This window comes from Anser brachyrhynchus (assembly GCF_964034855.1).
Source record: "Anser brachyrhynchus genome assembly, chromosome: 7".
Classification (NCBI taxonomy): Eukaryota; Metazoa; Chordata; class Aves; order Anseriformes; family Anatidae; genus Anser; species Anser brachyrhynchus.
Genome location: NC_137701.1, coordinates 17,842,462 through 18,419,177, shown reverse-complemented (window position 1 = coordinate 18,419,177; position 576,716 = coordinate 17,842,462). Strand labels below are relative to the sequence as shown.

Sequence of the window (576,716 nt, the reverse complement as noted above, 5' to 3'; positions counted from 1 at the left end):
CTCACACACATCAGCAAAGTTCTGAGATGTGTTTATGGGACATTCCCTGTAACAAATGCCTTCGGTATTCTCAGGTGTCGGGTACTTTCCTGATTACCATGCAGCAGGCCAAGGAGCTTGCCTGTCCAATACAAGTCACTGGAAGACACTTCTTCTATGCCAGTTTCCAAATCCTAATATGGCCCAGGCAGTTTATGGTGCAGCAGTCTGTTATCTTTTGAGTACAATGGGCCAGTCACTGCAAGGATGTTCTACCTCCATGGCTCACAGTCACAGAGAAGAAGATATCCTTGAGAGTTGACAGAGATACGAAATTGTCCTGAACATAACCCATATGAAGATAAATACAGAATATATATATGAAGAGTAATTACATTTTAATACAGGCAATTCATTAGAATGCCAAAAGGAAAATGGAAGAGAACAATGGATATATCTATCTGTGGCTATCTATATATCTGTATATCTATGTATATCTATCTGTATATCTATGGCTAGACTAGTTGCAAAGTTCTCATTCAATACGTTCCAGCAGTTAAACTGTCAGAAATAGGTAGTCTTTCATATCAGACTTCTCTTCCCAAATCTGTAGTCATAGAAGAGAATACAGGCTTGGAACCTACATTTTCCTTCATCACTCAGATCCCTACTTGCAACCTATTAAAATTCAACCGTTCATCAAGGATTTCTTTGTCCTTATATAAAAAGAAGTTTAAGTCTTCGTCCTGGCAAGTCATTGTCTGTTTCCTCCATCGTTCACCTGGCACCTCCAGAAGAACTGTTAAACTACTCAGACAGTAACCAGAGTTAGCTAAAACCACTCCACTGTTTGCTAATATCCAAGCAACTGTTAATTCTTTGGAAGGCAGAAGACTGTTTCTGTAAGGCAGGACAACATTCACTTCCCAGAATAAAGGTTTTACCATACAGAGTTAATCTGATATTCCAGATAAACATATAAGTTGCTAATCACATTTTGTACAATCATATTCAGTTCATGAAATTGCATATAATTGGTCAGATGCTGGGTCCTGGTGCTGTAGATTTAACAGTTACAAATTATATATAAGAACATGATTTTCTTTCCAGTAATAAGTTTTACTAATTTACTGCTACCACTTGCAAAGAGGATTCATTCCAAATGTAAAATGGTGTTTACTTAGGTCAGCCCATTTTGTCAGAAATATCTGGTGGGATTATTCAAACAAATAAAGATTTGGCAAAATTTTCCCATGACAGTTTCAGTGCCAGATCTCCAGGGAAGACTTTAGAAATAGGAAATAGCTTTTTTTTTTTTTTTTTTAAAGCAATAATCAAAGTAAGGATAACTAAATTGACAAACAATTAGCAATCTTTTTTACAGAACTATACTTAATATACTAGATTTCGCAATTAATGATAGGAAAATTAGGAAAAAAAATCAAAGCACACATAAGTAGTAGTGATTAATAATGTTCAACTTTGTTATACTTTCATTTGACAAGGACCTGCTAGAGTGGTCAATACTTCATCCCTGGTGATTTCCCTTTTCACATGCTGCTAATCTGTGCTCCAGGTTTGGCAAGCAGGCCACTAGTTTTAAACACTCTCTAATTCCCTGCATTTTATAGTGTCAGCTTTATTTCATTTTTAAATATCTTAATGTTGAAAAATTAGGAACTGTCCTCCATGCACCGTAAAATAACAAAACTTGCAAACTGATAGCAATATAATAATTTCCAGTACAAAACAGTAATTTTACAAAATCTGACATTCAGTGTCAAAGCATTTTTTCTGCTGTGAAGAAAATATGCATGACTTCTGTAACATATCCTTAGCTGACTTTCCAGAAAATACAAATATTATACCTTTTTCCTAAATAATTCTTCATATTCTTTGCAGTGGCAATATTTTTTTTTTTAAACACCATTTGGAATGAAAATAAACCTAGAATCTTACAAAATAACCTCACATGTTCTGCAGTGACCAGGCTCAATCCTCAAGGCACTGATGGAGAAAGAAGACACCTTCCTCATGGCAGTTTCCTTATCCTATATTTAACGTAACCAGTAGCAGTCAAAGGTCAGGGAACAAATGAGAGCCACTCAGCTAAGTGAGGCCCTGCAAGAGACAAAGATAAATTGATATAGAAGTGGGAATCTGGACTGAACAAAGAATTAAAAAGATACTTCCATTAGTCTGGCACCTGTACAGAGGACAGAAAACAACATACCCTGCCATCTATGTCAAAATTATTTACAACATTTCTGCTAAGACTGGCAGGTAAAAGTAGTGTGACATCTTCAAAATCACAGAGTTGACCATTTAGGTCTTTACACAGGTTTTACTCTGCCCTCAGACAAGTAAATTCCAGTTTGTAGGATATATTGAAAGACAGGTCATAAAATTGAAATATCACATCAGGTTCTCTGTCATCCAGGTAAACTGGATGTTTATAAGCAGTTGTGTCTTAGCAGCCTTTCTGCACACAAATTCAACTGAGGACCAAAGATGGAAATCTCATATAGTCCATCTTTAGATGAGATTTCCAGCACTTCATGATTTTAATAAGGCCAAAAATTTCACAACTCTTTGAAACTCAAAAAGACATAAAATCTTGTCTGAAAGAGAAAAATACAGATTCAACAGGGTTCAAGATTTGATTCTGCCTTGATTTAATTTGAGTTGCTTTGTTTTTCACTAGCTGGTATCTTACTGGAGCAGAAGTGTTATGTTCCTTTGTAAGAATAGCCTCTTTCCATGAAGGGATTTGGCTTAGTAATATGTGGAGGACTCCAAATGATAAATAACCTGCATATTGAACAGAATGGTAACATTTCATTCATGCAGAGGGGAAAATTTAGCCCCCATGGGGTATGTTACTGGGAACTCCTTAAATCAAAATGTGGAAACTCAATATTGAGGTACATAAACCATAAGCTTTATTGATCATGTCTCTTGTGACTGGGCTTTCGTACCATGCTAGAGACATAATTCTGCAAGGAGCTGATTTCCTTCCACTCTGGCTTAAGGCTGCTTAGCATCTAAAAAATCATAAAATCTTGTTTCTGTACTCATGTATCTTTGAATAGAACCTGGAAGGATTCTCAAGTGTATTCTTCGGCTTTTCTGAAATCCTTGTCAGGCATCTAAGAATTCTGAAGGAAATTGATATATATGCTTTCCAATGCAGGAGGTTGCATATTTGGCATAAACCGCAGTAACGGTATGAAAGGCCTTCAAAGAAACCAATGTCAGTGTGTTTCCTGATCCAACACAATCCTAGTAATCCACCATTACTTGCATAACTTTGCTTTATTTCAATTTGAGTGACTGTTTACCTGTCATTATGGTGAGATACTAGGTAGATGAAGAAAAGGACAGCCTGTGGAGGGTGAAGGAAGATGCCAAGGTTATAAACCAGAGCTCATATTTATAGTCAAGCTTCACTTTCATGGGAAGCTTCTCCAGCACAGACATAGATGTAAGTGGAGAACATCAGAGCTCTCTATCAGGCAAAACCTTCCCCGGCCCATTCCTGTAAATTCTCCTCAGTGGCATGTTTTATTGCCCTGGAGACACCACATGATGGCTATTTATTTAATTGCTTGGAAAGCCCCGCCAAAGAAGGGTGTCTCAAGTTTGGCATGTTAGTTTCCTGCTTGCAGATTTACAGTTTAGCACTGTTTGGGTATTCAGAGTCTCCTTGTTAAAAGTGTGAGGGGCCCATTCCTCCAGATGAAGTACAACTGCCTTTTCTGCCTCCAAACAGCCCAAATCCCCCAAAAGGTACAGAGCAGAAGTGCAGTCTGCTTGAAAACTGGTGTGTGCCGCCGCTCCAACCACTGATTAATATTTGACATATTCTCCAAGCAGAGATCTATATCAAGTTCAGTGTTTTCTCTGTCCTGTCCTTTCCTTTCCTCCTCCCGCCTAATTTTGTAGACAGACAGCCATAATACGCAATAGAAACATAACTCTTTAAACTGAAAATGTCATCACTTAAGAATACAAGAGAGTGGTATGTGTCATGTATGTCTGCAAAATGCAGTTGCTGTCTGTTACAGTCTGTAGCAACTTTTAAATCTGTCATCACGGCATGAATTTCATATTAAGCTCCTTCCCAGTGCTTTAGCCAGGAAGTAAAGGGGGGAACATACTGTATCATTTATGGGCATGCTGGTGCTGGGTCAACCATGACATCACTCTCCACTCCGCTGAGCTGTAATGAGGTGAAAAGGCAGCTTTAGAACAACATAGCACTTTATTTATTAGGAAAATTTAAGTGTGCGTGTATTTCAATTTATGATAAAACTGAAAACAAAGGTTATGGACTATAGCTCTCCTACAGCACAAAGTAAGGGGGGGAGGTAAGGCATTTTGTAGATGGTGAAAGATTTAATGCACATAAAGCATGGAAGATTGAAAGTTCTGGGCAGGCTAAAATCCTGTACTGACAGCCCAACCAATTAGAGATGGTACACGGCACATTTTGCTGCAGTCAAACTGTACTATATACTTTGATCAGAGGGTGTCACTGAAACAAGAGACCAGTTGAGACTAGTGAAAAATCTTCAAATTTACATGAACATAGGCATATAAATTGAGAACAGAAGAAAAAATCTGGTGAAGGTTGGAGGCTGTACGAGCCCCTGAATACAGAAGGTTCCCTAGTAACCTTCAATACTTTTTCAATAACCTTGGTAAGCTGGGCAGTTCATGGCATCTCTCCAAATGAATGCTGAAATATAAGATGGATATTTGTACTTTACAGTAAGGATTCTTTTTGCTCATAGCTGGAGATGAAGTAAGAGGGATACAAAAAATGCAGAAAAGCACAACACAGAACAGGTCTGATCAGACTTGCAGTTAACTGCTTTCATTCCTCCTCCCCAACCCACACCCCCCCACCCCCCACGACTACTTCTAGTGCTGTTTTATTTTTAAGCTTGGCATCATTATATTTCATGCTTAAGTGAAACAGTAAGGAGCACATTATTTTTATTGCAGGCATGGTACCAGCAGTTGGCTTTTTCTGGAAGCAAAAACATCACTGTTGTTTATTTCCCTGTTTTGAATCTTGCCTTGCTTCTAAAGGTCATCCCACTGCCAGCTGATCCCTAGCCTGGTAATCCTGTCTTCCCTGGCATGCACAGGAAACCCCACACCCACAGTGCTCAAAAATAGTCTTAAAACACCTTGTACAAGCTGGGACCTTTTTGTCTGTAAAATTTGAACACGGTAAGTAGCATTTCTATGACATGAATTTCTAGGCACTACTGTCATACAAATAAATAAATAAATAATTGAATACACAGCAATGTATAGTTAAATAGAGAATTATATCTATGTTTAACTAAGAAATTTAAGGTTAGATATTGAGATGTTTTCCCTATTACAAGAAGTTCCTTTAACAGCTCTGGTCCCTAGAAACAGATAGCCAGAAATTGGCCTGTAGCCAGAGGTTGTAGGGTTCTAACTTCCCTGAATCTCACAAACCTCTAACACCTAGCAAATGTCTGATCAGTATTTGGCAGAAAATACTTCATGAAAAAAAACCAGCTGGAAAAGTCACTGTTAGCCCACGTACAGGGGGTAGTCTTTTTTTCAAGTTAGTGGTAAGCCCATGTCTCAGCATGGTGCTAACATACAATATACTGCTGGAGTTGTAATTTTTCAGGTGAAATGTAAAACTGCATTCCTCAGTGTTCATAGAGGTTTAAGATGCCATTACATGTTTCTCAGAGCAACTGTATTATTACTGGCCAGACTCTCATGTGGAGAAATTAATTTCAGGGAGTAAATTTTTTCCAAGAAGGCAGAATGATTTTTTTTTTTAAAAACTTTATTTCATACATGTATCAGGCAAATGTCTCAAACATAATTTTAAGATCATGTTTCAAAAGTTGGTATCAAACTTCCAGAAAAAGGGGACAAAATAGGTAGAACAAAATATACACTAAATTATATATTTTCTATATGTTCTTGTTTCTGCTGTCCATTAGCACCAAATATTTCATAAGTTGCAAGTGCACCATTTCCAATTATGATCTGCAAAGGATATGTGAAAGGAGGAACTTAAAAAATGAGGCAACTCCTTAATCCAAATACAAGCAAAATCTAGACATCTTTTAGCCGTTCTTTGTTCTTGTCTTGATTTTTGGGGGTGAGGTTGTTCTCCTGTATCATCTTTTTCTGCTTTCTCCCACTCTAATCAAGTTTGACCTATCAAAGGATTTCCTTACTTAAGAAGAAAGGTCTAAAGAAATGCCAAGAATATAAATTCTCTTAGTCCCATTACCATTCTTAGAATATCTTTTCCTGCCTTCTCAGTAGACATTCGAAAAACAATTCTAGGAAGCTATCTGAGGAACCTACTAGTAAAAATATTTTTATTTAAATTTGACTTGTAAAACATGTTCTTACTTCCCCTCACATGTGTTACATGTTTCAAGTATAGCATGAACCAACAATAAACATTGTTTTCCATCTCTAGCTGTGATGGAAAGCACCTGGAAGACAAAAGATGGCAGACAGAATCAAAACCAAAATTATACAGCATGAACCAAATTCATTCTTCATGTTTCCTCAAATGCTGACCTAAATTGAATTACACTGTGAGTCAGCTTGGTTCTCTATCTGCATTTGTTATTAAATTGCTCACTGTAAGCATCTGCCTTTTCATTATACCTTGTAGCCTTTCCTTTCCCATTAATAACCCTACCATATGCCCCAGTACTTCAGTACTTTCTTCTCTGAATTCATTTTGTCATCTACAAATTCTTTAAACTGTTTCCGTCTTCAGTACGTGAAACATCTTAGTAGAAGAAGAGGAGAAAAGTATAGTCTTTAAGTTATCTACTACCTGTTTGATGCTCTTCTTAACAGATAGCCCTCTATTTCTTTCTATATTCAGTAGTCCTCTTTCTGTCAATCCAGTCACACTGAATAGTATGATACTCCCTATGACTGTACAGTCTTCAGAAAGGAATAGAGAAAAAAGAGGGAAAAAAAAAATATATATATATATCACTATGTCACTGTATGGATGTGGGATGTGTCACTCGAGTACTGAATACAGTCTTGGATTCTCTAGCTAAAAAGTTGTAGCAGCATTTAAAGATGTAAAGAAAAGGGCAAAAATGAAAATACAACTTCAGCCAGTGCACAATTAAACTAATGAAATCAGATGCAGGACGCTGTGGGTGCTGAAGATTCAACTTGGGTTTTAAAAGCTGTTATATATATTCCTGAAAGACAAACCCATCCAAGACTATTAAGCGCAAAGACACCACCTTTTGTTCAGGAAATAGTGCAGCCATACATTGACAAAGACCAGAAGAACAGAGAGGAATACCACTATATGTTTGACCTATTCTCATGTCCTTCTGACGGCGGCTATTAGCGACCACTAGTGGAGGAAGAAATCTGGGCTCTCTAGGTTGATAGAAGAACTCTGGTAATGCTAGCAGCAAAATTTTAAAATCCTGTCATCTGACCCAACTCAGTGTCTATGCAACAAGAATTAGTATACTCCTGGCTCTTCTGCTCCAATTCACTGTTTTGGTTAAAAGGCTGAACTGGGTTTTGGAGCATAGTACAGGTGTTGGACAGTTTTCTCCTACAACAGCAGTAACATTCAGCTAGCAAGGAAGCAGCTGACAGCTACTCAGCAATGTCTTACACAGCTAGAATAAGATTCACAAATGCTCTTCTGATAACGTCTGTATCATCTGCAAGTCATACTGTATAGCAGCTTGGCTCTAAAAAGCATGACGTTTGTCTCGCTTTCAGCCTGCTCCCTAGCTGACAAAACAGACCCTCTATAAGTACTTCACCTACATTTTTCTCTGCTCACAAATCAGATGGTTCTTTTCCAGTTTAATTTTCTAATGTTTCTCACAGTGCCTTATAATCTGTACACAAAAAGCAGAAAGGGAAGAAACAGACAATGAGACAGAATGCAGGAAGACGCAAAATCAGTCAAAATCCCCACCCCCCCCCACTATCCACACACAATCAGCGCCAGCTGTAGTCCAATTAAACTTAATCTAGTCACATGCTCATGTGTTCCTCACAAATTAGAGGAAATCAATTCAAATGCTAATGAGAAAACCCATAATTTATTATCTGCTGAGGAATGCATGTTACATTAATTTTAACTGTAAACAATTATTTTTATTGCAAGATTAATTACACCATCTTACTCAACTTCCTTTTTTCATATTTTTTGAAGGAATTAGTTTTCTGCTACCGTTTTGTTGATCTGTCAAAGTATTTTAAGCCTGAAAAGTATAATTAATTTAGAAATACTACAAATGTGGTTTTCTATTCTTCTGTCAAAGGAAAGTGGGACAAATGCCTGGGGCAAAATACAGAAAGATCCAGCTGAAGCTCTTGGCCTAAACAAAAGTGCAAGAGCTGGGAAAACCAGGCATTCCTTATTTGGTGTCTGAAGCTAAAGACATAGCAGGAGAAAAAGAGAGAAAGTTTAGGTAAAAGCAAAAGTAAATCTTGTCATATATTGACCAAAAAATAATGGAAAATAGAATTTTGAGTCAATTTAAAATGTCATTCAACTATTCCAGGAGTTTGCTTCATTTTCAGTTGATCCCTTTTTATGTGATGCTTTTTTTCTCCCTCTATATACCATTTCAAAAACAATTTAAAAAAATCAACTTCGTTACAAAGTCAAGAAGTTCCAAAATATTTTATCAACAAAACACAAGGAAGCAATGTAAAAAGAAAAGCATTTCAGGAAAGCTTATCTTGTTTGTTGACCAGAAGTCTTGCTGTTTTTCTATAAAGTATGTGAACAGAATGAAACATCTGCATTATAGCTGAAGTTTATTGCAATGATACAGAGGCAGAGACACAATAAAAATAATCCAAACAAGTTCTATTTTTCTCAGCTCACAGGCTATTTTTTGTTTGAAAAGTCTGATCTAATCTTAGAGAATGTCAGTGATAAAATGTCTTATCCTAAGCAGCCTGTTGTTTTTTGCATGTTTGATTTTTAACACTAACAAAAATTCAGATGCCATTACCAAAACAGAAAACAAAACCAGAAATGCATTTAAAAAGTTATTTTAATGGCTAGACAAGCAAGACAGAACATCCAAAGCAGTAGTTTCATTTCAGATTAATTATGAAGAGTTTGTTGAATACAGTTAAATCTGGGTCTCAGGTACTTGGAATAACTATAGGGCTCAGGTTTGGGGACTACTATTAAATAGGAGTTTTTTCTTGGTAAGTATTTTAGCGCTATCATTCGTCACATTACTCTCTTGGAAACATGACAGATGTAGCTCTTTTCCTCTTTGCAAATCCTTTACAAAACAGATTGTCACTTTCACTAATTTATTAACTACTCATAATGTATTTAAAGAACACTAAACAAATGTTTGTGTATCTTCAAAAAAATTTACACTACTTTCTATTCTTGTCATCTGTCTAGTAAATGCAATCACATTCATGTTTATAATAAATGGTTAGCACTCTTTTCAGCTGGGAAAAAAACACGTAACATTTCAAATAACAAAATGAAAGAATAACAGATAACGCTGTTCTACACAAATAGCCTTGTTCACGTGCATATAGTGAGGAAGATAAAATGATACTCAATCTACAATCTGTAGTGCAAACAGAATACATTACAGGAAACATTCACCAAAAGCGTCTGAAGATGAGTTTCAGAAGTTTGGGCAGAAAGAACTGTTTGTTCTCAAACTGTGTTTTTAATATTAAATCAGCCCCATTCATTGTAGAGAAACAGGGAAATAGTTTATAACAGCTGGCAACTTTCACACCTTAGGGTAATATCTTAGCAAAAAATGCCTGAATTTCTTAGTATTTCTTTCACTGTCTTTACCTTTCTAATAAACAGAGACACTGTGCTGCACACAACATTCACTTTTTTCCTCCATCTTAATGTTAAAAACAAACTCGTTTTTCAAGATCTGTCACAGGGGATTACTGTTACCTAACAAGGAGGCTTGTTCATAATGTGAGGTTGAAAGGAAACAAAAGGTAAAGGAACTGAAAATGTCATCTGTTTTTGAATGTTGCTGGACTGTATGCTTCAGCAGACCAACAGCTCAGCAGTCACCTGAATTACTCTTTGCCTGCTCTCGAACACCTTCAGTTTTCTGAACAAAGCTGAATGTGACTACGTCATTTGTTGCATTTATTAAAGGAAATCAAGCCATTGCAGAAAAGCTGGGTTTGCCACTAACGCTGGTTATACAGTAAACCCCTGTAAGTAACAAAGTAAATAGAGCATACTAGCATATATCACCCATATGTTAGGAAACAGTGCTGCCATGAGCCTCCCATTAAGCAGTACCCTCTTCACTCAGTCTTTGTACTGCAAAACCATACATTTTTTATTCCTTCCCAGTAAAACTAGAGAATGTGATGAAGCTGCTGTGGACCCCTCTGTATTTCACATACTGATGACATACAAGGACCAAAGGATTTTTTTCCTGACACACTATGTTGCCATAGCACGCATCTACCAGCATCTCTTCCTCCCAGTTTGCTCAGACACAGTCTGCAATCCATTCTGCCTAGCAGAAGCTTTGGCATCTGTTTTTACTGACACCTCTCACCAAGTAAACAGTGCTGAGAATTTCCAGGAGAAGCACGCAGGACTTTTCAGAGAGGTATTTAGTGGGACAATAATAATCACTAAAGTTGTAAGAGCATCTTGAGCCACAGTCTAAGAAGAAAATGGGGCCACAGCTCTAATCCTTTTAAGCAGACAGCCCTAATAAAAGTCATTAAATGATATAATTCAAAATTTCAAAGTTCAAAGTCAGAAAGAATTATTAGATGCTTCCGGCTGACCATCTGTTAATCTGAAAATATTAAGTTTCATTCAGATGGCCCACATCAATTCCCAACATTTTAAGTTAAACCAAAATATTTGGGGTATTAAATTACTTGCTGAGACAGAAAGCAGAGGAGTGCAAATAAGCATCCAATAGGCAGAACTGCCACATTGGCAGGAAATGGATGACGTGAGACATGCCAAGTTACCCCAGCAAATGAACTCTAGACTACGCTACCGAGGGTCTTCCCCGTCTGGGCTGCAGGTGTATTCCCTCCCAGAGAGGGGTCAGTCTAGCACAAGTACATGAGCAAGACAAGTCAGCCGCATCAAAGAGGTATCTCTGTTCAACTCAAAGCATTGGCGCACATTACCTGGTGCCCCATGTCTAGCTATGGTCAGCCTTTAGAGAAAGCTGCAAACAAACAAAATCCTTGGGTCTATGTACTTAACTGAGTGTCTGGGGAAATTCACTCCTGACTGACTGAAGACCTGAAGCTTGAGAACTCTATAATCATTGTCTTAACGCAGAGCTGCTGGTGTCACAAGATCACAGAAAGCAATGCAAGCGTTCCAGTGCTTGCTGCAACCCACAAAAGAAAGAAGGAACTCAGATTTACAAACCTGAACAATGGTAAAATTAACTGGAAACCTCCAGCAATGCACTTTCACTGCCATCCCTACATTTCCTCTGCCTATAAACACACAGGTATTACAATATCTCATTGAAGCTGGATTACAGCTTTTTTAGAAAAGGAGATCTAGTCTTCTTTCCTAAAAATCTATATGGTGGTGAGTCCTCCACCTCACCTGGCAAACATTTCCTGAGTCTAATTATTCTCACAGCTTCCAGCCATTCGATCTTGTTATGCTTTGTCAGCAGGACAAAAAAACCCAATTACCAGATTTGTTTTCATGGAAAAGTATCTGTGTGCTTCTTGACCCTATCTTTAAGGAGCAGTGTAAATAGAACTTCTTGCACTTTTTTTCAAGGAATAAGAATTTTTTTCTAGCATTTGAATAATTTTTATGGCTTCTATTTAAACTCTCTTATTTCCATGTCTAGCTCTTGAAGGGTAATCACCAGGACACAACACAATCGTATTAGGAATCTTGACAATGTTTTTTGTACTTCTTTACTTCTGTAGATATTTTCCTTCTCATACATCCAAGGATCCCTTTGCCTCTTTTAGTTAAAGCATTAATAGTTCATATTAAACTAAATATTCATAAGCTACTGCATTCTTCTAACATAGAATTACTGATTACTTTCTGAGTTTCTAGGCATTGTATTTCTTGCTACAGTATCACAAGTATCTATAGTATAGTACCTACATTGATACTAACATACATTTGGAAATATTGATTATTGGTCTGTGACCATGTCACCAGGTCACTGAGATCCATTTAACAATTGTGTTTTTTCCTTACTAATTCACTAATGTTTGTTTCATCTACAGACTTCAGTAGTTAATGCTTTTCATCATTGCCTAGTTCTTTGACAAAAATATTAGTGCCAAAAGAAGCCCAGATCTCTGGGGAGCTCCACTGGAAATAAATCTACTAAATTAATCTCTCCCTGTGTACAAGTATATTTTGATATCTGTCATTAGCCTATTTTCAATCCTTTTAAAAACTGTTCTGTTAACTTGACATAATACGAGTTTTTTTCTAATCAAAATAGTTTAAGATGAAAGGTAGGAGAAGGCAACTGCAAATTATAGAGTCAGTTTAGCACTTATTAACTGGACATATGCATCCTACTTGCCTGTCCCATTTGAGAAGTAAAACAGCTTAGTTAAAGAAGAAGTGGATTAGCTAGGACATTCACTACATAACTGCTATGGGCCATACTCAAGCAGTGTCACTTAACGTGACACACCTGACATATCTCTAACTCAGATTGCTGGTGCACTTTACCTACTGAATACAGCTGCAGTGAAGACATATTCCTCATGAGTGTAAGATTCTGTACATGCCACACTTAAACTCTTCTCAGTTCTACATGGCTCAGATGGGGCCAAAGATGGAAACAATGTAGAGCTACAAGGGATGCCTGTAACAAGCCACCACATTAACATGAACCTCCTAACTAATGATCTGCAGCCTCCACCTTATCAGAATTCCCTTCCTGAGACAAAGTTGCAATGCCGTACTTTCTAAGCATTGCACAGGTTAATTCTCACATTAAAATGACATGATTAGTAAAAACTCATTTTGGGTTGGAAGCTGCGCTAAGTGCATGGGACACATCTGGTAGGTTTAGTCTTGTTCCCAGTTTATCTATGTCTCAATTGCAAAACTTCTGTCAAAATCTCAACTGTCAAATTTTTACATAATAACTGGACGGCACTCAAATACAAAAGTTGCTTGTAAGCCTAAATTCTAGTAGCTGATTACACCCAGGGACAGAATTTCTCTCTTTGCCTTAATAGAATTCCTAGTCTGGAATCTCATCTTTTGAGGAAATGTGTGAACAGAAAGTCAAAATCTTTGAGGGTCATTTACTGCTTCTCAGAAGCTGTGATGAATATCTGAGTAGTTGCACAGCCTTCAATGTGACAGTTACCTGTGTACTGCTGTAGCTTCATCACAGATAACATTATAAGTATTTTCAACACAGACTCAAACATCATCCTATGAGGAGGTTGATATCAGACCATCTTTGTGAGTATAAATGTTTGTGCAGATGCATTCCTGCTGCATATCAGGTGATGAACAAAGAGATGAGTTTCCTGTTTGTAAAACAAACTCTTTCTTACTAATCAACCTTTGCATCTTGACACTGCAGTGGTATAGCATATACATCCTTCCAGCTCTGCCATCAGAATGTAATAAATCTTCCTGCTAGTGTCATAATACTCTTCTCAATATTTGTAGTTTACAAAAATTTAACTCTTGACTGCACATTAAAAAACATAGAGAGGATTGATTGTTAAAGTAAAAATCAATTGGAGGGTTTTGATGATTTAACAAGCCACAAAAGCATATAAATGTATCACAAAAAGTTTGATTGATTTGTAACTTTGTAATCCATCCCTCCTCATCTATTATCCTGTAAGTACTGTATTAGCGATCATTAGTAGCAAGACGAGATAGAACTTTGACATCTTCCTGACACAATATGACCATAACTGGAATCTTCTAATACACAAATGCTTTTACCTGGCTATTAATAGTGCCCTTCACTAAAGATGGACTGGTATTGCCAGCTGTATTGAACGACTGAAGTTTGCTATCAATCCTGGAAGTGTCTGCTCTGGATGGTTGTACCTACCGGAACAATGGTGGAGCGCCAGCCAGACTACTGTAATACTGTTTTTACCAGTATTTTCATTTATCTCTGGGGAAAGATAATCACTTAAAATTAAATCCATAGTAGGAAGATAGAGGTGTGTGTTTCTCAAGATCTCACTATCAAAATCTGACTCTGATCTCCACAAAAGAAATAAAAAAAAAAAAAAAAATTTCCACGAGCTTACAATTCTACCGTGTTCATAGAACTTCAAGATTATGAGCCCAGGCAAAGACCAGAAGTGATGACAAATACCGATCAAAGAGCTTACTACTTAAGACCTCTTGTACCATCCTACAGCATTTTTAAGGTTTTAACTTGTTTCTAAACAATTTTATATAAGATGAGAGTGCACAAAGTCTCTACTGAAAGTGAATACCTAAGAAAGATTGCCATTGGTTTAATCTTCAGCAAATTATGAGGAAAAATAATATTTTGTCACATCTACACTTTAAAAAGGTGCTATAGTTCTGTAGATTATACCTTGGACATCAGTAGTTTAAGCAATACAGTGGATAATTTTTGCTACCATAGGTTTTGCTTCTTCCTCCCCTTGGCAAATTTTTGATAGGTAACACTTGTGTTCTAGCTTTTCAAAGTCTTACCAGAAACGGGTGTTGTGGAAGTCAGTCCAGACAGCAGGCTCTTGCAGGGCAACTCATGGCCCTGCCAACTGAATCCCCCTAGTTTCCTCATATCTCTTACTGCTGTACATTTTCACCTTATAAAAAGATGCATTTTACTGCTAAAGTGCTTACTTGGGGCCAGTTTCTTTTCTACTTTATAATACTGTAAATCTAACACAATTCCTTTAATGATAGTGCGGTCATTTTGCATTTATGCTTGTGTAAATCAAACCAAACTTTGTCATTTGTGCCTGCACTTTTAACATTAAATATTCCCATTAACTTCAGTCATGTTTTTATCTGTGGAAAAAATCTATATAAATGGTGATAGCATGTAACATGTTTGAGATACTTATAAATACATGCATTATATAAAGTGGTTTATTTTCTAAATCTATTTTTATATAAGTAATTCCTAAATAATTTCCTGCTGTACCCTGTTGAGAGCCCAGCTGTGAAAAATTCTATGGAAAATAACAAGATCCAAAAATTTCTTAACAGTTTTTATTCTATAGAAGCAGGATTGTGAATTGGACAGGAACTTCATGCAGGTGTCTTGGACAACTTCTTGGTGACAATGAGCCATTCCAGACCCAAATCTTTTGTTAAATGGTTGCATTACACTTTCATATGTGGACTTAGTATGCACTGGGCACGCTATTAACACATCTAAGCCATAATATTTAAATACTAGTAACTAAATGTTTATATTAATCCCAATCATGAAGCAGTCTTTCAGCATCAGAGTGATTGTCCTTGAACCCTGCATTCGGTCATCTACAATCTGTATATCATAACCTTCATGCACAGAATAAAATAATAATAATAATAATAATAATAATAATAATGTCTGGGAACTCTAAAGTAATACTGACTTTTCCTGTTGGTTCTTATGTGGAAGTAAGTACTAGAAACAGCTGATGGGAATAAACGTAGACCCTTTTTATATGTACTAGACTTTTAAAGATCTAAACAGTGTCATGCTAGATCATGATTTTTAAGAACCTTCTTCATGCCACTAATAACATGGGGGAAGTTGGAACTCTCACTGCTGTAAAGTGTAATATGCAGCGCATCAGTGCCACTCTGCTGAGCAGTTAAAAGAGGGAGTATAGAGAGCCGTTTCCCATTGAAACAGGCTGCAGAACTTCCATAGATACCAGGGGGTAACTAAATGAGTATAAGAAAATAAACTAAATGGGAAATTGGAGCCAGAAAGAACATATAGATGCAGGAGACATCTTTGGATATTTGCCAGAAGCTCATACACCTCCACGTGTGAATACAGAACAGAACATGATTGGTCAGGAAAACAGCAAATACATATAAAATTGCACTAGTACATTGCCCTGTAAGGAGGAGTGTGTAAATCTCCTGTGAGTCAACATGCCTCAAAGAACGACATCTTTAAATCCTTCATCTCTTGTTCTCAGGTCCTTCTTCTCCAGGCTCAGTCAAGGAATTTTTCTGGATTTGGCCCTATCTTACTATTTATTTTTGATTTCAGAGAAATAAAAATCAGAAAGGCAAAACAGCACAAGACAACCAGTAATGCTGAGCACAAATTTAAAACAAGGTGTCGTGTTCATACTTGCATGGAAGCACTTATTGTCTACTGGGTGAATTCGTAGTAGATAAACATCTGTAAGACATCTCTTGCTCTTTAATGTTTTCAACAATGAACACTTCATATATTTCATCTTAGCTCTTTAGTAATCAAACCAGCAATTGAAAATAGCACACTTGAATATTTATGAAAGATCTTACTAAACTGCTTCTATAGATGTGTTTTCTTTCCACTATGCTTTCTTTCTCCCAGAGATCACAATGGAACAGACACTTTTAAGAGTACTTTTTAAACATTGATTGGTCTAAACATTAAACTGTCACAAGCCTAAAATAGAATTGTATTAAATTAACACTATACTGAAGACCATGGCCCAAACCTGAAGACAACTAAATATATTAGTAGTATTAATGTATGATTAGTCTTAGCAAATTTATGAGACTGTCCATAGGCATCTGCAGCAGCATTTCACCATTCGCAAGTGCACATTAATTAGTTAATAGTTCGTATTTTACGTTAATATCTAGGCACCACTTCCTCAAAAGTTATTCAAACACTGGTCTTACTGATGTAAGTAGGCCTGTTAACATTTGTAAAGCTACTCCAGTGAGCAAGGTACAGTTCATGGATGTTTCCAGGATCAAAGGTTTGAGCATCCTTGGAAACTTCTGAATGAAATCAGTCATACAAAGAAATAGTGGGCTGTCAGTGGGCTCACAGTTCTTTACTCTTGCAAGTGCTTGCAGAATCAGGGGTATTATTCATAATAATAGCACACATTTCCATGTCATACTTAGTCCAGGTGTTCTCTGCATTTGAAATTCCTTAGAAAATATCACTTTTGAGAATATTAGCATGTTTTAATGTATATAGTGGGTGAACTGTACTAATATTTTAGTACTCCATTTCTACCCTGCAATAAATTATTTTTTGTTAAAATCACATTTGCATTATGAAATAAGGTTGGAGATATATAACACATATTTGGCACATTATTCTGGTTTTCTTTCTTTTGGATGACTGTTAAGTGATTATCTAACACACCAAGAACCATTTTGGAGAGAAAGATTTCACTGTTTCCAAATGGGCTATTTTTTGTGCAGCAGATTCTGTCATCCTCAGAGAAGCAGTACGTCAGCACACTTATTTAGCTGATGGAGACAGTGTATAGATTGGAGAATCTTTAATAAGCACAAGGACAGAACATTCCACTAATTATTTTATCTCATTAAGAATGAAAAGTTTTGTAAAATTTATATTTACTAAAAATATTTTACACATAGTTAAATTAGGAAAAAAAAAAAAGGCAAGCTGTACCCTCTTACTGTAGTCATTACAGACCTGATCTTGTAATCATGTAAGTGCCAGAAATTCTTTCCTTTTGACTTCAAATCCTCACAGAAACTACCTCTATGTGAGCACACTTTCTGGATCCTGCAATAATCATGGACCTGCTCTGCAAATACCAACTCACCAAAGACCTGTTATAACAATTTATCACCACTTATGAGTCATCCTACAATAATTTACAAGGTTGGATTGCAATTTTATAGACATAATTACCACAATGAGTACAGTAATGTACTCTTCAATGTTATTTCCCATCACACTGCAAAACTTTTCATTCTTGAACACCACACTGTAACAGACAAGACAAGGAAGACTGGTATCAACAGACAATTCCAAGTACTCTGAAATACAAACCAATATATTTTGTGTATTTATGTATATAATTGTCTCCTCTTATAACCAGAAAAAATGCCCCTTCTGTGTAAATGTTAGGCCAGGAGCTACATGGGAATGAAGCCCTGCATTCTAAGTTTGACTCTTTTAGGATTTGGGTTTGCATTATGGCTGTCCACAGGACCATATACCACATTATCAAAGGTTTCAAAGGCTCTGAGGCAGCTCATACAAAGCTATCGCAAGCATATCCACATGCCATTTTTATCACGTACTCATTTCCTCAACAGTCTGGACCCAGAATACAGAAGAAAAACACCTCAAGCTCTAAGGAGAAGGCTGTTGCCAACTGTTACATTTCCCTAAACCAGTAGAACTCAATAATAAATGATTGTTTGTCTGCAGAGCATGGATTTTTCTCAGGAGCTCATCCAAACACATGCAGTAAACTCCCACAAAGAATAAGGACCACCACAAAAAACACACCCCATTCCATTCCCAATGCAATGCACATTTATTTGACTTCGATATCCCTAAAATAAGCACACAGCAACTTGTGGATTTTAAAATAAAAACTCTTGCAAAACAAGACTTTCCATTGCACATGCTTCTTCCCTGGGGAGAGGATGAGAGAACAACCAACATATGACAGATATTAGTCACATTGCTTCATGAACTGCTAAGCCCAGAACTATGATGACAAACATCATTTAAACATATTGGAACCTTGGAACTAAACCTATGTTTCCTGAGAAACCCAGAGAGCTTTAATAACAAGACAGTCTTAATATGAAAATGTGTAGAAGAGAGAACACTCACCTGTGTGATGTCCGTTGCATATTGACTGCAATTCACCAAACAAAATACATTTTACATATTTTTGTACATGGAAAACAGTAGTCTGCATTTCCTACTAAAATTATTCGAATGTAAATGGGCATGTCCTGGCTTCGTATTGTTAATTATTTCTCCAGAACCATTAGTTCTGATCACAGGAAGTTGTTCAGTGACAACTATCTGTACTCTCTGTTTGGTTGTAAGACTGACATATTGAGGTCTCTTAAATCTAACAATTGCTGTCACTGGATTTATGCTACATCCAAATAAAATTAAATTTCATATTTAAAATAAAATGTATTGAAGTACTACAGTATGACTTTTATTAGCTGCAGTGCTACTGGCCTCCAGAGAACACTTTCTCCCTTCTATTTCCATGTCTTACACTTTTATTCAATGTTCTCTTTTTAATCTTCTATCTTTTAGAATAGCCTCCCTATGAAGACATGCTATGGTTTGTGGTAGGCATACCAGACATGACATATGCTTATAATAACCTTCACTACATGGTTGATCCATGTGAAAATACGTTACAGGAATTATACTTTTTAATGCACAAATACATAAAAGAGAAATATCACCTAAAATGTCAATTGTATGGCATATAGGCAGAGGATGTAACTCTTTGACCAAATTTAAACAAAAAGAATTCATGGGTCTGGGTGAAGATTCAGCCTACTGCCATTAGAATAAAACTTACAATTGAAATAATAAGTGATACTTCCTTCAGGCCATTCTTGACATAATAAGAAGTTAAGAATAAGGTTGATGGTATTAGGGACAACCAGAGTCATGGCATCAGAAACACATTTATTACACCGTCAGTAATAAACAAGTAAAATTAAGAATAGCAGTGGACCAGAATCAAACTCCTAGTTCCAAATGTCACCAAGCTTTAAAATACCAGTAAAGTCCACATTTCAGATCTGTGGATAACCCTCCTCTCTGGCCAAGCCCAATTTACAAGCATAAACCTTAACTGAGTGTGACTCCAGATACAGTGGAGAACAAGAAATGTGTGGCTTTCTACCATGCGATGTATTTAAATACAAATTAAAACAAGCAACAGATGGACAAATGTCAACAATAATACTAAGGATATGTTTATGGTAAGGTATCCATCCATTTTATAAATTAAAAAGGGTGTTTTAATTGTATGCCTCACTTTAGCTGAAATAAAATAAAATAAAATAAAATAAAATAAAATAAAATAAAATAAAATAAAATAAAATAAAATAAAATAAAATAAAATAAAATAAAATAAAATAAAATAAAATAAAATAAAATAAAATAAAATAAAATAAAAATAGGCAAACAAAGCTGAAACTAACTTTCCTGAGGGGAATTTCTAGGCTGAGAAAGAATCACAAGCATTTGGCAAAGATAAACATAAGAACCAGCCAAAGGCAGCCTTAATATATGTTTGGGGGAAGGGAGGAAAGGAGGAGTTCTACCATTTTGTCATTCTGTGTTTTGAGTTATTTAACAAATGTCGGGATTACTGCAAAGAAATCAGCTGGATGCAATTATATAATGACAGAATGCCAGCCACAGTAACGTTAGAGCTCTAAAATAGGCTCAGAGCTCCCCCTCAGGCTAAACAGTGTTATTACACGCTGTTAAAAGACTTCAATCAAACTTTATTACTTATACCCATTATCCTACCACTGAAAGATCAAAAAAGTATTTTTCTGTATATTTACATCTCATGATCATCATAGTAAAATTTTATACTTCTTCCATTGTGTTGTTTCTACATACTTTGAATTTTTGTCAGGTCACTATTTCGCTATTGTCAGGTCTTCATTTCAATCTCTTTGGAGCAGGATCCAGACTTTTATATGAAGAGAACTGATTTTTATCTGTGGCCTATTTTGGGATTTTATGTCACTTATGAGACGATCCAGAGTATGAAAGTTGACATAAAGTTGTTACTATTAACTCAACATCTGCATGTGCTGTTATAGTATTCCTTACAAGGAGAACTAATAGAACAAGTGCTCCAGATAAACAGTTAAAATAATCCATTGATATTCACTTCACTGCGTATTTTTCATGCAACTAATAAAATATGCACATATATAGGTACTATCCAAGAAGACTCACTTATGCAAAGATTCTAATAGATTTTAGGGGAAGTATTCATGTCCATACTGCATACAAGATTGGGATATGTTTGGGTGTGACAGCATATGAAAGAGATATTAAAAGAGAAATAAAATTTAGGACGTTATGTACATAGTAATAAGTACTATAATTGCTCTTTAGTGAAGATTTTTCAAATATTGCATTGCTTTTAATACAATAAAACAAAAATACATCACATATGGTAAACTGCTTTTGACTTCAGTGGAAGCAGAAATAGGGCTGATGAGATACAGACAACGTTTTTGAAGGTTGTTCTTTCCAAAAAGGGGACTTTTTGCTTGCAAGAATGTTGTGTATTACCACCATCTCAGCTAATGAAAGAAAGACTATGATTTTCTCAACTTTGATGGAGAAACAAGCATAGTAATGGAGAAAATCACAACTGCCTTGTTTCAGACCAGTTTTGATACTAGATATAATGTGCATTCAGTGTAGAACAGATTACAGAAAATTCTGCAAATTCTCAAGGAATAATCAACATGCAAACAATGAAGAAAAAGTGCTTTTTGACAGACTGCATAATTAAACTGTAGAACTCAAAAATATATATGAATTCAATGTTAATTAGATAAATTAAAGGTGTATAGTTGCACTGCTGGCTAATAAACAGTGCTGTAAAACAATTTTAAAATGTTTGAGGCTTATTAGCTTGGTCTTCACAACAGCACACTAAGGAAAGGGGAAACAACAGAAGGCCAGAGGATGGATAAGGAAGGTGCTAGGATACAGAAATAATTTAAGTGGGTTGGCAATAAGGTAGCAGCAGAAATCTTGTGATAGAAGGTACATTAAACTATGGCACACATTCGTGAGAATACAGAATTTTGTAAAAGCTACCCCTTTGCTGAACTGTTTTTGTATGAAGGTAATGGTTGAAGCATCAAACAAAGACAAGGAGACAGCAAGTAAGGCTCTCTTAGAGCAGATTTTGAATGTCACGCTAAACGAAAATTTGATCGACTTTAGTATGGCATTTGTAAATTTTATCACCCCTTTACTTCATATTTGCACTCACCTCTTTACCCTGTTTCTTTATTAAAGCAATTAAGAATGAGAAACAATTGTGGATTAATGTGCTTTTAACATATAAAAGAGCACAGTCAAAACATAGAAAACTCTATGTTACAAAGCATGTACTTATTAATATGCCCGTCATTCATCCTAAAAATCAAATAGCACTTCTCTGGAGATCTTTTAATCCAGTCGACCACTACGTTACTTGGTGGTGTAACTTACCTGGCACATTCAGAGCCAGATTACTTACTCTAAACTGACACTGACCTTTATGGAAGTGACAGCATTCTGGGAAGCAGCTGATTGATGATACTATATCATGGTACTGATGTTAAAATTATCATTAGCCTCTGTGGAGGTTGAAAATTTTGTAAAAGATCCCTCTCCTTACGTCAGGTTATGCTATGTATCTAAATATATTAATTCCAATGAAACAGTACAAAAATAATCATCATAATGTTGCTTGTTGTTAAAAGGAATGATGATAACTTTTTTTTTCTTTCAAAGAGATAAACACATGTTGACTCAAAATGCAGAGGAACAAGTCACTTAACATTGCTCAGAGAAATTACTGAAAGCACATATTCAAACATATGGAAGTGTGAGAAAATCAGCTGTTTAAGGCCCTCCATCTTCATTCCATCAAATATGTGTAAAGGGAGGCACGAACCTGCCCTGTGAAACAAGTCTCCAAAACAAACAAGCAAACAAACAAAAAAAAAAACCATATAGTGAGAAAACATCTACTCATATACCTACTGTTATCAATCATTTTTCGCTCTCCAAATTTCTCTCTCCCTTACTGTGGACTCCAGAGTTCATTCATCCAAGGCCTATTTGCTGGCTTGAGGTGGAGTCCAGCTGGACTTCCGCTGAGAAATAGGCATGTATTTTTGATGTGAAAGAATAAAAGGGTCCCTCCTACTGTTCTTAACCAGGAGCTGAGACAGTTTGAGGAGCTCTTGCAACCAGCAGCTGTGTCCCATATTCACAACTTCTTGTTTTTTAATTACTATTAAAAGTATCATCCTATTTCTCTCCCTCCTTGCAAAGGTGTACGATAACTGCTAGAGTTAAAAACCCACAAGCTTCCCTAGATGTCTAAGGTGCAGACAGAGTAAGTTGCGGACAACACAGTCCCTGGCATGCCCACTGGTTAGACCTGTGCTAAAAGGTGTAACAAAACATATGTAAGCATGCACATTTCCTCTGCTGCCACTGGTATCAATGAATAAGGGAGGGCAGAGGCAAACGCGGGAGAGTTCATCAGACAGTCATGCTGCAGACCGCAGCCTTCAGCCATCGTGTTGTACAGAGAAATGGCTGTTAACCTCCCTCTGCCATGCTGGCCAGCTCCTCTTTCTCCCACCAGCCAACCAGTCTGTGTTTGTGCCCAACAAATTGTGGGCCTTGTAATATAACTCGCTTTTTCACTTATAAGGCTTTGTTACTACCTCTTTGGTAGCAGTCTAACCTTTCTACTCCAAACTATAATGAAAAAATAAAAATAAAAAATAGAAAGTCTGATCTCACTTTAAATGCACAGTCTAATTACCTGAACATAGGATGTTAATATTAACACAAAACTCTGACTCAGTGAATCCTTAAAGCTGCGTGAAGGACTGTCATTTGCCGGTGTGAAAAGCACCAAGGAAATTTTATTAAAATTTTAATTAATACTAGCTTAATATTACTACATAACAGTCAGGACAAAAACACATCTATCTGTACCAAAAAAAAAGACCACTCAGACAAAGAAATCACCACTGGTAACCTTTTTCCAAATACGTGTCAGCCATTCATTTTCAATTTGCTGATCTTTCTCTTCTCTCTTTGGTTAACACATTCCTAGTTATGCACTTTATCTCATTTTCAAAGAAGGCCTCTATTTATGAAGAGTCACAGCCATTTTCTTCTGGATGGAAATGCTGCCCTCAAGCTGCCATTGTAACCTGAAACAAGGATGCTTCATTGCTTCAGAAAAGACCCCAGGGACTCTTATTCATACACGTATTTATCTTCTTCGTGATGTACACACAGATTTCCATTGTGAAGAAAAGCTGTGTGATTCCAAAAGGCTGTGCCTTTCAGGAAATGAACATTTTTTTCAGGACTGAGATTAAACTGCAGCATTTGGGGGAAGAGAGGAGGAATCTTACCAGAAAAGCACTTCGCTACCGTAAGGAACTGGACAGAGTCAGATCATGGTTTTTGCTGTATTTCTTCCTCTTCATTTCATTTCCTTTCAGATGTCTGTTCCCTTCCAGTCCCCCATCTCTGTCCCCCAAAATCTGCTGGTTTTCAGCTTCATTCTTGACCCTCAGCCACAATCCTGCTATTTTCCTGCACACTATCCAGAACATTCATCTATACCCACATTTTTAATAGCATTGTTAATGATTTGAGAGGATTAAATCACAGTCAAGATAATGGCTGCAAAAAATGAATAGACATGATTTTTATGATATAATATACTAGTATACTAATCATTTGAACAGTTAATTGAAAAGCACTAAATATTTTATTATTCATTTGGTATTCCTTCTCCTTTTTACCATTCATGTTCCTGTTTATTTTTCTTCTTTTATACCTTTTAAAACTACTGTTCCATCCTAATTTATCAGTAATATATGCAGCCTACTGACATCTCACCACAGCACTTTAAAAAAATACTAAAGAAACAGGATTTTGGAGGGCACACTGATGCAGATGAGATGGGGAACACAGACTCCATTTCAGTATCTAGAAATCCTGGCGATGAAGGAGGTCTTATTTTTTCCAATCATTTTTTAAAAATATGACTTAAATTATTGTCTCTCTGAAGCATGCAGACTCATTGTGATAATCAAGCTGAGACTCTTAAAGGGACAGAACTCTTGCCAGTTCAAGGACTCTATTTTGTCTCCAACATTGGCTCAGACCCCTACAGTGGGATCTATCATAAATCATATTCTGTTTCCAAAAAAGGTTATATGTAAATTTATGAAAATGAACTGGTGGGTTACTGGTTTTGTTTGGTTGGTTTTGTTTGTTTGTTTGTTTTTGTTTGTTTGTTTTTTTTCCTGGCACAGTCACTCAGGTTTTTTTTGTTTGTTTGAGATTTTGCCTTTAACATTAGTACTTCTTTCACAGTACTTGAAAAATGCAAGGTATATCCTTCACACGGCCAATAGCTAGCAGAGTAATACACCAAAAATGATTAATTATGTTGTCTGGTATTTGTAAACACGGCCAGGAGCTTGCTTAAGTAACAGACTTTAATAAATAAATGCATTGGCTGAAACAAAATCAGTGCTAATTCTGTTCAGTTTGGGACAAGTTTTTTAGATTTTGAGTATGTTTAGCACTTCAGAAATGTGATTTAGAAGGCAAAGAAAAGGCTGTTACTATATTAAGCAACTTTATAATGCCCCAGCCCTGTGATATCCATGCTGTTAGAATCTTCCTGCGAGGACAGTCCCATTAAGTCATGTGATGATCCTATGACAGTTAATATAGTTACACACTTACACAGCTACATAAAGCTGATACTAAATTATCAAACCAGCCAAAGTTTAGTAGAAAGCTCCACATAGTCTGTGATGACTGCATGCAGCACTTTTCCACAGATCTCTGCCTCATTCAGCAAATGAATACTTATGCAGTCTTTTCTGTATATTCCCCACAGAACATGTGGCCCCAAATACAGAATTTCTCAGTTCTGTGTAGGCCTCTCTCAAGAGTTCCTCAATAAAACGTAAATGTATTTTTCTTAAAAAGCAAGAATAATGCCAAAATCTATGAAATAAGGTATTACTGTTTCTTGTGCTACTAGTTTCTTATTTTTCTGAAAGGAGAAAAAAGGCAGGAATTAGCTACCAGTTACAAAAAATATTACCAGTATCTTTGGATGCTCATAAAACGTTGCTATGACCTGACTTGCAGATCACTATCCACAGCACTTTTAAAATTTTTACATTCAAAGCACAATGCCCTTTGACTTTCATTTTAAGTGCTGAAATCTCAGATGTGTCTGTCTCTGCGAACTTCTCTTTCAAGGAGTACTATGTGAAACAGTGCCTGAGCGCATAATGGAGCTCTCCCCACTGCAAGGATCTGTCCCCAGGACATCAGCTGCAAGTTTGCATGGCTAGCCCTCTCTCCTCCTCTATTCTGATTTATGCTCAGAATATTGCAAGTATCTTCAAGTAGTCATATGAAAATGAAGGATTTAATTTTCACTTTGACATAGTAAAAGATTTATCTCAAGTGTATATATGGAAACATATTGAAGAAATTTTTTTTCTTCATTTGCAATTAGGTATTTGCTTTGGAATTTTTAACACTTAACCCCAAACACACATACAGCCACACTTAAGACAGATCTCTGGTAAAAAATCTGAGGCCTGAATTTTCAGATGTACAGAGCACCTGCAGTTCCTGTTCGCATCAGCTGCCAGGCCCTCCGCACTACTGAAACTCTGCTCTTAGTTTATAGAACACCATAGGCATATTCATTCTTTAATGAGCAGTTAGCACCTAGGTGTACTTTAAAGTGATAAAGGCGCAGATAAAGGAAGGAGAAAAAAGGTAGAGTTAAACTATCCAGAAAACCTATTAGTTCTGTTGTTCTCTATGCCTTATCAATCCTGTGTTTGACATCGTTCAGCTTAGCTGATATGTTCGAAGGTTAAGTATAAATGGCACATAAAATGTATCTCTAACCATCTCTTCCTCTCACATAAAGAACCTTGTTTACCTTTATGTAAGTACAGCTTGAAGAACAAGTCCATATGTTCAGTCAGTAAGGACAATGAAGGCAAGAAGCCACAGGAAAAGCAGCTCTCCTGGCTAGCACTGGGAGCTGTATTTGGAATGCAGCTATGGAGACAAACGCACACCTGAGAGCAGCTGAGTAGCTGGGTCCACCAGCGTGGCTCCTGCTGTCTGCATTGGAAGCAGTTGCTGGCCAGCAGGTTACAAAGGAAGAACAATCCTACCCTCTCTAGGAAGACTTCTCTGTGTTCACCTGTACTCCTTTCCTTATTTTCCAACCCATCAATTAAATTCTTCATTTCTGATATGCATTGTGGAATACTTTATGACCACACAAAATGACTTTTCACTTGCCAAAGCAATGCTGTTTTGTACATTCAACACTAACTCCACCAGCCAATTCTCACCTTTCCTTTTCAATCCTCCACTTGTATTCACTTGACTCTCACATAATAATAATAAAGTCGAACTACAGTGTTGTATAATATTACTTTACTAATATTTAGTAAAAAAAGCAATTAAGTCTATTTCAGTCTATTACATATTCTGTGTGAAAAGGGCAGTCTTGTGCTTTTCTAAGAGGGTATGAGCCTGTCACACGTTCACTGTACAACAGCACTGGTTCAGCAGTTCTCTGAGGTTGTTGTAGATTTTCAGAAACAAGGCAAGAAACAGAAATGTTAGCAGTTCTTCCACAAACGGCATCAAAGGTGCCACTCAGGACTCTCAAGGTAAAATTCATTCTAAAGACAAAACAATTTTAGAGGTATTCTTGAATATTTTGGCACTGTAGGAAAGACTTAGAAGAAATGGGTGCTACATTTATTTCTCTTGCAGTAGAGCAGTTTGAGAGATGAGTCAAGAATTTCCCTGTGGTGGAACAGAACAAAGCAAATATTAGCAGAAAGGGCATGATATTTGTTTTTGTGCACTGAGTTTTATAAGCAATTACATAGTGACACTATTTTTGTTGATTTGTATCTGGTAAAGTAAAACTATATTAGGTTCAATTTTCAACCTATGTTATAGCTTGAGAAAATCATGCTGAGTTATGCTGATGACATCAGCCAATTGGTCTTATTAGTTACAACTGTTGAATGTAATCCTTACAAGCAGAAGAGCTATGTTTTCTTCTCATGAATGAACCTTCCAGACTCAGCCCTTTCTTCCAACAGTCAGTACAGACAGCAACCTGATAGACATGATGCAAGCCTTGGATCAAGCTAGTCAATGTTATATTTTAGTTTGTCTGAATGTCATTCTTCAATGACTACGTTCTCACTGTGTTCTCCCGGTATAAGGTCCTACGCACTAACAGGGAGCAAAAGGCCAGTTTTGCATCCTTGGTAGCTACAGAGCTCTTGTGAAAATAGCTCCACCAGCATGGGACTACAACCACAAGAACTGAAAGCCTGTAGGCAAGGACCAGCAAAGTCATACACGGCTATCATACAGGTGGGTCTCCTGCCTTTAGATCTGCAATGGCCAGAGTGTAATGCTGGCACTTTAAACTTTCCTATCCATAGGTCTGCAAACTGGGATCATTTCAGAGTCACTGTTCAGATTTCTCATTTAAACAATGATCCCACTGTATTTATTTGTGACTTCTGTCTATCTAACAATATTTTTATTCTTGTCATGTTTTGAGGATGAGTATACTTTCCAGGACTCATACATGAAGACAGAAGACTTGTTTTAGGAACATTATTACTGCTACAATGAAGCGTTACATATGATAACTTTAAAAGAACAGAAGGCTCCCATTCAGATACCTACTGAAGCGATACCGTGCCTGTACAATTGGACTGCTCAAACTACTTCACCAGTGAGTTCAAAACAAAAACTGCCTGAAACAAAAGGGCTGGAAGGGTTAGCAATGTTCAGAGCCTCTAATATAGCAAAACCCCTCTTTTGTCAGATATCTGAGACTTCCCAGCGGAAACATTTTGTATCCCTGCTGAATCAACAGGTGACTTCAGAGAAGAATCCAAAGTGTGAGATGTTTTGATTCATGATTACCCTGAAGAAGGATGATATCGTATGCTGAGATGACAGAAAGTTATGAAGATTTCATAAAATAATTTGTCATCACTGTCTTGATTCCATACAATTAAGGGCTTATTCATGTGATGCTCAGAGTGGATAATGATAGGTTAATGTTACGCAACTTTCTATTTGAAAGATTTTTTAGATGCTTATTATACTTTCCTCAGATTTACAGCTTATAACTGAAGTTTCCCATCCAAATCTGGTGTATTTTTTTTTCTCTCCAGATATATTGCTGGTATCCTTCTTCATCATTGTTTTTGCACACCGCTTACGCTTAGCAACTTAAATGCAGACATGAAAATGAAAATTAAGGAGTGCAATGCTAAATAAAAATAATTAAGTAGAGCCTTTTCATGCCTCTTATTTTAATCTCACCAAGAATCCTAACACTCAGCTAATGAAAACTCAAAAATAGCTTTTAACATAAGTAAACAGAGGCACATAAGTTGATGAATATCCTCAAATCACATAAGGAGGCAATAACAGAAATACGAGTAACGTCCATAAATACTGACTTGTGATTCTTAGCTTTAACTGCAAAGACTTATGTCCTTGATATTAGTACAAATATCAAAGAGACTAACAACTGTAAGAAGAATTACTTTATGACAAAGGACTAGTGCTGTCAAAGTAATGATATTACAGCAGTATATCAACAGAAGAATAGCTATACTAACATCTATCTAATCTCCTATCCTATCTTCCGTTACGGCCAATAAGGCTGGTTTAGAAGGATTATGAGTATATATCATATACTGATATTTCTCCAGAATAGTCTTCCAGCTTCTAGCAATCCATACTTTAGGGACTTTCTGGCCAAAGCTGTATACTTATATTTAATTTTTTTTTCTTTCAGCAATTTATCTAATAGGTATTCTTAATCAAAATAATTTTTTCATATGTCGAATACTAAACCTAAACTTGGAGGTAAGGAACTCCGTTGCTTACTTTGCTCTGCATGAAAGTGGATCTCTTCTGTGTGTTTCAAACTGAACACCCACTAGCTTCTTTTGGATTCCCATTCATACTAGAATAATATTACTTTCATTCTAATTCCATAAGTTCCTGGTACTTAAAATATTAGCACCATGGTAGGTGTCATGTTTATTTATTTGTAGTAAAAAATCCATTTTAGCTTTTACAAAAATGTAATGTTTCAAACAGATTCAGTGGATGGAGCTGAATGGGCTCAGGACATGGTTATTTCATAGTTTTAGTCATGAATTATTACCCTGAAATTATTAACCTTTGTTATTCTATGAAATCTCTGTGTATTTAACAGAGTTGAGAGCTTTTTGCCAAACTTAGAGCTTAACACCGAAGACTTAAAGCTTTTCTCAATGGCTTCAGAGAAAAAGGGTCTACGATAACTTTCTATCTCAGATTGATTTGGGAGAAAATAATAACAACAACAATAATAATAATAATAATTCAAAGTCCTTCCAAAGCATGAAGTTGTTTACATTGTTCTTCCAATATTGAAAACTGTTACACTGGAACAATGACTTCTGATAAACTCAGAGTTGAATAATCTTAAACCATAAAGTCTTTTAGAGAAGTCTACTGCGTCAGGCAATTTTAAGCCTTGAAAATTCTCATTTGCAGAAGCCTGAATGAGGTTTTCCAGAGGATAGCAATACATGGCTCTAAGTATTCAAACTCCTGAGGCCCTCCCTCATGATGCACTGAGGCAGCCCTCCCAACAGTGTTCCTACTGTGTGCACTGGGACTATTCTGCCAAAGGGGTTGAAGACAATTTCTCCTTCAGAAGCAAAGATTATGAAAAGTGAGACCAGAAGGATCATAATTCTTCTGAACAGAGGATAAAGCATTACATTCCTTTGCCTTAATACACAGTTCATTACCAAAATGCTTTTCTCCCCTTGAGTTATGTCAGATCTCTGAGAAAATAGTAACCTCTAACAGTTACTTTTAATTTCTCAATTCACTTAAGGTACAAAGATCTGTGTCGTAGTCACCACCCCATCAGATATCTTTCCGGAATCTGTGCAATGGAATTTGCATTTCTATCACAATGCTTTTTAAAAACATTGTGGCTAATTAAGTACCTGAAAAGCTTGTACATCATTGTTTAATAAATATTTTCCAGTATTCATTTATACAATCAGATAGTGTTTTTTTCATAAACTCTCCACTGTAACAAACTTGGTACTTGGTATTTTAGAAACAAATCAGAATGTGTTTCTGTATTACAGTTTAAAAGTTGAACTACAACTCATGTAGGTGTATCTGAGCTTACATTGAACTATCTTAAAAAAAATACTGATAGCACCATAGCCAACATAGGATTTCCTACAGGCAAGCTGCCACATTTTTACTTCGGTCCTAGGAAGGTTTTTTAACCCAGACTGAATTTTTTACTACATAACTGCTCAAAGATCATCTCCACAGGAATGTTAAAGGGACTGAAACTCAACCAACTTCATGCTACTAAAGATAACCAGATTAGAAAATAAATTAAATATCTTCAGTGAGGCATTTTCAGAAACCAACAATAGACTCCCTCACTGAGAACTTAACAGTCTCTAGAAGCTATATTTTGTTGAATAAAATATTCAATAAAGGCAATGTTCTGGGAAAAAAAAAAAAAGGGAAAAAAGAAAAATAGAAAAAGAAGAAGTCGTCTTTTGATAGAGACAAGTAATGGTTTTAGATTAGGTTTTCCTCTTCCATCTTCACATTTAATAATGTGACATTTGCCCCAAAAACAGTGCTCTAGCTTGCATTAATATCCTTGAGTACCACATGCCCCTGAAAGCAGTTGTTTTTGTAAAATTTTCATAGTAGTTAATGTGAAAAAAAAGTATGTTCTAACAAAGTGTATCATTGGCACACAATTCATTCACTGCTCCACTATAAAGGAGTTTCCCAGAAAGTCTCCCCAACAGCATCAGTAGAAAACAAGTACGTACATACATACATAAGAAGTTTGTGTTTTTTTAAAGCCTTATCACTGAAAGTGGTTTACAAAGGAGCTTGCTGCTAAATTAAAGTCTACTCCCTCAAGGACTCTTATGTCTCTTTCAAAATGTTTTTAAAGCATTTTCCTCTTCAATAGATCACTACAACGCCATGTAAATAAAACTGATTAATAAGAATTCAGTGAGGAGAGAGAGACATTTACCATAAAACCAGGAATGCTTTGAGCTCTGTAGAGATTCCTTTCTGCCACACACAGCTTGGCTGGAAACATTCCACTAGTCCCACAATGCACATGTTTTCAATTACAAACTACAGATTTTATCAGAGTTTAAGTTAATTATTTTATACCTCTGAGATGAAAGCAATTCATGTTTAAAAACAAATGTACATATCTTCCTATTTTAAAACAAAAATATTTGTGCTTCCCAAGAATGGGCTGCAAACCCTTTGGAATGATTTTTTACTTTTAACATCATTGTGATAAGAAATCTATTCCTCTCCTGTGGTTTACCTCTCTTGTGTTATCAAGCCTTCACAGCATAATGAGATCAAAATTACATCTCATGGCAGTCTATTATGTTCTTGTTATTTACAGGCTTTTTAGGAAAAAAAAAAACCTCTGCACTAGCTTTTGTAAAAATGATCCAGTATGTATTTTCTACCCACTGCTGTTTTCAATGTCCAAACTGTATCAAAGTAAAACAGCCCAAAGGAAATGAAGCAGTTTCTGTCAACATCCCCAATGTGCCATATGAAGTATACATCCAGTATAATACTTGAGATTTATATGTTAATAATATCAGCTTGTATTTAATAAGTAAATCATATATATTGTTTTACAAAATAAAAAGAATCATCAGTTATCACAGATAAATCTCTAAAATTTGTTACTGAACTTTATGCCAAAACCAAAATTATAACAGTATGGACATGTATTTTCAAAACTCAGTGTTAATATATATAATACTCCATCCAACAAATCAGTGATTTTCAGTCTGTCTTCTCTGAGAGTACACAAAGCTATGACATCATGCTGTCTAAAACTGGTCAAGAGAAAATTTGTTTTTAAGCACAAATGTCAAAAAATAAGATTAATAAGAATTAATGTGGAATTAACTTCCATTGCCAAAAGGTTATTTTCTTTAAGGACACATGGAAAATAAAAACTTCAGATTTTTGAATTAGGACATACTACTAGTCTATGAGATAGGGGAAGAAACAGAGACCGAGGTTCTTCCATTTTGTGCTCTTGCCATGGCATTGCCACAGAGCTATAGGGAAGTTCACACTGTGCATCAACAATGATCAGTTTAGCAGTCTTTGAAAAAGGAAGGACAATGTTTGTTAATCTAATTTAGTAAAGCACTATGTGATTACATTTAAAAGTGTTATCTATAAATGTAAAGCAGACAGTGAATATCCTAAAGCAAAGGAATGACTCATCAGCACTGAGATAATTTGTGGCAAACACTCATTACTTCAGTTAATTTGTTGTAAAAAAGAATAAAACCATAACAAATATTATCTGGCCAAAATAGTACTGAACTCAAAGGGCATTCTGGAAATAATTTCTGCCATTCTAGTTTCATACTAATTGTCATGTAAATTAACAGAGGTAAAAATCACCAGCTGGAAAAGTAAAATGTTTCTTTTGTTTCTTGAGTGGGACTCAGAAAAGTCTTCTCCACCTGATTAACTAACATTGTGTTTGTTTTGTGGACAGTAAAATGTAAAAAGTTTTCCTTTTCCTGTCAGCAAATGATGAATACATGTGGAACAGATTATTTAATACCACTAGACCACCAGGGAAGAAGATTTAGGTGAGCAGCAGCAAAGCTGTACCATTTATTTTTATTACCATGCATTAAAAATTACGTTTACAGATAATTGTTTTTCTCTCTCCAATAAACCAAGATAAAAAAAAAAAAAAAAAAAAAAACAAGGAGAATATTTAATAATACCAGACCACCAGGGAGGAATTTTAAAGTTGATTTTTTTTATGGACAAATTAGATTCTCTTTTTTCTTTCTTTCTTTTCTTTTAAATTTCCAATTATTTTTAACTGCAATTTGTGGAGAGAAAATCTGAAAATAGAATGACAAAATGAGTTTTCAGCTGGGGGAGTTTCACACAGATTAAGTTGCCCTTTTATAAGGGTAATTAGCTAATCAAATAGTCCCTCAACTCCAGCAGTTTTATAACACCTGTGTAGCTGCCCACATGTTATATAATGTTTTGCAGCTGTAGGTCCTCCTAGGTCCGGTCCTATTTCTTAGTATTCTTTGTCATTTCTGCTCCCACTGAAGGCTGATACTACTGCTATCTGTTTCTGTAGGAGTGTTCCTGGGTACAAAGTTATTGAACTCATTTCACTTTCCTGCCAGAAAAAAAAAATGCATTTTATATAAACACCTATTTTCAATTCCCAATTCCAACTTGAAATTGAAGGGTTGTGAGAAAGGTCATTTGCTTCTGTGATGCTCCTTATGCTAGCAACCACCCAAAATACTAGAAACATAAGTAGTCGGCTTGCTTATGTGAGAGCTCCAGATGATTTATCTATAAAAGGAATTTGGGGCCAAATTCTCAAGTCAACATTCATTAGCTAGACAAAGCTGATATGGGCTTCAAAGTCAGTAGTGATTTTGCCTAAGTAAAAACAGCAAGCCCGTCAGGATCTGATAAGCATCTGAAGCCTCAGATTTACAAAAAGAAAAAGAAATTAAGCCACTGAATGTTTAGCTGTTTGTCTATTACAGTATGAAGGGAACCAGATGTTGCAAAAGGAGTCCATGCTATTGTGTAGTGCTGGTCAGGTTCACACTATTTTCAATTTGAAGAAAACCAACAGTTCTGCATGCACAGCAGGGCCATAAAAACATGCAGTGACACATGAATGTGCAGTGAACTTTTTCAAATGTGCACTGACTTTTTGAAATATAAATGTTGGCTACTCAGCAACCACCTACAGCTCGTACTGCCACTGCTTAGATATGTGTTTGCTATCTCATAAAGTTGCTATAGATTTTTTCTTTTATGCTACTTCAAAAAGAAATACATCTGCCTGGAAGTCAACATTTGCTACATACACTCTCAACTCTATCCCGATTGTTTCGTCCTCAAAATACACACCAACCAACCATTAGATTAAATGGCAACAATGTACTCCTTAGGAAGAGCTTAAAAACTTTTGTACATTGCTCACCCATGACCACAAGACTCAAGCAACAAAGTACTCAGCAGCCTAAACTGGCATACTGCCCATCCATCTTGTTTGTTTCTAAGGAGACAGGGACCTAGTCTGCAGAGCTTGTGCTTTCACAGCCAGCTGCTCCTGGCATCGCTGCCCTTGGAAGTGTATGGCATAGTGTTTGCTGTGGCCTGTTGCTGTCAGTACCAGCAGATGTTGCGAACGCAGAGGAAGAAAGCACTGCTCTACCAACAGTGCATTTTACAGTTCTTACACCTCTCTTTCCCACATCTAGTTCTCATCTTAACCTCCCATGCAAAGGCAGTTGATGCAAATCACTCTGGAAAAAAAAAAAAAAAAAAAAAAAAAAAAAGCTAAAACTAGGAGAGGCAAGTAGCATAGCACATAGCAGTTGCCCAGAGCAACATCTATCTGATGAATGAAATAATGATGATGGACAACAAACTAATCCCTATTCCCAAGGTAAATTCTGGTTCACTAAGTTAGTAAAATCATCAATATCATTATTACACTTATCTTACACAGCAGCTGCACTGTCCCTGCTGTTATATTTTATTTTGACCACCTTAGTAAAAAATCTTCACCATAGTTATTCAAATGTGTAGGCTCTGATATCAAGGGAGAAAAATAGCAAACTGAGACATTGTTAGTGAGTTTACAAGACGATTTTATTCCAACAGTTGTACGAAGTGGATAATGAAGATATTTACAATGTTGATTCTAATTCCTCTGCCCCTGGTCTTGAAATGCAGTGCCTTTCTTGGCACTGGAATTGTCTTGCTAGTATTTTACTTTAATTTTGCCTGTTGAATGAGTGAACATAAGAAGAAATTCTGTCACTGAAAATAATTTGGTTTTGAATTTTTAATGCTAATGAGCATAGATTTATGTAATATTCATGATGCCTTGCACTTAGCACTTACAGTTCCTTAAGACTCAAAAGCACTTTACAAACATAAAAATGATATGTAAGGGTCACTCATAACATTTTCCTTAGAATGTCTACTTCCTGTGTCACACTACGGGAGACAATTCGAAGCAGTCCAGAATAATATAAGTGAAATATTATTGTCTGAATTTGATTTGGACATAAGACTTCCAGATGAACATATCTTTCCTTACAGAAACTGTCATAGGTGGTCAAAGCCCTGCATTAAATATTCCCAAAAATAACAACACATACAGAGAAAGAACACCTCCAAATAGCCTTGCTCCTGAGCACCCTAGTTCAATACTAGGGAATAATAGTACTGATGGCTGACAACTTGCTTCACACATTTCCTTCATTATTGCCCTATTTTACCCCTTTGGCAAGATCTGCACCATGACAGACCTAATTATGCAAAATCTCAAGACCTCTTTTCATAATTTTGAACTTCATTGGATCTAGGTAGATGAAGTTCAAAGAAACTTTTAATTGCATGAATAACCAGCATCTCTCTGTGCTGGTTTTGGACTATATTCCATCTGAAAATAAAAGAATTTCTTTTCCTGTTAAGACAGTACAGCCTAAATCCCAATTGCCAATGTTTTCTTTACCAGCTACTGTGTTCCATGCAATATGGAAGCATTTATTGTATTGCTTTCTCTGGGAAGATATTAAATTTCAACTGTAATTTCTGTAATGCCGTATGTATAAAAGAGCTTGATTCATGCATGCTGCATGAAAAACTCTAGCCACTCCAATGATTTGTTGTCACTGACATACAAAGAAAACCATATTTGGTAAATTTAGTCTCTTTCCCTTGTTTCCCTGTTCTAACTTCATAATTGTCAGGAACAGCTGTGTACATTGCCAATCACCTTCCTAAAAACTAACAGGCCTCCAACTGACAAAACTTCTATTCTGCTGCTAAATTTGTTTTTAATTATATTACAAGTAAGAAAAAAAAATGCCCCAGCTGTTAACACTGACTCAGAAAGGCCAAAAGGAGATGTTGAGCAGACATTAGGAAATGCTTCAGAAAATTCTTGTAGTTCATCATGATTTAAGAGTAGATATTTCTGGCTTTGAATGAACTCTGAAATATTCTTAGATGACAGATGAAACAATAGACTCTGACTATTATTTTCAGACTATAGTGCCTCAAATTCTACTTCAAAAACACGGTGTATTAACTCTGTGTTTGCAGGTAAATACTAAACTATTTGTCATAACAACTTTACAGCTTTGTGTTTCACCTCGTCTTGCCTTGATTGCTGAATGTAATAGGGCCTGCTTTATTATGCCCATAAATTGAGTCAATTGACTTATCCTTATATCCTGTTTCCTGAACTTAATGAGAGATTCTGCATCATTAGGAAAACACATCATCCTACAACAGGATCAAAAGCAAAGGAAGCCTGATAATAAGTCATTTGGATTTCAGAGAACATTCACAGGCAAACTTTTGGTGGTTTGACCTGAGTTAGGACAAACAACTCGCTTTGTAAGTAAGTTTGCTGATTCTTGTGCTTCCTTGTAGATGACCCAGAAAGCACAAGCAAAACTGAGCTTTTATGTAAGTTGCATTCAGCAAAGTACAAGCTTTAAGCACTTTGTATGAAAAGATAACAAAACTCATGTCCAAATGAGCAAAAGCAGAAATCTAAGCAACAAATTAATAGCACAACTTCCAACAAAGTCACAGACATTATTTTTGGACATTTGATATATTTTCACTACCAATAAATAATCTCTATTATGAATATAACAGTGCCATCCTAGTATTTGAATGTAAGAGCTCCCATTTTATAATCAAAATAGGAGGACAAATCTTTTGAATCTTACCAGATTGAGTTCATTGGACATCAGGGTACTTGAACAGAGCACCAGTACAATGAATAAATCCACACCTAGGTAAAAGGATCCATTGGCCTAGAGCAGGACCCAGGAGAATGCAGTGCCCCTACTTAATTCATCATTACTGTGGCACGTGGCTCTTGGCACAAGGCACTATTTTGCCATTGTCTGTACCCACAGCATGTTCTGCCTAGCTAGAATGATTAGTTTTTCTGTGGTTTAAATACAAAATACTACCACCCTTATTATCTGTCCCTCCTCAGAAAATATAAGAAAATAAAAACTGAGCTACAATTTTGCATTCAATGCTCAGACATTCCCAATGCATAGGGGTCAATAGAAAGTTTCTCAAAGCATCTTTCAGTTGTTGACTTTTCACTTGTTGCCATGAAGATGTTTTTACTCACATCCAGACAAAGCCAAAACTAAAAATAGGGGTAAGGCTTAGAAAGACTGAGAACTGTGTGTATACAATGTTTTCATGAAAGTTGAAAAGCAAACAGTGGAAGTATTACAAATAAAGCTGTTTTCATCCCCCTTTTCAGCTATTTTTTTTTTCTGAACAGAAAACTCATGAGATTTTGATTGCAGCCATTAAACAAACTTCAGTTTTTTTTCTTTAATATGATTTGCATATGTATGTGTAATGCCTTGACTTCCTGTCCTTGGGAATTCACACATTACTAATAGTCATTTTTTATTTATTGTTGTCTTTAAAGGATAAGGAGTGATTTCCAGACAAGATCATAGAGAGTGGAGAGTGTACATATACCTTAACTAAATTAATAAATTATCCATAAATTTAAGGTTCTGAGAAACCCACTGAACTAGAGAATTCAAAGTTAATAATAAATGCCGTTTTTTCCAAAGGAGTGAGGAGTAACTGCAACATATTAACTAATGTGTGGTGCACCATACCTGACAATCCAATAATATTTATGCATTAACAGCAAATTTTCCATATGAATTCTGTCTTTGCCCTTGTGAATATATACTAACCCTTTAACAAAATCTACTCTTTCTAGAAAGATGGTTATTCCTTTTAGAAAATATATTTACTTTCTATTTTGCCTGAATTAAGCTATGAAATAAACAGTAGAGTAATTACACAGTAGAGTAATATTGAGAACTATGTCTATCGTCTTGAATTCATGTAGTCATGAGTAGTATAAGGTTTTCCTGCAGTATGAAGTTTTAATGTAAAATGAAAGCTCCACAAGAATACTTCTAAGACTCAGTGATCCATAATATTTTTTTCCACTGGAAAGCACATACAAAATAAACTTTTTATGTATATTATCAGTACGTGGTAACAGGAGAGAATACAGAGTTGAATTCTTCATGGAGCAGTGCAAGAGACTCCAATCTGTGGATTAATGACTTCTCTTCAGTATGCATATTACTGTCAAAATAGACCACAATAGCCAGTTGTGTCAAGGTCTACTTAGTCTCCCTCTAGTGAACCGTATCTTTACACCACAGCTAAATAAAACTCCCGTAGAGTTGTCCAGTCTCTCAATAGACACTCATGAGCTCATTTTCTTCAGTTTAATTCACTTTGAACAGAAAAATCTAAAATGGTATTCAGCCACCTGAAAATCAGCTGACATCTCTCCACCCAAATGAGGAAGATGACAAGGAAGGACATAAAATCCTGTAATGCCATGGATTAATATTAACCAAAATTCTGAACAAGGCTAAAACTTGACATTGTGTTCTACATTCAGATGAACAGCGCATTCAAGAGACAGGGCAAGTGAATTGGCAATGTAGGTAACTATGGGGCCATTTGGGGACCAGAACTGGAGTGAGAACAAGTGGTGTTTTAGCAATCTAGGTGAAAACTAATGACAGATTTGGCAATGAGTCATGGTGACAAGGGAGACTGTATTCTTGGCATGCAGCAAAGGAGAGAATGACAGGAACCAGTCAGGGACATAAAACAAACTAATAACTACTTAGTATATCAGATCAGGAAAATCAGTCTGATGGATTTATTTTAAAGTGCAGCTACTATGTGTATCATCACACAGGTGTGGGGAAAAGAGGAAAAAAAAAGTAAAAAAAAAAATAATAACTGTATTATGTATCCAGTAAATATATTTTTGCTGATGCTCTTTCAGGCACTATGTAAATAAGCCAGAAGTTACAAGATGTAATTGTTTAACTGCTCTCTTGGCCAACAAATACCTTCAGTAAAACATTACAGCTGAGAAAGATGTTCTTAGTTAAAAAAAGATTAGTGAATAAATTAATTGTGTGCCAAAATGTTGCACAGTCTTGTGTTTTGACCAGTTTAATGATGCTGTGGTTAAGGTTAATGAGACAGTTTTACTTCATGCAGCGCATCCGTCACACAGATGGCTTCATTTCACTATACACTCTTGTAACACCAAACAATATGCCCTCTTTGGGGAACTGCCTCAGATCCTGAGTGAATCCACGCAACACACTTATACACAAAAGATCAATATATTTTTGAAGTTTTTGGTTTAAATTAAATAAGCATGAATGCTAACAAACAGGTAGGAGTTAAAATTTCTTTGGAGTGTCTAAGAGCTTCATATGTATTTGGCTGCACTAATTAAACATTGAAAATAACACAGAGAAAAATAGCTATAAAACCCTATCAGAGTAATGTACACACAACAAAATCTGAAAGGCTGTGAAATTTACTCATGGCCCTTAAGAAACAGTTATGCAGAAGTACTCTCTACTGAACTGCAGAAACAGTCTTTTACCTAGAACTCGGTACAATGGGATGTCATACATGCCTCATCACTCCTTTGATTCCACTAACTGCAGAATGGGGGAACTTGAGCTCCAGCCTCTTCTTCTGGGATCTATTAATAGGAAGCAAAGCCTGGTATCCTCTGGACAAATGGAGTGCACTGGCTTTCCCTAGTGGTGGTTAGAGTACCTTTTCTGTGCTTGTGTGTTTGCTTGTAGACTGAACGCAAACCAGTTATTTCTGCAATCATCATACCAGGAACTTTCAAGGAAAATAATTGTGCTGCATGTTTGTCATGACAGAATATTACATAAGCTGTGTAAGCCAGTTTCACCTGCCTTCAAGAACTTTGTTTATGAGACAGAAGGAAATTGCCTGTGCAAGTCAAAAAGGGGGTTAATTCTATGGATTGGGAACATGAGTGGTGTGCAAAAGTCTCATAAATCAGGCATTCTTTATCAGAAATGCCAAACATACTGTATGATCTTTACACTTGTTTCTTTTCTTGGAAATACTTTAAGGATGTTTAAAGGGTGTGGAAAGGAAGAAACTCTTTTTCTAAAACACTAACATTGGCATGCATTCAGATTGCTACGTAAATTTACTGTAACCAGTTCTAAAATTCTCTCAGCAAATTTTATGTAGCATTTTACATAATATCTCCCAAACGGTTCAGATGAGAAATTTTGAAGTAGAAAAACCAAATGACAAGTTTGGTTTTTGTATGGAAGTCTGAGATAATTCCTCCTCAAATAGAACTGTGTTATTGAATCCATATCCAGCTTTTGTGAAATTCTTTTTTACACATGAACATATTTATAAGTCCTCCCACACTGCCCAACACTTTGTTTGGTTTTATAGGTCACCATGGACAAGGTTGTAGTGGTGAAGATATAACTTTTTCAGACTGTTATGGTCAGGCTTGAAGTGAGCTCCAAACCATCAGGAGCTAAAATAGCATAACTGGATAGTGTTGGCAGTGTTACTAGCTAGACCAACTGTTATATTTTAGTTATATAAAGCTTTTTTTCAGGATTTGTAACATCAATGCTAGGTATGGTATGCAAAAATAGTTGTCTGATACCACAAAAATCTGATGGTTTATTAATGAATAATAAACCTCATGAATAATGAATATTTGCATAATGATAAATACTACTTACTAAATTAGCAAGGACCTGTCAGCTGAGAAGAACTTCCAATTCCAGATCCAAAAAACACTTTTGTTTGATAAATGCATAAAATTCTTTCTCCAGAAGTGACTTTTTCTAGAAGCAAGAACTATTTCTTGCTCTAACATCTGAAAATAATATCCTCTTCTCTATTCCTATAGTGAATACATAAAAGGATATCACTTTCAACTATTTCCTAGAATATAAAAGTTGCCATAAGCCTCACAGTTCACAGAGTTACTCTGAAAAACTATGCCTTGTTTTTCAGATCCAGAACTTTCATAATAGCTGATCTAATTGCTTTGCTTTTACAAAATTGCTCCTAACCATTTGCACAGCTTTGTTGTCACCTTTTTCCAACCTAAATGATGCCAAATAGCAGGTGCAGAGTTTCTTGTGACACCATACAAACTTTCACACTAATTATGAGGTACACAAATGCTGCTTTGGTATGACTTGGGGGGGGGGAGGGGGTTGAGCCGAAGATACATTTTTAAATCTCTGCAGTATACTCTGGATACCTTCTTTTGGCCTGACTGCTTACCGGAAATAGCTTCTTAATACCAAGAGTGCACTATAGTTGCCAAGCTTCAAATACAGATATGAGATTAGTAACATTTTTTATCATTTTCTAACATGTGCCAAAGAGGAACACACTGAATAGTCTGAAGTGTTGGAAAAGGAGCGAGAATGAGAATCAATGCCTGCATTAGGTCCTGAAGCTCTGGGTGAGTACTGGTATGAACAGTTGCTCACTAAAGATTTATAACTTGTTTAAATAAACATTCAAAACACCTCTACAAACAACTTCTCTCTCATTCCCTTACAACCTCATCCCCTTAGCTACTCAGAGGTGCCCCTTTCTGTGTGAATTTCCTTTGCTCCACTGAGTACTCTTCTTCAGAAAGACTTCACCTCTCTATAGCAGCAGTGTGAACAAAACAGCCTTCTCCTCACAGGGAGGTGAGCTGAACGGGAGCTGGCTCGAGAGATGCCTAGAAGTCCATTCTGATGCTCTGTTACTGTTTCACCTCTTGTTAGAACTAATACTCTGAAATACTGATGTACTGACAGAAGACTGGTTGCAGACAGTTCATTGCTTCAGAAGCAGAGTACGTGTGCTGAAGTCTGTGGAGCTTGTGTTTCTGCTGCTGCTCATTCCAGAACTGCTGAGGCCAGCCAGAGGGGGCACCCAGCAAAGAGGTACCAGCCAGCACACAAAACAGCATTCCCCACTCACACTGCACCCATGTAACTAATAATTAGCCCAATACACACAAGGAACACAGATTCTGACCAACAGACTGGATTCAAGGAGCTTTCTGGCTCATTACGCAGAAAAAAAATATTTTGTGTGTGTACGCAAGCATCCAAACACAAGACTGTACATGGGTATCAGGATTAAGGTCATCACATGGCTGCTGGAGTTGAAAGATGCATAACTCCTTATATGCACCCTCTGATGAGTTCTGTGTGGTACCTGAGATTTTGTATGTGTTTAGGGTGGTGCCACCGTATGGTGAGGGCAGTCGTTGCTCCTGAGATGAATCTCAAAGCTAAGGTAAGGAAATGAAAATCTTAGGCTGAGCAGGAAACAGGGTTCTGAAGACGTGGCATGGATTGGGGAGCCACTGAACAATAGCCAGCCACATTCACAGCAGTTTTTAAGACAAAAGGGGATTATTACTGTACTAAGGCAAGAAAATCCTGCATTCATATACCTCCACAGTGCAGAAATCTCTAGCTGCTGAGAAACTCATAGCAATCAGAGCATTGTATCTAAGAGAAATGCATTGGTCTCTGGTTGTCTTTAAATGGAAAGGGAAATTACAACCTTGTAAGGGCAGGAATGGAGATAGGAATGTGATTATAAAGGGCAGGTATCTTAAAAGCAAACAGAAAGTCAAACAAAAATGCCCACTGCATAATTGAAAAAACATCCTGAAACATCACCTAGTTTCAGTTTAGAAACTATTTAACATTTTGTATTTTCTCTTCATCTTTAAATAAAAATCATAAAATCTTAAAATACGCATTTTTGTACATATGTATGTATTTACTGCTATTTAATCAGTAAACTTGTTTTGCCCTAATTAAATAAACACTAGGTTGAGGCTTTTGTTTGTCAAAGTAACAAATTTAGACAATTTTTAAAAACCTCACTTAGCATTTGTTCATGGGCCTACAGACATGCAGATTCTTCTCCTGCTTTGTCATGCTTATGAAATTTTTAAATTTGTCACTTCTACTTCAAAAACTACGTAAATCAAACAGGCAATAAGTGAAAATTTGCCTAGCTCCATGCAAGGGCAGAACCTCATGAAGACACTTAGAATTAATAATCCCAGCCTTTCTTAAAATGTTATGTTGCTAAGCCTTCATTTGCAAATAGATACAATTCTAGAATAGATTTCAAAACATTCAGGACACCAGTGCATGTGTACATTTTTGAGAGATATTTCACACAGAATATAAATTAAAAACTCACTAAAGCTTATGGGGAGCCAGTAGAAGACAACTGGAAGCTCAGTGGCCTTCTTAAGTAAGAGTGAGTAAATATAAGAAAATGAAAGGAATAAAGTAAAGAATAGCATTTCTACCAGAAAGGAGATCAATAAATACAAAATTGAGGAAACTCAAAATCAAAATTTTCTAAATGGTAATGTCATAAGTGGCCTTTATCCTGCTCCTACATACAAGCTTTGCCTCTCCCTCCACTGGCCAGACATAGTGAGATAACTTTTAGATAACCTTTTTTTTTTAATGTTGCTAGATGATATTCTTACTTGTAAGACATTTTAAAGTAAATTCCATTATCTTAAATATCCTTTTGAATTATTTCACATTGCATTTACTTTTAGCACATATACTGATAAAACTTCTAATTAACAGAAGAGTATTTTCTTAAGGTAAATATTTGTTTAATTGGTATATAACGTTATCCCTCAAGAGTTAGTCACCTTCCCTGATTGTGTGAGTCTTTCTAGAAACTCAGGGGAGAAAGAGAATTTAATAAGAGGATAAAACATGTCAGTTAGCAAAAAATAGAGGTGAAATATCTATTTTTTTAAGGTTTTTAAATCTACTGTGTTCTTTTGAAAAACCTACTGCTCTCTGGAGAACACAGGTAGCTAAAGTCTTAAGACTTTCCTGTGAAAACTGTGTTTATCATATTTAAATATTATGTTATTATTATATTTAAATATTATATAGATTTAAAAAAAAAATCACTGATTTGTGTAGGAAAACCCATAAAAATTCCAGAGAAGACCAACAGCAGGAACCAGCTGTCTGGGACGGTAAGCCTTAGAGAGAACCCATACAGCAGCTAAACAGAGAACCAGCTAGGAAGCAACTCCTGGTGAGCAAGCCAGCTGGGTTTCTGATGCTGGGAGCTAGGTAGATGGACAACAGGCCACGCACAGTAACTACACCTCAAAAGCTAAGGCGATGAGGAGCTAGGAAGTCTGAGGAAGTGGCATTTGAGGAGCTGAATAGAAGAAGGGAAGACAGCCATTTAGCAAGATACTTGGAAGCTTAGGCAAGCCAGGAGCAAGCTGCTGGGATCCATACGAGCAGCCAGAGAAAGAGCTGGCTTCCCATCAAGTGATGAACTGGGATACTGAGGAGCTTGAGAGCTTGCCAGGTTAAGAGCCTAGAGAACCTAGAAAAGATGTCACCCAGCTGTTGACAGGCTGGTTGATTGATACAAAACCTGGCAAGAAAATAAAAGCTCACCTCCCTGCCCGTTTTCTGTTGATAGCTGTGACAGAATGAACATTCCTGTGGAACATTTTTGTTCCATCAAACAGGCACCATTCTTTTGGAAAAAAATCTTCAAGCTCTATTGAAGGAACATTATGTCTTTCTTCTAAAAATACCTACTGGTCGTAAAAGATGTTACCCTCCTGGATAATTAACCAGTCTGTAGGGCTGGTTCAGCTGCTTTCTTCCCTATAATAGTAAAAAATGCCTCAACCAAAACTGAGGCATTGTCACAAAAAATGAAGTTCTGGATTTCAGCTCTATTGACCCTATAAGCTGATGGACTTTTAAGTTAGAGACATATGAGAGCAGATAACAAAATGATGCATTACTACTAGAAAAACAGCCAAGAACAAATGGGAAAGAGCCAAGATATAGGAGTTCATTACAAATATATGTTTCTACTGCTTGTATTTTCTTATTTCTAGACTATCATCTGTAAAGAGGCTTAGATTACTTTTTGCAACAGAGCAGTGAAGACTGAGTTAAAATTAAAAGCTGTTTTTTTTGCCAACTCTTCACTCCAGCAGAAACAATAGGAACATTTTCTGGCCAAAGTCCAAGGTTTTCATGCTTTCCTGAACCAAAAAAGTATACAATGTTAGCAAGGATGAGAAAGCTATTATTATTTTGTTAGAAACAGCTTTTAAAGTTTTAGAGAGTAGCTCAGTTAAGTAGTAACACTTCTAATACCATAGAAGCTGACTGCTGAGGTTTCAATTGATCTCAGCATCACAATACGTGGTAGCTGGGAAAGGGTCCTGGTTAACAAAGACAGAATTATTAACAGATCAACTTTTACAAAGACGTTCCTGTATTCTTAAGGTAGATATAATTTCCATGTCCATGGCCAAAAAAATCAGTGGCACTGGGGAGGTGAAAGAAAGAAATATGCTTATCCTTACCTTGGCAAGAGAGGGTGAGCTGTGTTCCAAGCTCGTATTTTTTATTCTCATTCTGACAATCACAAACACTTACTTAAGCTGAAATGTTGGACTATAGCACGGATTTTAAAATATGATTTTTGAAACTTGAACTCTTGACTCATATTTACATGAGAATTATGACATTCTATCCCTTAAAGCTAAGGCTTGCCCATTACACTAATACTACACTCATGCTCAACTGACCAATCCCAGCATAGAAAGGCCCACCACACAATGTAAAATGAGTGATAAATTACTTATCTCTCAACACCATTATAAGCCTTAGCAACAAATAACAGATCTCAAGCTATTCAATTCTTTATTTTCATGAAGCTATATCAACCTTATATTTCTCAATCTGAATTTATTTTACAGTTCATCAATTTAATTCGTGTTTTGTCCATCAGTCACTGAGCCCAAATTCTCTCTCTGTTTTTTCCCAGCTTCTTGCAGCCTTGAGCCAAAACTTTTAAACTTTCTATCCACAGCAACCATTGCAGCCTGGATTACATCCAGTCTTTTACTAACATCTGTCAAGTTCATATTTGTGGTTGCAATGGAGTGGAATAGAAAATAAAGATGGATGTCAATGGATTAACCCTAACACTTCTTTATTACACTCTAGCTATTTCATATGTCTCTACTGCACTGAGTCTTCCAAAAGTTTCCATATGTTATCTTCCCCTACCATTCTTTATCACCCAGTAAAAATAGATAAAAATAATTCTTTCGTTTAATAGGGCAAGTGCTAGATCAACATTATCATTGATATAACTAAGATTCTTCAGTCCAAAATGCAAATTTTTGCCTATTCAACATAATTGTTTATGATCTTTTTCAAACATGTTGTAGCTCGTAAATGTACCTGATAGAAATAATTTATGTTTGCAAAGAGCAGGAATAAAATCTACATAGAAAGATTTTGTTTTCAAGATTCCAAAAATCAGTAGTGATAATTTCTGCAATGAATTCCACCCAAAAATCTCACTTCCTTTTATAAAAATGAATTAACCCCTATGAGGCATTTTTTATAGGCAGGAAATAATGAAGATGAGCTAAAAAAAAATGCACACAAGCCAAGCAGAAAGCAGATCTCTTGACATTTTGCTTGTTTGTCAGACTCAAAGCAAGGAAAGAAGAGTGTAGTTCTTTGATGTGCTAATGAAAACTATTTATTGCAACAGCCTGTTTTTTATTATTATTTTAATGTCTACATCTACAGCATTCCAAGTGCAGCTTTTCTCCAGGCAATCTCAGTGGTCACTGAATTCAGTAGGAGTTTGTATGCAGTCCTTTTAGTTAATAAGAAAGAAATCCTTCTTTGAGTCCATGATGTAAATAACTTTTTTTTTTTTTTTTTTATCCTGAAGGAGTCATAAATGTGGAATATTGGAAAACTTGCTGAATTCATTAGCTGCTATTAATTTCCAGTAGAGTCTCTAAGCTTTACTTTTCACAAAAGCTCTGGAAGAGTAGAGCATTTGTGAAACTTTCAGAGGTATAGCACAGAAGATGGATATCACAATGAATTACAGCTGAGCTGTTAACTAACACAGGAAAGAAATGAGCTTGGCATTAAGTTTTTTTATTGATTATATTCCATTCTGAGCATAAAGGTAGGAAGAACAATAACAACGCAGATCACAGAGTATAGCATATGATAAAAACGTCCCAAGAGGATTATTAAAAAGTACTTTGGTATTTTAAATTCTTGGGTTTCCTCCAAGCTTGGTAAGACACTCTGTCTATTACTTTCACAAAACAGTTACAGAAATGCAGTTTGGCCTAATGGTCTAAATCAGTGTATGTGATAGATATAAAATTTTACAAGTGTTCAAAGTTGTTTTCTTATATAAGTGTCTTGGGGACACCAAGAACATGATTACTCAGTAAGTATGCTAGATTTTCATCTGAAAGCAGCTGACAGGAAGGCAGAAATCCTCCTTGAATTTACTCTTATTTTGCGATTACAGTTTTTGAAATATGAACTGCACATGGTGTCTGAAATCTGCCAACATTCAGTGACAAAAGCAGATACTAAAGATTGTCTATCATTTGAAAAAACAGGATAGTAACCAAACACTACCAGACCAATAAAGAAGAAGTTTGAAAGAAAATGAAAAAGGTGAACTGTTTCAAACAAATTAATTCTGATAGAAAGATAAAGCAGTTCTGCATCTCTAGGTTAAAAGCCACTGAGGTAGTTAATAAATTCTGTTCTGATTTGGGCCGCATGTTACTTCTGCCATTTCTTGCCAGGAAGTAAATGTCATGCATTTAAAAGTCCATGTAGGTAAAATATAGACACTAACGATGTCATTGACTATTTTTTGAAGCACTAGTCCCCATGATAAATACATCAAAAAGAGAGTTGTTTTTCATAGTGAGGGTCAATCTGATCTTATTTATGCATTTTTGAAAGCACCAGATAGGTAGATACATCAGTAGAATTTTCAGGATTGGTAGGAAGCTACAAGTAGGACGCTACAAGTAGGACAAGATCTGAAGCCTATGTAGTATGGAAAGATCGGGCCACATGACTTTTCTTACACTTGTTGACAGTCTGTCTTCACAGGAAAAGAAGGAGAATGTTCCTTCCATTCCAGGAAGTCATGAACACATAAAATAAGTTTGTGGTCTCTCAGTTTACTCACTATACCTCAAACAAGTGCCTCGCCTTTCTATTAATGGCCCTTTACAGGAGTAAAAAGTGAAAAACTTCAGTCAGTGAAGCTACCGTTTCCTGTGCAACTCCTACTGCCATCCCTATCTAGTGAATCTACTCTTCCGCTGAATTTTAGGGACAACAAAAATGAGCAACCAAAGTTCCTGAAGAAAACAATGCATGAGAACTGGCAGCACACTTGAAAAACAATAATCATTGCTTATTTTATGAGATGGAAGCATTCTTCCCCTATCAGCATGTGAATATACAGACTGTGTATGCACACGTAGACTTGGAAGAACAATATCATGGCTCCCAAATCTGTACCTTCTGACAAGTTTTTTTAAAAGAGTCTACTTAAAGTTGTACAAATTGAAGCTCTTCACCTGTCTGTTCTATGTCTTTGTGAGTTCTATGCAAGGAAGGGAGCTGCAACGGGAGCTGCATTTAGAGAAACTCATGTTATGGGCCATAAAGAAACCTATATATTCTCTGCACTTCCCAGAATCTTAAATGAATTTTACCACATAAATTGTCATCTATCTTTGAGTATAATTTCAGAGCAGAACCAATATTTGTGTCCTTCACCAGTTACATAAAGGCCACTGTTAAAACACTAAGTAGAGGGTCTTTTTAGGGTCTTAGATTAAAGGAAAAAATTTGCTCCTTCAAAGTTCTGACACAGGCAAAAAAGAAAATAACTTTTTTACATCAACTATATAATTTGTTTTAACATCTTTCTGTATTGATTTGAAGGTTAACAGATTTATTCATAGCCTGTTATGAGTTGTTTGATTATGGAATTAATCATTACAATATTCTTGCTTGCTTATTATTTTAATAATATACAGTTGAAAGTATATTGAACTAGATTAATATCACAGATTTCCATCTAAGGCCATAAATGCGAAAAAGAAGATATCTGAGAAGAACTTGCATGCAATAGTTGTAAATTCATACCTTTTCCTAATATAAATGGCAGATACCTTAAAATAATGAAACTGTTCAATCTGCTTTGGTTTGCATAAGTTGATGTGGTCTCTATTTTAATTTAATGCAAAAGTTCTTCAGATGATTTCATGGGCCATAGGTAAAGCAAATATTTTTCCTGAATACCTAAGGTAGTAGTCACCAAAAAAAAGGAGAAATTTAGTCATATCTAACCATCATGACTAATATATTTTTGCTTCTGCCACCTCTCAGCACTGTGGTACCAGTTCCACAGTGACCTCTTGTCCTCAGAAGTATGACTCACTCTAATAAAATGATAGATCTTCATAACTATAAAGCAAGACAAGTTACTAAAGGGGACCTCTTAGTGGCCTTCATATCAATGAGTCAGCTAATATCTAGCAGCACCTACCTGCCTACATGTTCCTCCTTGAGATCACAGACTTCTTGTTCTTTCAGTTATTCAGTAAATTCTTACTCTTTAGAATAAGTATATTTCAGCTGCCTACTATAATATATTTCATTTGCTATAATAGATGTATATGGTAACGATCACTGGTCATGCTTTGGTTGTAAATTGATAAAATTATTTCAAACTTTGGAAAGCCAGCTCTTCATCATTCTCTGCAAAGCATTTTTCTTTTTTACAAAGTTGGGTTACTGCCAGGAAGTCTATCCTCCCTGCAGCATCTGGCCTCCAGGTTCCCCAAACCAAGAACAAGACAGGCAAAATTAAAATAAGAAGGGTGATATTTATGAAGTTCTCTGCATGTAAGTATAGCTTCTTCTGTACATGCAAAAGATTTCCTCTGCCAGCTTCCAAATATGACAGAATTAAAAAAAAAAAAAGTTGGAAACATTTTTTTTCACTGTATTTCTTTCTTAATGAGAGTGGGTGTGGCTAGCTGTCTTCAAACAGTTCAAACAGTGGTAAACAGAGGTTTAACCATAGTCATGAAACAGACGAAGGGTACACATGTTTTTAGGCTGGCATTATTTATAGTTTGTAGTAATGGAGATTGCTATGTAAATATTTATCTTGCTAAAAATATTTCCTGATGCTCTTAGTGCCAAATTCTCAACTGATGGCAACTGCTATCACACTTCTGAAATTCTATTGAGGTACAATTTTTAGGTCTGTTGTCTTTTCTGTTGCTACTAGGCAGTGTAATGACAGTTTAAGAGAAAAAAAAAATAAAAAAAAGACAAACGAGAAAGTAAGGTTAATGAGAAGTTAGAACTCAACCTTCCATGTCACACCGTTCTGCCAAAACACATGGAAGCAACACAACAAATAATTACCAGTTACACACCATTTTCGGCAGTGAGGTCTTATGTTTTATTTATGTAGTCACTTTAATTGAATAATTTTAACAGGTACTGACTTCACAGAATGGTTGAGATTAGAAGGGACCTCTGGATATCATTTTGTTCAACCCCCTGCTCAAGCAGTGTCACTGAGGGCAGTTTGCCCAGGCCCATGTCCAGGCTTTTGAGTATCTCCAGGGACGGAGACTCTATAACCCCACTGGGCAACCTGTGCCAGTGCTCAGTCACCCACGTACTCAGAGAGAAGCTCCTGTGTCTTGGGCTCCTGTTTATGCTCACTGCCTCTTTTCCTGTCATTGGACACCACTGAAAAGAGCCTGGCTTCTTCTTCTTTACACCCCCCCTTCAGATATTTCTATATATCTTGCTGAAATCCCCTCTAAGCATCCTCTCCTCTATGCTAAACAGTCCCAGCTCCCTCAGCCTTCCCTCAAATGACAGTGCTCTGGTCCCACAGTCATCTTAGTGGCCCATCACTAGACTCTCTTAGTAGCTCCACATGTCTCTTTTAGTGGGGGGGCCAGAACTGGACACAGCACTCCAGTGCTGATCTCACCAGTGCTGAGTAGAGGGGGTAGGATCATCTCCCTCGTCCTGCTGGTGACACACCTAATGCAGCCCAGGATACCACTAGGATACCACCATCGTCAACTGGGTGGCCACCAGGACCCCTAGGTCCCTCTCTGCAAAGCTGCTTTCTAGCTGGTTGTCCCCAGCACACACTGGTGAATTGAGGTTATTCCTCCATTGGTGCAAGTCTCTGCACTTCTGCTCAACTTCATGATACTCTTGTCAGTCCATTTCTCTGGTCTGTCAAGTTGACTCTGGATGGCAGCACAACCCTCTAGTGTACCAGCCACTCCTCACAGTTTTGTGTCATCAGCAACCGTGCTGACATACTCTCTGCCCCATCATTGAGATCATTAACGAAGATGTTCAAGTGTATTGGACCCAGGACTGACCCCTGGGGTACACCGCTAGTTACTGGCCTCCAGATGGACTTCATACTACTGATTACCACCTTTGAGCTCAGCCTTAAGTTCCTACTTACATGTGAAACAGATCCTGTTACTAAGACATGACGTAAATAACATTGGAGGTAGGCAAGATAATTCTTCTGCAGAATCATGTATAAGAAGATCAATAGTCATAAACCAGTAACGGATAAACTTTGCTAAACCTTCTGTGTATTGTACAACTTTGCATATTGTTGTAACAAGATATGATGATGAAGGCATAAAAGACAGTGATGCATCACCACTGATGCATTTTTTTTTTGTCTGAGAAAGTGATTTGTCTTTCTTGCATGAATTTTTAAATTCGCTACAGATCATTTCTCTAAAATTCAAACAGTATTTTGGGAACAAATCTAATAGACACTCTTTTGAAACAATAAACTTCAGTTAAAATCTAGTTTCTGTTACACATAAGTAACCTGGGAGGCTTTCGAATTTCAAACTCTCTCTTAAAAAGTATCTCGAAATGAAACAGCAGAGAAGCTCCATGGTGAAGTAGAGACCTAAACTTAATAGAGAGCAAAACCAATAGTTTACTTCTAGTTTCCTTCTTGGTCAAGACCTAACAGAGTCGTTTTAAAACTAGATTCTGCTCCTTTCTCAGTCAGTCCCGAGAAAGGGGCAGTGTTGTTAGCTTTCTTCCCAGCTCAGAATCAGATTGCTAGAAATGTGTCTGTCATGCCTCCTTGTAACTTCTGCCTTGGTCTGAATAGCAAAGAATCTGTGGAATCTGGGAATTATAAGGTGGCTCTTAAGCAAGAGTGAAAAATCAGCCCCTCTTCCAGGCAACAAAGAGATAGAATGACTACAGTGTTATTCTAAAGAAAAAAACAACTCATTGTTTTAAGTGGAGTAGGACTCTGAAACAATACTGACATGACAAAACATGCTCTAATTACACATAACATAGAGCTGTTTACTGCATATGTTCAAACACTGCAGGACACCACAGGTATTGACTGAAAATTCTTCCTCATTTTCAATATCTAAAATATTACCAGGAATTCCAATGTGATGCATGCCATTTATTAGGTGAAAACAGCCACACATTCATAAAGCGGCCTATTAATTTTTATTTTATTGCTCATTATTAAAAATTAAAAAATAATAAAATTCTTAAAAATAAATATATTTATAATTAAAGGCATCTCAATTTAGTTTCTCAAATAGTTCCCCAAATGGTATTTGTATCTTTTTAGTAGAACAGTACTCTCATATTCGATGAGATTCTACCTCCACAAATGACATCTGGTAATCAGTTCTACAGTACTGAAAGAATGAGTTAGCATGCAATGGTAATTTAACATGTAAACTGCTTCATTCTGCAACATAACTGAACTTGAACTGACCCAGTGGTGCTGAAATGAAAATTTACAACTTCCAATCAGAGTGGGATTAGCGCACACTGTGTCCTAAGCCCTGTTTCTGAGTTTACAGCTAAAACCTGAAGCAGTCACAGTTTGAAGGTTTACCTTTGGATTGAGCTGAGTTTCACATGTAACTCACATGCCAATAAATATTTAATTAACTAAATTTCCATTTTGGGGAAGTTTAGTTAATTAGCTGCCTGGTCAAAAGAAACCAAATGACAATCATTATGATCAGCCAAAACACCAGAATATAATATTGTGAAAACAATTAAACCAAGCATCTCCTTCCCTATCATACTAGTGGAAAAGGATTTCTGCATTTATTCACTTGAAATTACCACAGAAGGAAATACCATTTTGCAATTGCTTCAAGCAATAAATAAAAGAAACATCTCACAGCTCAGTATGCAACTACAGTGCTAAGATCAGGAGGCGATACAAAAAGCATTACTGAGGGAAGCTTCCCTTTTCTCTGGTTGTAGCAGAGGGGAAAGAAATTCATTCTATTGGATCACAACATTTAATGATTTCTTAGTGAGGCAGAAATGGCAAATTCATTTTTTAAGATGCAAGTAACATTTTGTCTCCTCAGTGTTGTGGATTACGCTTTAACTAATAATGGTCATTAGTATAGGGCTTTCCGTACTAAGTTAATGTAACTATTCTGTGCAGAGACATTGTTCTGTAAATCCTTTACACAAGAACATGTGGACATACACCTGAAAAAGATTTGAGACTGCAATCTTTATCTTTCAGGTCAAGGCATACAGGCCTGAACTTCAGAAGGAAGACTCAGTCACATGTACAGGTAGGTTCCTTATCTTTAAGCCAGTCTTAAGAGTACAATATGACTCCAACACATATGTTAACGTTCTCCTCCTGACTTGAATGGAACTTATCTTTAGCTTCTGACATTCTTAAGAGGCCAAAAACAGTGTCAAAAAAAAAAAAAAAAAGCAAGTCCAAAGCTGTTTGTCAACACAGTTACTTTCAAGTATCTCTGCACTTCTGGGAACTCCATTCATTAAACAAAGTGCATTCATTTGTGTTTCATGTTAATAGAAAGTTACATATGAAACTGATCGCATTAGATATTACTAGGAATACTAATGTCAGACATTTTTTTTGATACACATGATAAAAAATGGCAAAAAAAAACTTTTAACAGTGACTCAAGTAAAAAATCAAATTCAAGCATAACACAATGCTGCCACTTGTTGGTTCCAATGCCACAAAAAATGTTACTTCTCAGTTACATAAAGAGAAATAACATGTTCTCACGGCTGTGATTCTTTTTTAAAATAAACTTCATCCTTGAAGGGAATACTACTTTCAACAGTTGTTATATCTTTTCTTCACTACAAGTAGGATATCAATAGCTTGAACATTATAATCTTAATGGAATGTTTTCCTACCAAAATCTTGCCAGATGAAATTCCATTTTCCTCATTTCCTATATCTTTGACAATGAAAACTGCACTAATCTCTAAGACCTCTTGTTTAATTAGCACAAAACCACCAAACGTCTTAGCCTGCTGGATAAGTGTCTGCCACGCAACTGTCAACAAGAAGTAAGTTCATTTCTATTTGGCTTTGACATTCTTTGCTTTCTTTGTTAACCCTAAAAGTGCAAAGGTGCCTATACCATATCCTTTTCAACACGAGGAAGGCGTGTTTATTTTTTCATATTATGCTATTTTAAGATAGATTTCCTTTCAGGTAGTTTGCCCATTCATTCGATTTCATATAAACTATTGGAAAATACACCACCTATTTAAATACTTTGATCGAGGCAGTATTTTGAGGAGAGTGACTGGGTGGGACCAGAATCAACATACATAAGGGTTTTGTTACTAACTTAGGCATAGATTTGTTTCTGTTTGGGCAAGTAATTTACTACTCTGTGCTAAGAATAGCAACACCCATAAATAGGCAAAACAACTAATTATGAAGTAAACCTTGAGCCCTCATATGCCTTCATATATTCAGCAGTAGAAACTATGAAAATATTCAGGCATGGGAAAGACACGTAAGATGCTTTAAGATTATCGCACTAAATACAAAATGTGCAATTCATTCATATTGTTACTACTATCTTTCTATAAAATTTACTGTAGTTCAGCCACAAGTCATCAGAGTCAAAGAGGAATCACCAGGGGAAATGGTCTATGGTCAAACTAGATAATGATAACCCTATCTTCTGGCCTTAAACCCCTATGAATCTATTTTAAAGCTGTTATAAATCTGGAGAGCTACATTAAAACCTCATGACTAATAAACACAAATATATCCATTTAATTCTCTTTTAACACATTATAAATTGTTATGTATTAAAGAAACCCAGAATGAATACTATCTGACATAAACAGAAGTACAAATAAAAGTTTAGATGTTTCATTACCTTTTCAAAGCAATTCCTTCCTATGTAAAATGTATTCCACAGAGCAAAACTCTGTGATTTTAAATTGTGTGTACATTTTCTTTTGTTCTTAAAGATTTCTGCTTTACTTTAATGTCGTAATCGTTTTACAGAGTGGAATGAACATGGTTCAATCACTGATTCCTATGGGATGTGGCTTCTATTCAACTGTGAATTAGCAGTAACTATTTTCTTGCAAGTCTCTCTGTCTTTTTTTTTATCCAATTACATATTCACAGCTTTTGCATAGTGGAAACTTAAGAAATCTATACAAATACTTTAAGAGGGTACCTTGAACTCTTGTTGTGTTTAATCAACACCTTGTCATGTGGAATTATATCAAATTCATTTTAAAAGAATCTAAATAAACAGCACCATTTAATTGTTCATATCATCAGACAAGCAACTCCATTCATCTAATAAGAAGTGTGTATCTGAGTACCTACCCTCTTCATTGGGTTAATGGTGATTCAATATATTTAGAGCTGGAAGCTACTTCTCTAAGCTCGAACATTTGAATGAAAAATGGGCAATTCAGCTACATCTCCCTTGGCAAAATGATCCATTTAATCAGTGTTATAGTTTGTATCTAGACAGTAGGTTTTAATCAGAGTATCTATCTACTAATTCTGAATAGAAGGAAGTAGCATGAGTAGAGAAGGGAGAGAGATTCTAAGTACCATTGCTGAGTCAGTTTATTTCCTGTAACTATCCATCATAGCAGCAGAAGCAGCAGGCAGATGCACACTTACTTGAGAGAATACTTTTTTTCCCTGGGGATTCTAGTGCTGGATACAGCCAACATCTGTTTCATTGCTCCAAAAAAGGTTTAGCATCTTCTTTTGTTTCTCTCTGTATAAAGTGCAACTATTTTAGTCTACAGTGTGGCTATATGCTCTAAAAAGACGTTATGGGCTCGACAGTGAAATGATGGATTTCAATTACAGGTGGAATAAAAGTTGCATGATTTGCACAGTCAGACTGAATGAATATGATGGTATGCCCTTGTCTTGTACAAACATAGAGTAGGCATGTGAATGAGGACTTTCAGGACTGGTGAGTTCATTTGAAAGTCTTTCTACTGTATCCACCAGCTTTGATTCACCAGCAGATCAGATTATGCTATGCAGTGACACAGTTATCAGAAAACATACAGCTGCATACACATTCATTCATGCATCACATTGTTATCTGATTCTCTGAAAATTGATTGGATATCTATTTATTTCTAAGAAAAAGAATTAATCATTAAGAAGATATGGAAATGTTGACTAACAGTGGGTCAGTTTACCTTTAGTAATAATAATACTCACCATACACTTTCATGCCTTGTTTCAGCAAAATATGAAAGCTTACCTGAAGTCAATTGTGCTACTCAAGTTTTGATTTCAAGCGCATCTTTATGAACAGTGTTACAGGATCACAAACTTTTAAGACCATACAATCTTAGGTAAAGACAATGGCAATAATGTTGTATATGTAGGTGTGTTTGTGTGCATACACATAAAGATATGTGTGTAAACATACCCATAGATTTATATACATGTAAGCATACACATACATTTGATTACAGGCCACGAAAGCACTTGGCTGAAAATATTTAGAACTGGAATATCTCTATGGACCAAGTGTTATTCCAAATGTAAGATGTTGATTTTTGAGTTTCAGTGGAAAATATTCAATAGAAATGCTTGCTATTTTCAGGGCAGATCATAAGAATAGACATGACAGGTCAAAACAAAGGCAGCTTGGTATCCTGTTTCCAGGAAAAAAAAAAAAAAGAAAAAAAAAAAGTTCCCTTGTAAAAAGAGTATAAAAACAGAGCAATTATATAGCAATACTTCCCTGTATGCTCTTCTACCTCCTACCAATTTGTAGGAGAGTCTTCCTGAACTACAGGTATTATTTGTGTTCAATAGCTCTTGATGGATTTTTTCTTTGACATATTTATCTAATTGCTGTTTAAACCAAGGTAACCTTTTAGCATCCACAATGTCTAGTGGCAAAAATTTTCACAGCCAAATTAAACTGTATGAAAAACTACTACTATTTTAAGCCTGTCTCCCTATACCTTAAGTGTATATCCCCTCGCTTTTGTATTAGAAGAAGCAATCAACTTCTATTCATTTTCTTTGTGCCACTTAAGATTTTACAGGCCTCTATCTTATTTCCCTTCATTGTCTATTTCCTTAGCTGAAGAATCCCAATCTATTTAGTTCTTCTTTTTATTGTCATTCTTGTCTTATTCTACAACTTTGCTAGTTCTACTACTTTAATTTTAAATGAAGGGATCAGAAATGCAAATGGAATTGAAGATATAGCTGCATGATGTTTTTAACAATGTTTGATTCCTATTCCTTTCCTAATAATTCCTAATATTTTATTCAGTTTGACCATTACCCAGCACTCAACAGATGCCCTCTCAAAACTAGCTATCATAACTCTAGTATAATGGAGTTATTTCTCTCCTGAAAAATAACAATCATTTCAAAAATCATTCCTGCATATATAAAGCTGGAAATGTTTGCTTCCCATGCTATTTGCTTTCCTTTTATCAGCATTTAATTTATAGCCCAGTCTCAATATCATGCAATTGTTTTGCTAAGGGACTTCATTTTTAGTAACATAAATGGCAAACTTTAAGTTATACATAGCACCATAGATAGGCAAGGACATTACATGAAAAATTTTCAAGTTCTTAGAGATTATTGGACATATGAAAATGAATAATTAAGTCAAAGTTAGATATAAGCATCAAGATTTGAGTATGCCAATTCTGGAACCTCAATTCTCAAAATGAACAATCAAACACAACTTGATAATACTTATCAATACTAGGCCCTTTTCTTTACTCTTCACTGATTTTTGAAAGCCAAGGAAACTGCTTCAGTCAGTGCCTGCTTTAGCTGACCAGCTATATTTCATAATATAAGCCTCTGTATAACCTAATTGATTTCTATTCGCAGAAACAGATCCTGATACAGACATTTCCATATTACCTTTTTCCTCACAAATACGTAACATATAACATTCAGTGGTAAAATAATTCACAATTTTAAATACATATAGCCAATTTCTATCTAAATTATCAAAATGTTTAATCAGTCTCTCATGGTCAACATCTCATCTGAAATAAGACAAGTGTTCTTGAAAAAACTGATATAGGTATAACATAGTTCTGGATTTCTTCCATTAATGTATTTTACATTTTCTAGAGAATAAACCTCAAGTGGGGTAAAAATAATAATAATAATAATAATAATAATAATAATAATTTTTAAAAAAATCTTAGCATTAACTTGTTTCTGGTTCTTGTTGTTTTCTTTTTTTTCAGAAATATATATATATATTCAATATTTTAAGGCAATATTCAGGAAGAGCACTTTTCAGATTCACAGTTATATATCTGATATGAACACATATCATAAATCTGACTTTAAAGAGCACAATGGGTAAAATAGTAGATGAAACTTCAGTAGCATTTTCCTTGTTTTCTTAGATTTCCTAAAGAAAGATAAATTACTTTTGCATAACAGTATTTAAATCAAAGTCCATTATTGTCAGACTTCCCCCAGCAAAAAGCTGCTGAGCCTATTGTTTTCAATATCCTATGACTATTTTCTTTTTCCCGTAAAATTAAAATGTTCAGGAAGTGGTCTCAATGATTCAGCAAGTGGTTTCTTTCTCCTACAAATCAGTGTTGAAACAATGTTTTATCAATGCTAGGAAAGCATTTGGCTGATGATGATACTGTGATTTGAACAAGACAAAAAACTGAAGTTGTTGCTGACCTAAAGCCCTTCAAAATCGAAGAAAAGACACTATTGTTTTTAAGGGCTTCCCATCAGGTTCTACAGTAATTCCAACTTTTGTAAGATCTCAGTGTCTACACTACAACAGAGATAACTTTGTATATATATATGGTTTTACCTCTGCTCAAAATGTGTTCGTAGGCATTTACTATTGGCTTTTGCTGGTCACTAGGTGTACCTACAGACTTCACTACTCTGTCAATCTAAAGATTTCAAAGGTGAATATACATTTAAACTGTTCTTTGCTTAGGTTTTCCTTATACTGTCCAGCATGATTTTAATGGGTATAAGTCTAAAAGGAGAATCTGACCTACTTTGTTGGTCCACAAAGGTGCTCCTTTTTTTCTCAAACACATGAATCTATTAAGAGTGATGAGCAAGTAGTTAAAGCTTCCCATTCTCTCATTTTTTGTTTCTATTTTTTTTCACAGAAAAGCAATAGAAGTGTAAGATAAATATTATCTCTTCGTGTAACACCAAATTTATCATTTACATAACAACACCAACAACAAAAACAAAAAGGAACAGTTTGCTTCTCAGTAAATGTTGTGTTGTAACCATTAAAAAAGAAAGCAAGAGGGGGAAAAAGACTGCTAGAGCACTTGTGTTAGAAACATGCCATTAGGGCTAATGAATGCATTTTGTAAGTATATGCTATTGGCTTTCCCTTTTAAAAAAATCAATACAGCAATCCAGGTGAATATTTTCTAACATAACTACCATCTGACCTTGTATTTTTCATTTGCTAAAGGTTAAGTCAGAGTGTAAAAAGCCACATTCATAACATGAAGTGTTTTTTTCTCCTTTGCTTCCTGAAAGGAATAAGCGTGCACAGCATTTATAGAAAAGATACTGTTTAAAGTCACAATACAATACAATACTGTACTTTAACAATAGCGTTATAAGTGAACAGGAGGCAAAAGTGAACCTTGCCACTGGATGACGTCAATTGTCCAATAATTGTATGGTTAATCACTTAAGTTTGCTTTGATATCATCAGAATCAGATGATATGGTCAAAGGGGAAATAATTAGCATCTCAACTGATAAGGGTACAATGCTAGGACAGTAGAAAGCAATGAAATTGGATTGGATTCAAGCTGAGAATTGTTTTACTGTGGAAGTGTAGTGATCTCTAGAGACCACTCTTCAATTGAAAATGATTTTCCTGTTTATAAATATACATCACTTGAGGTTGTGTTGGTTTTTTGTTGTTGTTGTTTTTGTTGTTGTTCAAAGTATTATCTTTTGGAAATGATCTTAGCTCCCAGAAGGTATTGGACTTATTTAAGATGACAGTTTTCTCTTTAAATTGAAATCCAAACCCCTTGCAATTATGTAGTTTTGCTCCCTTTCTGACTTCAACAATTAAAAATGGAAATACGGGCATTTCATTGAATTTATTTAGAAGTTTTATCTTAGGGTACCAAGGAATCAGTTTGCTAGGAAAACAAATCTTATTATGGGAAACTTGAGTGTTAACTAACAGGAAATTACCAATTTTACATCGCAGCTGTTGACAATTTTATTTAAAAATGCAGCAAAACCAAAACCATTATATTTATCTGTACAGATGTTCTATGTTCTTTCATTAAAAATGGTGTAGTAATCATTTTAAAAAAATCCTTGGATATCATTGGACAGATTATGATCCTAGTTATAAGGTACTGACTGTGTAGGCATTCATTTAAATATAACATCAGAGTTATATCCTTTTATTCATGCTCAATCAAAAGCAAGAATAAAAGTTGCTCAGTCATTTGCTCACAAATTTCTGTCATGTCCTCAAAACATTCCTTCTTAGCCAATGATCAATCCAACTTACAATAGGTACATGAGCTTGCAGATAGAATAAATGAACGACTATTCTACGATTTGGAAACAATGGAGAAATGAGGCTTCAGGTCTCAAGAAATGCATCTACATATAAACACATTTGATACACATATACTTTGTGCCTGACAAAAATGTTCTGTTTTGTATTATAATAGGGTGCTGAAATAGTATAATCTGGTTCTATAATGTGTATCAGAGGCAGGGCTGGTCCAAATCATCTGTATATGCAGTAAACTCAGAAGTCTGTCCTCCTTCAAATTTCCAGGAAGAGAAAAAAACAAGACTTAAAAAGCAGGCAGAATATTCACTGTCTTGTAAAAAGCTTAAAGGAGCCTTTTTTTCACAAACATTCAAAACCCTAATAAAGAAAAAAAAAGTGCACGTGCTGCATTCACAAAATTAATTGCTTATTATTAACGCTTCATAGAACACCTACTGGAGGAATGCCCATTGGAAATATTGCTTTTGAATTTTAGCTGTTAATATTTTTTCCACAAGACCCTATTTTCTTCATATTCACACACCTAATAATCACAGTGAATCAAATTCCACACCAATTTACATCCTGCACTAATCTACTGAGTTGAATGGCCCAGTTCCAGACCTGTTATAACTGACTGTGGCCAGCAGAGTTCCACACATTTCCATCAGGACTGGATTCAACCATTAGTCTATAAACAGCTCCTGCAAGACACATTCATATAACATTTAGTCACTATAAATAGCCAGATAAAAATAAATGTTTAACCCAAGTGTCCTTTGTGAATTAAGTTTTGGATAGAAACATTTCCTCCCATTCTGTTTGTGATTGCTTGAAATATATAGATTTTTGTAGTTTCGGTATGCAGGCAGAAAACCAATTACACAAAAGCCAAAGACAAAAAATCTACAGGCTGTTCCAAACCACCACCAACATCAGTTTTGTCAACAATGAACAGTTCTCACAAGAGAGTCTATAGGTAGCAGCCAAGGTGATAAAACTTGGTACACAAGGCACAGATCCAGCTGACTGTTACGCGCTGAAAAATATCCTTCAACATCAAAACAAGAACTTGAAGTTGCAAGTTCTCCATAAGCATAACTAAAGTAGAAGTCATTGTAAGACCTAGAAGCATCCTGATGAGCAGAGAAAAACAGAACTGCAGGTGGGAATGAGAGTGGATGATGAGAACTGAAAGAAGAAGAAATTCAGGTCTTTTAGAAATCCTATCAAGCTGCACAGTTTGGAACTGCTCTGTGCTAGAAATATCATAGAAGTCTTTCATTTGCTGCAGAAGGCAAAAGGGTGCAGGTGTATTCCCAGTGTGGAGTGACAGTGAAAATTCACATGTGGTGCAATGTTGGCACTTAGGATTCCAGCCGCTATGATTGTCACTGTACGTACTTTTAGCGAGTCTGTTATTTGTGACAGATTTCAGCCAAATATTTCCAGAAATTGCTCCAGAACCTTGTAAGACTATTCAGACCAGATTCCCTACCTAAAATACATGCATAAAACAACTGCTTTAATGATGCCTGGGTTGCTTTCTCATAAAGCTTTCCTATAATGTTTGGCATCTCCCACTTCAGATCGTTTTACCACAACCTTATTCATTACACTATATGGGCTAAACTCTGCAGTTAAAAGAATTAAACATTACTAGAAACAGAATGGATGATTTCTTGTCTAAGGCAGTTGAAACCTGCCATAAGGAATTAGATGTTATCACTGACTTACAAAGTTCTTATGCAATGGCAAGCCACTCAAAGCAAATTTTTTGTTAGTGATCACTAAATGTGTGTTCTTCATGCATGACAGGAGTAATTGAAATCAATGGAAACTGTGCTTTGAATGTGCTATTGTATAATGTAGTGGTATTGTAATACTAGATACTCCGAAAAAATAAACCACAGTGGTGTCAAACTGTGTTACCAGAATTAGTAATTCTTTTGATTGTGTTTCATGTTGTATTTCTACATGCCTCAGTTTTGCCCCTGTAAAATTGAAATAATGTCAGTTTATCTCCCAAAACTTTGGTTAAAATATATTAATTGCTTTGAAGAACACTAGTGTTACAAGCAAAGAGTGCTGCGTGACGATCAGGAGGGAATCAATGTTGATACCAAAAATTCTAGTAACGTACTGTAAAGGAGTGTGCCTATGGAACAATAAGACAAAATTAAAATTGCTTATTAGCTGAGAAGCAGGAATCTTGGTAAATGAACTGTAACTTAGATTAGGCTGTTAAAAGGCCAAGAAAAGCTCCAGGAGCTGGCATGATAGTGCAAAACCTCTCTGTGAAGATAAAAAGGACACACCTTGGGAATGTAAGTATCATAGACTGCAGGCTTTCTGTTCTTCTTTTTAAAGGCAGCCAATTAAAACCTAAGTGAAAACTGAAAGAAACACTAGAAGTATACACATGTAGAGTTTTCCAAACGAGAAAACGCCACATACAAGACCACTTCACCTTTCAGCAGAGAGGTACTTTTTAGAGATGTAGCTACCAGCTGCGCTTTTTTCATGCTGGTCTCTTTCCCCAGTTTTCTACATGCATATTTCTATAAAATATTGGCTACTGACCAAATGTGACACTTGGATAAGATTTCTACTTATTCTTGAAAACTTGCCAGAAAATTGAAGCCAGGGGAAAATTTACTTCAGAACTAAATACAGCCTTTAGGACTGGGTGTTATGCATGAGAAAATCTTCAGTTGCCTAACTCCAATAGATTTAAGCACCCTTTGCATCAACTTCCTAAACATAATTACCTTCTACAAAACTTCTTATGTGACAGTGAAGTTAAGGTTTTATATGAGATAATCTAGAATATTTTACTATATATAGTACAAGAAAGGGAAATCTTGTCTCCCCCCATGCCCTCCCCTGCATGTCTCCCTGATTTCTTCCCTCAGCAATTTTATCTGGCTGCATCACCATGCCATCTCCTTCCTAACAGCTCTGGTACTTACTTGATGCCTCAGCAAGGCCATTTAACTCACTATCAGCAACACCCTATTCCTCACCAAATCCTTAGTTACAAACAGAGAAGGAATGAGCATTACGGCTGCCACAAAGTAAGCAGTAAAGTACACCGAGGCAGGGAGAGAAGCTGACATGGGGCGCAGGAGCAGGACATCTCTCTTTTGACAGTGTGGTGAACTGGTACATCAGTCCTTTCTCCTCATTTTGCTTCCCTTGCATTATCCACCTGCCCAGCTGTTAAGTATGTGGTCGCCCCTTACTATTTTGGCTGCACAGCTTAAATTTAATATGGATATACAAATATAATTACTTTATGATGAAATGCATTAATAATTCAGATTAAAACTAAAAGAAGCTTTAAACTAAGCTCCAACAGAAAGGAAATTTTACAGAGTAGAATTTGCCTTTTGTTTTTTTGATATTTTTTTTTCTAGGAAAGTCCATGGGAAAACCTGTTTCTTGAGATGGGTTATGATTTTGTACAGAAAAATGTGTTAGAGTCTTTAGTAATAAGCAGATAAAAGTCCTCCCACAGCTTTAAGGCACTGCATTTCCTGTTTACCTGTAGCAAAGGACCCAATCAGAAAGCAGACAAAAAAAGTGCTTTAACATCAATATTAACGCTGTTGCTCAACTCATTTAAAAGTGCCCTCTTTAAAACAGCATAATAGGTTGCTTTTTTGTGAATCTGAATTTCCAGAAGTCATTCTATTTTGTATTGAGATTGCATCCAATTTCCATTAACCTACACATCTTTCAGAAACTATTGGAATTGTTCATATCATATTTTATACACATATTTAACATATGTGTTTGTATTGTATTTTATACGTATTTTAGATATGCATTATGTAATGTGTGTGTTCGTGTATATATATACACACAAACCTAGTTCAACGAATACTTAAGACTATGTCTAAAACCTAGACACACATTTAGGACAAGAAATGAGTAGCATTGCTTACAAAAGTTCCTACAATACAACAGTAAACAGTTTCATTAAATCTTGCCTCCAGTGACTAAACAAGCTGCAGACAAGTCCAGTCATTTCATAGCTCTTGATTTTGGAGCTATGAGCAGAGCTTCCCAGTCATGCAGAGCCACATGGTTTTGCTAACCAAGTACAGTGTGAAAATGGATGTTGCAAAACATTAGTGAATGAATCAGCAAATTCCTTTATTCCAGTAACAGAGCTAGAATAGTAAAACAAGCAGCATAAATACAAAAACGTGTTGCTGTCTGCATAATCAGTGGGATAAAGCACAGCAAAACAATTTAGTTTAATAGAAGTCCTTTGAAAAACATATAAATGTGTACATTGCAAACTAATAGTGGCCTTAAACCCTTAGGGTTTTCTCATTGCTGATAAAAAGAATTCATAGAATTGGGGGGGGGGGGGGGGGGCAGGAGCAGGATAAAGAGGGGTAAGGGGGAGAGCTGCTTTGGGTAATTAATACATGTTAACTTTATTGAAAATATGTATAATGTAGGTAAAGTTCTTCATTTTTTTATCAAGAAAATGAGGTACATCGGGTAGAAAAAATCTGAATGCTTAATATACTCGATGCCTTGTTTGCCTCACTTTTCTCTCAATCTCTCACACCTTTTTCTCAGCAGCAGACAGAGGACAAAACATGTGTGATGTTCAATGAAATCTGGTGTGTTTCTGCTGCTGAAGCTCCTTAGCAAATGATTCAAAACACAAAATGGAAAACAAATACCAAATGGCAGAGAAGCATACAATGGAAATGCTATCTGCACCTGAAGGAGGTGGTACACTCACCACACTACGTGACTCAAATATTACTGGAAAAAAAATCCCTAGTAATGATCATGTCACAAACAAAAGTAAGCACAAGAGAACCACAGGAGCTGGACCATAATTGTGTCTACTTCTGAATATTCTTCAGTTATGTTTTCCTATCTTGAAGTAAGCTGATTACTCAACGTGATACTTTGTAAAGCCGAAGGGCACCAGGACTGCAAGCATTGATGCAACAGCAACTAGTGATTTTGAAAGCCTATTCAGAAAGTATATTCAGAAAGCCTATTCAGAAAGTATATTCAGAAAGTCTCTCTTCAAGACAGAGACTTCTATCTCAGGGCTAACGTTTGCATAACACCATATAGCATAAGAACACAGTGCTGTGAAACTCTGCCTCTAATTAAGCAAAGTACCAAATAGAAAATAATTGAAATCTGTTAATCTGGATTTAAAAAAAAATGCAATAAATACGTTCTTTTAATATGTACTATTCAACTCAAGGTCCAGATTCTGAATTATATAAGTGCCAAAAAAAGAAAACTGCCTTAAAACAGTAACCGTGATGAACTAGACTAAATGGACTGCAGAGAAGAAAGGAGTTATAAATGACAAATTCCTGTGGTTAGATGAGAGTAACATTAGTGAGTTTGTCAGTTTCAGAACCATGGAAGAATATATTTTTTCAAAATCTTAAAATTTGTATATTAAAGATTTAGATTTCTATTTGAAAATTAATAAGATTTTTTTAAAAGATTCAGATCATTTAAATACTCTTTAACACCTGCATTGCTAACTCGCCACTGCATTATTTGATACTGATTTAAATCAAATTATCTCCATATAATAACAGCAATAGCAGAATGACTGTCTGTGATTCTCATTGTAAAACTTTTTATTTTCTGCTTGAGGGTTTTTAACCAATGGTGGTTTATTCTTAGTATTTATTGCATATAGGATTGTTCTCTCTCTCTCTCTCTCTCTCTCCCTCTCTCTCATCAGCTTTTTACTGTTTTATCAAATATTCCTCGACCACAAGAATTTTTAGGGCTACTGCTACTAGAATTATGAACTTCTCTAGAAGAATAGGCTTTTCTTAAAGCATCTTGTGTTGGAAATAAAACTAAATGATCTTTTATGATGAGTAAAATGGGTAAAAAGGTATATCCTCAAAATATGAGGAGGCAAAACACTAAAAGCAGATATAAAATTTTTATTCTCTCTTGACAACAGTATATATTGAAATGCCAGTCACTAACAGTTGTCAATGATAACTTACTGGATCAATTCCATTAAATATTGTTAACTTCTCTTAACTGGAAATCTAATTCATTAAACCTGCTGTATTTCTTGAAATCTGTGGTTGTCATTTTCTAAAATATTATAGAGTCCATGAATATCTCACACTATTTACACATTATTTCTAAAATAAAATGTTGGGGTTTTCTTCAGAAGTTCCACAATCACATTATATTTACATACCTAATAACAAGTCTATTTACAGCAAATAGGATATACTAAAGACATGTTGATTCCATATTTGACATTTTTGTAAAGCATCATCATTTCAGTAAATGGGTAAAACATCACTTAAAATGTTTGCTGTTCAAGTATAAATTCAGAACTCTTATAGTGGATCAGAATTCCTTGCAACTGTGTGGTGTCTTCCAGAAGAACTCCCCATTTAATTAAATTTCACTAGAGTCCTTCAAGGCAAAGTCATCATTACCTCAGCTTTCACTGATGACATGGAAAATCTGTACTGATCAATGTACAGTCTAAAATAATTCACACAAACAAACTAGCTCTTCCAGTTGGAGTCTCTTGGCTGGACCAGAGATTCAACTCAACATAGGCCCACTCACTTCAAAAGAAGGGCAGTGATAAACACTACCAAAGTGTTTGGCCATCTTGTTCTACAACAATGACATTGATGCAGTCATTACAACATGTGAGCAGGATAAATCTCCCATTTATGCACCAAATTTGGCTGGCTATTCTGTGGGATATCCTAATTGTCCATGCTTGTGATATTAACAATTTGTTTAGATATAAATGTAATCTGACACATCCAATTTGAGCACAGATAAAAGCTAAGCTGGATACAGATCTACTGCAAAAGTACTGCAAAATACAGTACCTTATTTGTTTTGAGCTACTTTTCTGATTCTATTTTTACTCACTGTGATTTACCACCAGTATCCTCTGGGTGATAGTTAAGGAAACAGATGCTGGGAATCTCTGTCCCTTCAGTTCCTGAGAGGAGGGTTCTGACTCACATTTGTGCCCAGTCTCTCCTTTGTACTCACGCATGCAAAGGGTGGTTGTGTGAAACTTAAATTACTGCTTGATTTCCAGTTTCTCACTGCCAGTTTCCTCAAAATTTCCACTTACGTATTTTACAGCTTTACCAGTTTCATTTGAACAGCATTTTATTACATGTTTCCCCTTCCAAAACCTGAACTTCGTGTTCCCAGGATAAAGTTAAATTCTTTTATTTTGAAGTGTTCTATTTATTTGGGATTTTCCAATGAAACTGGATAGAAAAATGTACAAATCTGGGACAAAGTTGAAATTAATTTTTAGCAGATGTTTTAGTCTGGTTTTTCCTCTAACATTTTGACCAAATGTACGTATAGTAAGTAGGATAGCAAAATGCTTAGGGAGGAAGAACATAACAGACCATCAGATCTAACCAATACAAGGAATTTAATTCCCTCAGCAACTACTAAACACAAATAAATACAGCTCATGCCTATTATTTACAAGGCTATCATGGAACTTTCCATTGTCAGTGTGCAGATATGAAAAGGCTTTCTGGCTTTCACTGACAGACTGCTGTACTTAGTAGTGTGCAGGAAGAACATTTCTAGATTGGAGGTATGAGCAAGAGAGCATCAGTGTTTCTCTCCAGGTGAGATAAGATACAGATCACTATGACCCAAAATGCAATCATTATTATTTCTAAAATGTTGCCCAAGACACAGTCAGATAGCAATGAAGGAGTTAAATGACACACTTGGTTTCATTCATAGAAGATTTCTACTTGACTACGATTAAAATCACAGTACAGTTCAGAGATGAGGTCTAGTGTCATTTAGCGATGAGTTGCCCTGCCTGAGTTTCTACGAGAAATAGTCATAATATAATTAATCTGGTGGAACAGCTGGATACACAGACTGCAATTAATTTTGCTCTGAATATTAGAAGTTCCACAGCAGTTGAAAAGAAATGGTATTAGTCAACAGATTTCTGAATTAAGCAGGTTGTGGGCAATAAAGCAAATTATTGTTGATATTGTAAAACTTGTTTAAACCAACGGAATGATTACAGTAAATCTGTATACTTAATAAATATGCATTAGGACTCATTTATGTGTGAGAAAAGGAGATTTTCATTTCAACTTCTAACAAAAGAGGAAAGAGAAGTTCTAAATAAACCATCAGACCACTTATTAAACTGGACAAATGTGGGTTGTTTACTGTTTCATTGCTCAGTATGTAAGTAGCATATCAAAACACAGCATAACAAATATCTGTGCACTGGAAACTTGATTTCTTGATTATCCAGAGATACAGGCAATATCTCTTTAATAGTTTTTTCAGGGAATAGTTCTCCAATAAGAGCTGGACTTCTAAGCAGATGGTCACTGAACAAGAAACAGTTGAACAGTGGCACCCAGAGGTGAAAAGTGTACTGCTCCTAAAGAATTATTCCATTTATTGTAATCTATTTCTCATCTTTTCCTTCTGTCATTCTCAACTTTTCTTTTCCAAGTAACAAATTCCAGAAAAAAAAGAAAAAGAAAAAAAAAAGCTGCAATTTGGAAGAACATACTCTAGAGTTTAAAAAAGAAAGCCCCTGCTTTATAACAACTATTACTGTTGGGAACAGATTTTAGAAACACATCTTTCTTACATATTTTTTCTAACAAAGAACAGGATAAAAATAACCACGGAAAAGAGAATATTTTCAGACGCATCTCTTTGGATGGAATTTTGAAGCCACAAAACCATGTATCCTCCCTAAATTCACTAGCTGAATTTATTGTGCAGGATTATAATAAGAGCTTGAAGATCCAAAGACAAAAGTTGGTGGATTTTAGGACTTGGGATCATAATACAACAGAATTATAGTAGACACAAGCTGCCCATATTATCTCAGATGCCTTGACATCAGAGGTTTGGTGAGACCTATTGAGTCATTGTACTAAAAGCACCAGGCTGAGAGCACCCATCTGTGATATATTCCTCATGTTCCTTAGGCAATATCTGTTTTTAGTGTATATATGTATACGCATCTATATACATAAATATATATATGTATAACAATTAAAAAAAGTTTGATTAAATACAAAGAAATGGTGTGGCTACTCAGCATCAGTCCCAGGAAGACCCAACAAAATGAGGCCCACTGAGTTTTGATCAGAAAGGCCCTATCTTTGCAATTATCAATGAGTGCCTGTATCATGCAGCTAGAGCAGGACCCCATAACTGGGCTGAGCTATGCTAAACCACATTCACACCCTAAGGATCTTCCAAATAACCTTCTACTTAAGGCTAGACTAGGCAAGGCTTTTGGCCTCAACAGACAAGACAAAAAGAAACAGGTGTTTGTTTTGCTTGAATTTTAAAGATTTTGAAGAGTTTATTTCTGTAGGTTAAACAGATTGGAAGAGCTGTCCAGAACGTTTGATGCTTTTCCCTAGCAGCAAGTTGTTTTGTCTGCCCTGCCCTTCACACTGATTGCTGTTATTGTTGTTACTACCAATATCATTATTTATTATCATGTAAGGAGCAGCAGTAATGTGATAAGCACAAAACTGAAGTTCATATTTACATATCTGCATCTCCAGCCCATGCAAGAGGAAGGAGTTTCCATAAACTCCAGACAGATGTTTCTAAAAATGTTCCTAAATTCATCTCTATATCCAGTGTCTTCAGGATTGCATTTACACTATTGTCACTCCAGAAACCATCAACTGAGGTTAATTTACAACAGTTTATAGGGCAGGACATTTCTCCACACCTGCTTTTCAACCAGGACTTTAAACAAACATGAAAGCAAAGAAGGAAAAGAATTACAGCTACATACAAATCAACATCTCTCCCCACCCCTCGCCTCCCACCCCACCTTTATTTTCCTGTCTCCTTAGGAAGACCGTGACTATTTGCAGATAATTTTTGTTGCAAAGCTGCAAGGCAGTGTCGCACTTCACGGCTCTGGCACGCCTAGCACGCTGCCATTGAAGTAAGGCTGCAGGGCACAGCTCTGCTGCGCGGAATTAACGGGCGGCAATACCGTTTTCAGTACAGTGATCCCATAATGACCCCTAGCAAACGATCGTATTCTAAGAGTTGTACCGAGCGACGTTAAGTTTATTGCATATTTTATCTCAGCGTGACTGTTACCCATCAATCACCCCGACGGCCGCGGCCGCAGCCGCAGCGCCTCCGCAGCTTCCCCCGGCGCCGAGGAGGGGGCCGGCGGGTGGCGAAGCGGGGCTGGCGGCGCCACCTCGCGGCGGCGACGCGGGGCTGGGGCGGCGGCTGGCGGCGGGGCCGCGGCAGCTGCGGGGTGAGCCGACTGCGGCCGGTACCGGGCAGGGCCCGCGGCACGGGGCCGGGCGGGCGCGGTGCGGGCTGCAGGCATCAGCAGGCGGCGGCTGAAGTCAGCAGGCTGTCCTGAGGCTCCGGGTGTCACGCTGCCGCGTCGTTACCTGCAGTTTTGCTTCAGATGGCCAGAAAATATTTTAATGACCCTAATGACCATCGTGTCTGTTTCTTCCGTTGGACTTAGCTCCTGCTGTAGGTACAGGGAGGGACTTGGCTGCGTTGTTTTTGCAATTTAGGTTCTAGTTCCCAGAAAACGTCACCCTACAAGTGATCTATTCCTTTTGAAACAAAAGTTACTTAAATGCATGGCTGAAAATATAAAACTTAACAACAATGCTTGGACCACAGTTCCTCTTCCAGGATTGTGCTGTAAAGAAAGAGGTGTAAAAACATGTAATATTTATTGCCAACCAATAAATAAAGGCAACACCTTTTAATTCCATAAAAATACATTCAATGGGGAGGGAAGCATTTTGTGGAGAGGCAGAATAGCAAATCAGTAAGTATTTCCTTCTGCAAAACATGGATTTTTTTTCTGTGTTCTATAAAATCATAGGTGTGTTACGTGGGTGGAGAAAAAAAAAAAAGCATAAGAAATCAAAATATTAATCCTGTCCCTACCAATAAACAACGCTTGGAGAAAAGTCGAAGCAGAAATGAATATTCTTGTTTCAGCATCTGCATGTAGGTAAGTACAGTGCAAGAGATGGGGGTGGAGGTTATTTACCCTTCCTCCATTTAATCTCTTAATTTATAGGCATCCCTTTAAAATGGACCGCTTTGTAAAAACCTCTCAAAGGAAAAAGACATTGCCTGAACCCTTCATGCTTTATTTGCAGTACCCGGGCTGATGAGGCATTCTGTCTCACTCCGCCCCCTGCTCCTCATAGCGTTAAATAAAGAGATCTTTTCATATTTAGCTGTAAGTGTTATGCCTCACAGCCCAAACACGCATTTTTCTGTTTTGCAAGCAGTGTAGCTTATTCTGCATGGCTGTGACAATGCAAGAAGAAAACAGATATGTAGCTTTGCATTGGGAGGTTGAACACTAAAAATTACTCTTGTGCGTTTTCCTTTATAATCATATCAACTGCCTTTCTGTGTAGCTAAAAATAGAACGTTTTGAGTGTCTTTTACATACACCCCACATACAAGGTTGCAGCCTTATCCAGAGCTAATGACTAGTCCAAACTTTTAGCACTGTCAATGAGAGATGGAAAGTATTAAGTGTCTGCATATCTCACCGATACTACTATGTGGTAAAGATTTTCAGCAATTCTGGCAAATTAAATAACTGCCAAACAATCTAATCAATGGTCTATTTACCTAACCTAATTTTCCGTCACTCCAGTGGCATACAGAGGAGCTTCCCATGAAGTACAATTCCAGAATAAGCTATCCAGCTTGGCACAGCAGTTGGCAAATTTTCCCCAAAGTATGATGGATTATATCGCCATTTAAAACATTGAATCTTATGTTACTGTAAATGTCATTATTCCTATTGTTGGCTAATGTCATTTAAAGCTTGATCCAGGAAGACATTTAGTTTTCAGTTAGAAACTAAATATTCTTCTGGAAAAAAAACAGTTGATAAAATGGAACTCTGCAAGAGTCTCACACACTGCATGTGCACTGCACGTGAAGAGATCATTTCCATTTCCAACTTCAGTGACTCTACAATTAAAAGGCTACAGAACACTTGAATGAAGTCATTTGCCAGAATTTAACTCCACCACCAGCATATAAGAAAATTAAATGGTATGTTTGGACATATATGAGTTTTATATTAAGTAAGGTAACGATATTTATTTTACAGTTTTTGTAGCTATTTGGAAAACTATATTAAGCAAAGATTATTACATAATGCCTAAAATTTGAATTTGAATCTACATTGGTAGATCCTCAGCCTTTGGACTGTGTACATGTATATAAGTGCATTTATTTAGTGAAATCAAAAGGTAGAATATAGTCTGCTGACCATCTGATTTTAACTAACCAATACACTTATCAAAGTGACAGTATTATTTTCATAGCTGCCTGAATGTAAAAATAAGTTCCATTTGATATATAATGTTTATATTAATCCTTTTAAACATTTGCTGCCTTTCACCCCATAGGTGATTCCCTGTAAAATGTGTCGAGTGATTTATTAAGGTCTGACCCAGCAAAGTGCAGAGAAGGCTCATATCCCACTGGCTTCAGGAGCAATTAAGGGCTTTTCCATGCACCTTCCAGGATCAAGTTCTGAGGATTCGGCAGTTCTCCTGGACTACACTTGTGTTCAGATTTTTGTATGCTAACTTTCTTCGTCATGCTTTCATTTTGCACTGAGGTCAAATAAAAGCTGTATCCAAAACTTTCTTACTGAGGAAAAAAAATCAGTTAAATTAATATGAGTTTGAGCAAGAAAGGAATACAGGCATGAGTAAGAAGTTTGTCACAGCTAGTTTTTATCTGGCAAAGATTACTTGAGATTTTCATTCCAAAAAAAAGTCACAGTCTACACCTGAAAAAATTACAGCTGTTATAGTAAATAATAAATAAAATATAGCAAGAATATTTACATTGTAATGAACAATTTGTAGAACGAAAGCTAACATTCAGCAATTCTACCTGTGTTTCTGTCTTGAGAATTTCACCCTGCCACAAAACAACATGTAAATCAATGGAAAATACTGGGAATTGTAAATCAATAGCAGTTATTTTACTGCTAAAAAGAAAATCCATTATTCTAATTTTCCTTGTTTGCTGTTTGCCCTCACACTCTAGAATGTTCTCTTTTTTTTCTTTGATATTTTAAAAGCTGGTTTTAGGCAGTCTGTGAAGTAACAGTGATCAGGAAAATCCGCAAGGCATTTGAAAGGATTGCATAATCCAAAGGATTTATCTACGTCTGATTGAATTGATTGACTAAGGAAAAGAAAACTTTTTTTTTTTTTAAAATGCATGCTGCTTTTTAGAACACAATGTAAGAGCGTTAAGTATTTTAACAGGTAGTCTAATTTGAACACTAGTAAAAAGACAGCACAGCATTCTTAAATTCAGGAAAAAAAAAATGTTGTTCTTTCAGATGTGTCTTTGCTAACAATTTGGAAGCATCCATTGTATTACTACTGCAGTGTTATTGAGCTAGTTTTATTAAGGCAAATTTATAGCAATGTTAGAAATTAATACCACTCTTATTTCCTCCACTGCCTGGCTTTATTGAATGCCATGGGGCATATTAATCAGTAAAGCCAAGTAGTGCATGAAATAAAAGTATAAATTAACCTGTAACATGAATGTAAAACGGGGCTTAATAAAATAGAAATAAATAACACTTTAATGATAATCAACCCTGCCTGGCTTAGCCAAGCACATAGTGTAATAATGCTAAATACAAAAAAAAAAAAAGTATTTAAATAAAGTTTAAATCATGACACAAACTACATAATTTCCAAGGTTAATACTTAATTCACTATATTGTTTAAACACACGTAAGTTTGTGCAAAAACAACCACCTTTCTGGCCTGAAACTTCACCTAGCAAAAGTCCTGTCAACTTTGGAAGTAGGCCCAAAACACAGTGACTGAGAATGTGAGAAGGATTTCAGAGCATTTCTGCATTCTAAGCATCTGTATAAACAAAAAAGAGATCTTTGCACACTATATTTTGTATACACCCAAAAAGTATCTCCAAATATCAACTAAAACCATAACAGTCTCTTCAAACCTGTTTTACACAGGTGAACTGTACACATTGTGTATAGTGATTTATTAAAGGCTTGACCTTGCAAGTGTGTGAAGTCATATTAACCTGTCCTTAAATTTATGTCGCTTTTTAAAAAAAAAAAAAAAAAAGTGTATTCTGGGGTATAATGGAAGGCTTTTTTTTCTGGAGGAAAGTCTCTTCTGTCCAGGGTCCAATAAGATTTGTTCCAAAAAGAATTACTCCCATCACACAGAGTGATACATGCAAGATTTTGCAAAATCAAAGCTAATTTTGTAATCATAAAACAACAGACAGCTCAGCTTCCCTCTACAGTTACTGCAGTTCCAGAGCACAAAGACTTGACTACATTGTCCTCCCTAATAACTACATATATGAAAATACATCTTTGCAAAAACAAGGAAAAAAATGGCCAAAATCCTTATCATAAAACACTGAAGTGTATGCTCCCCCTGCTGGCTCTGCTGCAAAGTCAACTGTGAAACACACCTGCTGTTAAGTGGCTTGCTGCTAACTACGCTGACATAAATATGTTACAACCTTGCTAGAAACACCAAGTAATACGGAGAAAGGTAGGATAAGAAGTACTGCATGCATGGGTGCCACATGTAACAATATAAAAATAATACTAAAGTAAAGGTTTTATAGATCTATATTAGAAATGCAGTGGACTTCATGCATCCCAGTTTTTCTATTATTATGGAGACATACTAATATCAGATACTGCCAACATTTAAAAGATAGGCTGAGCTATGCTTGAGACACTGTTTGGGTGGGCCTGTAATGTTGCAACCAGTATTAATTTAAATCTGTCACATTTGCAAATTGTGTAAAACAGGGTTGCAGACTGGTTACATTCAAAAGAGTACCCAGGGCCCAATAGAAATGGTTAAGGATTTTATTTTGGAGAAATGTAGCAGCACTGAACAGGAGGCAAGCTTAACATTTAGTCCAAGTGAGGTCCCCATACTCTTCACTGATGTCCGCTAGGAGTTCTGTCAGCTAATGAGTTGAACCATCTGTAAGTTTCCTGACAGATGTGGCCAACTCCCGTACTGGGCTGCTACGAATTCTGATGCACCTTTTTTTTTTTTTTTTTTTTTTTTTTCCCATGAAGCCTTCAAACACATTCCTTTTGACTCCCAAACTACTGCCAATATTTTTTTCTTTTTCATCAGTCATGGCATCAGTTTCAGCTCCAACAGAACATCAGCGGATGTAAAGGAATTACTCAATATCCTCCGGGCTTTTTTTTTCTTCCTTTTTTTCCTAAATCAAAGTTTGTACTTAAAGACTGAATTCTTCTAAGTACGCTGAGTTTAAACTATTACATAGATTTTTTTTTACATTCATAAACTTCAGGGTTTCATTAGATGCACAAGGCTGTCCCAGTTAGAATACCCTAGAAATATATTGTCTCAGTGCTATTACAACAAGACACATTCTACAGTAGCAAAGAAAGTAAATTGTGAAATCTGTATCTTATCCAGTAAATATATGAAAAACAAACTTTAAAGGATCTTTAAAAATGGTTCATAAAAGAATCTTTCAATATTGTACCTGTCATCTGCATAAACCATATCTTTTGGACAGGAACTGAATTTAGAGTGACTTTACCATGATAGCTAAAGAACTGTTGATCCAAATGGACACTTAAACATTAAAAATACTGGTCACTGTGTTTAGATCTCTGAACTCCACTTTACGTTGTTTGAAGGTCTAATATCTTAGAAATTTAACCTCAGTATTGACAGGATTATAGTCATCAGTCCTGAAGATATATGTCATTCTAATTACATTCCAATACAACATTTATGGACAGTTAGCCAATTTAAATCACCAAAAAGAAAAAAAAAAATAAGCTGGAGAGTACCACTTGTTGGTCTCAAAATTCAACAAGGTGTCAAAGGTGCACATCTCATTTTCGACAACTCTCAAGGCTGGGCAACTCATGATAAGTTCTCTGAAAAGCTAAAATGTTATTGAATCAACAGTTATGTAAATTTCAAGACACTGTGCCAACTCTCAGAATATCCCAAATCTAGGATTTATATTTAAGTAAAAGATCAGGAAAGTGTGTGAAAGATGTATTATAAAACCCACAGTTAACAGAAATCAGTTAAGGTCATGCCTGCATTTTAATACATTAAGAGAGATAGGATTTTTCCTTTAGATATTCCCTGCAATATTAAATTGAAACAACTATGTTGCAACAGCACCTTAAAAAATAAAAAAAAAAAAAAAGTGTACATCTATCACAAACATATTGCCTAAGGAAAGTGGATGAAAAGGAGTGTATGATGAAAATGTGATAGTATATTTCAGCTGGTTACATACAAGGAAACAAAAATGCACTGTGGCTCCCTGAAATTCTTTCATACCTATTAGATTACCATTTATTTTAATAATGGAAGAGTCTTTCATAGGTTAATATTTCAAGCATCTTCTTTTAAATAAATTGCCTGTGTGTTTACATCGGTTGATTAAATCTTCTGGGGGAAAAAAAAATCCATTTTCTTTATTCCTTTAGATTAAATACAATCCTGTATTTTTACACCAGTGTAGTGATACACATTAGACTGGAAGTAAGACTGTGACAGCTCTGGTTACTGTGTGCAGCTGTCACTAACACTAGATCTATCTTCACAAATATTATTACAAGTGTGTTCATCTGAGGTGTCCTTATTCACAACAGCTGACCTTCATGGCTATGTCTGACATCTAAAAAGAAAAGTTCTGCTTTACAACCTTCAGTGTGCCTTCAGTTATAAATTACTTGTAGAGTATTAGTAATAATAATTGATTTTAGCAGTAAGTAATAGAGTTATAAACAGCTCCCACTATTTAATGAAAGAAATGCTTCATCTTTGGGTTTTATTTATTAGTATTCAAGAGCCTTCCACATCCTCACTGAGATCAGTTATTACTTAATTAAACTAGGAAAGATGGCCTGTCAATGACTCTTTGTTCAAAAAACATAAAAGATATTAATTATTTTTTCCATTTCTCTACAAATGTTTTAAGATTTGCTTGTTTTGCTTTTCTGTTGTGATCTCATTTGGATACAGACAGTGCATATGAATAATGAATTGTTTGAATTTTTCTTATATGTTAATAACAGGATTTTCATCTTAACATGGTGCATCAGTTACAAGTCAGTACAATCAATGAAGAGTTTTACCATGTGTTAGCCACACTAGAGCTCTCCTCAGTCTTTTCAAGAGACTGTCTAAGCATCTTTTTTGCTGCTCAAAACTAAACCCTACTTCATTTTTTTTTTAAATCCATTTTCTAGCAAACTAAAACAGCACCTGCAGGTCTATAACACATAACTTATGCTCACAAATGAGAAACTACAGACTAAAAAACTTCACTGGCAAATGGCCTGATGAATGATGCAATCATTCCATCAATAACGGCAGGAAGATTTCAAATAAACAATACCCAATTCAAATCTGACTGGAAAATGAAAGGAGCTGCTGATTTTATTTTGCCTTTTTTGTGTCACAAAGTAGTGATAACTGAAAAATAAAATTTGATGTCACATTATCACGATGCAAATAAAAACAGACTGTACACTTACATAAATGTCAAGGTTGAAATGCTGTCTGTCATCTCTCACCACTAGCTGGCACCATAGCTTTAAAAATGCAGTGATGTGTCCTGTTTATATCTTACTAATTAACAAGCCAGCTATATAATTTTCAACGGAAAACAATTATTCAAAGCAAATGAGAAATATTTGGAGCTATAAACTAAAATGAGTCTGAAAGCAATATTCTCAGTGATGACTGGTAAGATACATCCTGTAAAGGGAAATGGATAATAGTTAACAGACTCAGGGCTTGTTTTTATTAAATGAAAATAAACTGTACTGTGCACAGACAGAAGAGTGATATTTTTGCTACTTGCTGGGAGTTCAGTACAACATAGGAGTCATTATGTTGGATTATGAAGGGGATGAACCCCAGTAAATGGCCTACCTCACCAGGCTTTTTTTATCCTGTATTAACTCAATGGACACTTCAGGTTCATTGCTAGAGAAACTGCTTTATTGTGCTAGCTAATAAATAGCATGCAGTCTGCCTCCTTCACTGGCTTTCCTTTCTCAGACCAGACTGCTGCTTTCATTGTCTGCTGGCAGGACACAGATGCCCTTAGAGGCAAGTCCTAAGTTTCCATTCTCTAACTGCAGTGGTCCTGACATTGCAATAGACTTCATGGCTGCGTTCTACTCTGATTCTTTCAGGGTGTCACTGCGTACTGATCTGACATGCACTCAAATCCAGATGCAGACAAAGTTCAAAGCAGTGGAATCAGCAAGCTTGTCATCTACTGCTCTGCCTTAGAAGACAGCAAGCAAAAATTCAGGCAACTGTTGCCAACTGTCTGAATTTTATATTTATTTACAAGCTGAGGAAAGAAACCCATAAATGTTCACATAATACCAATAACAGAGCACTGTTCATGTACAGATACATCATATTGGTGGCTGATCTGTCAGCTGTGGTGTGAATAGACAATGAAATACTTCTATAGTGCAAGAAAATCCTCTCTAAAAATGAAGTTTTCTCCAATCATAGGGCAGATTCTCTGCAGCTGTCCAACCAAAGTGACTCTGAAAACTGGGACATAGAGAGAAGATTTCTATGTCTGCAATGGCAGTTACCTCAAGAGAACCCTGCTGTTCTGGCCTTGGCACCATTAAACAGCATAGCTCATAAAGTTACACATATTCTTTTTTTACAATGTTCCATACAACCAGAGAGAAGATAACATACACTTTGAACAGCAGAGTTACAAATTCTGCAGTTGAAATATCTAAAATATCTAGCTGATAGCTCTCTACTCACTACTATTCAATAGGTGTATTCCTTACCCAATGAAAAATAACAAAAACAAACAAACAAAAAAAAAAGACAACAAACACACAGAATAAGAGCCACTCACAGTTATGTAAAAAAAACCAAACCACTAATTCTCACTCTGAGAATTATACAGGTCACCTTCAATATAATTGACTTGGAAAACTAAGCACACCAGGATTTGGGTTAAAAAACAAAATTATAATATATATTCAAATTGGTATGGCACAAATTCTTACCTTCCAAAAGGAAAAAAAAATGTATCCCCCCCCAATTATATATGTATATATATATATATATATGAAAGGAATGAAAGAAAAGAAGTCTGAATGAAAGAAATCTATTTATGTCAAATTATTTTGGTATTTTAAATCTCTTGGAGTAATTTCATATTTGCTAGTGAATTTTATCCTTCACTCACATAGGCATTTTGTGTTTTGTAAAGAATTATTTCAATCCCACATTGGCTGGTATGCACATGGATGCTTCTTTGCTAACTTTATTTTAGAACAGAAAAGAAAAACTAAGAGACCATATTTGTTTCTCTTCTACTTCAAAAAAATAACATCTAAGGAACAAAGATAGGGAACACATTTGTTCTTTCATAAGAGGAAAGTTTATGTGGCAACGCTTCTTCGTTATATCTGAACCTCTCAGATTCCTGCCACTGTCAAGTTATCTTTGCAATGTTCACTCTGTAACCAGGGATTTTGAGTCTTCACTTTGTGTAACAAAATCTGAAAACAAACACCAAATTAGTTGCCTCTAGTGTTTTTCCAAAGCCATGGGAGCAGACACCTTTTTGCCATGTGCTCCACAGCATAAACACATTGCCAACATCAACTAATCAAAATATTTTAACAATATGGTGGGTTTGCCCTGTTCCAAAGTTGTTTTGAGGTCATTTTGGCAGTTCTGTAAATAGTCAACAGGGCAGCCCCTTGTAACTGAGTTAATTCCATAGAATTCAGGACAGACAGCAATGTGAGACAGAGGATCATAAATTGGAGAAAACCTAGTCTTCGCGAATGCAGCAGAGAAGCTTGTAACGGCTGCAGAATAATAAAGAAGTGTTAGAGTTAATCCACTGCTATCTGTCTTTATTTTGCTAACCCACTCAAGTGGACACCACAGCGTTGAGACTACATTAATCAAAATTTGGAATGACCTGCTTTTCATTGCAAACTGCAGTTATCTTTCTTTACTGATTGGCCTTGACCTGTCAGCTGCATTTGGTACTGCTGACCCTGGGGGTTCTTTTGAAGAGCCTGGAGTACTATCAAAGGTTGTCTGACTCTGTTCTTGCTTGGCTTAATTCATATTCTACTCAACATACCCATTTTATTTCCAGTAGAAATTGCTCATTTAATTGCATTGTAAGTTTTATGGGGTATGCCCCAGGCTGCGTTCTTTATGCCAAGCTTCTCAGTATTTATATGTGGAATTGTGAGAAGAAAAAAAAAAAAAAGAGCCAAAAAAACTCATTCACACTGCTAGACCAGGCTTCATAATACCAGCAATTCTCACTGCTTTAAATTGTATACAAAGCTCTTTGGGGAATAAAACAAATGTATATATCACTGTCCAAGGTTCATTTGACAAATGCATTGTTTTTTAACTTAATACTTTCAAGGTATCATCCTCTTTTTAGGAATGTAGTAACCCTTTCTTCAATTCTAGTATACATTAAGTCTGGTAAGAGACCTATAGTACAACTTTGCATCTAAGCAGCATCAAAGTTGGTTGGATGAGAGCCTTAGTACTACAGACCCAAACCGTTTATACTCAAGATGATAACATTATTTCATATAATACTGTTGCAGTAGAGTCAAAAGTATTTAATTTCTTCCTTTTACTTTGCAAAAGGGATTCAGATCTGGCATTCACAGTTCTGAATCTTCCCAAAGAAATAAAGAAAAGGTGTAGTATAGTATAAATCTAGCATATTTGTGATGTGTGCCAAAACATACAAGATTTTAAATCTGATGCTGCTTAATATATTTGATTAGTTAATCTAGGTATGAGGAAATAGCTTTGAATATTATGCCACACATAAACTGACAGACTAATGCTACCACCAGCTTTATTAGTAAAAGACAAATTGTACTCCTACAGCTAGCATTTAAGTTTGCAAGTCCATTAGATCTCTGTCAAAATGAGCAGAAACATTACCGGATTTAGGAATGTAGTATCTAAAGAATCACACAAGGTAAACTATTTTTTGTACATCTCTTGAATTAAGAGATTATTTTAACAAAGAGGACTGAATTTATGGCTTGAAATATTTTACTTTGCAATGGAACTGATATATTAAAACACCATCATTGTGATTATGGAATTATGATAATTTAGATTAGATCCATCATTCAGCAATAATGTGGATTCTTGGTCATCCAATCAGTTTTAGAAAGAAGGATTCCTTCTTTATGAAGTACCAACTGCAATGGAATGCTGTGCAAGGATTAGAAATCTGCATACAATTAGTAAAGTCTCAGATTCAGACCTCAGAGCAAAATACTAATGTGGCGTTGCAAGTAAAATATATTTATTACACTCATTAGCCTTTAACACTTATTTAAACTTACTCAGAGCTACGTCAGCTATCTGATTTTAAAATCAAGAGAATGAAGAAAAATATATGTGATAAATATAAAAATAAAAGTATGATTGACTTTATAAAATTTTTGAAAACAGATTTTTTTTTTAAACAGGATAAAGAGGATAACAATAAGAATTGGAGATACAATCAAAAATTGAAAATAAAGGGAAGGTATAAAAAGAACTGGGCTGCAGTTCATCCATGAGTAAAAACAAAGTAATAGACAATTTCTATCAAGACGTCAGAAAGCAAACCTGCAAACAAAACTACTCCAGATTCTGGAAAACGCAGCTCTGAATCTAAATTTTGTGAGACAGGACATATCACTAATATAATGGATACAAGGTTTTGAGGAGAAGTTTTAGACTACTGTATAAATATATTTGAGCAAAGTACTCAGAGAGTTTATTCTGATGTCGTGTGCTCTAAGTTGATTCTAATTCCACTTGAATTATCATCAGCTACCTTATCTGTAAATACAGTCCCAGTAAAGTTCAGAGTCTGAAATTCACCAAGCATTCATATGGAAAGAAAACAAAGGGGTTTGTTTCTTTCTGTAAACTCCCCCCATTAAATTCATCAAGCCCCCTTTTTGAATTTCATTTTCCTTTACTATATGTAATTATTAAGAACAGAAAATTAAAAAAAAAAAAAAAGGAAGAAGAAGAAGAAGAAAGGTAAGGTATTTTCTGATTAGCTAACAGCTAATGCCTTTTTTTCCTTACTGTCACCTTGACTTTCTTTTCTGAACAAAGTCTGCCTGTTGAGCAGTAAGTGCTAGGGCAGTATTGCCAAAGTGACAAACAAACTGCATTAATATTTTAACATTCAGCTTAATTGCAATAGTAGCACACACATTACAACAACTAAAAAATCACAGTGTTTTTTTTTTAATGGAGAAAACATTGCTTTCCACTTTTGATGAATGTCACAAATTACTGATAACAACATGTGGCACCAGAATAGAAATGAGCCAACAGCTGCAGAGATTTAAGTCGTTTGCACACTGCCTTTGTCTGACACCTCCCCTGCTGGAACTTATCATCTTCAGAAAATAGTAAGGAGAGAGGAATGTGGGCCTACATGTCAGCCACTTCACTATCCAACACATTAGATTTAGGGATGTAGGAAAACACCCTCAATTACCACAGCTGAAGTCACAACCAATCTGTCAGTGAAAACAAACAAATAAGCAAACAAAAAAGGTATTCAAATTCAGCATTATGAAAGCAGTGTTTTGACTGGTTTTATTAGAAAGACGTAGTTTGTTTTTGTTGTTGTTGTTTTCCAGGAAGTATCGATGAGCAATTGTGTATTATTCTAATTTTTCATAATACTCATAATTCCGTGTGTATTTATGACCCAGTTCCTCTTAAAACGGTCAAAGCACTGCTGGTTGTCACAGCAAAGACAAAACTCTAGCCTATTCCTCTTCCCACATCAGCATACTAGATTTAACCTTATAAGACTGAATTGTGATTTAGAAGTAACAAGGTGGCAGTCCTACAGTCTCATGTGGATTGCAAGTTTCCTATACTGTCCTCAGTGGAAGTAGGAATACTCACAGAGCTCTAGGAAGAGTAGCAGTGAATGGTATAACCTCAGGAAGGCCTCAGCAAGGTCTGAGGAAACTTCTGCACTGCTGGCATTCCTACAGCGGTTAATAATGTTGGTTGTTCTGGCATACTAATATCATTTATGTAAGGCGGACAAGAAAGGAACATGATCCCTGATATTACAAACTGAATGTTTGTGGGACTGTTATCAAACAAACAAGAACTGGCAGCATGTAGTAGTGACACACTCATTCCAACCAAAAATGTGCATAATACCAAAATATTCCCTTCTCCTATTTACCCTTCAAAGAGAAGTAATTCAGCAACAGCTGTTTGGTCCAATAATTCACTTCCAGTAAAGACGACTGCAACTGTAGACATACAGAGTCATGGCATGGGTCATGGTAGAATGGACTAAAGCTTATGTTCTATTCTTACTGGAACGCCACTTAAATAAAACCCTAACAATGGGGTGAAACGTACAGTTATTTTTCTCCTTATGTACTGCAAAATTCCCTCAGCATCCTAAGACTGTGCATGTAAACCACTTGGCAACATACATGCTTGTGTTTTAGTGTAGACAGGATCTCAGATAGGTATTCCACACATATACACACACACACTCAGAAATGGTTGGATTCAGAAGATGGAGTGCAGGCAAATTTTAGAATCAATATTGACAGATCTATTTCAAAGGTCAATACAGAAAAATCCACCTCTTGTCACTGAAGTGAACAAAACAGAAAAAGGCTAGTGTTTCAGCAGTGCTGCAGTCATGTATAATTTAATACGCCATGACTGGCTAATAACACTCTCCTCTGTGTTCCTATCACAAGTTTTGCAGTAATGGCCAAGATTTGTGGTTTCCAGCAGCCAGCCTGGAATACTGCCTCACTGCTCCAGGCCTGATACAGTACTCCCAGTTTTCCACTGGGATGTGTTATGTAATTACATGTTTGCTTAAACACTTGGGAAGGTATTAAGCTTAAAAAATAAATAAAATTAAAAAAAAAAAGGCAAGACAAAGTCTTTGTTTGGGCACGGGACTACAGAATGGAAGAAAAAGTAACTTTACTTCAATTGGTTCTGTAACAAAGGGGAGGGAATGAAAACAGTGTGTGCTGGAGGATTAGCATATGTCTGTATGGGAAGGTCACAAGAAGTAGCTAATTCTTAGATAAAATAGCAGCTTTAAACATGTTTTAGAGAAATAGCCAGCTGTGTGTTTTCTATAATTATACTACAAGCACATTTCTTGATTTTTTAATAAAATATTGTGTACTGGGAGACACTAAATATATATTAGAAACCAAACAAACCATTTTTACCATTGGAAAATCTGTAGTAAAACTACATCTAGTATTTGAAATAGTACAGCCCTCTTTGTTGAGTAAACCTACAAACTTCTAAGTCACAGAGTCCAAGGTGATCCTTCCTCAAGTTGGTCCCACTGCAGTGAAACAAACAGATCCATTTATCTGCATGTTTTGTATACTAAGTCTCTGAAATTGCACCCAAAAAGAATATGGAAATGGGTAATATCTGCAAGTACCTTAGGACTGCTTAGATTTTAGGCCTCGTTCTTAGTCAACATAAAGTCCAAGGAATGTACATTAGGTAAGAATCTGATTCCATCACTCTAAATCCTTCATCCAGAATTTTTTATACATTTTGGGGACATTGTGACATGGTTTGTTTAAGTCCCTTAAAGACCACAAATTCAAACTTCAACTTTTGACTTTATCTGCTACAAGATATTGTAACCAAGTCCTCTGACATCTGGATAATACAGATTGATACAATACATGTCAAATGCAGATGAAATAGCTACAACATAATTATGTTTGCAAACATTAAAAAGGTGCTAGTGTCTATATTACATTTCAACAGGTTTCAGAGGAGGTCAAATGATACTCCACAAAAAAACAGTCATCTGTCATTTTCCCCAAAGTAAAATGGCAACATTTAAAATGTGAATTGCTCCCATTTACATGACATCACTCCTTTAAAAGTTACAGCCTTAAACATGAATACCTTTTAAAGTATTAGACAATTTACCTTACGTTAGACTTCTCTTGCATAATCTGCTTATATTACCATCCTCTTACTAACACATAGAAAATGATTAATTATATGTCCAAGGAACAAAAACCATGTGTGTCCCGAAGGCAGAATGTCATCACGTTATATATTGCCATAAACATTTCTACTACTCAGCATTTTCCAACTGTGTTTATTGCACGCACATGACCTACAATATTTGGTAAACAAGTGTGTACAGCCATTTCTGTGATGAACATTCTAGCATTACAGTGCATTTTTTAAATTTGTATCACAATTTTCCATGGAATACATCAGTTCATACATTTGAGGTCTCTGAATGTACAAATGACTACCTGTCAGCTGCAGTTTCCTCACCTTAGGCTATATTCTCTCAGTGGTTTCAATATATTTTTCTTAATTAAGTGATTTAATCAGCCACAATGAGTAGGTTGTTTCTTGACATTCTGTAGAGTTTTATTCTACTTACCCAGCATCTTCACTGAACTCCTGGCACTGATCAGTACAATCATTTTAAATGTAGCAAGAAAGAATTAAAAGATACTTAGCAGAAACTATCACAATGCTTATGATACTGGTTTAAATTACAACCGCCCATATTTTAGGGGATATTATTTTGTATTTAGCAATATCTATTTGTAACTTAATACAAAATTTCTTTGTTAGGAAAGAAAGAAGAAAGATACATAGCTTGTAAAAATATGTACGTAGACTTTAGATATATATATATTTTTAACAGATATGACTTAATGTTCCAGATGCAAACATTAGAGCTTGCGGTATTACCGCTTGGAATTTAAATTTATTTTGGCAACTTTTGAAATGCATAACCTTATTCACACATGTTTCTTGCTGTCCTTATACAGAGGACTGTACACATGTTCTTGCATTACAGTAATCTAAAAATCTCAAATACAAATAAATGTTTCTCAGCAGCAACAGTAAATAATTATGTAAAAAAATCAATTCTATGTCTTTTCAAATATCTGATTTCCCAGGGAGGTGTAATAGTCAAAATTGGAGTACAAGATGTAAACAGATTAAAACACAGCAACCCCTCAAAAAGCATGATCCTAGCATCCTAAGCATAGCTGGGAGAGTAAGCACAAGAAAGGAATCTTTTATGTAGCTGTTATTAAAAAAAAAACAAAACTGTCTGTGACAGTCCTTGGCTATGTAGTTTTTAGGGTAGCCACAGTGTATACCAGATAAACAGTTAAAATTATGTTTGATATAAATCACAATCTGAAGAATGTGTGCAAATTCAATTTAGGGGAAAAAAAAAAAAAGAGAGAGAGAGAGGTTTTCATGTTTAGCAGCCAGAAAAAATACATTTTGAGCTGCGCAAATCCACTGCCAGATGTAAGGCTAACTATTGGCTGAACATTGACCATGTGTTTGAGCCATGCAGATCTGAAAACCCCTCCCAGAGCCAGATCTGCATTGCAGTCAAGGAAAGAACAAGATTTATTTCCCCTGCCTTACTCTCTTGCACAGCTACATAGGCAAGCAGGAAATCCACCTGCAGTTCCTCCCCTTAATAAAACATGCCCAATAATACTTATTGTTTAGCTAGTAGTACAACCACTGCTAACTAGTGTTTTCCAAATCACAGGAACAAAGAATGAACACTACGGTCAAGTAAAATTATATACTACTTTCAAGAATTTTGATCTCAAGAACAGCGGATATTACCTGCTATGTCCTTCATTTTTCTCCTTCCTCTATAAGATTTTTTCTTTCTGTAAAGAAAACATGTACTCTTATTAAAATTCTTTCTAGATAGCTTGTATTTCTTATGTTTCTGCATGCTGTGATGATTTTATTACATATATTTATATCTTAAAAACAACATATTCATTTTTATTTTAACTGGAGTTTTCAACATGTAGGTGGCTATTACAACAGGATTAAAGCTGTTGAAAAATGACTTTTTTTTTTCCCCTAATACATATGCTTCTTTCTGTTTGATCTAGATTTAAAGAAAATATGTTTGCTAACACAAGAAGTCTAGCATAAACAAGGTATGTTCCTTTTAAGAGAGCCCTAAATTTACCCTAGAGCCTAGTGTAAATCAAGCATCATAGACTGTTAGACATACATTATTTTATCGCAAGTAAGCTTCATAAATGTGATCGTTGTCACTTTAACGTGACACCCTTATACTTTGTCTAGAGCATAATTGTGCTAGTAACAAAATTCCTAAGATCCAGACCATAAATGTAAATGAAATGTGCACAAAGTTACAAAGCCAGCCATGTTAAAATGGCATCTCAGCGAGGTATCTTTCCTTCCCTGCTAGAGCGTTTATTGTTTGGTTAGTCCTCATTATCATTCCCAATGATAATTCTTGTTTAATTTATGTCAGAAGGTTTCTAACAAGTAAAATTTTAAGAAAAACTGAGATAAAAAGATAGACAAAGCAGTTTATGGAATAAAATAGAGTCTAAATACATTCAGATTTAGTTAGAATCCAAAGAATGGAAAAACAATTGGGGGAAAAAAATGCTTAGGACTGTATTCATTTCTACAGCAATCCCAAATGCAGGATTATTTTCCATGGTACATATCTGGCCCACATATAAAATGTTCAAAAGAATAAACATTTTATAAGAGGATACAACTTGTAGAAAAAAATAATGCCACGTCCCTAAATAAAAACAAAATATACAAAGGGAAAGCAGTTTATAAGTATTTCTAATTGAGATTGTTGCTAATTGATCTGTCTCAATTCCTAGATCACAGCTCTAAGATGTAACTCTTGAGGAATATAAGTCATGCAAAAACGATCTAAGGTCTCTGACAGATGGAGTCTAATGTTACAAGATTTCGGTGTTATTTCCCCAATTGTTTGCTTGAGATTATTAAGCCTGTATTAGTCTGGTGGACAATCGTGTGTTTTTCCTTCAGATAAACTAGGTCAAAGACTGACATATTAGTTAGTAGAGTTAATGTACGGGACTAAATTGAAGCGGTTTACATATCTACACTCATTCGGTGACTTCAGTAGAAAAAAAGTAAACAGAGAGGGGAAATACTATCTCAAACCACTGCAACTAAGTCTTCCACAAACTGCTAGTGTTCTGGAGTAGAAAACACTTGAAATGGCACAATCTGAAGCGGAAAGGGTTAGTTTAGGTACACAGAGTATTATTAACAATTTCTGAACTAAAGCGAATACAGTAGCATAATCAGACTACTAATTCTGGTATCAATAATCAGGTTATTTGTTAAACGTATTTTCTAACTAATGACATAAATAGTATTCATGTAGCCTGTGCTGCACACGAGCACAGGAACTGCCAACCTGTTATCAGAATGTACATGAATATATTATCCTGTCTTTGTTCAGTGAAGCTCAGCAATTTAAATGAAGCGCAGAGGTGAAAACAATTGCTTCTAAATGAAGAAGGTAACAGAAGCTGCAGTTGCTTGCACAATAGTCAAGCATCTACAGTAACACCTATGTTTGAATATACTATATTTCTAAAACCCAGAAAAAAAGAACAGAATGGTAAATGATCTTTAGTCCTGAAAATCACTTGAACATTTTAGTATAGAGCACGCAGGCCTTCTGTTCAAAATTGCAGTTGTGTCCTTTTCAAGATAGGAAACTTAAATATATTTAGACCAACTACATTTACAAAACTACCATCACAATACAATCATTTAATTAATAATAAGTCAATTTGTTTCTGCAATCTAAGAGGCTTATGAAAAACATACTTCGTTCACTGAATGGATTCTGTTAACATTACTATTCTGGAGAGTAGAACTCAAGATCAATTTCATAGTCACATTCATAATCTCTGTGTAACAGTAAAAACAAACAAACAAACAAAAGCAAACCTTTGGACAATTTCACCAATAATATTTCTTTACACAAAGAATCTTTTCACAATCTAAAACCATGTAAGAGCCAATCAAAAATAAATAATTAAACAAACAATTAAAAGAAGAGGATGAAGAAAAGACTGAAATTTCAGCCATGAAAGTATATGAAAGTTAAAGGCCTTTGTCACATTTTTTGAACCAGGTACAATCTACTGTTCCTATGGCTTACAAAAAAAACAGTACATTTGCAAACACTGATGGAAAAAAAAAAAAAGGCATGTCAATCATCTGCACAGATAACCAACGCTAGGTCTGCTAAATAATGTGAAACCACATATAATGATGAAACTACATCAGCCAAAATAGATAGAAGTGTATTAAATGCCACGTTTTCTCTTAAGGAATTGTGTGATCCAAGATGTGAAGCAATATTCTTCTGGGTACCAACCAACCTCAAAACACTTTACCAGCAGAAAATTGTTTGCCTGAAATCAAAAGTACAATTTTTCATCTAAGACCTCAGACTTGTTTGTGGACAATTTTCACAAGCAACTGTGACTGTGTAAAATAAGCAACTCCTTCATTTATTGGTTTGCCTTTTATGCTAGTGTAGCTAGCACAATATTATAAAATGATTACATTCTATACAGTTGATTACACACGGGGAAGGACGATCATGAACTGAAACTATAGAATTCAAATGGGATCTCCCTATGGCTGTGCAACCAAATCAGACTACAAGACTATCAGCCTCCATGACTGATACTTAAGCGGTAAACGAATAACATCAGACTAATGAAGGTATTCTTCAAATTGTGAGGCAAGTCCAGTATAAACTAACAAGAATCTTTGCAACTGACAAGTATTTTAAGACACACATTGCCAGCGCTGTTTTCTGTCTCACACTATTCAAGGGCAAGAGAACAAGGAACATAAGTGACACATACATGAATAATTTTATTTGAAATAAAAAGTTAAACTGTGCATTACACTTGGGGAGAAGAGATGAGGATGAGAAATCAATGGTTTTAGTTGTACCACAAAGATGATCTGGAGGTTGCTAAGATTTCCATGCAACGTTACGTTGTAGGAAGTCACCATCTTCTGACAGATTTAATACTTCAAAAACGTATTTCAACTGAGGTACAGTATAGTAGAAAGAACATTTCTAAACCTATTGTAAATATATCCACATATTTAAAAAATCTTTTTAGAGAAGTTAAACAGGTTTTGACGCTGTTGCATAAGTCAAAATAAAGGTGCTAACTTGAAACTCCAAGATCGTATTCTCCAATTTTTCTTTGTAGGAAATGTGGGTTAACGACACAGACACATGAATCTGCAGCTAATACTGAACTTCTAGTGATTTATAACCCTTTCAGCCTAGTGCTTCATATGGGGGCACCCACCTAAGGGCCTTTCAGTGAAACCACATCAGTTGGTGTACTCATCTGTAATGCACAAATTTAATTTTTTTTTTTAATGGGGGTAAGTGCCAAAAGCTGGGTTAGGTCATTGTTCTGAAATAGTTACTGGAACCGTGAGAGGATAGGCATAAACAAGACTGAAGAAGGTACATTTTTATGCCTTCGTTTTCCTCATGTCATTTTCCAGATAAGGAAAAAAATGCTTATGTATGTGCTTAACTCTTTACTCTGCTTTATTCTACATCAAATTGAAGAAAAACCCTTCTTTTCACCTCTGTTAGCTTGTGGTGACAAAACCCACTAAAAGATACAGGCGATGCCTCTGCTGACGAAGCTACAGAGAGGTTTGTCGAACCTCCCGGATTTGTTCTGGGACTCAATCCGAAATAATTTACGCTAACTGACGCCCGCTTCCAAAGGGTGCGAGCTGAGCAGCCTCTGCACAGCCATCTTTCCGCAGCACCCTCAAGACAAAAGCGACGCCAGGAGACAAAAAATCCTCCCGCGGCGGGCTCGGGGCCCCTCACGGCTTCCCCGGGACTCGCGCGGAGGTACGCCCGCGGCACCCCGCCCCCCCTTTTTTTTCTTTTCACTGCCGTTAAGCTCCGTGAGGTGCCTCCCTCAGGGCCAGCGCTTCGACGCTCCCCCGCCTCTCCCCACAGCCCTCACGGGCGCCTCTCTCCCGAGGCGGGGGAAGGGAGGAGGAGGGGAAGGGCGGGGGCAGGCTGGCGGCCGTCGTTACGTGACGGGAAGAGGCGGTGCTCGGGCCAGTAACGGCTGCGCGGCGGCGTCTCCACCCCCTCAGCGGGCGGCGGTGAGTGCGCCAGGCCGGCTGCCGGCGTGGGACCGAGGAGAGGGCGGGCAGGCGCTCGGGCGGACGCTGGCACGGTTATATCTTTTCTTATCTCACCTCTCCTCCCCTATCCCCACCTTCCCTCCGCGGCTGATCCTCGCTCTCTTCTTTCCCTCCCTCACGCCCGTTACGGCGGGGACGGGCCCGCTCCGCCGCGCGCGGCCCGGGGCTGGCGGCACGGCTGGGGGGGGGGAGGGGCGGCGGGAAAGAAAGGGGCGAAGGCCGCGGCGCGCGCTGCTGCCAGCTCTGCGCCCCCCGCGCCATCCCCCTCCGCCCTGGTGGCGCAGAGCCCCGAGCCCGCCTTCCCGCCACGTGACCCCCCCCTTCCCTCGGCTCCATATTGGCGCTGGCGGAGGCGGGTGCGCGCACAGAACGGAGGTAACTGCCGAGCCGCAGCCCGCGCAGCAGCAGCAGCAGCAGCGGCAGCGGTGCGCTGAGGCTGCAGCACCGCGCCTGGGCGGGAGGACGGCGGGCGGGAGGGGTGGGGGTGCTGCGCGCGCCGCGCTGCAGAGCGGGCTCGCGTAATGGCGGCCGCGCCGTGCTCCTCGCCGCCTCCCTGCGGCGTGGCGCGGGCGGGAAGGGGGGGGGGGGGGGGGGGGGGGGAGGCCGCGCTTCCGCTGCGAGGCCCCGCGGGCGCCGAGGCTGCGGCCGCCATTTCGTGCGGTGCTGGGGGGGGGGGGGGGGGCGCTCGGTGCCGTGCCCCGGTACACGCAGCGGCGCTTGCCGTCAGCACGCGTAGGGCCCCTCTAATGGCCGGGAGCAGGGCAGGGCAGCCCTGCGGAGTTTCCCGTTTCCCTGTTTCCACGCCCCCAGCCGCACATGCGGAGGAGCCTCGGCGTTCTTTCTGTAGCACCCCGCCATGGCCCCGCTGGGAAGCACAAAGGAGCGGCCCTGCACGCAGGCCTTGCTTCAAAACTTCCCCAACGTAAACCAAGTCAAAATCAAACCCAGGCTGGGGCAATCATCCATGCCCTACCCAGAGAGAAATACTGCAATCACATCCCTCTCTTGCTTCTTCTCCCTTTCCTCTCAAAACCTTTTTTTTTTTTTAAGCATTTCAAAGTGACTTGAAATGCTCAAAGTATGGTGAGTAAAAATGGTGCAGTGTTTTTTCTGGGCTTCGAGACATTGCAAGCTCAGACCTTGTAGAATTGAGAACAGAGACGTGACAGCTCACACTGCTTTCTGTTCCATTAAAAGCTGAGAAGAAACTGGATCCCTGAGCAGAACAGCTAAAAATAGCTCTGTTTTCCACGTAAGCAATTGTCTTAGTTGCTTCAGGATTGTTGAACACTGACAAAATTGAGGGAGGATGAATTCAAAGCATTTGAACGTGCTTCAGTAAAGTTTGGTAACCCATCACATCAGTTACTAAGCTAATATATATTGTTTTTTCTTCCCAGGAAATGTTCCTGTTGGTGTTGGGAATAAACTGCAAATGCACTTAGGGCTGAAAGCCTATTCTTTTGGTGCTTTAAATCTTATGTTTGGCAAGATACACTATATGCACATTAGGTCCAACTTCGTCTTTTTACAGAAAAGATCGATACATCTCCATAGTATTCTCTGAATGGACAAGTACATTTCCATCTTGGGAATGTCAGTTTCCTCTCAACCATCACTTCTTGTCTCTCTAAGAGAGAGCAGCATTATAAGTTTCTTGTAGTAATTAGGTAGTTCCTGGGAACCATTATAGCAACAAATTTGTTCTGATAACTTTCATTTAATTTCTGTCATTTTAAGTTGCAGTATACAACTGCTTCAATGCTAGTTAAACTCAATTGATAAGAACATTTTGAATATTTTAAATCAAAGCGAAAAACATGTTGTTGATATAAATTATAAAAATGCTAGTATTTACAGTTGTTTAAGCTTCCTGTGAAAGAAGGCTGCACAGGGCTGTGTACCAGTTTAGCTGATGGTACTCATCAGTAATGAAACAGCTCTTTTTTTTGCCCATCATATTCTTCAGATCATTGTAGAGACCATGCCGATGAGCTTTATGGTGGTCAGTATGGAGCCCCACTGGGGAAAGCAACAGGTGATGAAATAAGAGAGCATTTGCAAGCTCTTAATTACTTAAAAAGGTATCTAGGCCTAGCCCTTCCCTCCCTAATAATTCCAAAAGATTTATTTCACCATACAGCAGCATTTTTTTTTTAAAAGCCCTTGACTGCTGTGTGATTTGAGGAATTGAACAGCCCGGGAGGTATTAGGATACTAAGTCCTTCAGCTAAGTCAATCTAAGTTTTATTTGAAGGATTTCAAGAGCAGGTTCATATGGCATAGAGAGGAACTGAAGATACTACAGATACTACAAATGCCTTGACATTAGTTCAGAAAACCTTTAAGATTCTTAACACCTTCAGTCACAATACTCATGATTTCACAGCTCTTTAATATTAAGGTCTTAATTTGAACGTTAATTTGAATTTAAACATGGAATTACATTATTTAACTTTGAATAAATGAGTCATTAGTAAAAACCTACCTGTCTTTCCCTATGCAATAAAACTTCAAAAACAAAAAATGAAAACCAATACACTTAATCTTGTAAATATCAATTATTTTAATGCAGTACAAATGCAATTTTACAGTACCATATTATTTAGTTGGCTACTTTGGCTACTGTAATGATTTTCAAGAAACACCTGGCATAATAGTGAATTGTTTCCAAAGATAGCAATATAGCATACTAAGAGAAATCACGTAACAATGATTTTAGGAAACTTGATATTAAAAAAACAAAGTGAAAGCAAATGTGATTTTTTTGTTTGAATGCTTATATATGGATGCATTGACTGAGTTTATCTTGTGAAATGCTTTTTGTAACTTCATTAATATTCATTGATAAAAATTGGGCACATAAATAGAGTACGAAGTAGTAATGAAATATATAATTTGTAAGGAAAAGTAACACAAATGACTAGTGCTACAGATCGCTAGGGTTCAAGTGTTAAAATTTCTAGTTCTGCAAGAACAGAATCACTAAAGGGTCCTTCCACTGGTGTTAGTGGAAAATATTTTTCAGTACAGAAAACATTTCACATCCTGTAGTATTCCAGTTTGTAGGCTGCTGGATTACTGATTTCAGTAGGTTACACATAAGATAATTTTAATAAGCGTTATTTGCAAAATGTTTTTTTGCAAAAATTTTGGATTTTAAATCTGGAGAAGTAGAATTTGATTTATTATTTATTATGTACAAGTTGTATTCGTGATAGTTACATAAGGCAATATTTGAAATAAGTTGCTCTGCAGATTGTAACTTCAGGTTATACCAAGTTATTCTAACACTTTCACCTGGCAGCACATGCTCTTTCTGCAGCTACTCTTGGGCAAAATAGGCTGAGGATTTTTACCCTTTGAAATACTTACCTTTTTTATACTTTCATTGCCCCTTTCCCCTTCTGTAAAGCCACACCTGTGCATTGCAGCCAGAGAAAGGCCCTACTTCATAGGAATTGGGGTAAGTACTGACTTATCCAACCTGTTTTCTAGGTTTCCTAAATCTAAAAGAAAGGCCGAGTTAGAGTACCCTTCCAAAATGGCTGCTCTTAAGGAAGAGAGAGATGTGGAAGACTACAAGAGAAAAGGAAGACGATCCTCACAGGTGAGAGAATTGCTTTTTTAAATTAAAAACAAGTAGCTTTAAGGGGAAGAGATTAATAAAAATAGTTATACTTAACTGTTTCTATCTGATGCATTAATTTAGAACTTTTTTTTCTACCTTCTTCATCCCCATAATAGCAGAATAACCTTAAAGTGCTGTATAGTAGTTAAAATTTTAAGGGGTGGGATGTTAAGTATAGTGGGGAAACTTTGCTTTTATATTTTTCTGTTATAACTAAATGTGTAAATGTATGTTTGTGACTAAAGGTGTAATTATTTTTCTTTTAAAGAAATAGATGCATCCTCAGAATATTGGCAGGAACTCGATTCTTTCCTATCTTCACAATCTTTTTTTTTAGTGGGAATGAAGACAGGTTCTTTTTTAATAAAAAATGGTTGCCTAATAGTCACTGCAAATGAAAGCGAGGCTGTACTAAGTAAAAATAACTGTTTTCTTTTGCTTCTAGCAGAAATACCGTAGACTGAATAAGGTGCGTAGTATAGAGAAGATGGTGGGGCTGTTCTGGGAGGATGGGAGCTAGCTACTTTGGGGCAGGGTGTGGAAGTGGGAGGGGGGGAAAAGTCTTGATGCCCTTCAGAGTATAAACTCAATTTTAAGATTAGCAAAGAGGGTATTAACTATGCTTGTATGGCTTGTAATTGAGACCCTGTTTGATTATATACTTTGATTTATTTGCTTTCTAACGTTACTTTTCCAGGATGCCTGAGTATTTTAGCTAGTTAAGCCCATCTTTCTGTGGCGATCATACACTGCTGTAATGTCAGAGGGTTAGAGTTAAGAACAAACCTTTTCTGAGTTGCATGTATCCAGTAGCTTATGGTTACTTTGTATTGAAGAAATGTGCGTAAAGTCCTCTTGCAAACGAATGTTTCAACCCTTTCGCTGTCCTTGGACTTCGGCTAGAATGTAACTGGGGTTCCTCAGCTGCTGCAAAATGAACTTTTGTAGTTTACAGAAGTAGCTTGGCCTGGAATCCACATAAATGCTATTAAGTTTCTAGAGAAAATATTTCACAAAGAAAGTTGATTAACCCCAGTTGTCCACAAGCTTTTGAGCTCCAGAAGTCAGTCTAGGGTTTAGCTGCGCATAAACTTAGGCATAGTGACAGGCATTTTGGGATTAGCTTGTTCCTAAAGATAAAGTACATGGCATGTCAAAACTGGACCTTTAGAGAGAAATGCTGCAATTTCAAAATGCTGATCAAATGCAAAACCCCTGCCACATGAAGGTTGAGTTTCTTGCAAACTCTGAATAAAGGCAATGTGTATCTGCAGCAGTATTGTCAAAAAAAAATCTTAATTTTGCCCAGACTGTGATTTTTACAGGAATCACAGGCGGATGCTAGCTGCCTTTTTTTTCTTCTCTTCTAAGAGAGGTACAGGCAGACTAAACCAAGCGTTTGGGGTTCTAGGTAGGATATAGAAGCCTGTAGTTCGATTTCGACTGTGAGAAAGGGTGGTGCAGAGAGAACTAGATGCAGCCCCAAAATGCCGGCCTTGCCGCCAGCGTAGGCTGCCCTGCTGGCCATAACGCAGCCCCCCCGCCCCGTCAGGAAAGGCGGGGGCTGCAGGGGTGCTCCTGCAGTGCCACTGCGGTGCTGGGACGTGGCCAGGGGCTGCTTGTCTGCGCGATCCCGCTCTGCCATGGCCCCACCCCTCCGGCTCCATATTGAGTGTGGAGGAGACAGATCAGGTCGCTCACAAAATGGAGGCGGTCTGTGCCGCGCAGGGCTTCGGCTTGAGAAGGAAGTAGCTAGCCACGGCAGGAAGAAAAGCTCCCCGCCTCCGCAGAACCTATTAATGTGTTTGGGAAAGCACTTAAAATGCTTAGGGGGAGGAACGTAGTCTCTTTCCAGCTTGCTGGCTGCAAGCAGGCAGGGAATTACCGACTAGCTCCCCCTCCCTCCCCCCCGGCCCTGGATGGAGTGCTGCAAAATGGCGTGCTGGCCCGCAGCCTCTGAGTGGGAGGGAGCCTGCTGATCCTGCTGAGGCAGTGTCGTAGTTAGGCTAGGGAGAGGGAAAGACATCTTGCTGTACAGGGCTTGCTGCACAGGAAAGGCTGTTGTTGTAACTAGTTTGCAGCGGAAGGATTGAGAAACAGCATCCTGTGTGACAGAGAAGAGCACTCTGAAAGCCCTAGAGATGCTTAACCCCAGCGAGAACAAAATGCCTGAAAAACAACTTGTCCCTAACAAAGTACCACCTTTTATTTGTCTGGAGAATTCCTATAACATAGATGTGTTCCGAGGATAATCATTTCTGATGGAAGAGAGAAGTTATAACATCAAGTGTTTTTCTTCCTATATAAGAACTGAAGTTCGTGTGCATGTAATAAAATAAATGGAAAAGGACTTCTCTTTTCCTTTCAGGAGTGACCTGAAGAGCTCTGGGGTCATTCTTTAAATGGAAAAGCAGTCTGACTTGCTAATTGACAACGCCGCAGACTTATGTAGCATTAGAGAACAATAAAAAGCTTTTTTTTCTTAGGTTTCTGGTTTTGGAGAAGTCTAAATTCAATATTAATAATAGTAAAGTCATAATAGATTCCTTTCATTAAGAATAGGCGAGTTTAAAAGAGTCAACATTCCCAGCTTTAACATAACCAGCTAAAAAGTAAGTAGTATAAGTAGATTTTAAAAAAATGAAGTTAGCAACAGAAAACAATACTTCACTGAACCTAAAGCAGTTTCTATATACAGTAAGTGTATTAACCCTTCAAGATTTTAAGTTTACATGTAATTAAAAAGGAGATTTTTTAATAATACTTCTGTAGTTCAGGCCACTTAGGAGACCACGGAAAAGAAGTTTTATTTTAGTCATGGTGCCATTGACTATCAGATAATCCTGTAGTAATGAAGTTAGTGCCATAAATAAAAAACTGTTACTAAAAATGCTGGGCTAGCTCTTTCTCAGTTTAGCAGGTATAAATAAGAGCGAGGATTTGTCCCAGCCAGCTTTTCATAATCTTAGGCATTGTTTCCTGTAGTTCAAACCAAAAGTTACAAACCAATGGATATCTAAAGCAGCATATAATTCCAAAATTTTCTTTTATCATGTATCACATCACAGTATTCATTGCTCTGTAGGGTGGTTGTGTAGTACTCAAAGGGATGTACGCTTTTCTGACCAACACTAGCACTGCCACCACGTTTATTTAAACGTGCAGAAGCTAAAGCACTTCACCTGCAGTCTTGAAGCAAGGCATCTGTATGTAGAAGTCTGTGGCTGGTTTTATGTAGCTCAGCTCTAAGGTTTGTGCTTCTTAACACAGCACAGCAGAAACAGTGAAGCCCAGTGCTCATTCCTGCAGCAGAATTGAAGTCATACGTAGCGTAGCTGGCCAGCACTTTGTTGCAGGATGTCTTACACTCACAATAGTACCAGATTGTAAAATAAGATCTTAATATGGTTGCTTGCTAGAAGACTCCTTTCTTTTGGGTATGGGAGAAAGTTGTAAAATGATTTTTGACAAGGGTCTTTCAAATGCACGCTAAATAAAATACATAACAGAGCAGAAACACTAATGCATTTTTAAGCCCACTTTATTTGTTCTATAAACAGGTATCTTTTTGATACTGTAAAGAGTTTCAATTAAACTGAAGTTTTAAGTATGCTTGTTAAGTTACCAATCTTACTCCAGTAGTTATCCCTATGCCTGGTCATTGATTAGTCATCATTCAAGACGTTTTTTCTGTAAGACATAAGTCCTTGTTAATTCACATTTAAGAGGTATTGTCCACAACGCTGAAAACCAGATTTGTACTTCTCCTTTCTTGATTACATGTGCTTAACTGACAAATTTATCCAAGTACAAATTTGTATTATTAAATAATTTGGAATTGATAAATTTTCTTTAAAATGCATAAAAATAAACTTTTAAAATAGTTTTAAATCAGATAGTCCAAAAGACTAAGTGCTTGATTTGGTCAGCAACCTTTTTTTGCAATTTGCATACTGTGCTCCTAATTTTTTGATTGTTCCTTATGATTGTGCTTCATGAAGTGTTAGAACTTCCCTTTATCTAGCAGTGCTTCATTGCTAATCCCTACAGAGCAATATGCAACTCGAACATAAGATGAGCATAAAACAAATGCACTTCTTGGAGAGGAGGAAAGTAAGCAACTAAACTATTTAGTATATTGAAATCTCTACTGTTGTTTGTATTTGAGCATTCTTAAGTTGTTAGTTAGTTACTGTTTAATTAAAATCACACCTCGTTAATTGTTAAGCTTATTACGCTGCTGTCTACAACCATTAGAAGACATTGTTTTTATGTAAATGCGTTCCACCTATTTGTAGTTATGTGCACAGATAAGTTTTAGTAAATATGTGAAATGTTAATTCTGTGGTTTGTATTCAAAATATGTATTTGATTTCTGATTTTGTAGGGCCATGAGCCTAAGGAGCCAGAGCAGTTGAGAAAGCTGTTCATTGGAGGTCTGAGCTTTGAAACAACAGATGATAGCTTGAGAGAACACTTTGAAAAATGGGGCACACTCACGGACTGTGTGGTAAAGTGTCCAAAATTAGTTTGTGCTTTTGAAAGGATATAGGTACTTAATCTAGTACAGAAATGCAGAGTGCCCCCTGTATTTTTTTAGGTGATGAGAGACCCACAAACAAAACGTTCCAGAGGCTTTGGCTTTGTGACTTACTCTTGTGTGGAAGAGGTGGATGCTGCCATGAGTGCTCGACCACATAAGGTCGATGGACGCGTGGTTGAACCAAAGAGAGCAGTTTCAAGGGAGGTAAGTTAGGGTTTTAGTTAAGCTTATTTCTTAATTTCTACCTAATTATTTAAAATGCTGAATGTAATTTTTGGTGTTGCAGGATTCTGTAAAGCCTGGGGCGCATCTCACAGTAAAGAAAATATTTGTTGGTGGAATTAAAGAAGATACAGAAGAATATAACTTAAGGGAGTACTTTGAAAAATATGGCAAGATTGAAACCATAGAAGTCATGGAAGACAGGCAAAGCGGAAAGAAAAGAGGCTTCGCTTTTGTAACTTTTGATGATCATGATACAGTTGATAAAATTGTTGGTATGTAATTCTTTAATGAGAAATGACTTACAGGATAAAAGTGTAACTTGAGCTTTCAAAAAAGCAACGCATGGAATATAAGATGTTGGCATGATGAGCTATTTGACTGTTGTGAGCAATGGGGTAGCTTTAATATTCCTTTGAAAACTGGGGTCGTGCCTTACAGTAGCTTTCTATGAGAGTTGTACAGCATATTGCTTTCAGTTATTTGAATTTCTAATGCTGTCCTTTTTCTCAAATTTTCTCTAGTTCAGAAATACCATACTATAAATGGACATAACTGTGAAGTGAAAAAAGCACTCTCAAAACAAGAGATGCAGACTGCTAGCTCTCAGAGAGGTAAGTTTGGAGTTAGGCAGGGTTATGTTACATGACTGGTTTTCATTTAATGTAATTTAAGCAAAATATTTTGTAGGTCGTGGGGGTGGCTCAGGCAATTTCATGGGTCGTGGAAATTTTGGAGGCGGTGGAGGAAACTTTGGCCGAGGAGGAAACTTTGGTGGAAGAGGTAAATGACTAGAATGTTTCTGTAGAACGTAATTCCCACATTTGCCGAGTCTTTTTTCCTGAACACATGCTAAGTGTTTAAGCCAACAATCTCATCTGTTTTGTGTTCCAGGCGGCTATGGGGGTGGTGGTGGCGGTGGTGGGAGCAGAGGAAGCTTTGGGGGTGGTGACGGATACAATGGATTTGGTGATGGTAAGTGTATTGCTCCTTCTCCCTGCCTCCTGCCAGCGTAGTCAGCTCTATAAAGTCTTACCTCCACATTGGACACCGAGTCTACTTTAGTGATAATGTATGTTGCAGTGCTGTGAAGAGTCGAGGTTTTTGTTTTCCCTACAAAATTATGGGTGAAAAAATACTCCCCTATATTTACCCTTTGACCTCATGTCATGAGGTCACGTAGCAGTTGTTTGTCATTGAGAAAATTGAATGAAGATACTGGTGTCAGCTGAGATGACTAAAACTAAACAAAGCAGTGACCACCTGGCATCCCAGAAGTCTTTTCAGTCAACTCTAAGACTTGTTCATTACTATCTTTTCATGATGAAGTTGTAACGAGTATCCAAAATCCATCTGAAGAGAAGTGTGGAAGCTGCCAAACAGCTGTGATAGCAGCGTTTTCATGTGTGGGAGGGAAATAGGGGAAGCAGCGAGTAGTTGTTTGTCCTGATTCTGTAAGCGGATACATGTAGTGATTCTGAGTTCTTTGGGACTGTTTCCCAATTCACAAGTACTCCATTGATACGTCCGAGAAAAAGTCAACATCTGGAATATTAAGTCTTTTGGGTACTCTTTTTGACTTGGGGAAAAAAAGCATCTGGTAGCTTAGACACAAGTGTAAATAAAGTTGTATGTCTGGATAAAAAATATAAACCAGAACTATTTTGAGAGCTTTGCCTACTGAGTAGTTTTAGTTCAGAGGAATAGAGGATGGTTTACAGTAGTGACAGCCACTTGTGCAAAGAGGCAGCTATTACATGTTGTATATCTGTGTACTGTGCATGAGCTAGAAAACTTCCAAGAATCATGCTTCTAGGGTGTAGACATAAGCTAATGCTTTTTTGTTTGTGTGGATTAAACAGTTCAGGTAAATGATGCAACCACAATGAATACACTGCAAGGGAAACACTGGGACATTTTTGTGTGCTTGTGTTTTTGTGTGTGTGTGTGTGTTAATGGGCTTTTTTTTTTTTTAAACCAATATTTAGCTTTGATGTGCTTAGTTTGACCTTTTTTATATTCAAAGGTGGTAACTATGGAGGTGGTCCTGGGTATGGCAGCAGAGGAGGTTATGGTGGTGGTGGAGGACCAGGATATGGAAACCCAGGTGGTGGATATGGAGGTGGAGGAGGAGGATATGATGGCTACAACGAAGGAGGAAATTTTGGAGGTGGTAAGATGACAGCTCTAATTAGCCAAACCTTTTTTTTAGTCAGGTTTGAGTAGTACAGTGGCTGAAGTATGGTGCTGCATAAGATGAGTTGTACAATTAGGTGTTAATGCAGATTAGTGTGTTAAACAAGGAAAATTCTCTTCTGGATCGGCTTTGCTTAAACTATAAAACGTTACTTTGCCTGTAACTTACTTTTCTAAAAGCAGGTGCTGTAAATCTGTGTGTGGAAGTAGAGTAGGAGAATTTAAACTTGACCACTTGAAATATGGTGGTAGTGTTGGTTATCTGTTCACACATAGGTCATGTCCTTCACGAGGACTAAATGTTTAAAGTTACGCTTTTTGCTTGATTGTGAAACAAGGTACTCTGATTAATTTTTTATAAAAGTGGTTCTGTTGCCAATTACACATTCTAATTGGACTAACTGGATGCCATTTCATTACAGTACTCTTTTACAGTGTTAACTAGTGTAAACCCTTAATGAGTAGATAATATCAGGGAAGACATTAAACAGAATCAAAATAAATCTAGCTATGTCCTGTTAAATGATCAGTTTAGCTATGTTCCTGTTCTGTGTTGTCAGTGTTAATTTCCTTACAGGAGTTTCTGAATGCTAAGGTTATTTTTTTAGACCTGTGGTAACTTCTTTAGAGGCCTTTAATGTCACATGTTTCCGATTAGAATATACCACAAATACTAAAACATACAACATTCTTACTGCTTCTTCCCCAAGAATTCTAGAAAAGAGCTTGCATGGACCTAGTGCAAGTTTGGGCAGTTTAGCTGCAAAATCTGCTGCATATTATATTAGTACTCTTCGATGTAATGGGTATGCAACATATATACAGCTCTGTCACATTTTACAGCAAATAAATTGTATACTTGGTTTGTAGCTTACATGGTTGTCATACAAAGCACTGAGCAGTGTGGAAGGCTGGCAGAGAAACTACTGTGCTTTCCTGAGTTTGGAGGCATTAAATTTGGCCTCTTGTGGTAACTTCAAATTGCAGGTCAAACCTGTATGAGCTTTCTAATATAGCCTGCTACTTTTCATTTTCAGTGAAATACCAGTTTCTAATCTTAGAAATGCTAAGGGTTTTCTGTAATTTGCACGTTTTGAGTAGAGGTAGCATCCACAATGCTTACAGTTCTATTTTAAAATGATGTAAAATACTGATAATTACACTGAAATTAATAATCTTACAGACTTCATAAATTCACACACCTGCTTTTGTTTTAGGTAATTATGGTGGCAGTGGAAACTACAATGATTTTGGCAATTACAGTGGACAGCAGCAGTCTAACTATGGTCCCATGAAAGGTGGTGGCAGCTTTGGTGGTAGAAGTTCAGGCAGTCCCTATGGTGGTAAATAAAATTCTGTACAGAAAATACTTCTTTTGTTTAAACTTCCTTGTTATTAATCTTAAGTTTCAATATGTACCCTGTTTTCTTTGTAGGTGGTTATGGATCTGGAAGTGGAAGTGGGGGCTATGGTGGTAGAAGATTCTAAAAATGCTACCAGAAAAAGGGTAGGTGTAATTCATATTTATAATGATGATGAATAATGTACAACTGTTCACTGAGAGTAATAATTTTCTTATCCTGTATTCAACAGGCTACAGTTCTTAGCAGGAGAGAGAGCGAGGAGTTGTCAGGAAAGCTGCAGGTTACTTTGAGACAGTCGTCCCAAATGCATTAGAGGAACTGTAAAATCTGCCACAGAAGGAACGATGATCCATAGTCAGAAAAGTTACTGCAGCTTAAACAGGAAACCCTTCTTGTTCAGGACTGTCATAGCCACAGTTTGCAAAAAGTGCAGCTATTGATTAATGCAATGTAGTGTCAATTAGATGTACATTCCTGAGGTCTTTATCTGTTGTAGCTTTGTCTTTCTTTTTTCTTTTTATTTTCCCATTACATCAGGTATATTGCCCTGTAAATTGTGGTAGTGGTACCAGGAATAAACAAATTAAGGAATTTTTAACTTTTCAATATTTGTGTAGTTCAGTTTTTCCACATTTAGTACAGAGAACTCTATAACAGAAATAAAATGTAGTTTAGGGTGTTTCCTTGTTAGTTAATAGAGAGGATTAATGCATTTCTCAATTACTATTTTGTATTAATTTAAAGTTAACAATAGAAACACCTATTGATTTGCAGTCTTAAAGGGGTCTAGTCTCAGTGTATATATGTAACTGTCATTGATATGAGTTACATAGGCATACAGAGGGAAAACATCTGTATGTTGCGTTATAGTTTGTTTAGATGTATAACTAGGATTGAGTTACTCAAATTAGTGTTTGTGAATTATAGAACTAAGCTTTACCTTCAAATGAAAATTTCAAATTACTTTTTGGTTTGTGCATATTTTTTTAATTTGTAGTTCTGTATTAGTACTAGCGCTTCAAGAAAATAAGGCATGATAAATATTTTAACAAGACCAACTTTAGTCACATTCAAGCTGTCTACCGTCTCCTTTGAGATGTATAAGGGATAACTGCAGTTGCTCAAGTTCTGGGTGAAGAGAAAAAGAAACTTGCTTTTTACCTTTTTATTTATTGTAATTCCCGAGAAGTTAAGGTGGGGTGGGAATCAAGTGCCTGTTTCCTTGGGATATACAATGATTCTGTTTCAATAAAACTATACTTCGGGGAGGGCGGCTTGGAATTTTCATCCCCTTCCTTTCTCCCCCTTTCCCTCTCCCTCACACCAGATTGTGCTGTTTCAATTAAACAAGGCGTCATAGCGAGAGTAATAGGTATGTTCCTAAATAACTTAATGGCTATATACTTTCTTGCATGCACCCTAGGCAATTTTCTGGACACATTCTTCTGACTGGGAGCCAAGGGTAGCACAGGTGTAATCACTGACAGTCCCAGGTAATGCGTTCCAAAAGCCCATTTTCGATGGGCTCTCTAAGTAGCATAGTCCTCAAGCTTTTTCCCTTATGAATATCTAAGCTCAGGTAAGAGCCTGAAGATGAAACAAAACATGATCTAGTTGTATTTTACTGACCAGAAACGCTTCCCACAACATAGAATGGTACAGTCTTAAGTTTCCATAGGCAGTATGATAGTGTTTTACAATTTGATTTGATGCACTGGAGTAGCAAATCTTATCAGCACATATGGCTAGAAATTGTACTTAATTCTCACTTCTGACCTCCAAATTAAGGCACTACAGTCTGTGCCTTTGTCAGCTGATGTGACTTCTCTTTCAACTATTGCCAGGACAGTGCTTTCTGACAATTCAGAATCAGAAGAGTAGGGACACAGTCAATAGAAGAAATATTCAGACACTTGACAATATGTGATTGATATTGGAATTACTCACACCTGTTTCACTTCTGGGTCAATGTGCAGTATAAGGTAAATGCAATTCCAGTGTAGGAATGAATCTGCAAAGATGTATGAAATGACTCAAGGCATAATCAGTCATATTAATAATGAATTATAATTTTAAGAAGTATTAGAAAAATGAGTGTGTTGTTTGAAAAAATTAAACAATGTTATTTAAACAATGTTATTGGAGTGTATTTAGACTGCAGTACACTAAAACAAGGAACCGCTGTCAAGATGGTAGCCTCCAAACTGGATTTCAAAGTCTGCTTATTCTTTTCTGTGGAGTTTTAAACTATAACTTAAAGCAAGAATTGCTGATTTAGTAAACACTTCTGTTGTTGTACATAATTTGGGATTGGGTTGGGGTTGGGGGGGGGGTGGGGAGGTTGTATGTCAATAAAGGCATTTTTTTTAAATGACCCCTTTGGAGTTTGAAAACACATTCAAAACCAAAACACATCTCACTAGGGAGTGAGACACCTAACTACTGACCTGCTCTGTATACTACTACACCTAGAAGATGTGTAGACTTGTAACTGGGGCCTGCATCTGATTGCAGGGACAACTGGAGGTTGGGTTTGATGTCCCGTCTGAAAATTGATCTGGTATTTCTAAAACTTTTTTAGAATGTATTGACAGTGTTCTTTTTAACAGGGCCTCTTGTAGCTGTACTGTGACAACAATGTTAACTTTGAAAAATAGTGTCATAATAAACTTTATGAACAAGATCTGTATGCAACCTTTTAAGAGATGGAGTGTGTAAGTGACCGCTTTGTAGGTGGGTGGGGTAGCTTAGCTGTTGTTTGTGATGTGGAAAAAGTGTAAGCTGTGAGGACAGTGATTAACCAGTTTTAAAGAACCTAGGATGTACTTCTTTGATCCATACTTTGCTAAGGAGACTCGTAAGACAGGACTTCAGCAGCCTATTGAGTATGGAGAAGTCAGCATAATTAAAGAATGACAAGGCAGCAGGAGCAACAGCTTCAACTTCCAGAAAAGTGAAGGCATAAGATACTGTGCTGATAGTGAGCAGCTTTCCAAAGGCTAGTTAAATCCGCTTATCACAGCTGAAATGTCGAGAAGAAAGTCTAGGAAGAGTTCTTCACCTTTTGGAACCTCCTTGAGTGATAGCTACTTGAGTTGACTCAAAATCAATAGGTCTAGCATTTAGACCTGAAAGGAAGGGCAATGAGAATAGGTAAGGTTTGCCTTTAAATTTTTCATGAATTAAAAAGAGTAGTGGGAGGTTTGTTAACAAGGTAAGAGTAATTTCTTTAATTTTCAGGTTGAATGAGAAGCTGCTGCTTGACAAAATGGGGAATGTCTTGCACATCCTCTTCAATTGAAGGTTTCTGACTGGGTAAGATTTGTAGTGCATAGTAAAACACGTGTTTAATGCTCATTTCCTTCTTAGGCTTTCCTTTACCAGCCTTTTGATAGTAGGGAAAGCCTTAAGTATAAAGGAACAAGTATTCCCGTGTATGTCATCCAGTGTTTCTTGTTCTGGATTAGGGGTGTCTGCTGACATAACTGCTGTTCAAGAATCTTCCTTTCCTGGCAGGTACAAAATTGCTGTGTGTCAGAGATCAACAAAAAGAAACGATAAATATTTTGAAATACATTCTCTTAGTTACCATGAAGAGTGCGCAGTCTGCTTTTGAAAAATTGTACTTTAACTTGTAACAGAAATGGAAGCCTTACCCAGTGTGACATGAAAAGGTTATGACACTCTTAAGCAGCTCATCACAATTCACAGATTGTATTGATTCTGCAGTAATTCCATAAACACGTTTTGCATTTATTAAAACAGGTTTCCATCCTAATAAATGAATTTTAGCTTACCCAGCGAGTTTGTATTCAAATGTAAATATCTAGTTCCCTTTCAGATCTTTCAGATTTTTGGTGCTTTCAGGGTAGTTTAGTGGAGGCTAATATTGACGAGTGATACTCAGCTGAAAGCACAACTGTATATGGATGAATGGCAATAAAATAACTTTTCATGGAATCTGATTTATATGCATGTGGGTTCTTAACTCTTGGAATGTGTATTTCCTGTTCTTCTGTATTATGGACTGTTACAGGTATGGGGTATTCTAATTCCTTTTTTGGATAGTAGCTACCTATTTTAACTTATCAGCACATATTCACATCTGTGCAGTATTCCTGCAAATATCTGTTTCTATTTTAGTGTTGGTTATGCTTAAGTTACTCAGAAAAAGGCAAATTGAATACATGCATTTCAGTTTAACTTAGGCCTTAGGAAAATTTGCAGACTGATTCCACTAGTGAAACTTGTAACTGGCTGTCTGTGAATATCTAGAAAGCAAACTTCACATTGTAACATGTACAATCAGAAGTTAACTTGAAGTATTTTACAGTGGTAATGTGCAATTTTCGTATAATCAGGAGCTACTTACTAAATGGAAATCTCACAGTGAGTGTATACTTAAATAAAATGTTGGCAAGTATTTTTACGTAGCCAGGGTTGAACTAAAATTCAAACCTGCTGCAGTGAGGTCCCAGTCTCTCCTTTGTGTAGTATACTAGATAACTTGTTGCTTAGGTGACTAGCTTGCTTCCTTACCCAGAGGTGAAATACACTTTTTCTCTGCTATGCAGAGGTGCTCTTGTGAACTCATCTAGTCATGTAAAGGTAGAAATATGTAACAGGGAAAAGCATTAATGTGGCTTATGCTTACTCAGTTACAGGCAAATGCTTTTGTACTGCGGGGAAGGAGGAATGTTACTTTTTTTTTTTACAGTAAAGGAAAAGTTTCTGGTTTGCATCCCATTAGAGGCCTGTGTGTAAATTTCCTTTCCATACTGTGCTCTTGAGGGTTCTTTTTGCACTAAGTGTGTAACTAGATATTCACTTTTAGAGTTATTTTCACACTTGGATTTACAACTCTTACTGATTGATTTGCTTCATTTCAACTATATCCTTTTTTTCTCTCAGAAATAAACCTTGTCAAAGATGAATACTCAAGCATTAATTCTTAATATTGAGGAATATTTGGTCAAGTGTATCTTTGTCCAAGAGGCACTTCCAAGAGTTAAGAATATTATTTAATGACTAGGTTTTTCTGTAGTAGTTGCTATTGAAAATAGCAGCTGTAAATGGAGATGTGAATAAAATTACAAAGCATTGGTCCTTAGGCTAGAGTTCTACATGACCCTATTTAATACCTAGAGCTATATGTTAACTTTAAAGCAAATCATACTTTCAGGTAATAAACGTGTATTTCTCCAAAAGGAGTCCAGGCAGATGCAGATTTGATAAATGTTTTATTAGATAACAAATTAATCACAGTATCTTAACTTTGATATCCTTTGAGTATTTTAAGGTGGGAAGGGGAATGCTCCTGGTCTTTCAAGTATCGCTTGTGTGATGTACTGACTTGCTGCTGTCTTTGGTTCCTGTATTTAGGACATTAACTTTTTATTCATATACTGTCTATACTGCAATGGAATATTCACTTACATATCAGTCTGTGGTCTCTGACAAATATGTGTATCTTGTGTGGAGCATGAAAGATCTTGAGTATCACTAAAATTCAGATATCTGATGGATGATTCTTTTTCTGCTGTGGGTACTACAGGTTGACATCTCTATCTAAGATTAGCTTTTTCCTCAACTAAAGTAATCCAAGTATCTCCGTAGAAGAAAAATGACCTTCATGTAGAAGATAATATCGCAAGATTGGAAACAGAATAACATATTTTAATAACTGGCAAAGACTTGAAGAGCAATGGTGCTAGTATGGTGAAATCTTATAACTTGTGGTTAAACAAGTTTAAAAATATGGAAGTTAAAAATTTCAATATAGTCCATAATGGATTGAAATTTGTTTAAAATTATTTCACTTTTGTATCAAAATAAAGTGTACATTGTCAAATGACTTAAAATCTAAAATGTGTTGCCATCACCTTTTTTTGTTTCGTGCTGTGAAGAGCACAAACTGATCTTAAAATTGCAACACAGTGGTAGGATCATCTTTCCAACTGGGAACTGTGAGTCAGAAGTTAACCTTGATTCAACCCAGCTCCTGAACTTTAGTTTTAGCAGCTTCACAACTGAATGACTTAATAAAGAAATAAATGGTTTGCATATGGAGACGTGTCAGTGTGTGAGGGCAGCATTGGGGTGCATTAGAACTTACAGGACTTGGCAATGTCACTGGTCTTCCCCAGGTTTGGGAGCACATTGTACATCAGTCATAGTAATAAAATGAAGGCTACAGTTTGCAAGCTGATATTTTCATGTATACCAAAATGATTAACGTGGAATACTTCTTTAATGATGTTGGGTGTTTTGATGTGAGTACAACCAACTTTGTGTTCATATGAAAAGTACTGCTTTCACCTGAATGCATGTTGTTGCAGTCTTGAGTTAAGATTCTTTGCGAGGTGGAATTCAAACAAGTTTTCTGCATTAGCTGCAGTTTGTTGGGTGGGGATATATATATTTTTTTTCTTATTGCTCTTTTCATCTTGGTAATGGAGTAAGTATCCCTATGTTGTTTTATAAATGTGTGTAGTACAAATATAGCAGCTTCCGCAAAGGCTGTAAGCATGTTTGCCATAGGCTTTTGTGTTAGTGCTAAAATAAATACCAAATGAAAATGGAGGGCAGGGTTTTACCAAGGTCTGGTTTATACCTAATTTGTGATTAAAATATTTATGTTGTATGTAGAGAAAACATTTTCTCTACAAGCTGGAGACATTTTATAGCCTAGTTAGTGTGTGTGTGTGTGTGGGAAATATTTTCCTTCTTAGGTTCTCTGCTGTCAGACCTACCTGCGTTAGAGCTGCTGTGTGTCAGAGCTGCTGCGTATCACTGTTGAAAGATGATTCAGGGCCATAGCTCAGTGTGCTTCTTCCTTAATGCTTATGCTCTAAGATGTTAAGAATGACAATTTTAGATTGTCTTGCTTTAAATGGCACTGGAGTCTCACATTCCTGTAGTGTTTCAGACAGGCTTGGTAATTGCTAGCAGTCTCCTAGTGCTTTCCTAGGCAGTGTTGAGTGCAAAGTCAACACAGACGTACTTGAACAACAATAGCAAGAAAAATACCCCTCACTGCTGCAGTATCTTTGATTTAATGTGGTGACCGGCTGTGCTATCTAGAGCAAATAAAGCTGCTTCATCCATCAAATCTAAATGCTGGTTTGTTTTTTTTCAACCATTGGTATTGACCATTTGCTCCAAAAAGAGGAGTCTTGTGTTTGGAGTATGTCAAGGACTGTACAGTGGGATGGACTGACATGCTGTTAACAAGGAAGAAGGTAAGTAGCCTCAAAGTGCCAGTTAGGTCACCTAGATTTCCATTTCCTGATAAACATCACCTGCAAAAATAAATATTGCTGAATGTAGAGGGCAGGGTTCCTACAGCTTCCAGGGCTGTTGCACATCTGAAGTGACAGTTTTTGTACAGGACTGAGCTGTCTTAGTGCTCTCACATTACAAAAGAAGTCTGTCTTTCCTGCTTTCTTTGTATGGTTGTGAGCTTGCAATTGTTGCAGTATGTGTAAGGAATGTCTGCTTTGTTCCACCAGTGTAGCCTTCTGGGGAGTTAGTAACCCAAATCAGCATTTAACCCAAATCAGCATTTAATAAACTACAATTAGCATGAGATTGGGAACATGCAGCCATCAGCAAGGCAAGGGATGGAGGCCAGTTCTTCCCCTTTTGGTAGCAGTGAGCTGTTATATCATGTCGGGCCATCTCAGGGAACTGCAGAGTGTTGCAAACATTCACTAAGTACTGCAGGAAATGGCCACAGCAAATCTCTGCAGTTAGGTAAGCCTGGAGTGCCTGACCAGAGCAGCCAGGCCTCTCCAGGGCTGCCTTCCTTGGAGACCTAACTTAACAAGAGCATTTTGCCAGTACAATTACAATTATTCAGGGCTTAATAGCTTTTGTTCTGTAGGATGAAAAAAAAGACATACCTCCATGTTATTCTTTAGCCGTGTTACATGAGATTAAAAGTTAGGATAGTGTTTTTCTTTCCTCCGATTTTGAACTTTTCAGAGGTGCTTTTGAGAATTAGTTGTTCTTCCCCTTTTTATAAATAATGCAGAGTGGAAACTACCATTGTTTTTGCCCAAGGACTACCCTTCCCCCTGCCTGCAGTCACAATGGTAAAGATCATGGATGTAACAAGTGAAATCATTGTTTCCTAGCAGAAGTTTTGGCTAACATGATAAAGTGCTAACACAGGTGATATGTTTTTGAGAGCTGTGTTTGGATTTGTCTGATGCTGTTACAACACCAAAGCAGAATTTAGGTCAGTTTGATAAAACAGCACTACCAGTTTTCATAGCATTAAGTTGAATTTCCAGATTTTTAAACAATTTGTAAAGTAAAATTTCAAGAAAGGCAGTTCTTCTTGTGTATCTATTGACCCCTTCATGACTTCGCTGTGTCTGCTGCCTCAGATACATACATTTTGATGCAGGACCTTACTTTGGAAGGTTTGAACTAACACAGGATGAAAAGTTGTGTAAAACTGTTACCTGTGCTCTGGATCTTTAAGGACAGGCAGGGCTGGAGCCTCTGACAGCTGCATGCTGAAGTGAAGAGGACTGTCTCCTGGTACTGGCACTATGACACTATATTGTCTTTTAAAGAGGACACAGTCAATAGGATCATGGTTCTTGCCATCATGTAACTACCTTATTGGTAAAGCTGTTGTAACTGATCTGCTTTCCTACTCCTGGCTCTTCTCTGGTTAACTAAAAATTGCACTGGAGATGAAGCACAATAGAGACCGCGTGTAGCAGAAAGGCCTCCTATGCAGAATCTGTAAATGAGAACAGGAAGGTAAATGACCAGGTGACTAAGTATAAATACAAAATTATTTGTAATAAAAATAAAAGCTGATTATGAAGAGTTACACTGATATTATTGTGACCAACTAGACAATAAAATACCATGTGAAATTCAGTGCATAAAGGGAAAAACAAAACTGGTAACTACATATTTGGTTCCAAACTAGTTAATAATATTTGGGCAAGAGGGCTTGGAGTCACTGGATAGAGTTGTACAAAACCAGCAGAGAAAAGTAGAAAAAAGGAGAACTTCCATAGCATCCCATGATACAATAATACTCAGCGAAACTATAGCTTTCTGTACTAGCCCCCATCCTTCCTCTTCTTTGAAAACTTCAGCCCTTTCAAGTGCATTTGAAGTTGTGCATTTGAAGTTACAGATTAAGTTAAAATGAAAAACAAGGCTGGCTGATTTCAAAAAGCTCTTTAACTTGAAAAAAAAAAAGGATGATTATCTTCATTTTAAGAAAATGTACAATAGGTCAAGCAAGACTTGCAGAACATCTTGGGTGTTTATTGAATATTATTGAATGAAATTATGCATAATATTTAAGATATAAAATATACTTAAGATGATACAGAGCACCTGTGGCAGAAAAACATTTCCTTTTAGACATTTCACAGAAAAGATAGATACGTTTTTAATGTTCAGATCAATGTGTATTTTAAATTAAAAATTATGCATTTTCTGTATTAAAAAAATTCCACAACGATCAATTACAGTGAGCCCATTTGAAGGGTAAATGAATCAATGATATTTATTTGACCAATTTTTAATCTTATTTCAACCTCCACAACATTTTTTCAATTAACTGAGAACAGGTTCCAAATAGTGCAGTTGCCTCAAAGTTAGTATGTCTCTTTCCTTGACCCCAAATGTACTAGCAGTGACAAACAATGCTTGCTGATCAGATATGCACAATGTATTTCTAGAACAATTACTGAAGAGCATACAGACTTTTTTAGTTGGAAAAATGCATAATGCTGACAAGGTTTATTTCACAGATTCTAATGCCTTTGGAGGAAAGGTCTCATCATGAGCTTTTAAGTAGTGTTCAAAGAACAAAACAAATTATGTGAACTTAGCATACACTTAACTTAAATTTCACAGTCCTTCCAAACAGGAGTTAAAATTATGATGAAGCACTAACAACAATGACAATGTTGTGTGATACATCTCTGGTTATTAAGCATGTTTTCCAAGGATAAGTCTTCTTGCAGCAAATAAGTGAGAATATCTGAATCAGCAAATAATCTACTTTAGGGAAATAAATGCATACAAAGTAGAGTGGAAAAAAGTTTAATGAACTGGTAAGACAAACCAAAATCAAACACTAAGTATCAACTTTTATACTAAATTAAAATCATATTAAATATAAAGCAAATTTAAATGCATAAGAAAAAGGGGAAACACTATTGCATATTTATTTTTTTAAAAAGTGTCAGAAGCCATACTGTTCGTCTTGCAAGAAATTATATTTAGAGGCTAAAATCATTTTTTATATATATATATCAAATCTATAACAAGAGATAGAAACAGTATATAAATATGGTATCTTTAAATATTTACACATATATGGAAACTACTCAAAGTGGTGCTAAAAGGAGGAAATGCCTGTTAAAAAAGTGAGATTACAAATTTTGCATACATACATCTGCATTACACTATTAAACTTGCATCTTCCTTAAACTTAATAATTAATTTTAGAATCATCATTGCATAGAAATTACTTGAAAAATATTACCTAATTCTGCATTCCACCTCACAGTAAAAGCTATCAGGATAATGATACAAAAATAGTAACTCAGAGAACACTAGCCAGCTGTGCTGCCCTTCAAAGTTTAGTCTCTGACTTCTTGCTTTTAGGAACAAGAAAGACATTGCCATCTCTAGTTTGCTGCAGTGAATATTCACTAGGAGAGTAAGATTTTCCATCTTCATCACGTAGCATGCTGAAAACCTCAAGGTATAAGGTGGTTAGTTGCTTTTTCATTTGACGAAGGCTTTTGTCATTCTCTCCTTTTTCTTTAAGCAGTTTCTCTCTCTCATCTTTTAGGTTACTCAAATCTTGCTCCAATTCCACTATATTTTCCAGTTTTCTTTTACGGCAATTTTGAGCAGCCACTTTATTCTTGCCTCTCCTGCGTATATCCCGAATAAGAGCAAGCTGGGCTTCACTGAACTGCTCCTTAGACATCATTTCATTGAAGTCATCAACAGGGAGATTGATAATTTTTTCTACAGGAAAAGGGATCTGCAGAGCTTTTGCTCTTTGCTCATCTCTTGTGAGATGAGCTTCAAGGCGGCCTGAAGGCTTATCTTTTGTGAACGGAGCTTTGGGGTGGCCTGGACCAGCAGGAGGGTCTTTCTTTGGTGTGTTTGTACATTGCAAGCTAGGTGGTTGAGTGCTTGGCTCCACGGAAGAAAATACTTGATCGTGGAATTGCAGTGGGTACACACTAGCATTGCTCTGTGGCACGCTTCCAGGAGAACTATCCACATCTTCCATTTCAGAATCACTACAACTGAAAGTTTTATCTCCACAGGCAGATGATTCAACAGAGTGTTCAGGTGATGCTACACTAGAATTTGCATTCAGTGAAATACCAGAGTCAGAATCGTTGCATTCTGGTACAGTTCCTGAGTGTTCATCATTAAAAGCTCTCCACAGTGAGAAATCAGAAAGATCAATAGGTTCACTTAAAATTTCTGCAAGTGATTGACTGATAGTGTTTGTCGTTGCTATGTCACTGTCTCCCTTTGAATAAATAAAGGTGGTATAGAAATCCTCACAAAAATCAGGGCTTGAGGTGGATGTGTTATTTAAAGAGTTCACCGTCAGCTGGCTGCTGTCTTCTGGTTGCAAAATGCTGGGAAAAGGGCTCTCAACAGTCTCCAGGAAATCTGGACCACAGTTAACATCTTTTCTCATGATGGGTAATGAGTTGTAGTAATTATAGCCGTTGTGCATCTCTGTTGGCTTGGTTTCAGGGCTTGTGATTGTGCTTACCTCAGCCAGGTTATCATTTTCAATGTTAAGACACTACATGGGAAATGTAAGAGAGGAATTGAGCAACACATCACCAATTGATGAGAAGATCTTTTTATAGAATCCACAACCATTAAATATTTTAGCCATCGACATGCACACGGGGTACTGTAACACTGCTGTAACCTAGATGACTAGAACATACCTGTACTGTAGGGAGATAATCTAGGAAGAACAGATACCTAAGCAGAGTATGAATCAACTTATTCTGGACAACACTATTTAGAATAAAACATCAGAACCTCTCAAATTCCTAACAAGATGCTGAAGATATCCATCCCAACACACTCTGATATATGGAAACTGAACAGAGCCTTCCTGTCATGGCAAGATGCTAGCGGGGATTGTGGGTCTGTCAGGTCTGAACTTCTCACAAGCACCACTGCTAGTAATGGCCTCAGTAAAGCAAATGTAAAATAACTGAATGAGACTTACTCAGCATTCATAGCAAAGTATTTTTAGCAATCTTTAACTTAATTTTATGTGATGACCCCTTTTTCTTGAAAGACAAGATTCTTTTAGGATTTACTGAAGGAAGCAGCTGTTCAGTGCAAAGAAATGTCATTCTCCATGAAGTAAAAAAAGCATGAAACCTTACAAACATTAGCTCACCCCACATACTCTTAGTTAAGCTGGCTAACATCTATGCGAGTGTCTAAGGCTGTTATATTGACAGGCTTTCACTGGCTACAAGACCAATGTTCTTTCCAACAGCGTGGCAGTTTCTTAACTGAAGCTGAAGTGAGTGCTCCTGCTGTCCCCAAAGAATTGGGCAACTACCAAATGTTTCTGTTTCTTTTAAGAAGAGACCACACGCTGACTATTTAACCAGAGATCATACAAGGCTTAGGCTAAGGTTTTGAATGAGAGCTTTTTTTCCCTTCAAACACAGCTCGTAAAGGCAACACCCTCAATTTAATTATCTTACTTTCAGAAGATTATTCAAGTACTATTCAGAATTAATACAACAGACAATTTTGGTTTGGTTTGTTACAATATTTTCAGCTGCCTCTTCAGAGCCAGTCCCTTCTTGTAACTTATCTGGGGCTTTTAAGCCCACCACAGATTAGAAAACTAGGAAATTTCTGAAATATATGAAAAGACTAAAGGGAAAAGGTAGGATGGCAGGAAGGATGCAGTTCCTGCAATCATTTTTTTTCCCTCTAAATTTAAATATGATTTGGGTTCACAGGCATTCCACCAAGCATTCACCTCATGATAACAGCATAACATAGGGCAACATCAAGCCAAAGCATGGTAATATTCTACAATAATATGCATGAAAATAGATTTGCTCAACTTTATAGTCAAATCTAAGTAAAATAGAAATAGAAAATACTGAAAAAAAATCAGACTAGATGCCCTCTGTAATGTCAGTGATTTTTTAGCTGTCTATTGTTCCTCTGAAATATTCAGTTCGTGTACATTATATATAGTTTTTATATTATATAGCTTATTATATTTAGCATTATATATAGCTATTGCTTACATGTGTTAAGAGTCGGGTATAATTATATATCTAACTATATGTTCTATTATCTTCACAAAACCTTTTCCTTAGATAAAGGTTGTGTAAATCATTTATGGTTACTTTTGCACTCAATCTACTTAAACACTGAGAAAAAAATACATCTACACTAATGCTTGCAGAAACAATTCACGTTCTATAATTCAGAAATGTTCCTTTTTAAGCAGCTGAAATTTCAATTATGATTGTGCTATAACATGTTGCATATAGATGCAAACAAGGGTTTGTCAAACATGGGGAAGTTCTGACTGGGAAGATATATTGTGTTTTATTAAGGCCTTCTGAAGAACTATTTCCTTCCCCCTATAAATTCTTCAATTTATTTTTTAAAATTAAAGCTCATATTCAGTTACAGACATCCTACAAGTATAGGGTGCAACAAGTTAGCCATAATCACCACTGCTTAAGATGCTATTATACTGTATTATCTGACATACCATACTCTATTGGAATACCCTGCTATTTTTTTCAGATGCTTATCATACTAAACCTTTACCTGTAACTCTGGAAGGGACAATAATTCTTCCCAGACTTCCTCTATGTTCTGCATATTCTCCGCATCAGTAAGTGGAACTATACCAGGTGATTCAGGTGACTGAGTTTGATTAGAGGAAATAAACTCTGGGTCAGTATCAATCTGAGCAGGAACCATTGACTGAAATGCAGCTGAAGAAGCCTAGAGCATTGAACAAACACACACACATTTAGAATTTCCCAAAACAAAGATCTGGTTTTGCTGTTCTACCATTTCGGCAGAACAGACAGGTGTTTCTTAACAAAAGCATTTATTGTAAATAATGGTATAGTATAAAAGTATTCCTGTGAAAGGAGTTTTCATATTAAAGACAGAAACAGGAAAAAAGTACAAACTGACTAATGAAGGACTTATCTTTACACATCAAATAGTCTGTGTCAGTACATCAAAATAAAGCAACCCAAATACACTAACTTCAGAGCGCTGAACTAAGCTCGCTGCAACAAACTGCAAAACTGCTATTGTTATTTGCAGTAACTGGCGTGACTGCCATCAGCTGGTGCTATACACTGAATCCTGGCAGTAGGACTCAGTGAGCACAAGAGCACCATGCCACCCATGCCTGATACAGCCCTAGTTTAAGCCTACTGCACTGCTTTATTCTAGTTGGGAGTTGGCTTGGGGACAAAACAACTATCACAATTTAATATTACAGTGAAGACAAAATGTGAGACTGATCCCCTGGAAGACCACCCACGAAACCACTGTACTGAGCATTTACCTCATTGTCATCTATAAACGGGAATGCTTCTGCCAAGAGCTGCATGCAGTCATCAAAGGACAAGGCCTCTGCTTCTGGTTTTGAAGTATGCGTGCTCTAAATAGGAAAGTTATGAAAAAATGTCACTATCTTTGAATAACTGAAGAATCTTCCATTACACCACCGAATGCAAATTCATTTTAGGTAACCATTACGTCTTCCTGTGGATGGAAAGAGATTGAAACACACTCACAAACACAATTAGAGTTTACCTGTGAAAAAGTGATTGGTGGCTCAGTGTTTTCTGACTGAACGCGCTGAGCTGGCTGAACTGGAACAAATTCACCTGTCTCCTCGTCTAACTCCAGCTGAGCCAGCAAGGCTTTCTCCTGCTCCTTCTGGAGCTGCTCTTCTCTTTCCTTTTCAAGTTTCTTCTGTTTCTCGAGTTCATACTCCTTCTGTCGTTGACTAAAATCAAAAACTTCACGCCTTGCCCCAAGGTCTATATCTTGCCTCCAAAGGATGTCAATCAAGTTCATGTCCTGTAATAGAAATGCTTTTTTGAAGCAAGCCTCCTCCCCAGAAGAACTTGTTTAGAACAATAAGAAAGCTTTTAAACTCTGTATTAAACATGTAGACTCATGTATCCGAGATTTATTCTCTTAATCCTACAAAATTATCCAAATAAGAGATGTCTCTATACGACCTTAAGCGTGTGAACTGATGATGGTTTGGTTGCGGTGGCCCCCACGCAGGCTCACGGAAACTAAGCAATTTGTTACAACTGGTAAAGTGATACACAAACTAGCCAGAGGATAAATACATTCTTCTTTAATACATTATCTTATAGGAAACATGAAACTATAGAATGAATTACGTCACATTAACAAAGTTAAAAAAGACAAAAAAATAGAAATTAAAAAGCTTGCCCGTGTAATTTTTTTTCAGCACCATCTCATGAAATTGTAAAAACTGATTAAAAACATTATAGGGGGCTGTCTGAAGTAGCTATAACCACCATACTGCAAAACACATTTTAAAATATTTATGTTTGATGCTGGTATTAAGTATTAATCTCAAAGATCAACAGAACAGGGCTACGAAGTTGGAGAATAACCTGGTTTCAAACGCACTGCTAGACATAATATCACACTAAAACTAAACACTATTAATAACACTATTACTAAAGATTTGTAGTTTAAAGCTTACTCTAAATTGACATTCTAAGTGCGGTTGGTTTGGAGCTGAATATAAACTCGGTGTCAAATTTTGTTAATCAATTGGGCTCTGTCCATTTTTTTTTTTTTTGAACTGTTTAAGAGCTCAGTATTTTTAAGAGCTGGCATTTGGACTATTCTCTTCTGCAAGGTAAAAAGAACACTCAGAAATCATCAATCTGGATGTTAGCTGATAGAAAATTTTAATACTTGGTAGCCACATTTGTCAGTTGGGTAAATGACAAGAAAATCTAGCTGGTACCTGCGACATTGATTTTTTTGGCATATTTTGTTATTCTTAAAATTACCCTTTAGCAGCAATGCACAAAAAAATGTTTTGTCTTAGGCATTCTTACCGGGTTAGTACACTACAAATAATACAGAATCATCTAGGTTGGAAAAGACCCTCATGATCATCAAGTCCAACCATGAACCTGACCTACCAAGTCCCATCACTAAACTATGTCCCTTAGTGCCACGACCACATGTCTCTTAAACACCTCCAGTGGACTCCTCCACTTCCCTTCTATGAGAAGCAGGAAAAGACCTCAGCTTTGTGTAAGCACTGCTCTGCAACAACGAAAAACATCGCTGTTATCACTGTGACTTTCATCAAAAATCCAAAACACAACAGCTACGAAGAAAATTACCTTGATTCCAGCCAAAACCATGACAGCAGCCCAGCCCATTCCAACACTTGGCCACCCTCTCCGTGAAGAAATTCTTCCTAATGTCCAATCTACACCTCCCCTGGTGACACTTGAGGCCAATTTCTTGCATCCCATCCCTTGTCATCGGAGAAGAGGGACCAACACCCTCCTTGCACATTTCATTTGAACAGAACTTTACTGACCCAGTTAACAGTTCTATACCAACAAAAGATTTAATTTTGCCACCGTATCAAACTAAAACATTCTCTACTCTGAAGAGTATTTTCAAGTAGAGAAGCCAACTGACCTAGGTGTCACGCCATGCTGGCATCCGAAATGACCGCTTCCATACAACAGTTACAGCAAAAAGCTTTAGTGCAGGTGCACATTTGAACCAACCAAGACAGCGTTCTCTTCATTACAAATTCTGTACCATTAACACCCGTATGTACGCGTCACATGAATTATTCCATCAGTTATCAAAAATTACTTTTCTCTAAAATCAGGCAGTTATGTAGAATATCTATGAAACACAATGCAATTCTCAAATCTAAGACATATTTAACATACCTTGCTGGGAGAGACCAAAATTAATGGCCAGCCATGAAGAAGCTGAAATAATTGCAGTGGCTGCCCAAGACAATGTTTGGTCTCTCCAGATTGGCAGGGTAAAATGAACTAATTAAGTTCTGCAGTAATTGGAGATGCTGCAGTATGGTATAGCTTCATTAAGGGCCAGTAGTTTACCAGCTGCTCACTGTCTCCTTCCGCAGCAGATTCAAAACTGTTTCCTAGGCTCAGAGCATTTGCAATATGTTCTGGATAAAACTGCAGGATCTGGATTTTAGGGCTCACTTCTGAATTATTCATTTACAAGGCACCATTATGAATGTGACTCAGAAGATTTGTGCGTGTGTGTGTATAATGCATGAGGCTGTGAATTAAAGGAGCTGTTTTTCTCCGAGTTGCAACAGACTACCGCACAAAAATAGCAGAACTGCTGTGCAGTTTCAGTTTAAATCACAAAACACACAAGCGATCAAAAAAGATGTACAGAAGGCATAGCATGTTTTCCTTAAGAAGAAAAACATGTTGCCTTAACGCAAAACCTTAAGGCACAGCTCCTAGACCCTTCAGCCATGCTACTGGATGCATTCATTAGCAAAATAAGGAGCTCTGGGGGCTGCCTTGTCTGGGGAATGAGAGCACTCCGCAGGCAGCAGTTGGACGAGCAAAATGGTGTGGCTGTACGCCGCCCCTGGAAAGCTACAGCACCGCACTCAGCATTGTCCTGGAATCGAGGGAAGGAAGCAAGCACGCTTGTGTCACTTCAGGACCCAGGGCTGTTGCCTGAGGAATGTCACAGCACTGAGCAACTTGTATCGCCGCCCTTCGAGGCCCCGTATGAAGCTCAGTATCAAACCTCTGGCAAATCTCAGAGCTTTGCTAAGCAGCACCGTGCCTGTGCCCTGCAGAAAGACGCCTGTCAGAAGTATTTTTTTATATTTTAAAAAAACGTATTTCTTCTTGTGGCACTTAGACCAAAAAGGTTTGTTTGTTTTTAATGATCACCTTATAATTGGGAACAAGTCCTGCTGTTTCCAGCTTGGAAAGTTCTACACAGATACAGCATTATTAGCCTTAAATTCTAACAACAGGGCAAGTAATCACTCTTCACATGAATGGGTTGCATGGAGGAAGTGTTCTACTGCTCAGAAAGCTAATATTTAAAATCATCAAACAGCATGTTATATAAATAAAACCTGCCATCTAACACTTATCTATAATTTCAGCCAATGATTTTAGCCCTTTTCAAGAAAAGAAAAAATTCTGGGCGCTACGCCAAAGCCCCAGGTCAAAGTTAATGGAGTCAACATTGACCAGTGATTCACTGATGAGTGACTCACCACCCCCAGCATGAGGTGATGGCAAAGAACTAAAAAAGAAATTGCAGTCTGAAGAAAATATTTTGCAATTTTGTTCCTTCGGCCTCCCACAGCCTTCCACTTCCAGTTATTTCTCAGCCTTGTTGAGAACTCACACACACACAGATGTATCCACATTATACAGGCACCTTGTTTTAGGTTATCACTGAAGCATTTGTAGCCTTTCACCGTGAAAGCATCACAGAAGTGACCGTGTATTTGATGCCCATTATTCTATTATTCCATTATTATCCTATTTAGTGTTTAACTAAAGCCAGTAAGAGGTGTTTTAGTTCTTGCCTGTGCAACAGCTACCCTCTGATTTTTGGATGACTCGACACGAGGTGCTAGGCTCAAGAAGATTCACAGGGTGGGAAACCCCAGCAGAGGTTTGTAGCCCAGCTCAAGTGTGTGCACGAGGAATTCTGTGGAGGATTTACCTGAACAGCAGCTGGCTACTGTACTGTGAAGCCCCGCTCACCACTTCCCTGAATATCCCACGTATTTACTGTAAAGGCGCCAGCAGCCCCTCATGTGACTTAGTCCACAAGTGCCCGTTTGTTCTTTCCTCCGTTGTGTAATTTCTTGAATTGCATCAGAGGAAGTGGTTGTTTTGGCAGGAGCCAAAGGAGGCCCGGGAACGGCCAGCCCTCCCCAGCACGAGGAGGGGGGGTTCGGCCGCACTGCTTCCCCCTGCACCACAGCTCGGCTCCTTCCCCCGAGCCCCAGGGTTCTGAGGGGAAATAAATTAGGGCATTTAATACAAATTCTGCTGCCCAATATTCCTAACCTCTGGGAGAATAACATGTTCTTAATATTTTTCCTGTGCAGACGAGCAGTGATTTTATTTCTAGTGTTTTCTTCACAATTTTGTAAACGGAAGAAGACCGCCTCTCAGCAGAGGAGGACACGCTTTGCTTTCCAGTGATCCACACAAGAGGTGCCTCGTACTCGTGGTTTGCATTTTTGTTCATTTAGTGATATGCTCTTCCCACCACACGGATAGCTTAGTTTGGACTTATAAAGGCAGTTTTAATAAGATAAACATAAATGTTAAACAATTCACATTAAGCCACCATCTGGCCCCCAATGGAAATTTTCATGTTTTAGATTTACATATCAGCATTTGCCATCTGGGCAGAGTCTGTTATACATTTTATGAGAAAATCTCTGACTACATTGTAAAGTTTGACAATTAACTCTTATTGCTCCTAAGAAAACATACTTGCAGTAGGGTAAACAAAAGAAAGGGACCCTGTGTTATTTTGTGTTTTTTTCTTAGACTTACTTTTGTGGTTTAAAACAAAATGCTCATCTTTCCATTTCATGTCTGTTTGGTTTATCTGGCTGGTTTCATTTTTGTTTGGACTATAAGCCACTTACAGGTAGTCAGCAAAGCGGAAACATCCAGCGGCCCAAGTGTCAGCAGAGAAACAATCTGCTATCTCTGACAGAGCTTTCAAACTGTTCACTATCCCCTTAATACAGAGCACATCCACGGGTTTGGCACATTTACATTTTGAAGTCATGCCTTTTGCAATATAAACTGGGACAACGTTAGCAACAGCTCTCACCAGACAAAGACGTTTTTTCTTTCCCATGATCCATTAGCACCTAACTTTAAGAGAAAAAGTCACATACCAGCATGAATAAATAGAAAGAGCAATAGAATTGATGGATATTGCATCCAGCAGGGAGCTCAGAAGAAGATCCCAGAAGGAGCAAGAAAACACTCCTACAGCTTATTCACAAAAAGAGCTTGGCAACATATCACCCATTTTCCATTTGCTTTCCAGAAAGGGAAAGGAACAAACGAAAAGCATGTTAAATTTTTGCTGTATTCAAAACACTGTTTAGGAAGTAAAGATCAAAGTCCAGAAATACTTCAAGAATGAAAGGGAGGAGATTAGGTAACAATGCAAGTCCAAGAGACAGAGCTGGAAGCACTCTTACCACTCAAAAAAGCAGTGGGAGCAATGGCTGAACATCTTCCTTTCACTATGCTCAAGAGGAACTGATTTTGCTGAAGTAGGTTTTGAGGATGATTTATAAATCATTTGATGTTTTCATATGATCTCCAAAATCACTATAATTACCAATTTGTTTTTCTGTATTCCAGATCTTCCAGTCTCACAATTCTTCACTGAGGTAAACTACTTAGTTAATTGCAAGTCAATTACAGAAAAAAATAAAACGGACACACAAGCCCCATGACTCAGAGAAAGCACAGAAAGCAGATAAAGTTATCCCAACACTTTCAGTTTTTACAAACAACAAGTTTTGAAAGCTAACCCAAAATTTTCAATGTCTTACAACTGGAAATATGAAGAATAGAAGTTAATTTGAGACATGAAAAAACAGCACTTAAAAATGGGGAAAAGAATGGCAGAAGCTATTTATGCTGGAGGGCAGAGGGACAATATCAATTTTAGATGTCTAGATTTAGGATTTGGAAACGTGACAGGACAGACAGCTGCCAAAGAATGCCACATGACAGCAACCTGTGATTCGTGAATCCACAAGGTCAAGTCCCTGACCACCCTGCGGAACTGCCTGCTGTCCCACATTCTTCACCAAGACCTTTTTCCAGGCAGCGTAGGGGCAAACTGCATGCTTGGGTAGGGGCGGTCCTTCTTCTGTCCTTCATACCTGTGCCACTAGCACTACTAGTATGCCCAACACTAAACCAATACATCTCAGGCATCGCCTGCTTCAGCTTCTTGATGCCCATTTGTCTTCCTAGCCCTAATTGATCTTTGGCTGCCCTAGAAAGAGTTCGCTGACCAAGATCTATGCTCCAGAAGGCTGGCTTACCTGAAAAAAAATTACTCTAAAAGGATTGGAAAGCGACAGCTTTAAAGAACAAATGCTGTAAGAGAATTTCCATTCCATGTCTATATAAGCAAGCCCATTGAAAAATGCTGGCCATGTTTCTCGCAACATTCTTCTTCCCCAACAGAGACAGATGAAATAAGCTCAGTCCCTGAAACGTAAATGTTTGTACACAAATTTCATTTTCTTACCGAAGAAAGCTCTAGAGTGCTTTGCCAGGCCAGGAACACAAGAAGTTCTGGTATTTCATTAGCTAGAAGTGTTTAGCCTCTGTCCTCTCCTAACATACATCTCGTATTTCAGACTGTAGCTCCCACTGTACTCAAGCAAGCTCTCCTAATAAATGCCAAATCATCAGAATATACTCTTATAAATTAAGTCACTTGAAAAACTACTCTGCTAGATTGCCCAGCATTCTTAAGAAAGCTTCAGAGAGTGTTGTCTTGGGATTCTTCTGACACGGACCAGGAGAGGTTCAGACCGGCAGGCAGGACAATCTGCCTCCACAAGCGATACTTGGCCACTGCCCCTACACCACCCCGGGCCCTGCCACCCTCCCAACCCTTGCTCCAGAAATAACTCCTCTGAGAAGTGGATGATTTATATATTTCACCTGAAGTGCCTTCTTCCAGGAATGGTATCAACACAGGCAATGATTGTAAGACCTGGTTTTGCATACAGCTGTAAACGTGATAGCTTTCCCATGTGATACATGCTATTGCAAGCAAGCTTTCCAAACCGCCAGGAACAAGACATACCTCATATATTCCCCAACAGTTGTGAAAATACAGCTAGCTTTCTTTAAGCCTAACGAACGTAAAACAAGCAAGAATGCAACTGCCATAAAGAATAGCTGTTTTAGGATGTTTATGGTCATTAATGCATAAGCCAGGCCTACCTTCATTCTAACCCCAAAAGCTGCAAACTCCTAATGCAAGCAGTAGAGCAAGACCACATGTGACAAAAATCACATCACAAAGACAGCAAAGAGAAGGAGAAGGGACATAAATAGCAGTTTACTTCAACAATAGCTTTCTTTTCTGCAAAATCCATCCACCCCCACCTCCATGCCCCTCCTTAAAACATTGAACGTGCACAGAAGGCCGCCGGCACCCCTCCACAGCCCAGGGCCGAGCAGCAGGAGGAGTGGTGGCATCCTCCTCTCCAGGCCATCTGTCTCCATGATCACAAACACATACACACATCCTTTGCCCCCCCATGCCTGGTCGGCCCTGAGGAGGCCATTTCAGGTACAACAGCTGAGGGAATTCTTCCTCAGTGCTACAGATCTCCTTGCTGGAGGCTTTGGTACTCTCTTGCATGCTCCAGAAGCATCTGTGTTTTTCTAAGTTATCTAATCAATTTTTAGAAAGTAGCTTTACATTAATTGTGTTTAATATAGAGGATGTGGTTTCCAGGGGCTGAATTATCCCACCACTGATCATTCCTCAAAATCTTAAAAATTTCAGGAAAAAAAATAGTCCAAGCACACTCATTTCTATGGCTTGCACCATGCAGAGTCTTACTCTGATATCACTACTTATTTTGTTTGTATAATATCGGATTTTTTAAAGTTATTCTCTAGTATTCATGGCCAAATCTGTCATGCATTCATTCTATCCCCCTATTTCTGGCCTAGCCTAAAGGAAAAGGCAGAGTGAGGTCTAATGTTGTAAGCTAATGACAATGAACTTTTCTTACTAAATCTAACCGTGTCCATATTTATAAGTACTACCCTGGGTACTAAGCAAAAGCCAAAAATGGTTATGGGTGTCATCCAGATTCTTCAAACTTCATCCTAAATCTCTTGGAGTCCCAGCCTGCTTTCTGGAACATCAGTGTGTAAAGCAATGAATCTGACATGTCCTCTTTGCTCTGCTGTTTCAGTCAGATGGCTTCCATTCTTCCCTTTTCCCCTTCAGATCATAATTACATTGCGTTAATCTAAATTTCACTTTTCTGCAGTGTATTTGGCTGGCATACCAGTGTTGTTGCCCCCCTACTCAAATTGTGAACCCCTTTCAACTTAACAGAGCCATTTACTTGCAATTTCTTTACTCTTTCACCAGCAGCATTACAAAATGATTAAGTCAATAAGCACACAAAGTATGTATACAAGTTACAATCCATTGCACAAGTTGCATAATGAGGCTGGGAAAAAAAATGGGATTGTTTTATAAAAGAGTGGGTTAGGCTGTGTATTTGTTTTTACATGCTTGATCCATCAACAAAACTCTGCTCTGCTGCCCCAGCAAGTAAAATGAGTGATTCTGTTGTGGCTTAATTTCTAGCTGCTGTCTAATCACCATGTACTGCACCACGTAACCCCATTTTGAAAGACATTCAAATAGCAGCCAGCCAGAAGCCTTTTTCATTTCAGGAAAAGCTGGTCCTAATAGCTTTCCTTTTTTTCTCCCAAGTTAAAAACTTTATCGTAAAAAAATGGCAATTGCTGGATTTTCTCATTTATACAGCAAAAATATCCTTAACAGGCAAACAAATATAAAAGTAACAAATAATGTAAAAAAATAAACAGCATCTGAAAGTACTGCTGATCTTTCAACCATAGTAACAGAGAAGCCTTTGTGTCCCGATTCATTTTGTATATGGAACCTACAGTACTTGGAAAACAATTACTTGTTAAATGATTATCTTCAAGCTATCCTGCTGTTCCCAGCCAGGCATGTACTGTGAGCGGACACTGCCACAGGCTACTCAGTAGTTTATCTAGGAGAGGATTTGCTTACAATAATGGCTCAGTCATCTGGGAAACCCGACCCAGTCAAATTATAACATGCTCTTATGTCCAATGAAACTAATCAGGAAGAAAGAAAACATAGACACAAACGGAGAAAAGAACCTAATTAAACTGTAAATAACATTTATAAGGTTGTATTAACCTCAGGTTATAAACTATTAGCCACTATTTTGCTTTCACTAGAATTACATTTTTTGGAAATGTGTGTTTCAAGCCAAGCATGAGAACACAGTATCTGTTATGGGTCAAAATATTCTCAAGGATTACTTACACACTTTCTTGAGCTGTAAGTTTTCACTCCAATGCAATCTTACTGTTAGGCCCACACTGAGCTGTCATTTTGCTGATGGCTGGGCAAGTTATGGGGACAGGCACCAGATGTGTTTTTACAGCTACACAACAGCCTGGATATGGAAACTGTAAGCTCTAGTGTAACAAGAAGCTTGTCTCACCAAGTTTCCCTCCAGTAATCTCACAAGCAACTTTGTCATTGTTTATGTGCCAAACTACAAGGGCAAGCAACTGGGATATCTGCAAGGGTTAGAAAAGGGGGTTCACTAACTGCACTGCCAGTACACATCCACCATCCCTCCTTCAGACATCGACCCCGTAGGGCTGCATCACAAAAACTCCTCCATGCTTCCAAACCCAGCCGACAAGGAAAGAACAAGGATGCCTTCAAACTCAGAGAACTCACCACACAAACAGCTCATCAACCTAGAAGTCATGTCTTTATATATGACATGAATACGAGCCTAAGAATAAAAAGTAATAATTCAAAGGTAAACAAAAAATCAGAGATTGTTCTACATAAAAAATACTCCATTAAAAGAACATTAATGAGGCACTGTACACTTTTAAGGACTAAGCAACAAAAACATTAAATGGACAGAAAGAAACCTGCCACAACTAACAGGATCCCAGTACCCTATTTCTGAGGCAGGACTGGTCTGTCACCCTCATCCTCAGAGCAGCCTGCAGGAGTAGCCTGGACACAAAGTGAGAACTTGGGCTGTTCTATCGGGACTGGTAATTCCGAAGTCAATTCACTGCTTTGGAAATTACCAAGATGTTCTCTGTGATCTCAGATGACTTGTACAACAGTACTCCCCAATGGCACCCAAGTCTGACCAGACCCACTTTCTTTATTGCCTTCCCAGTTCAAAGCTCTACATTGCCCTTGTCTTGTTGCTTCTTCCTTTTTATATTTAACATACAGTTCCAGAAAACGTGTCGATCGGTACACAGTAATGCCCAGCGTGCCCGTGCATAGCAGACAGTAATGCTCAGCACCCACATGGTTACTCTGCTGCAGAGGCGTTGAGCTGCACCGTGCTCCATACACAGCACCCCACATCTGGCGGTGCTTCAATGCCTGCCTCCCACTGAACTCTGTGGGGCACGGGTACAAAACACCTTTGTGGGTCAGAGCCTTGCAACTGATGTGCACTCTTCACATCCATCATCTGTGCTGATAGTGAATGCTGGGAATTTAGCGTCAGCGCATACTGCGCGTAGAGAAATAAATAGGGCCCAACATGGCAACCACGTATTTCTGATTACCTTTAAGCATATGATGGAGGGAAAAGTTCAGCTCATTGAACTCACTTTTTTGGGTGTTCAAATATACTTGAAAAGGCAGTTTAGTTTCTGTGAGGGAATAAAAACACAGAAAAGGCCAAAATACATTGCTATGCAACTGCTCACCACTGGGAACAACAGGATCGTGACAGATTTGAGAAAGGGAGCCCAGCATGGCAAGCTTTTCTGTGGTAACACTTTACCTTTCCAACAAAGTAATTCACGGTTAAATGGTGTATTTGACACCGTGCACAACCTTCATTAATGACACACTGAAGTTTCAGTAAATAACAATATAGCCCAACTGTGTGCTGATGACCAAAAATGCATTCTCCAAGTTTACAAAACATCATAGAAATCACGATTAAATTTGCATGAAAGGAGTTAGTACAGCTTTCCCCCCCCCTTCAGCCACAGAGATACATGACAGGAACTGTTTTCCCACAGAATGAGGCAAGGATGTGTTTTATTTGCTCGTTTTCTTAAGCACTGTCATTCATATCTCTCTCAACAAAAAGCAATCCTCGAAAAATCATTAATCCCTATGAAGGTTTCAGAAAACTCTTTCAACCTGAAGGTCTTACACAGTTAAACAACTAAAACAAGAAAGGCCGAGAAGGGCCACCATGCCACATGTCCCTGTGACGATTTATCATTTTTGAACACAAAGATGGCTTTTGCTTAAAAAACGTAAACACTGAGGAACTGAACAACACCGTATAAGAAAGTAAAGCTATCTGTGCTGTGCAATCCACCCCTCACTTTTTAAATTCCTGTGTAGTCCTCACATTATAAACTCTGAAAGCAAAAAGAGCTAATTCATCTTCCAGGACATGAACCAGAAAAGGTAAACGGTTTTAAAACTCTTACCAAATACTATAAACACAATAATTCTTCATGCCCTCAAAGAACAACAACCACCCCCCCCCCAAACACAGCCATCGATAATTCTGTCCTTCCACCCAGACCAACATCTCACTGGCTCACAGCCCATACAGCAAGCTTTAACAGGGCTGCCTCCTTCAGCCTTCTGATCAAATAGACAGATGTACCTGAGAAACCAAGGTGGGTGTCAATCCCTGACACATTTTGCCTCACACCCTCTACCAGCAGCTACAATGACCAAAACAAGACTGTTTATCTTGAATAATAAACGTATCGATACACCTCTACCACCTATAAGCAAACATGCTCCTGATTAACAAACATTAAATATTTGGAAGGATGAAGGGCAGAGGAGATAGCTATTCAGCTTGCAAGAATATTACAGAAAATCAAGAACTTTTAAATTCAAAGCCACTCAGTGTTGCCTGTTAAACATTTATTTTTAGTTGATAACTGGGTTTGTTATCTGAAAAAAAAAAAGAAATGATCTTTTGGACATTTATAAAGCAAAATATTTACATAATAAACGTTAACTTAGTTAAAACCTTAAGCATGTGCTGGTTGGCTGCTCTATACAAACAGTTTGGAGGGCAACACAGAGCATTTTAGATATTTTCTAGAGCTGCAAAGTTTTATCTCCCATGCCCACAAGCTGCAGCCTGATAAGGCATTCCACTGCAGCTTCTGAAAGGAGAATGTTGAACTCTGATAAAGAAGACAGGTTGCCAAGAGAATTAGGGAGAGTGCTAAACTTCCTTTTTCCTTCAGAAAAGTACTACACTTTCAATTATTCTGTATCCAATGAAGTAGCATAGTAAATCTTTTATCCTGTAACAAAAGCAAATAGTTGAAAACAAACTATTTTCATATCCTTGGCTTAAGCATCCAAACTATATGCGTCCTTTCCCCTCCAGCTGCATCATCACAAAAAAAAATTACTGAAGTTTAGATCAAATGCCCTTGTGAATTCTTTCACATCTCCTGTAACGTGAGCCGAAGATACCTTTTCTCTGCTCTCTGTTCCTCTACTCTGCCATCACAGTATTCCCAGTTCAGCACAGAAAGAGGCGGTGGTGAGTCAAGGCAGAGCCGTCCCAACAGCAGACCAACCCCAGAGACAATGTTCAAAGTTCTTAATTCATTCCATGTGTTCCTTCTGTTTTCCTGGCTTTGTAGAAGAAGGACCTTCTTCCTTACAGCTGGGGGTTCAAGGAGGTATCTTACCCATTTTTGTCTCTAAGTTTCTGCATGCCAACTTCTGCAGCTGGGCTTTGGGGTAAACTACACTAACGGCATTTGAGCAAGACATGTTTTTTGTTGTAAAAGTCACTCTAACCAGCATAATAAAATGAAAAGGAGATCCTTAACAACGATCCCATTTTGATGGCAGAAGGGGTTGAGAAGAAACAGACTTACCTTGCTGCCTCTGAAGAAAGTGTTTAATCTCTAACGGCAGGGTGAAACATCCCTGCACACTGCAGGCATATCTATCAGCAGCTGAAGGGCAGCAACTGGCTGCTGTGTCAAATAGAAAATAAGTAACTGTCCTGTATATCTGCCGCCAAACCGGAGTTCTTATGCCAAGTCCCCCAGTTAAACAAAATAAGTTTATTTAGCAGCCTGTTTCTATAATCAGCGTTTACAGGTGACTTTTTCTGGTAGAAATTACAGAAGATTTAATTGCTTTCCAGATATAATTGAAATCCATTTGTTAAGCAAAAAGGAAAAAATGCAGATCACTTGAAACAAATGAAAACATGGAATTCAAAGAAAGTGTCAGGTTTGGATCTCAAACAGTTTTCAGTCTTTGACCAAAACACTTTACTTCCTTATGCCTCAGTAAGTACTGGGAAAACCAGATTGCAGCAAACTGCCAGTTAAAAAAAAAAAAGCAAGACTACAATTTTTCTACACCAGAATTAATTCAGACAATGAGAGACTGTTATCTTGTTAGGGTAAATCATTACTCATGAAGTCAGATATTAAGTGTTAATTCTGTCATTACTACTTGAATTTTGTAAGACCTTGTTCATCATCTCTGCCACATACACGCACAATTTATCAAAAACTCTCATCCCAAGCTTCATTTTGAATTTAAAATAATTCTATGGCTCTAATCCTAGCAGCACACCATTTTTCAGAATAATTTAAAGTACTTCAGTGATTTCTTGTATCTCCCTTAACAGTTTCATTATTTAATTAGATTCCATTCTTCAGTTTACCAGCAAAAAGAAACAGAGATGATGAGAGATATCTAGAGATGTTCACACTGGTTATCAGATGAGCAAGGATTCCCAAGTGGAATTCGTGCAGACTATATTCTTAAAGTGGCAGATTGCAAAGGATCACAAATCAAGCCGGAAAACACTCCACAGAACCACAGAAGTCCAGAGTCACAATAACTTATACTAGCTGAAGAATTAACCCAATAATCCTGTATTATATTCTAGTTCAAATAGCCAAAACAAATTACGAAGTATAGTATCAGAAGTTACTGTGCTTCGGCATACAAAGGTATGAGACACCTAAACATCCTTATCCTTAAGTATCTTAAATCATACTTGTTTCAGAAGTTTCAAGTTTTTTGTTTTGTTTTAAAAAGTATCAGCAGAACAATCTCCCAGAAATTCCACAGCTGACGCACAGACCTGCTCGAGGCCCACCTACAGCAAAAAAAAAAAATGTACCAATAAAACTCAGCATTATAAAACAGCTTTAAGCAAACGTGCCCATGCACCTCACATTAAATAAATCACAGACGACCGCACCAGGGCCTACAGTACACTTAATGGCTGCATTATCTGCACTGGGATGTATCTGTCACTACTTCTGCGATACTGGTGAAGACGAGCATTAGTGTAAGAAGCTAGCGTGGGGTGCACTCACCTTGACAACATGGCCTCTGCTGCTAAGGTTCCTATGTTCTCATTCTGTTGATGAAGCTCCTGGAAATCTGTTACCCAGCTGAGCTGCATCAGCCTGCAAAGCTGCCTACCCAACCCCGCCACCCACTTTTGCCCCTCACTTTATTACCCAACTGACTGGGGAACTTGTGTCTGGTCATACAACTGCACACGATCTAACTGGAAATACCCTGTTTTAGGACAGAATTCACCCTTCTTACCCAACAGGGCACAACTCAAGGACACAATTCCTGAAGACAGAAAGAAGAAATGGCCGAGTGCCTGGGTGAAGCAGAAGCAAACACCAGCTGTGGAGCAAAGGCCGCCATTTTACGTGGGACCAGCAGACTCGCATCAGCCACGTGCTGCCTGTGAATTCGCGGCAGGGATCTTCAAACAGCCAAAGCAGTACAGGAATTGCTCCACTCTAATTATAGCAGTAAGTAGGGAGATACTAATTTTACCCCAAGGGTTCAAACAAGCAACCCTCCTGGGGATCTTTTTATCATAGCTCTTTATGGCTTCACACGGTGATGACCTGAGCAGGAAGCAAATCGAAGTCATGGCAACTTTTCATGTAACTCAGTCGTAGAAAAGTAGCTGCTTCAGTATTTAATGGGAATTAATTTCAAACACAGCAAATAGGCACACCCTTAATCACAAAACAAACTTCTCAAAGGCAGGCTATCAACCAAGCTCCTTCTGAGTCAATTTCTCAAGTATGCAAACTTTGTTTTGCAAGCGGTCTCCACGAGTGGGTTTTTTCATACTTACAAGAGACAGCATGTAATACTAATACAGCAAACAGCAATAAAACTTTGAAACTGCAAGACAGAGGTGAGGCCAAGGGAGAAAAATTTGTTATCTTTACATTTCATAGCCATACAGAAGATACTTCCTTAAAAGGTTTGAAAGCGATCATTTCAAACTGATCATACACAACTTGTTGCTAAAACACCAAACTTAAGAGAAGTTTTTCCTCTCCTCTTTTTTAATTTCACTGCTCATAATAATACTGCAGAAGTAGGACTAAAAATCTTAATACTCTGCAAAACAAGTGCAAAGTTGGGTGGTCTCAACTCCCTCACTACTGTAATAGCATCAACAACAAAGACAATTATTGAAGTGATTTAGTTTAGCTGGAAAGATAGAAGACATTAACAGTCACTTACACTGCTTTTCCAATTACTTTACTAAAAATAAACATTATTTTATATTCCTTCTTCCCAGTATAAAAACTGCAGCTAATCAGGCCAAAATCAGAAATCTAAACTAAGTTAATGAAAGACTTCAAACAGATCTGTAGTATATTAATTGCACCCGCTATTTTTCTCAAATACCATCTTGCCAATCCGTATTTGCGCTGGGGATTACCATTACACCACGGAGGAGCAGTTATACTCTGCTGGTAAAACAATGCTAACTTAACTTTAAGAGCTCTTAATACTCTTATTAGCTCCTATAAGTTTTCCAACATTTCTGTGGTCAACATACTGAAATATTTTAACTCTTTTAAACTGAATATTAAAGTAGAAATTAGCAGCCAAACACAAAGCTCATGTATAAACACAACACATCCATGCAAAAGTCAGTATCTGTTACAGAAAACTGACCAAATATTTTACGAAGAATTCAAAAGGGCTGAAGACAGAAAACAGAACATGCTTCATAACATGAAGACAAATCCTCTTCTCTGAAGGAGTCAGATACATGAAACATTTTTCTCCTTACTTGACGTTGTTATATATTTCTTGGTTATCCAAATTAATATTTAAATATATGGTGCCAGTTTTGATTCTGAGAGACTGCTTCTATTTGAAACAAGCACTGATGGGCTATGTATATCATGGTAAAACTAAATGAATATTAAAATGGCATACTCTGCTTACTCTGCTGGGAAAGGTATTTTTCTTTTTTTTTCCTTTCTAAAAGCGGTAAAGAAAAATCTTAAAATTTGTATCTAAAAACCTCCACAGCAAAGAAATCCAGGGACAGAACTACCCCTGTGCTTGCCTGAGTACTGTGCTACATGGAGTACCAGCACTGTTCTTACACCGTAGAAAAGCTCGCACACTATCCCATTAGTTAGCGAGTACTACTACTGCTTTTCCTGTACAGAAAGCAGGTACTGGGTAGGAAAGAAAAAAGTAAACAACGACTGTCTTTACTTGAATTGCAATTGCCCATGTCTCTTTCAAATAAGCCTTTCATGTTTTAACAGTTTTATACACTACAGATAATTTTGCTGGCTTCATTTCTTATTGGATGCTTTAATTGTTTACCTTCATCAACAAATATGCCATAAAGCTATTATTGTTGAGCAACCCTGAACAGGATTTCAGTTTACCACTGTATATCAGTCATCTCTGGATAACACAGCATTAAAGTCATGACTTCCAACTACTCCCACCAGACTTCTCATTGGTTTATGGAAAAAGACTTGCGCAAGTAGCAGATGAATTGTTTCCAAAACCAGTTAAACTAGATTATTGCAGAAAAACAACTAAGCTGACCAATGTGTTGTATTTTCCCTTCACCGTAAGTTGAATTCCATAGCACAAAGTCCAACTTGGATATAATACCCGGTAGCAGAAAAAGCAGTTTGAAGTCAGTTCAGTTAAGTTCTCTAGGAATGTGTTGTATTAGAATAACAGGTTACTTAGGGTTGGAATGAGGTGGAAGCCAAAACAAACTCTAACTAGGTGATTAACCTGGAGACTCTGGAGGGCTTTTTGCTGGCTGGAATTCAGCCACAGCAGCAGGGGATTAATATTTAATCCATGCCAACAGGTTACTGCCTAGACTTGTTCTGCACTAACCTCAGCCAGCACAATTACTGTAAAGACATCACACTTTCACAAATTTGCCTAATTTTAGTGAATGGTTTAGTCACCTTAGAGCTTATCTTTATTAATTTCAAAGAAAAAGGGAAAGAAGCAATGTTCTAGATACAAAAACTGAACAAACTCCTCCTTTTCAATGAATGATACATCTAGTGTTATAAACACGCACACAGTATCATCTACTCTTCTGAATTTTCTAGATTTCCTTCTCCCCTGTGTAAGCTCACCCTTTTCTGGACCTGCAGTCAACTTCTTTCACCCTCCTTCAAAAAAAAAAAATCAATGCACTGCAAGCATTTTTCAATGACAAATTGTAGCAGGATTTGCTGTTTTGGGGCTTGTTTACTTTGAGGGACCAAATCTAACAAAATTTGACTACTATATGTAGGAAGAAATGATATTAACCAAGAATACAAGTTGCTTTGAATGAGAAATCAAATTAAGAAGCATTACATTTATCTCCTTCCACTTCTAGAATAGAATCATAGAATATCCCGAGTTGGAAGTGACCCACATGGATCATCAAGTCCAACTCCTGAAGTTGGACTAGTGTTCCTCATCATCTCACAAACCCCAGCATATTCCACAAAGGTATCAGAGACTTCTTTAACAAAGTACGTTCAATATGCTATTGCTACACTAATTTTAGTCAGGACCATAGAAGTAGCACTGCCCATAAGCCAGGCAGTATTTTGCTTTGCAAATTTAAGATACAGAGCTTGAGGAAAAAAACTAGGAGAAACCAAAACGGTATTCAAGGGCAACACCACCTATAATAATCTAACATGATTTTCACAATATCCTTGGCTTTCAGTAGTATATATAGCCTGCTGCATTCTTACTTAGGATAAATGTTGTACCATCTTTGTTTTCTCAATTAAAAAAAAGTTATGGACAGAGAGACAAAATTTATTCTTGCCCATAAATGCTGGTGAGAAACGTACACAAACCTTCCTAACCACCCACACAGTCCTATAAAAACGTCTAAAGTTCTTTAAAGCACACGAAATCATCCAGCTGCTCTCTGCTTATACTGAATGTTCTTTTTCGTTCCAGTTTGGTCTCTTCCACATATTTTTCAAGCAAACTTCCAAAGCCAAAGTCTTCTCCAACTTTGGGTTCTAACCACAAGCTTCTTCATGTCTCATTTTCCGACGCAGCTAATTCCTTGTGCTACCACCAATTTCCAATATAACTGTAAATTCTTAGCTCATTTCAAAGAGAGCATGCAGAAGAGCGTCCATATGATGGACGTTTATTACAGTAACAAAAAATACCCAATTAGTTGTTCTCCTGAAAGAATTGCCATGGTCATCTCCTATTATTCTACATTCGTTTCAGCTAAACATAGTACATTGCATTACATCTACCACTAGTTTAACTGAAAGACATTGTTTTGTGGGTTTTGCAGAAACCTTTTTTGGTGCAGCATCACACCATGGTTAAGCACATAAGAACTGACAGTGTCTGAATAAATGCATTCATAGTTAGGACAGAACTTGTGATACTCTCATCTACCTCCTCAGCCACACTTGTCTGTAATTTTAAGAATCACAGAATCATTTATGTTGGAAAAGACCTTTAAAACCATTAACTCCCACCATCCACACAACAAGTCCGCCACTAAACCATGTCCCTAAACACTACATCCACCTATCTCTTAAATACCTCCAGAGGGGTGACTCCCAGCACCTCCCTTGGCAGCCCACTCCAATGCCTAACCACCCTTTCCGTGAATACGCTGATACCCAATCTAAACCTAAACCGCCACTGGTGTAACTTGAGGCCTTTGCCTCACATCCTATCACTTGTCACCTGGGAAAAGAGGCCAACACCCTCCTCACAATCACAACCTCCTTTCAGTAGAGAGCAATGAGGTCCCCTCTCAGCCTCCTTTTCTCCAGACTAAACAGCCCCCATGCCTTCAGTTCCTTCAGAGATAACAACAAAAAATTGAGGTATTTTTCCATACTGAAATGTGTCTACAAACATAGATGGATAGTTAGATATTTCTACTGATATCTTCATCTATCAACAGATGCTTCTATTCAACTTTGTTACCAAGAAACAACAAAAAAAATCAAAGGCTTGTTGCCAGGCCTGAGCAACACACTTGTTTGTCATTGCCTGCATAATCTGTGTCATGTGGAAACGATAGGCCATTAGGGAGTCAAAAATAAACCCATGCACTTGACAGCTTAATGTAGCACATCATAAAAACGTGGGTGTAATACCTGCTTAAAGCCCTCTAGACTGAAGAGATCACTAACTGCACTAGAGACTCTTTGGGCAGTTCTGTAGGTAGAAAAACCCTAAATATATATACTCAATTACTTGCTTACTTGGTTATGTCATACATTTGGTGTTACTTCAGTGTAAACGCAGCTCATAGCTTCATTCTTTGTGTTTCTTTTTGCTCTGTTCTTCTCACAAGGCTCAGGACTGAATGATAACTGATGAGCTTGTTGCTCTGTTACAAGGTTGAAAGCAGCAGGCATAGCAATTTTGGTAAGTTCAGGTTTACTGAAGAGGGAAACTACTACTATGAGAACATAATAGTTTTGCAAACTTGGTTTGAAACATCTTGACACACGTTCCTGTGTTTTTTTTTTATTATGTGTTTTGACACCTGCATTACTAGTGTGTACTAGGCAACATCCCATTTCACCTCAGCACGTAGAGATGTGCCCTATTTACAGGAAAAGCACTACAACAAAGGAGTATTCTCCCCCAAGGGTATTGCAGGCAACAGTTGTGCTAACTCCCGCTGAGGCGTCTAGCAAAAAGTAGTGATATTACATTCTGGTTACGGAGCTAGAGAAGTCCCAGGCCTCCACGTTCACCTTCACTGCTATGACAACTGCTGCCAGGCACACGAAAGACGAAGGGCCTGCACGGTGTTTGTAGTAGTACACACCCCTCCCAGTCAACGGCTCGCCACATCTGAAGGACTAAACACGGTGTTCCCTGTCTTTCATTCTAAGGGAACAATTTATGAGAAAATATATTTGAATTCCCCATTTAACAAACACATTTTAAGTTATAGCTAAAAGAAGTTAATCCATTTACCACCCAAAAAATACACTGCTTTTTCAGAATGGATTTGAGAGGAGAAGCCACCAGCTGTTGAGCTCAAGGAGGAAAATCGTAACAGGTGGCTCTGTAAAGAGTTTGATAAACCAGGCAAATGAGTGACAAAGTCTAGGTGTGCTGGCAGAGAAGTCCTGGTAGATGGGGCAAGGTGATACAAAAGCAGGTACATGGCAATCAGCAGCATCAAGATTTTCTCAGAAGTGAGAACAAACTTGCTGTGGCTGGATGGTATGGGCAAGAAGAAATTCATGGGGAACCCAGCCCATGAGTTTGACTTTTGTTGTTGTATATTCCCAGAAGCCACTGAGGGAAGGCGGAGGCCCGGGCTGTATCAGGTGGGGTTACAGAAACCTGCTGGCAGGTGGAACTGCTGTGGCTGAGGGCAGGCAGTGGTATTCAGTGAGCTGCATGGGGTTCACATGGCACTGTTAAGGAGATGCCACATGTAGGAACTACTCACGTTATCCTAAAAGCAGGGCAGACGGTATGCTGGAAGCACATTTGGTGTTACAAAGCACTGTGCAGCACCTACTGTACAGATATGTGCAGAAGGAACCTCAGGGCTCTCGAGTTCCAGGTTTGCAGTACTAAAGAGGAAGACCACTCAAGCTGCAGTTGCTAGCACCCATCGTTAGACCAGACACTCGCTGATGGGGTCCACTGCCTGACCCCAAGCCCAAGAAGACGACCAGGGGTCACACAAGCTGACCTCTCAGCTCCATCTGCCTCCAGCGTGCCACACGGTGCCGCCCAGGCTGCAGGCCGGGGTGCAAGCCGCGGTGCCCTGGGTGCTGTCCCCGGTTGGACCAGACGATCTCACAGCTCCTTTCCGACCCCAAAGCGCCGCGAGAAGGCGCCGGGCACGCGTGGGCTCACACACACGAGGGCAGCCCCTCGGCTCCAACCGCTGCCCCCCGGCCGTGCCGCTTACGGGCTCCTTACCGGGCATCCCGGGGGGAACGGGCGGTCGGTCGGGGCCGCCCACGCAGGTCGGACAGACGGACGGACGGACGGACAGACAGACCTCGGGGGGGGGAAGGGGGGGCTGTAAGCTCTGCGGTCCCGCCCCCGCCGTGACTCAGCGCGGCCCGGGGCGGGGCGGTGCCATGTGCTCCGCCGCCCGCGTGACCGCCCCGCCCCGGCCCCCCCGGTACCCCCCGGTCCCCGGCGCGGCCCCGCTCCCGCCTCACCTGGGCGGCGGGCGGCCGCTCGATCTCCATCGCGCGGGGGGAACCGGCGGCGGCGCGGGCACGGGGAGAAGGAGGAGAAGGGAGCCGGTGCGGTGCGATCGCGGCTCGGCCGGCACCGCCCGCCCGATCGCTGCGGCGCCCTTCGGGGACGGGGGCGGCCCGGGCCGGGCAGGGTAGGACGGAGCCGGGCCGGGCCGAGCCGAGCCGGGGGCCACCCCCCGCTCCGCCCCGCCGCGGCCCGGCCACTCAGCGGCGGCGGGAGCCCGCGGGGGCGGCTCCTTCCCGGCAGCGCCGGCCCTGACGGGAACGTGGCCCGGCCCGGCCCCGGGGGGGCCCGGGTGGGAGGAGAGGTTCCAGCGGTACGGCATGCGGGCTGCTCGGGCTGGGGCCGAGCGATCCCTCCGCAGGCTCTGCACACCCTTCCCATGTGTATGAAGGTAATGCCTCCTCTAAAAGTGCCCCGACTCCCTCGTCTCCCCTGTTTCCGTATTACGGCCCCAGTCAACGCTACAGGTGTTGAAATCATCGGCGTACCTTTTTTAGTGGGTTGACTTACACACTTGAATCTCCCGCATGGTATTTTCAAGATGGACGTAATGGAAACGCTCCTGGCATTCAATACCAGTGTTTATCAGCCAGGTGTTCAATTGGCATGGGATCAGATTAGAAGAAAACCTCATCTCTATATACCATATTCAGCTGTGTACCTGTGGATACACCTCTACGTACACTTCATGTAGTGCTTGCTAGGTGTCCTCAGGGTCCAGCTGAACAGTGAGCTCAGCACTGGCGGAGGAAAGATGGAAGTCACACCAAAGCCCCATGCAACCCAGACGTAACCTACAACTGCTGGTGTTTAACTGTGGGGAGGTTTGTTAAGAATAACAAAGCCGGAACAACACTAACGGCATTGCAGACCGGCTTACATATCAGCCTCCTTCCTCATGGTAGGAGAATTCCAAACAAGTGACCACACTTGCAAACCAGCCAAAAGAGAGATAAGAAAATCAAGGATTTGATACACACAAATTGTTTTGAATTGATACCTTTAGACTCTGTCCCCCACACTGCAGTAATGTCAGCAGTGCTGATAACGTCTCTGTCAAACACGTAATGTCAAGGATTTGACTTCTACAGGTATTTAATAAGCATTCAAAAGCGTATCGTATTTCTTAGGAGGAGCAGCACACCTAAAAGTGAGGGGGAATACTTCAGAGCTGGTGGGCCACAGGCCTGCATCCCTGCTGTGTCGTAGTTACCAAATTATTGGAGTGTTTTATCTGAAATAACCTGCCATTACTTGACAAATGACATGCATCAGAATGCAGGCTAAATTCTTCTTGGAAATTCAAGTAGCGGTCAAATGCTTGATCAGTTCAGTGCTCTGAATATGGGGTCTGAAAGGGCCACTGCCATTGTGTTTGTAGGCTGCCCGGCAGTACATCGCACAAAGGATGAGGTTGGCAGGGACCTCTGAAGGTCGTCTGGTTCAATGTCCTGCTCAAGACGTTTCAACACCTGCAGCAGGTTCCCCAGGGAGCATTTTCTCAGAAAGTACTAATTTGGGAGTAATAAATCAAGTGTCAGCAATTCTTCATTCCAAAGAACATTTTGGAAAAACAGCTTGCCAAAGTTTCACATGTACAGCTTTCAAATGATACTTGGATCATCCTTTGTGCCCATTTTTGAGGTTCCTTTCAATGATCTAATATAACCAAATAAGATGAAATTGGGATGCTTACGATCTTTAATAGAAAATCTAACTATTCCATTGCAGGCAATTATTTAGCTTCTGTGGCTTGAAGCCTGGGTGTTACTGTAAACTCTCTTCAGACTGGTGCAATACTCCTGCACTGGGTATTCACAATGCTTGAGCTGCGTTAGTTCAGTTTGCCAATGTAAAACAGGGCTAGTGTGAAGAGCTAATTTTCACATTTGCCCCACATGGTGCAAGAGTATGACTATAAATTAAAAAAAATATAGCACAAGTATGTAGATTTGGAAAATCTGTAATAATTTAAAAAATTTCTTTGCACCAGCATGTTGCAGGCCGGTGTTTACCCAAAAATATAGAAGGTGCTTGCTGCAATTATGCAAAATTAAGATATCCATTTGAAGAAACAACCTGTAATCTCAGTAGATTTATTATATGCATGTTTCATAACTGTACCAGATGCAGTGGAAACACTTGCCTTACAATGAAGGTTTAGTTAAAGCACATACATAGAGCCACTAAATATCTTGTGGAGGTCCAAGCAGAACACATGCTGCATCACTGAATGGACTAGGTGTACTGAAGTAGCTCTTACAATACCATGTCCTTGATTCCATGGAGGGATAATGCATGGCAACAATAAATCATTTATAATGGAAAACCAGCAGCAAAATTTTAAGTATATTTCTGTTTATTATTTTTGTAGTACCAGTTTATTATATGGTCTAAAAGTGAACCCTACAGAATCCAGCTGAAAAGACTGTGTTGGAGACTCTGGAGAAACAGGCCTCTAAAACACAAATTGGCTGTCACAGTTTAAAAAAACTTTTGGGTAGAGCTGCTCCCAGCTCAGGACTCCTTGCAAATGATGTCTTTTGATTTTTTTTCAGTATTTTAAAAGAAACAGCAATCAGAAGACAGAACACATTCACATAAAATGAGTAATACACAATGTCAGTTAATGAAAAATTGCCCTGAAGCTATAAAGGTGTCTTTTCTACATGTTTTATTTAATAGAAAGCAAAATAAAACCAAACAGGAATCTTAGGTGCTGGTGTAGATTGTATCACAGTGCAGAAATTCCATGCAAAGCTAAGCAGCTTGCTTGGAGCCTGGGGTGAAAAAAAAAAGCAAGGACTCTTGCTGGCCACGCCAGATAAAAGAGTATTGACTATATATTTCATTTGTGTTCCTTGCTTAATTTCTTTTCTCCTTTCCTTATCTTCACACCCTGAGCTTAGGCAGACCAGTGTATCATTTCTGATGAGCAAGCAAGGCAGCCATCCAAAACTCAGCTTAATGAAAATGCTGTATCTCGCAGTACTATTCCTCCCATACACCACTATTGAGCTGGGTGTATGGCATTCGGAGCTTTCTGAATCAATGTAAGCAATAAATTTACAATATTGTTATTTTCATTTGTTTAGATAGTCTGAAATACCTGGAAACACATGCTTGTTTGTTAGTTGCCCTTCATAGCTTTTTGTATGGTACAGTTTTGAAAAAAACGTTTTCAATTAATATTGCATGTTTCTGATCCAGGAGTTGTTTTGGCATATAGTAGCATCTCCATATTGTATATAGAGAGGATTAAGGACCTACATATAATGCTTTGGTCTCCATTTGAGATATTCCTGTCAGTCTATGTTCATCTGCCTTGACACCCATTATTGTGATATTATAGTTCATGTGCTAAGATTTCCAGGAAATTTGAAGTAGCTCAGTATATGAGCTAATTCTAATGTATTCAAGAGCAAACCATAGTGGTACTTTACTGAAGAGTAACAAAGCGTATAGAGGATATTTTTATGACATTTTAAATTTTATTAGTTGCCTGTTTTTATATGTGACATTCTTGTTATTCCTATTCTTGTTTTAGAATATCTGTCGATCTTAATATTTAGAAAAGCATTTATTTTGTTATCAAAATTTAAAATGTTTTCATGATCTTTTTAAAATGAAAGGAAAAAGGAAAGATTGGGCAATGTTTTTAGATGACGGACTACTAACATTTTGATGAAGTTCTTTCTAAAGGATCTGTATAACATTTTATATTATTAGAATAATTGTGAAGCTAGAAACTTCACAGTGCCACCTACTGTTGAAATTTTTAAAACCTTGCTAGTTTGGGTGTCTTCAAATAAAAGGGCAATGGAGGAAAAATTTATTCTGTTGGTATAAAATATTTCAAACATCTGAAGAATGTTGGAGACACTTCCTGATTTGCTGAGTGAATTTCAGTCATGCTGAATTTCTGAGCTTTGAATCAGTGACTATTTTGACTGAGGCTGTTTTGAGAAGTGACTTTCAGGATCTGGGATTTTGTGCTAGAACTTTTTTTGATGTTATATTCTTAACAAGGAATTTCATTTTAAAATTAGCCCCTGTGATGACAATAGAAAAAGACTGATGAAAGTATTGAGTGAGACAAAATTTATTTTCAACTCAGTGATAAGGACACATCCTCTGTTTTACAGAGAGGTCTGCATGAGATGTAAAACAAGGACCTGGAATCAGCATATGTGCTACAAGCTCCGTTCCTGTCTTACATTGCAAAGCCATAAGATGGACCATGAATCAGTGCTTGGTTGTTGACAGAAGAGCTGGTATGTCCCCAGCCACGGTGGCTGGAATTCATCTTCCCTAACCCTTACCATCTAAAAGTTAGATGAAGTTAATGTCCTGTTCAAAGTACAGTATCTGGTTCTTTCTTCACTTCTCGAAGAAGACTCTATCTCTGTGGTTACCAGAAAAGTAACTGTATCCTGTAATCTTTTCCCATGCCCCGAACTGTATTGGTTATTTCATTCCCTGGAACCATGGTAATGAGAGAAGTCATAGGACTTTGTACATGAGTATGAACAAGCAGAGTACAGACCTTTGCTTTTTCTTCCTGAGGAAGGTTCAATTTCCAATTCAGTTTCAAGGAGTCAGAAATGGTTTATCTTCTGCTGGTACTTGTCTTATCCTGTAGAATAAACTGACACTGTAATGCTTTGAATTCTTGACTGTCAGAATTTCTATCCTATTAAGGCTTGATGGCTTAAACTTAGAAATTAAATTCCTTTCAAGTTGAGAAATTCTTGAAAATAATGTGTTTAAAACAGATAAAAGAGCTTGTAATGACAATTTAGCCATTTTGCTTTAGTATTTTAGAAGCCTTTTGGAGGAGCTCTGGAGGACTCCCCTTTTCCATTCACAGTGGAGAAGGACTGCTGTTGTGACAGTATTGCTCTGTTGTACTTAATTTTGTTACATCAGGCAGATAACAATTTTCAGAAGTTTTTTGTAATGCTTATGAACATGCAGTCCTGAGTGGACATTTTACCAACGTTACACTGTAAGAGTTTTAAGTTAGTTTGATAAAAAGCAAAATAAAGGACATTTAAATGTTGAGCTGATTATGTCTTTCATGCAGTGAAAAGCATGTTTTTGGGAAAGGTCAATGAAACAATTATTTTTTTAATTTACTTTCTGTGATACTTTTGTATTCCTAGTCAGGCTAAAAACTGTTCAATCCTCTGTGCTAACAGCTATCTTCTATCGCTCTCTAAATCCTCTACAGATAAGGGAAAATCTGAAGCTTCATGGACTTTTTAGTCAGGAACTGAGCATTGAATTTGTGGGAGAAGACAAGCAAACCATCAAAGCTCTCCTCAAAGACCCAGTGTGTCAGAGTAAGTAGCCTGTGGCCTTTCTTCCTGTTACGTGTCCAAATACTTTAAATCTGTATCTTTCCAAAGGAATTAACAGGCAGTGATTAGGACCACTCCTCTGAAAGGAGTATGGGAGTTCCTTCCCAGAACTAAAGCCCTGCATTGGTTGTATACCCCAAATTCCTGTTTTCCTGCAAGGGCATTGCCTGAGACTGCTGGTACTCACTCAGCTTCTTGGGTCAGTTACAGTCCACCAGGTTCTTCTCACCTGTTTATCTCACTGTGCACTATGAACTTTTAGTGTTAATGTGTATCAGACTAAATAATTAAAAGTCATGCATAGTGTATCCCAGAAAATTAGGAAGGTTGAAAATGTGCTGCTTCTTTCTTCACGAAAAGCACAAGCTCAAATCAGAAGCAGAAGGAAAATGAATAAGCTATTTGGTGATACCGTTTACAACAAAATAGCATAATAAAAGTGAAATTATTTAAAGTATTATTCAAATCATGCAGTCGTCATTGGTTTAGTTTCCAATTATACAGATGTAGTTGTATTAACGAAATGCCTCATTCAGTTTGGTGGGAAAACAATTGAAAGTTTTAACGTCCTGGCATCTGTAGATGATAAATTATGTGATCTGCACTCCTAACTCAACTAGAATCCTAATTCTTGTTTTACCCAGGGCATACTACTGTGTAGGTGTGTCTGATGAAAGATGTTTCCATGACTTTCTGGAGCCAAGACAATTCTGGAATAATTCTAGAACAGAATAACTGTCCCAGAATTAAATATTAAAGTAAGCTAAAATAGGTGAAGGAACTTATTCCAGAATGAATGGCCTTGTAATATAGCAATTTAAAATCCGAATTAACTTCCAGGAATAGGAACTTTTTCAACCTGCATTTCAATGAATGTATTTCAAAAAGTTTTGAAAGACTACATTTTGCGACATCAACCGCTGAAGCTGACCTAACTATAAATAAACATATTACAAAGAGTTTGAAGAGTAGCACGTGCTTTGTAGTAAGACTCCCATGTTTGATAAGCTATTGAACTCACCACCATCCTCAAAGTGTTTGAATACCTTTATGTCATAAGTGTGCTGACCCAGCTACTGCTCATCTTTCCCTTTCAATTTTCACGTGTTCTCAGGAACTCAGAGAGCCTAGACATCTCACAAATGCATACTATAATTGTTCACATTTTTTTGTTGCACCTTCCACCCCCCAAAAATAGAAAATGTGAAAGTAAGAACAGTTACTGAGTTCTCTTTGACTTGCATTTTCTGATGCCAAAGACAAGATAAGCATTGGTTAGAATATCTGCCCTATCAAAATATTTCAGTATACTAGATGTGTCTATAGAAATAGCATTAATAAATCAAATAGTGTTTAATCTGTGATAATATTCATAATCCTTTGCTAGAGAAGACCTTACTCTCTAAACTCAGTATATCCCCTGCTATAACAGAAGTGTTTGCTAAATAGGGGAGAATCTGGGTGTTCTATAGCCACTTTTTTTTTTTCCTCCTGATAGTCACATGATGTGGGAATATAATGTGTTGTTTACTACTGCACCCTCTTGTCATGCCCCATGTGTTCTGCTAACCCAGCAAGCAATTCTTACCTACAATGTTTCAAATATAAGCAGCCTGCTGACTATTCACGCTGTTCTGAAAGAGCTGCACTTGGAGCAGCCACATGCACAGGATGCTCTGCTTCTTGTCCACAGGACTGTTATGCAGACAGCCTGTTAACTATCAGCAGCTGTCAGTGGCAAGCCTGTCCTGATGGATCTGGTGGGGTGCAGACTTCTAAACATGCTCGTATTTGTGAAGGCTGGCACAGGCAGGAGGGCAGACTGCTGTTCTGCCCAAGAATGCTTTTCCAGTCTCACTCTGAGCTAGGCAGTGTAGGTAATAGTCTGAACAATTTGCACAGACTTGCTTCCAGCATCAGTGTGTCCTCCATGCCTTTGTCTAAAAGAAATGGTCAGAGATGCAGAATCCTTGGAGTCATGATGTTTCTGTTAGTATTTTGCATAGTTCTCATTTTTTTTGTTTGTTTGTTTTGTTTTGTTTGTTTGTTTTAAACCTTTCTTTAGCTTAAGGTACATCTTTTTGTCCTGTCCTAAATATGCTATTATGTACGTGGTGTTGCTACCCATCAGCATCTCCATATAGTGTGCTATATGGAGAGTGTAACACATAGGCCTTGCTATGAAAGAAGTCTGTGTTTTGAATGTCAAATAATATCAAGCCATCAGTGTGATCCTCAGCACTATACTGGAGTGTGTGTGTGCACCTACTACTTACTTAAACGTAGGGTAGAGACAGGGAGGTTTGTCTCTGAAAGTGAGTTTCTGAGGAAATAAAAACTAAACTCATTTCTCAGAATATAAATGCAACCCTTATTTTTATGCATTGTTTTAGGAATTGCTACTGGAGTGATTTGGTAGCTGCTCAGAAGCAGAGCTAATAAAGCAGTATTGGGATCTCTGGCAGCCCACTACCTGCTAACCTTTTTTTTTAACTTAGTATTTCTAAGTGCTCTGTTCCAGAATAAGTTGTCCAATACGAGTTCGCCTTAACCACCCTTAAAGGCTTGGACAAGTTAAACAGATGCACATATTTCCAAATAAATCTGGCCCTCTAGCCACTGATTATTTTCCTGGCTTTTTTCAGAACTCTTTCTCATTTGTCTTTGTCTCTTTGATAGTGCTGTGGATGGAACTGAATATTTAAGGCCAAAAACATAAAGAAAATGACTTAACCTTCTGCTGTTACAGCTTCTCATATGGAGCCAAAATTACATTGTTCTTTTGCCTTGCCATATCCTGTGCAAACTTGCTTGTAGTTGCAGGGGGAGAAAAAGGAAAGTTTCCCATCGTTCTCTTTTCTAATTCATGCTTTTTTGAGGTTATTTCTTTCACTGGAAAACTTTGGATTATCTGTACAGTATTTATCAGTTTGCCTTATTCTAGATCAAAACTGTTACTTTTTGGGTGTTAATTTCTTTACACCTCGTCTCTAATTCTCTCTTCACTGGTGTTTGAAGCTTTACACAAAGTACAACTGTAAACGTCAGCCGCACGCTAGAGTTTACTTTATTTTTGCAATGAAGACATTTAAAAAAATTAGACCTCACACCTATATCTGTCACACCACAAACACCTCCTCACAGTTCAATATATCCTGTGTCTTTGCCACACTGTACTGAGGTTCCCAGTCTATGCTGGGGTTTCCAGTGTACTGTGAGCCAAGTTCCAGAGGGAGAACCCTACACGAGAGCAGGAGCTGCAGTTTGGTGGCTGGCAGGGTGAGGCAGCTGGGTTATAAACAGCCTGGGAGCTTCACGGGGAAATAGCTTGCTGCTGGCAGGGTGTCATTAGTGGCAGCAGGAGGACATAAGGAGGCAGGAGACACAACAAAACTGCATATGTGACTGGCAGAGGACTGGTGTCAAACGGTCCCAACAAGACCCACCCAATACTGTCATAACCCTCATTTGGGTTTCATCTGCAGGGCTGGTAATGTTGCCACTGTTAAGAGTTAATTGTGCTTAAGGGAGTTGCCCTATTTGTTCTGAGAAAGCCATAAAGCAGTCGCATTGCTTCTGCAGACCCTGTGTGTTAAATGAGGACACCCTGGTAACTAGAGCCTGCAAAGTGTTGTGCCAGCAACACCTACAGCGCTTGGCACGGAGCTGGGGGGACCCCAGCTGATAGGAGACGCCTGCTTGCCTGCATTCAGGGGACAGGTGGTCTGTAGCAGCAAGCGAAGTTACAGCTTTCTTATCAAAGCCAGTTTGAATTAATTTTTCAAGTAAGATTTTTATGGAACACGGAAACTAAAAAAAATCTGCTATGTTACATCTGCTGCCTTCTCTTCAGCTATTCCTTTTATAAATCTCTCTGAACAGATCACAAGTTTGCACAGAAAGATTTTTATTTCATAAAACCAAAATGTTTGTTGCTTGTGGTCCTAAACCTTCCAGATGTGTATTGCTGTGCAGTGTTTCTAGTATTACTTCACTAGGAACAGAAACTCTTAAGAGACTGATGCCAAGTATCACACTTTTTTCTTATGAAAATTTGTGAGATGGTTTGTTAATAAATGTTCCTTAGTTCCACACATCTATTGTGATGATAATTTATGCTATAATTACAGTACGTGTAGCACATACATTCTAGAAACCATAGCAGAATGCAGCCAATATCCCTTGACTCCTGCACTGAATTCCTGCACAGGAATGTTTTCCTGTATTCATTTATAAAGTTTTAATCAAGCCATTTTCAGTCAAACCATTTGTTTTCAAGGTCATAAAGGATGTTTCTATTAGAGTGTAGTGTGTGTTATGTTAGCTTTCAGAGTTTGTAAGTTCAACAAGAGAGCTGAAGAGATATTGCTTGATGTAAACAAGTCCGTAGGAACACGTATGATTTGCTTAGGTGTGCTGACAATACCAAGTAGAAAAAGCAGGCACAGAGTAGCCTAAGTGCTATAATTAGTGATGTTGAGGAGCTCTGCCAGTCTTTTTATGTTATTCTCCAAATTTAACAAATTTAACAAAAATAAGGACGTTTCAGGATGTGAGATTTTTACTGTAGCTCAAGAACAGAAATTTTTCTCTTCTAATATAGCCAGTAAGTTGGCTATATTAGTTGGCTAGCATCTCAACAAACTGAATTCCTGGGACTCTGCCTGACTTCCTTGGAAAATCTGAAGCTGTTTTTAAGGAGGTTCTGTGAGAAAGCACAGCAGAGTACATTTCGCTAACTTTGGCCTGCTTATATGGGAAAGGCTTGCAGTTACCCTCAGGCATGAACTTGATTACATAAAGAGTAAGAAATAAAAAATAAATCATATTCTTTAATTCTAAATTACATTATTTGATGTAATAAGAACTTCCATACCAGATCAAATCTAAATTAGTTGTCTGACAATAGTAATTCCCAGACGTCGCTGAGGAAATTGCCCTATTCTTCAACCCCTTCTCCCCCCCCCCTCCACCAGTATAATGGATAATTATATAACAACCTGACTGTAGGGGAAGTTATTTTCTAACCTCAGGCTGGTGGCTGATTTATGCCCTGAACTGCGAACATTTATATCCATTATGAATTTTTATCGGGTCCAATCTAATTCCCCACATAAATGTATGAATATGTATGTATAACCTTTTACTAAATCCTGCTAAGCACTTGGCCTCAGCGATACCATTTGCCAGCATGTTTCATAGGCATATTACTTTTGCCAATTTTAAATGTATTGCCTTTTACTTTTAACAATTATTACAATCAGTGCTGACTTGGGGAATGTTGGGGCGGCACTAACCCCCAGCATCCTTTATCCCAGCCACCCCCAGTCCCGACAGCTCTAAAGCCTGCAGCCCCAGCTGGAGTCTCGGTCTTGCCGGACGAAGAGGTAGCAGTCTCCTGCCCACTCACATTTCCTGCTCCATGCCCTCATTGACCAGACCTAGTCTTTCACATTATGCGTTGATGAAAGGCAGAGAGATGATGCTTTCAGTAAATGAACAGGTTACAGTGCCTCTAGGACTGCTATCATTCTGCTGCGCCACAGCTTCCTGAATTCGCAAGTGTAATTAGGATTTAATGTTCATACAAGAATTTATTTTGGAGGGAAGAAGTTGTTTTGGACTGCAGGAAATAAATTAATTTTGATTTATGTAGGGCTGTGTCAAAGAGATGATTTTGTGAAAGTCTGGGGAGGAAGGGATCATTCATGGGGAGGGCTCTTAGAGCAAAATTTTATTGTGAGGGGAGTGGAGGTTATCTTTGATTATAGGGAAATTGGTTATACCTCGTAAAAGAAGATTATCTTAGGATTAGTTCTGAATAGAAAAGTAAGAACTATTTTACCTAAAGAAAAAATTTCACTGTGTGTCTATGTGGTCTGACAAATAACATAAAATTGGAATGGAATGGAGTGGAATGGAATGGAATGGAGTGGAATGGAATGGAATGGAATGGAATGGAATGGAATGGAATGGAATGGAATGGAATGGAATGGAATGGAATGGAATGGAATGGAGTGGAATGGAATGGAATGGAATGGAATGGAATGGAATGGAATGGAATGGAATGGAGTGGAGTGGAGTGGAATGGAGTGGAGTGGAGTGGAATACTCTTCCCTGGCTCAGCTTTGTGCCTTTGCTGTGCATCCTGCCGTCTGTTCCCAAGGAGCAGAAGCCGGCACCTCCCTCTCCGCTTCCTGTCCTCAGGAAGTTGCAGACAGCAGCGAAGATGGCTCTCAGCCTCCTTTTCTCCGGACTGGACAACCCAAGTGCATTCACAGAAACTCAGACGTTAATTCCCATGGTTGCTAAAGGAAGACATACTCTTGAAAATCAAATCTTGAATAAGAACCTGAAATGAAAAGGAGGCCGTGAGACCAACTTCAATAGTTCATACATGAAAAATATTTAATTTGTGAATCCTTGTAACATACTCCCAGAGAGGAAATACCATTAGGTTAAAGAATAATATACATAATGGGGATCTTCTCAAAGCCAGCTGAAACATTCAGAATGGTTGTATCAAACAGCAGAATCTGAGAGGCACTAATTACATACAAGAACTTCCATGATTAGGGTCAGTATAGGGCATCCATGGATGAAGCCACAGAGTTTAAATGTGGATGTAAATGCTTTAGTTTGAGAGTGCTGAGAAACGGTCTTTTGTTGGTTCACTTAATTATATAATGAGCAGCTGTGAAGTTTTTATTCGGATTAAAATTTCCCTGGAACTCAGGGTAATTTAGATCTGAGGTTTTGGCTCGGGTCCATTCTAAGCCCTGTACTCAATATAAATTACTGCCCTAAAACCATGACACGTTCAATTTATCCTCCATTTTAGATGGCTGAGAAATACATGCATAATTCTGTGCATACCACACATACTGTAATCTACTGTGATAAATAGACCAGGTGACTGAAACAGCTAGGTTAGACACTTTATTTTAGTCATGAGCCCACACCCAGCCTTAGTTTAAATACCAGGCAAAAAATGATGTTTGAATTATTTGACCTGAATCAATGCCAAATGCAATCTTATGCAAATTCAGAAAGAGAGAGGAAAAAAAGTCTTGGAATAAAACCAATGATTTATGTGTGGGAACATAAGGCAATAACAAGCAACAACTGAAGTAACAACAGGAGTGGACCACCATGAAAAGTATGACAACTTTTTGTTGGAACTGCTGTGATTGTGGGGTTGGGAACAGGGTGATATTTTGACACACGGATGACTACAAGAAAAGTAGACTTGTGGACCAGCATTCCCAATTCCACCTTCTTTCAAAAATGCCGGCCAAGCTCTGCATGCCATGCTCCACTCACACTGCTTTGATATTCTCTATTGTCCAGTAAAATGGAAGATTACAAATATCCCCATTCTGGAGAGAAAAATGTGAAGTAATTATGACACAGTCATCTGAGAGATATTATACATTTTCGTAATCTAATTCAAAATAACTACGTTAAATTAAGAGCTGTATCCAGAAATGATGGAACTTGGTGTTGAGTTTTGATGATCCAGGTCAGCCTCATTTGTCATTAGCACTGTGAGTTTAGATGTAGGGAGGTAAAGTAACCTGAGCAACGCCTATGGAGAAAGCAGGGCTGCCTGGAATTTTGTCAGTGTTACACATCCCCTGGGGATAATGTTTTCCATGATGATTTTATACTCTGAAATGCTGCTATTTTTCTTAAGGCTTTCTTTACTATGTAGCAAGCCTTTCTAATATGTTGATGTGTGTATAACTAGTAATTCAGTTCAGAAAGATAGCTAAGACAACTTTCAAGCTATACCTGCTGACTCCAACATTCAACTCAACCTCAGAAGAGAGAGTAGCAAGTAGTTACAGAGAAAGTTTGTTTTTGCAGTTCTGTTTGGCCACTTGTACTCAGGGAGACTTTGCATAACTGAAGTTGTGTACAGAGAGGTCTGACTCCTTGTATCTGTTTAAGCAATTTTGTCCTCAGCCAGAGACTTATTCCTCTAATTCAGTGCTTCTCAGTGGATTTTTTTTTCTGAATTGTCATGCCAAACAGTTGTCCACTTTTTTTTTTTTCCATAGTAAGGCACCTGTTCAATTTTAGACACTGTTCAGTCTGTTCCATTTCAGTGGTCTACAGTGCTCCTCAGAGAGCCCTGAGCTTTTTACATATTTTAGGCTGCCAGCTCTCTTATGTTCTTTTCCCCAGCAGCCAATTTTGCTCTGAAGCTCTTGTGACTGAGCCAGCTTCCATTCCTTCATAAAGGGATACTCTCTTGTTATTGCAATTGAGGAGTTCCATAAGAGGCTTTAATGTCTCCAGAGTGTTGTTATGTACGATAAAAGCTTGAATTAAGCTTTACCTAACACTTGTTCATGCAATATTCATTTATTGGCAAATTGCATTTGTTTCTGCTGTTGATAAATACTTTTAGGTTTATTTCTAATACTGCAATTACACGATCAGATTAATATATGACTGAATAAAATGTTATATGTTCTGTTTGAGTAACAGGAGCAGCTAAAAGCCTGAATTCACTACAATGTACACTGCCATCTTGTGTTCTGAAGTTCTAGCTAATATAAAAATGCACACAATATACTGCGGCTTTTCTCAAAATAGAATTGGCTATGTTAGCGGAATATGCAAGGTTATCAAAAGATATTTATTGTCATTTTCTTTTCTTGTAAAATGGTAAACAATCCTTAAAATAGCAAATCTCACTGATAACTCTGAATTCATCGATTCTAAGCATTTTTTAGTGATTTTTGGCTAACCCAGTCAAAAAAAAAAAAAAAAAAAAGACAAAGACCACAGAGAAAATTCTGGTACAGCCCAGCCATTCTCCTTTTCCAGCAGTGAGGTTCAATATGGACTCCCAGGTATAGCTGTGTTGTAAGGCAGCCTTTGAGCTGGTGTAGTGTTCCCCGAGTAGTTGTCTGCCAAACGCTTCTCTTCTGCAGGAAGGGTATATAATAGAAAAGAGGGTAGATTGTATTCTTAGCTGGAATATCTCTCCCTTTGGAACAATTGTCTTCTGAACATAGCTAGATCATCCCCGTGGCTGTTCCAGTATGCGACAGAGTACTGGCTAATTGGTTGAAAGAGGACCTAAGGTGACATTTACTTACAAAATGAAGAAAAAGAATTTAACATCTCTGCCCTGTGGTGTTTATTCACTGCTGGATGAAATAAGTGTTGCACGCTCTTCCTCTAAAAATGATGATTCCTTCATGACATGCTAATCAAAGAAGTGGATTTGTACATGCATACTTCCAATTGTTTTCACTGTATAGCAATATATAGCTCTGCCTTTTTATTATGTTTTTTTTTATTATTATTATTATTAATTCCAGTTTCTTTATGTTGTCGTTTACTATTGCAAACATGTAGTAACACTCTTAAAACAGCTTTGAACAATGGCTCTATAAAACCCAAAGGATTTATTCCATGCAGCTGCTGTTGCCTGAAACAAACATAAGCATGAAAGGGAAAAGGGTGCCAAAAATCAATAACTAAGTTTAGAGACGAGGGGCAGGGCAAGAAATAGTAAAATCACATCATGGTAACAGATGCTGTGGTAGAAGGGCAGAATGGCAGAGAACATTAGCAGGAGGCAGAGCAGGGAAGCACACTTGACCTTACTCGTGCAGAAGTTCCCATCAGATTAGTTGCTTTCCAGAAACCTTTCATTCTTCCTGTTTGGCATTTCTTAGCCCATTTTTTTTTCATAGAAAGGCACCTGTTTAATTTTAGATACTGTTCAGTCTGTTCCATTTCTGTTATACGTTTGTATAACTTCCAATATAATTTTCCACCTCTGAAAGGCAAATGATTATGGCACCCTTTATGATTTGTGCATGCAATATCTATCTCCCAAAGTTTCTTTTTATGGCTTAAATGCATAATATACCACAGCACAGAGTTTAAACAACTTCCTTCTCTTGTGAAAGGAGGAGTTAGAATGATTCTAAAGAGCTTTTACTCCTGTAACAACACTTTCATAATACTTTACAGCCTTTTACACTTCCCTTCAAAAGGCAATGTGTGCATTGTGGCCTGGTTACATAATCTCCTGTTTCAGTAAGATTAGAGTTAAAACTGTTTGCACAACACGTTGCATTGGTGTGTAAGTAATACAAAGCTTATTGAAAAGGACTTTGTCATTTCAAAGTCTGTAATGCTTCTCTAAGAGTGTTAATGCTATTTTATTTACTTCATCTGCCTGTAAGAGTCCTGCTAATTTTCTTAGTTTTCTAACATACAGTCATACTGTCTCACTCTGTATTCTTTGCTGTGTTGCCATCTGAGAGATTCTCAGACAGAAAAAAATAATTGGCTGCATGTAAGAATAATAAAACAATAAGTCAAATTTTGCTGAAAATTATATCTAATAAAGCAGGAAACTTATCTGTAATCTCTGCACTACAGAGATTAGTGCACTAATCTCTGATGGGGCATACATACACCTCCCTGGTGATCAAATATCACTGTAACAGCTGTGTGGTCAAGGGAAAAGCAGAAGAGGGAAAACTACTGCAAGTAGAGCAGCTCTGGGAAGAGAACAGGCATCTACTCTGTCCTCAGTTCCTGGAGATGTGGGTGGACAAAGCCTGTGACTGGGGTCAGTTGAAGCCTTTTGAGCATCCCATGCCCCAGGTTTTGAGTGTCTCCTAGCAGTTGCTGTGCTAGATTAGACTGTGTGGTGTCCTGGGTGTGGACGAAAGTTTGTTCTTCCATTAACTAGTCCATTTTGTCATTGTGAGGCCTTTACTGATGCTGGTAGGTGCCTGCCAGTCTGCCTATGCTGATAACTACCTAATGCCTAAAAGTTGATAGTGAGAGACTAAACATTAGGGATAACACTAAGTATGCAAGATGAGCTTGTCACCTAAGGATGAGTGCTTGTACGTACTAATACCATCTCTGAGCTGCTGGGTTAATCCAGAATGTGAACTTTGGAGAAAATACTAGATCAAGTTTAGATTTCCACGTTCCTTTCTAGGAGCACCCTCTGACTTCATCTAGAGTCATAGGCATTGTACAGAACTGCAGTCACCAAATGCAGGTGGGACTACCCAAATCTTCAATACCCTGGTGAATAAAGAGAACTTTCAGAGAACAAGATCAGGGCATGGTGGATAGAATTGTATTGAGCAAAACTTCAAAGCATTTACTTATATTTTCTCCTGTAATTAAGGTTTATATTTCTGAGCTTTTCAGTGGTACAAAGGCTAACATTCCTGTTACTTCAGCCTTTCATAGTCCTTAGGGCAGTAAAATACCACTCATCCCTGGAGCACACAACAAGGCCCTGAGCTCCCTGAGGCCTTGCATGTATTTTACTGCTCAAGAGAAGTTGTCTAAAGAAAAAAAAATGATTAGGCCTTGAACTTAAAGTTATTATAGGTTTTTCTGATTTATTAACAAAGCTGCCTTTCCTGCAATGTGTCCATCTGCAGGGCTATAAATGTTAGTGAGAAAGCTTCTGCTTAGGTTTTATTTTCTCTAACCAAGAGCAGTTGGCCATCTGTTGGGTAAAAAGAAAGCTGTGCCTTGTTGCGTTTGGAAGCAAAGGTTACAAATACCACACAGTCCTTGCAAATGATACATTTAGGCTGTGTAATTTCTTTCTGATAAGGAAATGATTTGTTAACCCACCCTGCTGAGTTTACCAGATCTCCTTAGGTCAGAATTCAGTATTGTGCAATTTGAAATGCTGTTCCTGTAGACATGCTGCCTATGTAAGATTATTGCTGCCCCTAGATGCGGTTGGAGATATGAAAAGATGAGATTTTGGGGTACAGCTTCAGGCCCTGCATGCAGGTGCATGAGGCAGGGATGCCCACACTACCGGGGGGTCCCAGGTCCTGGGCTGGGACCATTTGTCTTCTGCAGCCAGAAGCTTGCTGTTAGTGCACGTGGCTGACAGAATCCGTCAGCTACTCAAGGCAGGCACATCTGCAGGCAAGCATCTGTAGTCCTCAAAGGGCATTCTGGTACTGGATTTGAAGGCAGCAAAGTCTGCCAGAACCACTGATCCTGCTGCAGGGATTTGCAGGGCTGAGGAGAGGGCATCAGTAGCTCACAGCAGAGGCACTGATTCAAATCAGTTCAGCACTCCAGAAGTCTGGGAGATGTTTGTGTCCAGGGATGCTTAGGAATTGCAGGATACATTATGGGATACATATTATGACCAGGAAAAGAAGTCTGAGGCCCTTAGTTTTTCCTTTTTAAATTTTAAACAACATTTAGAAACTGGTTAGAAGCTATGTTAAAGTATATTTTGACATTATAACAAAAGTTTAACGTAGAAAACAAATGGTTTAAAGTTATAAAGTTTTAAAATACTTTACTAATAAACAAATACACACTTCAGTTAATTAACAAACAATTGCTAAAAAGCTTTCTACGGAAGAAACGTGCTATGTCTGTGCATTCCTGCTCTGAGATCAGCGAGGCCTCCATCAAAGATCCAGCATGACAAAGCAGTGCTTTCAGCAGGGATCCTTTTGTTGGAGAGTTTGAGTGACGTACTGAGCAGTACACGAGGAAATTTAAACATCTTATTGGAGGAATGACTGAAACGTTCTCTAGCCATAAGCATATAAGAAAAATTCGGATTAGTGACTCAAGAATAGGCACATCAGTGGTGTCTTGCTGTCCTGTGTACCGAAAGTCTCACTCTCTCCATTCCAGCTAAAACTTGATGTTTTAGGGCAGTTTTAATGCTGTTGCCCAAGCTGCTTCATGTCATGATATCCAGGGCAAGTACTGCTATTGTCACAGCAAGACAATCGTCTTGATAAATGTCTCAGTTTTCTAACTCTCCCTCGGCTGAATTTATTATCACGATTTTATTCTTCCCTCAGTCACAGGGCTGTACCATTATCCTTAACTGCCCTCTTCAAACTAATCCATACATTAGCCAGGAGGGAGTGCTCCAGTAGGGGAGCCAACACTATTATCCTGGAGTCTTAACAGGCCCTGTTCCAGCAGGCTTGGGAATGATTGCCCTGAGGTTTCTCACCAAGCTGCTTCCAGCTCACAAGAACACGAGGAGTCACTCAGTACTTCTTTTTATGCCTAGTCATTAGGTATATTTACAGTACTACTTTCTCCCTCTAAGTTTGGCACTGCTTTCTTTACCCCCACTTTCTGTTTTGCAATTGTTCCTTTGCCCCTAAACTTCCTGCGCTGAGGAGCCATGCACACAAGGACAGTTTGTTTTTCAACTTCTCAACATACAAAGAGTGTTGTGTTACAGAGAAAATAAATTCTGTTTTCTCTCACTCATTTGAAAGTGCCTACCTTCTTCAACGATATCATTGCATGTAATGGAGCAGTAAGCTGGTCCCCTATCACACAGAGAAAGCAGTAGAGATTAATTATCTCACAAATATTTTGGAGAATCAAGCAGTTCACCCATTTGTGCTGCTCCATTTCCCACGTTTTCAGCTGAAAGAGCAGGCTGCTGTCTAAATTGATGGCATCCTTTTCAGCTGAGACCAGCTTAATCTATTTTGTGTTCTTCAAAAAAAGGAGCTGCCTTTGTTATCCCTTGTATGCACCACATTTCTCTGTTGAAACAAAGCACTGGTGAACAGCATTGGCTTGACAGTGCCTGAGACTGGAGTCCTCAGGTCTGGCAAAGCAACAGCAGTAAGAGCGTTTAAGGTGTCCTGCTGGTGCACGTTCAGCAGTACAAGCTGAAGCTATGCTTTAATTTTATATACTTAATTAAACTTCTACAATATGCAGAAGAATTAAAATCACATCATAGTAAGGAACGAAATAAAAATTTAAAAAGTTAAAACCAACAAATACTCAGTAATTCCGAAAGTGAAAGGGAGACAGCCTTCCAGACTGCCTTAGTGTCTCATATGGTTCAGTATGCTTTAGCAGTGCTTGCTTACTTATAGGTAATGATGCTTTTTAATGGTTCCTACCCATGAATGTCCACCCTGCCCTTCTCCAGGAGGCTCTCACTGTCATCACAAAGACAATTTTGCTGCCTGTGGAGCAGCTGCTGAACAGCTTCAGTTTATAGCCAGTTTATATTCAGATAAATTGCCACTCATTCCTCTTAATATACTGTGCTGTAATTTGCAAAATCCTGAAGATCATCCCTTTTCACTAGCATCTCTGATGCTAAAAGTGTATTTTAAAAACTGCAGCAGATTTGCCTCTAAGCAGCAATGTTGCTTTCACTCATACAAATGTTCTGTTCAGCTGCCCTTCACTCCCCAGCCTAAATTATGGTTGAATCAACATCTGTTTTGTTTCATAGAAGGAACTTGATTTACTTCTTGATCTTATTATTACTACTTCAGCCTGTCTCCTCCTCCTTGTTTTTGTTCCTCAGATAGGGCAAAACTGAAGAGCTTGGATACAAATCCAGGAAAAGGAGGATGAAAATGTGGTGTTAATGCTGTGTATTTCTGCTCAAAGCAAAAGGCAAATGGTACGCTACTGGTATAATGATAATGTATCTGAATGTAAACCAGGAAATTCCCTCTCTCTGCTGTGGTTAGCCACATGAGTGCAACACCATGCGGTGGGCTGCACTCACCAGCTGTGGTTAGGTTCCCTGTTCACAGCTCTGTGCCTCCAGGTCCTCTCGATCCACTCTTCGGACAGCACATGAAGAGAGACCATTAGATGCCCAATACCATGCCTGTTTCCATCTACACTCTTCCTGACTTGCCTGATCTACTCTCATCATCTTTTGCATATATTCTTGAATATGTTTTTAAAGTTACAGTCCTGAAGTATGTCTCCAAAAATGAACAGAAAATGTATTATTCCCCTATATATAGTTAGTGCATGCTGGGAAAGCATCTTTGATTTGCCAGGAGGTACCTCTGATGTGGCAATGCAAAAATAAACTGGGCTAATCTAGAAAGAAGGCTGGACAGGAAATTACTGCGTGAACACTGAGGGAAGATATAACACTGCAGGATACTTTGCAGTATATACATATACATATGTATATATATATACAAAGGTACAAGTACAGTAGGTTAGGTTAATTGTGGCTGTATGGATAAGAGCGCATATAGCTCCTTGCATAAACTGCAGATCTACCATAGGATGTTAGGACACAGCTTTAACCATGCCCCTAGCACCGCAGCAGACCTTAATGGCAGGGATAATATTCACTCCCAGCTGTGTGTTGAAAGACTATGGATCTGAAGTATAAAAGGATATGGGTGCTTACATCTATAAGAACAAATGCAGAGGCTTCAGGGTAGTTGTACGTACTGTTGTCCTTACAATTTTCACAAGGTGCACTGGGAAATTCAGATGTTTAATAACATTATTTTTTATTAGTTATAAAAGCTTAACTTTCCATTAGTAACTACCTTTATAGGACAATTGTACTATTGTGTGGGAGATAATTATGGAGAAATATAGGAGCATATGAGAATAATATAGATAATATTGAGACAATGTTAACAGTTTTCTCTTATTCTAAGCTGCAGATGCTTAATTCTCCTTTGACGTCTCTTTCCATAAAGATCATGGAAAAAACTTGGATTTTAAGCAGAGGGAAAAAATATCAATTGTCTCACATAAAAAGTGGAAAGTGGCTAAAACAATGGAATTATGTGAAGGGAACCCTGATAGAATCAAACACTTGATTCAAATATAGCTAACATTATTTTATTTTATTTTAAAGACTCACATGATTACTCATCAGCCTCCATTTGGGAATAGTTTTTGCATGGTGTATTCAAACACTTCTCCTGTCCCAAATATGGTGTTTACACAATCACACTGCTTAATTGTGTGTCTGATGTTGTATACCTTGGTATTCCCTAGAGCACACTCGGGTAATTGTCTTAAAATGTAATAGACACTAGAAGAAATTGTTCCTTCTCATTAAACTCTGAATTTGGATTTGCAGTAGCTGACTTGTTTGTTAAGCTCCCTTGCTCTCTGATCTAGGAAGTGTTTCCATTGCCTTTTTTTTTTTTTTTTTTGAGTTAACCACAACAGTTAATGTTATATCTTTAACTGAAATATGTCAAAAAGTTTTACAGTTATCTGGTAAATGATAATTTTCCACAGTACAGAATTCTGTGCTAAGACTCAGTCAAGAGCCGCACAAATATACTAGACTCTTCATTGGCGCTTTTTTTGTATTTTAATTAAACAAGTAAAAATCCAACAGACTTAAATTGCATTCCAGCACCATCAGCCCTTTCCATACCCTTGTATTTCTCCTCCTCCTGAGGTGTTATTTCTTACCCAGGCATAGCAGAGCTTTTGTCATACCTGCAGACTTCTCAAAAAGATACATGAGAATTGACTTTCTATTTAAAACATACACAACATTCCCTTCCACAGTACAATTTGTATGCTGTATAGCCTGAGGAGGTAAAATAATGTTTTTTAGCAACAACAGTATGTTTAGGGATATAAGCAAAGGAGATACAGAATTAAGCATGTGCCATTATTAGGTAATTTCTTCTTTTTTGGAAGTTCTGAGAAATTGTGGCAGATTGAGAGAATTTTAGCGCATCAAACTGCATACTTAGATTGGATTATTTAACAAAGTGCTATAATGCAATCTAGCTTCCAGTGTCTCCCCTCAAGGTGTGATGTACGTAGAGATCCTAGCTGTATCCTGAGTTATCTCACAGTCCATACTCTTTAGAACGTAGGTGACAGGAGAGTGCCAGGATACAGGATTGTCAGGGCAAATTGTTGAACATGGTTAGTGTGCACTGCGTCCAGTTTCTCCTGCATCAATTCTACATGGAACATTTCTCTACTGTCTGCTAACAAAGCAATACGTTTCAGGAAAACATAGGAAGGAAAGCATGTTTCCTTTCCAAACACACATAACTACCCGAATGAGGAGAGAATCATCATTTTATGAATTAATGCCAACTCTATTCAGGAGAAATTCATAAGCTATGACAACGCTCATTCTCAAAAATGGATTTTCACTGTTGCAACACTTCCTGTCAGACTCTTCCAAAAGAGGGCATAAAGCTGGAATGAAAAATGGATGTTCTGAAAGCAAATAAAGGGAACTGAGAATAGTTACGAAATGAAGTCACCAAGATAAAATGCAGGTGTACAAGAGCTGCAACAGCCAAGAAAGCATAGAGGAGGCAAATAGTTTCCATAGAGGCTCCCTTGTCATGCTGGGCAGTTGCATTTCACTTTAATTGACAGCTCTGTTAAAGAAGGAGAAGGAGAGAAAGTCTTGGGGCAATAAAAAAAGAGTGTGGAAACCACACTTGAGCTTCTTTGGGATGCACACCTTGAAAGCTAAATGTTTGTAAATGTCAAATTATGCTTACTTTTACCAACAAAGCCACAGGAAGCCGTATGTGGTAACTATGTTTGGTTTTACTGAATTGCCTCAGTAAACAAATACAAAAGCTTTTTCTTTTGACAGGCTTTTGACATGCATTGTGGAAGGGTTGAAACAGGGCAGGGATGCACATCTCTGCACAGAGTTTTCTAGGAAGTTTGCCATTATTCCCTTCAGTTATCTGGATGCACCAGGACTGTCGTTACAGCAGAATGAAGAAAGTGAAATAAGAATTCATTGGGAACTTGCAGAGCGTGTAAACTTACGAACTTATCTGCCACTCTTGTTACCAGTGGTGGAGTTTATCTGGATTTACTACCAGAAGCTAACAGAGTAATCAAATAGAAATGTCTCTTACTCAGTTTGCAATGGCCTGCCTTGAAACAATTAATGCATGAACTCATCCATGCATATATTTAATTATTGAGCAAGTATTTTTCTTGTATGCAAAATACAATATACATAAAATAGATCCAGATATATTATTAATACATGGATAACAAGAATATACTAACTCTGCCCTGGGTCATAACAGAGGACTTTGTGAAGTTGCAGCAGTTTCACAAAGTTTCACAATATGCATTTTTTAATACATCATTGACAAGGATTTAGCACTTGCTTCTCAATGATTCTTGTTCAGATATAGACATATTTCTAGGTTGTTCAGCCACCTGAGCCTCCTCTTGCTATAAGCTGGTAGTAGATGGATGGATGGATAGACGGGTGGATGGATGGATGCATTGCCTTTCCCTCAGGGTCTCTGTTGACTGTAAAAATGGCACAAAACCTGATAAATCTTGGACAAATTGTTTCCTTTCAGGAAAATTTATGGGCTCATTCAAATATCAACAAAACTCCTCCCAGGGCATGAATTACTTGGTGTTGAATGACATGTTCATCAACAGGTGTAAACTTTCTACATTTCTGGTGAATAAAATGACTAATCCAGAGGCGAGCTCAAAGGCTTATGCCCTTTTACCCCATCTATTGCCTCATAAGCCTCTTTTGAGCTCATGATTCAGCTGTGGATGTTCCACACCCATCCTGTTCCTAGGACAGCCAAAACCCCACCTTTTCTGTAGGTGCTGGCTTATTGTACAGGGCTGTAGAAATACAGAACAAAAAGGTGTTCCTCATACATTAGTGTCAATCACATCTGAATTGGACTGGAGAGAGAAACATCTAAAACACACCTTATTTGAGTAGGCGTTTTTTTCTGTTTTAACCTTGCAAGTAGACCCATGAAATGAAGAATCTTGAAAAAAAAAATAGTTCTTTTGCTCTGTTCATGTCCTGCTCATCTGTTATGAAGAAATCCCTTACTTTTGCTGTACACTAAAAATCTGAGAAAGAGCATTTTAATTACGGTATAGTCATTCCAAACGATGTACAGAAAAATGTAGTGGTGTTCCTTTGGAAGTTGTTTCAAAATGGTATTTTTCAGTTAGTGTATCTAGGAGAAAAATGGCATTTTACTGACGCATGAAATATTTAAGCTAATATTTTAAAACCTGTCAGGGATAAGGTCTGAAGAATCCCCGTGCTGCTTCAGACCACAGTCCATCCTGCAGAGTATTGTGTCTCTGATGCGGGCCACAAACAGACATCTGGAAGAATCAGAACAGATAAAGCATATGTGATATCTCCCCCTAATATTCTGCCATCACCTAATCATTTTCACTTTAGGGATTTTCCTAAACAGGCTACAGCAAAGTGAGGCTGGTCAGGGCCAGTGAGGTCTGGTAGTGCCGCCAGGCCCCTGATGGCATCCCTTGTACTAACATAACCTTTTTCTTGGGTACTGTCAACATTTCTCTTGGTCATTCAAGTCTTTTGAATTAAAGTTTATCTGTTTGTAAATTTAACTGCTTTTTCTGTTTCTGTTTGAAGCTACATTGTCTGCTTGCCATAGTTACCACTACTGATAGCATATTAAACTCCTAACTCATGATAACTTTACCTTGTGAAGAACTGTCTAACGCAAGGTGCAGAAGATCGCTGGTTATTGTTACACAAAATATGATCTATAATACCCCACAATACCTCTGCATCGTTCTTTCCTGTCACTTTTAAACTATAAAAGGACTCAATGGCTTTGATGCTCCATGATTTTTGCTCTTTACCTGCTGAAATCATGGCAATTAGAAGTTAAAGCTCAGTGTGTTTTACTTAACTCTTCTGCCTCTATTGTTTTCTACCAGTGTAGGAAAAACTAGTTCATGTCATAGAAAACAAACATTTTCCATCTTTTCTAGAAAACAGTGGATTCTTTAGGTTGCTCTTCTCATTGCTTCTGCAATGCAGTTTGCATCCCACTCACACTTTCAGATTCACTCAGGTGTGTGGGAAAGAAAGCTCACGGAACAGTAAATCCTGCTGCTTTGGCTTGGCAACAATTAGCATGCTTCAAACTACTGCCTTGTAGATCTGCTGGATTTTTTACTGAAATCGTATTTCCCTTTGTTGTCACAATTACATTACTTTCAACATTGTTGTGCTTGCTGTTTTCTTTTTAGTACTTCTACTGATCAGTTAGACTTTATATGAACCAATTAGACATTTTTTTTGAAAATACATCAGTGGTTCACTTCCGGCAAATGGTGAGAAAGAGCAGACTCATGATCTGCCAATATATTATGTTCCTACTCCTTTTCATGAAGATTGCCGTCCTTCCAAGGGAGCTGAGGAATGCATTCACAGTGCTGCCAGGAACTCTTCATTCTCACAGTAAGAAAAGACCCCTCAGTTAAATCTCCAGGTGCACACACCTGAAAACTAATACGGAACTTTTTTGAGAATTAGGTTCTGAGGTAGTGATAAATGTTTCTCATCAGATATTATATTCTATTTTTGACTTGCAACCTCCTCTGATCAGGATCAAATAAATGAGCCCATTACAAATGATTGTTCCTTACCAATGAGTGCAATGCAGAGAAAGATTCTAGCAAAATCTGAAGCTGACTACAATGAACGTAGTGTCTGCCTGCAAACCTTTCACAATGTGGAACGGTTTAGATAACAGTGACTTAAAATCCCTCCAGCTATATCCAGCACTTCAGTAAACAATGTGAATGGAAACTCAGTCGAGAGATCTGTGTTTGTTCCCTAAAGACTGCCTCCACAGCAGCAGATAGTTAAATGCAGATATGCATGAGTTAATTCAGAAAGTAGTATACAAATTACTCACAGGGGGAAATTTAACTCCATAACCAAACTATCAAACTGCCGGAACAGCTGTTTATATTGCAGTAATACCAGAAACCTAACCTAAAGCTGAGACCACATTGCAACTAGTGCAATTCTTGCCCCAGGAAAATTACAGACCATTTTCTAGTCAAGTACACAAAAGGCGTAAGATGAATTGGCCATGGTGAGAATAAAAGCAAAACAAATGGTAATAATACCTGGCTTTTATGTACAGCTTTCAATCAGAAGGTCTTACGGTGGTTGATCCTATATTGTCACACAGACCTTAGTGTATTTATCTTCTGGTCAATCTCTGCAGGGAGATACTGTTACCCCTGGTTTCTTTATGGAGAGCTATGACTCAAAGAGACACCGATATTGCATGTGAAGTAGGGAACTGAACCAAAGTCTCTGCTTGTGCACTACATACTGCTCCCCAGAGAACTTCCTGCTAGTTGCTGCTCCCTAGAGAACTTTCTGCTAGTTACTTAGCTAATGGAAAGGTATTGCACTGAACTATCAAGGGAGAAATAGGTCCTTGAAAGGGATTTGAAAGAGGATAAGGTAAGAGTTTTACGAATTTTCATGTGATTTTATTTCATACACATGACAGAACAAGCATAGGGGTGCATGAGGAAGGAATGAACAAATAAACCAACAGTGATAGGCAAAATATCATTATGAAAGTATTAATAATCACACAGATACTAGTGTTCCACTTCAAGATTTCCATAAAGCTGACTGGTGCCATCAAACTGCTAAAGCTAATCATGAAAGTAGGTTGTGTGTGATAACAAAGTAGGCCTCAACTGTGTAAGGTATTTCAGTTCACAAAGTTGGAATTAATCTGAGTAGGTCGCTAGCCCACTGCCTTGCCCTGAGCAGATCTGGTTCTACTGGTACCATCTCTGGTAGATGGTGTGTTGTCTGTTCTTAAAGCTAATGGAGGTGACTTCATTCTGTTCTTAGGCAGGCTACAACAGTTTTTCATTTTCACTGCTATTGGAAAGTAGTCTAATACATACAAATACTGAAGTAATACCTTGCAGTTTGAGCTCACTGCTTCTCACCAACATAGCAGGGACATGATGGACAGATTGACTGGTCCCTTTTACTTCACAGCTGTCTTTTACATATTTGAATACTGATAACATATCTTCTTGAGACGTCTTTAAGAAACGCAGTTTGTTCAGTCTTTTTTCTTTCTCTGATGAAAGAAAAACAAGCAAAGAAACAAACAAAACCCTCTTGCCATTCTTTCTCTTCCCCTTTAAAATCTTTCCAGTTTCCATCTTTTCCCAAGTGGAAATTCAAAGTTGACCAAAGCACACCGGTGCATGATTCATTGCAGCAGACCTTATCTGGAGTTGGTATCACATCTTTATCTTCCCTTAAATCCCACTTCTCCCTCTTCATAGTTTAGGAATCTGTATAGGATGGCCCTCCCCATGACCTCACAGATGCTACAGATAATGAAAGGATCCGCCATATGATGTTATTATATTTCTTGCTTATCATTAAGCTGATGGTGGATTTGGACAAACTGAAAAGATTGCCCAGCAGTCAGTAATCAGGAAAGGCTAAGCTCTGCAGGGTTAGGATGGTCATTGTCCCTGAAGACTGCCACCTTCTGATGGTGCTGGTATTATAGGATGAATCCCAGCTGTTCACACTGTCTCACGATCAGGATTGTATGGCAGTTCTGTACATGTTGCTGGCTGTCCTGGCTACAGAAAGGAATATATTCCCACCCACCAGGGTTTGTTTCTCTCCCGTAAAGCCACACAGGAGGGGATTTGGCTAAGCAATGGCTATGGGCTAGGCTGATGTCTGGAGAAGAAAATAAATAAATAAATAAATAAATAAATAAACAAACAATGCAAAACCCAGACCATTTTAGGTGGGACAGTTGTTCACCTCCAAGCCTCTTTGGAATGAAGAAGCAGCCAGTGGTCCCAGGTTCTCATCCTGCCAGGGGAGTCCATGCCCTGTCCTACAGCCTGCAGGGAATTCGGAGCAGATCTCAAAGGTGTGAGTCTTGCCAGAAAGACCGCATCAGCTGCAAGAGGCAGCATAGGTCTGCACTGAGTGCAAAGCAGAGGCTGGTGAGTTGTGCCAGGTTAAGATGTTGGCATGATCATAGGTTGTGTGTGAAGCCACCAGGTTGGGGTGGGTGTGTGATCGCAGGGCCTGTGTCGCTCAGAGCCTTCCTCAACCCGTGTGGTGGCTGTGTTAGGTTTCAAGACCTGTTCGTCTTGAAAACCCCCAAGTCTTCAATGAAATAGATGCAAACCAGCCCGAATCACTTGACTGGGACACGTGAGGCACTCCAAGACAACTACACAACACGGTAGCTTGAGTGTGTGAAGTCGGCAGACACTTGGCATAGGAACCTGGCTTGTTCCACAGCCAAAGGTACTGTTAAAAAACTTCAGCATTTCAGTGTTTTGTTTGGAGATCATGCAGACATTGTCAACGAAAGCTGGGGCCCTGCATTTAGACTGAACAGTCCTTGAGCAGAAACACAAAATAGCATAACCATTTGAAGACTTTGTTACTGTTGTTGCAACCATGGCACTTACGACAGAAATCTGAATAACTTCAACGCTATTACCTGGATATTGAATTTTAAGTTTAAAATATGATCATCTTCCTATGTGAAAAACCTAGGCGATGATTATTTGGGGGCAAAACATTTCACTTGTACTGATACCATCTAATAATGTAAATAGTAAATTTTTTGAAGTATAAACCTACGGTAGAAGTGGTATCAGCACTTTCCTGACTCCACTGCTGTATGCGTGCACTGCAGATAAACGTACTGAGGTGCAGGTTCTCTGCCTGTTTCAGCAAAGCACCTGTAAGCTGAGGGGAAAGGGAAGGGCCGGCAGCCCTCCATTCACACGCTGGGACACTGCTGTCAGCAGCAGCGATAAGATCTGTAACTCCTGTAGGACAATTTGTCACCCCACTAACCAGTTCCTTGAGCACCCCACCTACGCTAACGCCACCAACGAGCGTTTCGTAATGAGCTGAGGCAATCCCCGCTTTGAGGAGCAAACACCTCCGCGACGGAGGTGCCTGAGAGGAGCCTCCACGGGGACCCCGCGGGCCGGCCCGGGGCCCTCAGCTCGGCGGGGATCGGGGCTCCGGGACCGGGGCTCGGCGCCTTCCGCCCGCCTGACCCCTCACCCGGCAGCGCTCGGCGGCACAACACGGAAGCGCGATGGCGGCGGAGGCGGCGGGAAGCGGCGGCGGGTCCCCGTCCTCCGCCCGGCGGCGGCTGCGCATCATCTCCGGGCACCTGCGGGGCTCGGGCCGGGCCGCGCTGTCCCCCAGCCCCTGCAAGGCGCAGGGCGGCCCCGCCGGGCCGGCCGCCGGCTCCATCCCCAAGAAGCGGTGGGTGCGGGCGGCGAGCCGCGGGCTGCCCGCTGCGGGCGGAGCGGGGCCGGCGGAGGAGGGCCGGGACCCGGGGCGGGCGCTGAGGCGGCCCCAGGGGCCGGGGGAGCCCGGGAAAGGCGGCCCCGGCCTGCGGCCGTCGGAGCGAGGGGTGCGTGGGCAGGGGGGGCTCTGCGGGAGGCGGGCTGGCGGAGGGGCCCTCTGCGCCCGGCTGGGAGACCCGGGAAGCCTGCACCTCGCCGGTGTGTGCTGGCCCTGCCCGACGTTTCGGCTGTAAGCGTGTTGTCGGGCGCTCTTTCTGTTCCTTGTGGCACCTAGGAGCTGAGCATCTCAGCTCACGTGAGAGCGAGGGAGGACGAATGGCACAGCAAACGGCACAGCTGTCCAGCTGTGAATTGTCCTGCTAGCTCTGGGATTTATTTCTCTGGTAAATTGGGTGACACAGTTAAGGCACAGTGGTACAGGTTCGTGTAACTTGTCATCATGAGGCTCACCTTTCAGGTAGGATGATCTTGTGATTATTTCGCGATTTCCCCGTTTTCAGATGTGGATTTCCTATGCACGGGTTAGCTTGCAGTCCCACAGGAGCATCTTATGGTCTGGGTTGTAGACAGCCTACTGCTCTCCATCAGGCTGTGCACAGGCACTGGTCTGTTCTGGTAGCACGTGGAGGTGTTCAGGAGGCAGGTAGGGCAAGTAGTGGGCAAGAGAGTTGTTGCTCCTTTGAGGAAAATCCCTTCAGCCTGTGATTTGCTCTGAACCTCTTTTCTCAAGCAAGCTTTGTGAGATCAAGGGATGGTCTCAATTATTCTAACAGATCATGCATGGCCCAAGCCGAGCTTGCTGCTTTCAGAGGACTGGGATGTAACATTTGACTTCATGCATATGACAGAGTTTGCAAGCCTTTGATATCCCCTCCCTCTGAGGGGATTTGATGTTCTTGCAGGAGATGCATCAAGCAGCGCTGTTCACTAAGAGAAATGGGTTGTTCTAAAACTGTTGGATTCCAGGTTGAGTTTTTCTTTGGTTTGGGCTTAGGAAGAAATCATTGTTTCTGAAAAATACCAGTTTAGCTAGTTCTCAAAGATTTACTTTAAATGAATTCTCATGTAATTTCTACAGCCAGTTCCTGCATCCCTGAAGAGCGGCAGAAACATGCTTTTGTGAAGAGGCATGTGACCCTAAGGATAGCTTCTTCTGTGGAAACACAGGCATGGTGAACTTACACCTGTACTTCTTCTACAAGTTAATGACGTTGGCCTCCCATACTGGTATTCACTGTAGGAACGTGAAGAACTGATATTTCTGCACCATACAACTTGTTCTAGATTAATAATGTTATGTTGCTTCAAGGAATTTATGATCAAAGTGATGCAACTGCAGGATGCTTTGCTATGAGGATGTAAGGGAGCTGCTGGAAAGTTTGGTCCCCATCATAGGTGCAGCTGTCTTGATGTACCTAGAGCCCAGCACTTTTGTATGTATCGAAATAGAACCTTAGAGGATCTGTACCTCTTATTTTTAGGTGTTCCCTCTGAATATGAAGGTCTAGGTGAAACATATTTGAGGTGGTAGGTGTTAAAAAGTCTGTGATACTTTAACATTACCTTGGGTATGAGGAGCTAGGTAGAGTTTGTATTTCAAGATAATAAGTTTTGAAGTGAGTGATGGGAGGGTAGGTGGCGATGATTCTGTTGCCTGTAGTGATTCAGATGTGGTAAGTGATGAATGCCTGAGTCCTGTTCCAGCGACTTCCAGCTGATCTGGAGCTGGCTGTCTCATTCAGAAGATTGAGAACATATTGGGCAGAAGAATTCTTGTCAGTTATAGGTGGGTCTGAGTGGCTGTCTTGGTGGCTGAGATTACTTGGTGAAGATGGAGAAGGTCTAGGGGGTCTGGAATATCCATGGACAGCTGGGAAGGTCTTCTGTGAGGCCTTATAAATTGAAGTGTGTTAAGGGAGTCTGGAGAGGACGTGGGAGGGATGGGGTAAGATTTCAAGATGAAAGTTAAACTATATTGAAAAAATAACATGATTTCTGAAGTTGTTCACCTTAAAATTATTAAATTCTAACAAAGGTGCTCTTGCTTGAATGAGAAGGTAAAGAGATTATTGGGATGGAATTGAAGAATGCTACAGACGGACTATAACAAATATCTGAAGCTTGCTAAAAGTAAGGAATTTTTAAAAATCAGCTTATTAACTTTGTTCAGCTGGTGAGAGGCTTAGTACTGGGCTCTCTCAGCATTTAGTTAAGCTCACTTTCGCCTGTGTGGTAGTTTTGCTTGGTAGTGCAAAGACACTTGTATAAGGCTAGGTGCTATGATGAATGCAATGAAAGTTTTCCCAGAGCTCTTTGTGTGGACAGAAATCTTTGGCAAAAGTATAATTAACAGTCCTTGTTTGAATATATGGTTTCCTTCGTTTGGTAAGCCCCTAAGCAAAACTGATAACAACAACAAAAAAGCACCTCTTAAATGAAAGCTTGGAGAATCAGGCAGGGAGACAGTCTGATCTCTGAGATCATGTTGGGTGTAAGAGGCTAGGTCTGGAGCTCCTGTGGGGGTTTTGAGGTGGTGATCAGGCATAAAAAAACTAGTGCTAGAGCACTTGTTTGAGTGTGTACAAGCTGTAGAAAATGTGTTAGACCTGAAAGGTTAATAGCTGAACTTGCATTTCAGGATGTGAGTACTGAGCAATGGAGCATGCAGGAGATGAGCCGGTTAAATACAATAGATCTTTGAAGTGTAAAGCCAGGTCTAAGGAGGTTGGGTTCTTTGGTTAATTATATTTTGCTGAAAAAGGATTGTGCCATGTTCCGTGCTTGACCTGCTCTGGCAATGCTTCTTTATTTCAATTCAAAGGTGTTTAGACCCCAGTGAAGCTGCTCTTTCAAATAACGGAAGACACCTAAGTACTTTAACTTTGTCAGAGTTGTGAGTGTCTTTAGGTCTTCAAGCAGGTTAGAAGGTCCTGAAACTGCTTAAAATAAAGCTTGAAACTTGTGAAGTGCTTCTGGAAAGCTTTGGTCTGTATGAATATTCACACTTACCAAGTGTGCAATTATTGCACCAAGTTGTAAGTTACCTTTAGGCTTGAAACAGGTTAATCTGTACCAAATTTTATATTGATATCGAGTTAATTTTTTTTTTCAGTCTATTAGTTTAATAGGGCTTAAGCATATATCTTTGCATAATTGCAACTCGAGAGAGACACAATACTGAACTTGGCAGCTATTTTACCTACCACTCAAGGGAAGAATAGCGAGGATTTCAGAAACTAATGTGACATCCTGTGTTAGGAATATCCTGAAGACAGTGTTTTCATAAGTTACTGAAAAGCTTGACTGAAAAATCTGTTAAGCCTAACTGACCTATAGATGGTACAGTGGTGCTGCGTGTCCTTCAGCAATATTACGACAATCCAAACCCAGATGCTTTCTTCCTGCAGTCTCCTATTAAATCTGTTGATGATGATTCAGCTTTTCTACCTCTTTTGAGCTATTAGTTTAATTTTTCCTAGCAAAGCTGCACCTTAGGTACCTTAATCAACATTCTGTGTTGTTTAGGCCTGTTGCATCTTTCCTGTAGTGTTTTGAATAGTCAAAGCTTTTGAGAGACACACCAGATCTATATACAACACTCCCTTTGTCTTGTATTGCTTCTGCAAAGTATAAGACTTGCTATGACTAAAAAAAAATGTTCTAATACTTATCCTGTAGTCACTAGACGCTGACCTGTAGAAACATTGCTTTCTTGACTGTCTGTAGACCATGCGGGTAAGGATCTTACCCAGCCATTTTTCATCACCAGTGTGGATAGGAAGGAGAGTATCTGAGTTTCTGTGGGTGTTCATCTAATTGTCCCTGTTTCAAAATAAAAACGCCTGTGAAGGCAAACCAATATGTTTGCAAGTTGATATGTTTAAAGATTGCAGTGTGCTTCTTATTTTATAAAATTAGCATTATCAAAAGGAAAAAATTATCAGAAAATACAAGCTACATTATGCTTAGAGGAGCATTGTCTTGAAGGAAGGATGCACTGTAAGAGTGTACTGTGTGAGTGGAGGGCCTTATGCACAACAAGAGTGGAGAGATGTTACTTCTTGGTACCGTTCCTGGTTTGAATTTTATATTTTAATTCAGTGCTGCAGGGGAAGGTGGGGGTCACAGTTATAAATCGCTGTGTGTCCGAGCTTTAAAAAGTTGACGGGCCTGCTAAAAAACTTACTAAAATCTTGAATTGGAAAAGAATTCTTCCTTAAAAGTGTTTTTTTCAAAACTTTACGTTATGCTGTTGACTTTTGGTGACTGGTAAGTCCATTTTCCTGGTGAGACTTAACCTAAAAACTGATATGCAATTATTCTGAAGACTAAGTACATGAAGAGTTCAGCTTGTGCTACTTTGTAAACAGTAAGGTACTATAATTCCTCAGGACACAGTTGTACCGGGGTAATTGTTATATATGCTAGAAAGGAAGAGTGCTTCAGAGGTGGACCATGCCCTGATGTTAATCTAGCTGTAATAGTTCGTATTGTAACTAACTTGAACTTAAAAAAAAAAAAATTGTCCCTTGTTAAAAGGGAGTATTGATGAAGTGTAATAAAAGATAGATCATTGGTTCATAAGCTTAATTTTTTTCTGTCCTGGAGCAAAAAAAGCAGGGCAGGATTTCCTGATTTTCCCATCTCTTTGTGGGGAAGCTTTTTTCGTATGGGATGAAAAGAGGTTTGTGGCTCTCTTATGGTTGTTACGGGCACGTTGTTATCTAGGATAGGCCAAGGGGTGAATGTACAGCCAGCCACCTGCCCTTTAGCAAGTTCAAACCCAGGCTGTTCAGGGTAACTTGTTGACATCAACATGTCTTTATCTGGACTTCTGCAATTCTTGCTGATAACAATGATGACTATGCCAAGCAGAAGTGTATAAGCCAAGCGTATAAAGATGCTAAGCCGGAGTGTATAAAGATGCTTCTTGAATTTAACAAGTAACTTAAAAGAGGGATCATATTACCAACAATACTGAGACCCTTCTTTGCAGTATGCTTTTTGTGTCATGTAAATTTAAACGATGTCTAGTGCGAATGCTAGTTTGTAATTGATGAGGTAAATGTGCATTATTCTAGTTCATCTGTAAATGCTGTTCTATGAAACCTATCCTGAATGAAGGGCTTAATTTGTGATTTCATGGTTACTGTATTCCTTAGGATAGTTTACTGCATTGGTAAAGAGGAATTCCTGGTATTCTCAGGAATATGCATCTATGCTCTTATGAGTACTTTAAAACTTCTAAAGACTTCTTGTATAACAGTTTTTATTCTGAGCTAAATTCATGATTTGTTTAGATTGGAGACCAGAGGATGATAACACCAAAGTGTAAGGTGAGCAACAGGGGTTGAAGGAAGTCTGGAGAGTGGAGGGAGTGTTTCTTAGGCTTAGCTTTTCTACTGTAAGTATCTTAAGTTCAGTAAGCAACATCAAAGTTTTGTTTGAAAGATTAGATTCCATGTGTGACTTGTTAAGTGTTGGTAATAGCACTAACTCTTTAGGAAACAGTGTTTTTTAAGCAAAACTTGACATTAAGCTAAATCCTGGCATAGCTGGCTTCTGAGCTTAAGGTAGTGGAAACTTTAGGCAAAGAAGGAAAGGACTGGTCCCTTTAGAGTCTTAAATCAAAGAGCACAAGCCTGTTGCATTGAGGAAGGTGTGGCAGTTCACAGGAGGCTTATTGTGATTGCATCAAAGCAGGTAATTGCTTGTTAAGGTTATTGCTTGAAGTATAGGAGCAGATAAGGTAATCTGATTCTCTCACAGAAACACTAGCCTGATTAAAGAAGATGTCATCATTTGAAGGCAAACATGACTTCATATGCAACAGCAACTTCTATCTATTATTTAAGTAGTCATGTCTTTGGGCAGATGGCACGTAAGAAATGTCAGAATTGAATTTAAATAAATATAATAACTATCCTGTTAGATCTTTTGATATCAAGTAAACCAAACGTATTCATTGGTTACGTTTTACTAGAAAAAACATGCAAATAAAAGTAAAACATGCTTAACATATTAAAGTACAATATAGATTGTTACGTGAAAATAAGTAGCTACTTACACGAAAAGCAGAATTTTGTAGATCAACTTCTTGATATCTACTGAAGTCTTAACTGCTGCACAAGAAAGTGAATGTATATAGCTATTTAGTTAAGCCTAAGATTTGCTTAAGTTGAATAGAACAATCTTTGCTAACACAATAGACTACAATAATTACTTTGACTTCCTAGAAGCTACTTTGACTGGAAGTAAACTAAAAACATCTGCCATGTGTGTAAGGGTTGCAGTCAGCTGGAGTTTACTGTAATGTTACTATACCTCTTAGTAGAGAATAAATAATGTGAAATATGAAAAAATCAGTTGTCAATTCAATGTGATGGACAAGCATGATGTCTCTGTGGCCTTGTTACATCCAAACGTTGTTCTTGTATGTAAGCCTTCTGGGTTGATTGTATAGGCCAAAAAGTATTATTTAGTGGTTATCTGGTGAATTTGCTACAGAGCATGCTAAAAATCTTGTATGTAATGGGTAAAACAGTCTTGTCCAGGATCTGAGCTTGTTTTACTTGAGAAAATAAACAGCATACTGTTCATTTGTTAAATGGAATTTTTGAAGATAGTGAAGCAGGTTTCCTGCATTTGGAAGCTTTCAAGAAATACTTCTTACAAGACTGATCTCTAGTGTTTGAAAAGCATTTAAGTGCTTATTCCTTTACTGCCTGGAAGTAGCCATGTGCATGTATTTTTGCAGTAGAGCAATCCCTTGAAAGATAAAAATGAAACTGGTATTGACTGAAGTAGTATATGGAATAGAAATAGCTTCTTTTAAGGTAGTCCCTTGCATAAGAATCATGATTTGGCTAAGTGTATACTGAGAAGCATACGTATAATATCTTGATTTTCTTCATACTGATTATAGTGGTTAATCTTTAATTCACTTAATTCACTAAATAACATAAGCTTTCTACAACAGAGCAGTGGAGAAACACCAATTTACTTGTTCCTTGGGGCTTTGCTAGTTAAAACATGGTGAAATGTGGAGTAATGAAGTAGTTGAGGCTAGTATCATGGGTAAGGAGAATTAACTTTTTTTTTTTTGTCAGAACAGTTTTAAACAAACAAACAAAAAAAAACCCACCACACAACAGTACTCTGGAGTACCTGGTTCCTTCAAGTCTTTTATGCCTAAAGTTGTGTCTGCATTTTCAGTTTACAGTAGATTTAAACTCCTGTAAATGTGAACCCAGGTTCATGTTGCTGTACGAGGTATTTAGCAAACAGAATAGCAACAGTATTAGGTGTATGTGTAAATGCAGGGGTTTATCTGGAGTGCAGGGTGAAGAACCTCAATGTGTCTCAGTTTATAAAAACAGGCATCTTACTTGACTTGAGAACGGTTAGTTCTGGTTTGCTGCAGGGGAAGGCTCTGCAGAAGGGCAGAAGTATGACGAGCACAGCAGATATTCCCCGCCTGTAGCCTGTCATTCTTCTCTGGATAAATAATGCTTTCACAAAGCAGTTCTTGAAGTGGTTCCTTGGGCTACGTTCCCTTTCCTGATTTCCAGACACCTAATCCTAGTTTACTGCTGTCTCCAGAAGCTCTCTGGAGTGGCTGGCCGGCTTGTGTTTGAGAGGTGTGCCTGTGTGACCCACACAGGCCTGTGCCCCACAGCAGAGGGAGGGCGACCTTGTGCGGTCACCTCAGGGGATTCAGAACCCTCTCCTGTAGGTGTTCTGAGTTGGTAGCCAAAAGTCCGGCTGAGGTGAGCTTTGAGTTGCTGTTCGGGTAACGTCCTGCCTTGCGACTCCTTACGCAGCACCATAATACCACACCTGCTCCCGGCCTCGAGCACCACAGCCGGGAGGACACGTGCGTTTGTGTGGCGATGTGAGGCAGGCAGCCCGCGCCAGCCCACGTGCGAGCCCTTCCAGCTCCCGCTTCAGTCTGGTTTCCAAGATCGTGGCGGCTCTTGGGTGGCACAACAGGAGCGGTGTGTGTCTTAGGTGTGTGGTGCTTAAAGGCGAGGCGTCACCTAATGACTGAATTGAAAACGCTGGTGGGTATTGTGGGGAAATCACTGTGGGCGTTTTGGCTCTGCTCCACCCGAGTCGCATTGATTGGTTGGATGGCACCATCTTCCATCCTGCCGTAGGGTGGCTGTGCTGAAGAAAATGAGAGAAATGATCACTGCCCATTTAGCAAAGTAGTCTGCTTCAGTTTGTATGATGCACGAGATCTTCAAGTTCTTTTGCGGAAGGCCAAGGGAGTTCTGTTGAGGTTTGTGTGCTTGGACAGTGTATCTGTGTAACAAGGCAAGGAGTTCAGCATTGGCACTCTTGGTTAAATCACCCGCTGCTGCTGCTGAAGTAAAATTCATTGATTACTTTAACTTGGTTCCAGTATTTCACAGAACATAATCTTGTAACTTCATAAGTAAAAAAAATGTCAGCTTCTAATGTTATCAACGTGTTTTAGACCCACCTGGAAGATAAAAGGCTATCACTAACTGTTGGTGATATTTTTTTTCTTTTAAAAGTAAAAACTCCTTCTTGATTGTCAGTTCTATGTATTGTGTGTGTAGTTATTTGGTGTGTAATTGTGGCATGAATTTGGAACTGCTGGAAATAAGCATCTATGTTGTAATTTCCATGGGAGTTAAACTTTTGGATGCTCAGCTTCGGTTCCTGCTGGAGGCCCTGTGCTGCTGCTTCAGTTTCCTAGGGAAAGGAAAACATTTTCAAGCAGTCATAGTGCCTGTCACTAAAACAGGAGATTTGGAGAGAGCTGGCAGATGTTGTTTTAGTTAAAATGCTTGGGTTTGGAGGACTCAGCCTGCCCCGGCTGGGGGAAGGCTGCCACCTCGTGGGCTTCTGTGCGATTTTTAAACGCCTTTATTTTATTTATTGTGTGCGCTGTGCTCTGCACAGCTTCCTGCCTCGTGTCTCTGTGGTTATTCAATAGCCAGTTCTTCAGAAAAGTGAAGAGATATTTTATTTGTTGAAAAGACTTTGATGTTAAAATGCAAATATATATAAACTCTTATTACATCAAGTCAAACTAGTATTTCAATTCTGGGCATTGTAACGAAAGTGAAATGTTTAAATTCAGTTAACCTAAGCATGCTGTTTCTGCAACACTTGCTCCTATTGTCACCGTTTCCATGGTAACTTTTTTCTTTCATTTTTTTTTCCCTTCAGGCAATATCATTACTTATTTTACACATATATTATGTGTGTGTATATGTAAGTGTGTGTATATATAATATCAAAAATGTAAACCAAAGCTTGCTTTTAACATGTCTATGTTTAGCACTTCATCCATTTCTGTACTGAAATTAGCGTTTCAAAGTTAGAAGGCAAGGAAGAACTGATCACTTTCTAACATTTCTGGCTAAAATAGTCCATATATGTCAAAAGACAAAAGTAGGGTTAATGAGCCTGACATTTTGTTGAAGTCAATGTAGCTGAACAGGAAAGCTGTCATCTTTAAATGAGACAACTCAGGTACGATATAAAACTTATGAGCACTGAGTTTAAAACAAGAATAATGACAAGTGTTAGAGAGAGGCCATGTTGCTTACCAGAGGCCCTGTCATTTATGAATTGGAGCTGAGTAATCAGACACTTTCCTTTATATTCTGGTCTTCTAGGCTTCTTCTTTAGGAAGCCACATGCAGTATTTCCTCTAACTCCATGCAGTGTGGGCGTGAGGTGCTAGGAACCACTATACGTAAATCAGATAGCGGTTCCCAGATTGGCAGTGCTCCCTGGTGTGATGGAACAAAGGAGGGAATAAATGTCAGATGACTCAGTACAAAACAGCCCTTGCTGCCTCCAAACAGAAACCTTGGAATTGCTTGGTATAGCACTGAATGTGAAAATTAGATGTTTGCAGTGAACTTCCTGTTGTGTTTACCTGTCACGAGATACAAAGCTGTCCGTTATGCCAGGGGGAATGCCCGACCGTGTGGTTGGAGGTAGTTGAGATGTTTCAGAACCAGCTGTTCTGCAAACATGTTAACTGTTGTGTTAGTTTTATGTAATTACTCTCAACACACCACTAATGAGCTATGTTGTCTTTCAGAGCAAACCGTTATATGCTTATTTCATTCAGGAATAGTCGATCCTGAAAACTTACAAAATTTGACTTCTTAACCTCCATTTGGTATTTTAAAACCTGATGAAAGCACCAGGTACTTTAACACCAACCTAGGAAAGCAGGCCTGCAGGAAGGGCAAGGAACAGGGAACTAAGTCAGCTTAGCAGAAAGAGCTCCTAAGTGGATCTCTGCTCACGGCCTTAATAGTGCCTCCCCTGAATTTGGGGAGAGGTGTCTGTCCCTACAGACATCAGGACTGGTGGTGGTTTCAAAGCTGCACTTACTCGGTTTACCACATGTCGGCAGTTCCTTTAGTCTGGTCCTTTGTGTCTTGATCTGTCTGATCACCTCTAGCTTTGTTGCTGCTTTCTCTGCCCTGTTCCATGCATCACGCTTAGCAGCTTATTTTGGCACTGCCTTGAAGGAGCCACCCTTCAAAAATAGGGTGACGCTGCTTAAGTTTTTCTCAAATTTGGTTTATTAATATCAGGTCTGTTCTGACTTTACATAATTTGATAAACCAGAGATCGGGTGTATACAAATACTCCATTCAGTCACCAGAGGGAGAAATCTTGCCTTGACAAAGACTGCAGTCCTAGACACTGTTTCATCAAACAGTTTAATTTGGCTGCAATTTTAGTCAATTCCTCAGTGTGTAGGAGCAACGTGCACTGGCTGTTTGACAAAAATGTATCAGTTACTAAGTACTTGAAGTTCCCTGTAAAGCTTGCTTAAGAAGTGCTAAGCTTGTCAAAGGCTTGTTGAAATGTCGGTTTCAAACAGCTGTACTAAGTGCCCATGTTTTCTTCCATTTGATTCCTTAAAGGCCGTGTGTACAGGCAGTTTGAAGAAAACAGGCTTTGATTAAGGCAAGTCTAATTACAGCACAGGTAGTATGTCAGCAGCCCATGGTAGTGTTATCTCTGTAATGAATGCCCTTGGTAATTGATCAGCACCCAGTTACCTTGCATGTAAAGCTGGAGTTACAACTGCCTTGAGGCAGAGGTTTCTTTGAGTTGCAAATTTTTTTTTGAAATAGTCACCACTGATCATTGTCAGTAACACTCTCTCTGTATATATTTATGCTATTACTTATACTATTCTATACCGTATTTATATATATTTATACTATTTTTTTCCTCCTTTAAGGCAAGAACTTCTGAAGTGGAATGGATGGGGGTATAATGACTCAAAATTCATATTCAATAAGAAGGGTCAAGCAGAATTTACAGGAAAAAGGTAAGCTGGAAACTTATATCAGTAGAGTAAAGTATTTAATTTAGTATTTTTTTGAAAAGCATTTAAAAACTGCACTGTTCAGTTAAGCTGAAAGCAGCAGAAAGCTTCCTGTATCTCATAGAATAGGTCATTAGTTCTGCACTTAACAGGTTTACTGAATTTTACACACAGCAGTGAAACTTCCCCTGGAGGAGTGGAATCAGACCAAGAATCTGCACCACCACCTAAAGATTTAGGAAAACATGCAGCAGTTCTGTGGAGTTGTGCCAGTTTTGAGAATCTCATGAAAGTCAGCAAGTTGCTTTACTTAAACTTTTGATTTGTTTTAGGTTTCTTAACCTTTGTGCATGGAGCTACCCTATCCTCCTAGCTTTAAAAACAAAAATTGCTCTACAGCTGCATGTTTTGTGGTGGCAGCATACATTTTTGATCTATTGCCTACTAGCCCTTAATAGAGCAAGTTCGTTTTTCTGAGAAATATCCATTTCAGTAAAGACAGCATTAACTCTATTTCAAGATCTCTTTACTTTATTCCAGTGTATTTTAAGCCTGTCACTTGGTATCTTACTGTTCCCTTTTGCCTGAAAGGAAGGGAGTCTTGCAGTCTTTTTAGTTTAAAAAAATAATTTACTTTCAGTAAGAGTAAAAATGATGATGATGATAATAAGGAAGATCAATAAGTTTGCTAGGGTACTGTCCTTCAGAAAAGCTCCTTCTTGTTCTTTGAGTTTCTGTAAACTAGCATTAGCTAGTTTGAATCAAAGCTGCAAAAATCTGTCTCTGGTGTTGAACACTAATGCTGAATCTCTTAATTTTCAGGCCCAGGTTAAAATGCAAAGCCTTAACTAAGGCATGAGTTTACTGTATGCTATTCAGGGAGATCGTGATGATCTCTCCTTTTGCCAGGATTCTGACCCTTGTCACTCTGCCAGTCATGCTTTCGTCTGATGTCTTTAGTTTATCTGGGGTAGGTTACGCTGCACAGGAAGAATTTATGCAGGGTGATTTGAAAGAGGCAATGGTGTAGGGCTAGACTTGATTTTTTTTTTTTCATGAAGAAGCACTGAGGCTGCTGTTTAACTGATGAGTACTAGTCCCTTTTCTAGAAAAAGGGGAGAATGGTGTTTTTCCCCCCACCTGCATTTTCTCTAACTGTATGAGAAAGTATTAGAAAGGCCATGTTGGCCCCCACCAGTGTAGTTTTCATGGAGTAGTTCCTCTCAGTGGTGAAAGAAAGGTGGGGCTGTTTAAAGAAGGAATGGGAGCCTGGCTTCTTGTGATCAATTGTGGTTGTAATCCAGTAGCATCTGCAAAGATTATGTTGGAGATGCCTTTTAGTATCCAGTCTTCTTGTTTGCACAAGACTCAGCTGTATCCCCTCCTCCACCTTCCTTCCATGCTGTGAGGAGTCCTGGGCCCTTTCTAGTCTGTGCTTGTAAGGCCCCTTGTCTTTACAGTGGCTGTTCTCTGAACCCTCTCCAGCTCTTTTACATGTTTCTGGAAATGCAGAGTCAAAAGTGTGCACAGCACTCAAGATGGGGATAAACCAGGGTTCTGCAGATCAGTGTAAAAAAATCATCTGTCTTGTTTCTCATACCTGCCTTGATGATGCATAAGTGAAGATGCCTTGATTTTTTTTTTTCCTGTACTGACTACTAGTCTAGTTCAGCAAAATATGCATGTAACACTTTATTCGTTCGTTTGTTCTTGTGGTTACATCACAGCTCATCTTTCTTCATTTGTCTGCTCAGTTAGGAAGGAGCTTGGGACCTTAAAAATACTATCAGTGTGCTATGTCTACCTGGAAGACCTTAGTATCATTCACCTGTTTGGAGAGTCCACTGTTCGTTCCAAATCACTGATGCAGGAATTATGTAAACTGGACCCAGGACCAGTGTGTGGCAAGTTGCACTCCTGAGTCTCTCTTAGACAGTGATCAATAAGCCCTGACCCTTCAGCCTGAAGAAGAACCTTTCCTTCAGTACCGTAGCAACATATTTTCTTTACTAGCAATTGAGGTAGAACCCCTGTGGGAAATCCAGAGGAGTGTGTTGACTGCATCCCCATTATTCACTTTCTTTTCACACAGTCATAGAACTCGAGGGGTTAGTGAAACAGGAATTCTCTTTATGGAAGTTGTGCTGACTGTCCCAATAGACCATGCTTATCTACCTGTCAAATGATCTTTATTACTGGCTCTACTGTCTCACCAGAGGTAGGAGATACTTGTCTGAGCAAATAAACCTGTTTTTTCCAGGGAGGAGAGTGAGGTGGGTTTTTTGTTTTGTTTTGTGTTTTCAGGGACTTCTTGCACGATCAACATATGTACAAAGCTTACCCCTGGGTAACTAATAGTAATTGTGTTCTGTGCAGTAAATTCACTAACTCCATCTCTCCTGGGGCTTATGTCTGCCTTGAGTTAGAAGTTGTTAGATTTCTGTTAACTTATTCAAGGACAAATTAAAGGTAAGATTACCTTTGTAAGCTAGCTGTAGCAATAGGTGGGCAACACCAAAAAGTATGTCTAGAGAAGAAACACCAAGCTGAGCCAAGATGCTCTATACCGTTGCAGACTCCCAATTTACGTTAAACTTTTGTGGTATACTTTTGTTGCTTATTGTGCTTTCCTGCCTACGGAATTCACTTACCTGTTCTGTATGGATATGATGATATATAACAGCAGTCACAGGAGGGATCAGAGGGATCACCGAACATAGCCTTCTCAGCTGAAGAGTCTAGCTGAGTTAAGATATAGTTGTAGCCTTTCATCTCTAGGAATACTTTTTTTTTTTTTTTTTTTCTCCAATGAGGTGAGCTGGAAGGTAGTTAAGATGAGGAAGCAAAAGGAATTGTTCTTTTTGCGCAACTGGTGACTTAATTGTAGCTGAGAAGGACAGGGTCATAACTGGATAGCTATGGTAATTAAATAATCGTAGAAGAAAGATCCATGGGGCCTAATGCAGTGACGTTATATACTATAGGATTCTCAACTGCTGAAAACTTGTGATACCAAAGGAGGGTATTTGTTTTCCTTTTTTTCAGAGAATGCTTGTGCATATATCATAAACATGCACAAGGTGTGCAGATGTACACAGTTAAGTTTCTACCTCACTAGGGTTTAAGTATGGGCTCAGCCTCACTTGTTCTTGCATTTGGTATGCATGATTATAAACAGCTTCTGTGTCCCTTGTCTTGTAACTAACTCTTCATCTGTCACATGGCTAAGCTCTTGCCAAGGGGGTTGTGACAGACACGTTCATGGCACTTGATGGGTTTTGATGCGTTCTGAGGGTGAGAGAGGAACCTTTGACTCTGTTTTTCTTGAAACCATCTAAGGTATATTGAGCTGGGTTTGTGTGTCTGAGGTTGCTTTGGTTTACATTTCAATGTGTCTATACATACATGCCCTCTATCTGTAACTGACTTGTAAACTATGACACTTTCTACATTACTGGGAGATCTTTCTTAAAAATGAAGATGGGGGGGTGGAATGTCTGAAAAGCCACATGCTGCAATTCCCAGATATCATGAAGGAACATAATTTCTAAGTTGTTGACATTTGATTTTTGTGTGAAGTATAGAACATATAAATACAAAGAAATTATGCAGCTGCGTGAAAACTAAATGAGCAGAAGCTTTGCAGACTTCTTTAAATCCAATTTTTCATCTAACTTACTATTTGTGCTTACTTAGAATCAAAAGAAGTGTATCTGACATACATTCTTTTAATTTAAAATGACCCTATGTAATATTGACTTTTCAGGTACAGATTAGGTGGTATGGTATTACCAACTTTTAAGGAATGGATAGAAAAAACCTTTGGAGCAAGTCTGGAGCACAAAACTACCTCTAGAGTAAGTAAATAGCTGAACCAGTTCCCTTGAATGTTAGTCGTGGTGATTGTCAAAACCAGATTGTTAAAGATGATTCAGCTGTTTGTCCTGAATGTCGCCTTCTATATAATTGATTTAAATTGTGTGTTATAACACTTCATAGTTGCTATTTGGTGTAGAAATATTACATGAAACTTTCAGTGATTTAGCTTGACTTGTCATTCTAGATCAACTGGTATGACTGTGATAACATAGGTGGAAGATACGGTGACATTCAATTGTACAGTGTTTTTAGTGTATTTAATGTTATCCAAGTTCTTATTTGACAGTAATATTTTTTCACATCTGGATGCTGAAAACTGGCTACCAGAATACCTAAGATTGAACTGAATGTTCAAAAAAAAAATCAGAATATTCTGGGTTTTCTGAAGTATACATATTTTGCTTTTCAAAAAGAATAACTCAGCTTGGAGTGAGGTCATTTTAGGAAGAATTCCTTTGAGGCTGCAGGCTTCTGACTCAGTAACTGCCTAAGCAGCACTGGAAGCAGGCTGTGCTCTATACTTGTATGACGACTGTACAGTGACTGCAGTGATACTGCTTTGGTAATGTTTTTTTAGCCATTACTTGAGTGAGTTTAAAATTTTGTTTTCCCTGAAGCAGGCCATCTCACTGGGCCTGAAAACTTGAGCACTTCAGTCTTCTGCTAGTCAAGCCATTCTTTCATCTGCTATAACTTATGGTCTCTCCACGTGCCAATATAATATTTCAGAAATGTTTGTCTTGATGGGATTGTTTTCCTTGACTGAGGTTGGTCTTAACTGGCAGGTGCTCAGAGCAAAATTGCTTTAATTCACTGTGACCAGTGGTCCTGAGGGCTGTTGTTCCCTTCCTACATGTATAGAAAATACAGAATAAAGCAGAATTGGGGGACTAGGGCAGATTCTTGAATATTATCTTGATTCCACAACACACCCTGAAGAGCTGGTTCGCAGGATATCTGCCAGCTGTGTTGCATGCTTTCCTGTTATACCATGCACCTCTGGTTCTGATGCTTTTGTTACAGTCTGAAACAGGCTGGCTACCTTGATGCAGAACACAATTCTTCGGAGTCTCTCAGTGTGTATCTGGACTTCTCATATCTAACTTCTCATAGCTATTCTCAGGTACTGCTGCAGGTCCCATTTTCATGTCTTTCTGATAGCTCCTGGTTTATGTTTCAGGTTGTCATACTGTATTGGTTTTCACCATCTATTGTCATCAGAGCATAAAGGAACTCAGGTATAGGAACAACAGCAGGAAAGGGACCTCTTGGTCCATATGTCTTTCTGTCTCATCTCTTCCTGCCTCTGTTCTATGGACTGCAAGGGTTTCCTGTTGCATGCAACCTTTCTGTTGTAATTAACAATAGTAAATGTACTTGCTTTTCTGATGCTCAAAGCCTGATGACATTTTTTCCTTTTCAGTCTAGACTTATACAGCAGTTTAGACCTGGTTCACGTAGATTTCCTGTCAAGCCTTTCAGTGTACAAATCTTTAAAATATCTCAGTCCCATAAGAATAAATAAAATTATTTTTGCCTGGCATTCTGCATAGGATTTATATGAATATTAAATTTTCAGTCTTGACGGTGGAAAAATTAGAGGACTAAAATGCTTGCAAAAAAGGAAAAAAACAAGGTACTTAGTTATCCATAGGGAAATGCTATAGCTTTAAGTAGTTCATCTTCCTCCTGTTGAAAACCAAGATCTTCCAGCATTTGGTGTTCAACTTGAAATGAAACAAAATGGTTCTGTCTACAAAAATCCATGAAGAAACAAGTTTAAACTAGAAAATGTAAGCAGAGCTAGCAAGGATTTTCTTTACCAAAGAGGTTTAAAGATCCTTGTACATTTCGTATTGGTTTGTTTCTCATGTTTTCCAAGTTCGTTAAGAGTTCTGCTCTTTGGGTTAGTAAATGGTGCTGTGTGAATGTGCATTAATAGCACACTAGCAAGAGCTAACTAAGAGCAGCAATCCAAGACCTGACTTCCCCTCTGTTTATTCTGACTGGCCCCTAAAATCATGATCTTTTAAGAGCAGCATGGCTCTCACCTGAACAACACAATCTCTAGCTTCTGTATTTGTAGGTGACAGTGTGAATATGTTGGAGGGAAAAGCCTTTTTCTCAGATGTCTGACACCTTATTTCAAGTATAGCATCACCCTTAAAAAGCCATTCAAAACAGCACCTCTCTGTTTTTCCCAGGAGTAAATCATTATTAAAACTATATTTTCATTAGGTCATGTGTCACGTATGAAGAAAGTAAAACAAACACTTGGCTATCATTTTGTGCCTCTGAGGTTTTGTGAGCCATCAGACATGAACCTAACTGATGCAATTATTCTTTCCTTAAGTGATCCCTATAAGTACTCTTAATTTCTGTGTAACCTTATGTGCTTTCTTCTGAGGTGGACCCTGTTAGGCAACCTGTGGATCTAATTACTTGAAAACTTTCCTGGTGAAGGTTAAATCTTCTCTTCTTCAGATCTCACTGCTCTAGGAACCATCCCTTTCAGAACAGACTGCCATGGTGGCAGATGTGAGACTATAATCTTTTTTTTTTTTCCCCTCTCGCTGTTGGCTTGGTAACTGGTGCTATCTTCTAAGCTTTTATTTTAGCAAGCCACCAGTTACATGTTGGCAAAAAGTGTGAGCACTTCTGGAGGCTATATGCAGAACAAAGAGGAGTGAAACTCTTCGTTCCAGGAAAGGAAACTTGGATGGGGGTGTGTGTATGTGTGTATGTGTGTATATATATATATATGTATATATATATATAATGTATATTTTATGTAGAAGGCTGAAAAACTTTTTTCGAAGGAGCTGATCAGGACTTCTACCTAGAGGTTTTTGAAAACACCTGCATGTTAATGACTGCACGAGGATTTTATGAAGTCTTGTTGATGTGTGAGGTCTGCTTAAAGCATTCCTGTTATATTAGATCAATCACACTTAAATTTCTGGTATGTGACAGAAGGAGGGGAAGTGGGTTGGTAGAAACAGAACTGAAAGTACCGAGAACTAAAAGTACTGGAATCTGCATAGTATATGGTGGCCTTAGTATGTATTTCTCTGTATTGTAGGAGAAATTTATGTTCAAAAAGGAATTTTTACCTTAACCTTTATCAACAGGAGAGTCTTTAGTCCTATTCAGGCAGTTGTTTTTCTCGAATTCTGTAAAACAAAGTATTTTGTCTAGTCTGCCCTCATAAGCTAGTTCATTTCCCCAAACCTGTTAGGAAGAAAAAGGGAAAGAATGCGCTACTGGAATAAAACTTTGTGTGCATCTAGTCACCTGAATACCAAGCAGGACAAATGGGATCAGTGGCTGAAGATGAGGAAAAGAACTTCTGTGTTTCTAATTTCAAATAGCTATGTTTTGGTATCAGTTAGTGGTAAACTGTTTTTTTTTTATTTTTTATTTTGTACAGAAATGTGGTAAGAGGGAGCCTACCTTTAATTAACATATTTTTTGTATCATAGGCGTCCTTAAATGTTAATGATGTACCTCCATCCATTGTAAATGAAGAATTTCTTCAGGATCTTAGAGCCACTAATATCTCATATTCACAGGATGCAGAAGATAGGGTATTCAGAGCTCATGGTAAGAGAACTTCATTTATATAAGTGTACTTTAGATGCTTCCTGTTTGAACTTGTTAACTTATTGGTTGTGTTTCAGGTCACTGCCTACATGAGATATTTGTTCTCAGGGAAGGAATGTTTAAGAGAATTCCTGATATAGTTGTATGGCCTGGTAAGCTTAACTATTTTTTTTCTTCTTCCTTCTCAACTGTTTCTGAATTCTTGTGCTTTCTTGTCATGGGGAAGCCATCTTTGTTCATTGACTTAACTCATCTTTAGAGAACCTAAAGGATTCGCTTCATGAGGAAGTTGAATTCATTTTTAAATATAGTTGAAGTTTCAGATGAAAGCTGAATTCATGACTTGAGTAACCACAGCATATTGTGAACTTGTATGTGCAGCAGGAATAGTTGTCTAAATGACACCCTAAATCTTGTTTTTAAAGGAGAACGTGATGATAGGAAGGTGGTGAAGTGTTTGTATTAAAGAATTTGGTCTTATGACGTGCAGTTCTTTAAAAGTAATTTTGAAAGTACGACACCTGTAACTCCAATCAGAAGACTCTACAAAGGATCATTGACTCGAAGAAATGGCAGTGCAATCTGAGTACAGGCTAGACCCATTTTAAATAGAATAGAATAATCACTAATGCTGTTGTAGGTAAGAACATGTAGCAGAAAGTAATGCTTGGTTTTATCTAGTAGAAGACAAATATCTAAACTGATAAAACTCTGTGCTAACTCATGTGATTTTTTTGTTTGCAAGTCATATTTCTCAGGTCACTAGGACCTACTTTCCATGTGCTGTTCTTCAGTAGCTAATGAAAAAGGCATCTGGTCTAAGTACCTAAGCTTTATGAATCCAACTTTTCTTTTTCCGTTTATTACTTTCTGAAATTTCAATAGCTGCACTGTATTAGAAACCCAAAGATTAGTCTTAGCTCAGTTTTCATACTTTATTTAGAAAAACAAAATTGCATGGGAAGGATAAAAGAGACGCTGTAAGATGCTTCTGAATATTTGAGGACAGTTACTGACATGACAGCATTGGTGACTAAGAACAGCGTTCATTACCACTCCATTTTATTTTGTGCAGCTCTGAAAGCAACTGAAATAAAATGAATGTATTGGTTTAGAGCTGATCTGTATGGCCAGAGCAAAATAGCCAGAGTATGTAAGCCTATGCAGTCAGTCCTGCTTATTCTCTGCTGTTTGCAAACACTCAGGTATATGTTACATCTGATCTTTATTTGATAGTCCTTCTCCTTCCCTGTGCACATGCATTTCTGCTTCCGCCTTTGACCTGATGTACAATACATTCGGAAAAAGTAAATTTGACCAGTGGGTCTACTTTTGAAATGGAATGTCAGCCAGGAAGAAAAATATTTGTTGCTCAGCTCTCAAAAAGGATTAATTTCATTTAATATAGATTGGACAACCTATTTTCAATAAAGCTTTGAACTTAACTTGTTCTCCAAGATACCTCAATTGTTAACTGTTTGGTAGCCCGTCTTGCCCTGAGAATTCCCAGAAGGTCTCAATCTGTGAGCAGTGACCAAGTCTATAGTAATTTCTTTATAATTTAGATGTGAAACAATTCTACTTTTACTGTAGAGCTTTGCTAATTTTTGGTCCAGACCATTACGGTGTCTACCTCTTTGAAATATCTTCCTTTCTGGTGTCAGAAAAGGAGCTGTTGAGTATCTAGACTCTTGATATTTAAGCAACAGTAATAAGTCCAAATCCTCTTTTTAACTGTTTGTTGTTTGTTTGTTTTTAGTTTGCCATGAAGATGTAGTTAAAATTGTGGAATTAGCATGTAAACATAATCTCTGCATAATACCATTTGGTGGTAAGTATTAATAAATCTCAAATCTGTTTAAAATCACCAGTGCAAAAGTATTGTACTTCAGTTCAATTAAATCTGCAGTTTTAGTAATGTATAGTTCAAAAGTTAGATCTATTAGCAGTACATTGAGTGCTGTCAATTTTCTTGCAGTATTAAAAGCTGCTCTATTCAGTTTAGCAAAAGTCAGAAGTGTAAAAACCATGAATATTAGGGGTGTAAGAAGAGAGGTTATGAGAGGTTGAAATCTACCTCTGTGCTTGGAACTCTTCTAGGAAATAAGAGAGACAATTATCTATTTTGAAGGTATTTTTTGGATACATTTCTTGTGCTCTGTTCCCACAAACACCTATAAATTAGTTTGTTCATCAGAGTGCAGTGTATTGTTGAATCTCGTAGGTCCAAGGAGGATAGTTGTCAGACACAATTTTGCAAAATCATTAACCATAATTCTAATTTCTTTTTAGACACTAATCAACTTGGAAGTTAGAGTAGATGTTTCTCTTGTAAGGAGTTTTCAGGAAATGTTCTGGGTTTTGTAGAACATAAGCAAAAGCCTGTATAATCTGGGTCCTTTTCAGTCTAAATAACTTCTAAGGAAGTTCACATTATTAATTGTGTATGTTGTTTCCTCTAAACCTGCTGAGGTAGTGTGAGTTACCTGGTTTTGACTTGGACGCCAGGTAACATGGGATGTTGGCTCTCACAAGCTTATTTCTGTAAGAAGTGTTTTGTCGAGAACTCTTAATTCTGTGTGATAAGTCTAGGCCTTGGTGCTTATGCTGCAGGCCCATGTAGGAAGGATGTTTACTATTTGAGAATATAAACATGTCATTTCGGCTCCATTAGTTTGATATGATGCTTGTTTCTCCCTGAAATGCTTGCCAGATACACTTGGAGAGCTGTATGACTGCTACAAATCATCTTTGGTACCAGTAAATGAGTATAGGTGAGAGCAGCAATATTGACTAGCTCATGTTCACTGATCGGGATACAGGAAGATCTTCAGGATTTTGTCTAATCTGGTATATTTAACTACGGTCGACTTCCGAGGCTATTGTAGGGGTTGGTATTAAAATATCATCTTTCCTATTATTGGAAACAAAGATGATGTGTCTTGATGCAGCTGAAGAGTACTCGTGTTTTATTAGCTGGCACCATCTCTGTACTTGCCACTGCTTGTTCTTCTCTGTAGTATTCTAGTCTCTTTTTTTCCTATGGCTTTTGGAGTCTTTGAGAAGCCAAAGGCTTCTTGGACACTGTTCTGCAACATGCAATGAAGATGCACTAGAAACCGCCAGAGAAGTTTGGTATTTGTTTTTATTCATCCATGTTTATAGTTACACTCTTTCAGTTTGTTTCTTGCTTTCAGGTAAGTCTTGCATTCCTAAATTAAGTAGACCTCTTCACTTCCACCTAGAAAGTGGGCTGTAGTGCCCTTTGTAGTGCTCTCAGAAGAATACATAGAAACGGCTATCTCTGTTTCTTGGGTGGCTTCATTTCTTATCCCTCCCTGCTTGTAAATTCTGCTCCAGGCTTTACAGCAGCAGATGAGATGGTCACAATTTCATGGTTTGTTTTCAAGTGCTGTTAAAGCCTTCTGTTTGCTACAGCGTTGCCTTGATTTTGTGAAACTCTCAATTCAGAAGGACAGCTTTAGAATATTATATTCATTAGCTTCAAACAGTTAATTTCAGTGATCTTACTTTATTAAGCTCAATGTTAGAAATGAGGGAGAGAAGGATGGGTATGTGGGGAAAAGGTTACCAGAGAATTTTACCATTGCAATATCCCTCGCATATTTTCAGGGGGAACAAGTGTCTCTAGTGCCCTTGAATGCCCTGAAGAAGAAAAAAGAACAATTGTCTCACTGGATACATCGCAAATGGTATGTATCTCTTCTAGGGGGGGAAAAAAAAGTTGAAATTTCTTTCTTTGTTGAAGAACAGATCTGAGATGGAAGTATTAACTTGTACCATGTATGATTAAATCAGTGCTCCTTCAGTTAAAGTGATATTTTGTTTAAGCTAGCCCTGTACTTTATATGACCTGTGTACTTAGAAAAAAATAAATCCTATTGTTGGACCTTCTTATGGCAGCTTTACTTAAGTCAAAGTCAGAGGAAGGTACTATTCTTCTATATTGGAATTGTCTAAGTTAAGTGAAAGTCTAGGAGGAAGCTAGTTGTTCTTGTAAATTACACTGTTTTTTACAGACCTAAAAATATACTTCAACTGTGAAGGCTGATAAGATGGTGTAATATCTATAACTCAACCTGCAGGATTAACTTTTTTTAAGAAATAAAATAAAAATCTCCATTTTGTGTAGATATCATCTCAAGAACGTGAAGTTCATAGTTTTACGGCATTCCGGAAATTAAGTTCTGTAAAATTTAGTCCTAGTTCTCAGCTTTCCTTTATAAAGAACTTCTATAGTTGTAAAATGACCATTTTGTGGTTACATAGTAATGAGATGCTTCAGAAATAGCTCTGTGTCTCTTAATGTTAAGCTGTACTGTTTCTTAGCTCCTGCAGAACTTAACTCCTTTATCCTTGAAGGTAATACCTGGGTTTTGGCTTCCTTTTTTCTGCTTATTTCGTGATGGTTAGGTTAAGTTAGTAGCTTCTGAGTGTTTCTGGCTACAAAGTGACTTTTCTTCTACAATGCAGTAGTTGTGCATTGAAGGAAACTCTACATTCACATATGGGGTGAAATTCAGAGTACAACATTGGCTCAGGCCTTTGTTTGAACTTACTGACTCATCGCCCACAGCTTTGACTAATGTCTGGTTTGGGGGTGGGAGAGGAATGTACTAAACTCCTGCTATCATCCTTTTGTGTTGGCTAGACATGTAATTATATATATCAGGTCAGGAAACAGACCGCTTTTTTGAATGCATCTTGAATAATGCTGCCAAGCAATTTTTGTGCTCATTGATGTGGAGTGAAAATAAAGAAACTAGGGTGGAAAGGACTCCCAGGGCAATTAAGTTGATCAGACAAGTTTTACTGTTTTAATAGGCAGTTAATGGTTATTTTTGTCTTACATGTAGGGTCTGTGTTGCATAAAAACTCATTTATGTAGCATCTCAGATCAGTTAAGTAGTCCATGTTGAAACTGAAAGTGTTTTCCGAGTTAAAACAGCTGGCTATTGAGGGGAGAGAATTGTTTTAAAGTTAATTGTTCATAGTTTAAGTTGGACTACAAAATGTCCACATTTGCCACTTGAGAAAGCAAGGCAAACTGAGCTAGAGCTGTTCTCCTTCTATGCAATATAATAACGCAAAATTATACAAGTGCCATACAAGTGATTTGGAACACTTGTAGGAGCTCCCCTGTATCCTTTGATTTTCATGAAATTTGTTGATTTCAATAATAAACTTCTAATCTGACGTCAATTTGGGCATACATATAAAAATAAAATCTGTCTTTGAGTAAAAGGTGAATCAGCAGTCTTCTGCTGCAGTAGACAGCTCTAATGCACCACGCGGCATGTAGTTCAGAGCATAAATACTGTAAGCATTAAGGAATAGTGAGTTTTTAACTGTACTAAATGGAAACTGCATACATGACTGTAGAAGAACTGTATCCAGAAATCTGAAGAATGTTGGGCAGTGTTGTTTTTGGCAAATGAAGCTTGATGTATTTTTTGTCAACAAGTCAAGGCTTAAGTTCTGTATAATAATTAAGACTTCTGAAGGATGCTTAAGTTGAATAACCAAACTGCCAGCAGTTTACCTACCAAGTCACTGTGTGAACATGTAATATCTACACTTAGTATATGGTAGTATATATAAATATAAAAATGTGGCTGTAGTGGTCCTTCAGGTAGTAATTCTTGTTGAAAATGAGTGATATTAGCTTTATTCAGGGAGACAGACATAGTACATAGTACACATACTATTATTTTCATTTCTGTGATGTCGTGTTAATATAAATACAGTATTTATGCTGTAGTCTGTTCCAGAATTTGCAAAGTAAAGGGTTGTTGCATGTTTCCTTTTTCTACTGATTTATCTTCATAAAGCTGTTTTTTCTGAACTCTCAATCCTGGATAATAACTCTACAATTACTTATCAGTGAAGAATTGAAGCTGAAGCTTCTGTGGCATTCTTGCTATACACAGAGCTAAATACAGATTTAAGTTTCTACTTCACGTGGATTGTCCTCATTGATAATTACTCTTAGTGTATCATTTAGTGTTTGCTTCTTTCCCTGTTTAGTAGATAATGCTGATGGGTCAGTAAAATGGTATAATCCTTCCAGGTTTTCAATTTCTTCAGTGTGTATATTCTCTGACATCCTATAGCATATCTTTCATCCCACTCAGTCTGTTTAACTCAGGGATTATACTCAAGAATACTTACCTTGGCATATATCCAACGTCCACATATTTGGATTCAGGCACCTTAAATTGTGTTCTTTGTGGAAAAATGTTGTATTGCTTAATATCTGTAGGAGTTTTGGCTTAATATTTTCTGGATTTTCTGCACTGTTTCTATAAATGTTCCCAGTATGAATTGACTAATAGCTATAACGTTATTCACTTACAATAGTGACTTTGTGAATTGTAACCTGTTGTATCACTGTTTGAGGGAGTGAGGGCTCAGCTTCTGCTGCTGTAATAACTGGAACTGTATTAACAGTAACTTATATGACCAAGTATTTTTGATCATATAGCATTAGGGAAGGAAATAAAAAAAATCCTTTAACACTGATTCTTAGTTTTGATTGGCTTTCCAACAGAATCGGATTCTCTGGATAGATGAGAAAAACTTAACAGCGTGTGTGGAAGCTGGCATTGTTGGACAAGATTTGGAAAAACAGGTATTTTTTTAATGTCAAACATGTGGTATTTCTCCATATCATTCTTCGTTGTTCCTCATATCTTGTCTAAATCGCTGCATTACATACATGGTTATGAACATTACGTGCATAGTTAGGAACCACGTTGGATGCTGTATTTGATACACATTTTTAAATTACAATTTTTCTTTTAGATGTAGCCACAAAATACATGTACACTAAGTTGTTACATCCTGTGAATTGTCACCATGCTTTCTACTTCAGACTTTGGATATACTCTTGTGGTTGCCAGGCGTGACACATTGTGCTTGTTTTGTGTACTACAATTTAAGTACTGTGATGATTAACACCTGTGCAAACTTCCACTGAAATACAGATAGAATGCAGATATGCATTTGGACAGTGCAGCAAAGGGAACTGCTTGAAAGACTGTTTTGCAGCTTGCTAGTGTTAACTAGAACACAGAGGGATTTTCACATTAGGGCAGCATGAGCAAGATAGAGATGAGTAGGGTAAAACAAACAAACAAACAAAAAAAACCCTCAAAGGTCAATACTATGAACATGTGGTAAGTCCAGGCAGTTGAAACAGGCAAGGCTTGGAGGGAAGAAATTGAGTTCTGGTGGCAGGTAGGTGGAATGTGTAATTCGCATGAGTTTGGATCTACTGCTTTGTGCATGCCCAGTCAGTTACAAGTATTCAAAAACATGGTCTCTTGCTGTGCTTGTGTTTGTACAACTTGTAGACATCTGTAAGCTGTGACTGAAGCAAACTTCTTGTCCTCTGAGGGTATGACAAGGCTTCAACACTTCCCTAATGTGATCAGGAAGCACTTAAAGTCACAAGCTCTTCCAGTAAGAGAAAGGACCATGAGCTAGATGAGTCACCATAGACATTACATAGACATAACTTTCAGTCACTAAAGTTAGAATCACTTCGTGCTACAGAACATAGTTAATAACCCGCATTATGTGGTATCTACTTGGATGTGGGTATTTCAGTTGCCCAGTGCAAATTGATCATCTCAAACACTAACACAGTTATCACTTAATGTGAAAGTGCTGGGTCTTTAATTCTTTCTGTCCAACAGTTTTGGTATTGCAATTCTAAGGGCATCCAATCAACCTCAGGTGCTGTGCAGATGGCAAAGCCAAGCTAATACAGAAAAATGAGAAACAAGTGACTACTTAATGTACAGGAATGCGTGATCTGCATCACAAATAGTTGACAGTGTTGCATACAGGAAGCCCAACCAGATGGCTGTATATTAAAACACATCACTCCTTGAGAGAATTAAGTACAGGCAATTTGCTCACATTTTCTGCAGACCTGCTGCATATCACATTAGAATGGAAAGAGCAAGAGATTAAGTGCCTTATTTATTCGCAGCATTTGTGCAAAGTTGGCAGTTACTTAGTTATGATTTTTTTCTGTATGTATCTGAATTCTCACCTTCTTACAAACAATAGAGGTCTTAGTTTTAAAATATGGGGGAGGAGTATTATAGGTTGATATATAGCACAACATATACACAGGAGGAGCAGAATCAATTTGCGTTTCATTTATATATCAAAGACAAAATTTGTGCCTGAATAATTGTGTGTGTTATCAGGATATTTGCTCTTTTAAAGAAAATAAACCTAAAATATTCAATACTAAGCAAATGCAAGCTCTGTAGAATGTATTTTTACTTTCTTCAGCTTGGTGAAAGTGGCTTCTGTACAGGCCATGAACCAGACTCCATGGAGTTCAGTTCACTAGGAGGATGGGTAGCAACACGAGCATCAGGCATGAAAAAAAACATCTATGGAAACATTGAAGATCTGGTAAATATTTCTAATACTTTTTCTAATTAATTACTCTTTTGGTTGGTGGTTTAACTTGTGTAATGACATGAAGTGAGAGGGAGAAGGGAGAATACACTGCAGTTCTGTTAACAAGTGATACAGTTTTGACATCAAATCTTGACTCACGAGCTTGTTTGCTAGCTTTTGGTATTAGTACTAATAAGCATTATTGCTAATCTAAAAGCTTCATTTTGGTACTCACTGGCTAGCTTCAGGAACTGTGTTGTCTTGGCCTGTCCTTGCTGCCTTCTTCCACTGTTTCATGCTCTCTATTAATCCAGTGTAATAATTCCGTTAAATATGTAGGGTAGTTTCAAAAGGTGCCTGCTCTCTCCTACCTGTTGTGCTTTCTTGAAGTTGTCTGGTGGAATCACTACGTGTTGACAGCAAGCTAGTTCTATCTGCCTTCCCACTTCCATAGGCTAGTAGATTGTTTTTCTTCAAATCAGCACACTGATCTAATTGATCCTGTGTGCACACAACAGTGAATTGTAATCCCACTGCATAGTATGTGGGGGCAATGAGGAAGGAAGCAAGGGACTGGGCATGGCAGTATTCTACTGTTAAATCTGTTATAAGCATTAAAATGGTTCATCTTCATATTAAACCAGGTAAATTGTTTCCTAAAGCATTTTGAATTAATACTTTTTCTGTTTTAGTGAGTATACCGAAGTCAAATCCTGCCTCCTTGCCTTGAACTTCTAGCTCTTTCTCATAATAGCCCTTCCTTGCCTCTTTTTCCCTTCCCTTTCCTGCAGCACACTTTTTGAGTCATATCTTTAACACCTCAGGCTTTTTCATCATCTCATAGTTCACAAACATGTCTGTTCTGTGCACAGAACAAACACTTTACTATCAGCGAATGAGCTTGGCAGCAAATAAGTAGTTTTTATTCAGTAGGTCTTGTTGAACTAAAACTGCTAGCACTTGTATCATCTGTACCCTACTGCCTGAAGTGTTGCTGTCTGGTGTTGTTTTTCTTGGACTGGGAAATGTGAAGCAGAAGGCTTTTCTATCGCAGGAGCATAACTTCAGACTAAAATGTAGCTTCTGAAATTTTCATTAGGAGGGGATAGGTTTGAAAGCTGACTCAGAAACGTTCATGAGTTTCCTAATGTCATAGTGAGAAAGTTTTGGGGAGGTGTTTACTTTCTGAGAAAATCTTACATCTAGAAATAGTGTGTTATATAAGCTGCCTAAAATCCACTTGTTACAGAATCACCAGTTCGTAAAATGCATATAACAAAATTCTTGAAGAACTCAGAACAGGATGAAAATTACTTAGCTACATGTGCCTGAAATTTTTAATGCCACTGGTTGAAATGCAGTAATTTTACTGTAGTTGAAAGCTTCACTTGTACCAAGGAAGCTTTTTTTGAAAGAAATTAGTACAGAATAAAAACAAAATCTTACATATGTATCAGTCTTACTGAAGACTTAATATTGACAGTGTATTTCACTGTTTTCTTTCTTCCTAGTAGAAGTATTTCTGTAGCAGCTGATGTCTAAATTAGATTAGCTTTATCAAGCAACAGTTCTGAAGCAAAACTTAAGCAAGAAATAACATTTCTTCTGCTGCAAGCCATCTTTTTTTTTCCTCTCTTCAGCATTGTGTGTGTTGTGAATTTAAATGCTACAATTCATGGCGAGCACTGTCTACACTGAGAAACAAAACAGCCTTAACTGGTACTGTCTGCTTGTGGCCAACAATTGATTGGATTTGGCATAAAACTTGGAGCAATCTGTTGTGTGGGCAAACCATGCTGCATTAGAGATAATTGTTTGTAACAGTCCTGAGGTTATCCTGAAAGTTCTTTTGGGGCTGCCTACAGAAAGTATGAAGTCTGCAGAGCTGAACTGTATAAAATGCATGTCATGCTTGATAAAAAATAAATATCATACAAAAAAATCTGTACTTAATGCTAGTATGTATAGTCATTGTATATTGTTTAAACAGGTGATTCATATAAAAATGGTAACCCCCAGAGGAATAGTTGAAAAAAACTGTCAAGTACCTCGCATGTCAACAGGACCCGATATCCATCACTTCATTATGGGATCTGAAGGTATAACTCAGTAACTTCACATAAGTGCATCTTAATTCAGCTTCTATAATGGCTTGATGGTTTGAGCATATGTAATGCTGTTGCTTCTGGTGTGTCTATGGGTGGCATTCTGCAGGCATGAATTTTTGTGTTGGGATGATACATTGAGACCTTTTTTAGTACCAAAGTTATGCAACTCTGAAAAGTGCTTAAAACAGATCTGTGGAGTTACTGTACACATCTACTGTACACATCGTGATTTAGAGGGTGTTTGTAAGAATCCACCATGTAAATTGTCAGGAATAAATTGCTTACTACTGCAGTACTGAATTTTTGGGACTTCTGACTTAGGGTACTTCATAACACTATGGTAAACACTAGTTAAGTTGTGTGGTTTGCAAGAATTCCATCTTGCAGCACTTTACTACTGAGTTTTCCTTTTCTTCTGAAGGAACGTTGGGAGTGGTCACTGAAGTTACAATAAAGATTCGCCCACTCCCTGAATACCAGAAGTATGGCTCTGTGGTCTTCCCCAACTTTGAACGAGGGGTGGCCTGCTTGAGGGAAGTGGCAAAGCAGGTAAGGAGAAGCTTTATGCTGAATTCATGCAAGAACGCTGGTTCTAACCTAGTCCAGGATCTAGGACTAGAAGTATGCTGATGCTCTAGCCTAAATTATCAATTACTGGAAAGGAGTTGAGAGGATATGAACCTCATAAGTATGTATGGCCAACAAGGCTTTTGGAAATGATGCGATGGATCATGACCATCATTTGCTTGGCATTCTTAGCCAAATTGTGGATATACCTTCTGATGACTTCTTTTAAAAAAGAGGGAGTTGTTAGCATATCTCAGCACAGAGATTTTGGCTCTTTATCTCCTTCAACGAAGAGCTTTATCCTGTGATTCATTTAAGGCTATGTAAAAAGTGACCAGTATTTAGAGGAATTCAGCTGCAGCATGCAAGTAAAGGATAGTTGAATTCATGGTTCTAAAGTGAAAAGGAACAAGAGTCATGCAGTGGAAGGATGTGACCTGTGTTTACAGGGGATAGAAAACACTACCTGAAGCACGGCAGTGTATTCAGATGAGCTGGATGTTTTAAGGTGGAATTGTACTTACATGTTAGTATTTAAGTAGAGCCTTCTGAGTAGCATGATCAGACAACAGGAAAGTGGATTTCAAGTAACAAAACTTGGACACGGGTATTCAAATTGTAATGTTTTTCCCAATGGCTCTGCTTCCAAGCAAATCTTACACTGGCTAGCCTCTTTCTTTATCATCCTAGGCTAACTTTCCTTGGCACTGTGCAAAACGTACCAAATCACTTCTGTGAAAGGAGGAATATATATCCTGAATTGGGGAAGTAATTTCAGAAATGTTTTAATTAATGCCAAACTAAATACAGCTTTACATTTTTCCAGTGATGGGTCTAAATTAATGGCTTAATGTTCCAAGCCAGATGTTCAAACCGGTATGTGAATGACATGTATATGCTAGTCAGCAGCACTTGCCAGTTCTTCTGTCACATGCTTCTACTGCTAGTGCTTGTTCTTCCTATTAAAGGTACCTAAGCAGACTGTTTGGGAATGCTTAATTGTATGGCTGATCAACATTTTAATTCAATTAGGGAACTAGTGTCTATTCCCTAACTATGGGTTTAGAAGAGGAAAAAAACCCACAATATTAGCTGCTGATGTTGTTCCATTTCTAAGCTTCTGTTGCTACTTCTGTTTCACTGCTTACTAAAGTCTGAACTACTTATTCTTTTCTTTTGGTGCTGCTCATATCAATCTTTTTAGCAATTACAAAGATCTCTAACAGAAAAGCTATTTTTTGTATTTATTAGTCTACTTTTATGTAAGAAAGCTACCGGCAGGTTGTAGGCTGGGTTGGTGTCATTAAAACCACTCATTCAGCCTTTTTCAGTCAACCTGCCTGATAAGATATTATTTTACTTTTTCCTTGTGTCCTTTTTCCTGTTGTGTGACAAAATATACATTAGCAATGTGATGGAGGGTGAACATGTATCAAATTAAGTGATAGAGGAATACTTCCCTATCTTTGTGATTAGGGGAAGGCTAGCCTAAAATCCATGCTTTGTTGTATTCCTCTAGCTATATATTTCATTACATGACTGAACACAGCCATCACAGATTGCATGTTGTAAGCATATGTATGACCTAGAAGCTTGCTTAGCAGAAGGCAGCTATTCTTACTGTTTTTCAGACTTCTGTATAGAGCATAGTTTTGATTGGACCCAGGCATGGATTTTAATTGTGACGTGATGACAGAACTTTAGTGTACCGGGTCTGAGCAGAGTTATTTTCCTCATAGCGGCCCATGTGATGCTACGTTTGGATTTGTGACCAAAACAGTGTTGATACACACTAAGGTTTTAGCCGTTGCTGAACAGTGTTTATGCAGTGACAAGGCTTTCTGCATTTACTACTCTGTTCCCCTAGTAGTTAGGGGGTGGGCAAAAAGTTTGTAGGTAATGCAACTGGGACAGTTGGTCCAAATCAACCAAAGAGAGATTCCATATCACATGATTTCAAGCTCAGCAATAAAGCTGGGGGAATTTTCTCAGCAGTTACCATTGCTTGGGGACTAGCTGGGCAGCCGTTGGCTGGTGGTGAGCAATTGCTTTTGCATCACTTGTTTTCATGTTTTTATTTCCCTTTTACCTGTTCATCCACCTTTATCTCAACCTATAAGTTTTCTCACTTGTGCCCTTCTGGTTCTCTTTCTCCACCCCACTGGAGGAAAGGGAGTGAACAGCTGTGTGGTGCTTAACTGCCTACTGGGGTTAACCCACAATAGTTAGTCTGTTTTCAATGGATTTGTAATGTATATGTATTTGTGATTACATAGCAGCATAAGCTTGATACTCTAATCAAATATGGTATCTTCAGTGCATTATGGCAATACGGCTATTTTATAGAAAAACATTCAGTACTTGAAGGTTAAAGATCTTGGGGTTATGCCTGTGTTGCCTTGAGTGTAAACTGAAAATTCTCAATGCGTTATATTTAGACATGCCTAATAGGTGTTGCTTCTCAAATGAAAACAAGTTTATCAATTTTCAATGATGATAATGGCCATAGATCTCTTATGTTAAGTTTGCTTCTTCTATTCTCTTTTTAAATGAAAATGTCGCTGTCATGATTTTTGGCATATCTGTTCATAAACTTTTTATTTTTCCTTCCTCTCACTCCCCTAACTCTGCCTCCAAGAGATGTGCTCCTGCATCAATTCGCCTTGTTGACAATGCACAGTTTCAGTTTGGTAAGTAGGTAGATTTTCTCAGGTGGATACCTGTTCCCAAGAGCTTTGATTATCTTAGTATTTGAAGTCTGTATCATTTGGGAATTCTTTTGCTCAAAACTAGACAAAGAAGGCAACGATCCCTACGTTCAAATTGCAGGTAATGCTGTAATATGTACTTTCAGAAACAGAAATGTGTCTTTGCCTCTAGAAAAACGCTGTCAACTACAATAGTTAGTAAAGAGCCTTGCTGTGCATATAGATGTGTAAGATTTTTTTGCAACCTTTCCATTTAACAGCACATAGTCTTCTGGGAATTTTGAAATACTGGAGGCACTACCTCTATTCTGCTCTAAAGGAGTGGAAATGGTAGTTTTGTAAATATTGTTCTTGAAACATTTGGTTGTGAAGAATATTAAGAAGAAGTTGGGTATCAGAGTGCAGGGGAGATTCGGAATGCAGGCATCTTACTTTGAAGGTAAGTTGGTTGGTTAAAATTGGTTGATGTAAATTTCCTAAGAGCATCACAGTGTGTACAGATTCGTGAGAAGTAACAGTTTGTTTTGAAAATATTCTAATGTGACAATGATTGTTTGGGTGGGGGTGAGGCAATGACACATGTTGAAAATGAGCTGTCTGGCTTTTGTTTTTAAAAAAGTTCAGATGTGGTAAATACCATAACTGTATGCAAACAGAACTAAGCTGTTGGCTTTTTTATTTTTTTAAGTATAGAAAGTCAGTGAAGCTACTAGAGTGTTACTAAAGCTAGACATTACATAAATAGGACGATGTCAGACATGCAAAGCAATCATTTTTGAGCCCTTCTTAATGGAAAGCTGTCATTTTTAACGGTAGAAACTTTGGCAAAAGATGTGTTCTGGCTCAGGGCCCTCTGAGAGAACCTGAAGTTCCACAACACACAACTAGTAGTTCATAGGACTCAAAGCACTTCCTAGGCCATGCAATTTTGATTAGGCACAGAAGATGAAAAAGTGAATTGTGATTGACCTTGATAACCTCAATGTTAATACTATGAGAACAAGTCAGAATCTGATACCTGTTTTCGAGAAAAGTCTCAGTAATGAATCTTGACTTTAAATGGCATTAATCTGGAGGTGAGAAAGTTGAGCTTTGTTTTTTGAACCGAGTTAGTATCTGTAACACCTGAGAGCCCAGCAAGCATTGCTGCCTGCTTTGGTCATCACTGTGTTGTACTCTCTCACAAACATGTACAACAGAAGGCAGATGCATTTCTTTATTTTTATTTGGGAGGAAGCTTGACCAATTATAAGCTTTGAAGCTTGACCAATTATGAGCTTTAAGTCCAACCCTAGATAAATAGATCTTCTGGCTTTGATCTGATGTTGCAGCTTATACAATCATCTGCAAAAGGTGACTCAAGTTTTTCTTGCGGTTTTATTAAGTAGGCTTAACTCCACTAGTTTTTACAGATTGTGTTTTAATAAATTAATGTCCTTTTGTTATCTGCTGCTTTTGTATCCTCACTTAAGTGTGCTTGGAGGCCTATTCCTTGGCATTTTCTCATATCTGCAGGGAGAGTACCTCTTTACGGAAGAGGGAAGGAGGCAAATGAATTACTGAAATTCATTCTTTATTCAGGAGGAAATACTTCGTGAAGTATTTTAGAAGGAAGTATCGTGTAAATGGTGCATAACTTTTTTTATGAATTGGGCTCACAGCGTGTAGGCCAGATGCAAGACTGTAAAAATGAAGCAGTAATGGGAGTTCAGAAGTTGCTTGTGACTGAAAACAATGGAACAAACAGTAAAAGGCTTTCATCTCAATTAAACCCAGTCCTGAGGCAGAGATGTTAATTTAACAGACTCCAAGACACCATTTATATATCCTGGTAATTTTAGTTCTCCGTATGTGATTAAGGAAGCAATTACTAGCTTTATGTAGAAAATTTTGCACAAGTGACATAACCATTAAGGAAAAAACTGCTTAACTCTTTAACTTGCACCATTTTTGGCTATTGGTTTCAGTGGTTTTGGCATAACTTTAAAAAAGGTCAGTGGTTTTGCTTAGTTTTATAGTATAAAACTAATGAAGTGTTCTTTCAAAATTTTCCATGTGCAATATACTTGTGAAGATCTAAACTATGACAGCCTTAATTAAAGTGTCAAATGGAATATTTATGCGCAGTTGTATGTATGCCTCTTAAAAATTAATAAAACCCTTTTCTGAAATCTTATTCTAAAGAGAAAGGTCCCTTTGATTATGATAAAGTGCTCTGAATGATTCTTGCAATTTTATGTACCAAGCTATTTTTTTGGTTCCTTGAAGTTAGAATTTTAAGAGCACTGATTATCTTAACACATTTTTTTCTACTTTTTGCCAAAGGTCATGCTCTTAAACCACAAGTTGCTTCCATTTTTACATCATTTTTGGATGGACTGAAAAAATTCTACATCACAAAGGTAACTGTTTTGGGGTTTAATACTGCTTGAAACTTTGCATGCTATCCATAGAATTCAAGACTGTGGGTATGCTGTCTCATGCAGCTCTGAGTTTGTCTAACAGATTGTAGGATTAGTTAGAGAATCTCAGGGTGGTTTAATTCAAAATAAGATTCTGTTTGAGGAGTTACTCCATAAGAGAGATTCTCACAGATGTTTTCACCTTTCACATCTGTAGATGAGATTAGTGTGTCTTGGCTAACAGTAAGGCAGTGACAGAGCAAGACTGGAACCAATTTACTGAGCTTGCAGTCCACTGCAGTTCCAGTCCTTCCAGCTCTGCAAGAGGAACATTTCAAGAAATGAGAGAAATGCTATGTAACACTGACACAGGCTCCAAGCTGGTGACACATCTGGAGCACTTATGCTAGGGCTCAGTCTCCTGATGTGTGTAAGCAACTGGCACTTCGAGATGCTCCCAGTTGGGTACAGTATTATATAGTACTATGCAGCACAGTGATACTTCCAGCTGGCAGTAGAGAAAGCATTTTTAATGACTGTGAGATTGATACAGCAGGTGTACTGGGACCAAGGTACTCAAATTAGCACGTATTTACTTCATCTATGAATTGCTCCCCCTAATTCATATTGTGACTCATTATGGATAGTGGCAAGCTCTGAGATCTCTTGCCATATGAAGACTGTCATGTGTCTTGGTTTCTTGCTTGAATATACCATTGATTACATTGGCTCTAGTACTTTAATTTAAGCTTTAAAGTAAACATCAGAATACAGAACACATTAGACTAACGCTCTGTTCTTTTTGTTGAATGGAAGAGTTGTTTAACAGATACCACTTACAAGAACAGGGACAGTCTTCCCAGTTTATTCCTTCATATAGCTTGGGACTGTTCACTGATTCACAAATGCTTTAGGTATTGTTTGTGTTTACCAGTTCACGCTGTAGCTAGTTCCTCTGGTGCCTCTTCAAGAGAATTGTAAGGTGCTTCCTGAGCATTACAGTCAAGACAGCAGAACAGAAGGAAAAATTCACACTAGATGAAATACAAACAGTTCTAGAATGAGAAGGGGCAGTGAATGGCATCTTAGTAGACTTCTGTTCCTGTGATTGGAGTTTATCACTGTAATAACAGTATTTCTTTCTACTTATGTTAGCTGTGCTGGCTTTGTAGGACTAATGAATGAGACAGATTCTTTGCCTAGGAAGATGTATTGTTTCATATTAGTGTTCACAGTGTTTTTCTGGGGTGGTAGGATCCTTTTCAGAAATTCTAACTTGGATGTTTTTAACTGGCGTCACCTCCAGATATGGATCTTACCTCTTCAACTCTTATTCCTGAAAGAAAGCCATATAGGCTCCCTGACTACATTACTGTTAAACATTTTTTTTTCTCGTTTCAAATGGGCTATGCTCCCTGCCACAAGTTTAAAGGTTATTTTCACTCCATAGCACTTCCCAAGCTTAGAGATTTTCTGTGGCACACTGCTAATAAAACTGTTTTGAGAGCAGTGACATTTATTGTTGTCATGGTCATCCGCATGCTTTAATAAAGGAATAGTTCATAGAATATAAATGTCTCCTTATTGCTCAAATCATTTATGAGCTGTTCTGTCTTCAGGAGTAGATACAGCTGTTGTCTATCTTGCTTTTTTTTTTTTGCCATGAGGAAAAAAATGTGACAGATCAACTCTGTTACTTCAGTGGGCTTGTAAATGTCCTGTCAAGAAAAAACTTGCTTACTTTTGGGGTAATTTTTTGAAAGATGTTTTTCCCTAATCTTTCCTCATAGTTACAACAGCATTTACTAACCAGAGGGTATGCTGTGTATTTGAAAAGCAAAAACTTGTTGCTTGCATTCTACCACATAAGCTATGACACAATGCAATGATTTTCTCTTTGCAGTTTAAAGGATTCGATCCCAACATATTGTGCGTAGCTACCTTGCTCTTTGAGGGTGACAGAGAGAAGGTTCTTCAGCATGAAAAACAAGTCTATGACATTGCCACCAAGTTTGGGTATGCTTTTCAAAGAATTTTTTTTCATATGAAACTGAGAGTTAACTGTCCAGGAGAAAACAAGGTTACCATTTTTGTTGCAATTACTGCATAGATCTGTTCTCAATTTACTAGTTTGAAGTGGGAATAATTGATGAGGTACTGAGTGTTCCCTTTGATAAATAAGTCTTGTGTTAATTCTTAATAGGTAGCTTTAAAGAAAAACTTCAGCTGTCTATATACTACATCAAAATGAGTATTTGACTAAATACAGAATTGGTGTTGTTAGAATGGAAACTAGCCCTTGTAATTGCTTACGGGCCTGGAAGCTGTATGCTTTGCAATACTAGATTATATATTTTAAAATGGAGGATGGAAAGACAAAATCATAAGGGTATTAGGACTTATATTAAGTCTTTGCAGGACTGATGTGAGCAAATGAATACACAAAGCTTGTTTAAAAGAGGCATTCATGTAGTTACAGGAATGTGCTGATTTTCTCTGTCCTACAGGCTATTTTCTGTTCTTACAAAGGAACAGAAAATACTTTACTGTAGCAGTAGGCTGAGTTTCTGTTTATCTGCTTTGATTACAACAGTGATGAAAACTATCATTAAAGTGTGATATATCAAGAACGTACTATTTTCTTTTTAAGAAAGTTATTGCTTGTATTAGTCTCAGCTACTCAAAAATGTCTCATCCATTTCAAGGCTATGATTTCTGAAATTTGTGTTTTGAATTTTCCGTTTTATAAAAATGGAAATTCATGTGAGCAGCTTGCTACCTTTCAAAGACAAAACATTGCCCTTCATCTTAAAGGGTACTTCAATTTTAATGTTGTGTGCAAGAAGAGGCTTCAACTACGGGTTCTTTTGTATTTGGGTAATTCAAGACAGTGAAAGTACTGGTAAGGGAAGGAAATTTGTCTGTTAAAGGCTTGTTAGAGGATGCTGTCTGTGCTACATCATTTCAGGCTATTAGTTGTTTAATGGTTTAACCTTCTAGTTTTGTGTCTAAAAGGCATACATTTTATCCTTCTTAAAGTTGTCTGATTTTCCCCACACACATCAGATTTATAGGAACTTCTGGGAAGACACATTATAGATACACTGCCCTTTCTTGTTCTAAAAACCCAGTACTTAAAAGCAAGCAAAAAAGACTTTATTAATGCTCTTAATTTGTTAGGTTAGTGAAAATAGGGCTTTCTTTTTCTTTTTAGGGCTCTGTCCTTTTCATCCACTCATCACGTAAACTTTTGGGATCTTAAGCCAGTAGTCTTGCTATTATGACCTGTAAGAACACAAGTGTGCAAATCCAACATGCACTTAGAAACATAATTTGAACAAATGTTCATTTACAGGAACATCTGGGATGTACTATGTCTAATTCTGTTTCCTTTGTTCTTTTGTGAAGTTTGAAGGCCTCATCTTAGTCTTGACATCTTAGCTGAGCTGGTAGAAAGGAATAGTCTGAAGGATGTCGCCTTATGAATGACTACACTACAAAGTTATTCCTATGAGAATTGACTTCTTTCCCTGATTTGTTTCTTGTTCTGCCCAACTTTCTTCTTTATGAACATCTCAAAGTGTGGAAAATGTGACTTTTATTTACAGAGATGCTATTACCAGTGGCAATTGTAACACAACTTAGAAACAGCTAAACTTGCACATATTTTTGATAATCAAAGTATAGATTTTTCTAATTATTTTTGGAAACCTGTGAATACTCTGCTGGAAAGTTTAATTAAATTCTTTACTTGCAGTGGCTTGGCAGCTGGGGAAGATAACGGACAGAGAGGATATATGCTGACATTTGTCATTGCTTACATTCGGGTAGGTCACCTCTTGCCTTCCTGCTGAAATTTATATTAATTAATAAAAAAAAAAGCCACCACCCAAACATGTCTTTTTGAAGATCCTCTCTGAATTCTGTATGTAGGTTGCCTTGAATGATCTCTTAAGCTTGTCACCAGAGGATTGTACCTTTTCCATCTCATAGAATTTTGTCTGCAAAATACCTTAAAAACATTAATTTGAACACTTAAGAAAATAGTTACCAATACAGGTTAGAGAAAAAAAAAAAAACAAGTTTGAAGGAGGATCTACTGGCAGCTGCTAAATAAACCAGATCAGACTTAAAAATCTACAGGTTGAAAGTAATCTGAGCCTGGGAGAGTACTCAAAATACGCACATACACTCAGCTCTTTCTCTATGGACATCCACTTATGGCCATGGTTTGAATCAGAATTCCAGGACAAATGGATTTTTGTCTGAAATGATGCAGCTGTTTTTATTAACTTCAGTCTTAGTGGATTTAAGAGATTTTTTCAGAATATTATATACATCCTGAGTGCTATATTTTAGTTGGCTTGTATTTGGTACAAATCACTTGATTTCTTTTTATTTCAGCAGGCTGTAGGTAAAATGGGCAGACTATTTCTTGTCCTTTTTTTTCATATGTAGAACTTAATAGAAAATATTTATTTGAAATTTAATTATGTTGCTGGTTAGAACAGTGCAGCTCTTGGATTGATGATGGTGGCGCAAATATTTGATTAGTGCAAGTGTACTGACACTCTGGCAAGCTGTCTTCTTATAGCCATGACATCAAAATGTTTGTCGTCTGTGTCTTGGAAGATCTGCCCTACATCCATAACTATAAACTAATGTCACTAGGACAGATGGCTGTTTTTGCTAAATTGACTTTCTGTGTCTTTCTCATTCAAGTCTATCTCAAGTTGCTCAACTGCTAGCTGTGTAGCCTACACTGGAATTCCAGATGTTGGTGCTGAATGTTACTGATAATTTCCTTTCTGTATTTATTAGGACCTGGGCCTGGATTACTATGTAATAGGAGAATCATTTGAGACATCTGTTCCTTGGGATAGGTAAACTGACTATTCTTCAGAGTTGCTTAAAACCTTGTACCTGATTTCATTCAAATTATTCCTAACTCATGCTTGCTCATGAGGAAACTTAATTTAATTTAGGCCTTATGTGTATTGGAGGCTCCCTGATGTGCCTCAAATCTTGCAGCTGTGCTCTTGCTAAAGCTGTTGGTAAATTATGTCTCAGTTTTCTAAATGCGATGTAGGCAAGCATTCAGTAATATTTTTGTTTAGGTTAACTTACTGTAACAAATCCAGCACTTGAAATTGCCCAGCTTTGTAAGTTGGGTAATGGCTTCAATAGCAGTATTGTGGGGTAAGCAGCCGCATGTATGGGATCAGCAGTGTATTTCAAGCAGAAAAGTTTGTAGTGAAGCTCACAAAAATATTTAAGTATGTTTAAAAGTTGTTTTTCCACCCAATAATGCAGGGAAATGAAAGAAATAAAAAGATAAGCTTGGTATAAATATCTTAATCCTGAGCAAAAGTTACTTCATCTGTTACCTGTAGCTGAGAAACTCTTGACCATAGCACAGTTTAACATACAAAATGATTTTGGATGCTTCTGTCCATTTGGTAAGCCAGAAACCTCTTAAAGCAGGATCTGAACTGATTTTAAATTAAGCTTGACATTTTTTGATGCAAAGTGGAATTTATGGAAAGTGTGATGTAAGCTGGTAAGCCAGTGGGTGGGAAAGATTTGAAGAGGGTGATTTTTAAAGCAAAATTGCTGTTTATTTTTGTTTAGCTTTATAGATCTTGATGTATGTTAACTGGTTAGTTACCAGTTTATTTTGGTTTTACCTGAGAGAATGAGTTTTTATGTAAGAATTTAAAATATTTTTCTGAAGTTGTGCTTACCACAGCAATTGCTTTCAAAACTTTTTTCTACTTTGACTCATAAGAGCTATGCAGTTTTCCACAAATCAATCAGTTACTCTGCCTGACTGGTTGAAGATATTTGAATAAAATATTTAGCTTTACTTGCTCATCCACTAAATGGATAAATTTCTCGTATATGTTACTCCTGTCAGCCGGAAAAGTAGTTTTAAATCTGCATTAAATGTCTAAAAATCTGAACTGCATAGGATGGATAGTACTGCAGACCTTTGTGGGAGAATACATAACTAAAGAAATAGCAATTTGAAAAATGCTTTCTTTAAATTGTTCTAGTGCTTTGAGTGTACCTGACAGGTCTGCTGAGGTGGGGAGGGAAAGACAAATCACTAAAAGCAAAATAAATATGGCTTATGACAAGCTTTAATAGCTCGTTACCATATTAATATTATAATGTTTCAAGCTGGCAGAGTATAGCTGGAGTCTCCAGTTCTTGCCTTGCAACATATCAAAGCTATGGTGTTAGCCGAGTATACAAGGTCTTAGACCTCACAAGCTTTCTACTATGAGTTGTGTTTGTGAGCTACATTTGAGGCTGTTTTGCTGAGAAAATAAAGACAGAAGTGGGCAACCTGTATTTCCTTATGAACTCTTTTGCCTTCTATTCCTTATGGAAAAGAGCTTTCATTCCTTGCTGTACTTCAGGGTAGATTTGCTATTCAGGAATGGTATGCTGGTGAAGTCTTGATGGAGGATTGTTTTATTCTTAGAATAAAATATGAAGTGGTTAAAACTAGTTTTAGAAGGTGGTTTTCTTTTTGTTAGTTTTTTTTTAAAAGGTATTAGGTTTACCAATGTTGAAGTTACATTTTTCTTTAGGAAGTGGTATAAAATCACGTATTAAGATTTTATATTTTAATGTGTTTTCTGTTACAGAGTTTTAGACCTCTGTAGGAACGTAAAGGAAAGGATAGTAAGAGAATGCAAAGAAAAGGGTGTTCAGTTTGCTCCCTTTTCCACCTGCAGGTAAGCTATTCAACAACTTAAATATTCACTTTTCTGGATCTTTTATTAGTAACGGAACTACAGAAGTTGTTAAACTTGCTACTTAGTAGATATTTTAAAGTGCATCTATTAGTGATAGTACAAACACTAGTGATCCTGACCTTTCTCTTTAACCTACAAGTAGGTTACATATGAGTACTTATTTAAAGGGAATAGTGGCACTTTATTAGTCTTGACACTTATACTTTACTATCTGGTGCCTACAAGCAAAACAAGATTAATTTAAGAGCTTCAGCTCTTTGAAAGTGATAGCCTTGATTTGGATTCGGTCCTATGAGGTAGGAGCAAAAAGGAAACAAAACTCTTAAAACAAACAAACAAAAAAAGCTACCTTTTAAAATCAAATGAGTAACATTATGGATTGTGTAGTATGACATAGTGGCTGGATTAATACAATAAAGCTCTGTTTGTAATGCAGTTCTCTTCAACAGGGTCACACAAACTTATGATGCGGGTGCATGTGTCTACTTCTACTTCGCCTTTAACTACAGAGGAATTAGTGATCCTATTCATGTCTATGAAGAAATTGAGGTAATGTATACAAGAACAACAGTTAAGGGGGAGGGTTGAAGCTGATGTTCCCTAGCATATGCCAGACCCATTGGCCAAGCTAACTGAATTTTGCATGAAAGATCACAAAAGTCTGTTAATAAAGCTTTGATCATTAGCTAGGAAAAGAGGCACACCTCAACAGTGCACCAAGTAGTAGAAAGACTGCAAGGTGAGTGTTTTAGCTTGAAAGTGTTCGAATATTTCTTCATCAACATAAAAATTTAAATTTTGCTTTCTGCCAAAAACTTTACACGCAGAAGAGTAGTCAGTTGTGAAGTACCTCACTCAGAATCTTGAAAATCTTGGTCTAAACTCCAGCCTGAATAAAGAACTTCGGTCACTCTGGGGATTTTTGTTTTCAAACTTTTCTTTTTTTTAGGTTTCTTTTCAGTAGGCACTTACCCATCTTCTGGATGAGCTCCCCAGCCCACTAGATTATTTTGATTTTTGGAAAGGGGAAAGTGATCCAGAATATTCCATTCTGGAAAAATAGCTTTATTGTAACAGATGTGCTTTGAAATGTCTTGGTTTTAGTAATGTTTGTTTTGAAAATCCCCACTTATATTAATATATGTAGACTTGAACTAAAGTGTTCACCTTTACCGTGTACCCTAATTGTTTCTGAATTTTTTCATATACCTGTTCAAATGAGTACCATAGCAAGCATTTCAATAAACCAAACGTCTTGTGCATTTAATGTTAATACCTTATCTTTCACATCTAGAGGGCTGCTAGAGAAGAAATACTTGCCAATGGAGGAAGTTTGTCACATCACCATGGAGGTATTGTTCTTGTTCTCAGTCTAATGTTAATTTTTTTTATACTGCTAAATATTCACGAGTACATCAAATACTTTTCAATAGAATTTTGAAAAATATTTCACAGACATGAATTGAAATTACTGGAAAAATATTTTGTAAGTCTTTCAAGGAACTTCCCATTCCTTTAACAGACTTTTAGGGGAAATGTCAATACACCCAGTTTGCTTGATGTCCAGTCACACAATGTGATATGTTTATGAATGCCAGCCTTTGGTAGGAAGTCTACAGGCTGTCTGAGAACCTGAAAAGGTAGTCATAAGCTTCCACTAAACCTCGTGCAAACAAAGGCACATTCACTTGTGTAGACTAGAATACCAGTTTCATAATTCTAAGAGAAGCAATTTAATGTCCCCTGTGGCTAGGTGAACACTGTTAGCCCTATTTCCAGAGCATTTAGTAAAAGTATCTGCCTAAAAGAGTTGGAGACTTTAATTGGGCTATGTTGTAGGTTACCATCTGTTGCATAATCGATGTTATGCAAGTATTGACAGTACTGTCTTCCTGTCTGCTAACTTGTGATTATTTGGTTTCTTCTCTTGTGGTTTGGAAACAATTTGTCATGAGTTACTAGTCTCTTCGCAAACTATTTTTGCGCTTTAATAGTAATGTTAAGAACCAACGTCGTGTATAAGTGTTACCCTGATAATTTAAATAGGCTTCTTCCACATATTCAGGTAGCCTAATAATTTTGTTTGCATGTGCCCTATATAATGATATAAACTCAAATGTCAGGAAGATTTTTTTGAATTTGGTTTGATTTGTGTAGCTAACTTCTTTAAACTGTTTAGCTTAAAATACATTCCTTCTCTCTCAACTGTCTTGGGGTCTTGCCTGACCACAGAAGTAAGAGCAAAGAGGGAAGAGTTCTAGTGGTGTAAAATTAAATCAAAATTTTGTAGTTCTAAGAAAGCTCTATATGGAGTGGAAACCTGAAGAGTAGAAGCAATGTTTTAAAACACGTTGGTGAATTCCTGGGCTTGAAACTTAAATCTAGGGCTGTGTTCAGGCATACATTTTTGTGATAGAAACTGGAATTGTCTCTGCTTCAGCAATATCAGGATATTGGAAGACATGTAGATAAGTAATAACTTGAGTGGAAATGGTTTCAATATTTTTCTAATATGCTTTTATTGTCCTCTGATTTTTTTTTTTACTGTATTATGGTGGACTGGTCAGTTCTCACACATGGATGTGGAATTGCCCTCTTGATCTACTAGTGTGCTCTGTCCTGCTGTGGCAGCCATGATTTACTGTGACTAGCATTTCATCCATTAACTTAGATACAGCTGTAGGTTGTCACGATTGGATGTATTTGCCCTCACCGTACAAAATCTTGTTTACAGCATGTCAAGCAACAACAACAACAAACTACTTCTGTAGCATTTTCACACACTTACATACTTACTTTTTGGCTCCACGGATTCAGGAAATTTGGTTTCTATCAGACTTCTCGTACTCATGTTGGATACATGACCGCCTAATTCTTGATAAATATTTTCTGCTTTAAGTGTCTTTGTCTGGCAGTGCGTGATTGTGTATGATACACAAGATCCATTTTTCACCCTGTTCTTAGTAGATGTGCTGCTGAGAATTAGCCTAATAGTATCAGTTTTATTTACCGACCTTCAGGCTTTGTCATTCCTAGCACTGCTAAGACCAGTCTATTGTGTGGGGTAAAAGAAAATACTGGTGCAATTTCTTTTAGTATTTGTCTTGTAATTGTGATTAATAACAGTTGTTTTCACTATCTGGAAACAGACAGGCTGGTTTGTCTGCCTACAATCATGCTGTGATAAATGGAGCTATTTTAACTCTGGTTTTGTGTATCAAAGAAAACAGATGTAGTCTGGGACTTGAGGCTATAGGAAATACAAAGCCTGCTTAAGTCAATCTTCATCCACTCTGAGTGAAGAAGTGGTCATATATGACAGCTTGAGATGTGTAAAGCTCTAAATTACTTTACATCTGGAAAAGTACTAACTGCAGGATACCCGTAGTAGCTGTTGTGTAATGAAAACTAAAATAGCAATGCTCTTAATTTTATAAGGATTAACTTCAGAAAGTTAATCCCAATATCTCTTCTCTTCCCCTCCTCCCCCAAGCTAATGAAAAATATCCTAACTTCTAGGCAGGACTCAGTTAGCAATGCTGTGAGAGTATTTCCTGATCCCCTCCATGACAGCTTTTGAGGTTTAAAACTTAAAAGAAGCATAACTGCTATTTGTTAATGGATTACACTTAGATCACACCTTGCAATACGTTAGTGGAAGAACATTCCTGTAAAGAAATTGCAGAAGTGTATCCATACCAGCCTGTTAAAGCAAGCATCTCATGGACACAAGTCACTGTAGCAAAGCCAGACATACACATTAGTGTAATGAACTTGCCTTTTCAATATAACAATAACTTGTATTTTGGGGTGGAGAATCCAGACTTCTGGATAATATCTGAATATCATTTCTATTATGCTGCAATTTAAAAATGACCTTTTTCTTTTAATCAAATTATTGTTTCTTTTTTGAACTTTCTCACTCTTGACTTTCAAATATTTACATCTAATCAGTAAATGTCAGAATTGTTTTTTCCCACTTAGTGTTTCTGGATTATGTAATGTACAGAACTTGCATTTATGAACAATCTAAGGCACATGTGTTGCTATAAAAACGCACCCAAAATACGTAGCTGACCAAGCAAGCATTTCTTATGCTGGGGGAACTTAGCCATACTCCAGTGCATCAGGAATTGATTCCTTGTAGAGCAGGTTATCAGATTTTTCATGATCCCGGCAGTCTTGTCTAAATGTTGTAGGTCTGTTTCTCGCTATTTTTTTGTGAACAAACTGATGAAAAGTTTTTTTACAGGTTTTGAAGGAGTTTTTAATGTGTGACTTTGAAGTGGTTTCTTATGCTTTCTTTGTCTCCTTTAGCCAATGCTATGGCATAATATGCGATTAACTAAAACGTTTTTGAAAGGTAGTAGATGTACAAGTTGTAGCATTTCTTATTTTCTTTTCCTACATAAGTTTTTACAGTCTTGACCACGGTTTTCACCTTGCCTTTACTATGTCCTGCATTTAGGAAGTGATTATGTATGTCTTTGAACACAGCTTTAATCCTTTCGTTTTTCTGGCCAATGAGTGTCCTTAGACTTGAAAGTCCTGTATGTACAGGTTGCTAGAGTCAGTTAGCACCTAGAAACTCAGCATTTTCAATGCAGCATTAGAAATGACAACTTAATGTAGATACAAGTTTAAGTTTAGGTAAACAATTTTTCTAATAGCAAGTCCTAAGACTGCCCATATGATGTCACTCCTTGCATTCTTGAATCCCTGTTTTAATAAAATGTATGCTTTTCTGTATAGATAAAATAACGTGTTGAGGAAATAATAACTAGGTAGGACTGGTTTATAAATATTTTAGATTATATTTTTATATATATATATATATAGTATTTGCTTTGGAGTATGCCATCTGAAGGGAGCTGGCTGGATTTGGGCTTGATTCCTTCTGTATTACCAATCTAAGCACTTCTGTAAAAATAAAAATAGATTGTTTCCATTGCGGGGAATGTTCTAACTAACAACTGGTTACTTAAGGAAACAATTATCAGTTTGTGGGTTTGAGCAAAATGACTCCATTTAGATACTTAACATAATAGAACTAATTTTCTTCCACTTTCTAGACAGATTGACTAGAATAGAGGTTAATATAGCTCAGGCTCCACAGGTTTAGGTATAGTATCAATTTCCTGGCAGTTTATGAAGAAAAACTTAGGCGGAAAAAAAAAGCGGTAAAACTGATGTGCCTTCAGTTGCATCTTTGACATTACAATTCTTTGGTATCATTAAGAGGCCATGGCTTAAGCCGTATAGCACAGTAACCCACACAAACTACAAACTCTGCAATTATAAAATTTCCTTGAGGGGCAGGAGGGTGGAATTGGACAGAGTCTTCTTTTCTTTACACATGAAAAATATCCTCTAAGCTTTAAGTTAAGCTCTGGAGACTGACCATACTGTTATTTTATAAATTAAGAGCTTACTTTTTAATTAGAATGAGAAGCTTAAACTCTGACAATTGTCAGACCTGAAGTAACCCTATCATGTGAAATAGTATAATCACTCAGTCGTATTTTCTTCCTTAGTCTGTAGAAAGTCTAAATATTATTGTTATCTTCAATGCCCCTTTTCACCAAATAAACACAGAGGACTTTCTGATTCTTCAGCACAGAACTTGAAAGAACTTGAGTTGTTCAGGCATCAAGTAAAAGTGTGCCAGATGTTGGACAGTAATGGGAAGTGTTAATTATGTAGTAGACTCCAGATATGCTGGTGCAATGTACTCCATTTCTACTGAAGTATTAGATTAATGCACTGACCTTTCTCAGCTCTCTTCCAGAGCGCTCTCTGGAAGAGTAATAACCTGTTAAGCAACTTCTAGGAGAGGAAAGATGCTTCCCATAGAGACAACCAGCTTCAGGAAGAGCATTCAACAGCTGGAAGAGCCTCGTCCTTTTTATGACCTATGCTACTGTTTCTCCTTCTGCAGAGCTATTGTTCTCCAATAACAGCCTCTTTAAGTTGGAAGGACTGGAGCAGAGGAAGCCTAGTGGCACCGCACATGGCCCTAGAGCCTATTTCCCCTGGGACCACACACTGCTATAAATTTCATCTGGACTAGGGGTAGAGTTATTCCTGGGATCCGTCAGCTACACTAAAACTTCCCTTACAAGCCCATTTGTGTGTTCATGTACTTGATTTTCCTAAAGTGAGAAAACCAATTGCTGCCTGCTGTTTGCTAGCTCCACTCATAGCCAGATTTTTTGCAGCCATCCAGATGCATCTTCAAAGACAAGCAAGCATAGCCTTTATGAGCCAGTAGAGCTTTTCTCCCATTTTAGCTTCCTTTGTGGCCAGCAGGTATGCGATGTCCATCTAATAGATGTCCATCTATTTGAAAAGTCATGCACATAGGAAACTGTCATTTTTGGCAGAGAGTTTAATGTTAGTGTTTCTACAGGAGTAGTATGTGGCTTCACTTCACCAAGGTGCATGTTATTCCCTAAAAGCATGAACAACTTTTCTAATAAAACCAGCTATGGGCTGGACCAGAGTTAATTTTTTTCAGATTACATGTTTGTTTCATACATGGACTATAACGATAATAAAACCTGAAAATTAACTGCAAAAATAGGTCTTGGACTGTCTTTTTCGAGTTGCTACTGAACAAACTTGTTGGCTTTCTGGTCCGAGGTACTTGATTTGTTTGAAGTGGATTCTTTGTCATGCTAGGGTGTTTGCACTCTATGTAATACAGGCTAGGCTTTACGTTGAATTTGGCTTGTCTCAGTCCTGTTGCCTGCTTAACAAACTTTCTGGCTTCCTAGCAATTAATGTTTTATGGGGTGGCTGACTGCATAGCACACCTCAGGAATAGAGTACTTGCTAGGTTTAAGACTTGAAAATTAACTATGTCATAATTCATTTTGGATAATTAAGATGCCAAATTAGGTGTCTTCAGAAGAAGAAGATGAAAGTATGTAAGACTCTATATGTTGCCAGTTGGTTCAACAAATATTGTGTGTATGATGGTGTATATAGCAGAGTAACTTGTATGCTCAATTTACAGAGCCTGGACAATGTTATGCTGATTTGAGAACCTTATTAATTCCATTGTGATGTAGCATATAAAATCAGGTGCATTTTGTCTCCTGTCAGTTCTAGATACATGGCATCATCCAGGCCTTAAAACTAAATGGTCTACTTTCTGTAGGTAGAAACTGAAAGGTTTTATCTAGTCCATGGAAAAATCAGGCTTAACTGAGACCTTTTATTATTGGGGAGGTTGCATCTTCCTTGAGCCCAAAGCCATTCTCTGGCAAGGCTCAGAGTGGAGTTAAGCAATTTTGCTTCTTGGAATTACTTTACATTCATGGTAACATCTTTTACTGTTAGGGTGTTTTCTTTTCCTTTCTCATCCTTGAACTTAACTGTATCCTTCTGTGGAGGAGGAAAAGAATACTCAAAAGGCAGAACTAACTTGAAGTGAAACAAGCTGTGTTGTTTTTCTTCATAGTACTGTCATCTGCACAAATCTTTTCTTTCATTCAGTCTGTTTTCTAAGCAGGTCCATCCAATTACATAGAATTTGAAAAGCAAAATTACTTCAGCTTATTTTTTAATTCTGGTACAAGAACTTGGAGTAGCTGAAAAATCCACATATATCTTAGTGGCAAGAATATTAGAAGCAGGGGCTCAACCTGCTGTTATCAAGGGGTTAAAATCTTCTCATTGAACATGTTTGTGAAGGACCACTGGTAACTGTAGTACAGCTTTTTTTCTTTCCAGTTCACTAACCAAATGTATGTTAGATTTATTATTGCAAAAGTATAAACCATAGAAAATTTGACAAGATAGATGTGTAAATTATCACTTTGACAGAACTAATGATGCACTCCAAGCACCTTCTGTTTTCCAGCACTTGGTGAGCGACTTCATTAAATATGCAACGACTGTTTGGTGCTGCTCAGACAGTAGTTCAGTTCCTTGTGGAATTGCATTATTACTGGAGGTGTAAAAGAGGCAGGCATGCTAGCTGTTGGGCATCCTGCTGTGATTCTAATGTGCTCCATCTTGTTGGAGCAGTTGTTTGCAGTCTTTTCAGGACAATTACATCCATAACCACAGGACACATTCACTGAAACTATATTACAGATAACAGTTGAGAATCGTAATGACTGTTCTTCAGCTGCCTGTGTATGAGCCAGTGTAAGTGACTTGAGGTGATGGTCAGACCCCATCCATACATCTCTGGTTGTTTGTGTATGTATGTGTGTGGTGTTTTTTTTTGCTTGTTTGTACGTGCGTGTTGGTAGTATTAGAATCAGAGTATTCCCAGATAAAATTCAACTGCATCAACTTGGTCAGTCTAATTGTAGCAATGGTTTATCTACAGATGGGGATATTTTCTGAGCTGAGCTGCAAAATACAGCCACAGTTCCTATTGCATGAAAAAATGCTTTTGTCCTTCAGTTATGATCTTTGCTCTTGACATGTATGCTGGTAATAGTTGTTTTCTTACTAAACTGCAAATTTCATTCTTTCTCACGTTATTTGCTTTTTCAGTTGGCATTGTAACTAGCTCATTCCTTAAGGTATAAACAAATATACTCTGCTCTCCAGAGGTGTCCCTGTAATTTATTATTCTGATGACAGTTTGATGGTTACCCTGAGAACAGGGCACAAAAGATGGCTTGAATTTAGCTTCAGATATTCTTAAAGCATCTGCCTCTCAAACCTTTACTATATCACATCATACTGACAAATGGATTGTGGTTTAGGCTGACAAGCTAAATGCTATACTGTGTTTAGTGAAAGAATGGCCTTTATTTTGCATGATCTGTTAAATCAGAGTTGATGACTTGGTTAATTAGTATATGAACACTTGGCCATTTAACAGAACTATTGTGGGAATTTACTGAAATGAGTTCTTAAACGGCTAGTGTTTCAGCTTTGCTTTATAATTGCTGTGTGTTGTGAATATACATTTTTAACATGGAAAGTATGCTTTTGTGTGATAGCATGTGCGAGTACCAGCCTGTGTAGAAGTGTTTGGAATAAAATAAGATATTCTGTTGACTGAAAACTAGACTTTAGGACTTCTCTTCAGAAAATAAATTTTGATTATTTAAACTAATGCTGTTTTAAGGTTGTTTCTGATTTTTGAGAACATTCTTACTTTAAAGCAGTTGAGAGGCGTGGGGGTTCTTTTTAGTAAGCTCATCTTTGGTTTCCTCCTTCAAAAGATTAGTTTGGTAGCTTTTCAAAACTTACTGCCAAGTCGCTATTTTAATAAACATGTGATTTCAGCCTAAGTTTAATCTAAATTTCTTAGTTTCTAAAGAAAGTAGACAGTGTGGAACACAGTCTTCCTCTGGGAGTATGCTGAGCTTAATGAGCTTGATAGTCTGGTGGGCTCAATAAATCAAATAAAGCAAAACATTTCTCATTTTTGAATAAAAGCATTTATCACACAGTGTTTATTCATTCATGGTCACAAGATTGATTGGCTCCTAGAATCCTGCCATATATTGAAACACTTTGTTTTTGTTTTTCCAGTAGGCAAATTGCGGAAGCGCTGGATGAAGGAGAGCATCTCTGATGTTGGCCTGGGAATGCTGAGATCTGTTAAAGAATATGTGGACCCCAGTAACATCTTTGGAAACAAGAATCTTTTATAAAACCCTGCACAATATGATGTACTAAAACTTCTTCAAAATTACTGTTGAAATTCCGCCACTTTCATTGTACTGATATCCCAGTAATCAAATATAACATAGCCTAAACTTTAAAACTAGTATCTTACATTGATTTTGCCACCCCCTCCCCCCAATAAAGTGTAAACATCACTGTTAGTGTTTATGGATTTTTACTTACAATGGTCTTAAACTCTTAAAAAACCCGGTGGGCACAAAGTATGTTACCAACTAGGAAATGCAAATTTAGTTTTCCAAGTTTGGTTTAGGCAACACAGCTGACAGTATTTTCAATGCTGGATACAGCCAGCTGTTTCTTACTAAAGCATCCCCTGCAAGGAGAACAAAGACTGACAACAGTGTTTTCTACAGAAGCAGCTGCTCAGCCCAGCCTCTTGCTACAGGAAAGCTGCTAGGAGACAGATGAGATTACACCAAGGAGTACTTCTCTGTGCTGAAGGATTAGGTATGTAACAGACCTGTAACCAGCAAAAACTTAAAGCACAAATGTAGATTTTGATCAAAAAAGACAATGCAAGTCAAACAACTTCTGAAAACTCAGTAGTTTCCCACCTTAATACAATTGGAAAATCATAAACAATTGAGCTGTTCTGAGTTGTATTTGCATTGCTGGGATAATCTTAAATTAATCATGGGTTAGTCATTATAAGTTTTGTACAAAGGACATTTCTCACTGTATGTTGAAAACAGGTTTGTAACAAAACTTTGCTTTCATCTGTACTACAGTCCTAGTGTGTATGGGTTTGCTTCTGTTTTTGTTTGTTTTGCAGAGATGCAAAATATCTTTTTCAGTAAAAAAATAATTTTGGCTATTCAAGTGAAACTGCCCAGCACTGTCTTTTGAAACAGTCTCAACCGTTTAATAAAACTTAAGTGGACAACATACTATCATCCTAAAAGTGAGGTTTCCCTTTTTAGTTTTGTACAATTTCCTATGGCCTTGATGAATCATTTATCTACTTCACTAGTAGCAACAACTATAATTGTCCATTTAACTAAGAAAATGAGATATTTTCTTGATCATTACGGTATGTAAGCATTTTTACATTGAAACTTGAGTCTTAATCAGTAAAACAAACTAAAAGTATTTGTCAGTACTCATGATCCATTTTTAAGGTGGGTTCTTTTCTTAAAGCAAGTTATTGAACTTTTTGATAATTAATGTATATGATTGCATAGGATAGAAAAAAATAAGGACTATCCTTTGAGGACACAAGGTCTCTCTAGCCAACTGCTTCGCAGCTCTGTAGTGTCAGTTTGGACACCTTTTTTTTTTAGTATTGCCCTTAACAAGAAGAAGAAGATAAAATGGCATATTTATTTTTAAACTATTTCAGGATACTAACTAATTAGCTCTCAATCTTGGTAATACACCAAAAAGAGTATAAAATGCTCAAAATACTGCATATCAGACAAAACTTTGAACTTGTTTGAAGATTAATTTCAATTCTGTAGTTAAAATGATCAAAAGCCCATGAATATTCAAAACATCACTTTAAAATGTATGCTGTCAACATACTAAAGGAAACATTTTTTTATGATCTGCAGGTCATAAAATGGGATGTTAGTGTGATGTTTGTAATGCGGCTAGCTTTATTTCTAATGCCGTTTCACATTTCAACACAATCTCGTCTTTTGTATTTTTGTTCTTGGCCCATAGAGTTCATATTTCAGCAGCAACCAAAACAATGGGTGTAGTCTGTTTTAGAAAACTGACTTTTCGCACTGTGGTTAAGTGTTCCTTAATTGTTACGTACTCAAAGTGTCTCAAAGTGAATCTGTACATGTTTATGCAGGGGAATTCCTCATCTCACGTGCTGCACAGTGGTGGCTACTTGGCCACAGCTGGACTCTTGCAGATGACTAGTATCACTCTCAAATAGAAACCTTTCAAGGAGCTGGTAAATATGAAGGGTGTTTTATTATGTGCCTCAATGAAAGTATTTGTTTAACTATGAAGAATCAATTTTGAAGGAAAGTGTGTGAAGCCTTTTTGTAGAATGACAGCACAAATATAATTAGAACAAGTCCATATAGCTCAGTAATACCTGTCTTAAAATTTTGACTTGAAGTACTACACTGCTCTACAACTTCCTCCCTGACTCTTAACTTTGACTATGGCTTCCCCATCCCTTGTTTTATTGAAGTTACACAGGCAAAACCTCTTTATGCTATTTCCAACCCTTAAATAGCCACTGGCTGCTGAAGTGATTTAAAATGCAGTAAAGATTTTTACTGCACATCAATTGTCCTACGGGAAGGTGAAATAACAGGTTATAAGGGTCCCAAAGCTATGTCACTGCATAGCTCTGAGGAAAAGATTAACTATGACTGTAACAGACACTTTTTTTTCTGATGGCCACCTGATAGTTGTCTTCCTAAATATTTTTTCTATCTTAGAAACTGGTCTGAGTTTAATGAAATCACAGCTGAAATGCATGTATTACTGAGGGTCTTCAATTCTTTCACATTTAAATTTCTAATGAAAACAGGGAAGTGTAATGCAAGTTCGAGAGCCCGTTTAAAAGAAATCTTCCCTCTTCTACTACTAGTAGTCTTCCACTACTCCTTTCTTTCTGCATCCTCTCTTTGTTTATAAAGACTTAGTTTCCGTTAGCTGCAGCCTGTTCAGAGATGGAGCTTGATCTGTGCAGATCAGAAGGGTATCTTGGCATAACACTTTTTTGTTTGGTTGACTGTTTTGGCTATGTGTAAGTTACAAGCAGTTTTAATTAAGATTGTCATGACTTTCTATTACACAGTGTCTGTTCCCTTGGAAGAAAGAAAGTGCAGAGTGAGTATAGCGTGACTACTAAATGTATATTTATTGGAGAGAGCTTTCTAAAAGTTTTGAGGGGGATATCGTAGAAGAAAATCCATTAAAAATTGCCACAGGGTCTGCATCTTAGTCTAAGAAAAACTTGTCTCTTCTTGACTTTACTTACAGTACAGTGGTTGCATTAGAGATGTCATCTTTGCCTTACAGCTGTGAACAGAGGTCAGGCCAAATAGTTCTTCCATATCAATTTTAATTAACTGAAACCAGCTTCAAAGGCAGGGATACATGAGCACTGAAATCCAGAAAACACAAGTCATTTCTCAATCTTGGAAATGTATGTTTATCAAGGTTGTAATTCAACTTTCTGCAAATAAAGCCAAACAGTGTTTGTCACTTTAGTGTGAGATTAACTGTAAAACTTTCAGTTGTAATGTTAAGAGATTATAGAACCTTATATTATTAATAAAAGGAAAATGGGCCTAAACCGGTATGTGTTTCTGTACTGAAGCTGAACAAGTATATTCACCGAACTTGTCATCTTTGGTTTGTTTTAATTTGGTGTTAAACTGTTTCCTAAGGAATAATATTAGGAAGGTTTGGGCACCTTTTGAGAGAAAGGAGGATGAATTTTTAAATATATGCTAATAGAAGCACTGCTTTTGTGTCCCATGTAATGCAAAATAGGCATGTGAGAAGATTTCAGTGAAGTAAGGGTAAAACAACGCTTGAACACCTTAGCCTACTCAGTTCAGAAATTTCTCTTCCTTTTTTTTTCTTGTTTGAGCTACAAAGCCATGTTCCAGTGCTCTGTCCATATAATACAGGAGCATACCTCGTTTTACCCTACCCATTGTGTTAAACTATTGAAAAGGCATTAGGTTTCCTGCTGTTGTGTTCACATCTGATTTAAAAACTACTTGGTCAGGGTCCTGGAATCTGTTTGAAAGTGCTGTGTCTACCAATGCAGAAGAGAGATTTCTCAGTTATCTGCATTGTTGCTATAAAACTTTTATGCCCTTTGAGCTAAAATGGGTGCAGTTACATCTCGCTTGAAAGATCAGTTCAGTTGTTTTGTGTTAATGCAGTTTATTCAATGCGCTTTATACAAAAACTGTAAGACATAGTATGCAGGGGACAGGAGTCTTAATGACATGGTTTCATTTGTAGAACAAAAAAATTCTCAATATTATCTGAAATTTCCAGTGTCCTTGCTCACAGGAAGGAAAAAACTTGTCATGAAATCATTTCATTTGTATGTTTCCCTCTTATTAGCAGCATAAAATGCAGCATTTGTTATTTACATCTAGATAGACTTAATACGAAGGAGATCTTAGATGCAGATATGATTGTCTCAGGATGACATTCAGATCCCATCAGTGTTCTCTTCATTTAAGTTTTATACAAGTTGGACCTGAACTGGCAGCTGTGTAGATATTAAAGGCTTGCTGTTTATGGGGTTTTGTAGTCCCACTACTGATTCTCGGTTCCATGTTACCTTTAGGGAAAGCCATCAATTACTGTTAGGCTCTTCATGCAGAGCAGAATTGTCAAATGGTTGCTCTGTTCACATTCAGCTTTAAGGTCTGACATGGTGGTCAGAGGTAATTTGAAAATATTTGCAATACTGTTTCTGAAAAATATCAGTGCTGTTAGTTTGAAATTAACAACTTGGTTTCAAAAATATTTGAATCCTGCAAGTAAGATTTAAAGTATTGTGTTTACTAGTGCAAGTTGCAATAAGAGGTACCTTTACTGTAATGCTGTGAAATGTCTCACTTATGAAATGGTTGGGAGGGGGGTGTGTGAAAAACAAGTATTGAACTTCTTTTATGGGAAGCTTTATGAATATTTAATTTTGATTCAGAATAAAGCAAAATTTATTTCAATTAACAGTTCAGAAACTCCAGTATTATATTCCTATTTGAGGAGCATCCCATCTATTTCTGTTTTCTTGGTGAAAGTGTTGGGATTTAACAGCTTTTAAATGAATGTATTTATTGTAGTACTATAAAATATCTCATAGTAGCCTTCTAAAGGATAAAAATGGAAGTGCTGGTCACAGCAATGAAGTTACATGTATGCAAGATGATGGACAAAACCCTATGATGCACCTCATCATGTGAGGTATAAGCTGCTGCTGCTTCTAGAACTTCAAATTAGAAGATGAGTGGAAAAAAAAAGTTTAAAATTCATTTAAAATTCCTTATTTTTCTAATGATGAAGAATGTCAAATGACTTTCCAAATTTTGCACTTCATTTCAGTATCACTTGGCTTGCTACTACAGAGTAAAATATAAAATGGACACAGACTCAAGACAAGGTGTTGATAAAAAGTATTCTTATTTCAGGCTATTGGAAGGGTTTGGCTCTATTCCCATGTATTACACAGACACTGTGTGTGGGGGCATTGGGTGTTGCTATCGTACCAGTCAGTGCTAGTTCAGTAAAGTAAATGCTCAAAGCAGTTTAAAGACAATGAATGGCATTGATGTAATGTACTCAAGTGAAGTTCTGCAAATACTGAAAAGATGAAAAGTTGACCTGGATATATCTGTGCACAGGCAGGACAATTGGACTAATTTAATTAGCCATAAATTGATTATTGACTGTGGCATTGATAAATGGTTGAACAGCAATCTTGAATAGCCACAGGTCTGAGGATATGGGGGTAATGAGAAGGTACAAATACAGCAGTTGACCTTTTTTCCTTCCACCCAGTGGCAGCAGCCATGAGTATTTCCTGTTTCACTCTATTACTGCTGCTGAACAGGAAATCCTGGCTGCCCAGAGGCAAGGGTTAAAAGCCCTTCTGAAACATGAAGTGATACACATGCTCACCTAGCAAATACATAGCAGCTGGGTAAATACATGTGGAGATGAGGCAATAAAAGCCAGTCATTACGGGGAGTAAATCTGGCTAATGTTAGAAAGCAAATGTAAGGAAGACGTGGGTGAGCTGAATGCTGCATGAAAACCTCAGGTTTAGAATGACATTTGTTGACAAGAATTGTGTGTGATACTGACCATGTTACAGAGCTGGAACATAGTCCTAAATATATTCAAAACTTTTTTTCCTTGACTTGCTTATGACAGAAATCTGTGTTTAGCCAAATTTCTTAAGAAAGCAAAGCAAATACAATCGTTTTACTGCTTAGTTTACTCTTTTTGTCTACTTTGGTTCCCAACCAAAGATTTTGAGCTTTGTGAAAGGCTTCAGCAAAACTTGAATAGGGTAGAAGTCTCAATGTATTAAGTTCCTAGATGTCTTTCTGGAAAACAGCAACTTTAATTTTGTGCTGGCAAGATAAAAGCTGAAATGTTAGTTCAGCCTTTGCTAATACAAGAAAATCTGTGTGTTAGAAAAATGAATGTTAGTTGTTATACATCCCTTCAGATGGTCAGTGTGCTCTGCTATGTGGTTCTTCTTGAACCCTTAAAATACTTCAATGAGTGAGTCAGCCACAGTGCAGTCTCTTCTTTACAGTACTGCTGTTTCAAGAAATACAGGACAGCACTGTTCTTCCAGTTAGCTTTTTTGTTTCAAGATATTTTCAATAAATAGTGATTTTGCCTGTCTTTGTTTATGCTTGTAACTATACTATGACCAAGTCCTCAATTTTAGTTCTGCATAGGACTAACACAGAAGCTAACTGGTTTCCTTGAGGCTGTATTTGTTTGGTTTGCGCATGGTTTAAATGTGCAGAAGTGCCTTGGAAGGATCTTAGTTGAAAGCCGCCTTCTTCAGAGGGCAGATCCCTTTAGCATAGCATTAAAGCAGACTACAGGGGACAAGAACAAGCTGTGAAAAGAGGTTGGGGAGAGAGAAAAGACACTGGAAGAAGACAGCAATAAGCTGATTCTGTGTGTGTGTTAATGGAGTCCTAGCCATTATGATGAAAAGTCTTTAGTTTTTCTAGCTTTACAGGTGTGGAGACCTTCCGTGTTGTTATCTAGCATGTGGTTAAGGAAGCAGGGTTTACAGTTTTAGGTGCAGGAGATGAGTGACTGCTGCACCAGAGGAGGTGGAGAAAGGCTTTCGAGAAGAGCTTTTGTGTGGTATGAAGGTTAGCATTGCAGCCTGGAGCACAGAGGCTTTCCATCTGTAAAGTTTCAGCAGGCAGCACAGTCCATCAGCACGCTTAATAAAAACTTCTTTGTACAGCTTTGCCTGTCTGTTGTATGACTTATTACTAATGAAATAGTGACCAGGAAGCAAGAGAATTACTAACAGAGAAAACAGAATGAGGGCAGTGCAAAGCCAGTGTCTTGTGTCTATGGCTAAATTGCCTTGAAATGAACATCTGGCAGCAACAGCCAAGCAGAAGGGACCTGGTTGCTATAGAGAAACGATAAATTTAGGATGGTAACAAATCTGCTGACTTAGTTACAACTTAGTAGTTTTTTGAGGCCGATGAGAGGAAATCACTATCTCTTCATTTGTAGAACTGTGTGCTGCTCTGTGGACATGCATAAAACACGACATTATTTCCTGTTCTTTCTGGTAGCTCTTGCAAAACTCCCCTATATATCTGGGCTTGAGCAGTCAGCACTCAGGTGTTCACAGCTGAGCACTTGCATAGCTGAGCAGGACGGCCTCCTACAGTGCTTTGGGTCCTTCCACCTCATCTCTAAGCATGATTTTTCATTTGCTATGCCCAAATCTATCCTTATAGCTGTTGCAGAACAGGTAGGCGGATTTTTATCCACTCCTCCAAAAAATAGTAGAAAAGCAAAAGCTTTGCTTTAGATTTTTGTTGTTCTTCTGTTTGTTTTAAAAACAAATGCTGATAAGCTACAGCTGTAGGCCAGGCAGCCCAAAGCAAAGTTGAAACAGCTGTGAGTGGTGGGGTAGCAAACCTTGTGATGAATAATGCATTGGTAATGAGTAGCACAATTGCAGAGACACTTGCAGTCAGCAAGATCTTCAGCTAAAGCCTGAGTTTTCACTGTTGAAATTAAAAGCAAATTTCCCTAACAACAAGCAAGAGCAGGAAACGGTATCCAGAAACAACGTTGCCTGCATCCACCAACCCCTGACAGGAGAGCTGCGTGTGTGGTGTGGGTGCTGTGTGAGGTGAACCGATCCTCTGGGGTACACTTCTGCCCCAAGTGTGAGGGACAGGCTTTGCTTATGGCCTTGCAAACAAACTCCTCAGAAACAAAATGATACTGTGTGGCCCTGTGAGGCTGGCTGGGGCATCACATGAAGAGACAGCCCAGGGTTTTTGAACTCAAAGCAAACATAGGCCACAGGCTGGACTGTGGTGGACATTTAACAGAGAGAGCTTAGTGAAACATCTCATGAGGGCTGTTTTCATTCCCTACAGCTGAAAATGTTTGTCAGCTTTATTCCAGGTGGACCCTCTTTGCTCTGTCTAGCTGTATTTTGGTGCTTCCCTCACAGGCTTGCTTGGGCAAGCCTCACCTGCCCTCCTCACAGGGCGGGGAGGGGGCGGCACGCAGGGCCCTGCACACCTGTGCCCGTGGGTCCCTCACGGCCCCACCCCAGGTGTGAGGGCTGTGGTGGGGCTGCAGGCCTGAGGCGCTCTCCAGAGCAGCGTGGCCCAGCAGAGCTGGCAGGGGCTCCCCTCAAGGTAAGAAATCTGTGGTCGTGAGGACAAAAGTTATTTTTTATGTCTTTCTGAACGTTTGTTGTTACTAAGGTAAGGGCTTGGAGCGGGTGCCTAGTGTGGGCTGTGGAGAGGGGGAGGCGTGAAGGGAGAGACGTTTAATGGCTGCCGTGGCCAAACATGGTGTCCTGAGAAGAGCCTTGGGGCGAAGGGGCTTGGGGGGGCAGGCGAAGGGGATCCCCACACGAGCTGTGCTCCCCAGGGATTGGCCTGTGGAGGCTGGGGAGCCCCTGCCCTGCTTGGCAGAGCCAAGTGTCTCCCTGGGGCAGTGGCAATGTGTGAGAAAACATGGATTCAGAAAGTGTGGGTGCCTGGTGCCTTCCCCTGTGGTGTATCTGCGCGTTGGTGGCTGTTTCCTGGCTCTGGCTCTTGTTTCACACGTGGCTCCAGACAAGCACGAAATCCCTGTTCCCATGCAGCAGAGGGCAGAGGGGACTGAGCGTGCAGGGGCAGTGGGTCCCTGCCAAAACGTCCCCCTGGCACTGCAAGGGTGCCCCAAATCTGGTGCCTGATGGTGGGGTGGTGCTGTGGGCCTGGGCAGAGCGTGTGGCAGCACCCAGCCACAGGCTGCTGGGCAAGAAAGAGAAGAGCTGGTGTTGTGTTCCTGCATTTAGGTTAGTAATGAGCTTGAGAAAAGCAGCTTCTCTCCTGTGGAGAAATTATTACTTGTGCTCTGAAATCGCTTGGTGATTTTTGGAAGAAGTTTCTTTTATTAAAAAAGAAGAAAGTATCCAAATTTTGCCTGGTCTGATGAAAACAGGAGGCTCCTGCTCCTGCCGTGCTATGTTGTTTGTGGGTGATGTATTTCTGCTTTGGTTTTTAATATACCTCTTTTGTAGTCCATTTCTGTTGACTTTGAAAGGTGTGATGGTGAAAGTTTGGTGGCACATGCTCACGTGGGTCTGAAAGACTGCTCCATTTCAGTCTTTGCTGCTTTTTGAAAACAATATATATGGAAAAACAAGACAACAACCAAAAACAACAAAAATCCGTATATAGTGGAAGCTGCAATTGAATTTGCTCTTAACCACTGTATTACTGTGACTTGGGTAGAACCTGCCTGTAAAACTTCCCAGCTGCTCGAGCTCCTTTCCTGTCGGAAGGCTGGTCATAGAATAAATTAAGAGTACAGAACTGAAACCAAGATGCGAAATTAAACTTTTATTAAAGTAAATCAGGTCCTGGATTTATTTTAAAGACTGAGGCAATAAAAGTGAACATATAAAAAATTGCAATTTAAAATAATGTACATTCTTTTATGTCATTTCTCTGTTTTCAATTTTATTGGTACAACTGAGTTATATTTACTTAAGTTGCATACCTATGCTTTTCCAACTGCGGTGGTGGCTTGTGCATTTGATGCTCTTAGCATTCAGGATGCTGTGGAGAAATTAGGATGAATAGAGCGGTAAAAGGAAACCGCAGAGTTTGTTATAGCTCCCTGGTTCACCACCATCTGGCACCAGCGCCACACGGGGCTGCCCAGAGGTCGCCTTACTCCACCGCAGGGGAGGAAGCCTCAGGCCCCCGCCCTGATGTGAGGGTGTCCCCCCTGCAGCTCCTGAACCTCCCCAGCCCTGGCAGGGAGGCAGCTGTACAAGGTGGGGAGCCCCCACCACCGTCCTGGGTGTGGATGTCGGCAGAGAGCCGGTCCCTCAGGGCACGCTGCACACAGCACCAGGGTGAGGGCTGCAGGTCACGCTGCATCAAAATGGAAACCTTCCCTGTAGCAACCCCCTTGTGTCCCACTCTGCAGCCATATGGGCACTCACACCTGTGATGTGCTGTGATCAGCAGCAGGCAGCTGGGGCACAGGGAGGAGGGATGAATGCAGGTGAGGGTGCTGTATGCAGGTGCTGGGGGAATGGGCTTGGCTGGGCAGTGGACTTGGGGCATCAGCAAGTTGCTTTTGTGGGCAGGAAAGGGGGGGGAGATGTTTGATTTCCTTCCCTAAGGAATCTTACTTCTCAAGAGAAACATGGAAAACTATTTAACTAGCCAGGCTCATTCAGAGTAGACTTCTCCCTGCTCCAGTAACAATGGCAGCCGGAGTGAACCTTTTAGATTGTACTGAATTATGTTACCTGTTGATCTCATTGATGTGTATTGCTTGATTTCACAGAATAGAGGGTCTTCCCTTTCACTTCCGGGCCTGCTAGGGTGAGGAGGGAGAACCCTTTTTTCTTTTCTGGATTCTTCTGCATGACTTTTCTTTGCACAGAAGGAGCAGTAATTCCTGTAAAAGAACATTTTCCAGTGTGCTGTGTGAGGAAGGAGATAAAGGCTATGGCAGGGCAGGGAAGTGTTTAAGTAGGTAAGGTAAATCTTGTACCCAAAAGGGACGAATAATGTGTTTGCCGTAGATGCAAAAGGACGAATCACCTGGGTGGAGTGGAAACCTGACTTTAGAAAACATATTTAGCTCTTCTGGCATTGTTTGCTTGGTTTCTCTGCCCTATTTGTTTATCAAAGTGAGTTTATAGAATTCAGTCCTGCAACTCCCAATTCCAATTGCCATGTCCTTTTTTTTTTATTATTTTTTTTAAAGACCTACAAATTGTAATGGATCAAACCCATGTCTCACCATCACGCCAAAATGCTGCTCTGAATCCATAGCAGTGCCATCTATATGTGGCTAGTGAGGCTAGTCACCTCTGTCATAGACACTACGGTTGCTTTCAAGCACAAAAATGAATTTTTCACCTGTTTGCAAATGAAAATTGCCCTATTTTTATACTGTGCCAGCTAGTACTGCATTCTGGTGTTGTTTTTTTTTTATGTAGGTTACACCAGCAGAAACAATTCCTGTGCGTCTGTCGGCAGATTTCTTTTTGGATGATAGGGACATTAATTGAGTCTTCACTGGTAAAGTTGTGTCACTTTCTCACACAGGATAACATTGTCCTCCATCACTGGTTCTCCTGGCATTTGATTAATTCAAAGGAAACAATTTATCCCTTTTGCCCAGTTTACAAAGCTGAAAGGAAATGGTTTAGGTTATTTCAGTTATATGGAAGATGAGATTTACAATGAAGGGTCCTGAGCCAGGACTGTCCTCTGTAGGAGCACTCATGCTTCATCAGCTGGAGAATGAACCTACAGCAGATCTGTGCTCGTGCTTCCTGATTCTCCTAGTGCAGACCCTTCTCTCCTCAAATCTGGGGTAAGCTGCGTACTTGGTGGTTTTAATTAACATCAACATAGTCCACGTGGAGAATTAATGTAGTTTAGCTAGAGTAAGGCAACCATTGTGTTGCTAATTCATTGTCCAGCTTACTGTGCTAATGCCTCTGTGTGGTTAAAACGCAAAATGAACTGTCCTGGAGCTATTGTTTCTCAAAAATTGCACAGTTGAGCAGTAGCCTGCAAAAGCAATGTTCCCTTCTGGCATTTGAGTGTGGGCAGGGTACTGTGCTGACAGCAGGGTGCCATTCGTGCTGCCCCATGCCTGCTGCCCTCCAGCCCTTTGGCTCTGGGATGGGAGAGATGCAGAAGATGTCTGCTGCAGTGCTGGGGCAGAATGGGGCGGGCTAACGCTCTGGTGGCTTCTCCGCTGTTACCAGCGCATTGCCATCTGGAAGCCACTGAGAGCCTGTTAATTCACTTTTATTGCTGTATATTTTAAAGACTGTCAGAGAAGCCCAGGGCTTTGGGACAGGTCTTCATTTTAGTTTAGTCTAAATCAAAATAAATAATAAAATCCTCATGAAGATGTACAGGCACCATGAGATACTTATCCAAGCTGACAGGATGAAAAAATAAACTAATGATGTTTTATAGGCTCATGAAAAAAATATTTACTTACCTCATATGAACGTGCCAATAAAGTTTTAAACAGATTAAAAGTGAAGACAGATGCCAACGTCCATACTGATCACTTTGCACATGAAAAAAAAAAAAAAAGGAAATACAATTATCTCAAATTTAAGCTCGCCAAATCCAATTTAAGCTCATCAATGTCTGTTGCAATGTGTGCTTGTTTCTCATCTAAGACTAAGCAGGTTTTGCTATAGACTTGGCAAGCCCTTAGCAGTAGTTGACAAAAAATGGTACAAATGTATATTGGGTAAGACTTTGGATCAAAATATGCAGTTTAGGAATGCAACTAAGCTTGAAATTAGGCTATTTCAGCCTGTGCAGTTATATTTCTAAAGATGCTTCTGATGTACCTGATACACCCGCAGCTGTCAAAACAAGGCTCTGTTCACCAAAACACAGGGCATTTGCAAAGCAAGCCTGTGAACCCAGCTGAATTAAGCTGAATGCCACAGTGAGTATAGGTACGTTTCTGGTCAAGTGTTCTTAAGTGCTATACCCAGGATGTGTAAATGCCTAGAAATTTGCCTAGAGCAAATTCTCTGCCTAGTACAGTACTTGCAAAGTCCATGCTGCTTGCCAGAAATTACTACTTTTGGTTGTGTTTGCATTTTTTAGACAGGAATTCTGGCACAGAGCTGCACTTCTGCTGTGATTTCCATCCTCTGCTAACACAGTCCAGACTGGTAGCTCTCTTTTTTTTTTTTTTTCCTAAACAACAAATCAATGGTACGTTAAGAGGCTGCTTAAAGATGTTTGCTTTTTTTCCTTGAACTTGGTCTCCCAACAAAGTCAACGTGATATGCAAAGATCAAAAATGGGAGAGAATGTGGCCTGGGCATCATGAATGAGCCTGGGAAACTGCAGCAGGCGGGGTGGGATTCACGGTAAGAGAGATGTGATCTCAGCACCACTGAGAAACTTAGGGCATACTGATCTGGGGCTGAGCTCGAACTTTGAAAGAGCTTGGCTCCTCTTAGCAGTGTGCTTGTGAAGAAGTATATCTCAGCTCCACAGCTCTTCTCTCTGTCTTCTTTCTAGATTAGAAAGACCCCTCTATCTGACTTATATCTGGGATGAGTTTTTCATAAATCAACATACTTCTAAGATATTTTTTTTTTCCGTAGCTTGTTTATTTTAATGTAGACCTGCAGACTAGCTTGTAAAACAATGTGCAGAAATTGCCTGGAGTATTCTTACCCCTGGGATATCTGTAATTGGCTTTTTTTTTTTTTTTTTGGAATCAGATTTTAAAATGTATGAGCAGCAATGAGTGTGATAAAGATTAACTGCTACACAAAATGACTGCTTTCAGAGAGGAGTGCAGATCAGAGCTCAGTGAGAATAAAAGATGTGAGCTCTGTTAGGTGATACAAATCTATTGTGAAATGCCTAGTAATGCCTATGGTCTTATCTCTATTTTTTACCTCTTTCCTTCCCTTGAAAGAAAGAAAGGGGAGAAAAAAAATTGAGATGCATGCAACAAGATACACAGGCCATTCTGTGGTATTGAATCAGTGCAGTAAGCAGTGACCACCACAGCAGAAGCCAGCTTATAAATCACTACGATCAGCGTTCGGAGGAGCATGGGAACCTCTTGGTCCCCTCTGCTTTGCACGCATGTGTCGTGGTTTGAATGGCCACAGTGGATGTTTCTGGCCCTTTTCCAGGCATGCCCATTACTGCACAAGTCTGCAGGTTGGCCTTCTTCCATCCTCAGCCACTTTCAGAAAGACTGCCCTTTTCATAATTCGGTGCTACAATAAAAGCTATCTATACACTCCCTGGCAGAGTAACCCTGCTTCTTAGCATTTGAGCTAAGCCCTCGCTGACCAATACAGCTGCCACCTCTCCTACCAGCTGTGCTGGCTAGGGAGATCTCCTCTGTCTTTTGCAGCACTGGCCAGAAGTGGTCTGAGAATAAAGTAAATCTTCATTTACCTCTAGATCAAAGGCCTGATGACTGCGCAGTTAGCTCCCACTTTAAAGCCAGATGGTGGAGGTTTGAATGCTGAGATGATGTTGGTAAACAAATGAGAGTAGCCAGGATGCTAGAGTGTTTGCCTAGGGCTGCTGGACTTCTCTGTTCTTCTTAAAATGTGTTTGTTATTGCCACCACTTAGCCAGAGATCAGTCTGATGGTAGTACCTTGGTTTTCTGCAATGAGTTTAGGTAGTGTGAATAAAACTTTTTTTTCCCCAGAATTAATAAGATTTTTTAAGTAAATGCCTTTCAAAATCACTGCCTTCATTGTCCCATTGCTTTTATACTCTGCAACAATCTTAACATTTCACAGAAAAGCTAAGCAAATTGATCATTACTTTTGTCAGCATACCCTAGAAAGGCACCGTCTGGGGCTGGCAAGCTCCTTCCATCAGTTCTTTTCCAGTGCCCATCATGATCTGGAGAACCCTTGGTCAGAGAAGGAAGATTCCCAGTACTTTTAACCTGTGGGCTCTCTTGAAGCATAACAACAGGAGAATTTATTAGTGCTGTTCCTTTTTAACGGCCTTACTAAAGGCCAGCAACTCCTCAAATGTTTGGTGGGCCCCTGGCCCAGCCATGAGTAATGAAGTGTCTGTGACAAGCTAATGTGAATTCAGCCTGCACAGGGCAATTCACTATAAACATGAATTCACTGGCTTCTCTTCTGACAGAGATCTTACCCTGGCTCAGTCCTCAAGAGAGTATCTGCTGCAAGGATCCCAAACTCAGAGGGATCCAAACCTCTGTACAAATACTGCAGTTCAGGACCCCTCTGGGCAAGAATTAGAGATGCTAAACTGCAACATCAGAAAGGATAGTTCTAGAAAACATCCAGGAAAAAAAGCTTTAGTAAGGTGAAGAATTAGCCTGTTGGGTCAGAATTAGCCTGCTGACAGAGGCTGCTACCTCTTTCGATGAGCCCTTGAGCTTCGCTGTAGTCGCTTCTAGGTCTGTTCTCCTGGCCTCACCTGCTGCTGCAGTCCAATGGTCAACAAGGCATGCAACCCCAGAGAGGAGACTTCCTCTTATGGGCTGGTCTTGTTGTCTAATATGAAAATATAATTCTTTCTGTGGGTGCTGGGTTACCGTTATGCGCTGTTAATGGGCCCTGGCAGAGCAATCGCGCACAGTGGAACATGTTAGGGGTTGATACAGGCCTTTATTTCATTCTTTCTAGGCTGTAGCTTGGGTATGTGTTTGTTTGCTGTTTGGCTTTACTTCTGTCCCACCGTTTTCACTAGCTTTTGTTTCTATTCTCTTAGGCTGAGCAGTTTAACAGGGCTCCTGCCTTGCAGAAATAAGGGCATGTGGATCTCTGAAGCACCATTTCTGGTAGTTTGCTGATAAATGCTGTTTCCCCCAGGGAATGAGCAGGATTTTTCTGGTCCTAACTTTGTTGTGTATTTGAATTTTTCACTGTTAATGGATATTGTTCTTTCTTTGTTCCTCCTCAGGCTGCTTCTGTTCATTATTATAAGGATTTGTTTGAAAGTTAAAATGCTTGGGCTGTCCATAGATTCAGGCTTTTTTCTGATCTGTATTGTGACTTTGTGATCTGTGGCCCCAGGCACAAGGAGCTGGCAAGGAAGCGCCTAAAATTGTGGTTTGGCTACAGCTAGGTGTTCAGAGTCCTGTTCCTCTGTTCATCTGTATTACAGACAATAGCCCAGATTGGTGCAACTCCACTGGGCTTTGCTTCAGCAACCCAAAATTTATACCAGCTGAGAATGTGGCCCGATGTCTTATTTATAACTGAGATAAAATTTCCAGAGAGGGGTAATAGCTTTTATTAGACCCCCTGATTTATTTGAAGGTTTGGGAAAAAAAAAAAAATTTTTTTTTGGTATGTAAGCCCCTTTTCAGGGAGAAGTACCTCTGTGAGAATGCCACAGGAGTTGGTGTTACAATACAAAGACTTCTGGAAAACGTGTGTTTGAGAAACGTATGAGTACTGTTGAGGTGCTGAGCTTCCTCTTCTGGATGCTGAGCTCTTCCCTGTGCTGAGCCCTCCCTTTTGTCTGAGCTGTCTTAACTGGGGAGGAGAAGACCTCTGGCCACCTCCATCCACACGTGGCAGTCTCCCTGTGTCTTCCCACAAGATCCACTTGGGACAGACGCCCACAAAGCGGAGGGTGGCAGTGCCTCTCACCACTTGTGTGCTCAGTCCCAGGTGCACAGCTGGCCTTTTCCAGCCCTCCCCAGGGGAACGGACGCATCCCTTCAGAAGGAGGGAAACAAGAACCTCTTCTGCCATCCCCACCTGCTGCTGCCTGCGGGGCCTTGGCCGGGCAGTCCCCGGCTCTGCTGCAGATGCACTGCTCGGTCTGGCAGCATCCTGCCTCTGTCCCAGGGCTTTCTGATGTCCTGGCTGCATCTGAGGGGGGGAGAGCAGGCTTGGGTGTCTTCTGGGTCAGATGAGAGTGTTATAGGCAGAATGACCTGGGGAGCTCAGGCTGAAATGGGGAGGGGATGGGGCATAGCAGAAGGAATACATCTTTGTACCCCCTGTCCTGGCCAGATGCACCGTAAACCTGACACACTCAGGAATTTATACAGAGAACAACATATGTTACAGTTTTCCTTTCTCTAACCATTAATCAAAAGGTATTTTGTATAAACAACATAACTGCTAGCTCTGGCCAGCATGGGTGGGCTGACGAAGGCTCTGCGGTCCTCCCCGCCATGCCCAGCCCCGGGAGCTGTGAGCAGCGCGGCGGTGCCAGCAGAGCGGGGCTCCGGGCTGGGGGTGTGAAGGCGCGCTGCAGTGACCCGAGTGGCCGTGCTTTCAGAAACCCTGCCCGCCCACAGCTCCCAGGAGTGATTGCGTATCTGGCACCCGTACCTGTACTTGGGGGTTGAATGTGGAAGCCCTGGCTTTTGTTGGTTGTTCCCCCTGAAGGATGATGTTATTTATTGCCACCTATTGTACAAGACTTCTTTGAGAGCTGTGTGTAAAATGTGCTGGCTGCTCTGCAGCCCCTGCAGAGCCTGTGAGTGCCCACAGCGTCAGTTCATGCGCCAGCAGCCGGAACTGAGGACACCGGTGTCTCAGAATAGACAAACCCTCCTGCACCTGTCCTTTTTTTGGTTGTTGTCGTTTGTTGCCAGCCCTAGCTGGCTTTTGCGGGTTTCCGAAGAGCTGCTGAGAACAAGCTCAGTCTTTGTGAGATCTTAAAAAGAGTGAAAATGAGCCAATGCAACAGGCCCCTGCATAACAGCTTCTTAATGCGTTATAATCTGGGTGGCGTCTGCTCGTTTGGTTGGGATACAAAACCTGTGATTTTTCTTCTCTTCCTTGCAGCCAAAGAATTTAAAACTGCAGGCAAGACAGCAGAATGCACGTTAGCAGACGGCTTTTTGCCCACACTCCAAAACAGAGCTGAAATCTAGGAAGGATGAGAGGATTTCCCCTTGCTGCAGGGCTGGGGGGGTTGATGGGAGCCAAGTGCAGGGTGCATTTTGTTGGATGGCAGGGTGCCTAGTGGTGGCCAACTGGGACATCGGTGCTGGGCAGGAAGCCCCCCTGCCATCTTCTGACAGCCAAACCCCAGGGCTTCTCCGTCACACGTGAGCAGGACAGCGGCAGGGGGCCGGCACCTTTGTCCTGAGGGCAGGGAGCCTTCCGCCCCGCAAGAGGTGAGGAGAGGGGGCTCAGGCAGGTTGTGGGGAGCTGGCAGGAGGGGACAGGGAGAAAATGTGACACTTCACAGTATCAGAGTTATTTCTCTAAGGGGCAACATTTTATTGTCCAGTTTTATGCTGCTATTTTGCACAGAGGTCGTTTATCTCAAAGGACACTTTCTAGGCTGCTGGTGCCAGGTGATTTGAAACTGCAGCCTGGCCAGGGCTCTGGTGCCAGGGCGATTTTGAATAGCAGCCAGCATGAGCAAGAAGTGCCAGTTTGATGATAAAATGCTGCTTCTGAAGGCACTTCCAGGAATAAGCAATTTATTTTAATTTTAAGAAATTTGACAGTTCTGTGAGGGTAATTTCTAAAGCCCTGGGATGGATCTACCAAAGAGCCAATGCTCTGTATCTCTTCTTCCAGAAATATTCTTTGAGTAATTTAAGATACCAGACTTACAGTAGGATTAATGCACAGATGGCACCAGAAACTAGCATCCGTGTTCGGGCGACAAAAATCGTGCATCTTTGTTATTGCTGTCTTCATCTGTTGGGAAGGATCCCATCAACTACAGATCATCTCTCCCCTCTTGCAGTTACCAAAAGCTCATCGGTGGCAAACAAGGCTAATGCGAGGTGTGAAGTATGCCATGGGGTCAGCAGTCCTCCCCCTCGCCAGTTCCAGCTGCTGTACGGGGTGGTCGGTTCTGCTGCATTTAATTTCCCTAGAAACTATCATAAGAGCAGTGGACACAAATTAATTCATCCATACAAGTTCAAATTGTTCCAGTATAGTTGCCCTGGAGGGTTTTGTGCTCATCTTGAGCAGCTTTAAAGTGTTACAGAAAACTTAGATTGCATGGAGAGAGATCAGCCGCAAGCAGCAAATTTCAGAGCCAAATCTTGGTGCCCACAAACTTGCGGAGATTTTAGATCGGGAGTTTTGATTTAGCCGTTTCTATAAGTACATCCTTCAAAACCTATTCTGGAGCCAGACGTGCATTCCTCGCTGTTTCAAAGTTTAGGGCTGGCTACTTTGTGAGGAAAGCAGATTTATATTTCGGTTGTCTTGAATTGATTGATTTGCGGAACATCAGATTATAGAATTTGCTATAACAAATTGTCGGATCGATGATCTAACACACAAGTATGCTGTTACTGACAACATGGGATGATTCAAAGGCAACAAACATATTTTGCTGTGCCATCTCTTAGGGGAATAATTTCTTCCTGACACTTCTAGTGATCATCTTACACCATGAAGCATGAGATTTGATTACTGATACTTTAGCATGCATAACTACAAAGGTTGTTATTTTTAATGGAGTGGACAGCATGTCTCACGAGAGTTATAAACACATCGTGTGCATTTGAAATGTGATTGTTGTGATTTGGCTGATTCTAATATAGAAGGCTTTGCGTAATTAGATTAGCTGATGGAAACACAGCATTGCTCAACAAATCAGCAGGACTCATAGTTAACATTATTCATGAAGTCTCTGTGTAAAACATTATTTTTCCCCTCAATAATGTGTCTAGCTTTAGCAGCAGCAATTTCTGCTGAGAATGCCGGGCTTGGGAACAGCAGCGTGGAGTTGGATATTCCAGAAATGTCAGTGTCTTGGTAGTGACCATAGTAATGACAGTGGTCTGTGATTTGGAGTGACCCATCAACCGTGATTTTTCTATCACCCTTTTGGCCCTGTCTCCCATGGTGGTAATTGTATCTTGCAAATGAGGAGGACTGCTCTTCCATGAACAACTTCTTATGCTATCTGCAACCAGTTCTTCAACAGCTAGCGTGACCTGCCTTCAATCTTTGATGCATAGGTATTTCAGAAGTAGCAACATGCTAAAACCTCGGGCATACCTTCAGGCTGCCTCAGGGATTTCTTGGTTTCCATATATGTGTTGAACAAATGCTCTGCCGTAATTTCTCTAAGTAACCAGATATAATCTGGGCTCAAAGGCTGCGTGATGAGTAACTTTCCTCTGATTGTTTTTCATTTGATTCTGAAGTACCATTTGAAACAAGAGCTAAAATAATGTCAGAATTAGCGACTAGCACAGCTAGGCCTATTTTTCTCATATAGTTTATGCGACCACATTATGAAAGATTTCCTAGAGCAGGACGTAGCACTTGCTTCTAAGCTGTACCCTGCACATGGGATGACAATAAAGGTGAGGACTTGTCACCTTTGGTCCCGTGCCAGCCTGTAGTTTGGCTGGCCTGGGCAATCCATTCAAGGCCATTTACAGCCCGAGTGCTGGGCTTAAACCCTCTCGGGCGTGCCCTACCCATAAAGCACACGCACCGCAACAGAACAGGCTTTGTGATCGGACTTAGTCTTTCTGCAGCGGATTGCTCCCCTGAAGCTTCTGTTCCTGTTACTGGACGGGTGTGCTTTCCTCTCCCATAGGATCAGCATGGAAAACTGGCAGCAGTCGCAAAATAGGGCTATGTTTCGACACACGTGATTAAATTCAGCCCTCTCCTTATTTCAAGATATAATGAATTTTTAAATCACAGCAAACATCTGACTTACTCTGTGTAAGCTGATGAACGCATATCACAGAGAAAAACTAAGTTCCTGAGGACGCTGCTGCTTCAAAAACTGGTTGGGGTCCTTCTTGGCAGTGCTTCCTGTTTAAAATGAGCTTTTGAGTTGTCCAAGAAGTACTTTTAGCTAACACAAGTTTAGGGGGAGACCTCAGCCTAACACAAGATTAGGGGGAGACCTCAACCACTGAGTTTAAAATCCTCCTGCTAACAATAATGTTCTCATCAGTCTTTAACACAAGGTAAAATCCTTTAACATTTGGGTTAGTTCTGAGTGCACAGCCACTCATTTTTCTTCTGACTCTTCCCAGACAAATGATCCAAATAGGAAAATTCTACCTGGTACTTTCCTCTCCGCTCCCTTGGCAAGGGTCACTGCCATTCACAGCACCCTTCATGACCGCTCTTCTGCTTGGCCCATTCCCAGGAGATTGAAAAACCTGAATAGATGAATAAAGTTCATCTTATTAAATAAAAATCACCCTTGTGCTGGCTGGCTTATCTACAGAGGAGGGTGTGGGAGCTCAGTTGTGGACAAACAGCTGAACCCCAATTAGCTCCTTTTCAGAGTTCAATGCTGTGGATCTAACCACGTTCCCCATGTTCTCCACCTACACAGATTTTGGACCTTCAATTTCTGTGAAATTAAATGGAAGTTACAAGCTGCCTACTCTTAACTGTTTGTTATTTTTAAGGGCAGGTTTTTTCTCGCTCCCTCCTACTTCCCTCCCCTCCCCCCCATTTCTTTTTTGATGGCTTTCTCGTTTAGTGCTTTTTGGATCCAGTCCCTGCATTTATAGATCCCAGGGGAATATCTTACCCACATGCCTGCCTACCCACGCCACCTTTTGATTTTACGGAGACCTGTAACAGTGACTGCATTTACAGTGTGGCAAAACAGAATTTAAAAACAAATTGAATCACACCTCGTGGCCACCACAACTCAATCCAAATGCTGCAAGCATGAGGACCTTAAGTTATTATGCAGAAACCCTTATTTTCTTCAAATATGTGGACCAAATGTTCTGCATCTGTTTCACCTTTTCTTCATTTCACCTTATTTGAAATCAGAGTGACAATGGATATAGAGCATGCCTGTCTGCATATGTCTGGCAGGATTTAGTTCATCTATGAATTCATATTGCTTTTTCAATATTGATAAGTGGTAGCTTTATTTCTAGGGCATGCAGGGCATGCAGAAGAGGCATTAGGCCTTATACCCTGTAATAAACGCAGTGGCTGAGCGCGCTGCGATATGAATTCACCAGTAAACTAATGTTGCCAGATATATGCAGTCAGTTAGGAAAAAACAAAATTTAAAGTGTAACCACGTTTGTTCTCTGGACTGGATGTTGAGATTAGGTATTTATTTGTTATTTACAGCAAGAGAGAAGAAAGGTGAGTGGTGTTAAGACATGAGTTGCGATGCTATTCTGGACACTTTTTAGGGGATGCAGGGGGTGGCTCACCGAAGGACTCAGCGTTCATTCTTGAAAGGAGACTTGTGTGCTTCTGGACCACCAAAGCAATATTGGATGACAATTATTCTCTCCTGGAGAGAAGTGGTATTGAGAGAGTGCTAATATGAGTCATCTCCCCCGATGTTATCACTCCGACATTTCCAGTTCACACCAATAAACACGCTCGTACTTGCTATGGCAACGCTAGCAACCTCAGGGGTAAAGCGAGCCTTTTGTGCCTGACGGTAGTGTTACGGAGGACATGCCTCTCCGCCTGCGCCCGGCCGGTTTAGCATTTCCGATGGTTTCATTAACCGCTCTTCTGACAGCTTCTCAGCTTTAATAATGGGTAAGATGTAGCTGCAGGAGGTGCCTCTGAAATTAAGCCTGATGCTGAGGGATCGCGCAGCTCCTCTGCTCTGTCCCTACTATGAAAGTCTTATTCTAAGCCCTGCTGCAGCAGCTGATCTCATGAAAGACTTGCTAGTTATTTATTTTTATGTCTTTCATTAGTGGCTGTTCATAATCACTCTCAGCCTTCTTAACTCTCATGCTCTGACATTTTATTTGTTCTAGTTCATATTCCCTTTCAATTGACTTCAGTTGGGCTGCCTTTTTTTTTTTTTTTTGAAAGGCACCTGTTTGGCTTGAACAATATCTTGCCGTTTGACCATTTTATTGCTTTCCCCCATACTTTCCTGCCTCCCTCACCCCCGCACGCCTCTTTTTTGTGCTTTCCATGATTACATTAAAGCTTCTTAAATAGCTTCCATGCTGAGTCTAAAGATTTTAATTTCCTTACTTTTGAATTTAAAGTCCTTCTAATAGCTACCACGCTTAAACACAAAGCTTCCTTTCCATGCTGCCCCTCGATGTGGTGAGCTTGTCCCTGGGATGCCAAAGGCCAGGTCCCCCCCCGGGCACTGCTGTCACCTCTCTCCCCAGCCTCCTGCTTGGGCAGGGGGTTCATGGACCTGGCAGAAAAGTGAAAGGTGTGGGATCATCTGATGTACCTAGGAGCAGGGTGAAGCCTGTTTACCCTGTCTTTATTCCTCTTTAAGAACAGTGCTCTGACTGATGGTTTGAAGAAAACCAGAAGGTCTTTTGATAGGAAATTGTGTGAAAAACTGCAAGCTGGCAGAAGTGGCTTCGTGCCTGTCTTCAGGGATCCTGCTGCTAATTACCGGAGGTATGCCCAGACCATACTGCTCTTTTATGGGGGCACAGCGAGCCAGTTGTGAGGACAGCTCTGACTAATAAAATCATAAGGGCTCTCTATAGATTTGCAGGCAGACTAATTGGGATCAGAAGATCTGGAAACAACAGCAATTGGTGGCTTGGGCTGGCTTTTTGTTTTTATTTCTCTTTTCTATCGGTGTTGTCTAATTTTAGTTAGTACTATATTGTGATTACCCTCCAGGGAAAAGCTAAGTGTGCATTTTAAATCTCCTTTCATATTAGTGTTACACCCTAGCCTGTTTGTTTGTTTGTTTTCATCTGGATCAGGGTTATGCTCCCATTGAACTGAAATAAACTCCCTCTAAATCAAAATAATGTTGGTACCAGGCAGTTTGCACCTGTTTAATGAGCTCCTGAAACCTGATTTTACAGAGCTCACTGATACCGTAGAAGTGTGCCCTGCTAGCACCGCACCAGCCTTGCAGTGACCCCATGTGCTCGCAGGGCTGCTGCCTCTGGCTCCAGGCTGTCCCCGTGCGCAGGCTGCTGGGAGCCAGAGATGCAGCTTGTCCTGGCAGGTGCCTCGTGCAGTGTCCCATCTCCCTTCACCTGTTTCCCTTGTGGGAGCTCAATCCAACAGAAGCTGTTTCCCGTTGTGTAACTAGCAGCATACTCAGGCATTGATACTTGGGGTACACAGGGAAACCTGCCTTACTGCTTGGGAGCAGGTGCTTCTGTTCTGTCACGAGGCTTGGTGATTCCATTTGGCACCAACTCAGGAATGGGATGAACGTGGTGGCAGCTGAGGAGTGTATAACTAGTGTCAGGAACAAACATTTTTTGGGGAAAGTGGCAGGTGGTTTTTGCAGTTGTCTAGGATTATCTCAGCCATGCACCGGGAAGGCAGGTGGGTAGGTAAGAAATCAGGTGGGGTCACCTATGTCTGTTGAGTTGTTGGTGTGCTGCAGACTTTGGTTGGTCCTCACTAGTGTCCAAGAAGTCAATAGGGATGAACAGACTGTGAAAAGCCACTTTGGAGCACATGCATCCAGATGCAAGAGTTTTAGGCTGCTCCTTTCAGGTTAGGATGCCTTTGTTTTGCATGTTGCTGGTGTGCAGTGGACAGCAGGAAGCAACACGCTGAGGTGGAATACGTGAGTGCAGTGCAGTGGGAGTAGGACACTGGCCTCTCCTACCTGAAACGCCCAGCAACTCCGTGGAAAGGAGAAGCCAGTCTTTAATTTTAGTGGCATAACTCCAGGAAATTTGGGATGCTTGGGAGCACGGTGATAAAATCAAAATGGATACAAATTCTTTGGGCTTTAAGGCAGTTCTTCTCTAGAGTTTAAATCTTTCCTATCGAGGGCTGGATGAATGGAACAAAAATCTGAACTTTGCAGAACTGAGTAAGAGTTGTGCTGTTCCAGCTTGGCTCTGGTTTCCTTCTCTCTGCACTGTTACCGTGAAACTGTCAAGCTATATTTTTAGTTATTAATTTATTTTTGCCATTCTCTTGTGACAGAGCACCGGAGCGCAAAGTTTCAGCCACAAACAAATCTTTATAACCAAGTTCCGAAACCCTGAAGCAAGTTATTTTATTGAATGTACTCAGGCCTTTAACCAGAGCTGTGCTAGCAGGGGCTGCACTAAGGCACAGCAGCACAGCAAGTGCTGCGGCTGCTCTCTATTCCTACTTAAAGGAAATTCGGGTTGTAGGAAAAGAGGGGAATTTCACCAAGTGAAGATTTCCCCATGGCCAATGGGACTGCACTTGCTAGAAGAGTCCCTTGACCTTTCTAACAGGGTAAGGCATGGAAAATAAATTATAAGTGTTTGTAATGACTCTTTATCATTGCAGAAGAACTATGGCCAGTGAGGACTGATAACGAGTTTAGGTGACTCCCTAGTTTTGTTACACTCCTATGCCTGGAGAGTTTATTTAATTGAACTGCTGCGTTTTTATTACCAAACTTTCCAGGCTTCAACGTAATACCAGGCGGCGCACGGGGAGAGGTGTGCTGGGAATGCACACAACAGCTTTAATTGTTTCAGATCCCCACGCACTGTCCCTCCTCTCCTCCACCACTGTCTCTCCAGAGGTGCCTCTGGGTCAAAGTCAAATTGAAAAGTCACTTAACGTGAGTACTTTAGCATGCCTTGGTCCCACAGGCAGCGGGCAAAGTACCAAACTTGCTGAGCTTTTAAGAACAGCTTGAGGATGGCATGCCATAGCAACACCGCTGCTGGCTGCAGCTGTGGCTTGTATGCTTTTCTTCACCAACACTGCAACTCCTGCTGCACTTTAAACAAGAACAGACACTGTCCTCCAGGTTTCTCTCCATAAAGGCACACAAACGGGGCCAAACTCTTCCCTCAGTCATGCTGAAGTAAATCAGAAGTAATTCCACTGACAACCGTGAAGGTCACAGTGAAGTTACACCAACTCGCAGCAGAAGGTGGGTTGCTGTGGCTGCGTGCGTGTGTAACAGCCAGAACTGCTGGCCAGGCTGAACTGCTCATTTACTGGAGCACATGGATAGCATTAGTGTTGCTGGAGACTTTGTTTGGGTAGAAGTCAGTGGTTAAACACCTGAAATCTCAGTAGACAAAAGAGAACACTATTAAGTTTTATGACTGTAGAGTAGGAGATTGCAACATGTAGGTTCCATTAAAAAAATCTGAAACTATGTTATATTACATACTTTAGAGGTTCTGTCACTGAGTTGATTAGTATGACTTAGTTATTAGCTGTTACTAGAAGCTTTCCACTGAGAAATAGAATTAGAAATACCAGTCGCTGTATTTTTATTCACAACCTTGTTGAATTCATCTCGGTCTCACAGATGGACCGAGAACTAGTCCAAAGGCTGTTTTATGTGTTTAAGTATTTGCCTATTCTTTCCTTGTGGGAAAAAAGAATGCAATCTATGGAGACAAAACCAATGTTTTGAAACAGCTGGGCTTCAGATGCACGCGCGGAGCAGAAAGGGCAGAGGGCTGTCAGCCACATTTGTGCTCAGGCAGCTGTAATTCTGGTGACTGGGATAGTTGCTTTCCCAGGCCCGCATTTGTACCCTCATTTTTAACTCTCTCCAGCATCCCCTGACCTTCTCATATCCCTTCAGTTTCCCTTCTCTTTTCTCTGCCATCCTAGCAATTCGCCTTCACTCTGTACCTCCTGCCCATGCCCCATGAGAGCTGCTCTAACCCTGTGCAGAGAGGCAAGGGATTCAGTGAGAAAGCCTGTTTAAAGGACGGCTTTTGCCCTACATCCACAAGAACCCACAAGTAGACTTAATGTTATTGCTCATTCCTGAAACATATTTGGCACATGGAGTATCTCCAGCCAGTCCAGTACAACCAGCAGAAAAGAGATCTAGCTTCCACGTGAATCAGCTGCCACTACATGGAGTTCTCTGGACAACCATATCAAAAGGCAGGAAAAGCTGGCATTTAAGCACACAGATTTGAGAGGACAATTTAAGAACTAAACCAAGCTTTTCAAAGTACTGCAGACCCCAAGCCAGCCACCCCAGTAAGTCTGACTGCTGTGTTGATGGCAGCCAGCAGCCTTGATGTTCCTCCAGCCTCTCTTAAAGCAAACAGATAAAGCTAATGGGCTGGTTGCAGTGCGTTGTCCTCAGCTAACGTAGCAGGATGCTTGCAAGTCTTTCCTTTTGACCTGATCACCAGAGGCCTTGATTAGAGCATAAAACATTGGTGATGTGGATTGCTTTCCCATTTGTAGTTGAGCTTGGTATCCCCAAGGGAAATACGGGGGCGTTCAGGAGTCAGCGGGTAATTTTATTTTACCCATTTTTATTGATTGAAAAGTATAGGGTGTTGGTTTTTATTTTTTTTCTTGTCATGTTTTTGCTAGTGGAGAAATGCAAAGAAAAGAAATCGCTTTTGGTACAAGAAATACCTGATGTTATACTTAACTTCACAAAGAGTGCATTTTATTGTGTACCCAGCTAATTTATAAATGTGATCTCTGTAACTCAACGCTTTTAATTACAAGGGGAAAAACGGAATTAGTTCATTAATGCTGTGAAAAGGAGCAGTGACCTACCTGCCAAGTGGCAAGGTGGAAATAATTAATCTGGTCAATTAAAAAGAAACTGATAAATTAAAACGCAAAGCCTTCCATGTGGCGCATTAAATTAAGGAGTCATGATCACCAGAATGTGTGCTTATTGTCAGACTGGATCCCTCATTTTCCTGCTTGACTTGGTTCTGAGTTTGGCCAGGTCTGTTAGCAAGGTGCCTGGTGTTCGGGACTACCGTAGGAATTTGTAGGCCCTGGCACATTTTGCAGGAGAGAGGAAGATCCACCTCCTTCTGAAACGCAGCTGATGAAAAGTGCATGGCTTGCTTTTATCATCACATACAAACCCGCTCGTTGCCTTTGCTTGGCTTTGCTTTCTTTCCCACCGTTAAATGTCACTTGCCTTTCCTTGGGCTTTAAATGGCTCAGGCGCGGTGCTGAATTGCCTAGGTCATCTCCATCTATTTATGACCTTAAAAATCTGATCCCATGGAAACTACCGAGCTGCTGGAGCTGAACCCTAAAGTATACAGCGTATTTGCTCCACAGAACTGGAAATAGTAAAACAGTTTCTTTTCTATAAATACCACTAACTCCTCTTGACATTTACAAGTGCGTAGTATTTTTTTTACACACTGCATGATCTCAGAAGTGCTTAACAGATCAGTGAACTGTGTATCTGCTCAGCATAGGTAACTGCAAAGCCATTATGTGCCCTGCACCATCCCTCACAAGCGCTGAGGACATTTACATTAGCTCCTGTCCATCTCAAGGCCATAAATTGAAATAAGAAATATGGGCTACTTGCTGAATGGTTGACCAGTGCTCTGGTGCAGCCTACAGGAAAATATGAATGTTAGTGTTTACTTTAACTAGGGCATATATCATACGGAGCCAAGGTCCTCTCCTTTGTTGAGATGAGAGTTGTTCTCATCAGGAATACTTCGGGGCACATCCTGTTGCTAGGGAAAAAAAATTAAAACGCAAAAGCTGAGCAGAGGATGGTCTGAATGTTTTCTGTCTGAGGTGTGAGAATTGGCAGGCATTAAACATAAGGAAAAAGAGTGAGCAAAATCAGGCATTTCTTGGATGTGATAAAAATGAGCAGTGCACGGTGCACCTCTTCAGGAGGCGTGGGCTGCGGTGCGAGGAGGGGCAGGACCGCGATGGAAGAAACAGCTGCGGCCAGAAATCAAATTCCTGGCAGCTCAGCAACTCCGCTCCTCCTGTTTCCAAACTACAAATCACCGGTGGGATTCCCCTTGCCCCAGCTCCCACCAGCAGCTCTGTAAAATCAGCAGACAGCCCCTACAATGTGGTTTAACTCCTGAATGCTCACACGTGTCGATAGATCTCCTCTCCTACCCCTGAGGACAGCGGGTTCAGAGGTGCGAGGTGCTCTGCGCACCCATGTTTCCCATCCGAAGCAAGTCACGGCCAGTCTCCAGCTGGGACTTTCCTCCATGGGGACACACACAAGTGGCTCCTGCCAGGGATGTGTACAGGGGCAGCTTCAAAGAGAACAGCACAGTAAAGAGGTGGGCAGGGAAAAACAAATTTATTTACTGCCAATGAGCATAGAATAGGTAAAACCTGTCCTGGGATATGAAACTTGCTGAACTCTGTTAAAACCATCAGGTTTCCCAACACCTGTCAACGTCTGCTGTAACACCCTTACAAAACCTGAGGTGGGAGACATTTCTGTGCGATGACAGCTATCCCAATTGAGGAGATAAGCCCTCCAAAAGCACCCAAAATGTTGCTGAGGCTAGGTGTGCATGGGGGCCTCTCCTGACACAGCAAACTGTACAGGCATTGCCAAAGCTGAGGGAAATCCCGGCACTCTGGTGTCCGCCGGGAGCAGTAACCTGCAGATTTCATCCCACGGGTTTGCAAGCCTTGCTCTCCCCTTGTCCTTCCCTCTGCCTGGCTGGCCGAGCATCCTGTTTCCGAGGCCCTGAGCAGGAGGTGAGGGTTTGCTGCCGGGAGGGGCAGGGGGGCTGCTCCTGGCCCTAGGAGGCGAAGCCCGGCCCGTTCCTTGTCCCCAGCAGGGACGAGCAACCTTGCAGCAGTAACGATGCACCCGTGCAGATATGCACATTCAGATGGTGTCTTGGCACATCGTATCCCAAGGCACAGATCTCCAAAGATATTTGGGAACCTCTTGCTGAACCAGGGAGGATCAGGTGCCTGCACACCGTAATGCCCTCAGCCCACAGGCTCCCTTGCTTCACCCGCAGTTACCTCATCCGTGTCCTTGGGGCAGAGAAGCAAATGGCAGCGGGTCACAAAGATCTTTATATGCCACTTCTGCACCCAGGGCTTTCCCTCAGCACCTGCGTGGCTCAGATCCCCCTTCCTGTCCCTGCATGCAGGGCCAAGGGACTGGAGGGGAGCGCAGTATAGCCAGTACACATGCGAAATCTGGGTCACATTTGGCCTTCCCTGTTTATGGAAGTCTGTACTTTTCCAGAGGGCTGCTCCTCCTTAATCTCCAAATGCAGGTGTGGGTATTGTTGGTGCTGCTGGTGCCCGGAAAGGCTCCTCCAGGACTGGCTCAGGTTGTGAGGGTTCAAAGGCAGGAGGAGAAGAAAATGGCAGTGAGGAAAACCTGTGAGGGATTCTGGCTGTTCAGCGTCAGGAAACTAATGCCAGCTTCTCAAGGCATGGGAAGTGACATTGGCTGCCAAATGCAAAGTGCATTACCATTTCATGGGAATAATTATGACAGTGAAATTGAAATATTTTCTTAAAATAACCTTGGGCCACATACTAAATGGAAAGAAGTAAATGTGGCACTAGAAATGCAAACTGAACCACAGGAATTTATACCAGCTTTACAGAGCCTGCTCCACAGGGCCAGATCCTGCCGTCATTACACTGGTGTGAATCAGAGTGTGTTTTGCTGAATTGGATGGAGGAACTGGGGCTTGAAGGGGCCAAGTGCAAGCATAATTTAGCAGCTGCTGAGGAGCGCTGCCTCGTGCAAAGGAGAGGTCAGCGGGATCCTGGCTGAGCAAATGGATAGATTATGTGGAGTCTGCTCAGGAGCACTGTGAAACAACAAAAAAAAAAAAGTAGTTGCAAGCCACAAAGTTAGCTTTCTGCCCCTCAGCAAGCATGGACAGGGTTTGCTATAGATGTGGTCTGAGGGGACAACTTGGCACAGCAAAGTTCTAACATGCGTCTCGTCATCATTTACGGACACCCTGCCGGAGATAATTCACACACGGATACTTTCCGACGGGCTGAGTGCGTGCACACTAACAGCTAAAAATGAATCTCACTTTCCTTTGCTCCGCTTGGTACTTCTGAATATTTCTAACGTGTTTATTACCAATCTAGTCATGCTTGTTTGCCTCCTGCATCTGACACCTCCTTAAGGTCAAATGAAGAAAAGGTTATTTTTACAGCTATTATTACGTATTTCCTTGTACTAGCCAGCATCTGCCATTAACACTCAATGGTTCTAGGTTCAAGCAGCAAACAAAAGACATTGATGGGAAATTAGGTGAGGATCTGTTTTGCATTCTCATTCTGAGTTCATTTTCCTCAGTTTAATTCAAAAATAAAATTTACAAGAATAAAAAATGTGACACCACTCTATTATTATGACAGTTTAAGCAACACCTGGAATTAGGCCAGCTTATATTTTCATCAGATAAAGGGAGAACATATTAGATGGGCAAAAGGATTTTAGGAAGGGAAATAAAACATCAGATCCCACTTTTGGTTTACATTTCTGCAGTAGTTACATGGCAGAAATATTAAGCAAGTGTGGTCACGTAGATTGCCTTCCCCGCCATCCTGAACACAAAGCTGATCTCTTAGGTGAAAACTAAAAATGAAAGCATTAGTGTTTTTTTTTTGTTTTGTTTGTTTTTGCTTTTTTTTTTTGCCTTTTTTTTGGTGCAAATTTATGTCTGTTTGGCAAATGGAAATTAGAGAAATAAATTCCACGGAACTTGGTACAGTCTTAAATTCTGGGAGGTTAATCCAAATCCTCAGTCTTTTCAAATGCAGAGATAGGAGGTATCCATTTAACGTGCCTCCCAAGGGAGGAATTACCTGATTTCTGACATGAGAAACCACCAGAGCCAAGGCAGAGGCCTGTTGTTCCCCCATCACGGAAGAACGCGTTCCTTTGAAATTTCATCAGCTAGAAAATCAGTGAGTAGGGTTTTGGATTTCATAGAGGAATTTTACTGTGTTGGTTTTTTTTTGTTTTTTTTTTTTTTTTAGGCCCAAATGATAAAAATGCTATAAATTCTATCTTAGACTCTGCAAGTGAAAGGTTTAAGAGATTATGTGAGTAAATCATTCATCCCTTCTGAATATCCTGCTGATAAAAGGGATCCCCTGATGTGATATGTACTGTCAGGTTTGAATTTGAAGCAGAGAATTTCTCTCAAGTTCCCTTTAGGGAATCGGTACGTTTTACACTGAATATTAGGATCACCTCTCCAGGCATGGGGAGGAAGCTAGAATGAGACCCTGAGGCCATAGAGAAATTATCAAAAAGAGATAAACTGGTTTCCTTTTTTATTAAATTCTTCTATAACCAGCTTTATAACCTAGCAAGTGACAAAAATTTCACAGTACATTACACATACTCACTCGCGGGCATTTCACAAGATCAGGGAGGCGTCGCTGCATTTTCTGCTCTGGACTGAGCACAAAGGCTGAGGGCAGGGCTCCAGCACCTCCGTTCCCAGGGACTCCAGCCCCTCTCTAACAGCTTTATATTTTGTTGACTGTTTCATTGCTATTAACTCTCGTTACTGGCATTTCATGTCGTGATTTCATTCTTGGGCAGGAGCAGGCCAAGAGGCTTTTAAGCGCGGCATAAAAGAAGCTGCCACTCAATACACTGGGTAGAGCTGTGACCATTCCCCACCCCCTGCACCCTCACACGAGTGTGGGGGTTCATTAGAGGCTGTTTGGGGGTGCCCCAAATGAGTGCTCCCGGAGAATCTCTGGTGAAGCCCGTGTTGTGCTGGGGACCCCCAAAACACGTCTGGCTCAGACCTGCGCCCGCTCCTGTGGGAACATGACAGGGGCTTGCGAGGGGTGCTGGAGGCGTGGGCTGCGCGGCCTCACCTGCATCGCTGGGGACGACGAGGCTGCCCCCCAGCATGCTGGCAGCGGTGCCCAGCGGCTGCAGAAGGAGCTCACTGCCTGCCCAAGAGTATCCTGGCCCCATAAGTATGGGGAGAGCAGCAGCAGGGAGCTCGTGGGGAGCCAGAGAAGGGGCAACAGCTGGGCTTGGAGGAGCAGCCATCTCGTCAGGGCGGAGAGGACTGCCTTCCACGACTCTGAAGGCATTTTGGCATCCCTTTTTTCCTCCCTCCTCTCCAAACAGGAGTAGCAAACTCTAGCGTGGGCTAGGAAAAAAAAAAAAAAATCCACACAAAGGGGCCGTGTTTCCATTCTGTGTCTGGAGCGACTGCTATAGCTGCCAGCACTTGCTCATATCCCTCTGCCAGCAAGCTGGCTGCCTCAGGGGTCACTTGCTAGCTCTGCCTCCCGCTGCCTGGTGCCTTGGGGCCATGCACAGGCGTTTTCCTAGCAGAGCTGCCCCACACCTGCCCCCTGCCCACAGGGCGCCGTGTGGCTCCAGCAGCACGGTTGTTATCTCCTTGCTATCGGGATGGCGGAGCTGGCGCTTGGGTGACAGCCATCTGAGGGTGTGTGGAAGCGCGGAGGATTTATGTGTCCCTCAGCCCTGACGGAGAAGTAGGCCCTCCAACCGTACTTAGAAGCTGCAGTGATAAATACCACTGGCACTGCAAGAAAATCAGATACGCCATGTCAGAGCTCCTGCATTTCTGTTTGTCTGCTGTTTGAGCAGCTGTGAATCAGTGAACGAGGACACAAAGAGCCCTGTGAAGCATCTGATAAACACATTTAAGAAAAATCCGAGCCGCGTTAATTTTAATTCGGAAGGCAACTGTTAGAACCCAACAGGATCTGACTGTTAGCCAACTCCTTTTGCCTTCTCCCACGGGAAAGAGGGCTATAAAATAAAACCGACTCATAAAAAGCTGTTAGTCAACCTCTTCCCCGCTTGTGACACGGGATGGCAAGGGTCCTAGAGGCATAGCAGGCAGGGGGAGAGGGGAAGGTAAGCAGCAAAAAAGCCTGAAATTCGGAGAAGGGGATGACTGTATGCAATAGAGAATGAAAGTGTGTAAATTCACTCCTGAAAGTTTAAAAGTTCTCAATGCCCTGTGATGATTCCTGTGTTGCAGGAGGGAATGGCAGCCGGGGCGATCCCACACCGAGCTGCCCGGCTCCACGCCGCAGCCCCGTGCCTCGTGTTTTGCAGCAGCAGCGATGTTTTCCTAACGTGCAGCGGCTGCACCATGAGGAACGCGGGGTAAGGGGTGCTCTGAGCAGCGTTTTATGTGGGTGGAAATAAGGTTTGTTTTGTTTTGTTTTCTCACTGGATTTGAGTGAGGTTCTAGCACTTCAGTACCTACAAGACGCTGCTCCTGGATGGCCCAAAATAGCAGTCTATGAAAATGGATATTTTCTAACGTGTCATTTTAAAGGTCACTGAAGTCAATGGGAACTTTTTTATTGGCTTCGCTGAGCTTCAGTTTGGGCTATAAACTCCACTGAGTTTAAAGAACCCCAGAATAGAAACATTCTGGACTGAAGCTGTTGGATTTGGCAGGGTCTGCTCTGTAATGGGGCTTTGTTAGCTAAAATTCAGGCAAGGTTAAGGAAAATGATGCTAATCAAGAGGTTCTTTGTAAAATGCATCCAAATGTCTCAATTTTTCTACTTAATGGAAAAGGGACAGCCAAAAAAAGAGTTGTTTCGGTGAAAGTGAACACTAGAAGTTTGTCAGGACCCAACACTTCTTTTACTTCATTTAGACACTGTTTCTTTGGGAGCTTAGGCTAGGTCGCAAACAAGGTGCAGAGGCCTGAAAACCAGCTGTTTGCTGTAGCACTTCAGTCTGAAAACTTCCCTGCAGCAGAACGTGTGCCCACTGGGCACTCCTTCAACACTCAGTCCTGACAGCTTGACTGAAGCTGGGAGATTTCCAACACTTCCTGGGTTCCCTGCACCAGCGCAGAGCGACCAAGCCATGCGTGCCCACGGAGCACAGCCAGGCTGTGGCTCCTGAAGGTCGATGCAGCACTTCATGCAGTCACAGGAAAAGGTGCACGTCCCGTGAGCAATGCACCAGCACGGCAGCAGGCGCAGGGGGCACCTTGCTGGGGCCTACTTAGACGTGGTGGATGTGCAAGGCAAGCCTAGAGCTGCCCCTCACAGTTCTCTAGTTCTAAAAAAAAAGTGGTATTTTGCCAGCCTCGCTTAGCTCTTTGTGCTAAAAGGTGTTTTTGCAGGCAATTGTTTTTGCGTCCTGGTTCCTGGTGAGCCAGATGGTATTCATGTGTTTGTCTGTCTTTCTGTATGAACAACTCACCACGATGTGAAGATGCACATTGTCCCAGGAGCAGTCACTCCTTACTTTAAGAGACAAGCAGAATTTTAAGAGACAAGCAGAATTTAGCAGAGGCACAAAATTTGGAGGTTTTATTTGCTAAAAGTCTAAAGGGAGATGAAGGAAGAGAAGTGTGGGGGGAGAGAAGATGGATCTTTCAGTGCTTATCTTTCAGCCCACACAGCCGTGTTATCACATCCGTGCCCCATATCTGCAAACCATTAGTCAGAGCTGGACTCTGCTGCCATTGCTGGAGGATACAGTTTTGAACTCGGGCATCTAAAATAGGATGCTGTAAGACGCTGTGAAGCAGGATGCTCAGCTCAGCTGTTATTCTTGTAAATGTCACCATTATTAGAGAAACAGCATTCTTCTCTTCCACCTCCTAATGGGGCTTGCTTACCCTGCAGAAATACCCACATCTTCCCTGAGGAAGTCTCTGGCCACGCTCCGCCCCCAGTTATACAATTAGAAGACTCTTTTGTCTCGGCTTTTGTATGTCTCAGTGTAAAGTCAGCCACCCCTTGATTACTGACATTTTTTGATCAGCTCTGACTGCAGGGCTGACCACAAGTGGCCCCGGCATCCATTACTTCTGCTCTGCTCTGCTCAGCTCCAGGTGTTTGCCCCCGGCAGCCCCCCAGGAATAGGGCCAGCTGCTTGCAGGTGGTGGGGTTTGTTTGCATTCTTTTAAATGAAAATAATGATTTTTGGTTACGAACAAAAGAAGGACTGTACTGGCTTAGGGCATTAATTTAGACAGATTTTACTGTATTTCTAAGAAGCATAAACCATTATTTTGTGTCCTCCCTTTCCTCCAAATAAAACCGTATGCGTTTTCCTTTAAAAATGTATTTTGTGTGTAAGTCACATAGTGAAACATTAAATGTAGTATAAAGACAGTAATAAAAGTGGTTGTAACATTTATATATTTTTCATGACCAAAGTGCTTTGCAGTTGGAGATGCCATAAATGCATGTTTTGCACAGCAAGCAGCAATACACTGCAAAAACCTACAGTGGCTGGACCCACCCCTGTGGGCACCAGAGGGTGGGCAGCTGCCTGGGACAAAATGGGGGCCGGGGCGTCCATCCTGGCCATGGAGAAGCTGATGAGGAACAGGCTTTGGTGGTTGGGGTGGAAAATGCTGCTGGGAAGGGAGGAGACCCAGCTGAGAAGCATCACATGAAGTCCTTACATAGCAGCAGAGGAGGAAGTGTGTCCCAGGTCTCCTCCTGGCATGTCTCAGTCCTGCCTCTTCCCTCTCTCCTTTCCGCATCAGAGGCTGCTTGGCCTTGGGGTCGTAACATTCAGCACCACCTAACTTGCTAAGAAATCGTGGGTTAGGTCCAGGCCAGTCCTGGCTGCACACTGTACTTTCAGAGGAAAAGCAGATAAAAACGTGATGTAAGGGAAGAACAGGGAAAGTATTTCTATTGACATTTTCCCCGGGGTTTTTCAACGGTTGGCTTTTGTTTTGGTTTGGTTTTTGTACATCTGATTTGTCGGAGCAGGATGAAGCATATTCCAGAGATGCCGAGTGCCCTCTAGCCACGCTTTCTGAAACAGCCTCATCTTGCATTACTGAGGAGCTCCATTTCCTTTCATGGGGATGTTTTCTCCAACTAGTAAAGTGGCTGCTCGGCCACTTTCTTCAGTAAATCCACCAAAGCTGATGTTGGCTCCAAAGAGCTTTCTGTAGGCACAGCCTTCTACCTGCCGCACGTATTTGTTTCCATGCTGTACACCAGCGTTTCACAAACGCTGTGTGGTCACTAGATGTGGGCAGAGTGAGTTAGAGCCCCTTGCCAGAGCCGTGTCCCTCTTACAGAAGAGGAGACATTGCTTTGTGGACAGCGTTGCTGCAGGTGTTGGGGTGTTTGTTCCCTGCATTGGGAGGGAACAGGAAAGGCAGACACAGCGCAGGGAGCGCCTCTCCCTGCTGTCCCTCCCCACGCTGTGGCTGAGGAGCCTGCCCCTTCCCCAGCAGCAGACAGAAGCAGGAGCTGTGTGCCAGAGCTGGCTGGGGACAAGTCTCTGTCCTGCTCTCAGTTCCCTTTAAAATTGCTCAAAGGGCATAGCACATTCTCACAAGCACCAATATGCAGAGGGATTTTTTATTTTTATTTTTTTATTTTTATTTTTAAATGTCCACTGACTTTTACGGAATATGCGCAGTGAATATGAAAAAAATCTCTGATGTTCCCTAAGTCATTGCCCATAGCCCGCGCTTCATACTCCATTATGTGGTGTGACTTTTAAAAACTTTTTTTTTTAAAGGTCATGCTGTTTATGCTGCATAATATGTAATACAATTCCACTGTAAATTAGAAACATACTTTCCAGCCTGCTGCTGTGCTTCATGAAGGTGAACAAGATTTGAAATCACAGGTCTCTTCCTCATATGGAAGCAGTAGTGGAAAATATTTCAATATCATCGTAATGGGGGGTCCTGGATGACTTATGGACTAGTAACAAGCTACAGAGGCTGTTCCAGGACCCCTTGCGACATACTGCTGCCTACCTGCTGGTCTGCCTATAGTAGAACGTTCTCCCATTGTTGACACTAAAGACAACTGTGCTAAAGTTGATTTTACTTTGCTGTTAGAGGAATTTTTGGGTAAACTGTAACATTCCTAACCCACAGCCATCTACTTTAGCTATGGAGGAGATGCTCAGCCTTGATGAGTTTCTCTCTCAGGATAAAGCAGAGTTGATTTCCTACGTGTTGAAATAGTTACAGGCATAGTCTCCAGATACACCAATTCCCTGGAAGGATTAAGTATTTCATTGCTTGATAGTAGAACAACTTTCAAAAAAATGCTGTCCTCTTCCTTTCCAGGTAAACGGTGGCACAGAAACTGGATTTTGAGAGACATGAAGTCTCATTCTGAAATTCCCATGACAGCTCTTCTGGGAGCCAGGGTCAAAGGTAAGCAAAGGAGTTAAAGCTACAGATATTTGACCCTTGTTTAAAAAACTTCAGGCCACACATTACTTCAGAAGGAATAACAAACAGAAAGGGGCACAGAATGAGATTTCAAAAAAGAGTGAAAGGTATTTTGATTTCACCTCTGTGTAGAAAACGTAATATGTCTGAAAAGGTATGGGAAGATTCTGAATAAAGTGTCTGATACCAGTGTGATGGAAATGATAAGTAAAGGAATTAAGTAAATAAACAGGGTTTCAGAAAGCTATCGGAGAAGCAGGAACAGTAAGTAATACAAGGAGGAAACTGAGAAGTGGATTTCTTCCATTTAAGGTCAGAAGTGGTTAAGTTTCACTTGAAATTGTAGTTATATGCTTTTCGAGCAATATGGAAAATAATGTAATTGTACGTTTGCAAGGTCTTGTACCAGATGCTGGTATACTTCGAGCAAAGGGGCAGGCCAGGCCGCAAATGAAAGACTGCACACGTAGCAAGCACGTGCTGCCACACAGGTCTGCAGGCAACAGGTGCTACATGGATGGTGCTGGCAAGGGGATGCTGGGGATCGCAGCAGGGGAAAAGGAAGCACCAGGCAGTGTCTCTATAGCTCCTTATGCCCACTCATGATGCTCTCCTTGGAATATATTTTTGGTCTCTGTATTAGGTTTACAACTTGCCAGAATAATCATGCATGATTACTGAGTTTACAACAAAAGGCAATGTTAATTTCTGTAGGAGTGATTTATTATAAAGCCACTTTTAATGTTTGAATATACTATGAACATAGTCTGTGACATATTAAAAATAGCTTGGAAGAAGCAAAAGAAAGAAGTTTTTCACACACAGGCACAAATAAGAGAACTGAACTCTGTTTCTTCAATATCTGTGCTAGGAGAGATGGTGAGCAAATTATTTTCAACTGTGAACAATGTAAAGAAACTTGGTGAAAATTTCACAGGGATAAAATATTTTACAGGTGAAAACTCTATGGTACTTCTGTAGTGCTTGGTCAGTGCATCTTAAGGTGTTTATGACGTGACTGAGAATGCCCCTAGTTATTTGGTGCATGTTAATTTCACGCAAATATTTTATTTTCCACTGAATGTTGTTAAAATACAGGACAAAATATTTAAATGCAAGCAATCAAGAAAAAAAGCAGACCACTAACTACTACCAGGGTAAGCATCACCCCACAATCTAAAAAAAGATCAGACACAAGATTCTAATTTCTACTGTACAGGAACGTCATTTACGAAGTCCATCCAACAATGTTATACATCAGTGCCCTCAAAAGCCTGGCTTCATACGTAACCGTATTTTTCCCACTGTGCATCCTCTTATCTTCGAGTGGCTGCTCAATGACGGCTGGGATGTTTCTTCCATACAGTTCACATTGCTTCAGAAACTGAATGCACTCTTGAATAACGCTGTCACGTAGCATGATCATGTGCTTGGACATATTCTCCAGCAGGGACAGGAAACACCTTTTGGCATAATACCATGTATCGGTGCTTAGTTTTTTGTTATACGGCTCCAGGCTTTTAATGACCCTTGAAATCCCGAAGTCGTAGTTTCCTTTCACGCAGTAAAGGGTACCAATGACTAGATTGACAATGCAGAGATGGTAGGTGTTTTTCTCAGGATCACCATAGGACAGTTGTTCTTCCCCCTTCTCAATCTTCCTCATCAGTTCCTCGGCGTCTTCGTTCTGACTTGTGAGGATGTAGGAAACACAGAGATTAGCCAACACAATGGCACTAACGTGGAGAATGTTGTCATAGTGCTTTTTAACTATTGGCTCATAGAAGCTAATAGCCTCTTTATACTTGTTTTCTTGCATGAAGAGCACGTGAGCCACATTGAGCTTCCACACCTCATACTCATTGCAGAACTCTACCGATTTGCGGAATATCTTTTCTACCATTGTGTAGTTCTTCATGTCCCAGTAAATCTTTGCCTGGGCCATCAAGACAGGTATATATTTGTCCAGAGTCTCATCGTACTCATTAACGGCCTTTTTTACAGCTTCATCATCCCAGTTTTGCCTAGCTTCCTGCACCTGCTTTGTGAGTTTTCTCAGCTGCTCGGTCAGCATCCCTGCTGAGTCATCTAGCTTGTGGAAAGCCTCCTCGGGGGCGGTCTGACAAGTAATAATGGCATCCAGGAAATTGTACAAGTAAGGCGTGAGCAGTTTGTAGGTCAAATGGGCATTCTCTGCCAACACATCAGCCGCCAGGTCATAGTACTGATGCTTGCAGTAGAGGAGCAGCAAGTTTCCGAAAGTTTCTGGCGGACAGGGGTTCTGCAGCAGGAGAAACTGTAGTTTTTCAAACCCTTCGGTGGGCTGGCTGTCCATGTTCATCAGCGCTTGGTTGTGCAGCGTGACCGGGTCCAGCTCCTCCTCCGCCCGGGGCGGCATGTCCGTGAGCGCCTCCTGGGCCGCCTTCAGGTTGTGCAGCTGGTACTCGATGGCAGCCTTGAGGTTGAAGGCCTCCACGAGGGCCGTGCGGTGCAGGAGCAGCGTGTTGCCCACGCTGCGGACGTCGATGCCCTCAGTGCTCATGCCCACGCTGAGCTCGGGGTGCTGGTGGATGCCGCGCTCTATTATGTCGGAGATGTGCTTGAGGGCGGGGGCGTACTGCTTGGCGGCGTAGCAGCACAGCGCCATGTTGTAGGACAGCTCGGGGCAGCAGCCCAGCACCTGCATGGCGCCGGCGAACTTCACGCTGGCCTCCTCATGCCGGCCCTGCCGGTACAGCAGGCAGCCCAGGTTCACCTCGGCATCGGCCCGCTCCGAGGGGTCCTGGGCCGCCCCGGGACCACCGCCCTCGGTGGCTGCGGCCAGCGCCTCCTCCACCAGGCTCTCGGCCGCGGCCAGGTCGCCCTGCGCGTAGCGGACGGCGGCCTGCAGGCGCAGCGCGCGGCCCTGGTAGGCCGGCCGCTCCAGCAGCGGCCCGGCCGCACGCAGGGCCTCGCCGTAGAGCCCGGCCTTGTGCAGGGCCTGCGCCCGGTACAGGCGGTAGGCGTCGAGCTCGGGGTGCAGCGCCGAGAGCTGCTCGTAGCACTCTGCCGCCGCCGCGAAGTCCTGCAGCTGGTAGTGGCAGTAGCCCAGCAGCGAGAGGCCGCCCCGCGAGCGGCAGCCCCTCTGCAGCTCACGGCTCAGCAGCGCCGCCGCCTCCGCGCAGCGCCCGCCGCGGATCAGCCCGTACACCACGGCCGTGTGCTGCCCGTCCGGCACGGCCGCCTCCATCGCCGCTGCCACGGCGACGGCCCCGCGCCCCGGAACGGCTCCGGGCGGCGGCAGCGGGAGGCGGCGGCCGCGGGGCGCGCCGGGAGCTGTAGGCGCCGGGAGCCGGGGCTGGGACACGGCGCTGCTGCTGCTGCACGGCCCCGGGGAGAAGGGGCAGCGGCACGGCCCTGCCGAGGTGCTCTGCTCGCCTTCAGGCAAACTGCGACAGTGGCCGAACTCAGCTGTCCCTCACCTCTGTACTCAATCCAGCAGCTGCCCGAAGTCAACACAAATCACCAAAACCTATTACCTGGGGAGGTGAGTTCCCCTGCCCACCTGCACGAGAAGCCCGAAGGTGCCGCTGGCACCCAGAGCCTGGCAATGGATGCACCAGCAACGCGCCCGCTGCCCCGGCACCTGCTGGCCTCGCTGGCCTCCGCCAGGCTCCCTGACCCAACAGGCCTCGTGCCCAGCAGCAGAGAAGTGCAGCTGAGGACGGACAATAGAGCAGGCCAAACCGGCTGTGTGCCCACGTCAGCTCTGCCACATCGGAAAAGCCACTTTAAGGGCCTAATGCTGGAATAAGATGGGTTTATGGTGGCCGAGTCCTTGTTTTTCTAGCAGCCACGATGCGAATGAGACCTGATGCCTTAGAAAGAAATTGCATTTTCTATATCCGCCTATCATTTTCTGTTCCCCTTTGTGCTTTTATCTTCCAGGTAATAAACCGGAGAGTTTAATAACAGTTCTACAGCAGCTAAAATAGAAATAGTGTCCTTAAAACACTACTTAGACTTGAATATTTTCCTCATTTCAGTATTTCCTGCAGTTGACAAGAATAGAGAGTAAAGTTAAAATTTACTGATGTTTTTCAAATCCTTTATTTCTAAATCTTGAGTAATTGACTTTAAGTACTCCTAAGCAGTGATACTGTAAGAGAAAGCCCTAAGCTAAACACGCAGCCCTAGAACACAGGACAAGAAGTATTTTGTTGATGTCTTGTGCTTTTTGAATATGAAACCTTTACAAGGTGTCAAGAGCTTAAGTTTGTAAAGGCTGATGGAAGGAACAATGCTGGTATCCTAACAGAATCTGACAGCACTCCTACTGCTTTAAAAGCTTAGATCAAATATTTTCCTACTTTCTGAAATTGCTTATTTCAACAGTGTCCTTTTTCCTTAGAGGGAACTATAGTTTTTTGGGTTTTTTTTGGTGGTGGTGGTGTTTTCCCCAAGGATACATGGTATTTCTACAGAATAATGACATACCCGCTATCACAGACTTGTACTAATCTGTATATTTTTTATACGAGTAAATAGTTCTGTTAAAGTCATTGGCTAGATTTGGTTTCTGATCGTTCCAGAATAATGCCAACTGCAGCTGGTAGCGTTAGGTTTGCTCCCAGGAATGAGTGCTGCAAGGTCATGCTTCAAAAATTGTATTTGAGCTGCTCAGTCACATGTGTTTTCACTGCTCTTCTATATGCGTAGTTCAGAAATCAATACATACAGCTCTGATTCATTCTGACAAGGTAGTTTCAATGAAAAATAAATAAAAAAAATAAATCACAGGAAATCATTAAAGTGATTTATTATTTTTAGAGAGACCAGTAAAACCAAGTTGTTAATTTCAAAAACATGCTTTAAAAAGCTGAATCAGCATTGTTTGATCTACTAAAGCAAAACAATGAGGGTAATTATCTTAAAATGCAAAAAGGAAAAGGAGGCAGAAGTCTTTCTCAGTATTCATTTTTGAAAGTATATAGGGTACACTTGCATTAGAAAATACACACACTATTTCTGTGCATGTGTCAGTTGTTTCCCATACGCAAAGATTCAAAGCTTACAATGGTATTCCCCACACAACTGTAAGATGCAGTGTCCAACACGCTTATAAATTGGTAATTAAGTACAAGATGATCCAAGAAAGAAAAGGTAACAAGCGATACACAGTATATATTCCAATACTGTCACATTCAAGTCATGAAAACCTCTGGAGACTCTCCTTTCAGCTGATTTATACCTCAAATTTCATTGTTTTCTTAGAAACCATTCACACGATTTTACTATTAAAATCGTCAGTTTCTTGGAAAAGCCAATAAAAAAATGTTGCACTCTACATTTTCTTGCCCAGAACATTCTCAGCATTGGAAGTGTCTGTTAACATGTTTTATGTAGCCTTGAAATAAACCTGTTCTAATCTGTACTCAGTGCATAAACTGTCTATAGCTTGTTTAATCATATGGAGGGAAAATAAATATTTGGCCTGCAGGCTGAAACACTCCAATTTTTCTACTAGGATTAATTAGTCTAAATATTAAAAATGATCTCAGGCACTGCTGGTTGCAGTTTTCAAAAACAGTTTGTGAGTACTAGTATTGGCTTTGCTGATAACTACAGGCACGTTATGAAATTGCAGTGCACTATAAGAAGGAGCAATTAGCAAGGACAACAGTCCGGAAAACGCAGCTGATGTACCAAGGACACCATCTGAATGAATACCTGAGCTAAAAAGAAACGCGCTCCTCTACTCTATAGTCATTTTCTGCAGGGCACAAAACATACTAATGGCCTTCTCAGCAAAATCCCTGGTCCGGCAAAGAAGTAAGAGCTATGACAGAGCTAGATGGGGAGTTACGTGTCTAACTGCCACATTAGGCATCCAAATTAAACTTTTGTGAGCTTCTGCTGCTTAACCTTGTGTGTGACACAAAACTGTGTCCTGCCAGAAGCAGATGACTAGGTCAAGTTATGAAGTTTTCTTGACTTGACTTTTCATGACTTGATCAAGTTATGAAGTTTTCTTTTGCCTGTAGGTCTCAGGCTGGGAGAAAGGCAAAACGATGGTCCACTTTCAGGGCAAATTGTCTGGTTGTACTATGGCCAAAGACACCTACCTCTTGCCCATCTTGTTTGTGGGAGGTGGGAAACCCTCCTTCTGCCTGATGTGTAGGAGAGCCTCTGGCCCTGGTGCTCTTTGCCTCGAACAGTGCTGGGTTTCCTGCTGGGGTCACAGTGTTGTGTTGCAGGGGCGTGCTTTAACCCAGGAGGATGCACCCAGGGCCCCTCCTGTGCCAACAAAACCCTTCGGCTCTGCGCAGCTCCCCAGGAGCGAGGTGCACACAGTGGCAGCACCTGGCGGACCTCCTGCCTCCTTGCTGGGCACGTGTAAAGGGCTTCCGTGGGAAGCCCTCGTGGCTCCCTCCCGGACGGTGGGGAAGGAGGTGCACCTGCAGTTTGAAGCCTGCTCCAAACCAAACAGGGCTTGAACACCAGGCTCCCTTCTGATGGCCCTAAGTGATGCTGTAGCATTTAGACCTGTTTTCTTTGGTGAGGAAGGGTTGATTTTGGTCAGCGGTCTCACAGGTAGGAACCCGGAGTGGAATTGCTGCCTGTCCAGAACTATTTTTGAAGACTGCATTGCAGCTGAACTGGCTCAAAGCACCTCTGGGGGAGAACGCAGGCCCTGTGACCCTGTGGACGTGCCTCATGTTCGCTGCATTTTAGCACTGGAGTTGCAAATACTTGAGTCCCCATTCAAGGCAAAATTTCCACTAACGGCAGGAGCAAGGAAGGGAGGACTCTTCTGTTGCTGAGCCAGAACAGCCTGTGGTGGGCATCTCCAAGGCGAGGCCGCGTGGGTAGCACCCTACTAGCACTGTGCTGGGTAATAAGTGGGCTCTCCGTCCTCTTCGCCCTGTGTCCTTTGTCCTTGCCTCTGCTGGTCCTGTGTTTTGTACGCAGCCACAGAACTAATGTGATTTCAATGGGTTTTCATCTGTGCTTCTGCAGTCAGCAGGGAAACGAGTCGAAGGAGAATTCCAATTTCCTAACCCATAGTCATCTCGTCTGTGCTGAGTATGTCTTGGGATAGTAAGCACTAGTTAAATAATGTTTCCCAGCATCTTAAATACGAGAAACTTGGAATATGCTTCTTTACCTGACAAAGAATTCCATAAAGGATTTTCTTTTTCTCTCAAACACGAGTCTTTTGTTGATGCCTAAACTGTATTAAAAACATTTAGCATGTTTTAAGATATATATATTTTTAAGACTGAGCTGTATCACTTTCAGACATCAAATTCTGTTCTGCGATACACCACTGTGACCCCCTGATTTCAGCAGGGTTGCTTCGATTTCCTGAGAACAATTTGATAAAGATCTAACTGTGCGCTCTCATTTTCTTCCTTGTGATGGAGGAACGGAACCATAACATTAGTCAGCACTTTCTGAATTTTGACCCACAATAGCAAAGATACCAAAAGACAGGAGAAATAGATGGAGGCAATTACAAACAGTCACTTGATTGATGGTTGACATTGTTAGAGCTTCAACTGTATGTCAGGTTGCGGTGGTGCTGAATTCCCATCACTGCCGGTGGGTGTTGCCATGGGCAACAGCGCACTGAAGCCAATAAAAAGGAGAGGAAATGAGGGGAAACTCAACCTTGGGGGGAGCCGGAGGGCACGCGCTATAAATTATGTTACACTTAGCAATATGCAATATCAAAATTCAGGAAAGCTATGTGTACCTGCCAGCAGTACTATGTCAATTCCTAGTATCTGTTTCTCCCATAAAGCATGTGTTACAAGTTTTATATGGCTTGCTGCTTACTATCCTGCATCTATCTTTATTCAGGGAAGAAAGAAGTGGTAAAATAATAGCAGAAACATTTCTATTTGGTGCGTGTATTCACTGCTGTGCAATCTGGATCCCTGCTCCTTCCCTGCTTCTTTCTGATAGAGAAAATGATGTGGTTTAGTTGCATGGTAACATATTGGCTTGCAACGGTACTGAAATTTCCAGCTATTCCCCTATACATATGATTAATAGCACAGAGGGTTTTGTTTTGTTGTTGGTCTGTGTTTTCTTTTTCTTTTTTTTTTTCTTTCTTTTTTTTTTTTTTTTAAGGAAGTGATCAGCAGATTTGTTGTTTCTGTTTGATTGTCAGACAGATGTAGTCAGCTTTTCAAAGGTGCTAACGACTCACTTTCCTTGGAAAGCAGGAAAGCTCCTTATAGCATCTGGTCCACTGGGCCAGGTTCTGATTTCCATGAGGCTGCTGTCAGTTCAAGGTACCTCCATGAAGTAAGTGGACTTTGTTACAGGTGTAAAATTAAGCTGAATTCAGCTTTAATTTCTGCTGCCAGACAATGCTATATTTAGCATCACATTTTTCATGGAGTACAAAGGCTTTTCTTCTCCCTTGAATGGGAACTCGTAAGCACTGCAACACGACTCCTCTTGTGCCCCGTCAGGCAGCAGAGAAAGCACCCTCAGTTCATAGATCACAGTTTTGCTACCCTAGTGATCCCTGTACTAATGGAAGGAGACCAACTTTCACATAATACCAGCATCATCACATAGAACTGGACATGTTTGGTTTTGTGACCTATCGTGTTTGATTAAACTTTAATGAACCCCTCTACCGCACATGTCTACATGTGACTCTAGGACTGCACTAGCTGTAATAATAACCATCTTAAATTGTACTGAAAGAACTGCAAGAGAAGAGGTAGTCAGTCCAATGATACTCTTTCTCTCCATGATTTCAAAATACTCATTTCAGATGCAGATTACACTAGAAAGGCTTATCCATGGTCCAGTTTTCAATATAATATAAACCTGAAGCATAAGGCAGCAGATTTTCTTTTTTATTTTTATTCTATTTTCATTGAAGCCCATTATTTTTTTCCTTAGGGGACACTGTAATTTAAAAAAATGTGTTAAAGGAGTATTTAAAAACAAACAAACAGCAACCCTCTAAAATTACCATGCAATATTTTGCTTTTATGCAAGCTTCCCGTTGCTGAGAAATTTACTGCATTGTTAATATGAATTTCTCAGGGAAGCAGGGACAGATTGGTATTTTTAAAGATAATAAAGTTTGTTGTTAAATGTAGCAAAGGTAGGCAATTCTAAAGGCCCTGATCAATCACTAAGAAGCTTTGTTGTAAAAAAATACTTCTTTAGAATACAAAGCAGGCTTTTCAGAACATCCAGGCATAAAAGAGGAGGGAAGAGTGAGAGAGGAACATCACAAAAGCAAGCATAATTGATTCATAACATGTACTGAAGAGATGCAAAACAACAATGTAATTACATACTATTCTGTTTTCCTGCAGCTCCTTGCATGTGAATTGACCAGCTTGCATCCCAGTTCTGCTCTGTATTATTAATTTTATTAAGCTGCAAGTTCTTATATTTCAGTCTGTTGTCAGCTTTACAGATTTTTACAGCAGCAGTTGAAATGGAGCGGAGCTGAATGAATGCTTCTTGTGCTGTCTTCCATGTCATTTCGGAAACCAGCGCAATCTCACCGCAGGCCTTCCCTTCAGACTGACTAAACCTCCGAGTAAAAGCAAACTAGGGTGCCATCAAGATAATATCCGACCAATTAAGCATGTCTCTGAAAGCATTTCTTAAAAAAAGTGGTGTGCCAAAGCTTACGGAAGCCTTTCAGACAGCTTTTATCATAAATAGACATTGACATTTGCAGGCTTAATTTATGTCTTTGAGAGACACGGTAAAGCTAGAGGAAAAGGAGGTCGAGGATGCTGCCTGAGAAGGAAGTCTTTTTTGGTGCAGCTCCTCCCATTTACCTCTGTTTACTGCCACAGAGTCCAGCATAGGCTTCAGTTTCGCATTCAGCTTCACTAGAGACTGGAAGAAAATAAAAAAAAAAAAGGGGGGAGGGGGAGAGAAAAAAAAATATTGATGGTATTTCTAGTCTGCTGATGGACAGACTAGGGAGTAACATGGTAAAAGGAGCCTGATCTGCACCATGCCCCTCACCCTCCTCACACCTGGCTGTAAATTCCCACGTAGGTAAAATTTTTCATTCCCTTTGAGATTTCTTTATCTCATACTCATTTGACTTGAGGCTTTAAGTAAGCCACCAAAAATGTCAAAAAAAGCACATAAGGTGGCAGAATTGCTGCACAACTACTAGAGCTTTCTTGTAATCCTTACAGATAGTCCTTCTGAGGCATGCCCCAAGTGCCTGGGGCTTCTTGGTTACTGGTAGCTATGAACCAGTTGGATGGCAAGCTGGACAAAGCTGAAATAAACTTCAGATTCTCCCATGTGCTAGCTTCTTATTTCCTGCTATAGATGAGTAAACCACAACAGTACCAGGCTTTCCAAAGGTGGCAAAAAAATCCCTTTCTGTGTCCTCAAAGAAAAAAAAGAAAGGTTTCTTTTTAAATTCCACTGAAATCACCTCTTTTCTACATACCCAGTCCAAAGCCCACAGAAGCCAGTAAGAGTCTTTTATCTGTTTTCAGCTGGATTTGAATTAGCTCCCAATGATATAATCCCTGTGCTCTTTTGCTAGAAGTTTATTTCAACTTCCTCTTTCATATCAAATGTTTCTGTGGAAAGACAGTAAGTGTTTCACATGGCTTTGTCCCTACATTGAAGAGAGACAGAACCTCATCAACGGCAGCACACGATGCAAAGAGAGGGTTAACAGCTGCCCCCAGAGTGGCCATGTGCTGTGCTGGTTAGGACAGAAGAATTATTTTTCTTTTGCAGCTTTTTTCGTTGGGAAGAAGTGGGTTTTGATGAAAGTTGGGTACTTTCTCTGATAGCATGGAAACTACATACTTGCCATTTGAAATAAAGGATTGGTGCGAGGAAAAAAAAAGATGGAGAAGGCAGCAAAGGTTTATCTTCTAAAAGTGTAGAAAATTATAATGAAAAGAAGGGAGAACGGAAAAGGAGAAGGGAAGAAGGTACCTTTGCAGTTGATTATTTTCTTTTTATTTTTTTTTTCTTTTTTATTGTGTGTGTGCTTTAAATAGCAGGCCTAACAGCAACCATGTTAAATGGTCCCCAGAGCTCAGACACCACTAAAGAACCGGACTTTTTATAGCTAGCCTGTAAGCCACGGAGCTTGGCTAGCTACTGAAGTAAGTCTTGGTAAATTTTTAATTGAGCTATTATATGATAATTAAAGGTTAATGGCCTGATTTTAAGATGTGCTGAAAACTTGCAATTTCAGTTGACTTCGGTAGCAAATATGAATGCTCAGCACTTCTGAAAAATCATGCCATGAGTAAGTAGCTGATTTGTGTGGAAGTTGAAGCAAATCTGCTTGAAATTATTTCCTGAGAATATGGCACAGACTGGGCAGATAATTTTGCAGCTTTGGGACTGAAGTAAGGGGTAGTGCTTACTGCGGTCTCTGCCATGGACACTATTGCTCCCCGGTGGCGTTTGTGCTGTTTTAAGAGTGGCTGTGGGATGTAACACTCCTGGCACCATACCTCACACCTCCCTGTTTTAGCTCCTTATTTCATACCATTATGTATTCTCCAAACCCAGTTTGGTGGAATCTAAAAAAGAGGAGCAGCAATGCAATAAAAACACCTGTCTGACGAGCTCACTGCTGATGTCCTTAGCACCTGCATGGCCTCTGCCAAATCAAGTGTCTGGAGGTAGCACTTCAAACATTCAAATCTTGACAGCAACTTAGCAGATCCATTCTGTACGAAGCCAGTATCCATCCAGAGTTAAGCTTGCTGGCATTTCTTAAATCTTCAAAAAGTTCTTGTGAAGCATTTTTTCAGTATCTGCTTAAGATTTTTATCCTGTGTTTGAAAATCAGCGCATTTCAAACATCTCTCTGCACAAATACGGCATTCTGTACTCACACCCCATCAGCCCCGGGATCTAGAAGCACAAAATGCCGTGCAGTGTATTTCCGTCACAAATGTATCAACAACCTGTATCTGCCTACAGGCAGCATAGAGGAGGAGTTCACTGGACAGCAGGCTCTGCCTCAGCGTGTCTGCTCCGCTTGAGGCTATGGCTGCATCTTTTCTGTACCATTTTGTTGCCAAGACTTAGCACAAAACCACGTTTTCAGTCCTAGAGCCAGGGAGCAAACAGGGATCAGGGCATGACCAACTGCCTGTCCCTCCAGGCCTAGGCATGTGCCATGCTCTTACGGTAGGAGACCAGCTTCTGACAGGCAACCTGCATCTCACTTGGGACCAAAGGTGCCGGGAGGACAGTGGGTGCTTGAGCTGCTGAGGTCAACTACCTTTGTGTTGGCTACAGCAGAAGCCCCAGTTGATCAGTAATGGATTCAAGAAGCACCCACACCCTGTAATCACCACATCTTAGGAACTGTAAACATGTTATTAAATCCAAAAGGCAATACATAGCTTTCCCAGAAATGTATTCCTGACTGCATATTATGGAGTCTGATAGCCCAGACACAACAGAGGTCACTAGGTAAATAACCAGAATGGGTAACTAATAACATTAACTGTGATGAAAATAAATTAAAAGGAATATTTAAGAAAGAATAAACCATGTCTTTGATATTCAGTTTTACCATAGCACAAGCAATTAATTCTATGGAATGCTGACAAAATATATAGTGTAATTTTAAGAAACTTTATTTTGTTATACATTAATTTAGAATAGGGATCTCGACAGTGCAGATTTTGCACTTAATCTATAAAACGTCTTTATTCAGACATTGATCTGATGTTTAAACCACTGCTTCTGTATTTAGTATCCTTTCACTTTGGGACTCTTTCATTCTGATCTAGCCTTTTAATTAAACCAACTACTATAATTCCTATGGAAATTAGCTTTTATTTTATTTTTTTTTTCCAGCTAGCAAAGCATTTAAGTAGGACTTTTCTGATACAAAGTACACAAATTGGATTTTACTTCTGCTTGAGATGTAATTAAAAACTCATTTGATTACTATATTTCTGGCTCTGTTTAAATTATTTAACTCCAGTAATCAATTTTCTTTTATGAAGCTTCTGGGAAATTATCTCAAAAGCAACACATTTCTCTCCCTTCTGGCAGGTTCTTGACTATTTACTGAATTACATGCATAGCACCTGTTCCTGATCCGGATTAAACCACCAATTTATTCCTAAAGCTATTTAGGTTTATTTGGCTGTAGCCTAGTCAGGGTTTTCTGCCTCCTGGCTGCACTTTTACTTTCCGTTTTACTGCATGAACTCCCCCCTTTGATGTACTGCTCCTCCATGCCACTGTTTTTGATACATGCCTTGTACAAACTGCTTTGCTGTCTAATTTGCTACCCAGCTTCTTAAGGGCCAATTTATTCTTTGCTTCAATAGGAAGAGACTTGGTCTTCAACAGCTGACACAGGTTTACCCCCTTTCCTGTAATAGCTGCTCATCATCACAGAGTGATAAAGCATGCCGGGAGAGCGGTCATGCTGGTGGCTTGTGCTCCAGCGTTAGAAAAAGCCAGATAGGTTTGCAATTCTCTTCTGCATCTGTGTGTTACCTCAGGTATGTGGCTAAGCTGTTTCTCAGAAAGTTATTGTACAGCTCTGAATTTTTCCTGTCACCTTCAGTGATGTAGGTCTCTTTTGTGACTGTGTACTGCTCTGCCCATAACATCCTTTCACAAGGCAACCTCCTCTTATGGACGGGCTCCTCCACTACAACAGGAGGTTACTGGCACTTCAGCACCCACCCGGCACTGTAACTAAAGCATAGAGAATGCAGAAAGTGTAGAAGTACCAAAACCAAACAACCAACCACCAAACAAAACCTTCAGGGTGGGAGTGACGGATAGCAGCAGAGGCATTTGTTGGTAGATCTTCTGCCTTCTGGGTGGAAGGGCAGTGGTGGGGGCAGAGGACTGCGGCTGCTACATCAGCATCATCTCGGGGAAGGGATGTTATCTGAACCAGCCAAGGTGCAGCACAGATGTGGCCAGAATCTAAACTACTGCTAAAACAAAGACAACGTTTTGTTGTATTCTGAGACTAACACCAAATCATTTTAAGGGGCGCATTGCATGCCCTAGCTTACAAACACTGCAGGACCTCCAGAGGGTGTCTTTTTTTCTTTTTTTTTTTCTTTTTTTTTTTTTTTTGAGGTTCTCATCCAAATATTGCCCAGTTCTGACCTTGTTTAACTTATGCGCCTTGACAAGATTATGGCTCACGGAAGTATGGTTGCGGGTCTAATATTTGTAAAGCGAGTTTATGGAATAAGACCATATAAATTCAGTTTTATGACTGAACACATATCAAAAAGTTATAGGTCGCAGTGTTCACTCTGCTTTGGAACCCAGTGGTTTCTAATGAATCACTTTTATTATGTAGGCAGTTTCTGAGTTGGAAGGGAGGACTAGTGACCGAGAAGCCATAGGGATAAATTCAGACCTGGTGTAAGCATATGAAGCATTGCTGAAGTCAAGAGAGTTGTGACCAGTTACAGCAAAGCTGAATTGGACTCCTGAGTTTTGCTGAAGTGGCTTTCATGTAAGAATACATAGGCCAAAGGTGAGCCATCTATCTGAAAATCCTTGAACTTCAGATTAGTTCAGATAAAAGGGATCTGTACTGCAGTCATCCACAGATTCGAGCCTCATAATACAAATATTTGATGGAAGATGTTAAGAAAAAACAAAAGCATTTCTGCACATATGCCTGTGTACTAAAACCAAAGAAACAGATAAAATTCTACCTTCTGTAGGCAGAATACATAAAATACAGTGATATAGAGAAGATGCAGGGATTAATTTATATGAACCTTTGACTGTGTGCATGTGACTTAATTATTTGCCCTACTGATTCAGGGTCATATGTAATCATTAGGTTCCAGAAGAAATTACTGTATTTGGGAGGCGGCTGAGTTCATGGGGGGAAAAAAAAAAAAGACTGGGATCTCATTGTTGATGGAGACTTTGTTTATTCCTTCTAGGGCTAGCTGAGGGCAGTTCCACAGAGTCAAATACACAGTGCAGGTGTGCATTGTTTTTGCATTTCTGCCAGTGATTTTTCTTTTGATGCCTAAAACTGTAATTAGGTGAAATGAATACACTAACTTTCCTGATAGAAAATGCGAGTTTCTTTTATGTTCCATATAGAAATTGTTAGTGGTGGGGAAGAGAGCTATTTGTGAACAGGAAGGGATCTAATACACATATGAGCATTCAGCTCTTCTGCTGTGAATCAATGTTACATTTCTGGTGATGGTACAGTAGCAAGAATAATGCTGCACTACTTTGTAACTAAATGTACATACTATGGAAGGCTGATTATAAGGTTCTCTGGTAGTAAGATATGCCAGGTACTCTGGGGGGAGGGAATACGTACAGAGTTCCTGGTAGCAAAGTGTGTTCTGACCAATATCAATGTTGCTTTGCTGTCAAAGGGAAAGAGTAATACAGGAGTGGTACCTACTGAAGTAGCTCAACTGATGTGTTGCTAGAGTTGTAAATGATTCATCCGTTCATAATAATTTCATGAAACTGAGGGTTTGCTCAGAAGAGTTAGTGTTTCATAAACAACTTCTTATTTGTCTCTACTGTTTATGGTTTTGATTCTACATCTGAAGTGTGCAAAATATAAAATGCTTGTACCCCTTCTCCTTTCAACATTTTCACCGAGCAGCCGATCAATGTCTTCTGCCATACTATTAAATGGATTTTGAAAAACTCTTCAAACCGTATCAGCCTCATATCCTTATTTAGTTCTTTGAATTTGCCCTCAGCTGGGAATTCTGCAGGGAACTGTGATTCTGTTGTGTTAAACACTTACTTGAAGTGTTTCATCCATCATCATTTCTAGTCCTTTTCTGATGCAATGTAGTTTGTGCTTTGTCTTTCTTGAAAACTGAATGGCTGTTAAATTATCCATTTATCTTCTTTCAGATTTGCTGTACAATTTGAGTTCCCTCTATTGGCTGTCTCTTCTACCTTATCTGCCAACTTTTCAATCTACTTCCTCAGATCTTTGTATGCATTTCCATACATAACTGCATGTCCTTCGCAACACATTGAGCAGATAATCCTAAATAAAACAGCAACAGAAACTGTAGTATTATGAATTATTCACTTCTTCTCACAGATCATGGTGAAAGCCTTAGTGAAGCCAAGCTACAATAAAGTTGATGGCAAATGTTCATTCTTCTGTATTCTCTCAAATATCTCAGTTGTTGACCTGCCCTTTCAGTTGAGATCTTTCTGGCATCAGATAACTGAGAAGTAATTTGAAAAATACTCTTGTCTGAAGGGAAAAATGTTTCTGCTGTCTCTTCTACCAACCAATTTGGGAAAACTGGTACGTTCCTGAAGTTGTCAATACTAATACAACGTTTCATCAGTAATCTCACCAAATTACAAAAATCCTAACAAAAATAATTTCCAAAACCAAAAAGAAGCCCTGCCTGCTCTCAGGAAATGAGAAAAGAGGATGAAGATCTTTGTGTCTCTTGTAAAAAGGTGTTTGTGATACGTATTGGCACAAAAATCCTTGTTTCGAAACCAGCAAAATTATGCCTTTCCATATCACTTAGTGACTGACTTTGAGAATTACAAGTAAAAGCATTCCTTCTTCTTTTTCTGGTTTTCTTCTATTGTATAGCTCTTCTTCACCTCTTCTCTCCATTAGTATATGAGTAGCAGAAAAAATAGACTCTTAAGTTAAGAATAACAAGGTAACAAAAACAGTCTGCTGATGTTTATCCCATTACTGGAAGCTGTATTATAGTCAGAGTACCTGAGTTTTCTGAAAGTTCAAGAGCATTCATTCCAGGTAGCCTTGATTACGTTCATCGTTGGTAGACAAGCAGCAGGGCAACAAATGTGCTGAGCCCAGCCACGTTGCCATTTCAAGGCTACAGAGAGATCCTTCTGCAGTGCAAAGTCTCTTTGCTCTGTGACAAACCCTTATCCCTAACATAATCCTTAGCTACCAACTCCCCCCCAGCACTAGCAGTTGGCATAATTTGCCTGATTAAATTTCCTCTGAAGCAGATTTCTTACAAACACAGCAGAATATGCTGCACCTGCTCTTCCTCAGATAATATTACCCCCTGGATTTCAACAGAAAGTGAGACTAATTTAATCTGCCAATGTGTGTGCAGCCTCAGTCCGTGGTGTATCACAGACTGCATCCTAAGCCTATCTGCCTTACTAATCCTTGTCAGCTGGGCAGTCCCAGGAAGCATAGATGCATTCTCTCTCACTCTTTGTGTCCAAGCCATATATCAGAAGTAAGCCTTACTAATGTCTTTTTGGTGTTCATTAGGATCTATCAAAAGTTATCCTGCTCTTCCCTCAGCATTCTATAAGGGAAAAGCTGATTTCAATGAGAATCACACAGAGCTGATGAAATTCCTCCCTGTGAACACATTTTTCCAGTTTAGTCCTGATTCCCCAAACCTAGCCACCCCCTTTTTTTTTTTCTGTTGAAACACTTCTCAAGAACTCGTGTACACGTTTCAGTGAATGTCTGTGTATTGTTCATAGTGAACAGCTCGCTACATAGTGCTAGCCCTGCCCCCTAATTAGGTGCAAACAAAATAGAACAGCAGTGCTCTGAATTTTGTGTCAGCAACCCCAGTTTTGGGTGAATGCCGGGTACAGCAAGCCATTGCCAAAATGTTCATACAGATAAGATCTTCCTCCTTTAAAACAATTTATTTTTTTATTTACTTTTTTAGTTATTACTATATCGAAGACAGAGACTTTCGAACCAATAAATTGTTTTGGTTACATCCAGTGACTCTTGCTTGGATAAGTACTAAGCCATACCATACAGCCCATCTTGGACTTCTAGAGGAGTGGTCCGAACCCTGGCTTTCTTATACAATATTTCCTCATGCAAAATTGTCATTGAGGGACTGAGGGAAAAGGATAGATTTGGTATTTGAAGAAGGGCTGTATCAGGACATGGCAGTGTAAGCATGATTGTTAAAGCATACCTTTCCTTCTTTTCTGCAAAGGAATATTAAAAGGTTAATCTCCTGCCTTATAATTGTAGCTAGAGTATAAACTTTTGGAAAAAATCACTGTGTGTGAATATGAAGTTCTAATTCAGGGGTCAAAGTCAATTCTTGAACCGGAGAAATTAAAGCAAAGATGTAGCCATGATAGCTGGAGACTTCTGTCCTTTTTTTTCTACACTTTGTAGAAGCTCTGCCACTTATTATACCCTGTTCCTTTAATATCTGCTAACAAGTAGGATAGATGTTTTTGCAGCTACATCACCATAGGGGAATTTCTCTAAAGATGGATTTAATTACAAGGCAGGACATTATCGTCTGTAGGAAGACAGGCATATCAGAGCACTTGGAGTTGTAGACAGAGTGATTAGATTTCTTTCTAAGTCTGTCAAACTGTGATAAAGAAGGGCTCTGTCCTTCAAAATTTCATTCAAGTCTAAAACATTTAAAGTACTTGCTAGAATTAAAAATAAATGTGTCTGCTCTTCCCAGATTCTCCCTAGAATCTTGGAAGGAATAATGCAACTTCACTTCTGTATATACCATTATGTGTTTAAAGCTCCTACTTCCCAAGAAAATCTTGAATAGCACTAAAACAGAGCAATTCAATGGAGCACCAAGGTAGAGGTGAGCAGGGCAATCTCAGGCACACATAAGTTGTATGTGCCGTGAGCTTCTTTATCTTCCACAAAGATGTCTCCCTTAAATTTAAATAGCTGCTGTCATTGTCACTGACTACCTGACTATGTATTTATCTGCCCAGAAGCAGAGTGCATGGCCTTTGGCCCTGCTATTCATAGTGTTACTGTCTCTGCCTAACAATGCTGTGAACAGAGCTGGGCTTCTGTTAGCATCTTTTGTTTGAAGTGAATCACTAACGCTTTGATGTTGTTTGTGAGAAAAATAATGATTAAAAAGAATAAGATCTTCACTCTCCTGCTCTGTCTGCTCCCTACAGAGAAATCTGATCTGAGTTAGGAAAAATCTGTGGCTGATCCTGTTTTAGGTACGCACACACCACAGAGTCCAGGAGAGGAATCTATTGGTGTTGAAACTCTTAGCATCTCTTTACAGGAGGTTCAGAGCAGTAATTTGTCTTAATGATTGAAATGGTGCTCCTGTTATACAACACGAACATTTATGTTAAAATAAGTACATAATACTTTCCCTGCATGGTGAATGCAGCTGCCAGTGTAGCCATAGTGCTTTATTTTCAGCAGGATGTCAGATTTTCTGCTTTAGTTGCATGTGATTCCCCTTTATGTAGTGTTCTACCAAAAAAAAAGGGGATGATTACTCCATACTGAAGCTACATTAGTAGATTTTAAATGCTCTACAGATAAAAAAAAAAAAAAAAGGCGTTTTTTCCTTATAAATGATTATTCTAATAAGCTTGTTTCTCATCTGTCTACTGATGAATGCTTTCCTTGCTGGCATTTTTGAATGAAGAGCAAATGTGATACAGTAAAGCGTAACTAAAGCCCCTAAAATCAGAGCTTCAGAGTAAATGGGTGGCTGTTATGCTACTCAAGGCAAAAACTTCACTGTCACATAAAAATACTCTGATCAGTGATCACTACGGTAACAAAAAAGTAAATTCAATAAAATTATAATGTCCCAAGTGTAATAAAAAGAAATGAACAAAAAATAGGGAAGCTTTTATCTTCACTATCCTTTGATATACAGTATGAAGGAAACAGATTTGATTACTACAGTATTTTGAAATCGGAGGTGGCTTAATTCCCACATCGAGCAGCAAATGTGGGACAGATCGAGGGAGCAGAGCCACAGCTTACCTTGTGCCAAGAGTCAGGCTTACAGAGTAAAAACAAAAAGGTTTTGATTTAGTCACTTGGATATGGGAAATCTGTGTATAATTATTATTATTGTTTTATATCCCAGTTATCATTATGCATTTATATTCAGCTTCAAGCTTCATATTAGCTTATATAGCACATTTTATACAGCTGTAACCTTCTTCAGGGTTGGATTGGCATTCCAAACAGCAGTCAAACAGGATGGCTAGCAGAAGGTGCATGGATCTTGAGAATTTACTAGTCGCTTGTAAACCTTCTTACAAAAAACAAAATGGGCCAAACTCAGAAAATGGTTCCAGCCAAATGTGCAGAGGTACACATTTCCTGCTATGTGTTTGCTTTATCACATTGCCGTGATACACATCTGCCTAATAAAGGAGACTTAGGTCATCCTTTACTTGGGACAAAAACTATACCTCAGGGTGGGTTGTCATAAGCTACCCTGAGGAAAGCAGGAAGAGGAGAGCAGATGCATATGGAGGAAGTAGAAACAAATCTCCCCAGAAGAATGATTAAATCCCAAAGAATGTTTCAGAATGGAGGAAAAAAGTTGGGGGGGGGGGGGGGAGGGGGCAAAAAAAAAAAAGCTTAAGGCAAGGAAGGCCAGAACTCTCTAGAAAGCTCTGTGAATTATCAGATATTCCTTGTGGGCACTCTGACATATGACTTAGCTCTGGACTCTGGAGAAGGTATGGTTTGTTACAGCGTAGTCAGTGGCACCAGGGTGGTGTCAGATCACTCCTGCAAGTTTGTGCTGTGAAGTTCCTTCCATACTGTGTACTTCAGAAGTGTGCAGCTGCCAAGGATAGCCTGCCCTCAGGACTTCTTTAGGTAAAGAAAACTTCAGGGGGCTCTGCTGGTCTTTTTAAAGTAAAACTCCTCTCTATCTGTAATGGTAGTTGCCAGCATTCACTGATTGCTGGGACCATCTCTACAGTCTGGGTGTCAAGTAAAATGAAGCACAGCGTTAGGTCCTGCCACAGCAGCTGGGTTGGTACAGAAGCACGTGTTCCCCTGCAGAGTTCCCTTCAGGCCTCTGGACACCAGGATCTGCCCATACGGATTCAGGACTTCTAATCGCTTGCATGGAAATAACTTTATTCAAAAGCCTTGAGTTTCTTCTCTATGGTTTAATGTTGTAATTTTGGTATCAAAATGAGCGTCAAATGTTTGTCAAACATAAGGTTTTTATAAGCACTATGCTGGTGAGCTATATAAGCACTGCTAAGGTTTTACTAATTTGTCAGCTGCCACTCTGCCTCTTTATGTTGCATTTGTAATGATGTAACCCATTCTGTCCCCACATGCAGTCCCTACAACACATTATAAAGGCTAGAATTTTAAGGAATATATTTAGAATGAAAAAAAAATAATAAAAATTTGAGACTTGCCCATAGTTGTAGTGTGTTCAGCCAGCCCTAACCAGAGGATTTACAATGTCTGAATACACTGCTGATGTGATATGTGTATTGAGGTTTGATTAAGCTGGATATGAAAATTAAAACTTGGCTTCACATTCAAGAGAGAATCTCCCGCAGTGTGGTACTATGACATCAAGTTTTCTGTTTACCCCTAAGGCTGGTGCTGCAATGACTTCCAGGTTTGATGGTGTCTCTTTTTTAAGTTGTTGAGCAGCAGGCTAATAGCTGCACAGCATGATGCAAAGACAGCAGAAAGCAGGGAAATCAGATGTGAATATATTCCCCAGAGATCTCCTGCTAAGATGGAGCTAACTAACCAGAGCATTAGTGCTCTGATCTAGTCTTCTCCTGCAGAGGATGGTCTGATGATCAGCTCTTCCTGCTTTATTGTACTTTTTTGGATTACAAATCATGAATTCTGGTATAATATGCATTATAATGTAGTATGAACTATTATATTGAATGGAACATTGTTTTTAAGAGTTTTCCTCCAGTGTCATTCCCTCCCTCTCCCCTGTTGGTGTCCAAGATGAGCTTATTATTTAAAAAGAAAAAAAGTATGTTTCTATGGGTCTTCTGTGCTTGCTTTGTCTTAATTGTTTGAAGTCCATGGATTTACAGTTTATTTTATCATGACAAATTCTGACCTGAGGAAGGGACCAGATCTATTGGCAAAGCAAAGCATTAGTCCACCTCACTATTTACACCAGCGCATATTCTTTTTGTCGCACAATGAGTTGTCTTTGCTACTGGGCAGCCCCTTCACTAGTGGCAGCCTCAGATGCCACGAGGTACGGAGGGCAGGGTAAGCAGATCATCCTTCTTACCTTTTTTGCTGTTGGTGATATATCTGGTCTATAAAAATGAAAAGGAACTGCTAATCCATTTTCCTGTGTGGACAGGGAGGCTACATTCATGCACAATTTCAAGAGTGCAGCATTAACATGGGAGCTGGTACCTACTTTCCAGCTCTTGGTTTTGTTCATCATTGCAGAGATGTGAGGCAGTTTGGGGTGCAGGGAGAGTATTTTTGCAGTTCCCCCAAAATGGCCATCCCCGTGTTTTTACAAATAGCAATGACCAAACGGGCAGTCTTCAGTGACATAAGGTGGTCTGTGTGGTTTCAATGTGTAGGAGGAAAACTGGCAGACACAGTTATCAATGGTTAAGTTGCTTTAGCCTTATTTTCCATTTATCATTCTGCCTGTGTAGCTCTGCTTTCTATATAGATAAAAGTTAAAATGGTGAAGTTCACATTACGCAGCAATCAAATTCTGAAGCTGGTCTAATCCAAAAAGAGGGAAGCATTATTCTGGGCAATCAAAGCCCTAGTTAAGTAGTACTTGAGGATTTACACCTTATACCAAACACCCAAGCAGTCTGTGCAGAAGCATTGTTATAAGAGTAAACTCCAAGTTAAGCAGCACGCAGCATATATCACAAATCATTTGCCACTGACCCTAAAGGCATAGCCTAGAGTGCCCCTTAACAGTTTGGAAAGGAAGCAGAAGGGAGCACAAAGGCCCCGTGTCTCCTTTTGATTCACAGGTATTTGGACATGTGCCCAGGCACAAGTCGGACAGCAGCACATAATGAGTCCAGCCCACCGGCACCACTCGGCAGAGCACCCCACACCTCGCCATGATGAGAATCAGTTTGTGTCAAACATAATAAAATAAATAGTTGCCTAAACAACTTTTATAACTTGGAGAGAAATTATATTTGCAGATATTACTGGCCTTCAGGGAAACTGAAGATTTCTGCATAGAATTCAGACTTTTGGTAAAGTCAAAGAGAGATAAAGCATTCATTCCAAAGGCCTTCAAGGCTGCACAGTAAGCTCTTTTTCCCTAGAGAGGCAGGAACAAACTTCTCTGGACTCTACAAGGAGCAGTAAGTAAAAATTACCTCATACAATGGCATGCAGATGCTATCAATCCACTCGAGCTGCAACCTGGGTAGTTCATCTTTCCTGTTCCGATCAAAAATGGCCTGAATTGAGAAGGGAACAAAACTGTCATGCTTTATTACACTGGAGTATTTTACAGATACATCATCCAGCACTTCGGAACTATGATCAAATTCTCAAAACCAGAACACTTTGTAAACCATAATCAATCTTTGCAGCAGTCTTCCTACTGCTTTGTCTGGCATGAAAAATAAACTGTTTATTTTCATTTCTGTTTTGAAATTTGTAGGCTGAATGTATTTAAATTTTATAATTCTGAAATATAAAATAAATGCTCTGCAGTTGGAGTTGAGTTGGTAAACAAACAAACAAAGAAAAAAACTCTGTTGAAATGTAGATACCTTTGAGGAGAAATTTTCCTTTCCTCATACAGGGTCTTCCAGCTCAGCAAAATGAACAGTGATGGATCTGGCCTGGCTCCCTTCCTCCCTCCCTCCCAATTAAAGACCCTTTTTGCAGAACCAGCTATGTCTGTGAATCCAAAGCACGGGGAGTCAACAGAGCAGTCTGGGGAGTAGTTAGCAATTTGTTCTTCTGGATACAGCCTACTTCACTGCCTGCTGCACTCTCTAAAGAGGAAATTAGAGAGACTAAGTCAATGTTTAAGATGCTCAATTACTGGCTGTACTGCCTTATAGAAGATAGAAGAAACTTAGTTCTGAAGGGTTCAAACATAAGTTTCCTCCATATCCTCCCTAAGATTACTTGGTCCATCAGTTTTCTTTCTATGGGATCTTAATCCTCCTTCTAGTGGTCCATCACTAAATTTCTTCTTTTATTCTCTGAATATGCCAAGTTTTAAACGTTCCTGTCTTCTTATGTGGAAAATCTGGTTTTACTATGGGCCCATTTCCTCTAAACTGATGTCTCCTGAGGAAACTTACTTTCCTTCTCAACCTTCTAGAAACTCCAAACTATGCATACTACATTGTAGTACATGCATGGTTGAAGTCTTCTAGTTGTGGCCTGCTCTTTCTGACATACACAGTTATCACACAGTTTATCTAAATAAGACATGGAGCTAAGATTCAAGGATTCAATCCTAAATGAGAATCTTGCCTGTCAGTTAGGATATTTCTGTATTTCCTATTAAAATCATTTTGAAAAATACTGTCCTTTTCAGATCTTCATAAGGATGATGCAAGAAAAAAATTCCATGAGTTCTAAGTTAAGATATCATCAAATTATCGTGCTGACTAGCAACTCTCTATCTGAACATTTTCTACAAGCTTTTTAATTTTTTTGGCTTCATAACATCCCCACAGGTAGTAAGCTCATGTGCCAGTTACCAAATTAGAACAAATCTGAGCAACTAGAATAGTCTTTTTTATTTTTGGAAGCATAAGCATATTTGCAAATAGCTTGTAAGTTAAAGTCTTTAGAAGACTTTCTAGTTTCTCTTTTCGCATTTCCTCCAGACAAGTTCGTAAACATTTTGAAGTACTTAACCTGGATGAGGCTTTCTCTTCAAATCATTCACCGAAAATCTTTATGATTTTTTTTCTTAGTTCGTGTTTGAAACTTTATACCCATCTGCCTATATTCCAGTTAATATCAATTTATTCTTTCAAAGTGTTGTATTTAGTTGCATATCTACAGAAACGCTTTTCAGCATTTGATATATCAAATAACACAGATAACAGACAACTGCAGCATAAAGTTTAAATGTCCCTAAGTATCTGGTGATTTTTGATTTGAATTCTGTGTATGAAAAATAGTACCCATTGCTTAGAAAATTAAATGACAGAATAACCTTGGGGTTAGGTACAGAAAATGCGGATGGGCTCAAAGCTAAAGTGACCAAGTTGACTGGAGAGCTTTTAATATATGGCTCTCAATGAATCTCCTTATTCAACAAAGCTCTTATTTATTTCAAGATGCTTCTTTTTATACCAAACAGTTATTTTTTCTGAATGAACCCAATGATATTTTCTTATCCTGTTCAAGTGGGTAACTATTTCAGAAGCGACAAAGACTTACTGACGGGGTGAGTTTCAGTTCAGATCTTTCTCTGTCTCCTTGTTCAAAGAACTCACTGGTTACCAGCTCAGCCGCCTAAAACATAAATTGTGATAAAGATTAGAGTTCTTGTAACATAATTTTTCGGGTACTAAGGTCTTGCTCAGACCATGACCTCAGCCTGTGCTTAAATGTAAAGAAGTCAATAGCCCCAGTTACGTGACTGATGTCAAGGCATGTTTGCATACTTTTCAGAGCTCGGCATACAAGTGGGTATAAATAGCCATGACCACCAATAGGCACATTTATCACCTTTTGGTAGGGAACTGACTGGGGAATTACATTGCAATATACAGGTAGCACTCACTGCATTTATATGCAATTTATTCAAGTATTGAGAACAGAATAGAAAATGGTAACTTCTTGTTGGCATGCATAATTACATCTATAAAAATGCTTTGTAAAATGTGCAAGAGCTCTCTGGGTATTTACAGGCTGTTGCCTTGTATAAACAACTTCACTTGTCAAAGAAACTTAATTAACCAGTAACCTCTGTTGTCTTAATTTAATGTGAAATCATAAAGGTTTTTTCCCCACTAGACTTTAATTTTTTCCCCATGACTGTCATCACTATAGGACCTGAATATCAAATATGAACTCAGACTGTTATTATCATATTTAATCAAAAGCAAGAACTGGTAGGTTGGAAGATGTCTTTCTGATTTTTGTGAATGAAGATGTTATTCTACTCAGCAGATGGTTGTGCTCCTCAGAAGAATATGAGATTTAATAACAAAATTAGTTATGGAAACAGCAGGAAATTTAAGAAACCAAACTAAGCAATCCTGATATGGTAGCCTTATGAACTGTGCTTTCCTCAAGTGCAGGGCTTAGATGGTAGGCACACATGACACTTCAGATATAAAAAAAGGAAACTTACCTACTGAAGATGGCATTCAGTTCGTAAAGCTCCTGTCATGTCTGCTTATTGTTTTCAAGAGTTTTCAAGATAGGAAATGATTTTGTAACGCCAAGACATAAGAGGGTGAACTGAGAGAACCTACACTTCATAAAAAACTTCATAAAATCTCAAAATGTCTTGGTGTAGCAACTGCACAGTAGCTAACATTCACAAATCCTAAGCTTGCTAAAATTGACACAGGGAATATCAAAATACATTAGAAATAGGTGAAGTGATGTTATAAAGTATTCTTAAATCTTGAGCCTGGCTATCACACGGTTTGGAACTTTATAACGTAATCCCAGTGCACTAATAACATTCTGGATCAATACTCCATATAGAGGAATAATTTAACAACTTAGCAGCAATTAAGTGTTTGCCAAGTGTATTGTATGAGAATAATCAATATATAGTCTCACCCCATCTTACTGCTATTCTGATCCTGTTCTCCTTGTGTCCCTTTCTCTTTTTCATCTATCTTCTTGTCCTGAATTTTTTCTTCTCACTTTTAATCTTTATTCCTTTTGATTCACATATTTTAATCTTTTTTTTTAGCTTGCTTTTCATGTTCCTTTTCTTTAGGCACAGTTGAGGTCCAACTATTGCCCCTACTTTCCCTCTGTGGACCATTTAGTTTCTCTGCTCAACCAGGTAATGTTTCAATCAATCCCAGATGGGATTTTTCAATATAAAGTAAACCTGTACGCTAGGCTGCAGGGGAATTTTCACCTGCAGACCTCAAAAATGGGAAGAATAAATAACAGTTTGCCAGAGACTTCATCACTAATTCAGCAACGTAACACAGAGCCACAACATGGAAAACAGACTCTACCTGACAATTTAGCTGTCAAAGAAAATGTAGAAGCTAACTGGGTTAAAGAAGAGAAATGAGGAGGGATTGCCTGGACCTCAGCCGTGGCTAGATGGTACTGAAAAGTCTTGAAACTCATTTTCCCACTGCAGGATAAGAGCAACTTCCCTGATTTCTGTGAGGTGACTGCATTCAGGCTGAGTAATAGCCTTGGATGGACTATTGTTCTAGTCTGCTTATAAAAGCAAAAAAGGTTCATCTGACAAAACTGCAAGTGCAGCTGACGCCCTCAGCACATGAATGTGTTTTTACTGAGTTAACGTGCACATAGTTTTGCTGCAAAGGAGTGCAAGTCTCTTAGCTGCCACATTCCTTGTCCTTCTCCAAGAACTCTGGCTGCTTGTACCTCACTAGCTCTCTTGTCTAGCTTATCGTCTTCAACCCATCTTAACTGTCACTTTGTCATTAAGCCAATCAAACTCACTCCAGCTGCTCACCTACACTCAGCTGTACTGGTGTATTTCCTATTTGCTTCTTCATGGTGCATATTCCTCCAAACCCCTATTTCCCTATGCAGCCTGCCTTCTACTAGGTGGTTCTGGACCTCAGTGAAGGACACAGAATTGCTAGCATGGGAAACAGGAAGTATTAATGATGGGTGCTGAGTAAGGAAAGATGCCTAGAAGTGGGAAAATCATGTGGTAAAGGACAAGACTCTTGGGACAAGTCTTGATCCAGTAAGCCAGATGCTTACTTTCCCACATTGTAATTATTTCCTGTAGTCAATGCTTGGACCCGAGTTTTATGTATAAGCTTCTAAAAGGCCTTCTTAGCAGCAGAAGACTGAGTTTTTCTTTGTTTCTAAGTACAGGATGCTAAACAAAACTCTACAAAACACTTGCAATTTTTTTTCCATCAATGAACATACTTCTAACAGAACAATCTGATGTTAATCCAAGTTTGCAGATCATCTGCTGATTCAGGAAAGATTCTGTCACTGCCAAAAAGAACTTTGGGACAAACCAAGGAAGTGCAAATGCATGTGGCTCATGCTTTTTTTATTTTTTTTTTTAAATATAGATCTAAAAGGTTAGTAAGAGGAGAGGTTGTAAAGCTGGATCTCTTCAGGTACCTACATACTGTTCACCAGCATGCGCACATAGAAAGATTAAGCAATAAACTATTTCTTGCAGAACCCCCCTGCTATTTTTTATAGCATTAATACTGCTGTAAATTGATTCCAGTTTTGGTCCCTTGTAAGTCAGGGCCCTGGGAATATTGTCCCACCAGTCCCGCCTTCTCCCAGCCCTGCTATTAATCATGACTTGCCTGTCTTGAAATCTCCCACGGTTTGGTCACAGCTCCAAGGTCACAGGCTGTCATTAGCATTGATCTGAAAAACAGAAATGAACAATACAAGCTGAATCAACCTTTGTTGGATTTCTAAACAACTCTGCTCTGGGTGCATAAATAAATAATACATATATAAAATGTCAGCCATGGCACCTTCTTTTCCTCCAGAAAAGAATGACATGTTTGAAATCTCAGCCATCAGCATGGCTTTTACATCACAATTGTGCCTGTGAAGGCTAATGTATTGCAGGTCATCAGACAATGAATTTTTGGCATTGTGCACTGCACACTAGAAAAGAAATGGTATTGCACGGGAGTAACTGCTAATTTTGCAGTACTCCTGCCACTACTTATATAAATACATATAATATACCCGAAAGCATGTACGTCACATGATATAAGTAAGGGTATTATTATACAATAATACCTGCAAACTGAATTAATTTATATGCCTATTTGTAAGTGACTGCTGTAGCAAGAGAACCTATAATCACAGGAGGCAACACAGACACTGCTTAAGCAGTTTCTACTGCTCATCTACAATAAAAATTTAAGATTTACAATGAGCTGTACTGTTCCACTGTAGTTTAATACCTAGCTACAACCATGTTTTATATGCATTAGAAGAAAGAAACCATTCAGCTGGAGAAAGCGTTTATGTACAGTACATGATGCAGATAAAAGTCTAAGAAAGTTTAAACGAAGAACAAGGGCACTGAAAATGAAGCATCAAATATATTGCTTGAATCTAAAATCAGGAATGAGTGAAATGATATGGAAAATAGAAAATGGCCATTTTTTCAGTTTAAAAAAAAAAAAGACACCCAAAAGGAAATAGAATTTTAATGAAATTTCATATAAATTGAGACATAATCAGATATGCATATGCAAATATGCACACGTTGGCTCAACAGTGGCGTGTACCCATACCAGCCACAATGTCTATAGGGTGCATGCTCCAATCATTCCTGAGGGTTAGAAGAGTACTGTATCTGCAAATTCCCAGTTACAAACTACAGGAGCACAAAAGCCTACAGAAGAGAATAGCTGGGAGGAGGAGGAAACAGGAAATGGGAAGGAAAGAAAGGCCTTTGGGTTCAGAGGCAGAATATTGATGCTTTCTGGAGAAAGATCAGAAGGGCTGAGCAGTAACTGGTGAGGCTGGGAGAAGGGGAAAAATATGCGGCAGAAGCAGAAATGGGAATGGAGAAGGTGAGGTTATACTAATTACATCCCTGCTAAGTTTGGTAATGTTTGGAAATCATATCATATATATCATCATCTTTTATTTTTAAACCAAGCTGCCTTCTCTTGTTACTGCAGTCTTCTTTCCACAACATAAGAAATTCCTTAAACAAAGTCTACACTTTGAAATAACTAGAAAGCAAGAAATGTTAGTGCTCACCGAAATATTTCTCGATGTTTCTTTATATTCCAATCATAACCACCTTTACTGACAAGTTCAAAAAACTCAGTCCTTCTCCTGCAACAAAACAGATTATCAGAGAGGCAAACGGATACTTCCAGGGCAGCACTGCAGTAGAAACATGGTTCTCTAAGTGATATGAAACCATTGAACCTCATGTATTATTGTTAAAGACGTTACACTGACAGTCCATTTAAGCGAAACATACTAATTTCTGAAAATGTTCTATAAATGTCTGTTATCAATGTCAGAGCTGCCTAGTAAAAGCGATACTGTATTTATGGCCTCTGAAGATAAGGAAATAAATGATACCAAAATGTTCAGTCTTCCAAGGAAGCATGAAATGTTTGACTACAGCAGTGGACAGACAGACGATAGAAATACCCCTGAATTATACACACACTTCACTTTACTTGTCCTTGCAGAATGTTTTTTTTACTTCTGGATCCTGAAGGATTTTTCAGAGCCTTGTAATTACAGTTATTTCCAACACACAAAACACCAAGATGCTGTGGATGTCCTGAGTCAGTAGTCCTCACTGACTTTAAATTAGGTCTCCCTGCTTGACCCCATGCTTTGTCTTCTGGAAGATCTTGCCAATCTCCTCAGTGATGGACAAAACATGAATCAGGACATGTTAATGCTCGCTTGGTGCCTTTAAGTACCAAAATTCGGACTCATAGTCTGTAATTTTTATCACAACTCACACTCGAACTTCAATGGGCTCTTACTACACACAGTGTGACTACACATGCAGCGTGAAGCAGATTCTGCCACAGATGCAGAAGTTGAAGTACAAAAATATGGAACAACTTGCTTAGAGTGACAACATATTAGCACCAAAGCTGGAAACAAAATCCCTATGTTTTGGGTGCCAGTCCAGTGCCCCAGCTCATGGGAGACTGCTATCTCCTTGCCATGTGGGCACATCATTACTAGATTCCTCACTGGAGAAAGCTTATGGCTTTTTATTTTCCACATTTATGTCAGCTGGACTGCAATTTTGAACAGTAGTTATTGAAAGCACAGTCTGATGGCAGTGAGTGCAAGTTTTATACACGGTGATATCTAATCCCTTATGCTTCTTGAAATGAGATGTAAAAGAATTTTACATTAGACTATTTGGGAGTACAATGCAAAGTCATACATGCAGAAAACAAAATTCAGTTCATGTACAAATTCATAGCATCGTGGCCCCACTGGGAATAAACATTGCAGTGATGAACATTTTAATGGCCAAGACTACTTGGCACTTAAACCTGAAATCAACCAAATCCTGAGCTGATCATCAATAACTATGTACTTCATTAAGAGGGAGAGTGGTAGATTTTTGCATCCCGTATTTCAGTGCCCAATCTAAGTGTAAAATGTGGTAATTCTTTCATTTTGTAGTATTGGTTATTCTGCATAATTCATATGTTACTGGACACAAAATGGGCAACAGTTTTTAAAGCTGAAAGGATTTAAAGATGTCAGGAAGATGACATCTCAGAAACCTCAAACATTCACATTTAAAGTACAGAGATTCATAAACAGTAACTGAAAATGTTGCGAGTCTCAGGGCCATACATTAAGATGAAAATTTTAAATTAGGAGTTTGCTTTGACATCCATTGGAATAGATGTAGATGTATTAGTCTAACTCCATAGGGAATTTCTAGTATAGGAAAGAGTCAACCTGAGGAAAGCAGTCATGTATAAGGAAACAGTTTAGTGTTTCCTACTGGTTACTCAGGCATGGTATCCAACAGGAAGAGGTTTGTTGCTATTAAGCAAATATAACATGACAGGATTTAAGAAATAAAGAGAATGACAACGATTTGGGAATGTTTTTGAGTAGCACTGACTCTTGTATTTAGCCTGAAAGGGAAAGTTGACTTGCTACATATAGCAAATGCAGTTGCTTTACAGTTCAGTAGCTCAAGACATCATTTCAGCTAATTTCCATAACCTTCGCTTTGGTTCCATTCTTTTGCTTGCTGTATTATCTATGAACATCATTTAATGTTATCTGCTAAAATCAAGTACATTTTCCATCTAATCTTTTGCTGAAAGTCATCTTTTTGTTTGTTTGTAGAAAAGCAGTGCCTTGAGAGGGTCATAAAGCCTTGATCTGCCTGAAATTTTGTTGCTCTTTTGCTAATTGGATTTTCTGTTCATTAGGTTTAAGCATTGTAAGAATACTGATATGATAATTTCCTTCCCTACAAAAATATTGAAGACATGGCAAACTGAAAAAACAAGTTAGAATAGCAAGGTTCTTGTGTGGAAACACCTGTTCGCATTGGGTGGCTTTTAGAAGTGTAAACCAACAGTGATTTCAGGGAATCATTTTCAGGCACTCATAGAAGTAGAGTAGCATAACCACCACCTGATTAATGAATCATAACAACATCAGAGGAAAAGATAACTTATTTGCAGACTTCTGAGTAAAGAGGTCTCATTTACTAAAACTTTTCTGATTCATATAGCAAGTAAAAATCAATTATGCAAGCAGGGAAGAATAATCTTGAAATTCAACTGATGTCCCTCTTTGGACTTTATTTCTTTGTATTAAAACTAGAAAGACAACTTGACCACATAGTTTTTTAGCATAAGGCAGGCAGGGAAAAGAGCTTCATCATGCCTGGGTTGCCTCCTAAGGCGCTCTCCAGGATAGGCCCTCTCCAAGGCACAGCCTCCAGCTCGTTCAGGGGCTGCAGGGCCAGCGGGAGCGCATGGGGCCATGCTGGGACAGCTGCCCTCTCAGCCCCCTAACCGTCATCCTCTCCTTACAGCACAAACCAATTCTGCAGTCCCCGTTATTTGCAGGTAGGCAGTAGAACCTCTACTGTCACATCCCTGTGGTCCTTGTATCTCACTTAAAGCTGTCAGCAAATTCCACTGCCATACCAGCCCTCCAGATCACTAGCTAGCCTGACAGACAGCTTCAAAATAATGTGTTTTAAAGGGTTTATTTGTCTTCCTGTGGACCTTCATGTCAACAAGCAGAAATTTCTTCGCAGACTGACTCTTAGTAGAAACCTCTTCATGGGCTAATTTTACAAGTTATTTACAGTAAAACTATTCATAAAAACCCTTTCTTAATACAGCTTCTCTGAGAACAGACTTGCAGGAAACAAAGAAAAGTGTCTTTACTGCCAGTATTGTTCAGAAGTAGCCCTTAACAAAGTAACACAATACTGGGAGAAGAAAAAAAAAAAAAAAAGACAGGACAAACATTACAGCATCTCAATTAGTATTTTAGTATTTTTACAATTAACAGTTAAAGATACAATGTTGATATAGAGTTGAATAGATAAACTATGCCTGAAGTTACCTAGAAAACTGGTTTGGTATCAACCATCAGCACACATAAAGGGGGGAATACATGTATACCCCTCCTCTAAAAGTTGAGAAAAACATTACCAAACGCTACCCAGAGTCGTATGAGATAGGATCCTAAACAAGAATCCCTAAGGATGGAGCATTGTCAAGGCTGAGAAGGCAGCATGTAAAGCTGCACACCTGCCAACACTCTCCCTGTAAGCCAGCCACAGACGTGCCAGAGGGGGTTGATCCAGAAGCATAAAGTGCTGGTGACACCATGACTCCTCCGGCTACACGCACACTCCCACACAGTCTCACTGCAAATATAACTTGGTAATAATTAGCAGTGTTTGAAAAACAAAATAGAACCAACTTGAAGTCTGCTTAGAGATTTGATATGCAGATGAGAAAAAAAAAGATAACTGGATGAAAGAGATCCTATTACACTTCTCTACAGTTAATCTTATTTCTCATCTGATGCAAATTGGCATAATTTTCTTCAAAGAAGTAACATGTAAGCTTTCATTACCTCAGCATCCGGCTCTTTTATTAAATACAGTAATTTTAGCATAGGTGGTTAGAAGGTCTGAAATGGCGGAAAATAATTCTAAAATGTCATTGATTTTCTACATGCCTGAAAAAACGATCACAGAAGGGACGAGAGAATTATGGGACCAAACTGTAGCTGATTCCTGGGATCGCTTTGAAGTATGAGCCTGGGACTTCATTTGATTTTTGTTGATATAGATGTTACACATTAAAGCAAAACTTACTTGGACACTTGAGATATTTCTATTAGCCTAAAATATACTAAGTATTAGACTAAATCTCTTCAACCACAGCTAAAGACTAATTTCTCATATTATATATCCTCATTGGTATTTAATAGGTCATTAGAGTATGTTCTTCGAATTTTCATTTGTCAAATACAAGAAATGCCAATACTTACTCAAAATACAGAGTGAGGTCTGTTGCCAATATCGATTGCTTTAGAAGCTGCATAAGGTCACTGTAGTCCTTAGAGGACAAGTTAGCAAAGATGTTGTGACCCTATAATGAAAGAGATAAAGGAGGTAAAGGACTAGCAATCAATATAGGTTTTTAAAAGGTTTTCTAACTCTTTAGCCTACTGTTTCTCTCTAACAGAAGCTTTTTCTGATTCATGGCAAAACTATGACAAAATAATAATGTTAATACTGTGGAGATTACTTTGGGGAGGAAGAGTTGACGATTGTAATCAAGCATCTGGGATGTTTTTCTAAACTCTACTGAAATTATAGCCTCTTGAGAAAAGATTTACTCTTTGCTCTGACCCTGCACAGTCTCAGTTTATGGAGGAAAACTATGGATACATCTCAATCTTCCCTCTTATTAAATGTTTTTGGGAGCTGTGCTTTGCAGCTTTTGAGTTGTGCTCCTAATAGATTTATCTGAGCTGCAGCTTGCAGGCGCACAAACTGCTGTTAGGGCAGCCAAAGACACTAAATCAGTTTTTTCATTCAAAACAGCCTGTTTGCTCACTCTGACCATTACTGTATTCTTACAGCATATACAAGCTCTTCCTACACAGGTTGAGGAACTGCAACTTTATGTGGTTTAAAGGCCGAATAGGCCTTCCTATGGGTCATGGGCTAAGAATTTGAAAGGTGCTCCATAGCCAGAATGAAGAGAAGAAAACCATTTAATACTGTTATTCAAGAACAGAGAGGTGCTTTTGTTACAAATTCTGAAAAAATAATAGGGACAGAGATCCTACAATTTCTCTATGAAATCCAGGAGAAAATAAGCTGAAAGAAACAAAATTAATGAAAAATTCTAACAGTAATCTTACAGAAGTGGTTTCTGTGGCACTACTCACATAGGATTAAATTCACATAAATAAAAGTACTATACTTTTTTTTTTTTTTTTTTTTAAATAACCTGTAGAAACAACAATGTTCTTGCTAAACAGAATCTTATTTTGGTGACATTTTGCACTGTAATGCATGCATTCAGTATGCACTGCCATCTACTGCTTAGGAATATTAAAATGAACTTAAAAATGGGAATTTTCCAGCAACAGAATTTTTATAACCATGATGGTGTGAGGACATAGACAAGATAAGGTCTGGAGGTAGAGATGATAACAATTTCTTTATTTAAATAAATCAGCTAATTGTTGGTCTAAAAAATAATTTGTCATACATAAAAGATGATCTCTCTGTGACTGATTTTTTTAAAAATTATTTTTAGGTAAGTGATGAGAAAGATTTGAAAATCTAAAGCTTATCTATGAAAACCAAACTTATAACAAGAGTAATCAAAAAAAAAAAAAAGTATCAGGAAAACAGCAGCTATTACAACAGGAGTAATTTACCAAAGTGTCTGTTAATCTATAACATTGTTTGCCTTGTTGGCCTGTTTCATCATGTATAAAACCATACCACTACAAAGCTCAATATCACTTATACTGAAGCTAGTATGTCAAGAGTAAAGGATAAATAGCTCTTTTGTCCGCCATGATAAGAATCTACAGAAATAATGCAATATTCTATGTTTCATCCTAGATAGTAAAGAGAGACTAGAATATCAGTGCACAGGATATAATCTAGTTTCAACTTATTTTACACAGATGGTGTAAACTGGTGCATCTATGTAAGAGCATTGGAAGATGTAAATGTGTATTTATTCCAAACCGAGTGGTGTTGTGTTCCCATTAATAGACAGTATCTATTGGATAAAAATCCTCTGTGATTAATTCTCTTGTCCACAGATGAGGAGAAGAAGCTGCCTGAATGACCAAAGCAGACTTTTGGTTCAAGTAATATTTTACATCTACAAAAGCAGCTAGATTCCAGGAAGAATCCAGAAAAGAAGTAGATTCCAAGACAAAACATTATTTTGTAATTTTTTTTTCATTATTATTTCTAAGCTGGATTTTCTTTTAAAGCATGTAGTCTGACATGAGCTATAAACTTGCATAAAGTCATCCATGTATTAAGCCTATCTTTGGAAGGACATTCAGTCATGATAACTTCAAGAAGTGGGAAAGCTTATTCCAGCAGTCGAACAGCCTCATTGTTTTAAAACAAATCTTCCTTTTTCCCTTTCTGAACTAGTCTGTTTAGCCTTCAAATGCTGCTTTTTGTTATACCTTTCTCTGCTAGTATAAGGAGCCATTTACTTGGGTATCACCATTTAGACGAGCTAGGCTAAACTGAGCAGATTGAGTTGTTTAAATCTCATGCTGGGGCTCTCTTTTCCCATTTCTACATTTTAAATATAATGTTGAGCAACTGAACACTAAAACCACAGTCAGCATCTCATGACTGATCACTGTGACACTGCACACAGAGTAAAGCCATCACCCTGTTCTCATTTGCCATGGGACATCCCCAGATGCTCTTCAAAAGTTACTGCAGATCAGCATACAGTCTCTGATTGTGCTGTATGAACAACACTTTCATTTTTGTATATATTGAATGGATTTTGTAACAAGCTATCTGTGTATATTAAAAAAATGCATCCACTGTTTCATAAGGATTGTGCATCTTTCTACTTCTCCCACTTATGACATCTCTAGGGTACTACATGCTGCATACTGTTGCACATAAGGTGTTCTAGGCAGGAACTGTGTCCTGATATGAATCTGCAAAACAGCTAGCGTACTTTGGACAGCACAATATTGCTGACATTAATTTAAAAGAAGTCATTTAGGAAAATAATGCAAATCCACCACAAAAATAGTGATTACATAAAGTCTGTCAAAGAAATTAAATTGGTCCAGTAAAGGACTGAGATACACTGAATACAACACCTGTGGGGAAAGGTAAGAGCTCATTTTGTCTCCCTATACAGCACTGAGCAGGATGTTAGAAGACTGAGAAAAACTGACAATATGATTAGGATATGTTCTCCTTGCCCCTAGCTGATTGAGACAGATATAATCTCTGGGATCTATGATCAGCGTTTGTAGTTGTTTAATTTTGTGCTAGTTGTGACCTTTGAGGTAACCAATAAATAATTCCTCAAGGAGAGGGCATTAAAAAGGTACTGTGTGTGGTATTTCCTTTCCCTGGCTGAAACTGCCCAACAGCTTACAGTGAGATTAATAGTAATGCTTTTGTACCTCACTTTGGAGAATCATGACAGCATGATTGAAATGGTGGTGCTCCAAGGTAGCAGAGGTGCCGTAGAGCTGAGCTAAGGCTGATCCGCTCCTGAAACAGAACACAGGGAGTCAACAAATACTGCTCGTCTGCTTACAAAGCAGGTTTCAGAGACAATTTAGTAATGAAAGCATGTAGCCACACTTGCCTTCTCCATGTCAGCAAACATACTTGAGAGAGTTGGCCAGAGCAAAACAGTCACTTAAAGCCAAATACACGGCATTTATGTTCCAGACCTTGCTAAATACCATCATCTGACTAAAGATATTCCTGGAACTCCATGAAGTTTTGGAATGCAACTTCCAAAGCACCTCAGCAATGCAGCAGCACAGGCACGCACCACTATGCAGTAAAAGCAGGCAGTAACGTCCTTGAGCAGGTGCCAAGGGACTAGCTCTTCTATTATTACCTTTCATTTTCAGTTTTTAATAGATGTAAAAACAATGGATTACAAAGGGTGGCTACAAATGCTTTAAAAAAACAAACAAACAAAAGAACTGCAAATGCTGTGAAGTCTTGTCTATATGTGAAACCATACACTTAAAAAATTAAGGTAGACATAAAACCAGAAGTGAGAGCAGTAAATATAAAAGTTTAGCCTCTGTCTAGAATGTATTTTCTGATCATGTTTATTGTCTAAAACAAAATTAAGCTTCAAAATGCACAGAGCAGGTGGATTTTTCAAGTTTAAATAGCAAAAACTTAGACAATGCAATTGAAAACTGTATGACCAATTGTAGCATTGAAAATTGTTGGAAGGTGCAGAGAATTGGACTGGACTGTCAGAACAGTTACTGTTCACCATTACTTCACTTCTGGGACCCAGCCTTGAGTGACAAGATGGGTTTTCTTTCCAAAGAAATGAGAATAAGAGATTATGCTACAGACAAACAGAAAGAGTCTCCTAGGAGCATATACTATAAAACTGCACCATACTGATATTTAATTATCAGAAGCAGCTATATTAGAGAGAAGGATGTCCAGGAAACATCATCCCTAGAGAACACAGTGTTGAGATATATAACAGAGCCATTTCAGACAGCTGTGATATTGCCTTCATCGTATACCTCTTGAACTTTCATCACATAGAACAGTAGCATTGAACACTGAAGATAAAATAGGAAAATGTGATGCTTAAATCTGTAAGTCAAGTTAGAGGAATAAATCATAGCTGCTGTATGAAAACTGCAGCTTCTATTTTCAGGGATATTTTATATGTGTAGTAATGTTTGTCTTTTGTTAAATGTCTTCAGCAATTTCTTTATGGAGTCGTAAAATGGTAGTCTCCTCTTTGTACTCAGTTGTCAAAGAAGTATAAGTGATAGCAGTCTAACACTAAAACCTTTACCTTTAACTCAGCCATCCCTCTGCACAGGAGATACGGTTGGGTAACATTACAGTAGAGAAGTGGTTAACTTAATCAGAGCCTAAAATGGTCTGGATGTAAATCTCAGGTCTCATGTTGGTAAATTAGGAACATAAACATCAATCAGCTGAACTTCCCATTTGTCTCGTCTTTTTTGATTCTCTTCAAGATTCAGCTGCAAACATGCATCTAGCGGTGCTTGGTAACCTTTGCACCACGAGCTCTGTCTTGAGCACTGCAATTGATTTTTCTTGCTGTGGTGATTGAAGATCCAGACAGTGTCATTGTTTCATTGAGACTGTACAGCAGCAGCAATAGCTCAGGAAATGGTGGCTTAGCGAATATCAGAAACATCAATTTGAGTGATGTTCACTGAGGCTACTCACCCCCAGAAATGCCGCAGCCAGTGCACATACACACTGCAACAAACAGGCTATCTTTGCATATAAAAGGGTATGACAATAGGCCAACACACCTTCACCCTGTCTTTCAAATACTTTGGACAACCATTTGACCACTTCCTGTCACAGTGTAGGATTAGCAGTAATGCAAAACAGACAAATCTGCAAACACATTCTGAGTTCTGCAGAACAAGAGAGCCTCAGGGTCTCATTTTCTGACTGTAGAGGGCCCAGGGAGCGAAGAAAACCACACAGGATTTGGAGAAGGAATCTCCGTGTCTGACAGCTTCATTTCACAGTTTGTCCAGGATGTTGTCAGGGGACATTTCCTACTGCCTTTCAAACACAGATTTTGGAAACAATTTGACCTTGGTCGACAGAGTTCCCTTACCACCACAGTCCGAAGTACCCGCAAACTTTCCATTAACCTCTGGCTACTTCAGTAACATGTCTGAGGGCAGCAGCCTAGACAGTAAAAATAAGCGTGAGTCAGGGTTGCCGGATCAGGTCCTGACCACTTTGAATAGAATAAAAATCATTCTGAGAATTGCAAATGATCCAGAGAGCAAGATGTTGTATAGGTAATGTAAGAATCTGCCTGTGAGATACCTGAGCTTGAGGGGAACATCAGGCTTTGGTACCTTGTTTCAATATTTGGTGTCTGTTCACAAGGAGTAACCCAGTCAACAGCCTGATACAAAGGACAAGCCAACAGTTACCACAAAGAACAGAGAATTATAAAGATGGATAGTCCCTTACTACATACAGGAATAGGAATACTTAGCCTTGGCCTGGGAGGCCTGAAATTAATGCTTCATTCTTTATCCTCGGTCACCTTTTGCTCTTCTGTGGAAGAAAAACAAATTAAAGTAATAAGAATTAGAAAACTTACTTGGCTTGGAAGGCATTGTTGGTTCCCCTGTGGTCAAGGTCATGACATAAGCATCCCACAATCAAAGCTAAAATTTCAATTTCAGTCAAAATCTCCTGAAATCCTGCTGTCTGAAAGCAGAAAAAAATAGCATCTGTAACTATCTGTAACAAAAAGGATAAGTAATGATAGTCCATTGAGCAACAGTCAACTTTGTTTTGATATCATGAACATTTCAGTAAGGAGAAGATAAATGCTTTATTGTCATATTATGTTCCCTGCTGTATGTTAGATGGTTAGCAGAATAGATAACGTTCTTGGAGTGATCTGTTATTATCTCTCTGTTGCATTTGCAGCATGCCATTTCCCCACGACCCAGAAGGCACTAAAGGCAAAAAGAGATGGAAAAAACCACCAATAACTACACACTAAGATAGCAACTGAAATTTCATACCATAGAAATACAAAACAAAATTGATTTTGTTTTGAAATTATTGTTCAGAGAAGTACTTTAACACAGATTTCTTCAATCCTGAGGTGATCACTTTAGTTAATCCCTACAGTCAGAGATATCTAAGATGTTAAATCAAAAGAGGTATAAAAGAAGCCAGCTAAAATATAGTCTATGGAACTATTATGAACTATTAAGTGATTTGTTATCTGGGACATATGAAATGAAATGACATGATTTAAAGGGGAAATACCTCAAATTGCATAATTCTGCTGCAGATACCCTCTTGAATTTGAGAAAGAATTTTGAAAATGTATGTACCAAAATTCCCCATGACCACCTCAGGTACACCTGTGTGAATGGAGAGCTGACCTACCAACATTTTTTGCCGCTATACCTCTCCTCGTAGAGGAGACCTGCTATAGCAGTTTTTCTCCCTGAACTGCCTCATGCCAGAGAAGAAACACTGCTGCTGTTGCTAACCTCAGGCATCCTGAGCAGGTCCTGTTTGAGGAGGTACTAGAGGCTGCGTGGGACACCCCTTGTCTGGTGCCTTGCACCTTACCCTCAGCAGAAACAACCTGGTACTTCAGCTCTTCAGAAGCACAAGGGCACATTGCCTGTTAAAAGGACTGACTGAGCTGGAAAATCATTAACACTCGTCTTTCCATAGTGCCAGGCTCCAACCACACTCTCTGACTAGCCACATACTCTAGTTAGCATGAGAGGAGATTAAATAAAGAAATATAAAATACATTTACATTGGAAGATCAAAGCTAGACTGAACACTAACACTGCATAAGAAATCCTTAATTCCACTGATTCTGAGTGGGGAATATTTTCACCCACTGGCAAGAAGAGTGTTAAGCGATACAAAGACAATGAATAACTGTGGCATTTGGTGTCCTTACACTTCTGTAGGAACGTACTGCCTAGATGCCAGTCATTGCTACAATACCATGTGAAAACTCTGCTATTCACCCTGAAGACTATAAATTCTACTTGAATAAATGCTTATTCAAACCCCAATATTCTCTGTTTTCATAGTCTGAAAGGCAGTTGCAGTTAATTCTTAGGCAGTACAGAGAACCAACTTTCCCTGAGTGCTCAGGAAAACATTTTAATGTGAACTGAAGAAGTGCAGGACTTGCTACAAAAGCTTTATAACTGAGCATCAAAGTTTATATATCAAAAAGATCAAATATGAGGAAAAAAGATTCCATTCAGGAAGTGTCCACTGGTGTTCAGATTAACTTGAATATTTATGAAAGGGCTTCTCCTGCTTCCTAGTAGCATTGCTTTTTAAAATTTCTGTAGCAGCTACCCAGGCAAAGAAAATAATTTAAAAAATAGTGTTTTCTCTTTTTACTTTTAAATATTGCTCTTATATAACAAAGAATAAGCAAGGTCTATTTAGAAAAATAAAAATAAGCTTGTAACTGACAACATACCATGTGTCAAGTTTCAATCTAGAAAAAATGTTCAAAAGCTGAGTTAAAGCAACTTAAAATAGATGTTTCATAATAGAAAATTGATGGTGCAATAAATAGCCTTTAGCATAACAGAAGCTTTGATTAAACTTCAGGATTCAACCTGCATTATAAATGCAGGAAAACTGATTAAGAAATTTATTAACAGTAGCAATATCTCAAAAATAAATTCAACATTTAATCAAAAATCTTGTCATTGAATGTATGAGAGAAACATAGCATATTTCACTTAATAAGATCATTTAAAATAAAACAATGTTATGATAAGAGGATATCTGTTTTCTTGCATTATATTCAGACCAAAGGATTACATTTTCCCATTTTTTGAATTTACGCAGAGAGAAAAAATACATAGCTATAGACGATGGTGCAGTAAAATTTATTTTCACCAGAAAAGGAATGACCCATAACTCATGAGTGGCAGAGTCTCCAGTGAGTTATGGAGGTCATTCTTTCATGTGAGGAAATGAATTGCATTCATTATACCTTGCTCCACATTTATATGTTTTGTTATTAGCACACCAGATGGGATTTTAATTTTGTATTACTTACTTCAAAAAGTAAAAATGAAAAAGTATCAATATGAACTGGGTTAGGCAAAGGCATTGATAATGAAGGCTGGGCTTGATCCTTTGGTTTGCTCTCGTGTGATGTTCCTACCTTGCAGGAGCAGCCTTGCTTCAGTGCTTGTCTTCAGAATACTTGTACAAGAGTATGTAGTACAAGAGTATGACTCATAGTACTGGGCTTATATTTCTCCAGTGTCTAACTGGAGAGAGAGAACATGTATATTTAGACATACAGGAAGACACACCAAAGGCTGACAAGGGAGTGAAACAACTGGTTTAAGCTTTGCTGGATTTCTGTTGGTTGGCTTGTTCTGCCCAGCTGAATTTTGCTCCTGCTTTCAGTGGGAGTGTGGTCAGGCTACCACGTTACGGTTTAGAAATTACTATGCTACGGTAAGACCTTCTTGAAAACTCCCTAAAATAGACCTGTTTATTTATATTTGTGGTGCAGCTAATATTGCTGACTTTCACAGAGAAGTCAGGAATAGGCTGCAATAACTGGAGGAAAGAGTCTTGCACATAGACATACATTCATATACACATTGCAAAACTAAGTATCCTACACAAATCAGCACCTTTCTGATCACCAGAGCCCCTCTGCAAGGCAGAGAAGTTTCCCTTTTTACAGATAAAACACCAAGGCATGTTAACTAGGATGTTGCCTAACAAGGCAAATGCAGTATGAGCAAGCCCTGTGCTATTATGTCTTTCGGCTATCGCTTTCATGTCTTTTTTCACAAGATCAGTCTTCCTATCTCTGGAAGCAAGAGCAGCCGAGGTGGGTCCCACACTGGACAGACTTCTGATATCTATCAGAGCAGCAGCAAAGCGGGGTGGGACTTGGAAAGCCAAATGCCTAGTGTATGTGCCAGCTACTCACTTGCAATCGCTTGTTCAATTCACCAGAAGTGTGGATAATGAAATGAGTTTGGCCTGAAAATCCTAGATTACCTCCCACAGATATTTGTATCCCCATGCTGATTGCTAAAAGCATCCTGCAATTCTGCTTTGAGAACTACAAAGTAGATTCAGATTTCAGCCTCGCAGGCCTGCTGCTGGCTGTTCAAGAAACCGAGATCTTCCTCCTCCCTGCTGGCTGCCGATTTAGTCACTTCCAGCTGAGATGGAAGTGCCTGGTAGGAAAGAGCTTTTCCCACCCAAAACAACAACCGGCCGCAAACCTGGCCTCGGAGCTCCATCTAGAGGACGCTTCTCCTCACAGAGGAGGTTTGTGAAGATGGGAGATGTGGCTTCCTCGAATCTCCGGGAGTATTCAACAGAAATTAATGCAATTCCCATTCAAATGGCGTTGCTGACTTCCCACTTATTGCTCAGAATGAAAAGCTTTTCATCTTTAGAGAAATTACAAAAAAAAAAAAAAGCGCATGTCAAGTTTATAGCGCTTCAAAAACTACCGATGCCCACATGTCACCATGAGATTTTGCTTAAAGTCAACAGAAAGTGTCTGCTGGAAAACAGAAGCAACTTTAATTTTTCTCTGCTGAACAACCTCACTCCCCCCAAAAGGGGTGAACTTTCTCTTTTATTTAAGATCTCTGTTTGCTTTGTCTCATGGTGTATAACAACTTGTTACACATTTGTAAACGCTCATAGAAATTAGCCCCTGTAGCTTTAGCTAGCAAAACAGACCTAACACATTTACCTGCTAGGGGACTTCATGCTCTGTTTTTACTCTTGACCAGGGTATGCAGCTGTGCCACAGAGACCGTGCCAAACCGAGGAGGATAGCTTGGAATCCACACCAGAGACAGCTGTGCCCCACACGCAGGTAACATGCCATGGCCCATCCAATGTCCATTTAACACAGCGGAAACATTTCAGCATGGAACAGACTGATCTGGTGATCTGCGCTGCTGTATGAACAGCACAGGCTGTGCAGTCTCCACCAATAATGCTCAGACTGATGGCACATGAACACTAGCCTCAATGCAGAGGCTGTTCAGCAACAAGAGTGTAAAAATTCAGTGATTAAAAATTAGGGAACCAGCACGTCATATCCCTGGCCTCAGCAAGGGCACTTCTGTAACACCTACTGATTAGGATGTCTTCAAAACACAGCTCCCCAGCCAGGTGATAGTAGTAGCCCAGAGGTATTTTTATTGTCTACAAAATGTCATCTCCCAGGTTTACAGAAAAACTTGTTTCTCCTTTGTTAAGATGTGAGCAGTTTAGCACTGTTCACCAGAGACTACGTTAACAAGTCAGAAGATTTGAATTTTATTTCTAGTTCTGTCAAATGTTCCTCTGTCCCTGGGAAAGAAAATATTCCTGTATTTGCAAGTGCAGCCTTTGCTTTGGGGAGTCTGTTTGTTGGTTCCTCATTAAAATATTCTAAGATTTAAATGAGAAATATTCTTCTAATTATATAACATAAGCTTATGTGTCAACCATCTTCAATAAGAAAAGATGGTTGACAATACATCTTATGAATATTAGAGATTTACTAAAGCATTAACATTTCATTTAATTTGAATTCTTATTTTTATCTGGAGATATGACAAAAAAAAATTTGAAAGCACAGTGAAAGTCCTGCATCACGCAACGTCAGGCTGCTTCTCTTTTGCTACATTAACCAGAACCTTAAAAATCTAGAACCACCATCTTTTTACTGATACTTTTGCAAGAATTAACAGGTCAAATATGCATTATTTCATGTGGTGAGGTTGCTGTGGGGTAGGAGGAAGGAGAGTAGAAACATTGGTACTTTCAAAGAATTAACTTATATGTTGAGAGAAGTTACGGCTACCGTTGGAGATAAAGGTTAATAAAATGCAGCAGTGTTACAGCATCCAACGTACAAGGTTCAGTTCATTCACTAAGTTAGAAGATGATCTTAGAATATTTTAAGGCAGTACCTTCCACGACTATCTAGATGAAGCTGGAGAAGAAAATATTTAATGTCAACATAATAAATACTTTTTTTAGGATACTAATCTTCCATGTTTTAGTACATCCCAATTTAAGAGTCTAAAATAAATGTCAAATCAAAGTGTTCCAAAAGGAAAACATTATTGTAAGATCAAGATCCATAATAACAAGCTCACTCCGAGACTGCCATCTGTTTTCAGTCACTTAATGTGCCTATGGTATCACTGTCACTAAAACACTATAAGGTTTTGCCAAATATGTGCCGCCTTAAGTTAAATAACCTAATTCTGCGTGCATATCCATTGCAAATGAATGAATATCATAATAACTAGAAAAGAAATGTTAGAAAATGTTTAGACAGGTAAGGCAACGTGGCAATAAAAGCTCCTACGGGATTGTGTCTGTAGCTGGATACTTACAGTTAACATGGCAAACATTAGCTGGCACACGTTGAAAGCATGCCTCCAGTTGTGGTATAAAACCATTCGATAATTCTTCCTAACCGTCAAAAGCCACCTACACAGTGTCTGAAATGAAAAGTACAAATTTTACCAGGGCTACTAAATGTGTGCAAATGGACAGAGCAGTGCCAAGACAGAAGCAGCAGATATCTCCGCAGAGCAGATGGTTACCTCGTAGTCAATTTTAAATTTCTGAACCATTCCAAGTTCCATGAACATCCGCAGGGCTGCAGTAATCATGGCATCCACATCAAGTGAGAAGTCATCAAAATGGATGTCATCAATGCCAAGCTCTGACACCAGAGGGATGTTTGCTGCCTGAAAATGCCAAGGGGAAAGGGAAACTTCTGATTCAAATCCTGGGCCTTTTTTTCCATGTCACTCTTACAAGAAACCACCCATACAGCTGTTCTGACCTGCCAATTCAAATCAACCCTGCTTGATTTGAATGCCAACCAAAACAAGTCTTCATGTGAGAAATACCAACAGGGCAAGGTAACAGAGAAGGGGAACAATGGGAAGGAGAAGAACCAGATACAATCAGGAAATATGCTCACCATCCCAACTGGAACCTGCGTACAGCATTTAGACTGGAAGAGCTGTCCACTTTACAGCTATTGCAGTAACACGATATATTCCAATGCAAATTACAATGGTGTAATGCAAGAAACATCTGGACAGCCAGCAGCTGTGAATTTTAATCGCTACCATTCAGAAATGCAAAGTAAATATACTGCTCTGCAGGATTTCTTCGTCCAAATGCCTTTATGTTCATAAGCGTACAAGTGCCCTTCACTTTATACTGTTCACTACACATTCACAGAACCAAAACAGTAATACAAGAAATGTTTGGAAAGAAATACTTTCCAAAGGAACATAAAAATAATTTTCAACATTCTGATCATGCAGTAAGTTAATAAGCTATAGCAAAAGCCTTATATATTTCTCCTTCCATAAGACAGCAGATTCGTGTTCCATTTGTAATAGAGGAATGGGCTTTTCATGCACACAAAATCATACAAGGTGGTTGTGCAGGACTGGCTGATGAATACAGCTGTGCACATAGACATGTTCTGGGTGGCCCAGCGGCAGCATCTGCAGGAGCCAGGCGGAGGTGCCGTCAACCCTCAAGGGCTTGTTTGCCCTTCCTTATGCCCCTTCAGACTTGCCACTCATCTCCCCAGAGAGGACAGGTGGAGGAGCCTGCCTTTGCTGAAGAAGCATCTCTTCTTGCTCTCCTCCAGCGAGAAGGTGACGGGTCAGGTAGAAATCTCACAAAGGAGCTGGGTCTGGCCCATGGGCCACGGGCTGTACCATGCTGAATTTGTTAAACTTGCACGGACTCAGCTGGCATGGCACATCCAGGTACTCACTGGCATATAAAAATACCTGTTCATGCAGTTTTAAGTTCACCTTCACAGTTGTGGGTTTCTACATGATGACCTTATGGCTTCCTTTTTAAGAACTTGTATTTTGAAACACTGCACCATAACTATGACAAGTTACTGACAAGTAAAAAGCTTTTTTCTAGGCAAAGGAAAAGGACCACCTCAATAGTTACTTTACACAAAGATTAAGCTGGTTCAGCCGTACCATGTACAAGCAGATAGTGCAAACCTGTCATAGAACAGTATTAACATTGTGGTACCGACCCATCTGCTAACTAGAAGAAAATTGCCTTTTCACTTCAGTGCCCAGTGCTGCATGCCAATACCACAAAAAGTCACGGTGTTATGCCAGTGAGGTTAATTGACATGGGAAATAAAACAACCCATCACATGTCATTCCAGGACACAGCTGAAGAACCTCAGGAGCATGCAGGAGAGAAGCAATCTTGGTTAATCATATACATACTTTGTCCACTAGCCTAATGATTCAGGTTGAATCAATTCAATACTTTTTTCTAAATTTTATTTGAATAATTGTTGAAATATTTGAAATAGTTCTAAATGACACCAACATAATTTATGCCTTAATACTCCTTAAGATCTGGCTGCAAAGCTACACATTTACTTCTGAGGTAATGAAAAAGAAGATGCTGTTAGATGTGAAACAGGAACGCTGGCCCAAACGCTGATACCTAGACCTTCAGCAGTCTTACAAAAATTGTGACTTTTTATCAGTCACTTAAAATATTTATTCTGTAGATATACTCACTGCATTTTAAACATACCGTATACAGAAAGTCTTTGATGGAAGAAAAGCATTTGTCAATTTTACTTGTTTCTTAGAAAGAAGTTTAAAGAACAAAGATGCTGAAACAGAACTGCCTGACTGTAAGCAGCCCTGCTTGAAATTGCTTCACTGAAACCATCTTTACAAACCTATTGCTGCATTTCCATTAACTCTGAAGTGGGCTCTGATTAACATTTTCATGTTTTCTATCCCCTTAAAAGGGGATGGATATTTCCTTTGCTATTTTTCAATGAAAACAAATACGTTTACCAACCTGTTACAATTCAAGGGAGTACAACTGAAGCAGTTGCTCAGCTACAACTGTTTTTCCCTTTTTCAGACGGTGGAGAATTAACAATATATTCCAAATCTATTACAAACTGAACAAGAGTTTAACAAAGCAAGTCAAAAACAATTTCTCCCCATGTCAGTCTGAAACTTTTAAATATTTATGAGATTTTACATTCCTAAATTTAACAGGAGTGCCATAATCCAAAATAACTGCTGAATTAATAGCCAGGAGATAACATTTGTATAAAAGAACCATTTGCTTTACAACAGCAATAAAGGAAACAACAGAATTATGAGTGTTGAGACTAATTTGAATAATGTTAAAAAAATTGATATGTTGTGGGGATGAAGCAATATTCTGGCTGCACCTGGCATTGTCTGTCCTGTGCTTCTTATGTTGGAAATGCAGCAGTCCAGGGTTTATAGGAGAGCAGTCATTAAAACTTCATTTTTTTAATTACAAAGATATAAAAAATATTCATAATACTGAATATTAAAACATATCCAGCCCTAACATTTTGCTGCACTGCAGGAGAAATTCCAGTGGATTTCTTAAAATAAACAGCAATAATAACATTCTCTTCCAGGAAAACAGAGGGGATGAAAGTACCACGACAATAAGAGGAAGGGGCAGGCAATTAAAATTCAACTTACAGTGAAATTATTTTCTAAAGCACCCCAGTGATTTAGGATCACTTAAAAGGCTTGCTTCCTTTGGAATGTTTTGAAGTTCAATTTCCTCTTTCTAAAAACAATTAAGAACATTATACACTGAAGTCTTTTTACCCTGCGGACCAAGTAATTTCAAGGCTCTTCATCCTTGAGAAAGATTCACATGACTCTCCTATCAGCTTATAGTAAATTAAAGCTGGATGTGACTCCTCTGGTCACATCCCAGTACTCCATGGAATCAAAGAAAAAATACATGTTGAAAGGAGCCATGAACACAAGTTGGGGTTAACTCACGGAAGGCATCTGGTCTTGCCTAGTAAGTACAAACTTGGCTGTTCCCAGGCTGGGAAACTCTCACCACTTGTAGTCAACTTGAGAAAGGGCGCCATGCCCCTGGAAGAGTGCACGGGGACAAGGTCTGTGTCTGCCCCATACTCACATGTGCACGGGCTGGGGGTGGGGCGGGTACAGGAGGGGGGAATAGTGCCTTTGTAGTCAGTTCAGAGAGGAGGCAGATTTTCCTTTCCTCATTGCTCTTCACTATCATGTAAATTGCTTCACAGCCTGCTTGGCACATGTGAACAGCTGGGAGACAAGTGACTGGTTGAACCTTAACCAAACCTATGTCAGCAGTCACCAAAGAGCTGAATGTCATTAATGACCATCATACTTCCAAATGCATAGAGCAACTCTATCAACTATAGAATCCCAATTCTGGCCGCTATCAAAGAGAGCCTATGGAATAGAAAACTTGTGGTTCTGGTTCTGTATTAGTAAGCCTCTGGGCTGCTGTGGATGAGTAGAACTTAAAAAGGAGAACTTTAGAAAACCAAAGAGTCAAAAATTTTATGGAAACACTAAAAAGTGAAATACTTCATATAAAACCTACTATTTGATGCTTACACCTTAGCGCTGCTGAGAACAAGCGTTTCACAGTTTTAGAAGCACATATAAAATGTATGTGGTATAAAATGTTTTCTTTATATCGGTAGCATAGAACTAGACAAGAATAAAGTGTTCATTCATACTCTTTCATTCTTGTGGACAGTATGTGTACATGTATATACACGTCAGAAAAGTGCAGTGTAATACACGCACGCAGAGCATTTTACAAGGTTCTCGCTGTAAGGGCTGAATGAGGCGCTCATGAGGAACACCAATCAATCAACACAAGCAAAAGGAGAGACTTCTGCTGCTGTTTTGAGCACGTTTCCTGCATGAGATATAGGTTTTACATTCAGCTTGGTTAACGTTACTACAAATTGCTTTCCTTTTAATCCTACTTTCAATTTCTGCCATATACTACCCTAACACCTTCATAATGGCCAATACAGTCGTTGAGAAAGTGTATGCAAAACATATCATTAAATGACCTCTTACACTCTTTAATGCCACTGAGAAAAACAAATTGACTTTAAATCAATTTATAGTTATAAATAGTACAAGAACAATCCCTTGAAATAGGTAAATGGAAAGGGGGCAAAGTTCCTGAATAGCCTGATAGCTGCCATAAGCTTTTGATAGGTGTCTTTCCATTTTAGGATCTGGAAACATTATCAGTCTTTCCAAATAGGAAAGGAACTTTATGGGTTTCCCTAACAATCCACAAAGTTTTACAAACCAAAACATACCCTGTGTGAGATTGAAGTCTAGTTTTCAGCATGTGAAAGCTATACCGAGCTAAACTCTTCTCATTCTAGCTACTCAGATTTACCTTCAGCAGAGACCAGCAGGCCAGTCCACGTTACCAGTGCAAAAAATGCTCAGAGGGAGATAACTCCTCATGTAGGGGGACAATTGTATCATCCCAGGAACAAATATGAAATAGCAATTTGGACAATTAGCAATCTCCGGTAGCAGAATTTGATTATGAGACCATTCTGGCTGAGTAGTGGAAAGAGGGCAATTTGGTGGTGATTACATTTTCTCCCATCTTGCCAAATTTCTTTTATTCCATCCATACTTCCCACCGGTCATCACACACTGATAGGCAGCTTAAGAAGTTTCTTACACAGAAGATACCTACAGCTGAAGGATCTGGTTGTAATAATTCCATTCAGCATTATATATAAAATATGGAAACGCAGCTTTTGATCCCATTTGATACTGAGAACACAAGACAAAATATAATTTGCAGGGAAGGCTAAATGATTTTGAACTAATACTTGTAACAGTATATTCCTAGCAATCTTATGTATTCCATATTTGATACTGAGATGAAGTCAGACTTGAGGCCCTTTTAAGTACTTCTGTAGCTTCTCAGAAGTACTTCTTTGAGTACTTCTGTAGCTCTCAGAAGATCAGGACCTGAAAAAATCTTAAAGACCGATCATCAAAAACTGCAAAGAAATCATCAAAGCAGATGTTTAAATGTGATGCCTTCATCTTTATCATCTACCAAACCATACTGGAGGCAGTAACTTCTGATGGCATAGATTTTGATTTGTAAAGGGTTCTTTTCATGTATAAAGGCCTCTAAAAATACTTGCTTATATTTATATCTGCAGACATTTTTTACAACTTATCTTTTATAGTCAGTTGATAGCAGTAATGGACAAATTCCGCACATATTCCCAGCCATGGAAGACCAAAGTCTGTTATGTTCCAGTCTGACACATTTCTTATTCTCTCCAAAGGGCAAGAATCAAATGTTTCAGCTCAGGGATGTTTTAATGCCCAGAGCAACCCGGGTTTTAAAGGCCTCCATCTGTTACTGCAGGCTGCGGCTGGCGCCTCTCTGCCTTCAGAGTGCTGAGTCAGCGCCTCTGTTCCAATGACCAACCCCGGCAGGAGCAGGACAGCAGCATTTAAATGAAAGCTTGTAATATTTACAGTAAAGGGAAGTGGCTGTGGAAGAGATTCAAAGTGTGTGTGTGTGTTCCTCTGTGGACTTTAATTCTAATGGGCTTTTAACATGACTATCACTGCTGCCTTCTGGAGAGAGATCACATGGAGTCACAGAGCCATTAGGTTGGAGAGGACCTCTCGACACCAGCCAGTCCAGACCTCTGCTCAAACAGGGTCAAAAAAATCATAATTTATTTGCCCTTCTACAACTTTTGCCAAATTTTGATTCCCTGAACAGAGGGATACTCAAATAACTGGAACTGTAGACCAGAGTGAAACAGGAGCAGGGCTTTGGCCCCCTCTGAAGGCAGTTGGATGAAAGCATGAGATGTGGAGACCTGGCACACTTGCTTTGCACCACCAGATCTACCAAACTCCCAGTTTCTGTTGGACACTATGAATGTTTTATCTAACAACTGTTCAGATGTGAAAGATATCATCAGTCCCTAGAACAGGGCTTCTGAATGTTGAGCTCTTCCAGAGTAATCCAGCAGATAAGCAGCGGATTGCAATCGCAAAAGCAAATGACCAAGTTCTGCCCCAAGTCCCACAGTGAGTGTCGGGGCCCTTTACTGGAAAAGGTCATCGTTTAATGTCAAGAATTCCACATCTGTAAACTGAGAATAATGCTGCTCTTGCATTCAGCTTTGAAACCTGCAGATCAAGCATGTGCATGCAGTGTATACTGCTGTGTACTGCTACGTCCTCAACTAGCAAACTAGCAATGCAGGATGCAATTTAGACAAATTGTAGAAGAAAGCAAGCTGCATTTGGTCTTGTTTCAAAAAGTTATGTTTGGCAAATGGTCAAATCAAATATATCTACTTCACTGTGGGCTCAGGACAAAAATATGGTATTTACTTTTTGGTATAAAGCTACGTGTACCTGAGAAAAGAATGTATTTTTATACTTTTATTTTTAAAAGGACAAGGGAAGATATGTCATCACAGCATTTCACAAGCAATTTCCAAACGTAAGCCCAGAACTATAGCCGAAAAGCTGGAAGTGTATTTCTGATCAATCAATCCTGAACATGCTACTTTCTCAAGTTGGGACCCATCAAAAGGAATAATGAATTTGATGAAGATAAAAATATTACACTTAAAATTTTCTTATAAACTATAATGGAAAAGATACAAAATACATTATTTATGTTGCTAAAAATTGATCCACAGCATTACAGTTATTTCTTAGCACATAGAAACAAAATATATGACAGCCTATAAAAGCAACAAGAAAATTCTGTTTTAAAAGAACAGACACATAAAATAAAAGCAATTAATGGTCTGAGTATCTATTATTCTTAAGGCCAAAGTACATAACCACAGCAGCCCAGGACTGGAGTTTTACAGGGCATACACATTGTACACAATGATCTCCCGAGGCGCGCAGGGGAGTGTTCACGTCCTTTTGGCGTATGGTGATTAGAAAATAGCCAGTGTGTCACATACTACAGGCTAGCAACTGTCGACTTTTTATGACCATTGGTACAGATGAGAAGCTCATACAAAAGGGTCTATTCAGTCTCCGTCCCAGAATTTTAAACAAACACTAGCACCAAACCTAGGGCAAATATTTCTCTGTGATACAAAATAAGCGTCAGGCATGCGAGGCTGCCATTTCCCACAGCAGCCCTACTTGGTTTTGGTAGGCAGAGTCAGCTTTGTTGCTCCATGAAGAGCAGAATGGGTAATGAGCACTGATCCCCTCGTGCCTATAAATTTGGGAGGGTGAGTGCAGAGGGATACAAGGCAGCCTTCTCCTCCACAAGACGACCTAGGAATGTGAAAGGAAGGCTCTGTTTGTTTCCTTGAAGACTCAGAAGAGGAAAAAGCCTGATTAAGGGTGGAAGGAACAGGGTCAGGGTTCTCTTCACAGAAGATGTGAAGAAGCAGGGAGGAACCAGTTTTTTTGGTGGCAAACAGCCCAATTCGTGCCCTGCAATTCCCAGCAGAACACGCACAGTGTGAAGACACAAGGGAGAAGTGAAGGCGTTGCCAAGAAGAGAGTAAAAAAAAAAAAAAGCCACAAGAAAACAAAACAATAAAACAAACAAAACCACCAGTGCCACAATAGCGTGTGAACTGGTATTACACTAGTTCTTCTGTCCCAGCCTACTCAGGCAGCACAAAACACCCCAGCACTTTGTCACAATCCACAGGAGCACTGCTCATGGGCCACGGCAGTGCTGCCAGAGCACTCAGCAGTGGCACTGGATGGCATTCCTGATGGCCACTGAGGTTTTCTTGTTAAGCACCTGTGACAAATCAGACTGGCAGAACTGGTGACTGGTGGTAAGCAAGTGTGAGTGGGCTACTACTCAGCTGGGGAGAAATTCCTATTTCAAATCTGCTAGAGTGACAGCCATAGCAGACTAGTGCTAGGCAGACAGTAAGTAATGCTGAAAATGCCTTCAAACTTTCAACATACATTTACAGAAAAGCTATAGAGAACCTTACAGTGATTGTCTTTAAATGTTTCATCTTTATCTTTTTCTCCTTAGTTCTCATCAGGTTTTAAAAAAAAAACTAAATCCACCTTTCCTATTCTGGATCTATAAATCACTCCCCAGGCACCCTCAGGAGTGCTCAACACAGCATCCTCCAAAAAAAAAACAAACACCCAACCCCAAACCAGTTTCATCTTGCTACAGCTTTAACAAGCCAGGAGGATTAGCCCAATTTCCCTCACTGGAACCAAGGTACATTTCTCCACAGCACCCTTCGGCCCCATGGAGCCCACCAGCAGAGCAAGTCCAGGCCCCCAACCAGCAGAGCAGCAGGAAGCTCTGCTTCACACACAGCCCACAGCCTCATCACAACATTGTTGCTGAGAAAATACAAAATGTACGCATCCTGCTCTTTCAACAAAAATAAATAGACACTTAAATCTTGTATTTTTTCAGGTCTTTACTTACTACCTAGATCTTACTAGCTTTATAAACTAGCTTTAAACAAAAGTTGCCATTCATCTATTGCTATTTTGAGGTAGAAAGTTGCAACACAGCTTTAAATACTTCTTTTATGTTGTTGATAGAATTCTTAATGAAGATCTTACAAATACACATTAACTGGCCCCTATCACAATACTATGATATCTGACTGATATTATTGCTCCTTTTCTCCTAGATACCTTTGGTCTGTCTAACGTTTTGAATATATCCTCTCATTGTATGCTTAGAGGGTGCTGTGGAAAGGCTGTATCAGGTGCGGAGATGTGGAGCTGTGAATCTCAGTGACAAGGTCTGTCTGTATGACTCTTTCAAGAACACTGAGGATTGTCCATGCCTGGTACAAAGCTGCACCAACACCTGAGCCACCACCGACTCAGAGATGCAGTTAATGAGCAGACAAGCAAGAAATGGGCCGGGCAAGGAGCTGGATATGGATCCCTACCAAGGCTGCTTTGCTGGGCCACACCAGGAGATAGTCACCAGGGTCTCCTCCAGGTAAGTGCCACGCATCCCTGGGACAGGCGCTACCCACAGACGAGGTCCTGCCACAGTACTGCATTGGTTATGCCACTTACAGCCTTTTCTTACCAGCACCACCACAGGTGAACTGCAGACACATGAGCAGATACTTGCAATCAGTCTAATGGTAGTGTATATGGAATAATATACGTGCATAATTTCTAAAATAGAAATAGCCTTTTTTTTTTCCCCCGTGTATGCCCTTGAGCTTGTTGTATGCCTGGGATAAAACACACTACTGCACAGCAGCACAGAAAGCAGGGTTTGTTATACTAAGTTTAAGTACTCCAAACAGAATGCAGTACGTGCAGGGGGATCACAAAGGTGCTGGAAACACTGATATCTGATGTTCTCAGCTCTTTTGTGCACATTCAGCCCTGGGCATAGCTTGTTGCAACGCAAAAGATGACGGAACACTTCACAGAAATGGCCTCATAAAATATTCAGCTTTCTGTTTTTGCCCAGAGTACAATCTGTGCATTTTCCATACAGTTGGAGCAAAAAAAGAAGTGCTAGATCTTATTTCTCACACATTTTAAGTGTTTACATTTTTAATTTAAAAAAATAAAAATGCAGAACTACTGTCATAACTTCTCTGGTAGAAAATACATGTACACTGTCTGGGATTTTGCCCAGACTAAAACGAGATTTTTGAGACTAAAACAATTCAGAAATCCCCCAGAGATAATGAAGCAATAGAATAAATAATGAACAAAAGTGTTTTTTTTTTTTAACATAATATATGCTAGATATAGTTTTGCTTGGATGACACAGGCCCACACACACCAAATATGAACCTATTTAGGAAACAACTGTGCATCCATGCATTTTTTCTTTTCAAATAGTCCCAGAGCCTAAATTAATACTGCACAGAACACAGCCGCTCACATGCTTGTGTGCAGGATCTGGTCTTCCAGCACTGCCGTGCTCTATATGAGCTGATGGAGGATGGCAAAAAAAAAAAATGCTGGATATTGCTGTGGACATAACATGGCTGAACCTGTCAGGATATTTCTCCCAGTTCTCTCTGTGACTCATTCAGGAAGGACACGCTGTCCGTGCTGCTAACATATTCCACTACATGCACACACACAAACGTTACGATGCTGTGAAATTGCACTGGTATTACCTTTTCCAGGATTTTACAGCCTAACAAAAACACTAAATGCTCAGACTTAAAGTGGAGCAAGGATGGCACCCAGTGGCCAAACAGACTCATCTCAGAAAAACGTTTCTCAGCTCTCTCTCATCCCTCACTTTCTAGGGCTTTAATTATAAAAAGATTCTAGCTCTAAATGTGAACCAGTTGGCAATGTAAAAGGCCTTTTAAGGGCACTGCCTTCTTTCTTTGAAGGACATTTATTTTTCCTTTTGTAAAATATTTTTTAAATGCCTACAGAAATGTTACCATTAATAATTTAAAATCAATACCAGCAAACATTTATGACAAACAGCTGTTTGCAGCCAGAACACAGTATCCAGGCAGAAATAAAGAAAAGCGTTCTGTCTTTTTGTAGGGTACATGCTGGGGGGAAAATGAATGATTCCATCCTGGTTTCAAAAATCAGTATTGCTATTAGGGAACTTGTTTCATTTTAAAATCAATTTTGATAATATTAATGCAAAGCATTAAATTTCTATCCAAATAAAGCTTGGTGAAAAACAACTTGATTTTTCAATCAGAAAATTCCCAGCTATAACTTCAAAAAGGAATCTAAGCTACAAAAAGAATCTAAGCTCAGTTAAATGAAATTATTATTCAAAAATATTATTGAAATTTTATACTTTTTTTTTTCTGCATTTCTTTGAAGAATTCTTTCCTCCACAGGGATGTATATTAACTGTGTGGGAATAACTCACCCCTTGTAGACAGTGAAAGAACCATTACAAACCCACAGTGAAGACCTGCTAAAGTAGCATCTTTCAATGAAGTATCTCAGTTTTTAATTATTCTGTTGCAATTTCAGTGCACAAGTCTTTGCTAGATAGATTTTTCTTCCTGACTGGAAATCTTTCCAAATATAAATTCCCAAATCTGTCATGGACCAAAGCATACTACTTTATCATTTCACAAGTGTTGATTTTTTAAAAACAATTCTTCAGATATTCCTCAGCCTTGCACGACACTTTAAACGTATTCTAGCCTTATCACTTTTTGCATGGTTGTTGGCTAAACACTGTAGCAATGTTGAACTGTATTTATTCCTCAGTGCTTTCCACTTGACAAGAGAATCTTGCAGGGTATGATGGCCGATCAGATTGAAGGACAGACAACAGGTCTGTTGGAGAATGAATCATTTCACCTTCAGTTGGAACAATGCTATGTCCCCAACAACAGCTATTTCTAATTTGCCTATCTAAGCATTCTCAAGTCCTGGACCAACCGTGGTTTTGGATAGGAAAATATACGCAACAAATAAGAAAGTTCCCATTTCAATAACAAATATACTAGTTGAGAGCAGCAAAGTAGCAGCACACTTTTTTTTAGTACAGGCAAATTAATAACCAAGTTTATTGCTCACTCCTCTGAAGAAAATTTCTGTTGTTGAAGTATCACTGTACTAGTATGTGTAATTACTAAGAAACTGAAAAGCAGCCACTATCTAAGGCAGTCAGCAATATTTTAAACTGCTTCAAATACTTTAGTACTGTAAAACAATAATGAAATACGGCAGAAATTCCTAGAATTCTATTATAATCTAAACCAACTGAAATGTATTTCAGCTTTTCAGAAGGCTTTTTTTTTAAAAAAAAAAAAACGAAGTAGTATAAGGACCCATTCTGACCATGACAGTACTTTTAATTTTCTGTTATTTTCAGTAATAGAAGTTTATTACTTGTCAAGGTGTTTAACAGGAGTAATTAAGATGTAGTATAACTATGAAGAAATTGATCTTAGATGTACTCATTACTTAATATTTCTAGTTACCATGTCCTTACTCTGCAGTCAGAATATCAATATTGATTTTTCACATTTTCAATCCTAACCCCTTAACCCCCCTTTTTTTAACATACGGTGCAAATATGTGCAGAGATTATTCTGTATAGCAGACACTTATGAATAAATACATTTTTCCTTTGCATATGTAAAACGTATTACCACAGAAAGTTTCTTATTAACATCTGCATGACTCCCTTACCCTGACTTAATCTGTAGACTGAAACTTCTTCCTTGTTGAAGGAAGACCATTCCTTCCCAAGTTTATTTAATGACCCGTGCTAACTCAAACTAACAGGAAAAAAAAAAGTCTGGGCATAGGTATATGATCAAATTGTGGGCTTTATCTAGCTTCCAGGCCACAAGTTTCTCACTTTTTCCTGAACTCTCATAATATGATTTTTCCTCAAGAGAAAAATTTTCAAAACCAGGATTTACTTATCTCCTACTCTTCAAAATAAACTGGTTTTATGCAGGCTTATAACAGAAACATAACAGTCCTTTGTAATCATAAAGCAGAAATGCTGAAATATCTAACAGGAGTGTTTTTGTATCTATCCCCCTCTTTGTATTTGGGAAAGCACTACATGAAGAAGCACCTTGCTGCGCACCACTGATACAACAGTGTGAGAGCAAGGAGCCTATCTAATTAGGCTGCAAGTTTTCAGAGGTGGGCAGGGGGTGGCGGATGTGCTCTTCATGACTGCTATAACCTCACTTAACCTGCTTTGTAGCCAATAAAGAGGTCTAAGCCCCTCTGGAGAGCAGCTCAGTACTCAAGCTTCACCAGGTTAAATTATTGCTTGCAAACCCTCCCTCCACAATGTCCTGGAAAACACATACTTCACTTGCTCTGGAGGGAAGGGAACCTTCTACTCTAAAGCTCCATGTTTTTACCAAAAAATAAAAAGGTGGGCATGAAAAAAGAAAAAAAGAAAAAATCTGTCCAGTGACCTTTTGCAACAATTTGATCTCATCTTGATCAACTACAATGCTACTATAAAATTAAATTCAATAAAGCCGAATGTTTAAAATTCAGAAAGCAAATTCAGAAATTCCACTATTTTCTATCAAGCATCCCTAACATTAGGGTAGGCACTGATGTATGATAGTACTGCTCTAACAGTAGTTCATAAGCAGGTGCCTCTCAAGCCTCTGACACAGTGAAGTTGTCCCACTTCCCTTATTTCTGATATAATCCCTCATGGAACAAATTGAAACAAAAATAGATTAGTTTCCCTCAATAAACTGTCATAGTGTTTTTTCATATGCCTTATTCTCAGTAAGTCCTATCACACTGGATCAGGTTTCATGCTGGGAGAGGGACTGTTGCATTGGAAGAAATGCACCTGATAGTCCCAGGTCCCAGGACTGCAGAAAAGAGCTGAAGAACAGCTTTGTAGGGCGATTGGGAAATACTTCCAGAAGCAGGTGGTTGAGAAAGGAAGGGAAAGAGCTCTTACTAAAACAAACAATTCAGCAAACTCAGGGGTTTTCATCAGACTCTGTATCTGCAATTTCTGAGATTTATGACAGTAACAAAGAAGTCAAAGAGCATTCTTCTGCAACTTAAGCATAAAGGGCATAGTCTCTTTTCTGGGTGACAAAGTGATGCAAAGAATGTAGTTTTTTTTTTTCCCTCTCCAAACAACGCTGTTGGAAGGCACTGGTTAATAACGTAAGGCTGGCTGTATTCTGTCAGACCAAAGGTCCTTTCTAAGCCCTGTACCTTAATTCTGAGAGTGATGGACATGGTGCACTCCTCCCAGCTTTGGTGAGCTGCACATCAGAGATTGCCTAAGCCAGAGGCAACTGTCTCTGTGCAACAGTCCTCATTTGCCTTTTGCTTCTGTTAATTCCTTTTTTTTTTTTTTTTTTTTACACTTATTAAGATCTACAGTGATAGGTCACGTAGTTAAATAAACATTTACAGAAGGGAGGTCTTTGGTCAGATTAAAATCCGTACCCCAAATAATTTCATTAGATGCTCTCAAACCTAAATACGCTGTATGAGAAAAGATCATGAGCAGTCTTTTACTCCTCCTCTTCACCATGCCTTGCCATTCCTTCTCTTCAGTGAAATTTAAAACAATTTTCCAGTTTTACATATCATTGAACTAGAGAGCATTAGCCTGTTGTCACCAGATGAGAGCCTCACATTTCGGAAACTAGTACAAAATAGCAGTATTTTATTTTTAATCATTATTTTTTATTTGTAATCATTTTCAGTATATGCAATGCATTTCTGACTTCTTGTTTCCATGACAACTGAAGACATAGGCACATGTAGAAGGGTAAGAAATCATGTAATACAATAATGATCTCAGTTTCATGAATTATGAAGCTCTCAACATGATGCTGTAGGTCTTGTCTTACGTAGGCAGTGCATGCGGAAAAGCAGAGAAAAATAAGCTGTTCTTTACATCTTGTGCAGGAGTGTTTCTCAAAAGGGAAGGGGGACACAGCTTGATATTAACACTTCAGCCTTGTTTGCCCTCTAGATTTCCCCTTATTTTCCCCATTGCCACTATGCTCAGGGAAACCTGAACTGCTGGAATAACACTGGGGAACAGCTTGGTGTCAGCACAGTCCCTCCTGTGACAGCAAAGAGGAGTCAAAGAGTCTGTGTGACTGGTCTTAGGGACAACCTTAAAGCTACTTAAATGTGTGAATAACTTCATGCACTTACAGAGAGGTTTGGAGCTCAAAGAACCGTATGTGCTTCACCGTATGTGTGGCTGGGACCACAGTTTGCCATACTGACTTTGCAGCGCGCCTACATGCCTGCAGTCCTTGTTAAATCCGTGCTGCCCGGCAGTTTGAAACAGTGTCACCTACACAGCCAAGTGTGAAAAATCTCATCTTCCAGCTATACGTATATAAACACTGTTAATAGTTCATAAGTGGTCCAAAACAAAGGGCAACTTGTCTTTCTTAAGTTTAATTACCAAGTAAGACTATAATGCAATTATTATAAACCACTACAAATGATTTAATTACCACAACATAAAAGTAACTAAAATAGTTCTAAATTGAAAGATGATGACACAACAGAGAATAATATAGTCTAGGAATGCTTTCCCCCTCCTTACAGAGACTGGAGATAAAATTGATACATAAAATTATATTTCTCATTGTGTTGCCACTGTTCTACTTTTAATGGTGGGTGTAAAAATTGTAATGACACAATGTATGACAAATGCAGATTCACTTCATCTCATACATGTAGTGCACTCCTGGTATCAAATTCACTTAAATCTGTCATTTTTCATGTATTCAACTGTTTACGTTGTCATATACAGTAGCAGTCTTAAAGGTGGTTTCTCTTTTTGGTTCATCTCTTCATCTTTACTCAGTTAATCTCTGTATTTTTGAGAGACATACAAAAGCCTACCCATGCGAAGGTAAGTCTTAACTAGCCACACCTCAGGCTATGCAATTGAGAAATACAGGGTTTGTTATTAATGATACATTTTGAATCGAAGCCTCTGTAAAGCAGGTAATACATTATTTTCTGTTGTGTAGCTCTCCTGTGTGCTGTTTGACCTAAAAAAGGGAATCTCTCACAGGGCTATAAATAATGCATCATAGTCATTAAATATTGATCTGGCTTATACCATTCACAGCTGCACAATTAGGTTAGCTTTTTTAAAATAGCTTCTTGTATATTACCCGTAATAGGACAGTGTTTACATATTCTCTTTGGAAACTACATTAAATTTAAAGGTGATGTGTGTTTGTGGGACTGCTTGCTGTTTAAGTCACAGGACTTGTTCATTACTGTCTCAGAAGCCAGTAACTCTTGCTATAAATATCCTGTCCTACACAATTCTGCATTCTTTACTCATGTAGCTTGGCTTTCTATATTTGCCTAAAGGATAGCTATTTTTAGGCTTGGAGAGTCTGCATTTCAATGAGAAGAAACCTGGCACTGCAGGACAATGCTATAGGATAGCATCAATCAGACTTCACTAGTCCTAGATCTTTCTATTCCAATACTACAAATGCTTATAGCTAAACAGTAGCACTAGTACGTAATAAAATAAAAACTTCTGTCATTTCCAAGTTTAAAATACAAGAGAGGACTGAGTTGCCAGTTTTTAAAAATCATACATATTTCTAACTTTTCAAAAAAATGATACTGATATGGGTATGATTCATTGGTGCATTACCTTAGTTTATCCTGCCAAAATTCAGTGCCAGTTTAATGCAGTTGTGTAGATGCAAGCGAGAAGAAGTGTAGTGATAAATCAGGCTCAGATATCAGACAGTCATTCTCAGATACGTAATAAATGTTTTCCTTCAAGGTAGATTTTTGTTGTTTTACTTGCAAATGCTCACAAAAAAAAAATTAATTTTTCTTCCTAGATCTACAGCAATGGTATCACAAATCTACCTATCATAGTAATGCAGCAAAATGCCAGAAAAATTAAAATATTATGCAGTTTAGAAGAATTTAGCAGCATATCTGATGATTTTTTTTATTTATTTTTATTTTTTAAGGAAGCCATCATAATTTAAATTTAAAATCAAGGTTGAAAAATATTTGGTAGCAAAATAATCTAGCAATGGAAAGTCTATGTAGAATACTATAAATTGTGTGTATTCATTACTCTTATTTTAATTCCATACATCTCAGAAAACATCCTCTTTCTTATAACCGGGAAGTACAGTGCGTATCCCCAGTAAAGGAATAATGGTAGGCATGCCACAATTAGTTCTGATTAATAATCCTGATTCAATTGGCTGTTGTTGAAACTCCATCAATTAAGCTTCCACATGTCTTTCCTCATCTTAAAAACTGAACTTTTCAGGAAAAAAAGGGCCTGTTTTATACTGCACACCAACTCAAAAGTTGGTACAAACTTAAAATACATTTTAAACTGGCATAAAAAGAGGACAGGAGCTTAAATTTTAATATTTTTTTTTCAAGAGATCTTGTTCTATCAAAACACAGTGCAAAAGACTGACTACCATGAGTAAATGGATGGAGGGTGTGATGGAGATCACCGCTTTGCAATTTTACAGATGCCAAATGAAACCACAGACAGACATCCCTGGCTTACTAAAATCAATGGCAAACCTCCCATTACCTTCCCTAGGCCCAGACTGTTACCTGCAAAGACTAAGGGATTTGCTCAGGCTCTGAATCCAGATCTCTGCCATACTGCTTGTGTCTGCCTGGAGGGCTGAGCCCCCTCCCTCACTGCTAAAATGAGCTCTCTGAGTGACGAGCATGCACCTTCCATTCCCACTTGCCTGGGCGCTGGCAGCAGACCCAGCGGGTGGCCGCTCCGGGCCAGCAGCACCACACCTGCCCACGCTGGCCTCCAGAGAAATGTGTGCCTGCTAGTGTAAGCGCTAATGAATACCAAAAGCTTTACTGCAAATTTTCTTACCGTTTTCTTACTTGTTGTTGTTGTTCTATTAATTCTCAAACAGGATTAGTAGCAACTGAAATAAGTGTTATTTACTTCATGGAACTTGCTCATGGTAATGAACTTTAATTCTTAAAAACATACCAGGTATATAATAAGAGTTTGTGAATTCATCCAGTAACAGTAGGAAGTTATTGACAAAATTTCAAGTAAAAATGAACTTTAATCTTGGCAGGCTTTCTGTAATGCAATACTATTAATTCATTGCTAAAAGATAGAGCAAGTACAAATATACTTGCAATTTTTTGCTTTGTATCAGAATATTCCTGAGACTTTGGGCAAATAAAAATTTTGGAAAGCCACTTTATTAAGGCTATAAAGAAATAAGATGGCAAAGACAGAAATAAACAGCTTGAACTAGCAGGAAGAATATGTAATTATTTCTAAGCTCTTGGTGTGCAGTTCCTGCATGCTTAGAGATAAAATGTTGAAAAGCTGTCAGCTGAAATGTATTGTCACTCCAAAGTCACTAATTGCTGTTAGGTCCCATGTCAGTTAAGCCAGTAGTGAACTACTGGCATTACTCTCATTCAGATGTTTCTATAAAGGGTGTTTATTCCTGTTCTGACTGAACCAGAACGTAGGTAAATCATAACAGACATTTCCACCGGCATGTGACAATAAATCACCAAAAAGAAAGGGGACACTTTAGCCCCAAACACCTCCAAAGGGAGAAATTGTTTACTAGCCAGTCAAGTCTACAAGATGACCTTAATATAACATAGGGCTTACACAAAATATAACAATATAATAAACAGTGAAAAGAACAGAGATTTCAAGGCAGGATGCCCCAGGAGACCTTGGCAGGCAGATCAGCTGCCAGAGCCCTGCAACGGGGAAGATGGGAGCAATTTCATCCCATGGATAGACTGCCTTCTCTAGGGATGAGCCCTCTGTTGATCGCCCATAAGACAAGCTGGTTCTTTCTTTCTTTTTTTTTTTTTTTTTATATAAAGAAAAAAAGCAGTCATTGGTGTAAAGCATGAACAAAGACTACCTGGCACTCTTTTTTGTCAGGAATTGAAAGCAAGACACCTAGATATAGGAGAGAAATATTCTTCCGAAAAAATATCTCAGCTTAGTTTAAGCAGTTCTAGGTTATAGTCGTCATTTTAGTCATTTGTGGTTTCTAAAATGAAAAGCTGCTCCGCACCCATCACTGCAGCTCTTTCATCTTTTTCAAAGATTTTTTTCTACCTTTCTTGCATAACAGCCTAACATGTAATACATTCTCCATAAAACATTGCTAATTATTTTCTGCTTACTGTAAAGTAAAACTTTAATCTGCACGCACTTTAATTTACTGTTATATTCTCAGAAATAACCAAGACCATAAATTCTTACCTTAAATTTATCCACTTCTGCCTTTGAACAAGTTGCATGATAAGATAACACCTGTCCCAGGAAAAAAAAAAGATTAAATTTTTTTTTTCAGACCTGACAAGTAGAAATAATAGGGCTCTGTACAGCAGTCTTATCAATGATTTTTAAAACAAATTTAATTAATATTTATGCATGATAATTCAGTTCTGAATGTCACTTTATAATAACTAGTTACACATTATCGTGTATACATTTGGCACTTATGTTGCAAGTAGTTTTACAGGTAACCATGGCCAGTAAGTAATTGAATATTATAACTGCTCTTACATAGTTCTTCTGGAATTCTACAATTAAAAGAGAAATAACTTAATTAAAAAAATTGTAGGTATATAGCCTTTAAATAATGCCTTTTGCTATACTGTAGAGCTTTAATGCCTCTGCTAATGGCATGTCAGCACATGCAAATTAGCACCTCTATGCTATGCCTGACATTCTCTCCATTACCATTCTGGAGACGAAAGCATCAAACATAACACACAAAGTAACACACACCTAGAGTTATTACCTAAAAGTATGCATACATTTACATGGAATACATTATATCCTTATATGAAGATACTAGCATTGAACAAGCACTCCAGAAGGTGCAAAAGCTAATCCTGTATGCTGGATCGACTGAGGTCTGACTGTGCATGGGACAAGGTGCTAGTCCACAAGCAAGCTTGCACACACAGAGCATTCCTAGCAAGGACAGGCCCTCCTCACTCCACAGCAACACATGGTCTGCTTGTGTACTAAAGCTTTGTTATTAATTTCAAAATTAGAAATATTTTTCATCAATTTTTCATCTTAAAATCTACTCTATTTCAAATGCCCTTGGCTTGCAATACCTTGTGGCAGTAAGTCCAAGATGTATTTACTCATATCAGTTATAAAGGCGTTCTCTTTTACTAACTGGAAATCATCCCCACACTATGGAAGAATAAATAAATGCCAATTTACTTCTGTCCCACGTTTTACTTTCAATATGTATATAACATCTTTTCTCAAAGAGCATCTAGTTTGCTATCCAACCCTATTGTAGTTTGTCAGAAATCTAAGATAAGTAAAAATTGTTTTCTGCTATGACAGATTGCACTTAATACTGACATTCTTGTCAAGCTTCTCCTTTATCTGAACTCATATTCCTATAGATTTGTATAGTCCTTCCTAATTTTCATTATTCTAACTTTAATTATATGCAATTTTGAATCCTTAATGTGTGAGACAGCAACCTGTTTAGAACCACGTAGCACCCTACTGTCAACCTATCCCCATCATTTATTTACATATAGGTTTTCTATTTATTAGTCAGTCTTACAAGAATTCTAATCTGTATATTTGGATAAGAATATTTTCATAGTACAAATCAAATTGATTTATTTTATGTCTGATATCAATGTCATCTCGAAATGCCACTCTGTCATCCTAGCTAAGTACATAAATAGTAATAAAATAATCTATTACTGAAAAATGGATTCACAGCCCTTCAGCATATACCATTCTTTTGTTCAGTATTTCTCTGCTATGCCTTCAATCACTTTACACAAATATTATTGTGAGTTGTTGCTCATTTATAGATAGAATTACTCTTCACTGAAGCATAGTGGCCATTTATCAAATGTATAATCTACATTCAAGCTGTATGACTATTAGTCTTTTTTAGATCTAAGAAAGAAGCTGTATTCTAAAGCAAGAAATTTAAATATCCTTGGTTTCAGTAGTAAATAAATTTCTGTGTTAACTTTCATATCTATGTATCTAAGTGTGAAAGCTGGCACTGCTTGTTTTTCTTACCAGGGAGAACATTCAGTCTAAGCTGTAATATTGCACAAATAACTGCAGCATATGAAGGCTTACAGTAATTCAAGACTATGATATGTAAAGAATAAGGAATCTCGCTGAAGGCCCAAATAGGAAAGTTTTTCATTTTTCCTCCGAAGTGAATAAATAAATAGGAATAATCAAAGTGCTTCTCATGATTAGAATGTTTTCTAACATGAGTAGTCCTATTGATTTAAAAAGAATTCACATCTAAATGCTTTACAGGATCGATTCCCAATACATAGACAAATGTCTTCAACCCTAAAGGAAAGGAAAAATATTATGCTGTCTTCATAGAAATCCAGTTTGGTTTAATTTTTGATTTAATATAGAGAGAAATTCGGATGTCATCCAGACTAACAGTGTTTTTAGTGGTTCTTATCACAATGGTGGGTACTGTGTAAATTCAGCGGAGTTCTACAGTTAGTGTGCACACATCAGGGATATCTAGATCATTTTCTTCTGTTATCAGATGTGGAATTTATAACAATACTAAGATCTTAGCAATGTTACCATTTCATTAAAACAATGTTTTAAAAAAATATCAGTCTTGCATAATGCCTTTAAAAAGATTTTGAATTTAATTCAAACCATCCTCCATTATTGATTTAGCAGGGATAATGTAAATCTACAAATCTATCCTCAAAGTTCAAAGCTTTGTTCTCACCAAGATTATTTTCAATATACTTATGCATAAAAACTTCAGAATATAATAGAGAATAGTACTTTATTGTTGAATTAGCTTATAAGACTTTAAATAGCCATCATTTTTTGAATTTTTAGAGTTTGTTTTACTGGAGTTGGTAGGTTTTGTTCTTTATGAATAGGGAAAAAACACAAGGAAAGTAGCTCCTACAAAGATGGGGGGTAAAAAAAAAAAAAAAGAGAAACCTTTTTATCCATTTTGCTACTCCATATGCATTTTATATAGACAGGCAGTGTGCTGGAACGCCAGGTACCTTGCATTATGTATTTGCTTTGACCCACATCAGAGCTTACTGAGCTGCTAGAGATCCCGCTCTGACTTTATTCTAGCGAGCCATATCTGATAAGGGTTCAGCAGGTGTTGCTTTTGAAAAACCTACGATGATCAATTTTTTCCCTGTTCACAGTACTATTCATTTACACTTTATGGCACTAGAAAAAAAAATGACAGCAGGCTATGTAAAATATCAAATTTAAGAAATTTTCAGTTACTGATGAACAGGAAAATAAATGTAACATCTAGACTCATTCCTACATCTACATCTGTAAGAAATTGGTTTGTTATCACTATCCCCTCCTAACATTAACAAACAAACAAAAAAAAAAACAAAAAGCATGGGTTTGAAATCAAATGTGAAAGATGGGTTCAAAATTACTTAGAGTTTTGCATGAGTTCCCCAGCTAAGTGTACTCTGAGGAAATTCTGCTTCAGCATTACCATAAGAAACTGCTCTCAGGTGCAGAGGTAGATATATAGAAAATTATGCTAACTACAAGAAATTCAGAAGCAGTAGCTTTCTTTACATGTGACACTTGTGAGCGATAAGTTTCACTAAGATGTACACGTACATCAAGAGCCACAGACTGTTTCGCCCAGGATTTCTTCACTTGGTCATACATAATTGTATTGTTGATGCCGAGGCCACAAAAAATAACAAAAGCCTAAAATGAGAGAAGGGGAGAGGGGAGAAAAAGAAATCAATTTACATTCTGTTATAATACAAACACAAAGATGAATACTTAACAACTGAAAAGGAAGTACATGGAAATATTAGCAAGAATTATGTTTAGACAGGTTACCTTGAGAATGCATGCAAGTCACTGGCCTCAAAAAGATGAGAAAGATCAGATGTGAGAAATGTTTTGATTAGGATGCAACCTTATTGAGAGCTTCTGAGAACTAATGGTAAACCGCAAATACAGACAACTTATTCCCACCTCCCTAAAGTAGGCTGAAGTAGCACTACCCAGAAATACCAAATTCTGCTGAAGAATTGTTACTGCTACAAAACAGAACGCCTCTTACCTCAAACAGTCGCTGGTCAGCGTCATCAAAGGGTTTCCCATCAAGCCTGTTCAGCACTTGAGCTACCCCTTTAGAAAGTGTAAATATGAATTACAATCTTTATTCATTAATTCATAAGGCAGAATATTCTATTCATTACTAACATTTTTTCTAACATATTTTTTTCAAACTGAAAAGCAAAATTGAAAATATTTATTACGAAAAACATTAAGCATTGATACAAAACATTTCACATTGATATGTGAAAGTCTGACTTTTGTTACCAGGGCTCAGTTTATTATTTTCAACTGTTACTCTTTGCCCTGTAAGTATAATATTGGAGATCTAAACAGTGACTGACGATGCCTTTCACAAAAGGTTAAAGATCTCTTTGAGAAAGCACTTAAGGACTTGGCAAACAGAATCAGGTAACTTGTCCTAGCAATTTGAAGTTACTTACATAATTTGCCAGAGTAGTATCTTCATTCCTAAATATTAGCTAATTTGGCATCACCTGGGTATATAAGTCATTTTTTTAAAAAATTATTTTTTCATGACTGGTCCATGAATTTATTGAATAATTAAAAAAATGACATTCCTTAAACCACTTGAAAAAGTGTTCAAAGTTCTTGGCTCTAGCTGAACTAATACTGAGTTATATTGCAACAAACCATTTCTGTTTCATTTAGCTACAGTATGCCCTTAGAAAACCACTAAAAGCTGTCAGCAATAGAGGGTTGAGTTTTTCTTCTACTTCTTTAAGGTAAACTTCACAACGAGCCATATTTTTAAAAGGATTTTTTCCCAGGTCACCTCTGCTGATTAAGTTCAAAGATCCTGATCCTGCATGGCACTGAGCACCTTCAGCAAAGCACTACCAATTTCAGCTCTAGCCAACAGCCACAACACACAGGTCTTGCTCTTGCAGATTTAAATTGCTATAGTTTTGACTTGAATTCTTCTGTGGAAAGTTACAGAGGAAACCTGGCACTTATTTATAAATGGTGCTCCTTTTTGGGGCAAAAGCCAGTAATAATACAGGGTCAATGCAGGTGCATCATCGCTGAGAAGCATCCTATCAAACAGGCAATAAAACCTTGTAATGTCCTGATCCAGCCCACACCACCGCCACAGGCAACCCTGACAGCTGCCACAGTCTCTCCAGTAAGTTGGCCCTGACCATGTATTTTATCATTAAAGAGGGAAATGACCACCTTGCTGGTCTGAAGAAACAGTTGCCTGAGTTGTACACAAAAAAAGGCAGACTGTCAAAAAGTATCAAAACTTATGGAACATTTTTTCACTAATAGTGTTAGCATTTTAATTTTCATCTAATTTTGTATTCAAGTTTCAATACAATATATAACTTAACAATAACACAGTGGGAAAGCTGAAAAAGTCCATACAGTATCCAAGTCAAAACATCCCTTCTTGGATACTTAGCATGCATCCTAGGTACCGTAACTTCTTAACAATATTCAGCTGGGAAAAAGAAGAAAAAGGAACACAGAATTAAAAAGACAGAATTAAATTCACATTAGCACAAAAATTGGGGAAGCTCTTCAGAAGGCCTTACCGATTATTTGGTGGTTGCTATTCCATATAGGAACACACAGAACAGACCTTATGTGAAAGCCAGAAATCTGGTCAGCCTAAAACATAGAAATGAGAGCTTCCATTATGCTCCTCCTTTACTACACTTGACTTTCTGTAGAAATAATTCATTGCTATAACTGAGTTTAAGAATAAAATTTTCACATGAATCCACTAACAGAAAAAAAATGCTGCCCTTTTTATTAAGTTATTATATTCTGTTTACAAATTGGGTAGCACTTCTAACTTTGAACGGACTAACTGTGAAACAGATATGAGATGGGTGAATTATTCAGGACATAACATATTAAAAGTACAACTGCGAACATATCAAGAATTGATGTGCTTTATTTCAGCATATCTCTCTGGCAAGAGATTGACCCCAGGCGTTAATTGTACTTTTTGAAATTCTGAATAAATTAGCATCAACACATTTTTTCCCATGTATTTTTACAGCTAGCCCCTTTTATTTTTCTTGTTTTGACAAATTCTGCTGGTGTGAGAGCTATTACCTATAATGACATACACAATAAAACTGGAACCAAGGAAACTCTTGCATGAAACACTTCCAAGCACGCTTATTGTAGTAGTGGCAAGCTTGCTGACCAAGACTGCCCACTGATTAATGAGCTGCCCAACTGCTGGCAAAGTCTCCCACAGTAATACTGCTTCACTGGACAGAATGCAGTGATGACTGTCCTTCCCTATGCCTCTAACATTTACTTAGGGGCATGCATACACACATTTTTATCTGCATCTGTATCTTCCAAACTGTGACTGGAATGAACACGTTAGGATACACGTGGAGCATTTATTAGGAGTGATAAGCATCGTGTGAAAAGAACAAGTTCATCGTGTGTATTTGTTTTGTGCAAATTATGAAATTAAAAGGGCAGTTGTCTAAGTTAGATCACAACATTTATCTCTTTAGATACTGGTTCTGTTCACACTGTGTACAGTTTCAGTCACCCCAACAGCTAACAATGACGATATTGCTGACACCAAACAACAACAGAAGAATTTTCAGCAATAAAAAATCAGTTTGCCTCAATCTCAAAGCACTTTGGCAGTGGAAAGCGTTGCTTAAATTAAAAAAAAAAATCACGAGCAGACTAGTAACTGCCTATATTCATACACTAATTCTATGACCTGTTTTTACTGTATAAAGCCATGTCAACACCAGCAGACCAGAAGGAGGACATACAGCAAGGAAAAATAATTCAAAAACAATATGCACACTTTACAGCCACTTGGCTATAACTATAAAACTTTACTATAATAACAGCAATGCCAAAAATACAAAGTATATTTACATTTCCAAAACTCTCTTACTTCAGCATCAAAGCGGGGATCCTGATAAGCGTCGCTGATATTCACTGGGAGACCCGTGGAAGCTACAAGTTCAGCAATGCTATTATTTATTAGCCAGTCAGAGTAAGATGATGATTTCTCCACACTGTCTTTGAAACTATCAAAAGGCATAGGAAGAGAAGAAAATAATAGACAACATTGCTTGAAAGTTGAGAATGTCTTACAGGCATATTCATAGGAACAGCAGAATTGTTCACAGTTATTAATGGTTACTGAGCATTATCTATGAAACAATAACTTGGTATCTATTTGAACAGTACACCAAAAAATTCTCTCCTTTACACAGTTCTTTCTTCTGAAAATAGCATTGACCTCTTATGTAAAATAAATACATTTAATAATAAAATGCATTGACATATGAATCAAGAGCAGGATTACATTCCACGTTTCTGCTCATCAAAAGAAAACAGTTCTCAAGTTTTCTGTAGAGCTAGTTGAAAACAAAATTTCAGATTTTAATTTTTCAAATTAGGCTGATAACTTGGGTTATTTAAAATCCATACTTCCAATGATTTTTTTTTTGGTCATCTGAAATGTCTTATTTTTTATTTGGTCCAGAGTGCTGGATCAGAGTGGCTGAGGAAGAGATCATTAAATAAGTCTTGAAATCAATAAAGCAAGTGTGTTACAGTAGGTGGATTCTGGTAGATATACGAGCTGTGAATGTCAGTAAACAAGCATAAGACACCAGAATTATGGGCTTGACACACCAGACTTCACCACAGCTTATGCTTAAGGTCTCTGTAGACACAGTTTTCAAGTCCTCATCCAATCCACAGGAAAATTCTCATTGACTTACTGTAAACAGGTTTTTGACATTGGCAAAGGATACCTATTTGTGTGTAAATAAATAAATGCATATTACCTTAGCTTTGAGAAGAAAACTGATGAATTTTCAGCACCTGAGAAACATTACTTAGAAAAAAAAGTGACACTGAGCAGCTATGGAAAAGACTGCAATGGTTTGAAACCTTAAAATAATGGATAGGGATGAAGGATGCACAGTAAAATGCGTGGAAGACTCAATCAAAGTGAAAGGATTGATTTTTGTTGGCTGCATTAATTTTCTGGAGACTAATTCAACTAAGTCATTTATTTGAAAGAAAACTCAATAGTCCTAAAAGGCTATAAATAAAGATAATAATAATGATTTACACAAAGAAATCTAAGTGTATCAGCTTTCAGTTGGGATAAGGATTTTGAGTGACTGTAATAAATGTTACACTTTGACAGGAACCTTTACTGAAGTAAAATGTTTTTGAGTTAAGTAATAAAATTTATTTGTATAATTTAAGATTTATTTCAGGGCATCAATATACTTGAGAGGAAGGAAAAATCTTTGAAGATAAAAATCTAATTTCAAACGTGTAGCTCCCAATTCATACCTTAAAAATCTGGATGATATTATCATTATAATGTAAGACAGTTTAAATGAGGACTGGATTATGAGTGTCACGCATTTTAAGTGGCAAATAAATTCAAGTAAAAGAACCAAGATATATTTCAGGAAGAAGTTTTAGAAGCATGTTCTACTATGTTTCCCCCAGTCCTAGCAAGTACTTTACAACTGCTCTCTGGAGAGAGGCACTCAACTTTCACCAGGAGGAAATATCAGTGCTTAATTCTGATGTAAATCACAGACAGCTGGCTCCCTCTCCATCCTCAGCAACTCAGAACAATCAAAAGCTCCTCTAAAAATTACAAGTAACAATTTTCTCTATACTGTGGAAAGCCACGAGCGAGTGCTGCTGGACTGAGGCAGGCAGCTGTGCACCACTGCCCCCATGTCTTGCCCACACACAAGCAGCAGCACCATATGCCAGACAGGAAAGAAAACCCAGCTAGAGCACCAAGCGGTGCTGCAGGCTCCCTTCAAGCAGGTGCATCCTCGTGGACTTTCCCCAAAGCGATATTCCCTGATAGGGACGACAGAACATACATGGGACAGCAGGGAGGTTGTACTGCCAGAGTCATGAGTATCTTCAATCCTCTCTAATGTGACACGAACCCTTTCAACTCCTAGGACTAAGACAGCAAAAAGATGTCTTAAACAGCATAAAAACACTGCAAAGAATCAGGCAATACACAAGTGAGTGTCATCCCCAGGGATGGTGACAGTGAAACAGCAGTAGCAGGGATTTCAGAACTTTCTTTGTACCTGTCCAACTGGGAGGGAGCACAAATATTTTCCTCAGCAAGCAGCCCACCCACTGGCTCAGGCAGCTCACCTTCCCTCTAACTCTGATACTTAGGTTGCAGAATAGTAATCTCAGCTACATCAGCCGCTAAAATGACTTCTGTGCAGGAAAGATACAGCTCACAGCATCTTCTCACTGGTACATCCAAACTGAACCCTCAAGGCTTATACAAGTCATGTAGCTTTTTTTTCCAAAGAGAAAAAACTAAGAGATATGGCAAAACTGTTCTTCAAGAACAATGTGATTGACAAAAAGGAGAGCATCTTACGAATAAGAATTGAACTCAATCCTGGTGTGTGTTGGCATCTGCTGAACTGAACAGAATAATGCAAGTGTGTCCTTGCAAGGTATTTCTTTACAACCAACAGCAAATAAGATGTGAGTATTCATTATAATATTCAAGGACTAAACAGGTGAGCTGTTATTAGGCACAGACTAGAAAGGCAAAGGAAAAGCTAAATTTCTTCTAAAACCAAACAAGAAAACGTGTTAGCACATAAAAAGATACATTGTCCTTGGACCTTCTCTCTCCTTCAGATAAAGTTTATAACTAGAATGATTCTCAGCCTGTAATCTTTGGATTTCCACTAAAATTTCAAAGAAATTGTATTTATCTTCACTAGAGTAGTGATGAAGAAAGTCACCTTGCCATTCTTCCCTACATAAAATATCTCATGATGTTACCATCAGTTAGGGATGTAGAATGTGGAATGGAAAGGGCAAAACTCACTAGAAGAAATGCTCAAATGTCAAGGGCTCCTGGCATTGTTCTGTATCCTAAATAACCTTTATTTTACCACTATAGTGCCAACAACTCAAGCTGTGCCTGTGCTAGATCCAAGTGTGACATCATATCTGTCAGTCTAAACTTGATCTTTGTAAAACCAACTTCACTCTCTACTAGATGGAAAATGAAAGAAAACAAGTAAGCCTTTACATTAAGATGCATAGAAATATACCTTTGTAAGTCTTATTACACTGACTACTGGGTTGTTTATTCATGTGCCTCAGACCAAAGTTAAAATAATCTTTACTTGACTACATGCAGAGCAGGCTACTACAAATTGCTTTTTGGTAACATGCTAGCATAACTATGGTAACAAGAAATGAGCCAGCTTGGTTATCTTGACACCACTCTACGTTGTGTTGACTAATCTGGCTACTGATCAAGTTTGAGAAAAACAAGAACAACCACATCCCTTGATTCACACCCCTGTCCCTTAACAAAAAGAATTTATTTTCACCCTTTTAATTGACCAAGGAAAGAACAATTGCTACTCTGAAGCTTTTTGTCAAAAGGAGTAATTTATGATTCTCAGATTATTTATTCATATTTAAACCTTAACGTGATATTTTTAATCACTTGCTTTTCTTTCCCATTTTATCTCACCAATCCATCGCCCTTCAGTGGTGGATAGGGCATGGAAGAGATCTAGTTTCTACCACTGTCTGTCTTTGTGGACCCATACTCCGCCATCAGCTTGTACTAACAATATACTAAAATAAAAACAATAAAATAAAGCTACTATTTTTGTAACGCTAAGATCAATCCAAGAAAAGCATTAATAATTAGGAACTGTCACAATTTGGAGCCCTTGGCTAAGGTGAATGTGCATGTTGTAAGTGGTAACTTCTTACCACACTGGAGGTAAAGAAGTAAAGCACTAAAAGCAGAATAAATCCATAAATACATTTTGAATGTTGTTTGAAGGGCTTACATATGGCAAAGCACAAAGTAATCTTCAAGCCTGCTAAATTATGGAAAGCAGGATGGACAGAAGTTAGGATTACACCTTTATGGCAATCATTCTGCATGGGAAATAAGTATTCAGAATCAGTATGATTTTTCTGCATACATATTTTTCTACATACATATTTTTTTTTTCATGAGATAATCCCTGAGTTTGAGCCCCAAAAGAGAGGAGAAACTTTCTCACAATAACGCTGAATCTTCATCCACTCCTTTAGTACGTAGGAGCTTTTAAGTGAACTTTTGTTACTGGTTTTCATTATCTTGTAGGAATTAATACAATAACCCCACAGAAATCTCGATTACTTCCTACAGTTAGCTTTTTGTCAATGTTTAAATACAGATCCTGCTAAGCAAAACATACACATTTATTTTGTCTGGGGTAACAGGAACACAATTTCTAGCAAATTCATGTTCTCTGTGGTTTTTAGGTTTTCCGACTTGACAAGAACAGAAATCAAATCTTACTGGAAGTCTTTCAATGCAACTCTAAGGAGGCATTTTGTAAGAGATCAACAAACAATTTTAAAACAATTTTGTAATTTTTACTTCAGTATTAACCATTCAAAATGACATTTGTGTGTTCTCCACAAGTTCAACAATAAAAAGGCATTAGTTATTTCCTGGTTTCTCCTCTGAGATACTGATATAATTTTAGTATGTATATAGCAATATTGACACAAGCAATTTTCCATTTGAAGTGTACAGGAGTCTTGTCCTGGTAAAAACAGTAAGCTCACATTCTTCAATCAAATCTACCCAAAGTTCCATAGTAAAATAAAACTAAGACAAAGCAAATTTAAAACTATGTGAAAAATGAAGCAATCCATTACCATATAAGAAATGAGCACTAACCTGTTTTCAGTATCAGCACTGCATTTTGGAGATAACAACTCAAAGGATTTTGTAAATTTCACCACCTGTCACATAAAAAAGGAACTTAAAATTGTTATTAAAATTATAGATATATCAAGTAAACATTAATGGAAAGTTCCTATATTTAAATAATATTTTTATCCGGTGATCGTAAGACAAAAATTAACTCTATATTCCCCCACAGTGGAGAATTCATGTTCAAACACACTATGCATTGTTCATAAACAAACAAAACTAAATGAAATAGTTTGATATTCCTTCATTAAGTTATTTTCTGCAACAGTATGCTCCCCCTCAAAGAACTTTGGAACATGAATTACAGAGCTTTACCCAAACTTCATTGGTTTTTATATATAGGAAAATAAACAGATTTTTTTTCCAGTACTAATTGTAACCTATTTTTCTTGAACATATGTGCCAACAGCACACAAATGAAACATTTTAAGAGTAGCTGATTTGACACAGATAATATTTTTGGATGCTAATGAATATCCACCTTCTACTTCAGTTCTGTATTGTAAAAGTCTTTCATGTGATATGTGAAAGATGGTATTTTAGACATGGCTTTGCATTCAGTTACTCCATAAAGACCCACTTTGATAATATATAAATATATATATATATAACTGCTCCAAAACAGGCAGAATCAGGAAGATAATTGTTTTGCCACTTGTAAAAATGCTCAATTGTGCAGCAAGATGCTATTCTATTCCAACTTAACCTAAGATTTATGATTATTTAGAAAAAGAAAGCGATTGACCTTTTTTAGGCTTATCTGAATACCTTGTCTTTCCACATTTCAGGATTTGCTCCAGAGGAATAAGAACTCATTGTGTGTGGTTTGGAAAAAAACCTCTATGTTCAGAGGTAGAAATAGTACTAAGAGCAGAAAAAAATTGAAATGCCACCCACAGCCGGCTTGCTACAAACACAGTGTACTGCTCTATGAAAAATAAAATTCATATTATACTTGCAAAAATAGGAATGTAGTACAACTATATTTTGTAATTATAAAATCTGGGGGGGGGGTCTAGAATGAGAAAAACTAGAAACATTAAAATTATGTAACAGAATATATACATGAAATACAAAGCTCGATCTTGCTTTTATGAATGCTAGTGTAACTTAGGGATACTCCATTGAAAGTATTTAATTTCTATTAGTTTAAATGAAATGAGAATCATATCTTTCCTCCAGGAAATCAAATGTTGTCTGCTATACATACAGTCTTGTGATTCTCTGGTAATCATTTACACTTGTCATAGCCTTGCAGCAAATCAATTACAGAGTCAGTGAATCCAAAGATACTTGAATAGAAAAAATGTTATTACAAACATTTTAATCTGTCAACTATTTCTCAAATCAACAGAAAGGAGGAGAGGAGGATAGATTGTGCTGAATAGCCACAAAACATGGAATGGAGCTACCAATGTAAAGGTAGCCACTTATTTTACTACTGATTACAATAATCATAACAATGTTAGACATTCTTAAAAGAGGATCTCATACCCTGCGAATACCAGTGTTTACAGTGTCCCAGCAAAAGTCCTTGTAAAAATGATGCATGAAATCCAATTCCTGATATATACTTTCATATAGTTTACCTCCATCTGTTCAACTTAAGAGCTGTACAACAAAATAATTATTCCCTGATCAAGTGGAAAGAGCAATTGAAAAAAAAAAAAAAAAACAAAAAATAGAAAACAAGAATACTTCAATAATGCTGAAAGTCGTGTTTTCACTTCACCTGCTCAATGTAAAAAGCTTCCTTCTATCACAAGAACAAGTATGGTTCTAAAACTGTTTGGAAGCACCACCTATTTAATGAGGCTTTAGCCTTAAAACATCAAGGTGATAAATTCCAGGTAAATGTAAATGAATCTACAGACAAGGCTTTTCTTTCCTTTTACTACAAAAAATAAAATAAAATAAAAATAAAAGAGAACAAATCAGGTCACTTTTTTGTTTTTTTAAGCAGACCAAAGAAGTGCCTTGCTTCTCAGTTAAGCTGTCCTAGCTGCTCTGCAGTACAGACAAATTCCATGACACAGAAAACTGCAAATCATAGGTCATCTGCTGGATCACACCACAGTTGGATCCACCAACAACTTACAGGCATTCCATTAAATTCCTTTAGTTAACTTGAAAGAAATATAAATGTACTTTTCAGTTTCCCTTCAAAAAGTGGTATTAGATAAAGATTCAACCTGTATCTAATTTACATTTAAGAATTATATGCTGGAATAATTCTTGCTGACCAGCACTTACATACGGTGTGAAACAACTTCTCCACAATAAAAAAAAGCTGCTACACTACTCATATATTAGCCCTTCTGCAGGATATGCAGACATACTTACTGGTGATTCAATATCTTCTAGAAGTAATACGGAGCACCTTTCACACTTCAGTAGGGTTTGGGCCCGATGCATAATTTTCTTGACAATTTTCTCTAAGTCAGTCTGTTCTTCGAAGAGGTCATTCACTACTTCCAGCAAAGCCTATATATAAGCATAGTAACATTTTGTTTTGGTTGCAGAATAAATAAATACATGGAGCATCACAAGGAGTCAATCTCTGGGCTTGATTTTAATGAGTGATAAAATGAAATCTTCACATAAAGTTATTAATGATCATTTCAACAGAATCAATGTGTGGGGGGTGGTGGTGGTGGGTGTATCTGAAGAGAGAAACAAGTATTCATTTCTAAGCTCAACGCCGGGCACAGTACCACTCATAGCAAACAATGGGAATCTTTCAAACCATTCCATTTTGATCCAAAAATGAAACAATGGCTGTAATGCAACTCTCCAAGTATGCAGTATGGATTGAGTTACTTGATTTGCTATATTGAATTTGCTGGTGCATTTATACTTGTTTTATTCATTTATTTCCCATTCTGCATGTTCAAATTAGGAGAGAAAAGATGACATCAAGACTTCTATATTCCAGTAACACTCTGAACCCAAATTTACCACTAACAACTTTGTCTGTAAAATACAGTGATTTAAAATGAAGAGCTTCTCATTTCATTACCTATAAAAATAATAGACTATGTTCTTTCTTATTATGAGACCAAAGTAAGTTTTCATAGTTTTGTCTGGGATAGAGTTAATTTTCTTTGTAGAGGCTCACACAATGCTGTGTTTTGGACTTTTGATGAAAATATTGGTGACAAAACACCAATGTTTTTACTTGTTATAGAGCAGTGTTTACACAGAGCCAAGGACTTTCCTGCTTCTTTTGCTGCCCTGCCAGAGAGGAGGCTGGGGGTACATAAGAATTTGGGAGGGGATATGGCCAGGACAGCTGATCCAGGCTGGCCAGAGATTCCATACCACATGGTGACATGCTCAACAATAAAAGCTGGGGCAAAGAAGGAAGGGGGCGTGGATGGGGGGGGGAGACATGTTCAGAGTGATGGTGTTCATCTTCCCAAGCAAATGTTACATGTGATGAGTCCTGCTTCCCTGGATGTGGCTGCCGATGGGAAGTGGTGAATGAATTCCTTGTTTTGCTTTGCTTAGATACGTGTGTATCTTTTGCTTTACCTAGCAAATTGTCTTCATCTCAACCCCATGAGTTCTTGCACTTTTACCTTTCCAGTTCTCTCCTTCATCCCTCCTGGGGAGAGAGAGCAAGCGGCTATGTGGTACTTAGCTGCCTGCCAGAGCTAAATCACAACTGAAGTCCAAAACTTTTTCTTTTATTCTGATTTAGGGCATTGAAACTAATGGACACCCATATAGGTAAGCATAACAATGTTAGTGGGCTTAGCTCTCGCAAGTGCAGTGGTCATCAAAATGCTGATCACAGTCACTGGAAATTGCCACCACCAGTGTGCAGGTTGATGGGGGGGGCGGGGCAAAGTATAGACCTGTCTATCATGTTTTACTCAACTACTTTCAGCCATGGACTAGCCAAAGCTGAAGACCAACAACAAGTCAAAAACACAAGTACAGGCTACCGTGTACTTGTCAAATGGCAGCAAATACTTGTTATGGCAGCAAATACTTGTTATGCCTCCCACAGCTAAAGCAACAAGAAACAAAAATTCACATCTCTAATCCAATTTCCTAATGTGTCCACCCACCAGAATTTACCACTTTCTTATGAAGAATGAGAACGTACGTAATATTTTTCGGCTGAATGCCTCCCTTAGAAGAATAAACGCCAATTCCTCAAAAGTCTGTCATTGTTCCCTGCAGGCTGGGAATCTGTAGCTAATTTTAAGTCTTTAAGTAATCAAAAAAAAAATATTTTGTTTGAACATCAAACAAAGAAAAAAAGAAAAAAAAACACTTTGGCAGACAGGCTTTTTTTCCTGTTTGTTCCATGTCTCCACCCCAAAATATAGTAATCTGTAGTCAGACACAGACAGAAGACAAGCTCAAATATTTAATGACCCTTAAATCTATACACTCTTAGAAAGGGCTAATTTTGGTTTTCAGAGTAGTGGGAAGTACTAAAATCGTGGATATGAAAACGTTAGCACTTGATATAAGGACCCACCCGACTATAGTTTCCCCAGATTTGTGAAGCAAGAGTACAGTACAACACCACAGATGGTATTTCTACTGAAGCTTTGATGAGGTATGATCCACGATCACAAAAGTATTATCTGTCATTGAAGGAAAGGTGATTTGAAAGAAATTCAACAATTAGGAAAAAACCTCCAAATGACCATTTCATTTCTTAAAAAACAAAGACCTCTCCAAGAAACAACTGGCATGTGAGCTCAGTATTATTTTCACTTCTTTGAAGCCTCCTGCCCCAACTCATGCATGGCATCAGCAATGAGTAATGTAACATATCTATGCAGACACATGCTGTCAAAATCCTTCACATAGAGGTCTTTTTGCTTGCTTACTTTTATAAGGATACATCCACATTATTTGCACATGAATTGAATATTACAAATCCAGCATACCAAAAGGTTTGATATTTCTGGAGTTTTACAAGAGTTTGAATTGCTGCCAGTGTAACTTTCTACCGCACTGTCTGTGTCACCAGCACAATTGTCTCACTGCTACAAAACAAGAAACTGACACCAGGAAACAATAGCCACCAACAAGAGTGTTTCCCTCCCACGTTCTCTGCTTGCTGCCTCCGTAAAGTTCACTATCTGTTAGAAATGCATTTTTTTTTTTTTTTTTTAAGTAAAATATAGTCAAAACTGTTTAGCAAACACATATACGTAACTGGAATCTGAAGGAACAAAAGAAGGTCCAATACTGGTCCAATACATGTTTTTGTTACTCACCCGGCTTCTGTCGTACTCCTTCCTTGAAGCTGCAAAAAGCTGGGCATTGGATATGGCAATCCCGCAGAATGGGAGATACATCTGCATCACCTAGAATCAGAAGAAATTCCCAGTCATTAAAAACAACTGCAATTAGACACGTTATTAGCAAAGAGATCTAAACTTAGGTTGCATTTCCCAGGAAGGTCTTGGCCCGCTCACTCTTCAGCAGAACACTAAACAAAAAGCAAAATCATCATAGACAAGGAACAGAAAACGGATGGAACAAAGACCAATTGGAAGTAAAGAATGAACGTATTTGGTTTCATAGGTCCCAACAGTGAGTTTCCTCTATGACTTGTCTGGAAAATTGCAGATTCTCAAGTCTAGCAATTGTCTGCTGAAGACTATATTAAAATACTGTAGGCACTGCAGCTTCCCCAGCAAAAGTATTCTTTATTTTTTCTGGACTGCTTTTGTTCTAAGATCTAAAGTAAGTAAAAACTGAAAACAGCAAGCTTGAGTCACATTCCTGCTGATTTCTAGAGGACACAGATTTTGCAGAATACCAGCACTGTGGAACATAACACATCCATCGAAAACTCTTAGTCAGAAAGCTGATTGTCTTCTCAGTGAGGGGGACAAGGGGGTGGGGAAAGGGTTACAGATATGCTTGAGAAAATACAAGGGAAGAGAAAGGATAGGGAAGTTAAATTAAAATGAATGAAAAGAATTACAAGACTTAGACCTGCAAGAACCTTTGTATTTAAACCTTTAAGGGGAGCAAGCTGGGCCTTAATACATCACCATCCATTAAGAAAGAGAGGCTAGACAAGAAGGACTGGGAGAATATTTTGAGGCACAAGCTGACCATACTTTAGGCTGCTTCTGTTTGACATGAGTAAACCATTCTGGTCAAATATTTGAATAGCTGTAAGACCTGCACTTTCACAAGGATGACAGTGGAACAAAGTCCAATAATAACATTTTTAAGCCACATACTGATAACAAGTCTGTAACACACTGTCATTGCAAAGCAGTTCCAAACTTGGGTCTGAGATATTAAGTAGATTTTATAGGTGCTGAATGGTCTCAATATTTGTGAAGCCAGCGGGAATTGGAGTATTCTGTGTTTTACAGAGTCAGCCCCTCTGTGTACCTGAAGCGATACAGAAGTTCACCAGATGGTTAGCAGAATATATGAAAAGCTTTGATAGAGAGAGCTTCAGTCCACCTTGATGTCTTTAGACAAAATAGATGATAGTATGAGCACTGAAATAAACTTCACTAACAAGGGAAGGGACCCTTATTCAGAAGGGTTACTTGGCTTTGCTCCATTGGACCTATTCTGAAAGATAATTCTACTTGCAAAACACCTAGGCACGGCTGAGGAGGGACCAGGGCACAAGTCAGGCTGGCAGGAAGCATCACTGCAGGGAGTGACTTAAAAGTCAAGTGGACTTCCCATCCTGAACTGAGTGAAAATTGAAAATAGCCTGAAAATAGTTCCAGTGAGGTGCACTGAAGCATATCACTGTGATCTTTAAACTAACTATATGTAATCATTTCTGTAGCGCCATCATTAATTTCACATTGTAGGTGTATGACATTCTCCTTTTTGGTAATAAAGTGTGATTTCTAAGTGAAAGAGCATTTCCAATTAAAAAAAAATAAAGTAATGCTACAGCAACTAACCATTCTTCTCCCCAGTCTTTGTCAACTGGGAGATCCACTGCAGGCAATCCTCTCCTGTGAGAAATTCTGGCATAGAGAAACTGGCATTTGTCTTTGAAACTCCATTTCATTAGAAAATTACTGCTAACCCAGGGAAGTGGGCTATTAAGACTATTTGAGGAAAAAATTAAGAGTTGCAATCTCTCAGAAGAACCAGAACACTCCGCGGCAATTGCTGTTCTACTTCATCTTCCTTAAACACTCCATAGGCTACAGAAATAGTTTATTTGTGTTGGGGTAAAGATGAGTCCTCTAAGAGGATCTTCAGATCCTCTGAATTTTGCACCTTTGCAGCTGCCATTCTGTCAGAGTAACCACAGGTGTTATGAATCCACACAAACACACCTATACTGCGAGTTTGCAAACACTTTACTTTAGTCCGCTTCCACCATGGTTCCCTCTAAAGGAAAGTGAGGCACTTCAGACTTGACAAACCCTTATCGTTGTGCAACAGTAGTATTTAAGCCGGTCAACTATCACAACAGACCTGCAGGAAAGAGCACAAGAAATGAAAAGCAAGGACTGAAATACAATCCCTGAGGGGTTCATCATTCTTTCTGGTAAGAACTTCTGAGAGAATTTTGCATATTTGCGCGTAGATTTTACTTCTAAAATGAAGCAAAAACTTATCTGTATTTCCTTGTAATAATACTAAATGCCACAGCCAAGTAAGATGTATGTAGAGCAGAAAAATTTGAGAAAAATCTGATATTGGAGTAATTATATATATCATAGTGAGACTATATACAATTTTTACTTAATAAAAATAAGTAAATACTAGTATTCATTGGTCCCACACTGCAACCTATTTTCCCAAATATGATGTGACACCATAGCAATGGAAAGCGGTTTATGAACCTTCAGCCATCACAGAAGCAGCTAGCAAGAACATCTATTTAGCAAGAAGAAAATACAGTTTTGCAATACTGAAAAACACCACTCTCCAGAATACAAATTCCAATTTCTAAACAGAAAACAACATCCATAAAACACTGGTTCATGAAATGTCAAGAGTCTAGAAAAAGCTGACTTACGTCATTTTTTCCCACCACTCAAACTAATTGTGTAAGGTTTAGCACAACTAAAACAGATATCAAGTACCAAGCTGTTTAATATAATCAGTAGAAAAAAATTAATAAATGTCAACAAGTATTAAGAAAAAAATATATAAAATCAACCATCAGTTAGAGAGGAACCATCCTGTAGTAAGCTGTAATAAGACATAAATTAATTATCACTGTTTACAGAAGAGCAAGCGTAAGAGCAAAAGCCTACTGTCTTTCCTCTTCCGTACTTTCTGAGCCATAAGGACAACTGCTGCATAAAACAGTCATTGGCAAGTTGTAATATAGTACCAAATAAAGAATAGACATTTCTAATGGTATCTGAATTTTAAATAAGATTTTTTTCATCAAAAATTACAGAATGGAGTAGAAGGCAGTTATCACATTTTGACTTCAAATTACAAAATTAAGTCTGCAGTGCCTGAGACTGCTTTCTGCTTTATTTTGTCATGTTTTAAGAGAAAGGAAGTCTTTACAAGCACCTCCAACCTACTGATATTACAGCTGTTGACACTCCAACAAATAAGAAGTAACAATACTCAGCTCGTTTCTGACCAAGCCACACACTATAATGAGCTGGTATTGTTGTGCAGATTCCCTTCGAGGATTTTTCCTCTGAGGGGAACACAAAGAAAGAGTTGAGGAAATAGCATATAACACTATAAACTGGAGACAACTCTTTAAGTTACAGGTATATAATTACAGATCCTTTGGTGCTCCAATACATTGCAATACAGAATCGTAATGCACCGCAATTCTGTTTCCATTCCTGCTGATCATTACTATCGCTTCTTAAATAAAAGCATTTTACTTATAATAAGCATAAAAGCACAGTCCATGTTTTAATATCTTAAATCTCCAGCACAGATATGGTTTGGTAATATACTATTGACTTTTGGTAATAGCAAATAAATTAGGCAGAAGCCTAGATTTTAGAAAAAGGACAGATTATGGCTGGTCATAGATACACTGTTACTCAGTATGTCACAGGAGCAGACCCAGATAACACATGCTTATTTTAATTTGTTTCAGTGAGATGATCTTTTCAGGAAAGAGCTGTTTTCTTCCCCATCCGCTGTTCTTCCCGCAGCACTGGACAGGTCAGGCCGGCTTGCCTCTACCAGCCACGGTCTGTACAGGTTCTACCAAATTGTTATATTACACGGTGAAGCCTGCGTGATGCTGGAACTTAAGGGATCACTGGCACCCAGTTCAAAGCTGGAGTACACTGCATGTTTTCATTACACCAATGCACAATGTGTGTGTGAAATTCATAGAAAAACAGCTGACATACCCTTCCAAAAGGCATAAAATTATCTTCCCTTGCCTAAAGGAGATTTTAAAAAATATTTTTGAAGGAAAAGAGAGTGTTCCTGAAAGGAAGTTTCCTTCCATATCTAATTTGAACTAATGACAGGAAAAAAAGCCTGCAGATTTATTAAACAAAGCAAATTGCTAAGAAAGAGAATAGGCAGAATATGAAAACATCAAAAATATAGCTTTACTAGATACACTTTGTTCATTTATTTTGGCAAATAAGATTAGTTGCAATGATTCATCACAGTACCTTGCGGCATATTAACAAACAAATCAGTAAATTTGTAATAGTATATTTTATTAAAATAATGTTCAGTCTGAATAACAAGCTAATCTAATGAACCTACTAAGATGCTGGAAGGGACAACCATTTGTTCTGGTGCCAGCTATAAGGCATTCAGATAATTGCAGGTTAACAAGATTATATTGTGAATTACTTGAGCATACAGGGTCCAGGTAACCTGACACATTTCTCATACCTAACAGTCCAACAAGTGCAGCATCCTCAGGTAGCAACTACAGGCACCTCAAATTCAGAATGGCGTACAAAAGCTAAAAAGCTGTATTCACCTACAAAGTACTCAATATTTTATCAGGGGAGGAAACCCTCAATGGAAAAAAGGTGAAGTGATAGGGACCAATTCAATACTTCATCCTCTTTGTTTCTGAATTTTATTTTGTTATGGGATTATTTTATATTAGGAGTACTAAAATACATACACCAAAGGAATGAACAGGATAAGTACTAGAAGCTGCAATATGCAATCACTTAATTTTCAGCTGAGGTCTGAAGATGATGCATCTTCTCTGCAAAACTAAAGCAGTGAGATCAAATGGCTGTCCTGACCACTGTTACTTTTTCCTTCCTGCAGAAGGATAGATTCCCATTGCTTTATCATCTCCACACATCTCCAAAATTTTCCAACTGTTATGAGCAAAGTTAGACCTTTGAATCTGCAGATAAGCACTGAAGCTGTAGCTTTATATTTGGAAGTACTAAGCATTCCCAAATTCCACTGTATTAACTGCTAGGACACGAAAGCTGCAAATAAACCTGCCCTTGTTTCATTGTTTTATATGGCATCAGTTCTGAAGTCCAGATGAAGCACAGCAGTCCGCCTTCAAAATTTCAGAGGGCAGCCTTCCATATGGTTCCTCTGCTCATAAGCACAGTTTTATAGACCAACAGTTCTATAGCTGGCTGCAGTGTTGGGACACCTATACTAGAGCAACCCAGTGTCTTGGGATATAACACTCACTTGCCTTTTCGTAGACACTGGGACATAGTCAGAACATGGGTTATAAGAGATGCCTAAGAATGTTCCTTCTAACTGCTAAAAAAGAAGAGTTTCTCTGGTGATCTGGGCTTGAGTCTCATAGTAATTTATACATGCTATAAACCCATGAGAAACAGGCAGTACCAGACCTCTGATCAAGCTCTTTCTGACAATGCCTGGCCACAGGTGACACCAACTTCCCCCTCATCACACAGCCTGGGGACAATGGTGCTTCACTGAACTTGCAAACCCTTTTCTTTCTGCTGCCCATGAAAACCCCACTGCTGGCTCCTACTTTCAAAGTTCAAAAAAAGCCTATTTTCTAGAATTTGGTGTCTCATGGAAAATAGCTTACGTTTTGCAATTTTCACCTCACAAAAGGTATATAAGGACTTTAATTTCCTAACCTCAGTATTGTTTCCCCCTCTCAAATAATACAAGCTCCACATCAACCACAAAACAGTATGAAATTATTTTTCTTACCCTATATAGGGATGCACTTTTTCATATCTGCAGATCTCCATGTGTTTTGCCTTCTTTTTTTCTTTTTAAACGATAACTAATGGTATAGACAACAAAGCTAGCTGCACGCATGCAGACCTGCAATGCAGAAAGTTATTCGCTAATCGTGAAAAAGAGCCAGTGCTGCAATGGCAGCACACTGCAGAGGTAAAATGTTAGCTTCATGCTGCTGGCTGGAAAGAAGCCCTGAATTCAGCTTCAGCTAAGTGCAGTGACATTTACCCTGCCTCCCCCACATGCAGTTTTGCCCACACTGAGCATTCTCCAAGAGCACTCAGTGCCACAACTAGTTGATGGATATAGGCTAACTCACGGCTTCCAACATGCTCCAAGCATCCCCTTGCCTGTGGTCACAAAAGACAACAGTTTGGATGACCGATGGAGGTAAGATGCCTCTCAGGAAGGCTGGGGTGCCCAATCTGGCACAAACTTCAGGATATACTACTCTCAGCAAACACTTGTCTGGTTCAAGTGTTGTCTTTAGGGGCTGCATCAGTCACTTCTTTTTATACAGTTTGCTTGGTAAGTCTGTCAGGGAAGCAAGGTAGTACAGGCTTCCTAGAAAGAGAAAAGAATATCTTCGTAAGGCAAATATTTTTACAATAGCTTAAAGTTATGTTTAATGAACATACTTAAAAACAAGTCAGGGAAACCAGCTGCCCCTTTAAACACTTCCTGAAGTGTTAAAAATAGGTTCAGCAAGTGAAATATTTTAAATAATTCAGAAAATAAGAAACCAAAATAAACTGCAAAAACATTAAGCACAAGCACTCATCCAAACTCCATCACCTTCTGCCAACTGTCCACACCTCTGATAAAATCTGATCATCACCTAGATTTGCAGTTCCCAGAAATGTTTTCCAAAATTATTTTTCCATTCCAAGCATGGACAGAACCATTGCTTGGTAGAGACATCCCATGAATTATGGGGCATACAAACTCAACCCAGCTCATAAGCCCGTGCTCACATCAGTGAACCTACAGAGGCTCCTGGACCAATTTTCTATTGCCCTGGGCTTATTTATTTATTTATTAAAATTGCCTGTGGTTATTTACATGGTACCATAAAAATGCCCTAATACTCACAAACAGATGACAGTGTCTCTGTCCTATAAAGCTGGCTAACTGTGGAAGCTTTTGATTGCTGTAAACAGCCTGAAAAGGAGCACAGGAGCATTTCTTCAGCCCTGACTCTGGGCTTGGCTGCCTCATATAATTACTGGCACACATTCAAATGAGATAACTGCGTCACCAGACAGATTACAATACACGTCGCCTGCAGGAACAGACTTATTGCAGCTTTAAAAACCTGAATCCTATGTAGGTCATTGTCCTCACAAGCCATGGTGCTGGGAAAGTGTTGTGCACAGGACCGAGGGGCAGGAGGGGGCATAAGCACAGCGTGGACAGGTTCAGCCTCAGCCCCTGCCCCTTTCCAGCCCTTCTGAAGGCCCTACAGCACAAACCCCATCTCCTCTCTCTCCCCCTATGCACCTCAGATGTTTAAAGTGAGGAAATAAGCGAACACATCTAATTTTATTTACAGTAAGACCCTTGTAAGACTGTTTATACAGTCAGAACTACACACATCTACTAATCCTATTTCATTTTTCTGGCAGATATTTGCAGGTTTCTTGCCCCAGTCATTTTGCAGCTAAACATTATTCATACCTGCCACCACCAGCAACAGATGAAGCTCAAAAAATCTAAACAAGCCACACTGAGTTATTCTGTCATACACACAAAAACATTGATGGGGTCTAATTAAATCTATTTTTGGTAATATATAAGACACTGAAATTTAACATTGCATTGAGTTTAGCATTTGGTATAAAGTGGAAAGGACAATAAGTTGTAGAGCAAATTTCCACCAAGTACCTTATTTCAAATACTGTTTTAATCCAGACAAATCTGAAACATGACAACATTTCTTCTAGACTAGAACTTCCCCCCACCCTCCCCTCCAAATTTAAAAATATGTAAAACGGCTACTAATCTAGGATCAAATCTCTTGGTCTCATACGTGCAGAGATCCTTCTATCTACATTGGAAGCTTTTCCCTGTTTGACTCATACTCTATAAGTGATGCCCGATAATAAGTCCTGTCCCAGCAAACACTTCAGGTTATCACTCAGTTATTTAACATGTGAAATCAATCTGGATTTGCAGCAGGAAAAGCAGGGACAAGGGAAGGAGAAGAGTTGGACAAGGAAGAATATTGGTTCCTTTAAAATGAGATATGAAGGATTAAAATGAAACGTGAAGGAAGTGAGGAAGAGTAGGGGTGGCAAAGAAAAAAGCATTGCCACAAGGAGCATCAGTCACAGCATAAGCACCTGTAAGCCTCATGCCTGGCATGCAGCACTTAGTCCTGGGGGTTCAGCAAAGCACTTCAAGCTTGAAAGCAAGGAAAAAAGTCACCCTGTAAGCAGCCCAAATGAGAACTGTGAAGCTAACCTAATACGATCAAACCAGTAAGCTGGTATGCTTCTGTATTATGGGCAAGTTGAAAGCCACGGAGATGCCTCATTGCGAGGGCTTCAGAGTCTCCACCAAGTCTGGATGGTGGAGGTATGCACCATGTCTGTGTGATGACACACAGTTCAGTTGCCATCAACACAACCATTGTTTCTTTGTCAGGTCTAGTGTTTCCATCTATTGGTTTTGAAAGCTGGCAGGGCACTGTCCTTTGTGGCAAGACCTGACAGCAAAATGCTAGGCAGCTTTTATTAGTTCATCTGAAATAACATGAATGAGCAGCATCGTGAGACAGACAAGTGTCCTCAGAACCACAGCTCCTACTTACCAATTAACTTTCTGTCCTTCAAAGATGACCGTTGTTCAGTCTTTGACGCAGTCAAATTATATCATCACCTTAATAAAAGTCAAGTTGACAGGGTTCACAGAGGACATTTTACCTGCATAATGTTTTCCAAAGAGACAAGAGGGGCTGTTACTGCCTGTCTGCTATCTCCTGTTGGAAGATGAGCCACTGGAGGCTAGTCCCCAGGCACAGGAGTCCGCAGCCATTGTGCAAGAGCACTGGCAGGCAATCCTGCAGTGCCTTAAATCTCAGTATATCAAAGCACTTTGGCAGACCGGGGGTGAAGTTTTACAGCAGCAATATCACGTCGTAATTTTCTTATGGAGACAGGAAAACTGAGCCAAAGAAAGATGAAATGATTTATCTGAGGGAAGGAAGAAGGTCACAAAGAAAGACTGTCAAAATTAGGGAAAAGCTCCTGGTTCCCACCACACCTGAATTGCTGTACCCAGCCTGCCCAAAGACACTTATAAAAGTTTCATAACTGCTGTTGCATGAGACTAAGGTATTGGTATTAGTTCTGCAGCATAAGAGCAGAAAAAGTGATACTATTACTGATAAAATAGAGCTGTAGATCAGAACTTTAGACCTATATAGAAGGATTAACAAACACCATTTTAAAGTTGATTTTTCTGTTAACACAATTGCAAATTTCTGTTTTACCTTGCCAGATTGCATCATACATCTGTGGTGTTACTGTTATGGGTACTACCTGTAATAGCTTATCATGATAACTAAATTGTACTGAAAACAAGAATAAATTCCACATGCACCCTTTGAGAAAGCAATCTTTAAGCCACACAATTCTACTTACAATTCAGTTACCAACTCCCAACTCTTGTCAAAAATGAGAACAAGATATATTTGTATACTTCTTGCTGCAATCATAAAGTATTAGAGTATACAGGCAAAGCAAAAAAAACGCTTCTACTAATTGTTGCATCTTACTGAATAAAGATGTCGTCTTTCACTTTTCTTACAAATTAAGTTGTCTTTTAAGCCAGAGTGCAGGCATGTGTTACTGTGAGTTGTGAGTGAAACAATCCTGCTGTTGCATACTGTGTGCAGTTTAACCAAAAAAAGAATTTAGCTCATCTGTATATAACAGTCCTCATCGAGATCACAGTGATATTACTGTTTCTATTCAGGTTCTTCTTTCATATACTTTTTCATATTAGATTTGTTTAAAGGTAGAGAGACTGTTTCTGGAGGAGCTTATTTCTGGAGGAGCTTACTGCAGAGGCCTGATCCTTTGCCATGCTGAGGTCCTCCAGCAAGGCAGGTGTTCTTGCTAAGAGCCCATTCTCCTGGCTTAAACCCCAATGGGAATACAAAAGCCTGAGTCTAATGTGCAAACCGACCAGATTTCTTAGGTTAAATTTTTGCAGGTAGGAACAAGTTTAACTTCTCTGTTCTCCCAGAAGAAAATCTGAAGCAAGTTTTCTTATGCAAGCGAGACAGAGTCTGGGTGATAGCTTAAAAGACAGCCAGAGACTCATGACAACAACTACATCTCAGTCTATATTCCCTTATGTTACTCCATGTCAAAGCATTTTTAGCATTTCATAGGCTACAGAAACTTTATGCCCAAATGGATAAAGCCTTTGATGGACTAGAAATAGTCCACAAAGGACAACGTATGGCGTAATGGGCTATTTCTTATATCACACTATTTTATGCCTCTTTTCCCACTTTGATGCTCCTGTGCCCATTTACCTTGTTGACTATTTCTTTCATAATACACAGAAGCATCACTACTACCACCTAATTACAGCATATTTTTGACACAAATTCTTATGTTATTTTGTTGAGTTTCTCCTGTCAGCTCTTCATATATTTATCCAGAGAAAGCTGTTTCTGTTCTTCTTTCATTTCTGTAAGGAATACAATGCATTTCCAGTATATAGATTTTTTTTTTTAAATGTAATGTTTCTGCATTTTGTCATAAAGTATTTTTTTTATACTAGCAGAATTGACTATTTCAATCCAACTATACCAATTAGATAATCTGAATTAGTTTCTATTACAGCTTTTTCAGACCCAATTAAGAATTTCTGTAATGCTTATAACATGTATTCTAATTTCTACCTTTCATATTATGAGTGTTCACTCGCCACGTGAAGCGAGGGAAATAAATCCTACAAACCTTTAATTTTAAAAGCACAAACCCCCCATGTTGAGCTTGTATATGAAAAGAGAAGTATATATCAATAATAGCATTTTCAGAACAGTTTCTATCCGAAGTGACAGAGAACTTGCTGGAGGGAAACATATCTATAAAATCTAGACACTGTCATTCTTAGTGGTCTAAGGTTAATAACTATCCAATTAGGGACAGGTGAAAACTGATGCAGTACCAATACAATGGAGCAATTTCTTAAACAACAAGACTTTAAAAAGCACACAAAAACGCAGTTTCAGATGAAGGGAACTTCTGAAAGACCATCACAAAGTACAGAAATATTCTTTAACTGTTTTCTTAATGCAGCTACTTGAAGAAAGCGTTGAGCAATTATATTCTATCCTCTCTCATTTTCCTCACTATGAGCACAGTTTAATTAAAGGACCAACAGAAGAAAAGGATATGAACCAAATACTGCCCTCATCTACATCAGTGTGAGCTTTCAGTAATACCTCTGACACTTTAATTCAGATTTACATGGTTGTAATTTATAGAACTTTGTCTTCTTTAAAGGTGGGGAAAGGTGGTTGATGCCTCAAGGACATTTTCATCAGCTCTGGTTGTACCAATTTCACAGGAGACAGATTGACATTAAAATGTATTTTACCCTTTCCAGACAGATACCAGTCAGAAGAAGCTGAGCATAAACATTTACAAAATTTCTGTGAAGCCATGTAATCTGCAAGACAGCCTGACTGGTTTGACATTCCCTGCTTTCTCCATACCTCTCTCTGCTCTATGACTACCAGAGTGCCTAAATCTCACATCTTACTGGTTTGCCCGCGCACAAGAACATCTGAATAAAAACAGGAAAGGAAGCGAGCATTTCTGCACAGAACTTGGAATCCTAACCATGATTTCAGTAACAGCAAGTAAGAAAAATATATGCTATATATTGGTAAGATTTAGAGATGCAGTTGTAAAAGAGAATTGTAAAAGAAAGTGTAAAAGCTGTGCTTTGATTTTCTATCTTCACTGCACAGATAGGAAAAGAACATATACAGGAAAAAAAGATTATGCAGCACGTAGTAAAATGTGCAATTTATAAAGAAAAACAATAATTCAGTCTGCAATACTGAAAACGTACCAGCTAGAGAAAGCAAATTTGTTTGTATACAAAAAATACACTTCTGTCTTTAATCTTTGCTTAAAAAAAATAACTTTGAATTCTACTGTTTTGCCCAGAATCTTCACAAGACATCAGTAAGTAAGAATCAGAGTTTGGATGGATGACAGCCGTGACCTTCTGGACTCAGGTATCCCCTTTCAGCTGATGTTAGGCCTTAGAAGAATAAAGTCTGCCAGAGCAGTAAGAGGTAAGCCAGCTCTATTCCTGAACTAAAATCTCCTTTTTTCTACCCGAGGACATCGGGAATTCTCTTTAGAACAGCACTTATCATAAGGTGCTGTTACTGGTACTTGCTGATTACTTTCTTACAGCCTCAATTAACTCTGCAGTCAGGAAGGTCAATATCATTAACTGCTTTTAGTTTCAGCTCATGCAATTTTAAAAATAAAACAAAGTAATAGTTTAGGTATTTCCCTAATTCTTTAGAACTTTCAAATGCATGTTCTAAAATACTGATTTACAGAACACAGCTTTGACATCTGACAGATTTTTGTCTTGAAAAATGCTCTAAACACATTACCGCTCATTCAAGTCTATCTCAGATTCTTTTCTGGATCCTTCATTGGATCATTATCACAATGGAAGAGCTTGTCTCTAAGTGAGCTGTTCCAAGGTTTCTGATCACTGCTGCAACATGACCAGCAGAAACATGCCTGAAAATCAGCTGAGGTCAGAATTTGTGAAAGATTTCTCAGAAACTAAGAACAGCTTTTTTAATAAACATCCTGAAAAATAAGTTATGCATCTCATTGATCAGACTGAGGTGCTTTTTTATAGTTAAAATACATTCCTTTGGTTATAAGTACCTACATATTGCAAATTCAAAGACACTGTAGCAAGAATACAGATGTTACAACATGAATGGTCTAATGAATGGTATGAGTAAGATTTGTAAGGAGAGTTAACCTCTATAACACCAAATAAGTTTGCACTGTAAACCTCTTCTTGTTACTAATTCAAAAGGTATTACCTGGCACTGATAACCTTAAGAAGTTTCAAATGTCTTTGTTATTGAAAAAGTATAATATAGCTTAAAAAATATAAATAAAATCTAAGTGAGAATACACATTTTGGGGGAGGGGGAATGTTATCCCATTCAGCTGAAATTGTGGTAATTAACTCAGACAGTAGATTAGCACCTTCCAAAACTGCCTTTTGAGCACCACTGATTGACAGAGCACCAGGAGAAGCACTGCATGGTACTGCACCTTTGAGTTTTGGGACTGGGTGGACTATAGCAGACTTACTTGAAAAAAAAAAAAAAATCAATTCTTGTCTGTGCTGCAGACTTTAAGGTGCTGATGAAAGCATGTGGGCTGGTTTGAATGTGAGCCAAGCTTTTTCCACACATCATTGTGTCTCCTGTACTAATGACTCACACCTGCAAACGCTATCCGATTTCTAGGCAAAGATATTTATAAATTGGGACTATGGGGCCAAATCCTGGTGGTATAATTATACAGATCATGATTTACCTAAAGCACCTGTCTGTAAAGTGTAGAGGAATCTGGTGACATTGAATGCACTCTTTTCAGGTGCCAGGAAAACCAGGTGCATTTTCTCTTATGATAAAATCCACAGTGCAATATTGCAGACTGCTACCAATCTGATGTGGTAAAGCACTACCTGGCTGCATGAGAAACATGATCACAGATCTGTGAGGTCCACTGGACACAGAAAATATGACGCTATCTTCTCTCACAGCAGGTACAGGAATTGTTTGTCATATAAGCTGTTTATACCCAGAGACTTATCTGTTGCAGGCCACTGCAGACAAAGATTTCAGACAGATTTTCAAAAAGAGATTTTATTCAAGCAAAAATACTGTTGCCCCAAGTTTGTGATTACAATCTTGCCTAAAGCATCTCACTTGCTGGTCCAGTGAAGTATTCAAACACGGTCACTAGAGTCTCTTTCAGAAATTCTTCCCCAGTACTCAGAGGCTGCTCCTAGTTAAGACTGCAGAAGCATCAGCCTCCAGTAGCAATTACATATCTTTTTCTCCTTCCTCTGCAACTGGCCACAAAGTGTTTTTACTACATCTTCAGATGATGTAGTAAAATGCAGATGCCATTTGTCTTCCTTTCTTTCTTTGGTGTAATTTGGTGAAGGGCACAGAAGAAACAGTTCAAACCAATTGACTGAACGACCTCTCTGTGAGAGCAGCATTATGAACCATACAGTGAGTTACATCCTCAGAGAAATAAAGCAGTGATTTGTTACAGCATAAGCTCTGAAAGATGTTATTCTTACACCTAGTAAGTACACAGCATCCTGCACCTTAATGCTGAAAAATCATATGGTGTTTTGAATCTCAGATTAAGGTGATTGTGTATCTAAAAAAAGCTCTGGATAAATGGGGGGGGAAGGTGGGAAGCCTTTATATAGAAAATTGGGTGTATAAGCAAGCCTGTAACAGTTATTTATACAGGCATGCATTTTGCTTCCAGCAACATAAGGTTCTTCCAAACATATTTACGTATACCTCATTGCACGCCTCAAGAAAAACAGTAAGGCATTAATATTAACATGGCTGTTGAACTGCAGACCAGAGGGCATTTGATTCAGGCAGGTGAATTGTGTTCAGAAGTCATTATGCCAGTGACATTTTTGGTGTGGAATTACTGATGTTAAGGGCTTCTTTGTGCCTACATTACTGTTCAATCTAGAGCCAAATTACGTTAAACATTTACACAGCACCCAGCAAAACAAGACTTCACTTCCAGCTACAACCTTTAAGTAGTCGACCTAAGGCTGGTACTCCACAGTACCAAGGAGGAAACAGCATACAAACCAGTATTACCTGGTCTTTGAGCTACAGAAATAACAGAAACAGAGCCTGTCCTGCCATTGTACAGGCTATTTAAATGAAATATCCAAGAGGAGAGAAAATGCAGAAGAGTATCATTCCTTAATTTGATTAGAATTTGAGTAGACTGTTCATTCCCTCTCTCCCCACCATGGTTTTGGGCTGTAAAGGCTGCTGTTAAACAAGAAATGCAAACCAAGGAGAGCCTGAATGATCAGGGATGTGCCCTGCATCGTACACCTTTGCTTCGTATGGCTGCATAGAACTGCAGACATACAAAGAGAAATCTAAATACAGCTCACTGCACATGTGCACAAGATTGCTCTCCTTCTGTTTTTATTCCTTTTCCATATCATTTTAATGATTTTCCCAGTGTCTAGGAAGTTTATCTAAACTAGGAAAATATCAGCCTCAGCTTAGCTTTCAACATGCATTCAACCTTGCTGCAGCCCTCACACCCATTTCCTATGTTTTCTGTACTCTAATACCGGTTTATTTCTCTTTTCCTCAAAAGTCTCATTTCCAACTCCGTTTCTGCTTATGGAACAACCAGTTTTCATTTAGCTACTGCTTCTCAGGAAAAAAAGTTTATATTGCTTTTTGTTTTAATTCTTCTGGTTTCATGTTTTTTTTTTTTTTTATAAGGTAAGATTTGCTACTGAAAAAAAAAAAAAAAAAAAAGACTTCTCTTCATCTGTGGAACTGGAAAAACCCAAGAAAGGGCAATGAATTCTTCACACTAGCCTCATCTGTCATCTGTCCTGAAATACTATATAGACAGGTAAATAGGATTTTCTTGTTACTTTTTTCCACTGGAAGTGACAAGTTTGTTTATTTATTTTTACCAATACCTGCACGACTGTGGACTTCATATTTGAGAAACTAAACTCAAGCATAAATTGATTTCACTGAAAAAGACCAATAGATGGTGCCAGTACAACCAAATCCAAAGGACTAAAGAGCTCTATATGCTTACACAAATTGCATGAGGCATTTGAATAAGGAGCTTACTTCCACCTCTCCCTCCCTCCTTTCTTTTTTTTTATGTGTGCAGAGAGATTCTTGCATCTGAAAACAGCTCATTTTTAATTAGCAACTACAAATCAGACTTCAGCTACTGTGAAGTAAAAAAGAAAAACAAAACTACTTTATCAATCTCATTTCTAAGAAGTGCTGGCCTACCATGGAAACCATTATCCATTTTACTACTGGCATAACTACTCCTTCCTTCCATCTATCCATCTTTACCCCCGCACAGACTTGCTGAAAGTTAAGGACTGCACCCACACTGATAGAAGAAAGGAGGCTCCAGGGCACAGGGCTGGTTCCAGCTTTCCCTACTGTCATCCACGTGGTTGGCACGCAATAGATGAAGCACTTAAATTTGGCCCTTTCACTAGTCCATATTCACACTTTTATTTTTACTAAGTCCATTTTACATTAAAGAGAGTCAGGGGAATATATAAAAGTACTTTTATTTAATGACACAAGTAAATCTTTTAAACCCTCCTATTCTCACCTTGCTAGCAAAAAATGCTATAAATGAGCACATTAGCTAAGAGCTCATTTTGCAAGACATATGATACATTTTGTTTTGAAATAATTCAAAATAGGATCTCACTTCAAGCTGTATGCTAAGCTAATACTAGCAAACATAGCTGCCTCCTCATAAGCCAGACCACTGCACTTTAGGAATAGAACAAAAGAAAACTATATTTCAGAGATTAATATGCAAACAAAATATTACATATTGATGCACAGTGCTCCCTCCTCAGTGCACATATGTATTGATCTTCAAAATAATCAAAAGCATGTTGTTTCCCCAATAAACAAGTTCAAATACATCAAGTTCTACACTGACCTCTAGTTAAAATTCTATGCAAAGTTCAAATAAAAGGTATTTTGATGTAACAAGTTGCACCTCAGGATGAATTTTGAGCCCTAAGATGCTATTTCAGCTCATAGGTAATAAAAAGGATAGCACTGAAATTTACAGTTACTGTGATTAAACAGTCTAATTCCCAACTCACTCTGCAAAACCTGTGGTTATGTCAGAGACAACCAGCACACACCAGGTGCCATAATTAAACAAAATAATTATGAAGTGAATAAATAACACATTTTCATATTGTAACAATGTTGCTTACAGCTACCTCACAGCACAAATATATTAGCAATGATTTCAATAGTATTACACCAAAATAAAGAAGAAAAACAGGCGTAACCAGTAATTTTAACTTTTACAGTGGTCAATTTCAGTATATCTATGCATTTCACAGAGTTCACAGATGAGAAGAATGGATGTAACATTTGCTATTTTATGTCATTCAACACAATTTCACTTCCTACCCCACAGTGTTGAGAAATCTTCCTTGTATATTATTCTTGTGGTCTGCCTTATGTTACAGGTTTCCAGTGGCTTGTACTAGATTTTTTTTATATTAAATACCCGAATAGCAGAGAGATTCTGCATCCTCACCTCATGGGAATACTGTGTTTCAGAAAACCGGGCAGGTTGAACCAAGAACAAGGAGATTTTGTTGCCTCTCAAGCAGGAGAGTGCAAGAGCAATAAAGCGCATCATTTAATGGCCACCTCCATGTTTATCACAGGACCATCAACAGCATTGGAAAGAATATCTGGCTGCTGCATTTAAACGTGTTATTTCAGGTATGGGTAAATTTTTGTCATTTGTATTTTATAATGATTATATGAATGAAGAAAAAAATTGTCATTCTTTAAAGTAAAACTTTACACTGCATACAAAGATAAGTGAGGAAAGTGTTGAAACAGTTCTGTTGCATCTTCTAAATCCTTCAGCATTCACACTTGAACAGCAGAAAGCATTATGTAGGCTGCAGTAAAAAAAAAAAAAAATTGTCATCTTGGCTGTATGGTATCACAAGAAAACACGTTAAAAGATGTTAACTTGGATGTTAGGTGGCCCAAATAATTTGGCAGCAGCAAACAGCAGAAACTCAGGGTTATTTCTTCCATGAGCAATATGGACACACACACCAGGTACTAACTAATTTTTCCAAGTGCTGCTGTACTCATTTGTTTTCCTAGAACCATTGCTTTCCTGCCTTTAAAGGTGCTACCTTCTGGTTCAATGAACATTTTTATTTCAGTGTCTGGCTGTTCAAATACACACAAACACAGAAGATGAAATGCAAGTATCACAAGCTGACCTAGACCATTGTTGTGCTAAATTAACTTTTTTTTTTTTTGAGAAAGATAAAAACAAATTTATACCTCAGTAAAGCTCCTGTCCCAGATCCTCAGTGAATTAAAATCAGTTTGGTGCATTTCTTTTAAATGAATTCTACAATCCACTTTTACTCATGTGAACTGTACTTATTAGCCCAAGTTACCAGTTCACATCGTGAATATCATACGGTTACTTTCTCTTATTAATAGGAGAGAGGATTAGTTCCAGTAGTCAGGATACAAAGAAGTAAACAGAGTTGTGGTTTCTTTCTCGGCTCTACCGCTGACCTGGAAGGTTACTGGGAGCCACTGCATCTAAATGAAAGTCACTACAAGATTTTTGAAGTAGTGTTAGAGCACCACAAGAGGACAGGGAACAAAACATTTTCATTTCCCAAATGATCTTCATTTAAGAATAGATTTTGTCTGTTCCCATATCTCTGACAAACTTGAAAACTTCCACATTGATAAAGCCATCAGTAAGAATGATGAATTTTTTTCTCCATTGCCCCAGTAAGCTATTTTTTTTCTCCCCCAGTTGTTCTATATAGAGGAACTGCCAAGTCACTGGACAATTATTGTCTGTTTTCACTGTTAGTTACCACTGTGGATTATAGCCTCCAGCCTTAGAAGTGCTAGACCTATCCACTTGCAGGTGAAAAGGAGCAGTAACATTTCCCTTCTCTGGGACTCTGAGTAGCTGTGGCATGTCTCTAAGGTCTCCTCAGGAGGAACATGCCATGCTCAGATGATAACAGCTGCTAAATGAAGTGCCAGAAACTCAACGGAAACTGAAACCATGAGTTTCTGTGCCAGAACTTTGCCCAATATGTGGACATGTGTACCAAAAGCAGAATTTCACAGTCATCCTGCACTTATGTGTTTGAGATGACAAGTCTTACACTTCCTTCCTTAACTAAACATCCTCTTAGCATATTACCAGCAGCTACACTAGAGCTAGGAGACTAACTGCAATAAACATAAATACCCATGAAGCTTCATTTCGAATATAAAATCAATTTCCTACTGATGTGTTCAGCCTGCACTGACATTCTTGGAAAAAAAAAAAAAGGCTATGCTTACATTTGTAAGTAATTCTTAGTTACAGGAAAAAAAACATCTTTCCCTTCCCATACACTGTATGAAGACAGAAAATAGGAACAGCATTACGCTAATAATACAAGTAGCAAGCTGATACTTTGTGCTTACTTGGTGTGTTCCCTAAGTGCAGAAGAAATGTGAAGGGGCAGCAGCCAGTCATCTCATGTTTTGGCTTTCTGAAAGTAAAAGACATGAACAGCTACTACAGACACTTCTGCAGCTTCTAGGAACATGTGTTTGGGGAGTTCTCTTCAAACACAGGACCTTGGAGAGGACTTGTTTCATTGAGGAGGTATTCCTCATCAGGAGGAAATTAAACACTGAGATACCAGGTACAAATTTCTTTTGACAGAAGCACTGAATTTTGAATTTTTGAACAGTGATTACGTTTTTCACCCATTTAGCAGAACTGTGACTGCAAGTGGTTTCCGTTAAAAATAGAACTAGTTGCTTCAAAGCAACATTATTTGATATAAACAATGTATTAAGTCTCATCACCTTAAATGACGCCATAAATAAGTACTTTTTGCTCCAAGTACAAACCCTGAGTTAGCCTTCAGACAAAAAAAACACAACAACTTTCTTCTTGTCTTACTCAGGGCCACGTTTCTTCTCACTAGTATGTGCCCACAAACCTTATATCTGTAAGTCAGAGAGCTTCTCAAAGCACATTCCATGTGAACACTCACGTTTTGCACTGCGACAAGTGCACATCAGCTTGAGTACATCTGCTGATTGTCTCTTCCATTCCATAAAGGAGCTTAATTGCTTCAAATGGCTATCAAAAATGAAAAGTCTTGTGATCAAAGCTATTAACTTTAAGAAGGCTCAGCCCAACACTTGACAATACCGATATGCACATTTATAATGCACTTACTATTCCATTAGCCAATGAAAGGAAAAGCACTCTCCTTGTTTTAGATATAAGAACAGTGTTGTGATTGTTTTATGGTGTGAGTCATCTTGCATAAAAAGTCCCTTGATTTCAGCTACGCTGCAGAACAACACATTCATTTACTTCCAGCTGCGTGGAAGTCTATAATCTGAGTGTCTGAGAGCTCTTTGGATGTGGGCTGCTGCCCATTCTGACAGCTGCTAATACAACTGGCTAATGGTATTGAACCCAATTATTGTTGTTATATTGTATAATACAGAATACAATTGGGGTCCTAATTCAACAGCATTAAAGACACAGACTTAAAGTCTCATATGGAAAATAAATTGTATTTCTCAGTAATGGAGTGCTCCCTGCAAATTAAAGTGATGGATTTTTAGTTAAAGAGGAAAAATCCTGTCCTTTTCTACTCCTGTCCCAACTCAGGGAACCACATCTCCCCTTCCCCATAAGTCATAGAAGATGCATGCAGGTGGAAAGCAGACGTGCATGGGTGAGAACTGTATGCATATAAGCAGGTAGGACAGAGTGCAAGGTGGCATTTGGAGCTGTTCCAGACTGCAGAGACATCACCGCTTCTCTGGGCTAAGTTAGACTTCGAGTTTGACGGTTCTAATGTCTACTAAAGATTGTGATGACCTCCAGATTATCAAATAATCTTGGAAGTTTAAAATGGCCTTTAGGTATAAAGATTCTGCCTGGTACAATCGATTCTCAGCTAAGGACTGCAGATTTGAACCAAATGCTACAGTTGGTATGCTCTGAAGTTGGTGGAAATTACAAGTAAATAGGCCATTTGTTAATAAGGTTTACAAGCACCCAAAACCACTTGTACTCCCCCCCGCCATAAATCTGGTTATTTTATAACTCTTGATTGCATGATACCCTGAATAGAATTTTAATTTCTTATTATGGCTTTATTAACAACCTTATAGAGGAAGACCTATTCATTCCCCTCACTAATTTGAAAACATTAAAATCTTTCACTCAAAACACATACTATAAGAAAGGATAACAAATGATAGTGAAATATTATAGTAAAGTCTAATTCACAGTGTAAATAGATTTAATCCTGAGTTCTCATTAGCATCAGTAAGGTTTGTATTTCTATTACTCAGTACTGCACAGGCATATATTATTACACTTTAATAATACTGATAACAAGGTTAAAATCATCAAGAATGCCATTTTTTCCTTTTACAAAAGACCAGTTATTTTTGTCTGTAGTCTCAGAAAAAGTCCTGCCAGAAGAATCCCCATACCTCCACAAAAGAAAGGATAAACTTTTTCCTACATCCACACTCCAGCATACGTAAATGCTGATCACAAGTAACTATATGGTATGGCAACAAGATTGCAGTAATATATTACGGTATGCTGATCCAACAATATGAACTGAGAACAAGTTTACAGAACCTGCTCCAGAAAAAGAAAAAAAGTATTCCAAACAACCAGTTTTAAAGAGACCGTCTTGATAACATTAACTGTCTAATACAGGAAATCCGTCAATCCGTCATTGAAATCCGTCAATGACGTCAATCCGTCAAAACATTTTTTTGCCACATTAAAACATAAGGAAAACATATGGCATGCTTTGGATAGATCTGAGAAAATCTCAAACACTGTATCAAACCCTTCTATTGTATTTTACCCACTAATATACAACTGCATTAATGCAAATTCAGCCACCTATTTGTCCTTCTGTCCCTGGTGAGACTAGATCCACCACGTGGCCTAATGGTACTATCCTGCGATTACCTGAGCCAGCCCAATCCGAAACCCTGGTCTCGTTCTTGGAGGTGAAGAGTTTGCCACCTCTACAATTTCTCAGTTATGACTGCTATTACATGATTTTTTCCTTCTTCCCTTGACATTTACGTGGCCTGCTTTCAGCTGAAAAATTTATACAGCACAAAAATTAAATTCCCACAAAGTGTCCAAAAGGTCTTCTGAAGCCTACTAAAAGGTCAGCAGACACGTATTTATGACATCCCATCTATCACTTTTGTAATACTTCCTACCCTCTCTTTGCAGAAGCAGCTGCCTTCTGCTCACCGCTTGTACAACACCTACAGTGCTCATCAGTGGGGCTTCTAGGTGAAAGTATACAGACGTGAAATAAAGGATATACTCTTCAAAGAAAAGATTAACAAATATGCCTAAAAACATTGAGGCTCTCATCCCCATAACACTTGAAGTTTTTTCTCATTAGGATTACTATTTCTGTTAGCTTCTTAAGTGAAGATAAATATTTACTTGTCAATGTATTGCATATGATTTCCTAAAGAGAAGTCATAACATTCAATTTCATTCCCAGAATTTCATTTAGGACTGTTCAAGAGTAGCACACATTAATAACTCGAAGCACACCATATCTTTATTTATGGGTTTGGCTTGGAACTTGCACACAGTGAGCACCCGGAGGAGCTACAATGCCCTGAAATGAATCCTCACCACCCCATGCCAGACCAGTTCAAGTGCCACCACGGTTAAACTAATGCCAAGGTTCAAAGCCTAGATTCCATATTTGTGGTTGACTAGTGAATTTATCTGGAGTAACATGGAGCACTTCCTGGCATTCAGGTGTAGGTTAAGAATCCTATATGGACACAGTGATTATGTCTAAGCACAGCATTACCTTCAGGATCTCCTTGCAGCAATCTTTGGCAGGAGGAAATATGGTGAGGCTAAAAGCAATAGGTCAAAGCTAAGAAACAACACAAGACAAGCTGGGGGCTTTAAGAAATAAACAGCAGTCTTCCCATTTTTGCCTGAAAAACAAGTACATCATCAGTAGTATTTCCTAAACAGTTTTTACCTGTTTAAACAACAAAAAAAAAACACCTTCAAGGGTCTTAAAATATGTTAGCTTCCATATCAAAACTATAGCCATTTATTTTGCTCCTTTAAACATGATATAACATACAAGATCACACTGACAACCTAGTTAAGCATCTCTTTGACTTATAAATTGGCTCTTTTTGACTACTATTTTATCTCCCTCCCTCCCATATGTGCATAAGTTTTGTTTTTTTTTTTGAGTCTAATTTAACCTAGGACAGGAGGTGTTCTCATCTCTACAAAGCAAAGAAGCTTGGGCCCTGGAGAAGGCATTAGCATTCTAGTAACCAAAGCTGTCAACCACATACAAAGTGACAGAATGAAAAGGTGACTTCCTGCAGAATTTCATAAACTTGCATGAGATGTTTTTGCCACTTGTCTGAACATTAACTGTTACAGATAACTTGTGCTGAGTGATGAAAGGTCAGACACCAGAATGTGTTAGAAATAAGTTTGTTAATACTCGAGTTCAAAGAATCAACTATCCTGAAGGATTTTCTCACTCAGCATCATGACAAATACCTTCTGAAAGCATTAGTCCTGACCACAACACAACAAGAAAAAAGTGATTAAGTTACATTTGATCCTAACCACATTTCTAAATATTTCTTCTAAATGTTTCCAAGAAGATTTAAGTGAATTAATGTTATTACCAATTGAACCTCTTAAAATGGGTGTGAAAGCAAAACATTATATCTTAATAAAACTCCTAAGTCTTTGCCTGTGATTTCAAGACAGTTTTTCTAACTGAAATTTCCCTATATATGAGTCAGCTCATATCATGGTTGCTCACCGGACTCCACCTATTACATTCCTTCCCCCTGCACATTATAGAAAATAGGACCAGCCCTTCAGCTATGCTATTATTTAGACCAGCAAGCAGAAGACTGTTATCCTGTGCGGTCAACCTGTACCCCAGATGCTGTCATAAACACTTTTCACAACTGCTACTATAATCAAGACCATTTCTGTTCTTGGTGTCTGGTGGATCCTCTCTCTTGTCTGGTTTCTGCTTTTAATAAGTGAGCTGTCCTTCTGCTGATCTGTCTTACAAAGTCACTACTTCCATGCTTCCTACATACTCTTGATTTTTCTTTTTTATGTTTTTCCTTTATTTCATTAGATATTGTGCCTAAAGATTTTTTTTTTTTAAATGTACCATACCTTCCATTTGTATTGCTTCTTTTGGGTTTTAGTATGACTACAATCAGTGAAACAAGAAAAACAATGAGTAGGAAGATCCCTTTGTACTGCAGAGCTAAATTAAAAATGAAGTAGTACTACATGAATAAGAATCAAATTCAAGCAGAGATACGACAGCAACAAAGGAAGATTATAAACAATACTAAAATAAAATGATTAAAATGCTTTAAAAAGGCTCAAAAGAAAGGATATACTAACTCGTACATTATATACGATAAATCAAATACAGATCAAATTAATGCAGTTGTTCCTATCTGCAAATAATGCATTGGGAACATAGTATATTCTATATAAACCCTTATATGCATTTCCAGTAATCCCAGAAATTAGAGACACATACCATGTCACATACAGTGCCATATGACAAACAGTGACAGCTTACAATAACCCTCAGTAGCAGTTTTCACTGGTCTGAAATCTAATGAACACACACAAGCTCTTGTAACACCAAGAGATTTTATGGAAGGACCTTGTCTGCCACCACCACGTTTCAGTCTGAGTGAGAAGCGATACACGCTGGTCTTTGCTAAACAGCAAGCCCATCACGAATCCCCCCCTTTCACAACTACACACATCTGTATGAATTGTAGAGTAAAAACAGACATAAGCAAAAGGATAAAAGTAATGGGATAAAAGGGAATTCACTGAGGGAAAACCAGCTTCATATACAGCACCAGGGTATAATGCCTATTTAGTAAGGATGATACAGCTGCTGAAGGGGGAGAACTTTTAAAGAGCTGTAGAGTGATCCACAAGCTAGAAAGCAGAATAGCAAAGTTCCTCCCTCCCCCCAAATCCCACACAGACAGCGCTGGGCTCCTTGCAGTAGCTATGACATACACACATACAGCCATTCGCACCCCAGCTCCCAGCCAAATGTCAAGTTCCAGAACTTTGGTGTGCAAGAGCTGGATGAGGGATAGGCTTTTAAAAATAGTTTAAGAGAAAAACATATTTTGTCTAGGTTAAAAGAAAAAAAAGGCAAAATACAAAAGTTTCTGCCCAAGGAGAAAATCTAGCATGGAAAATTTCATGTTACAGATTTATCATATTTTAGATGCGTAAGTAATTGAACAATTATCTTGTTGGAAAATGTTTAGTTATTTTTAGTGTCTAATAAAGGAAAAATTGTTCAATTTTTAAAATTGATAACATTGCCAGACTGGAGCCTCACTCATGCAGACACGCTGGATAACTAGATGAACAGCGAGGTAGCAATTGAATTTAAGGCATTTCTTGAATCAGGCAGCCATAAGGCTATTTTCAATGAAGGTGCCTGAAATACACAGAAGTCTTGCTGCTTGGGGTCTCTGAGTCCATTTTTGGATCTGATCACATCCTCATCTCATCATCTTCAGAAGATTGAAAAGTGGGAAGCAAATAAGGTCTGAGGCAATGCAACAAAATCACAGGAGATCAAACAGCAAAATATTGCTCTAAGCAAGCACTGCCTGTGGAAAGCTCTGAATGCAGCTGGTAAAGGTGCCCAGTTCTGGCAGTTCCTTATGTTTTGAGCATCTTGGTCTACATTAGCTGACATCTCAGTAATTCACACATGATAAGGGTATAAAAATCAGCCTCATATAGTAAGTCAGTTGCTGACAAACTACAGAGCAAAAAAAATCTCATTTGCCTTTCTGTGTCAGAGAAGTGCACGGTTTTAGAGAACTAACTCTGCTTCTTCAGTATTGTGTGAGGAAACGGGAGGCCTCTGCAGTTGTCATCTGAACTAGACATGCATGTCAGCACTGCAAAGTTTACCAGGGCATCGGTGCAACCCAATGGCAAGGAGAAACCACTGGAGCACCCAGCGGCTGGCAGCCATGCGGGCTAGGGAAGTGCTGAATATGCCAGAAACACCAAGCTAAGGAAAGAGCACAGCACACCTTTGGAAGGCACTGCTGTGTAGTTACACGTTCCTTTTACTCAGTATCACAATCACGGTGGCACAGGAAGGAGAGGCATGAGTTCTTCATATCTGCACTTCTGCAATCGGGCTGTTTGTGCTCTTGATGATAGAAATAACTGCAAGTGAAAGTGATTGGGCAGCAATTGTAGCTCTAATGCAACAATACTAATCAGAAGAGTAAATCTAAGCGAGTGCTAACTCTGCAGTCCCAGGGCCAGCTTAGTGGGGATGCAAGAGCTGTACCATCTATTGGGCACAGCAACAGCCGCTCCCAGCGGCAGCCACCCAGCAGGCACAGGGCTCGGTCCTCCAGAAGAAGCAGAACATCGGATCAACTCAAAAAATTAAAGTGTCAAGAGAAAAGTTTATGCAAAGTAATCCCATTAAAAGCAAAACACAACACAACCTACAGTCCTCCTGCTATAACTCTGCTGCTGTGGAAGATGCATCTGGATACCCGATCCTGTTTATTGCTCCTGGTACTGACTTTCATGCCTTTAATAGTCACTCACATAAAATCATGCTGATTAACTTCACTGCAGAATTACAGCAACCACCCCAGAAAAGCAGGTTGTGCTTAAAACAGCATCTCATAGATATTTTTAAGCAGTTAGATATTTCCAGCTTCAACATCACATGCTACTAAAGCATCTCACATCTAAATTAATCTTTTTATATAAGCAAAAATAGACCTTAGTATGACTTGACATATCTATTCTCATAAAATCCACAAAACTGACAGCAGAAGCAAAACAGAAGGCCATGCAAATTAACTAATTGAATTAGAATCAACAATCCAAGTTATTCATCTCTAGTTCAGTTATCATTAAAAGAAAACGTCTAAGTACCTGATGAAACAATAATTGAAATATTTTCTCTTAATGTTCAGGATGTACTAATTCAGTATTACATCAGCAAAGACAATTACTAAGTAATTTGTGAGTGGAAAAATTTCTTTTAGCACACAGCAAATCCTACCTAAACAAACAGTATACAGGCTTATAAGTTTCCTACTATTCTTCTCCTCTATATCTTCTCTAGAAATGAACCTTAATTTTTATAGAATGTGAGAAGCTGTAATAGCTTGAGAAAAAAAACACAACAACCTTTCTTTTTTTTATTGTTCCAAAAATCTCGTAACACTAACAGCTGAGCATGTGGAATGAGCTCCAGCCTCCACTTCTACAAGCTGTGATGATGCTGGACACCTTTTCACATCTCACTGGAATGGCCTTTGCTCCCTGCTTACAGTGCTTTTCCAAAGCCCACTTCAGAAAAATAAAATGCTTTCAACTGTAAACAGTTGCTGCCAGCCCAAGCAGTTCATAGAGTTTACCACTCAGCAGTTGGGTTTTGTCAGATTTTCATGAGATCACACAGAAACCGAGAACATCTTTCTGCTTTTAAGGAAAATTACAGTCTCTACATTGCATATTGTTCCAAAACTTCAATTAGATAGAATATTCAGTTCCTCTGTTTGTTAGTGAGAAACTTCTTGCCAGCCTGCTGGTTTAACACTTCTGCAGGCAGGCTTCAGCTGTTACAAGCCATCTACATCGCCTGCTGCTTTGTCAAGTTTTGAGAACTCCCTGATTCACAGCATTATTCAATGCTGCTTAAGAGCATAGAGATCAGAGTTCACCCTGCTTGTGACTGCAGCAAGACTGCAGCTACATTTCAGCTGCTGCGTCCATCCAGTCGAGTAGCAACAGTCTCAGCCGTTACTGAGAATGGGAACTTCTGGACATACAGGACCAAATGCTCACAACTTTACTTCTTGAGTTGAAGGAGAAGCCCTGCAAACCCTGCCTATTGCAGATTATAAACCCTTGTGATTCAGGCATGAAAGCAAACACACAGTCCCCCACTAACCACTAAACATGTTTTCTACTGTGTGATAGAAAATGAAAATTCAGATTGTGTTTATGGTGATATCTTGGCAGTCTTCCATCTTTGGAAGCCTCTTTCCCTTAGTAGAAGGAAGCATCATATTCACAACACTCCTGCTCTGTTGGATAAGCTGTGGGGATACTCCAGCCCCGACTGCAACACCCAGACCTGCTGTCCTGCAGGACATCCCACTGATGCCAAGGAATATACATTCATCATACATTCATACACCGATGAAAATGCATTCGTCAGTCTTAACTTACATCAGCAAAAAGAATAAAAAATGTAACATATCATCACAACACTGATAAAGATAGATAACTTATGCTCTGCCCCTTGTCCCTTTACCACGTTAACACCACCCACAAACTCATCAAAACCATTACACTGAGAAAATGGCAACTAAGACACCCTCAGGTCTCAGACCTCTGCAAGCCTGTCACTGCTCTGCACTTGCCTCCTATTCAGTCCCCACCTCGCTGCCCTACACAAGGGCCCTATCCGCCACAGTTCCAGGGTATTTCCACTCATCTCTTGGTGAGAATGCATGCCACAACACTGGAGAGCTATTATCATGCCAGAGAGCTATTATCATTGAATTTGTCTTGTAACCATGACACCAGCATTGCAAAATTCTGCTAGTCCATTTTTACACAGCAAAAGACTTTTCCTCTCCCAACAAGAAAGAAAAAACAAGATTTGTTTTTATTCATTCAGTGCTACCACACAGACAGCAAATTGCCAGCAAATTAACAGAGGTTAAATTCATGTCAAATTCAGCCCAAAGAATGTAAGGCTTGAGAGCTGCCAGTATCAACACTTTTTGCTTTGCTAAAAATGTATAGGGATAAATACTTTAAGTAAAAGGCTTCCCCACAGGCTGAGTTGACAAGGTGCTTACTCATAGCTTCCACAAAGCAGTGTTAAATTGAGTGTTCTTCCTGGTACCCCTGCCAGCATCACTGTGCTGTTCACAGGAAATATTGTTCTAAACGCAGTTTGCTTACTCTGTTAGGGGTTACCCAACTGTACTGCATAATTGCCTTGCTGAAATCTGACCACTGCTCATGATTCCAAACAATGCGGCTTAGTTATCTGTGACACCTGCAACAATGGTCCGACTGAAAAAATTATCATAATATTAACTCCAGTGTAGCATTTGGCAGCTAGGCAAGAGCAGTGAAATCATTATCTTAATTGGTTAAACTACTTCAGCTTTCATATTTCTAGTCAGCTCCACTCTGCAACACATACTCTTGCTGCATAATTATCATTATCCTTGTTGACTAACTTTCACTGGTGACCTGACATGTTTATTATGCTTTGTTCTAAGGTCTTTTATTAATAACACACTTCCCAACATCCACCATGATTCAGAGAGCTCTGGAATCTTTCATAAGAACAACAACAATTTTTGCCAAAATTTACAGTCAGAGCAAAGCAGACCAACCAGGTTGGATGATGAACAAAACCTTATTTTATGTTTCTGTGATGCAGTGGCATCAAAATGCCAATATGCAGCAAAGACTGATAAGAATGCCCAGAACATCATGGAAAAATATGGCACTTATTTTTTTCAGGCTAGAGCATGCACAAAAGTGGTTTAAATCTTTCCTGCTTCTCCAGCCAGAGGAAGTGCTGTCACAGCAAACTGAAGGCACTGCCCAGGCCTTGGAGGAGCAGACACTGCTCCTGCCAAACCAAACAACCCACTGCAGGGACAACTGCTGCTCCAGGTGGGAACTTCACAGCTTTTCTTTTCAAGGCTGAAGATTTTTAGGGCAAAACAATTGGCATGAAAATGAATAGGGAGCAACTCTTCACTGTGTTAACTAAAAGCAAAGCAAGGAGGAATAATGTGAAATTAATGAGTGTCAGGTAGGGGTTCCTCACATGATATGCAAGGTGTTTTGAAAGCTAAAAGTTTAGCTTGCTTCAAGAAATACCCAACTATACTCCTGAGCGGAAAATCCCTTTGGTAGTAATAAACACAAAAGATACCACATCTGGCCATGAACTGCAAATCATGGGAAACCAGTGGAGTAACAGAAAAATACCACCCCATGTTTGCCTCATCCAAGGCATCTCCTTTGAACAGCTGACAGAAAGGTCACTGGGTTAGAGTGTCCTTTCGCTTGAGGAGGCAAATCTTTTCTTATGTTCTTATGAAGGAAGGGGACACAAGTTTTATTCACTTGTGGTGACAGAAATAAAGCAATTTTCCAAATAGATACAACACATTCCTGTACACTCCATGTTGTTGCTTAAATACTCCAACTGCTGGGTCTGCAAGCAGTAGTTTTTCTGGCTGGCAATAACAAAGAGTGTGGAGGAGCACAGAGTTCCTTCTCACATACAATCAGGAGTTCACCAACTTTAGGCTAGTTACACTTTCACAAACAAGTCATGGACAATAGGGCTGCACAATTTGCACAGAGATGGGAATATGTAAATCTGAGAGTATTAAACAGCTGAAGTGTTTGCTTTTTGCTTTTTTGTTTTCTAACCAGATCCGTCCAGATTACTGTCACTGCATAAGAAAAGCATTCAGCAAGACTTCAAAAGCTGCGGCAAAGTTTAATGAGAGGGGAAAATCATTTAATTTTAAGTATTCTTACTTCATAAAAAGGAAAAAAAAGATAGACGTTAAGTATGGAACCACCTAATGCCATTTTTAGCATTAGGTCTCAGAAGAGAGCCTAAGTGATTTGCCCAAGGGCATACCGTGAGTCAGTGCCAGAATGACAGAATACTGTTTTAATTACAGTTTCTTATGAAGCTTGTAAGAACATGCTGAAGGTCATAGGTTGATCTAATTTTTAGCAAAAGGACTTGCTAAGCAGTTTTCAATATCTCATCACGTAATCTATAGCTACAGACAGGCTCAGCATCACTATTCCAGGGGGAAATACTTTTGATGGCAGGAAGTGCTGTACGAACATTTCATTCTGCTTCAGGAAAGATAAGCAATTCACAGGAGATGTGAAATGCTATTTTCTAGAAGTATATCAACCCTTAAACTTATCATGAAGAACAGCTATTATGGAGAACTGAATAGACTGACAGAAGTTCAGAAAAAGCACTTCACCAGGGACAAGGTCCTCCCATTTGGCCCACAGGGCACACCTCAAGTAATTGTAAGAAATGAAGGATGTACCAGCTGCAGACCAGAAAGGTTCCCTTTTACACGCTTCCATAACTGTGTCTTTAGTATAAAAAAGCCACACAAACAAAAAACTGCTTCTAGTCAATTAAGTAGGAAGTATCTAGGAGTTATACTGTAACACACACCATAGCTCTCACAGTGTTTGGTGGCAGGCTGATGGATGAATCAGGCTAAATTCTAACCCAACTCCTTGTATTGTTGTTGCTTTGGCATTGAAGACATTTTATCAGTTAAAATTCTATTAGTATACTATTTATTAAGAAAGGCGAAAGTAATAGTCTGTAAATACAATAACTAAAACATTACACTTCCTGGTTACTGAAGTGTCTGAAGGTTACCATCAGAACCACACAGCTCTTGGCTTTGGGGCTTGCTGTTAAAAACGTTAAGCCATTCTGCCACTCACTTGAAGAGTGCAGTACGGATGTACAAAGGTAAGGAAAAAGAGTTATAGTCACTGCATTTAGTTACATTACCAGTCTTCCACTTGTAAACAGACTTCATAGGAAATCTGGGCCCCTTTCTCCATGCCTGCTGCAATCCCCTGCAAGTATCAAAGAAAGGGGAAACGGCACAAGCTCCAGGGCAATTTTATGCTTCAGAATCTACAGGAAGACCCAAATATCTTAGTGTGATTTAGAACCAAGGTACAACTGAATATTTCATAACTAAAGAAATGTAATGTCTCTAATAGATCTTTTATCCTCATAAATCCTCTGAAGTTTTGCCAAACAGGGACATGGTGAATCAAAATCTTTGCAAGTGTTATTTTTGATCAAGTGACCTATGCTGACCTAATAATGAATAAAAGCAATAATCTGTTTATATTATTAAGTGTGGCAGTAGACTCAAATATTTAATGTCATCTGAAGAAAAGTGCTGATTTTCTAGGAAATCAGCTAGGCTGCTCCCACAACCTGCCAAACAGAATAAGGAAAAGAACCTTAGACCAGGCCAGACGACACTGCCTACTACCACCACCAGCCTGTAGGTGGCTCGGGGCTCTCCACAGCTCTGCATTTTTAAGAAATACTTGATCTTCAGTCCTTACAAAGTTGTGAATGCTGTTAACATAAGCAGTACAACACTGCCTTGGTAGTTCTCTAATCAGCTTGAAACAATTGTTCTAAAAGAGATCTAAAGATGAACCAACATGTCCACTGGATGGATTTAATATAGCCTGCCTATAACTTCCAACAAAGAAAATCAGCAGTTCCTGTACTATCTTTATGTTTGGCACAGTTCTTGTAGAGCTGAGGTCCGATGTGGAAGGAAACACATGTCAATGTCAAAACATTCTGTCTTACAGCTCAGTTTCCAGGAGTGACAACCATTTCTAAATCTGATATATATATATTTTTAAATTCAGAGGCATCTTCAGACTCTGGACAGCTGACAAAACAATTTGGGAGGGGGAGCCTAACTTGCGGGAGATGCTGACCTTTAAGCATAATCTCTCCATTTTTCTGCCTTTCAAATGAATGTTCATGAGATCAATTAAGCAGTCATCTTTATATCTAGCGAATAAAGATGTTTGATTTGTTTAATAAACAGCAGTCTACCACAAATTGTGTTTAGCCTTTTGGAGTCTGTTTGGATCATGGAAAGACACAGAAGCCAAAACTGATCTTCAGCTTGGTTCATTAGTGCTCTGACATAAATGAATTTAAGCTTCATAGAACAAACTTGAGGGTATGCATTTAGTGACATACTCCTAAAGCAGATGTTCAAAGTCTGTTTAAAAAGCCCATGAAGTCAGCAGAAATTCTTCTATATAGTTTGAGCTTTGAGTCAGCCTCCAAATCAAATGCTACAAACACATTAGCCGAATCACAGTCTAGGTTTACAGGGGATAAAAGTACTTATTTGTCCAAGTCTCTGTATTAAGATACAAGCACAGGAAATACAGGAAAAGCCAACAGGTTCAGATTCCTGGTGGCAATTGCAGGGAGAATCTAGAAACCTTCCCAACTCTCACTATGGAGCAAAACAAGCTTCACCGAGCTATTCTGTAGAAAAATCCTTCCTGAAGCCAAATTTGACAGCACGTTTGCTTGATGATAGCACCTAAAGGTCTCTAACAGGTATTAAGGATTTAGTGTACTACATACCATAAACACATACAGCAAAGTAGCCCAAGAATATGGATACACATCTATAACTGGAAATTAAATATTTTACTAAAATATCAGTAACACGTCTTAAATGTTTCCTTCCTCAGAGATGAAGATGTCCAATTCAAATATTAACTGCCAGTCTCAAAACAAAGATATTGAGACATAAGTTAAAGCATGTTTAGAGGTTTGGTTTTTTTATTATTAATTAAGAAGAAAACTAAGCATTCTCCATTAACCTGAAGGTATGGCAGTGTGTACAAAACAAAGAAGTCCGTTCAAATAAGTCACTGCAGTCACTTGGTGCTGTTGGTTGCAAACCAGTGATGTGAAGCTGCCCTGATAAAAATCAATATTTTAGTGACAAATTGTTTTAAACTCCCCCAGCAAGAAAATTCAGTTACTGTGATTTATTTTAATTTAGATTTGTGTAGAAAGTACTTTCAAGAACTGTGCCTAATAGACCATTAGAGTTTTCCCAGATAGTTGTAGCGCTCCAGCACCTTCATCCTTCAAATGTCTTTGTTATTTTCTGCCTTCTTTCAGCAAATTCATATCATGCAATGAGATACAGTCCACGTGATGCCTTTGAGAATTATGCCAATTTTAAATAATAGACTCTGGAGTCTCACTGCCATGTAGATTTATCAGAGAACCAAGACAGAGGTTAGCAGGAGCATTCAAGGCCAAAATCATCACATACTGAATGTACAAAACATGCAAAAAGATTCTTTAGCCAATTTGTTTCTTACATTCCTTTCTAGTGCATTCAAAATAATTTTTAGGTTATATTCTTCATATTCAGAGCTGGATGCACCATTTTCACAAGTCAGATGTCAGCCTGCTCTGAATCATTCCCTCTCCTGACATTTTTATTTACAGTTGATTACTTCCATGAGGTAAAGAAGCAGTCCTAACTGACTTAGAGATAACTACCTCCCAGCATGACTTTAAGCCCATCATGTAAAAATTCACAGAAGGCAAATTAGCAGGTAGAGCAAAATTTCTGCAAGTCACTCATCATTATAGTAACCCCAGCATAGAATATATTTTGGCCTTAGCTAATACTAACCAAGAACAGCACACTAAATTGGGCAATTTAGACTCACTGGGCTGTTATTAGGAATGTAAGAACTAGAAATGATGGAGCATGCAAGAATGGTATCTTCAAGGCCCCCCAAACCACAAAGTTCACTAAATGAATCCTGGAGTTTGGTTACATAGTTCTTAAGAAAACTACCCACAGAGCACAGACAACCAATCTAGTTGGTCTTCTCCCTCCTAGGAAGGATCTTGCTGCATTCAAACTACTGCCTTTCATTAAGTCAAGCAGGATTTAATTCAGACTGGCTGCCCCTGTGTAATCTCCCTGCAGTTGATTCATTTCTTTCAGGCTAGGAGGATGCCAAAGAGAACAAGGACACCAGTTTAAGGGATGGTGGAGCTGTTGCTTGTTAAACCTCTGATGGTGGATTAGATTTGTTTTGGCACCACATCTCAGAGGGCTCTAAAGGGCATACAATAATCTAAACCACAGACTGTCAAGATCTTGCTAGGTCGAGTTTCTCACCAGTCCTGGAACAAGTATGACTCACCAGTAAACAGCACAAATACTTAAATGACTCTTCAGGACAGCACTGGGAACACACACAGGCTGCACAGTTCTTTTCAAGGTGGTGTTTTGTTTTTTTTTTAATCTTCCTATATGCAGATGAACAGGTGTCCCCATTTGTAAAATATACATAAAAATATATCTTTTTTTTTTTGAAGACTTACCAGTTACATAACATAACGTAATAAGGCAATAGCTTCTATTCTATTACTGTCTATCTCAAAGTAGAAATCTCTACATCAGTCTGGTTAATCAAGCCACTGACACTAGGGAGGCAAAACTCATGGAGAGACAGCAATTTCTCTCATGCCAATGCCTGTCAGGTCTAGTTTTGTTCTTAAACAAGGAAATGGCTGGAGTATCCCTTATACCAAAAGGGACAAGAGTTTATTTGGCAATTGGAAACCAATCATTACATGCAGGAAATTAACTTAGTAGTGCTATGTTATTAACACTGTGGTCAGAGATATAAAAAACCCTGAAAGTTTGCCATGAAAAACAAAACTACAAAAGCTTTGAAATCTAATACTCTACCATTCTACATATTGCAAAATACAAACTTGGTTACAGCTTGGGATCATTAAAAACTCCTCAAATCTTAAATATTTTATTTGCTCTTAACTTCCAGAAAATAACTAAAAAGAACAAAGTGATGCTTGTATCTACTTAATTCTAATTGAAAACATAATTCTTTGTTTCCTATTGACTCAAGACACTAGTGCCCCCAAGTGACATTTCATTATACAATAGACTTGTAGCTTTGTAAAAAACAAACAACAACAAATTATTTTAATTGCTTCACATAATACTGAGTATAGAAATACACTTCAAACAGAAGACATACTTATTTGATACTGAGATTTGTTTGAGATGGCTCAGGGGTAGGGAGAGTAGGGGTAGTTTATTATTTTTTCATTTTCTAACTGATGAATGCTACTTGTCAGAAATTATAATATCAATATAAAGCTGGGCTTCTTTCATTTGCTAGCTAAGTTAGACTTTTTTGCATGTATCACCTTAGCACCCAGGCAGATCTTTCCTTTCATTGTTTTGGAAGGGATTTCCCATTTTTTTCCTCCTAGTTTTCACTTGCCCCCTTTCCTTACAACCACCTTTGCTGATATCATCATTAAATTAAAGTGCTCATCCTGCAAGACATTCTCCTGGAAGTGCCTCCTTTGGCTTCCTAGAGATAAAACATGCATTTCTAGCATGTGTTCTTCCATCTTAACAGGGAGGGAAGAAGCTTAAAAGCACAGGTTTAAAAAGAACAGCACAGACTGCTGAGCCTCATTAAATCTGAAATCTGTTATGGGGCACAATAGTGTTTACATTCTCATTTATTTTTCCATAAACCCTACATGTGAGAGCTCATTTAATATATTCTTGAAGAGTTTTAATGCACTGTTTTCTAATTATAACAATGGTATAAGTGACTAGTCAAGAATAAAGATGCAATCAAGGTATGGAAAACTTCCTGATTTTGCATACTCTTAGTAGCCAGTGAATGGAAGCAGACACCACCACCTCTGAACTATAATCAAATATTTACATAAACATGTTTATGTAATACACAACTCACATTTACAGTTTTGCTTGTTGAACATGATAATCAAATGTATTATCAAAGATGTGTATAGAAGATAAAAGCAACACTTTGAACAAGATACTTTTTTCTGCACTTTATTATACCCTGTGCCTATATAAAGGGTATATTTAGAGAGGGTCTCATTTCTTTAATTTGCATTTGACTACCTATTTCAGCACGCACTGCCAGATTTGTATGTTAATACATCAATATTCCACATCAATATTTTCAAGAATCAAAAGCAACTAGAAAGCAAATATTTTAAAAGTACAGCGTCCTTTCAGATGTCTGAAGTAGCAACTGAAAATTGACAGATATTTTGTGAAGTTATTTGTACTATGCACCATCAATTACACAGACACTTTGCAGAAACAGGAAGAGTTATCTTCATAGAAAAAATTCTCATGTAAGAGAAGTTACCTTTAACACAGTACCACAATAGTTGATACTGCCAGAGACAGAACTGAATTTCTTCCTCGTTTACTCAATACATAGTTAGAATAAAGTATTAACCAAAGGAGGATGTCAAATACACATACTGCAATTAATATTGCCCTTATAATTTTTCAGTTTTAAAATATTAATATTTATGTCAATGGTAACCCCAGTTACTTGGCTTTAACAAAATATTTTTTAAAGCTCATACATAATACCTCAGAATAATTGGGGAGTGAGTTGTCTGAATTATTAGTCTGTCATACCACATGCATTCTTGCCCTTTGCCTAACTTATACTTCACTCCTTTTATTTGTTGAATGTGCTTTAAATAAGAATATGATAAATCAGCTACAAGTCTAATCTTTCACCTCCAATTCAAATGCTAGGTCAATGAGAATCTGAAGCTTAACAAGAAGTTAACAGACAGCTCATGAGCACAACAGATCACAATATAACAATGAAAGATTTAGGAAAAAACACCAAAAGCATATGAGGGTACACAGCAAGCAAGCTGGCTCTTCACATGTAAGTAGGTATTGCTAAGAATAACTGCTTGAAGATCTCCACTTGATAGCAAGCATGTGCTATGTTAAATAATCTAAGTAATATAAAGAAATTTGCTCATAACTGTTTCTATTGGAAGAAATCTGATAACTAATAGGAGGTATAAAATAATCATTAGTCCTCTACTCTCTCAACTTTAGTGTACACACTTAATATTTCACTTGGCAAGGATTTTCCCACCAGGACTGCAAAAAAGTTCCTTCATGTAATGAAATTTCAAAAAAGACAATCAATTTTGAATTATTCCCACTACACAAACCAGATGCTATTAACAGACACTAAGAATATGAATCTTTGTATGACTATTCTCACCAAACCTTTGTTTCCAACAACTATTAAATGGTTCTGGACTGTGCCCTAAATTTATTGCTGTAGATATAACAGGTAAAAAATAGAGATGTAATAGCAACTTCAAGAAGTACTTAAAATATAATTAACATATGTTCGATGGAAAACAAGTTTGATTTGTGTAATATTTCACAAGCTGTTTAAAATTTCATAAACTGTTAGTTTAGCTTTATAATGCTTTTCATTAACATCATACAATCTTGATTCTAAGGATCATCTACTTAGATGAACCAGTAAGGTAGGATTTTCCTTTCCAACAGGCATTACTTAACACCTCTTTTCGTCATAGCACAGAAATGTCAACACATACAAAATACTTGACAGAGAGACCTTGTTAGTGTATTAACTGTTTTTGAATTGACATAAGAAGCTTTCAGGGGCCAAGTCTGCCTCTCCCTACACTTCTACAAAAACGAGATTCAATACAATGCTAATATAAACAGAAGTGTGTAGTTTCCCATTACAAGCTTGAAAGATACTCTATTTCTCTTTCCTGGTCAGATGGAATTGCTATTTCGTTTCTCCGCAGCTTGCTGACCTACCTTACTTTTCCCTAGTCTTCTCTTTTTTTTTTTTTTAAAAAACAAACAAACAAAAAAACTTAATTTTCCCCTCCCTGCTCTCTGCATTCACCAGCACCATTTCCTGTTTTCCCTACCTTTAAATTCCATCCTTGCTGTTCCCTCTATTCTGATACTTGAGCTCCCCTTACTCGCCAGTTCTAACTTTATAAACACCTATTTTCCCTTTTCTGTCCTCTTTATCCTTTCATAGGCACTTGGAAGCCTTCTATGTTCTGTGATAACAACAGGGTAAACGTATGATCTCCATTAAAGTTTTAGTAAATGCTACAGGCATTTATCCCATGGAGAACATGAAGAGAAGGTGATGATTTTAAGTCAGCAACCTTAGAATTTTCTTTATTATAGTTTTCCCTATAAACTTATTCTTACACGTAGTTTTTCAAAAAAGAAAAGTGAATATTCAGTGATGATAAATATGCTGTGGTTTTCTTTACAAACAGAAAATTGTATTTGTTCTACTAAAATTTTTCACCAAATATTCTATTGAAAGAGTACCTATATAAAAAGAGAAACTATTGCTTAAACAAAAATTAAATTTCTTAACAAACTTTATTCAAGAGTCAACTCTGAAGTTTTTCTATTAAAGTTTACTTCATGGAAAGTCCACATGAAATTTATGAAGTGGTAAACTGAAGTTTCAGATGCACAATCCCCTGCATTTATTGAACAGATGCATGTTTTATGTTAAGACCTGTACTTTTTATGTTAAGCAGTTAAACATTAACACAAGGACTACTACCCCATATCTGTTACAACTCCTCAGTGTACCCGATCTTCATAAAATAGTTATAGGATGACAAAAAAGTAATCTGAACCTAAAGCAAGAACTTCTACCAATTTAATTATGAATCAGCACCTAATATCTCATTTATTGGAGGTATAAGTTCTTCCTTATGTCAGCTGCCCTCTTCATGTTTCATTTCTTTATGAAGTGAAACTACTTAAGACAGAAAGCACACAAGGTATTATTCTTATAATAGGGGATGTATATGCATTAACATCTATATAGAATGCCTCGGTACTAAAGTTCTTAGTCTTTCCTTCTAAATATAACTTAAGATCTTAGTTTTCTGAACTATCCCAGAATGACCACATATTTTCCCTGAGCCCTTAAACTTAATTCATAACTTCTAAGTATACTAGAGGATAGGTCTTCGAAACTCTAGCTTCTACACAGCAAGATACCATCTACAAAAACTTAACCTACACTAAACAGGCTACATAGTGAAGGGCTGGCTGATAAAGAAAGGCACCCATGCAAATAGGTGTTTTCAAGCACAAATAAGTAACAAACTCCAAGACGCATAAGGAAGCTAAAAATCGGAATGATTAAGATTTAATTTAAGAGGGATTCAAAGTGATTCTTCAATGTCAGATCTAGCTTAATCTGAGGTTAGCAGTGCATACTAAGTGATTCAGCTAACATGGAAGCCAACATTATTTTTAAACAAGAGATCAGGAAAAAAAGTGATAACAGTACAACACCAAGTTCAGGTCTCCTGAAACAAGAGTCAGCTTTTCTGCTTTACAGCTGCAATAACATCTTAAGACATTAGGTCTACTGACTTTTTTTTTCCCCCCAGAGTTGAGAAAGCATTAAAAACAGATCAGTAGCAGGTTTAAGTAAAGACAGGTAACCTGGAATGATAAAAAAAAAAAATCAAGACACAAGCTGGACATAGAGAATAAGTACTAACATCAGCCCTTCCCTCCCCTTTAATAGGGACAAAAAGGAAGAAACAAGTTGTACATCAATAAAATGCTGTGGTGGTATCATATCTGAGAAATTAACTAATTACAACCCAATTACAAAGTCTAGAAGACGTACTCATTATACTCATAACACCTGCAATAAGTACCTCTAGAAGAGTCTCCCTGCCAAGCTATTAATATTAAAGATAGAAAACAGAAAAAGGCAGTCTTACTTTTTCATCATCATCAGAAAAGGGGGCACCTCCAGGAGTCTTATTTATTGCTTGGGCAACACCAATAATTTCTCCATCACTGTTTCTTATGGGCATGCATAAGAGTGACTTGGTCTTGTATCCAGTGAGTTTGTCAATCTCATCATTAAAGCGTCGATCCTTCAAAAGAAAATAAGGAAGTATTACTGTGCATGTCATACATCTGAGTTTTCTTCAGGTAGCAAAGTACTTTATTTTCCTCAATGTCTTATACAGTAAAGTTATGCTGTTGCATCTGTGTTTTTACCTTATCCTCTATTAGCTGTTTTTCTTCAGTTAAGATACTAAAATATATATATATATATAATGAAAATCAGCATTTCTCTTTAAGAGGATCAGTACAACGCATTGTGAGTGCAATTATGTAAAGTCTCACATTTCTACCTTAATAAGGAGAATAAATGCTTGCTTCTCATTAAAATGAGACATTAAATTTCAGCACAATCTAATCTATTAAAACTAGCACTGGTTCATGCTTTTTGTTGCCTCTCCTCTCTCATGTGGGGTCAGAGCATTGCACGTATAGTACAGTATCTGAATGGCTTTGGGGTTAGATGTAGAGTCTTAACAGCAAGTACTACTAAGTCTAATACATAAAAAATATATATTTAAAAAAATAAGTTGTATATAGATAGTCCTCACTTCAGGTTTAACACACTGATTTGGAGCAACCAACAAAAGTCATTTTACCCTAAAACACTAGAAGTAGTGCCTCATGCCTTAGTGACAAAACAGATGCTTTAATACTTGTAGGAATTCCAGAATGTAGTAAATTGTAAACAAGGATGACAAACTACCATCTTTATAACCAGTTAGAAATGGCAAAAATACACGTAGGGTAACAACATGACATCTTTAGAACGAATAAATTTTATCACTTTAATGAAGCGCCACTACTTTTTGGAACACTTATTGAATGACATCCAGCAAAGACTGATATCTAGAATTAGTAATGCGATCATATACACACATACATGTTAGGCCATGCTGCCATTTCACATCTGTATTTTGTAGATGCCTGTGATTTTTCCATCAAGCAGATGGAGACACTTGGTGGCCCTACTTCTCTGCCTGCTGCACTTTAAATTTAGTAAAACAGACAAGGCTTGCTATGATGGCTAATATTACAATTGGGTAAAAATGCTTTTTCACAGAAATGCAATAAAAACCTCAGTTCTTTCTGGAAATCTAAGTATAGGAAAATCCAATTTTAAAAAGCCCCCTCATGCCAGTATATTTCTCAGTGTATAGCGTAGCTGAAGACATGGCTATGCATATTGCTTGGATTTACAGTTTAAGCTTCCTCTGCAGGATCCACACAGCTAGTTGCCACTGGAGAAAGATTACCATATAAACAAACAAAATAAGTGTTTAAAAGATGTATTAAATATCTCTTCATACAACTTTCTATGCTTACCAGAAGAGTAAGGGGAAATTACAGTACTTTTGACCATTAAACAGTCTGTTTTTCTTAAGCACAATAACGTTTAAAGTAAGAAAAAAAGGCTCAGAGCAAGACTCAAATCTTAAGAGAAAATAACTTTCATTATAGGTTGACAAAAGCTAAAGGAAACTGAACTAAACTTCCTTTAAAAACATGGTGCCATACAGAAATCCATTCTGCTCTGAAACCGTACCACTCAAACTGCAAATCGGTGTCTCAAAGAAGCCTGTGAAGTTCAGAAGAGGTAGCGCTAACAGCATCTCCAGTCCACATGGGAGAGGGTCATCTTCAATAACCATCAGCCAGGGAGGGAATTTCTGCCATTTCCAGGCATCAGCTCTGTTCCTCCAGGGTGAAGTTAGCATTCATGTTGCAGACAGTTCTGGCTCCCCTAACATGAGAAAACTGAGCTCTTCTACAGGAAGCAAGAGCTTTGTTTCCAAAGGTTTAGGCAATATCGGCTATGAAATATTCATGTACATTTGCATCCACTGGTGGAAGAACAATCCATATAGTCCTTGATCTAAGATAAAACTTGATTGAGATCAGGGAGAGAATTCGTTATATCTTTACTGACACTAAAAGTTGACAGACTTTTTCCTGGCAATCTTATTCCTACTTCTATTTCCCTGATTGCAGATGCTATAGAAACATCTGTTTCTATCTGCTTCTATCATTGTTTCTATCTGTTCTTTGCAGATGCTACAGAAACATTTAGTCACCTTAGAAGTGACATGATTTAGAAGTAACCTTTGATCTGCACTCACTTAACATAATATATACATTTGTTTAGTTTATACCTTTGTACAAATTTTCAGACCCTTTAACCATAAGGAATTAATACCAACCGTGATATTCATATATAACATTTTTGCCACAGAACACCAAGCTCTTGATTCTGTTTTATTATACCATTCTTTTTTCCCTGTTTTAATTCTATAACTTCATTAGGGTCTGTTGTTCTTCCTCAGACCTATTTCTGCCTCTAGAGCGTATTAACAGCCTTTGCTTCCAAGAAAAGCAGATTACTAATATGCAGTCTTTGATAAGGCAATGAGATTCCCTTGAATTATTTGTGCCTAACAGTTTCCTTAGGAGAAACAGAACCCCCATGATGAATGGTTTTTAATAACAACATCAGGGGCCCAGACCTGCCTGATCTTGTGATCTTTCCGCATGCTTCTTGCGCACTTTGATATCAACTTCAATAGAGGCTGAACTGTTCTGCACTGTACAGACACCTGCCTAGAAAGGCATGCTACTTATACACCAGAAGTGAACTGCAGTGCAATTATCACACAGTAGGCTTCACCAATGAATAAATTAAGCTTTTTTTTCCAACTGCTTCTTGGTAATGTCTGAACTAATATTTAGAATTAGTTATTGTGACTGAAATATTGATATGCTTAGTGTAACTGAAGAGACACAGACCCTGCTCTGTTTTGCTTTCTACAAATTCAGTAGAGTACATAGAGAACAACTGAACTGAAAAGCAGCCTTGGCTAGTAATAACATTGTTAATTGTAAGCCTTATAAAACAGAAATCTTAAAGGAGGAGTTAAACTGAAGAGTGAGTTGGGATTTGTTTTATCTGAGCGCACTTAAAAATAGATACATTACTGTAAGACAAAAGAGGTCAGATTAAAAATTGAGCAAATTTATGTTTAACTAGAAGTTTTTGTTTAAGTAACAAGGTTCACTACAATGAGCATTTTAATCCAATTGTAACTTACAATCTGTTATTTACTCGGGAAAGGGCACTGTAAAAAGCTTCTCCTTTGCTTACAATTCCTATAACAAGAATAATTTATGTTTACCCCCCAAACTAGAGTAATAAGTTATGCTTTTTCATAGGTACATAGAAAGTCACATTCCATCCTTATTCTGGATGCTGCATTTGTCCACAAAGTTTGTCACACCTGTGGTCCTTATTCTGTAAAATGAGGAAGTGTTCAGGTTCAGTTCTACATTTATGAAGACTAACAATCACCTTTCAGTTTGGGTCCAGGCACATACAGTGAGCGTAAGGCACTTGATGCGCTCTCATAAAAGGGGCAAACCCACACATTGAAAGCATCTCACTACATAATGGGCTTCTCCCCAACAACAGCCACATTAAATACAGCAGTCATCTCCCTCAGCAGTACCACACAGTATGAGAAAACTTTTCACTGCCCATGACAAGAGACACTGACATCCTAATTTCTCTGTAAAAAATCCCCATTGGTTCTCTCGCCATCACAATCAGAACAAGTCTGTCAGCTGTGGTAAGCCCCCTGGGATAGCAAGTTTATTTTTAATGACTCAAATCAAGGCAAGGTCTTTTTTGTTCCTGCTATACTGTATTTTCTTTCAAGTGGATTTCTGAAGCTTCCTGTTTCTATCTTTTGCTGGGACGTCTACAACAGAAGAATTGAGGCACAGGGATCCTGGAGCAGACAGCCTCAGTCCCAGATATGCAGTGACCTGCTCTGGTGATATTCTCATTGATATCAAATTGCTCACTTATGCTAGAGAACTGGACTACCTTTTGCAGAAGGACATTACATCTCTGGAACAGAGAGTAAAGGTACAATAAGCATACTATAGAGAAGCTAATGCATTTAGGTAGAAAAAGGAAGAGATCGAGACAAGCCTCATCAAGAACTTGGTACAAAGATGGAAGTAATCAAGATGTCAGGTGAAACTTTGTCCCTAAACTTTTGTGGAAGAGCAGCCAGGAATTTCATTTTAGTGATGTTTGGGAAGAGTAATGAGGAAGGAGACGTGAACAAAAATACTACTTCTGCCAGCGTTAATATTGTTGAGGTAAGCAATACACACATAAGAAAGCTGAATGACTAGATGACCTGCATTATATCCCAAACCTTCCTTTTACACCCCATGCTCCCCCCTCAGCTTTCTTCCATCGCTTATTATATTGTAATAGGATGTACACGGTAGGATCTAGCTGAGAGGTTTAGCTGGATTTAACAGCATCAATAAAAACTCAATACTCAAGTGTGACCTGTGAAGGCTGAGGAGCTTGCACAAAATTTACATCCACCCCTACTTACAGGGTAGTAACCTTGAGCAAGGAGGCCTGTTTAGCAGCTGATAACAAAGCTGCTAAATCAGAGAGAAGCCCTCAATTAGGCTGCAAACATTTTGTGATACAAACTATTATCCCATTTGTTAGAACAGCCCATGGCACAACAAGGTCTTCATCTGCACTGGGCTCCTGGCTGCTAAGGAATATTAATGTTGATGATACGAATGCAGCATTTGCTTTTAAGTTTTTTATAATCAATGCTTATTCAGAAATCAGGGACAGACCAGATACAAAATATACATATTTTCAAAATCCTTCACTATAACTGTAATTGTACAGGCAGTATTTTCATGCAAGAACACCCAGGAATTAAAGTTTTCCACTATTAAAAAACACTGCTAAAACTCACAAGCTTTTTTTTTTTTTTTTAAACTGTTCTGTCTAATGAGATTTCTAGATGCTAGAGACATTCAAAGTATAGTGACTGAGGCACTTTGAACTAGAATTTTGGAAATGCCAACAAGGAATGTTTATTCTGGAGGATAAATCTCACCTTGTCTAAAGCTGTTTATTGATTGTCATTCTTCTGTGGGGAAATATTGCCCTGTAAAATTCAATGGTCAGTCAAGGAAAGATGAGAGTCGGATTGACTCATCAGTTCAAGCACTTGTTTTTCCAGCTGTAGGAGCTGTAACACTGCAGTCTCAGTTCTTCTGGACATTAAAGATGTTTCTTTCACACTTGCTGAAAAGTTTCATGCTTTTATTCTATAAAAGGCTAAACTAGGGTACAGACAGTTACATTCTGGAATCATAAATGTTATCAACCTTCATTAAGGAACATTAAGTTTCTAGTTTCTGTAACTGTGTGAATAACATTAAAAGGGTGGCCTGAAAGTGATCAAGAACATAAGCATCAGAAATGCAAGGGCCTGGAACAGCAGCTGTGAGCAGAAGGACATCTTAGTGATGTAGGACATTCAAATTCACCTTTCTAGATCCCTTACCCTTCATCATACCAGCTGAAAACTCAAAATACTGCCCATCACCGTGAGCTGTCTCAAGTCCTCTGGTCTGACCTCTGTACTCATAAGATTAATTTGTAAATCTGACTGAGAGCTATAAAAATATTGGGCAAGGACTGAAAAAAGTTGATCAGCTGTATTATTGATAGGATTAGAAGTGCAAAGAAACCTATTAAGGCCCAGTCCTCTTTACTTGGAGAGCAAAGGCAAATTGGCCATGGATCTGTAGTCACAAAATAACAGTCTTTGATCATTGTGAGAACTGAACCTCTACACTTAGAGGAACTCTAAGAAAAAATTAATGCTGACCACAAAGAGGTGAAAATCTCATTAACAAGTCATTATTTCCGTCACTCACTAACAGCATCTAGACATTTTCTAATGATTCCCAACTTAGAATAAACTCTTCAAAAAAGCTAGCATGAAGCACCCTTCCACTGAAGGCCACAGGGAGCCTCCATAACTCCCCTGAAACAAACCAACTGTTGCGTTCTTGTTCTTAATCTAACTTCAGTGTTGGGGGGGGATTTAAAGTCATGGAATAAGTTATGATGGTAATAAAGAATGTTTTAATTTCTGAGTAAAAGTTAAAGAACTGGATTTCAGTTTGATTTTAAGTAGGAGGTTCACAAATTGTTAGCAGAAGTACAGTTCTAAACATAGCCCTTGGAACTTGGAAAAGAAAATGAATCTTTATATCCTTATTCCTTGACTTTACAGGAAGCCAGGCTGCAGCAGCATTGACACTTGTAGAAGTAGAAAGATTTATTCAATTTCTTGATCACGTTTCCTATGAGCATACAACAATATTCAAGCTTTTATAGGAAAAGAACAACCCAAAAGACAGCATATTATCCAGACTCAAAGCATAACAAAGCCAAAATACAAATTAAAAGTAAATAAATGAAGGCATCTGCTCTAGATAATCTCTTTAAGGTAAAAAAAAAAAAGTCACACACAGTGCAAGGTCTGTAGTACATAAGGAACAGAAACCAAGCAATAAAACACTGCAGTAGATATGGGCAAAACCTTGTTGAAAATAGTTACTTGTTTTTGGGGGGCAGAACCTAAGTAAACCAATCTCTGAAGAGACTTCCTTGTAAGGATTGCTGTAACCATTCCTGCCATCTCCCCCCAGATCCCTAAGGCCCCAGAGACAAAGGCAGCAGGAGAACAAAAGCGTCATTCTCCAGCATCTAAAACCTAATTCTCCCAAGTAAATAAGCACATAGTCGAGTTATTTACTATTTATACGACAGCAATATTTCTTATAAGATAAAATGAATAAAACAGATAAGAAAGTACGTAACAGCTCAGCAAACTATTTCTTCACTCCCAAAACAATTCCCCAAAAGAGTAGGGAACATTGGCCCTTAAAGTTCTTAACTTCCAGATTTAAATCTAAGTCCATATATAATTTAAGCTGAAAAATACATAAGACTTATTGACTTTCTTGGGGGAAAAAAAAGTTCACTTGCAATGATAAAGTTCGTGTTTTATTGTTAAATGTGTCTGTTTGGGCCTTCTTTTTTATTTTGATTGGTGGGGATGCATTATATCATCTATATCCGGTTCTGACCACAGTTTCATCTACTAGTTAGACAACAGACAAATAACAGCACACATTGACTACTTGCACAAGCACTGGCACAAAATTAACAGAGAAAATAGTATATGTAATTTTTTTCTGAGAAAGGAAAAAAATGTCTTCATAAGCATTATCAAGTTTGTAGACATGAATATCAAGTTAATAAACATAATCACATTTTATGCTTCATAGTCTGAGCTGATCAACAGCAGGAATAAGAAAAGATTCCTCTGCAGGACAACATTACCCAGGTCCAATACAAAATGGTTTTGCTGTTCTTCCTTCAAGACAAACCAACATTAGATTGCTGATCGCACTGCAGTAAGTTAAGTTGTAGTCTGATCCTGTACAACAGCTGTGCATTCCTGCTCTGTCTGCATTTTTATCAAAGAAGAAACTTGAAGAGAGAATAATTTTTTCCTGTAGTTTTAAATATTTAGAGATCACACCCACTACTGCTTGCTCTATCACAGTGGCTCTCCGTGCCCTTGTATGTAGTGGGCATGCTGAAGCACTGCTGGGAATCAGCTGCACCACCACGTGTTCCCACATCATGCCAGCCTCACTGTCAGCCATTTAGTGCCATTCTCCCAAACATACAGGATGATTTTTTTAATTTTATATATTTTATATTTTTATATTTATATATATATTTTAAAAATTAAAGTAGTATAATAAGATCTTTGAATAATAAATTTAAAGTGTTATTGTGACAAACCGGCAGTGTTATTAACCTTAGCCACACTCATTTTCAAAGGTGTACTGTAGGGACATTAGACATTAATCACAGATCATACACAGTTGCTGTTACCCTCCTAACTCAACTCTGCTGATCCATGAGCTCAAGCTGTTTATATTTCAGTTTGTCAATAGGGCTGTTGCAGAAAAGTAAAACGAGTTAACTTATGTAACAATGCATGTATGTTTGCTTGTTTTAATTCTGCTATTCCATAGAAAAAGAGCACAATAACATACAAATGTAAATAACTCAAAGTAACATCCATTTGTTTTGGAAAATTGAAAACCAATCGAACAGAACAGCAAAATCCTTTACCAAGCAAAACTAAAGGCTTAATTCAGTCTTGTTCTTGTAATGGGATTTCTGCTAAAATTAGAACTGCAGAATCTGACCCTTCATTTTTACCATCACTGACATACTGTAATCAAATAGATAATTGAACTGTATTACGGTGCACTGCCACAATGCAGCATGCCATACAGATGGAAAATATTTCTCTTCTGTCCTGAGAGATTATGATTTTTTTTCTTCAAATAATGTTCTTAGAGACACACACATCATTTAGAACATCTTTCTAGTTAGGTACATGAATAAAATTAACAAAACAACAAACAATAACTGTGTATGCAAAAGACAGCCATGCACTAAATATACATTAGATATTCATTTTTCTAATTAACATAAGTACAGAATTTACCTAAACAAATGAGTGATAATGAGCAATAAAGCATGAGTGCAACTAAAGTCAGATCTGTCTAATGGAGGAGGGGTAGTGAAGCCAGCTAAATGACTATAAAAGTAGTGACATAAATTTGTCTTTCAGCTAGTTTTATCAGTGACAGCAATAGGAAGTTGTGTCTGAATTCTCACAAGGCTCTAAGCAACAATCTTAAATCGTTTCTGTACTCAACTAGTGGTGTAGCAGTGCTAACTTATCCTCTAAACTCTCGTTTCATGAAGTTATTCTCACTTATTTTAAATAAGTGATTGTCATTTAACATTTAGTTCATGTATATCCTCATTCTTTTTAGTTCTTTTTCTACTCCAACTCTTTTACTGACATGTTATCTTCTCCTTTTGCATGTAGTCACGTTTGTTTTTTTTTCCCCACACATAAGCAACTCCACAGAATGTAAGAATTACAGGGCAGTGTGTGTGTGTGGAGAAAATGAAGCATTTGACATTCATAAGAGAGCTGTATTAATGAGAAAGAAATTAAGTCTACTTTTTCGTTTGGCTGGAGTTCTTGCTCATTACTTCTAAAATGAGATATGAAGACCTGTAATGAAGTTACTAAGATAGAGCAACCCCAGAAAAGTGGAAAAACATTAAAAATCTATAATGTCTTTAAGTATCATATTTATACTGTATCATATATTACACCATAGCATAAAGTTGAGGCTATTAACTGCTTAGACTGCATTTCTATATACTCTGTTTCAGTGTTTTAAACTTAGTTAAATTTCCTACAGCCTATCTATAAAAAAGCATCCCAAACCACCACACTGATTAAAGGACAGCAACTCCAAATTAAGTGATGAGAAGCACAGCCTCACCTGTGCCATCAGTTTCACCAGGGAGGACAGAAACAAAGGGATAAATACTCCTTCCCACTTTCACAGGCCCTGCCTTTTCCACAGTTTAAGCAGAACCAGGAGAGGACCACCAGAAGATGTATCAGCTGCAGCCAGGTAGAAGCAGACCCTGCAGTTAATTTGCAGAGCAGAATACAGAATGGCAACGAGACAAAATCCAGGTCAGCCCTTCCAGAAGCAGGGATTCCAACAGCACTCCCCACACACAAGTGTTACCTCCTCCCTATTAAAACAAATCTAATACACAAGGAAAAAGAACCACTCACTGAAGAGATTCAGAACCCACCTCTAGCTGAAACAGTGAACTTCACTAACAAGAGAGGGCAACATCACAGGAGAGGGCACAAAAAGCCACAGATAGGAATAATCTGGATTGCTATTCCCTCTACATCATACCAGTATCTCTACTAGACCACTCAAGAAGACTTGTACTCAGTAATCCAGAAACCACAGCCCAAGGCAAATTTTTTTTGTAGCTGCTGGCTTCCAGAACATATTCCTCAAAAAGTAATGAGGCCTGTACCAAGTGTCCAATGCAAGCTACTTGGGACAGAAGGAAAGCAAGAGGCAACTGTCTCTGCTCCTTTAAGTCACCATAGACTCCAGCACGAGGTGAAGCCAGATGAGTATTCAGAGGTTTTTCCTGGAGCCTCCCTAATTTTATTTTTTCACTATTAAAATCTGTGAGGTTTTTATAGTGAGGTAATACAAGCAGATCAAAAGGCTTCAGACCTGTATTCAAAACCACACCCCTTCCTGGCCTCAAAGTACACCATCATACAACTCAAAGCCTCTTTACCTCACGGCATGCCTGCACTCCTAGGGAATCACAGGCCAGGGAGGGACCAGTTTCCCGCTCATGTTGTGAGGAAATTTTACCAGGAGCTGAGGAAAAGTAAGCTAAAAATGTTTGTGTCTTTAGATAAACAGGCTAGCTAACTGATATGCTGGTGAAGTATGTCAGTTTGACAGGAAAAAAAAAAAAAAAGCCTGACAGAACTAGCCCATGGGCATTCTGTGGAAAAGAGAGCTAGAAGGCTGTCATGACCACCACACTTTTTTTGGTAGCCAAAGGTGTCAGGGCACCAAGTACTTGCTCTGTGAGGTCAATAAGAAAACAGGCCACACATTTAATAACAAAAATGATTAAAAAAAAAAAAAAGAACAAAAAATACCAACCTGTTGATACCTTGAAGTCCTCCACACTTAGACTTGCCCGGGAAGCAGTACCCCTCCCAAGCACCTCCTCATACCAGCACCAAAATCAGGCAGCACAACATGCTTCCACACTCACTTTAAGTGCATAAGACCCGCACCACCGCTTATAACCTCCCAGCAACACCAAATTATCGCAAAACTCATTACACATGAGCAGGGGGCAGGTTCCAGGCCTAGCTTTTTGCCTCAGGACTGTGTGGACTTGCATTAAACAGGGTCCACCTGGGCACCCTGCACGCAGTTGCTGCCAACCACCTGATTTTTGTCTCTAGACAACAAGGAAGGCATGCCCAGGTGCTGAGCAGCCATGAAGCGATGACCTGGGTGGGAGCAGCTGGCCCTGCCATGGTGGACAGGTGACCGCCATCCTGGCCCATGAGGTAACTTGGCCTGCTCCACACAGACATGTGAGAGGTGGGTTTGCTCCATCACACGGTACCTGTCACCAGCACCAGCATGTTGTACGGCCCAGGAAGTTTTACATTTCAGTCAGAAACTGCTCCCTGAGAAGGCTCACAGGCCGAGGGAGGTGAAATAAGGTGCAGGGGCCTCTGAGCGCCTCACATAGACAGCAGCCATGCCTCCCTACCTCCGCGGCCGCTGCTGTGGCTCTCAGCTGTGGATAGCAAAAGGTCACTTCCTAGAGACTCATAACTTTAATGTTTCCTACATTTTGCATGGTGGACTGGGGTGCCCTTTCCTGGAGAGCATGTTAGAGCAATTTAGTTCTTTACTGTTGTAATTATCTCTCGTGTTCCCTGTGGTGCTTCCTAGTCATGTTTAATGCACAGTAAAAGTTGTTCTAACTCATTTTTTTTGTGTATTACATGGAGATTGTCTGCTTACCATGTTTTGTGGTCTCTGAGGAGCAACCTCTGTTCTTGCTGAGAGCCAGTGTGGAAATACATGCAAGGGCTAGTGCCGGCTGCTCCAGCACTGCTGATCAAGGCAGCTCCTAAGTGCTTCCAACCCACAGGACCTAACCCTCACAGGAATGCTGTAGCTGCTCTTTAAAATGGAAAGAGATGCACTGTTAATACTGATAGTAAGAAGCAGTTAACCTGTGCGATAACATGGTTCCCATCTGTTCATCACCACCTATGCCAACAGCTCTTACTTGGGAAAAGCCAGGCTAAGGAGTTTGCACCTGTAAGCACTAACTCTGTAATTGTAATACCATCCAACACAAGCAGGAGAAAATGAATGCTCCTAGGTCACCCAGAGTTCCTGTAAAAATGACACAATCTCAACACCTATACCCAGGTGATCAGGGATTTTTAAGATTTCCTCTAACAGTTTGTGTTTGCAGTAGTTGTATGCCACTTGGCCTAAACTTGACAGAGAAAACAGTGAGAAGAGATCAATGTCTTCTGTTTTGCTTTATTTTAGTTTTTATAGTTAAATATTTTAGAATATTTAGCTATTATTCTTGTTAAAGTCTTGAGCTGTTCTGAAAAATCATTTCTGATCATTTTTATTGACCCTTCTCCAGCCCCCAAGAACCCATGTCTTAGTGTAAATCCTTTTAATACTTCTTCTCTCTTTTCTTCCCCACTTTATTAAAACATCCATCTGGTAAGCCATTTTATCTTTATTTAAAGCTATTTTTTAAATTCCAAATTTAACATAAGGTATACAGAAAACTTTTTTTAGCTGACACTGGCAAACGGCCAAACATTTTTCAATGCTTCCTGATGTATGCTTACTATTCTAAAGAGTAAGATTTTTTCACTAGTTAGAAGGATGTGGGACGCTATTATCTCCAAACTTTTGCACAGATTAAATTATAACAATAACCAAACATTCCTTGTGATTATTTTTTTAATTCATTTAAGTGATACTCTAAAAGATGGAACAAAATAGAAGTGATCAGGAGCCTCAGCTGAACGTCATAGAAGATCTGTAAGAAGAAGGGATGACATGAAAAATACACAGATTTAAATAGCAAAGAAAAAAAAAAGTGAATTTTTTAAACAACTCATAAGACCTGCAGATAAAGGTTTAACATTGCCTCTGCCTACATACTCACAATATATTTAATACATTTCATACCCAAGTGCAAAGTCTACATCTATGCTCTGTTAAAAGGAGTCTCAAAAGGACACTTGGGTCCTAATTTCCTTGCCAGTATAATGGTGTTTGATTCTTCAAACACACATGCTCAAGACATACCACATTATTTGCATAAGAATAAGGAGTCAGTAATGCTTCCCAAAATTAATACAAGGGAAGAATCCAAGGCCATATTTTAAAACTTAAATTTACTAGGAGTCCAATCTACAACTAGATTACTTCCAGGATAAAGAGTTTTAGACCGACTCCAAAATGCAAAGAGAGTACGTATCTCCATTCCTGTTCCGACAAATTCTGTAGTACTAACTCTTACAGATTAAATCAAATATATTACAAGTTGTTATACAGTTATAAAACCTCACTTTCATCACATGGCTTTGCAATGTAATCAATAAAACTTTGAGTCATGAATGAATCCAGCAATTTCTGAATCAGTCGTATAACATTCACCTAAACCTCTCCATAAATTAAATATTTGTCAAATTCTCTGATGCTGTGAACCTCCAAAACATTTGTTTGGTCAATTACTTCACATAAACTTCATAGATCAAACTACCATGAGGCATCCAAAGTTGTTGTATATTATTAAAAAAAATCCTGACTGTGATACAGTCCTCAATACATAATATTGATTCCAAATCTTGTATCTAGCTATGCACATTGAATTAACTCAGTTTACGTGAGCAGGGTTGGAAAGTCAGATCCACTGACAGTAATAACCACGGAAAAGCCCCAACCTATTATTTCAAATGTTTTCTCGTTTGAAAAATAAATGTGTAATTGAAAATCTTACACTATCTTTGAAAATGACACTGCAAATCATTTACAAACTTCCTAAGCCTATCAAACTCTGTATGGGGGTACAGGGAACTGCCTGCATGAAGCACACTGTAGGACATGACAGGATTTAAATGTGTATGTTATTCCCATGAAGTCTCATTAATGCCAGTAGTAGCTGGCAATAATCTGTGCACAAACTGGCCACCCAATCCATACTGGTTGATAGGACTTCCAGTCACTTCAACTAGTATCTGATCAGGCTCTGAGAAAATAAAGATGGCTGCACAATAATAAAACAAATTTCCCAATATTGTAAATGAGGTAATTAATGATATTGAAGTATTTTTACCTATATATTTTTTTTTAATTTAAAAAACAAACAAAGAGCCTTTAATCTAGAGGTGCTAGTCTGACCTATTACAAAAAGCCCTTTTCTTACCAAATAAGTATTGTCAATGTAAACATTCTCTTCAATGGACAAAATGGTGCTGCTCTCTTGCCTCTTTTTCTTCAACTTCATCTGTCAGCCTGACAAATTTTCCTGGTGGTGCTCTTTTTTTTTTTTTTTTTTTACCTGATGGTTGATTAAACACTTCCATCATCAGTGGCAATGCTGACAAAAATCATATAATCACATTTGTTAATTTTTAAAGAGCTGTATTGTGAGCACTACAATGATCAGGTGTGGAACAGCTTCTTTGCGTACACATAACTGGCCTTCCTTAGGGCTCTTTATACTATTAAATTAGAAAGGTCTCCTTTTAATGATGCACAATGGTTATATACATGCCAGGTAAGAGAAGATAAACTGTACTAACTAGGGAACATAACAGAAAGCATATCCCTCATTTTATTAGCAAGAAAAACTTTCATTAATGTTACAAGGTCTGAAGTTTCTGTTGCACTAGAATTGTTCAGAAGTAACTCCATGGAAAGTGGTGAAGTTGCAACAGATATAATTACAGAAGAAACTTGGCTCGGAACTTTCCCTTCTACAGTAACTAATGTACTTAAGGCTTAGACATACAACAAAGTGTATTATTTATTATAATTGATTATAAAGAATACAAGCCAGGCAAAAGTACAATATAAATAGTACTGGGAATGGCAACTGCGTGGATTGTTTTTCACTGTTCTCTGTGAACCAGCCAAACAAACTGTTTAAAGTAGCTGGGCTTTTTCACAGGCAAGGGAATGCAAAGTGAACTCACACTTAAGGAAAATAACAGTCCCTTAGGACTAGAAAAACGCCCTGCCTTCCCGGTGGCTTTCTCACCTCCAAAAGAAAAAGTGTCTGGATCTATCCAGAGTTAAGAGAGACAGAGCTCTTTCCCGACCAAACTCAGATATCCTTTATCTGTTTATTCACTTGAGACTATTGAGAATATCTTCTGCTTGGCCCCAAGAGCTGATATTTTGGGAAGAGTACAGTTTTAGAAAGTTATAAAAAAATCAGATGGTAAGAGAAAGTGGATAATGGGTGAAAAGGAAAAAAGAAACTAAGAAAGCAAGCTTAGATTTTTTCAAAGGTGATCCAACAGTCAGTCATTTTAGGCTGACTATTACAGCCTTTTTGCCAAGCTCTAGTCTTTCCTTTTTCTGTGGGCTGGAAACCTCTCGGTCCGTATCTGTGAAGAGCTTAGTAATTTTCACTGGTTGACAAATACATAAATATTCAGCCCAAAACACATTTAGCCCAGCTCTTCTGTATTTCAAACAAAAATTATCCAGTCTTATTTTCAAGTTTCTTCCTTGTATGGTTTGTTATTAAGCATCATCCTTTTTTTTTTTTTTTAAAAAAAATGTTCATTGCTTTTGGAACTATTCTAGAGTGAAGTTAGACATTGAACAATGTTTTTTGCCTGAATTATTAAGGACATGCATCTCCCACCTTTCTAAAATTTTCCAAGATGCTAATTTATAAAATGTGTAGTCCTGTGATTCTTAATTTTCTACAGAATCTTACATTGCTGGTAGTGTCTCACACTAGTACCTAGTAGAAACAACCCCTAGGACTGAGACAGAGGGTGGTAAATCTCACGCTAGTAAACTGAATGCACTGTTTTGCATTAACACTCTCGGGACAGGGCACTTCTGTCTCTGCTGAAGTCAGAATTTTTGCCCTGAAGCCAGGACTGTATTTTCACAACTCAAGCCGAAGCCTCTGTAAAAATACAAGGTGGGGGAACTCCTCGCAAGAGGATAACGGGGATGGTTTTATCACTCCTAGGAAGCGGTTTGAAAATACACGCCATGCGGTCTGAGTGGGCACATGCACCGGTGAAAACAGACGCTCTTTAGAAAGCGGTGGAGATTACTTCGGCAGCGAGCAGGCAGGGAACGTTAGGCGAGACCGAGATTTAAGGCTACAATCACCGGCACTGTCGCGAGCATCTTTTTGAACTTTTCTCCAGCGGATCCCAGAGGGCTTTCTGAAAAGGCGTGAAGCCACCGAGCGCTCCCGGGGAACCCAGCGGGCGGCTAAACGCGAGCCCCGCCGCCCCGACAGGGAGGGAGGCAGGGAAGGAGGGAGGGAAGGAGACCGTGGGGCGGCGGGAGGGACCCCGAGGCGCCCCGACGGGGCAGGAGGGGCCGCGGGGAGCCGGGGGCCCGCCCGGCTCCTACCTGGTAGGCGTCGGGGATGTTGACCGTCTCTCCGTGCTCCGCCACGTAGCCGATGATGCCCTTGCCCCAGGGCACCTGCACCTCGTTGCTGTTCTCGGTGGAGCCGCAGGGCAGCAGCGGGGTGCCGGCGTGCACGTCGAAGAACTTGGAGACTAGGCTCTTCTTGCCGGCGGCCGCCCCCTCCACGAGGAAGAGGGACCCCCGGTCGGCGTCCACCATGAGGCAGACGAAGATGAGGATCTTGTAGCTGAGGCTGGTGAGGTCCAGGTCGTTGGAGATGTCCTTGACCAGCTCCAGGAAGAACTGCCGCTCGTTGTGCTCCTTGAGGTAGCGCTTGTAGTCCAGGGCGGGCGGGGGGTACTGGGGCAGGCTGACGCGGGACTCCAGCAGGGCGCTGAGGATGTGCGCCGTGGTGGGGGGCAAGGAGCTGGCCTTCCGCAGCAGGGCCCGCCGCCGCACGCTGCTCAGCGGCTCCTGTGCCCGGGCGTGCACATGCTCGTCGTAGGTGAGGTTGACGTGGATGGCCTTGGAGCGGGCGAAGCTCTTCCGCAGCTCCTTGTGGGACGCCCGCCGCTGCAGCCCCCCGCCGCCGGGGCCGCCCGCGCTGCCCCAGCCGCCGCCGCCGCCGCCTCCCCGCCGCTCCTCCGACGGGCCGCCCGCGGGCGCCTTGGGCACCGAGTTTCTCCTCTTCAGCCACTTCTCCACCAGCTCCGGGTGCCTGTCGAGGAAACTTTCCACCGCCGCCACGTCGAGGCCGGCGTCCGCCGCCATGGTGCCGGCGGCGGGGGCGGCTCAGGCCATGCCCCGACGGGCGCCCGGGGCGCGGGGAAGGGAAGGAGGGATGGAAGGAGGGAGGGAGGCTGCCGGCGAGCGCCGCCCCTGGCTCTTGCCCGGGGGCGAGGGCTCCTCCTCGGGGCCGCGCCTCCTCCTCGCGCCCCTCTTTACTAGTGGTAGTATCGTGCGTATTAGCCTGGGTGCTTCTTCTGCTGCCCGGCTCCCGGCCCTCCTCCGCTTCTGCCCCCTCCCTCCGGGACCGGCTCCCCGTTGGGCGCTGCCTCTGGGGATGCTCCGGGAGCGGCGGGGCGAAGCCCTCCTGCCAAGTGCTGCCAGCGCTGGCGGCGGCTGCTGCGTAACCCAGCCGGCGGAGCGCCGGGGAGGGAGGCTGAGGAGGGCGGGGGGAGGACGCGGGGGGGCGGCGGGCGGCGGGGGCGCCGCCAAGCCCGGCTGCCGGGGGAGGCACCGCGGGGCGAGGCGGGGCTGCACCGGCGGGACCCGGAGCGAGGGAGGGTGCTCCGCGGCTCGTTCGGCAATTTGGGAGCGGGGAACGGGGGGGGGGGTGGGGGCTTTTGTCTGCCCACGCGAGTGCGGGGAAGGGGCAGCCTCCCGCGGTGCTGCGGGAGAGGCAGCGCGAGCGCTCCCGTTACAGCGGGTTAATTTATGGCAGCGTTTGCGCCACTTGAGCACTTCAAAGGACGGGCGGAACAAGCGGAGCCCTTGGGGGAGAGACCGGCTGAATTCCCCTGCTCGGATCCCGCTCCGTGCGGGGCCGGGTGCGGGGGTGCTGGGTGCGGGGCCCCGCGGGGAAGCCGCCCCCCGTCGGGGCCGGGGGCTCCGCGGCTGCGGGCGGGGGTGCGGGGTCCTGCGGCACCGGCTGCCAGACGGAGAGCGGCCGCATGCACCGAGGCAGCCGGAGCGGGGTTATTTTTATGCGCACGTGGAGCACGTTTCAGTGCTAAATCGATGCCTACGCACAGGCGATTGAAAAAAAAAAAACACCACACACAACCAACACACCGCGGAGTCATGGATCCTAACACGTCAAAAATGTCTTTCATGCGCTAACCACAGACTGAATGAAGGCGGCTTCACAGAAATTCATGAATGGGAGCTCGGGCGGCCGGGGAAACACACGGGCAAACCCGCGATCAGCGGGGATCCCGAGCTGCCGGGCTCCCTGCCCCTGCTGCAGCCCCTCCGGGGCAGCAGCGGCGGGGCTGGGGGGGGGAGGACAGGCACCGCGGCCCGGAGGCTGCTCGGGGAGCGGCGGACAAAGGCGCCCGCCTCCCGCTGCAGCTCGCCGGCTTCAGCCGACCCCCGGCCCCGCTCCGCGCCCGGCTCCCCCCGCGTAGGGGCGGCTGCAGCAGGCGGCCGCCGCCCCGCTACCGGCCCGCGGCGAGGCGGGGGCGCGCAGGCGCGCCGGGCCGGGGGGCGCCCCCCTTCGAGCACCCCCCGCCGCTGTTTTTTGGGGGAGAAAGCCCGGGGACGCCGCTTGTGGAACCGTCGCCCGCGCAGGGCACCGCCGGCCCCTGCCTGGCCTTTCCTGTGGCATTTGCTTTCTCGCAGCGCTGGCACAGACACGCCGCTTGCACAAAGAAATAGTTCGAGCTGCCTGGCAGGTACACACTTCCATCTCTCAAGCAAGGCCCTCTGGCATCTACGTACAGTTGAATTAATTGTGCGTAAATGATTTTTACCATCTCAGTGTAGTGAGGTTTGGCCTGAACGCTCACACCAGGGTTTTAGTACAAAATGGTTACCGTGCAGCAGTGCTGTACGTGGACACTTAAAACAATTCAGTGTTTCTGTAAGGTTAGGGATAAACAAGCCTTTTCCTTAATTCTTCGCACAGTCTTGTGGTGTCTTTAGTTAACTTCTGTATTTGTTTTCGTGCTTTGATTAAAGCAAAAATCTGCATGTTGGCAATTTCTCAAAAAGAGTCAAGACTGCAGGAAGTAATGAATGAAGTATACAGACAACAATTTACTGTAATATCTTAATTGTATAGAACTCTGCAGCCCCAGATCTGTGTACAAATTACACTCATCTCTTTCAAAGACAAAATGTGACAAAGATTATCACAGTGGTTTGTCTGTTCCGTAAACTGAGCAGGCTTCATGCCGTCACTGTAAAACCTGCCACTGAAGCACACCTGGCCTGGTGTGCTTCAGTGACTTTTAGGAGAGACCCCTTGTCTCTGCATCCTGGCACACATCAAAGGATGCCTCCCTTTGCAGGATGAGTACACCAAGCTCACTGTATTCTGGGCTGCAGATTCATGTGTGGGCCTGGGATAGATGAGCTACAGCTTTTTTGTGGGAGGGACAAAAAACAAATGGATTTTGTTGGCTCCACAATTTCGCTGTGCTGCTGCCGTAGTTCTGCAGGTACGCTGCAGTGAGGTCCAGGCAGCGTGTATCCGATGCGCCTTACGCATGATGCACCTATTATCGGTGTGGATGCGTAACGCCAAGCCTGACAGCAAGTCAGGCTTTAGCCAGCCTCACCTGGTCTCTTAAGGCACAAAGCATACAGATGCTCTAAACGAAGCACAAGCAGAGGTGTCAGTGCATTTCTCAGGCAGAGTCTATTTCTCGATTGAGAAAGGCAGGGGCATAGCACTCTTCAAAACGCAATTGAGGAAAGCACTTGAGAAAACTTTTGTCATTCAGGCAGGTACTTTAATTGTCTAAACAGTCAATAGAACAAGTCCTAACTATTAAATTGAAAGTGGAAAGTATCTTACAGCTAGAGTACAAAAGAAAAGAAAAGCAGGTACTCATTCACGTGTGTCACAGAACTTTTCACCCCACTCTTACTCCCTTAGTTAAAAACAGAATTCACCTCTATGGAGCACTGTAAGACAACTAGTTAAAGCCCACAGTTGTCAAGCATTGGAACAATACTGATAAAATAAGTACCTGGGAACAGATACGATTAGTTTTGTACTAATGCTCCCTTCTGTGATGACATAAGGAAACCTTGCTTGAGTAGAGTTTTGTTTTAATCATTTTAAAATCATTCGTGTAAACAGATAATTACATTGTAAATCCCAATTCAAGTGGTAGAGATTCATGAGGAGGTTTTAGGAGGGCTGTAATCACCTTCATCAATCCTCCACTGTCCATGAAAATATGTATTACTAATCTCAATTGCTTGAGCTAGTCAGCCCTCATTCATCCTACATGTTTGAGCATACCTTCATATATTAGCATCAAGCGGAGAAAAAAATCCACATCTCTGAAAGAAGACTGGTAGATGATTATGCTGTTTTAATACATGAAGGAACACTAACAACGCAGTGAGAAGGGTTATATTTTTAAAACAAGAAGATTCGTAAAAAACAAAAAGAATCTCAAGATTCTTTTAGGTGAACATAACGACTGAAAGGTTCCTTGTCCCCTAAACGTATCTGATATTCCTGATATTCCACTTCCATCATCCTCATACAGTGTTCTTTTAATGTAACGTCACATTCTCCTGTCTACTGCATATAGTACCTTTTTTCCCAGATGGTAATACTGAGGACTTTTCTCCAAAAGAAAAACTTAATTTAGTCATCAGTTCTAATACTTATAGGAGCTTTCCTACTTATGTAGCCACAACCAGATAATAATAGTTTCAGTGTTTGAATAACTAGTTGCAGAATTGGGCTCCCAGATCTCCTTAGAGAAAGGAACAATATTTTCCTGTAGTGCACTCCACAAAGGTCTATGAACTACTACATGACACAATATAAATAATGCTCACCTCTCAGTGTTATTTATTAGGATGCAGCATCTTAAAACACACATTTCTTTGGTTTTGCTAAGGCCAGTCCCTAATGAACAATAAACATCAAAATGCTAAAACCTGACATAGCAGCTGCTCAAAATTAAAAGCATTTGCACTGTTACTACAGCTGCTGCAGCCATGTTTCATGAAGAAGTTGCTTTTTTCAAGTATGCAATAAGATCAGCTCTTTCATTCTGCTTTTTAATTCCAGCAAAAATCATTTTTGTACCAGGAATGTATTTCTTAGGGTTTTCCAAATACTCCATCAGTGTACTCTCACTCCAGGAAACTCCTGAAAAACAAACAAAATACCCCCACAGTAAACTGCAAGGCTAGCCCAACATCATATATTTACAACAATTACCAAGGGTCTAAAGTGTAAGGTGTGGTGGTGCTCCTGAACATAACGTGCCCACAGTTCAAGAGAAATGTGAACGTGAGTGTAGCATAATATAAAATGCACAAGGTGTAGATCGTGTTCGAGTCATTTTAGTAAATCAAACACAAATCCTTTTTAGCATCAAGAGTTGCAAGTCATTGAGCCAATTAACATAAAACTACTTACTGCTTTTAAACTATGTATCTTTGCAATTCCAGTAACCAGAAGATACAACTATCATTTTATTCAACTGTTCAAAATGAGTGTCTGCAGATCAACATTAAATTCATCAAAGTTGTGCTCCACTGAAGGGCCTTAGAAAAAGAGTAATCAATGGCCACTTCCTGGAATATCTCCACAGAAGCTGAAAAAGCATTAGTGTTTTCTTCCAACACAGCTAAATTCTGTCTCTGTCAACAGAAGCCTACTGTTGTGCTGAAGACTATCGAAATACCTCATCATAATGACATGTTCAATTTTATCTTCTGTCCTCCAAAGTTGACTTTTCCCATTACCTCAAGTGGATTTAGATATCACTTTGTTAGCTTTCTTTCAAAAATTACTACTAACATCTGTATTATTTGTTCACTAATTTTTCAATGAAAAACCATAATTAACAGATGTTGAAGTACATGATGTTTCACACCAAGGAATTACCATTATAAAGTGAATGTCAAAAAACAGCTCCCAGAAATCAAAAGAAAATAAAAAGTCAGTAAATTCTACAACACTGCAGTAACCAGAAAAAAAACAAGACTGTATTTGTAATTAATAGCTTGATTTAAATATAATTTATATTCAAACAATATCTATAAAACAACCCCCCAAAATTAATACACAGAATTATTTTCCATTTTTAGGTGCTCCATCACCTTTCAAGACTGACTGTACTAAAATACACAAGGCAAGTCATTAGTTACTAGTAGGTGATGATATTTAGTAAAACGTTGCTGAGTAAAACAACTGCAGCACGCCACAATGCCAGCAGAGGGTAGTGACCAGCAAACAAAATCTAGAAGCATTCTTAAGGAACAGAAATGAAAATCTGCCCATTGATATTACAGAGTTCTGGGAAGCTATATACATTCTGACTTGCCATGCTAAATGCTGCAAGAATTTCTTTTTAATTTAGGGGACGAATAGTTTTGTTTCTGAAACTATAGTTCAGACTCATGTATAGTAACGCAAAGTAGATGGCTGTGAGAGTAACTCAATGTGATTAAGCCTTGGTATTGTACCTCTAAATGTTTGTTTTTTTTTTTTTTTTTCCCCATCTATGTTCTCTCCAGCACTGCACCTCATCCATGTCATCTGTTAGCTTTACCTTTGTTCTTGTTTGCATCTGAGTAAGAAAATCCTGCAGCTTGTCCTGTTCTGCGGCCAAATAAACCCCAAAGATTTGGTCCTGTCTTGTGCTTTCCACCTTTTTCAACTGTGTGGCACTGAGAACATTTCTGAATAAAGATCTTCTTGCCTTTTTCAACATCACCCATTTTGAGCTCTGTCAAAAAATTTAAAATAAAATTGCACAATGTTATAGAAATGTTCGCTCTTATATTTGTCATCTCCTTCTGCAGTTTTAGAAAATATCTCCATCCATCTTGCACAGTAATAAAAGATAATATGCCTCAAACTAATGAAAATTTGAGCTGGACTTAATTATGAATTTAAGTTTCAATAAGGCTTCGTTAAGGTGCAAAGTTTCTTAACACGATCTGGTTGTTGATGGTCATTAATTTTTTTTTTTTTTAAGTGACCTAACTTACAATTAGGGAAAAGCATCATGAGTTTTTTGCTGCATCTCTGAGGGATACTGAATATTCCACTCACATCTTTGGAAGTTAAGGTAGCTTTGAGTTACTTCCATGGTAAGAGTAAAGGTCAATGTACTTTTGTCTAGAAGACCTATTTAAAACATAGCAGCACCTCAGGATTTCCCAGTGGGTCACAGTGCTACTGAGAATGTCTCCAGAACTGTAGAATTCAACTCCCATCACCTATCCAAAACATCCCTCACTCCGGTCTATCCTCCCATACCCGGGAAATCTCTTGAAAGCAGGAAGGAAGCTGCCACCACAGTAGAGATGTGAAGATTCACAAGGATTATTCCCAGCCAGAAAACCAAACTTCTAGGAGCCCTTCCAGGTGCTTCTAGGTGCACCTCATCCTGACCTCACAGGAAGAAGCCACAGGGAGATGCAAAGCTTAATGTTTTCTAATACAACATATTAATGTAACCATTAAAATATTTGATGAATAACCTTAATATTTATTGATTAGATGTTATTTTCTACGGTAATTAATGTAGAAGGACTTTACAAAAATGTCCTGTAATCTGACATCAAAATAACCAAGTACAAGCATTTGCTTTTCTAGTATGGGAAAATGAAAAGTTGTAATTACTTCCCCTTTACTTAGGAATACATTTTGTTAGGATTTATTAAAACCATGCAATTATTTTATAACAACGTGAATATAAGCATGTCTTCAGTTAAACAATAAAAAGAATACTCTTGAGAACCAAATACAGCAATATGCTGAAATTGTTATTTAGACAGGAAATCATTGTAATGAAAAATGCAGAACTTGTTGAAGACTGTTTTCACAAATATTTTGTTTTAAATATGCTCCCTTACAGGTCCTATAAATAACATCTGTAGACAGTATGAATTCAAAATCAGAGGGCTGGACAGGAAAGCTGATAAATTAAAAGAACAACAACAAAAAAAAAAAAGCAAAACCGAATATAAACAGTAACAAACAATGACAAACAACAGTTTTAACGTGTTATTTTACAAGAACTAGGTCTTTACCAGAAGGGATGCTTTTGTGCATAAGTATAAAATGTGTTGTAACACCTTTTCCAAACAAATCCAGATAGAAGGAATTAAAAGGATGGCTTCAATGTATAAAGGCCTGAAAAATGAAGTCTGGTCATTGTAGATATACAACTTCAGTAATGGGGCACTTGAGAATGCAATCAATAAAACTGCTAAACAATGCAATCAGAGGCAAGCTATCTGTAGTCTAATAAAGCAAGAATGGAACAATGTTTGCTGTATCCAAGACAACTTCGTATTGTATTGATGATGACATGCCAATTGGGAAATGTTCAAACACAGTATTCAAAGACATATAATCAACCTGATCAAACAACAGTAATGACAGAAATTCACTGCAGTATAGATAGTGATCAGCCAATTAAAAATCACTCAACAGATGCATGTTAGACAATGTTAACTAAACCAACAATGTGTAATAAATCACTAATATAAAGTGATTAATTTTATATAAAAGGGAGCTGTGGATTCTTTGTATTTGCCCAATAAGATATTCGTGCTTCACACTGTGTTTGACTTACAGAACAATGTTAGGTTTACTTTTTACCATTCAGTTCTAACTTTTTAAAAATTTAATAGTCTAGAGAATATATTCAAAAAGAGTCTTCATCAACCACTACAGGGTTTTGATATTTATTCTAGTAAAAGTTAGTCTTTAAAAAAAAATCTCTTCTGAGGTGAATGTTTCTTTCTGAAAAAAGTACTGGACAGAAGCTCTGAGAACCTGAGCTTTATACGCAGCATTGGTCTGGTGGCAGAGAAACTACTACTCGTATTTACTACTCATTTCCATCTCTGCCAAAGCAATCTGTACCTTCTTTAGAAATCTATTTGAGATCTAAACAAGCTATTTGAGATCTAGATAAAGCACAGAACTATTTAAGAACCAGCACAGTCTCTATCACAGGAGACCCTTCCCTTCCTCATTCTTCTAGAATGGTTACTGATAACCACACTGTGCACTAGAATTGCAAAAGTGCAGACAAATGCTGTTTTCCTTATCCATTCATAAAACAACAGCTAAAATTTACTTGACAGAACCGCTGGTGGTGAACAGGCACCAATTATCTAGAAAAAATGAAGTGTTTTTTTTTTTTTTTTCTCCCGCATGCAGTCTGCACGGTTGACTAGCAGATAAAGCAGTGCTTCAGCACACAGTGAGAACCAGCCAGGAACTGGCATAGCTGAGAAAACAACACAGAATCCCACAGCCTGTTTGCAGAAGTTTTTCACATAACCAGGAAAAAAAAAAAAAAGGAAATCCTGTTTTGTGCTAACAGGAAAGCAGCACGATTTTGAAAATGCCAAGGTGCCAGCTACGACAGCCACAGCCGCTCTGCCCTAACATACGTGTATCTTGGAAGACTCTTGTCTGAGTTCTTAATCTAAGACCCTAATTTGAAGATAGAACATACTACTTAAGATACTTAAGAAATCACGATATGAAAGGAACAAATGCTGTGTTTTTCTTCACAAAAAGGCAAATTGCATCAGCCACATAAGCCAGGGTCAGCAGTTACACTGGATCCAAACTCCACGTCCAAACTCCACATCACGCGAAGCGAGGCCGCGCCGGGCAGGGCAGAAGCCTCAACGGGACAACAGCACAGCACAGGAGCAGCCACAGCCAGCCACAGGATCGTGCTTCCCTACTTAAATTACTATGTAGGTACCATCCTTTTTTAAAATAATAAATTCAATGTGTAATTAGAAAGTGAAGTGCCCAGTGTGCGATTACAGCCCATGGACCATACTTCTTCTAGTGCCTTATCAAGAATGAAGAAGAAAATGTTTTCGTTGATTTGTCTCCAAACAGATTTTTAAGTGGTAATATCTTTCAGCTTGAAACTTCAGAAAACAATAGGTAAACCGAAGAGTTCTGCTCAGGCCGCGTCCCTTCAGAGACCCCCTCTTACTCTGTCGCCTTTCAGCTGGCCAGTGCTAACCGGGCCTCCGCGCCGAGGCCTCCCCCAGGGCTCGGCGCCCTGACGGCGGGGCTGGTGCCGCCGGCTCGGTGCCGCCGCCGGGGAGCGCCCAGCGCCCAACGGTCCCGCCGCAGGCCGCCCCTGGCCGCCGCCTCTCCCGTTTGTTCCGGCGGGAGCGGGCGGCGGCGGGCGTCGTGCCATGTCGCAACTGTCGCAACGGTCCCAGCGGCAGGGCACCGCGGGGCGTGTTCAATGGCCGGTGCCGAGCTGGAGGTGCCCCCGAGCTCCGCCGCAGGCAGGAGCAGGCTGGGGGCGGCCGGCAGCCGGAGGCCCCGCGTGCAGCAAGGCACAGGCTTGGGAGCCCCCAGCAAATGGCGTCCTCGGGTCACGGCCGCGACACGCTGGCTGCCCTGGTGGTCTGCTGGAGAGCTGCTTGCGTTCGGACCCAGCTGTTAGAGATGTGGTGAACTCTCCAAGCAGCTTTGTAGGAAACGACCTGGTGGACGCTTAAACTGACGGTGAGCCAGTGCCCTGGCTGTGAAGAAGAAGGACGGGATCCTGGGCTGTGTTGGGAGAAGTGTGACTGCAGGACGAGGGAGGTGGTCCTGCCTCTGAGCACCTGCAGTGCTGCACCAGGTCGGGGCTCCCCGCGGAACGGGAGACATGGAGCTGCTGTAGGGGGTCCGCGAAGGGCTACAGAGATGGTTATGGGACGGGGGCACCTCTCCTGAGAGCAGCTGGGGCTGATCAGCCTGGAGAAGGCTGCCCCGGGACTTACATATATATATGTCTTAAAGGAAGGTGCCAAGAAGGAGCCAGGCCCTTTTCTATGGTGCCCCGTGACAGGACAAGGGACAAACACCAGAGGCCGAGAGCTGGCACAGGCTGCGCGGAGAGGCTGTGGAGCCTCCTCCCTCCTTGGAGATGCTCCAAAGCTGACGCGATCGTGGCCAGCCTGCCCTAGGTGGCCCGGCTTGACTGGGGGGCCGACACGGTGCCCCCACAGGTCCCTGCCCAGCTCCACCACGCCGCGGTGCTGTGACGCCGCCCCTGCGGCAGCGCAGGCAGCGCCCCACAGGCCAGCCCCGCCGCCCGGGGCGGTGCGGGGCGGTGCGGAGGGGCGAGCTCCGCCCGCCGGCGGCGGGGCCTTGGCCCCGAGTGGGCGCGGGGAGGCGGGCGGAGGACATGTTGTCTCCGCGGCGGAAAGGGCGCTGCGGCCGCTCCCCGCCAGCCCCCGAGAAGAGCCAGCGAGCCCTGGCGGCCCGGGAGTCCAGCGGCGGCCACGCCATGGAGGAGAGCAGCGGTTTTCGGCTGTCGGCCGAGTGCCTGGACGAGCCGCCCAACAGCCGCGTCTTCGTGGTGCTGGGCAAGGACACCGGGGAGGCGCTGATCCGGGAGCGCTTCTCCCCGTTCGGAGACATCCAGAACATCTGGCTCTTGCGGGACAAGCGCACCAACGAGTCCCGCGGCATCGCCTTCATTAAGTTCGCCCGCAGCTCGCAGGCCTGCCGGGCCATGGAGGAGATGCACGGCCGCAGCCTGATCCCTGACACCAAGCCCATCAAGGTACCGCGCCTCCTCCTCCTCTTCCTCCTCCCTGCCGGGAACGGGGCTGCAGCAGCCACCGCTTCCCTTGCCCGGCGGCCCCCAGCTTCCCTCCCTTCTCAGCATGGCGGCAGGAGGGCGGCAGGCCTCGGCCGCCGGGCCCGGGCTTGCCGGCTTCGAGGAGCGGTGTCCTCCACGTACAGAGGTGAAGCCGCCCCGTGGGGCCGCCTGGGGCGGGGGCCGGCCGGGAGCAGCGCCCCCAGCGCCCTCTGCCCCCCTCGTGGGGAAGCGGGCAGCGAGCTGCCTGCCTCAGCTTGGCTGCGAGAGCGAAGCGCCGCTGGGAGCTTAAACCAGGGAGCTTTTAATCTTAGGCACGTGTTTTATTGAAACTTTTTTTTTTTTTTAGATCACTTGCTGGTAGGTTTCAATCTCTCGAACTGTTTTCATAGTCCCCAAATAAACATAGAATCAGAATGGCCTGGGTTGGAAGGGACCTTAAAGACCCCCTGCCATGGGCAGGGATGTTACCTACTAGATCACTTTGCCCAGGGCCTCATCCATCCTGATCGTGAACGCCTCCAGGTGAACTGTAGGAATAAAGTTTAATTAATTATTTTTTTTGTTGTTGACTGCGTACTAGGGCTGCCCTGTTGCAGTGATGCATTTGTTGCTATCTCAGATGCCCCTTGTAACATTGGTCGTGCTGGATTGGGTTTTGATATTCCTGACTGTTTTTCATTATCTGAAGTGAGAATTTCTGGCCACTGTTCTGCTTGAGAAACCAGTGGGGGTGTACCATACTTGTAGGTCTCTTGTTGCAGGTGCGTCTATGATGAGAGATGTTCATGCTCACATTAGGAAGGCTGTGTTATGTGAAAGATAAATACAAAGATTTGTTTTAAAAACAAACCTGATATGTGACTAAGCCCTTTTTTTCCATTAATTAATGTCTATGTAATTTTCTTGTTAGGTATTTATTGCACAGTCAAGAGCTTCTGGAAGCCACCGAGATGTTGAAGATGAGGAGCTTACACGTATCTTTGTTATGATACCAAAGTCCTATACAGAGGAAGATCTGAGAGAGAAGTTTAAGGTACTAATTTGCTAATTATTATTTTAAACTAGCTTTTTTTTCTTAATTTATCAGAAGGGCTTTTTCAAATATTTTTAATTAATGCACTTTTTATTTGTTCTAGATGTATGGAGACATTGAATATTGCAGCATTATTAAAAACAAGACTACTGGAGAAAGTAAAGGTTTGGGCTATGTGAGGTATTTAAAACCATCACAAGCTGCCCGAGCAATTGAAGAGTGTGATCGAAGTAAGAATCTTACTGAATTCTTTAAAGTTTCTCACGATGAGTGTGTACCATCATTTGTATACCTTTAAATTTTCAGTTTTGTTTGCAGGCAAATTATTTATGCTGTAAGCACATTTTGAGACAAAAAAATATATTGCAAGTAAAAATAGTATTACTAATGTTCACCTGATTACATCCTTGCATTCCAAACTCTTTTCACTGATATTACTTACAGAGTTTGGTAAACGAGTGCAGTGCTTTTCTTACATGAATTATCATCAGTCTGTAATGTAGCCTCCATACACAGGAGAACGTGATTTTTATGTATCCCTGAGAACTTGTTTTCCAACAAAAACATATCACTGTATTTGACATGAAACTTTATTTGATAATCCTTAGGGATTCTGTTGTGATCACATTTACTTAAGAACAAAATCAGGCTAATTGAAGTTTTTATTTTTTAAACTTAATTCAAAGATTAATCTCTTACAGAAAGTAAGACTTGTCCCTGCTTCATGATCAACCGTCATTTACACCCTAGCACCAAATCTTAGCAGCAGCCTTCTAGTCCAACCTCCTGTTCAGTGTTCACTTAATCACAAATTTTGAACACCTTGGCATGTGGGTGTGTTTTTTTTGTTTGCTTGTTTTTGGTTTAAGTAATATACCTGGTATATCATAAGTAGTTCTACACGAATGTTTTATCCCTTTACAAGAATTGTCACAAATATGAGCCTGAGATTGCTTAACTGTTAAATTTTCTTTCTTAGTTAGTAATACCTAAATTATTGATAAGCAGAACCTAGATCAGTACAAAACATGAATGAGCAGTTACAGTTCTGTGGAAATTCAGCTGACTGCCTCTACAACATCTCTGGGTCCTGCAGAGTATCTCAGGATGATTGAAACAGGAAGGGACCTCTGGAGGTCTTGTCTTCCCTGCTGCTTAAGCAGGGCAGCCTAGGGCAGGCTGTCTGGAACCATGTCTAGGCAGCTTTGAATATCTCCAAGGATGGAGATGGCACAGCTTTCGGGGGTAACTTGTTCCAATGCTTGGTCACCCCCAGAATAACTAGGCTTTGTTGCACTTAACACATGAATATGTTTTACGTGGAGTATGTTAACTTTCATGTCATTGATTATGTCAACATTCAAGAGTTATACATTAAAAGATAGCGCTTAAGTGGGTTTTCTGAATAATATATTGCTAAATACAGTACTTGGAGAATGCAGATCTGGTTGTAGATATTTTGGGTACATTGAGGTGTTCTTTTATGTGATTGTTTCTTTTAGGCTACCGGGCCATTTTGGCTGAACCTAAAAATAAGTCATCAGAGTCTTTTGAACATGAATACTATAGTAATAACACAAGACAAGAACCAAGAGGAAATGCATTTCCATTTTGTAAGTCACAGCTTTTTATAGTAAAAATGATTTGTAGTCTCAATCACAATGTAAGACTGCGGTTTGATAGAAGGGAGGCTAATGGAGGTTTAGTTTGACAACTAATAGATTGAGTTAGAAAATGAGTCAGGCATTTCATTTCAGTATTTTCATGGTTTGCTTTGCTCTAGTTGCCTGATTATTTCAAGACCTGCATTGATGAAATAAACATGTTACCTTTAGTGTTTAATTCACTTAGAATAATTTTAAAAGTTGAATGAAAAATACGTTTGAAATGAAGGCTTGCTAGTGTGATGACTTTGATTTATTTATTTTTATGTTGATTCTTGAGGTGGGCAGCCAGAGTTTTGTAGTTTTGAAAAAAATGAGAGCCGAATTCAGGAGTCAGTCTCCAAACGTCTGTCAGTGGTATCACGGCTTCCTTTCGTCCAAGAGCAGCTGTTTGCCCTCTTTGATCTAGTCCCAGGACTAGAGTATTGTGATGTTCAGCGAGATCCTCATACTAATAATGGTAAGTAAAGTACAAAAAAAATCTTCACTTTTTTTTTCCTATTGTTGTGGTTTAACCCGGCTGGCAGCTAAACACCACACAGCCGTTCGCTCACCCTCCCCCCTCCCTCTCTGGGATGGGGGAGAGAAACGGGAAAGTGAAGCCTGTGAGTTGAGATAAAGACAGTTTATTAAGACAGGAATATAATAATAACAATAATAATAATAGTGATAATGATAATAGTATTAATAATAATAATGTATAAAAAAACAAGTGATGCACAATGCAATTGCTCACCACCCGCTGACCGATGCCCAGCCTATCCCCGAGCAGCCGGCCCCCCACCCCAGCCAGCCACCCCTATATATTGTTTAGCATGACGTCAGATGGTATGGAATACCCCTTTGGCCAGTTTGGGTCAGCTGTCCTGGTCTGTCCCCTCCCAGCTCCTGCTGCACCCCCAGCCTGCTCGCTGGCAGGACAGAGCGAGAAGCCGAAAAGTCCTTGGCCTGGTGTAAACACTGCTCTGCAACAATTAAAACATCAGCATGTTATCAGCGCTCTTCTCATCCTAATCCAAAACATAGCACCCTACCAGCTACTATGAGGAAAATTAACTCTGTCCTAACTGGAACCAGGACACCTATGAAGGGAACACCACCTTTTAATTGTACTCCAGTACATTCAGATTGCAAAATAAAGTAGTTGTGGGAAAGAATTAATGTTCTTATGTACCAATGCTGGCTGCTATTACCGATGCATGAGCCCAAAAATTCAGTTTTGTTTGAACACCTGTTTACAGATAACTAACAATAAATACAAATAAGGTTAATAGAATCTCAAGAAGGGCAGAATCAAAAATATGAGAATTAACGTTTTGGTCAAGTGAAGTTAATAGTTTGGGGTATAATAGAAGAAGAAAAATTTTGAAAATTGTACGTCTAGCTTGAATGTTCTGTAAACAGATAATTTAGTTTTCATCTTGAAATAGCTGTGTGTGTATTTGTCTAAGAGCAGACATGAGTAAACAGGATGAAATAATTCCAAACAAAACTTGTTTTGTATTGGACGAATTGTTTTTATTTCAGTCTTGTTGTTTTGCTATAGCTGAGAAAAGCATGAAAGAGTGCTCTACTGAAACAAGCTTGAAATGGAAACAATTCAGAGTGTTATGTTGTAACTTTACAGTACTTGAGATTCATTTGTTGATGGAATAATTGCATTTTAAGCTGAAATATGTAACATTTTTTTTCTAGTTTTGTCTTGGGGAAGAAGACATGTTTTGTTATGTTGCTTTATTACTATATTTTCAAATTAATAAAAATAAAGCTGATTTATCACTAGTTAATTTCACAGAAGTTTTATTAACAAATGTTAATGTTGCTAGTAAGGAATGCACTGTGTGGTAAAGAGACCTAGGAATTTTGTAGCATCAATGACTGACTAATATGTAGCTTGATCCTACTACTTGCTTTATGTGAGTGTAGTTTGTTAGGATGTACTTGTATTGTGCTGAAACCATGTGCACTGTATTTGTAGGGTATGCTGTGATTCAGTACAGTACTGCTGCATCAGCTATATATGCCAAGTATAAACTACATGGTTTTGAGTATCCTCCTGGAAACAGATTAACTGTCATTTTTCTAGAAGATGGGAACGATAGTTCAGAGTAAGTACTAATACATAGAAAAACTTGTAACCTGTTTTCTAGAGAGCAAAACTATTATTAATCTTTTATTTCAATATGAAAAGGAACAGCCATGTCACTAATATAGTTTCATATTTGGAGATAATATTCTCTGAAATCCAGGTGTGTTTTTTTAATAGTTTAGAATGAATCTCTTGACACTTCTTAGCCTGGTAGAGAAAGAAAACCTCATCTAAAACACATTATGGCCTTGTTACCCTATACGGGGACCTTTACAAAGATTCTCAATAAATTCAAGTTTTTCTAATATATCCTAGAAATATGTATTCTAGTCTTTTTCTATTTAAAAACAGGTATCACCTACTTGATCTATTGGCAGTGTTTGTAGTATTGCAAACACTGCCAAGAGATCATGTAGGTAGAATAAAACTGTTACTGCTGAGGCTTTGATACCTGCATTGTATGAGGATTGTCAGGTTTTACTGTAAACCATCTCTTGTTTGTTCCTGTGATTTGAATGCTCATTAGAAATTGGCATGGCTTAGGTGCCTTCCAGTATTGAAAACTTCAGCTTAGTTTCATCCTAAATTAGTCTAGTTTGTCATCAAAGCTATTCCAGGATATGAATGAAAAGACTGTACGGAGGGACAATTGGGAGATTCACTTCAGAAGTACATGCCTGCTTTAAACTAAAACGATAATTCATTGCAACCATCCTTCTTGCAAATGTTTTTCTTTACTCTTCGGTACTTCCTATTACTTCATGGCCTTATAACACCGGGCTACAAAGATGTTGAAGGGCCTATAGGGGAAGACGTATGAGGAGTGGCTGAGGTCACTTGGCCTGTTCAGCCTGGAAAAGAGGAGGCTGAGGGGAGACCTCATCGCGGCCTACAGCTTCCTCACGAGGGGGAGTGGAGGGGCAGGCGCCGGTCTGTTCTCTTTAGTGACCAGTGATAGGACAGGCAGCACAGAGGGGGTGGTGGTGTGGCATTCTATATTAGAGAGTGTTTTGATGTTGTGGAACTTGAGGCTGGGACTGATAAGGTTGAGTCTCTGTGGGTTAGGATCAGTGGGAAGGCCAACAAGGCAAGCATCCTGGTGGGGGTCTGTTATGGACCGCTGAACCAGGATGAGGAGACTGATGAGGAGTTCTACAGGCAGCTGGCAGAAGTTGCAAAATCGTCAGTGCTTGTTCTTGTGGGGGACTTCAACTTCCCAGACATACCCTGGAAGCACAACACAGCCCAGAGAAAGCAGTCTAGGAGGTTTCTGGAGAGCGTGGAAGATAGCTTCCTGACGCAGCTGGTTAGAGAGCCTACCAGGGGAGGTGCACCACTAGACCTTCTGTTCACAAACAGTGACAGACTGGTGGGAGATGTGGTGGTCGGGAGCTGTCTTGGGAAGAGTGACCACGAAATGGTAGAATTCTCTATTCTCGGCGAAGCCAGGAAGGGGACCAGTAAAACCGCTGTCTTGGACTTCCGGAGGGCTGACTTTGAGCTGTTCAGGACACTGGTTGGCAGAGTCCCTTGGGAGGTGGTTCTGAAGGGCAGAGGAGTCCAGGAAGGCTGGGCAGTCTTCAAGAAGGAAATCTTAATGGCTCAGGAGGGGTCTGTACCCACGTGCCTAAAGACGAGCTGGCGCGGAAGAAGACCGGCCTGGCTGAACAGAGAGTTGTGGCTCGAGCTTAGGAGAAAAAAGAGGGTTTATAACCTTTGGAAAAGAGGGCGGGCCACTCACGAGGACTATAAGGTTGTTGCGAGGCTGTGCAGGGACAAAATTAGAAGGGCCAAAGCTCATCTGGAGCTCAAAAGCTGAGGTGCTTAATGCCTTCTTTGCCTCAGTCTTTAGCGGCAAAACCGGTTGTTCTCTGGGTACCCAGTACCCTGAGCTGGTGGAAAGGGATGGGGAGCAGGATGTTGCCCTCACTATCCACGAGGAAATGGTTGGCGACCTGCTACCGCACTTGGATGTACGCAAGTCGATGGGGCCGGATGGGATCCACCCGAGGGTACTGAGCGAACTGGCGGAGGAGCTGGCCAAGCCGCTTTCCATCATTTATCGGCAGTCCTGGCTATCGGGATGTCCTAGTCGACTGGCGGCTAGCAAATGTGACGACCATCTACAAGAAGGGTCGGAGGGTAGACCCGGGGAACTATAGGCCTGTTAGTTTGACCTCAGTGCCAGGGAAGCACATGGAGCAGATTATCTTGAGTGTCATCACGCGGCACTTGCAGGGCAACCAGGCGATCAGGCCCAGTCAGCATGGGTTTATGAAGGGCAGGTCCTGCTTGACGAACCTGATCTCCTTCTATGACCAAGTGACATGCTTAGTGGATGAGGGAAAGGCTGTGGATGTGATCTACCTTGACTTCAGTAAGGCTTTTGACACCGTTCCCCACAACATTCTCCTCAAGAAACTGGCTGCTCGTGGCTTGGACTGGCATACGCTTCGTTGGGTTAAAAACTGGCTGGATAGCCGGGCCCAAAGAGTTGTGGTGAATGGAGCCAAATCCAGTTGGAGGCCGGTCACTAGTGGCGTCCCCCAGGGCTCAGTGCTGGGGCCGGTCCTCTTCAATATCTTTATCAATGATCTGGATGAGGGGATTGAGTGCACCCTCAGTAAGTTTGCAGATGACACCAAGTTAGGTGCGTGTCTCGATCTGCTCGAGGGAAGGAAGGCTCTGCAGGAGGATCTGGATAGGCTGGACCGATGGGCTGAGGCCAACTGCATGAAGTTCAACAAGGCCAAGTGCCGGGTCCTGCACCTGGGGCGCAACAACCCCAAGCAGCGCCACAGGCTGGGAGATGAGTGGTTGGAAAGCTGCCTGGCAGAGAAGGACCTGGGAGTACTTGTTGATAGTCGGCTGAATATGAGCCAGCAGTGTGCCCAGGTGGCCAAGAAGGCCAACAGCATCCTGGCCTGTATAAGCAGCAGTGTGGCCAGCAGGTCTAAGGAGGTGATTGTTCCCCTGTACTCGGCTCTGGTGAGGCCGCACCTCGAGCACTGTGTTCAGTTTTGGGCCCCTCGCTACAAGACAGACATGGAGGTGCTCGAGCGAGCGCAGAGAAGGGTGACCAAGCTGGTGAGGGGTCTGGAGAACAAGTCTTACGAGGAGCGGCTGAGGGAGCTGGGATTTTTCAGCCTGGAGAAGAGGAGGCTCAGGGGCGACCTTATCGCTCTCTACAGGTACCTTAAAGGAGGCTGTAGAGAGGTGGGGGTTGGTCTATTCTCCCACGTGCCTGGTGACAGGACGAGGGGGAATGGGCTAAAGTTGCGCCGGGGAGGTTTAGGTTGGATATTAGGAAGAACTTCTGTACTGAAAGGGTTGTTAGGCATTGGAATGGGCTGCCCAGGGAAGTGGTTGAGTCGCCATCCCTGGAGGTCTTTAAGAGACGTTTAGATGTCGAGCTTGGTGATATGGTTTAGTGGAGGACTTGTTAGTGTTAGGTAAGAGGTCGGACTGGGTGATCTTGAGGTCTCTTCCAACCTAGACGATTCTGTGATTCTGTGACCCGAGGGAATGGTGTCAGGCTGTGACAGGGGAGGTTCAGGCTGGACATCAGGAAGAGGCTCTTCACCCAGAGGGTGGTTGCGCACTGGAACAGGCTCCCCAGGGACGTGGTCAAGGCACCAAGCCTGTCGGAGTTCAAGAAGCGTTTGGACTGTGCTCTTAGTCAAATGGTCTGAATTGTTGGGTAGATCTGTGTGGTGCCAGGAGTTAGACTCGATGATAGTTATGGGTCCCTTCCAACTCGGGATATTCTATGATAGGCTATGAATCCATGCAAATATGCAATTGCTTTTCTTATTCCCCAATAGAACAAAGGAAAAAATACTGGAGAATGAGAGCTGGAAATGAACTTCCTGCGATTAATGTTCTGACTTCTGAATTGAATTTCTGTGCTCTCTATTGAAAGAAACAGGTGAAATTTGTCCCTTTGTTCTTCTAGGCATCCTTCACAAAAAGTTGTGGGCTCTGTAGTTAGTTTTCTTTTTTACTATAGTACTGGAGTACTATAGAGGAAAGTTTTGTATCTCTGTATGTAGAAATACAAGTGTTGTCAGTGAGTTCCAGGTAGTGTATGTACTTTCAGACCACATTTAGTATGAAAGCCTGACTTTCTCATTAGCTACTTGAGTTTACAGATTATTTTTTTTTTCAAATTTTAATGCACATCTTAACTTCAGCAAGAGAAAATAAAGATTTTTTTAAGGTAACTGTTACTTAGCTGTTTATCTAAAGTAGTTTATTATCACTTCTTGCAGCCTCATCAGAAAAATGGCAACACAACTGGTAACAGCACACGTGTCCTCAGTGTTGCGGAATAACAATCCAATTGTTCAGCAGTATAGGACACCTCCTGTAAGTTAATATAGTGGATACTGTTAATATCTGGAGTTTTTACTGACAATAAGAATATGTCAGTACAGAACGTTGCTCACTGCTTTAGATGCTACATCTTTAAAAGAGATACCTCTGGTTGGTTTGTGTATTTCTGTTTTCTGTAAATGTCTGACCTTATTTTTATTCGTTTTCCAATTTAACGAAATAACCAAAATAAATGAACTAAGATTAGAATTAACTGTTAGAGTCTATCTATGTCCCGTGGTAAGGACAAAAATTATAAACTGAATAACAAAAAAAAAAGTGTCAGTTTTTATCAATTATTTTATATTTGCCTTTTTTCTTTTCTTCCTGTCTCAGCAGGCTTTTGGAGGAACCTCTGGATCACAATTACTTCAACCCCAAACTGATGCCATACTTCCACCACACAAAAAAAAAGTTCCACCTGACACTTCTGTAAAAGAAAGGCTTTTCATACTTTTTCATCCCCATCCTTTACCTGTGAATGTATTGGAGGATGTTTTCTGGTAAGGCCCATAAATAAGTGTTTTCTAACCATGGGATATTTAAAATAAATCCTGAAAATAAAAAAGGTTGCAGTCAGGGAAACTCTTTCCAGAAAAGAACATGCATGGCAAAAGTAAGTGATAAGTAATAGTTTTTGAAACAGGTGTGTAATGGAATTTGCCTGGAAACAGATTGTAACATTACCAGTGCAACTGGTTAATTAATGATTTATGTTATCAGAAAGAGAATGTCTAGTCTCATAACAATTTTTTAAACAAAAACCATAGTACTTCCTGTTTTTGTATTCTAATCAATTTTTTTTTTTTTGTAAAATGTTTCCATAAGGAATTTTAGTATTTTGATAGATTTCCACAGTAACGTTTTGAAGCTTTTTCTGAGATGTCCTGAGACATTTTGGTAGTTTGCGCCTTACGGGCAATATTTCAACAGTCATTTCATGCTACCTTTACACGAGGAGCAAAGACTTAGCTGAACAGTTCCTGCCATCTTTAAAACAAATTTGTAGCTGTTCAGCTGTTCACCAGTAGCTTGTCTACTTCTCTTCAACAGCATAGTAAAAATACATTTCCCTTTTTTAATAGCTGGCATTTGCAGTAGTTCTCTGGAAAGCCAAAATATATTCAAGGCACCAGGAGGGGAAAAGAAACATGTACCTGTGTGGATTTTAAAGCTATACGTACACGATGTTCTCAGTGTTCTTAGCAGTATACTGGAGAACAAAAAGGCTGTGTTTCCTGGTCTTGACACTTGTATAACTTCATCATGAAGGAAGCTGACTTTTTCTTTTGAAGTTTGCTAAGAATCTCCTGAGACCTTGAGAATTTGGGATTTTCTGCAAGGTTTTAGTTCTTGCTTTGGAAATGTCTTGCTGAAATGACTCAGAAAGGTGAATCAAAGCTGAAGAAGTTCATTTAAATGAGATGGAAGTGTAGCCCCTGAATTGTCTGGTGTTTTTTATTTGGGGGTGGGTGGGTAAGGGTTTTCTGTCATTGTGTTGTTTTTTTTTTTTAAGTACTATTTACTGTTTGACTATGAAATAGAACAGCTTTATGTATTCTTTTAAATAAGAATTACAAGTACCAGTGAATTATCGTAACATTCAATGGAAGATATTGCCTATAAGCTCTTGGTTTTATTTCCATTCCTGCGTGGAATTTTAGAGAAGAGAATATGAAAATTGGGGGGTTTTAAAGCATGGTGGCACAAGACTATATTCTCGTATGTATGCTATGTTGAATTCACAACTATGAAATCGCATATAGTTGAGGTTGGATAATAAGTATCAGTGCTGCAGCAAAACCTCTGACCTAACTACCTTTATTATTACTTTTTCAGTCGTTTTGGACACTTGATAAAAGTTTACCTTGTGGCTGGAAAAAATGTAGGCTATGCAAAATTTGCAGACAGAGCAAGTGCCAGTGATGCCATAACTGCGTTACACGGCAAGATTGTGAATGGTGTCAGGCTTAAAGTAAGGTTGGCAGACTCGCCTACGGAGGAATCTAACAAACGTCAAAGAACTTACTAAGTAGGTGAGTACCCACTCTGAGCTGTTACTTAAGTTCAAGTTAGACTACTTGAAATAGTTAGAGGCAAAGCATTTTCAAGTTAGTTGTGAATGTCATGTTAATTTGAAACTTAAAAATTAGTTGTTAGCTAGAAATAGACATAATTTGTGTGTGTGCATATATAATATATATGGCTGTGTGTATGCTTATGTATACACACCTATTTTAGTGAAGAAATCTTTATTTTTGTAACATTTGAACAAATATAAACCAGTTGATTAATAGAAATAATCTTATATGCATAAAGTGAGTATCAGATCTTACTGGAAAGAGCATTGAAAAATAAACAGTATAAATGAGATCAGCTTGTACGTGTCTTTCTTTCATTACAAACACATGCCCTGAGAATGGTGTTGGATAGGGATACAGAGTTTAACCTTGAAAGAGAGATGAAGGAAGGGATAAATAAAGTGGATCTGTAAAGAATAAAGTGGACGTGTAAAGAACAGGGAATGTTGCCAGGTGAAACCAAAGGCCTTGACTTGGTTAATCTAGACTCTCAGAAATTGGGTGTAGCTGGAATGTGTTATGGTGAAGAAGATACTGTGGAGCCTGTTGTGATGGGGTTGAGGTGTATGTTTAAGTTAATTAGTTTGAATATTTTATGTTTATGGCCAATAAAAACTGGCAGAGCTCATATAGAAAAGTTTTATAGACTTCAGGAACCAAAATTCACTTGTTCTTTTAAAATACTGGCTTGAATCAAATTATATAAAATTTATATATGATTTATATATGTATTTTTATACTCAGGCCTCTACCAAAAGAGAACTATAGTCCCAGATAATTTCAGTAGCCATATTATTAGTGTAGTGTAATACAAGTTTCCACCCCCTTTGACCCAGTCAAAAAACATTACTTACAATCTTAACTCTCTTCACATCAATATTTTACTTGAAGTTTCATTCCTTGTACCTATCTTTATGTAGATACGTTCTATGACCAAGGAGTTAATAAAGACCAAGAGAGACTTTACCTGCAGTGTTCTTCTCCCTTTTTTTCCGAAGGACTTTTATGTTCTTCTTTTGTTAAGCAGAAGTTACTAAAAGCCTTCCTAGTCTTTATATACAACTTACTTGAAAACAAACATATTTTTTGCTTTCTTTCTGCATGCAATTGGTGCTAGCACTCTTTAGAAAGTGTTTTTTTTTTTTTTTAAATCAGTAGCTCTGGTGAATGTAACTTCAAGCGATTTTTACCCATGCTTTTATCTTTATCTACCAAGTTTTTGTTTTTAAAGGTACTTTTTTTAAACTTCCAATAATAGAAGACCAACCTCTTTGTCACTAGCGGAAAAACGATGATGTAAAGTATAATGTAATACCAGGTCTCTTTTCATAGTAGGAAAAGACTACTTTTTACTAGAAAAGTGTAGGTATAATACACATCCAAAGTTAGTAAGATAATCTATACTTATATCTTCTCACTCATCTTTTTCTTTCATTTTTTGATTGTCAAGCTAAAAGTATTTTTTCCCACTAAATTGCTTATCTAGCCATCTTTTAGAAATAAAGCTTTTATTCTTCTGCTCTTTCGTAATACACCTCAGGAAAATACTAATTTCTCCAAAACTGGTAACAGGCTGCAGTCATGTCCTTAGTGAAGATGATATTGCGTGTGAATTGCAAGATTTTCTTTCTAGAAAGGAATGACTCTGAAGGGTATTAGAGCTTACAGATAATTAACTCTTCTACCTACTTCGTTACAAAGGGAATAGTTGAGAATTCTTGGGTTTATTGAGGAATTTCTGAATGTAATAGGAGGGAATATTAGCACTGGAGAGAAAGTATTACTGTCCACACTGTAAAGGTCGTCTAACAGTCTGAAGGATGTTAAGACGACAGAAAAATTATTCAGAGACAAAAAACTGAGTTCAGAAGAAGAACAGAAACTGAAGAGATGGCTTAAACTTCATCTATAAATATGCTTAAGTAAGCAAAGAGGTGGGTGGGTGGCTTTTTTTTTTTTTCTCCCCACTAAACAAAGGCTAGTTTAGGATCCTAAAACTGTAGCTTCCTGTGGTAGGAAGCTGATGCGAGGCATATTCACAAGGTAGAAATAAAGAATAAGCTTTTTAAGATGGTAATTACGAATTTGATGACTTTACATTGGAAAAATAATGTGTTTTGCAAGGCACAGACAAGTTATGATTGTATCTTGATTCTAGACTAAGACTTTTTTTCCCTATGGCTTGAGATATTTAAGAAATCAAACTGAATGTGTGATAGTGCTTTCTGCTTTAACATTTCAATAAAGTGTATTATGGTGCTTTAAGCTGTACTGTAATAAAATGAACAACTGGGAATGTCATAGATGCCATAGAGGATATATGCAGATGGGATAAGCAGAAGAGCAGGTATAGAATGGAAGGTATTGGTTGTCACACCAAAACAGAGGACTTCCATTGACTGCAGAAGCTACTTTTTCTACTACACTAATGTGAAAAAATCAGGAGAGGATTAGCCCTATGTGTCTGTTTAGATTTTTTTTTCTTTGTTATTAAAATTGTCTTTTTTACCTTCTGATTTTCATAACACCACTAACATCAAAAGAAGGGAAAAATTGATTGTGTTGGACTTCCAAATTCACAGTAAGGAATTGGGTACTAGTAGAGGTTACTGAGGTAACTAAAAGGAATATTTGCTAATATTTTTGAAATGTTTTTCCATTATAGCAAGAACTTTAGAAGTTAACCTTTGTGCACCCGTACACACGTTTTTCCAGAGTGACTTTTGAGAAGTTTGAAAATCCTACATCACTGATTTGGTTTGCATTTTTTTTTTGTGTTGGGGCTTTATTAAAAGCACCAAATTTAATGTGTATTTATAATGATTCATTACTGTGCAAAAATACTCTTAAATAGTAGTTGTATCATCGTTGAAATATATATATATAAATAATATATATATATATTTTAAAAATAACTGTTTCTTATCAACAGTACACTGCAGGAAAAATTCTGGCTTTCACACACTGCTCAGAAAAAGAGGTACATCTCCAAAAGACAGAGAAGCACATATATGATAATTCTCTAAATATGTTAATTTTTTTCACTTATGTTGTTGTAACACCTATTTTTGTTTTAAAACATAATTATGTTGCTTTTTGATACTATTTTTATACTTGTGTTTTTTCTACAGAAACTAAATAATGACATGACCCTCAGCTGACTGACTGACTGACTGAAAACGTGACTAGACATGGTTCCTGTGGACAGTGACTCTTTAATTGTTAAGAAAATTGATCTTTATATATATATGTGTGTGTGTGTGTATATATATATACACATGGTACTTTGTTTTCCAAAATATGGCCATGCACCTATTTAAAAAACAAACAAAAAACCCCTATTAAGCCATCTAAAATTGTATGCTGATGGTTGTTCTTGTAGTAGCCTGTCATCTTGTATTACAGAAATATATCTCTTGTGTTTAACTAAATTCCTCCTCTAACAGGGAAAGTACGATGATGGGAGGGGGGATAAAGGAGTCAGCATTTTGGGGCTTGACTTGTTAATTGATAATGGTTCAGATTATGACTGCTAAAATAGAAGGCACTTCCAATGGCCAGAATTTCATTGAAGTACATCAATAAATTAAAATTAAATAACTTTCAAAAACTACTAGCAAGTCTGTCGGTATTAAGTCAAATTCAAGAGAATGGCTGTACTCATAAAAATGATTCAAGTATGCTCTTAAATATTTCACTCATTTGGGCCAAAAGTATTCATTAAGCTTTATGTGCTGTTTAGTGCAAAGGACATTTGACTGTGGGACAGGCTATCAGAGCTGCTTATGTTATCCTTCACTATCTTGAGTCCCTTTCATTACAGCTATGGCAAAACCATGGAGTCTGGGGACTTTTTTTTCCATCTTTCATTTTTGAGTGCTTGAGTGCTATTTTTTTTTTTAAGAATCTTTCAATGAATACATTGTTTAAGAATCAGATAATCAAACAATTTGGTGTTTTGACAGGACAAAGAGGATTTGAGCATTGACGAAGAGTAAACAAACTTAATTTGGATAAGTATTTGCACAGATAACTATCAAACACCAAATACTCTTCTGTGTACCCTGAGTACTATTTGTTGAATTGAATATATGCTCATTATTAAAGTAACTCTTACAGATAAAATTGATAAATTCTAGTTGTATGCACACTGGTGTACAAGCATGCTCTCCTGGAAACATGTACCTGGTTTCCAGTTTTTCCATTTGTGTTCCCTTAATCATCAAATGGGGGGAGACAAGTGAGCAGCCACAACTTGCTCTCTTTTCGAGCACCTTTGGAAATATTTCCTTCCAAAAATTCCCCAATCCATAGGAAAATGGGTGAGAATACAGTCCTACTATCTAATATTCCTGGGAAGGCTTTGGCATTTGTTTCTATGCAGCTCTCCGTGCTACAGGATCATACTCCTCCTTTACACTCTTTGCCTTCTTCATCTTCTTAGGCCCCCTTATTCTTTTCAAGACAACTATTTCTTATTGGGGGAATCTTTGCAGCCCTATTTCTAGTGTTCCAAGCTCCTGACTTTCCCAGTCCTGATGGTCAACTGACATGCAGGAGCACGATGCCTTTTAATTAGTGATTTTTCTCATCTCTTAATTTAAGCTATGTGTTTAAGTACAAAAGATGACCTCCTTTTCTTGTTTTGTTTGCTCTTCAAGGAGAAGGAGGAAATAAGAAGGTTTTGGTATTTTCCAATTGTAAGTAGCTAAGAGCTGAGGGTAAAACCCTTAAAAATTTTTTCTGTAGTGTTTTACAGCATCAAAAGGCATGTACCTATCAAAGTAACTTGGCTGGGGGGGGCAGGGAGGGAAAGGAAGGGAAGAGGAGCAAGCAGAAGAGCAGAGCTTGTTACAATCTTTTTAACTGGAAAACGTGCTTACTCAAAACTTACACCTTTACCATTCAGTGCTTTACAGTCAGCTATCTCAAAATAGTGCTATGATAAAAAAAAAAAACTAGGCTAGCCTTTTAGCAATGTAATGTGAGCACACTTACTATTGAATTAATACAATTAGAATAATATTTACAGGCAGAGTGCAAAACTCTTCTAGTGCTGTGATTATTTTAAAGTATTTAGTGAATTGTTCTCTGGTGCAAGATCCAGGCACATTAAGCTTTTTAATAAAGAGGTATTGGTAAGAGTATTTTTGCATTAGAGAAGGTAGCTGAGAATGAGCTGCTGTTGCAATGGTTCAGAAGTTTAGATTTGAAGTGACAGAAGCTGTACTTAATGCAGAACAGCGCTATTTCTTAAGCTAAAAGAGTATTAAATTCAAATGCGCAAGCATTAGGAACTTTCAGAATGAAGGTTGCCTAAGAAACCTCTCTTGCTCCTCTCCATTCCCCTAATGTGTGTTATGATGCAGTCTTTGATGACTCACCAACAGCTTTTTTCCCCAAGAGCAATTGTTTCGTTCAGCACAAAGACTGAAAATGAATTGAGGTTGCATGGTTAAAGGAGACTGTAAAATTCCTGCTTAACTTGTTGCAGATTTTAGAAATTATATAGTGAACCAAAGTGCTTTATGGTTAAGCCTGGAGAATTGGATCTTACCTTTGACTGTAACCCTGAGGTTGTTTGTGAGGAGTGTTGTCGTTTCTCTGAAGCTCCTCTGGAAAAATCCTGTCTGTCCATCGCTGTCTCTCTTTTTCCCTGTAAATTTTAGGTAAACCTGGGGCTTTCTTGTGTTTGATCAGGGGAAATAATTCTGACGAGTGTGCCATAGATCCAAAATTCCAGAATCATCAAGCAGCATCTTTGCACACTTAACTATATTGTGTGTGTATGCATGCATGTGTGCAGTGAGTCCAATATTTTTAGAAAGCTTTGGTTCTGCTGTGCAAACGTGACAGTCACCCTGCTTGTATAGCAGGTCTGGCATTATGCAGAGTGTGTGTGATGCAGTGTATCTGTGTGTCAGGAGTAAGCTAAAACACAGCCTACAAGTGGTGGTGTGCTGTGCCAGTGCAAACATCTTTGCAGTGTTTGTGTAGGAGATCTGATGGTTTTTCTTTTTTGACAAATCTGAGGCAACTATATGCATCATGTTACACAGGCACTTAAACTAAACTTTTTCTTTAGGTTCACGGGACTTGTGTTTGTACTTATTTTCTGTTACCTGAATAGAAGGCCTGGATATAAAATGCAGAAGTGTTTGCTCAAAGCAGACAGTTTGGAGCAGAATGGTCTTTGCTCGAGATGGTGCTCTAAAGTATAGGATAATGGTGGGTGTGTGATGTAGGTGCCAGGTGAAATACTGAGAGTCTCTGCACAGTCAGCTGGGGAGGGAAAAACAAAACAAACAAAAAAAAACCACTTAATTTGTGTCCTCTAATTGCCCTTTCTGTCCTATGTCAGGATCCGGAGTTCTAATGTGACCCTGAAGTTGCCCGTTTGCTTAGGTGATGTTAACATTCCCTGGGAGTGTCAGTGCTCTGAAAAACCTGAAGTGACGGGTGTCTGAGTTTGCCCATCCAAGATGTGAAAGAAGAATCAACTGAATGACTTGAACAGTTACTCAGCAGAGCGTTAGTTAGATGTACTGGTCTTCCCCAGCTAAATGCTAGTTTGTGTAAATATGTTTTGTTGCTTTAAACTCACACAGCAATTCTGGTTGGATGTGGTGTTCATAACACCACTTAAATTGTACTATAGCACTACAGGTAAGTAGCTGTCACACTGCTTTTCCTTGTCTTTTCATCAGTAAGTGCTAACTCTGTCTGCTCCGGGGGGGGGAGCATTAGGTTCCTGTACTGGGAGAGAAAAAAAATCTTCATTCGTATTGCTCTTGTTGGTGGCTAGTGAACTGGCAAGAACTGCACAGATTACTCTGTGTGTGTGTGCTCTTTTGTAGTAATAGCACTTTAATGGTTGTAAGTAGAATTTCGTATGCTTATCTGTAAGTGATTTGGATTTCAGCTGTGTTCATCAGCTGTAGTTTGTTGGCATTGAACAGGGCTTTTGAACCTTCTGAAAATGAGATAATACAGACTTCATAAATTATGCTAAATGAGGTCCCATAGAAATTATTTTATCCATTTAGTGAATCGTATCCGCATGGTCAGCAGAACAGCCTTTTGTTAGTGTAACTGTAGAAAGATACTAATTTGCTTATGTTGCCTGAATGTCTACATTAAAGTATTTCTGATCGTTAAGTGAAAGGAGGCCATTCTCAAGAGGGCTGTGTATCCAGAATGTGATCTGCAAGTCTGATTGCAGTTAGCTTCCCGCACTGGGTCTTGTGGCTCCTAGTTGAGACCTTTTCCTTTGGTGGTACAAGCTGCTACTGGAGTACCTGAAGTGGGGGCAGAGCCCAGGCTTGTAATGCACAGTGGAATTCAGTTTCCCTTGCATGCTTCCTCTCTCTTCCTGTTAATAGTCCATTTTCTGACCCAAGGTATTTCATCTTATGTCTGCTCAGTCTACAGAGATATCTAATGTCTGCAATGCCAGGCACCTCTACTCTTCTGATTCTTATATCAATACATAAGAGACAGGAGGAATAACCATATGGAAGTGGAAGCAGTTGAAGGTGAAAACAGCATGTGATTATGTGCAGAGGTCCAGTTCAGAAATGCATTTCATGTTCTCAGCATACCATTTTTCTAAACTTTCTATATTTATTAAACATATTTGACAAAGATTCTGCTGGAGTTCTTCATAGAATGCCATATTTGAACTGCAGGTGCACTGCTAAACTTTCTCCAGAACAAACTGGAGACGTTATAAATAAATGAAGGAGGGTCAAAGTTCATTGAATGTCATTGTAGCAAAGGCACAAAGGGTGATCATGGAGCCTACAGCATTGCTAGGTAATCCCCCCTACACCAGCAGAGGTCACTGGTCTCCTGGATGTATGTGTGTAGGATGTAACTCAAAATTGATACTACTTTTTAAAATACCTAACTTGCTTCTAAGATAATCAATCTGAATATAGAATTAGAAAATGCTAGGTTTTATTTTCAGATTGATAGATGATGATTCTCATCTTCAAACATAATTCAAAATCCTGTTTTGGTATTTTAAAGTACTTAAGAGAAGACAGAATCCTAGTTTAACTTTTATCTTTTCCCTGAATTGTTTTTAAACTGTTTGTTTCTACACAGCCTCTTATTTTTGAAATAATCTAGTTTTGCTTGCATAGTCCCACTTGTGTAACTTTTCTACTTGCTGTTCTAGAGGCTTTTTATAGTTTCGCAAGAGCAGAATTAGTCAAATAGTTTTAAAATAATCCCAATTATGAAAACTTTCTAGTAGACACCTGAAAACAACACATACAGAACACTTATTTCTACCATTACTTAACATTTTTGTCATTTTTCAGTAAAAGATTGAGTGAGAGAATGAGCAGGAACTAGGAAGAGAACCAGAAGAAAGAGACAAAATATGGAGGAAAAAAAAAGATAATTAAAAAATGGATTTTTGATTTTGAGGCAACAAAATAGAAAATAGTTGAAGAGGTAAGGCATGGAGGGTTTCCAGGGGAAAGTCAAATCTGATACTGGGAAAAGCAGGATAATATAAGCTATTTCTGTCATGAGACAGACAAGATAGAACTGTGGTGATCTGGACGCCATTTGCTTCCAGGTGTTGGGTTTAAGGACTGGGAGTCTTTTGGATGACTGTCTCTTGTGAATGAACCACATAAGCTCATAAGTTGATTTGTAGTAGCTTTATTTTTGCTGTCTTATCCTTTAAAATACATAGCATGAGAGCTGTACTCACCATGTTATGCACCATGTATTTTTCATATGCACATAATACCACCGCACAAAGATTACTTTTAAAGCCTTATCTGTTATTCCAAAATGTGTGCTTTCTCTTGAGCTTTTTTATCTTGTTGGGTAACCTCATTCTTTGCCTGTGTAGTGCTTCTGTTCCTTCTTGCATTCACAGCCCGCCCTGTGGCTGTAGCTGCCTTAAGTTCATTGAAACGCTTGAAGCACAAATTTGCATCAGGCAGCTCAGCCACAGCTTGTGCTTTTGGCAGGAACAAATACAACAACCGCAGCTTGAGTTAGGCAGGATCAGGCCTCCTGGGGCCAGACTGATGCTGTACTGCACATGAAACACTAAAGGTGTTTCCAGACAGCTCTGCCACCTGAATTTGTGGAAGATGAAAATGAAACAGCTCTGTGCTGGGTGACTGTAAGAGCAGTGCTCAGCTGTGCGCTCTGCTTGGTTACAAATGCTTTGCAGGAAGCTGTAAGAAGCAGCTGCTTGTAGGGATGATGGCCTTCATGGCCTTGGGGCCTTACAAACACCATAAATCACAGCTTTAAAATAACTTTTCAGTACTGTACAATCCCTGTATCTCACAGCTCAAATCCACAGCCTTACCACCCATGCATGGCACTGTCAGATTGACTCTTGAATAGAAGCAGCTAAACTGAAGGGTAAAAAAAGTTATACGGTTTATACATATGACTGTAAACCAGATAACTTTCCTGTATTTGTGTCTCCATTAACATGAAAGTGGGAGCTTTACATTGATGGTGAAGACTTAAAAACAAACAAACAAGCCTGAAATGCCATAAATTAATAATGGAGGGTGTTAAGAGACAAAATGGCATAGCACAGATCGTAGTCTGATACCAGTAGTACTGTAAAATTCTGATAAATACTGCTTCTAGATGTGGAAACTTCTAATGATTGCTATGAAAATAGAAAAGTCAGGAAAAAAAAAAGGGAACAATACAATTTGTGGACAAGGGGAAAAAACAGTTTTAAAGGAATGGGAGAGTTTAGACCATGCTAGCTAGTAATATGGTTACAAAATTGAAATATTGTCTCTTTTAAAGTTGTACTATTTAGCCCTTCTCTTTGGCAATTCAAATTGATTTTCAAGAAACATAATTACATTTTGATATTAAATTTGTGCTTAAAAATCCTAATTGTGAAGAGTTTATTTAATAAATTCTAAACAGAAAATCAATGAAATATGTGACACATAATGAAGATATAGCTTATAAGAAATGCAATTTACTTATTACAATAATGCTTTACATGGCAATCTGAGTATTAGCTCATATTGGGCCCTATCACTGGTTGCAGAAGGGGTCCTGCTTTATTCTTGCTGTACAACAAGGCTTTTAGGTCAGGGAACAAAACTAAACAATGGTTTCATTCAAAGCATGTTTATAGCTGGAATCTTCCTGAGATTTGTCTGTCAAAATTGGGTAGAATACATATACCGTAAAGCAATCCTCTCTCATGGATCCATGTAGGTTGCAAGTTCCTGAGCTAAAATCTATCGTGGGTCACATGGTAGCTGAGGTACCTCTTTCTATGTAGTAGTTAGTCAGGAATGATGCAGCAGGTACTCACACTGATTTGATTGCAAGTGATTACCAAGTTAATAGGATGTCTGTTATCTGATTGTTGTTGATGCGTGTGGTTCTTGGCAATTTTTGACATAATAGCTCCAGCACTTCCTTTTAACACCTCTTAAATGCTGAATAGAGGATGAAAGAAAATCTTGGCAGGCAAACCTGGTGCAGCATATTGACATATTACCTTAACGGAGTAGTAAATCAACATAGCGTGATCTCGAAGTCAAATTCAGCCAGCAGAAATTTCTCATGAAAACTTATTAAATATAGGCAAGGAATTAAGAGTAACATTAACAGGGGAATATATTTGAAATGGTGAATGAACTAATGATATTTTTTTTATAAGTTGCTTGCTTTGTACTCTAGGGTAAATTAGTCTGCAATAAGGTAGTAGATATAAGGTAATAGATATTGATGTGAGGCTATTGTCATCTACTTTAGCACCATGCATCTGGCTACTCAATTCTCTTACTGACTTTTTTTTTCTTTAAAGTCTGCAGACTTGGGTTTAGGAAGAAATCTACGAGTTTCACTTCTTAGCTGATTTGTTGGCTCCTATCTTGCATAACGACCCCAGCGTTTCTTGGGGTCTGTTTCCTTGGCACACCAGACAAGATAGGAAACACCGATTTATTTATTTTTGCATAGGCTATTTGCGGCAATTTCAAGATGCCTTAGATTAGGTTCTCAGCTCTCCTGAGGTTCTAAGAGGGGATGATCCAACAACCCATAAATATTTTGCAGAAGACTGAAAGCAGATAGGGTAAAACTTTGAAGCAGCTCTTTTAGCTGTGATGCCACGCCACTAAACCACTGCAAATGATAGCCTTCCTAGGAGATAACTCTGGGATAAACTCTCTCGTTGTTTTGTCGACTCACTGTGCTCTTTTCTTGTAGCAAGTTCTTTGGTGAGTCTTTAAAACCGATCTAAGGAGCATAAGGCTAAGAATAAACGTGGTTTACCTGCTGACATATGGGAGTTAGTACCACCCACAGTGTAAAGTATTCAAATACAAGGTGAGACCTGAAGAATGTAAAAATAAGAAAATGAACTGAGTCTGAATAGGCTAACTGGTCACCTAACTGGAAACTATAGGTAACAGATGAAAGGACTGTAGTTTGAAAAAATAAAAATTAACTGTTGAAGAGGAGATCTGGAACAATGAGAAAGAAGGCTCTATTAAAATTACCTCCAGTGATCTTTGACCAGAGATGCAATAGCAGAGGAGCAGCCTTTTGTTAATACAGAACGTCTGCAGGACCTTGCTAAGACTGAAAGAGTTAATTGCCAACCAGACCCTACTCTATATTTAGAGAAAGCGTTTACAAATCTTGACATGAGAGTAAAGAAGATACAGATATCCTGGGAAATCTTCCAACTGTTCTGACGGAGTTCTCTTTTCTGGAAGTGCTAATGAATAACCTTTTCAGCTGTCATTTTAAGAAATCCAGGACAATGTTAACAGAGCATACTTAGTCATGGGGACATAAAAACTCGATTTGGAAATGCAAGTATATACTGGAAATATCTTCTGAAAGTGAAATGGTAAGCAACTTCACAAACAAAATTGTAGGAAAACTGAAAGTTACTTTAAGTATCAGAATTTTGATTGTCCTTATCCTGGGCACACTAAATCCCCCTCCTAATGTGTCTGTTACATATAAGGACAGCAGGTGCGGAGTGGTTATATTTAACCAGTGAAACAAAATCAAAGGCAATGGTATATAAAAAAAAATAAAATAAAATCAACAAACAAACCCTATGCACTGTATATCTTGAACAAATGACTTTTAAAGCTTTTAATAGAGTCCACAGACTTCTAAAAGCATACACATGCTTTACAAAATGGTAAGAACACTTTTAATAAGTTGTATCAATTTAAAAATATTCCTCAGATTTCTTCTGCAGTCAATACCTTTTCAGTTTTACCATGTAAGACTTGATTTACTTATGTGTATATAAGAAGCATAAGAAATTTTCACCTAAGTCTTTACTTAGTTTTTTTCCTTAAAGATTTTATACTGTTTTGGTTTTGTAGTCTGAACAGTAAAAGAAATCATGTGTTCTGCTGAAGATTAAGCCTATGAAGATTAAGCACTACTATCCATTGCTGAAATCAAGTATGAAACAAACTCTCTTCCTTATCTCTGGGTGCAGATAACTAGCTATACAGATTATCTACCGTACAGATTTTGTTTATATGAGATTTAACCACTCCAGATGATTTATCGTATGTTTGTCTTCAAAGATTCTTGGAATTCTGCCAAATGTCATTTTAGATTTGCTTTTCAGATTTCTAGTTTCTTGTATTTAATAGGGGTATCCTTAATACAATTCTTAGAAACTGATTATCTTTGTAGGATGTTTACCTGTTGTTTGAGTTTTAAAGCATCTCTGGGTGTTTCTACTTCACTTTCCAGCTTCTTCAATGAGAAGAAATGACTATCCCTTTCTCTTCCAGAATGCTGAAGAATGCTTTAGGTCTTACTCCTATGATGATCGACAACTGCGGAAAGTATTTCTAATACATTCTTTACATGTCTTATGTTATTCCACTTTATGATTTCTCTTGCTCTGTAGTACCCCCATTTTGTGTAAATGAGAGAGAAAAATAGTGCTGATATGGATAGACCAGTGCATGTGGATTGTCACTACTGAATGGCTCTAACCACCAAAGAGCAAATTGATAAGAACTGGGGAAAGCATTTTTTTCCAAATTCTTTTCAGGGGAATAGAAAAACACACAAACAAGAAGATAAAGGACTAAGATTCTGATTTTACTCCCAGGGAGGATGGGGGAAAAGTAGAAGTATGTTTTCATACCTAGAGATTCTGTTTGTCCTTCCTTTCTCACACTTAACCGAGCAGGAAGAAAAGAATAAACCATCTGATGCCTGAGAGTGTTGACACAAGGCAGGTAGAGTGTCCTTCCTTGGGCAACTTTCAGCAGGCAACAGGCAGGCACTTTTAAGCAGGATCTGAAAAGGAAACCACTGTGCTTAATAGCTACAGCTATCCTTCATTCTGTCATAAAATCCCTGCTTAAAAGCATCTGTGTCTTCAGCTCCATACTGTCATGTCACAGCAAGCCATCCAATTTAATAATGCTTTGTATGGAAAGGTTCTTCCCAGTCATTGTTTTAAACCTGCTGCCTGATCATTTACTGTGTCTCCCTTAGGTATTGTGTAATGAAAAATAGCAAATGATTATTTCCTGTTGGGCTCCTACACCTCGCTCATGATTTCATGAATCTGAAGACAATCCTTATTCCCTCCGTTTCCCAGTTGGAAATTATCTCATCACACAAATGTATTTCTGTAAATTTCCATACACTGAGTATTTAGCCTTGTATGTTTTCTAGATCCCCCCTTTCCCATGAAGGAGCCAGAACTGTAAACAATACTCAAGTACACAAGAGATTTACACGGCAGTGTAACGAGCTCTTCTGCTTTGTTCTCAGATGCTTTTGGAGTCATTTCTAACATTGTTTGCCTTCTTGACTGCTGCTGAGTAGCAGGCTAATGTTTGCAGAAAACTATTCACAATGACTCCCACTGATAAAAGCTAATTTAGAGTCCATTATTGTGTATGTTTAGTTAGGGTTATTTTCATTGCTATTTACATTAGTTACTGTCGTAGAATTTCATCTGCCATCTTACTGCTTGATCACTTGCTATTGTGAGATCCTTCTACAACTGCTCACAGTCAGCTTCAGTTCTGTTTACCATGAATAGTTTTGTGTCATTAGGAAACTTTAGAGACTCTTGGTCCTTGCAGAAGGAATTTTAGGCTATTCAAGTACAATGCTTTTAATCCAGAAGTACTCTAATCCATTCAGTCCTAAGGAGAACTCAAAGAAGAAAGTCAGTAACGTAGTGTTGGGTAGTCAGTATCTGGGAAAGAAACTGGAGGTTGATCTGGTTTTCTACTCGGGATGGAGGTATGTGATGTCAGTCGTGATGTCAGCTGTGCTTTCTGATCCTTGGAGATGACTTTTCAGCTTTGTGCACTCCTATAACTCTAGGACACATCCTTTCCATCACTCTGGTGCTTGCCTTTTGCATCGTTTGCTGCACTGCTGTGATTGTCCCACCACATCCTGAATTCTCGCTCTGCCTAATTTATTGCCTGCCACTCCTCAGTGCTCTTTGGTGCTCTGCTTTGTGCTCATTCTTCAAAGCATTTCCACTTCACTAGCTACTGCTGCTGTACTTTCGCAGTTTTGCATAATTCGAATTAATCTGCAAAAAAGGCAAGGTGTAGCTTGCAAAAATCTTTAATAAAAACATGTCTGGGATCTATGCCTTGCCTGCAGGTAGTGGTTTTCCAAACACATGCACAAATCCTAACAATAAACAGCAACAAAGAAAAACAATACTTCTACTACAGGAGAAGATAAATATTTCTTTAGGGTTTCTGCAAGTAAATATTTTTAATGCCCATAGATCTACTTACCCTCATCATATGGATGGTAGAAAAACATTTAATATATTTAGTAAACTTCTCTCATTAAAGAATGGGGTAGTTGAAAGGCATTTGTGTCCTGCTAAGAATCATAGAAATAATTCTCTGATTTAACCTGGGAAAGTTTTATCTTTTATGGAAAATTAAACTGTGTTTTAAAGCTTTCCTTTGGGAGACGTGCCTAAAATAATTACGTAAGATTCAGAATTATGTATCATTTAAACAACATTTTTAATCTGCCTTTCTACATGTTAGTTTCTCTTTAGTTTAAGTATTGGCAAGTTACAAAAATATTTCTGTATGACAGCAACTTTAGAATTTGGTATTGAGATGGTCAGAGAATATTCAAGAACGTGTTGTTCTTAAACAAGACAGCTAATTACCAAGTACAGTTTTCTGAAGCTTCTTTCTGTCCATGTCCTCTTTTTCAGGCTAGTAATGTTGAGTGCCCACCTGACTTAGCTTACTTTTATGCCTCCCAAAATCCTGCTTAATGTTTTTCCACTCTTGGAAACTGAATCTAGGAAAAAAAAAACAACAAAACACACACAAAAAAGCATGTTACTTAATGAATTCCCGTACTTACTTCCACTGCATTTAAAATGAGACTTGCAGCATCAGCTGAGAGAATAAAGGATTTTTTTTTTTATTTTCTTTTCTGAGAAGCTTGTTGTAGTCTAAGGGGGCTGTGTCAAGAGAACCTCCTCTGATGGTCTCTGCTTCAACATGAAAACAGCCCGAGCTCTTCATCCGCCACAGTCCCCCAGATGATCTTCTGCTGTACAACAATGGTACCAAAGCTGGAACCTCCAGTTTGAGAAAGGGGGGAAAACACCCCAGCGGCATACACCCTGTTCATCTCAGCTTACTGAGTTGTCTAGGCCCTGTCATTAGATTGCTGCAATCCTGTAAGTCTCTCACTACCTTAATGGAACTTGTCACCCCTACTCTTCCCCCCTTGTGGCCCTGAAGTTTGTCCTCAGTGGCATCCTGTCCTCCCGGCCTTTCGGTCCCTTTCCTCAGGCAGCAGCACAGAGGTCCCCTCGCGCTCCCAGGAAGCGGAGCACAGACCCGGGGGCGCCCCGGGTGCCGTAGGAGGCCTCGGGGCAGCGCCGGAGCCTGCAGCCTGCTCCCGGCCACCCGTGACGGCCGGGGGCGGCCCCGCGGGAGGAGCGCAGCCTCCTGCCTCCAGAGGTGGGTCTGGGCAGTCACGGGAGCTGTAACGGAGCATCTACAGGGGCTAAAAAAATAAAAATAATGAAAAATCAAGCTAATTAAACTAAGGAAGCAATTTCTCCTGCGGTTAGCGACAGCACCTAGCACCTGCCGTTATCAGGGGACAAAGAGCGCGGGGCCGGGCACGGCGCTGGCCTCACCGGGGCGCAGCCACGCCGCTGCCCCGCTCACGGCTCCGGGCTCTGGTCCCGCCGCCTGCCCTTCCCTCCGGTCCCCTCCGGTCCCCTCCGGTCCCCTGCCCTCCGCCGAGCCCCGCGGCTACCTGTCCTGTCCTGTCCTGTCCTGCCCTGCCCTGCCCTGCCCTGCCGTGTCACCGCCGCCTGTCGCCGCCGGGTGCCATGCGGCGCCGAGGGCACCTTGTGCGGGCGGGGCGGGGGGCGGCGCGGCGGGGCTGCGGCGGCGGCGGCGTGGCGGAGCGGCTGCCCGCCCCCTCCCTCCCTTCCTCCGTCAGACGGGCGGGGAGCTGCGGCGGGCGGGAGCGGGAGCGGAGGCGGCGGCCCGGGCCGCAGCGGGGATGCGCCGCGGATCCCGGCGACGAGGTGGGGGCGCCGGGCGGGGGGCGCGGCGCCGGGCCCGGCGGGGTGCGGAGGGGAGGGGAGCGGGGTGCGGAGGGGAGCGGGGTGCGGTGCCGCTGTCAGGGTGGGAGCATGGCCGGGGCGAGGCGGCGGCGGCGGGGCCCGGTGCGGGAGCCGGGGCCTGATCCGGCAGCGAGCGCCGCGGCGGGGCCGGGGCGAAGCCGGCGTTACGTAACTGGCGGCCGGGAGCCCCCGGCCCCGCGGCTCCCCCCGAGCCGGGCCGCGCTTTGGAGACCCCCCCAGCTCCGGCCCCCCAAGGCGAGCGGTGTGACATGGCCCCGCACAGCCGCCTGGGTGCTGCGCGGAGCCGGTGTGAGGGAGCCGGTGCTCGCGCAGGGTACCTTTGTGTGTCCGTTCTCCCTCTCTGTCAAAAATAACGGCGGGGATGGCCTGCGTTCCCACTGTCCTGGCACTGCTGCAAAACCCGTGTGGGCACTCGGACTACGTATGAATTCATTAAAGCATTGGCTTGGAAAGCATCCTCTTCCCAGAAGTGCTGATGCTTAAAGCGAGCATCTGACGTGGGCTTTGCCCACCGTTTTGGCCCGTCGTTTAATTTTATTTTGTAACCGCTTTAGCATGCTGCATGACTACATCGCTGATGCTCTTCCCCAAAGCTTCGGCAATGCAGATGCAATGGACTAATAGTACGTGAAACAAAAGACCTTGCTGCACTTCTCGGGGCGAGCTGGGAGTCCAAGGTCGAACCGCGAGCTGCAGTGCAACTTGCGTGGGGAGCCCAACGGAGCAAAAGTATCCGCGGGTCCTAGCGGAGGGCTGTAGGGACAGGCAGCGTCGGCAGCAGACACTCACAGAGTAGATGAAGAAAACTCTTTGGTGAAGGTGTGAGGAAATAGCTATTTTGGGAGTACAATCAACTGTATCAGCTCAATTTTAATGGAACTGGTACGTTTAATTGCATTCCTAACAGATTTTCTGTTCTCCAGATGATTAACTTGTGGAATGACACCAGCTCAAAGATTAAAATCTCATCAAATATCTAATGGTTTCTGTACAATATAATTGTGTTTGGTTTATAATAGTTCTTTTCTAATAACTGGTCTTTGTCCATGTAGCTGGAGATACTGTAATTAGACTTTTTTATCTTGGTATGAATGACGTGACCTTGACCTCTAGAGGTTAAGCAGATGTGGTTGTATGGATGACAAGATCTTAAAAGTTTAATAGGACATTTATTTTTATGTATATATAATGCATGGGGTTTTCTTTTAATTTGGCTTAAGAAGTTTGCACAAGAGGAAGGCTACCATCTCTTTTCTCTCCATTCCAGATAAATTAAGAGATGTGAAGAACCTAAACATTTATTACTTAAAATATCCTAATGAGGTTTATATTTGAATTACTTTTTCTGTACAAGTAAGTGGTATGATGTATACCTGGAAAAACAAAATACCGCAGGGTTTGTGACTGAAGACCCTCTAAAATGATTTCCTTGCTACTAAGGACTACAAAAAGTACCTTTGGTTTTACTGGAGTTCCTCAAGCTTGCTTCTTCCATTGCCTTTTAGTGTTTTACTGTATACTCCCAGATGCTTCACAGGGCTTGTGAGCCCTGTAGCATTAGGGCTATTGTCAGCAGCCTTTCTTGTCACTCGCCCTACTTAGTTCTTAGCCCATTCATAGCTTACTCATACATCTCTGTGATGCTCCAAGTTTCTGTTGCCATTTTTCTAATCTTTAGTTTGCTTCAGTTCCACCCAGGGATAAGCAAACATTGATTTGTGTACCTGTACGAATGAGTGTTTTTTTGTTTGTTTGTTTGTTTTTTCCAAGTGCTGGTGTTGAAAGGCTGTACTATATATACGTTTATATGTTTGGATGTGTTGTTTGTACAACCATCAAAAATGTGATATTTTTCGCAGGTGTTACTCTGCAACTGAGCAGCCCATTTGGGCCTTGCTGAAAAGGCACCGTGGCCGTGGAAAGGTAAAGCATCACAGCTTCTTCAGCAGGGCCATCCCCGCCTCTTGCTCTCTTGTGTGTGCTGCTGGAGATGTGACTTCTTCCTTCAGCCCAGGCTGGAGATGGAGGCAGGGGATATTCATATTACTGCTTCGTTTTCCTTCAGTTCTTCGGCACGTGTATGAATAGGATGTGCATGTGTATCTATCCCGTGGTGCCTCATGTTTCTTCTGAAGTATGATCTGCCACCGGATTTCTTAGTGTGACAGATGTGAATGGCTTAGCAGTTGTGCTGCCTAATACATGAGATACTACCATGAGTTATCTCTGTGGTGTTTTATTTTTTTTTTCATATTTCTTTGGATTTCTGAGAGCTTAGGCTTCTGGTATTGTGTGTTTTTGTCTCAGGAGAGCTGTATTTCCTAAGCAGCATTAGCCTTCCAGGTCAGCCCTGCCATGCCCCACTGGAGGACCTGCTGTCACTGCTCCTGGCATTGCAGTAGGAGGTAGGAAAGGCTACTGAAGGTGTATGTCTGCATTTGTAGTGTGTGTGCAGGTACACAGTAAGTCTGTGCTGATGGTTTAATTAACCCTTAAGCCTTATATATATGGGCTAGAAAATAATTGTCTGATTTTCCTGTCTTTTCTAACATATTTTTTTTTAAACATTGAACAATTCAAACAGTTCCTAGAGGTTTCTGGTGTATATGATGATTAAAACCTGTGAGGCTTAATTTTAATTTATTTATTTATTTTACTGGTAACTAAATGTTTTTGAAGTTTTTGACTATGCTGGCATGGGAAAAAGCAGCAGTTTCTGTAGATAATTTTCATGGGGAATGTTACTCTGGGCAGTTGCACTTCTAAAAGGAATTTCTCTGAGAATTTCCTTCAGGCTTGTGTTTTTTTCTTAAGATGGGTTTTAATGGGATTTTTTTTTAAAAAAAGTCATTCCCAGTGGAATACTAAAGTAAATGCTTACCTTTTTTTTTTTTTATTGGTTGAATATGCAACATCGAGGTTCTAAACGTTGAAGAAAGTGGCAACAGGTAATATATACAAATGTGAGTAATTTTACTCAGGCCATGTGAAGGGTGTTGGATTTTTGGCAGATTCAAAACAGCTGTGGTGATAGATGGAAACTCCAACTGTAAGAGGTGTAATGGGGAGGAAGTTGTGTAATGACAGGGTGGCTGAAGCTAGCTGAATTTGGCTGAAATGTTATGAAACATTAAGAATATTAAATTATAGTAGTGTTTGTGCTATAAATAATGTTATCTATGTATGTTTGTAATTAATTTAACTGTCTGCATACCTAGGTTTTCCAAGCTGTGAATACAAACCCACAGCTTTCAGCTGTTTCCTCTCAGTATATAGACATATATACACACAAAGACGGAATGTAGACATAAGGGCAGTTAAGAGCTTTCTTTAAATGCTGCTGTGTTTGTCCTGTTGAACGGTGTTTCTAGCACGTCCCCCTTCAGAAGAGCTGAAAAATAGTGGAAGAGCTTTTCAGTGCTGGCAGCTGATAAGCTGGTCAAAGTGAGGTTAGCTAAAGCGTGAAATACAGAAGATAGGAGAAGAACACGAGGGTCATGATGTACAGGCAGTCAAACCAGCGTCTTTTAAGGAAACTTTTAGGCTGAATAGACCAGTTTAGCTATTGAGGTAGGGAAAAAAAAGTGAACAATACTAATATACTGGAGACAACTGCTGAAAGAAGAAAAAACAGAGTTGAAGCATGTGTGTGTGTGCCTGTTTGTTTTAAAAGGGGATTTGGATGAAGTGGCATCCAGAGCTTCCTTCCAACCTGACTTATTCTGACTGCCTTGGCATAACCCAGACACTTATGCTTGCTCCTTACAATGAAAAATAGATGGAGCTTAGTAACTCTGAATTACTTTCTCTGTGTGTTAACCCCAGAGAACCTGCAACTAGTTTGGGTGCTGGCTCCAAGTGAAGTGTGTCAGTATGTGCTTGAGAGGTGTATGTGGTTATGGAGCGTGGCAGCAGGGAGTGAGCTGCTGAATTTCCAAGCCTGCCTTTCTGAGAAAGCTGCAGACTGGTTGTTCAAATGATTTCAATGTGAGCGCCTCCATCACCAGGTTGGAAACTGGTGAATGTTGTATCTTATTTCTTGTATGGATTCACGGCTTTAGGAAGTGAATCTGTGAAGGAGGAGGAGGAAGCTGGAGATTAAAAAAGAGTGAGAGGAGGGGGTCTGGAAAATCACAGAATCCTAGAATATCCCGAGTGGAAGTGACTGTCAAGGATCATTGAGTTCTACACCTGGCTTCATACAGTACCACCCCAAAATTAATCCACATGTCTGAGTGCATTTTCCAAATGCTTCTTGAACTCTGGCAGGCTTGGAGCTGTAACCGCTTCCCTGGGAATGTATTACAGTTGTAACGGCCGAACGATCGGAAGGGCTTCTATAGCGATCCTTTGAAATGCCTCACTGCAGCAGAGAGAACAGTTGCATTCTGGGACAAAATTAAATATTTTTTTGTGTGTGTTCCTTAAAGGTGAATATAGTTTAATACTAGTTGAGAATGCTTCTCTTGAAGAAAATAATGGATTCATTAACTTGGGATGTAAAGGAATCTCTAGTAGATTATGAGCTTTGTATAGAGCTGCAGGGACTTCAAGTAACAGGTGTCGTGGTGTATTAGATTCCAAGAGTAAGTTTCCTGGCAAAAAATCACTTTCCTTCTGGGAAACAGTTTTCTTGCTGTATCCTTGCTTGGGGGATGGTATTTGTGTTTCCAGCAGTGCTGTCCCTGAGCATCTCTTGAAGATTATATGTTTCTCAGTTAAATATTTCACATTTATGAAATTGAAGTCCACTCCAATGGAAAAATCAATAGAAGGACTTTACTTCACACTTTCTGTAACATAACTGGGGTGGGAGAACAAACAGTTGTAGAAACTGTGGTGGTGACTGCTAATTTGACTTACAGATAGACTATGGAGTTGGAGCTTGCTTTGGTGGTTCATGCTGACAGTTTAAATGAGAAAGCAATAAATAATTAAAACATGAACACTGAGGGTGGGAGGTGGAGGGGGCATGACACAGGACATGAGCATACCTCTGACACTTAGAAGACTGAGCTGGAGGGAGAGCAGCCTGGTACAAGGCCCAGGCCACCAGCCAGGACTTCGACACATCAAGTCACTGGGGGTGAGTGTCATTTTCCCCTGGTTCTCTGGTGCCAGTCTCACCTGGACCTTGATTTGTGTGCATGTTTCACAGGGTAGGCAATCCTGAACAGAAATCTATGGCCACATGTCCTGTTTAATAAAGCAATACTAGATTACATGACTCTGAGCAGAGTTTCTGTTCTTGCAGCCACCCCACCCCAGTCACCTGTGACAATCCCGGCATGGGTAAGGTGATGATAAAGAGGATTCGGGTCAAGAGAAGTTTCTGTGAACGTATCACAGGAATGATTTTAAGCTGGTAATTTGACTTCAGGTTCTACCTCTTCCGTGTTTAAAGTTTGTGTTTCCTGGTTTTAATATGTTTCTGGAAAACAAACTTTGTGCAGAAGATAGTTGCAGAAAACAGGATGGGATTGATATAAAATGGAGCATATGTTATTTAGAGAATGAGTCTGGATATAAAGTGTCAGCATGCCTCTGATACTGGAAGGTTAGTTCTGTAGCCAGACAAATTCTATGACTTTCCTTGTAATAATTGTTGATGCATAAAACCTTTCTTTTTTTTTTTCCCCTCTTCCTGTCAGCTAATTGAATTTTATCTTTCTTAGTTCACGTACACTTGACAACCGTGCTTTTTTTCTTCTTTTTGTATGTGTAACTCTTAACTGTGTCCAGGTCATAGTTGCACCTGGCTTAATGTTCTTGGATGACAAAATCACAAGCAAAAATATTCAGTTATCTGGGAGAAAAAAATAATGTTCTCTGACTTTCCCTGTGACCTGTATTTTTGCACATATACTATGGGAAGCTAAACATAAAGCATATGCCAGTCCACTGAGCGGGCTTCTTGGTCCCTTTTATGACTGGCAGTGCACCCTACACATAAAGCCAGTGGTCAATTTGCAGTATACATTTCAGAGTGACATCCAATGCTTTTTTTTTTTTTTTTAAAGTAGCTGCACATTGCAGTTTCAGGAAGAAATATGTCCCTGCCCAGTCACCATAAATACTGCTGTGTGACAGAACTTACAAACAAAATGAAATGTGTGGTTTCTGCCTCTAATTGACACAACCCTGCTTGTGTATTTTGCGAAATGTGAGTTCAGGATTAATAGGGTAGGCCTCAGATCAGAATTTGAGGATTAGAATTAGTCAAGCTGACTAACCCTCAAGCCTTTGCATGACTCTTCGGTAATTCAACATGCTTTTGCAATGCCTGGGAGTTTAAGGAATAGAAGTAATTTCAGAATTAATCTATAATATTACAACAGTTGAAGGGGTTTAAAGCTTGGTAAGCTAGAACTGTTTAAGCTGCGGCTGATGCAAGCTAGGCTCCCAGCACTCTCGAGAAAAGGAGCAGCATCTCATGACAAAGAAGTTTCATTTCTCAATGCCACCACGTGTTCATTGACAAGCTGCATGGGTTTATTTTTCTTTCTTCTGTTCTTCTGTTTCATCTGGCTGTGGACACAATGTACTGTGCTGAGAAATGCAGAAATGCTTGTGGAGGGCATGGCAGCTTTATTCATTTCATACTTTAGCATTTCTGGCAATATTCCCATGTTGAAAGCTGATCGAAACGAACTGCTCTTAGGCCACAGATATCTTGAGGAACGTGCAGTTCTCCTGCCTTCTTGGCTGCTTCTTGGATAGTTTGGAGTGAAAAATGTGTCATAGCTGTGTGATATAACACTGGAGAAAACACAAACGTTAGATAAATCTGTTTAGTTTCTCAGAAACATGCAAATTAATTTTTGAAACTTTTTTTTTTTTGATGCAGCAGGAGTGTGTTCTTGTCCTGTCTTTCATTAGTAATCCGGGTTTCCAGCACTGAGACGTGCTTCTCCAGCTTTTGTCCTTTGATTTATGACGTGTTGGATCTTAACCACAATCCAGTTGACCAGTTCAATTTTTTTTTCCTTTCTTACCTGCTGATTTATGATAATATGGAAACACAGCTCACTCTCTAGGGAAAAAGTGAAATGAAGGGTAAACAAAATGCTTTGAAATTTGCAGAGTGAGCATATCAAGGAAAATCAGTTGTTTTCCTCATGGACTTTTTACCTACTAGTAATGTCAGGTGTTGTTTCTTAATGACAGTGAGTGAAATATTTTTGCAGTTTGTTGGTCACTCTGTCGAGGTGGGCTGTACATTTAAACAATTCAGAAGCAGAATTGAAAGCAATGGTACAACTTCCAAATGTTTCTTGTTTAGAAGGACAAGTCTGAACAGAAGTAAATGTATTTGTATTGTGAGATCCAGAAAATAGTTCAAGCAGACCTCTCTGAAGTTTTTCTTTTTAAGCAATCTCAGTATGCTGCAAAAAATGACTTTCAGTTTTTCAGGTTCCCACAGATTGCAGCACAGAAAATCAATACTTTTTCAGCTAATGTCAATTTTTTCCATTAAAGGATAAATGAGGAAGTGTGAGGCTTCCAGTCTTCTCTGGCTTCTGTGCATTTCCCAGACAGCTAATCTTTATTTATCTTTATATTTTGTATAATGCATACTTAGTGCTTGTCATTTTATTCTCTTTGCCAACCATAGCTTGTGTTTAAGCGTTAAATACTCAAGGCATGTTGGAATTGTGGCAAGTTTTTAAAGCCTTTGTTCAAGTACTTCAGGTTAGGAGGGTGAATGTTTTTATTTGAGCCATGACCAAGCCAGATGTATTTCATTTTTATTACACTGTTTGTTGCTTTAATGATCTTCTAGATCTCCCTATAAACATATTTTGAAAATAACTTAGGTCTGAATTAAGAAAAAAAGTATTTTCTCTATCTGAAGCAAATATGCACTTTGCATTTCTGTTTCTATAGGTTTATCAAGAGTAGCAGGGAACAGCATGATCAAAGGTAGCACGGCAGGTCAAAAGTGAAAGATAGCGTATGTCAACGTTTGGATTTTGCTCGTTATTTTTGTTTTGCTAATAAGAGCATATATGCATATAAGCAGAACGCAGGAGGTACCAGCTTGCATCTTGCTCTGCTAGATGCATGTAGAGAAAATACTTCAGGTCAACAGTGCTCCATTCTAGGAGGAGATGGATCTTGCAATGATACTAGAATATTGCTAAAGTTTCTCCTATGATATTTGCTGCAATGTTTGCCTGAACGTAAAAGTAATCTTACATTGTAGCAGTGGCTTACAGGGACTGTGTGGTATGAAGTTTCACCCAATGAGCTACAAAGACCTACATAAATGTAGATGGGGAATGTGGGATCTCTGAAAAAAGGCTATGTGGGGAACAACCGAACTCGATGTATTCAGCAAAGTTGCTCTGTTGTTGGGAATGCAGTGCCAGAAAATTTAAGCAGAGAGAGCATATTTTCCACTTTGGGGCATGCCTGAGTTTATGAAGCTGCCTTCCTTGTTCATCCGCAGTGCAGGACTGTGCTGGGCAGTGAAGCGTCACCCAGCAGTAGCTCAGATCATGGCCCCAAGAAATGTGCTTGTATCTGCAAATCTCCATAGTTGTATACTTTGGTTAGTAATGCTGCAGCAAGTTGAGCAGCATATTTCAGTATTTTTCATTATAATAAACATTGTACATGCTTCAGTACATTTAGTACCATGTTCCAGTTCTTTCTGCACACAAAAACATTTTTCCATCTTTGTTATTAAACAGTCTATCTGTAAGGACAAAGTCATTCGCAAAGAAAAGAGCTTAGAGGAAAAAGTAAATGACAAAGTCAAAATCAAGCAAATCATTCCCAGTGCTATTACTATATTGAAGAGAGAACATGACATTTTGCAAGTAGTTCAAAGACTAAAACGTAAAAATTTAAAAGGAATGAATAACAGACTTCAAACTCATACCAGCCATTTGGCACAGTTGCCCGTTGACTTGCTGAGGCTCTAGCTGGAGTTGCATGGAACTGAAGACCAGCGCATTTCCTAGCTGTAGAGAGAGTTTTAAAAAAGTTCATGCATCCGGATGAATATGAGATTTTTCTTTCCAGAACACTGCCATTTCCAACTGAGTATCTGAACTGCTTTTTTTTTATTATTTTTATTTTTTCTTCTTTTTCCTCTCTTCTTATTAATCCTCCTTTTGGAATGCTGGTATTTGGGAAGCTGTCCCAAAACACTTACTTGTCAGGTGTCGCTATGTAGCTTTAACACAATCTTACAAGCCCTTTTTTCTGGCCTATTTATTTGGTGGTGTTTCAAGAATTATTTTACTGCTATTTTCTGATGTTGACTAATTTTGGAACAGGTATTTCATACAGCATGGGAGTTTCTCTCCTGTATAAATGGCTATGGGCATCTTGGCTGAGGTTTCTGACACATATCTGGATACATGGTGACTTAGGACTAGGGAGTGTGACAAAAATAAAATGAGGTACTTAAAAAGAGTGACTTGCAGTTGGAGTGATTTCTCCTTCAAAGGAAGAAAGAATTCTGTAACAGAACTTGATAGTTGATATTGAGATAAAATAAGTGTTAACAAAATGTTTTATGATGTTCGGGTATGAAACTGTCCTGAAGTGCTCTTTAGAAAAAAAGTGGATAAATGAAATATTTTTGTCTGTCTCTTGAGTGGAAATATGCACATTCATGAAGAGTTTCAACTGAAAAACATGGAATAGGACCTAAGTTTGAGAAGAACACGGATACGTCTCTGCAACTCAGTCCTCTGATGCAAATTTCTGAATGTATATTTATTTGTAAACATGCCAGAATTATGACTGCATAATATGTAATAATGCGCAATAATTTTTGAGATAACATCTATGTATAAATAGATATATCATTGTGTATTTTCACTGTTTAGATGGTAGATGGCTCACAGTCAATGCAGCCAAACAGTTTTATTCTTGTGAATTGACAAATGCTGAGTTGCCTTGCCTATAACCAGAGGTCGTAACTTGTGAATGGAAACAAGGAGCTGAGGGAGAAAATTTTAGCTGTATTTACATTTTTGTTGTGCCTTTATGGTTTTTAATATATTATCATTTTTAATATAGTAGTGTATTTAATACTTTAGGTGTTACTCTTGCATGTAATATATTTTTCAGAAGTATTCTTATGCCTAGATGTTTCTGTCAGGTAATGTTACAAAATTTCTCTGTAGCTATGAAATCAGTAGGCAACAGTAAGAGAGGCTTAAAAACGAGATGCTGAACTTCAAACCGGGAGTTGTGTGGCACTAGAAGTACAGGAAAAACCGATGGTTTGAGATACAATTTCAGACTCAAAATGTTTAGGTCTTCAGGGCCAGCAAAACATGAAGTAAAACACTCTGTCCTGTGGTATTTTATAAATCTGTGCCCTTCCTCTGAAACAGGGAAGAGGTTGCTAGTGTTTTGGCCACCAGTTTTATGCATGCAAATTTATCCTTACAGCCTGTCAGTATTTTGTTGAACCTTGTGGTGGAATATTTAAATTTCTCAGCATCTCAAGTGAGAGTAGGAAGCTCTCAGAGCGAGGGAGCTCCCTGATTTGTCAAGGTCAGTGAACAAGAAGAGGAGCAATACTTGTTGGACCTGCTTTGATCAGAGGAGGTGGTAGCCAGCATGGTGTCTTGGCTCTGGCCAAGACCTCAAATGAAGTCGTGCAGTGGTTGTTACCAGCAGCGGTGGAGGTGTGGGTAGGATCCTGGCAACTGGGGAAGTCAGTGATACAAGAGTGTAGAAGTCTGCTATCATGGAAGAAAATGCTTAGTTTCCTGGCTTCCTCTTCAGGTTGAGATTCAGTCCTGCTAGAATTGCAGGTATGTTTAATACTTTATTAAAATAGTAACTGAAACAACCAGGTTTTTGTTCAGCTGTTTACTGCTGGAGGTCTTTTTCTTAGCTGAAATGCAGTGTAATTTAGATCACTCTTTAATCTAAGTGATAGAAACCATACATACTACTTTTCTTGCCAGTATGTCAGTACAGAATGTCAACAAAATGTTGTTCATTTTGCTGCTAGTGTATTTTATTAAATTCCAACATATAGTCTTTGATAGGAAAGCAATATGGCATTTAAATTGTTTGATAGTTTATGTTGTGTTTTGATTTATTTTATTTTTAATTGGGGAGGGGTGTCCCATCTTCCTGCCTCTAAATATTGTACAAAGTCCCTAAAAATGATTTGGTTCAAGTGAAGATGAGTGTGGATGCCCAAGAACAGCACAAGTCTGTGATTCTGTAGTGTCTCTGTCCTGCAATTGGAAGCACTCGAACACTATCCCATTGGAGTCCCACTGGAGCAGATGAAGGGCCGTGTATGCTGGAAACTCCATGCTCTGCATGTACATATCTGTACCAGCAAAAACATCTTCCCCAAATTAGCTCAGAATTGAAAACAAAATAAAAATGCATGAAAACATGTTGTTAATGTTTTTGTTTGTTTGTTTGTTTTTCACTCCTCCCTTTCAGAGTGTCAAATAATGCAAGGAGTGTTTTAACTCCTCAGTTACATATATAGGTCCTCAGAAAATTAATATACTGTCAGTAGTAGTAATTTTAAGGAAAATTCTTACTTTAATTTTCTTTTTATTTATCTCCTGAATGCGGTTCACTACTGTCACTTCTTTTATTAATGTTCCAGAATGCACAATAATATGTAATAGAGAATTATGACTCCTGTTTTCTCTTCCTCCAGACTTAAATGAGAAAATGTCTTTTCCTATCTGTTTATATTCTGTATGTTAAAGTTTCATTATAAAATTGAAAATGCCTCTGCATATGTTTTGTGAAAGTTGAAAGCCACTGAATGATAAGCCAGGATATCGCTGACCTTGTTGGTGTAGTAAGTGCTGGAGTCAGTGTTTCAGGATGCACAACACCTCAATAGTCAGTTTTCTACAACATGGGTTTCTTTAGAGGGTCTTGCTCAAGTGTTCTCAATGGTAGAATCTGCTTTCTCATGTTAAAGAACCGTAGTTCTTTCCTTGGACAGTGAAAATTATCTGAAAAGGTAAAACTAATGTAAGAAACAACCACCATTCTGGAGTAAGAGAGGTCAAGAAAATTTTGGCCAAAAATGGTTGCAAGTGCTTGCAAATCCAGCCAAGCAAAGATCTTACAGGAGCTTCACAACCAGTATTGTCTAAATAAGTCCATCAGAAATTACTGAATTTGTATCTTTTACTATATTGAGTGAGAGCTATTCTTAGGCTTTGGGAACTGGAATGATCCATGGGAAAAAAGCTTGAGTTATAGTTAAGGCAACTTCCTCAGAAAAGTACTGCGAATGGTTCTGAGAATATTTTTCTCCTCCACGTGGAAGTTGAGCACACGATGGCGGTGGCACCTTAATTCTGCTGAGCCCTGTGTCACTGGCATCCCTGCACAGCACACTTCTTGTGGTGCTTCCCCAGGGGCTTTCAGCTGCTGGCGGGGTGGGACTGTGAGGCCTCTCAGGTCGAGGTACATCTTGCCCTCACTAGGTGGTCCCATTACTTCCTAGACCTTATATTTCGTATGTATATGTGCTTATTTATACAGTGCTACAGTGTGTGTATGTTTGAAGAAAGTCAGGGAAGATAGACATTACACAAAGGAATGAGGGCTGGAGAATTCTCTGTGTGTTACAGAGCAGAGATTAAAGTGAAAACAGAGTAAACGCAGATTAAAATATATATATATATATATGTTCTATATTTGTGGTAACATCTTAAATTATCTATTGGAAGTTTCTGCCTAGCATCTGTCACATGGTTCTCCAGTGTAAGTGAGAACCAGAGACATAGAGGCAGATCTGAACTTGCCGTGGATCAGGCAGAAAATGCAGAGGCAAGACTTGCATCCACAGATGATTTTTAATTCTGTTAGATTAAAAAGCACAGTTTATGGGTTCAGTATGCTGAACCCCTTAAAAAGTTGAAGTTTTGTACCTTTGTTAGTAAATTCAGATTAAATTTAGCAAAAAATTTCCATTAAAGCAAAAATGGAGAAAAAAATAGAAGTTTCATTTGAGTAAGTTTGCAATGAAATGCTCACATTGGTATGTCTTAATGTTGAAATGGACTTTTCTTCCATGTTACTTGAAACTTCGTCTGTCTTCCTTCTGTTGGTCCCTGAACTAAAAAAAATCCACTGTTTATACAGCCAAAGTAGGTTCTTTTTTCAGTTAAGTGTTTGACGTTTATGAAATATGTCAATAAACATGCCTGAGGAAAAACTTGCCTGTTCCAAAAATGTAAGGCAGACTTTTCTAGTTAAGAAAAGCCATCCTAGCATATGGTGCATTTCTTCTAAGATGCAAAATATTCATATACTGAGATGAACCTTCTGGAGGAACTTTGAAGCAATAGCTACTGCTCTCAAAGCTTCTGCCTTTATTTGTTTCAACAGAGACTGACTTTCTGAAAAAAATTCTTCCTAATCTCTAAAAGATGTTAATAGTGCCCTGCCAAACTGTTGTTGACAATCTATTTCTTGTAGGATGCTGTTGTATATAAACAGGTTTTTAATTTATTTTTTTTCAAGCCCTGAGAAACATTCAGATTTGTGTTCAGCTTGAGTCTAGAATAGCATTAATGTTTCTGGCATGGTAGTTGTTTTAGTCCTGTATGACAACTGTGTTGCACACATTATCTTAGATGGCTGTAGTGGCAGAATAGATTGAGTTTTATACATGATCGACATGTTACTGCATTCAGAGCTGCCTCATCTATTTTTTCCAGTGTCTCACTTGCTGTAGCACTGACCTGTGTTCGGTTCCACCATGCTAGGGTGACCTTCACACAGCCCAGGAAAAAACGTCTTGTTTGCTCAGCATCCCAAAAGACAATTAAGAGTGGTTGCCTGAGCAACATAACATCCTTGTCAAATACCACAGGGATCGCTGTGATGCCAGTTGGAACCTTTCATCAGAAGTGGCACGCTTCCATGCTCAAAACAGTGGAGCATCGAAGGAATGTTGTTGCTTCCCATTTGCTTTTTGTCTTTGCTTGGACTCTTCTCTGATGAAGCGGTGGAAAATAATCAGAGGCATGGAGTAAACAGATGAGTAGAAAAAAATGTAAAAAGCGACATGAAGAAGGAAAGGAGTCCCCTGGGAAGGAGTGGGGAGATGCTCCTCGTTGTGTACGAAGGAGCAAAACAGTGGAAAAAATCAAACAGAGGAAAGCATAGAAAACCATTTAGAAAAGGAGAATAAGGAAAACATGGGAAATATTAAAGAGTGATATAGATGGGTAAAAAAAAAAAAAAAAGGCATCTTTTTCCAAGCATCTTGGAACTGTTGTGCTAAAACTGCATTTCTTCATGGGAGTTTTTTGTCATTGCTGAAAAATCTCTATTTCAGTTTTGTTTTCTTTTGTTTGTTATTAAAAAGAAATCAACAGCCTTATCGGTGCTTTGATATTTGCTTTTGTTTCCCTGATACAAAACCTGCCAAAGATTCCTTCTGGGTGCAGGTGGCTTATCAGTTCTGTGTGGTTAAGGCACTCTTGTATTTTGTAGCCAACAGCACACAAGGGAGCAATATGGCTAGTACCACATCTGTCTGCCTTTTTTCTTCCCAGCTTGAATGAAGAGCTACCTACTTACAGCTAGGATAACCGCGGGCAGGCCTTGGCATCAGGCCAGGCAAAGGCTCACGTCTCTGCATCCGGAGCAGGATGCTGTAGCTGCTTTACTGCTGCTAACCCAGCTTATTTTCCTGGTTTTATACACGCACTGTCTGTGACCGTTTGGATAGCTTGTGTGTTGTTCAGGGTATTTGTTGAATATATCTGTTGAGAGCATTTGAGCTTTTTAATACATTTTGAGCAATTCAGAATTGACTGTTTTCTTCAGCCAGCAAAGAATTACACAATGTGAAAGTCCTTCAGAATAAAAGCTAACCCATGAGAAGAGAACAACAGAAAAACAGTTAAATAAGAAATAACTTCTTTCACTAGTTTTCCTGAGAAAGGTGTGTGTATCTTTTTTAGTGTGTCACCTGAGGTGTCACTAAGAGTGGCTTTATTCTACAATTTAGATGCCAGTTCAGTTCTTGCAGAAAGACACTCCTTGTTAGTCCAGAACTGGTTGTGTTCTCCTTTAACTGCTTTTCTGCTGTGTAATTTCATTACCGATGATGTCATCTTAAGGCTTTTTGCTCCAGTAGTGTAGTGTGATGTGATCGACAAAACCTGTTACACTGATGTGCATCCTAATTTATTAAAATCTAATTTTCACTGGTCTTCTGTAGTATTCTGCTCTGTCAGCTACTTTTAATGTGGCTGCTATTGCAGACAATCACATGGGGGAGCCATGCATGTGGAAATGGGGTTAGGAATGGGGTTAGGAATTGGGGTGCACTGGCTTACAAGTTACAGGGCTCTATCACAAGCTACAGCAAAAGTCACCCCCATTCTCCAGACTGCTAAATAGGTGGTATGAATTTATTCGATATTTTTATAGGGCACTCCTGTTCATGTCCTGTGTATGTTATGATTTCACTAGTGTCCATGTTATTGCATGATGTTTTGATATCAGTGTGAACTTTTGATTGTCTATTCAGCTACTTACAGGAACACCAATTGCCACGGTAGCAGAACGTAACAAATCTGCTACATAAAAGTGCTGGTGAAGTTTGCCCTGTCCTTCTAGACTCAGTCTTCAGAGTGCCCCATTTCAAAGGATCTGTTTTCATCTTTTGGAGAGTCTGGGCTTGATTTTGTTTCCATTTTTGCTAACATGTTTATAAACCTGAAGCAATTGAAGTAGCTAGGCATATAAACTAGTCATCCTGCTCTATGAATTAGAGCAGATTTCTCTCAAGAGCTTTGTGCAGCCAGCTTTCTAGCCAGGCTGTCTACTGCTGGGAATTATTGTTTTGTTCAGATTTCAGGTCTAAATACAGATTTAGGAGGTTATTTTTAGGATATATATTTTTTTTCCCAATATTGACTTTAATCTCTAAAACCTAACTAATGAAAATGAAAAGATGATACATTTGGATGCACTGTCCACAGTATAAAGCATCTCTATATAGAGGAGATTTTTTTAAATTTATTTTAGAGAATAAAGAATTATATATTTTTACAGTGTGGCTGTAGATAACATTCTTCCTATCATTTCCTATGTGTTATAAATAAGAAACAGAGAGGCCCAGCTTAATTTTCCCAGTGCTTAGAATACATTCTACTGAAGTGTTTCTTCCTTCTACCTTCTCTGTTATGTGTATATAAAAAATCATTATTTTCGTCCATTGACTAGAAGGAAAAAAAATAAGGTAGAAAAAAAATTATTTACTTTTTCATACAACAGCAGGTTACTTTATCTTTTGCAAAGCTGTGTATTTCATAGCTTGTTCAGTAAATTCTGTCTGGTGTACCTAGATTATCTCCTATTTTAAACACTACATTCATTATAATATTCAAAGTAGTTTTAATCTCCTTTAAAAAAAAGACCATTCTATAATTGTATAACTTTTTTCTTTCCTCTTCCATTTGTCTCCCTCACTTGCAGCATGATTAATCTTCTTAGTTTCTATTCTTCCGATCCCATATTTCCCAGGAGATTTCTATGTATTATTATTTTTATTAGATTAAAATAGAATTCCTGAAACCATTTCTGTATGTCTGCTATTAATGTAATTGGGAAGGGACTCCCTGGGCTGCTTAATTTATTTATTTATTTGCTTGTATCCATACGCTGGAGTGCATTGTCATATATTGTTATGCAAGTCAAGTGGATTGGTGAGTCACTGTGGTGTTAGTCAAAAAAACACCTCATTTTACTTAACTCTTCAAAGGTATATGGTCATTGGTAATGAATTATCTCTTGACTTCACTGATATTTTTACTATTTCTTAAAATGTTACTGTGGCATATGTAGTACATGTACAGAACAGAATAAGGAGGAGTATTTACTGGCATGCAGGTCGTAGGCAAAGGGTGCAAACTAAATGCCAGTAACAGAGTTCTTGCATGCAGTTCAAGATCTGCCTCTAGCATTGATACTTCCAGAATTAGTTTTTTAATAACTACATAGTGAGTTTTGATGTCAGAAACTGATCAAGTAGTATAAAAAGTTAACAGGCAACTTTCAGAATAGGACTGCACTTTTATATACATCAGGGAATTAAGAGTATAGAAAGAGATGATAGCTGTCTTCTGATGATGACCTGCTACATAACACAAGATAGAAACCTTCATTCCTGCAACAATCCTGTGATATCCAATTGAGCTGCACTATGTTTATTTTTAGCAATAATTCTGCTCTTCATTTTTACCAACTTTATTTAGAAACATAACACTATGGAAGTAGAAGAAACCACCTGAGGTACTGCTTTCAGCCTGCAGTGTCATATGCAGTTTTGTAGTGGACATTAAGTCCAGAAAGTCTATACAAGCCCTTGTTCTACCAGAAGTCAGAAGTATGCCCATCATCGTCTTATTGCATCAAAATCCCAGAAATGGAAGTGCAATGCACTACCAAGAGAGCAAGACCGTCTTCGTTGTCCTGAGGTACTGCAGTGACTTGGAAGTGTTGATACGTCTCCAGCAGTGTTCATACTCACCTGTCACATGCCATGCTGCTTTCTTTCTTGCAATCTCTCCGTAAGTCCTGGCAATTTGAGCAAGAGGAAAAACTTGTGCTTAATCCTAGGAAACTGTACCAGTCTTGATCTGGTGATCAGATCAGCCCTGGAAGTGTGCGAGTTCTTGATACAACTGACCTGTATCTTCTATACATCTCTGATGGTTCACAACTGCAGCAATGTGGTGGGGGAGAAAAAGGCCACTTTCTTGTGTGCACAGACTGCTGGCACCAAGGGTGGAACGTGATCCCATTCAATTAAGGAAAAAGAAACAGCAAACCCATTGTTGTTCAACATACCTTTCATCAGTGTCTGTTGTCTTTCCTGTGCTGTAATTTTTTGTAGCACTTGTTTATGATACAATGGATAATAGTAGATTTTGTCATAATTTTAGCTCATTGTATTTTCCAGGATAACAGTAATTAATAAGCAAAGTTATGTTCAAATAGGAAGAAAACGAAGGGAGGATTTTATGCGTTACAAAATCTAGTCAAAATAATTGTTTTAAAGATTCAGCTGTGGATTCTCACAATACTGCAGCTGATCTAATTTCTGAGAGAATTTATTTTTAGAGTATTAGTTTTATTGATAGCCTAATAAGATATGTGTGTATTATTCAAATCTTTGCATTTCAGTTAGTATACTGCAGGCGAATTTAGTTGTTAAAGGACTGATTTTTTTTAATTGAAAATTTACAATCTTTGTTTCTTTCTGAATGACAAATGACAGTAAATAATGCAACAAAGTCTATCAACAGATATGAGCACAATACGAGCTATTGAAGAACACTAATTATCTATACTTAGGGAAGGCCATTTCTTAGATGTATATATTCTGTTTTTCATTCTGGTACATGCATACTTTTAATTGGAATGCTTTCAATATAGTGCTGGGCTCATAGTTTTGACTTCTCTTTCTTTTGATATTTTTATTTGCATGACAAGTTTGAGGATGCTCTTTTATAAGTGATTTGTACTTTTCCTTAGTCTGGAACTGGTGCACACTTACCCTGTGTGGCTTCAAGGAGTGGGTGGCATTGCCAGGTGTAAAGGAGCTGCAGGTAAACATCTGGTGGCCCAGCTGTGCTGCTCATGATAATGATGGATATACACCACCACATGGGACACTGTACTCGTCTTAAGTTATTGGGGGTTGGTTTTGTCCCATTGTTTTTAAGGGTGATATATTTGGCCATTGTATGCTGCATCTGATGAGGCTCTTCTGGCTCAAGAAAGAAAACACGAGCAGCACCTGCTGCTTTGCAGTAGCTTTGTAGCGCTGTCAGTCTTCACAAGCATGTTAGCTCTTCCAAAGAGCAAGTGTTTAATGACACTGTTTTCTTCTTGGTGGGTTTCCTTTGCAAGTGATATGTTCCTTAGGAATGGATCTGTTTATTTTGTGGGACAGATCACAGTGACAAAAGTATTTGTGTTCTTTCCATGTACCTCTTGGAGTAGGAAATGAGGCCTGTTAAATGACAGTGTCAATTTCATTCATGTTGTTCTGGTGACAAATATGTGTGTCATATCTTTGAACTTGCTGTACAAATGCATAGACATTTTATTTTTGTCTGTCAACATTTCCATTTTCAAGTATTTATTAAATCATCTCAGCCAGGATGCTGCTTTTAATAATACCAAGTCTCCAGTCTGGTGCTGTAGTATATTTGAACTTAAGTATTTCTCTAATTATTGGTTCTTGCTAAATTCTTTCAGCTCACTAGATGTGTGAACGGTCAAAATCTAAAACATTAATTTTTCAGGATAAATAAGACACTTCAAAATTGAATAGTACCATTGTGAGTAAAATGTCTAATTTGTATGTGTGCTTAGGGCACTGCAGAGCACTGCTGGTATCGGCAGCGTGGAGCATGGGCAGTGAGTCACAGACATGCTACTGTCCTAGCTGACTTCGTAGGAGGGAGAATAATGCAAACCCTGCATTCCTCAGCTCTGGCTGCTCTCCAGGGGCTTTCAGGCAAGATTGTGCCAGTTGCTCTAGTGGCTTTTGTGATGGCAAAGCTTTTCTTTATTGCATTGGTAACTCCTGTGACTTTTTTGGATAAAGGAGACCACTAACTGGTGTTAGTGAAGAGTGAGATTTTGTTGCTACTAGTCTGTTTTAAAACTGTGACTTAGTGGCCTCTGACTCTTCCTGAGCTTTGAATTACAGCTCTGATTTGAGATGGATGTGCCAGCTTAGCTGTATAGGAAATAACTAGGATTCCTTTTATAAATAAAATGATGAATCTTGGGTTTGTTCTAATATGGAATCACAGTAAAATGTACAAATTTAGGAACTTTTATAAAACATCCCTCATTCCTCTAATTTCTGCCTTTCGTTTCATTTTTCTTTCTAAACATATGAAGAAAAAGAAAAGTGCTTTTTTTTTTTGTAGAAAATATATATGCAGATGCGTAGTATTGTACCATTTTCTCCACATCACAGAGAAGCGCTGTTTGAGTATTTGGAGATTTACAAACATCTGCCTCTATATGGCTAAACAACAGTTGGAAGAGAGGTAGTTTGACATTCACCTGCTATTAAAATACAATGAAATAGATACAGGTCTGTAGGGCAAATACAGCAAAATGTAGGTATCGTTTATTTCTGTCCATTTCCTTAAGCTGTAGAATGTCATTGTGGTATTTACATTTGATGTTTTAATAACCTTCCATGTTCAGTAACTCTGTCAACAGAGAGAATGTAGTTGCATGCAATTTTTATTTCCCTTGGAGTAGCAGTTAATATCTTGGAGTGTGGTTTTCTTTAAGGGAGAACTGTTCAGTTAATTTCTCAATTGCAGAGAACTGTATCAAGGTGTTAGTTTGATGAGTGCTATCCTGTGCTCTCTGTTCTTTTAATTTCTCCATGCTGCTTGGAGCTCCCTGATTTCCTGAAACCCATTCGGAATGGAAGTAGCAGTTGCACTCTCCAGTTCGCAACCACATGGAAAAAGGAGAGATTCTTTGATGGTCAGTGACAGACATTTTGAACACCACTTCTCGTGCCATCTTGTTTAGACAGGTCTTTGTGGTGGCTGAATAGTTGAGGGTTATGAAGTATATGCTGTATGACATGCACAACAGTTAGATCAAAAAGAGTTGAACTGACATGCAAATAGATGTGGACTACCTGGATAGTTCTGTTTATAACCTAGCTTCTTCATAGTGAAGTGCAATCAGTTTTGTTTAAAGTTTGTGAATACTGTTTGTTGGGGTGTATTGTGCTCAGGACAACATAAGGAATTGTATTTATTTATTTATTTATTTATTTATTGCAGCCCTCTTTGTTTTATGTTAGTAGGTGCTTCAAAATTGTAGGCAGAAATATCCAGGTAATTGATCATATATTGGAGTTTCTATTTGTAGCAGACTTTCATATGGCTTTAGTCAAGGTAGCATTCTCTTTTTGGTTTCTAAATCATAATTACATACTGATGTAATGTAGCAAAAAGTAAGAGTGTTTTAGCTGATGAGGTAGAACTAGAACATTCAGTGTAGGCAGGTTGGTTTTCCCCCCTTCCTACATTTTATCTAGTAGGGTCATGATCGGAGGTTTTTTAAGAGGAAGAATACTAACTTTAGTTTATGTCCATGTGGAACAGATAATGTGTTTGTAGCTAGAAGATGTTTGAAAGAAAGGGTACATAAAGCCTTTGGCTCTATTCCATTTACTTGAATGTACCATCTTTTTGAACATTTCATCATAGCTTCTGTGATGAGTCATTTCCGACTCAGGCAAAGAAAAAAAATATCTGTGAAGAAGCCTGGCTTTGAAATGATAATGACATCCAGGACAGAATAAAAATATGGAATGTTGGAAATCTGAATATCAAATTCTCCTAGCGTTTCCATTCTGAATGCTTTTATTTCTCTAGTGGATGAAGTCATGAAGAAAATCTTGCTCAAAAAACTATTTCCAGTTAACAGAAACTACTGTTAATCTGATAATACAACAAACGAGTTAGTTGAATATTCTTGAAATAATTCGTGTTGTATAACCAACCAATTGTAGTTGACTTAATGAAGTGCTACATATGATAGGTTACTCTTCTGAGCTAAAAATCTGTGAACTGCTAGCTTTCAGTTAATGTTCCTCAGGATAGCAAGGGGGTAGTTGATTGCCATGTGAATGTATAAAGGTGGTGGTAGGGGAAGAGAAAGGCGACAGACATGTAAATGACAACCCTTTTGCTCTGATGTATGGAACATACAAAAGTGCAGTCCTTGTGGTCTTTTTGATGTAGAAGTGGTAGAACAGGGCCATTCTCCTGTCCTTGTCCCTCCCTATCCTGTTTTGAGTGAGCCTTTACAGAAAAACCCCAACGCTCGTGCCAGTTTTTGTGTGCTAGACAGGGGCATGTTCTGCATTCACTGTTGACTTAGTCTTGCATGTAGTCACAAGCCATTCACAAATCAGTGCTTTTTCTCTTTGAAAAGAGAAAACCTCTTAACTGCTAGCTCTACCTTGATGAAGTCCTCAGTGCAATAGGAGAAACAGGAAGAGGAGAGGAAAATAATAAGATACATGTTTGTGGTGGACAAACTATAAAGTAGTTTCATGAAGGTCTTGAGAAAACTTGCAAACATTTTAAGAAAATGAAACATTAATATTAGACTTTATATTGTTTGCTAGCTATTTGCTTTAGCTTTGTATTTTGAAGTCAAGGGAATAACTGAGTATTTGCTAGATATACATGGAAAAATGTAAACTCAGAATATTTTGCTTGATGTTTCTCACTGGTGCTTTCCTTTGCAATGTCCCCGTTTAGAGGATAGGCTGTATTAATAATTGTATTTGGCTGAATCAAATTTCAAAGACAATGTAAAGGTAGTTTGTAATGCATCCTCTTACTATCTGCTGAATCATCCTGCAATTGTGAGTATTGCAGTCTTAATCTTACGTTAACGGTTGCTTGGTAATCCTATTATTTGCACTTCATCATTCAGTTTTTCTATGCTGAGACTGTAAAGGAGGCCTCAAAACAAATTTGAACCTATGGGTATTGCAGGCTTTGATCATAAATTGACTTTCCTTGAGCATTTACTATCCCTGATGGTGCTGAATTAAAATTTCTGTGTATTTTGTAAAGCTCTCTTACCAAAATGTTTATGACCACTGAAAACTTCCCTCAGACTCATTTTATTACAGCAGTTCATTACCATGCACATGCTCTTGTATACTTGCTGCAGCTCTCAAACTTTTTTTCTGTGCCATTTATTTGTACTTTAATGGACATGACTATGGAAGTTGACAATCAACATTAGTAGGTAAAACAAATGATGTGGTCTCTGTGACGTTCTTAGTCTTTGATTTTTTGGCGTGTAGATTAATACGGTTTATGGCAAATAACTGTGGTATCGGCATTCGGCTGCCACAGGAAGATTGGGTTTCTAAGGGTAACCACTGTAGGCTGAAATGGCTTGTTTAAGCAAAAAAAACACAACATATAATTACTTTGTTAATTAGTATAAAAGCTCTTTAGTTTTCTATAGCTTCCTTTTCATATTCATTATAATGAGTTAGAAAATGATAGGGCATAATCATTATAAATAATGAAATAGGATTTTTATTTGAGCCTCTACGTGAAAATATGGTCTGGGAAAACAAGCTTGTCCGCTTCATAAAAATGCTTTGGGTATCTAACTCCCGCTGAAACGTTCTCTAGAGGTTGGTGGTAGAGCTCAGCTTAATGTTCTGTGCCAGGAACAGCATTTCAGGCAGGACAGTGTTTTATTGTGGAGCATTGTGGGGCGGGAAACATGTTTTATGGATCATGTTGACAAAACACAACCTCAACACTTGAAAGGCAGGCAAGAATAGTAATAGAAATAGCTTTTCAGGCTATGACAAAGCCTCATATCCAGCTGTGATTTCCCTGACACCAAAGACATCTTCACTTCAGTGTTGCCCTCTGGATGTAGCTCTGATGTACACTCTGATTTTACATTCCTGTGCTGCAGAAGCCAGATTATATTTAGGAGCGGTCAGTCAGCAGCAGGATCTCTAATGTAGGCCATATAGTGTATTAGGAAAATACCCATATGAAATGTGACATAATTATGAAAAAAAAAAAGAGAGATTTAATGAGATTTAGATTTAATGAGATTTAACTCTCTCAGAAGTTCATGTGTGTGCGTATCTGTTTGTCTATAGTCCATACTCCAGAAGTCTCCACTTTCCCTCACCCCAGTGTAGTAAAACACTTTGGAACTGTGCTTACAAAAGCCTGTAAATGTTGATTCTGGGGTAATCTCTGGGATGTTTGGAGTTACCATTCAGTTTTATCTTTGGAGTGTATTAGTTGCACAAACTCTTAAACTTTAGCTGGTCGTACTTTGAGACATTTTTTGTTGTTGTTGAGGTTTAAGATATATATTAATACAACCATTGCAATATTAGCAATGACTCCTGCAGCACAACACATATATGCTGGTACGGTTGTCATATGTGTATCCTTTCAGTGGAGAGTAAATGCAACAACCACAGGTGAGGATGTACTCTGGAAAGCAAAGGATGGATGTGAAATGTGATGCTCTTGTGCTGTCAGCTGTGAAACTTCATGGGAGGATTGAGGCAAAGGTACTAGAGGAATTGAAAGCAGAGGAAATTTGAGAAAGTAAAAAATGTGTTGGGTTTTGTCAGTAATGAGACTACTTTTGAAGACTGGGCTGTCAAATGATAGACGTATGCGATACAGAGTCCCTGTGTGCTTGAGGAAATAGGTAGTGGGATTTTGTTCAGGTAATGGAAGCACAAATGCTAGTGATGTACTTGGTCATTTTGAAATCAGATGCGTATCAGCACTGGATAAAAACACAGAAGGGTATTTTTTAATAACACATTCTCAGCAGTTGCTGTAGGGCTGTAGAAAATTGCTTTTTTCATTTCTGTCTCTATTTAACGCAAATTGGAAATGCTTCACATTGTTGCTAGGAATTTGTGTACTTGAGTGCAAAGCTGCTACCTTATATTGTCCCTCAAACACTTCCTGATTGTAAAAGCTTCTGATGGGTTGCTGCAAAACTGAGAAAATGAATTAGGGCCATATTCTATTACATTTTGTTTAGGACAAAATGCTGGAAGCTGCTTGGTGCTACACTGAGAGTACTTGGTGCTTTTACAGCCACGTTTTTGGGTACCAGCGCACAAACTATCCCGTGTATACAGTATAGCAGCCTCTCAAACTATTTGAGAGAGCAGATACATGTTAATTTTGTGATTTTCTCTGGTACTTTCTCCAGCACTTAAAAATTGTACACCCTGAATCTCAGTATATCTTTTCATTACAATTGCATCACAAAAGAACCAGCCGTTCTCCCCTTGAGCAGACTGCCCTGAATCTTGGGAACTGCTGAACAAGGTTAAAATACTGCAAAGTCATATTGCCTTTGTTGTATCTGCAGATGCAGCTTGGTTTGCAGTCACTTACTGGTCCTAATGCAGAGGTCTAATTTATGGTTATTTGTTACTTGCTAAATTTAGATTGGGCTGCTTTGCTTGCCTGTATTGTGAAACAAAGGTGAGGCATCATACAATTTGCTTTGTGTTTGAAACACATTTTTTTCTAAATTACTCATTAAGTTGCATTTTAAAAATAGAATCCTCTGAATTACATTTTGGAAGTGAACTTTACTTCCTTCTCATGACGGGTTTACAGGCTCGCTCCAGAAGGCTACTCTCAATATTAGAAAGGCTGTGTTTCCAGCCTGTCTGTTTAGTGTGGACATAATATAACCTATGAGAGTAAAAATTTCCAGGTGAATGCTTTCCGTGAGCCCTCATGCTGATGCGCCCTCATGCAGAAATCACATGTGGCGTTGCAAACAGAGGCAGGGGTAACCTAAAGAAGGTAGGAAGCAACAGACATATGATACCCGTGCCTAATCCTGCAGTCTGTCTGGGATTCGTGGACTGCAGGAGACCTGGAGCAGCTCCCTGTTTGGTTGTTCGTCCTGCTTGGGAAACAGGTTGTATTTAAGTTTATTTTGTTTAATTAAAAGTACATAAGAATTGTTTTGCCATTATGTTTTCTATTTGATAAAATGTGTTAGTAATGGAAAGATAAGTAGAAAATATGTTTTACGGGCCATTTATAGCAAAAGGACATATGGGAATTTACACTGAGAGGAAAATAATGGCATTGTGTCTGGGAGCGATGCTGTCAGCCAAGAAGTGCAGGTGGAAGCATTCCTATACTTCTATTCAGGATGGTGTGGTCATTCAAGGACAATGCTTTCACTGAAATGCTCCTTTTTTTGGGTGGTCTTCTGGATAGTTACCTTGCAGATGAGGAGACTTTAAGTTAATAATTGGTCAGTCAAATAAATGTTTCATTATAACTCAACTTTAATAAAAATAGTAAAACAAAAACACCACCAAACACTTGGAATACTTCAGTACTGTTCTTGCTGTAAGTTGTGTGCATAAAAACTTTATTATGGGAAATTAGTCATAATCCTTGTTCTGCCAGTGATAATTTCTGTTATTTTGATGTCCTCTAACTTCCCACAGCTATTTTTTTGATAAAGAGATAATAGTACTTCCATCACAAGAGTCCCCCCCAAAATAAATAAATAAATAAAAATCAACCTTTTTGAATAGTTCCAGTAGCACAAGACAGGAGCAATGCCAACTGTTTTTCTGTTTCCTTTTTCAAGCTCGATCCTGCCCTGTTGATCATTCCTTTAGCCAGAATGGCAACGGGTTTAGGCTTCCACTGCAGTTAAGTGAATCTTGGTCAGTCCTCTATTACCCTCACATGCATGAAAGATTGTATTTTCTGAGTTAGTAGAAAACCTTGTAGTTCATCTTACATGGCTTTTTACACATCTCACATGCATGTGATATAAAAGTAACTGTCTTATAAAATTGGAAATAGAGAAGAGGTTCAACAGTTAAGTCTCTCTGTTACTTGACTGATGTTCATGATCATCAGAGGGCAAGATGTTATTTTAGATGACATGAAGTTTTCATTTATAGGATTATAGACAGAAGAGATTTCATCTAAATTCATCCTTAACTGATGTTACTTCAACCTTGAAAGTATTGGAAAAAAAATCTTTCATTTCCTTTAGGCATTAGGCAAGATCATGGTTGATGAAAAGATGTGACTTGGCTCATGACTGATGATTCATTCTGGCGAGCTGACCCAGGTAGAAATGGTCAGGACTGCAGAAGAGCTCTTTCAGCACTGTATGTTAACTTCATTAGTTTTCTGTTGACTGCAAGATTTTGCCTCTGTCCCTTCCAATGTGCTGTCGTTGTGGTCGAGTCCCTGCCTTTGGCCATCGCAGGCGACGTGCTGGTTCTTGGCTGTTCATTTTGGCTGCAGTTTGCTGGGACGTTAACGCCTACCGTAGGGCAAAGTGCTCAAAGCGCAGCCTTGCAATTTAAGTCCACATTTGATTGCTCATGTTTGGTGAGCAGCTGACCAACTCAGGGCACTTGTCTGTGCTCAGGAAAAGATGGAAATATTTTTTTCTCTATAATAATCCAATCGCCTTCTCTCTCATCGTACCTTAAAAGAAGCAAATTTTCTCCTTCCAAGTTCTGTGATGTGTGTCTAACCTTGCTGAGGGTTTTATGGTTGGTCTGCCTCACTGTTACTCAAAGTAGCTCTCCAAAAGGTCCCTAATGACGTCTACTTCTGCAAATGTAAAGTGTGAAATTGTGGCATTTAGAGAGGAAGAACAATATATCATTTTATGTGTGACCTGTTTTTAAAAAGTTTAAATTCACCTTAAATAATCACAGGGCTTTTAAAAAGGTTTTTTTATCAAATGTTCTTATCAATGTAGTTAGAATGCAAACTATACCTTATAGATAATAATATAATGATTCGGAAAGTTCAGAAAATTAAAATTGACAAATTTAGTTTCCTATATTATACATGGAGTTTTTTAAAATATGTTTCCTTAAAGAAAAGAAAGGATTGTATTTCTTTTTCTCAGTTAGTAGACTGATGAATCAAAGTTTCAAAAATTAGTAACTGAATGTGAAATACTGTATTTTTGTGGCGTTTTTAGTTAAGAATGTGTACTAAATTTTGATAAATAAGCTAAATTCCTTATATTAGTTGATAACATTAGGTAATAGTTATTTGTTGACAACATTTGCAAATTAGATGCAAACCTGAAAAATGATTTAGTTGTGAAAAAAGGAACTTGTTTCTTACTGGTGAAACAGAATAATTCCTCCGTGTCTCTTTAAAGTGGTATTGAAATTAGGCATTTTAGATTTTTCTCCTGATATCAATTTGGGAATCTTGTATTTGGGCACAAAAGAAAATGTATTAGTTCTCAGTAAATATTCAGCTAAAGCACAATGACAAACAGTGTTGTGCATAATTGGCAGCCACTTTCCATTTAGAGCTTGAATGGAACTGCTATTTCAGATCATTAATGAGGACTTTGTGAGAATTGATGGCAACTTGCAAACTGCATCTGCTGTGGCTGACTTCATGCTAAAATTAAACTTCTTAAAATGCTTTTGAGAGCTACAGATGAAAAGCATTGTGTAGGTGCTGGTGTTGCTGGTGTAACTCTAAGTCCCTCATTGCAAACTATTTTGCAAAGAAAATTACAAATAGTTTGTGATAAAGTGATAGTGCACTTCAGGTTTAGTAATATTGAAATGAGACATATTTTGCGTGTTGTTAGCCACTCAAAGCCACTCAAATTTTGTTTGGATCATGCTGAAGAAAAGCCTTCTCATATCTTGTCCCTGGAGGGAGAGAGTCTGGGGCATAGACATCTGTATTGCAGAGTGGTAGGACAGAAGTTTTTTTTTTTTTTTTTTTTTTTTAATTCTAATTGTAGGTTCTCTTCCTTTATTCATATTTTTCCTGTGACTTGACTCTGCAGCCATGGCCTCTCCTGTGAAGAGCAGGATTTTGCAAATACAGAATATGTTTAAAATTGTTTTAAAAGAATTTGTTGCTCTGAACTGATAATCTGGGATGTGCTGTGTAACATGAAGAAGTGGGGCAAGTATAGAGCTTGGGCGAGAAATGGAAAGATAAAGCGCAGAGGTCATGATTTCAGTAAGTTTATAAGAGTAGCATAAAGAAAGAAAGAGAAAAAGGGACCTGGCATGGTCCTGAAATATGAAAGGGCAAAAGGGTTCACAGTGTATGCTTCATGGTCTAAGGGTGAGGCAGAGGAAGAATGAAAAATACAGGAGTGAGGGCAGAGGGATGGGTCTGCAAGGTATGGTGTATTGTGGGAATCTGGGGTGTTCATGAGGTTGGCAGAAGAGGGAAAAAGTGAATCTACTGAAAAGTTGAGACATGGGTGATACATACTAGTGTGTTAGGGATTTGTGTTTCTGCTTCTCTGCTATCCCTACAAGTCTCTGCTGGCTAACACAGGGTATTCACATAGCATTTGGAGGATGGAGGCATTACTAAGCATTAAAGAGCTCGCAAGCATCTTGCAAGGTTGGTAGATATGATTGTTGATCACTAACACAAAATACTCCTTCTCAATGGCCTGTGTAAAATTAATGCATTTTTCAGTTGATTGACTGAGCTCCATGTACCCCATTTCCCAATTGTGTAGCTCCATCTAAGTCTCAATCTTATTGCTTGCTGCCATTGCACGCGTTCTGGTTTATCATGTGCAGTAGTCAAAAGCTATTTTCATGTGTTGCAAGTGATGCTAATGCAGCAGGTCATGCAACAATGGTCATCCCTCACTGAAGTGTTAAAAGACATGTTTTTAGAGAGAGATGAAAGGGGCTTCTCAGGTGGGCATTCCTACCCTGGGTGCTTTCTGTAAGACACCAAAAGGTACTGAATGTGAGAGTCCTGTCCTTAATTAAGGGAAAGTGTAAGTAGAATTTTTGTATATGGTGTTCAAAGAGAATAGCAATGTTAGGTGTTAGTAGGGAAGCATGATCGTTTCCCAGCACAGAAAAAAAGTCATGGAGAGTACTGCTTGCCAGCTGGCACCTTTACTATATTGCCAAGTTATTGCTGTGCAATTGTTAATTGTGGTCAAAGCGCTTTTTTACATTTTCTAATTTACATTTTCTTCCTATATCGCTCAGACTTCTTATTATAATTTGTGAAGCCTGCACAGCCTCTCAAGGAGTGTGTCTTTGGGAGTGTGTCCTGCACAGCCTGCACTGGTTTTACATGCATGTGTGATGAGAGACGTAGAGCGGGTGAATATGAATATCTGAGCAACTGGCTATTGTGAAATGTGCCTGTGGTCAGAGTAATAGCTCAAGCATGCCTCTGTAATACCGTCGAAGCACCTCATGCCTGCTGCTTGTGCTTCATGCATGTCCCCACGCTGCCCTCTGCCTGGTGGGAGCATCTCCTCGCCTGCAGCATTGTGGCAGTGGTACCTCCTCACCCGGTGGCCACAGGGAGGACAGGTATGGCATCTTACAGACAGCAGGTGTCTGACAGTACTTAAATAGGTAGCCAAGGCTTAAAGTGGGAAGTCAGGGGTGGTTTGGTGGTCCAGAGGGACACAGGCATAGGGAAATACCATGTGAGCCCCTTCATCCAGACAGGGGTGAGGAGCACTGCCCACAAGAGCTGTTTATTCACTGAAGGGATTTACAGCTGATGAAGGGCAATTACTTGACTGTAAGCTGCCTGTGCAATGTGGTTGAGCAGGATGCTGAACTCCAGAAATGCACAAACAAATGTATTGCTATGGGAACCAGGGAAGTTACCACTGCAGCCAAGTAACCTTTCATCCTGGCTTCTCTTGGACAGAACACGGACCTTTCTGACTATAAAATGTTTGTCAATTCCTTAATTATGTCAATTTTTGTCTAAAATTTGTCAACCTTGTTAAAAATCTTAAAAAGAAAACTGAAAACTGACATTAGATGCCTGTATTCCTGTGTAAATACTAAATATGGTGTATTTGTGCACAAGCAACTTTTGCGTTTGAGGAGGGATGTTCCATGTAGTTGGCAAGTTTAAGAAGGTCCCTTGCCCAAGTTTTGAAGTTAGACATATTTAAAGCAGAAATGGCATATGCATACTTAATAATGCAGAAAAATTATTTTGTGCAAGAACCGATTAGGATTTATGGTCACTGCCTGCCACTGGATGCTTTTTCCTTGATATTGGATGTTTTGCTAAATGATATTGTATATCTCTAAGAGTAACGAATCTTGAAAATTCCCTTGACCCTTTTTATGTTAGATGGCCACAGTAGTCTCTTCTGGTTTTATAACCTGTTTATGTACAAAAATCAATACATATTAGGAATAGTTTTCTGTCTATAATACATTTTGGAAATCAATAACTGATGGACAGTGTACAGCTTTCCCATGATGAGAATACTATAGGATTGCAGAAGTATTTTTTATGGGCAAAGTGCCTGAGGACATTTCCATTCTCATATTAGTTATGCTCTGTACATAGGTGGAATAAATTTAATGTTGTGTAATTTCAGCTGAAATTACTAATAATGTTGGAGGTAGAGAATTCCTGCTATGACAAATGAATGTTACTTTTGAGTGTTTTTACACTATGTTTTCTGTCAGTGCAGCTGAATGCTGATTTATTAGTATTTCAAAAGTAGGAAGAACTAAGCGTATTTAACTGTTGATGTGTGCTGGTCTTTGTATTAAGTAATAGTGTGATGATAGGAAATATTATGCATTGCCCTCATGGAGGAGAGCTGTGATAACCAGCTGTGTATTACAAGGAAAGTTGTTTTGTTTTGTTTGTTTGTTTTGTCACTGATTTGCTCTGTCAGGAAGCTACTTTTGAGCAATCCACCTGTTCTTGTGCTCAGTTTAATTCCAGTTAATTTATCTGAGACCTTGCAGGAGCTTCAGAAGCAATTATTCCATCTCATGGTCTTTTCAGCCACTCCTGTGATTCCTAATGCTATTGTAAAGCACTCGAGACATTTTTGGTGCTGCTTTGGCACGAACTGTAATAGTTTATTTTTCTGTCTTTCTCATGAAACCATTCACTGAACGAGTTACAAAGAAATTCACGTAGTAATGAGATAAGAAAATGACTTTATGATGTGCACCTGCTCTTTCATGGACACATGCTTTAAATATATGTCAGTAAGACAGTTTTCATTAAAGTAGTAAGAAAAATATTAGCAGTGATGGGAATATATATTTCTGTTGTGGCTTAACCCGGCTGGCAGCTAAACACCACACAGCCATTCGCTCACCCTCCCCCCTCCCTTTCTGGGATGGGGGAGAGAAACGAGAAACTAAAGCCTGTGGGTTGAGATAGAGACAGTTTATTAGGACAGGAAATAAAATAATAAGAATAATAAGAATAATAATAAGAATGTGTAAGAAACAAGTGATGCACAATGCAATTGCTCACCACCCGCTGACCGATGCCCAGCCTATCCCCGAGCAGCCGGCCCCCCACCCCGGCCAGCCACCCCTATATATTGTTTAGCATGACGTCAGATGGTATGGAATACCCCTTTGGCCAGTTTGGGTCAGCTGTCCTGGGTCTGTCCCCTCCCGGCTCCTGCTGCACCCCCAGCCTGCTCGCTGGCAGGACAGAGCGAGAAGCCGAAAAGTCCTTGGCCTGGTGTAAACACTGCTCTGCAACAATTAAAACATCAGCATGTTATCAGCGCTCTTCTCATCCTAATCCAAAACATAGCACCCTACCAGCTACTAGGAGGAAAATTAACTCTATCCTAGCTAAAACCAGGACAATTTCTCTAGACTTTATGAACATCTAACGTTGTTCTGTACAAAGTATCAGGCTTCATAAATGCCTAGAGACATAGGAGGATAAAATTGTAGTCCTTCAAGTGGAGAGATTAATGGGGTGCACCAAAGATCAGAATTAAGGAGAAAAAGTTTTATTCCTTTCAGTTTATCCTTCTTTTTCTGTTTTTCATTTCATTGTTTGGTTCGTTTGCAGTACGGTGTAACCTGACCTTATATGATGGAATAGGCGATCAGACTTCCCTGTATGAATACCTGATTCCAAATTAGTAGCAGTGGTTGAGCTTTGGAACATATTTAAAACAAAACAAAACAAAAAAAGAATTCCAGTCTTGATCAAAAAATGCCTACCCATCCCCTACATACACCCAGTATAAGCCTTAGTGTATTTTATTAGTGTTCAATTATTGCTGCCATTATATTTGTGTGCCTTATTTCTAATCTGCGTATTTAGCTTACCCTTCACCTTTTTTTTTGTCCCATTAGTTTTTGTTATATCTTTTGAGAAGAATGCTAATAATAAATTCCTTCTCCCCCATGTAGTGGGCTATAGATTGTTATGCAGTGACCGTTTAATCTTCTCTTTGACAAACTAAATATATGTACCTCTATAAACTATTTATTAGTAGTGATGTTTTTCAGTCCTGTCGTCACGCTCATGGTTCTCTCTTGAACCCATTTGTGGATGTCTTTGAAATGTTGGTGGCAGAGCTGAACACAGTGATTTAGTAGCAGTCACAGAGGTAATACAACCTCCCTATTCCTTCTTGATGTTTCCCAGATTATATATAAGCTATTAACTATATTATCCTGTGCAGCTGTGATCTGCCGTGACACTTAATGTTTGTGAAACTAATTGCTTCCAAGAATGAAGTTCCCATTGTGTAATTGCACCCTGTTTTTTGTTCCTGGATGTGACCTTCAATTTAGCACCCCAAAAAACTAGGTTCTTGGAAGCTCTGACTGATCCTCCAATTTTGTGCATCCCCACTCCATTCTCTGTGACCTGAGCAAATTCCATCAACATCAAGTTTGGATTTGCTCCCATTAAATGCAGCATTTATGTTGGGACAGCAGTGACTTTTGTGGCATCCTCCCTACAAGCATTTGATGATGCACTGTTCAAAATTCAAGATCAATAAAATAGGCAATTCTTAATTTGCTCTGAGACATAGGAATCAAAAATTTTACTTGGTAGGTTTGAAACGCAGCAAAAATGTAAAGGTGATGAGGTAGTGGAAATACAGGATGCAGGGAAATGACACAGGATAATAAAAAAGGCAGTAAAAGGCAGCCCCTTTATAAGGTAAATTAAGTTCTGTGCTTTAGATCACTAGCCAGTTGAAACTCTTATTTGAAAGAAACCTGAGTCTTTAGGCTTCTAAACTATTTTCTTTGTCCAAGTTGCCCGGTGATTAAAAAAAAAAAAAAATTACTAAATTAAGCAAAAGAGAAGAGGCTATTTTTTTTTAAGAGTATTTTTTTAAGAGCTTGCTGAAAATTGTGTTATTTTATCCATAAAAAAAATCAAGATGCATGAAACTTGCTCTCTTTTTCCTTTAAATGATATTCTGAGTTTTGATTACAATTTACTGTCTCTTTATGGCTTATATTAAAAATCTGAAAAATGTAATTCTTCAAAAATTTTTCACAGAACCTCCTTCCCCTAAAATATTTTGGGTTTGAAAAAGGGTTGGAGGAATGTGACAGTGTGTGATGACAGTGTTTTTTGTTGTTGTTTTTGTTTGTTTGTTTGTTTTCCTGTCTAAGGCTGTTTGAGTCTTATGGTCTTATGTCATCCCAGAAAGGATGATAATGTCTAGCAGTTAATATTTCCTGTTTTATATCTAATTGGGTTATAGTGCATATTTGTATTTGTGTATTTGTAAGTATGTACGCTGCATAATCCTCTACTCACAGCAGTCTGTTACAAATGCATGCACCACAGGTCAAAACGCTGCCTCTGGAGTATGTAAAAATTTCCATGCCATGCAAATCAATAGTACTCTATTATTGTGACAGCCTGAGGAATGAGGAACAACAAAGGAATCCTAATGAAAATCCTACAGTCGCTTCAGCTATTGAAGCAATCCTCAGAGGCTGGAAATGAGCTGAGGGCTTAATTTGAAATTATCATCTAAGCTGGAGGTTTTGGACATGCTGGAATGCCACTAATTGCCATGTGTGCTTCAGGGATTCTGGAAGGGCGGAAAACTCTGCTTAATCATGTAGGCAAGCAGAAAATGGGAAAGGCAGATGCTGTACTGACCTCTTCTCGTTTGAATCTGATTATCTGCTGTTTGACCTCATCCATCTATTTGATGAAGTATGTTGTAACTGCATTTTACAGACATAAATGCACACAAGTAATTTTTAAAAATATTATTTTTATTTATTACTATTGAGCCATACCTAGACTAACAACTCTGGAAAACAAAAACAAAAAAAAACCATCAGTGTTAAAGAAATCATACCACATGTGATGTGTTGGGGAGCACCAAGTCCCATTAGAGGATGGCATTAAAGTTAGAGCATCTCAGTGATGATTGTTGATGCAGCAGTCTTCTGTGGAGTAGGCACTTTAAGTGATAGAGACTATATAAACAAACAGACCCCCTTAAAAACAAAAACAAAATGCACAAGGATCCCCAGTAAAAGAACCAAAGCAAAACCTAAGGACTGTTAAAAATAAACACTGCATTTAATAAGATCAGTTAAATTAGTCACCATTTGGGGGAATGCCATGTTAATTAGTTTTAATTTCTTTGATAATTCTTTCAACAAATGCTTGTTGTGGAGAGTGTCAAATGTAGGGTTTTAAAACATGGCTGCTATGAAATTCGATTTTTTTCCTTCATTACTTTGGCTGCAATATTGAGTATCAGTCTAGAAGAAGTGATAGTGTAATTGGGAATAGTGATACAGGTTTAGACTTTGGTCTTAAACATTGTGTTTTAGCCAATTAATAATCTGATCTAGAAAATTTTACAGAAAATTGCATGTGGAAAATAGGTAAGGACTACTTTTGTCTGTCATCAGACAACTAGATGTGCATTTGTTATTCAAACCTTGAATATGCAGCTTTTAAAATACTTGAAAGAGCCAATGGTAACATAGCCATATGAATTATGGTATCTTCTACCTTAAAAAAACATTCAGTGCTAGTAATACTTACCATTTTTCTTAGTCATTTTTTCCTGCTCATAAATACTGGACCTGAAAATCATCAGTGTTCTGTTAGAGCAAGAGTGTTGTTTTGGTATCTGTCTAGGATTTAAAATGAACTGGTCAGAGCTCTAGGACCTGAGTTTTGATGACTATGTTGAATATTAGCCATGAAAGTTATTACTAGAACAATTATGCTATTAAAAATGTGCTAAAAATGTGGGAAACTGATTTTCCTGATGGGAATTACTGAATTGGTGAATTTTGAAAATAAAAAGATGCTCTTTTTTTTTTTTCTTCCATATTGCAAATATGCCTTATGTTGCCAATAATTCTCCTGAATCCAGAACTGGATCTGTATGATTTCTAACAGGACCTGTAAATAAAATATATCTTCAAATTAATTGATTAAAGCTGTTTCCTAAAAAGTTGATAGCTTGCTAAAGTGATAAACCTATTTGGAAAAGAGTTTTGTTTTTTGTTTTTGTTTGTTTTTGATGTAGTATTTTTAATGAATTATGTTTAACAAGACATAGAAATGCAGCAAATATTAAGTCCTCCATAAAACCTTGTATCCAGAATAGCTATTTCTGATTTTACCAGAAGCAGAAACTTGTCTAGAGTGATGGCAATCTGGTAACAGTTATTTTCTGGACAGGTGGTTTTGAGATGCAGGATCTGACACGAATTTTTGCTTAGCATTATGCTAAAAATCAGTTGAAAGTACAACTGAAGAAGTTCGTCATAGCCAGTATCCTCATGTAACCAAATGAGGCTGTTAGTTACCAAATGCAGCTGTTAAATCGTTGAATCCAGAATTGTTTGCTAGATTGCTTGTGCGGTCTCTGCTCATCTTTCAGCTTCTTTGGGCTTAGTTGTCGATCAGATTTCACACTGTTTTTTAATTCTCTTGTCTCTGTACACCTAGAGCATGTTACAGAGTTTGTCTCGCTCAGCTGAATTGTAAATGCTGATGTGGCTGATTCTCAAATAGCGGCTGTAAAGTGATTGATTCACTGCTTTATTGAGAGAGAGAGAGAAGAAAGAAAAAAGGCAAATTGTTTGTTTCCCATAAATAGACTATGAAACCACCACAGCATTACCACAGCATTGAAATGTGTTATTTCTATTATATTCTTGTGTTTGCAACATTCGGGATCTGCAGCAGAAGCGTGGTTGTGATTTCCCTGTATGAAAGGTCAGCAGTTAGAGGGGGAGAACATGCAGTTGTGTATTCCTTGTAAAATGACAACAGAGGATGGGCTCCACTAGATGCCCGAATACAGAATGTGTGTGCCATACAGCTGCAGAGCACCACATAAAACCTCTTCCCTCCCAGTGAAAAACAGCCCCATGTTGACAGATCAGCGTGAAGATGCTTCGGTTGGAATAATGCCAGTGACGGTCGCATATTTTTATTTCATTTATGTCCAGAGACTCCATTCTGCACCGTATATTGTCTTCTCAAATTATTCCAATACTGCATAAGTTATTGAACAGACTGTAAAGTGTTCTGGGCATTCTTGCAGAGAAGAATCAATCAAGGGAAACAAACAGCCAGTGAGAAACAACACAGCATTTATTACAGAAGTCTGCTGTTTGAAGCTAGACTTCATTTGGAGTTACCCATTGAAAACTTCTATTTATATGAGATGCAGGTTTATTTATAACTCTGGATTTATGCAAGTCATGTATTTGTATGTTTTCATTATTTCCACTAATATTTTTTTACACAAACTTTTCCCAATAGAAATAGCCTTTGCCCATTCTAATCTCTCTTTTTTTTTTTTAATTTTAGCTAGCAACATAAAAATACTTAATTTTAAAATGAAAATTCGCATCACATGCAACTCTAGATATAATTTATTTTCTTTGCTGAACAAGCTACAGAGTAATGAATTTTTATATTGAGAACAAGTGCCTTCTCAATATTTCTGTAAATCTGAAAGGTCCAGTCTACAAAATTCCCAAGAATTTCTTTTTAAGAGATGATAAATAACACATATTATTGTATCATGGGATAGAAGGTGAAGAGAAATCAGGATGTAGCTCTCAGTGCTTTCTTGCCTTTCAAACTATTTAGTGTAACATTGTGTAATAAAAAAATAATCATACTACCTCTTGGTATTGGATAGGTTATTTTGATGCATCTGAAACAATTGTTTCTGATGGTAGAAAGCAGAACTTCTGGGTTAATATAATACCTCTATTGTCAAAAAAATATGAGAAATAAAGAAAAGAAAACATCACAGTTTTATTTATTTATTTAGCCAGAAAGAGACCAAAAGAAACCACAACCCTTTGTGGATGGAAAGAAAATGAATAATCACTTTGTTTTTAAGATGTGTTTAGTACTTGACTTAAGACACCAGAAAAAAAGGCAAAAACCCCATAAACCAAAAAGAAATGGAAAAAAGTTACTGTGTATTAAAATATTTTAGAAGTAGAGGTAGAATAAGGGAATCTCTATGTTTTCACCTCCTTTTTTTTTCAGACTTGGAAGAGCTGTAACAATTGAGATCAAACACAAAAACATTACTGGAAAAAAAAAAGCTGAATTCAAAGGCTAGCTTGAAAACAAGCATAGTAGGAGTGAACAGTAAGAATTAAGTGTATTAAGTGTTTGGTGGTTAAACAGAATAAAAAGAAAGAATAAACAATTTCTTGATAACTCAGTAAATAATCTATAATCGTAAGTGTATTTCTTGAATAATTTCTTATTGTTGTTTCCATACAGTCATTGTGTACTCCTTTATGAATAGCAGCAGATATAGATCTTTTGCCTTATATGGAGGATGTTACAGTCATGGCACATGGTATTTTTATTTATGCATTGGAATTATAACACTTCACTGCATGTTCTGGTTACAAGACTTGCTTGCTCTGTTGGACTTTGGGTAGGGCATTTTACCTTTCTATATCCATTGCTTTACATAGAAAATAAGTAAATGATTGAGAAAAGATTGTACTGAAGAATGAGTATTTTTTTTAATAATTGCTAAATAACCAATGATGATTTACATTCAAAATAGTTGAGATGCCAAATAAAAAAGGTGAAGACAGAACTCCCAGCTAGGTGATTGTCACTTGCGATGACCAAAATCTCTGTGCAGTGTCTGTTTTTTGCGTTCTAGGAGATCTGTTTCTCTTTGTAAGTGATTAATGTATTTCCCACCCTAGGACCTCATGGCAAAGTAGCTTTGAAGTGAGCCAGTCATATTTGATGGGCTGAATCAAGTGATGGTCCTAAACTGATGGTGGATTTTAGCAGTTCGTGAGGGATTTAGCTGTCGTGGTTGCAAACTGCAGCCTACAGGTCAATGATAATTGGATAAGAAGCAATTAGTATCCAATGGCCAATTTTGTCACCGTGATTTCTGAAGGGTAATGCCATTCTGTTTGAATTGCCCAACTGAAATCACTGAAAATAATTTCAGGTTTAAGATGATTTCCTGTGGTGTAGAGATGGTAAAATTGACCTCCTACAATGAATCAGACATTTTGGTCTTTGTCAGGGAACAGTATCAGAACAAACGCACAATTATTAGAATAATAATATTTCCCCGCTCAAGATCCTAACATCACAGTTTTTGAATGTTTTCTTAGATTTTCTCGTATTTTCTAGAAGTAGTGTAGAAATACTTGTAACACAGTGTGTGGCTTGCTTCTGTTCCCACTGAAGCCAATAGCAAAATTGCCAGTGACGCTTGGAAAAAAATGCATGAAAAATGCCTCAAAAGCATTGGTTTCATTTTGGTAAATTGAATTGGTTGGGCAAAAAATTAGATTTATAATTGTTTGCTTCTATCTTTGTTACGGAGAGAGTGGCGCCTCTTTACATCAGTTTCACTACATTTATTCCTTCTAACATGCTCTAAAAAAGATGTATTACCCAAATTTCAAGGCAGAATTGGAAGATAAGCTCTTAGCAATGTAGAGAAACAGAATCCAAACTTAACGTGCAAGTACAATAACAAAAAGCTCAATACTAGCTCTTGCTAGTTTATGTAAATATTTTTGTTGTGTTTACAGTGCTCATTTTCTCAACTATCTTGTGTTTTTTAAGTTTTAACCCTGAACTGTTCTTCTATCAGAAATTTCTACATATAAGTAATTGCAATTTTGTACTGAAGTTCTTGCTTCTGTTAAATAGGGCAAGAAACAGTTTGCTTCTTGTAGCGTGAAGGGTAAGATTTTGTTTTATATGTCCTTTTTGAGAGCCTGCTATTGACAAATTAGTGTGCTTTAAGTGAGTTTTTGGTAAGCTTCAGGCTCATGCTTGGGAAACACCACAGAACCACTGGGAAATTTGGTTCAGGTGTGACTGTTTTATTTGGCTTCAATACCATTCAAAAGAAAAAGCAGATACTTCACAGAATTGCCAACCCGGTGAGAACAGACTCAGTGAACTGTTTCTCCTGAGTACCTCTTGCTAGCTTTGTGTTTGCTTCTTACAACAGCACCTATGCTTCCGGAAAGCCTTAAAAAACGTGAAGTGCCAGATCGCTGTCCTCCTGTGCCAATGCTAAGTATAAATTTTTACACGAGTCAGCTGAGTGAAGATCAGATGTTTTAAAAAGCACTTGATTTTCATTTGCCCAAAGGCAGCTCTGCTAAAAATTTTTCAGTGACCTCATGACTGGAAGTGACTGAAAATTTGTCCTTATAGCTATTTCATAACTCAACTGTTCTGCACAGCTTTGTAAACCGGGATTATTATTTCAGTGTTCTGCTATTTCTAATTTTTGTAATTTGAGTCATTATTTGTAGGAAAATTTGCATAGGTCTTGAGACATCGTCAGTACACATCCTTGGCTGAAATTTGCCTGATGCACTTGTAGGATATGAAAATGCTGTGAAGCTGGATCAGCAGTCCCTGGTATGCTAGGCTGGAAGGAAAAGCCTCTCAGAATGCAACTTCATTATATTTTCCCTCTGAAGTTCTGAAACAAATATGTTGTGCGGCCTTTTTTTTTAAAAAAAACCACAGCACTGCTGGTTAATGCTGTTCATTTATTCCTTACAGACAAATGTCAACTTTCTCCTGCTCATTCCTATGATGAAAGATAAAGTTCAGTACTTCTTAGTGAAATGTATTTTCTCAGGAAAAGTTGATTTGACCTGATGCTGGATGTTTTAAAAATGCTAAGTGTTTTTCTTGCCGTATACAACTTGTTATAAAAATGCAAGATTCGCAGCGGTGCCATCATGTATACCTTGTCTTTAACCAAATGCAAATGGAAGTCTTCAAACAGGAGTGGCAAAACAAGAAGAATTACAGTAGCTCTGGAGGTGTTTTTTTTGCTTGTGGTGGGGTGTTTTTTGTTTTGTTTTGGCTTTTGAGGCTTCAGAGTAGCTGAGCATAGTGCAGAAGATAGCTCAGATGGGGGGGGAGGAATGCATAGCAAAGGGAAGGCCAGTTTAAAACTAGGGAAAGAGAGGTGGAGGAGACAGATAATAGTTTCATGCAAAGGACATCATTCAAAGAACGTTCTTATCCAAGGTTAGTAGAAGAACAGACACAGGATCTATCAGCTGAAGCAAGTCTGAAGTTATCTGTTAAGGTCTGAGAACTGTAACTCTGTTCCTGAACCGTTGCAGCGTACTGGTGACATACAATGTTTAGTAGTGTTTATAATCAACGTAAATATCCTCTGTGCTGCTATATGTATCTAAGTTTCCGTTCTTGGATTGAAACTAAAGATTTGGGTGAAGAGGAGGAGTCAGTGAGAGAAAACTCGTAAAGAGGTAATGCACATTGCAGTGGCTGAGTAAGCAGGAGAGAGAATGTCCTTGTGGCTGTGGTGGCTTAGCCCTTGCTAGCAGCCAGGTGCCCATCCAGCCTCTCAGTGGGATGGGAGGAGAAAATAGGATGGGAAAGTATGTGGGGTGAGATAAAGGCAGGGAGATTGCATACCAATTACTGTTGCAGACAAAGCAGTCTCAACTTGGAGAAAATGAATTTAATTTATCGCTAAATAAAATAGATCTGGGTAGAGAGAAATCAAAGACCAAATTAAACCAATTTAAACCAATACGTTTACGGGATGTGGCAGTGGGTGGTGGGTTACAGTCAATACGGAACAGTTTTCCCTGCCACTCCTTCCTCCTCATGCTTTTCCCCACCCTGGCGTGGGTTCCCCACAAGCTGCAGTTCCTTCATGAATATCCATCTCCTCTGGTGCGGCTACTAAAGAGTTTGTTGATAGTGTTATGGTATCATGCAAGACTGTGTTATCGATCCCCAGTCATGGATTGTAAACTTTGCATGAGAATTGCTGTGAATTGCCTAAGCCTTTCCATTTTTTTTTTTTTGAAATAACACAACATCACTTTTATCTTTTGTGAGAATGCAGAGCAATGCATTTGTGTTTGTGTTGGGTAATGTTAGGAAAGGAAGTAAAAAAAATCGGGAGATCTGCTGGAATAAATAGTGACTGTCAACAGATTTCTTTCCAGCAGAACTATTTTGGAGCAAAGGTGTCTTCATTCACTCTTTCACATCTGTTCTTTAATTTATTTTTTATTATTTTTTATTATTAAGGTGCAGTTCAGCTGAGTTTGAACTCTTTTTCGTCTCTCCGTAAACTGTGAAACAGAAGGATGCAGAAGAGTATCCCTTGCTTTTTTGTACATGAATGGTAAGAGCACAAGACCATTACTACAAGTTTGCTGCAAAGATGAGTTCGGAGGAGAAGAGTATATCTCCTGCTCACAAAACATCCACTCCATCACACAGAAGTGCCTCCTCTTCGTCATCATCTCAGAGAGATAGGAGGCAGGTAAGGAAAAGATCTAAATGTTTGTAACATCTGGTGAAAGGATTCATTTATTCCAATAGTATGGCAGTTTGTTGTTGCTGGCTCCAAATTCTCTTCCTCACAGCACTGGATATTATCACTACAGCCAAGAACCATTGCTTTTGTGTTTTTTTTCCCCACTTCCCGCAGGGGTTGGAAAAAAGATTCAGAAGCAGCATGAGCACTAAGTGTAGTACTGTAGCAGGAAGGATATAATCATGTGGACAAGTAGGAAATGAGCTCTAACATCTTTTGGGAAGTGGGTTCTTTGGCAGCATGAGCCTACAGTTGCTTCAGACTGTTTTTCCTCCTAAATGAATATCTCTTTTTGTTAATCTAACTACAGAGATGTATTATTTCCACAGCATATTTCAATTCCACTTAAATGTTTCATTGTTAATCCTTTATGGAAGCACATAACATTTTAAATACTTGGTTTACTACAAGTTTACACCAGTTGCCCCCACGTCATGCAGTGCCAGTCTAATTGTTAGACTTCCATTATCAAGAAGCTCTTGTTCATGTGGATGTATCACACCTTTTCTCCAGGATCCCCCTCAGACAAGGGCTGTGTTATTTCCTCTCAAAACAACCTACATATTAATGTGTTTTTGTTTGTTTGTTTGTTTGTTTGTTTTTTGAGAGCTGGCTGTATAGTCTGGCTCCAGCATCAGTGGGGGCCATTTGGAAGCATCAGATCTATTATCAGATTTCAGATAAGTTGTTACAAATGCAATATTTTATACTGAAAATCTGATTAGACCAAAAACGTACTTTGAAGATTGGATCTATGGAAACCTTCAACACTAAATCAGCTTCTAATTTAACAATTAAAAAAATAAGAATTTTGTTTAAAAAGAATTTTTATATGTAAGAATCTTACAACTTCATAATTTTAAATAATGCGAAAATATTATTATTCATGCAATACTGACTTCTTTTCAGCTTGACAAGAAAAAGAGGCAGGAAAAGAACTTAAACTAGTGTTTATGTGGTATACGTTTACTTGAATGGCAATAGCTTAGGAACGTTTTCCAGCTGGGATGCTTTTTACTCAGCTGCTGATAGTTTTTTTCTTACCTGACTTGACTTGTAAAAATTTTGATGAAAATTATAACATTTATGGCTTTGAATGTAAATAGTCTCACCATAAGGTATGTAAAAAACATTAAACAATCAAAAGAATTCTGATGTGTGTTCAATAACAGGCAGGAAATGTGCCTGGATTTTTAAAAATAATTTCCATTGCCTTTCAATGAAGGCAGAAATGTTTTCCTCACAGATGATAAATACTTTCCCTTTCCTGTTGTACAGAACTTGGGATAGCTGTACTCAGTTAAATCTCAGCACATAGTCTCCTCTTAATTTTTCAGTAGTTCTGTTTGAAATCCAGAGTTCTGACATCTTTTGTGTGAAGTGTCAGTGTATTTTATTAAACCCAAAGAAAATGAATGCAGGACTTGTGACTGAGCTGCTGAGCTCAGCTAAGAGCATATCCTCTGAATATTCTTTGTAATTATGTAGTTTGGTAGGATCATGCAAGAGAGAATGAAAAAAAATTACCTTTTGGGAATACATTTTACCATAAATCTAGTGTCTACCGTATTTGTTACCATGGCAATGGGGTAGTGTAAGGTATAGCTGTCATCGTAATAAAATGGATGCTTAGCTTTAAGTCTGTATTTGGTCACTGAAACATGAAGCATAATTTTAAAATAATCCTGAAGTGGTTGATGATGTGATGGTGCATCTGGAGCTACCTTGGACCCAGTAATGTCTGATGATGCTTAGCAAGTTTATTTAGGCACGTAGATGTGGACTGGAAAGGCTTACAGCCAGGCATTCATTTTTTCACCTTGGCGTTGCAGGCAGACAAATACCCAGGAGGATGAACTACAGTAAGCAATACAGCATGAGATGCAGTGGTACTATACCCAAGGAAGTAAACATATGAATGTTTTCTTTGTGCATATTCTTAGATGCAGCGAATCATTTGGCTTCTTTGGGCCATCTGCTGTAATGTTTATATGTCTGATTTCTTTCCTCACTTATGGCACTATTTGTATATACTTTGCTTTTTATAGGATTTCCCCAAAACATAGTGCTAGTTGGGGTTGTGGGGGATTTTGTTTCAGGGGCTCTTGGTTTTTGCTTTGAGAAGGCTTGAAAATTCTGTCTTACTGCCTCCTTGAACTCTTCATAGGAGCTGGGAGAAAAGCACCCTCCCTGAAGGGGTAATCTTTATGGATATGGGAAGTGATATGACTGGGTAAAGTGTCCATGTAGCTTTCATTGTCATATGTGAGGATAACACTTGATATTTCTGGATGGTTAATGACTGAAATCTTCTCATCATATAATTCTTGTCAAAGTCATACCAGCAATTATGGAACAGTTTCCCAATAAATTATGGTGCAGGAGGCAGAATGAGTGTGAGCATGACTATGATAAATCATCTCAGAGAGAGTGGAAAATGTTGTGCTGTATATAATGCTGGCATTTTAATGTAGCTTTCTTATTTGTGCAATATACATCACCTAAGAGAATTAGCAGTCAGCAGAAGCTTTGACATTGCCAATTTGCAGCCTCCATGACTAAGTAATTGATAAATGAACAGAGTGTACTGGAGCCAGTAATAGACAAAAAAAATGGTTTCAGATTTTTATCATCATAGGAACTTTAGCATCATTTGTTCTCACTGAAATCTTGGTTAATTAGGCTGATTGGACAGGCCCAGGCTTAACCCATGTTGTTAACCCCTGAGCTGAGCAGCTCTGCAGGACAGTTGTGCTGTGCTGATGGGAACACTGCAGAGACAAGCAGCAGCAGGTTTTTCTTCTGTGGAGCTGTTGCAGAGCATAAAGCCCCTGTCATTTCAAGTGTCAGGACTACTGAAGCTCCTGAGTAAAACTGAGTCCCCTTACAAAACTGAATGTAAAAACTGCAATTCTAACAACCTTTTTTATGGGCCATGCTGGAAGGGGAGGTTCTTGTTCTCCATTCCTTGTGAGACTCTGAAAAGGCTAGTCATACCACTTAACTATTTGGAGGAAAGCTAGTGCTGTTTTTAGAAAGTACAGTTGAATATCATAAATTGTATGCTGTGCATTCAATCTGATGATTGTAAGCTCTTTATGAACATTCTATATTATAGTAATTGACTGAACATGCAAGTAATACTGTGGACTGTAATATGTTATGTATTCACTGCAGTGTATAAGAAGTAACAATGTGCTGAGAAGGCAGAAGGAAGCATGTAGGTTATAGGGTTAATGTTGTGCAGTTTTTAAATTGGGGCCTGACCCCAGGCTATTAAGCCTGCAGTCACAGAACAAAGAGGGAGTAATACAGGAGGAGAGTAATAATAATGAAATTGTGAACAAAGACAAGAGTTTGACTTTTCTGACCACTTGTAAAGGTTAGCTAATACATGATGTAAAGTAGATTTTGCAGTGTCTGCTATTTTACATGTGAGGATTTCTCTTCTAATGTCTCAGTTTTCTTTTTGGTCCTTTAGGGAGGAGATACGATTATCTATTATCTCTTTATCTTTCTGTTTCTCTCTGTCAGATTGCTGTTTCAACAAAACCTTGTTTCTTTTTCCACACAGCAAACACAAAATTAGAATAGCTTTTAGTCCCATTGCATTTAGTCTTGTATGGTCACCTTTCTGCTGGCAGTGCTTTCATATAACAAATGAATATTGTCTTTCAGCCATATGTGAAGACTGAAAGATAGAACGGTCTTTGAAGGAGAAAGAGAATAGATTTTCTAGAGCAACAATCGTCTGCTTTTTAGATTTTAATGTATTTTTTTTTAATCTTTCTGTAAGAGTAATAACGACTAATAGGAGAAGAGGGTGTACTCAAGGGATGGAGAAAGGGCTGAGTTTGGACTGAAGATGTTAACCTGGCTTTGAAATGAAGGAAGAGAGCGCAATTCCAAAGTCAAGACTCTGATCTTGCCTGGAGGTCTGTGCTGGGAAATGTTAGCTTTTTGTAGCCACTGTATTTTAGTAGACAAAGTAGTCTCCTGAAAGCAGTTTCTCCTAAGGCAAATATCCCCATTTTATAGGAATAAGGGCTTTAATGATGATGGAAGGATAGAGTCATTTTTCTGCAGCACCCTTAACCAAACCTTAGTTTACAGAGTAACTGGAAGACCATAAAAAAGTTATTGCAATAGGCGAATCTGAAGGTGAAATGTATAGTACGTGGGAAAAAAAAGGACTAATAATTGTTACTTGGATATAGGAATACAGTATAAATCCAGGCACCTCACTGCTAGGCACTATGTTAAGCATGTAATAAAAGTCAGTTGCTAGCATAAAATGCTGATTAGATGGGACAAACATAGATTAGAAGGAGAAAAAGAAATACAGAGGTGACTTGTTGTCTATTTCATCAACTAATAACAAAACATAATGAGAAGAGATGTGCATAAAAGCAGAGTACCATAGACTCTATGTCAATTCCAGCTTCCTCTGAAAGCAGAGTACCATAGACTCTGTGTCAATTCCAGCTTCCTCTGTTTGGCTAATGTTGAGAAGAGTAAAAGGAAAGTTATGAAGGGAAGTCTCTTGGGAAAGAAAAATGCCATCAAGGTTTTGGAGGGAAGGTTTCTATTATATCTAGATCTAGTTTTCATGGAAGGGAAGCTTAGTAGAAACCCAGAACTAGTTCCACGGAGCTGCAGTGTAGCTGATGCTCTCATGTACTTAACCGGCTCCTGAATGTTCCACTAAGGAGAAAGGAGGAGGGAGCCGGAATATGGAAATTAAAGTTAAAATGCTGAAGCAGTTCTTTTTGTAGCCCCTTGATGTAGGTGTGGAAGAAGAGAAAACTTGCCAGTTGTAGATGTACAATTGGATGAAGAGCTGTTGTGACAGAAGGTTGCAATGGTTCATGTATCATTTAATTTAGCTGAAGGCCACTGTAATCAAGACGATACTTATGAATCACCTATCCGAAACAGATTCTGTGAGTTACTGGTATGTGATTTATATATATATATTTATATATATATATATATAAAAATATATATAAAAGTTTCTTTTAAGTATATTTATTTTTAATGGAGATTTCAGCTACTAGCAATTTTTCTTGGTAGGCTAGAGTGGCAGGGTGAGGCATATCATGTACACAGGTCCATCGTGGTTGCTGGAAACTTGTCATTTGAAAAAGTCTCTCTCTTTTCGTTGTCCTGTTTCGTTTAGCATTTTTGGTACTTTTTCTGGGACACTTGAAGTAATTGGACACTAGAGTTGGTGGAAGGACAGGAAAGTTGGTGAAAGGAGTGTTCATACTTGTGTAATTTATTTTTTTGTCTTTAGTATGTTGATGAGTTACTTCAAGCTCAGCTTTCTCTTTATGACCAGTTATGATCACAGGCACATTATCAAGGACATTTCTGAGGCTCTGTTATAGATTTCTGCCTCATAAACAATGAGAATATAGTTGATGGGCCTTTTTACTGTGCCTGCCTATCTGTTCAGTGTGCCTCAGAAAATGTTGCTCATATAAGGCTGCAACACAGTATAACATAATATATTCCATGTGGAAGTCTGAGGACATTTATATTCCTTCTTTATTCTTTAATTGAGTAGAAACCTATAGAAACCTATACTCTTGCTCACTGCTGACAACCTGGTATGACATCTGTGAAAAAATTCTTGATGTTTACCTGGAAATTTCATTCGCTCTTGTGACTTTAAAAGTCATGAAAGAAAGGCAAGGATGGATGGTTGTCCAGTAGTTAATACACAGACATGAGAACAGGGAGCTTTATTCCCAGCCTTGCACTGTAACAAAGTGTAGACTTCTATGAGCCTTTTTACTTCTCAATAGTTTGTGAGAATTATTTCAATAATAATTGCTAATCCCTTTGAGAGCTTCAAACTGAAGATGCTGCTAAATGCCAAGTACTGTTGTTGCAGTGATGTAATTCTCTTTTGCCCTCTCTTTCCTAATTAACTCTCTTCAGATAATACAGATGAAGCAGCATTAGAGCAGGAAGTGTTAAATAAATACTTTAAATGGCAGCAACTCACTGGAGCAAGCAAATCTTCTGAGGGAGCCAAAGAATGAAGTGGCAAAATTGGTAACAAAAACATGCAATTATTCTTCAAGTCATCTAACTACTGCTACTCTACAAGTCTTTTTGATAATCCTCTGCATTTAATACAGTCTGAAAATGTTCATTATGTTCAGAAGGTAGTGGCTTTTATTTCAGTGTTTGAAAAAATGCCTGAAATGATGAATAGAGTAATTTCAGGAAGCTATAGGACATCTCTGAATGTTCAATGCCATAGCACTTGTCTTAAAGGAAGTCATAACTCTCAGGCCTGCTAGATTCCTTGTTTATCATTTCAGTGGTTAAAAGTGAACTTAATCCACAAGTAAGTGTCTATGAGTGTTACAATCAGATCTTCAGAAGAAAGTACGAACTTCCAGAGTGAAGCTCTTTGGACTGTGAGTGTGAGACAGGAGTAGGAACTTGTGTAAATAAGACTCAGAGTGAACTGGTGCAAATGGACCCTGGAGGTTAGGCAAGCATCCCCCAGAACACATGCTGGTGGGTGCAGTGAAAGCATGAGGAAATTCAGCTCCAGCACTGGGCGTCCCAAGGGCAAGGACTGCTGGCACAGATTGGCAGCACCACATACCCAGAAATCCTCACTTTGTGCCTTTATCTCTGCCTAGAATTTGCAGAACAGATTTATGGCAGCCAGAAGATGTGTGTCCATGTCCACGTGCGCTGGGTGGGTCCTCTCCAGTCAGCAGATATTTGGATCATGAGTGCTCCTGCACTAAGTAATATCTATAGTGATTTGTGGACAAGATCTCCCAGAGTATAATCCTGGCGATTAACAGCAGGGAGATGATGCCTGTTTCTAAGAAGGATTTTGTGCTAAAGCCGCTGAAGAAATAAAAGGGGCTGGAGCAGTGAAGGAGAGACAGCCTAGGCTGGTCTAGAAGGCACACTGGCACAGTGTGGGAAGCAGGCTGAGAATCAGAATGGGTCTGATCCGTGACAGCGATAGTGTGGATGCAGTGCTGTCCTGCGGGGCTGTGTGCACATTGTCTGAGCCTCGTGAATGTGGCAGTTGGAGTTATCTTGGCTCTAGGAATGCTTCAGACACTACAAGGGGGACGCTGAGATTCACAGGTCTGCTATGAAGAGAGATTTCCCTTTTTTAAACTGTCAGTTCAATTAGAAATGGTCTATGTAGCTATCTTCTGTTACAAAACCCAGGAAATTACTCACATAAAAGCTCAATTACCCATGCAAATTAAGATAGATAATTTCAAGTGGTATTTTTAGAACATGGTCACTCCTGCTTTCCTCCTGTTCCATTTTTTCCCCTCGGCCATGCATCCACCTACATGGGAATGTCTTCCTTCTTCTTCTTGACAACATAAATTAAAAGGTTGGCTTGGACGTCAATAAATAAATAATAATTTTTTTAGAAGTCATACAATTCCAGTGTCTTAAAACACTGATTGAGATTACTGTAGTATGCACTCATTTTCTAACTCAGTCCCAAATGGGCTTTTGAGGATTGGTGTGTGCATGTACACACACACAGGAATTCTGAGGAGGGAAGTGCAACACTTTTGAAGTGACTTATGGTTTCTTGGAAAGAAAAGGAAGCATGATTTTGTTCATTTCCTCAGTGGACAGCAAAGACACAAAAGTGGAAAGAAGATGGGAGCAATGGCAGGTATGATATGAAGGCTTCCGTTTTCAAGACATTTGTGCAAGACTGGGAAGATCCATGTTCAAGACATACAAATGTATTGAGCAGAATAAATGTGTGCCTTACAGAGGTGTCAGAACAGGAAGTAACTTTACTGTTTTTACTAAATACTTTTTTACTAAATACTGGCATTGAAAATAAAGCTGTTAAATTGAAACTTTTTTTTTTCTCTCAGTAGAAAAAGACTTTAGGTAAAATAAATAAAAAAAAGATGATCAAAAAAATTTCAAAAATCCTGTTTTCTTTTTTTTAACACCTCATATTATTCTGCTGCGTATATGAAAGTTTAGATGATATTGAAAGAGTCTAAGTGGGTAGCTTACAGTAGGATGTGAAAGAGCCCCAGAAAGAAAGGGCTTTCTTTTGTGAACCTACACACATTTTTAGGTGAGCATCCAACTTCGTCCTTTGATTTGTGTTAACTTAAATTTGATTGCAACCATTTATTAGAATGAAAACTGCTTATATTTTCTAAAGAAGGCCATTCACCATGTCTAGAATGCTTGTATTAGTTAACAAATTAACATAGCAAGGAAGTTTTATCGTGTGCATGTGATTTTATTTTCCCTCCTTTTCTTTTACTATATTAGCATTAATAAAAAGAATTGCTAGCCTGGAACTATTTAGAAAAATCTCAATCTTTTGAATTGTGATTCTTCAACAGTCATAATATAGCTTTGTATCATTAGCAAACATTTAAATTCTCTCAGTCAGATATTGTCAGTTTATCTGTTTGCTGTGTTTTGAGATAAGCTTGTCAAAATCTAAAATGTGAAAGAAGAAAGTTGTCATTAAAGACTTAGGCTGCAACTTGGTAGTCATCCCAAGCTCACTGTCACTCCAGCTATGATTGCAGTTACAATGACAGCTCTTCTCTGCTTTGTCCAGTTCTGTTAGTGCTTCCCTCTAAGACACTCTTCAGAGGAGCCGGAGCTTGCTTCTCTTCAGTTTGTCAAAAAAATCTTTTAAAAGCAAAGGAGTCTTTGTTTCCAGCAGCTAAAAGCATACTGCCTGTAACATACTGCCTGCAATGCAAAACTGGAGTTCCAGAAAGGGCTGATAGAGAGCTCCTGAGCATCCTTGACATTTCTGTAATACAAGAAGTGTTTATTTTCTACCTGGTGGATACCTACATACCTGTATATTATTAATATGGTACAGAACGACTGCTTAGATATATCTGTCTTTCAGTAAAAAGGTTACAAAGAGACAATGTTTAAGGATTGAACTGCTCTTAAGCACATCTCTATACCAGGTGAGCATGTGTTACAAGGTGAAAAAAAGATGAACTACATGTGCTATTCATGAAGTATTAAGTTCCTTTGTTTGTTGGTTGATAGCTCAGATTGTTGGAAGACAGGTATGGTGCAGGTTCGATAGGAGAGATTGAGGATAAAAACAGGACTGTGGTTGTCTTATACAAAGAAAAAAAGCATGCTAGAAGAAAGAAAGGAGAAATACAGTGATGGAGACATGGTTACTTTGTTTTGTACTAACCCTTCTCTCAAACTGATATTCAGGACTCTGTCTTTATTCCAACGTCAGCAGAAGGAAAGCCGGAGAAAACTGAGATGTAGCCTAAGATAAAACCAAATTCAAGGTTATTCCATTTGGAAATAATATTGCAGATGAAAGCATGTATTGCAGTGTTATTTAAAAGATGACAAAAACTGCATTTAAATCTGTATATACCCTATTACTACTGCTGTTTTTCAGATAAGTGAAGAATGCTGTGTTTTTAGATGACAAAGTTATTAAGCATTGCACTTCATATGAGGCAGGATTCAAATACAGAACACACGTCTGTGCAGGGGTAGCTAGGTTGTAAAAAGAATTCCAGTGAATAGCAGATGAAGATGCACTAGTCAGTACTTTGGATTAAAAATAAAACTAAAACAAATGAACAAACAAACAAAAAAACAACGCAACAACAACAAACAGTGAAAAACTATGTTTTACATTGCTTTCTTAGTGTCTGTATGCATCCTCTGGTTATGGGTGTTGAAGATTGCTGAGTGCTGTGAGCAAAGAGAGTGACCCACCAATCCATTTTCATTAATTGATAGCCACGTTTTGCATATTTTTAACTAAAGGGAATCTGAATCTGATGAGAGCAATAAATTCCTCACCAGATTGTCTATTTTTTGGAAAATCAATAAATTATAAATCAAATAAGAGAGAATTCATTGCATTAAGTATAATTAATTCCATTAAGTAATTAAGAAGCAAAGCAGAAAGGGAGGCATGAGTGCTGGACTTGTCCTTCACTTGATTTCATGTCTTTACTTACCCAACGTCGCTCTTCTTTCCTTGCCTTCCCTTTGAAAACACACTTGAATGTCTTTTCTCTACAGGGGAAGTCACATTCAGTTAAAAAGCATTAGAGTCTTCAGCCTCTATGGCCTGATAGAGACCAGATGCTCTATGCCAGCATTTGTTCTAGTGGATGAGGTGGATGGGTCACTGAACTCTTCACTGAGAAACAAAATTGGCATGTAAAGCCAGTTATGTAGAGCCAAGTTATCTAGAAAGATATCTTTATACTGTAAAATACATTTTACAGTAAAATACCTCTAGAAAAGGTGAGAATATGAAACATCATCACATCATTATTCTGTCCATCAACTTTCTTCTCCTTCACCTGTCTTTGGGAAGCAACATGAAATAAACACAGGAAAGAATCAGCATTTGTGTTCACCATGTGTAGGGTTCCTAGGGACACTTTGGAGCAGATTTGCGGTCTTGTCTGTTACATACGTTGTGAATAATCTCAAAGTTGAAGGAAGGGTCACAGTTAGGACTAAGATTTAGGAATGGGATTATGAAATGGTTTCAGTCAAACTCATAGTTTTGTTGAATTAATTTCCAAGAACTGCTGGCATTTTCTACCGGGACAAAAATAGCACACAGGTAATCCTGAATAATCCTGAAGCATGAGGGAAGCCTGGAAATGAGCAATGCAGACATGAAATAGTCTGCCTGTGCTCTTGGGATGGGATGAGTTCCAGGCTGGCCAATATGCCTGGATTCATGGATTAGTCAGTTTTCTGTTCGTATAAAAAACACCCAGAAGCTGTATTGATCTGCCTCTTTCTTCCCATAAGTTTTTTTTTTAAGTGCTTCTTTTAGTGACTTTTTCTTGTTAAAACCAAAAAAGTTGATAATAACTTTTAGATTGAAATAATTCTTATTTCTGTGGTACTAAATAGGTAAAGAAACTCCTGCATTATAAAAATAGCTGCTTTTCAAAATGTCAAATAATTGTGTAATTTCTAGCAGTAATTTTGCAGAAATATAACATACATTAATGGAAAACATTTTGCACCAAATAATATGTCTTAATATTATGCTAGAGACATGTCATAAATTTAAAGGAATTATTTTGTGTCAATGTAATGGTGGTTATGACAGAAAAGAATTGGAAAGGAGATATTTACAGAAAATGAGATAACACTTCTTGAAGTAAGGCATGTAAAGAAGGCAATTTTATTTTAAAAGTGTTCATTTTCTGATTTCCAGACAAATAGTTGAAAAAGTCAGCATTCATTAAAGTGCTGTTAGCTAATAATGTATTTCTCAACTGAAGTGGAACTGTAATAACAGAGGGCTGATTAAAAAAAAATAACACAACACACACACAAAAACCTTGCCTTAGAATCACGTGGTTGAAAATGTCACTGGAAATCTGGCAAGTCAGGGGCTGCTGGGTTGCTCCACTCTAAATATTTTACAAAATGAAATTGCAGTTATGTAACAACAAACTGCATTGGCTGCTACACGCGAGACCTTCAGAACATCTGTGTTGGGCATTGCTCCATCTCGAGATGGAGGGGCTCCTGCCTGCCAAACAGAACTGGCAAGAAAGTTGGGAATCGTCCTGACTGTGATAATCAAGAGGCATGTTAATCTTCCTTGGAAGAATGGATTAAGGTTTTGCTGTATATTGTTCAAATCTGATGCTGTGTGTGGAAATGTAGTATTTCATCTGTTCAGTGAGAAAAAAATTACCATAGTTTTTCCTTAGTAACCATGTGGTGCTCAGCTCAAATGAGTATATTAAATTCTTCAACATGTAATGTAGGAACTTGTGCTAAATAAACATAACCCTTTTCTTATCTGGCTGGTAGTGGACATTGGGCTAAATAATGAAGTTGGCCTTTCTTTGATAAAGCAGAAAGACTTCAAAGCACAGATGACAAAGCTCTTGCTTGTTGGCCCTGGGGAATGTGGCAGATACAATAACACTGCTGCTTTTCCTAATTCTTCACTGTAAAATTAAATTAAAAGTAACTGAAAAAAATACCAATTATTGTTGCACAGTGGCAGGGATGCTTATTAATCTTCATTGACAGCAGAGTCAGTCCCCATGTTTTCCTATTCATTCATAGTTGCAAACTGAAAGAGAAAAGAAAGGTCTGTGAGTCTCTCTGCAGCAAGATGCAGCCTGTGTTATATGTGCATTTATGTGAATAGCTATGTTTATTATAATTTGCTTTGATTATGGTCCTTATGTACTTAGTTGTCTGTATAAACAATAGCATTTAGTCTTCTGTTTATATGTATTTTTATATTCCCTGCTTATTTCTGCTCTCACTTGTACCTGTATAATCCCTTCTTCAGTGAACGTAAAGAAGCTTAATTGTGAACAAAAATGTAATTGTTGTTTGAGTTGAAAAAAACTTGCCCTTTTAAGAGAACTGTAATTGCAATAGTTTGTCGTTGTGCTACAAGTACTGGAAACGAAACAGTTGTTTATCATTCCACAGAGGTGCTACTGATGTGCTGTGGTAGAATACCAAATATTAGCATGAGATGTAGCAAAATTTCACCAGAGAACAAAGTGCAAACCCAAGCAGGCAGGATGAGGTTATTTTTTTCCAACCTGTAGCAAGAATGCTTTTTCATTTTCTTTTACAAAATATGAATAAAACTCTTCTGGAAAATGGGAAGACGTCTTTTATTTTTTGTTTGTTTTTAAATGAATGTTTTTTCAAGGCTGGTTTTGAAATTATGTACTTCACATTTATACCAGTCTTTAAAGATACAGAATTTTGAAGTAGTCTTATTTAGAAAAACAGCTGTAATGGTTGGAGGTTGTTTTGCCTTGTAAATGTTCACCAGCAAGGCTGTCAGCACAGACCCAGTAACTGATCTTGTGAAAACCTATAATCTGTTGCAAGCACTCAAGTAATGAGTTACTTCACCTCACTTCAGCAAAAAGCCAAGATGTGATAATGAATATGTTTGGGGCAGTAATAACTTATGCGTAATGGTTTGTTTTGGAAGTGAATGTGTGGTGGTGCCCACTGCGTGATATGTATGGTCAGCGTCTCATAGCTCAACAGAAAATATGCTTGATCTGGTTGGGAGCACTTTGAATCTCCGTAGGCAAGAACTGCACTACCTGCCTTTCCTGGCTTTTATTTTATTTTTTATTTTTATTTTTATTTTTTTTATTTTATTATTTTATTTTATTTTATTTTATTTTATTTTATTTTATTTTATTTTTTATTATTTTATTTTATTTTATTTTTTATTATTTTATTTTATTTTATTTTTTATTATTTTATTTTATTTTATTTTTTATTATTTTATTTTATTTTATTTTTTATTATTTTATTTTATTTTATTAGTTCCCAGTCATTTCTAGATTGAACAGATCAGTTAATTTTAGAACCAATGATAAGAAATGAAAGAGGGGAAGGAAAGGGACGTCTGTTGCCCTGGAAGACAAACTGTGTAGTTTCGTTATGCATGGGTAGTACTTTATGTATGTTTTGAGCCACGATGCTGATAGAAAGTTTTATACTTTATTATAATACCTTGAATTATATTCTATAAAGGCTATAATGATCAGTCACTCATTACTGAGTATGTATTTAAAAAAAATACCATTGAATGATAAGTAGTCATCTTTAATAACATTTTTTTTTTTTTTTAGAGCGTACATATTTTGGAGCGGAAGGCTTCTTCGGGGAGCACAGACCCTTCTTTAAGCAAGCATTTCCTTGAAACTGACCCTATCTCTCTATCCAAGGTAAGCAAAAGCACAGGCTGTGGTCTAGGTGGTGTTTCCTTCTGTGGTTACAATCTAGTTTGACTAACAGCTTTGGGATATTGGTTTTTATGATTCTGTTATTTAATACATTATGTGCGTGTCCTGGAGCTTCCTGTTTGCCAGCTGAGGTCTCAGAGAAGTCAGTAATCCTTAGTAGATGTTGCATTAGCAAAATTAAGGATTTGGATGGTAGTGGTTGTTTTTTCCCCCCATGAATGGCTCCCAGGACCAAGTTTTATAGTATCAAAATGTGGAGCTAGCAGGGTCTTTGAAAAATGTTCAGTACAGTCCTCTAAAGGCAGAGCATATCATATCTAAGTCCAAAAGCACTGTTAATCAATAATGATATTAATGTAAAAAAAAATAGGCCAGTCCTCCTAATGGTATTCCTTGTGGGTAGTTTCTTAAAAAAAAGAAATCTGTTGCTGATAGAACTGTAGAGGTAATACCACTGGTTTCTGAAAGATGCAGCCTCGTGTGCAGTGCTTTGCAGTCAATGTCCTCCTGGCTGAATTCCTGAATTTTGGAATAGCTGATTCCAGATAAGTCTAATGCTTCATAAAGAAGACTTCATTTTAAGATACTTCAAATAAGAAAGTAAGATTGTTACTGAAAATGTGAGGATACTGTTATGGAATACTTGGCAGGAAAGAAAAAAAAAAGTATAAGTTCTGAAACAGTATTGGGAAAACAAATCCCACATGAAACATTCTGTTCCACTGGGTAAAATGAAATGTTTTGTTCTGTTTTGTTTGAAAAAAAGAAAAGAAGCTTTGTATACAAAAAGAAGACAAGGTTCAGAAAAAAATGTTTGGTAGTGGTTTCCTCATTGCCAGAACCTGGGGCATAAGCAGAACCTGAGTCTGTAAGTTACGTGTGTGTTTCCTGGCCCTGCTGCTCTGTGCAGAGCTGTTTTGCATATGTATTAAATTGCAGAAGTCCTGAAGTAGTAGAGGTGTGCTTTGGATGAGCCAACATCAGATGGAGGCCCTTCAAGCACATCACCATCACCTTGTTTTTCCCTTGCTTCTTGCTGTTCTTGCAGCAGAAGGGTCCATGGCATAATATCCCTCTTACTGGGCACATTCAGACCAAACCTGGACTGGGGTGAGCCACAGTTAGGGTTGTCAGGGTGGCTTTATAGCAGCTTGTGGCGCTGGTGCAGCAGAAGGCAGGTATTTGTATTGCACTGAATAATGGCTCATTTTGTCCCCCAGTATCTGGCCTTTTGTTTAAATGAATAGCTCTATGAGATTGTGTGATTTCTGGTTGAGAAGTAATCAATACTGATGTTATCTAGTAGATAAAAGACTTATGCCTGCAGCTGATCTTCTAAAGGAGAAATCAATATGGTGAGGAGTCAGTTGGCAGAGTAGTGGAGAGAAATCCTCTGCTTGCCCCAGGGGACTCATAGTTTAATTTCCTCCCTCAAGAGCCAAGTGCTTCTTCATAGGGAAAAAATAATGCATATGTGCTTCCCCCTACAGTAATGGAAATAGAATGTCCAAGCAAAACACAGTGAAATCAAAAAGATGGTTCTTGAGCACAGTGTTTACAAGCACCATCATAGTTCCAGTTTGCAGTTATGCAAGGAAAGTTAAACTGAGTAAAAATTTTTGTTAAAATTTTCATATGTATTGTTTGGAATAGAGCTTTTCATCCTTGTCAGATTAGCAACTCCTTAATGAGGTTTGCAAATGTATAGCTTGTTGTTACTTTTAAAATCGTATTTCCACAACAGTAATGTTCATGTTATGAGAGCTGTGTAACTTGGAAAGTTAGGAAAGGCTGACAGTGCTCGTCTTTGGACAGGTTTGTGGAAAATAGAGGAAAACTTTTTTTCTTTAAAAGTTTGATGCAGGATGACTTCGTTCCTCTCCCAGTAACTTTTCATAATTATCACTGGGAGTTGTGGCAGTTGAGAAAATGCCAATTTAAAACTGTCTAGTATACTTATAATTTTGTTGATTGCAAAAGTAGCAAGAGAATGTGAGTAGAGGCATGGCTCTTTTTTCTCTTTAAAAACATTGTTCTTTATCTGTTCATTATGGTATATCACAAGTCAGGCTCAAGTCATACAAGTCGTCATGCATAACAAGTGGTGTGTGCAAGGGATGTGCTTTAATTGGCTCTCAGAAAGGCGTACAGCTGGTTGTGTCTGAAACGATACAGTTCATATTCTTTTCTCTAGGGGGAAAATTAGCTAGCCTCCCTATGCATTTCTCTTAATGCAGTGAAAAGGAATGACAGGAAAATTTTAAAAAGATTAATTTCCTTTTAGCGATTCCAAAAAGTGCAATTAGCTTGTGAAACTCTGTGTCATGAAATGTAACTGAAGACAAGAGCTAGGCTATGTTCAAAGCAACGACAAACCAACCTCTTCTGCTTGTTTGTCAGATTTTAAGGAAAAATCAGAGTATCCAGAATCAATGTAGATTGTACTTTAAAGATCAGAAAAGTTACACATTTTTATGATCAGGGAATACCACAAAGTGCACACTACATATAGTTAGCAGTAAGATTTCTTCCTCATCTCATCTTATTTCATGATCCCATTATTTTTTTGAGAAGGAATACTCTGAGTAAAGGTAGATTTTTAACACACAGATTTTGCCTGTGCTCCACTTGTAACATCTGTCCAATCCTTTTAGTTCTTACAGTGCAGAGATACTCTTTGTTTTGCACTGGAGAATTTGTGCTACATATAAATGCAGTTTTATATTATGTGTACACACAGTTATTAATCAATGTGTCTTCATACTTTTTCACCAGGAACCTGACAGTTGGGAAATCATAGAGGGTCTGAAAATTGGCCAAACCAATGTCCAGAAGCCAGACAAACATGAAGGCTTCATGCTGAAAAAGAGAAAATGGCCCTTAAAAGGTTGGCACAAGGTAAAGGTCTCATAAAACAGTCAAAGGATTATTACTTCATTTTGTGAGTTGGGATGTTTTGTCTAGAGGAAATAGAACGGCTGTCAAATAAATGCCCAGGATTTCAGTGTATGACTTTTTCTTCAGATTGTGTAAAGAATTAGTTTGCACACACAGCTTTGTGGCTTCAACATTGCAGACCATGCTGCCTAATGTTATATTTAAACACTGACAGAACATAAAAGGAGAGTTTATTTAAAAACAAAACACTAAAAGCAAACAAGCAAAAAGCAATTAATTGAATACATAAGAACTTATGGGATAACTCACTGCTTCCACTCTTTTAAAATACATTATGTTAATATGTTGTTTCTTAGACAAATGTCTGTTTTAGGAACTTAACAAGAGAACAAGGGGAGTCTAACTTTCACAGTTCTGTAAAGGAGTTTACTACTGGTGATCTGGTTTTCGTGCTGACTTTAGAGCAGTTACCAGTGAAAATACCGGTTACTAGTAAATAATTTTTAGTGTAGTAAGAGCTTCACAGTTCAGCATCCCCCTTCATTCTGCCTTACATTTCATTTAGGGATTTATACTGAACTTCTGGTTAGAAGCTGTGGACTTGTTAATAAGGTTTTTCTTTTTCAACTAGTGCTTTGATATCCTGCAGTTTCTGTTACAATACTTTGTGCTGAGAGCATAGTGAATTCGAGAGACAGTACTTTTAGCGTGTGCTGTGCTAGTAACCTGCTAGCAAAGCTGTACCATCAGCTGTCTACTGAATGCTTTATGTCATATTCTGATGGTTCACAATGTGCTTTAGTAGTATATCAGATATAATGTGTACAACTTACAGATTAGCTCACCATTTTCTGAAGTTCAGTATGCTTTGAAATGGAATATGAGGAAAGGTCATTGGTGTGTGGAACCTAGAGAGGCAGAGGAATAAGAAATTAATACCATATTTTTCTGAAGCCCGTTAATGACCATACCTAGTAAAAAAACCAAAAAACACAACCCTGTTATTTTGACATTTTATTCAAGAAGTTATGTCTCCAGCAAAGCACTGTTTTCTCAACGTGTGTGAGATATTGGTACCATCTGTTGTGCAACTGACATCACTTCCAGAAACATCTTCAGGAGATATTTTCTGCCATACAAGCACTGACCCTCCTCATATTGTCAATTTAATAGGCTCCCATCAGGAAAACATTGTCATTCCCTTCCATGTCAGATGGCTTACAGAGTCTTGGATAATAATTTGGGAAGAAAAACAGGAAGAAAATGAAGAAAAACACTTAACTCTTTCAGTCTATGGTGTCTTTCTTGTAGACTTTATTGAATTGACTGGAAAACAAACAAAAAAACCCAAACAACCTTCATTTTTGAGGTTTCTTAAGTTAAACCTAGAACATACTGTTGGAAACAGAGAATCTAGTTTTTTTTGCTTAGATGATCATTGTCATGATAGAACAAGAATTAAAATTTTTCACTACCATATTTATATTCTTTCCAACCCATAAACACTCTAAATTGTTACAGGGTAATCATTTTCTCTAGCAGATAAATAATTGTACATAGTTTAAATTGCATCTGCTCATGAATAAAGTAAGGTGTTTTTTCTTTTTTTTTTCACTTTCAGAGATTTTTTGTCCTGGATAATGGACTGTTAAAATATTCAAAGTCACCAATTGATGTAAGTAAAGTTGCAGACTATTTTAAAATTTGTATTCAAATTCAACCTGCTAGAGCGATTAAACCTCATTCTCATACTAGGCATACTTATGACATCACACCCATGAAAGTTGTTGATGGATTCAGAGAGAGAGCTATATAAAGTGTGTAAGGTTTTGGTTGAGTTATATCCCCCCAGTTTCTGGCTTTTCTCACTTCTATGAAAATACAAGCTACATTTCTTAAAGTAATTTATTCAGTGAAGGTGCTTGAGAGATTAGCCCGACCATGTATTTTACTTTTTCAATTTTAATGTTAGTGAGAGCTGATTATTCTGAGATATGTGGATAGGACAGAGAAGTAATACAATGTACTTGAGATACAGGGGGTAGCATTAAATTAGTTACATTAAATACCAATAACCATCAAGCTGTAACAGCAGGGAGCTAAGAGCTGTCTAATTTTCTCAGCTTCTCACCTGTAGTTGTGTGGTGGTGTGAACTAACACATTTTTCATTTGGAGTTGGGACTGCACTAAGCACTTGTGTGATGTTTTTCTCATCTATAAAAACGCTAAGTGCTTAGTCTGATTGAGGTTTTAATTTTTATGTGGCTTTATATTAAAATATTCCTAAAATGGGAAAACACATCAGCACAAGATATTTTTCTCTTAACTGTAGTGAAGCGCATGATACTGCTAATTTCTTACCCTGCTTTTTGATTTCAGATACAGAAAGGCAAAGTACACGGGAGCATTGATGTAGGTTTATCAGTTATGTCCATCAAAAAGAAGGCTCGCAGAATAGATCTTGACACAGAAGAACATATCTATCATCTGAAGGTAAAAAATGGTGCAAATGTTTATTCTCTTCTCATCCGCAGTGGAAATAAATAACAATAATTAGAAAAAAAACCACAGTAAAAGTTAGGGGGAAAGAGTAATATTTTGAATACCTTCTTGACAGTGAGTTTCTTTCTAGGTGAAGTCCCAGGATTCATTTGATGCATGGGTTTCAAAATTACGCCACCACCGGTTGTACCGTCAGAACGAGATTGTGAGATCTCCAAGAGATGCTAGCTTCCATATATTCCCTTCAGCCTCTACTACAGAGTCTTCACCAGCTGCTAATGTATCGGATGGAAAGGTATGTAGTGTCCTTTTGTTGGAAACTCATGCCTTCTGGGCTTGCTTAAGGGCAGTTTCAGTGGGCTCTGCTGGTAATGCCAATAGAGGAGACCTTCTGCTGGGGGAACCAATGGCCAGCAAAAAGCTGAGAGCACGCAGCTGAAAGACTGTCTAATTTATCTGTACCATAGACTTCATAAACAGGCTGCTATAGAGATCCTGCAAAGAATTCAATGTCTCCAGAAAAATTTGCTCTAGCCCTTGGCATTGGAAATAAATCTATTTTTCTGTCTAAATCTGTCTAACACCATTTCATAGTGGTTAGCAAATGCAGTGTGCTTCTGAGTTTGTGCTTAGTTTGTTTCTTCAATATGCTCTACAGAAACCCCTGCATCTTGGGGAAGTATATAGTCAAATCACAGATACCACTGAAATCACAATGCCTATTTTATTTCTTTATGCGAAAGTAGTATGATCATTACACTGACTGAGCAAGACATGCAACAGCAAGTGTAAGCATTTTATTTTGTCTTAGGTACAACAAAATAACTTCCCATGGCAGTCTCCTATACCTTGCAGTAACAGTCTTCCTGCAACTTGCACTACTGGTCAGAGTAAAGTAGCAGCCTGGTTGCAGGATTCGGAAGAGATGGACAGATGTGCAGAAGGTTAGTCTTTACTTTTTTTGTTCCTTACTCTTTCAGCAAAACATCTTCTTGGTATAAAATAATGTACGGTCAATGAAAGTGGTTAAGTTTCATCTTTACTTGCACATGAGGGAGCTCTTGAGGTACTTAGATGCTTACGGTGGGAAATTCCCTCCTTGCATGTGGTGGGATGATGCTTTTAAAATTTATTTTAATAATCTATATTATCTTAATGGATATCATTGTTAAAATGCAGTCAACTTTTGAGGTTCAGTCTTGTTGCTGACTCAAATAAAAATAAAAAGCGCTCAACATCTCTGAAAATAAGGTTATTAGATGCCTTACTTAGTAGGGTTTGGGGCATTTAACTCTTATACAATACAATGCCAATGATGGACATCATGGCAAAAAAATATGTCTGAACTGAAGCACCTAATGTATTTTTGTTTCATATATGTTAGATCTTGCTCATTGTCAGTCAAACCTTGTGGAACTCAGTAAACTTCTTCAAAATTTAGAAATACTGCAGAGAACTCAGTCAGCACCAAATTTCACAGACATGCAGGTAAATATGTTTGAGAATAAGTAATCATGTTGAAAAATTTGTTCTTTGTGTTAAGGGAAGTATAAAGACATTGTTTGTTGACTTAGAATGATTTTCTGAAATCATAGGAACTCTTGGATGAAAAGTTTATCTGAATTTTGTGTTTATCTTAATTGTATGTAATAGTGTTTAATGTGTAAACAGATAAGGTGTATTAATTTAATGTTATTTGATTTAAATAGGATGAATCAAATGATTAAGTCAGTTGCAAAAGCAGAACTAAGAACTAATGCAACAGAAATACATGTATGCATTGAAATTATATTTAAGGAATCGTTACTGTGCTGAGTAAGAAACTGTTTTAAGTTTTTAAGGAGTGGAGACCCAAACCCTCAAAGACAAAGCACACTGCATGTTCTAGAAAAAAGGGCATAGTCACAAAGGTCCTAAGGGGGTTGAACCATTTCCCAGTTCAGGGTGAGTTTTCCTTCTGACCACAAGAAAGCAACGGCAGATCCTAAGTCCTAAATACTTTCTTCCTTTTTTCACTCAGCCCCCTTGAGTACACAAATCTCCCAGTGGTGTTGCTGCATTGGAAAGTCATCCATATCTCATATCCAATGAGATAACGAGGCTTACCATTGGTTTCAGGAACAGGTGAACCCTGCATTGCTTGGAGTAGTAACAGAACAGAAGTACATAAGAGTTTCAAAATCTGGTCCTAAATATTGTGCACTATGAAGAAGGTATACCAATAGTTTTGCTAAATAAGTTAAATAAATCATTAGTTTATAGAAGTGTATGGGTAGCTACACCTGGTCACTGCTGTAGTTTTGGGGCCTTGCAGCAGCATTCTTTTCCTTACTTTCTAATTTGTCAATGTCTAACTCTACAGTTCTTTACTAACTTGGTGTACTTGTCTGTGTTGCTTGTGTCAACGTAATAGTACTTTGTCGCTTTTAACTATTTGTGTAATGTAGGCTAACTGTGTAGATATTTCAAAGAAAGACAAGCGGGTCACAAGACGGTGGAGAACAAAAAGTGTCAGCAAAGATGCAAAAATTCAACTTCAGGTACTGAATGCACAATGCTTTCTTTTTCACTGTACTTTTAGATTAATTTTTAAGCATGAAATGTTATATTAACTGAAAGTAGGAAGTCAATGTACTGTCTCTTATGGTTCTGATGATGTAAATTAAATCTCAGTTGGTTGTTTAAAACCTAGATAAGATAGTGAAAAATGTATTGATTTTACTTTCATTCATATGAAAACATTGCCATCTAGGGAGAGGAGGAGAAGCTGAACAGTAGTCAATTAAGGTGTAAAAAAGGCAATATGCATGCAGCACACGGGGATACTGATGTTCCATCTTAAACTTGCCAAGAAGGGCAGTTGGACAGGTGACATCAAGCTAAAAGTAGAAAACATGACTGAAATACTAAACATACCAGTTGTCTTTGTTAAGACCTATACTAGGAATGTTACCAATTAGAAGTATTCTCAAAAGCCCTCTCTTACGGAAAAGGCTACTATGGGAACAAATTGAATAAACTAAAGAATAAATTTCATGAAGAAAAAAGAATTTACCCCATCCTTACTGCCTTAGAGATTAAAAGTAAAAGCACAAAAATAAGCATACGAAGCTTAGATCACTGCTCGATCCAGGATGTCTTACTGTGTTTTGTCAGAAGTCAGTGTGTGTTTTGAAGCCTAATCCAAAAAAAAAAATATTTTTTTCATAAATCAGCAAGTTCTAATGAAGACTATAGTCAACTGCCTTCAGGAGCAAACAATCACCACAGTGCTGTCTGCAGCAGAATAAATAAATGCCAGCAACTTCTAATCCATTTAAATTCCTTGAAATTCATGCAAACTTTGAAAGCCTTTAATATGTTCCCTAGGGACACAATAAGGACTTTTCTGTGACTCAGCGGCACAATATAGAGTACTCTGTGGCTCATTTAAGACTGACAATCTTAAGGAAAGAAGAAATTGTAGTTGTGCCAGCTTTCTGATTGCAGCTGTTTTAGGTGACTTTTCTTCTAACAGTTATACTAGATAAATGATAACAGGTTGTACAATAAAGCATCTGTTAGGCTTAAAAGGCTTTATTTGTTAGGTTTGTAAAGCTTCATTTTGTAAAGAAGGAATTTTGGTGATTGATGTCATACCCTATCCCCAGCATTTGAAGGATCACTATGTTTTCCTGCTGCTGAATAATATAGGCTACTAATAAATACCAGAAAAATGGATGCAAGTACTTGGTGCCTGTGAAAAGAAAGTCAATACTGCATGTTCTTCGTTCATACCACAGTGGTCGTGGAGAAATTCCTCTCCACAAACAAATAAGTAAATAAATAAAATAATAATAATAATTAAAAAAAGATGAAAAAATGATGAAAGCAGTCAATGTATGATCATCTAGTGTGGTCCATGAGGAATTGCAAGTCATTCTTGTGTCGCCTGCACCTTGCCAAAGTGACACCATCTTGGGCTTTCTGTGGGAGACTGTCCTTTTGGCACCCGACTCTCAAACTGCTGTTGGTGGCTTGACAGGTCTTGTGCTCCTGCTCCTGAATATCTCAAGTATGGTCACTTTGCAGATTCCCCTGGGAGAGTTTGTGTGCATGGACTGCTCTGCTTGGGTTTGTCACTGCTGGGGAGAGAAAGAAATCTGCTTAACAGCAAAGTTAGCTCCTGGCAGGCATTAACTTCTGACAAGTTTAATGGTGGAAATATAAAGCTTATTTTATTAGAGCAAAGCATTACATTATTGATGACTGATTTACAAATTAATCTGCAGGGAAACAGAAAAAATAAAATGATTCTAAATTGCATGCAAGTTGAAGGATGTTTACTCCCTTTTGGCTGCTCTGGTATCATAACTAGTTTTATGAGCTCAAATACATTTCTTCCAAGGGCTATCCTGTCCCAGGAAAGGTCTAAAGCTGTGATCTGTGCAAGATGGCCTCACTCTGACTGCTTGTGTTATTCATAATTTGCTCATGTTGCTATTCTACTGCCTTCACATGCCTAGGCTTTTTTAAGCTTGCAGTCCCATTTTGTTCTTCTTTTAGCCATGCCTTCTAGTTTCCATGGCCTTCCTTATAGGTAATTTTTTTCAAGACTGTGCCAACTCTTTATAAACTATTTATAAGGACATCCACTACTTAGAATCACTTTGTCTAATTTGTAATTGTTTCTTCATGGAAGCTACACATAATTTGCTAATAAGTGGTGTGGACAGATTTGATACCAGAAATGCTTGTTATCCTTTTCCTTTCCCCATTCCTCCATACATTTCACTAGGTTTATGGGAGAATGCTAATACTAACATTGTAACTTTCAGCTAGTTGTACTATTATTTCTATTTGAAATACTCGCACCAATGTATTTTAGAGTGATTGTTAACTACCATCAAAAGAGCCTTTGGCAGTATGACGTTGAGAGACGTCCTTCCAGAGAGCCTGAAAATTAGGGAGCTCTGTAAATAGCTGACCTGTTCACAAATAATGGGGAACAAAGCTGTAATTTTTTTTCTAGCTCCGTGTCCACTGAATAAGATGCAAGAAGAGAATTCTCCCATTGAGGTTCTGTATTGTACTCATAATGAGTTAGTAAGATAGCTTTTGTATTCCTGCTGACACGTTCCTAGAATATGAGTGGTAGGTGTATAAAAAAAGTATATTTTAAACACTTTGTACTTACACAACTTACACAAGTTTGACTACTTTTTTTTTTTTTACAAGTACATATTTACCATTTAGGTATACCAGTTCTGTATACGTTTAACTTTGCTCACACAGTTAATCCCCCTGACAAAAGTGGGGTTGCTTCCCCAGGTAAAATTGACCATAGAATATGTGTATACTTCTGTAAGATTTGGGGTTTAGTATTTCTGAATAAACAGCTTAAATAACAGGCTTAAATTCAAAAGAAAAAATACTTGGACTGCTTCTCTGAAGAAGGGTTGCTTACATAAAGGAGGTTTATTTTGTTTTTAAAGAGTCTTTTTTAAAAATGTCTTAAGAAAATAGTCTGCAACAGCAGGTTAGTTGATCTGTATTCATTCATTTTACAAATGATACTTTTGTACAAAAACTGACATTCTTTTTTCTTTGGGTAAAAGACCAATTTGTCATTCTCATGGCATTCTAAAGATCTTCAAAGGAAGTAAAAAATAAAATACTACTGAACAGTACTACTGATCAAAATGAACTATCATTGATTTGATTTCCTTCAGTGCTCCAAGATGTAAAGTTCCAAGACTGATTTAAAGGGGGGTGGAGGGAGAATTTGTTTAACAAAACTATTTAGCACAGAGTGACCTGAAAAGTCAGCTTGCTCTACTGAGGCTTTCAGCTCATAAACAACCAGACCCAAAGACCGGGTTGCTACTTTTTCCCTTAAATAAGTACTTATATAAATGTTACTAATCGTAACTCAGATTTTTACCTCACGTTATATTGTGTTTGGGGGTAGTGGTTCTGCAGAGCTCATTGTTCCACGTTTAATAAAGTATACTTGCATTCCACATCTTGCAGATTTTGAGTGCTTAATATATATATTTGTGCATGATTATCTCTCTATACGTGTATGTATAAATTCATATATGTCCCTATTAAACTGTAATGTTCTTCTAAATTCCTATTCAGAGGATAGACATACTTCTGTAGGGCAGAGAGCTTTGTATTCTGCATATGATGCAGTATCTGCTTTAATGAAGTTGGTACTCTCTGTTTTAGAGGTTTTATACATGTTTTTAATATAACAGTTTTACAAAAAAGGTGCAAAGCAAGGCTTCTCTTACTGCCATCATCAGAAAAACCTTCCACAGTCCGTAGCATTGCCAGAAGCATCAACCAGAGGGTGGAGGGTATGGAGACTTCAGCTAATAATTGGACTACAGTATTCTGTTCTTCAGTATGATGTCCACGTGTCCAGTCGATACCATTGTTATTTCCATGGTGCCCATGTAGCTTTCAGAAAAAACATGTAAAAATGTATATAGATTTAAAAATACTGAAGTGGCTGTAGATGAAGATATAGGTGAAGAAGAACGTAAAGGAATTAAAAATTGTTTTCTATAAGCAGAAAGGTGGCTTTTCTAGTCTTCCAAATTCTTTAAATGACTTCAGAATAGTATCATTTTGATCAGACATAAAATAGAAGGGCTTTATGATAGGTGTGGAGCTCTTCTTCATTAGGCAGACTTCATGTACCATGTACTTGACTTTGATGTAACAAGATGAATTTTCTTAAAGGTAAAATACAAGTGAAATTAGGCAGGAAGAGGACACAAGTTAGGCATGCGGAAAAGGAAGTAGTTGTTAGAATACTTAGTTTTCGTTTGCATTGCTTTATCTGAGATTTTGCATTGCTTTGGAAGCCTTGTCTTTAGTAATGTACAGAAGGAGAAATCTGATCCTATGGAACTCAAAGAATGGTGTGTGGGAAAAATGAACAAATAAGCCCAGGGATGGACATAGAAATTCTAGAGCTTTGCAGAGGAATGTTTACATAAGCAAGCTGCCTATAACACACACCCCAACAAGTTTTACCATTGAGATGCATGCATCTCCAGTAAACGCAGTTCATGCACTTCCACTAATGCAAAGTGATCTCTTCCAGAATTCATTTTCTAGATGGTCAAGTGACCCCAAGAAGGAGTTTTGGTTTTGTTTTCTGCCATGCCATAGCATCCTTTTTGTTTTCTTATTCCATAATTGTCTTACAGCTCTGAAATGCAGAGCTAACTTTTATTTTATTTATTTATTTATTTATTGTAGTCTTAGTGAGTGCACTGCAGTCCACCTCTTATGGAGATAATTTTAGCAAAGTACCTAGCTATATAAGTCTCTGGCATACACAGGTGTGAACATGCTGTATGTTCTCAGAATGTGTAGGCCATACAAGTTAACAAAATTGAAATCCACTTAAAGACTTTCCCTCTCCCTTTTCTGATCACCTTTCATCTTCCTGTGTCCCATCACCCCTTCCCTTCTCTTTCTCTACTTCCTTCTCTTCTCGCATTCACTGTCAGGAAGGGCCGGCACCGAAGGGCCAGTTCAGCACAACACGACGCCGGCAGAGACTAGCAGCTGCAGTGGCTACAACAGTGAGTGGATTTAAAAATCAAGGGATAGCTCTAAAGATGGGAAGCTGTGTAACTTGAATGTGTAATAAGCTTATGAAGATGTTTCGTATGCTTTATGGAGGTGTCCATTCTACCCACTCTCAGCTGAGTCACTTAGAAGTGGTCAGGCCTGACACAACTGAATTTCACAGATGCGGGTCTGAGCTTGTTTTCGTGGTACATGTCCCTCCTCCTTTAGGCAAGTGCAGGTGGTGATTAGACTCAGGCCCTGCACTCTTTGAACATAGCTTTGATATACTCTCTCTTTATTATTCAAAATGGAAAGAAATGATCAAAGTCTGTAAAAGATTCTTGTGACAGTCCATAGCAAGACAGCAGAACCAAGGAGGTTTGCTACAAACATGAAATCATGAAATTTCTTGATTTTTTTTTTAGTAATACAAGGTTAGCCTTTCCATTTAAGACGCTTTCTGTTTACATTCCATTATCCCCAAAAGTCATATTACTACCACTAATGTTTGTATTTCATTTTGCTAATTCTCCAAGTCTTTGAAACAAAATTTGGAGCTCTGAAATCAATGTGGGGGCTGCTAATTGTGAGGGGAGGAGCTATTTGTGAAACCAAATTAGCATCATAAGTATATCTTCAGCTGCTGCCTTGTCAGGAAAGCAATTATTGGGAATGCACAATACAGACATTAGGCTAGTCCCTTAGCTGATTAGTGCAACAGTTAGATAGGGAAGACAAAAACAAATCAGAAAAAAGAACTCTGTGTAACTAAAGAATAAAGTGAGCTTTAAACACAAACCCTTGCTGAGATCAAGCAGTGAACATCAAGCTGAAGTTTTCGAGGGTCTGCAGCTCTAGCCCACAGCTAAAATCCGCTAGATCAGACACAGCTTCTGCTTAAGCCCGGCTGCCTGAACCACAAACCTCATTTACTCTGAGGTCCTCATAAAAAATATGAGTGAAGTCAGTGCTACTCCAGTTCCAAAATTAAATCATCTAAATTTAATCTCCTGTAATCAGTTGATGCCGAGTGTTGGTGCAGCATATCAGTCAATAATTGATTGGTAGTCCAGCCTCATCAGTCTGCCCACCTAGCAGCGGAATCTACCCCCATCTCAGTCTTCATGGCTGAGCAGTGTCAATGGGAGGCTCGACCAGAAAGTTCAGTAGGAGTTAAACAGCCTGGACAAGGGCTGTGCCAAGGAGTGCTCAAGTGGACCAAATACAGCTGGTCCTGGACTGCAAGGCAGCCAGCATCAAAAAGGGGTGGTAGATGTCCAGGGGATTGCTGAGTTGTCACCTGAAGCTGACGTGAGGAGCTGAGGAGGGAGGTCTTGGAAGAGCTGGAAAAAATGCAGGAGGGAGGAAAGCTGGAGGCACCAAAATGACTCCTGTACCACTGGTTCCTGTACCACACTACAATCTGTTCCTACATGGATATCTAATTCTGAAGAGGCTGATGGATGAGTGGGTATTTCAGCCTCTGGAGTAAAGCAGAAAGTCAGGACAAGGTACACCTGCGGTTATGTCTAGAAGAGTGAGGAGGAAAAAAAATAGAGGGATGCGTCAAGGAGTTAAATATTTTAAAAACAGAAAAAAATTAGACAAGTACTCAAGGCAGTATGAAGTCACCATAAGAGAAAGCACGGCAGTGAAAGGAAAAAAGGGAAGAGAAGTATGTGGCAGTGTTTCTTAGACTTCAAGGGAATGAGTTTGTTCAGTGTTGATGTTTTTCATCAGTTGCGAAAAGTAACTTGGAAACTGTCCTGAAAGATGCAGATGAGGAGAGTTCATATCAGTCAACAGTTAAGAATTTTTGTTTCTTGTATCTAAAGCGATCAGCAAAGCAGCTACTTGTCTCTGTCATGTAAATGTACATTTCTTGTGAACAGTGTGACAATATTTGTAGAACATGTTCTTTTTTCCACAGACCTCACTGCAGGAACATTGCTTTTCAGCCTGGCCAGCTGAGGTACAAGGCAGAAGTGATGACTAGAGCAGGTCTCTTCAGCCAGGTTCATCAAGAAGTGTCTCAGGAAACCCTCACGTGCAGGCAGCAGGGCCACAGCTCCTCCAGTCTGCATGGGGCTGGGGCAGCCTGCCCTGTCACTGTGGGCACGTGGAGCTGCGGGGCTCCCTCCAGCTCCTGCATTATAACAGGGCAGCTTTCTTTCCTGCCTTCAGGATGGGTTTGAGGACTGGGGACATGTTCCCCACACACAGCGCTATGCTGTAGCCACCTACTCTGCTGTCCTAGAGCCGCCTGGAGCAACTAGACCTTTGCAGTGCGCCCAGCCAGAAAGTTTTGGAAATGTATTCTCTCGTGTAAGAAGAGATAAGGTTTTGTAAAGGAAACTTAAAATTAAGCTGTGTAAAAAATATAAGGGAGTTTGGCTGCTGAGAGAGGCAGTCTGGTACTGGCAAAGAATATAACGGGACAAATGTCCAGCATGCATGGAAGGAATTTATTCTACATCCCTTGTTAATAAAGCCTTCTTGATATGAGTCAAAAATAATGTCCAATGAAAAATACCTACTTTGTTGGTATAGTTAGAAATCAAAACACATGAGAGAAGAGGACAAAGTTGACACTGGATAGGTGTCATAGGGCCATTAGGTTGTGCTGTACATACCTGGAAGTTGAAGAGCAGGGTGGAAAGTGATATTTTGCAGAAAGTGCTCCAGGTTGAAGTGGGATATGATGACTAGGTCCAACAGGATTTTGAGAGTTTCATCAGAGAATAAGAGACCTAAAACATGTGTTCATGGCAAATGTTATGGGATTTATAGAACCATTCTCTAATCAAATAACAAGGTACCGATTTCAAATACTGATGGCAGTATATAACTTATCTGTTGATTAAAAAAAAAAAAAACCTTAGTAATATGACTTTTTATATTATATGCCACTTTTATCATGCCTCAGAAGACACATTTTATTTTTTGTCCCCATTTTTCATATTTGAATAATTACATTGGGCTGCAGTGTGGAAATTCTTTATTTATACATTTGATGAATATCATAAAATAAATTAGATTGAATGTGTTGAATGTGGTTAAAAGTGTTTAATACTGAAGTAACAAAATGTAGTTCTGCATGCCTTCCCTTTGCATTTAGACTTGAAAATTAGGCTCTTGGCCTATTTTTTATACAAATGTATGTAAATGGTGAAATTAAAATAAAACATATACTCTCACACACACACATCACATATGTAACAGCAGTATCCATACGCTGCATATGGAGCATATAGGTAACTGTTCAGTACATATGATACATTTATATATATTACTTATAAATAAGGTATGCACGCATATATATATATTGCTGTACTTAAAAAGTGTAAAAAGAAAAAGAGAAGTGGAAATTATAATCTAAAATGTTTGCTGCATTTTACTAAACTGCATCTCTTTGCATTAATTTATGGCTTATACGCTTTAAGTGAGAGTCAGATGGAGTTTTGATTTATTGTTTGTTTGTTTCATTAGAAAGAATATAGAAAGACTACATGCTTTTTCCCTATTCATAGTTGCTAGTACAGTGGGTTTCAACTCAAGGTGTACCAGTAGTTTTGAAAAAATTTAATGATATATTTGAGAATATTGTATCCTATTTCTAGATCTGTGGAGGAACTTGCATACTTGCATACAGATGTTGGTATTGTAAAGACAGATTCATACGATATGGACTCTAAAATGCCAAAATATAAAGCAGCATGTTTGGTGGTTCAACTTTCCAATCCTTTTTTAAGCACTAGGAGCTGGTCCATTTTTGTAAATGTTAGAATTTAAATACTCTACTGTTAGCAGTTAGCTCTGTATTTAGGCTTTCTTTTGTCTGTTTCAGTGAAAATTTTCAAGAAGTACAAGGAATTCTACATCGACTGTACTGAGATTTTGGACAGTAAAAAGTTAAATGTTTTTTCTTGCTATGTTCATCACATTGTGAATCATGTATTTTTTTTTCAGAAGGAATTTATATTTTGCTGCAACAGAATCAAATGGTTGTTTGCACCTTAAACAATATTTATTTACTGTTTCTCTCTGTAGGTCCCTTTCAGTGCTACGATGTCCCCTGTTCGGCTGCATTCATCCAATCCCAACCTTTGTGCAGACATCGAGTTTCAGACTCCCCCAAGCCATGTAACAGACCCTCTGGAGTGCTCTACTGAGTACATGAAACTTCAAGAAGAATTCTGCCTGATGGCTCAAAAAGGTAACTGGAAATGTCAAGCCTTTCCTTCACTACGCTTCTCTGTTGTGTTTCATTATTTCCTTCACTTAGTTATGACCAAGACATTCATCCGTATTAGATGATACTGTACGAGAATTTTTAGCTGGACACGTGGCTTACATAAAGATGACATGTGTTGTCCTTAATATATTTTCCATGGATGTTGTGAATATGGAGATAGGTAAAGTCTGTCTGATAAGGGATTTTTTTTTTCTTAGAAAACTTCCAAATTTCTTTTTGCACCTTGTAAATACATGATTGGATTTGCAAACATTTTTTTTACCTCTTCCAAAAGATGAATCAAAATGCCACTACTACATATATCTCTTGCAGGGTGTTTTTGTGCACAAGTTTTTGTGAGATGTTCTCTGCATCAATGGAAACAACAGAAGTAGTGCTTACTAGTAGAATGTACTTTAGAAATGTCATTGTATTGCTAATAAAAGAATGATCCTGCATACTGAAAAATGCGATTTTAAAAAGTATTTGTAGTCAGTTTGCTATCTGTTACATAACAAACACAGGAAAAATGTGACACTACTTTCTTTAAAATTATCAAAAATCTGTTTAAAGACCAAGTAATCTTTGTTATCAGTGCAATATTAAGTTTTATGAGAACTTTAGATTTTATTACCCTGAAAAAAAAAAAAAAAAAAAACAGGAAAAAAAGACAACATTGGACACAGGTTTTCTAAATATACAATTTTCCATACGCTCAGCATCAAGAATATGCTCAGATGACATAAGTGAACATATTGTATGCACATTACAACCTGTAAGCTGTAAGTGTTTGTACTTAATTTGGGCACAGATTACTTGAAGTTCAGATCTTTGTTATGAATTTATGTAACTGTGGGATGGAAATCTCTCTCTCTGTCTTTATTGCTGAAATATTTTAGTAAATGTAAATGTGCAGATCCATAGCTGAGACAACACTTGTTTTCTTTTTTGTTTCATTTTTCCTTAGTGCATTCTCTTTTGAAGTCTGCCTTTAACAGCATAGCTATAGAGAAGGAGAAGCTTAAGCAGATTGTTTCAGAACAGGATCTTACAGGTCACAATGCTCAAATAGCACACCTCAGACAGTCCCTCTCTCAGGTATGTTCTTGATTTGATTCCAGGCACATCTACTTTGCCAAATGCACTATTTCTTTTGTATTTTGGCCATTCCCTGAGGTAGAGGGAGCCAAGAAAATAGCCAGGTTCTTAACCAGAACTATGGCATATGTTCTGTTATGGACATGAGAACATAGGCCTAACCTCAGTGCATGTGGAGAATATAATTTGCTTGTGTAAGCATGCATTTATTATGGTTTTCCAAGGTAAAGTAAGGGCATCAAAGATTTTTATGCAACTGATATATATTTTTACTGGAGCTATTTCCACCACAGTCAAGGAGATAGTCTCATTTTCTTAATTAAGTTTTACATTTTGACTGTATATTTTCTGATTTGTTTTGTATGTCCATGTCTCCAACTGCAAAAGGAATCATGCATTATTACATGATTACAGAATAATCATTAATAAATTGGATTTTCAGATACTAACTTGTTACTGGCTGGTGTCTCTCCCACTTAAGCCAAAAGGAAAATTGTCATTGGCTTTAGTTGGAAAGAAAGATGAAGCAACAGTAAGTGCTCTGGTGAACTCCTACCCTACACCATTCCATGAGATGTATCTTTCGGTCGCAAAATAACTCAAACATTTGATTTCATAGACAAGGAAAAGTGAAAGATTTTACTATAAAAAGTGGATATCTTTGGAACTTTGCATCTGCAAGAAATGAAAGCAGAGATTTAAAGGCAAACAGAACTTCACCTAAACGTGAAGAAAATTTCCAACACTATTATTGTTACTGTGGTTGTTTTTTCTTATTGCTGTGAGATTAAAATCGATGCATAATGTTTCTGTAGACATAGATGCATAACACATTATGCAGATTGAGTGCTGTATATTGTAATAAAGGTTAAGGCTAAAGATAAGGGCAACCATTTCTGGTTACTGATAAAAATTTAACCAGGACCTGTCGAGACTCACTAGTAACGTGTATGAAATAGGTGGTCACGTTCTTATAGTTGCTGGCCTCCAGTGTTAGTTTAAAAATAATTTTCAATTTTCAATATTTCATTGTCTCAATGGTGAGTAAGTGGAAATTTGGCACAGTCAGACAGATGGGTTTAACCAGTCTCGTGACCAGATTTGAGGAGTTTAAGAAGCTACAGCCCAGCTGTTGTTAGTGGTCTAACCTTGTATCTGCTCACCTGGTAGATGACAACTATGAACGTACCCAGACCATTTCAGAATAAAGCAAAATGGGATAATTTAAACTGTTTTCAGAGACAGTTTAAGCTAACCTATTGGTCCTACTTTGTCAGTGCAATCACGGGATCTATTTCAGAGTTTGCTCTTGGGGGAGAGAGAAGCAGATTATTACTGTATTATAAAAGACACTGTCCACTAAATCAGTATGTCTGTCTGCTGTTTGCTTCTATGATCCCTAGCACTGAGGGTGTATTAGGTTTAAGTCAGTTCATGTTCTGGGTAACACATTGTATTTTTCTGGATTTCAACAAACAGGTGCTTCTAGACATCAGGTGATGTGTATGTGCACCCAAATTTATAATCTAGCTTGGGCTTTAACAAAGGAGAAAAAACAGCAGATACCAAATGGATCAGTAGTTTGAACTGAGCACATACATGCAAATTTATCAGCTTGATCTCAATAGACAGTCACCTAGTGATGCTAGTGGTTATGGGTTTTTTTTATCATTATTTTTATTTTTCCCTGCTGGAAAGCAAGCCATTTCCTTTTGTGGGCTCTTAGCATTGATAACCTTCGTTCAGAAAGTGCTGTAGAGTTGTAAATCAAGAATTTCGCAGGTGGTTCCTGTTAGCTGTTTTGCAGTTTCATTCTTTCTTGCTGCATTCACTCTCCATTTTGGTAATGTACATAACCCACTGGTATAGCTGCCAAGGAGCTATCTGAAGAATCAAGGTAGAATGTAACTGTAATACTGTGGGAGAATATCCATTCCCCCTGACCCTGGAAGATTACTGAAAGCAAGCCAACGAAAAGGTTAAGTCATGTTAGAGAGGATCTCAAAATGGGTATTTATCTATAAACGGAAGAAAGGAAGTTCTGTGATTTCTTAGGAAATTTCTGAGAATAAGCTTTTTTTCTTTTTTCTTTTTTCCTGTTTAACACTTTCTTTTTAATTTTAAATGAAATGTGCAATTTTTATTTTAAGGCTCTCAACCAGAATGCCGAACTAAGGAGTCGCTTGAACAGAATACATTCAGAATCTGTTATTTGTGATCAGGTTGTCAGTGTAAATATTATCCCTAGTCCTGATGAGGTAAGATTTCAGCCTTTAATGGATTTAGAGTACAATCAAACCTTGCTAATTCTCACTGAAGGTGAGAAGTGAAAGTGCTGAAACACACCTGGCAAATTATCAAATCTTAAAGATTGGAAAGTAGATTTTTATAGAAATTTTCAGATTATATTTTTTGTATATAAAATTAAACTTCTGTATTTTGTGTATGTCAGAGCTAACAAAATAACTCTGGCCTCTGCAGAGAAATAGGGAAGGACTGCAACTTTGAAATATTAATTGTTGAGTGTGGGAATTAGTGAGGTTTTACTGTATTTGAATGTAGCACACAATAAGACACAGTAGGTAACCACTTCTGTATCTTAGTTTCTTGCCAAATCAACAGAACAGTGTATTATTTAATAGCCTGATCTTGCAAGTGCTTAAGGGCTTGCTTGATGTTTAATTTCTTGAGTGGCATTCAGACAGTTCAGTCTATGAACCAAGCACTAGATTAATAGCACGTTTGCAACATATAGTCTATCTTGTTTTGCTTTCTTGAGTCAACAGATTACCAAACGTTTATATTAATTTCAAATCAGTCTTCCTCAAAAGAAGGACAGATCTGAATTTGTGAGTTATATGTTGCAATTAATATTGTCATTTTGACAACATTCTGCTTGCATTTTACCAAAATACTTTCCATTTGTCATTTCCACTCATTATTTTCTATGCATACACTGTTTCAATTAACATAATGTTGTCTCCTAATTATTTTTTCCAACAAGAAAGGCAGGTGAAAATCTGTTTCTGGTTACTTTTGTTTATTTGATTTTTGAAAATGTCCATATAATTTTTCTAAAAGCCCAGATGTTGTACACTGGTAACAGAACATAGAGGTGATGCAGTGCCACAGCACAGCAACGTGCATTCAGATCATCTGGCAGTGAGGATCTGAGCAATGACCATCTCTTCTATTTTGTATTTTTTGTTGGATAGCTGTTTCCTTTCATTATATTCATAGTTACCTTGGTACAAGTTTATCTGACTGAGGGAGTATGTCAAAGAGGATCCCAGGTCTCCCTCTCACCTCTCTTGATTGCTTTAAAAATATAATGTTACAGTTTGAAGATATATGCATGAGTAAGCATCCTTTTCAGGTAGGGGCATGTGTATTTTTCCAAGTCCCTCCAGCTTGTACAAAAAATTAAAATTTTAATCACTTCTGTAAAGATAATACTGAAATGAGCTTCTGTTTTCATTATAATTCATCAAAAATCGAAACCCAGCCACAAGCCCAAGTGAAAACCCCAGGGAAAAATGAAAGGTTTTTGACCTCTTGGCTTGTTTGTGATTTTTTTATTGTTAGTGCATTTTAAGGCAACTGTATAGAGGCAAGATTGAGATGTCAACAAAATCACTTGCGGGACTTCTGTAGTAAGATGAATGGGAGTGGCATTCCCATCTGAAGAGTAATGGTGTTTAAAAGGGCTTCAGTAGTTTCGTCTGTATTATCCCTGAAGCATTATGCTGTATAAATTGGGGGATTAAGTCAGTAGCCTGTTTGCTTCCACAGCAGCAGCTACTTTGGTGGAATGGTACAGGGAGAGAATCTTAATTTTTTTTCTCCCTTCTTAAAGCTTGTTGGGTAACTTTTTGAAACGTGGTGTTCTTCCCATAAATAGCAAGAACAGGAAGATATGTCAAGCTATTTAAATTAGCTTCTCCCCATATTCATATACACATGGCACAGTTTGGGAATTCTTACCTTTGCTGTTAAATTCTCTTTATGATAAGCCATAAAGAGTACATTCCCGCTAGTAGTAGCAAGTCAGAATTAATTGTTTAATTCAGATGAGATTTGGAATACAAATATGGAATAAAGGCAAATAAATGTTTATTATAGCCATCCTCTTGAATATTCAAACTTTTCAAACATTACTAAACTGGTTAACAAGGCTATTTATTTTGAAAGTAATTTATAACTTCCTGGTCTTTCTGAGTTTTGGTTGTATCAAGGCTAGGTCCCAATAATATTAGTTGTTACGATCAGATATCTTTTTCATCTGAATTTTGTGGTTGAACTTGTCTGACACAATCCGGTTATCGTCCACAAAATTGTTCCTCTGGATACAGAACTAGCTCTGTGATTATTCATGCTGCTAAAGCTTAGCAGTTGATGCTAAGCAGGCCTCAAATGAAGACATGTATGTCACTGCTCAGATTGCACTTCATTTCGTACTTGTCTGAGTTTCACATGTTTGGTACACAGAAAGTCCTGCTAAAATGCTGTCTTTACTGTATTTGACATAGAAAAATATTCAGATGATTTACCCCTTTTATACATATTTCTTTATTATTATTGTAAATAACACTTTTATTTTTCTGTGCTTTATTTGCAGACAGGTGAACAAATTCATGTCAGTTTGCCATTGTCCCAGCAAGTTTCTAATGAGAGCAGGCTCTCTATGTCTGAATCAGTGTCAGAGTTCTTTGATGCACAGGAGGTGCTTCTGTCTGCCAGCTCATCAGAAAATGAGGTAGGCTATGATGGCATGCTGCAGCTTTGCTGTCAGATGGATTCAGGTATTGCTGCCTCTAGTGGATGATTATTTTTAATGCTGCTTAGAGTAAAAAGGTGTCAAAATGCATAAGATATAGATAAATTCACATGAGACTCACTCACGATGGGCTGCAGAGGTTTCCTGAAGTATAAAACTGAGCTGAAAGTTGTATAATTAATGTGTGTTCAGTACATGTCCTTGATAGACTATGGCAGTTTCAGAGATGGATGACAGACAGGACCAAATAGGTCTGTCTATGCAGATTTTGATTTTAAAATATTCATTAAAAACAAAGAAAAGGTCTTCTATCATACATATAAGGTTATTCTCTGTAATCAGAGAAGTAGACAAGCATAAAAAATTGCCTCATTGAAGCTCAAAGGTGAAACAGTTGGATACTTCTGGGGCTCTGTGTCATGTGGCTGTCCCCACCTTTCCCATGCAATTTATCTTGTTAAGTGACCTGGTATGTTGTGGGTCGGCACTTCAGCATCCTATTCAAGTTGTGCATCAGACAAACGGAGATTACCAATTTGTCTTTTTTGTTGTTTATACTTACCTGTTTTCTCCATGTGAGTTTTGGAAAATCATCTGTGATTAATTATAATTAATTCTAAGAGAGCTGTTTACAAAACTGCTAAACTCAATCACAAACTACCATGATTCTAAATGAAATGATTGTCTGCAGAGCAGACTGTTATAGTTTTCTTCCACCTTCATTATCGATCTCTCTAACTTGCTAGCAGATGAGCTCTGTCAAAATTTCACAGGTTTAGAGTTTCTCAAGCTTTATTTTCCAAACCATGCAAATTAAAAGCAAACCATAGTTTCAGACAGTGGAGAACATCCTGTTTCTAAATTGTCACTGTCCAGTATAATTTTTTTTAGGAACAAACGGCATTTTTTTTGTCCTGAAAATCCGGTTTCATGTTACAAATTGCCAGTTCAACTGGCTTGTGACCATAGCAGCTTCATGCAGAAGATGGGCTTGCCAAAGGGGTGGGTTTGTCCAGAACTGCTGCCTTGTAATGGGAAACAATTGCAGTGTTAAATTCTTTTATGTTATATGGAGAGTGCTGTTGCCTGTTGTCAGGCATATGTCAGGCAAAGACCTCAGGGTGTCTACCTGAAGCTGACAGCTTTAGTTTCAATTTCAGCCTCAGCCATAGCTTGCTCTCATAGCACAGAGAGGAGCCTGTGGCATTAGAAGTAAGCAATGTGAAGCAATGTTGAGAGAAACAGGATAGGGAAAAGACACATTCAAGGCTGAAAGCAGTTGAGAGTAAAAGTATCATTTCAAAAATAAACAAAATGGGGACATTCTCAGTCCTTCCAGATTATGGAAAATCCAGAGTTTTCCCTTTTGACAAAGAGTTTAAATATCTAGAATGTAAAGTGTGCAAAAGTCTTCTATACTTTTTTTGTTGCTTGTGTCAAGGGGATGATTAGGTGCTAAAGGTGCTAAACTCTTCAGGAAATTTGGCAGAAAAAAGTGGTTTATTTTCCTCAGCTGTAAAATTGCACTGCCCTTCCAAAGCAAATTTTAAAATGAGCGATTTCATCCCATTTTGGGCTCATGATAAACTATTAATTTTTTCTCAATATCAGTTTCTCTGGATTGCAGTAGAAGCCTTTGAATCCCCAAAACTAGAATCTGTTTTTGGCTCACTTCAGCTGATCTGAATGGCAGACACTCCATCAGACTCCAATAAAACTTTTTTTCTTAAACTGAAAATCCTTTCTTTTGTAATTAAATTTGTCTAATAAATGTAAAAGAATAAGTCATTTATAGAGTTTGAGAGCTCGGGCTGCTCGTATGTTTAAAAAAATAATCTTAAAAGTAGTCTTAATGCTAATGTAGTTCTTGTTTTTGCAAAATGATAGGTCAATGTCTATGTATTTTTTTGCTGACATACAAGCTACATTTTAGTGTTGGATTCTGTATAAAGACCAGGAGCCTGACTGTCTCTTCTCACCACCAACCCCAGTGTGTTTTATTGTCAATTTTTTGTTGATCCATGATCTCATTTGAAGTCACCCTTTTGCAAATTTAATGCCTACATTTGGCTTCGTAATAGCAGTTCAAGAACATAAGGAGAGCATAGCATTTGTTTTGACACTGTTAGCAAATTGGCAGTATGGACTGATTGAAACATCTAGTTGATTTAGTTAAAATGTATCTAATTGGGTACAGATGATTTCTTTGAGTATTAGTGTTTCAAGTAATTATTTTTGTCTAATTTGTCAGTATTCTTTATATATATTTGACTTAATTGATATTTTATTTTTTAGGCTTCTGATGACGAATCTTATATCAGCGATGTGAGTGATAATATATCAGAGGACAACACCAGTGTTGCAGACAACATTTCTCGGCAAAGTATATTGCTATGTTTTGAACTTTGGGAAATAATGTTGGTTTTGTTCATGTACCAGACTTACTGCTTCTCTATACAAGACCAACTCTGCTGCTTGCTTGTTCTGGTGGTGAATTTGGTTCAAGGAATAAATCTGTTTTTCTTTATGTGGTGCTTTATTGTGATAATATTTTTTTCTCTTCTCAGTTCTCAATGGTGAGCTAACAGGAGGTGCATTCAGGAACGGACGGCGAACTTGTCTCCCAGCTCCCAGTCCTGACACCAGTAACATCAATCTGTGGAATATTTTGAGAAATAACATTGGCAAAGATCTTTCCAAAGTATCCATGCCAGTTGAGCTAAATGAACCTCTGAATACCTTGCAACACCTCTGTGAAGAGCTGGAATACAGTGAACTCCTGGACAAGGCTGCAGAAACAGATGATCCTTATGAACGCATGGTAATAAATTTAGCGTAGCGCTTCTTATGTCTATATTAAAAAGGGAGCTGTTGTGTGGAGGTCTGTGCAGAGTCCCCTCTCACTCTTCCTGTTCACAAAAAACATGTGTGTTACCCTACAGTGATGGTACATGCACAGGAATCTTTGCGTATTTTTTCTTATATTCTTGTCTGCATTTCAACAGGTTCTAATAGCTGCTTTTGCAGCGTCAGGTTATGCCTGTACATACTTTAGAGCGGGAAGCAAGCCATTTAACCCAGTGCTTGGTGAAACTTATGAATGTATTAGAGAAGACAAAGGATTTCGATTTTTCTCAGAGCAGGTAAGGCTTATTTCTAGATGGACACTGGTGGTTATGTTTAGAGGTTGGTTTCTTTGATTAATAGATTGACCTTGTTTTTATTTTCTGGTTAAAAAAGGTTTGTTTTCTTGATAGTAAAAAGAGGTGGTAAGTATGTATGAACTTCATTAAATACAAGAAGGTATGTTTTCATATTAATCACTGTAGTAGTGTTGTTTTAAGTACATAGTGTAAAACTGAAGCATAAGTTTCATCTGTTTTCATAGCAACATAAGCTAATAGATAGTGTGGGCTATTTAATATTGTTATATTGCAGTAACAGTTGTATTGTCTTAGAAATGAAAATTAATTGCTTTTAACTCAGCCAAACTGTTTTTCAGGTTAGCCACCATCCTCCCATTTCGGCCTGTCACTGTGAATCGAAGAACTTTGTGTTTTGGCAAGGTATACCTTTTTAATTCAAAAGCATAAAACCTGTTTTATTAGCAAGTAAAAACTTTGTACAAGCTGAGCTTTGTGTTTGGAACTTACCCCAAATTTTTATACTTACAATTTTTGTAGTAACATATTACAAACTCATGCTCTGAATTAATTCACTCCAAATTCTCATTTTGAAGAGTGAGTAGATGTGTTACAACTTTCCTTGTCACTTGCAGTCTGTTTATACTTTTCTGCTTAAAAGATTTTTACCAAGAAAATTGTTATTTCTTATAAACACAAGCAGTTCTTTTTACACAGTTGAACAAGCAGCTGTTTCTTTTCTTGTCTCTACTGGCATTTGCATTTAATTTATATGGAATGTTCTCATGAGAGATTTGACAGTGATGTAACACAGGCATAACTCCTAGAAGAAAATCAAAATTCTCTTTATTTTTTCTGACCTCATGTCATTTTCTAGGTTGTTTTATATTTATTTATTTATTTATTTATTTGTATTTTCATGACAACCTCATACGGTCCTGTCTTAAACTGGATGGTGTAGTATAGATCACATCATCTACCACAGATCACTACGAATGGAAGACTTTGGTCTTCTTGGTTTTGTACATCTTTCACAATCTTTCACTATTATATTCAGATATCAGGTGGAAAAACAAGTTTTGGGGAAAATCGATGGAAATTCTGCCAGTTGGAACCTTGAATGTGACTCTTCCAAAGTAAGCTCCTTTTTATTTCCTTTTGGTTTGGTCTTTGGTGTAGTCTAATCTAAGCTGCTTTGTGACTGGATTGGGTAACGTGTATGCAGAGATCGCATGAATTGTATGGGTGACAGCACCTAGCTCAAATTTCTCCTGAGTCTACAGATGGGGATACAGAAGCATTGCTAAGCCTGAAGATTCATTTGGGTTTTTGGAGGGAAAATGTATGAACTCTCTAGAAACTGACAGACAGGAGAATAGAAATGTTTTAGGAGAGAAAACACAAGTTCTACATATACAGTAGTGATCAACTGTTCAAAACAAGGCTGCAATATAGGGCTGTCAGCAGCTAGCACTGTCCTTACTAAAGCTCTCAGTAGTGCTGTTTCCTCAGAAGAACTGATAATGCAACGTCATTTTTCAAAATGTCAAAGCCCAAAAATGTTCTTCAGATGTTGACTGAATAGTGAGAGGAAGAAGTTTCAATACAAATAAAGCTGGTTGTAAGCTGAGAATATGCAAGGAGAGGATATTTTAAATACATCTGCAGGTTTTGCAGTACTATTCCTGCTCCTATATGTTGCAGCCACTTTTCTTTCTGACTATACCAGTACGGCATTCTTTGGGACTCCATTTCACCTTTTTATTCATCTCTTGAAATTCAAGTAAATGCACTTGTGAGCAGCTTTGTCTTCTGTCTCCATATTTGTCCCTCAGTCGTTGAAGGAGAATGTGCTTTGCACGATAGAATTCCCTCATTTTAGTCCCTTGTTTGACAACAGAGGTGCTCTGAGTGCGAGTAGTTGTTACAAAGGAAAAGGGATGGTGTGCCAATTAGCTCCTGCCTACTTCCTTTCTGTTCTTTCCTTCCACATTTATTTTGTTCTATTTGTAATTCAATTGCATTGTCTGCCTGTGGCCTAAATCCAGCCTTATGTTGATCTTTGGGTCCAGCACTCCTGGAATTAAGGTCAAAGCACCTTAATGCTCTGGGGAAAGTGAATTTGCCGTGCAGGACTTCAGTGGCTCATGCTATCTTGATTTGTGGTTCATAGCATCATTCCTCAGTTTTCCACACTAGACCATAGGTGACTTCCTCCATGGAGGATCAGTAATGTGCCCAGAACCTATGATTTTAATCAAGTAAGCTATTGTTTCAAACATTTTTGAGGAATATGAAATTGTATAATGGCTTACTTTTTTCTTACTTTTTTTCTTGTTTATGATCTTGATTAATTTATATTACCAACTACTTGTTAATCTGTTCTTAGGTATGGAGATTACTATGTCTGGAACAAAGTCACTACATGCATACATAACATCCTTAGTGGAAGGAGGTGGATAGAGCACTATGGAGAGATAACTATCAGAAACACAAAAAGCAGTGTTTGTATTTGTAAACTCACATTTGTCAAGGTAGTGTATGTATTCTAATGCATATCATCTATTTATAAAAGTATACAGTTAAAGTATGCATAGAGGTGTTTCTTCAATATTCCGGAAATCCACATTCCACATTTTGTCTTACCAACATTTGAGAATATCTAAATCGTCAAATAAGAGTGCAATGTCAAGTAGTGTGACTTTTCCATTGAACTGGTATGTTTGATATCAATGTCTTACATTGCTATACACCTGTGTGCTATGCTGTTGTTGTTTTTAGGTTAAAAATAAAATGACAAAATTTCTTATCTGTTAATACTATGAAAATGCAAAGTCACGATACAGACTTCTGTGCCATAGTACTTCTGCTTTTGCTAGAATTTGGCCATTGGTATTTTATCTCTTTGGCTTCAATAGCTCACACTATTTTAATATCCAGGCAGGAACCATATATAAAAACAGGTGAATGTATAGATATGTTAGTATCAATTATTTTCCCTAAAGCAAGTTTGTCTTTGTATTGTGACAAAATATATTGATACCATTGCAGTGTGACCAATGGTGTATCACTGCAAATCTGAAATTCGTGTCTTGTTGGATGTTCTGATGAGTGACCAACACTAGATGAAGGTGTTAAATGTGTCTAAGAAAAGCAAAACAGAAGAGAGAAACAGAAAGCAAATACCAAGTAATACTGGCTGAGAGTCTTCCCTGCTACAAACAGTAGTGTGCTGGACCCATCAAAGGTTTCCTTTATATATATATTCAGTATCTCCCCATCTGGAAAGAAGAGAATTAGGTGCTTCTGATCTTGCAGCTTTCAAAGTGTCATTTTTACTGCTCTATTTTTTGGGATTTTGGTTAATGAACAACAATATATTTCCCCTATGTTCTGATAATTAACTGTACTTGAATACCTTATACCGAAACCACATATCAAGTCATTCAAGGTTTCTCAAACTAAAGCAATTAATAATCAAATCATCTGAATTTTGAATACTGTTATTTTTGGTTTCAGCTGAGCATTTCTAATACAAAATTTGGGCATTTAAGATTCATGCAGTAACTGTTTTGGTACAGAGTAACATGATAGCTGACTAGTAATTCTTCATTAAACTTGCAGGTAAACTACTGGAATTCAAATGTAAATGAAGTCCAAGGTGTTGTGATAGATCAAGAAGGGAAGGTGGTGCATCGCTTGTTTGGAAAGTGGCATGAAGGTCTTTACTGTGGGGTTGCACCTTCAGCCAAATGTGTATGGAGGCCAGGTAAGAAGCTTGTGATAAACTCTGGCGAGCACCATGGTATAACTCTAAACTTTGTAAAGCAGTTTGAGCCATCATTTTAAATACACAAAATACTATGGGGGAAATAATTTTTTGACTAGATAAATAAATAAGAATTTACAGGAGTTTATAATAATGGTAAATGGAAATGCTCCTACAGGGCCTAGACTTTCACATCTTGGTCTGACTTCTGGTCATATATTTTGGGGGACAACCTAAGAATAAAATTAAGAAAATAATCAGGTGTCTGGGTCTGCCTGACTGCTTTCTCACAGAGAGAGGGTAACTTGTTTGGATTCAACAGAATAGGAAATACCATTTTACCAAGTTTGCTGTCTTAGTCCTTTATTAAACTGAAGGATTGGTCTTCAGAGGTGGTGAGCTCCTGTAATTTCAGTAGTTGAATTCAGCTTCCTTATTGCTTGCTTAGAGACTTTGGTGTTAAATTACTCTTCCTTTGCACATACAGTATTTTTCATATGTGCAGAGTGATTATCCAGGAATTGTCATTATTGCTAATGCTTTGCACCCACTCTGCTCTGATTGCTCTTAGTGCTAAAGGTTCAGAACAGTGCCCAATCAGTCTTCAAGCAAGTGTATGTTCCAAAATCAACACTGAAGATTAGCTAGGGTTAGCTTTTATATAGATGTCTGATAAGCCTGCTTTCCTAGGAACGGGAAACTGTTTAGCTTAAAAATCTTAAAAACAGTAATTTTTATTTAAAAATGAAAGATCGTAAACATTTTGAATCTATTAGTATATAATTACAACCTATGAAAAATAAGCAGTTGAAATTAATACTGAGTGAACGTTTTCCTATCTAGAGAATAGCTCTTGATGCTTAATAACTGTATATAAGGGTAAAATATATTAGTATTTTTTGCTTTTATAATTTAATAAATACATGAGTCTCTTGCATATTCAGAGTAATAGTAATAGTAAAAACTTCTTTGTTTCTCATGCATATGCATACAGGCTCCATGCCAACCAATTATGAACGTTATTATGGCTTCACGAGGTTTGCTATTGAGCTCAATGAGTTAGATCCTGTGCTGAAAGATCTTCTTCCTACAACAGATGCACGATTCAGGCCAGATCAAAGGCAAGAATGCTTGTTTAAACACTTAATATTTGGTCATTTTAAGGCTGGGTTTGGCTGAGTATTGAATTTTGTCTGTCTTCACTACAGTCTGAACTTGGAGGATTCTGCTAGCAGAGAAGGTACTCAGTACTGCAATCAAATTTCTGCTTTACCCAGTTGAGGGAGAGTAGAAAGTATCCTGTTTGTAGAGCTATAATACAAGTCTTTTAGCAGAGGTAGGATTCTTCATGATGAGCTGGAAAGACGTGCTCTGTAACGTCATGCCCTCCAGCTGTGAACGGAGGCAATATTAATTCCCTCCTAATTCTCAGTTCACACTACTTCAGCATCTGTGATAACACTGAAGTAGCTAAAGAAGTTGTATGCCTAAGGGTGAAGGTCAGGTACATGCAACTGGGGAGTCAAATATCAGTTATTCTCATTTTATGGGGTTCTGACTAGATCTTAAAGTGAGTAAAACACAGACAACAGGCTTGGTTTCTGCTCGTCTTTTGTGATGACTGTTGCTGGAAAATCCCCTGTTCTGGATACTGTATGATTGCTATAGGGCCTGCTGTTATCCATACAGGCTTCTGGAAGAAGGAAATGTAGAAGCAGCAGCATCAGAGAAACAAAGAATAGAAGAACTCCAGAGAAGTCGGAGGCGGTACATGGAAGAAAACAGCATTGAATATGTACCCAAATTTTTTAAGTGAGTCTTTTCATTTCAGTAGAATTCTCTCTGTTTTCAGTGGTGTAACTGGATGAAGAACTACATGAATTACCACCAGCATAATCTGTTTAATCGTGAAAGCCTGGAAAATGGCAATTGTAATGATCAGATACCTAATCTCAGTCTGAAGCAATTTTTATGTAGTTTAAGGCTTTGTAATGGAGAGTATCTGATCATTTTCTCACAATGGGCAACAGCTAACAATTCTGCTGCACCACATGGCCAATGGTTTTTGAACTTAGAAATGGAATAGAAGTATAACATTCTAGGAGCTGTTAGCTTAGATTATTGCTAGCTCTTAGGAGGCTATTGTTTTAAGCCATTGCATAAACAAAGTAATAAATAGGGACCTGAACAAAAAAAGCATACATACACACACATACATATAATGTATATATAAATGTATATATATGCATTTAAATTGCAGTTGATTTATTTTTGAGAGTGGAGTTTTTTTTTTAATTATTCATTCTTCTGAATCAAGAATATCAAATGTCAAATAGTGTGATAGCTTGGGGAATCAGAAGTGAACAGATTGAAAGTGATTGGTGTGTTATTTTTAGTGGAAAATGAACATAATCCAGAGCAAACAATCAAGTATTCTGCAAGCTAGATCTCTTTTTTGATCCCCTGCACAGAACCTGAATCTGTTATGACCAAAGAGGCTTTTTGTAGCTCTAAAAACTGCTTACCAAGATCAAACAATGGATTTGTGGGTTTGATTGTTTTCTAAACTTTCTACTTCTGGCACAGAGAGAGATTGATTTTTGTTTTTAAATCCCTGACTGTTCTTGCCTCCTTTTGAAATATTAAATCAGATTTAATGTTGGGGTTAGATCAGAGAGGTATGGGATTTGATTGCATATTGTATAGGAGCAGAGATCTATGGTCAGACCTTTATCTTTCTTTTTTCTTCTACAGAAAAGTTATCGATGCCAATCAAAGAGAAGCCTGGGTTACCAATGAAACCTACTGGGAACTGCGAAAGGATCCTGGATTTAATAAAGTAGAAATTCCCGTGCTCTGGTAAACTGAGAATGTAGATCTAGTAAACATATCACTCTCGGAAGAAAAAATAACTATGCACAATGTGATTCTTATAGCTAAGCGTGGTTTGTGGGTCTACGGAAAAACCTATCATTTGCATTTATATTCATCTTTATAACGGACTTTTGAAAGTGCATTAGACCAGGCCCCTGACCACTTCTGGATCTTTTTAATTTTGCAGCAGCCATTAAAAAAAAAAAAAAAAAAAAAAAAAGTAAAGAAAGAAAAAGGAAAAAACAGAAACCTTTTAAAGTTTCATACACTGAAAAGTCAGAACAAGAGAAGCAGATGAGTTATCCAAAATCACTTGGAAGAGGTGGTAAACACAAAACTGCAACCGGTGCTTTAAACAGACATTACGAGTAATGTAATTTAAATTAAAAAAAAAAATGAGGACGAAAAACAGAAAAAATCCATTTTGTTTCAACTATTTTTGTTAAAAACTCTTGCGTCACCACACTGTCATTTCTGGCTTCAGGTTAGTCCTTTGGTGTGATGTGCTTGGACTGACCTTGTCAAAAAGATATGCTTTTCTGGAAGCTGTTCCCATTCATATGCCATTGTTCATGCCTTAAACAAAATATGAAGATGTACAGTAAGTCATTTTAAAATATGTATGCTTAGGCTTGTGTGAAGGGCAGATTTTTATAGCCCTAGGATTTTATCATGCTATAAATATTAGAGAACCTGTATTATTTAAAATCAAAAGACAACCAAACATCTTAACTGTATTTCAGAGAAACGAGATCTACTGTATGCTTTGGGAAGCTGACTGTATAATCAGACTGAAAAGAAGCTGCTAACTGGTTAAATTTGAGGCAATTTTAGTAAATGCGTATGAATAGCTAGTCAGAAAATTCATATTCTGAATGACTGATTCTGAGATGTGATCATCTCTTACCACAGAGTGGACATGGTCTTACAGCGAATCTCATTTCTCTGTAACTGCTTATACAATTAGGATTCCGTGAAGCTTTGCAACAGTGTTAAAGCACAGAAAGATTTCATGGGAAGGTCTCTGGCTTCGCTCCAGAGGTTGGATAGTACTTTAAATGCAACTGATGTTTTCTGCCACACATGCTGTTTACTGGCTCCATTCTTTCCCCATCCACTCTTATCTAAGTTTATAGTTGAGAGTAGGGAAGAGGCTCCCATGCATTGTAGATAGCTACTACTACTTGTGTTGCCAAAATAACTTTTGTGCAAAATTATATTTTAGTTTTTCGTAAAGTGATCCTATATTTTTTGGTTAGGAACCAAGCCTCATATGTGTTGCTAAGCCTCAGTTAATATATGTGGGAGAAGTCTTGGCATTTTCTGTATGAAAATCTTGGAAACACTAAAGAGTAGAAAGACAGATTTTAATAAAAGAAAAAAAATGACTTTATTAGGTAAAAATTACATTTCATATGGTATGACGTAGTCTTCCATTCTACATATGCACAGCACACATAATGCACTCTTTTTTTTTTTTTTTTTTGTATTTAAGATTGATTCCAGTAATGAGACCTAAAAGAATGATTGGGTAGCTATGTGATCCTGCCAGTAGAGTTGTGTGAACAGCTCTCAGTGGAATACCACATGTACCCATCCCTCTACCTGCCTCTTCCTTTTGCACAGTCAGGTCCCCACAGAGCTGAGATTACTGTGATTATTTAATACCCATTTAGTTCTCGACCTTGTTTGTAAGGCAGAGCAACTAGCTACTGATGTATTCCAGCTTCTTCACACAGTTATGTTATCAGGAACAAATATGAAAACCTAAAGAAAATATAAGGTAGAATTTTAAAGAATTTTGAATACTAAACATTGCTTATGAATACGTGGTATAAAAAGTTGTGTGCAGATTACCAGGATTTCTTCCAAAGAAAATTGTGAATTATTTGAATAATGATACTTGATTAATTCCTACTTGAACCCATTTTTTTCTGCAGTTATTATAAGAAAATGAAAATATATAAAGGTTTGTTTGTTTTAATCATATTTAGTTGACTTTGTCGTACTTGCTTTAATGGCGTTACACTATGAATCAAATTGGCACAGTGTCTAAAATAACAATTATTTTACGTCACTTCCCTTAAATGCAACCTTATTATTTGCCCACATTACACTCCAGTCTGTGTGCAGTTCTCTGTGATATTAGAAAGTATTACGAGTGCATGATTGCAAGTACATTTGAGGGACAGAAACTGCATGTTCTCTCTTTTTTTTTTAAAGTTGTCTTTTAATTTAAATATAGAAATAAGGTATTTAGTTTTAGTGTTCTAGTGTTTTCTGAATGCCATTCTTTGCAATGCAAACTGAAACTTGGTGAACAATGAGGTTGTTATCACTGCTTGAATTATTCTTTTACAATTATTTATCTGATACTCATTGAAAGAAAAAAAGCTTTCAAATTTTTAGAATTAAAAAAACACGATGTGCTTAATCTTTCTATTGAAGGAACTGTTTAAACCTACTGGATGTTAAATTAACTGATTGTTAAATTAGTTAATTATTGGCTAGAGGAATTGCAAAGCAAAGTGTTGCAAGATATTGTTGTCTTTACCAGAATTCTAACAGTGCCAGCAGGTGTGCCATAGGGCAGTTTCCTATAGTACAGAATTCTCTGTTTCCTGTGTAAAATCGATTACTTTTTTTCCTGCAACCTTGGGGAGACACTGGGACATATTTTGTGCTGTTTCTAGAGAATGGATTACTAAAAGGCAGGTCTTGGGGCTCGTGCCCAAACTATGATTTGCAGACATCCTGTGAGATTTCACCATCTCTGAGGTGGGGGGGATGGCAGGCTGCCCACCCTTCTGCCAGTGCAGTGCACTCGGCTTTCCTGCGGTGTGGTGGGAAGTCTCCTTTGCAGCCTGGCACCTGCAGTAAGCACTTGCTGCTTTTTGGCAGGGTTGCTGCTGCCTGACCGTCCATGCCAGCTTGTGGGATTTTTGTGCGCCAAGTGGAGACCTTTCCATTTCTGTTGAACTTCACAAAGTGTCTTATGGCCCAGGGCTCAGGCTGAGCAAGGTCCTCCTGACAGAAGCTCTGCCGTTTGGTGTGCCATCGAATCCTCATTAAATGCCAACTTGTTAGGGTGTAATCTGTGTCCTTGCCCAGGTCACTGGTGAGATATCCATCAATAAAGGCCCCAGAATTAACCCCTCCTTGCTGGTTGCCAGTGGGGTGTAAGCCATTGGTCAGTGCCCTTCAAGCCTTGGGATTCAGGCAGTTTTCAGCCCACTGAAAACTCCTCCATTCAGCCAGGCAGTATTTCCTTTGGAAAGGCATAAAAGCTGCTTACTTACTCAGTAGATTTAATTGCTACAGGTTTAGTATACGGTGAAAATTAGTGTATTTAAAAACTCTTAAACAATTTAAGAAGTTCTGACTTTTATTACAAAGACATTTTCGCTTTTTCCTGTTTTCTCAAAGTACATATTTGTGTATAAAATACACAGCCCTTATACTTTAGTTCAACAATAGTGAAATGTACTTTCAATTAATATTTTAAAGTGTACTTCAGTTTGTTCCTTGTTCCGGTACTGCAGATATGATTGGTTAACAACAGCTATTCTCATCAAAAGTCATGTCATCTTACTTAACTTCATTCCTATTTTGGATCCATATTAACAGGATGGCAGATTTTTCTGTGTATTAGAAATCGTTACCTCACTAAGAGATAAAATTTGAATATGAGTTGATTTTCATAGTTTTACTGTGATTAAAAAGTCATCTCAACACCCATTCTACTTCTAGACTGATATAGGTTGCATGAAATAAACTATTTTTGTATTTGCCTTTAAAAATGTAATCCCACTGTAATACTCTGGTCATTTTACAAATACCATTACCCTTTTTTCTCCTCATTTTGATCTTCTGACTCTGAATGAACTTTTATGTTATTTGTGAGGTCTGTTTGAACAACAGATACCAGGCTGATGTCAAGTATTGCAGGACGTGCACATTGCCAGCACTGGTGAGATCAGAGACAGAGATCAACACTAGCTGTTTAAAATGTCATTGGCTGCAGTTGTAAGCTGAGGAATTACCTCTATTTCAGTTGTCAGGATTAATACTGGAGCTGCATAATGAAAGCAAGAAGAGTTTTTAGATTAAATCTACCTGAAAGGTAGTTATTTGTATTCATACACTAAAATGGAAGGATTATGTTAAAGAGAGTTTCAGGTGGCTAGGGGAAAAGCGATCAGCGTTAACAAAATTGTGTAAGAAACACTGGAATGTCCTCACCAGTCAGCCTGTGTTATAAACAGACCTTGGAGAAAGCTAACAACTTTCTGCTTATCTTAGTGACTACTGGAGCTGCTATCTAGCATTTTCTTCTTGGCTGGCATTAAGTAACAGTCATCAAAATAGTATAAAACTTTAGTTTGTTCTTTTGAGCATATATTGTTAAAAGTAGAGGTGGTCAAGGATACAATTGCTACTAAATTTTTGTGTTCATCTGCTAAAATTGCAAGGGAATGCCTGGTTACTTTTATTATAATTTCACATCACTCATAAGTTTCATGGAGAAAGTTTTTTTTTTTTTTTGTCATAGTTGTTTTTAACAGAAGAATCTAGACTAAGTGTGTGAATAAAGGTTTAATTATTCCTGGGGAGGATATCTCCCTGAGCTACCTTGTAAAAGTGAATGGCATCCATAAGAATGTTAAGAATCTCAGTAAGCTGAAAGAAATGGCATATTTACAGCAGTTTATTTTATTTTTGTGTTATATACCGTAAAGGAGTCTACTTACAAAAGCAAACACATTCTTCGCTCTTTAAACTTGAGTGTATAAACCCTCTTCATTGATGAGCTTTGGTACACATTCCATCTTTCTTCCACTAAATTTGAAAGCCTCTTTCTAAAACCTCCTTTGGAAGATTTTTATACAGTATCTTGTAAGTTAAAAAGTGGCAGCAATGTACTTGTAGCTGCTTTATATACCCATCTCCTCCTTTGTGAAGTTTTGTGGTATTACTAAACCCATCATGTCTTTAATTCTTTTTCCCTTGTGTTCTCTGACATACCTCAGAGAAGGGAGAGAAAGACTGCAACAGAGAACAGTGAAACTAATGACAGCAATTCTGTCAGTGACACCATTGTAACAAAATAGAAAAAAATAGGAAAATTTCAAACTTGCATGAATTAAAATGTCAGAGCAGCTGTTAAATCTGTTCCAGGCAGGTTATGTTAATACCATTTCTCTTTCCACTGATTCATGACAGCATGAGAAAAGGGAGGATTGGTGACATTTGTTCAGAAACAATTCTGAAGGTGAGGGAAAGTTTTATTCCATTTATAAATAAAAAGTACTGTAGACAACATTTTGGTAAAAGTATATTGGTAATGTGGACAAAGAGAGTTATAGATTTTATAAACAGGGAAACCATAAAGTTGGAACATATATTCCAATCAGCAGCATGTAATATATTCTGTCATGACCTTTGAACAGTTCAGTGGCAAAGCTACCTATATATACCCTTAGAGCAGTGATCCAGATGTTGTCTCCCATGAAACACTAAAACGTATTTCCATATTTACTGCTACTTGTAATAGCGTGCATTAGTGAATGAGGGATATCTTCTGCTAAGTTATAATCTTCCTGCCACAAACTATTAGGGATGCAAAATGTGAAGAGGTGAGCAGATTCCTGCAAAAATGCAGAATTGGGTAACTTAATTGTTTATATTCTGGGCATCCTTATGATGAAAGTGTCATACACAAGCAGCACTTAGAGTGATAAATATTCAACCAGAACAATTCTTCCTTGTGCCAGTCAGTTCAGCCACAAATAAATATTTTTCCCTTTTTTTTTTTTTTTCCCGGAACTGTATTGCTGTTTATGATTGCATTTGTGACAGTTGGAGCCTATTGGGCTGATTTCTCATGCCCACCAAGGACAGTCAGCAGTAGACAAGATTGCAAGTTCAGATTTCTTTTCTTGTAATCCTGTGTTCCTTTGTCTCATAGTCCTCTTCCTTTGGTAAATTCACCTCAATCAGGAATATTACAGTAGCATTTAAAAAGTTAATTTTAGTTTAACCTTCAGTATTTTCTGGGCAGAGGAGAATTCAGGATAGCTTCTTTAACTGTGTTGAATAAATAGAGATGTGATGTACAACTATCATTGTATTTGCATAATATTTTATAAAAAATATTTTGAGATCAGACCAGCAATAATGAAATAATACATAAAAATTTTAAACCTGCATTTGTCACCTGTCTTGAAGTCAGTGTTGAAAATTATTCTAATATGAGGATAGAATTGAGGTCTATTTAGTTCTTAAAATAAGTGTGACTGATATTCTTTGGTGGTTTAAAGGTAGCATAACAAATTCAGATCACAACAAAATTTAATATTCAGCTGAGTTTCAAACATGATGTGACTATGAGCTGAGAACAGATGTTAATGAATGTATTTTGGTATGCAGGCATATATGCAAAGATAGCAACTAATAGCTTAGTTAAGCTTTTGCTATAATTAGTAAAAGCGGTGTTCTTGTTTCTTTAAAATTATTTATAGACTTAATTATTTTCAAGCATTCATTCCCCACTAAGAATTAATTACTTGTCAAGTTTGAGTTTTAAAAATTAAACAGTGTTTGGAACTTGACAGACATGGAGGATGGTTCTCCTGTCATGCAATTGATGTTCAGATCTTGCTAAACCTCCAGTTCCCAGATCAAGGTAGACCTAGAATAATCATTCACTAAAATTTTGTGTGGACCCAAAATAAATACTTTTCAGCTTTTTTTCTGGATGGGATTCCTTTTTGTATATTGATTTGTGTCTGTTATTTACTATATAATAAGTGAGAAATCAAGCTGTTGGCATCTTATGTCTGAAATCTTTTCCTTCACCAAACTGCTTGTTCTTTAACTGTTACAGCAGGTTTTCTGAAGCAGATGCTTTACTTAGTGTATAAGAAGCCATCATAAAATTGAACTACTGTGGCATTCAGAGAGATCATTAAGATAGTTTTGTATTAGGAGATTAGGTATATTTGCTTTGTTGAAACCAGTAGCAAGCTTTCTTCTTTCAGTCTGTATCTACTTCCCTTTGTATAATTATCTTTTTGGTGAATTGCAATTTCTGAGCATTTCAACAGCAGAGAATTCTGTATTTTCTCTCCTTTTGCACAAAGTGGGAGCAATGTCACACTTTATGGTGAGATTAGTTCCCATACGCACACATGTGACGTAGTAAATTCCAGTATTTATAGATTGCTCACGTGCTGGAAATGCCATTATAAGAGTAAGGTTTAGATTAGCTGTCAGTTTTACTTTGCTTACTGAGCTTCATTACTTTTATCAGCATTTACTTTCAGATGGGAAACAACCTTGCACCATTTCTTTGCTACGTAAAAATGTCAAAACATAAATAGCTAAATGGGCATTATTTGCTGATTTTCCATATCTCTGTGCTTATTTGACCAAAAAAAAAAAAAAAAAAGAACAAAACCCCCCACACCAACAACTCTGTTGATTTCTTGTGCACCTTTGTATAGCATCCTTGTAAAAGGAGGTCCTCAGAGTCTTTCCACTGTGATTATACTATTGTGGTAGCTAGAAGGGTATATAGAAACTTGCTTCATCTTTTTTTTTTTTTTTAAGATGAATTTTAAAAGCAAATACTTGCTTTCTAAGAAGCCCAACATAAAGAGTCAGTGCTGCTTTTTGAGTAACAGATAGACAGTGATTGTTCTGGAGGGCAGTAACACTGTAACTGCAAAGGGTCTATGTACCTTGATGCACCAGACAAAAATTTTATGTTGTTTAAAAGGAGTAGAAAACTGTCACTAAAGGAAAAAAAGAAAAGAAGAAGCATTTATGTATCCAGATACAGAAACATTGCCGAAAACATTATTTTTGAACACTGCAATATTAAACTGCACCCGCAGCACCCTTCATTTTATGCTCAGAAGTTCACTGTGGACTTCCATAAGAAGATGAAGGTGAAAAGGATACTGGGGAAAAAAAAAGTCAATACCATAATTTCTAAATGACTCAATTGAAAATTGATGTGCAAATCTTTGTGTTAAAGGCTGTATAAACTACTTAAAGTATTGCAATTCTTAAAGGTTTAAATTTAGTGATTCATAGTACATTCAGTAATTTAAAATAATAATAAAAAAATCTTCATCTTGATTGCTTTCCTGCAAATGCTCACTCATTTTTGCTTGACTGTTTGCCATTTTGGGGGATCTTTCAGGATGATGATTCTTTACATCTTCTTGATCCTATGCTCCAAATACTGACTATAATTGTGCCTGTAAAAAGCACTTCTACTGCTTACAGTTACTAAGCATCAACAGTTGATGAAAAACATAGGTAGGATATAATTTGTATTAGACCTTTAATTCAAATGCAATAGCTAATCAGCAATGTACACCCCAGGTTTTTTTGTGCTTGGACTCTGATCTTGCACAGGCGCCAGTACATCCTTAGGATACCTATTGCAAGTTGTCTCATTGAATTCAGTTAAAAAGATGTAGGTATTCATGTTTAAATGAAAAGGCTCAATGTTGACATTTTTAAGAAATCAAAACAATGTACCTGGTTGCACCAGGCTTTGTAGCACTTGATTTCTAATCCCTATGTGCTTAAACAAATGAACACCAATGCAGATGAGGCTGAGCAGCTCCTGTTGATACTCCATTGAACTCAGTGAGCTTCCAGGGGAGTGGATGGTCTGGCTGCCCAAATCATATTTCAGTTTCAGGCTTATCGTACAGTCCAGCATAGATATTCAGCTACTTATACTTGAGCTTATTTTTGACCATGTGCACAATCTCATGGAAGATCAATGTGTGAAATGCAGCTGTTTTCACTGTTTGCCAGTCAGAGCAATTTATTCGACTTTGGCTCTTTTACATTTTGGGACCTTATTCTGGGGCTTGCAGTGTTTAAGAATCAGTTAACTTCACATCTCTGCAAAGATCAATTATGTATGACATTTGGAAGAAAAAGCAGGAGATCAGATCATTGACAATTAATCATACTATGTCTCACTCTAGCAAGCTTAATTGTGTGAATATTTGCAATTCCTGTCCCTGTTTCCCTGTGCTCTCCTCAGGCTGGTGTGAGCCAGAGCAAAGGCTGCTAGTGCCATGTGCCGAGGGGAGCAGGAGACTACTTTTGCTGACTTGTGAAGAAGGGATGGCTAACTAAGAGCATGCTCCAAATCTCAGCCTACAAAAAGCATGAATGTGAGAAAGTGCCTCCCCTCTCCCCTGTTAGGCTTTAGCACATCAGTAGAATTACTGTTTTTGGGATATTGAGTTCTCTGGCTACTTCAGAGATCAAACCCACTCGCTAGCTGGGAAACAGCAGTGAAAAAAATAATTTCAAGTTCTCACGTAGCGCAGCTGCAATGCACTTACTCTGTGTCTTTGCACCCATGAGTTGTTTTTGACCATGCTGTTGTAGTAACCCTGAATGCAGATGAGGCCTCACGCCGACTACCTCTCGTGCAATAAATAACAAGCTCATGCAGCAGTGGGTGTTGGTGATGATCCTTTGGCAACAGGAACATCTGTTGGACACGTGATTCAGGGAGGTGGTAGTGGAGGCAGTAGTAAACAAGAGAAATTACTTTAATTAGGAGTTCAATCCAGTGATGCGTGTGGTATAGACAATACCCACAATACCAACTCCAACTGAGGAAGGTCCTACAGCTTCTAGTAGGAAATAAAGGTGAACTTGGCTATGCTATAGTTTCTGTTGTGCTCTAAAATGTAACAAAAGATGTCATCTGTTTCCTTCAAGCTGAGCCGGATTTATCAGGATATTGTGTCCAAAAACCACACACACAATTTTAGTTTTTGAGGAAACGTGATGCTCTTTTACCTGTTGCAATGTAATTGGATAATGCATGTACAAATGACTTGTTTAGCCTGCCAATGAATGTTGCTAATGCCTTACCAAAAAAAAAAAAAAAGCATATTTTTTGTATTTTTTTCCTCAGAGGCAAATCCAAACAATGCTAGATTTGGGAAACTGTTTACTGAAAAGCATTTTCTAATAGATCTCTGAAGAAGTGCAATTGTATAATTATTATTGTTCAGTGCATACAGTACATTGTCTCCATCACTCTGTACACTGCTGCTATTAGTGCTTGTTCTAATAAAACTCAATGTACACTGTTTAAACTGCTGTCATCTGCGTTCTGATTTATTAACATGAGAAATGCCTCAGAATAAGAGTCTTGAATGACTTGTTTGTAACTAGATAAGTGGACTGGCTATTAATCGTATAATTCTGAATATACGTTGTGCAGATTGATTTTGTAGAGGTGGGTGATAGTGGCAGCAATAGCACTGAAACAGCTGCTTCTCAGAAGCATCATCCTGTTCCTTTCTAACCTGTTTCCACTGCAGGATTATTTTATAATACTTGTGCCACGTGATTCTCTGTGCAGTTCCTTTAAATCTGGCAGGAGCTACCAATTGCGGCCTCAAAGAAGACAATTTTCTTTTTGGCAGTTCCTAGTTTTATCTTCATGCTACAGCTGGTAAGAGCCTTTTGCCTTTTTTTTTTTTTTTTTTTTTACGTCAGCTTGCGTTTTGTGATTAAAAGGAGCTTGTGGTATGTTTCTCAAGTTGTGTGTGAGAGAGTGGGGGAAATGGGTTCCTGATGTTCTCTAATAGAACTGAAAAAAAGAGGTGTGGAAATAAAGGGGAAAAAAAGTTACTAGACACCCACCCATTCTGATATCTTGGAAAAAACAACAGTATGTGGGATTTTTCCATTATGTGTTCTTGTCTGTTGTTCAGCCCTTAAATCAATTACATTTTATTTAAAATGAAAACACAGTAAAAAAAATGTTTTGGGGCAGAAATTAAAGTTTGTGTTGTTTCTTGGCATTATAAAAGAACAAGTGTTCAAGCAGTCTGGAAGGCTGCCTGCCTGGAAGCAACAGCAATGGAGTAAAACCACCTTTTTTCATGAATGGCAATTAAAAAAAAATTATTATTATTATTATTGTGTGTGGTGGCAGAGTATATGTCTGATGTCATCCAAACAGATGCTCTGAGCATGGTTGTAGGCCCTGAGCTAATTTTCTGTTAAACAGTTCTTTTAGTGGAATTCAGCTTGGGTTTCACATTTCTGTAGTTTGGACCTGTACTTTCCCTCAATGTTTGGCAAAAACAGTCTAACTCTCTTCAGTGACGGTTGCTCAGCAAAATCGGTGTGCATAAATAAAGTGGGAAAAGTTAAATGTCAGTACTTAATTGAAAAACCAACCACCAAACCTTTGGGAAGAGATGAGAGTGCAAGAGGCCCGTGAGGCAGCACTGCTGTTCTGCCTCTCTCTTGACATCTAAAGTAGCATAAAAACTATTCCTTGAGCATGGGAATCAATTTTATATTTAAATTTAATCTAACCAAGAGACAGATGATACTTCTTCTTCACCACAAACATGTAGGCGCAGTGGTGTGGTGAAGTGAGACCGTGTAGGAAGCTATTGACAGGATTTCATCCTGACTCAGCTAAAGGAGTTGCCTAGAGAAAGCCGCTCCCAGTGGCACTGCCGGTACAAAAATCTGTTCTGATGGGATGATGCACAGCATTTTTTGCCTAGCCGACATATCAAGATGCATGGCTCTCCAAGTCCCTATTAGCTTATTAAATATTTAAAATAGTCTAAATGTTAAAAACCACAAGTAGGCAATGTTGACTGTTCCTGCACCTGAATATGCAAATTTATTTTTTCCCATTAAGTGATCATTACTAAATAAGATTAAAAGACACTAACTTGAAACGTTATTCAAAACTAATAAGGTACAATGGGTTAACTAACAAATTACCCTATAATTTATTTAGACTGAGTGGTGAGTCTAATTTTACTCAAGGCCAGTAAATAAAATGTCATACATTTAGACTGTGCTTTTTATTTCTGAAAGTTATGTGCATGTTGTAACTGTTAAGCTAAGTAGTGAAGAGGGAGGCTAGGTTCTGTATCCATATCTATATCTCAAGTGCTTTTTGTTAAGGGTAAATTTAACAAGTGTTCAGGGAAAGTTAATACAGGACAGATGAAAGAGTGTTACAGGCATGAATCTGATATGAAAACAGTTTTACCTGTGATTAGATTACATTTGTAATCAACGTCTATTCACGTGGAAATCTTCCAAAGTAAAATCAGACACTTAGTTGCTTTTCTTGTTGCTGTCTGTCTGGGTATATGTCTTTCTTCAGCAAAGAAATTACAGTAATTAGTAGCTCAAATTTCACAGCTACCCCAGTTTTCTTGACCAGGTTTTCTGGTGAGTATGTGGAGGAAAAAATAACATTTCCAAGAGGTTACCCTTTTTCTACTGTAAGTGTATAGCAAATTCTGGTAAGGAGATTCCAGCTTTTTTATTTTTTAAATGTTAAAATTTAAGGTATGGATTGTCTTTTAAGTACATTATTTTTGAGTGCCAAGCATGCCACTTAGCAGTCAAAGAAACTGAAGTGATACAGCACAAGGGCACATGCATTCTACAGTTCTAGTTTAGGAGCTGATTTCACTTAAATGCTGAACAGCCAGCCCAGTACAACAGTATTAGTCAGCCTGCTTCTTATGTTTGGTGGCAAGAATTTTTTATGTGATCTGTCTGTTATTATGTTTAGTATCTGGAAACTGCTTAAGTATATTATTTTATGCCTATATGGGGGGGGGAGGCCGGGGGAGGGAAGGAAACTAGATGAGGAAGTGTTCTTGTAGCATGAAAAGAAACAACCTAAATAAGACTAGGGATGGTTATGAAAGAGGATGCTGAATTCTTGCACGCCCTACAAACACCTACGTCATTTAATCTGTTTATAAATAGTCTCCATCCAAAGATCTGAGAGTACTTTACAATACTAGTCAGTTCTTGCAGGATCCTACTCGGGGAAGTGATGTCTTACCACAGCTGCATACAGTGGGTTTCATAGGCTGAGGTTAATTGCCCAGTATCAGAGAGTGGCCAGTGGCAATGCCAAAAATAAATACAGTTAAGTCTGCTGCTCGGATGAAAATGTAACAAGAAGCAAGGAGCACAATGTCTATGCTGAAGGACATACTGTATAGAGCTACCTTTACCAGTGCCCATCAGACAGACCAGCATGGACAGTTTGAATTATATCACAGTAAACAAGTCCTTTGTTTTGTAGTTTTTCTTCAGACATTGTGACACAGCAGCTACAGTTCTGCAGGTGGTTGCTCAAGCCCACAATGCTGTCCTCCAACGCAGAGATGCCTGATCACAGATGCTGGCAGAAGGACTGAGCCTGTAGGGCAGCATCCTCTAAAGGAAAGGCAGTGATAAACCCACAGTAAATCACACTGGGATGTTTGTTTCCAGGAGATCTGTCTTCACTAACCTAATAATACTAGATGATGAAAGTAGCCTCGTTATGTGCAGTATTGTTTATGTAACACGACAGACCATTTATTTTGGCTGAAATACGTGCCCTCTCCTCGTAGTTAATAAGTTTAAATGCAAGCATGCTGTCTCAGCAAATCTCTCCCTAAAGTACTACTTTTGCATTTCTTACTAGTAAATGCTTTACAGCTAACACATCCATCTGCCCATTCTAAACATTGCCAATAAAATTAGGGCAATTAGAAGCAAAAGCTGGTATATTTTGTACACATCAACCAGCAGTGGTCATTTAATATTGTGTTATTGCGATATGTACGCTTGAAGCACGGATCAAGTAATCTTCACATCCACAGCTACGAACAAAGCTCTGTGACCTGAAAGGTGAGTCTGTGGAAGAGATTATGAAGCTACCACCAGAATGTATGCTTCCTGATCTCTTTTGTGTTCCTTCCTCATCATTTAACATGACTCTTACAGAAAGGCAGCGAGGTAGTACAAAGGACCCGTCTGTGCAACACTTTCCCTTTTCATCAACTCAACAGAAGCTGCTTGTGTAAAGGTGAGCAGGGGATGATGCCAACCAGAAGCCATAAAGGAGCGAGGTAACGCCACATCTTGCAGCCTTTCATTGGTGTAACACTTACTGTAAAGGTCAGCTTTTAATACATTGATTGCTGGGCAAGTGCTGCACTGTAATACAGCACCTCCTGACACAAAATTTGCCTTTTGTATGTACTGTAGGATGGGCTATGAATATGCGTTATCACAGTCTGTTCTGTGACACAGCATACAAGGAGGCTCCAGCAGTTTACTTGAGCTGTCAACCTGAGGAGTATTATAGAAGAAACAGTTACAGTGAGTACGTGTGCGCCTGTCTTCCAAACGGAATGTTAAATGCAACTTAGATTATCCTGATCGCTGACTTAAGCAGTACTACTCAGTTAACATTCCTGTGACATCGGAGTAGTTATCTTTGAAGGTGTGCTTATCTGGAGAAATGTGTACTTACTCACTTGAGTAACTAGAATGAAGTAAGGAGCAGAACAAGGGACAATTACTGTAAAAGCTGTAAGAGAGATTTCCCTTCATGGTTATATCAGATAAATACATTTAAAGATGACATATATTCCACTATAGAACAGCCCTAATGATACATTTTGGTATCTGTTGGAAGAGTGATAGAACACTATAGAACTGGACAACAGTGTTTCCCACACCTTTTAATTTTTTTCTTTTCAGATCCTTTCTAATTGGTGAAGAAAATGATCACAAAGTTCCCATATACATAAAACATGAAAGTCTATTAAAGTACCTATCTATTGAAGCTTTTCATTATTACTATTTTTTTTTTTCCTGGGAACATAGATAGTAGTGGAATATTCAAAAGGATCTGACTCCACAAGTAGAACATACTTTAAATGTGGGGACTTAAAACTGGGCTTCCTATGAGTTGCATCCTTTAATTTCTGAGCTCTCTAATGATACGGCATATTTATCATGCCGCCTAGAGAAGTTTCCATAATGAACTAATTAAGTTTCAGATACACAGGCAGTAACTTTACCAAACTGAGAGTTTAATAAAGTAAGTCTACACAAAATTAAAATACTGCCATAGCTAATTTAATTGTTCCACTATACTGCATAATTGAAATAGCATTTGTGAACTGATTTAAAGTTTCACTGCATTTGAATTAGATAATAAAGAAATCCAACATGCAGGTATATGCATGCTGAAGCCAAGTCTGCTGAAAGCTTTCATCTGGCTTTAATTTGCTGTTCTTCCCATAACAGTCTCTAAATACCATGCAGTTTTGGGAGCATCAGTCAGTGTGAGCATCATGCCAAGAGACCCCAGTGTCCTGGCAAACTGTTGGACCAGGAGTTTATCATGACATTGGTGCTGAGCTCCAGAGGGATGTAAGTCACCATATTAAACTGTTTTTGCTTATACAAGAGAATTGCTAGACAAGCACCACTTTGGGGAAAAAAAAAAAAGTAATCAACTGATTTGAAAACTGCTTAGAACAGCGAAAGAGTCTGAATTGTGTACTATACTCCTTGACAGCATTCCCATGCGGATGGGAAATCCAAGAGGAACAGCAGGACATGCACTGCAGTCCTATGGGCCTGCAGTGTCTATCTTATTCCCTGCCCCTCGTGTGTTTTGCACACGTTCTGCATGAACTGTGGCTAGAGCAATTGTCAGCAACGTGGAAAACAAAATTACAGTGTGTTACTTTCTTGTCCAGCACATGAATAAAATGCCTGTATACCAGGCTTTAGATGTTTTTAATTATCTCCTAATAACTGAACTAAGAGTTTTTTGGCAAGCATTGTCAGAATATATGTATATGAGGGTGTAAAAGCATTTGTTGTGACATCTGTATTTGGAGGACAGTATTTTATAGTGCTAACAGCATCTCAGCTTGAAGCCAAAAATCTTTGCTCACTTTGGTACTGGTAGTCCCATCTAACAAGGAGAATATCTCTTTCTTACCTGTAGAATGTCATGCTGCAGCTCAAATAAAGGCACTTTAAGAAGGGAGAGAAGAACGGTGTACGTAAGAGAAAACTGAGAGACAGCAAAATGAAAGGGGAAAAATGTTAACAGTCTAGCAGGCTTGGTCAGACCACGGTGAGTAGAACTGTCAGTCTTCAGCCATCTCTGGGACAGGCATAAACAGAACAAAAATCTAAGGTTGGCCAGCTCTGGTGTACAGCAGTTCAGTCCTAACTCTGCTCACAGCATCACAGTTACCACGACATACAGACTACTTTCTTTTGCATCTAGATAGATTGAAATGCCACCCAGATCACAAAAGAGAAGTGTACCAGTGACTAATAATAGCACGATATAAACATGATCTCTCCAAAATATTTGATAGCTACGTTGGAATACGTTATGTCACAACATACCTACAAAGCACAGAAAGCAGTATTGCTGACAGAGTACCCTCTCATGGTCCCAGGGGAAGCCCACCCCTTCCTCTGGGTTTCTCCTAGTGCCGGTGGTGGACACTAAGACACTTTTTCCTCACCTGTTGAGCTCTGTGGAGGTTTGGTGACAAACTCCGTCTCCCAGCCTCTGTTGCTTTAGTGTCCCCTTCTCATACAAGGCTTATCTCCTCTCTGCCAAGGGTCTGTGGCAGCTTCAGGCATGTCCAGGCTGCTGAACGTCACCTCCAGCTCTATTCTAATAACTAGATTATACCTAGTTATTTAAATGAATGTAACTTTTAAATCGGCTTACAAATATGGGTATAATATAAAATGATGCATATATGGAATAAGTCCCATAAGATGGTATTTTTGTTAGCTTCTGAATTATAACGGGATCTACATTGCTGAGAACCTTGCTTTTTAGGGAAATACTCATGCCATCTGCTGGGAAGTTATGGAATTCTGCAAGTAATTTTTCACTAGCATTTTTTCCTTTTTTTTTTGTGTTAAATTCTTGCACTTTTTTTTTGGTAAAGATCTTTGGGTAAATGTAGTATAGCTCAAAGGCACTTACATCAGGAGGTCTGGCAACTGATCGCACCTTTTCGTATGCTAAGAAGGTATGAAACAATTTACTGGCATAATTTGGTACTGTTTATGTGAGCTTAACTCTTTCAAGGCATACACCATCTCAGTTTAACTTAGTTTTCACTTGGATGTGCAAAATTGGTAAATGTTTTCTGAAATGGCAAAGTTAACATAGTTGCACTCCAGTTCTCTGACCTGTAGCATGAGAATAACAAGCAGCTGCTGTGGCATTTCTGGTGGACATTCTGGGTGTTGGAGTAACATGAGTACCACATAAACATATCCAATGAAACCACTATTTAGAACTAGAACTAGTGCTAGGATCAGAATGAGTATGATCTTTTACCAAAAAGATGTTGAATAAACAGAGGCAGCAGAGCTTAGTAGCCTGTAGAAAAAATAGTCTTCTGTCAAACAGTTATTATAAGACATACGTGAGATGAATCTAAATCATAATCAATTTTAATTTAAATATTTTGTTAGCATTTCCTTCTCTTTATAGCTTTTTGAAGTTTTGTTGATTTGTTTTGAGTAAATATGTACAGTTTTTTTGTTGTTGTTAGTGTTGTGTAATGTGAATGACAGTCAGACTGAGCTGCAGCATTTCACGAGTTCATTTCAAAGTTTACATAGCCAGCTTCGATTTTTCAGCACCCTCTAGAGTAAGCAGGAAGCTTTGACAGCCTTTGCCTCCATCTCAGGCAGCTGAGGAACTCTGTTTTTCTTTTTCCCTTTGTGTTGGACTTCCCGATAGTCTAACCATTTAAAAAATAATTATGAAAGTATTGGAAAGAACAAAATTGAAATGTTTTATATTATTAAATAAATGATATTATTATTAAAACAGTTTAAAAAATGTTTTCATGTGGAAATTGTACTTCGGGAAAAAAAGCCAACCAAACAAAATCACCCAGCACCAAGTGATAATGTTCATATCAAAGTGTAACTTCACAGGGCTGTGGCTGATATTTTATCTTCTGTAACTGCAGAAGTACCAAAAAGAAGTGCTCCAACACCAAGCAGCTGTGTGCTCACCACTCTTGCAAGAAGTAAGTAGTTCAAGTCCCTGCCAGCTGGACCATCATCATTACATGGGGATATGTCAGTTCCTGCAGCATCCACCACAGTGATGCCTACTGACCCTCTTTCTTCCCTTTACAATTTATCTTTTTGTACTAATGTTTTTCCTCTAGGATCCTTGAGCTGCTCCTTAATAATCTCACTTCTGTCTGTAATTTTACATTTATTATTTTCCACAAGTACACTCTATACACTTTCTGAGAGCTCTTACTGAAAATTTGGAAATTTCAAATTCAGAGCCAAATATATGCAGCTGGTCTGTCTCAAAACCAGTCCTGTGTTCCATGGGAGGAGCATACCATGCGCTGAGTGAGAGCCCACTGCCGCCTTCCAGCAATTTCCAGCCTTCGCTTGGCCTCAGTGCTTCCACAGAGCCCCGTGCCACTGACTCCCTCGCTGAGCTTGAGCAGGTTCTGTTGTGCCGCTGCTGCTGAAAGGAAACACCACCTCAGCAGGTCTGTTTGCTTCCACAAATGTGTAATTGAGGCGCTGTCCCTGATGCTGGTGGCAAAACATGCTAGGATTTGGCTGTAGCAAGGATGCAATAAACAGCAATGCATCAATAACTCCTGTCAGGAAGCTAAGGATTGTGGAAGTTGCTGTCTTCTCATTCTAAGATTTTAATTTTGGTTTCCAAACAGTGGTGTTAGACTGCAGAGGAAAGGACAAGCATTTCCCTATCAGTTTACATTGGTAATTCATTATTCATGATGCAGAACTAGAGAGCTTAGCTGAAGGTCTTTGGGAGAGGTCTTCAGCAACACATCTACACATCTAGAAGCTGGATAGTTAAGATGCTTTCAAGTCTTTCCAAGTAAAATATAACTTGCTTTAAAAAAAAAGGAAAAAAAGAAAAAAAGTTTGGCTTTTTTTTTTTTTAATATTACTTTGTTTCAAAGAACATTGTAAAGAGAAATTGAACATGGGTTTGAGGTCTGGAAGTTACACTTGATGCAGAGGGTTTTATTATTATCATCACTAATGTTGTAATATGTTTGCTGCTGCAACCAAAAACTTTGTTAAACAGGTTGGTGATGGAGGAAGACTAGTTCCAGTGCCCAGTCTCAGTGAAGCTGATAAATACCAGCCTCTGAGCCTTGTGATTAAGAAAAGAAAGTGTTTGCTTTCAAAAAAATCTAAATTTGCATCAACACCTTTCACATTAAAAGACATTCTTCAAGGGGAGAAAGAAATTTCTGCAGGTAAGTTTTCTATCTTTCTTGAAAGCAGAATAATGCATGCTTTCCCATAAATACAGACCAGTAGTTATGGCTTAGTCTGTACTGGTAGTATGATGATTCTTTAGTATATGTGTAATATAATGTATCTTGCTTCGTCATATAATAAATATTTAGGAAAAAAGTATAAGTTAGACTGATAAAACAAACAAACAAACAAACAAACAAAAACTTCTGGAAGAAGTATAAAAAAGTCAGTTATATTTTAAAACCTTGATAGGAACTAATACACAACAGATTTAGTTAAGCTTTGTGTTTGTTTCCAAATCATAAGTTCCTGAAAGATGTATTGATGCATATTTATTTATGCATGTATGATTAATTGCTACTTAATATTTGTTTTTATTTTGCACCTTTCTCTATATTCTCACTTTTAAATATGTAGCAATGAACTCAGTTTGGTATCTGTTTCATGCTTGTGATCTCATGTTTTGAACTAAGCTCTGCATAGGCAGAAACATTTGACAGCAGATATCTGACAGAAGTAATAGGATTTCTGTAAGTTTTTTCCATGTTTGTAATCTTTTTCACATATCTAAAGAGCTAACACTATTTAAATTGCTTTTGCTATGCAATGTCAGAAAGTTTTGAGAAGATCCTATGACAATTAACAGGTGCAAAATTGAACTATATTTTCTTGTACCTTCCTTTGAAAAGTCTGTGCAATTTATAACAGCAGATGTTTTCTCAAAACAGTTTCATCGCTTTATTTTTTTTAAATACATTTAAAAAAAGGTATTAATTACACAACAAATGCATTAACTGCAAACTCTAAGACAAACCAGTATGTGCACAGGAAGACAGAAATGCAACCTGACTCCACAGAGAGGTGATTTCAGGATGAAAGCAATATGAAACAAAATTGGAATCCTACCAATTCTACTAGTCTTGCATTCAGGACAAGTCAGCTGAAAAAGTTGAAAAATCTCATTTAAGAAGTCAGAGGAAAAGTCTGAGTCAAAATCTCATTAAAAAATCTCACAAAACCTTTAGTCTTTTCTGTAAAGGTTAGATGTCATGTGCAGAAGGTTTTGTCCTTTAGTGTAAGCAAAGACATTTCTAATTGAATTTCCTTTTTTTTTTTTTGTGACAAATATAAACATTTGCAATCTTTTTAATGTTATGAAAAAACGTGAACTTTTTTTGTTGTTGTTAAAAATAAAGACAAATAGGATTAATACTGGATGACTTTCTAGTGTCACTTTATCCTAAAAGCTTCAAAGAATAAGACAAAAATTAATAAAACCTGGATTCTTCAATGTAGTTGGATGCCTAATTCCCTGATCTACCTGCTCTGTTCATATTAATTTTGCAACCAATGTGTTCTAATCTTTTTCTGTTAGTGTAATGGTATTTAAAGTTATAAAGAAAATGTTGTATTATAACGTATTATATAAGAAAATGTTATAAAAAAAAAATGCTTTGGAACCCACCCTTCTATTGTACAATAGAGCAAGATTTTTTTTTGAGTAAGTCAGAATTAATCTGTTTTCCTTCAGATTAAATTGACACTCTCTGGAATGACTAGGGACACACTGAAAGTGTGGCAAGACATTCTGATTGTGACCTATCAGGGAAAGAGGCAAAGTTAATGTTACTGGCAGACCTGCACTTTATACATGTATTGCAAAAATGAAAAACAATGTAAGGTTCATTTGTACTACATCCAGAAAATTTCAGAATTTCCTAACATTATTTTACAAGGGAAATATGTAAATGCAACTTTAAAAAACATTTAATTCTTCAAAAAATAAGAAAAAAGGAAAAATTACCTGTATATTCTATACACAGGTAATGTATATATATATTACTGTACAGTAAGTCTTCATAATGAATTGCTATGTACCAGAGCTGCACTGAAGTTATTAGTAAATGGACATGATGCGTATCAGCCATGTTGGCTTTCTCTTTATTCCTCGTTTTCATATTCTGTGCAGTCTTCACTAAATCATTTTGTTTGTGTTTCAGAGTAATGTGTTTCATTAAACCCAGAACACACTGCGTATCTGTTTGTTCTATATCTCCTGATATAGGAGAATAGCACTAAGCACAGAAATGCAGAAATATTCCTAATCACCATTTCATTCTTAAGGTATATCCCATGTGGGACTACGGGCAAAACTCTGCCAGTGAGAGGCGCAGAGATCCCTCAGACCCCACACACTCTCTTTCCATTAATCATCAGTAGTAGCACTGATAAATAAGCACATAATGGAGCTGTGAATTTTATATCAAAATGGTTAAGTACAGTAGGAACAGTGCACTTTATTCTCTTCTTTACATTTATTCTGTACAAATTTAAAATAATTAAAGTGTCCTGTTACAAGCATATGACGTTATGTAAAAGTACTGTGTTCAGATCTTCATCACACAATGGTTATCTTCTTTTACTCAGGTGTCTCATCTTACCAGTTGCTCAATTATGAAGACAAATCGGATGTTACGCTCAATGGTAGAAGAGGAAATCAGATAATGAACGATGTTGGTTTTGATGTTGCTGGATCAGATTCTGTTGCCTTTAAAGCTTCATTTGGCATAGTGACCAAACATGAGGTTGAAGTACCGACATTACTTAAAGAACTCACTACAAGGTTATATTATATATATATATTTTTTTTCTAGTTCCATAGTTATATTTCATACAGTTAGGTTGAATCTCTGAACAAAATCTATTAATACAAAAAAGGGTTAGGTTTTGGTTATTTTTAGGCAATAAATAGCAGTCACCATCAGATATTTTCCAGGTTTCTCATATGACTAACAAGTCTCAGATTAAATCACTGCAATTAGACACATGACCTCCAGTATAACAGAGGCTATAGAATTTATCTGAATTAATTCTGTTTTGAATTACAGTGCATCTTCCAAGAAAAAAAGAAAAAAATCTAGAGAGGACGAGTCCATCAAAGATCCTATGTATTAAATTTCCTACTATTGCAAATTTGAAATTTACTTCAAATAACATTAGGAAGAAGAGATCTTAATCTGATGATAAAAACAAACAAAAAAAATAATTCAATGTTATATGACTAAGAGCCAGTGCCTGTAGAGATTCTCCTAGAAACACACTTGATGATCATTTCATGTTCGTACTTCATATAGTATTTTGCAGTTATAGTTCATACACATCAGCTAGTTTTTAATCCATTCAGTGTATGCCAGCTTCTATAGTTATCATTTTAGATTTCTAACCAAAACTTTCCACAATTATAAGCTTTATGGAAGCCCAAAGGTAGAGCATTAAAGCTATTACTTCTACTTATAAAATTCATAACTGTATTACTAATATACAAGATATATATAATATACAAGTTATTGATTATACAAGATTTATGCAATTATGCAAATTGCTAATAATCTCTGAATGTCCTCCTTGTCTCCCTATTGATTTTAGAAAAATAAACTTTGATCACTGTCTAGTACATCAATCAAGAAAAAGTAGGATGGAGATTTTGTGCGTGGTCATGGAAAGTATTAGGACTACAAGGCAGTGCTCATTAACTGTCCATACTGGAATGCGTGGAGAAACAATGAGGGTAAATATGTTTGAGGATAAATAAAGTTCTGTAACTCAAATGAACAGGCAAACAATAAGCTCATTTTTATAGATTTTATGGCTGGATTTAATTGCATTTTTACAGAAGTAAGCTCAGAAAAATTCTAAAGTGAATCGATGCACTGATGAATAAAGTGAATTTATTGCACTGATGTAAAACTGAATGAGAACTTCTTTATTCGTATTGTTTATGTGAGTGAGCTATGGAAAATGCATAAAAGGATGGCTAGACAATGAGCCGTTTCTTTGGGTGTCTCGGCAAAAATGCGGAAATTTCTTCTTTTCAGTTTGAAACTCTGATAATCATATAACATATCTTTTATTACTATATACATCTTCTATAACTCATTACAACTTCAGGTTGTTATTATTTCAAGGATTGGCATCTTACTCCCTGTCCCATTTCTCTCTCTCTCTCTCTCTCTCTCTCTCTCTCTCTCTCTCTCTCTCTCTGTCATCAATATGTTTGAATAATTGAAACTTCGAATCTTCTGAGTTTTGCCCATTGCTAGCTTTTATAACATTCACATAATTTTTGGTGACTGATGCAAGTTAAATTACTGTCTCTGTATAAATGCAACACTGATAGTATAAAATTCTTTATTGATGAAATTTGATCTTCAGTTTCAGAGCTTCCTCCTGGTATTATAGTTCTCTATATATACAATTAAGATGTTGTTTTGTTTATTTTTTTTATTTTTATTTTTTTCTCTTGATGATTTTCTAAATTATAGTTTCACATTATTGAAGACCAAAATTATAAAGGACGGGACAAAGCCATTGTTTTTCCTGCACATACAACAATTGCTTTTAGTGTATTTGAGCTTTATATTCATTTGGATGGTAATTTTGGTAAGTCATGTGCATTATTGTCATTACTGTCATTTTTTGAAGTGGTTTGAGTTTTTTCAACAGTTTTCTTGCTCTTCATTTACATAAGCCTCAATCCTATAAAATGGGTATGCCTTAATTTTAGGAACATAAGTAGTCTGAATTTCTGAGGAAAATGATTATTACTGAAAAGATAAACAAAGCAGATAGTGGAAAATACTTTGCCATGGAAATATTTTTAAAACTTAAGTATTACTGCCTTTTTTTTTTTTTTTACATCCCACATGTTCCATTTGCAAGGAACAAAAATCATTTATTTATCTTTCGAGACTTTTACGACCATCTGAACACTTGCATAACATGGGAAAGTAAAAAGACCTAAGTAAAGAAGAAAGTGTGCAGAACTTTTAAGCAAAGCTAAGAATTTTTGTTGTTGTGGCTGTAATTTCAGTTTGATATATCATTACATGTATGGCTATCTGAAGATATTTACAAAGAAATAATCAGAATTACTGAAAACAAACATGGAAAGGATTATGCAGCTCCTGTAAGTTTGTCTCCTTTTGGAGAAAGGATAGAGTTTATGCGTTTATATTATTTACACTAACTACATTTACATGTGTAGCCTGTAATGTTATTGGTGTTGTTTGCAATAAAGCAGAAATTCAATTTTAGGATTTGATATAGAACTTGGTAAAACCAAATAACGTTATATTGTGTTTCAACCACCAAATTTACACGTACTTAAATACAGGGACCTCTGTGAGAGTCACTGAATTGTTTCAGGAACTGCTCGACTCTGATTATCATTGTGGCCTTTTTAAAATAGCAAGACAAAAGATTAGGGAAGTGTTCTGTACCTCTGCAGATCTCTACAGCAGTACCAGTTTTAGAAGTTGCAAATAGCTCTGTATTCTTTGGCATATGCAGTATTCAAATTCTATGACAGAAACTCTGTGTTTTAAAGCACCTTTTTACTGAGCAGTGAAAGAACTTTACTGTAAAAACTTTAAATACACTCCCAATCAGGCTTAATTACTGGATTAAAAGTAGAAGAGAGAATACAGTACAGTAGTTCTTTATATTCAGTTCCATAAAGCTCAACATTAACTTCAAATTCTGAAGTGCTCGGATTTTATTTTACGTGTATGTAGTGGTAGGCACAAGAATAATGTTTTAGCTAAGTCATTGAAATCATCAATGAAGCTGATATCTGTCTAATTAAATTAAAAATAATTATCAATTGAAATCCTGCTTCTTCAGTTCCTTGTAATTGATTATCCATATATTTTGCTTTCAAGTTTTTCTTTCAAGTTATGGATAGAAACTAAGATGATACTTATTTTTATTTCAAAAATATAACTTTTGGCAGTTGAATCTCCATTGGAAGAGAGGACTATAGATCTCGCACCGTTGCTTATAAGTTCTTATTTTTAGTTTCAAATGAGTCTACAGAGATTATGGAGATACTTCTCCTTAGAAGTGGGAGCTCTGTCAATATGTTTTAAGGAATTAACCCTTAACGTGGGCTGGAATTGCATAAAAAAAAAACTATAAACAAACTGATTATGTATGTTCGAAGCCATGAACGTTTAAAAAATCCTACTGGACGTGTCATTTGATTCTATGTGTTATTGCTGCGTGCAGACTTGGATTAGACAGTGGTACTAGCCTTCACAATTTTTAGCAAAGCTGAATTTAATCACTGCTAGCTTCATCAACTTATTATAGATTAGAAAAGCAGACTAAATTGTGTTGAGCAGCTCTTGCTTTTATGTTGCATTCTTCTAAAAGCTTATGTTTCATTTTTACAGAACTGTGTGTGACTCCAATTTCAAAAGGAGGATTTGAAAAAGAGAAATCCAGATCATCTTCAATGAACAAATTAAGGATGTTAAAGAGTAATCTCTTCCATCGAAGTATGGCTTTTGATATTTATACACAAATGTCTTAGTTAATGCATGAAGAGTAGATATTTGTTTCTTTAGTTTGTGTGCAAGATGAACATTTAAATGAGAAAATTTCAGTGTAAAATGTGCTTCAATTTCTTATGTACTGATTGTCAAGTTATGACAATCTTTTTCACAATAACAAATTTATGGTGTTACTGTTCATTAAAACTAAAAATCTTAAAATATATTAGTCCATGGCTGATGATAAAGTGGTATTGAGTAATTATACAAATAATCAGTTAATATTAAGCTTATTTCATATGTTTGCAATTTACATAGCGCATTATGCAATATAAGTTATAATCTATAAATAGTATTTCAGGGCATACTTTTTATGACTAAGTTTAAGTATCAAACAATATTAATTTAAATATTAGAATGTACTCTTTAGGCTGTATCTTCACGTAGCAGGGATATGGGCAGGATAGCATCATAGTTCTCTTTCTCATTCTGATACAAATACAACATCCAACAATGCTAAGTGTCACTTTATGTAGCTATGTCTTCTTTGGGATATCTCTGACTCTGTAGTACTCAAATCTGGGGATTTGTTCTAGTGAATGTAGAACAATATTCTATTATTTTTTTTTTTAAGATTTCTTTGTCTAAGTGTTGTGGAAAGCTGCAAAGCTGAAAGTGAAGATAAACCTTAAGACTCAAAGACATCCTTCTAAAGGCTGCTCTGTCCATGTGTCCTTGCTCCACTGTATCCCATTCTTGATCAAAGGACATTTATGGACCAGGCCTTCAGTTCTGCTCCAGTATTACGCTAAGGGAACAAATCTTCTGTGGGTATGCTATGTATTGCTAGTTTTGGCTGTTTAAAAGTTGGTCATCCAATCTAAACTAATTAGTCCATGAAGAAAGAGGAGAAAAGCAGGTCAGTCTGAGAGTGACTTCTCCCTGGGGTGTTTGGATGCTCAGAAGTCTTCTAGGAGGGCAGCATAGAGTCCTCCAAATTTTCTAAATCTTTTAAGCAATGGTGTTTTTTTTTTCTTTAAATAAACAGAATTAACAATTTTTATAAAACGAAATTAGAAAAACTAAAATAAAAATGTTTAAACAGGAAAGTACACAGCTGTGATTTGGCGATTTGTGATTTATTAGGTGCATTTCTAAAAAAAAAAAAATTACTGTTATACAGGTCATATATAAAAATAATTCCAGCTTCTGCCAATGTCTTTTGTGAAAATAAAGGAAAATTTTCATCATGCAGGGCTTTTGATGAGAAGCCATCTATGGTGTGACACGTTTAGAATGGTTTCATGAATCAGTTGTCATTTCCATCAGTAGATTTACAATTGTTTTGTGAGCAGTTCATAATGTAATGATAAACGATTGCTCTTTTTTGTGTGCCTTCTTTTTCAGATAAAAGAGTAGTGGATACCGTCGTTAACTCTGATGTTTACTTGGAGGACCTTTTTACAGACTATTATGAAAAAGCTGCAAGCCTGACCGATCTCTCTACAAGCTATCTCAGAGAAGGGGCTCATATCCGGATTAATTTACTTCATAATAACATCCCGAAAGGTCCCTGCGTCCTCTGTGGAATGGGAAGTTCTAAAAGGGAGACAGTCTATGGATGCCTAGAGTGTTCTTTTAATGGACAAAAGTATGTACGACTGCATGCTGTGCCCTGTTTTGACCTCTGGCATAAGAGGGTGAAGTAACTGATGTAGGTAAGTGCCTATTGCAGACATGGGCATAAAGAACTGTGCCACAAACTTTTCAGAATTAGTAAATGTGACTCATTTTATTTAAATGCAAAATAGTGAAGGTGCAAAACTTTTTATAACACTATTATTTTCAACATTATTTGCTTCACAATGACCTTAATTACTTGAAAATGTCCTAATGCATTCCCTGACATTTTGCTTTTCTTTTTTCTAGTACCTTCTCATTGTATTATCATAATTAAAAATGTGCTTTTAAACTGTATTTTCATAATGTCAAAATATATGCTAGAACCTACCTATAAATAAGTTGTTTACATAAATTTGTTGTTAAACCCCAAAATGTTGCCTTTATCTACACTGGCATAGAATGGTAAAATGAGAATATTTGTTAATAATTTAGTGTTCTCATGAATGTTTCATTGAAGTATCAGATTAAAAAACATGCTAAAGCTTAGCTCCATCTAATGTTTCATTCACAAAAGGGAACTAAAACTGGGGATGGGAGTTTCATATTAGAGTGTCTTTACTAATAAGTACCAGCCAGTCTACCTTTTTTGAGTTTTTTTTTTAGGTCATAGCTACTCATGACTTTCATACCATTTATGTGTTCAGAAAAAAAGTGTTTAGCAGGAAATGTTTATGAAAGTTACAAAGATAACAGAACTAAATCCTTCCAACTAGACTTCCGGCTGATGGTCTTCATCTATAGATCTCAACTATGACAAATTAAGTTTGTGATGTTAAGAATATGTACTCCAGGGGGCACTAGAGAATAGCACCCAATACAGAGATTGGGAGTGCTGTTGAGTGTACTGTTCAAACCTTCCCCACGCTATGTTAAAGCAGAAAGACAATTAAATTTTCTTTGTATGTTTTATAATGGTTTTAAGATAAGTCATATATAGAAATCTTTTTGCCTAGGCTGCCATTTTCACTGTGTACATCTCCTTATTTCATGTTGAAATAAATGATCATTTTTCTTACTAGAAAGGTACATTACGGAAGTGTTGTGATGACATCTACATACACAGAACAGCTCATTAAGCGGAAGTACCATGTATTAACTATCAGTGTTAGTTTGCATTTTTCCAAAGTGAGGGAAAACAGCTTCATGCCCGGATAATTACCTTATATAGAATATCTCCTATCATCTTCCACCTCATTCAAATAAAATATGATATTGTAGATTTTCAACGTTGTGCTGCTGAACAATCTGACTAACTGCATTAGTAATTTTATTACACTCAAAGTTTAAAAACTTCCTTGAAAATACTGTATTTTCATAAACACCAAACTTCAACTTAATATTACAAAGAGGGTATTTTAAGTTGCTTTAAAAACATTTGTGTTTTTATGTTGAAATTCCACAGACAAGATTCATTTATTTTAAGGCTTTTTACAGATAAATTTGCTGCAATGGCCAATGGCCTATGCAGCGTTTTAATGGAGTCACCTTCCTGGAATTGTTTTCTCCTTTTATTTTACAGGGAACTTAGAAGTATTCATCCAGTTATTTTCTCATTTTGTCAACAACTACTGGAACCATTTTTTTTTGGTGACTGACAGGACAGAAACAATTATTTTGATCAGTAATTTACACATTAAGGAAAACAACTGAACACTAGTGTAGATTAGGAAATGACAAATCAGTAACAATAGTTCTTGTTATGTTCCAATTGTATTTATTTCTTTTCCAACACCTAACACATTTTATTAGTTGAGTGTTAAAAATAAGATTTTTACAGTTACCTTAGACATAAAAAGATGCCACTATAAAAAATACAAAAGATTTTGTGATGAAATATTATTTTGGATTTTTTTTTTTAAATTCAGTGTCCAGAAAACAGCCAAAGATTTTATGAATGTTTAGAGTTCATCATGCTGGTAGACATTGTACTCCTTTGCTGATATGAAACCATCGCCATCATGGTCATTCTTCTTAAATATATCAGCTAAGATTTCATCATGAACTGAGGGGTGACGTTTTTTGCCATCTCTTGCAAATTCTTCTTTCAAATACTGGCTTATCTAGAACAGAAGAAATAAAAAATCAACTATTGTGGCTTTTATAGCAGTACTCAGCAGCTATCTGTCTTCAAGAGCATTGTCGTATATGTGTGAGTTACTGTGACATTGTCATGTATGTGTGAGTTGCTGTGCAGATGTCTGAAGTTTGTCTCCTTCCAACTTTGGGATTATTAATGTATGAAAGCAAATATGTACATAGCACTGTACAGTTTGTGGAAGTATACAGAAGCTTTACATGATGAACTGCAACAGAGGTAACTCATGTAAAGATAACGCTGATGAAGTATATCCATAATTTTATAATCTATTCCAAATTAGTTATTACCTCGAGTTCAGAGAGTTTCCTGTCCCTGTCCTTGTCTATTTGATTAAATGCTTCAACACTGCGCGGTCCCTTATTTACTGCATAAAGTTCAATCTCAAAGATCAATGTTGCATTTGGTGGAATCTTGCCCTGTGCTATGAATAAAAGAAAGAACACATTTAAGAAATCAAACAAAATGTTCAGTGATCACACATATGGTAAATGCACATGTAAATTTTCTTATTTTTCCTACTACAAAAGACTGTTAATATTCAGATTAAACTCTGGATTTAAATATTACACAGCTAGACAGGACGATTGTTCATGTTTTGGCAAGACAGAAACGGCATGCATTGAGAAGGTAACTGTGTTACACAAATGACTTTGAGAGATTTACAAACAATATACTTCCCCAAAACAAAATTATATTGATCATATCAATTCAGGTACTTTTAAAAATGAAGATGTATATGATTCTGAGAAGAGTTTGGGCATTATGAAAAATAGCTATTTCTGAGTTTCTCACTATTTCACATACTGTCATATGCTGGGGCTTATTGAGAGAGATGTATAACTTTATTTAATATTTGTAATGTGATTTAAATGATTACAGTACTAGGCCAACACTCATATGTATTTTCTGTCTGAAGAAACAAGCAGGTAATAACAGGTTTTACAAACTTACTATGAATTATACCTGTGGTTAAAGGACATTATGCAAAATGGTGATTTAAATATGCATCTCACTAGAAAGAAGCAGTAATGTGTAATTCAACTGATTCACCAGAAAACAAAACAAAACAAAAACAAACAAAAAAAAACCAAAAGAGAACTACTTGAATATTTTGTCTGGTCTCTAGTAAAAAGACACCAAAACATGTTAGACACTATTATTCCTGTGTCCTGATCTTTGCCTATAAGCATAGATCACTGCATCATGCATCTGGCCAAAACAGGAAGTGGAAGAGACAAGAATAAATTAATGAGGTCTGAAAGTAAAGCCAGAAAAGCATCTAGAAATCGTGCAGTGTAAAATTAAAATGTAAACATGCAAGCTGTTTCTGTTCGTAGCCAAAGCTAGTGAGTATGACATTGTAACCTCAGAATTTTGACAGAATTTTGAGCTTGTGACCACCTTTCATAAACTTGTTTATAAGCACAAGGCAAACAGAACTATTACTTGCACTTCTCATCTAAAATATCTGTATAAAAAATGACAGGCTTCAGAGTTCAAAAGATTTTAATCTTACAAGCTTGAATGTGTAGAAGTTTTAAATATATCTGAACATATGTCATGGTTTATATACTACCTACTAAATTAAGATACACTACTAGAATTCGGTGCCCGTAGTTTACAAATATACATACCAACAAAAGAAAGACATGTAAAGATTTAGAAAGCCACATGCATCTTTTCTAATTCAAGATTAGGCAGGCATCTTCCCCAACATGCAGGAATACGCTGAGATAGAGGACAAGTATGCTGTAGGAAAGCAGTATTTTCTTGAAGTGCTACCTAGAACAAACAGTTAACGCTAGTATTAGATTTAAAGAATGTATTTTTGTGTCAGTGTTTTTCCTTGTTGTTACAAGACTTTTTTATTAAACATTACGCTCAAGGGACAACAAATTATTCCTACTAAACTTCATTGGCTAGAATGGAATTTTATCAAATAGAGAACCAGTGCATGCGATTCTAACCCAATACCATTGCCAAATAATTACTACACATCAGGAGCTACTTTTTCAGAGAAACTACTACACCCAAGCCTGAATTTAAGTTATCTACAACTGAGTACTGACACTGCATAATACTCTTAATGGAACTTTTTTTTTTTAAATGGACTGCACACTTAAGCATCATAAATTCAAACCTGATTTCAGAGCAGTGAAACAGAGCAAAGACAAAGTTCAGTATTTAAAATCTTTTTTTTTACCGTATCCTTGCTGTCCATATGCTAATGATGGAGGAATGATCACTTTCCGTTTTTCTCCAGGACACATATTCATCATAGCAATATCTAACCCTTTTATGACTTGTCCAACACCCAGAACGAACCATTTTGGATGACCTTCATTTTGCGTCCGACTATTAAAAACAATTGTGAGTGGGTAACAATTAATTTAGCATTTGTATTTTTTAAATGACTTTAAATTAGCAGTTGATAAAAGTATGCATTAAATTATTTAAACACAAGAATGTTTAGAGTGCAAGAATATCCTAAGTATTAACACTATTTTTCTGCCACACTCACAATTTACGATCAAAGCTCGATATGTATAAATGGCAACCTCCTTTTAAAATCAAAGAACATGTAAAAAAACTAACTCCTTACTAAAAAGGTTCAGTCCTGCTCATGAGATATACTGCATGCCAGAAACAAGGTGTTACTTCAGGAAGTCTGTGAGAGGAGACCTGGGAGGAATTCACTGCTGTGAAGTGAGAACGACTTCAGCAGCTCCCTGTGGGATGGGATGGGATGGGATGGAGCACACAACTGAGTGTTGGGGGAACGTGGAAAGCTTGCCTACAGTGTTGTGTGCTCACCCACTGCTCTGTTCACTTAAAACAGTGTCTGAGCCAGCTTCTGCTCATAGGAGGTGTCCCCACTATGGGAGCTACGCTGAGCTGTGAATGAGCAGCTCAAAAGTCAAAGGGCAGCACTAAATGTGTCAAAATTAGCCACTCCAACAGGAAAAAAATGCAAGTAAAATGGCAGTTAAATGTACCATTATCCTCTACTGATTTTTTCTTAAATAATACAAGTAAGGGGATGAATCAAGGTTGGGTAATAAACTAGGCCCATCAATGCCTGTCAGATCTGTGATATATGGGCAAGCAACGAGCCAGAAGAAGGCAGACTTCCCCTCTGCAGCTCTGCGCAGCGAGTCCTGCCACTCTCAGGAGGATGTGCCAACAAGAAAAGCAAGGCACTGTTAAAATTAAGACTAAAAATAAAACGAAGCTTTTGCACAATGGCTTCAGCAAAACGAGCAGAGACAGCCTGCTGACAGATGGATGGGACGAGGCGAAGAAGCGTACGCTTAAACGGCAAGATGGGTGCAAGGAGGAGAGCCCCGGCAACCGCGCTGCCTCCGCAGCGGCCTGGTGCGGGGCAGCCGCCATGCCAACCACGCAGAAGCCTGTACTGACATTTTTGTCCAAAACGACTTATTTCCAGTAAACCGCCAGGCGCTGGCTTCAGAAATCCTTCAACGCTCAGCTTAGGGAAAAAAAAAATAGAATAAAGAAGGCGGGGGGGGGGGGGTGGGGGGAGGTTGGAGCATCAATGTCAGCATGGTTTGGATCAGACGCTGCCCCAGCTGCCCCGCCGCACACCGGGCCCCGCCGCCCACCTGCAGTAGAACTTGGAGCCGTCGCTGGCCAGGAAGCCGTCGTAGTGCGCGTTCAGCAGGTCCCCCTTCTTGCTCTTGGGGCCGCAGCTCTCGGGGAGGTGCAGCACCTCTATTTTAACCTCCTCCGCCACCGCCGCGACGCCCTCGGCCCGCGACGGGGCCATGGCGAGGAGGCGCAGGAGCAGGATGGGGACCAGGATCATGTCGCGGCCCATCTCGCTCCGCGCAGGCCGCCGGCGTGGCACTGTCGCGGCGGGGCCGGCTCGTTGTGGGCGGGGCGGGCCGGGCCGGCTCCCGGGGCCGGCCCCAGGAAGCGAGGGGGACGGCGGGGAGCGGCCGGGGGGGGCGCGCATGGGAGGCGCGGAGCGCCCCGCCGGCCGGGTGGCGCCGCCGGGGCCGCCGCCGTGCCGGGGCTGGGCTGAACCGAGCCGGGCCGAGCCGGGCCGGGCCGGGCCGGGCCGAGCGGCTCCGCCTCCGCGCAGGGAGCAGCGAGGTCGGGAGGGGAGCGCCCATCCCCGCGGCGGCGGCGGCCGCGCTTTCCCCGCGGCGGCGCAGGAGGATGCGGGGCGGTGCGGGGCTGTGAGCGATGGAGGGGGCCCTGTACAAGTGGACCAACTACCTGGCGGGTAGGCGCCGGCGCCGGGGCCGGGGGCGGCTCGGGGCGGCCGGGCCTGCGGCGCGGCGGAGCCTGCGTGAGGGGCGCCGGGCGCCGGGCACCCGGGGCCTGCGGGGGCTGCGGGCTGACAGCCGGGCCGGGGGCTCTGCCGGGCGGCCCGCGGGCGGCCGCTGCCCCGTGCGGCTCGTTGCGGCTGTCGCATCTTTCCCCTCCATCTTATGTTTGCGGCGCTTAGCCTTGCCGGTATCCCCACGTGCGGCTGAGGAGTCACGCAGGGCTCGGTCTTTAAATGTTGGGTGCTAAATGCTTACCGAGCCTGGATTCTCTTGATCCGATTTGGGACGGTAATTTTTTGGACTCTCTGCGTCTGTATCCTAACCTGTGAAATATGCAAGCAAACTTTGGTTCTGGAGGACACATTCTGGGTAAATGTATTTTGTGAAGTGCTGTGGGCAGAAGCGCACCAAAGGCCTGCGTTTGCTGTCAGAGGTGTTTGGTTCACCCTCTGTCGTAACAGAGTCGTCGCCTCCCCCTGGAGATAGCAGTGGACAGGCTGTACTTCCAAGGGGAAGAAGATTCCTCTTCTGATCCTGTAATTGTGCCTGTAGAGCAGATCAGAGCCGGATCACATACTGTGCCTCACCAGGCCTCTTGGGCGGCTTTGGCAGTGTGTCCGTGCCTTCTTTGCCCTCTCGGTCTTTGCCTGTGCTGTTTTTTAAATTCGGTGAATTCAGGTGTTGAATGTGGAGTGGTGTAAAACTCAGTTCTGAGCGTTTATAAAGTGCAGGCCCTACACTGCAAGGATTGTGTGCTTGCTTGGAATTGAAATGTACGTAGTTTTGTATTTTTCAGAGCAAATCCATGTCCACGTATACTGGCCTACCAGTGAAAGGATTCCATATTTGCGCTGGAATTAAATAGCTATTAGATAAGATATTTTGGTTGCTTCACAGTGAATGCGGGGAGATAGCATAGTGGAAAAAAATGTGGCTATGTATGAAAATGAGTGCAAATTTCTTTTCAAAATAGAATGGTATTTCTCACTTCCATTTTTGTGACCAGAAGTGATTCGGTGAAAGGTAAAAGGTCATGGGTAATGAACCTTTGTGGTGTTTGATGAAAACTTACATGCAGCTAACTTCCACTAAAAGTCAGCAGTCCTCTAACATACTGAACTGCAGAACCATTCCTTCCGTGTGTGTAGCCCAGCTGACAGCATCTGCTCCAGTTGCATTTGAAAATTATAGTGTCAGAAATTCCCCAGAATTTCCTGAATATGAGGGAAACAAATTTAAAAAAAAAAAAAAAAGAAAGCATATCAGTGAATTTTTTCAAAGTTGTTATCAACTTTCTTGTTACTCTGGTATATGTTTTTGTAGCCAAAAATAGGCTGCGGTATTTGTGGTACTATTTACAGTAGAAGCCAAGCAGCAAAGAAGCTTGTTATTGTTGCTTGTGGAAAACATTATTTAGTTTCCTCCTTCTTACTTAAATAATACATGTTCATCTAAGGACATGTGAAGGAATGTATTAAATATTTTGTTGAATACAGGACACTTTATTTGCCCAAATTCAAGTAGGAAGTGGCTTTGTTCTTTTACTTACTTCTGTGAGGCACCGGGGTCCTTTAAATCCCTTGCAGATGTTTTTTTCAAAGCCAGCATAATATGAGGCTGAATTAATCATCCATATAGGGTCCCTTTTTATCAGAATAACACTGTTCAGAAAGGCACTGACATGGACATGCACTTAGGAGATAAGGACAGTACATAGTCGATGTTTTGCAACACGACATAGCTTAAAACAAACACGAGTGCGTTTCTGAGCTGCCTTTTACACGACGGGGTCTTCCATACAGTCATTTCATGGCTGTTTGCATATTACTGTAGTGTAAGTTGTGGTGTGCACATATAACTTGAAATCTTTCCTGTGGGAACTGGGGTCCCTCAGTGTTTTTACTTTTTTTTTTTCATTCTTTTTTTCTGTGAGAATGTGGATCTGCTTATTAATTACTCATCTGCATTTTGAATGATAAAGATGTTTACCATTATAGCTAATAAATAACTTAAAAAAATAAAGTTACGCATTATAATTTCCTTATCCTGGAACTGTGACATGATGTAATGTGGTCTGGTCCTGCACTTTCTGAATTGGTGTTAAAATTGGTAATGACTGCACGTGAGCAGTATGAAGCCTCTAGTGGATGCCTGAGGAAGCCTCTGGTGTTAGAGTGCGGTGCTGCTGGGTGGCTGCAGCTTGTTCTCTCAGGATGACAGGATGGTGAACACCGCGGACCACACTGTCATATCGCCAGATGTGTCGAGTTCTTGGCTGCACAGCTACTGCTGTTCCAAGCCATAAGCCAAGCAGGAAGGTATACGCTTGGTCTCAGGTTGTAAAATAGAGGGAGAGTCTGCTCCTATTGTCTATCCGACCCAGGCTGTAATAGGCCTGAGTGCTTGCTATCTTCTACTGGAATGTTTTAGTTCTAGGTTGTTTTTAGAAACCAAGGTGCTTTGCTAGGCAAAAATATTCATATCTGGTAGTATTAAAAAATAGAGTACCCATCCACTGAGTGTTGAGCTTTATAAAATAGCTGTAAAATAAATTAAGAGATAAATTATTGTCAAGGCCCTCTCTGATTAAAATAAATCAGCATTTCTACTTGGTGTAATGCTGCATAGAGTTCTCAGAGAGAGTTGCATGTGCATGTGTACACTGCTCTCTTTTGTAGACATAATGAAGTCAGAGATCATTAAATAGTTTTGCTGATGTAAAGCTGGTGAAAACAGTAGTAGGGGAGCTGGCGTATGCTGTCCTCACAAGTGGACTCTTAGTAATGTAAGCCATGTCTCAATTCCCAGCACAATGCCTGCCATTAAATTGTTGTTGACAGTGGAGCTGGGCTACTTTCAGAGAAAACAGTATGTCAGTAGTTAAGTGTGAAATATAGACATTTTCACTGAAATATAGTAGGCAGAGAGAGGAGAATGAACATAGTTTGTGATGACAGTCATTTATTTCTGGGACTACAGTCTAAAGGAAGTCTACCTGAAAAATATATTTAAAAAAGGATTTTTCTTCAGAGGTATGTGATTTATCAGTCTTCAAAATGGGATTCCATAGTGGCTAAATTAAAATTTCATTCTGCGGTAGAATGGAGTATAGTGAACACTGAAATACTGCCAATCTGTCATTCAAAATGAATGGGAATGAAATAGCTGTATAATACTGGTTTGATTGTAGAGCAGCTCCGGTCTTCGGACCACAGATTCTTTACTTCCTGGTGTGTCATGGGAGTAGTGTAATGTTTGCATCTTTTGTAAAAGTTTTAGCAGCCAAAGAGCTGAATTAAATTTGCAATTTAGTAATTAGACTAAACGTTCTTTTTCCTGTTTTCGATCTTGCTAGGTTGGCAGCCTCGGTGGTTTGTTTTAGACAATGGGATATTGTCATACTATGATTCACAAGATGATGTTTGCAAAGGCAGCAAAGGAAGTATAAAGATGGCTGTGTGTGAAATAAAAGGTAAGAATTAAGTTTCTGCTAGAAGAAATTTTAGCTGTCAGGGAGACAAGAAGAGATCACCAATTTTGCATGACAAACTTTTCTCCTCTGTTTTTGTATATTTATAGTCCAATGTCATTAGTTTACAAATAATAACGAATGTGAATTATGAAATGGGGACAAAGAAAAATGTTTTTCACACTTGGAGCTCTTTTTTGAGAATTAGAACTCATCATATTATATGAATATAATGGACTGTAAATGGAGTCCACCTCAATTCTTGTCTCTAGGACTCTGGGACCTGAAGACAGGTTTAATCTAGAAAGGCAATTCAGTTTTTAGTCCTCCGTAAATATTGTCCTTGCAACAAAACTCTTCAGTTTCTCATATTTAGATCAGGGTTGGAGTGTAAAAGTTACTACAGATTCATGCAGTGAATTCTCAATGCAGTAAGGGAACCCCATTTTACTTGAGTTTAGTCACTGTTTGTTTAGTGTCTGTTATTCCTGCCTTTTCACTTGAAGGCATGGGCTTTCTGTTATTTGGCAGCAGCACATTGTGATTTACTGTATTACTGTGGTGTACTGTATTACTAAATACTTTGATTTATTTTTAATAAATAATTGTTACCAGATTGTGTTTTGTTTTTTTTTTTTTTTCAAAGTTGTTCTTTTATTCTTCTCTATCGTAAGTTCATGCAACAGACAACACCAGAATGGAGCTAATCATCCCAGGGGAACAGCATTTCTATATGAAAGCAGTTAATGCAGCTGAAAGGCAGAGGTGGCTGGTAGCACTGGGGAGTGCAAAAGCCTGTTTAGCAGATACTAGAACAAAAAAAGAAAAAGGTATGTGTGTTACCTTGAGCACTCACAAGCTAACCACTTTTTCAAATGTTTGTTTTCAGGTAATGATAGCACAAATATTGTGTTAGAAATTGAGTACTATTGTCTTTAAAATATGAACTGTAATTATTCCTAGCCATCTGTAATGTAATTTTCCCCATGGTGTTTGAACTGTGCTAGTAAATGATGCAAATCACTGTGTTACATAGTCTGTTTTTGACTTTATTTTGCTGATCATAGGCGTTCTCACTTCTGTGTTTTCTATATTGCCTTTCCATTTTGGATTTCTGTGCTGTCTTCAGATTTGTCCTGCACCTCATATCTGTGTGGCATTCTAGGAATGTTGCTGTGACCATATGAAGTATCAAATTCACAGCTGCCATGAATATGAGTTCTGTTTACTTCAAAGAAACCTGTATCAGTTGCTATCAGTTCAGACTCCTTTCTCTTCTACAAATACGCATGTCTGACTAGGAGTCTAACAGTTAGAAGGACAGGGAGTTTAAACTCAAAGTCCATGGGGTTTCGGTGTCTAATTCCCTGGGCCCTTTTTGAGAAAATACATGCATCTTAGTTATATGCCTAGTATATTTTTACAGACATTCCAGCGGTGATATTCTGTGTCTTTATTCTGTCCAAGTTTTGAAAAATCACTTGTATGTAAAACCAATCACATGCTTCATTGTTAAAATTCCTGAATGTATTCAGCTCTGTCCTTGACAGTAAGGCATGTAGAATTTCAGTATGTGGGCATTGTACAAGTTTCCTTTTACTGGAGGAAAAAAAAAACAAAAACACTAAAACACACTGGATGAAATTACCTCCACCGAAGGAAGTCAATATAACCCATGAGAATATATATTTTTTTGAATGTCTTGATGTAACCGTTTACCCACTGTAACGGGGATAAATTTCATCTACTGATTTTTTTCCTACATTACGCTGTAACTAAGAAAGGTTTCAACTTTATCTTTTCTTGTTATATGCCTCTGTCATTGTGGTCATTAAAGTAGCATCAGTTATCAAAAAGTACAAACTCTGGTGTCTGCAAGTATAGTTCTTGATTCATTGCAGAATCCAATTTTTCTCAAATTCAAGTGATAGCTTAAGCAAATTTTTAAATCAATATTTAGATTTAAATGAGAAGTGCACTTAAAAATTAGAATATGTAATAAATTATATTGCATAAATTGACATTTCCTTTATTTTTTATAGAAATAAGTGAGACCAATGAATCTCTTAAAACCAAAATGTCCGAACTTCGTCTCTACTGTGATCTTTTAATGCAGCAAGTTCATACAATACAAGAATTTGTTCACCGTGATGAGACTCGTTCTCCTCCCAGCATTGAGGTATTGAATTTCTAGAATGGCATTGGAGAACCTGATTACATAGTTCAACTAAAGTTTCTGCTGACATCTTCTGCTTTTTTCCCTTCTTCTGAATGTTGGGAGTTTTAACTCAGATTTAAGTCAGATTTTGAGTGGTTGTGTGTACATAATGCTGACATTGATTATAAGTGCACAAAGAACCTGTATGATTTAATTTTAACCATAAAATGTATTAGGAATCAATTGTGTTATTGAGTCATTTGGTTAAAAGGCCAGAAGAGCTGTCACATCAGCTATATAGTAATTTGTCTTGTTTCAGATCTCTGTTATGTGCAGAGTGGTTGAAACTATCTATCTTGTTTGTCCATTCTTTACTTCCTTTAGGAGAGTATTCCATTTTGTTGTCAGTGAGAGCTAGTGTTACAGGTATCGGTGTGGTGGTTTTACTCGGGTGGGCGGCCAAGCTCCACGACAACCGCTCTCTCACTCCCCGTCCTGAAAGAGGAACGGGGAGAAAATACGATGAAAAGGGCTCAAGGGTTGAGATAAGGACGAGGAGATCGTGCAGTAATTATTGTGATGGGCAAAACAGACTCAGCATAGGGAGATAGTAAGATTTATTACTTACTACTAACAAGCTAGAGAAGTAAGAAACAAAGGAAAGAAACCAAAAGCACCTTCCCCCCCATCCACCCTCTTCCACCTCCTCCCCACGAGTGGTGCAGGGGAACGGGGGAATGGGGGTTATGGTTAGTCTATAGCGCTTCTTCGCCGCCGCTCCTTCTCGGTCACTCTCGTTCCCTGTGCTGTGGGGTCCCTCCCACGGGATGCAGTCCTTGCTGAACTGATCCGGTTTGGGCTGCCCACAGGCAGCAGCTCTTCAAGAACTGCTCCAGATATGGGTCCGTACCACAGGGTCCATCCCTCAGGAGCGAACTGCTCCAACCGGGATCCCCCACGGGCAGCAGCTCCTGCCAGGTCACCTGCTCCTGTGTGGTCTCCTCTCCACGGGCTGCAGGTCTGGCCCGGAATCTGCTCTGGCAGCGTTCTTCCACGGGCCACAGTCTCCGTCGGTGCAGGTCCACCTGCTCCATTGTGGTCTCCTCCAGGGGCTGCAGAGTAGAACCCTGCTCCACCGTGGTTCTCCATGGGCTGCAGGGGGACAGCCTGCTTCACCATGGTCCTCACCACAGACCGCAGCGGATTTCTGCTCTGGCACCTGGAGCACCTCTCCCCCTCCTTCTTCACTGACCTTGGCCCCTGCAAGGCTGTTCCTCACTCCTCTCACTCTCCCAGCTGCTGTGTGTTGCAGTGTTTTTTTTTTCCCTGTCTTAAATATGCTCTCACAGAGGCGCAAAACAACATCACTTATTGGCTCAGCTCTGGTCAGCAGTGGGGCCCTTACCAAACATGGGGCAACTTCTAGATCCTTCTCACAGAAGCCACCCTTATGGCCACCTGCTACCAAAACCTTGCCACGTAAACCCACTATGATCGGAAACCTGCCAAGTCTCTCCGAATATACTCAAATAAAAGTATTCTAGTATTTCTGTTTTTGAATGAAAGTTAATGCTGGGCCTCATTCTTTATACTCTTGAATAGTGTGTGGAAAATACTGTAGTCCACTTCACTGAAAGGTTGGTGGTTGAAGCCCACCCAGGGACAGGGCTGTTCTTCCCTGGGGTTACCTTATGGTGGCCTTCCAGTACCTAAAGGGGGCCTACGAGAAAGCAGGAGAGGGATTCCTTATCAGGGAGTGTAGTGATAGGACAAGGAGTAATGGTTTTAAACTAGACTAGATTTAGATTAGATATTTGGAAGAAACTCTTTAATACGAGGGTGGTGAGGCACAGGAACAGGTTACCCAGAGAAGCTGTGGATGCCCCATGCCTAGAAGTTCCCAAAGCCAGGTTGGATGGGGCTTTGAGCAAACTGGTCGAGGGGGAGGCATCCCTGCCCATGGCAGGGGGTTGGAATTAGGTGATCTTTAAGGTCCTTTCCAATCCAAACTGTTCTATGATTCTGTGACTTATGGCAAATTAAAGCAAGGTGTCGATACTTTGTTGCAACAGAGAAAATGGCTGTCAGTTTGCAACAGCAAAGTGAAATTGGCCTGCAGAATCGTTGCACTGGAGCGATAAAGCTGTTCACATGCCATTCTTTTATTTCACTGACCTTCTGATACCAGATAGCTATTCTGAGACAAGCTACTTGTATTTACAGTAAAAACATTATAGCATCATTGGCTGATACCCTAAAAAATTCAGATGTCAGAAAGAGTGCTATCACATTTAGTTGCTTAATTGACCTCAATGTAAGTGTACGTTTGATTAAGTAAATGGGAAATGGAAGTTATCACTAGTTCTTAGTGGTAAGGAGGGAAATAAGTGGGTATGGGGGGGGGGATTGTATTTGCATTTTTTTTTCTTGCTTATGCTTGTGCTTTCATTTATTTTCAGAACATGAATGAAGCCTCTTCCTTGCTTAGTGCCACCTGTAATACATTTATCACAACACTTGAAGAATGTGTGAAGATTGCTAATGCCAAGTTTAAGCCAGAAATGTTCCAGCTGCCTCACCCTGATCCCTTGGTTTCTCCTGTGTCACCATCACCTGTCCAAATGGTTTAGACATTTTAAAATACTATTTTTTCTAAGTGTCATGTAGTTGGTTAGATATGGGGAAGAATGGCAGAAGACTATAGTATTGCTGTGTGCTATGACATCAGCAAATGAAATCTTGACACTACTGTGATCAGTGCGGGTCCTAAATATTTTATAAATCAATACTTCTCTGTTTCCAGTCTTCGTCTGCTACCATTCACATAATCAGGGTAATTTGTCATATGTGTCAAGACCCTGTACTGAGATATCTCATAAATAAATGAGATTTAATTTTTCCTCAGTTAAACAGACAACTGCCTTGTGACTTGAAGAACTTCAGCAACAAAGGTTATTTTTCAATGTATATAATTCAAAAATGTTCATATTAATATAACATGCCCTTATTTACCAAAAAGGTAAATAATGGTAAAGATACTCGCATAACTCTTCATTACTAATTATTTCTTTTAGGAGGACAGTGTATGTGAAATCATCTTAAATGTCTTACTGATCACGTATGTAGTTTCTAAGATAGGCTGTGTTGTAGGATTCTCTTGTGGGAGTCCCTTTCTTTGTACTTGGATATTGGCCTTTTATCTTCCATCCCATCAAACGACGTACGATTCTGTATGTCATTTGTATAACTTAATAACTTTCACACATAGAGATTCGGCAGTGATATCAGAAGAACCGCAAAGAATCAAGAGGCAGACTTTTGGCTTTATTGTGTAATGGAGAATTTAAACTGGCTTTTGGTGGGGGAAAATACTTCAATATTTCTATATCATGTCAATTTACGAGTTGCTCTCTAACTAGATTGTATTCTGTGTAGTAAATTGCATTTCCTGTGTGAATGCTTTAAAACTTTTAATATTGGTAACAATCCATCCATTTCCATATAGTTAAAGCAGACTTCCCGTTAAGAACAGTTATTTTTCATTTATATATAAAAAAAAAGAGATTACCCACCCTCTTTATAGAGGCTGTAAATAGAGTATAAATTAGTGTAGGTATGTATACTATTCTTGAAAGTAGCTTGTGGCATTTTTTTTTCTTCCTAGATGAAGCGTTCCATTAGCCACCCTGGTCCTTGTTATTCAGAAAGGTAATTTTCTATTTCATTTTTTTTTCTTAATTTCTTAAAACACCTCCCTGAACATGCTGGCATTAAAATAAAAGTATGAGAGAAATTTTTCACTTGGGAAAATAATTAAATGGCATAAATTGATCTAATTTTGAAAACTAAGGAGCAGATTATTGGTGTCAGTGGCAAATAATGGAGCTCATTGTGTCATAATGTCTCTCATACTTGCCCTGTAAATATTTCTTCATGCTAGAAACGTTATGCAAATGACTTCTTCTGCTTGCAAACACTGTATTACATTTTTATTTCAATTTTCAGGCATTGAAATTGTGAAAATCAAAATGTTCTGTTGACTCTGTTATTTTTGTCTTAGTGAAAAACATTGATATTTACAAACTAAAAACCAGAATTATTTTAGAGTATGTTAAGCTTGTGTGGGTTGTTACAGAATTTACTTACTAATATATCTTGTTTCATTTGTAGGAATAATCACTCTGTAAAAGAACCAATTTCATCCCTTCACCGATTATCACAGCGACGCAGAAGAACATACTCAGATACAGAATCTTACAGTGATAATCCCGTGGAAGATTCTCAGAGTAAGTTTGGAAAAGGGATGGTTTTCTTTTTTATCTTTATGTAGAATTTATTACCCTGTTTACAGCAACTGTTTTAGTGCTGATATCAGTATGAGAAAAAAGAGTTGGTTGTAAGGTTGCAACATTATAAATCGAAGCACTTGTGTAGGTTTTTATGTAGCTGACTTTTGCTAGCTTTCATTGGTGTTGAAAAGGATCTTACAGCTGGAGCAGTTGTACTGAAATCAGTAGGACTGCTTGTTATCTAAAATGGAGATCCAACCAGAACAAGAGTGTTTGTACTAAAAGGACCTTGCATGAACATTATTTTGGTATGTGATGTGGTATACTGTTACTTGCTATCTGCTTGTTATTACTAAAAAAAATCTCCTTTCTTTGGTCCCGCTGAATGGGGGGCGGGGGTGGTGGTGGTTAATTTCTCCACAGTGCATTGCTGAAAGATCATTCATTTCAGTGTCTGCTGCTTGCCTGTTGTGGAGAGCAGCACTGTTCTGAAATAGTGCAGCCTTGCTAATAATAAATAAAAACAACCAAAAAATGATAAAGTGATGTCATATTCAGAATATTAGACCCTACTGGTTAGAGGGGCCTACTGAGTGAGTTAGTATCCAGTTCTGTCTTTTTAAGTCTTGAATCTTGCTTTCCTTTTGACTCCATCCTAACTCCTCTCAGGGAGACTTTAACATGACTAGTTCTTCTTGGCTAGTTCTGGTTTAGTCTTGCTTCCTTCTGGAGTTCCTAGTGCCTCATTTGGATTGAAAAAAAACTGGGGCCTGTGCAGTGCTGAAAGTCCATGCAAGTCCAAAGAGGTACTAATGCTTTACACTATCACGGCACAAGTATTTGCACCGCCACACCATCTTCTTGGTTCTCTGATGCTCACATATTGCAGGACAACCACCACTTTCATCTCACTTACCTGCCACCTGTTTAGGGTCTGCTAGCACCTATCCCAAGCTAATAAACTTAGTTTAGACCCCAGCCTGCATCTCACTGCCTAGGTAGTTGCAGATCAGTCTTGCTTTCTGTAACCTAAGTCTGTTGTTGTTAACATCTGGACCTTCTCCTGGGGTTGGTCACCCAGTCTGGTTCTTTTCAGAACTGATGAGAAGTCTTGTGTGTTTCTGCTAATACCAGACTTTTTTGGTTCCTTACTAGCTCTAGCTTCTAGCTCACTTTCTTTTTCCTTTTTTTTTTTTTTCCTTTGTTAGAAGTTCCCTCTATTACTTTTTAGTTATCTTAGTTCATTCTCTTTTGTGCCAGGTAGCCTAGCAATACTGAACTTGCAGGAAGTCGAAGTCATCCATCTCATTTTGATAATAGAAAATATTTTAATTAAATATTATTGATTCATCAGTTTTTCTTCAAAAAAATTTTCTTCATCATACAGAATTTGTCTGCACCTCACAGATTACTGCTGTTCATAATATAAAAATCATTGTTTAAAAGAAAAATGTTACCACATTTATACTAACTGAAAATTCTTTGCATCTGTCACCCTTGGCCGTGGTATTAATTGAAGTATTTTTGGAGAAGTCCGATAGGAAATAGCAAATAGAATAACTGACAGATTGGATGAGGGTTTTTTCATTGAAATTTAAATACTTATTGATATCTTCATAGGATCTGCTCACTGTTCTAGAAGTGCTGTCAATGGAGATCTGGTGGTATCATCAACCATTCCTGAAGAAAATAGATCAGTATCAAACGAAAGATCTGAACTGGAAGAGACTTTCTCATCCTTTTCTTCATGAAGAAATTGAAAGTATTCAATTTTCTATAAATAATGCTATGCAAAGGCTGCTGTAATTATACTGTTGTTATAGAAAGTAGTCATTTCCCTTTTTAGAAGGATTTCTCTGCACTTTATAGAATAACATAAAAACTATCTTCGAAGTGTATTTTATCTTTATATAGTTTATTTGCAAGAGTATTTTCCTAATATTTCACAGTTTGAATGTGCATTTTTTGGAACAAATGATGGTTTAACAGATAAGCATCTACATTTGTAAATGTTGCTCTTTTTAAAGTGTGAAGGTCTGACTGATACATTAGTAAATCTACAGGTTAAAAACTTTAGCAAAAAGGTTTATTTTTTTTGGAGAAAATGTAATTTGTGCCATGGGCCTGCTGGTCATTTGTACAAGCAATCTGCCTGGAGCTTTGATAGCCCTGCAGTGGCTTTTTTGCCTGCATAAGGGCTGTGGGACTGGGCACTAATAAGTCTACTCTAGCAGCTTAATGGTAATTGACATTGCCTTCTTTAAAAACACAAGGATATACATAATCCGGTCCTTATTTTTAGCCAATGAAAGTAGAAATGTTTAGTGTATTTTTCTAAACAAAAATATGAAAATAACTTAATATGAAGCATTTGTACCAAGCATTGGATATTTAATAATTTTTATTTATTTATTCTTTTTTGCATCAGAATTTTTTTACCTAATTTCACTACTAAAGATCCGAGGATCTACTAAAGGCTTCAAAATGTCCATAAATTGTTTCTGGGGTGTGTAGCATCACAATTAGCTAATGCAACAAGACTAAGATTTACTCTGCTCACTTGAGATGTGTTTTTAGCAAAGTATTATAGAAGTAAGAGCTGAACCTATTAGACCATGAAGCTGCTGTTGAAATGGATATTTGTATCTATACATATTTTATTTATGACATATTTATACAAGAGAAAGCTTGTGATTTGGTGACTCCTTTATATCATTTCAAGGTGGTATAAACTGTGAGATGGATTCTGCTCTCAGTTACATCAGTGTAAATTTGCATTAACTGTAAGTGAGATCGGATTCTGACTCTGAATAATTCATGAGTTATATAGTATAACAGTGCCTATTAGCACCTTGGTCCATAAGGTTGCTAGAGTTAGCACTGTAAACTTTGGGGGATTTTTTGGGGGTATTCATTTAGGGATAAACTTGGTCTATAAAGTCTTAGCTGTAGAGCACTTTAAGCAAGCCATTTACTGTTTTTGATTTACACAATTCCTAAATAAATGCACAGGGTTTTTTGCACTCAAGCACATACCAAAATCTGTTCTTATAAACCAGTCTTTAATTTGGTCTATCTTGTCTTCCTTTGGTGTATATGAATAATTCGGTGTTTTTGAAGCAGTGTGGAAAAGACAGATGGGCTTGGAACGGAAATTTTCATTATAAACTTCTGTTACGTTGATTCATCTAAATCAAAAAAGGTCCAAATGTTGAGGAAAAACAGAACCTGTTGCCTGTCTAGCCTAACAGGTTTTGAACCGTTATGTTGGGGATCAAATGGAATTGAAGGTCTTGTGTGAGTAAAGTTATTTATGGATACTAGCTCAGAGCTGTTATTTGTGCTCAGTTTTCATGCAACTAGCATTTGCATATCAGCCACACACATGCTTGTACATTTTTCCTGAAATTTTGCTTTAATGTATTCTTTATGACACTTAAGACAATTGTAAAAATAAGTATTAAAGACATGTTCAGAGAAGTAAACAACATATTGCTGAGTGTTTCATTGAATCATATACATTGCTTTATAGCTACTTATTGAAATTTCACTGAGGTTTCTTCCAGATTGTACAGAGTTAAGTTCATGTCACATCAACAGGTATCTATTTCTGGCTTCCAGCTACTACAGAAAAAATAGTTCGGACTCCACATTGTGCGAAAAAAGATCGTTGAGACTGATTTGTGCATGTAGTTGTAAATCAGCATTTTAAATACTGCTGATAAAATATTTGTAATAGGATTGGTTAGACGCAGGTTGTAAGGCTTAGATTCCAGCACAACAGTTATATAATTACTTCAGCACTGTGTTGGGTTTCTTTATGTGACTGAAGCTGGTATTATGTCTTAATATATAGGCAACATGTTCTTGCTAAAGTTAGATCATCCTTTTTATCTACCTCTGCTAAACTCTATGGCTAAAATCCTAAAATGTATTTAAAGGAAATCAGTGAAGATATGCCATCATACTTTTGGCATCAGGATCTAAGAAGTAATTTTGGAAAATGATACTGTGGAAGAACCACAGTGGTCCATGTATGGTAAGATTAGAAAACTCTATATGCTCTTTTCATTTCCAGGGTTAGGGGAGAGCTAATCAGCAACTGATAATTATATTGTTACTCTTTCTGGTGGAGAATGGGAGCTGAATGTCAACATAGGATATGTAATTGATGCTTCTAGTTTTGATCTCGCTTGCTTCCGAAGAGCTCCCAGTGAAACCAAATTCATTTTTTAAAGCATTTATCACTTAAAGGATATAAGCATACTACATATACTTAGGCTAAAAGTGCTAATTTCTAGTTACTGACTTTTATCTATGAAGTTTCTAACATTAGATGATTAGAAATGGAATGCACTTAAATGACATACCAGCTTGTACTCTATAAAGAATTAATGATCAAGCACTCAGAATAATGTGGAAATTCATGAATACTTACATTACAATGTTCAGAGTCTAAAACTCAGAAAATTAATGTTTGTATTTCTTTTCACTCGTTGTATGGAAGTATAGTGAGTAAATTAGCTTATAGTGTCAGTTTGATTTCCCTCCTCCCCCGCCCCAAGTGGAGGTCAGTTTTTGGAATACAGGCATTGCTATATCCCAAAACATACATACATACATTGCAATGCATAAAATTTTTGCATTTAATTTATTTTGAAAATGACATAAGTATTTGTGTTACAGTTAATTTCACAAACTGTGAACTTAAATTTTGCTCATTACACCACAATCAGTATAGGTATTGTAGCTGTTGTTACTGCTGATGTTACTCTTAGCAACTTTTTACAGAGGTATAATACACGAATGGAGGAAACTTCTTTGTCTGAAACCTGTTTTTTTCAGGTGATCCTCGTTATTCAGCTTTTAAAGTGTTAATGTAAAACATACCTGTCATTCTTTGCTGACTACTTCCAGGGCTGAACCTAAGCATTTCAGATCAACCTCTAGAAGGGAATGTTACTGATTAAAAGGGAGGAGGTGTCGTGTAGAAATTGAGTGACCAAAGCCACAGCTGCTATCCTGAAAATATCTGCTGCTTAACATTGAAGACCAAAGGATCATACAGATTATTATTTCACTTGTAAAGCTCATCAGATGATTGTAACACCCTTAGAATTGTCACTGTCTCAGAAGGACTCAGCAGCTTAGCAGCTAGTTTAAGCAATGAAATGATAAGAGATTCAGAAACTAAGCATTCCTCTACCCATAGAGCAGAGCGACCCATTCTTCGTTATTTTGTAGAGGATGTCTAATACACAAGCATGACCAAGTTTACTAGAAGGTGAGTGTACTGGGCTCCACTTTATAACATGCTAAAAGAAATGTATTACAATTTTTGTTCCCACTGTGTACAATACTGATTTGAAGGTGCCATTTAGGAATTTAATTGCTTCAGTTGGCATTTTAGTATTTGTTAAGCCTGCATGAGCAATTCAGAATATTGTTTGGCAAGTGAGTGCTATAAGAAAGTAGTCACACCATTTCCCTGCATTGCTGTCTGGTACCTTCTTTTTCTTCAGGGTAGGACACTGTAGGTACGTTTGTAGCCATATCCTGACCATTCTTAACTAGTACTCATATGGGAGAGAGAGATAAAGGTAAGAGCACAACTGTATTTTATGGCTCTGTTTAAAAAAAACAAGCAAATCAAATGCATTATGTTTAAAGAAATGGGTAAATACATGGCTCCAAGGGTGTTGATTAAGGATACTAAAGGTAATTCTCAGTTCAAAGGGGGGGTGGGAGGGTCAGGATTTAAGAATGTCACATGCTTTCCTCCATATTCTCTTGAGCTAAATGTTGCTTTGGCTATTTCTGTATCTATCTTCACCTTCTTGGCTGCCCAGACATTTTCTGCAAAGTTTCGATGACAGTTGCAGCAGCAGGGTGCTGTTACCTTACATGGATCTGACTCATTTTTCTATGCACTATCGCTGTGACATGTCATTCTTTGTCTAAATGTCTTCAGACGTCAGTGCTAGCATATACTAGTATATTTTTGTGAACTTGGTCCTGTAGTGCAATGGTTTTGTTTTTAAACAGAGCAAGTGTCAGCCTGTAAAGTAAAAATATCCCAGTATTCTACCTGAATAGAGTAGGCAAATAATTTCAAATGTTCATGCTTCATTTTATGAATTTATTTTTATTCAGAGACTGCTTAATCTGTTGTCTGAGAATTGTAATCTGAGAATTGTTTTGAGATGTCTTCTATGAAACTGAAGAAGACTGAAACTTTATGTTGTGACTTTATCAATGTCACCTCTACATTAGCATTCATTTAGTAGTCCTGTAAAAAACAATGGCTCAGCAGGTTGGCATGTAGAATTATCTATTAAAATTGTACTTCAGCAAATCCTCTAAGTGCTTTAAATTCTATTTTTAGGCGCGGGAGTGACTCATCAGCTTAAAGTTAGGTGTGCTTGTTTAAGTACCATGCAGAGTTCAGGCAGCATTACAGACAGAACAAACTTGCTTATGCTGCCACACCAGAATGTTTTCCACTTGATCATGGAAATGTGTCTAGATTCAGTAGAGGACATTGAAGACTGAATTTTCAATAGCATTTGCGGAATAGAATCCATGCTTAAGTCTGCAGTTTTTTTTTTTTGGTGACTATTACTTTCTGATGAGACTACTGGCTAGCCCATTTTTAGTGGTAATATTGTCAAATATATGTGCATACAAGTTGCTGAAACAAGGCTGGCTGGCTGTACCTGTGTATCTTTGTGTGTTGTCTTGAAAATTATTTTTTAATACCTGTAATGGTATTAGAATGAGATGGTTTCTTGAGCTTTTTTTTTTTCTTGTTTTTTTTTTTTTCCCCTTTGAATGCTTTAACAACTAAAATTAATGGCCTTTTTAAAACCTTACTTTGTTCATTTTTACTTTTGCCTGTAAGGAAAAAGTACTGCACACTCTCACAATCCTTTGTCGTCTTCATTGCTTCTAAATGGTTCCATCACTTGAAAATGTCTGGATCTTGTCCTGACCCAAAATTTAGCTTCTGAAATCCATATTTTGACTTTAGACCTTGTTTCATCTCCATTTATTAGCCAGAGAGCAGCTCACTTTGGCTCTGGCTTTGTGACTTTAACACTATCTGTGTGATGCTGAGCTTGCACCATGGATGATTTCAGCCCTGTTAGTGCTGTATAGCACTAAGCTAAGATACCCTGTTGAGAAGCAAGGTCTGTTTTCCCAGCTGGTGAATGGTGCTAGATCTTGTGTTTCTGGTAACCTAGGTAGGCTGATTAGCATGGGGCTTGAGGGTGTTAAGCCTCTGTGTACACTGCACAGTCTAAGTCCCCAGCTATGACAACATATCTAGGAATGTTTCATACTTCAGCTAAAACACGTTCTCATGCTCTTGGTAGGTTCACAGTGGT

The 576,716-nt window shown here is 38.7% G+C and overlaps 12 protein-coding genes and 4 long non-coding RNA genes across 78 annotated transcripts in view; 9 read left to right on the top strand and 7 right to left on the bottom strand.

Annotated features, from left to right (window-relative positions):
- Positions 1 to 92,634, bottom strand: part of LOC308198026 (uncharacterized protein) — a 424,888-nt gene extending 332,254 nt beyond the window's left edge. The window contains exon 1 of the transcript XR_013953536.1: positions 88,538 to 92,634. The gene's annotated coding sequence lies outside the window, so the exon portion shown is untranslated. The remainder of the gene's footprint in view (positions 1 to 88,537) is intronic.
- Positions 23,864 to 29,656, top strand: LOC308198428. Its single transcript, XR_013953906.1, has 4 exons — positions 23,864 to 24,159; positions 28,037 to 28,190; positions 28,384 to 28,560; positions 28,654 to 29,656. It is a non-coding gene; the product is annotated as an uncharacterized lncRNA (long non-coding RNA).
- LOC308198029 lies at positions 54,051 to 76,991 on the top strand. 3 transcript variants are annotated; one of them, XR_013953541.1, is made up of 3 exons: positions 54,051 to 55,216; positions 72,610 to 72,741; positions 74,171 to 76,991. It is a non-coding gene; the product is annotated as an uncharacterized lncRNA (long non-coding RNA). The 3 variants fall into 3 exon arrangements; XR_013953542.1 differs by lacking the exon at positions 54,051 to 55,216 and adding an exon at positions 70,795 to 72,015; XR_013953543.1 differs by lacking the exon at positions 54,051 to 55,216 and adding an exon at positions 72,026 to 72,245.
- A 155-nt stretch (positions 92,635 to 92,789) lies between the features above and the next one.
- On the top strand, positions 92,790 to 115,131 carry HNRNPA3 (heterogeneous nuclear ribonucleoprotein A3). Of its 25 annotated transcripts, XR_013953534.1 has the most exons (14): positions 92,862 to 92,991; positions 96,458 to 96,569; positions 97,036 to 97,059; positions 100,978 to 101,100; positions 101,191 to 101,337; positions 101,420 to 101,630; positions 101,880 to 101,969; positions 102,031 to 102,138; positions 102,250 to 102,330; positions 103,382 to 103,528; positions 104,769 to 104,894; positions 104,987 to 105,058; positions 108,156 to 108,230; positions 110,470 to 115,131. XR_013953534.1 is itself a non-coding variant. In XM_080599515.1 (13 exons), exons 2-12 carry the CDS (start codon positions 96,504 to 96,506, stop codon positions 105,037 to 105,039), a joined length of 1,173 nt encoding a protein of 390 aa, XP_080455641.1. In that variant the 5' UTR covers positions 92,790 to 92,917; positions 96,458 to 96,503; the 3' UTR covers positions 105,040 to 105,058; positions 105,145 to 107,598. The 25 variants fall into 25 exon arrangements, 24 of the variants coding, with proteins under 24 accessions (XP_080455641.1, XP_080455658.1, XP_080455648.1 ...); XM_080599515.1 differs by lacking the exons at positions 108,156 to 108,230; positions 110,470 to 115,131 and adding an exon at positions 105,145 to 107,598 and having other exon boundaries at positions 92,790 to 92,917; positions 97,039 to 97,059; XM_080599532.1 differs by lacking the exons at positions 108,156 to 108,230; positions 110,470 to 115,131 and adding an exon at positions 105,145 to 107,598 and having other exon boundaries at positions 92,790 to 92,917.
- Positions 114,195 to 141,635, bottom strand: NFE2L2 (NFE2 like bZIP transcription factor 2). 7 transcript variants are annotated; one of them, XM_080599501.1, is made up of 5 exons: positions 141,392 to 141,635; positions 119,787 to 120,056; positions 119,536 to 119,631; positions 118,776 to 118,955; positions 114,195 to 116,745 (listed from the first exon to the last, which is right to left on the bottom strand). In XM_080599501.1, exons 1-5 carry the CDS (start codon positions 141,419 to 141,421, stop codon positions 115,537 to 115,539), a joined length of 1,785 nt encoding a protein of 594 aa, XP_080455627.1. In that variant the 5' UTR covers positions 141,422 to 141,635; the 3' UTR covers positions 114,195 to 115,536. The 7 variants fall into 7 exon arrangements, with proteins under 7 accessions (XP_080455627.1, XP_080455633.1, XP_080455628.1 ...); XM_080599507.1 differs by lacking the exon at positions 141,392 to 141,635 and adding an exon at positions 141,144 to 141,276; XM_080599502.1 differs by lacking the exon at positions 141,392 to 141,635 and adding an exon at positions 140,911 to 141,214.
- A 57-nt stretch (positions 141,636 to 141,692) lies between these two features.
- AGPS (alkylglycerone phosphate synthase) lies at positions 141,693 to 225,491 on the top strand. 3 transcript variants are annotated; one of them, XM_080599499.1, is made up of 22 exons: positions 141,693 to 141,828; positions 145,583 to 145,711; positions 146,671 to 146,782; positions 181,998 to 182,087; positions 185,851 to 185,941; positions 189,446 to 189,566; positions 189,644 to 189,718; positions 191,326 to 191,397; positions 193,200 to 193,279; positions 196,138 to 196,218; positions 197,898 to 198,023; positions 200,002 to 200,110; positions 200,541 to 200,668; positions 203,325 to 203,376; positions 205,720 to 205,796; positions 207,700 to 207,812; positions 209,554 to 209,623; positions 210,618 to 210,679; positions 212,453 to 212,542; positions 213,013 to 213,112; positions 213,858 to 213,915; positions 222,071 to 225,491. In XM_080599499.1, the coding sequence occupies exons 5-22, from the start codon at positions 185,867 to 185,869 to the stop codon at positions 222,190 to 222,192; spliced, it is 1,611 nt and encodes a 536-aa protein (XP_080455625.1). In that variant the 5' UTR covers positions 141,693 to 141,828; positions 145,583 to 145,711; positions 146,671 to 146,782; positions 181,998 to 182,087; positions 185,851 to 185,866; the 3' UTR covers positions 222,193 to 225,491. The 3 variants fall into 3 exon arrangements, with proteins under 3 accessions (XP_080455625.1, XP_080455624.1, XP_080455626.1); XM_080599498.1 differs by lacking the exons at positions 141,693 to 141,828; positions 145,583 to 145,711; positions 146,671 to 146,782 and adding an exon at positions 170,376 to 170,699; XM_080599500.1 differs by lacking the exons at positions 141,693 to 141,828; positions 145,583 to 145,711; positions 146,671 to 146,782 and adding an exon at positions 180,033 to 181,717.
- Positions 225,492 to 243,975: 18,484 nt separating this feature from the next.
- Positions 243,976 to 315,527, top strand: LOC308198031. Its single transcript, XR_013953545.1, has 4 exons — positions 243,976 to 244,432; positions 259,612 to 259,701; positions 303,695 to 303,780; positions 314,455 to 315,527. It is a non-coding gene; the product is annotated as an uncharacterized lncRNA (long non-coding RNA).
- IFT70B (intraflagellar transport 70B) lies at positions 260,421 to 262,999 on the bottom strand. Its single transcript, XM_080599497.1, has one exon. The coding sequence runs from the start codon at positions 262,946 to 262,948 to the stop codon at positions 260,948 to 260,950; it is 2,001 nt and encodes a 666-aa protein (XP_080455623.1). The 5' UTR covers positions 262,949 to 262,999; the 3' UTR covers positions 260,421 to 260,947.
- Positions 263,510 to 398,689, bottom strand: PDE11A (phosphodiesterase 11A). 9 transcript variants are annotated; one of them, XM_080599494.1, is made up of 21 exons: positions 392,264 to 394,116; positions 383,301 to 383,498; positions 381,625 to 381,783; positions 341,400 to 341,489; positions 338,497 to 338,637; positions 336,118 to 336,182; positions 331,276 to 331,411; positions 329,927 to 330,002; positions 328,372 to 328,439; positions 327,915 to 328,007; positions 324,519 to 324,569; positions 305,513 to 305,659; positions 305,300 to 305,407; positions 299,503 to 299,612; positions 296,804 to 296,894; positions 293,645 to 293,745; positions 289,367 to 289,444; positions 287,938 to 288,001; positions 284,858 to 284,932; positions 282,817 to 282,900; positions 267,792 to 269,589 (listed from the first exon to the last, which is right to left on the bottom strand). In XM_080599494.1, the coding sequence occupies exons 3-21, from the start codon at positions 381,718 to 381,720 to the stop codon at positions 269,428 to 269,430; spliced, it is 1,836 nt and encodes a 611-aa protein (XP_080455620.1). In that variant the 5' UTR covers positions 381,721 to 381,783; positions 383,301 to 383,498; positions 392,264 to 394,116; the 3' UTR covers positions 267,792 to 269,427. The 9 variants fall into 9 exon arrangements, with proteins under 9 accessions (XP_080455616.1, XP_080455620.1, XP_080455621.1 ...); XM_080599495.1 differs by lacking the exon at positions 392,264 to 394,116 and adding an exon at positions 391,371 to 392,251; XM_080599490.1 differs by lacking the exons at positions 267,792 to 269,589; positions 383,301 to 383,498; positions 392,264 to 394,116 and adding exons at positions 263,510 to 267,330; positions 397,781 to 398,689.
- Positions 398,690 to 400,169: 1,480 nt separating this feature from the next.
- Positions 400,170 to 407,609, bottom strand: LOC308198027 (cytochrome c, somatic-like). 4 transcript variants are annotated; one of them, XM_080599553.1, is made up of 3 exons: positions 405,524 to 407,609; positions 404,035 to 404,211; positions 400,170 to 402,623 (listed from the first exon to the last, which is right to left on the bottom strand). In XM_080599553.1, exons 1-3 carry the CDS (start codon positions 405,543 to 405,545, stop codon positions 402,475 to 402,477), a joined length of 348 nt encoding a protein of 115 aa, XP_080455679.1. In that variant the 5' UTR covers positions 405,546 to 407,609; the 3' UTR covers positions 400,170 to 402,474. The 4 variants fall into 4 exon arrangements, with proteins under 4 accessions (XP_080455679.1, XP_080455680.1, XP_080455681.1 ...); XM_080599554.1 differs by having other exon boundaries at positions 407,467 to 407,603; XM_080599555.1 differs by lacking the exon at positions 405,524 to 407,609 and adding an exon at positions 404,748 to 405,516.
- A 995-nt stretch (positions 407,610 to 408,604) lies between these two features.
- On the top strand, positions 408,605 to 423,931 carry RBM45 (RNA binding motif protein 45). 4 transcript variants are annotated; one of them, XM_080599512.1, is made up of 10 exons: positions 408,606 to 409,041; positions 409,991 to 410,113; positions 410,217 to 410,343; positions 411,616 to 411,726; positions 412,058 to 412,237; positions 413,756 to 413,885; positions 418,138 to 418,234; positions 418,580 to 418,743; positions 420,080 to 420,276; positions 423,453 to 423,931. In XM_080599512.1, exons 1-9 carry the CDS (start codon positions 408,661 to 408,663, stop codon positions 420,270 to 420,272), a joined length of 1,506 nt encoding a protein of 501 aa, XP_080455638.1. In that variant the 5' UTR covers positions 408,606 to 408,660; the 3' UTR covers positions 420,273 to 420,276; positions 423,453 to 423,931. The 4 variants fall into 4 exon arrangements, with proteins under 4 accessions (XP_080455639.1, XP_080455637.1, XP_080455638.1 ...); XM_080599510.1 differs by having other exon boundaries at positions 418,577 to 418,743; XM_080599513.1 differs by lacking the exon at positions 423,453 to 423,931 and having other exon boundaries at positions 408,605 to 409,041; positions 420,080 to 420,609.
- Positions 423,932 to 425,272: 1,341 nt separating this feature from the next.
- On the bottom strand, positions 425,273 to 436,699 carry LOC308198028. Its single transcript, XR_013953540.1, has 3 exons — positions 436,621 to 436,699; positions 435,506 to 436,362; positions 425,273 to 434,899 (listed from the first exon to the last, which is right to left on the bottom strand). It is a non-coding gene; the product is annotated as an uncharacterized lncRNA (long non-coding RNA).
- Positions 436,700 to 436,767: 68 nt separating this feature from the next.
- Positions 436,768 to 535,985, top strand: OSBPL6 (oxysterol binding protein like 6). Of its 9 annotated transcripts, XM_080599480.1 has the most exons (26): positions 436,813 to 436,897; positions 438,817 to 438,880; positions 478,897 to 479,134; positions 492,853 to 492,948; positions 495,742 to 495,864; positions 497,486 to 497,539; positions 498,245 to 498,358; positions 498,498 to 498,662; positions 499,179 to 499,311; positions 499,752 to 499,855; positions 500,815 to 500,907; positions 505,879 to 505,953; positions 509,993 to 510,158; positions 511,144 to 511,274; positions 513,425 to 513,532; positions 515,893 to 516,030; positions 518,347 to 518,434; positions 518,619 to 518,872; positions 519,057 to 519,194; positions 519,554 to 519,617; positions 520,252 to 520,330; positions 521,584 to 521,728; positions 522,819 to 522,963; positions 523,958 to 524,084; positions 524,653 to 524,775; positions 525,718 to 535,985. In XM_080599480.1, exons 3-26 carry the CDS (start codon positions 478,991 to 478,993, stop codon positions 525,824 to 525,826), a joined length of 2,916 nt encoding a protein of 971 aa, XP_080455606.1. In that variant the 5' UTR covers positions 436,813 to 436,897; positions 438,817 to 438,880; positions 478,897 to 478,990; the 3' UTR covers positions 525,827 to 535,985. The 9 variants fall into 9 exon arrangements, with proteins under 9 accessions (XP_080455609.1, XP_080455605.1, XP_080455608.1 ...); XM_080599479.1 differs by lacking the exon at positions 438,817 to 438,880 and having other exon boundaries at positions 436,769 to 436,897; XM_080599483.1 differs by lacking the exons at positions 438,817 to 438,880; positions 513,425 to 513,532 and having other exon boundaries at positions 436,768 to 436,897.
- Positions 535,986 to 536,138: 153 nt separating this feature from the next.
- On the top strand, positions 536,139 to 553,505 carry PJVK (pejvakin). Of its 5 annotated transcripts, none has more exons than XR_013953535.1 (7): positions 536,139 to 545,000; positions 547,432 to 547,627; positions 548,431 to 548,572; positions 549,327 to 549,444; positions 551,238 to 551,342; positions 551,971 to 552,167; positions 552,744 to 552,880. XR_013953535.1 is itself a non-coding variant. In XM_080599541.1 (7 exons), exons 3-7 carry the CDS (start codon positions 547,509 to 547,511, stop codon positions 553,043 to 553,045), a joined length of 786 nt encoding a protein of 261 aa, XP_080455667.1. In that variant the 5' UTR covers positions 543,710 to 543,767; positions 544,826 to 545,000; positions 547,432 to 547,508; the 3' UTR covers positions 553,046 to 553,505. The 5 variants fall into 5 exon arrangements, 4 of the variants coding, with proteins under 4 accessions (XP_080455664.1, XP_080455666.1, XP_080455667.1 ...); XM_080599541.1 differs by lacking the exon at positions 551,971 to 552,167 and having other exon boundaries at positions 543,710 to 543,767; positions 544,826 to 545,000; positions 552,744 to 553,505; XM_080599538.1 differs by lacking the exon at positions 551,971 to 552,167 and having other exon boundaries at positions 552,744 to 553,505.
- A 1,205-nt stretch (positions 553,506 to 554,710) lies between these two features.
- FKBP7 (FKBP prolyl isomerase 7) lies at positions 554,711 to 559,096 on the bottom strand. Its single transcript, XM_080599550.1, has 4 exons — positions 558,741 to 559,096; positions 557,321 to 557,472; positions 555,405 to 555,538; positions 554,711 to 555,079 (listed from the first exon to the last, which is right to left on the bottom strand). Exons 1-4 carry the CDS (start codon positions 559,091 to 559,093, stop codon positions 554,918 to 554,920), a joined length of 801 nt encoding a protein of 266 aa, XP_080455676.1. The 5' UTR covers positions 559,094 to 559,096; the 3' UTR covers positions 554,711 to 554,917.
- A 131-nt stretch (positions 559,097 to 559,227) lies between these two features.
- PLEKHA3 (pleckstrin homology domain containing A3) lies at positions 559,228 to 572,818 on the top strand. Of its 3 annotated transcripts, none has more exons than XM_080599545.1 (8): positions 559,228 to 559,366; positions 562,768 to 562,884; positions 563,556 to 563,711; positions 564,924 to 565,060; positions 567,499 to 567,663; positions 568,704 to 568,747; positions 569,210 to 569,325; positions 570,968 to 572,818. In XM_080599545.1, exons 1-8 carry the CDS (start codon positions 559,327 to 559,329, stop codon positions 571,132 to 571,134), a joined length of 942 nt encoding a protein of 313 aa, XP_080455671.1. In that variant the 5' UTR covers positions 559,228 to 559,326; the 3' UTR covers positions 571,135 to 572,818. The 3 variants fall into 3 exon arrangements, with proteins under 3 accessions (XP_080455671.1, XP_080455669.1, XP_080455670.1); XM_080599543.1 differs by having other exon boundaries at positions 570,949 to 572,818; XM_080599544.1 differs by having other exon boundaries at positions 559,328 to 559,366; positions 563,528 to 563,711; positions 570,949 to 572,818.
- Positions 572,819 to 576,716: the final 3,898 nt, after the last annotated feature.

Coding starts and splice junctions, on each gene's coding strand:
- IFT70B (XM_080599497.1), bottom strand. CDS start 262,948: ATGGAGGCGGCCGTGCCGGACGGGCAGCACACGGCCGTGGTGTACGGG.
- RBM45 (XM_080599510.1), top strand. CDS start 408,661: ATGTTGTCTCCGCGGCGGAAAGGGCGCTGCGGCCGCTCCCCGCCAGCC. Junction 411,727..412,057: donor AGGAAATGCATTTCCATTTT/GTAAGTCACAGC, acceptor TTGATTCTTGAG/GTGGGCAGCCAGAGTTTTGT. Junction 418,235..418,576: donor AGCAGTATAGGACACCTCCT/GTAAGTTAATAT, acceptor TTCCTGTCTCAG/CAGGCTTTTGGAGGAACCTC.
- PJVK (XM_080599538.1), top strand. CDS start 544,790: ATGTTTGCTGCTGCAACCAAAAACTTTGTTAAACAGGTTGGTGATGGA. Junction 545,001..547,431: donor GGAGAAAGAAATTTCTGCAG/GTAAGTTTTCTA, acceptor TCTTTTACTCAG/GTGTCTCATCTTACCAGTTG. Junction 551,343..552,743: donor GAGTAATCTCTTCCATCGAA/GTATGGCTTTTG, acceptor CTTCTTTTTCAG/ATAAAAGAGTAGTGGATACC.
- PLEKHA3 (XM_080599545.1), top strand. CDS start 559,327: ATGGAGGGGGCCCTGTACAAGTGGACCAACTACCTGGCGG. Junction 559,367..562,767: donor GTGGACCAACTACCTGGCGG/GTAGGCGCCGGC, acceptor CGATCTTGCTAG/GTTGGCAGCCTCGGTGGTTT. Junction 562,885..563,555: donor GGCTGTGTGTGAAATAAAAG/GTAAGAATTAAG, acceptor CTCTATCGTAAG/TTCATGCAACAGACAACACC.
- AGPS (XM_080599498.1), top strand. CDS start 170,527: ATGGCGGCGGAGGCGGCGGGAAGCGGCGGCGGGTCCCCGTCCTCCGCC. Junction 207,813..209,553: donor GACATTGCCACCAAGTTTGG/GTATGCTTTTCA, acceptor CTTTACTTGCAG/TGGCTTGGCAGCTGGGGAAG. Junction 213,916..222,070: donor TTTGTCACATCACCATGGAG/GTATTGTTCTTG, acceptor TTGTTTTTCCAG/TAGGCAAATTGCGGAAGCGC.
- LOC308198027 (XM_080599552.1), bottom strand. CDS start 404,275: ATGACAAATATAAGAGCGAACATTTCTATAACATTGTGCAATTTTATT. Junction 402,624..404,034: donor AGATGCAAACAAGAACAAAG/GTAAAGCTAACA, acceptor TTTGTTTTTCAG/GAGTTTCCTGGAGTGAGAGT.
- NFE2L2 (XM_080599501.1), bottom strand. CDS start 141,421: ATGGAGATCGAGCGGCCGCCCGCCGCCCAG. Junction 119,632..119,786: donor CACCAATCACTTTTTCACAG/GTAAACTCTAAT, acceptor TTTCCTATTTAG/AGCACGCATACTTCAAAACC. Junction 116,746..118,775: donor TGTCCCTTCCAGAGTTACAG/GTAAAGGTTTAG, acceptor TTTCCCATGTAG/TGTCTTAACATTGAAAATGA.
- OSBPL6 (XM_080599479.1), top strand. CDS start 478,991: ATGGTAAGAGCACAAGACCATTACTACAAGTTTGCTGCAAAGATGAGT. Junction 498,663..499,178: donor CTAATGTATCGGATGGAAAG/GTATGTAGTGTC, acceptor ATTTTGTCTTAG/GTACAACAAAATAACTTCCC. Junction 518,435..518,618: donor AGACAACATTTCTCGGCAAA/GTATATTGCTAT, acceptor TTCTCTTCTCAG/TTCTCAATGGTGAGCTAACA.
- HNRNPA3 (XM_080599533.1), top strand. CDS start 96,504: ATGGCTGCTCTTAAGGAAGAGAGAGATGTGGAAGACTACAAGAGAAAA. Junction 101,631..101,879: donor TACAGTTGATAAAATTGTTG/GTATGTAATTCT, acceptor AATTTTCTCTAG/TTCAGAAATACCATACTATA. Junction 104,895..104,986: donor TTCAGGCAGTCCCTATGGTG/GTAAATAAAATT, acceptor TTTTCTTTGTAG/GTGGTTATGGATCTGGAAGT.
- FKBP7 (XM_080599550.1), bottom strand. CDS start 559,093: ATGCGCGCCCCCCCCGGCCGCTCCCCGCCGTCCCCCTCGCTTCCTGGG. Junction 557,473..558,740: donor GGCTCCAAGTTCTACTGCAG/GTGGGCGGCGGG, acceptor TGTTTTTAATAG/TCGGACGCAAAATGAAGGTC. Junction 555,539..557,320: donor ATATGGACAGCAAGGATACG/GTAAAAAAAAAG, acceptor TTTTATTCATAG/CACAGGGCAAGATTCCACCA.
- PDE11A (XM_080599488.1), bottom strand. CDS start 398,551: ATGGCGGCGGACGCCGGCCTCGACGTGGCGGCGGTGGAAAGTTTCCTC. Junction 341,490..381,624: donor TTTCTGATGATGATGAAAAA/GTAAGACTGCCT, acceptor TTCTGATTCTAG/GTGATGCAGATGTATCTCCC. Junction 328,008..328,371: donor CTGACCAGCGACTGTTTGAG/GTAAGAGGCGTT, acceptor CTCTCATTTTAG/GCTTTTGTTATTTTTTGTGG.